We start from the raw sequence: 576,716 nt of genomic DNA, 5'->3' as shown, positions 1-576,716 counted from the left end.
CTTTGACATAACTTGACATGCTGATTTTTATTTGATCTTTTGTTGATTTAATTAATAGATAGTCCTTATTGCTGCTTTGAAAGAGCTATCAAATACTATATATTATATTATCAGCAGCTTTGCCATAAATGTAAAATATTATTTCATCAGTTCATTTGTGCAATGTCTAACCTATTTGTTTTTCTTCATATTACAGATTTCATTTCTTTATTCTATTTATTCTATTTTTATTTCTTAGTGTATTTGTATTTTTTTTCAGTGTAATTTTCTTTTCCTTCATTAATTTTTCTATGAAGCCCCCTTGATAATACTTTTTTAATAGAATGTATACCTAAGCTTACCTAGATGAATGCAGCATAATATTTATTCAATAATAAATATTTTTCTTTTTTCCTCACATGCCCTTCACAAACTCCTGTATATTATTCATCAACCAACTCCAGAGAAAGATAAATCTTTATCCAGTGGAAGAGGCTCAAGAAACTTCTCCGTGTCATCAGAACGATTCATTGTCAACCAGATAAACAAGTCCCAGAAAAGCAGCTTGAACGACTACCTGCACCATCCCAGTGGACTATCTGAAACAGAAGCCCATCAGGAGCATGCAGCCATGGAGACATGCGAACCTGAGAGGGAAGATAATGAGCATATTAGCTACGTCGTCCCTCATGATGACGACATTGAAAAGTCATTCCGCATAAACCAAGACGGCAGTATGACAGTAGAGATGAAAGTTCATCTGACGATCAAGGAAGAGGAGATGCTTCACTGGACAACCACACTCAGCCGCTCCGGCCTTAACAAGAAGACAGTTTGTGCCTCCCTCTCTGGGTCAGACAACAGCTCACCCGACTCAAACAATGCTGTTGCCAAAGGCTCCCCAGGTATTGAAGAGGATGAAAGAAAAGAGGAAAACTACCATGACGGAGCTGCAAGGGGCGTTGCCTTTAATGAAGAGCACATCTATAAAGGTTATAGTTCCACAACTTTGGGTAGAGCAAAAACACGATTTAAGCGGACTCCTACACCAGGCCCACAACAGGTGAATGAGAGGGCTTCAGTAGAGAACGTAAAAATGGTTACAGAGACAGGATTTCAACAGAGCACCCTGGGACATTATTCATATATGGAGAGAACTGCTGATGGCGAGACTACCGAGGGCTATTGCATTGTCAGACACAGCAACAGCAATAAGCCGGTTCCTAAATCTCGTAGGACGACGTCATCAGAAGCGAGCAGCAAACACTCCTCTCTCAAGTCATCAGGGGTCGCTGAGGTCCTTCAGATACAGAATGATGGAATGGAGGTCACGGAGACTGTGATGCATATTTATGAGAGTCAAGGTTGCTACGACAACTATGTTGCAAATGAGGAGCTTAGCGCAGATGGCACTTCTTTGCATGGCTCCCCTCCAGTTGCAGAAAGCAAACTGTCCACTTCCTCTGGGCCTCAATCATCTAGTAATGATTGTGATATAGATTGTAACTGGCAGCCGCCCACCGTCAACTCACTACAGAGGCAGAAAGAGGAGATGCTATCACTTTCATCAGAGGCAGGATCTCTAACACATCAGGCTGCAAATAATCTGTCCTCGGTAACTGAGAATGAGGCTGCCGGCTTACAAAAGGTGGAAACGGTAAATAAACGTAATGCTGCCAAAAGTACTAAGAAGAAAAAGATTGCTAGGCCACTTTTCAATGAGAAGAGTTCAGTTTCAACAAACGGTTCAGATAAAAAACATCAAGAAAGCATAAAAGGCTCCTCTAAACATAGTAAATATTCATCTACTGACAAACTGAGCAGCAACGCCAGTGTAGGAAAAAAGAGCCTGAGTTCATTGGATAGATCTAAAAGTACACTGAAGAGTAAAGGAACAGAAAATTCTCAGTCTAAGAAGTCAATCAAAGATGAAAAAATAATAAAGGATTCAGCCTTACTACTTAACCCTGGAAATACTAAACCAAGCCCACAGCAGAAAAAAAGTCAAAACAAAATAGCATCAAACAATGGACACAATATTAACACTCCAACCGGAAGGCCTCAGATGAAGAAGAACATGTCAGACATTTTACAAGCAAAAATGCCACTTTCACCCAGTCAAAAGACAATCAGCAGGCCAAAATCTATGACTGAATGTGGACTTTCATTACCCAAACCACCACAGGAACTGAGTGAGACTGGGTCTTTACCTTCTCTGAATCCTTCTCCTTCAGAAATTCACCAGTATGTTGAGAACTGGTTGGAAAATGCCAACCCAGACTCTGTGCCATATGCAGACGAGGTGATTACAGATGGAACAGAAACTCAGGCAAAGGTTGTATTTAAGATAGGTGATGACTCCGAATCAGATGAAATAAATCAATGCCAAACTACCTTAAGCAATGCCATGAAGAAATCCTCCTCTTGTTTATCAGTTCCTCTTTACCATGAGGGGTTGGCATCAGGTGCACAGCAGGGTGAACAGTTAGCCCGAGGCGTTTGTGTTTCAATGCCAAGTGTCAGGTGTGACCCAGAAAACAATGAGAATAAGCTCCGGTTGCACAAATCTGTTGAAGCCATTGGTACAAATGACAGTGAAATGTCTTCGTCTCACTTGTTGAGCCCAAAGGCAAAGCTAAGGCCAGTCCTTCGCCAGGTTTGTTCATCAATTCAATGCATCAGAAGAACATCTGCCAGCAGCACTGGTCCCACTCTTCAAAATTCAAGCAGCCTTCCTAACTTCTCAACACAAGTTGCCTCAGTGTTCGGCTCATCGTGTAAAGCCTTCATCTCATTCTTGTCGGTGATGACGCTGAGAGACAATGTTAAAGGTTCTCAACTTGGGGAAGGTAGCCAATCTAGAACTCCATCAGAGGCCATGCTAATGATGGAGTCTCTCCAGAAGATTTCTGCTATGGAAGATGAAGAAGAGCAGAGGGCAAGTCTTACTGACTTGCAAAGCAGAGCGTCTTCTCAGATAAGAGAGCGCTGGAAGGATTTCCAGATTTTGAGGGAGAGACTTGAAAGTGAACCACTTTCCCCCAGAGTTTCAGAGACTGAGTTTGCTCTGGATGTTGTCTCTGATGGCGGCGATGCATTCGAGGATCAGCAAATGGTCCTAGATGAGCTCATGGAGGAGCTAAACATGCCACAAGACCTCAGAGAAGAGATTGTTTCCACAATCCAACAAACCAAAAGTTTCTACCCTGCTGAGGAAAGTACTTTTGTTGAGACTGTTAGAAACCAGTCAGATTCAGAGGAAGATTTAGAGCGATTTGTCGGTGATTGTGAAGAGGAAACAAAAGATTCACCAGAGCCTAGAAGTACAACTGGGGACTTAACCGAGACCAATCATGAACATGACGATGAGGTGAATCCGGACTTAGTCAAAGAAAGTCTGATAATGTCAGAAAGAGACAAGGAATTAAAAAATGAAAAGCAGGAGACAGAAACTGTCAATAATTTAGGAAATAATGAAAATGTAAATACTGATGAAGAGGACGAAGGGGAAGAATTGAAAAAGGAAAGGGAAATAGGGATGGAAGTGAAAACAGAGATGCAGGGAGATTCAGAGGAAGAGAAGACAAGTGAAGGGGAATTTGTTCAAAAATTAGAGGAAGTTGAGGAAGCAATGACAGAGGATGAAGAGGTTACACAAAACAGACTAGAGGAGGAGGAAGAAGCAGTGGAGGAAACAGGAAATGCTGATACAATTGAAGATACAGATGAGCGGGAGGGGGCAGGAGAGACAGAGGAGGAAGGAAACAATCAGGATGTCCAGACGGAAGAGAATGAGGAACAAGATGATGATGAAGTAGAGAGTATAATTAATGAGGAGGATGGAGAGGAGGTTATGACGGAGGGACAGGAAGATGAGGAGGAGGAGGAGGAAGAGGAGGAGGAGGAGGAAAAGAAAGGAGAGGAACAAGATGGGGAGGAAAGTAAAGGCTCTCTCCCTGGGGAAACAGAGGAGGAAGTAGAAGAGGAAGAGAAAACTGAGAGAAAAGGGGAAGTAATTGAGATGCTTGAACATGAAAACATGGATCCTGATATGATGTCAAAGGCATCTACTTGTACAGTTGACGACAAGACTGATGAGGAGGAAAGCGAGCAAATTGAGGAAGATGTTGGCGAAAAAGAGGAGGATGAGAAAGGGCAGTTAACAGATGAGGTTACAGAAGAAAAAGGAGAAGAGGAAATGGAAAATGAGGAAGAAAAAATCAAACATCAAAAAGATGAAGAAACTGAGGAAACAAATGGAGAAAAGTGTGACGAGGTTGAAGGGGAGGGAAATAGTCTGGAGAATACAGAAACTGATTTGGAGGAAGAAACTCCAGAAGAGGAAGACGTTATGAATGAGTCGGACAATGAGCAAATTACGGTGGCAGGAAAAACTGTAGTTGAAGAAGAGAGGAATGTTAGTGAAGATAGCGAATCAAATCAGAAATTTGATTCGGCACAAATGAGGCACCAGGTACAAAAAGATGAGGCACAAGAAGGAGCTATTTTGGATGAAGTGGACAGTTTTTCCGATGATCAGGATTGTGAAACAATGCCGGAAGAAGCTTCTTGTGTGCAGCACAGTAATAGCTGTGAAGAAACAATTGACACTCCATCTAAATATTCCTCTGAAGGCCAGTGTGAGGATAAATGTACAGACACCATTCATGAGACAGATGAGGGAGGAGAAGATGATAGAAGAAACAGTTTAACTCATCCAGTGGAAATTTCTCAGGAGCTTCTTGACTTTGTGAATGATGCTCTCCAGTCTTACACACTTATATTTACATACGACATTCAGGGAAATATTAGAATTGTGCCTGATAATGCGAGAGTTGTGCAAACTAAGCAAAGTTTGATACCAAAACCGAGAAAGGATAGTTCTTATGGTCTAAAATGCCTACCAAGCCCTGTCACGTCTGATTTATCAGATTACAGACCAGAGACGTCGGGCAGTGGAGGGTATAAAACGCAAGAGTCTGTAGATATTATCTCAGAAAGTGGAGAAGAGCCTTTAGAGAAAGCAAACAGCACTGAGAGAAGGATGTTAGAAAAAAGGCACTCCAGACTGTCACCTTCAAGTTGCTCATTAAAAAGTGAAAACAGCCCTCTTTCCAGTGATGAAGGCACTAAAGCTTCAAGGGAGGATCTCTCTTATTTCAGTGCAGCAAGCTCATTAAAAGCTGAAACCGAAGCTGAAACACAAAATCCACAAAATGCACCTTTAAGGTTTGATAAAGACTCAGCTCATGGGGTTTTGATTGATCGAGGAAGATGGCTTCTAAAAGAGAACCATCTCATAAGGAAATCCCCCCCAGTCTCTCTAGGAATGTACGGTAATCTGGACAGTACATCCACAGAAACATGCCCGGAAAACACAAGCGTTGATTCCCCATCTTACACTAAAACCCAGCACAGCGCCCTTGCTGCCATATCCTCCTCCGAGCTCGAGGAGATGGCGAAACCTCTGACTCCAAAGTGCACCTACTTCAACATGCCACATGGAAGCGACTCTGACCCCTTTTTGGAAGACGTCAGCATCAGGAGTCAGAAACATGATGCAAGCAGCATAAAAGCAAGAGGCTTCAGGGTTTCGCCCATTGACACTTCCAAAACTTGGGCTAACAGAAACGGCAGCCTGTCGTCATTTGCTTCAGTTGAGTTTAAAATGCCAGATAGAAAAGTTCACCCTGAGGTTGACTCCTCTGCAGCAATGCAGCCAAGAAGGACATCTATTGGTGAACAGGGTGCACTGCAAGCTCAAGACTCTTTGGACTCACTGCATTTGAGATGTGGGCAGTACTGCCCGATACTATAGAAGAAAGACACTTTACTTTGAAAAAAACAACAACATTATCTCTATACTTTCATGGCAATTTTGTCTTGTGTTGCTGATTGAAAATGTTCTCTTCTATAAATTGTAATTAACAGGTACGTGCTAGCAGTATTTGGTGATTGACAAGAGTTGTGCCTCTGACTTGGATTCTAGTAAAAAGTTATTTTTATACTTACACCAACTTCAGTGCTGTCTTCTGGGTGGTTGCTAATGAATGTATTTTGAAAATAAAAATGACCTATTTTTTACCACATTGGTGCTTCACACAGTCATTGCTGAATAATGTAACTGCAAGGATCACAAAGAAATGCCACTGACAAATTTCCTGTATCTGTGCATTTTCTATTTTTAAGAAATGAGCAAAACTAAGAGAACAATCTTGATAGGAAGAAGCTGCAACATTTTTTGAAGAACTTTCTTTTATTTAATATTTAGGGTTATGACTTTTTATCCTTGTTCATACTCTGATTTCATATTGCAAATATGTAAAAACTTTATTGTACTTTTTTATGTGTCCTCAGATAGTTTTTCAATGCTAGTGGCCCTCAAAACACATTCCAAATTAAAATTCCCTTTTTAATTTGGAATGTGAACATTTGTTTTTGTAAACAAACAAGTAGCTTGAAAATATCTTCACTTAAAAAGTAGCTTTTATTTAGTTTTATTTTTGATATTTCTTCCTTTGATAATATTTTGGCTTTAAACTTGAATTGCACAGCGTTTATGTAAATTATATTGTCATGTTCAATAGATTAGAATATGCGTTCTAATTATGCTCTTTTTTTAGATTTAAAGTGTTTTTTAGAATAACCTTGCAGATGTTGAATCTAAATCGAAGGCTGAATTACCTCCTCGAAATGTCAGCAAGTTTTGGTCATTACCTGTTAATTTGATTGTGCGGTGGAGTAGGATGAATCCAAACATTGCAGGAGAGGACTAGAGTTGTAGGCCTCTAAGCCCATAATTCTGTTTTAAAATGTTTTTATGGGTTTGATGTAATATTGCAATCTTAAATATTAGATGTTTTTTTATCAGCTGCAAGTAGAAAATCATCCTAATTAATAGAAACAACAGCTTGAAAACATCAGTCTCTTTGTAATTTATCTATATGTGTTTCACTTAGTGGAACGAGTTTGCAAAATACATAAATTTTTAAATAGTATTATACCTGTTTGAATATAAATGTATGTCCAAAAAGGTTTTGGAATTATTTATTATGGTCTCATTTTTACACTTTACAAAAACCTAGCCTGCACTTAATAATGAGCCGGTTTAAACTGAAATGTCACATAATTTATAATTATTAATAACAGCAACCTTTCTTCTTTGAAATCCTTGCAAAGTCATATTTATCACATGGTCAAAGTCTTGCAACCAAGTCTGTTTTTTAGTGTTGTTTTCATTGTGTATCCAATAAATATTCAATTCATTTCACTTTGATGATATTTAACTGTTATGAAGCAAATAACTAAGTATAGCATGTGACATCGATTTTGCATTGGGCTCAGCTTGTTCCTGGAATCAGATTACTCCAATCCTCCCAACTGTGGATGATTTGTTTTAATACTTTGATTAACACCATCAACAGCCATTTTACATTTTCCACATTTTTGGGGGGGATTCAAACAGTCTTAACTTTGTCAAAGTTTATCTTTTTGAATTTGTTACCACATAATACTCTACAAAGTTCAACCAAACAGCTTGTTCTTGTATTTTGGCTGCCTAAATAATTTACTGGGTGTAATGAATTTGATTATGAATCTCATGTGTTCTTGAACTTTGATCTTGGCACAGCAGTCATAGAGCGGTTTCTTCTCATCTTCCAGGCAGAATCAAGTCAATCTGATTTTTTAAAAATTCATAGCAATAAAAACTGATTTCAATCTAAAAAAAAAAATCACTTAGTCATATATCTGCCTATGTAACAACAGGTAAATGCCTGTTGAAGTTTTTAAAGTGAACTTAATTACAAAAAACCTCTAGGCAAGTTGTATGCATCAGGATGAAACAACTCAAAGCTTGAAAAACATACATTCTTTTAATATTTTATGTTCATTTTCTTGACAATGACTTGGTAAACTTGAGTTCTTCGTTATGTGAAGTTTTATATTTTCACATTATTCGAAGCTATTCTTATGGTTTTAATTCCTCAGTACATGTAAATGAGGAAAGGCTGAAGGTCCTCTGCCGCTGTCAGTGTCACTGATGCCATTTTGATGTTAACAGGATTCAGACCAGACAGTTTGATGTGATTTGGTCTGGCAGGTTGATATGTGCCAGACCAAAATATAAATATGTGCATCCAGAGGGTACTGTCCTAGAAATAATCATAAATGGATGAGGACATGGAAAGTGGTCAGTGGAAATTCAATGTTGTGTATTCAACAAGTTGCACCGAGCAACGTTAACAGTATTTTAAGGAACAATCCCATAAAATGCTCTTCTGATGTATGTTCTGGAAGTGTTTTCTCACCCTGACTTTGACCCAATCACTCACTGGAAGCAACCTCCGCACACAGTGAGACAAAGAAAAAGGGTTACAAATGGAGAGGTATCCTGAAAGTGGCCTTTCAGAATATTTTCCAAATGTTGGGCCAGTCACCATGGAGATCAGGAAAAAGAGTCCTTGCTCTTTAAGACCTCTTTTGTTGCTACAGCCCAAAGGTGCCTCGTTAAGCTTCATCTCCCAAAATGACTGCATGCCCCCACTCACTGACAAGGAATGGGCACTTAGGCAGAAAACCAACTAAAGGTTCAGTCATGATAGAAATTATTAGAGTAAATATTGTTTAAAGACATATTTTAGACTGTTGGCTGGGTAATGTGGTGGCAAAAATGTAAAATACAGCAACAATGTTTGTTAAATAATCAAAACATCAATATACCTATAAAACGATCGTAACATAGCAGTGTGTTCACAGCTATGGTCAGCTATGATTATGAGCACAGCTGTATTTATGAAAGAAGTCACACATGCAATAATTAACAAAATGATGAATTTTAAAGAAATACTGATTTCTAATAAGAAATCTTATTATATTTACAACTACAACATTTCTGTTTAGCCCTGGCTGCAGAATTTAGGCTCCTGATGCAAATAAACCTGAACACCCCAAAACTTTAGCGTTCATTGTCTAGGTTTTCAAATATCACTTCACACACTGACTTAATAAGACTTCTGAGAGGCTTTGGTTGAGAATTACAGGTTTTCTTTGTCCTCCTTTAATTACTTCAGTCTGCCCTTTGTACAATGATGGTGACCCATCACGGTGCAACACTCTCGCCTCTAAATCTGCACTGTCATGACAACAAAAAGGTATGCCCATTCATCACAGCAAAAGAAAGACAAAATGTCAAATTAACTGAACAACCGACTAACACAAATAAATAAGATCTGCACATTTATCCTTGAACATGTTATACATTTTCTGTGTGAGTAAGTCAACAGTGTTGCCAGAATTCCCTTATCTAGCTTAACCTGTGACAAAGTTGAGAACAATTGCTATGGCTACTGGAAGTTCTTGGTGGTGACTCACCATCATGAGAGACAAAACAAAGATGGGCTTTTTGCTGTCTGGTGCCCGAGGTTTTAAGATGATGACGCCCAGAAACAATCTGCTACCCTCCACACCCCACTGACTGATTCTAAAGCCTCTGGACTCATTCAGTTGTTTTTAAGCATCACTTTTTTTTTTATCAACTCTTACAATTTACCAGCGTCTGCAATTCTTGGCAGTATAAACTAAAAGAACCAAATAATAAATTCCCAGCAGTGCCAAGAATGAAAGCTATTTAGCCCGAGTTGTGACACCAGCAAATAAAGGGCTGTAGACAATGAACATGACCTTCTGTCCGCATTCTGCTGCAGCAGTTAGGTGACAGATCAGCAATACACAATCCCCGCTCTGTCTGTTGACAATCCCAGCTGCTGCTGTTTCTGTGGCCCTTTGGGAAATAGGAGGCTCATAATGAGCCTGAGAGCTGGAATTTCTATTGCCCCCACCCGTGACTGTGGGAGTGTTTTAATGTGAACTTCCCCAGCAAGTGCTGAAAATGAGCTCCACTGTTTATCAACAAGATCATTTTGGGTGAGCCAACAAGTATACAACCTGCCTCCAGGGGTTTATCGATTCTGTTACTTCTGTTGTCTTTGTCACATCTTCACATTATTCACAATTTACAATAAATTGTGAATAATAATACAAAAGGTCTGAGACCGGGGACAGTAAAAGGGCATAAAATACAAGGAATGTCTTGACTGTTAAGGTAACATTAACATACACTAAAAAAAGTATTTGCGTTCATCTTCAATTCTTTAAAAAAGACTCAAAAGTATCAATAAAGACTATTTTCACCTATTTTGCAAAGTATTACACTGGAAATATAAAAAATAGAAATATGTTTAATTGTCTCCTATAGTGGGAAAATTCTGATGCAACAGCAGCAAAGTGACAGGCAATTGAAGCATGAAGATATAATAAGAACAATAGGTGGCAATAAAAACTCTGTAAACAGCAGAGAAAAGCAAGAAACAGTAGAAATGTCTTTTTTTATTTATGAAAATAGTTGATAAGAGTGATTAGTATAGTAATAGCTACTGAGAAAAAAGATCTACAATAATTCTCCCTTTTGCACCTAGGATGCAATAGTCTGTTACTGAAGGAATGCTCCAGGTTTGCGACAGCTTCTTGCATTGGAGGAAGAAATTTCCCAACAACAATGTTATTTATCCAGATTTCCTCTAATTTGTCTTCCAGTAGATAAAGAAATCATGCTAGCTCAACATTAGGTTCCCTGAAGAGCAACATGATTTTTTTTGGGGGGGGGATTTTTATTTATTTTTTTACAATTTTAACCATTTTGTGAGATCCTTTCCTTGCCCACAGTTCTTTGCAACAAAAGGTGTGAATTTTTTATGTATGTTGTTGTTTACATGAACTTAGTTTTTTATTATACCTAGTGACAGGGATCTCATGACAATTTACATCAATAGATTTTAATGCTCCTCAAACAGTGGTTTCACAGAAATAGACATGGCTTTATATCTTCAAGTCATTTTAAGGAAATTACTTGTTCCTACATTCCTTGCATATGGGAACCATAAATCAGTGGTTTGGAACTGACTTTGTAATTTTTGATGTGGCTAACAAGCTACTAAGCCAGATCATTAGTTAGTTGACAATGGTTGCCATGTCAATGCTTTATCAATATAACAAACTTTCCAACTATTAAACAAACTAAAACATCAATCCAAATTACTGCTAACGCAGACAATACTCTTGATCGAGAACAGGACATAAATTGGGTGAATGGATGTTTTCCTTAAAACTACAAACTTGAATTTGAATTGTGACATATTGGAGCTCCTATTCAGTATTTTCTGATGATCTAAGAATGTTATCTAAGACAAGAGCCAAAAGTAATTCCCAGCCCCACAGTTTGCTCTTTTAATATCATACTCTTTCTTCTGGTCTCACAGGTCAAAGCAGATCTCTATTTATATCTCTGCTGCCAGTCATACCTCAAAGACAGAATGCCAATCTAAAATCCCTGCAGCCACCCACATCCCAAGGGTGAAGTCTCTTCAGATAAATATTTGTGCATTCTGAGTGCTTCAGAAAACAAATAACACCAATCTAAACTAAACTAAACAGGAGCTTCTGTCTGAGATTTTCTCAACATGGTTTCCATGGAGAAAGTTAAACTGAGTTGCATCAGGGATTTAAAAGTGTAAGGTGTCCCTGGCTCAGCTCTTCTGCTCTGTGTCTCCCAGAATCACTGAATCTCAGCGAGTCAGCGGGACTGCCCTGGCAGCTCTGTTTGCTGAGACGGGAGTCAGACAGAAAAACAGGAATGAAAAGCTTCTGGGAATAACTGACTTATATGATAAATCTTTATTATCTATTAAAGAGACAGCAAAAAACGGAGACTGCAAATGACCTTGCTGGGAGATTCTGATGTGAAACCAGCCAACTCTCTTCTAGGTTTGAAGGTTATATGAAAAAATAAGAAGAAGCTGACAGTTTTTCCACTCTTTACAATATCTTGCTTTCTCCATCTAGAAGTCTCCCACATCACAACTAAACTAATTCATAACGCCACAAAGAGAGACTTTATGTACTTACTTGCTGATAGGGACTTTTACATGGTTGTTGGATATTTTTAGTCTTATGACACCATAAAAGTCCCCAACAACTTTTAAGAGAGTTAGCAAAAACACATATAACTAAACTAATGTGCCAATGTCTTGAGTTAAGTAAATATTTAATTACAACAATGGTACTGTATCACATTATTTTTCATTTCCATTTCATACTTCCCAGTTCTCATCATTATTACTTTTCTCCAGTTGTGAATAATGGGTCTCACTGTGGTTTACTGGAATCCCAAAGCATTAAAAAAGCCCTGTCTCCTTGAGATCTTATACTTGATTTTATGTTGTCATACAAGCAATTTCTTGATTCTGAATATCTATCAATAATCAGGAAAAAGGATGCCGAAAATAAGTTGATCACAAGTTGTGGCTAATCACAGTTTATTCTTAACTTTTGTCCCTTTCAGACTAGCCATTAGATTTAGCATCCAGGAAAAACTAGTCTAGATTTTGGATTTGCTTGATTTGTTTTTTAAGTCACTGGCTGGATCTGGGAATGATTTCACATCCTAGTTGAGCATTTTTCCAGCTATAAGTTGGAGAATTAGTGGGATTTTCCAATTGTGTTGCTACATATTAACCATACAAGCTAACGTTATATTTATCTTCATTTCATGCTTTACTAAATAAACATAAAGGGAAATTGTAGAGTGCTATATGTGCTCTTGATTTATGGATATACAGTCAGAAGTCTTAGTAAATAGTTTATACCTGCAACTCCCAAGGCAGAATCTCATTGTTGTTTGTGAAGCTTGCACTACTGCACTATTTTTCTTCTACACAACTTTCCATTAATAAACTGATATACAGTTACCTTTGCGGCTTACTCTTCTTGTTATTGACATTTATTTTCTGGAGGACTGTCAACAGTCTTATTTCTGAAAGGAAAAAAGAATATGCTAGATTTTTTATGAGCTCTGAAGGGAAATGCTGGTGTGCTTCCTGAACTTTGAGTGGATCATCAACGTGTCGCTCATGTCCCCGTTAAGTAATTTGCATAAGGAGGGGACTATAAATAAGTAATGTTTCAGGGAACGCCTTTACAGGCGCAGTCCGCTGATTCACCAGGGGTTGCAGCAAATTGCGACCACTTTGCTCCTTTTGCTGGTAGTTTGAAAAAGACAGCAGTGGGATGTCCTACAGAGTAGCTCCGCATTCTTCCTACAAGAAAATGTTTGGCGGGGAGCGTAACGCGACCAGGAGCAGCTACTCCAGCCGCCAGTTCTCCAGCCCACTGCGCTCCTCTCGGGTGTCCTTCGGGCTCTCCTCCGCTCCGAGCATTTACTCTGCCAAGACCCAGAGGCTCAGGAGCAGCGCGGCCATGCCCCGACTGGCCTCCGAGAATCTGGACTTCTCCCTGTCCGACGCCATCAACAACGAGTTCATCACGAACCGCACCAACGAGAAGGTGCAGATGCAGTCGCTCAACGACCGCTTCGCCAGCTACATCGAGAAGGTGCGCTTCTTGGAGCAGCAGAACAAGATCCTGCTGGCCGAGTTGGAGCAGCTGCGGGGCAAAGGCACGTCCCGGGTCGGGGATCTGTACGAGGACGAGATGCGGGAGCTGCGGCGCCAGGTGGACCAGCTCAGCAACGAGAAGGCTCGGGTGGAGGTGCACCGGGATAACCTGGCCGACGACATTGGCAGGCTGAAAGACAAGTAGGAGGCGTGGCACTTCTTTTTTTTTTTCCATCTTGGCCTCTATAAAATGAAGATTTTGCAGCATAGACAAATTCATCTAAGGCTGTATTTTTCATCAGTTTGCTCTTTAATTCCATTTTAATGTGCATAGACGTGCAGGAAGTGTAAAGAGAGCTAATAAGACATCAGTGATTTAAGGCAGAGGCCACAAAATCTGAAATATTGTTTCGTTGTCTGTTGTTTTGCAGGTTGCAGGATGAAATTTCCCAGCGGGAGGAAGCAGAAGCCAATATGCAGAGCTTTAGACAGGTGATCCATTGCTGAAATCATATATTAGTATTTAAGTTTTTGTAATGAAGAGACGGGACACTTCTCAGTCCTCACAAGTAAAAGACAATGATTCCTGGGTCTTCCACTGCTCCACCGTTCCAACTTTTTCCTGTTAAATGAGGCTTAAAACCTTAAAAACAGATCTTAACCAGATCGTTCTTATTCTTTGTAATTTTTGAGCTCTCATGTTTTTCATTTATCTGTAAGTATAAGCTGCAGAGACAGTAATACTCTCCACTGTTGGCACAACAGTGGATTCTAGGCATGATTCACAGACCGAGACTGTCAGCCAAGTTTTGGCTGTTGTGTTAAGTCAGGCCTGCGATGAGAAGAGAGATCTTTTTAAGTCTGACGGGTCACGGCAAATGAGCTGGACACCATAGCACAAAAACAGTGTGGATAAAATGTGGTTATCAGAGCGAGAGGACAAGCCACCATGTGACCTGGCTGTCTCGTTCCTGGGAGAGCCTCAGCTCAAAAGAATGTCTCTTGTTTTTGGTGTTGTCAGAGATCGTTCCCTGTCACCGGGTTTTGAGTCACGTGAATAGATTCATAGGACAGCCACTGGGCATAAAAGGTAACATTTTAAAAAGCACCATACACTTAAGTCAATATTTAAAGTTGCAATATTTTAACCTTGTGTGTATGAATGGCAGGAAGGAAGTGCCAGCAGGCTGCCTCGATGTCACACAGACAACAATGCGTGGCCCGCGGCCGGCTCCTGCTCAGTCAGGCAGACAGTCACTCCACCAGCCTTGGGCTTGTTTGGGAAACCCTGCTGAATAGTTCACTTTGTTTGTGGAATTAGCACCGGGGAAAATCTGCTTCATTTGCTGCTACCCCAATTACAAGCCTGCCAACGCCCTAACAAAGCAATGCTACAGGACAGAATGAACATTTTCTGGACTAGAAGGGGTTTAAACATTTAGTTTACACACAATAGATTGCAATATGCAGCGTTTTTTTGTTTTGTTTTGTTTTTAAATTCAAAGCATACAGTTCATTTATTTAACTCAACCAATTACTAAATATTTCTTTACTGGAACTAAAATTTCACCAAAGCAAGAAGAAAGTTTTTTTTTTTTAAATCTGTATATAACTAGTTAATGAGATGAAAGACCTTCATACTAATGAGTTCATCAGAGCAATTCGCCCATTCAGTTAAAATCAACTGAAGGTACAGTTGATTTCTGCCTGCTGTGTTTGCAACATTTGTGAGTTCTCTTTGCAACTTTAGTGCATTTTTTTACATGTCAGCAAATCCATTATGCATAATTCATGTCACCTTTCTAAGTCACCTTATTAAGACTCAGTGTCATGGCACAGGATGTGGACAACGCTGCCCTTGCCAGACTGGACCTGGAGCGGAAGGTTGAGTCGCTCCAGGAGGAAATTAACTTCCTCAAGAAGCTGCATGATGAGGTAAGCATTCCTTTTTTTTTTTTTGCAGGCAAAGCGGAAACACACTGCTGTACAGACTTTGCACGTGTAACTGCCTGCAGTATTAAAGGCAGAGCTTAGGAAAGCCAAATCATTGGAAATATGTGTTAATCTGCTCAAACTGGTAGAATTTAGATCCAAATAGCTTTTCCCAAACAAACAGGCAAAATCAAAAGAAATTGTTGTTTGGCAGGAAATGCTGGAGCTACAAAACCAAATCCAGCAGCAGCAGCATGTGCAGGTGGACATGGAGGTGGCCAAGCCAGACCTGACAGCAGCTCTGAGGGACGTCCGTCTGCAGTATGAGAACCTGGCCTCTAAAAACATCCAGGAGTCAGAGGATTGGTACAAATCCAAGGTGACCACCGATGGAATGGAATTACTGGCCAATTCAGTTCAACTTAATTCTTTTTTTTTTTTTATTCAGGCCAATTTTCAACAAATGTCACCGTAAGGTAGTTTACAAGACAAACTGTAAAATTCATATCAGTTATGTATAATTAATTTTATTCCAGATTCAATTCCAAAACATTCAGTTTATTCCAAAAACAGTCTACTAACTTTTAATAAAATGTATCCAAATTCACCTAAGCATTCAGTGCCAGTTAGTGCTATTTTTTTAAGTCCTTAACTTTTCAGTAATACCTGATTGTGAACCAGCAGGGCGGCAGAAAGCAAATGTTTCCTTTTAATACGAAGCTATCTCCACAATATTCCAGCTCAGTTTCATCGCCCAGCTGCTGTGACAAGTTGTTGGTTGAGAAGAGAAAAAGAGACATGAAAAGAGAAACACTGAAGCATTGGGCCAAACTAATTTTTATGGAAAATAAAATCAAAGAGTACACCTAAACAAACACACCAATGGCTCATTCAATGCCAAAAAAAGACACAAACTGAGATGTTACGAGCCACCTAGAGTACTTTCAATGAAAAGACATTCCACACATAATTAAAGGCAACAATAGATCTGTCAGAGGAAGAAGACTCACAGCGCAGGAGCTCTGAAGTAGGAGCCGTCTCTGTCAAAGGAGTAGAGGATGTACACAATAATTGGAGCAATAGCTTTGCCAATGACTTAACCGAACAAAAAAGAAACAGTTACACACAGAACAAATGTGTTTATTAAAACAAAATGAATACAGAGAGAGATGTTACTAGTTGCTATAATTTCAATTAATGAACTACTGGAGTGTAGAGTACAGAAAAATATAAGGCTGATGAAAAAGGCTCATTCTAAATGCACTGGGGAAGTTAAAGATACTCACAAACCAAACCCAAAAACTTTTTTAACAATTACAAATGCAAAATTAACTTTTTAATTATTATTTGATAGACTTGACACAAAGTAATTTTACATGATTATTGTAGAAAAAGAAACTATAAACTAGGGCTCTAAAACGTATGCTACATGGTTGCCCTATTAAAAAACAGACATCCAAGAGTCCGGTTGTTGTCAATCCCCTATGATGGCAAACCAAGTTTCTACCATTATCGAACTGAAATTTAAATTGAATCTGCAGAAAATCCTTGCAAAGGCTGCCCATGAGTCACTTTGAGCACCCTTGCAGCATAACTACAGAAAGATCTGGTTAGATATAGTCACTCTAACAATAAAATAGATTGAAAATGAAACTTTTACACCTGGTTCCAAAAGTAGACAGGGTGTCTGGCTCACTGAGAGCTGAAATCCACTGGTTTCACAGGAGAGGAGTTTCCTGTGGAGACAAGAAAAAAAAACCTCAAAGAATTGTAGCGAAATAGAAAATAGATCAAATTATGTGTGTTTCAGATCAACTTTAATATGAACAATGTGGCACAAAGCTTAAATGCTTTAAACCGAAATTCACCAAATAAGACTCTGGGAATCTTACTTTGTAACAGAAAAATTACAGAAAGAATTGATAATATAGCCCATATAAATGTGGTAACAGTTTATATTTTGCCACCATTTTTATAGTTAGTATTAGTTTGATGGTTCTTTATCTGCAAGGAACAGCAGATATAGTCAATGAATGGGTAGGTGGATGGATTATTTACTATTATTTATTGTAAATGCCCATTCTACATAACATAAACCTGACTTAATGAGGGACTCATACAGGGATTGGCTCCTATTTCATAAAACAATTTTATTTCAAATCCTTTACAGTTTCTAAATTCCTCCAGCTTCTGTCATCTCCACATTTCATAATTTACATGCTCTACCCTATCTACTATATTTTCTCCCCTTCAGTTTCTGACTCATCATTTATTGAGTAGTTGATTTCTCGGTTGTGTCCTTCAAGATGTCTGACTCTCCTTCTTTTTCTTTCTATTATTTTTTGTGCCACTGCGATGTTTAGTTTGCTGACCTCACCGAAGCGGCAGCTCGGAATAATGAAGCTCTGAGATTAGCCAAGCAGGAGGCCAACGACTACAGGCGTCAGGTTCAGGCACTAACTTGTGAGGTGGATGCCCTGAAAGGAACTGTGAGTGTGCAGTTTTAGGCTCTCATTGTAATTTTAAAGAAAAAGTCAATGCATATTTATTTCTTTTATTTTGTCTTTTTTTTTTTTTTCCAGAATGAGTCCTTGGAGCGCCAGATGAGGGAAATGGAAGAGAACTTTGGCCTGGAGAACGGTGGCTACCAGGACACCATCAGCCGCCTGGAGGTGGACATTCATAACATGAAGGACGAGATGGCCCGTCACCTCCGAGAGTACCAGGACCTTCTCAATGTGAAGATGGCCTTGGACATTGAGATCGCTACTTATAGAAAACTGCTGGAGGGAGAGGAGAGCCGGTAACAACATTTCTTAGAAATGTTTAGCACTCGCTGGGTGTATAAGAGAAGTATGAGCCTTCATTTTATTGATAAAAGATGTTACTTTAAAAATAAATGGTGGGTTTTTTTCCTCTTTTTTGGCAGGATCTCCACCCCATTGCCAAACTTCTCTTCTCTAAATCTCAGAGGTAAGGTTGCTGTTTACATCAATTTCACCAATATTAGCTTTTTATTTTATTAATAGATATTACTATTTATTTTCTTAGACGGATTGGCTGATTCAAAACCTCATTTTGAAACATCAACAACGAAGAAAGTTGTCATCAAGACCATTGAGACCAGAGATGGTCAGGTACGGCATGCTGTAAGTGATCTAAAGTCAGTTTCCTGATAGATTTCTGATTTTTGTGTTTGTTTGTTTTTTTAGGTGATCAATGAGTCAACCCAGAATCACGAGGACATGGACTAACAGCTTCTTTGTCCATGTCAAACAAGCAACACAAGCAATAAGAGGAAAAACATTTCACTGGAGTTACAAGCAAAAAAATAAATTAAAAAAAATCTACGACACAAACAGAAAACAGCTTTGAAAAGTGCCTTTATCTGTGAAGATCCAGTGAGCCGGTTCTAGCTGACAGACTGTTATGCTTTTTTGTTTGGTTGAGAGTGCTTGAGTCACATTTGTCTTGACACAATTATGACAATCAGCATGCATTTAGCATAGCATTTTTTTCCGAGGTTGACAAGAAAACTTTTCTTTGTAACCAAAGTAGTGTTTGATCAACAAAGCATGAATCACGACAAATCTGTATGCTGAAGAAGTCACAATTACCTGTGTGCAGCAATAAAGTATAAAGACTAAGTCAAGCAGTGTGGACGAGTGTTTGCTTGAAGGTATTTTAGTTTCTCAGAGGGCTCCCTTCAAATAGATTCACAGCTGTGTTCTCATTTTAATAAGAAGTTGTGATATATCCTAGCACAAGTTCATAAAGCAATGAACCAACTGGGCTTTCCAAGATTATTAAAATCACAGAATTTGAGATATAAAAAATAAATTATCAGGAAATCCACAATTTATCTTTGCTGCCATCTGTCGGCCACAGACGGAGCATTACACTTCTACTCAGCAGGTTGAGGCAACCAAAAGATAAAGTCTTTTTTTTCTTTGTCTGTTTCTTTGATACACTTTATTGTTTTATGGCGTCCAAATTTCGTGAACATTGACTGAGGTAGGTAAAAATTAGGACCATGTCCAACAAAGTTTAAACATTTTCCATTATCGTGATCTCACCTGTATAGTTTTTCCCTCTTTAATTCGGAATTGTTGGGTCCTCCTCCTATTTTAATAATCCTGGAAACTTGTCGGCGGCTAATTAATGTCGCTTGTTTTCACCTGTTTGTCCCGGGAGATCGGCGTGTTTGTCGACAGAGCAACTTTCTCCATGTGACGTGTCTGCCAGAGGAAAGGCAAACAGGCAGAGCAACAAACGGTTTCCGCTAAAACTCCGACGTCTTCTTGTTCATTCTGTTGCATGGCTTTTTGACACCCAAATTTCTCAACTATGAGAAATGGGTCAAATATCTGAACAGTGACGAAGGTGGATTTTTTTTTTGAGTTTTTTGTACGATTTTGAGTAGTGTTGAGGAAAATGAAAGGCGAACTCAAGGGAACTGGTTAAAAGAAAGCCTCTGCTTAAGAGCTTGTTTTGTGATGGGTTCGGTGACTTCTGCTCTGACCAGGACGAGGAACGCGTTCGTGAAAGTAGGTTCCCAGCCTGAGAACCACGACTCAGAGAGGAGTCGGTCCGCTCCGGAGTCGGACCGGCCCAGGAAGAGGAGTAAAGGCTTCAACGTGCCAGGCCAAACCGGTCGGCAGAGCTCCCGCCAGTCGCTGTCCGAGGTGCTGAGCAGACAAGACTCCGATGGAGCCAAACAAAGTTCAAGGAAAAAGCCTGCTGAGGTTCAACAGAGCGGTGAGTTCATGAGCTGGAAAACAAACCCCTCTTCCTGCTTATGATTTAATTGTATTTATTTTCAATTTTTTTCAAATAGAGATCTTCCAAGGAGGAACAAAAATGTATTGATGTATTTGAAGTTCAAGTTTAAGCATAAATATTAATGACGTTCATAATTAGTACAATATTTGTTATGTCACTTCTTGAACAATACCTTGATATAAAAAGTACGTACTCTCTCTTAACGCTTTAATATTAATATAATTAATGCCTTGTTTCAATAGAAAACATCTTTTTAGTCACATAAGCTGTGTAAACTTTAAACTGTGCCATTTATATTAAGAATATTACAAAAATTCTATAAATTCATAATGAATATTCTACTCCTTAGATTAATAAGCTTACCATTACTGAACATGCATAGATGAAATTTGTCTGTTACAATTCAACTAATATAAAGTATAAATAATTTATATGCATTCTTGTACAGGTTTTGTTGAATAAAATCTTAGTAAAAATTATTATTTATACTTGATCAAATGAATTATATCTCTGTTAGTTCATGTTTATTCAAAAGTGTGTCAATTTTTGGATTTTATTCAATTTGACTTATTATTCCTTGTTGACTGAATTTCAAATATGCCAAGCACTATGTGGTCCTTTATGTTTAATAGCCAAATTAATAAAAATAACGTGTTTAAATTTTCTTCATTCACAATCTAAAAGCTAATTAACCCTAAACATGGAGTTTTGCAGATGCACCCATTAGAGGGCATTACTTTTATGAATTTCCTATCATCTTTGCGTGGTCTCCAACAGTGATAGAATCATAACAGACTTTGACTGTTCTTTTTGTTTTTTAACAAAAATAAGAACTATTTATAGCACAAGATCACATAATACATTTTACTTGAAGTCATTTGTCCATTCTACATATTAAAAAGAACCACACAACATCCACTGGTTTCTGATTTAAACAAACCAGTCTGGTAACAAACTTAACAGAGTAGCTTGTGGGACTCTTCTCTAAACCTATGAAAATATGCCAATGATTTAGAAAATGGCCTCAAGATAAAGAAACTCAGTGTTTTTAAGTTTGACTTTAGCAATAGCGCTATGCCTCACTGCTTAGGGCAGCATTGTCTATGAAATGGCATTAGTTGCAATTAAGTAACTGATGGCTAATTTGCAATGCCCTCAATAATCGCTATTCTTCCTCATGCAAAATAATTATGAATTTTCAGTATAACAAATACAGTATACCTTGTACTTCAATTCATGCATGTATTTATTTATTTATTAAAATGTAATTTTCAACAAATGCTTATTTGTCCCGTGTATATGTGCAAAACCAATGAGTTTATGCTTTGGTATAAGTTGAACTATTGAGGGCTGCACAATGTTTTTTTTTTTTTAAGTGTTTGTAATGACATTAGAAATAATGTTTTGTGCTGCATGTATCCTGCATTAACATATTTTATTTTCTATGGAGCCTTTCATGCATTTTGCACATTTATATCTGAACAAACTCCTTTAATTGCAGGTACGTGGACTTATGATTGCAAGGAAACTACAGGTCTAGCCACAATTACAAGTGATGATCAAACTTATTTGATATCTCAATAAATCATAACTGTGAGCCAACATTTGCAGCTCCAGGGTCATTAGTTTATCTCATTTGGAGGGTGCTGTCAGAGTTAAAGTAAGCTGACTATGCCTATTTCATGGAAAGTCTGAACCTGTGGAGTTTGATTATCCCTCCAAAGCCTTAAAACATGAAATCAGATATCTTATTTTTTATTGAAGTACTAGGTATTATAAATAATTTAATTCAAATTAAGAGTCAAACTTGGAAATTTACAGAACCATATTCCAATACAAACAAACAGTAATGCCTAGTAGATCAGTTGCTGCCTAATCAGTAGGGATGTTATTTGTCTAATAGATTTAATTTGGGCACTTTACTCAAACTGCGTTACACATCTTGCAATCTTAACATGAAACTAACTTTAAAAGAAAATATCGTGAGAAGGAATGTTAGATTTGGTTTATGATGGGGAACATTCTGTCCCCTGCTTTATTTTTATTCTGCAGCTCTCTTTTGTTTAGTTGTCATATTTCTTTACAGATGAGAGCAACTGGTCACTTTAGAAGATCAAAAGAATATGCTGCTGAAAAAGTATTCATTGAATGAATGCCGAGCTCTTTGAAGGTCGATCACAATACAGCATATCTCTACTACCAAACATCTCTTTGATGTTTGAGATGTCCGTGAGATTGAAATAAGCAAAACTGACAGCTCTATCTGAGCAAATTCACAACAGCAGAATTTTTAAATATGTATTGAGAGAACGCAGGGACAATCACATTTGGAAATTACAAAATATGCAGTACCTTTCAAAAGTAATCCTTGAACAGGAGTTGTTATTGTTTGTGCATTACAACCAGAAACATACATGTTTTTATTGGAGTCTGATATGATATCAAAACAAAATAGGGCATAATAGCAAAAAGAAGGCTGTAGGAAAATGATACATGGTTTTCCACATTATTTTACAAATATTAATGTGAAAAGTGTGACTTGTTATTCTTTTCAGCTGCCCTTGCCTGTGGTACTACTACATGAATTAGTATAATCATTTACCTCCAAAACGTAAAAGCTACCTAAATAGTACAACAGCCAGTCTGTAAAGCTTACGGGAGCCTGATAGTGGCAAAAGCCTAGTAGTCATCTATTAAGTAAAAATAGTTAATTTTGCATAATTTGATTGATTTTACCGTAGCTGTAGAGAAAATGTGTCAAAATAAGCCTGCATGTAGGATAAGCGTCTCACAGAAATATCTAATCTTGTTGGCTGTCGTATATAGAAATCCAGATGACATCACGAAAGTTTGTAGTGGTCGTCCAGTTGCTGCTGTTTATCTTCATTTCATCTTGCTCCATTACTGTCACCTCTGCTTTCAGCTCCCTGTCTGTACGTCTCAGAGGAAAAAAGCTTCTCCCTGCTTGGTTCCCCAAATATCCTCTGTACTGTGGCGTTTCCATGACCATATGACAGCGTCGACTCCTGTTGAATTTCCTCCCTGCTCCCCAGTGAGGCTGATGTGTAATAAGGAGTCTCATCATGACTCCCAGCCTGACTGTACACTCATCTGTTCCTTCCTTCTGATGAACAAACACACAGACACCTGCCTCCCTATCAGCTTGTTAGCTCATTTGGTCGGGTCCCCTCAGTGTCAGGCAGACCCAGCAGCGTAACAACCTCAACTGTGATTTAGTTATTAGGAGAGCTATTTCTCATCTGTCCTGACAGCTGCAGAATACAATATCTAAGCAATCACGAGTCTGTACAACACAAGATTCTTACATATGTAAAAATCCTTTGTATCAATTTAAACAAGCTCATTTAAGGTTCTGCTTCCAACACCACGTGACAAGTCCTCGAATGTGTTGTACAGTCAGTCAGTCAACAAGATGTAAAAATAACCTGCTGTGATTATCAAAAACTGCTGTTATCCTGAACTCATTTCCAATTGTGGCTCAAGAAATAGGTCACCTTCCTGAGTATGTTTCACATGAGGAACTACACTGATTGTTGCAGGTTTGCTAAGATGAATTCCTTTTCCAAACTTTTTGTTTTGAAAAAACTAAAAAGTTTTGATTCTTCTGGCTGTATTCAGAAAGACACTGTAGGATCATTTTACTAGAATTTCCCACTGTTTCCTTATGTTATTTGTAATAAGTACGTGCTGTGATGGTTTCAGACATCTCAGAGGACTTTAAAAAGAAATTAAAACAATTTCTCCAAGTTGTGACATGTCCTAAGATGTTAACAAAAGTCTAACACACAGTTTCAGCTGGGTTTTACTAATAGTTCATGGTTAATTTTAATTAGCTCTTTATTTAACTTTAGGTCAATTTATTAACAAACCATTTGGTTAAAAGTATAGCAACTCCTCAAAGATAGGTGTGACTTATAACCTCCCACTTTGGTGATTTCTCATAAGATCTTTTAAAATATTCTGCTCTTTAGTGTATTTGTTCCTTGGACTGAATATGAGTAATTTTTAAAATATTCTTCAAAACAAAACTCTAACACTCCTCCTGAAGGGTTGATGTCCAGCAAATTTCAATAAGCTGCTCCAACACACCTCTTTTGAATGATCGTATGACCTCCTCAGCATGTCAACGAGTTCTGAAGGGGCTCCTTAATTATCTATTCATTTAATTCAAAAATGTTGAAGCAGGAGAACAGGAAAGCCTGGAGAGCACCAGTCCCTGAAGACTGGAGACAGGGACCACAAAAACAAACAAACAAAAAAAGAAAACACAAAAATGTATGGTAAAACATTGTGGATGTTCTGAAGCCTCTCACATGCGGAAAAAAGATGTAAAGTCAATGTGGTTTGGTTCTGTCACTGTTATGCATAAATTCATATATCTTTGGAGATCTTCATGCAGTTTTTTTTTCACATGCTATTCATTTAGTAAATCAGTTAGCAACACAATAACAGGGTTTTATTGCCAAAGGATTTATATTTGATTTAGAAGTGTAAAACCAGCATTTAAGCATCTGCTATTGGAGTGGCAGAGGCTCAGAGATAAGGAGTTTGTCCTGAACCCCCCTCTTATCCTCTTAGTCACTTTTTTGTTGTGTCGTTATTGGGCAAAACACTGCTGGTGATGGTCATGAGCCCTGGAGGCACCGATTGAACAGCAACCTAACATCTGTCATTGTTCAGATCGGAGTACAGTGTTGCTTCTACCATCAGCATCCAAATGTGTGAATGAATGACTGAATATTTTGTACAGCAGTTTAGAGTCCTATAACTTGATAAAGTGTTATACAAGTACACACCATTTGTCATTGTTGTTAAAGTTTGATTTATGCATACTTCCTCATGCAGCACTACTTTCAGCATCATGTGCAGTTCTGATTATGTAGAGGGAAAAAATGCACAAGTATGCATGAATTGTTTAAATATGTAAAGTGCCAAGAAGTTCATAAACAAACAGTCATGTAAAAGTTAGGATAGTACTGTTTGGATATCTACTATGTGATATGAATTACTATCACATATACTGTATGTGATATGAATTTAACATTGTGGTGCTATTGCGTAAATAAACAATAAAGCCTGAAGAAAATATAATTTAAAGTTTGACAGAAGCAGTGCTTTGCTTTCTAAGGTATTCATACTGCTCATACAAATCAGAAGAGAATGCCTTAGATTTGTAGTCCACCCCCTTTAATCTGAAACCTCTAAATAAAATCAAGCACAACATAATTTCTTCAAAGCTGCATTTAATTTAATTTTGCAGAAAATTTGAGTGAATATGTCATTTGGTGGTATTTGACATTTTTCAACACATGGTCAAGACAACACAGGTTTTGCTGTTTCACTGAGTTGTTTTTAGGGAGATGTCTGCTATTTGAGAGATGTTCAAAAGCTTCACATTTGTTTTGATCACTGACCAAAGACTTTTTCAGCTGACTTTGCCTGCTTTGCTCTGAAACCATGCTGGTCTCTAAATCATTAGCTAAACTCGTGCAAGCTTTGGTTCAAAACATCTTTTCCTCACATTTTCCGTCGTCTTTTTGCAGCAGAATCCAGATGACGATTCATGAAACTCTGTTTTGTCAGTTCATTTCCCTGCGGTTTGCAACACAGGCTAACATTATCCTTAAAGGTTCCTCTAATGAGTATTTAGCAGGGGAAAAGGCAGGCTCCCTGGCACCTTATGTGTCTTAATTACATGTGTGTGTCACTGTGGTGACAGTGGTGTGGGGACTGACAAAGTGTGTGCCATTTTATAGTGAAAAGGAGACCTTTAATGAGCTTGTTTTACAGTTTTGTTGCGTAGTTATTTTCATTTAGTGTGATGAGCTGGCAGAACAAACAGAAAACCTCAGTATACAACAAATAGAATCACATAATTAGAAACATTCTGAAAATATGTAAAATCATTATCTGTTCAAAATTACATTTATTGAGTTTTATATATTTATTATTGTTAAAAGCATTGACTCAATAAAATTTTCGATTTTGTAATGTTTAGATCACTTTTCTGCAAGAGGATGTCTCCATTCCAACCGGTTTATGCTCACCTCCCTTTATCCTCACAGATAATTCATGTCTATTGATGATTCCCTGTTTCAGTGTTTGATGACCAGATCAAAGGTTGAGCAACAGTTCTTCCTCTGTGAACACCAGTAAAAACAGGTGTGTTTTTGTGCTTGCAACCTACTGTATTACAGTTTTAAAAATGTTTATTTCTAAAAGATAACTTAAGCAACAGTAGAAGTAGAAGAAAAGTGATTTCAAATCACAGGTGTGCAAAACTGCTGTCAAAACTGACTGATCTATTGCATTTTTCACAAGCACCATGCAGATAATTAAAAATGATATAATGACTTATGTGTATAAATGGTGCTATAAAACTGGTCCAACGAGTGCTATTTGCTAAATTATACTCTTATCATCTGCTGTGCAGTATAAACAGCTTGTCAGACTGGTTCTCCTGTTGCCTAGTGATAATCATGTTGCAATGATCCTTGAAGCAAGAAGACCTCAACAAGGATTCAGTAGATATTTACTAATGCAATTATACTCAACTTTATTTCTTCATATTTTGCTTTAAATTTATGTTTAGGAAAATATCTGCAGACTTTTAAAAGGTGTTTGGAAGTTTTATGATAGATTTGTCACATTGTTTATAATTTCTGCTCAATTTTTTGGCTGACAGGCTTTGTGGTTGATGACTTTTCCTTTGTTTACCTCCTGAACAAAAATCAATTAATAATTTAAGGACTGAAAAGGCTACCAAAGACATTAACCCATTTTGTCAAAACAGCTGGTGGAAAGCCTAAATAAGCTGGAGTTTTTGGCTTGTTTGGTGACACACCTACATCACACCACTGCCACCACAGTGACACATGCATGTAATTATGTATTTTACTAAATTACAATAAAAATGAATTTTGCTTATGTGAAACAGAAATAGTCTTAATGAGGTGGAGGCAGGTGCTTATATCCAGTTGTCATTGGGCAAGAGGTGGTATACATGTTGGACAGGACATCAGGGCAACACAGAGAGACTCAGGACAAATAACCAGGCACACACACATACATACACACACCTCACACAATTTTACAGAGACCAATTTACCCAACAGTGATGTTTTTGGACTGTGGGAGAAAACCAGAGTTTGCTATTAGCATATTTCTTGTAAATCCAGGCAAAGAGGAGACACACCTGATTGGATTTCCATCTTGATAATAGTATTAAAATAGAAAAAAATTAAAATAAATATTGCTGTATTACTTCCTGATCTCGGCAGAGCAGGGCAGGAAATTATTTTAGCCCTGCGAAGCAAATTAGTTTTGTTTTAATATTTTTCATCCTCAAGAACTAAATCAGCATCCCCATAATTTCTATATTTCTATTTGTTTTTTTGTAAATCTTCTTGCTCATTAAATTATTTCCTTCACATTATAGGATACACATGTTGCTGCCTCTTCGCATGTCCTTATTAAAATATGAAATCTGGTTTACGCCCCGGGGAACGCTGGTATATACCAGAAACTGTCTGCTGCAGCTGTTATCTCTCTCATGAGTTACAGATGGCAGGCTTGTTGCAAAAGTGGAAATTTCACTTGGCTTCTTCTTTGGAGGTGCTGTTGGATCAATATATAGACATTATTAGAACACCTATGAAGCTGATGCTTACATTTTTAATTTGTCATAAAGACAGGGGAATGAATATAAGTAGATCCAGCTAAATTCAGTACATTGGAAATTTCAAGATGCTAATTTACTCTACTGTCAGAAGCATCTTTTATTTTACCAGTACACTAAACTGACTTTGTTATCCTAACATGAGGTCTTTTTTGATCAGATTAATTACAATTGTGATTCTGATTAAGTACATTATGTCACACAGGTATTGCTTAACTGTACATATGCTGCAAGTGCATTTTCAATTTCGCAGCAACTTGACTTTTATTGTAATTTTTCTGAACTGTTTTGTTTTCTACAGCCTATAGACTTGGGATGTTATGATCATCATTTTCTGGTCTGTCATTTATGAAGTTTAAGTTATTCAAAAAATAAATATACTTTTTTTTCCTGTTCCCTTTATATTAACAGACTGAATAATTTTTACACTATTACCAAGTTCTGCAAAAAAAAATTGTAGTTTGTGAAAACTAGTGAGATTTTTACCACTCATACAGTGATAAAAAAAAATAGATACCCCTAGGTCATTGATGTTAATAATCATATTTTTTTACTGCTAAGTTTGGCATTTCGTTGACAGTATAACTTCAAACTTATCAATAAATATATAATCAGTGTTGGTTACTTCCCAACTACTTAATTTGCATTAAAACTCAATATAGGTTTTAATTGTAACATATTTGTGTTAGATTTATTAGACAAGGAAATAACTTTGAGTAAAAATAAAATCGTTTTATACTATAATGTTAAGAAAAATATATAAACAGCAATGGATAAGACAGTCTAATTTCTTTACCAGTCTAATCTCTAGAATATTCGCAATTTTTCCCTGCATAATTATTTAGATTTATGAATGGCTGTATTTAAAAAAAACATTATTCCTTGAAGTTTTGCTGGAAAAGAAACAAGATGTCAGACAAATTCAAACACAAGCTTTCCGAAATCAAATAGTAAAGAGTTAAAAAAGAAAATAAACCTAACTTAGTTACCCCAGCTAGGTCTGGAGGAATGGGCCAAAATTAGAGCAAACTAAAGTGAGAAGTTTATGGAACGGTACCCTAAATTTTTAACCCACGTCACACAGATTGAGGCAGTTACAACTAAATCTTTTGTGGAATTATCTTGGAATTTAGAAAATATAAATAATTCTTGTAATCCTGGGTGATCTAAACCAATGCAAAATAAACCTAAAAGAAGATGCCTGGTGTATAGCAATATCTTTCTTTAGCTATTTTCTGCAACTCAGGTACAAAATGAGCATGTATGACCAGAAGGAGGCGATCTCTATTTGTTGATCCAACGAACACACTCCTTGTAGCACACTCACACCTTAACGCCAACGTTAACAGTCATTTAACAAAAAAAAAAGAGAACTTCAGGGACATTTACTATTAACCTGGACATTTATTGTAATTATTTGCTTTTAGCACCTCAGCAACAAAGTACTGAATCCCTCCACATACCTCAGCTTTTGTACCTGCACAAGCTTTTATCAGTGCTGCTTGAAATGCTACTATTTAAAGTTTTACTAGGCAAAATATAAAGTTATAGAAGACCACACTGTCACCTAAAACACTATAAAAATAACACCAGAAGTACTCCAGTTCTTCAGTTAAGTGAGTTATATAATCTCCACTCTAACGCTACAATGCATTATTAAGCGAGCAGGTTTGAGCATACTGCAACACATGTACGTAAATACCTGCTTTTGGATGGAACAGTTTTTTATCAAGTGCATCACTTTAATACATATTAACTCTATATTACACATTATTCCTGGCTATGTTAATATTATTAATGACACTGTTTATTATTTTTGCAACACCATTAATAAGGCTGGCACACCTGAGGTTTTACAGACTAAATATAACCATTTAGTCAAAGTCTGCAAACAAGAGAAGATAATAATGCAGTCACATTCCAGACATGCCCCTATTAACACAAAGAATAACCTTGAACAGGAGCCTGCTTGATGTGAAAGCTTCAGACTCGAGTGAGAGAGTTCAAAATTAGATACTCATAAATTGCTAACTCCAAAATTAACTGAAAGCTGGGGAGATGCCAGAGAGTGACACAAAAAGAGAACGTCAAGGGCTTTATAGCTTACAGAAGAAATATGTGAGCTATGTTTCTTCATTTCAGAAGAAATGAGATGTGTTGTTAAGAGTGTTTATCATGCTGACTGAAACTTCATAGTCTCATTTTTGCTTTGATGTCCTAGTAATTACCAATTTCCTAGGAGTCATTTTGGACAATATCTCTGACGCAATTCTTACAAGTTATACATTTATTACTTTTATTGCTGTCATTCCATAGGCATATCACAAGTTAAGGTTTAAGGGTTGTTTCCTCCCTGTGTTTCTTAGATAAGATTATCATTGTTTGAATGCAGGTTGCTCATTCTTAATGTGGTCATTTATGCTGTTGTTTCTTGCTAACTATTTTCTACAACCTTGTCATTATTATTATACTGGGAATGTTTTAGGTTTCCTTTCACATAATGTTGATGTCATGTTAGAAAGCCTTGAAGCTTTCAAAAATGCAGAATAGTGCATAAAACATATCTTGAAATATAAAAGTAATGCAAAGTGGGGGGTTTTCTAGTTTTTGCAGGCAAAGAAAGTAAGAACCCTGTATTCAGGACCCTACAAGTCTCTGGCCGTATTCTCATCTTGAAGAGTCAATTGCTTCATCCAGGTTAGATTACAATCTGCCTCAAGTGGGAGAATACAAGTATGTCGATGTCTTGTGATAGTGGGACAGAGTGAGAGATAGATTGAGACATTGTTTGCAGTATAGTGGTCTCCATACAGGTGAAGAAAGAGCTGAAAAGTGAAGCTGTCAATTTACTAATCAAATGGATCATCACTAAAGGAATCTAGATCCAAAATGAACTAGAAGGACTATAAAACCCTTTTGGTATGGGAAATCCCAGAATGACCTACAGAGTGTCAATAAAGAGACAGATGTCTAAAGTCCCTTGCCAAATAATGTTTTTGGTCCTTTCAGTTGGATCAAAAACTAGTTCACGTTTATTGTAACTTAGCTCTAAACAATAAACATACAGAGCCAATGAACATTTTTCACCTTTTGTCTTGTTATAACCACAAACCTAAATTTGATCTATTTGGAATGTTTTGTGTTTGTCTAACAAGATTATGACATGGAAGTAGAATAATAAATAATTTAAAAAATTTTTTTTCAAATCTTTGCTCCTCAGAAAAAATTATTCAAGCTCTGGTCACATTTGGAAGGAGAGCGTTTTTTTTTTTTTTTTTTTTTTTTTTTTTTTTACATTTCTACAACAGATTGCACTGTACTGTTCTACCTACAAAGAAAGAACATTCCCACAGTTTAATACTATGAATGGTGTGTTTGATGCACATTTTTATTTTTAAAGGTAATTTAAAAAAATAAATAAATTCTTTCACTTCACAAAACCTGAAAAAGTTCAGGAGTTGTGAGAACTTGAACACAGTTGCAGACTTCAAAAGATTCATTTTACCTTAGAAAATATAAAACCCTCTTCTGTGCATGTCACAAAAACAAAACATAATGTTATAGAAAATATTTCGCTCAATTCCTACAACATGATTATTAATCTAAAAGCCTGACAATGTGGGAGTCTGAACTGATGTAACGATACTACATGCGAAACTGCTGTCTCGCCTTATCACCTTGTCATGGGTAATAAAGGGTTCATAAATTTAGCACACCTAAAAGTCAGATGAAAAACAAACACATAAACTGAAGATAATTAACTAATTATGCTCTCTCTTTGTGATTAAAAAATCCATTAGGATGTGTAAATCCATCGTGTCCAGTCAACAGGATTGTTTACAAGCTCTTTATTAAATACAGGGATGTGATAATGCTTCTAAATCCCCAAGCTTTGTTGTCACATTGTGTTTGTCATGTTACACTGGTTGTGGCTGTTTTTAGCCAAGCTGCTCAGTTGGAATAAACTCAGAATGAGGGCAAAATGCACAAAATGAAGGCGCTTCCGTAAAAGGTACTGTGATAAGCAGTCTCTTTGAAATGATTCGAATTGCTTTACAGTCAGATTGACAAACCTCATCAGCAAGAACAAGCCGATTGAATCAGATGTATCAAGAAGCTGTGGACTGTGCCTAAACAAAAACTCAGATTCTGGAAAAACCTTGTCATTTTAATTTCCACTTCTTATTAAAAGGGCTTGTTTTATTGAATTTGGGAGAAGGTCATGGCAGAAGCCTTCATAAAGAGCACTCGGATACCAATCAGTGGGGAGAATGAAACATGGGAAAATGACATAACTAAATGTCAGATGGTGCAAACATGATGAGCTTTTTCGCTTTTGCTGTACATATCAGAACAGATGAGGGAAAAAATTATTGGTAGGAATATGATAAATCTGAACAAATATATATTTTTTTGTATAATATGTCCTTGCACTAGAGTTAAATGTTTATCATTCAGATGAATACCACGTAGGCTTCTACTGACCTTCAAATTTCTGTGCCAAAAATTAAAAAACAGTGGCACTGATTTAATGATTAGTGCTGACTAAGCACAGATTATTACCCTTCCACAGCTTTGCTTACTGTATGACACCACATCAGGTTAGGTTACTTTTTCTGTTTGAGAAAAACTATAACAGACTCCTGTAACCTTTTGCCTTTTTATCTCGCTGAGCTTTTGTTCTCTTGCTATAAATTCTTGACAGTAGGTGGAGTCACGTTCACTCAAACACCTCTAGAGATGTCCTCTCTGCCTAACCACCAACACCACCCCCACCACCTCCACCACCACCACCACCCACCACACACACCTACTGTACCTCTTGGGAAAGAGTGATGAGGAGAGAGAGCGGGGAGGGAGGGAAGGAGAAAAACCGAGAGGAGGAAAAACAAATCAGAGAGCCGTAAGCTCCTTGAAATGAGCTTGTTGAGGTGTGAGGAAAACGGAGCGAAAGGGAGAGAAAAGATTAGTACAACAAAGACTCTGGGAAGGGAAGGGCTGGAAATTCTCCCGCTCTGCTTTTTGTAGCGAGAAGTGGAGAGAGTCTGACAGTTTCTCCTCCAGCGCTCAGCAGCAACCAGAGTCAGAGGGCTGCATTTTTCCTCTCTCATCTCCTTGAGTGGAGTTACGTTAACGAAGTGAAACAGCACAACGCAACTGACAAGAAGCGCTGAACAAGGTTACAGAGAGTTGGGGGTAAGGGGGAGGGCGACCCGAGGGTGCTGAAGTGATGGAGGCTAATTCTAAAAAGCATCGATTTAGGAAGGGTCGTAGTGCCACCTTCAGCATTGATGGCTTCAACATCACCATCGGTAAGAAGAAGCATGCAAGGCATGAGGAAACTGTTTACATGCTATCTCAGTGTGCAGAAGTGTGCGTGCATGTGGGCGTGTGTGTGTGTGTGTGTGTATAAGGATCAAAATACATGTGCGCCTGAAATCCTGTGCTTCTGTGCGATGAGGCATCTAGGACCAACTAAACGTGTTCAAAGAAAGATCCCATTTGTGCGTCTCTGAGAAATTGAAACATTAGTTCATCTGGCTGAAGTTAGTGCTCGCTTCTATAAAGCAATTACACCATGGAAACAAGGGGACTTAGGACTAATGCTGACGTCACTGGGAATTCATTGTATTGTCTTGACAACCACAGTTGATGAACTTGTGTGCTACTTAGTCTCTTACTTTTTAAAAATTTTTTTTTTACTCTCTCGCAAGAGTAAGTGATGAAACCCTTTTGTAAATAGAACAACTTGAAGATTTTCCAAGCTGTCGACAGCAGATGATTTTTGTTCTTAGCAGATTGAATTTAGTTTTGCAACTTTTTCTGTGTTTGGGGAACCATTGTTTTCACAACACATGTACAAAATGTGATGCTAGGCAAGACATGCTGGTTAGTCATGAGGCAGTTTTGTTTGGTAATCATAAGAAAAATGGTGCGTTCACATTCTGACATGAGCCTCACCTTTGTTGACAAAAGAAACTGCATTTTAAAGCCACTGGTCAAATTCTTTATTGCTTACTGTTGCACGCTATCGGGACATTAACTTTCAGGTATAGGTAAATCAGATAAGGCTAAAAACTGTGCCTGCACTTTTGCCACACCCGTATCATTGTTGCTATGGGGACGTTTGACTCCAATAAGATGTAAATACTGGGTGAAGCTTGAAAGACAACATGGGATGGTTTCAGTATGACAACAGAATAGTAAATTATGTTATTATGATAGTATATTGATGAATAAATTCTGCATTTTGCCTCTGCCAATTTTGTGTTTGTTGAATTAACCTAATTGATAAATAAACCAAAAGAATTTAGCATTTGTGTAGTGAGTGTGGCTGAATTTGTGGAGTGGTATGTGGATGTTTATGAAAGCATCAGTGTGTGAATGTTGTACGGTTTAAATCAAAAACAAACCTACAAAAGTAATAACTGCTGAATCAGCTTATTATTTGAGAACCAGTCAGGTTTAAACATGCTGGGAACATTGAGCCCTGGTGATTACAATCGGGAACAGTCCCACTTCACATCAGAGGCAGCCTGTCAAATTGCAAGGCAGACAAACAGATAAATATTATTATGTCTTTAAATAAAGTTGCCAGTCTCTTAAGTTATCAGATTTGTTTTATTCTTTAACTGTAATGGAAATGGTAAGCATACAAACTGAGTTAATGTTTGTAATAGATCAGGTGAATGTGTGCTTTCTTGTAGTTGCACTCTTGTATCTCTTGTATGGCAATTATATACAAATATATATAATTGCATTTCAGTTTATGTATAACTGAACTGGTGAGAACACAAACACTTTCTTTAATATTCAAAAGGAAAGCTGTACTTTGCATTCAGTGTTTGTTTAGATTGCCTACGTTGTTTTTCTTTTACACAATAGTCTCCTGTCATCTTTTGGCAATACATAAGATGAGTTACACAACGGCGAGTGTAAAGTTGTAAATGCCTTGGATATGTTGAAAATCTGTCACTTCTAACACCTTTACTTAGATTACACTGTATTTCTCCACTTCGTCATGTTGTTCTGCTCAGTATGTCTCAGATGCAACACATGGGATTTGAATTAACGGGAAAATCCCCTTTGTGATAAAACCTTGTAAGAACTATGGGCCACAGGTTGCTGAGATCAGTTTTCCTGGAAACTGTAGATGGCAATCTCTAATCTCAGGCAAGCAGCACAAATCTTCATGATAAGCTTTTTCAGACCGACAGGAATAAAAAAAAGTTACATGGTCTGCAAAGCAGAGAGTATAGGCATTGAAAGCCGCTCTAAATTATTTTATTATCGCACAGAAAAGCCATTATATTTTCCTCCTACATGATTGCATCCTCTTAAAGGTAAAAAGCAACTCAGTAACACGTGTTCAGTATCATGATAGTCCTCTCCGACGAGCAATGTCGTTGTCATGGTGAACCACAAGTGTCACAATCAATTGCTGACTGGTCTTAGGTTTCAGCCTGCACAGCATCACCTCCTCTGATGCGTGATTCCCAACCGCTGCTGCCTCATTGCCTATCTTGACTCGTTTTGTTTTCTCCTCTATTAAACTCTGAACCTGAACTGTACCTGGCAGCCTCTGTGTGGATTCCACGCAAGGTGGTTTGTCATGTTTTAGGCTTATTAGTGTAGCTGATGTTACAAGACTCATATGGAGAGGTGCAATTTTAGCCTTTTAGCTGCTGTCTTGGAGTGCCCAGCACTAAAGGCCCTTTTTTTTGCAGTTTAAAAACATCACCTCTCTTTTTGGTTTCCTCTTTGTTCTGTTTAGTTTGCATCCTAAAGTATAATTTGTGAATAGTATTTTTTGTGTGTCAAATTTGAGCACTGCATTGTTCTGCTTAAACCCTAGGTTGTAATTACCAACAAGCCATTTTGTCTTTCTTTATCAAAAGCTGATGTAAGAACAGCAGACAATTGACATGTGATTCATTGTCACTTTCTTGATAAATGTTGCCCCAGCATGAGTTCTTCCAGCAGAAAAAGTTATTCTAGCATACCAAAATAATAATTGCTCTTTTCATCTGATTTTTAATGCCCCTTTATGGAAGTCTGAGTTAGGCAAAAATGACTGTGGAGATGCTTTTTGAGTATGTTAAAGTGATGGTCATACACGAAACAATAAATACTAAGTAAAGACTAAGTGACTCCTTAGTAGGTAAAATGTAAATTGTTTTTATATGAACATTTGAAAACAACGTGATAAGCAGTGATAAAACCTTAGTCCTGGTTCTGATTGGTTGTTTTTGACTGGGAGCAGCACATTTCTGCTAATGGCAATAAGAGCACAGAGAGGAGGTAGAGGAGCTCACATTTTCATCATCTCATACAGTACTCTCATGACATAGTGACAGTTTTGATGACTATGTAAAAATCTATTTTTGTAATAGTTACATACTGCAGCTTCTTACCAATCTTCAAGTCATCATAATCACTTTACAGTTTTGCCTTAATCTAAGAAGTAAGTCGTTATTGAAAGAAAGCTACAATAAATCCCATTCAAAGTTTATCACAACCATTGAAAAAGAGTTCACTGGTCAGATGGGACCAAATCTAAATTTTAAGCTTACATTAAAAATGTTTTGTGGTGCACAAACATTTGCATGTCACCTTGAAAACACAATCCTTCTGGAGATATATGGTGGTGGCAGCATAATGCCATGGGCATGCTTTTGATGGATTGAGCCAAGTACAGAGCAATACAGAAAGAAAACTTGCTGAAGACAGCTGTATGTTAAGAGTAAAACAATTCTTATCATACAACCCAAACTACAATGGAATCGATGAGATCTAAATCAACACCTGTTTTCAATTGAAAATGTAACAACGGCCACTCACAGACACTCTGTCCACTACTGACATACACCACCTCATTAAGGTTATAAATTATAAAAGTTTTTTTGCAAGAATGAATGAGGCACTTTTAGCTTAAGCTTGGAAATTGTACTGTCTATGAAAGGGAACATTCTGTTCCATTGCATTTGTACAAACATGCATTTACAGCCTAGAATTTGGAATTGAATTGAAAAATTTAACAAACAAGAAAACGTAAACATACTGTATCATTAATTTAAGCATAATTTAAGCACAATGTGTCTCTACACACCCATTTCAATTACGAGTTTGCTGCTCCTGCTTCCTCTTTGCTTTTGCAGACATCTGTCCCTGACGCTTTCACAGTATTGGATCTCTGTAGCTTGAATATGAGTTGTGAGATTTTTTTTATATGTCTTTATGACCTTCAACAGAAAAACCAGCTTTGAAAATCCATAAAAAAAGACATTTAAAAGTGTCGTGTTGCCTGTTTTCCAAAGAGACACAATAATTGGTCATTAAAAATCATGCATAGTTCAGCTCTTCTGTACAATCATGATTATATTCAAGGAATGTTCTAGTTTACCCACCCAGTTAGATAATCTTTCTAGTGGAAACTTATTGCTTTATTGTCTGTGTTTGGTGAGGAAAGAAGAACAAAAAAGAAAGCTAAAAGCAGAAGGACACAGAGTCAAAGATTAGTGGGCATAGTGTTGAAGTTAGACACCATACACACACTTACTTCTGTTTCCATGGTGAGAACATAATCCTGTTTTTATCTACTTTTTTCTCATGACATTGAAAACATTTTTCCTCGCTTGATGCTACTTGTCTCACTCTGTTTTCTGACCAATATTTTCCCAGCTTTCTTTTTGTTTTCTCTAAGTCTAGACCCTATAGGTTCAGCGGTAGAACCCACAGCAGTGTAATTACATATATGACAATGTGACATTTTATGACATTTTAAAATGTTGTGAATAGTTAGTGCTGCACAGTTTGTGGCAGATATGGATTGTACATTTTCAGAAACTATTTGCACAAACAGCCTACAAAGATAAAGTATTTAACACCTTGCTGATTTCTTTTGTTTTGCATCATCATATTACTTATTTCAAATTATGAAAAAAGGGATTATATAAAAAGATAATCTAGTCAAATTCAAAAGACATTTCTAAAAGATTGCTTCATGTTCAATCTGCTCCAATGTTGGAAAAGTAATTGGAGCTAATAACTGGTTCTACTATCCTTAGAGGGAACTGCTTCCACCAAGCATCATAACTGGTAATGAGTCTTTTATAACACTGAAAATAAATTTTGGCCCTCTACTTTATCCAGACATAATTTCAACTTTCTGCTTCACGTCTTTCTGTTTTCTATTCTGATTCAAAACAGCATCCATAGCTGCTTGTCTGGCTGTTTAAGCAATCTGTTCTAGCAACGGTATAACTTTTGTTGCGTTCTCACCCCTCAGCTGTGGGTTGTTGCATTCCTAAAATTCGGGATTCATATTTCTACATAATTCTGGGGCAAAAAGTGTTTCTAAAGGCAAGACATTTTTAGATGGGTGAGGCGACATCTGCTCTCTTGTGTCTGCCTACACTCATCTCACTCACATACATTTCTTGCCGCAAATATATTTATAGCAAAAGTGCTTGCTACATATATTTTTATGTCCCCAATAAGCAACCTCAGAAATCCAGTATTTTTCTTTCATGGCAGGGAATTAAAAGTTTTTTTGTCTTTTTGTTTGTTTGTTTCTTTGTTTCTGTGTTGTAAGGTTATGCATTGAAAACCAATGTAAAGGCCAATTGTGATATTTTTGGTTCAAACCACTATTTTACTTTTTCTGAATATAATAAGTTATAGGTTCCTAAAAGATTAAAGCAAAATGGAAGAGATTGTGAAAGACTCAAGATGCCAATCTTAAAAAATGAAAGTCCCTAAAACCCAAGCATTTAAATTGGTGTGTTTTCTTTTTACCCTTACTGTATGTCAAATAATTTTGTTGAAAGTTTATTACGAAAGATAATGTGGGTCGACTCTAGATCACACTGTGCACATTTCTACACAAAATCATCTGACTGAGTGCCTACCAACCATTATTCTAGTAATTACATCTATCTGAGTACATGCATTAACCCTCCAACATCAACCATGTGGCCTTTCAACAGGGGTCTTCACAAATCTAATTCATGTTATGTAACTCCAGTAGGTACATTCATTTATAACACTGTAAGAAGCAAAGTGTGAGATTGATGATTTGGCCCTTTTCACTTTCAAGTGCAACTCATCCTGTGCAAAAACGTCGAGCTTCTCCCATATTCACCTCTGAGCCCCACTCTTCATAAAATGAATCAAATTCAGCATCTTATTTCTCCACACGAGCTGTGAAAATTCTTCCATCCAAGCAAGACACTTTTCTGTGGCGGAGACAAAGTGACCTAAGTTGTTGTGAGATATGCATTACTCATTCAAGGACAGTGAGTTCTAGCTGATGTGTTTAAAACACTTTTTGGTGTTTCTGTTTGCATCTGTTACATGGTTTTCATTATGGAAAAAATGAAACTGCAACAAAATGCAACATTCAGTCGTTGAGACAACAAATTAATTACAATTACAGTTATTACAATTAGTGCCATAAAGTAAGGGTGAAACAGATACCTTTCTATAATAGTGCATTGTCCAGAATGTCTTTCAACATGATGCTGGCATCCATGTGGTGTTTGCATTTGGATGTTATTGCTTTTCAATTATCCACACTGTGTACAACAGTAAGAAAGACAGCTAATTTAACAAAGCATGGCCCTAAAACTCAGAGGTTATGTAACCAGACACGCTTCTCCCACAAGAATTTGAACAATTAACCACAACAGGCAATTTTGATTAGAGGCTCTCACTTTGGAAGCTTAGGTCCATTGCTAGTTGAATTCAATTAAGTCATGTGAAATTAAAAAGTATGCAATTACCATTTCAATGAAGCAAAAATATAAGTAAAATACTGTCATTGTATGAGTGACCCAAACTGTTGTTCACTTACTCATAAGACTTAGGGTATGAATAATTTAAATGAGTAGATGCTTTTTTGTTTGTTTGTTTGTTTGTTTGTTTTTTGCATTCCTAAAGTATATTTTGTTATCTGTAATCAAAATACCTTATTGACTGGCCGCTTTAAAAAGATTCAGTTGGAAAAAATCCTGAAACTGGAGACAGATTCAGGTTGATTTTCACAAAGCTAAGCTATAAATAGCAATCTGCAACATTAAAAAAAAACAACTGCACCATCAGAGCTCCGTACTGATTGCCATCATTGTGAAACACAGTTGAATAGATAAATGAAGCTTAATTGAAAATGTAAATGTTTTTGATAACTTTGTGAAATTTTATTGTATTTTCTCTGGATTTTTACAATACATGCTACTTCAATTTGATCTTTTGTTAAGTTTAGTTTTTGTTTTTTTTCATTTATTTCTCTGATAAGTGTTATTCTCACCTTCCCCGTATTCACATTTGGAATATTATACATCAAAAATCATTATGGAGACCATCACCCAAAATGCTTCAATATTGCTACCTGTTGAATCATTATTTCCAGTATTTGTTTAAATGAATATGCACTGCTAAATATCAAACGATATTTCATGCATGTGAATACTTCTTGTTAATAAAAAATAAATTTAGAAGACAGCTGAGCTCCATTCATTCTCTTCAGTATAATTAGCTGGTGGAGAAAGTGATTCCCTCTTGATCTTCTCTTAATATCACAGAAAAACATCCTTAATAAAAATGAGGTTTGGGAACTATTTGATAAAATGAGTTTAGAAGAAGTGTCTAGACAGTTCCTTACTACAGCACTAATGAAGCTCCTACATTCTACATCTATGATGGATGATGACATTCCTTGTTGCCTTTGGGGAAATTTTGTACTAGGATTGTTTAGTATTTCTTACTATCAACGTCTAATGACCAAAAAATGAAACATGTTTATTATTGTTAATCTGTGATATTCCATCTCAATATTTGGACTGGGTTATTTTTAGTTAACCTTAGCATCTTCTCATTGGCAACACAATATTATCTTTCAGCAAAATGTAGTATAATTAGAAATTGAGCAGACTTAATGTGCAGCAACACTTTTATTTCAGTTATTGTTTACTTCAGTACTTGTGTAACTGCTGTGAATGCAATTAGATCTCGTCTCTCTCTACATGAATCCCGTTTGTGGCAATTTTTTTATACAGCAGTGCACAATTTCTAATACCTTAGAATGTCATCAATAAAAAAGTATTTATTTCAGTAATTCAATGCAAAAAGTGAATTGCATAACACACACAACAGTCTAGTCTTTTCTGTGTCCCTCCTGTGTCCAGGCAAGACTTATTCAAAAAGGGGTTGTTAGCAATTTTCAGATCATCCTCTGGTGCCATGATCCACATGTGATCTTACGTCTCACTACCAGGTAACCTGAGTTGATGTTGACTCACCAATATTATGCACAATCCTCTTTAGGAGATGTTCATAAACTCATAGCCACCATGAAGTGAAAGACAATGGAGGACTACAGAACAAGTAGGACATACCGATATGATTGAACAGAAAAAAGACAGAGCACAGAGAGCAGAGACACTGGATGATTGAGCAGATGGTCTGTTCATCTAATCTTGGAAATATGTCAGCACAATCTGATGCAAATGGTAAAGAGGATGGAGCACAAAAGCTTTACTTTAATTTAAAACTTTGAGATAGAGCTCTATTCTACCACATATATTGTACACATAAAACTAAGATAAATGCAGTAATTTGTAAACCACCTACATGATGTGAAAATGAACATATCTGTGATCTTGGTAAATAGAGTGACATGAACGGACAGAACAGCCCCTACGAGAGGATTCGTGTTTATGTGTTTATTAATTTAATTAAGGCCTTGGAAAGGTTAATGAGTCATCGCTGGACATCTGCCTTCCCCATGATTATTTACAGCAAAACCTGGCCATGGTCACTTTGAATAAACCACTATCTTTCAATTATTTGTTTTTAGTTGTTTTGTGTGGGGGGAAGGGTGCATGCAGGGTTGGGCGTATGCGGAGGTGTGTGTGTGCGTGTGTGTGTGTGTGTGAAAATTACTTTTTGTTTGTTTCAATGCAGTATTCAAGATTTTTGAGACATCAAATGTTGGGTTTAGAAGCTTCTGATATTCTGATTCTGTACTACCATGGTGCCAGTCTCAAGTGATTTAGTGTACAAACATTTAAATTATTAGTGGTTTGTGTCACTGGTATTGAACAGTGAAGCTGTGAACCAGTGAAACTGGTACAAAGCTCACAGGGGGCTTTGCATTGCACAAAACGTTCTTTGCATAGTTTTCTTTATGCAAATAAATGCATTGGAAAATGGTGATGTTTATAAAATAACCAAAATAGAGCAAAATTTTAATATTATTCCAGTTTGTTTATTTCAGTAATTCATTTTATAGACAAGAATTTTGTTTTTAAGCCCTTTTTCATTAACTATGATGAAAAAACAATAATTTTATTTCAGAAATATGAACTTATTGAAAATAATACCTGCACTGAAAATTTAAATGCTTAAATCTGAGAGAGCACCAAAACTCGCACAATAAAAGAAGTAATTTATTTAATCTGAACATTAAATAAATAACAATGAAAGTAATATTTAGATTCTGTGGCTTTATGTTTTATGCATTTATTCAGTATTGATTTTACAGTTTTTTGCATTATTTTTTATCAGTGGCAAATGAAGATGGAGAGAGCGCCTGCAGACCCCCGGCCAGTTTTGCACGTAAGTTTAATGTGCACTGCATTAGTTTCACTTCAATTTTAGTAAGTTCCCTAAAATAATTCATTTTGAATCAATTCACCATTCAGATCAAACCATTAAAGGGTCATTTTACCCACCACTAATGAGATATTAATGATGCAGATTTATGGCCACCTCATTAACAGTTAGATTAGAGGTCATTAAACAGAAACTCTGGCATGGGTTTTAAAATCTTTGCTGGCAAGACAAATTTCATATATCACGGGATACATTTACAGTCTCTGACTGACACATGCAATTTTAGGTTTGTGATCTAACAAAAGTTCGTACAGCCTTTTTTGTGCCACTAGTGGTGGAATTAAGATTAGATGACACAGGGAATTGGTCCTGAAATTGTGAAAAAAAAAAAAAAAAAAAAAACTAGCGAAGTCTTATAAATGTAAGAACACAAATCAAAGATAAAAGTAGAAGGCAACCGCATCCCTTATTGGTGCCAGCCTGAACTGTCATTGTGAATGTAACATCTAGTGGTGGCTGAGAACTAAGCACTCTCTAGCAATCTTAGAAACCTTATTTTTCCAAAAAAGATTGATTTCATCACTTCCCACTCATATCTCTAACCTCTGACTGTTTAAGTGACAACTTTCAAAACTTTCATTTTGAGTAGGAAATATTTTAATTTCACCTTAAATCACTTCTACTTGCAATATTTCTAACAGAGGAGTTAAAACAATTATCCAAAGAATTGTCCAAGAAGTAAAGACTACCAACAGAGAGTGTGAAAAGGTTTTGAAGATGTTGGACCAAAATTTAACTGTTTAAGTGCATATTTAAACAATGCATATGCTTAGCAGCATGTTTCAAAAAGGAAAAGCCATTGAATGTTTCCTCTAAACACCACACAAACAGTGGAGTTTGGGGGTGGGGACGCCATTGTGTGACTCTGTGTGAATGTCCTACATTTTCTGACACTTATGCATCTTCATTACATTATCACAATTATACTTCTCCATGCTATCTACAATAAAAAGCACCCTTCTTAGGAGCTTTTCAGTTTGTATCAGTTCAGCAGTCATACAACTCCACCAGGATTACTTGGATTGTTACCAATAGAAATATATTTTCTAAGAAATTGATGTGTTTAACCCTTTCATGTCTGCCATATTTGATTTAACAAAAATAATTTCTTGCATTTGCAGCTGATGGCCAGTAGTTGATAGTGTATTTTAGGATGCGTTAGTGTCCACTTCAGTGGTCTGTGTGCATTTATAACATAAAAATCCACAAGAAGCACAAGAAAATGGCTTTTAGATAGCTGTCCACTGTAGTGACCACAAAACAAATATTTTTTTTATTTTAATTATTTTTGCAATTTTTTTTCCTACCTTTTTTATGCCCTAAGAAAATCCCTCCCAAAATTGGAAAAAAAATCCTAACAAGAAGAATCATAATTCATGCATGAAAGGGTTAATATTTATTAAACTGCTCTATCTACTGTGCTGGGGAGTTCATTTAAAGGTGTACAGTCACTGACAATATTCATCCACATGAGGGCAGCAATGCAAAGGAATTGAATGATCCTGTTTTATTTGTATGTGACTGAAAGTTGCATCCTTCCAGGGAGTATGCTACATTTAATATTATTAATTTACCAGATGGTATTGGGCCACCAGCTGGTAAACAAACATGAGCATCATTTGTGTTGCTCTTTATGCAGCTATCTCTCTCTCTTCTGCAGGCTCTAAATCCCAGAGTGCTTTGTGGAATGCCATCACGGCGGGAATGGGGATCAAAGGCAAAGAGCAGAAGGTCCCCCTGAATGACCCACGGAGTCCCGAGGAGATTCTGGCCGACGACCTTCCAGCAACAGACGAACCAGATGCCACGGAGAAAACTGCCATCAGGTTTGCTGCTGGCAACCTGTAGCATAACTGAGAGATTCTTATGTGTGAATTATCATAGAGGATTCAATGAGACTTCAACAGACATGTTCAGTCTATTATAGGGTACTTGACAAATAATTTTTTCAGTAGTACTTCACTGAATGGAGAGAAGCCGGTGTCTAAACTTCAGCATCATCCTGCAGTTTAAATGTTTATTTTTAGATTAGTGAAAGCTTAAACATTGTGTTTGACATTTAGCGCTGTTGACTCAGTCTCACATACGCTGGTAATTGTTATGTATGGCTGCTGACCTCAGGGGACTCAGCCATGATTGATTTCACTTGGATAACAGGGACATGAAACCAGCATTAGCAAAACAATGTTGTCTTTTAAGACGTTACTCCAATTAACCTTGATTGCTAAGGAGTTTATTACAAAAGCAACAAGTAGCAAAAATAGAGCCCTTTTCCAGAGTACTGTATACTGAAGCACACCTTATATTTCACAAGAGGTTTTTAATTGTACATGATAAATTGTGGGAACCCTGTTTTAGTCTCACCTCCTTTTTGTTTGAAATCTTAAAATGCAGCATTGTTTTTGGCCATTGTATTCTCGTGCAGCTCGGATCCAGAGAAGAGTGATAAGATGTGGAAAGTGATTTTCCACTTGACTAGTCTCAACCTGTTCTTTTATTTAAAAGCTGTACCAGCACATCTTAGAAGAAGGAACTGTGCAGAAAAGCAAACTCACCCTGTTCTGAGGAAATGACTCATTTATCCATGAAGACAATAAATTTGTCTTATCATTATAGATTACATTTAATCAGCGTAAGTAAGCACCTGCATTGCAGGAAAGCAAGCTATAAAACATTTGGGTGAAGAAGAAGAACTCAAAGTAGGTGGGAGACAAAAACATCAGAACTAAAACATTGTTTAGGCAGGAGGTTCATAAAAGTGGAATCACTTAGTGACAAAAACCATGCTCAATACAACTATGGAAAAAGACTCAAGAAAAAGGGAAAGACTTTAAGAGAATGACTCAAGCAAGAAGTAGAAAATTTCCAACAAGAGGTAGGTGAATAAGAAGGTAAGTATATGAGGCCTATCCAGAAATCACACTTGGAGGCTTTCATTTTGCCCATCACACAACAGCTGTTGGAAAAAGTTTCACTCATTTATTTCCTCCCATTTTGACATCCAGGTGGTTTTATGCCTTTCTCACTGTAAGGTGGTCAAATGCTACTCCTTTTTCCCCCCTTATATTTTATTTTATTTCTACAAATAATGCAAAAGTAATCCAGTCTAGCTGTGTTCAGAGTATGTTAGAATTTGATCTAGAGATGATCAAATGGCTTTCAGATTCCTTGGGAGAAAAGCCCCCAATAAAACAGCCCTTCTATTTAGCGCACAGCTAGTGCTGAGACTGAGCTCATTCTGCAGCATCATTACCCACCTGTGGTGTGTGGCTATATTTTCCGACAGCTTTCAAAATTCACAACTGATGAAATGTCCAATTCCTGTTGACTGAACATACGAACAATTAACAGAAAACTTGTTCAGGGCAGAACAGGCAGATAATGAAAAGGTGCCCACATTTTGGAGTCATATAAGTCGGATCAAAGACCTCTGTTTTGTTTGGCATTTTTGACACTTTGAAGTGTTACAGATCATTTTGTTCACAAACTGTTGCAGTGTATTGAATTAAAAACTATCATTGAAAAAAACAATTAGTACATTTACCTTGAAATATGACTTTAAGATAACTTTACGTATAAAAGGTTTATGCTGAAAAGGAACATCTGGCTTATGAAAAACAAAAAACATAAAAAGGTGATTTTCCAGTGCACAATCTTTATCACAACCTTCAGCTGTAATTTAATTCCTTTGCTGCTTTGTCACGGAAATCCCACTAAAGCCAGCTCATGACTTTGGCCCTGCTAACTGTGGTTAATGAAGAATAAATCCATTGAGAGTGAGAGTGATCTGCACCTGAGTGACAAATAGCAAGATTATAGTAGAAGGTGATGAAATGACTGCGAAAACAATAGTAATCCATAAAATGATGGAACCTCTTTGACCGTAGCTGAATGTCATCCTCCACTCTGTGATAATTATAATTCAACGGTAAGCAAAGGATGATCCGATAATCTGTTACGGGCAGGAAGGACATCATTAACTGACTTATAAATGAAATAAAAATAAATGTTTCCAGGGAAACACTTTTAGATAAATAGCTGCCCTTTTTTTTTTTTTTTTTTTTTTTTTAAGTTAAGAAGTGACTGCTTGGCTGTGTCTTGTTCTTACTTATGCCTTTTTAAGTTGAGGTGTTTTTCAGTTAGCATTGCTCTACGCAGGGCCGGATTTAGGAGGATGGGGGCCCCTGGGCTGGAGTCAGGATGGGGGCCCCTGGGCTAAAGTCAAAAAATAAATAAATAAAATATATATATATATATATATATATATATATATATATATATATATATATTGTACATATATATATGTACAATATATATATTGTACATATATATATAGTGTATATATAAACAAACACATACACACAGTGTATGTGTTTGTTTTGTTTTAGAGGATGAGCAGAAAATGACCAGACAGTAAGTTTTGACAACCTACAACTTTAATAAGCCAGTTGTCACAAACTACAAACAACTCTGAACTCTTTTCTAGAAAGACTAAACCACATGTTGGGGTTGAAACTAGAATGTGATGCTTGCATCACAAAATAAAAATCACTGAATAGTTATTGTTGCCTGGACTTCAACACATAAAACAGATTGAGTGCAAGAAATGCAATGCTCAAATATACTTTTACAAAGCAAAGCGAGTAAAACAATATTCATACAAATATCCCCAGCATTTACAAGTCCATATAAGTACAAGTGGAATATATCAAAACTCAAACTTTTTCTTTGGTTTTAAAGTTCTTGGTAAATAGTGGAGGAAATAAATGTCAAAAAAGTGCTTCTCTGCCAGTCAGACAGAACATGGATATAAACAATATCTTCTGGAAAAAAGAGATCAGGCATACTGTAGTTTTCAGAAAATATCCTGACCCAGGTAAGTCCAAAGTGCTGCCCTCTGAAGGATTTTTTAAAGTTTAGGCATTTGCGTTCAGTTGCGTGCTTCCAGTCACTGAAACCAGTTTCAAAGTTTGACTGAGTATTAGCATTGCTGAAAATGCGGCATGCAAAACAAAATGCAGCTCCGGTGGATGGAGAGTAGAGCAGCCACGGTCTTTCGGCGTACTCACCATTTAACATCTTGCGTTTAAAGTGAGATTTGGAGAAGTGACGCTTTTGATGCTTGAACACCCGTTCTGATGCTTGAAAGCCAACATTCATATTTTGACAGCTCTCCGGTCCTCGTTCAGCCCAGTAAGCTCGCACGGACTCGTCAATTTCCCCCCAATGCGCCGGATCGGTACTATGCGGATCCACAGTCGTCTTTCCATCTGCGGAAGAAGATCCCGCTTCACCAACTCTGACTCCACAGACGCCAGTCCAGCCACCGACTCAGTCACGGTTAAAGGTTCTGGCGGGATCTTAGTGCGGTGTTAGCATAGCTAAGGGTTTGAGGCGGGGATAATGAACTGCTCCATCTCCGCTAACAGGTTTAAAAAGCCTGTCAGTTTAGGCCTTTTGATTGTCGCCTCTTTGGCGCGATGCTCTTTTCTTTTTCTTCCTTCTTTTCTGCGCCCGCTGTCATATTTTCTGTTGTCCGCCATTGTAAAATAATATTCCCTTGACGCCTCCTCCTCCCCAATGCGTAAGATGCGTCAAAAGTGGACCAATAACAAGCAAGCATTCAAGATGGACGTTTGCCAGAACAAATTGGAACATTTTTCATCGGTGCTGTCAAAATCATGCAGTCATTGATTAAATTCTGACACTATCCATTCACAAAAATATAAAACATCCTTCGGGGCCCCCGAAATGCCGGGGCCCCGGGCTGCAGCCCCGGTAAGCCCCTGCTAAAATCCGGCCCAGGCTCTACGTGCCAATGAAACATTTCAATTCCCACTCTTTTTTGGGTTTTCTTTCTTGCAGGGGCTGGAGGGCACAACTGTGCTCAAATTAACTTACTGGGGCTAAAACTGTGATTGAAAAGGTAATTGGTCAGCAGCAGCTATTTAAAATCCTGGTCGTTTAAATGGTAAATAATCAAGAACTTTCTACTAGATACAGAATGCTGTGAGTTTAAAGTAAAACAGCATATCTTAGAAATAACTGTCAAGACATTCTAAGATGTGAAATGTGCTTTTTCATCCTAATGCCTTCTGCAGGGCTGTTTTGGTGCTCATATTGGTGCATAAATAGTGAATAAATGTCAAAGGACAACTGAAATAAGTCAGAATTATATGGTTCAGACTTGCTGTGGTTATGAAGACAATTCATTTTGGAAAAAAAAAATTACAATAATACTGTTGAATGAAAAATAATGACAGTCCAACAAAAAGCAGAAGATTCAGAATAATATAACAGCAAAGAGCTAAGGGGGAAAATCAGCTTTCTCATAAAATACTGCAAACAGTGCACAGAAAACAATCAACAACCAGCATAACCTCACTTATTGCCAATTCACCATGTTCATTTGCAGCTAAAACCCTTTTGTGGTCAGCTGGGAGATTTATCTGATGGTTAATTGGATGCTGTGTGCTGCAGTGCACTTTGCAGCTGATTAAGGCAGCTGTCTTCAACATGGCAGCCCACTGTCTCTATAGCTGACCCCACATTTGGCAACAGCAGTGGGTTCACAGACCCCCACAGACAGCCCCTGTAAAGCAACAAGCTCCATCATGAGCCTCATAGCCCACTAATGAGCCTCTGCTGGTTGGAGAGACGGGAAGCCCAAATAGCAGAGCCATTGATCTAAATGATTAAGAGACAGCCTCAACATTATGATGTTACTGCTGTACCACAGTGAATGGCATAATATTACATGTTACAGACATAAAATCTAAACATAATCATCAACGCTAGTGAAATTTTCAGAAACTGGGAACAGAATAAAGCTTTTGTTTGTGCCAAGCAAAAGGAGAAACAGTCCTTGCCTGCCCAAATAATAAGTCTTTTGTTCTTTTTTCTACTGACCTATGATTAAGGAAGGATATGATTTTGTCATCAAATTGAATTTAAGAATAAGTTTACTTAATTCATATAAAGATAAAATTAAGACCAAATGCCTAATACTATAAAATACTATGACCAATTTATGTTATACGGAAGAAATTGTCCTAAATCACATTAAATCACATCCCTAACCTCATTCTATTATCGCATATTTGCTTTGTCAACATGACTTCCTTTAAATACACCACAGATACCATGCAATATATGAGGGAACCATCTCTGTTTTTAAAAGATGCTATAGTTAGACTAATACAATAACAGGATCAGCATTGTAACTGAAGCGTGGAGATAAGATGGGAAAGGCATAATTAGCTGTTGTTTTGATCAGTGGACTTTTGCTGGACTTCACTGTTGACATCTCAGGGTGACTGATTTGGAGAAAAAATTGGTGACTTTGATGGAAGATGAGAAAAAGCTGTTGCAGACAAATTAATCCAAGTTTATGGTTTAAAGCAAATTAAAAGTTGCACAAACAGTGCAAAATGGCAACAGTCAGTAAGACAGTTCTGTATGCTTCAGGGTAGGTAAAATAGGAGATTTGTACCAAGTGCAGCAATGGCTGATGGTGGAGTCAGACCACCATCAGCCATGGAGTTTGTCCTGTAATCAGTAGGTTGCCTGTCCAAACTCTGGCTCCGTCTGCCTCTTTTGTTGCGGGAAAAACATTTCACCCACCTTACTTGGTGGTGGTGGACAGAAGGGCTGATGGTGCTGGTGTAAAATCTCGCTTCTACTAAGGCAGCTGTGGCTATAGTTTGCTGCCTTCAGTGCGTGAATGGGAGCGTGATTGAGAATAGTCGATTCTCAATCACGCTCATTGTAAAGCACCTTTGAGCACTCAGGAAAGTGCCATGTAAGTCTGATGTAATTTCATTTCCATTATTATCGCAGCCTTTTGCCAATGAAGGTCATTTTCATTTAAGGAAATGACCTTCATAGGCAAAAGGCTACTATCATACTTTGCACCATGACATACAAAAAGTGTTGGGTTTTTTAGAAAAGCCAAATTTGAAGAATAGATTCATTTTCATGTTTTAGAAGTAGAACTTTTTCAAGTGAACACAAACCTTTGAGTGGTTGGATTCATAAAGGTTACCTCATAGAAAACATACAAGTGTTTTATTACATGCAACTTTGGAGAAAATTTTAATATGTAATTTGCTTTAATTTCCAACCCTAAAAGTAAGTTGAATGTGTAAGTCTGTATGCATAAGACAAGATACAGCAAATTATGAAAGCGCTTGTAAATGGGTAATTTACCAACCTTTACTTTATAAGAGTAGTTTTTAGAATCTAGCTGAGTTTAAAGTAGAAACTACTATGGCTGTGTCCGATCCAGTGCTGAGCTTGGTACCTATTTGTGGAAGTATTTACACTTGTAGTTTACATCAACTCTTTATTTGGAGTACAGTCTCTATTTAGCCTCCGCGGTTGTCTTTTAAATAGCTCTCAATCTCGTCCCCATTTGCTCCTTCCAGGAGCTGTGGGTGTCTAACTAATGAGCTTACAGAACCTACTGCTTTACCTGTTTAGACTGAATAGACTGCACAACAGCAAGGAACATTTTGCAAAGGAAATCAGGTTAAAAGGTGCATAAATATATTCATCGGGTACCTGGAAATTAGGCCGCAATAAGCAGCTAGTAAGTAAGTAAGTAAGAAAGTAAGCACACATAAAAAGCACATGGGAAGCAGATCATGAGGGGTTTCATAATCCTGATATCTTTAAGGTGAGCTGAACTAGATTAAAATTGAGAGAACTCTTCTTCTAAAGCTAGAACAATTTTCTTGTGGCATTTTTGAAGACTGTGCTATTAGTCAATTGCATTGTTTTTGCTTCATCCTTGATCCAAGGAAAGGACCTTCATCCCTCATCAAATAATATATATTTGTACAAAAAACTCAAAAAGTTTAAGAACAAGTCTTACCATGTGGATCTGTTTTGTTGGTGAAAACGAGGATCCAATCCTGTGTAATTTTTTTTTTTTTCCCAGATTGCTTCCCCTCTCCCCTGAGTCCCCACCTTTGACCTGATTCTATCTGTCTTGGGAGGAAGCTGATGTATTTTTCCACTTCTGTAACCCTGCAAATAAATAAAACTTTATGCTTGAGTGCCCTCAGTTGCTCCCATCCAGGTTTATATCTCTACTAATTCCAAGAGAAATCCAGTTTATACAGAGGAATCATATTTTTTGATAGATGATTTTCAACTAAATGTGGTCATTACTGTGAAGGTGCTTGCTATTTTGATACATAGCTATCCTTATGAAGCAGCATGGAAATTTAAATGAGATTTAAATTTTTCATGTACCTCCAAATGGCTGGGGCTGTTAATGTCTTGATTTCACTATGTGAGCTATGTACAAGCCTCAGTAGAGTTAGTACAGTGTAATCTCTATCATGTCCTTTAATTTTAGTCACAGAAATGTTGCAGATGACTTGATTCTCTAGGGCCCTTCGTGAGCACCTGTAGTAGTAATTAGTCATGTAATTTATCATTAGAAGAAGGTATGGAGGAGATTTAAGATCTTGCATTGATCCATTAATCTGGAATTGAAATTAAATGTTTGCTAAGTGGATAAACTAAATTGTCCTGCAGACAATCAGAGCTGCAGGTTGTTATTATTGTTTAGGCCTACCCAACCATCCATCATGGTCGCTGACAAAGCTTTTAGCTGTTAACACTTTCCACTTTGTTTCCCATGTGCTTGAGTTGACTCATGCTTTATCTTGACTCTGTAACAAATGGAGTAAATTGTTATGAATTATCTTTGAATATCCTCGCTAGTCTCAACTTTTTAGCCAATTTACTGACATAAAATATGCAGAGAAGAAAATATCTGAGTATTTTAGAAATGTACTCAGACATTCAACTGAGTAGTTTCTTTCTCTCGTTTTTTAGTTTCCTGAAAGTGTTTCACTCATCTTTTGCAGATTTATTCAGAGTGCTGGCTGAAATTTTGTTTTAGAGTCTGTACGTCTCTCAGTAAAGCTGCAATTTATCCTGCTGTTTAATTCACCATGGACGTTTTCGTTTTGCAAGTCAGAACATCTGATTTAAATACAGTTTAGATTATTCTAAAATGCATGTTATGCATCTGATTTGTTAGGCAACCAATAGCAATTAACTTCTAATTTAAACAAATGCATTTGCTTGAATAAACTGTAGAAGATGTAAAAATAAAAACAACTACCTGCTGTGAAATCCTGTTTCCTCAAACTGTACATGTGTTGTGCCATAGAAACACCTAGATTTGAAGGTTTTCCACACATCTAGATGAATAAGTTCAGGCAGGGTCTACCAGAGTGCACATATTTCAAACAGAGCAAGCAGTTTATCAGTGTATACAAAAACAATTATTTCAGATACAGAACAGAAAGAGTGGCAATAGACCCAAGGGAATCGTACTCACTCTGACCTAGGCTGGAAAGAGTGAATGTGTTTATTAAGGGCTTCCTTTGACTTTTTTTAAGGCTCTGGTAAATGTGTTGCAATATGCAAACATAAGATAAAAAAGGCAATGTTTTGCAATGTGCTGCTGTTAAATAAACTTCATAACTGCCAGATATGAAAAGTTATCTTGAGTCTTCAGGGTGAAAGCTTTGTCATATAAAAACATACCAGTTCGAATTATGAACTGCAAAGATCTTTTGTGTTTATTACTTGGAAAAACACCCTTTTACTGAGATGTACAGGTGCACCTCAGTAAAAGTTAATTTTAGTAATTAATTTTAGAGGTGTGTTTCAAGTGTTTATTTTTGTAAAACTGGATGATTATGGTTCTGTCTTCTCTGAATTCAGAATATTGCTGAAGACAAAACACAAAAGAGGTTTTATTACAGCATTATGTGGAAGACAAAAGCTCATGCTAAAGTAGTTTGGTATTCAAAAGTGATCGATCAGATAATATTAATAGAGAGTTGAGGAGAAGGAAAAAATGTGGTGGAAAAAGTTGCACATGCAATAGGGATAATGAGAAGATTATGAAGGCCCTTCATAAGTTTGGGGTGGAAGACTCAAATTGTGGACTGCCGCTGTAGTCAGTAACTGCAACCTTGAGAGGCATGTTGGGCAAAATCCAGATAAGGATTTGGAGGAGCTTCACGCAGAGTGAACTGAAGCTGGAATGAGTACATCAAGATGCTCCTCCCCCTAAGGAAGGGTAGATGCAGGCCAGCAGTCAAATAAAAATCCTACACATGGACCACAATGTCATCTTTCTCGGTTCAACCCTCTTGAACCAGAGACTGTACTGTTGCTTAGTGAAAAGAAAATCCTCTCTTCAAATAAAGAGGCTGAAGGAGCAGTGGAGAAACACATAACCTGTTGAAGGTCAGTGTGAAGCTTCCACAGTCAGTAATAATTTGGGGTGCAATGTCATCTCCTGGTATTGGTTTGCTGTGTTTTATGAAGTCCAAAGTCAGAGTAAACTTGTGCCTTTAGAGAGCTTGAGGTTTGCTTCTGCTGACAAACTTCATAAAGATGGTGACCAGACCAAACAATGCTATTTAACCAACCAGAACTTCCTTCGCACATCTTCAGAGTCTGTGGCTGAACACTTTTGGACCACAACAAGGCAATTTATGCAAAAGGAGATCAAACCTATTAAAAAGTGCTTATACGGTAGGGGACTTCCGCTTCCGGTATGCCTGAGTAGAGACGCTCGCAGACGACGCTCCGACCGAAATATCTCTTAATTCGCCTGTTATTAGAATTTAATTCCACCTACATATCCAGAAGACGCTACCACAATGACTTCGTCACAAAAGACTACAAGAAAAGACCAGAAGATGGGGAAAAACGATGATGCGAAGACGACACAGAAACAGCTAACACTTGATGCTAGCATAACTCAGAATGAAACAGGGGCCGACCTGTTAATGCTAACAGAGCTCCGCAAATTTCGAGAAGAATCTGGAACGGCGCAACGAGACATTTTGGAATCCCAATCCCGGATGGAGGCTTCGATTGCAGAAATAAAGAAGAGAATCGATACACTAGAAGAGAGACTGAACTCCGCGGAAGAGAGAGTGAGTAACGCAGAAGACCGTGGCCTACAGCAGGAAAGGGTGCTAGCTTACTTACTTAAAAAAGACGCCAAAATAACCGCAAAACTGGATGATATGGAGAATAGGATGCGCAGGAACAATATAAGAGTGTATGGGATTAAGGAAGATTCAGAAGGAAAAGAGATGATCCCGTTTATTAAAGACTTTTTAAAATCTGCGCTGAAGCTACCTGATGGCATGGATATTTGCATTGAGAGAGCCCATAGAGCCACAGTTCCGAAGCCGAAGTCGACATCTTCTCCGAGATCCATAATAGTTCGCTTTTTGGATTTCAATGTTAAGCAGCTGGTACTACAGTGTGCGTGGAAACAGCGGAACATAGAGTTTCGGGGAAACAAAATTTTCTTTGACCAAGATTACTCCACCGAAGTGCAGAGAAAAAGAAAACAAGTGCGTGAGGTCATTAAAAAGCTGAAGGAACGGAATATAAAGGCACAGTCTCCATACCCAGCTCAACTTAGACTGTTTTTGGAGAAGGGTGTCAAGACCTTCTCCTCTCTATTGGAGGCCCAATCAACTCTGAAGGAACTCGGGATCCCGGTGGAGGTGGATGAGCGGGACGTCCTGGAGGGAGAGTTGCTACACAACAACTGGCAGACCCAGGGGAGACGTGGAAAGGCTGACCCAGGTCTGGATAACATGGACATCAGGGCCATACTAAACTCGGTGGATCAGCACAAGCAGGGTTGAGACGGTATTGTTATAACTGATTCTATCCTGGTCTAGCCGACATTTTATTCAAAGGTGGATCTTGTTAAAAATATAAATAAGGACATACAGGTATAATATTATATTAATACTTATGGACTATCGGTTGGTGTGTTTGCAGTGAGTGTTTTACTTTTTTCCATTTTTTCTTTCTTTTTTTTGGGCATTTAGTGCAGTAGAATAGGAGACTATGTGGTCTACTGCTTACACACATGGTGTAATTCTCCCAGGGAGACCAATATCCCTGTCCATTTTACATCAGGAGTGTGCTGCCTATGTTTTCCAAAAGGGCAGCACATGGAATACTTGGAAGTTCTGTGAAGATGAAGATCTGACTACTTGTTCATTCTGTTCATTGTTTTTCGGCGAGCTGATTTTGACTATTAAAGATATTTGCATAGAGATCAACATATTACTGGAGGGATGTAACTTTCTTTTTGTTTTCATATAAATATGACGACTTTAAAAATTGTTACTTACAATATTAATGGAGTAAATCACGTTATAAAACGAAAAAAAATTCTAACGCAATTAAAAAGGTTGAATTGTACAATTGGGCTTCTACAAGAAACTCATTTAAATGAGATAGAACATGCTAAATTAAAGAGAGACTGGGTGGGACAGATATTTAGTGCATCCTATGAAAACTACAAAAAAAGAGGAGTAGCAATACTGTTTCATAAATCTTTATGCTTTGTAGCAGAAAATGTACTCAAAGATAAAGAAGGCCGCTGGATATTGGTGGTTGGTTCAGTTGGTGGAACCGCTCTTACAATTATGAATATTTATGCCCCAAATGAAGATAATCCAGGTTTTTTTAAAGAGCTAGCCCAAATTTTAGCGGGTTATTCAACGGGAACAATTATTTTAGGGGGAGACTTCAACTGTGTCTTAAATCATCACATGGATAAATTTCCAACAGAACAAAAATATCAACTATCAAAAACAAAAGCATTGAAGGGTCTATTGGAGGAGTTGGGGCTGATTGATATTTGGCGTGCAAAACACCCAAAGATCAGAGACTATACTCACTTCTCAAAAGTTCATAGAAGCCACTCCAGAATAGACTTCTTTATGCTCCCAAACAAGCAACCCACAGAGTGGTGGACTGTCATATCGAACCTCAAACTATTTCAGACCATGGTCCTGTGATAATGTCTTTAAACATCGACCTGGAGAAATCATTTAAATTATGGAGATTGAACGTATCGCTTTTAAATAATCCAGAGACAATACAATATATAAAAGACGAATTAAATCTCTTTTTAGATATTAATGATAAGGACGAAATTTCACCATCTACTCTATGGGATACAGCCAAAGCATATTTGAGGGGTAAAATTATTTCATTTTCTTCAAAAGTTAAAAAGGAACGGGAGAAAAAACAAGAAAACTTACAAGAACAGATTAAGAAACTTGAGACTACACATAAAAGAACGAACGATGACAAGGTATTACAGGAACTTAGTAAATGTAGACAGGACTTGAATGAATTACTAACTTATAAAGCAGAAGGTGCTTTACGTTTTGCAAATCAAAAATACTATGAGCAGGGAAATAAAGCAAGTAGACTATTAGCGTTTCAACTAAGAAAATTGCAGGCGAGTCGAACTGTTCAAAAAATTATGTGCCCAGTGTCCAAAAAACTAGTTTCGCATCCCAAAGAAATCGCAAATGCATTTTCAAAATACTATAGTCAACTATATAATTCAGAGACAAATCCTAACAAATTAAATAAAATTAGGCAATTTTTGGAACAAATTAATCTTAATAAACTTGACGAGAAAGAGGCTAAATCATTAGTGGGGACAATTACCGAAGGAGAAATAAAATCTGTTATAGGAAAGCTTAAAAATAATAAATCACCAGGAGCAGACGGTTTTCCAGGAGAATTCTATAAATGCTTTCAGGCTGAGCTTATCCCACTCTTATGCAGAGTGTTTAATCATGCTTTGGACTCCAAAGACCCACCTAAAACATGGGCAGAAGCAATTATCTCGGTTATACACAAAGAAAGTAAAGACCCCACACAATGCGGCTCTTATAGACCAATAAGTCTGTTGTGTAATGACGTTAAGATTTTAAGTGCCATCTTGGCCAAAAGACTACAAAAGATTATTAATAAACTTATCAATCCTGATCAGACAGGCTTCATACCCAATAGACTCGGATTAAATAATATCAGACGTACCCTAAATATAATCTCAATTGGTCAACAAAGCCCCCACACATCCATGCTTCTCGGCCTAGATGCTGAGAAAGCATTCGATCGGGTGGATTGGTTGTTCCTGAAGCAGGTACTATTGAAGATGGGCTTTAATGAAAACTTTATCAGTTGGTTTGAGGTGCTGTACTCCAATCCAACCTCTAGAGTACGCACTAATGGTTATTTGTCAGAAAGTTTCCCTTTAAAAAGAGGAACCCGTCAGGGTTGCTGCCTTTCTCCGATCCTGTTTGCTATCAGTATAGAACCCTTAGCAGAACTAATAAGAACAGACACATCAATTTTAGGCATACCGGATAAAATCAGGACTCACAAACTATCACTGTATGCTGATGATGTTATTCTGTATATAAGAGACCCAACAACTTCTATACCAAATATTTTAAAATGTTTGAAGGACTTTGGTGTGGTCTCAGGATATAAAGTTAATGAATCAAAGTCAGAGGCCATGATGCTAAAAGGCTCCTGGCCCCCAGAACTATCCAATTTAGTGAATTTCAATTGGTCACCTAATGGATTTCGAAATATTCTCCCTAGATTGTTGTATTTGTTTATGGCCCTCCCTATTTGGGTTCCAACAACAGAACTAAATAAAATGCAAAAAATTATTTCAACTTTTATCTGGCAGAAAAGAAAGGCCAGAATAAAACTTACTCAGTTGACCAGTGGTAAACCTTATGGAGGTCTTAATGTACCAAACTTAAAATTATATTACTGGGCTGCACAACTACATGCAAGTGTAAGTTGGCTAATACAGAATAAAGAAACAACATGGCTGACATTGGAACAAAGCGCAAGCCCTAAACTTTCTTTACAGGCCCTTGTATTCTGCTCGACTGAAGTCTGGAATAAGTACAAAATTACAAATATATGGATGAAAAGCACTCAAAGGACTATAAACATGATTAGAAAAAATATGAAAGCTCCTCAATCTATATCTAGAGCTACAAAAATTTTGGATATAATAGACTTTAAACCAGGGCAACAAGATCCGGGATTTCAAACCTGGCAAAGCAAGAATTTAATTGTTATTGATGACTTGTTTGAAGGGGAGATTCTGAAATCTTTTAACCAGATTAAGGAGAAGCACAGGTTGAGCAAATCTGATTTTTATAGATATTTACAATTGAGAAGTTACCTGATGTCCCACACCGAATGGTCCCTTCTTCAGACAAGACCTACTGATTTAGAATTATTCTTCATAAAGATCACCAAGGAAAGAAAATCTAATAATACTGTGTCAAATTTATACAAATGCTTACAATCATGTCTGTTGAAGGGATCTCCTGGGATAAAGGAAAGATGGGAACTAGAAATGAATGTTGTGATTGAAGATGAAGAGTGGGAGAAAGTATGCGTAACTGGACATAAACTGACTAACAGTCCATCTTGGAAAGAATTTTATTGGAAAATAATCGTTAGATATTTCAAAACTCCATATATTGTTTCCAAATATGATCAAACTAAATCAAATCTGTGCTGGAGACACTGCGGACTAATCGGGGATCACACTCATGTCTTTTGGGATTGCCCAAAGATTACGAAATTTTGGGAGGGAATTAGAGAGGAAATTTCAAATATCTTGCACACTTATATTGAGTGGAACCCCCGGATCTTTGTTCTGGGAGTTCCCCCAAATAATTTAAGTAAAGAAGAACAATACTTATTTGGTATCCTTGTTCTCGTAGCCAAAAAAATTATAACAATATGTTGGTATAAACCTTTACCCCCTACTGTAAATCAATGGAAAGAGAAACTAGTGAATGTTTATACGATGGAGAAAATAACAGCAAAATTGAACTTGTCCACTGGTTTATTTGAGAAAAGATGGAACCCTTTGAAGAAATATCTCCAATTAATATTGTAGTAAGATACATGTAAAAACACACAGGTACACATTTTATAGGTAGACTTAACATATATTTCTGTTATGATAAAGACAATAGTCAATCGAGAAAGATTTTTCCTCTATTTCATCCCCTCATGTAAAAAATTCTGGATTTTCAGTCACGATTGTTTAGTTGTTGTTGTTCAACTGTTTGTATTATGGTATTGGAAATTGATGTTTCTGACTTATTGTATTATTCATTGATTTTGAATATTGATCTGATAAAATAAAGTCTTTGTTCAAAAAAAAAAAAAAAAGTGCTTATACTGTACAGTACAATGAGTCACTTTCAGCAATTCAACATTGCTGTTTTAAAGGTAGCTTTTTTTATTGATCTTTTTTTATTATTATTCAATTGCTGAAATCTATTAACTTGTCATCAAAATTTTAATTTATTGTGATACAACAGGAAAAATGGTTGACAAATTAATGCATAATATTCTTGTAAATAAAACAGAAAGACAATATAGCTTTACCAGGGCGTTAACACTTATTGCCACCTTGCTGTGCCTTTGTGCCTTTTGTTCAATACTTAAAAACTTTTTAAAGCTCTCACATAAGAAAACATATTTGGTAGTATCTAGGCTAATACTTAAAGGGGACATATTATTCAAAATCCACTTTTTTAGCCCTTAGATACGTTTTGTGTACTTTTACTCCCTAGGAGTGTAAAAAAAACAAACAAACAAAAGAAAAACATTTATTCTCCCTCGGTGCTGTGTAGATATCTTTATGTTCTTCTTTGTCATATTTTTTAGTCTATGTTAACTTTTCTCTGTACAACATGCAACATTTTCTTGGCTATGACCTTACCATATTTGCAATGAACCTTCTAAACAATGTCATCACTTCCGGTTTTGTGAATCCGCCATTTGTTTAATCTCGCCGCGATTTTGTACCACAAGATCAGTTATTCCGAAGTTGCAAGTAAACAAGTTGTAGTGTGTATTAACACACAAGATTTCTGACATTGCGCCCCTGATCTTCGAAGGTTATGGCTGAATTTTATTTTTCTTGGAAATGTACCCACTTTAGTGGGGAAAGTCCGTTTTTGGAGCACTTAAGGTCCACTGCTTCAGTAACCTGTCAGAGGGATTTTCTGTAAGACTTCGTCTGATTGAGGCGTCTGTTTCTTATCTCTCTACAAAAAACGAGGCACCAGGCAAAGCGGTAAGTACTATATAACGTTAAAAGGCAACAAAGCTTATTTTAGACATGGACTATTTTTGTCTTAATAATGACTTCCTGGCCGTTGGTTTAATAGTAGCATCGAGCTTCTGTTAGCCCTGTGTTAGCTGCCTCCTTGAGGATATAACTGTTCTGCATGTCTGACATAATTAACTCCTGAATTATGAAGGTTGTTTACTTCATTCAAATTGTGGTAGCATTAATATTTTGATAAGTATCTGAAAATAAAGGACACTACAGTTAAACTACCCTCCATGTTTCTCCATCCATATTTAGTATGGACGGAGAAGGTGTAAATACAGTAGTAGCACCTTTATGATGCATTCGTTTGAATGCGTGATTCTGCTGGTTTGTTGTCTATTGTCGACATCTCTAATGAATAAAAAGTTTCTCGGTAGATAATTGTATAGCTGCTATCAAACTACAAACATGGCCGAACGCTCTGCGACCTGGAGGGGGGCGGGGCTTGAAATGTCTCGTTCATATGAAAAGAAAAAAAAAACACAGCGAAACATGTTGATCTAAAACTAAAGGGACACGTATGTAGAGCTACATTAACAAGCAATTCAGACGAAAGCATTTCAGTTCTACTTTATATAGACTTGGCTGAATGATTTATATGTAAAGAGGAAGGATTTAAAAGCATGATATATCCACTTTAAAATTGTAAATACTTTATTCTTCTCTGAATATACTGGACACTATCTTTGTTAACATGAAGTTTGCAAAAAACATTTTTCAGGGATTTTAAGAAATTGTTAAAATCTGTTATTGCCTCTAATATTTGTCGTCACTTTGCAGTGAGCTGAAAAAAGTAGTCCTAATTGGCACGTGGGTGGCTTAGGAGGCATTAAGTATAGTCTCTGTCCATCAATTTATTGCAATAAGTAAATCCAGGGTCATGGGGTTGCTGCCAATCTCAAGACAGCCTCTAGGTGAGAGGTGGGGAGCAGTTTATTATTTTCTTCTATTCTACTTGTAAAATCTGTTTTTCACATACAGTTCAGAGTTCATTATTTAAGATTATGTTCCTAAGGTTAAAACAGCAGACCACTGGCGTCAGACAAATCCCCTTTTCCTGGTATGAAAGGAAAACTGATCAGGTTTCCCTCTACCAATCACATTTTGAGGGAAACGGTTCTATTGTTTTTTTTTCCAAATGGCCATTTAAGGGCATGCATTATTTGTTCATATGCACTTTTGTTCAATAATTTCTCAAACACATAGATTTTCTCGTCATTTGAAACATAAAATGTCACATTTGGAGCAAAAAGCTACTTCTGCCAAATGGTCTGTAGAAAAGAAGGAGTGTTTCCAAAATTATACTACTTTTCAAGAGATCAGTCTAATGTTGTTACAATTTTAATGTTAGGGTGTCATGCAGACCATATTGTCCACATTTTTACTTAATTTGTTAAAGTCGATTGGAAAATTGACTTTTATCAAACAGAAAAGATTTCTTTCACTCTGCTTTTCTCTCTTTACCTGTTAATTTAAACCATTTTTAGTTTTTGTGCCAAAAATCTAACTGTGCTCGGTGTCATAAATTCACATACAGATGGTATATTTCATTAGGTGTGTGAGGTGGAAACGTGTGCAGCTTGAAGACAAATGTTGAGCTGCTGCTATGGTTTTCTTCCCTAAGCTGATATGTCATTTCTGTTCACGACTAGAAATCCCCTTGGGCTGGAATACCTCCACAAACCACAAAAAACACTCTGCTATAAAGGGTATATGAAAAGAGAAAGAAACTGAGGGTTGAGAGAAAGCGACGTGGATCAGTGCACCTGTGTGAACATCACTAGACTCATGGCACTCAGGCAAGCCGCTCCCCTCTGTCCTCTTATAGGACCCATCTCAGCAGATAAAAGCGAGACCCTCTTTGAGGTGTCCCTTGGCATTATCCCCGCATCCTACATCAAGTAATTGAAAGACCTGAGTGTAGTGGGGGGGCTTGAAGATGTATGGAAAAGATCAAGGGTGAGTAATTAAGTTGTGCTCACATTTACAAGTTTTATACAAGACAAGAAAAAAAAACAAAAAACATGCTTGTTTATGTGGAAGGTTAGCCTGGTAAAAAGCAGTCCTCTTGTACTACACTATTTGGATCTGGGCTCTTGGCTATTGAGAAACGACTGCTTTTCTGAGGTGTGAACTGTGTTGAAGTTTAAAGTTTTACCCAATTGCTAGCATTTGTCTGTGACGTATGTAATGTGCCAATTTCATGCTATGAAGTTTACCCGAAATTGCCTGCGTTGTAAATCACCTCCACAGCAAAGAGAGAAACCAATCTGAACAAAGTAGCTGTTAGTGTTAATTCAGTATGTGAAAGCATGACCAACTCGGACTGAACGCTTTGTTCATTTCCTCCACTGCATAGCTAAAGTTACAGGCAGACTATGATTGAAGCAGCACAGAAAAACAACTTTCTCATTCAAAACTTTTCCTTCTGGTCTAGTAGAAAATCGACTGGAGGGAATCTAAGTGAAGGGGAGGAAGCCCAGATTGTGCTGTATGTGAGAATTTATTAGAGTGAAATTGTACAGGAAGGCAATGGCCAGGCAAGTGGAAAGTAGTGCCACTCAGAATCTTACATATGAATTTTAAAGCAATTTGGGATTTTTACCCAGATTTTAGAACCAGTTTCAGACAGTGGACTTATTGCAAAACAAGAAGATCGAGCTGCACATGCTTATTTTTTTGTGATTACCTCTGAGCTATAGTGTCAGAATTATACATACATGATATATATGTCCTTATACATATTTTTAAGAATATGTATCTCAAATCAAACAACGAGATGGTAGAAACTTTAACAATATTGGCGTCTTAACATGGGTTAAGGTTTTTACACCTGTTGTTTTGCTTGTATTTCATAAGGGACAGTGAGACGACCGACCAACTGGCTTTAAAAAGCCCATCTAGGGACAAGTACTTCAAAATAACTCACGCTATAAGCACTATGACACAAGAACGGGACTGCTGTTTTGTTCACTTTGTCTATGTTAATGAGTGTCTGTCCCTATCAAATAAACCTAATAAATAAATAAAGATGTTTAATTTGATCATAATATGGAATTAAATATACAAATTGTCTTGTACTTTACTCTCCCTTTTAGTGAATCAGCTTCCATTGCTAATATGTCATCATGAATACTTATATTCAAAAAACAACCTAAATTTAAACTCAGTGCCTTACCTCCAATATCGTCTCACCAAGTGTCTCTATGTGTGTATTAATAAGAGGAGGAAGAGGGAATTGTATTTGACATGTTCTTATGTTTGTATTTGGTGAGATTGAATATAAAATCGTCCCACATGCACTCAATGGATCAAAGTAATCTCTGTAAAATCAGTGTCACTGCACTGTCTGCATGCTATCTAATCCCCTTTGTCATGGCTTTTAATATGTTGTAGAGCAACTGTATTGTCCACATTTTAGATGAATAGGAAAAAGATACAGAGCTAAAGATTAGAAGCAATGGCTTTTATCCCTTCAACATTGATCAACTCCTCCAGAAAGGTTCCTCTCTCTTTGCTTCACTCTCATTCAAAATCTGAGAAAAATTTGCAATGTCAAAAAACAAGGTTATATTCTGCTTGTGTTTTTAAGTCTTTTCCAGAAAACGTGTTTTATTGAGTCAAAGGTCTTGCCCTTTCATTCCTTTGTATCCCCATTCATTTTCCTCTCTCACCCCCTGTGGTTTTCCTCTGGGTGAAACCGGACATGGGTTCTTGTTATTGGTCTGGCTCCTCCCTCTCTTTGACTCGAGCTGTTTTTCCTCCCTCCCACTTATGAGGAGAGCTCGGCAGTGTGCGTTAATCCCGGATTGCACTGCCCTGCCGTCTGCATCCCGTTGTTGCTGGGAGAACATGGCACGGCTCCAGGACCCCTGTGCTCACACCAGAGAGAAGTGAATGTAAAACAGAGAGAGACAGGGAGAGAGAGAGTAAAAGAAAAAGAGGTGCAGTTGGGCTGTTTTACGACTGTCACCGCTGGTTGAGCGCTGTGCTGCACTCAGAGTTATTGAGTTTTGGCCACATACTCTCTCATACTACAGGAGAGGAAAAGGAGAAGAATGGCAAGCAATTTGTTGCAGTGCTGGGTGAAAATTTAAAACTAGGAAGCCTCGGTGACCTTCTGGCTTTCACAACACTTACTGCCTTCTTCTACGCATTGCATCTGCCTTGCTCCTCATTTTTTGAAGGAATTAAACTTTTTGTTTTTGTAATTTCTTTTTAACTTCATCTCTTGCTATTTCATCTGGAACTCTGTCTGACATGGAGTCCCCCACCAAAGAGATCGAGGAGTTTGAAAGTACTGCTCTGAAGTACCTACAGCCGGAACAAATAGAGAAGATTTGGCTCAGGCTTCGTGGACTGTGAGTATATTCAGTTTTTAGTCTTATTTTTATCAATATTAAGTCTGAGAGCAAAAAAGCATTTGAACTAAATTTTGATTATTTTATCATAGCTTACACTAGTTTCATATATATTAATAAAGCATGCAGAAATTGTCTGTGTTATTAGAAAAGATAAGATTTAATTGATTTTAATGTTTGATTGCTTGTGAAAAATAACAAAACAGATAAGTTTCAGGGTGTTTTATCTGTTACAAATTTGTGCACATTATTTTTGTTGTTAGACAAGAAGGAAATGGAAGCCCTTTGAGAAAGAATAAAAGGTTGATTAAAGTAAATGTGAGCCCCTTTTTAATAGAAATTGTAGTTTTTGGTAAGCACTGTGTCAAGATTACGTCATTGGATATCATGTGCCTTTTGTGGCAAGCTGAACACACCTTGGAGATGTTTTCAAATCAAATATATCTCTGAACACTTGTATGTCAAATATTCAAAGGACGTCCATATAAATACTCCCTGAATGATACAAAAACTTGCCATAGCAGCACCTACCTTATTTATGCCTTTATCTTTAGAGCTCCCTTTAACTTTATTTTTAACTCTGAATTATTTACAATTATATAAACAAAAATCTATTTTGGGTTTCTGTTGCCCTGTTTTTAAATCAGATGCAAATTTGATAATTCACATAAACTTTGTAGTGTATTGGATATGCATCTGCAGGAATTATGCTTCTACTGATACCAAAAATAGATAACTTCACACTTATTTCAATAACTTCCAAACTGAAGAGTGATATTACTAGCCCAGCCTGGTAATTTGCTCACTGATTGGGGAACAATTTTCTTTTGAGTTTCCACCTATATTCCAGGATGATTAGAACATAATTAATGAGAAGATCATTGACATAAATATGAAAGGAATGCACTTATTTAAACTAAACTTAAAATGGCATGAGGTCAATTCATCAGAAGAATATCTAACTATTCATCAAGAAAGTAATGGAAGTGAAAAGATTGGCACTGCTCATAAGCATCACTGAGCCTAAGCCAAAGTAAACATTTGTTATAAGAAATCTTAATCTTCATTGGAAATAGCAACAATTTAAAATTCATCCTTTAAATATATGCTACAACTTGGTACTTGTGAAAGAAGCTCTTGTGTCTGTTCCCACTCGCAAAATTTGTCAGTTGCAAATTTTGCTATAAAATGCAAGCATAACATATTTTTCATTGAATCTAATTTTGATCAAATAGAATAGTTTTAAGACTTCTAAAAGATTCACAACCTTGCAGGCGCTATTTTAATATTTAGTCCAATCAACCAACCAATCAACACCTTTATGGCCTTTCCTCCTGAGAACGGAGCCAAGAAGCACTTTTTCATGGAACTTAAGTGTGAATTTCCTTATTATCCATTTCTTGTTTCATCATTTGGACTCTGCAGGGGAGAGAGGGCATTGTCACGAGGAAGGCTGTCTTGTGAAAGGAAATGGCTAATGTTGTTATGGGAAATCTGAGAGAAATAATTTTTTTCTCTTCACAACGGGTGGTGATTATGTTAATATTTAAAAACAAACAGCTAAAGCACTGAGCTCCTTTAAATCAAGACTTAAACCCCACATGTTTAGAGATTCCTTTAATTAAAAACAGCTGGAACATTGGTTAATATGTTTGTATATTTGATAATGATTACTCTTGATGATTTTGATATTGGCATTTGACAAATTGTAATATCTGTTGCTTATTTCATAATTGGTTATGGTCTTGTTTTTATCATATAACGCACTTTGAACTGTCTTGTGCTATGCAAACAAACTTGACTTTAGAGGTAGTTGTTTGGGATTTTCACAGCTAACTCTTATTTGACTTGACTGTTGCTCTTATAAGGTTTAGTTTTACAGTAGTTCACTCACTCTGTGACTGGTAATAGTTTCTTTCCTCATGTGAAAATCCCAGGATGTAAATCCCGCTGTCATCATCATCTGCCACATTAAGTTTTCCTGGATGATTTCATTGTCTCTTCAATTCGGTCCCCATCATTACCATCTGTCTTTTTGGATAATTGATGGCTAGTGAGTCAGATGAAAGCAGTGGGAGCCAATGCTTTTTTTTATTATAAATTTCTCTCCATCCAATATTAACTGTAGTATTCTTGTTGCTCAAAGACCTCCTGTTGCATGTCAGAGACAATATTAGCCTTTAATCTCATGAAGAGAGCCAACCCCCACAAATGTTGACACTTCCTGCAGCGCATGTTGTGCATAGCAGGGAGAGAGCATTATGCAGTGTGTTTGAGTGTGGAGATTGGGGAAAGTTTCACTGCCCATGTAAATGATAGAGAGTGAATGTGGGTTTCAGAGTGTATTTGATGGTGTGCTTATGCGCTGCCAGCTTATCCGTGGAGATTTGTTTGGCAGCTGTGTGATTTATGTGTGAGTGTTGCTATCACACCACAATCTCTGGCACAGTCTCTGGCACACCAATCATCTACAGAGAGACAGGTAGAGAATTCACTTCAGAGAGTTTGATCTCAGCTCCACGTTCAGTGAAGTCATCTAAAACCTGACAATGTCTTCTCTGCATGGGATAATACACACAAATTACACATTTTCCTTAATTTCATTGACACTTAAAAGTCGAATAACTTTCTGTTATTTTAAGTTAACGAAAGAAACAAAAGAAATGCAGAGATTACTCTAAATGGAAAATGACCCTCACTGTCTGAATTTACTAGGTTACATATAACAATGAATTCTTTGTTTTTACTGTCTAACATGTGATGTGCATTTATATAGCATAAAATGGCCGTAAGTGGTAAGCATAAGGTGTGTTGTGGTCTCAGCTGAATTGAAGTGTACACAGTTCATAGATTAAAATACCCTCAATTTTTTTTAAATTTTTTTTACATATTTAATAGGCATGGGCGGGTATGAAATTATGATTGTATAATAATTGCAGGTAAAGAGGCCTTTCTCCTTCAGCCATCATAGGATGGCTTGCAGAGTTGGTGGCTATACAGAGGTGTGGGTGTGTGTGCGGGGGCGGGTGCGTGTGTGTGTGTGGTTGTGACACTGCAGCTGCACATGACCGATAGGCTTTGACCTCTACTTTGTCTCTGAACAGATATAAAAAACACTTGTATTGCAGTAATGTTATGATGGAGAATTTCACTGTATCTAGTATCTAGTTTGAACCTTGAAATGTAAACATGTTGGATAATTACTGCATGGGCAGTTATTTTTCCAATGGCCACAAGTATAACCCCAACTGATGAAATGAGCAACTTCTCATTTCTCAACCATGTTGAAAGACACATTCTGTGGTCGTGGGAGGGATGTCAGTCTGTTTAAGAAAGGCCAGTTCATTGGAATGCATCAAGCACACAAAACATCTAAGGATAAAACAAAAACTAACAAAATTGGGTTGTAAAACCTCCAACAGATTGTAATAAAATTAGAAGAAAAGTAGGAAACCATCAAATTGTTTTCTTATACCTGGTTAGTCATAGCTGCATTGTTGTGTCTGGTGTCATCACCATTGCCATCTCATTTTTCTCTTTATCTATATAATCATCATCAGCAGATAGTGAAGGACTTCAGATTTAGAAAAACACAGTGGGCCAACACCAGCAAATGACTTGGCTTCTCAAATCATCACTTACATTTACAGATTATGAAACTTTGATTTTGTTTTTTATCTTCCAGTAAGATTCCTGATAGATTCAATAAAATTTTTTCTTAAAGGAAGCATAAAATGTATATAATTCACCTCCATCCACTATTACGTCTAGCTCTGGTAAAGATGTGAAAAATTCTTAAATATTGAGAATCTATTAGTTTAGCATTTTAAATAAAATGCTGATGTATTATTGCCACACTTGCCATTCAAATATGGGAGACATTTGTTGATCTTTGTAAATAAGGTAATGGTAGTTAGATAAAGGCAACTCACCTAAACTTGATCATATCTACAAATTATAATAATATTAAACATTTGCAACAAGCTCAGATGTAACAAGCAGGGTTAGACAAGGACTCAATGTACAACAAAGAGGCAACAACTCCCACACCTCTTTCCCAAGAGATTTGATAATTTCTCAATATAGGCATTTCATTTAACCAAAGAATGTGTTCGCTGTGTTTTATTATTCATTTTGGTTAAAACAAAACACCATAAACATCAGTCTTTCAGAGAGTCCATCCTATGTTGGGATTTAGTCATAAACTTCAATCAGCTATTACAGTGTTTAATGGAATTATCTGACCAATCTTACCCGATGCCCTTACTATGCTAAGACTTTAGGATAAAAGTTGATGAAAGCCCTTCTTAATGACCCACAGAGGAAGCTTAATAAAAGGGGTGACAGGTTAAATATTAATGTTGCAGTTTCCCTTCTAGATTCATATCCTTCTCATTCATACCTCAGCATAAAACTCCTTCTCTTCTCGATTCTAATTTTCTTTGAACAGTCAATGAGACGCGCATCTGACTGTGACAATTAATTTGGTGTTAATTTTAATTGCTTGATGGCCCACAGAAGATTGATTTATCTTTCTTTTTCACCACAGGGGAGCTTTTACAATTTCTCTGGGGTAGGATAACCTCCCTAGCTTACACTTTCACTCCAAGCGCTAAAAGGTTAGGACAAAAAATGACTGGGAAACAAATCAAGTTAAGTGCTGTGAATAGTACCTGACTGGAATCTAAATCCATGTCTGCAGTCCTAAGAACAGTGGTGGGTTCAACCAATATATCCCCTCATACTAACCCTCTCCCAGATTCCTCTAACCCATCTCTCTTTACTTTACTTTGATGAGCAAATATATAAGTGTATGCATGTGAATCATCTAGAGCCATGCTGTTAACATTTTGTGGAGATGCAGGTGTTTTTAGGCCAATGTTAGGAAAAGTGAAATGAGTTTTGGTGTGTTAATATGAGTGTGTGTCATGGTAAATTCAGCTGGGTGTTCTGGGGGGCAGGTGTGTGTGGTATACATGTGCTCAGATTTTATTTGCATTGCATTACGCCTCTCTTAATCCACACCTGTTTTACTGATTGTAGGCATTTGCAGCCTTTTGGGTGGAAACTATGAATGCACTGCATGCTAAATTCGACGGTGGCCCATTTATGGATGTGGACAAATTTGCTGGTATGCCTTCACAAAAGATGTAAAAAAATAAAAAATAAACAATCTCTGAAAGAACCTTAACCTTGCAAAAAATATATCATCATATCTCATCTGTAAGATCAGTCTTTGCTTCAATAAATTATGTAGAGTATTCTATGCAGTTAAACAAATGAAGATAGCATGGTCAAAGAGATGATCAGACTTGTTTGATTCAAATGTTGTAGTGCCAGATGCAACAGACCAACTCCAAACCAAAGTGTGTTGTTATGACTTTGTAATGGTCAAAAAGCAAAGCTAGAGATGACTGCATGCATCACTCCCTGTTGGTGCATTAACAATAAAAACCTGTTGGATTAAATTGTTAGGGCCCAAGCGTTCAGATCTATGCTGTTATATTTAAATTGAACAAAAAGGTATTACAGTCTTGTTGAAAGCAAGGGGAGGGACATACACCATTGATAATGGGTCCCAAGAAAGATAAATTAGTGCTTAATGGTAAATATCATGACTCTGGCCAGAAAGAGAAAGTTTGTGGTTTCTACACTTCCCTTTTTTTATTCCTTGTTATTGGAGCACCATTTATTGACATTAGGGAAAGCTTTACTAAGATCAATTTTACATAAAAAACAAGTTTAAAATTTGATAAAAAGTTAATTCCACTCAAGAATTTTTAGTTTATTTAAAAGCTTAATTTTTCCTCCTATAGTAGTAAACAAATGTGGCAATACATTTATATCATGGATATAAATATTATCCCAGCATCTTTGCTTCTTGTCAACATTCCATTTGGCGAATTCACTTTTACCATTATAATACCTGGATCCATTTTGTGTTGCATCCACATCCTGGAAGGTTGGCTGCAGTCTTACGAACCTTGATCTTTTTAACAATATTGGCAACTATGGTCTCAGGATCATAATCTGACTGGGAATGGTTTTGTAAAAGCTACCTTTAACTAGGAAATTGTTCTACATTCTTATTCCCTTGCTCCTCAAAAAGCCCTTGCCCTCGCAAGGGTTCATGGGTTCATGCCCACTCTGGTCCACAGAACAATGCCAAGCTATTAATCAGCATGCTTGTTCCCTTTAATTAGGTCCTAGATCACCTGAGATGAAGCATAAATCTAACAAATGAACACCTTTATTGTAAAGTTTGTTTTGTGCATTTTTAAAATGTGTTCAATCTAGATTAAACACATTTCAATTTTACTACAGTAATGGTGTCCAGTAAATGATCTGCAAGCCTGATACCTCATTTGCCTTTGTGTTGATGTTTGATTATAGAAAAGATAAGTTTATTGTATTTACTCTGATGTTTATACTGAAGATTATTTCACATTAAGATATTTTTGCTGCTTTTTCACAAGTGAGAAAGCCAAACATTTTATGACACACTCACATGAGATTGCAAGATAGTACAAAATAATACACCAGGCAGCTTTACTTTGACCAAAATATGCCCCTTTCTCTTAAGTCTTTTGCATGTTTTAAAAATAAATCAGTTGATGTTGAGCGGTTTGCATTTTTCCGATCTTTGTTTTGTCTGATGCTTCACTTTTTCCCCTATTTGTTTTCTTTGGCAGGCGCAAATACAAGAAGACGTCCCAGAGGTAAGGTTTGCAACTGGGATTCTGCGTTCTCCCTCTTCGCCTCCTTCCCGCTCAGATTTCTTCTTCCTGCTCATTGTCTAGGCCCAATTATCCCCTTTTTTCTCTCTCGATCTTTCACAATATGTCTTTCCTCTTCCCACTTGCATCACCAGATCTCATGAACCTTCTACCATCATATTGCCTTCTTTATTCATTAATTATAGTTTTATTTCCTGTTGAGCACTTTTTAGTTATCTTACATAAGTGTAGTTTAATAAAAGTGTTTATTATTATTGCTTTAGTTATTATTCTTGCCTCCATTCATCCGCGTACATTCCCAGAGATGCTCAGCTGCTGATAGCTAGCAGCTGAAAGAGTAAAGCCTTGTCATGTGAATAAACTGACAACTACTCTTTCATTTGATCTCTGAGTGTTTCATTTTGATGTGTCGGCTTGTTGTTATTGCCAGATAACTAGCTCCTTAATGGATAGAAATTATGGTGACATTCTTTACTGTATAAACAATATGCAGCACTTGAAAGGTTGATGTGAAGATGTTATCTTCTTCATTATGAAACTTTTATTTGTTGTGTTCTGTTGGAGATACTCTGGGGAAATCAGACTTCCATTAAATTGGAATATGATTTAATTTATTTACTAAGATGAAGTTAGAAATTAATTAATGACAAAGGATAAAGGAGTAATCTTGATTTAAGCTTTGCTTGAGGTCTTTTCATTTATTGAAAAGTCTTTGCAGATCTTTTGTAACATGCCATTTTAATGGATTAAATACCTACTAACACTATAAAACCTTCACATTGACACAAACATTGTTCAAGTCCATGACTAAGCAATGACTGATAAACCAAACACTGATATGTTGTGTTTTGCAAGTGTATACCATTTAAACTTCATTTGTAGCTCTTAAATCTTTTTTGGTCTTTTCCTGCCATTCTCAAAACTTTCCCTGTACTCCACTGTAATTTTATGTTATAGATCAAGACAAACTAGTGCAAAGTTGTGGCATAAATACCTAGATTTGTATTCAAACCCCTTTACTCTCATTTTCCTAAATTTTATCCAGTGCAACTAACAGCTTTTAGAAACACAGCTGTACTACAGATAAAACATTGACTTGTTAGAGATCTTACGCAATTTACCAAGTAACAAAGAAGACAGGACAGACATTAAATCATTTGAGTTTAAAGCTGCCTTAGATTATGCAACAGCATGCTAACCCTAAAAAAATCTCATACAGGTCTTCAGTGTCAAGTTAGAATTGATGATCAATTATAACCTGAACATTAATGTAATCATCTTGCACATATCCATTTTAAGTGAAATTTGATAATTGCTGAATCATGTGGTGGGAATGCTCCTTTTATAGTGATGACTAGCAAGTTGGTAATAGTCATGGGAAGATGGATGGAGTTGGGCAATATTTGGATGAAAACTCAATAGAGACAACAAAAGACTGGATTTTTAGCTTCCAGTATGAAAATGAACCTAAACATACAGCTTAAGATGAAATGAAGTAATCAAATTATGATCAAGTCCAGACCTTTGAAGCAAACTGTATGCACTTAATTTTATTTGGTGGTATTTTATAAAAGTCCTGTCATTTCTTTAGGACTGCAATTACACCTAAAGGAAAATTGCAACTAGTCCATAAAACAGAGCTCAGCTTAAAACCTATGTTAAGGAAGGATGTCTCTAATATAGTTTTGTGGTATTTTTCATGCAAACTGTGGGATTGCCACACAGTCGGAGTAATTGAACTGAACCCTCCTCTTCCTACTTATTGAAACAGTGTGAGTTTTTCTAGAGGCCTACAGAAGCAGCTGTTGGGAACCCGTTTGCTCTTCCTGTCTCCGTCTCTCTGTGTCTCTCGCTCTTTTTTGTGGGCGGGGGAGTTCCTTTTGCGGAGGAGCTGGGTGATTGGCAGCTCCATATGTGTCTGTGTAATTACGGCTAGGCTAATTGGCAGAGAGGAACACTGGGACATTGTCATTACTGACACACCAGGACAGCCCCTCGCACTTGCAGATGGAGATGGAGATGGCCCTTTTCACAGAGGGAGGCATGCAGCAATGGGAGAAGACTCTTTCTGTGGGGGTGTCCTTGTGCATGTGTACAGAGGGGGTGACAAGGGATGAAAAAACCAAAAGCATTTGCTTTAGGTTGTTTGACCTACTCTGTTGTCAAAAGCCAAAATGTGAATTACATGTAGAGTTTCATGTTTTCTGCTGTACTACTGTCTCTAATATAAAGCTGGTTTTATGCAGGGTTTTAATTCTGAATCACATGCTTTTGTTGTTTCTTCTGCTTTCCCCCCCCAGAAATAGACAGGTTTTGAAGTCCCCCCTCACTTAGTTACTGTTGCTAGAGCAACACTTCACGTATATGGTGCTGGCAGTGATAGCAAAGACAGCCGGTGATTTAGACATCATTAGAAATGTTTAAAGACGTAATCAGCCGAAGGTGGAAAGCAGGTTGAATGTTTTCATTTTCAACGTTATTTGCTGAGGTATTCATCACACATAAACTTTCTCACAGTTCGTCACATGCAACCATCACAACTTGATGTGATCTTTTGCAAGGTTTTTTTTCTTTTAAGATAAAATACTTAAATCTAGCTTCTTTTCCTTTTCATCTGCTCTTTACATTATATTCCTTGGAAACATCTGCTAATTTCTTTGATTTAGGAAATTTACTTTACTTTAGTATATCCCAGCAGCTATCAGATATCTTTTTATGGCAACTGCAAGAATGCACATAAGTAGCACTGTCAGTGGTAAAAAAAAAATCACAGCTTGGAAGAGAAGAAGAATAGGATAAAGGAGGGTTGGAAACTGTGCAAGAAAAATCTCAACTATGGGAATCTTGTAATGTTGACTCATTTTTGTCTAATAACTCTATCCTGGATAAATCTGTCATGTCATGAATTCTGCTATGATTGTGTGATGACATTACCAAGCATCAATAAGTTTAGTGTGAACTCATCACATTGAATTGTAAAAGCTGAATAAGATGAGCCATAACCTTTTAGTGAAACTGTAATGACTTTTTTTTTGTGGACTAAAAATGTGAGATTGGGAATAATCCTGTAACCTACTGATGCAATTTTGTTCTTAAATACAACACATGCAATAGGTAATTCACAAAACTGATAGTACCAAAGCTATCCCAGTGTTAAAATGGAAATACTGGAGAATTGCAAGGAATTAATGCACTGGAGCAAATAAAGATCAAGAGCAGTGGAGCAAAAGACAGACACTGTCAAACCTAGAGTCACAAGAGACAATTCAGCTCTTTAGTTAATGTCAGTAATTGGGTAGAAAACCCAAGTCATTGGCTTCTATTCAAGAACATCCAATTAAATGTCATTAACCCGAGCCTTTCTGTGCTTTTTCCTGTGGTTCAGAGTCATCGGTCAGGAACCAGTTATTGAGCACTCTGCTGAAGATGATTCATTCGGGGAATGCTTTCATTGGCTTTATGTTTGAATTAGTGGCTGCAACAAATACAATTATTTCTCAAAAAGTAAACCAGTAAATCCAAAGAGGCAATAACAATAATAGTGTTCAGATAATGAATCATAAATAAAGATTGATTGATGACATGTGAAACAGATCTCATTGACTCATGTTTCAAATATACGTCATGTTAACCAGAATTAAGATGGGGGTTGTTGTTGAGAGATTTGCGTTTCATAAAATCAAACTATTTACTAAACTCAACTGAGAGCTATTGGTCTCAGGTTCAGACATTACCAGCAATGAATTTACTCAAGAATGTTTCATCAAAAATGTTTTCATCTCTCAGGATGATAATTCTTTTTCTCCTCACTCCTGTCACCCAATCTCCTGTTCTTCCCAACTACCTGATGATTAGAGTGGTAATTACCTGACTCAAGCAATCTCCAAGCTTTGGTTAATTACATTCTTCTCTACCAATCTTGTGTCTTCTTCCTCTCTTTATCCCCCACTGAGCTTCTCCACATCAGGTACTCATTTTTTTCTCTCAGGTAACCACCTGAGTTAGCTCAGTTTTCACCCCATCAGTTTTCTAATCATTGCAGATCTTCAAAGGCACCAATTTAAAAAAAAAAAAATGCCGATGCATACAAGATGTTGGCCTTTTGATGTACAAATGTTACCTAGAAAAAATGACCAAGCTCCCTCTCTTGTTCCATAATCCTTTCTAAAATGAACACTGCTGCATTATTTCTGAAGGTATTTTAAAAGCAACTGATGTCAGGAAAAGTAGAGTCAATGCTTCATACTGACAGTAAATACATTTCTGTAAACCTTTTGTGTTTATTTCGATTCATGAAAGATTTTTCAGCAGGATACTAAATACAGAATAAATAGACAAGTAATTAAAAAATACCACAACGGAGAAGTAAAAATAATTTTTTTATACACTGTAGTGTTGTGCATACAAACATCTCATTTATATTTGGTTTCACCAAGTCTCTTCAAAGTGTCTGATCAAATTGAACCTCTTGCACCATGGAGGATGTCTAAAAACCTGGATTATACAAATTTCTTATGTGTTAAAGTAAGTCTAATGTGATATATCTTATTTAATGAATTTAAAAGTTTGGAAAGCATTAGATAAAGCTACGACACAGGATGGCGTCTATCACAGATCCCAGTTAATGTCACGAATAGATGACACAAAGAGATCCAGTCTTAATAGTCATATTACTATGGACAGTGTAAACAAACATTGCTAATTTAAATAATTAAAAAAAGTAATTGAAGAAAGTTGACATTCTGAGCTTAAATGTCTTTTACAACTGAGTTAAATTCAGCTCGGAAACTGTTAAAGCAACTTATTTTTCACTACGTGTAATGCACATATACGTTTCCAAATGTAGATATTTGAATATTTCATAAGAATGTGCAACATCGTCAACTTTGATTATCAGAAATTTTGTTGGGAATCTGTTGGAATTTTTATTCTGATTCAATATTTCACAGTTGTCAAACAAAGGTAATAAAGACGTCACATGTTAATGTAAGTGCTGCCTTGTCATTTTACAGTAAAGGGCTTCTACACTGATTATTTTTCCCTGGTTACCTTTCTCTCTAAGACATTACAGAGCTAAGTGTATTGCTATTCTGAAGATGGATTACAAATCTTAAATGATATCCTTTTATTCTAAATTGAGTCTATAGCAAAGATAAGCTTATATAAACATCACTTGTTTTCATGGTGCCAGCTTGCGAGGCTTCCCTCTTCAAACTGCCTGCAGCAAATACTATTGTAGATTTATGTCACAGATTGTCCCGTTTAATCTGATTGTTTATATCCATATTCCACTAAGCATCCCACCTCTACCCTTGTCCCTGCTGGCTGTTTGTTCAAGTGCGAGACGAACAGAGATGTGCGGCTATTTGCTAGTGTCTGCATATTTTTAGGCAGGGTGAAAAAGGGTTACTATGTGATAATATGAATAGGGACCATGTGCTTTCTTCAGTGTTTTGTTTGCCGAATGTGTGTACTCATGTGTGATGCCCTTCAGTTATCTGCTGTCACCCTCCCCCCAATTCAGCAACAACCTTATTTATATCCAACTAGCGCAATAATTTTGAACCTTGTAGAAGTTATAAACCTGATCTATAGTATGTTTGAATAGCTGATGCATTGTTCAAAATTATATCTTAAAAATTGCTTCTTCATGGAAAAGCAAAAAGATGAAAAAAAAAAAGAATTTATGACATTAATTTCTGCCTGCTTTGAGGGAACTTTTCATTTCCAAATATTTATGGTTACATTACATTTAATTATTCTGGCCGCACTTGCAGACAAATAAAGTTCAGCAAATAATTGAGCTAGATGTCTGCTTCAGTTCTATGTAAACAATAAAATGTAAAAGATCAGACATTGTAAAATAACACATACTGTCATGTTTTTTTTTGCTACTGTTACATCATAAATATTCATCATAAATGAAAAAAGTTTTATGAACCACGAATTAGTTTTCCATTAGTGAGCTTGCACGTGAATAAACATACTAGTGTCTTCTGTGATGCTATCCGTAGAGCAAGGCAGGGAATCTTTCCTGTAAAGCACTTAGAAATCTGCTTTGTGTCAATTTTTTTCAATGCACCCCTGGACATGCTTGACTAAACATCCTCTCCAGAAAATAAACTGAGTCCAGTAGGTCACTGTTATACAATCACATTCTTGCAGACTGAGGTCTAATAGCTTGAACACATAGTTTACTTCAGATAAATCTTTACATATGTTGGCTTTCTGAGATGGTTTCAATTTAGTCAAAGACTGGAGATGTAAACAAATAATTCATTGCTGGGTTAAAGTGAAAACATGACACACTGATACCCTCACAAACAAACTCAGTGATTATATATTACTTTTGGGTTTTATTATAAGTACACTGACAAGGCATGACATTATGGCCACCTGTGTTATGGTGTTGGTTTTTCTGTAGGTGCCAACAGCACCCAGCTATTCAAGACATAAACTCCTCTAAACATCTTCTCTAGAAAATAAATGCAGTGGTATCTGGAACCAAGATATTAGTAATAAGGTTTTCTGGCAAAGGCTTATTTGCACAACATCACAAAGCCTCTGTAGGCTTGCTGGCTTTTCATAGTTCAGCCTGGCATTATCTGTTTCATGACACACAAGCACCAGGCCATCCGGGGTATTTAAATAAACATGATTCTTCAAACCACAGCACGGTTGCTGTTTCTCCAGTTCTGATCATCTGATTTACCAATTGTTTGGTTTTTTTGGTGTTGGACAGAGATCATGAGTACCCAGATGGATCTAGAATAACTCTGTAAACTATAATGTATGTTATACTCCCTCAGAACCATTATTTTTTAGCTACAGTTCCCATTGGATGAGTTCATACTGGCCAGCCTTAACTACCATTAAGCCTTGGCTCCCCATGACTAAATTGCCAGGTTAACACTTTTTCTTCTTTCGACCACTTTTCATCACTCAAGATCAGAAACTCTTGAGTTGCAGTTTTGGAAGTGCTTTGCCCATTTTCCTGCATGTAACACATCAGCTTTCTTACAAAATATCTACTATATCCAAGGTGCCATTATGAACCTATAATTTTAACCACTTCACATAATTTTAGGATTAGTTGATGTAAACTGATATTCTTTAAAGTGAACTAAAAGACGTGTGGGTGAGTTTGCATCAGAGTGTAATCCTTTTTGGGTAAGTGGTAAATAACCAAGATAACCAACCATGTCATGCATGTGTATGACATGAGTAAATCACTAGGGCAGCTGTTATTAGATGCAGTTTTTGAGTTAAATCTAGATGCAGTGGTTCTTGTATGTATCTGTGAAATCTGGTAAATCCTGATGAAAGAGAAAAATTACATTTGCTATTTAAATCTTGTCCAGTTCTTGTGATTGCAATTCTGGTGGGGTTTGGTATTATTTTTCCTCATTGGCAGCATTTTGTTTGAGAAGAGAACAGCAGTGAGTGCAGCTAAATTAACATTGGTCTCTTTTACATGACACCTAAGGCCAAGATTTATATGCCTTTCATCTTGCCAATGTGTCTTGCTGTCTGACGTGAAAGGTTAGTATAAATCTACTGTTTTTCACAGATCTAAGCCTTCAAGCAAGGTGATCACAGCACCCTACTGGCTGAATGATGTTTGAGTTGACTTCCTGGCTTGAGAATGTGTTGTAGTGATTACAGTTTGTGGGATCAGAGGCTGCAGGATTCTAGGCAAAAACGAATTGTGACTGTGCTGAACAATATTTCACAGATTTATTACTATGTATTTCAATGTTGCCATATCCAACTATTTTAATAGTACGATGCTGCTGAGATGTAAGTTATGAATTTTTTTTTTTTTCTCCCAGTAGCGGGATAGACTAGACTAGACTGGGTTTGTCTATGTTTGGAATGACTCCACAGTAGAATGACAATAACACATATTGAGGAAGTATTTGGACTAGTGAGTTTTGTTTATTCATTCTCAGTGCACTTCAGTCGTAGACTTGTAACCATTTCACAACTTTGAGGATTTCCTAAAATCACTCAGCAAAAATGTCTTTTTATTTATATATCTTGGAAGGGTCGCACTGAAGTGCACAGAGACAGAGCAGATCAATGGACTCAGGATGCTAGACACAATTAATTTGTACTACCTTGTAGCATGTCCAGCATTAGTTTTCTGCATAAGTGCTGCCGAGTTCCTCTCTATGCCTTTTTTGGTCACAAGAGGAGTTTTAAAAACTAACGTGTGCAAGATATCACCAGCTTGATCTGTGATTTATAAACAGCCAGAGAGAGCTCAGCAAGAGCCATTGTTTTTGTGGGTGGACTGCTTTGTGAAAGTTGTTACTGTAAAGAGCTTTTAGAATCTCAGTGATTCAGCACAGTTGAATTCAGCCAGATCATGTTGATCAAGTTTTTCTGAAGAAGCACCTTATCATATGTCATGGCATGTTATACAGTGAATTGCTGACAAGTTTGTAATTTAATGAAGTGGTTCTACCAATATGTTTTGGTTATTTTAGATGTTGCATGAATAATTTAATAATTGTTATTGTTGTAAAGCATGATTCCTCTTGAAATTAGACTGTCTGACCATAATTTATTGAATCACATTTACGCCTGTCGCGATAAACGATAATTCAATTAATCGTACGATAAATTAAAACTATCAACCTCATTTTAATTATCGGCTTTATTGTCTCTTCTGGCCTTTTTCTCTTTCTGTTGATGACACTGAATGAAAAAAGGCTCAACTCCGGTGCTCTCCACTGACCCTCCCTTCTTCATTCTTTAGTGTACTGCCCAGCGCACACTACACGATCTTAGAGCTGTTGGCCGATTGTCGGGCCATTTTCAAAACCTGAGAGATCACACATTAGCCAACAGAAATCTTCGGTATAACGATTTAATCAGGTTCGATTGTGCCGTATGGTGTCCAACACAAAATAATGGCTACAAGTTCAGTTAACTAATTTTAAAACCAGGCATTAATCAATGCTTTACCACAATCTACCTGCAATATATGTGGCTCTAGTGTCTGTCTTGACTGAAAGAAAATCATTATAACCTATTTATGTCACTTTAATGAAGAACAGCTGAAAAGTTACCTTTTTCATCTCGCTCCAACTCCTCCCTTTATCATTTCTATATTCTTTGCAGGAAATGTTTTATAAACATTAATGTTGTTTCCACATATCATCTCCAATGTCCACTGGACTGTTTGGGATTCCCCTCTGTAATTTCCCCTCAGAAAGCACGGAGGAGAATCCACGCTTTCTGATTGGCTACCTGTCACATTTAACAGGCTGCGTTAATGCTCCCAGTCGGGGAAAACCCCCGATTTAGATAGGAGTGGCCTCAACGATCTCCCGTAACACACCACACACTACAGGATGATCGGTTATGAAATCGCAAGCGACAATCTTAGAACGACCAAAGTTCTGAGATTGTTGTAAGGGGAAAATGCATGGGTGAACTAACGTGTAGTGTGAACTATTGCATCAGGTAGTCAGGTGTGCCCATCTTCTCTATTTAAATCTAATTACTGAAGGCATTATGGTACACAGGCTTCATAATCTGCACTCTTTTGGTTGAATGCAGTATTTATTTCCAATTTGGCTTTATGTTGTTTAGTTTTTATTCAAGTACAGTTTTGTTAGTGGAGACTGAGAATCCATTTTATTTTTGGTTGTTTTGTTTATTTTACCAGTTCCAGTGTTAAGTGTTCTTTTGAAAATAAAGTGTATCTATCTTTGGCAGAAAATCACATGCATTATTACGTCATTTCCATTAAATCAGTGTAATAAGGTCTTCAAACAATATTATCGTTTTTCGGAATAATTTTGAGACAATTAATTGCTCAGCAAAATTTGTTATTGTGACAAGCCTAATCACATTAAATAATATGTTGAAGAATAACATTGATTTGTATTGAATTACAGTTGGTGTAAATCAAATTTGATTCAATCACTTTTTGTAAAAAAAAAATATTTTTGCTATACTTTACCCTTCCTGTTGGAGCAAATATTTTAACAGTGGTCCATATAAACAGTTAAAAAGTATCACCACAAAATGATGTAGCTGTAAGCAGATGCAAGAAAAACTGTTTATTGATAAGTTTATCACAGCATGTGCTTCATTAGCAAAGGCTCTCATTATAATGGCTGCGTCTAGCTGAGACCTCTTTTCCCTGTTCAGCAATCTCAGATAAATGAGTGACGCTCAGGGAAACGAAAATAAGAAAAGGAACGAGGAAGAAGAAGAGTCTCCTAGGAGCTTAACAATCCTCTTCTCTCTTCTTGTTCCTGATGAACATAATGAAGCGTAATTGAGTCAAATGGAATACTAATTTTGGTTACCATGGTGTTTGATGGAGACATGCTGTTTCAAGAAGATTTAAAGGGATAGGTTGACTTTTGCATAGTTTTGTTTGACGTTATTTTTAAATGTCAAACTCATAATGAAAAATATTGGTGGTAATGTATTCACCATGTCGGCTATTAAATATTGGAAGAGTCATTTTCAAATTGCTTAATAGCTGAAGAATACTTTAGCTATACACTTAAATTGCCTTTTATTGATGTTTATTTTTTTATTTTGTTGTTTATATGTACCAAGTAAATTGATGGCTGGGACACAATTGAAAAGCATCATATTTTTAATTACAGCTACACTTAAATAGCACAAGAAATAAAAAAAAAAAATTAATGGAAAGTTTTTATTTGTCCAATCTGGCAATATACATATAAGAATTCTACTGTCAGTTAAAGAGCATGGAAGCGAAAAAAGTTCGCTTCCATGCTCACCTTCTAATTGAATTCAATTAGAAGGTGTGTCCAAACTTTTGGTCTGTACTGTATAAATTAAAGTTTTGACAAAAGTAAAGCAATTATGCTGCTTTAAATTTTGCCTGCCAAGCTTGACTACCAGAGCACAACTCAATAACCATTCAACAATCATTCGTTCATTCCCACCACAGCCCAACCCACTGACTGAACATGTGTTTCTGTATGTAGACTGCTGTTGATTGCCTTCAGGTAAAAATAAGATAAGTCACTGAGTATGTAATCAAGTAATCAAAAGACCACTCATTTTAGGCCATTAGATATTATTAGAATGATTTGACAGGAATTTGGATATGAATTGAACTTGCCTCCTAAAGTACCTTAAGATGGTATGTTTTCTGTAGGCTCTTGAAATAATTTTGGTGGGCTGGTCACTCCTTGTGAGGTTCACCACTGTTTCATGTGTCCTCCATTTTTAAATAATGGCTCTTACTGTGGTTTTTTGGAGCCCCAAATCCTTTCTAAACCTTAACTAATTGATAAGTGTGTTTTTGGTCTCATGTTTTTATTTCTGTATATGTGTTGTTTATTTTGTGTATTTGGTTTGCCCTACTTCAGGGGTAGGGAACTCCAGGCCTGGAGAGCCGGTCTCCTGCAACTTTTAGATGTATCTCAGCTTCAACACACCTGAATCCAATAGCTGAATGACCTCCTAAGTGCAGCCAGGTTCTCCAGAGTCCTGCTAATTATTTTACTCAGGTGTGTTGAAGCTGAGATACATCTAAAAGTCGCAGGAGACCGGCTCTCAAGGCCTGGAGTTCCCTACCCCTGCCCTACTTCATGTTGTCACACATTATGTTTGAGTAACATTGTGATTTTGCAAGTATAGCAGTAATGTAGCCAATGTGTGACTAGGAAAATTGAACTCTGCTGTTCAGAGAATGGGGCAAAGTTAACTCATGATGTGATGAGGGAGATATTAATCAAATGGGTACTTATTGTTGATAATGTATGGAATAAATTAATAGTGTGTTTGCCAGACTTACCCTGTCTATTATGTTGTTTTGGTTAGATTAATTTGCATTCAGTCAAACAATAACACGGGTATTTGGGGTTTTTTTCAGCTAGGATGATGCAGAGTAAATTTAGGCAAAATTATTGATACTTAATAAAATTAGTATGACTAATACAAAATCTTACCCGCACCAAGATACCTACAAGTTCAGTATTACGTAAATTTGTTGATCAAAATAAAGCACAATATGTTGAAATAGCAGAATATGAGTTAGAAAATATAAGCTACAGAAATTAAAAAAAGTTTGTTCTTTTTTAATATCTGCTCAACAATATTTTTTAGGCTTCTGATGTTCATATTATTGAACATGGTAGAAAACATGTCAGTCACTTACACAGGAGATGGCACTCAAACTGAATCTTAAAAGATAGTGCATGTCCACCATCTGTTAGTATGGAGCTTTCTATCTTGTTTACTTTTTGTTAGTGCAAACTCCATGCCCTTCGTACAGAGACAACATGTGCTTGGATTCCTAAAGTAGATTATTTCTGATGGCAAGACAGTGTAATGTGAAGCCTCTCATATACTGTATCTTTTAATTTTTTTTTTACCCCTCCATGGGGTCTTTTTGTGGGCTCTAGTGTCCCTTTATACAGAAGTAGGTTTACAGGAAGGGGGAAGTAGAAGGGGGAAGACATGTGGCAAATGTCGCCGGGTCCGGGAGTCGAACCCGCGCTGGCCGCGTCGAGGACTCAAGGCCTCCAAATATGGGCCACACTATCCCCTACGCCACCACGGCACGCCCCACATATACTATATCTTAACCTTCAACCTGCAGTGATAGTGAGTCACTAAGACTCCAAGGCATCAAAAACATACTAAAAGGTTTGGGAAATCAGTGTTGCTACAAAATAATTGGAGGACTGTAAAAGTTTCACTTTATTTAAAAAAAATGTTGATAAACTTTGTTTTCTTATTTCTCATATTTTGTTTTTGTCCAAAAACATGCATAGACATTCATCATGTCACTATTATATCTAATTTATTGAATAGTACTTTCATGGCAGTTTTGTGTGTGGATTCTTTTTGTTGAAGCCAAGTTCTGCTTTAATCCTTCCTGCAGCATCAGCAGAAACACAGATTCATTAGGTCAGACTGCTTCTTCCAGTTTGTAATAAATTGCTTGCTGAGTCAGAGAGACTGAGCTGGTAGAGGTCCAAAAACATGTTTTATGTGCTTGTTAACTGAAAAAAATAAAATAAAATAAATAAATAAAGGTAATCAAGAAATACCAATTTGGGTTCCTAGAACTTGCTTATTGTCAGAATAAAATTTTCACTATAAATTGTATTATTTTATATATGTTGTATTTTAAATGCCGCAGAAGTAAAGTAGTATGGTATAAACCACACATAAAATTTAAAACAATCAATCAAATTTAAGTAAGAATGATGGAAAGTAATATTTATATTGAAAGAGAAAAAAAACATCTTCAATGTTAATCCAATAATGTGTTTGACCAACTTTTAAATTTGAAAAAGTCCAGTATGTACCTCAGTACTAAATTATCAGAAAATCCTACAGTTCATTCTTGTTGGTTATCCCACTTTGGTAATCATATGCCTGTGTGACAATGATTGGTGTAAAATGCTGCAATGCCCATTTTTAAAATGTTGTTCAGCCCAAATAAAATGTGCAGTAACAAGGCCTTTCCATGCCATTCCATTGTGTGTGATGAGGCGCATCGCCAAGCAAAGTGCATTCTGATGTCGTTTGTTTCCTAATTGAAGGACAGACCAGTGATCGCCTCATTCACCACAGAGCACCACTTTTCAGGCTTTATTGATCTATTTGTGTAGCTTTGTGTTTGTGTGAGTGTGACGAGGAGAATAAGAAGGATAGTTGTGTTGTCATTACCTTTTCCTATTTATTTTCTCCCTTTTCCGACTCTTTGTTTTAAAATAAATTTAAGTTATCTTTACAAGGCTGTCAGTGATATAAATATCCTTCCAACAATAATACAACTGTCAGTTCTAGAGTGCAATGCTACACTTTTAAGCCAATTTCAAAAAGCTGAAATAATTGTTTTCTTTGTCAAAGTAACATGGTGGTATAGGTTATATATTTCAAATACCCTCAGTCTTTAAGAACTGAAAGAAATATGCAATAAGCTGAATTAAAGATCTTATACTTTGACTGGATGTGTGCACAAGTTAGAGTTCCAAAAGCCATGTCCACTATTCCCATTTAAAACTGTTATGCTAGCAAAAACCTTCCCAACGTCTTTTCTCAAGACATCTTGGTCCCCTATGAGATGCTGACAAGCATTCCAGCCATCCGTTAAAGGACACTGAAAGTCAGTCGCACCATTTGTGCAACATTTTCCATGCTGGAACCCTCTGGGAGTAAACATGTACCAAGAAACAGACAAAACCACTCCAAACTCTGGATGGAGTTACTAACTTTAAATATCTGGGAGTAACATTTTTGGAATACTTCACTTGGAGCAATAACATCTCCTCAGCTGTTGGGAAACCACAGAAACGTCTGTGGTACCTGAGGAGCAATTGAATTCCAAAGAAGCTGATGGAAATATTTTATAAGTGTGCCATCTGCAACTCTCACACATCATAGTGACACTTCTATAACCATAGAAGTCAAGCTACATTAATACTTACACAGCTTAAAAATTTACTATGTATACATTAGTTTTAGAGGCCTATGTAAAAGCATTAGCTGATCAGTAGATTAGGGTTTTGAAGTGGTGGCTAATCAGTGCTGGTCTAAAAATAACATTTGAAACCTTTGTGAAACAAAACTGTTTCAGTGTCTTAATCTGATCCCATTATAGTCTTAGGCTTTTAGGATGCTTAAAGTGTTGCAGATCATGTAGATTAAAGTCAAACTTGAGTATGTTCTATTTTTGACCTGTTAGGTACCACAGTATTTCAATCATGCACTAGCTTTTAGGCAAATCATTAAGTATTATATTTGATTTTCAGTGTCTCACATTGTCTCTGGTAGTTGCTCAGTATCTGTTTTTTAAATACCATTTTCTATTCAATATAATCAAAGTAACTAAACTTGGTATAATTAGTTAAGTAATTATGCTAAAATGAAATTAAAAAGCAGATGCAAAAAAACCAAAACATTCACACTGTATTCCCATCCAAACATGAAGTCATATTAAAGATATAAGACATATCCTTGAAATTAATTGTTGATTTTGATCACTGCCTTCAGTTTTTCATTACATGTTGTCTGTATGCTTAATGTAGGAGTGTGATTGTGTATATTTGTTGCAGACAGAGAAACAACGTCATTTTAATCTCCTGATAGCATGACTCATCTCACATGGTATTTCAATGAGCTTTGAAAATCTTGTTTTATTTATTAGGTTATTTTAACTGAATTACTGGCATTTAATGAGTTTGCTTTGAACAATGAAACACTGAATAAACAGATAAAATACACTGGCCAACACCCTAACCTAATTATAAAACTTAGAAGTTTTTCCAAAAATTTCAGAACATTAAAAAAAATAAATAAATCCCTCTCCACTTGCACAACATTTTAAATTGTTTAATTATTCAATCCAATAACACATATCAAAAGTCTTGAGGTATTTTAGGGAGCTTGTTTCTTCTTGCCTATTCTAGTGTACATGAGAAATGGAGTTCAAAGACTTTATCTGCCAATCCAATACCCAGGCTACTGAGAAAAAAATGTCAAAAAGACAGCTCTTGCTGTAGTTTGTTCCAGGGTGACACATGAAACACTGGTACATATTTTATTGATAGCCACTCCCACTCAACATGAAGCACTGAAAGGATCTTCTTGTAATGTGATAAAATCTTTGGGGGAAATCATGCAGTGTTGCTGCTACTGCAACAGATGTCTTATTGTTGTCCATTTTTGGCCAACCATGAGCTCTTCAACAGCTGTCTCCAATTACTCATCTTCCATTTCCCTACTTTGAGTCTGACTAGTGAAAGAGTCAGTACATGTAATTTGTTTCCTTTCATTATTTGACCGAATTCTGTGTTGGATTTTTCAGACATTATTCTGCTGCAGTGGGAAATCATGCAGTTTGGCATATTCCACAAGATTCAACAGGAGTTACTGTTAAGGTTCTACTATGTCTACTATCCACATAGTATGTACTATGTGGATAGTAGACATTATATATTGATATTAATATGTAAGTTCCCATACATTTTAAGACATTAGCTAATATTTTAATAACTGACAGAAATAAATGTATGAAACACTCAATAAAAGGACAAATTTTGGAAAATAGTATCTGTTTCTTAAAACGATGTGACATGCCAGTGATGAATATAGAAGTGTGAATTCAACGTGAAGTCATAGGGGTCGTGGTGTTAGTAGACTCTTTTCATATTATGAAATTATATCAACATGCATGAAAATGTGAACACTTGCTACTGTTCCTTTCAGCTAAAAATCACTTTTTGAAAATCAGTGTAAGATTGTCAGGCACTTGTCTTTTTATATGTAGTTAAAAAAGGACATGTTTTTATACTCCCACCCATTATGTTCAAGGTGATAAGCCTCTGATGTAAAGTCATAACTGAGCCCATTAGATTCCTAATTATGTAAACCTGCTGTGATGTTTATGTTGCTGCAAGCTCACAGATTTAGCCCAAGTTTGTTTGCTTTTGTTTAACCTCATCTCCCAGGCTACCATTTATTAAAAGTAATTTGCTAATTAATGGTGCAAGTCATGGACTGACATTTAAATTAGCCATGTCACTTTTTTTTTTTCAAATTCCATGTTGGGGTTGTCATTTATAAAAGTTGCATTCATGGAAACTAATTGTGCCCATTAGTTTCCATGGAAATCAATGTGAAGATCAGTAGTAATAATTATTACTGATAATTATTTAATTTTCTTCCACAACAAGTGGCCATTTGACAAATTTATACTCTGCTAGTAAGGTTTGTTATATAATTGTAATTGTGCATCCTCACAATTACTATAGATCTTACTGATCAAAACAAACATGACGTTAGACTGATGCACATGTAAATAGAGGTTTGCAAATTTTGTTTCTGACATAGTACTTACTGTCAATCATGTAAAGCTGCATGCAAGCAGAATGAAAGCACTTTGTTAAGCTGTTTTTTTTTATTTCCCTCAAGAACAAGTTATTTCGCAGAATTTTCAAATTGCACACAGGGATTAAATGAAATGTAGTTTGGATTTAGAACAGCTCTTTCGTTCCTCTTGAAAACAAAAACAAGCTTGCATGCTCCAAACATTTGACAATTAAATGCGTCCACATGAACAGCTATTGTAGCACAAAATTTTAATGCACTTTGCAAATTCAATATTAACAGCTTTTGTGTTAGCAATTTTGATACAAATTTACTCATGAATGAAGTATAAAATGCGGGACAGAATTATGTAACTTTTCCATTTTATTTGATCCACAGTTTGTCTTGTATTTTTGCTATTAAAAGCAATTGTCAAAATTATATTCTGATGCTGGCTCTAAAAGCAATTAGATATAAATATATTTTACCATGTCAACATTGCTGAAAAGGTCTCTAATTTTATTTCCCAAAGTCCAGGATATTCCTGACAATCCAAAATGATTTTGCTTGAGTTGAACTGCATTTAAAGTTTAATTGTGTCATTACCTTGATGTCTGTCTGAATGTGCTTCCTCCTTTTTCCTCTCCTCTTCATCATCCTTGTTTAATGCAACAATAGTACTTCTCTACAACAATGTGACATGTATATTTTTGGATTGGAGGTATAGTCAGACAGAATTACAGTTTTATTTAATCACTCACCCTAAATGCAAATTGGAGGTGTGAGTGCTTTTCTGCAGTTGTTTTTCTAATTTTCAGAAGACCAGCATTCCAATCTCTATGTGCAATGGGTCTGATCATGGGATTGTGTTTATTTTCTTGGAGAACCATATGTTTTTCATTTCAGCTGCTTGGTGAGATTCATTTGGTGGCAGATATAGCAGCAGTGGGACACAATGTTCATAGAAACAATGCTGCTATGACTGATTTTCTTTAAGTACGTACTTTAAGCCCTGACGGTCCATTTTGGGTATGGCTGCTCATTTAAATTCACACAACTGAGACTGGTGTGTGAATGTCATGGATCAATAATTATAATTATACCAGGCTAATACCTGCAACCCAGATATTTTGCCAATAGGAAAATGACTAGCCACAATTTTAACATGAGAAATTAGTGCATGCTTAAAGCAGTTTGGGAACTCTTACTTTCATTCAGATGTAAAGAGGAATGTAGTTTGTCCTTGATGCATCCATGAAGCCCTCTCCAAACCTCGGCAGAGACAGCCCATGTTCTGGTAAATGTTTAACTCTGTGGTGCTGTTGCATTTGGATGGGAAATGAACCTTAGATAATTAGCTTCTCTGATTGTTTTTGATTTGCTTAAATAGAGCATTAGAGTTTCTCCAGTTTTTGTTTTTTTTTCTGTTTCAAACAAGATATTCGCCAGCCCAGACTCTACTCTATTATTACGAGAGCAAACGAAATCATATCTGCATGTCTCAGCTCGTGCATGAATTAAGGATTCATGGGCTGCACTGGGAATGCATAAAAAGATAAGAATGACAATAAAACTTTATGTGGCATATGAAAACTCAGCCTTTTATTATGATGACTAGACTGTTGGTAAATCAAGGACCCTCTGTGTGTTTCTGCTTAATGCTTCATCATATTGCCTTATGCTAATTCATTGTGTGCCTGCCTGAATTTACTGAAATCCATTTTCTTAAAGCTCTATCTCCACATGAGTATAGATATTTAGCACAATTGCATTTTCTTTGTCACAGAGATCCCAGTATGTTCAACATTCTGTGTTGAATTAATAATTTAGTATTTTTGCTCTGCCAACTCTCTTGGTTCTGGATATATCTTCAAACATTCCTTTTAAAATCTCCTGTTCTATTGTCTTGAAAATACAGCAAAGAAGGAAAATCTTTGCTGTATTTTCCTTCCTATGAACTGCAAAATATTTTACGCACAAAAAAGACAAAATGGTCCTGAAGCTATCTTTCTTTCTCATTATTGTGTTTTTGTTGTGTCTAAAATTTATGATTTTAAAAGAAAAAGTAACTTACTTTAGTTTGTTTCTTTGTAACAAAGACTGCATCAATAATTAGTGAATATATTATGGTATTTAGAAAACATGTGTAATCTCTCTTTGCACCTACAGTACTGTTTTATAGACAAGGCATGTAACCATAGTATTTTTGTGTTTCAATTAAAAAATGCCCATCCTGTGATGCTCCGTTTGAAATATATATTTTACCCAAAGAACTGTCATTGTTTCACACACACACACACATATGCACTCACTTTATTTCCATTGCTTATGGTATAACAGAATATTTTACTTCATCTTGCAGATTTGATTGGCAGACTTTGACATGAGTGGGCTGCATTCAGCCAGCTACTGATCTTTTTAAAGGTTTTTTTCTGTCCCACGCCATTCTTGTCACATCTGTCATTTGCAAACTCCCACAGGAAAGGCTTTGTTTAGAATGATATTAGAAAATTTTTAAAGGAGTTGCCAAAATTGCTTGGGGAGTGCTGTCGTGCACCGTGGCAACACTTGTAAGTTTATTGAAAGGTTTTAGTAGAATTAAAACATGCTGAACATACCTGCTGTGACCGTTCTCACTCTTGACAAAATAACCACCGACAATCACTGTGGATAAAGCAAATAGTGTTTACCCATTTAGTCAATGTTTTCCGTCAGCACACAAAAGGAGAAGGAATTTTAAAAGATTAAAACCGCTCGCTGGTTACTCTGTCAATCACTAAAGTATTTATAACCAGACGTGGGTAGTTCCTACTTACATTTACTCCTTTACAATTAGCCTACTTGAGTAAGATTTTTGAAGCTGTGCTATTTTACTTTTACTTGAGTAATAATATTTAAAAGTAAAGCTTGTTTTACTAGAGTAATTTCTGGCTACTCTACCCACCTTTTTCGTTACTTCCCTAAATGAAGAAAGAAAAAAACTTTTGCAACAAAACAAATACCTGAAACTGACACGCTTGCAGCTTATGCTAAATTCAGACTTCTTGTTTGTACAAAAGCCTCACTGTTTTAATGTTTTTCTTTCTGCTCAACCTGCTGTGTGATATGGATTTCAGTTTATAACATGTCAGTTTTGTCATTGGATATACTCGATGTACTGTGCCCAAATAGTTATACAGTTCTAAAAAATACATCAAAACACACAATAGAAATCAACAACAATAATAGCAAAATGTAAAAATGACCTAAAATCAGTCGAAAAGCACAAGAACACAATCACACAATACAAGTTAGTAGACGATTCCTAGCCTTACTCTCACACTAAAACAACTCAAAACCAGCAGCTTTGGAGAAAGTGCAATCCTAAAAGTTTAAGTTTTACATTGTTAAAGTAATGAACAATTGAATTATCTTCTTGAAGAAAATACAATTTTGCTATCTACTTAAAATCAAAATATACAAATAATATAATTAATCATAGTAATTTCTTTATCAGTAACAGATAATTACTTCATTACCAGACTTGCATGTTGTCAAAGAACATCAATGACCTAATGAACAGAACAAATGAAAAACTGTCTTCTATTGAATTCTGAGAAAATGCTGCAGGCTAAGCACTACACTAGCTATTGTTATTTGCTTGACACCAGTTCTGTTATTCACAATCTCTGTAATTTCCCTTTTACCTCTGTGTGCCTCGTAAAGCTGTATATGCAGCCTGATTTTTTTTAGTTTTTAATTAATTTATTTTTTTTAACCAATAACCCTTTTCTCTGCTCTGGTCACAAATGACAATAGATGCTCCTTATTATGTGGAGGCTGTCTTAGCTTAACTTGAGTCATCATGTTTTAACAGGCCTTATTCTGCTTATCAGCCCAAAACCTGTGTGTGTGTTTCCTGAAAGCACCCAAATCTCCCTGGGTGATTACATTGACCCAAGGCCATTGATTACTCACCATGGAGGCTAGAATGTCATTGGAACACAGGCGGTTACCAATTTTTGCATCCTGGCTCTGCTCTCATTCCCCCATTGCTCAATCCAGTCTCATTTATTCCCTTGTCCTTTGTTCTGAATAGAAAGCAGGCTGTGCCTGTTGCTGCAGTTTCTCAAAGCAGAAATTTGCTTTTTTTTTAAAAAATAGTATAAGTCAAAATGGCACAGCAATTGGTAAGGGACAAAGTAATTCTTAAAGGAAGAAAAAACACTGGTGCTGCCTTCCACCCTTTATTTTGCCTTCATTTCAGTTCATGCTCTCATCTGGTTGTCAATGGCGGTTGACAAAAGTTTGAGCGTTGTCGAGATCCTCCATATTCAAGCAGCAGCGAACTGCAGTCATTTTTCTCTTTTCCATACTTCTGTGTGACAAGGTTAGCTTAGGGCAAATGACTGGAAGGAATGTGTAGTGAGCAAAAAATACTCATGATTTGAATTTCAACTTGAATCTCTTCTCTCTTTATCTTTTCAAAGGAACACAAATCCTATCTTCAGGCTGACAGCTGGAGGCTAATGTTCTTTATTTGCTCTGTACAGCCTGAGCAAAAACTCAAAGTGAACATATTTGACAAGAAAATTTGAGACATGACTTTGCATATTTATTTATTTTTTTAAAGTACCTACTCCTTCTTTAAATCAGCTGACCAAAGCTAGCTTAAGCTCTGCTTGAGTTGCCAGGTGAAGGGATGGGTTTGGCTGGGCTTACTGGGTAACAGGGCAGCTCCAACGGATTGATTGTGTCAATTACCCAACGAGAAAACTGATGGGTGAGTTTTTAAGCAGTTTGATGGTTATTAGAAGCAGACCCAAATGGAATTATAAAAATGTGCAAAAAGTTAATTCAAAGAGGAAAACTATAGTTTGAAAACATTTAGCATGAATTGATTGATGGTTGTTGAAGTTTTGCTATTTTAATTTTGAGTGAATTAATCTTGTCTGTCTGTTTACTTTGGTGTTCAATCATAGTTAGTCGTTTTGGCTGTTTTAACTTTCTTGTTTCACTTGAAGCAATCAGTCCTCCCAAAGTTCTCTGCTTCTTTTCAGTCATCATCAATCCTTTCTGGATTTAATGGTATTTGCTTTTTGCTTATTCACTTCAATCTCTGAATTATTCCCACTCGTTGGATTTTATTTGCTGTTTGTCTCCGAGTTCTTGTAAGTTAATCTGTTTATTCATTAAAAGGTCAAATCTCCATCCCTGCTACTGACCATTTTCCTATTTGAGCCATCAATTACACACCAAAACTATTGCAGAGGAAGTGATGAGTGGAACTCTTTAGTTTCCACAAACCTTGAATTTTACAAACTTATAAATTTCCCTTTCTTTCATGCAAGAAAATGGAATACTAGCCTTCTTTCAGCCATCTGACTGACAATGTGCAGTAACTGGTTAGAACTTATACTATGCTACATAGAGTCACAGGAAATGTGACAATAAATATTTTAACTTAATTTTATTCCCTTACTGAATGTTTGACGTATGTCATTGAGCAATATTTTCAGATAATTATGTACCGTCTCCCTGGCTATAAATAAAGTATATTTCAAGACAAAATTTCCATGGTATTTTTTATGTTTAAAACATATCAGTAAGTAATTATTTGTAAGTTTAAAACTTTAAAACATATCAGAAAGATTGCTATGGATTCAAGGCTACACAATGTTATTTAAATCTTGACACAATGATGGGAACTGCTGCATTTGGCAAAAACAAAATACCTGGTCTTAATGTCAGAGGTGAGAGAACGCCAGGTATCAGTTACTAAAGAGGATGCAATTAATGGAAATGTATCTCCAACTTAATTTGTAAGAATCAAAATACCTTTTCATTTATTTTATTTTTTTTTATCTATGACTGCAAAAGCTCTGCTTAAAATGTTTCATATCCCATTATGTCACATTTACCTGTTGACACAGTATGATTGAACACTGTCAAAACATGAATTCAGTTTTGTCCATTGAATCCTTTTTGACATGTGTGTTGAAAGTCCCATACATTAAAAACTAAATCCAATATCCTCATTGTATTACTCACTTCTGTCAACTATTTCTCATCTATATGGATGAGCAATATTCTCAGGACCGTAGTAAGAGCAGTATTAATTTCCATCAAAAAGCCCATACATAAATTGTATGTTCATTTTGTCTTCACAAGTATTTGCTCTGATAATTCTGTCTCCGCTGTTTGACTATTAAGAATCACTCCTGCATAGTAAGGGCGGTTTGACATGAAGTGACAACAATTGTACTTAGTTCATGGTTGACATGTACAAATATTCAACTAAATTGTCAAATAGAATGTCGTCAACAAGTTGGAAGTGGTTGGAATTAGTTCTCTTATTTTTAATTTTTGTGGTTTATAGTGATAAAAAGTCGAAATTGAGTTTCTCAGAAATTTGAAACACAACAAGCCTTTTTAATACAAAATGGGCACAGTAACAATTAAGCATTGACTTTGACTCTGTCACAGGATTTGGAAACTATTGAAGAATAATTCGTAATTTTACATACAAACATTAATATAGAATAGGGGACCAATAAAAATCTCATCAAATTCATCTCATGTAACAACACAAATCCACATTGATTCTCTGTTTCTTTAAAAAAAAAAGAAAGCTACTTGCTTTATCTTTGAATAGTGTTTTCTAAGAGGAAAATCAAATTACCAAAAATAACCACAAATCCACAAGGTGCCGAGTTTCCCTTCTTTGAATCTAATTTCTGAAATAAATTGCATTATTAATGATATACTAATTCACTGAGCTTTCCTGGGCAGAGTTACTAATGTGCAGAATTAGTAAAAGTTCTCTATATGTAAGATTACATTTAACCCTGAAGATGGATCTTCATAGTGAAAGCTAGATTTTATGTAAAAGCTTGGAATAAAGTAAAAACGTGGGGATCGGACACTGAGCTGCTTTGTGGGTTTAATTGAAAAAATCTAATTCAGTTCAAGTGGTTAGCCAAAGAAAAGCTGAATTCCTGCTAGGCAATCACAATTTTTTTTCAGGCACTGAATATTTCAAATGGCTTTGTGCCCAGGAGTTACTTGGGCCATAGTATTAGCACAGTACATTGCTTCCGTTGGCAAAGGCAGCAGGTGAAATGGGCTGATTTTGTTTTGTTGGCATTGTCATTTATTGACAATCCTGGAGCTAAGCTTCTCACGGCTGCCTCTGTTATTTTAATCATGTTTTAACAGAGTACATCCTTCACCAAGTTTATTTTTTTAGTTGTTCTGTCAAACATCACTGTTTGGCTTTCAATCTACAGTACAAAACATTTCTTTTTCTATTTTGTTCTCTCACAAAAACCAATCACTCACTAGAAAGCTTCCCTAGATGCCTAAAGTCTACTGAATAATAATTCCCTTGAACAAATAATTGGTTGGACATCCTGGCCAGGCTGTTGTGGGAGAGACGATATTTTTTTCAATATTACCTTTCAAACGCTCCTTCAAGATAGAAAGTCAAAACAAATTGACAAGTCATACAACAAATTATTCATTTTGCGGCATTATGCGATTTGTTCAAGAATATGTAATGTTGCATTTTCTCTTTTTCTACACAAGGAGTGAACATTACTAGAACACAGCTGTTCTTAATAGCCATCATTAGTGGCATCCAACTAATAAGCACAACAATTGGAGTGTTACAGTTTTGTATTCACTTGTTTATGATGCGTTAAAGCAATCTTTGCATAGAGCTGTTTATGAGCAAATTAACATATTTAGATATATTTTTGCCTTCCTGCAATTTGAAGGATAATGTAACACTTAGTCATCAGTCTTTTGTTTCAATGGTAATTTGATGACAGCATTCTCTTTTTTTCAACATTTAAATAGTAAACAATTCTTGTGATGTTCAATACATGTTGTTTTCTTTATCCAGAATATCCTAGATGAGCTGAAATGCTACTTATACTCGGATAATGTTTTAAGACCTCCTAATACTCAAGTTGTTGTTATTTCTTGGTTGGTAGTGAGAGTGGGCAGGTGCTTCGTGGGAATGTAAGTGATCAATGAATGCATCGGAAATCACCTGCAGCTCGTTTTAATAATTCATCATCAACAGTAACCTCTCTGGGCATTCATTCACTACCCACAGAACAGCAGGTGGCGTACAGCAAGAGGTGACAGTGTGCTAATTGAAGCGACCACTTTTAATTTTATTTTTGGCATTGAATATAAGAATAAAGTTTATTATGTCAGATATATTACTATTGTGTAGACAAGCTTATATTGGATATTTTCAGAGATTTCTGCATGATTTAGCTTTTTTAAATATTTTATTTATATAACATTTTTCACTAATAAAAATCAGACATTGCTTCAGACATAATGTTTATGTGTAGCATAAACATTAAATTGCGAATAGAACTAAAAAAAAAAAAAACAATTAAATGACAGATAACAGATGGGCACAGCTGAAAGAGATAAATACCAAAGCAACATCTTTTTTACTTCTCACTATATATATATATGTGTATATATATATATATATATATGTGTATATATATATAACATTCCAATGCAGATGGAAAAAAATAAGGTTTTGATGTAACAATGGTGTAGAAATATGGTTACACGCTTCAAACTCTCTTGTACTGAATCAATTTTCATTTTCACAAGGAAATGATAAGAAAATGTCCTGTAGTTTAACTGAAATTTAACTGAACATTAACACTGAATCGTTTTAGCTTGAATATCTAAGCTATATTTCAGAAAAAAATTTATTTTTAAATGAGTTCAGTCCTTAAAATATGCTAATTTGGATGCAAAGCAGATGCGGGTAAAATCAGTGACACTGACCTAGTTTTGCAGGTATTTTTACAAATAGAGCTTGTCACAGTGTCAGAAGCTAATTCACAGGAGCACATGGTGCTTCAGTGTTTGGACTGTATAGGAATGAGTCACTCTGCTGGATATTTTGACGATGTTGTGTTTCACACTTTTACTTTGAGGAAAATTTTTATTTGACATAAGGCTTATACTATCCACATTGCTTAAGAACTTTATTTCATACGGAGTAAAACCTCCTGAACATATTAAAGTAGCAGCCATCATAGAAGAAACAAAATGAGTTATTCTAGACACATCGTAGAGCCATTGCTTTTAAAAGAGAATGAGATACAGTCTAATTAGTCTACTTTATATATGCACAATTAGGTAGGGTTGGTTACAGTGAGGTGAGTTTGCTTTCTTGTCAAACACAATGTTAGTAGTTAATCACTATTGACATAATTAATAGTGACCAGGTGCACAATACTTTAAAGTATTAAAATTCCTACAAATAACAAAATAAAAACACACAGACTTAAATACAGTTTGTTCAGAAGGACAAGATAATAAAAATTAATGCTAGATTTAATTTTTGTGGCAACATTTATTGTCCACTTCACTTTCTCTGTATCACTCAAATCCATGCTTGAGTATGAATATAGTCATCTTCAGTGGCATTCATGTTGATCAGGGGTGCCCAAACATTGTGAGACCAAGATCTACTTTTACTGTCACATTTTTCTGAGAAATTTCTGACTAATAGGAGGGACCACAGAGCACTGTTAAGATAAAAGCACATCTTCTGAATTTGGGATATTTTTCCTCCAACAGGATCCAGAGGTGTCACCTCTAACCAGATTTATTTCAATGTCATTTGTGAATGTCAGCTTCTCATTTTCAACTGTAGCCCTATAAAGGTTGAGAAAGGTTGTCATTTTGGAGAAAATCTCTTCAACATAAATATTTCCACTAAATAAGAGGCAAAAATAAATATCATGTTTGATAGAGGAAAAGCCTTTCAGACTCTGTACAAGCTGAGCAGAGATTACATTAAAAACATAACAGTCAGTCCGTTACGATATTGGGTTTTCAGGCTTGATATTTATTTCGCGATTATTAATAAGCGCTCCCCTGAACACAGCGGTGGTTGATTAGCTAATTTAAACTCCTCTGCTTGTCAGAGTCGATCTTAGAGTCCCTTTTTTTTTGCTAATTGAACCGAAACACACTAAATTGTGCAACATCTTGTTGAAACAATAAATACTGAGATTATTAACTTGAACACGTTTTGTTGATTTATTTTTTTCTTTAATAAAGTTACAAGCATTTTGGATCTTTGAATATTTTGATTAGCGCGTCAGAAGAGGAGGCACTGGTTTCAGCCTCTTGGCGGCGTTCAGTTTGTCAACCTACTGAACAAACTGAACGCCTATACTGGCCATCTATATTGGTCACTTTGTGACCAGTATAGGAGGCCATATTGTGGCATATTGATTTTATTTATTTTATTTACTTTTTTCAACAGAAGAAAGCTGTATTTTGTAAGGCAAAGAATTTCTTAGTGCAGAGACCCCGAACAAGATTAATCCAATATCATTTACAATTAATTTGTCATGTCAGTAACATAGAAGGATAATCCCATTTATTCAGTGACTGCTGGATCTCTGTTTTAGATTACGATGTCTGGTGAAACAACTGGAGAGAGGAGAGGCTTCCCTTGCTGATCTCAAGAAAAACCTGGAGTACGCAGCATCGGTGCTTGAATCGGTTTACATTGAGGAGACAAGGTAGGAAAAACATTAATATTGTAGAAGAGACTGAGTTTAGGTATGTTTAATTATTTGATAACAACAGAAATGTACTTCTCATTACCAAATGCTGCAAAACTAAATAGACCAATTAAAAACTGACTGGAAATATTTTGTTTTTCACCGCGGTTAGAGTTTTTTTTATTTCTTTTTCACATAATTTTAATCTATAATTTATTTATGTATTTTATTTTTCTTCACAATCATGTTCTATTTTTATTATTACTAGAATAAAAAAGTCAAACTACTGAACAACTAAGACTTTGTTGTTTACCATGCATAGCATTCAGTAGTATTTAGTTATTGTGGAGCTGTGATCATGTGTGTGTACCATAGCTACTCTTAAGTTGTTAAAGTTTTTTTGTTACTTTTTTTTTTTTTTTTTTTTTTTTCTTTTTCCAATTCTTGCATCACCGAATGTCTGCATGGCTAACGTGGGCAGCTGGTATGTACTTTTAACAAGACCTCACATTTAAATGACTGACAGCAAAGAAAATTTGGCTGTATGTTTATAAATCTTTTTTTAGATATAATTGAAGATAAAAAATAAACTTGGTCTATAAATGTCAATAGTTGAGAGACAGTTCAAAATATGAGCTTTGACCAAGCTTTGGGAATTACGTAAACCTCTCATCATCTAGATTCAAACAGATTATTGTCAGCAATAGGCTGACTCCAGTCCAGGAGAAAGGATGATGAAGTATCAAGTGCAGGATTCATGTAGTACCATCGTTATCAGAGGGATGTGAATGGTTTTTCTGAACGTAAACAGGCTTTGCTTTTGATCCTGAACACGTTAGTAAAGCTATGGAGAATTATGTCACCCAATAGGATTTGTATGAAGCCTTATGGGGTTTCTGTGATGTTTTGGATTTATCAAATATATGACATAACGGGTCATATATTTGATTGACAGGTGAATCAAATAGTTCTAGGACAAAAGTCCTAGGACTTATGTTTTATCCACAGTGAATCTCTTATCTTTCATCTTCATATAGCTGATCTTTTTTCTTTTAAAAATCCTTTCCATCTTATACTGTCATCTCTTCATCCAGGCGATTGGTGGACACAGAAGATGAGCTCAGTGACATCCAGTCAGAGTCTGTGCCTTCGGAGGTGCGAGACTGGCTGGCCTCCACCTTCACCAGGCAGATGGGGCTAATGCTCCGGCGAAATGAAGAAAAGCCCCGTTTCCGGAGCATCGTCCACGCCGTGCAGGCTGGAATTTTTGTTGAGAGGTAACGTTTGCATGATGTAGTAAAGCATTTTCACAACCTCAAATAACCAAGCAATTGCAGATCATAAATAATTTACATGGGCAGTCACTTGGAGCTGCAAATCTATCACTCGTGAGCCCAGACAAAAGCTGCCTGGAGGGAGGTAAAGAAATTCTATCAACATCTTTAATTTGGCTCTGCATAAAACATGAGAAAGGACATAATTCATGCACTTTGTGACTGTAGGTGAAATTTACTATTTGATTTTGAGTAGTAAAGCTTTATTGGCTTTATGCTAATCAGTCAGCCTGCTCTGTATGTTAATTATATTATGAATTTACATGCTTCAATTTAAAATTTATCATACGTTCTGAGATATGAGTAATGTTGTTTAGAAAACAATACCTTTATTACACCTACATGTTGTAAACATGTGCTAAAGTTGTTTTTTTTTAAACTTATGTCACCTCATGTATAACAATGGATCAGAATCCAAATGTCAGCCAGGGAAAATAGCTGCAAAAAAGGTGAATAGTCAAACTAATAAAAATGGATAGCCTAAATAACCAGAAAAATACAAGAATATTGAAAAAGATTGAAGTATGTTACAATGGATATATTTTTTAAACTGATACGGTTTCTTGTATCAATTCAACAAAAATATTGGTACTTATAAACTAAAATAACATCCCAAGCATGGTTAAAACAGAGCTAAAATAATGCTTTTTTACTTATTTTCTTGTAGTCTTGTAGTTCTTAAGCTCGTGTTTTTAAGTTTAATGGTAACCGTCTGGACAAGGTGAGACAGGCAGATACACACGCACACTGAAAACTCAATCTTCATGTACAATCTTTGTGCGTCGCAAATAAAGCAGAAAATTCCATAGAAAGTGTGAGAAGATGCTGAATGAAACCAATTTACCACATGTACCGAAGAGGATGTTTACTGTTGGTAGCAGCATTTGAAGGGACTGGACCCAATAGAACACAGGGAGACTAAAGGACCATGAACACTATGCAAGAACAGAGAAATGTTTCCTTTCTCCCAGGGCTTCAAAAACCAAAAGGTGTCATTCTATTCTTGGTCCCTTTGGGAGTTTTTGGGATTTGTTTTTCACACATAATCTGGGCAGAATGTGTTTAGTGTTCGGTGTTTGACGATTAAAGTCTTGTAAGAGTAAGCTATGAGGACATCCCAGGACATTTGTACTTCTTGTACAGTATGATTACTATGAAGTATGAAACCTTTAATCTTTAAAAAGTGTTGATTTTGAAATGTCTGCAGCTATTGCACAGTGCAGCATCACGTTAGACCAGGGGTCGGCAACTCAAAATGTTGAAAGAGCCATATTGGACCAAAAACACAAATCTGTCTGGAGCCGCAAAAAATTAAAAGCCTTATATGAGGTTCATAATGAAGGCAGCACAGGGCTGCACAGTGGTGCAGTTGGTAGAGCTGTTGCCTGCCTCACACCTCGCCTAGCTGAAAGAAACCTCACAGGCTATGACACAAATGTTTGATGGAAATGTTGACATTTTATATTTATTCTACAAATTGTTATAGCATTGGAAAACGTTAAGAATGTTTGTATCATGTTTGTCCTCCTACAGAAGCCATATTAAAACAAAAAATATATTTCCCGCCCCCATCTTTTTCAATTTTCAAACATTTTTGGAAGGCTCCAGGGAGCCAGTAGGGCAGCGCTAAAGAGCCGTGGGTTGCCAACTCCTGCCTTAGACAATGATGCATTGTTAAAGCCTTGACAAACCTGGCGAATCAAAACAAGTCTGCCAGCTCTCTTTCCAAGGTGGAGCTTCATCACATAGTAACATGCAAAACCATGCAAGCTATAATCATTCTTCAGTTACTTTCTCAGATGCCACTCCACTGTTTCTATAAGGCAATGGTGGGGAAATGGAGAATAAGTGTAACAAGGGGGAACTATGTGTTGCAATCTAAGTTGTTGGTATTTATTTACATGTTTAATGGGATTTAACTTTTTGAGATAAAATAAATATGTCAGTTCTATTGGTTTGATGAAACTGAATCATATCTTATAGTAATAAACAAAAGTTTGATTTACTGGACTACACAGCTTTTTACTGAATGCCATTACTAATTTAATGGAAAACTACACATCTTATTTTGTCAGTTTTGATCATTGTAAACAATACTCCAACCTCCTAATACTACAAACCTATTTTTTTCATTTGGAAAAACCTGCAGCAATATTTATTCATTTGCAAATTACTGTTTCTCGTATCACTCTTTTGGTCTGAGTTGCAATTAGTTGAAGGTTTAGTCGTGGTGAAGGAACGTCCCAAGCTGTGGTTTAGGGGCACTGTGTTTTCTTAAGATATTCACTCTCAGCAAGGCTCTGAATTTGATGTCTTTATCTCATCCAAACAGGATGTACCGACGCACCTCCAACATGGTGGGGCTCAGCTACCCTGCATCTGTCATATCTGTTCTTAAGGTATTAACATATGCATACACACAAAAGCAAAAAAAAAAAGAAAAGCATCATGCATTGTAAACTATTTGAATAATTTATTTTATGTGCATCTTTACTTTTAGGTAGGTACATTTATAATGGCTTTCAAAAGCATTCATACCACTACACTTTTCCACATTTTGCTACAAGAAACCTAAATTTATTTATTTAAATTTTTTTTAAAGATTTTTATGTAGCAGAACATCTTATTTAGTAGCCGAGGATGAAATTGATTAAAAGGGTACATGGTTTTCACACTATATATCATGCGCAGTCTGGTACGCATTCAGCTCTCATGAAGTCAAGTTTTAAAGAACAACACTTTGCTAGGATGGTACCTGTATGTATTCTGTCTGAATACATACAGTCTACCAGCTTAGAGAAAGTGAACCAAATCTTCTTACACTGCCTACTCCAAGTTCAGTGTGATTGGATGGAAAGCACCTGTGAACAGCAGTTTTTTACACTCGTAGTGAATATGCTAGCATTGCTAACACATACATAAGCTCTTATCCAAATTCTATGGTAGCTCTGCCTTTATTTTTAGGCTCAATAGCTGTGTTTCCATTGACCATATAATTGTACAATTTGAAAATACGTTTGCTTAATGAACGCGCACCAATTTCAAAAATACTGTTGTCTTTGGATAAAATGTTTTGACACCAGGATGAGGTGCTTTTTCAGCCATATTAAAATTGGTTTATTTCACAAAACTGCAATGGAAACACTTTTTACCCTCACATGAATCACATGATCAACAACCAGATATAGCCAATGGCGCAAACCACAAAGTAGACATAAAGTAATTGGAGGATCAACTAAAAAACTTATGTTTCTTAATGACTTAAAAAACATATAAATTTGTATGTATTTTTTATGACGTAAGATAAATGAGGTATCACTTCCTCTTCACTTTACAGTTATGCTTTTTTGACCTGTCCCATAAAGTAATAATACTTTTATAAATTACTGCATATTGCTTGAGACTTAAAAGTTGAATTTTTTGATTTTTTTTTTTCTCTCCCTCACAGAATGTTGACAAATGGTCATTTGATGTGTTTGCCCTAAATGAGGCCAGTGGGGATCACGCTCTTAAATTTATATTCTATGAGTTGCTTACAAGATATGATCTCATAAGCCGCTTCAAGGTAAGCTCTCAAAGATGTAACTTTCTGCTTCACGGGTCATTTATATTTTCATGCCATTAAAGCAAGGTTAAAGAAGCCCTCTTCAATCCTGACAAGAACCTTCTACATTTCCAAATTGATGAAAACAGGCACATGATTTCAGTCCGTTAAGACCAAGTTTATGTTGTTTTATTCCAGCAATGATAATTTTATAGTTGTGTTCAAACACACTTCATCTGCTTTTAATAGTTGTGCAGCTCATTTTCCACAGCGTCTAATAACTTATGACAATCCACTGGTACTGATAGCATCTGGCAGTAAATGACACATGCTGGAAAGCAGATATGAATATGTAATCATAAGATGCTGTAACCCAAGTGATTCTGATGAATGATTTTATGACATTGGTTTCTGATGCTGCACCCATTAAGTCACAAGTTTGCTTTAGGATTTGCTCTAAGTGTTAGTAACTCACAGACTCTTTCGATTTTGTACTTTTCAGATTCCGATCTCTGCGGTGGTGTCATTCGTGGAAGCCCTGGAAGTGGGTTATAGCAAACATAAAAATCCCTACCACAACCTGATCCATGCTGCTGATGTAACCCAGACTGTACACTACCTGCTTCTCAAAACTGGCATGGTGGTAAGAAACATGCGGCTTAGATTGCATAATTTGTCTAAGCTCTAAGCATCTACAGAAACAAGTTCAGCATTGAGGTTGAGTTCCACAGGGAAAGCGCATTGGACTGAAGCTAAGTCTGTAAAATGAAAGGGATTTTATCCCGTTGGTATTCAGAACATTGCTGTCAGCTGACATATGCCAGCCTAATGCAGCTTTTCCTGACATTCAGTTTCTAAGCAGATAAAAATTACGTAGATAGATGAGAATATGTTTTACTCTGTTTTTTTTTTTCTTTTCTTTTTTTGCCATAAAATTGTAGTTTACTATTTATCCTGAAAATGTATGGTCACTTCAAGAACAGAAAATGAAAACTCCTTTGTTTTAAGATGACTACATTTTCACATGTTTTTGATAGTTTTTTTTTTTGTTGGTAACATGTTCTGACCCACATTCTTCAGCTTCTCACAGAAGTAACTTGAGGGCACATGTGACACAACATTCATTTCAAAATGAAAAACACAACCCTGACTTCAAAGTCTATGACTTTCCAAAGAGAAGGCCACCCCCACTCCCACTGTTTTTACTTAATCACCTTAATAAGGTGGCTGCGACAGCTGCCAACACGGTGTGTTTCCGTAGGCTCTGCCTTGTGGAGTGAAGTCACATTCATTCTCTGACCACAGGCTCATGGGAGAGGAGGAGAGCAGCATTTATCATTTTTTAAAAACCCTCCAGACTCATCTAAATCAACAATCAACAGGTCATTCATAAAACTGGTTTATGAAGAGTTACAGAGGAGTGGATTGACCATTTTGTCCCCATCCTGTCTTTAATGACCCCATCACCCACTGTTGATTAGTCACCAATATTGACCTGGATCCCTGAGCTTAATCCTCTCACTGGGTGTGTGAGTGCAGTCGTGAATGCTCATCTCAGAGGAATTGCCCACTCACCTTTGTGTCTTTTATATTTCATCCACTCATTGGATCCAGCTAATCCTACAAAATGTAAATAAATACATGCACACGCTAGACTAGGGTATGTCAGATGGTTGCTGGTCTATTCACCCCTTCACCGTTTCTTAATTTTGCCATTTTGCAGCTTTGTTTATTTCTCAAATTTTAAGACTTAAGAAAGTTTGATATGAAGTGAAAATGTTTGTGATAGGATGTAATATTCCATACATGCCTCAATGTCCACTCACCCAGAAAAATGTTTTTTTATGACTATAATAGATGCCAGAAGAAGGTTGTTTAGAGTTATTTTGGCTTGATTAGGAGTTGCAATCTGTCACATTTCAACTACTTTAGATAGACATCATAACTAGAATAAATAGAAACAGGTTAAAATACTGGGTCTTCCAAAATATGATGCAGTTAAATTTGAAGAAATACAGAAGAGACAACGTGACATCACAAAACTACTAACTGGAGATTTAAATTGACAAAGGTTTAAAATGAAGGGAATTACACTTTTGGGTATGTGCCTGGCATTTTATCCTGCAAATTATATTTCAGTATAGGTTGCCATGGATTTGTTTGGACATGTCAAAAAATTATATGGCATGATTGTCACCTCTTAAAATTTCACCTGCATTGCATGTATGTCCCGCTGCTACACAATTTATGCACATGTTACTCAAATGTTACAAGAATAATCAAATTTGAACATGACCTCATCCCATGCTGCACTCTGCAGATGCTGATTGGACTCATAAAGATTCTTCTCCTCTACATGCTGAATGTTTGAAGTGACAGCTCCTCTACCTAATTTCAAATTAGTACAGCTACAAATGATTTTATCACTTTGATCCACTTACAAAATTTTAAATATTTCATCCTCAAATGGTCAGTTAATTATTAAATCTGAAAAAATACAAGACGGTGACGTCGGTGATTTCAGTACACATAGTACACAAAACAGCAGTGGAGCCAAACTGAGAGACAGACTTCAAAGACATCCCTGGACTTAATGTTCAACAGAAGAGCTTTCATTTCAAACAAATGCCATCAGCCAACAGTGCCATAGAAGCTTATACACAGACTCCTGTTTCCAAGTCCTTATTTTTGCGGATTATGATAATTTTATGCTCACATCTAATGAAACATACCATTCAGTTTAGAATATTATATCACATTGATACAAAATGTAGTTTTCAATACCAAGATGCATATATTTAATAATATACAACAATATATCTTTTGATTTTTAAAGGAGACTTTCCATCCGACTCATGAGTCTCATATTGACTGTGACTACATACTATGAGAAATCTAAAGCTTCATGCTGCACGTAGTTTGGGATTTTACTTGACAAACCTGAAATTTTTGTATTTGAGTTGAAATTGACTGATTTGCTTATGCGTAATACCTGTGATCTTCTCTTTTGATGTTTGCTGTACTCAGAAACTGCACTTAAAAAGGTCTGAACTTGACCTATAAAATTGAAAGCATGGTGTGTTCTGTGACCTTTTGATAGCATTAACTTGTAAAATAATAACAGAGAGCATGACCTTTTTATTTATATTTATACGTTATGAAAACCAGAGTGACGGTGAGAGAAAGAACAGTGGGAGGGAGGCTTATAGGATGCTGTTTCCCAATAGAGCTTATCTTATCTAGAGTTCTCTATTTTTGCTTTTCTAACCTTTTTCGTACCTCCTTTTCCCCATTTGTTTGCTTTCACTCCTGATGTTAATGTATTCCTCATGCCAATTTTTTCTCTGAATCTTTTATACCATATTCTTCCATAACATCTGTATGGCCTAATGTGCCGTTCCCTGCATTTCCCATCACTGGATTCTCATTTCTCTTGCCTAATCTATGTCCATTCTTTTCTCTTGCATTCATTACTTCCTCATCTTTCTTGCCTGTCAAATGCCTCAACTTTTCCATCTTTCTGACTTCCTTTCTGCACTCCTCTGCTATATGATTTTCTTAATGTTTTATCCTTGCTCTCCATCACATCTCCTTTTTTCCTCTTCCAGCATTGGTTGACTGAACTAGAGATCTTCGCCATGATCTTTGCGGCTGCAGTGCATGACTACGAGCACACAGGGACCACAAACAACTTCCATATACAGACAAGGTAATGAATGATGAAATCAAAAATGCATGGCGCTGACTCACCCAATCAATTACTTCATTTACAGCAAGGGGGCTTTACATTCCTACTGTGATCGCCCGCAGTGCAATAATAACAGGATGGATTTGTAGACAAACTCAAAATTCAAAGTTTTTTGTAAATGTTCAGCAAACATTGGCTTGCATAGTGTATTTAAACTTGCCCAAATCTGTGAACTTGTTCACATTTTGTCAGATTACCAACACAACAGATTTTTGTTTGGATCAACTTAAACTTCGCAATTATACAATATATTTGTTCACTACAGTTGTATCCCACACATTCCCATGAAAACACTCTCAGGTTGTGGTTGTAAGATGACAAAACTTGGAAAAGGTCAAATAGACAAAACAAAACTTTTATAAATTTTACAACATTGTGTTGTATCATTTTCATGCAATTTTAAAGAAAATTACTTTGTATATTGGGTGAAAGTTCATCTAAATTTACAAGGATTATGAGAAAAGAATGAAAGTCATTTTACAATAAATTTATTTTAGAGGCAGTATTTTCATCGTTCAGAGTGAATCAAAAGCTCTATATTTTCCAAAAAGTTATATAAATGTTAGTCATGTTTAATCTGACTTTGAATGATTCTCTTGCCAGAGTGAATTAATATGTATTAATTTATCAGGTGTTTTTGATACCTACACAGATCTGTCAAACACAGTTGTTTTATGTTTTCTTCATTTGCAAGGTCAGACACAGCCATCCTCTACAACGATCGCTCAGTATTGGAGAGTCATCATGTCAGCGCAGCATATCGCCTACTGCAGGACGACGATGAAATGAACATCCTCTACAACCTCTCCAAGGATGACTGGAGGTCTGTTTCACATAGCGCTAATGTACTTAAATGATTGCAAAGGGAATGAAAACCCCCTCTGAGAAAGATTGCGGAAAGACATTGTCCACCAATCTAAAGCGCCATGTCAACTATGTTTGACATAAATGCGGCTAGTTAGATCATCCTCAAGGTTCAATGACACTCATGGCTGAATTCACCTGATTCCAGGTGTACACAAGCCAGGACTCGTTACTATAAATAGCTCTTATTTATTTTAATAACAGTTTTTGGAATAGTTCAGCCTTTAGAACCTGCAGGTTTAACATTGATTGAATAGCTTGTAACTAATTATCTTTTTCTCCCATGTCTTTTGCAGAGAGCTGCGTGCTTTGGTGATCGAGATGGTGTTGGCTACTGATATGTCTTGTCACTTCCAGCAGGTTAAAGCCATGAAGAACTATCTACAGCAACCTGAAGGGTCAGTTGGTTTAAAATCAATTCTGTCGCTGCTGTAACAATCCTGCTTTGGCTGCGTTTACACGGCAGGAATGTGATCCAAATGTTAATTTTTTCCCCCCATATACAAGCCATATCCAACTTTTTTATGGCTGTCTGATTGGCCCAATTCTGACCTTTTTACCCAAAAGAAAATCTGATTTGGCCTCTCCCATATGTGGTACTAAATCAGATATATATCCAATTATTTTCAAAGCGTCTGCAGTCGGAAGGGTCATGTTACATTTTATTTGCTTTTAAGTCATTGATGACATAAAATGCAGATGTAAAAAATGGCTGAAAATGATAATTATGAAAGAATTCTGTCAGAGAAGATCATCACATCCCAATCCCAACACTCCTGATGTTACTGCACATCCAAACACACTTCAGAAGTTACATTGAGTGCTGCATAAAAGGTTCTTACTATTACCTATACTCATATTGTTATGACGTTGTGACAATATTGTCACTACATTGATCCATAGCCGATGGCATCCATTAATACTTCTGTAGAAAGTGAGCTGGTATGTGACAATTACATTCTTCTGCGCATGTGAGTCGCTTTGGCGTCATTATTTATTTTTACACAGAGGTCTCGTTGCAGTTGGGTTTAATTAATACTATGAACAATCACAAAAACCCCCAAAAAACATTAAGTCCAAAGACATAACCTTTCATGCCTTACAGAATAAATAACTAAGCATTAGCCTTTATGAGATTCTGACACAGTGACAACCACAAGTAAACGGCCACCATTTCTCAGTATCATTTTTTTAAATCTTTTATGATATTTATGCAAAAACATATTTAATGCATATATTTAAAACAGAAAGACAATAATTATTATGACTGCTATGATGATGGCAGAAATATGAACAGCAAAGTTAACATTTATTGGCGTTTGTTTAGAAAACTGCATTAATTGACGTGAAAATTAGCATGTATGCTACACAACAAACAATACAAAAAAAAAAAAAAACTGTGTAGGTTGAGGTCCTGAAGAGAAAAGGGAACATTGTGAAAGCATTCAGTGTAGCAAAATAAACTTCTACATGTTTTCAATGAATTTTATTGTCATGTTAATTTGTATTTTTAGTGAACCTTTTTAGTTTTTTTCTCAGCAGAGCTGTCACGAAGCCACAAAAACCTCTTTATAAAAAGTCGTCAAATTGAAACCATAAAATTATTTCTAATGCATTAACCTATGTAATTTAGGTTAATGCAGTTCTTGCCTGACACAGAAACTCTGACTAGCCTTACAATTTACTATAAAGTAGATGATAGTATAAAATGGCCCAAGAATTTAAATAATATTATGTTCAAACCTAAAAGGAATATAAAAAGCTATGAAAAAATTCAGTCTACCAAAAGCAGAGAAATCTCAGAAACAGATTAAGGATTAATCTGAGATTATCTTGAAAGAATTCCTCTTTCCATCCATCCATTTTCTTCCGCTTATCCGGGGTCGGGGCGCGGGGATAGTAGCTTCAGAAGGGAGGCCTAAACTTCCCTCTCACCAGCCACTTGTTCCAGCTCCTCCGAGGGAATCCCAAAGCATTCCCAGGCCAGCTGAGAGACATAGTCCCTCCAGCGTGTCTTGGGTCTTCCATGGGGCCTCCTCTTTCTCTGATCCTTTTTGTTTATTTTAGTTTAGCTTTCTTGTGGTATGAGATGAAAATACTGCCTTGATAAGACATTCAGTAAACAAAGAACAAAATATTGTGTAAAGTTTACTTAAAAATTCACTTCACCTTTGATTTCTATAAACATTTTCAGGAGGACCTGAGGTCTACTGTGCTGTGTGCAACTTCCAGTACTTCCTAACAGAACTTCCTTTTTGCACACTTCGAGCGCAGGGCCCTGGAGATAGCTGGCGGTTGTTGTACAACCAGATAAAGGGTTGCAGCTGGAGAACAGAAATAAAAGAGCTATCACACAAACTATCACATAACATGATGAGTCATCACTGCCACAGCTTCTACTAAAAGCAGGCGGCAAGGTACTTGTTAACCTTCAGACTATTCTTTTCCAATTATGGTAACATCCAAAACATCTCCCTATCTATCTATTACATACATATATAATATATAACATTCATCGGTCCTTATATGGATATATCTTTAAGACAAAGAGTGCTGACTGCAGGGTAATCAGTCCATTATAGTCCTTACACACATATATATACACGATGGCAGTCTGCAGGCGGCGGTGAAGCTGTAAAGACTTTAATGTGAAGTAATTCAAACCAGTGTGCTGCAGGCCTGCATAGAGCGCACTTCAAGACTCAATTTGCCACAAATGGAACACAGCAAAATAGAAGCCAGTCACTCTCACCCCTGTTTAACCTTGTACTGTGTGTACACGTGTAGGGTGTTTTTGTGTACTTTGTGTGTCTCTTCCATTTAGTCTGCCTCTTTTTTATATTTGTCTGTGGCTGTTCGTTCATGCATCAGTCCATTAAACAAGATATTTGGATATGGTTATCAGGTGATATTTTACACACCATTTCTGATGAGGTGGGATGATGCATCTTCATGCTGTGATTCAGGGCAGAGGACTGATTAACCTAATGGTGGCAGTATGATTAAAGCGGGGTGGGGGGGCACTCTTCTGTTATGAGTGGCCATTTAATGGCTTACATTAGAAGTATTATTTAGCATCCATATAATGTTAAGCTTTTCTTGTTGATCAGTGGCTCAGTGCCATAGGTGTTTCATATCTTATTCACAAGTAAAAGTGTAGAGAAAGTTTTCATTGCCATAGTAAATTATTATAGCTGCAGTATGTAACTTTTATAAAAATTGCTTTACTGTCACAATATAATGGCAGTATAGCGAGACAGATAATCTGTGAAAAAATTGTTCTCCTCTGCCTTCTCACAGTGCTAACTAGAAACAACCAAACAGAGTCAGGAGGAGGGTCTTAGTGCTGTCAATCTTGATTATATTTCTGCTGCTCACAAATCCCCTCAAGCCTTCACTCTTCCTCTCTGCCACACTACAGCTTCTCTCCATCAGCAGAGCCTGGGACCAATGCTCGGGCTAGTTAGCAAGACCACTGATGACAGATAAACAATTTTTCCAGTGCATGCCTACTTTTAATTATTGGTTCTAGTATTTTATTTAACTCGGTCAGATGGCACTCCCCAAGAAAATCCCCCTTTAAGTTAGGCAACTCTACAGCATCGTTCTCTAAACCATGAAATGATTAAATGTCCTTGACATGCTGACTTGGAGATAACAGTTTCTTTGGTGGTCTTGCTGACTCCTTCTACTCCCACATACTTTCTTTATTTTTGTTTCAAAAATTGAGGATTCTAAATGCTTTTAAACGTGAGAAGCTTCTCCCATGGTGATGCAGACAAATTCATCCTTGAAATACTGGAGATATCAAAGGATATAATCACCAGCGTTGAGCTTGCCTATTTGTCTGCATGAGAGTGATTTTAGCGGTCTCATCTACAGCTCTGACTCTGTCATAGCAATAAAACTACAGCGGGTCTGGGTTTATATACAGAAGGAAAAAAAAAACGTCCTTGCTTTTTATGATGTGGGATATTGGAGTGGCTGTTCTTTAGCTGTTGTGGGCAGATGAATGAGGTTTTTTTTAAACACTGTCAGAAGACAGGATGTCTTGAACACAGAGTCTGGTACTCTGAAGTTGCACATAGCAATCCTGGAGCTAACATTATTTTTATTTACAGACTTTTTGTGCTCAGTCATTTCAGCTGCCTCTTCTTCTTTCTGCATGAAAGAGGAAAGTAAAAACACAAGTTTAAGTTGCTATGTATACTGATGTATACTGCTGTGTTAAGGGCTATGATTGAGGTCTACGGTGGCACTAAACGGTGTATTGAAATCTTTGGTTTCAAGGAGGCTGTGAAGTCTGTGTCTAGAGGCATAAGAGAGCAATGCTGCACATCCTTATGAGTTTACCTTTAAAATAAATTGTTCATAAATAATTGGCTCTGTCCAGGGTTACTTCAATTTGATCACACTTCACCTCGAAGCAAGAGATTTCTTTCATCTCTGACCAGACATCCCACACGCTGTTCTGCCAATGATTGCTCTCTAGCTTTTCACTGTCAACAACGTTGCACTATCGTTAAGCTTTCTGAGCTCACTCTTCAGTAACTCTCTGTATCTCACCCCCAGATGGCTCTTTTCCTTATGTTCAGCGGCTTTTTCAGATAATGACAAACTAGGGCTTGTTATTGTGGAAGTGCCTCATTGTACTGCTGGGGATTGTGCTCTCCACAGATAATGCAGTTTGTCACATAGTCATGGCATTGATGTCACCACAGTGTCACTCACTGAGTGCGTCCCAGTCAGTGGCCTCATCATACCATTTTGGAGTTTCTTCAGCTTCCATGACCACCTCCTCACGATTCGTTTGATCACCGGTTGGTGCTGAACAATAGGTGTGTAGGTGGAGGTGAGAATTAGATGATTATGGCTGTGACTGTTCAAATTATTCCAATAAAATGAGAGATGCAGGAGGATTTTGACCAACAGCTCGAGCTGTTGCACTAATTATAGTGATTTCATCCAATTTAAACGAAAATCTCTTGAGAATATGTTCTGTATACCTGTCAATTTTTTTGCCTTTTTATAATTTTTTTGTTGTTGTTGAGTGAACTTGTTATACAATAAATTTCAATGCATGTCATCAGTTTTAATTTTTGTTTGCCAATTTTGCCATCACATAATAACTTACAAACCCTGAGCTTAGAGTTCAAAAAAATTTTTCTCTTGGGCTTTGTCTGTTTTCTCTGCACAGACTATCATTTAACCAACTGAGCTGTGCTATAGCTTGCTTCCATACTTTTGTCCAACCTTATATTTATGGTTGTTCTCCACCACAAATAAAACATTCAACACTTCTATATCTTATAGAAAGAAATTAATAACATAAGAATGACCTTCCATTTTTTCTTAAAGATTTGTGTCTGTTTTTCTTTTTCCTCTTTTACAGCATCGACAAGCCCAAGGCTCTCTCCCTACTTCTCCACACAGCTGACATCAGCCATCCAGCCAAAAGTTGGGACCTGCACCACCGATGGACCACCTCTTTGCTTGAGGAGTTCTTCAGACAGGTGAGTGAGTTCTCCAGAAATTTTCACTGGAAGATTTGGTGGCTTTTGAAATTAAAAAAATTACCTGTTGATGTCAGTACGATGGTGTTTCTTTTAAACTGGCAGTGGATTAGTTATTTGTTACGAAGACTGATTCAGGAAAATCGGTTGGTTGAGTGAAAGATTGTCATACCTTATGCAAAATTTGTCAGTTGGGTGTTAAATACCCCAGTTTTATCTAAAAAAAAAAAAAAAAAAGGTTTAGGTTTATGGTAAATGCATACATGCCAAAGAGTCCACAGGGTTTGTTGAACTACTGACAAGTTATTGGCATACTTGAAAAAACTCCAATCATTTAATCAGCATCACCTAAATGAGGTAGAGAAGTTCTTGAAATGCATCTCAACAAAAGACAGAAGCTATGGAAGTGAGTCTAGATGAAGTAGAGGATTCTGTAATACAGCTGATTTATTTTGTGTCTTCTGTTCAAGTTTGAGAATAAAATGATGTTGTTAATGAGTAACTGTTTTAATAAAGAGCCTTGGCAGAAGATTCCCTCTGAAATAAATCTTTATATGTGGGTTATGTATTCATAAGTATTATTTAAGTAAAGAAACAGACACCATGGAAGATTAAGATGAACAATATGTCCTATCCAATAAAACAGTAGCCTATGAATTATAAAATATGTACTTAGAAACATTATTGAAAGCGACAGAGGTGTAAATGATGCACCAATCCATTCATTGGCTTCTTTGTAAATATTTATTGTTTTCATTTTCATTGTCATTGTCATCATGCCTGCTTCTACAAGGCCTTTGTCTCTTGGGATGTGAATCGACAACAAATAGCTTCTCAAAAGAATATTGCCTCTCCATTGGCAATCTAAGTGCTTTGCGACAAACTGGAGGAGAAAATGAAACAGATTTGTGGGCTGAAAGGACATTGGGTGGGGCTCAGACAAATCGAATGTCTAATGAGTTGTCTGTATGCCTATGGGATGTGGTGTATTTTTATTTTTTTTTGTAGAATCCAATCTAAAGTCCCTTTACTGTTGAAATTGATGTGTTTCTAGGGGGACAAAGAAGCCGAACTAGGCCTGCCGTTCTCTCCACTGTGTGACAGAAAGTCCACGTTGGTTGCACAGTCTCAGATTGGTGAGTGGCTTCTAATATTTTGCTTACTTTTGTTAGGACAAAAACACTAAAGTTTTTTTTTTTCTTTCTTTCTTCAAAGTAATCTTGAAATAAAGCATATAGTTAGGGCTGAAATAATTAATCAAATGAATCGTGTTGTTTCAATCGTATTGAAATAATTGTCAACTAATTTATTAATTGGTTAATCATTAACTGGAGTATGCAGATTAAAAAAGTCAATTTGCTAAAAGAACACACTCACAGCAGTAACTGAACCAAAACAGTCCTCAAGAGGCACAGTCTTGGTTCACCTGTTCAAATCCTGTTAGAATGATAATAACATTGGTTTAATTAAACAAAATTAATTAAACATCATAAAAATCAATAGAATAACAGAGAACTAAAACAATCATTAGTTGCAGCCCTATTTTTGGCGAATAAAGGAAATGTACAAGAAAACTGGTTGAAAATTTGTCAAAGGTTTGTGGCCAATCATGGTAAAGAGACCCACATCATTCTATCTTTGTAAAGAGAAAACAATGAAGGATTCTGAAAACAAAACTGTAATTAAGTTTTTTATATCTGACATTCTTGCTGCATGTGTGACTGAAAGAGCAGATTTTCCAGAGTACTTTGATTGAGACAGATGACCTCTGTCTTAACTGACATAGAAAACATAGAAATGTTTTGAAGTGCTTATTCCATTTACATTTTTTACTTTGTTGATTTGGACAAAAATCACGTGCAAACATCTATTTTACATATTATCATCATGCCGTTTTGAGAATTTGGTCAGAGAGGGACAGAGTGTGATGTCATGCACTAATGAATTATTATCAATCACAAAAGGACAAAATTACATTAAACTTCACCAAGGATTCACCATAAGCTTCATCTATACTGTATTATCTGTCACCAACTGTAAGAGGGACTTCTGCAACTAAACAACCACAACACCAAGAGAACATGCATACTTATGAAATAATGCACTCTAGTAAGTTTATAACATTATTTTCAATTTAGATACAATATTGAAGGTATTTGTTGTGGTTTTAACTCTTCCCCATTAATTGTTTTGCATTTGTTTTCTTTCTTGTCACAGTCATTCTGACAATAATTCTTCCTGAAATGTTTGTCACCAGGGTTCATAGACTTTATCGTGGTTCCCACCTTCACTGTGCTGACTGACATGATGGAGCGCATTGTCACCCCGCTCATCGAGGAGGCCTCCCACTCTGGTCTTTCTACCTTTAGACGCTCAAGGTAAGTTATGAGAGAAATTTCTGGTGAAAATGTTTGTTTGATGCTTTCTTGGTTGTACAGCAAAGCAGAGGGCGATGTGTATAAATGGGAATAGATTTTAATCTTCCAGGCTATTTAATCAACGGTAAAAAAAAAAGTTCTTGTTTTCGAGCCTTCACCTCTCAAATCTTTCTGAGCAACAGCTCGCTAAATTGCATGACTGAACCGCTACAGCTCCTCTGCAACAACAGCATGTCTAATGGAAGTACTGAGAACAGCAGATGAGTCTCCCATGAGTAATCCATTTCTGTGCATGGAAATGTCTCCACCTTTCATCTTGCAGAGCCACACACCTTGAAATTGGCATTTTAGAGACGGTAGTCAAGCTCTGCTCATCAGCCATGATCATGAATGAGCCTTCAAGCTGGCCTGGCTTACACATTTGCCTGAGGAGATACAAAAGGAAGTGATTTTCTCTCCCCTGGTTTAATTTGTTGGCTCGGTACTTTTTCTCCAGTCTCCTTCTATATCAGCTACGTGCAAGGCTGAGAGGTGACACATAAGTAAGGCACAGTTCCCTTAATATTGTGTTTTTAAAAAGTGAGCTGCACTGAAAAGGATTGTTTAAAGGAACTTTCCATCTTGGAAAGCACTTTTATTGGATAATAAACCAGTCCTTTAACTGTCTGGCTCTGCAGCCATGCTTGGAACTGAACATAAATTTGAACCCAGCCTTTCTCTTCTGCAGCCATCATTGCCATTACTCAGTGAGGCTCCAGTTGAAGCAGTGTAAAACTTACATAGTGCATCTGTGCTTATAGACACCTGGGTGTTTACAGCTTTCCCCATGCAGTTTATTGATAGCATTTAACTCTGCCTCAGTAGTCTGTAACTATATCTGCTCTTTCAGTCTTCCTTTGTTTATCTACATTAGATCCGTCCAGAAAGTATTCACAGAATTTCACTTTTCCCTCATTTTGTTATGTTACAGCCTTATTCCAAATTGTATTAAATGTATCTATTTCCTCAAACTTTTGCACACAAATACCTCATTATGACAAGATTAAACATTTTTTTAGAGATTTTTTCAAATTTATTTAAAATACAAAACCAAGAAAACACATTTATGTCACTATTGAAAGCTACTTAGACCAGCACAGACAGGACAAAGGAAAAACAAAAGGGCTCATCCACCTAGGCTTGTCCCGACAAGAAATTTTGCTCAGCAATTAATTGTCTCAAAAATTATTGCGATAAACGATAATATTGTTTGAAGACCTTTTTACACTGATTTAATGGAAGTGACGTAATAATGCATGCGATTTCCTGCCAAAGATAGATACTCTTTATTTTCAAAAGAACACAACACTGGAACTGATAAAATAAACAAAACAACCAAAAACAAAAAATAAAATGGATTCTTAGTCTCCATTAGCAAAAATGTACTTGAATAGAAACACCAAAGTGGAAATAAATACTGCATTCAACCAAAAGAGTGCAGATTATGAAGCCTGTGTACCATATTGCCCTTCACTAATCATTAGATTTAAATAGAGAAGATGGGCACATCCGACTACCTGATGCAATAGTTCACACTACACGTTAGTTCACCCATACATTTTCCCCTTATGACAATCTCAGAACTTTGGTCGTTCTAAGAATGTCGCTTGTAATTTCGTAACCAATCATCCTATAGTGTGTGGTGTGTTACGGTAGATCGCAGCCTGTTGAATGTGACAGGTAACCAATCAGGAAGCGTGGATTCTTCTCGTGCTTTCTGAGGGGAAATTACAGAGGGGAATCCCAAACAGCCGACAAGGCGCAACCCGAAATCCAGTGGACATTGGAGATAATATGTGGAAACAACATTAATGTTTATAAAACATTTCATGCAAAGAATATAGAAATGACGAGGGGAGGAGTTGGGGCGAAATTGCTATGCAATTGATGAACCTGGTAACTTTTCAGCTGTTCTTCGTTAACGTGACATAAATAGGTTATGATGATTTTCATTCAGTCAGGACGTTACGCTGACACTAGAGCCACATGCATTGCAGGTAGATTGTAGTAAAGAATTGATTAATGCCTGGTTTTAAAATTAGTTAACTGAACTTGTAGCCATTATTTTGTGCCCCTTGTTGGACACCATGATCGAACCCGATCGAACCGTTATACCGAGAATTTCTGTCGGCTAATGTGTGATCTCTCTGGTTTTTAAAATGGGCCGACAATCGGCCAACAGCTCTAAGATCGTGTAGTGTGCGCTGGGCAGTACACTAAGGAAATGAGGAAAGTGTCATCAAGAGAAAGAGAAAAAGGCCTGTTTGTTACTGCGCAATAGCCAGCCCCGCCCTCTCCTCACAACTCCTCGGGCTGACTACTGAACCAGTTCTCTGTCTAACAGGTCCGGAAAATCTCTAAGACCCGGGTCTTACCCTGAACAAGATCTATAAGAGATAATCTATTTAAACTGGTGGCGAAAGGGATTCGTCTAGCTCTGACTACCTTCTTCCAGAAGTTATGACCCTTCCCAGTTAAGGAACAATCAACCGAGTAGCCCTCACAGCCGCATAGTTCCAATAACCACTTCTGTTAACGGTAGTTCCCTTTCTAAAATTGTAACGTGCACTTGGTAACGGCTAGATAATTTTTAGTGACTAAGACTAAGATAATCACAGGGTCATTATTTTTCTCTCACCAAAGGAAAGTCTGAAGCCACCACATTACTAGAATCATGAATACTGATTTTACTATAAATAGAAGCACTTTAATTCAAATGACTCAATTAATTTCAATGTCCACAACCTAATCAGAATTTTTAAAATATATGAATTTATTAAGCAAGCTTTAGCAGGAAAATGACAGGCATACAGAATTTACTTGAGACTACCATACAAAGAAAATCAATATAGTTTAGATCAATTCAACCTTTACCTAACAACCTCCCTACACTGTCATCTATCTATCAAATAAGGCTTTGGGGTGTGGCACAACTCATACCCATCGATGGTATCGGATCTTGGCAACAGGAGTCCTTGTAGTCCTTGGTCAGAGTCTTTGACTTTGAATCATAAATCCTCTTTGGAACCGAAACAAAATGAACTGTCTGCTTCATCCAGCGAACAGCCCTTAGTCGATCCTGTGACTTTTGATCAGTTCCCCAAGTCTGTTGCGATGTATTTTGAGATCGTGGAGTTGAGTGCAGAGTGTGGAAATCCAATGAGGAACCAAGAGATTGGGTCGGTGGATCTCGCCCTTTGGTCCGGCGTGAGGAGCTCCGTTGTCCTCCTTGTGAGGCGCTTTTCTTGGTTCCAGGGCGTAGTCCTCTGCTGGTCTTCTTACCACACTTGTGTAGAGTCTCAGCGCTGACGAAGAACACCGTATCACCTCGGTCTCATGTTTTATACTTTTCTGCACTTGTGGGCATGTACCCCAGATAGAGAGAGAGAGAGCAGGGGTGCTGCTTGCGTTTGCCCGCCTCTACACTCAGGCCCCAACCGTTGTGGGAGATTGCACACCACTCTGGTGACATTCGTGACTTGGGTCATATTGACCCTGTAGATAACGTGCTTTTGACACCTGCGACTATTGGAAACTTTCTCAAGTGGCAGGCATACTTGTGACCTGGCAGTTGCACAACTAAACCCACTCTCATGTTCTGACATTTGCAGTTTGCACCCACCTCAGCCTTCCTTCTCTTTCTTTGATTCTATACTTTTATCCATATAATTAACTTTAATCAATAAAGTTTGTTTTATATAAAACATCAATTCATTACATTAGATTATTTGATTTTGGTTCATCGTTACAGAAAACATACTAAAATACAGAGATTACACATTAAGCAATCACTATTAATCAACACACAAAGCTGTAGCAGTCTCCTAGGCATTTTTATAGAAAAAGAACATCTGTAAGCACATCCTCATGACTGCGCAACCAGGCCCCAACTCTTAGCTCAGGCCTTCGCCCTGGTTACTGTTGAAGGTTGCGAAATAATGCACCTGTGACACTTGTGACCTGGGTCACTTTGACCCAGGCACGTAGGGACACTGACTCCTTTTCCGAGAAAAGGAGCAACTGCATCCTCCAAACTCACATCTTCGCACCGAGAGTTGCTAAAGTCGCCCCCACACCCCACTTTTGCTCAACAACCTGTTTCCAAATAAGGCGTTGGCCATCTCTGCTCTCCTGTTAGTTCCTCTTTCTCCCTTAACCTTTCACCTACAATCTACCTCCAACACATCAGTGATCTTTAATTGCAGTTACACCTTTGACACCATTTCAAGTTCAGAGTAAAAATCACATTTATAACATTTCAAGTTCAGAGTAAAAATCACATTTATAACTTCTTTTACTTCTCTGATTTATCATTCTTTTATAATGTTATGATAACCATAATTTATCAGTTACTCTTAGTATAATCTTAATGTGAGTTATTACAAATGTTTTCTGTAAAGAAACCAAGAATAATTCATGATTCTTATTATTTGATATCAAAGTTACAGTTACTTGTTTTACCTGTAAGAGTTCCCACTAATGTAAGTGTAAGTGTAAGTATTATTACAAGTAAACCAATATTAATATAAGTATTTTACTTTGAATCTTATCCAATTACTCACAATATTTTAGATTTCTTTCTTTAAACTTTCATGCTAAGTAATAGTCTGAACTATTTTTATAAATCTGCAGGCTGGAAACTTACTTCCTTTTTCCAGGAAACTGCTTTTCCTGTTTCATGACTCTCTGTCTTGACTATGATTTCTTATGATTAAATAGAAAAAAGTAGAATTAAAGCAAAGTTTGCAGGAGACAGAAACAACACACAACCAAATTGATTTTATTGACATTTAAGTCTAATGTTGGGTCTAGATTTTACTTGAGTAATTAATTTTAAAGATAACTTTATTTATTTTTACTGTTAAACTAAAATCTCCAGCATGGGGAAGTGGGATGATCTCGGATTTTCTTGACACCCCCTCCACGAGGTCAGACCTTTCCCATGCTGGGAGTCCATCACCCTCCTGCAGTTCTGCGTCGTCATCGTCTGGAAAGAGCAGAGGTTCTTCTGGGATGTGACGTTGCAGATTCTTCATCCTCAGTTGTCACAAAGGGCTCAGTGTAGTCATCAAAACTCCACCTCTCTTGACACCCCTCCTTGAGTTTTAATTTCCCCATTAGGTGATGAATGTCGAAGAGAACTTGGATCGCTCTGATTCTTTCACAGGAACCTTCGCTGGATGAACTGTCGTTTCTTCAGGATGTGGGAAGGAAGAAGGCCTCAAAAAAAAAAAAAAAAAAATCTCGAACATTCAGCAGAGCAAAGCAAAAAAATAAGCAGCATGACGCTTTCCTCGTAATCGTGATCCTTTTCCGTAGCTGTGGTCTTTAAGGGGTACTGGAGTTGTCGGAGGCATCAGGAATTGTCCAATTTTAATAAAAACTGCAAAGCTTACAGTGCTGAATATCCAGGACAGGTGCTCTAGATATCAGGACGAAACAGTTGCCAGATCCTTCTAGGTGTTGGGTCTGACTTCAATGCTTTGTTACAGGGTTGATCTTAGTGATTTCCTATGACGCCACTTCTTCCTCACGACTTCAGCCCCTTTTCCAGTTTAATCCATCAGTTTGTGACAGGAGTTCTTCTTTAGCATAGTCCAATTTCTTCACGGCCCTCCCAGTCCAAAGCCTTGAAGTTGTTCTTCTAATTACAACCACCCCCCCCACGGTGGCCAGTCCGAGATAGGGTGGAGTATTACATGATTCACTGGCCATTTCACCGGCTTCTGTTTCTCTTTAGTTAGGAACTGGAGTGAGCTGCTCGACTCCTTGGATCCCTTTCTTCATCTGTAGTACTGTGTTGCAGTTCAGTACTTACTTTACAAAATCTTGGGCGTTGAACCTCAGCTTCATCACCGTGGCTGTAGGCCGATCTTGACTCTCTGCCCTGTTTCCAATGACACTTTGAGCTGCAACTTCCCTTTTTCCTTCTCTGGGCAAAAAGGAGAAGTGTCTTCGCCTCCCTGCTTTCTGTGACGTGAACGGAGTTCCTCTGCAGGGGAAGACCTGCTCTTCTAGCAGCTGTCACTGTTACTGAGTCCATCAGAACCAAGAGGTATTTCTCACCTCTTTTTCCTGTTTTCCCCATGGGGCCCGCAACATCCATGCAGACTGAGCCCCAGGGGACTGTGCTCTTGATGGTCAATCCCTCCAACCGCTGCCCTCGGCGACCTGCGTTGTATTGACCACACACTTCGCAGTCCCTCAGCACGCGTTGGACCTTTTTCACTGGGATCCAAAGCTCTTGCTCCTCCAGCTCCCTACGGGTAGATCGCACGCCTGCATGTCCTAGGGCCTCATGCACACTGCGCACAACCTCGTCCACGTACTCTTCTGGGACCTCCCAACCTTTGGGAGTACTGTCCCACTTCTCGGTATCGACAAAGACAATCTTCCGCTGGTGGACATAACAGTCCACTCTTCTGGGACCTCCCGACCTTTGGGAGTTCTGTCCCACTTCTTCATTCCCACGCCAATGAGCTCCCTCATGCGTGTGCGCTCGTTGATGCTCCTCGTCCGTGTTGTCCCCTGCGTCGTCGGAGCTGCTCTCATCCCGATGTCGTGGCGGTGCCGATGGTTTCCTCTCCGTGCTGTGAAGCGTCGGGCGAAACTCGGACAGCTGGGCTCTCCGCGACAACCAGTCGATCGCAGCCGTCTCCATCCCCTCCTCCTCAACCTTCCGCTGGGGTGCTCCTTCCGCTTCCTCCAGACGTGTCGGTCGAGGACTTTCCTGGGCTGGTGACGGACCCGGTCGAGACGGTCCTTCTTCCTCGACGGCGGTCAGGTCGATGAGGTCCATGTCCGATGTCCCCAGCTCTCCGCCGGGGGTCCCTGTCCTGCTCGGGAAACGGGATGGAGCCTCAGCGACGTCAGATTCCTCCTCCTTCGCAGCTGGAGCTGATGCTGGTTCCCGCTCTTTCTTCTCCTTCTTGTAGAAGTAGTGATGATTGAAGAACATGCGCTGATTTGGCTCTGTCCTGGTGCCGAATCCATCACCGAGCAGCAGCAACTTCATTGGAGTTCTCTGTAGTTGGGACCTGGAGAGCTTAGACTGCTCCCCTCCTCCACTTTGTTCCTCTTCTTCGTGGCCGGAGCCACTTTCTTGTGGAATTCCTTGCTTCGATTCAGCTCTCGCGTATCCATCTTCTTTTTTAGTATCCATTCTTGTTCTTTGTCTTCGAGTTGTCTATCCCCCAAAGCCTCTCTTAACGTTATCGAGCAGGGATGGGTCTAGACCGGGTTGGCTACTGGCTTCACTGTCTGGATCTGGTCAGGTATCCTCAGTAGAAGCTTTCCCTCACCTGTATGCTATACAGTTACTGCAAGGGTTGTGACTGACGGCCCTGCCAGTCACCACTAGCTCCTCTCCCAAGAGCTAGCCACTAAGTGAGCTATTCAGAATCACACATCTGTTTTACGATTTAGCACTTGGGGCCCTCCTATCTGCTTGGACTTGGGCCCACCTAGGACGCCATGTTTGTTATCATGCAATAGCCAGCCCCGCCTCCTCACAACTCGGGTCATTGACTACTGAACCAGTTCTCTGTCTAACAGGTCCGGAAAATCTCTAAGACCCGGGTCTTACCCTGAACAAGATCTATAAGAGATAATCTATTTAAACTGGTGGCGAAAGGGATTCGTCTAGCTCTGACTACCTTCTTCCAGAAGTTATGACCCTTCCCAGTTAAGGAACAATCAACCGAGTAGCCCTCACAGCCGCATAGTTCCAATAACCACTTCTGTTAACGGTAGTTCCCTTTCTAAAATTGTAACGTGCACTTGGTAACGGCTAGATAATTTTTAGTGACTAAGACTAAGATAATCACAGGGTCATTATTTTTCTCTCACCAAAGGAAAGTCTGAAGCCACCACATTACTAGAATCATGAATACTGATTTTACTATAAATAGAAGCACTTTAATTCAAATGACTCAATTAATTTCAATGTCCACAACCTAATCAGAATTTTTAAAATATATGAATTTATTAAGCAAGCTTTAGCAGGGAAAATGACAGGCATACAGAATTTACTTGAGACTACCATACAAAGAAAATCAATATAGTTTAGATCAATTCAACCTTTACCTAACAACCTCCCTACACTGTCATCTATCTATCAAATAAGGCTTTGGGGTGTGGCACAACTCATACCCATCGATGGTATCGGATCTTGGCAACAGGAGTCCTTGTAGTCCTTGGTCAGAGTCTTTGACTTTGAATCATAAATCCTCTTTGGAACGAAACAAAATGAACTGTCTGCTTCATCCAGCCGAACAGCCCTTAGTCGATCCTGTGACTTTTGTTCAGTTCCCCAAGTCTGTTGCGATGTATTTTGAGATCGTGGAGTTGAGTGCAGAGTGTGGAAATCCAATGAGGAACCAAGAGATTGGGTCGGTGGATCTCGCCCTTTGGTCCGGCGTGAGGAGCTCCGTTGTCCTCCTTGTGAGGCGCTTTTCTTGGTTCCAGGGCGTAGTCCTCTGCTGGTCTTCTTACCACACTTGTGTAGAGTCTCAGCGCCGGCGACGAAGAACACCGTATCACCACGGTCTCATGTTTTATACTTTTCTGCACTTGTGGGCATGTACCCCAGATAGAGAGAGAGAGAGCAGGGGTGCTGCTTGCGCCTTTTCTACACTCAGGCCCCAACCGTTGTGGGAGATTGCACACCACTCTGGTGACATTCGTGACTTGGGTCATATTGACCCTGTTAAGTAGATAACGTGCTTTTGACACCTGCGACTATTGGAAACTTTCTCAAGTGGCAGGCATACTTGTGACCTGGCAGTTGCACAACTAAACCCACTCTCATGTTCTGACATTTGCAGTTTGCACCCACCTCAGCCTTCCTTCTCTTTCTTTGATTCTATACTTTTTATCCATATAATTAACTTTAATCAATAAAGTTTGTTTTATATAAAACATCAATTCATTACATTAGATTATTTGATTTTGGTTCATCGTTACAGAAAACATACTAAAATACAGAGATTACACATTAAGCAATCACTATTAATCAACACACAAAGCTGTAGCAGTCTCCTAGGCATTTTTATAGAAAAAGAACATCTGTAAGCACATCCTCATGACTGCGCAACCAGGCCCCAACTCTTAGCTCAGGCCTTCGCCCTGGTTACTGTTGAAGGTTGCGAAATAATGCACCTGTGACACTTGTGACCTGGGTCACTTTGACCCAGGCACGTAGGGACACGACTCCTTTTCCGAGAAAAGGAGCAACTGCATCCTCCAAACTCACATCTTCGCACCGAGAGTTGCTAAAGTCGCCCCACACCCCACTTTTTGCTCAACAACCTGTTTCCAAATAAGGTGTTGACCATCTCTGCTCTCCTGTTAGTTCCTCTTTCTCCCTTAACCTTTCACCTACAATCTACCTCCAACACATCAGTGATCTTTAATTGCAGTTACACCTTTGACACCATTTCAAGTTCAGAGTAAAAATCACATTTATAACATTTCAAGTTCAGAGTAAAAATCACATTTATAACTTCTTTTACTTCTCTGATTTATCATTCTTTTATAATGTTATGATAACCATAATTTATCAGTTACTCTTAGTATAATCTTAATGTGAGTTATTACAAATGTTTTCTGTAAAGAAACCAAGAATAATTCATGATTCTTATTATTTGATATCAAAGTTACAGTTACTTGTTTTACTTGTAAGAGTTCCCACTAATGTAAGTGTAAGTGTAAGTATTATTACAAGTAAACCAATATTAATATAAGTATTTTACTTTGAATCTTATCCAATTACTCACAATATTTTAGATTTCTTTCTTTAAACTTTCATGCTAAGTAATAGTCTGAACTATTTTTATAAATCTGCAGGCTGGAAACTTACTTCCTCTTTTTCCAGGAAACCTGCTTTTCCTGTTTCATGACTCTCTCTGTCTTGACTATGATTTCTTATGATTAGATAGAAAAAAGTAGAATTAAAGCAAAGTTTGTAGGAGACAGAAACAACACACACAACCAAATTGATTTTATTGACATTTAAGTCTAATGTTGGGTCTAGATTTTACTTGAGTGATTAATTTTAAAGATAACTTTATTTATTTTTACTGTTAAACTAAAATCTCCAGCATGGGGAAGTGGGATGATCTCGGATTTTCTTGACAGGCCGGAAGAGACGATAAAGCTGATAATTAAAATGACGTTGATAGTTTTAATTTATCATACAATTAATTGATTTATTGTTTATCGTGACAGAACTACATACACCTTTTACCACTTGTGTTTTTTTATTGTACTTTATCCGTTTTCACATTTATTGCCTTCAAGTTATTTGTGAAAATATTAACATCAGTATAAGTTTTATAGATTCAGTACCAACAAAAATAGGAAATATTATACATTATTAGCAACTTAACTTAAAGGATACAAGTGGTATGCTATTAGTTTACAGTGCTGTCAACTTGTCTTCTTGGAGTTTTGCTGTTCATCTATTGTATATTTCTTTTCTTTTCAGTCTAAACAGTATTAGCTCAGATGAAACCAAGAGGCACAGTGTGAAGAGCATGGGATCTGACAGCAGCTCGTCTGGCCAAAGCTCCCTTCTGACGGTGGACACTAAAAACTTCAAAGCCTTGTGGAATGAGGATGTTTATCAGAACAGGGAAAGATGGAAAGCCCAGGCTACCAAAGGTACAGTTTAACCTTCCCAGACCATCATCTGCAGCAAAACATAAAGCTATAAAGACCGCAGCATTTCTTATAGCGGCAATGTTTAGATAGTGGAATATAAAGATGAACTGCTTTTAGCTTGAAGCAAAGTTTCATTTAGTTTTACTCTGATGTTTACCTCTCTCCCGGGCAGGCCATTATTTCTCACTTTGGTTTGTTTGTGCAGCAGGTAGTGTAAACAAACTAAGTTGGCAGATACTCTAGTGAACGTTGTAAGGTGTTTGGCACTGTTTTGTTTGTTGGCACTTAGAACAAAGTGAAAAGGCTGTGATAATGGACTGAAAGGAGTAAATCAGTGAAACATTCTGAAGTCTATCTGAAGCTAAGATATGGGCTAAGATGCAAAGGTTTGCTAAGCTGATCAGGCCAACTCAAATGAAATTATTGTATATAGAATCTACGTTCTGAGTCATATAAGTCTTAGTACTCTTACGTGTTTAATGTGGAAGAACTGGACATCTTGGTTGTTGAAAATGTTACACCTCTCATTCGCAAAGCTTTTTCTGCTGGTTAAATGTAAATATGAGCCAAAAGAGGCCCTGTTCTCCTTTTTGAGTGTTAAACAGTAACCATCTCTTGAAAGCAAGTTTTGGCTGCCCTCAAGTGGTCAAAAGTGTAAATAGTTGTTTTAACTACAGAAGATTTTAAGATCTTGCTTTGTATGGAGCCTGAACCAGAACAAACCACTTAAATTAAGTCAATAGTAGCTGATTGATAGAGGCTCCACCTTGCCAAACAACCTTAATCTCTTTTGTGACTCCAGAAGCAGAAGAGAGAGCTAAAAAGGAAGCAGAAGAGCAAGCTCAGCAGGAGGAAGCTATGGAACCGCAGGAGGTCCAGACAGAGTCTGGATACCTTGAACAGAAGGAAAACAAATCAGACAGCAAGGTGCCAGAATCAGCAGAGGTCAGCAGATCACCAGATGGAAACACAGGGGAACCAAAGCAGGCAAACCCCCGTGGGAACACATCAGACCAGAGTTCCCTGCTGCAGAACGGTACGTCAGCTGAACTTTCTAATTCCACTGGTGACAGAACTTTGACATGGTGATCAGACATACAAAGTAGGCTTGTGTTAAAAGATGCACAGGTCTCAGATTTCATGGCAATTTTCCAAACTCCCATTTTTGTGAAGCTTTAACCTTCTTTAAAGAACCACAATTAACAACATTTGAAGCATTTCCTTTTGATCGTTCTGGGAGTCTTGCATTTTACATATATATATTTATATATATGTCAGTGTAAGAAGTAAAACTGGTATTTTGGATTTTCAGGTGAGTTGTCAGAGGCGGGTGAATCTCCTGATGGTGAAGAAAACAAGAACAAAGGAATAAGTGGTGGGTTTAAAGTGACAATTATGAATTATTGACAGAATGCCAAAGTGGCTGTCATAAAGATCTAATGAAACATTCAAAGAAAAACAGATGTTTATGTCCCTGAAGGCATGAACGAGATAAAAAGTAAAATATCTAGACCACAAAATAGGGAGCCGTCACAATGATTGATATACAAATGATGCCTTTGGTAAAACTTGTTTTCAAAATTTCTAAAGTATGTATCCTGTTGCATCCAAACAGAGGCAGTGATGGAATAACGGAGCAGAAGAGCATCATGGCTACACTGATTCTGCCGTGTTGCTGTTTAAAGGTTGAAGTTGGACTCTGCTGCCCTCAACAGACGACTGAAATACTGACACCTTTGCTTCCTTTTTTGTTTATCTCTTTGCATTTCGACAGCTTCTACCACATGTATAATGTTTTTACCATTTATAAACAGTAAGGTGCATTATTCCTTCTTTTCTGCTTTGTTTTTATAATAATAAAAAAAAAAATCTAATGAAGAGGTTTATTTCCATCCAGTGGCTATAACAGTGTCACCACTGGCAAACTAGTTTGTTTTTGTGGTAGTTTGGGCAGCATTATTTTATTTTCCTTTTTTATTGCAATTTTTTAACTCAACTCTTGTAGCTGTTTTAAAAATCCCACTTCCGCATTCTGGATACATCTATATTAGATTCATTTGTTGGGAGATGGGAGTTAAGATATTTGTTGCGACTTACTACCACATATGCAGAATAGATGCATATCTAGAGGGACTTGTACAACGCCTATACTGCATGTAGATTATATGTCTGTACAGTAATTTGAGATTCTTGCCACAGGTCTTCAGCACTACTGTTTTATTACCAAGTACTCCTTAAATAAATCTAGCCTAACTTAGAAAACAATCTTCCTTTGAGTGCTCCTTATGGTTGCTAATGCCACAAAAATAAAATATTTTGTGTGTTTACTTTCTTTTAACTTTTTTGCAATTTAAATGCATTTGTATTCTTAACAGCCAGGTGCAAATGGTTTTATTTTTTTTCTATGTTTTTCTTTTCTGTATATATATTAAATGTTTATTAATGGTTGAATATGGAACATAAATCCATCAGCCGTCCAGTGAGGGAAATATTTTTGAGATAAAATGTAAGATATTTGTGAAAAAAATAAAAGTCCAAAAATTAGAAAGCAGCTTTTTGCAATTTTAACATATCACACGCGCAGATGCATTCAAGTTTTTTTTTTTGTAAATACAATGTTTTTGTTCATCTTTTTGAAAATATATTTGTTTTGCATTAATTTCCTGTACAATTTATGCACTATTTGTGTCTAATATTGTCACTGTGTGTTTACTTGATGCCTTCTGATGTGTTTTGAAGCTGTAGCAAGAGCTCAACATTGTTGCTAAATATTTTTTCTGCGTTCATTTTTGCTTTTATTCTGCAGAGCAGTTTTGTCAAAACAGCTTCCCCTTCTTGGTCGCTGGTGTGACATTCAATCAGCGTGTTTACATTGTGCCCGTACGCCTCTTTGGCTGCCGAAACTTTCACGCTTCTGCGACACATCTGAGGCTGCGAATCCAAAGCGTATCTGCTTCTCTTTGCTGGGATTTCAAGGCCTGTAATGTTGTATATAAAACATGTACTTATTGTGCACTTTGCATATGTACCATATTGAACATGTGGGTCAGGTTTCACTTTATGCAGTGCCTAGCAAAGGTATTTATGATTTGTATAAGGTTTCCACTTTAAGTCGTGTTGGAACCACAAACTTTTATTTGTTTTATTTGGATTTGTTGTGACTAGAGTAATCCATAGCTGTGAAGAAAACAAGTTTTCAATATTTTCTTCATATATTTGTATCTGAAAACTGGGCACATAAATCCTGCCCTGAATCACCATTTTTTACAGCCACCATTGGCTGCTATTACAGCAACTCACTAAGATTAAATCAGGAGCATTTGCCTTGTGTTTAGCTTAACTCGTACTCATCACCTCTGACTAGCTTCCCTTTTGCTGCTGAAGAGAAGTCACCCCAAAGCATGATGCTGCCCTCCTCTTCATTTATCACACTGGAGATGCTGCGTACATGGTGAAGATTGCATGTAGGCCATATATATATATATATATATATATATATATATATATATATACTTTTTTTTCAATGTGCTTTAGGCAAAGTTAAACTGCAGTTGTTATGGCACTGGGGCTTTCAGTCATTTTCTTCCCACTTCAAAAATAATGTTCTATATCATATAAAATTCCTTTATAATACATTGAAGTTTGTGGTTGTAACACAACAAAATGTGAAAAACTTTAAGTCGGTACCTTTGTAATGCACTGTGGTCAACACATTAATTTGCAGAAAAGAAAAGACACATCTGGGCAGTATTTGCAAAGTCATGGACCTTATTTTCCTTAAACCTCAAAGTTTTTTTCTATGAATTTAACCACATTTACTGTGTGAAGCTTAAGCTTTAGAAGGTACCTGTATATTATATTGTACCACATAGTTATAGCCAAACATTTTAGAGGATTAAACATTTAAAGAAATTATGAAAACATATATCAAAAGTGAGGGAAATATTGTTTTTGTATCCATATTGTTTTTTATAACCAGCTTCTGATGGGTTGCAGCAGTTTCTCATGCACTGAAACCATATGCTACTTTCCATCGAAAAGATGCAGTCAGTGGTTAGCAAACCAGCTGGCTGAATGTGTGCCTCTATCTGTACTTTCCATGTCACAAGTAACACCTGTAAACGTGTTCAGTGATGTCGTTAAAACCTGCGCTGATCCCGGTGCAGGTGAACCGCTAGTCGAGTTCTTACAATTTTTCACACTTAGGATTCAGCTGAGACTATCTTGTTTTTAAAGATTATTGTTGCAGAATATAGTATTTTTAAAGCTGGATATTGCGCTATATTTTGCTCACTTTCATTCAGAGAGGTCTATTTTATAGCTAGGCGGTGTGGCGTAGTGTCTGTTTTTCAGTTTTATTCTACTGTTTGCGCCTTTTTATCAGTCCTCTTGTTTTATCTATTGTCTTCCCTGTGTGTTTGTCTACCTTCTTTTTCTTCACCAGCGCTGAAGTCAGAAGAGAAAAATTTAAACTGTTAATGTAACGTGCAACAATCTTTAAACATTAGAAATAAAAACATAATTGTAATAGGCTGCCTGACGCTTAGTAAAGCAGAATATATTTTCTGGACCAAGAGACCAGCACATGTACAGACCTGTAGTTTTTGCTCTACGTTCTTCTAGCTACTGTGATAGCCTATAATATATAAACATTTAACAGGACATTGTACCGACCACCATAGGAACATAGCTGTATTGCTGATCTGTAAAGACTTCTTAATATGATGTTTTGTTCTGGTTACAATCAGTCTGTTTAATGCTTTGTTTCCCTGTTTTGTCTCTCTGTAACGACTGATCTCAGCAACCAGTGATCTAATGACTGAGAATAGATGGATGTAACGCGTGGGGGCGTGTGTGTGTATGCGTGTGTGTGTGTGTGTATGTGTGCTGCAAAAATACTTAACGTGCATTTCTGATCTCCTCACTGTGACCTGCTCTGTCAATGAGTGTGATTAGATGAGTGGCTGTGAGAGAAAGAGGATTAAACAAAGAGATGCAGTGGACTGCGTAAATCTGGCCTAACAACCCATTTAAGATACAACAGTGATGTGTTTTAGATAACCCAATTGGCTGACGACGTTGATCTGTTTTGGTTCATAAAACTGTAGCAACACAATAATGATAACTGAAGATCCCAGCTGCAACATGCTAGCGTACAGAAGTTGATGAATTGTTTTAAAAGCTGGTAATAATTTTCCTCTGCCTCTCTTGAGTGGACAGAATGACCAGCAGTGTGTGAGTGTGTGCGCACATGCATGTGTGTGTCACTGTCCTATGCTGGCCAGGCGGCCGTGTGTGCCACCATGCTCTGTGACTGCACAGCCGTATCAATAAATCTGAACTCAAAGGGCTCAGATCACGTGTGCCTGTCTTCATTTCTGCAGCTCTACCCTAGAACCTAAAAGTGTGGTATTTTAAATTGTATAGAATTCAACTTCTAGTCCGTTAATAGAACAGATGCACATAACACTAAACATAAATGCCTAAGCTGTAATAATGTAGGCTTTTCCTGGTATCACTACCTGTTCACAATAATGAGAATTTCACTGAAAAGTAATTGTTTTCAGTATATTCATTCAAAACCCAAATAGCTTTATTACAGACACTGGTGAGTTTTCAGAGTTTATTACACTATGTCACACTTGAAATGATCAGTTTATGTGATTTTACTCTTTATAGGTATATGTTTAAGTAAAATGAACATTGTTCTTTTATTCTACGAACTACTGACAAGCAAACATTTAGTTTTTATTTGCAGAAAATGAGAAATGGTCAAAATCACGCTAAAGATGCAGTGCTTTCAGGCCTCAAATAACGCAAAGAAAACAAGTTCATATTGATTTAGAATCAATAATACTAATGTTTTAACTCAGGAAGAGTTCAGAAATCAATATGTGGTGGAACAACCATGAGGTTTTCAATGGGGTTCAATACAGTGGGATATTATTTGTTTTTATACATCAATGTCTCCTACAACTATTAATGAGGAGGATGGCGAGCAAGGTTAGTAAAACTCTGTGAGAGACACAAAGCATGTGTCCACTAGATGTCTCTGTTAGACTTTAAATCTCATTGAAACATTTGAGGTATCACAGCTCTCATCCTCAGGGGGCCTGTGGCGGTAAAAAGAAAGAAAGATCAACCAATTTGATATATACCATGTCAATCCCCAAGACAGTCTACATGGCATAACTCTTTATTCGTTGTGCAGGCAACTCCACAAACATTAGACACACAGCGCATATTTATCACTAGCAGCATGCATATTCATGGGCAGGTTGATGGAGCTCAGAGAAGGTTTTCGTATGACTTCTCAGCACAGCGCTGAGTGCCGGAGCAGAAGGCGAATGTTAATTCAATTATATGGCAGCTGTTCCTCGGTGCCTATGGCCACTGTGTTTGCACTAGAACAGAAATCTTGTATTAGGTTCCTCGCCATAAAAGACCAGTGCCAGGCATGTGAACAGGGACTGCCTGTAACCAAAAGCTATCAACAGTGTTTTAAAGAGATTTTAATGCTTATTTTCTGGCCTTAGTGAGATATTTGGAGCAGCTGTAAAGGAAGATTTGTTGGATTTCTTTGTTCTTTTGGCTCACTGTTGATTTACAGAGCTGCTGGGTTTTTCTTTCTTTCTTCTTTTCTTTTTTTTTTTTTTTTTGTCGTTGCTCAATTAAATCCACTTGGTAGTAAAATGTGTAAATGAGTTTCTTTGCTGTATTAACTCCAGTCAAGGGTGGCTGGATAGAAAATGTGTCCTGTGGAGTCTGCTACATCATTTTGTCAATCTTTCTCTGGCTTTGTGTGTTTGTGTGTGTGATGTAAGTCATGAGTTTTTAAACCTATGGACAACGTGTATGTTTAGATCCCCTGTATTCAAATTGTTTTTTTCTTAGATGACAAATATAGTGATGAATAAGTACATTAAGCAGCATTAAACAAGGTCATTACGTGTGTGAGTGTGTGTGTGTGGCCATGCTCCACCCAGCCTGATGTCCCAGGCTTGGACCGAGCTCCCAGTGCTGCTCGATGGAGGGAGAGTAGGAGGACGTGAGGGGGAGGAGGACGTGGAGGCATTCACCAGCTTGTCCCTTCATTAAGATGCTCCTTGAGACTCGCTTTGTGTGATTTAATCACACAACCACTGGCGGGAAAAAAGCTGCACAGATCTTACCTGGACCTGCTAATCAGTTTGCTTTTTCTTCCATTTAAAAGAAATGAGCCACACCTGCAGGGAGATTTGCTCGGAGGGCGCTGAACAGAAGCAGCGTGACACAACATGGGCTAAAACTTGTATCTGGTCCAGCAGCACAGACCAGCTGGAATTTATAATTACATCATTCTAAAAACGTTAAATGACTACTACAAAAGTTTTTGTTATTGTCGTTTTACAATTTATGACTATATCTTGAGTGAAATGATCTATTTTGTTCTATAAACTACTAAAAACATTTACCTGATTGTAAATTGTCATTTGCAAAAAGTGAAATTAAAAAAAAGCAAAAGCAAAAATGGAGAAATAAATAATTCAAAGAAAAAATATTTATATCCATGTTTGAAAAACATACAATTATTTTAATCTCGAGAGAGTTGTGAAATAAATATTAAATGAAATAATCCTAATTTTTAGCTACAGCTTTCAAGTGCTTTAACATTGGGCTCAGGTGATCACCTAATTGAGTAGAATGACGTTTTTGTATTGAAATTAAATAGGCAATGGGATATAACAGCTGTCAAGTAGAGATGCTATTCTTTTATATAAACAATGCGTTTTAATGTGTTAAAAAATATATATATTTGTGACCAAATATTTAGTATCATCTATTATGGAAATGATTCATTTCTGAATATTGAAACAGATTTTTTGTAACAGAGATTTATAAAATAATTCAATTGAATCAATCAGTCAATCAATCATATTTTAGAGCAAAAATCTAATATTCTGAAACACATAAACTGTTTTAATAAAAGTCAAATAAAATATCATTGTCAATCAAACTAAAATATAGAAAATGTTTAAGAAATTAAAACAACAAAATAAATGCCAAAACAAAAGAGAAAAATCTTAAGACTCTATGACATTATTTAAAACAAAAACATCCACTAAACAGACAAATGCAAAAAAATGGTTTATTTCAAAGTTCTGTTTGGTTTGCATCTTATTTAAAATTGTTTTTGTGTTTTATGAAATGTCCTTCTATAGTGAAGTTGTGATCTCAGGTAATCTTTTAATTGAGTTTTATTTACTTGCATCTTTTATCTGACACTGTTGTCAATACATTGATTGTTCCCTCTTTAATGTCAAGCTGCGCACCAGTAAACTATCACACCCTTTTCCACCCTTATGTGTGGCCTCTTAGGAAATTGTCCCCTAACTAAAGCAGAACCGACAACATGTTGTTGGCACTTAACCACACACGGCCACTTGATACAGCGTGTAACATAGACACTGCATATCAAGCTGTTTAATAAAAATGAAACCCTGTCTATCCATTGGAAAGAGCACAGAGCTGCATTTAGAGTGACTGATCGAGAGCCCAGAAGCAAAGGGGCCCTGCGGCTCGAGCTGCTTGTGAGTCTGGGAATCGGCCCAACACTTAAAGAGCCAAGCTTCCCTCCTCTTGACTGGGGACGACCTCCGAGTAGGAAGAAGCTATTTCTGCTGGCAGCCAAGTGGCTCGTTTTTTTTCTGAGCTTTTTTGGAAGGCTGTCAGGTGAGGATTGTGGCTGCCAACTGTAACCCCCTCAGGTGGGCACAGGGGCAGGACAGACGCCCATCATGGCTGCAGCATTGTGACACGCAGCAGATGATGCAAGTTGCTGAGGGCATTGGGCTCCCTGAAGTCTACAGTGAAAGATTTACATTGAAAGACTCTGTGGCTGCAAGGATTAGAGAGATAGCAGCATCCTGACCCTGACCGCAAAACTGGCAGCAGCTCATTTGGATTAACGGCGTAACAAGTTGTGAGTACTGTAAGTTCACTGTAAGTTTATGTGGCAAATTTGCAGGCAGGCGTTCAGCAGTTAGACATGTATGACGTGTTGCTGAAACTCACTGTGTGTGTCAGTTTCATTAGAAAAACAATAAATCAGCCACTGATTAAAGCAGATACAAACGAGGGCCTTTAATTAATAGAGTAAATGTTTGTTGCAACCCTTACAGTGTTTCTGTGACAGATAAATGTGACCTGACTCGAGGCTTTCTGGCATCATTATGGAAAAACCAGGAAACAAATGAATCATTTTATTAGAAAGGTAGAAAAAATACAAGGTTTGCAAAATATTGTTTCAATAAGTTATGTTAACTCTCACAATTTTACAGCAAAAAAGATTAAAGGAGTCCAAATAAAATGGACTGATGTTTGAGGGCTTTTGGGTCTTGAAAGGTTCGACGGTTCATTCTTTAGGTTTGTACATAATTCTAGGTTGATTTACAGTGCTGTGAAAAACCACAGATTTTCTCATGGGTTCTGGTTGTTTTCAGTGTTTCTGTCTTTTATCCAAACTTAAATGTTTCAGTTCAAATTAATTTTTAAGGTATGTCAGACAAAGATGACCTTTACAAACAAGTTGCAATGTTTAAATTATTATTGAGTTCATTGAGACTAGTCCCAATCCAAACCAACCTGGGTGTAGGGTAAACATAATTGCCCCCTTAGTAAATTATATTAATCAACAGACATTTTTTTTTTTTTTTGCCCAATTTCTCTAGCTACACCCATGACTGATTGTTCCCAGAAAAATAAAGATTTTTCTCAAATAAATCCTGCCTGACAATATGAAGCAGGCAGAAGGGCAGAAAAAAAGAAAACACTTCCCTCCCAGGTCAAAAGAAATTTAAGAACAGCTTTCTAAGGTTTTGGGACTAAAATGGTCCATAGTCAGAGCTGCTGTCCACAAATAAAGAAACATAGAACACACATGAATGGCAAAAATTGCAAACATGGGACAGTTCTATAGAGAGAACCTCTGCAAACCACAACAAACACAAAGGTCCAATAATTTGGAGATTCCAACAACTTTTGGTAAAATGTTTTGATCAATAAACCAAACACAGATCCTTTTGGAAAATGGGAGTTCTTTCTCTTGGACCCTTGTCCAAAATCATACCACCCAGTCCACTTCTGAAGACTCAAAGAACACAAGTAAAAGATTTTGGGAGTGGCCTAGTCAAAGTCTAATTCTGATTCTGTGGCCATTCATGCTTAAACTCTCAATGGGTGAATTAAAACTGTTCAGCAAAAAGTAGTAGGTCAAAATCCCTGCAAAACACATTAAAATATTCATTACAACGTGTCGCAAACAACTGATAGGAGAGCAATTACTTTTTCACATATGGCTTGCATAGTTTATTTCCCTAGATAAATACAAAAAAACAGAACGGTTTCTAAGAGGGCTAGTCTGTGTTCAGTGTGCTGTATTTTTGTTTTCAAGTGTTTCTAAGAACATAGGAACACAAAGTAGAAAAAAACAGAAAATGAATTGCCATGATGTATTTGAAAAGAGATTTAAGAGTTTCAAGCTAAGTCAAAGACAAAGGAAAGACAAAGGGGAAAAACTGAGCTCCTATTAACAGTCGGTGTGTTGATAATGTGAGAAAATAAAATCTCAGCCCAATCAATCAACTCAGCATTTGAAAAAGTGGATTCAGCGCTACCATCTAATGTGTAAAAAAATTACAAAAAAAGCATCTTCAAGTAAAATTGACAGCTGTAGGTTTTTTTTTTGTATCTTGTCTTTAAAGATTAGTAAAGCCAGATAATCCAGTACCTGTGGGCTGCATCGTGGGGTCTCATGTATTTTGGAGAAATGATGATCAATCATGATTTTATCAATATTATGGTTCACGTCTTTTACACCGTCATATATCCATTGTCTTCCCATGCTTATACAAGATGTGATTCTCACTTAAATATGAAATGTGACACATTTTTATTTATCTTATCACTCTTTGTGTATGGAAGTGTCGCATTCTTCCACAGCAGATTGTCACAGGCACTTTGAACGAGTGCGAACAGATTGTGCTTTGAAAGAGAAACGGGCGCCTGCAGCAACGCTTCACGTCTGCATCCCGTCTCTGTCTGAAAACAGGACTAACATCTTTACATTATACATTTTCACAAACATATCCATTATTCATGCTTCCATATTTTAATACTATTAGCACTTCTGCGCCACCCACCTAAATACCTGTTTGCTTGTTATCAAAGGTGCAGCAACAGCCGGAGTAAATATAAGTGTGAGAAAACAGCCTTGAGAGTTTTGCGTGATTGGGGCATCACACACAGAATGGAAATAGATCTTACAGGGACATATTGCATTACACGTTTTGGACATTTGGGAACCAAGCTGAGTGGACATTGGAGAAAATCCCTTCACCTGTCTCTAGAGTGTTTGCATTAGCAGACCACAGCAACCAAATAAAACACACACACACAAATGCACAAAAAGGAGCAGACAATGCTCCACCTGTGTGGGTGGGAGGTGCAGCCACTCAGCAGCTGAGTGGGGCAGCATATGGAGGTTCTAATTGGGTAGAAAAGCACAGCTGGAGGACACCACTCTAGGACTTGGCCTCTGGTAATCAGTCCCTCAATCCATAGCTCTCCTTTGCATGTCCACCAGGCTGCATGTGAGGAACTGGTTGGTGGGAGAACGATTGAAACCAACAAGAAACTTATTCTAAACAAATGATTCTCCCAAAAATGATTTATCTCTAGACTCACGGATGTTGCCTTTCATAAGATATATTTCATTTCTCATAGCTAATAATGAACAGAAAGACACAACTTTGTCCTCCTACATAAAATATGTTTTACTATATCGCAACCTCACAGTAAAGGAATTCGTATACACATTCAAGCAAAAACACTATATACGCCTGAAAAAAACGTGTGCAGTAATTGTAATTCAGAAAAAACAGAAGTACATGAGCCACAACATGACTCAATGTATTTCATAAATAATAATGATGTCATATGATAGTCGTAGTAAACAGGTGTCACACTGAAATACACATTTTGAGAAATGTGTATTAAACTGAAATTACACCCAACTCTCAAACATGAAACATTTAGAGTAAGCTCAGACTCCATATGAACTGAAAATCATAAGACATTTTATTCTTTTTTTTTTTTTTTTAAACAATTCTCTATAAATTTGAGAGTTTGTTATTTGGGAAAATTTCCGGTAGGTCAGCAGACTCAGATCAGTTTGTCCAGTCCGAACACTCTGCCACGTTCAAAGTCACTTCCCCTTTCTTCACCAGCTCCAACTTCAGCAAGTCATCTTCATGATGTCCATCCATCCATCCATCCATTGTCTACACACCCTTGATCCCTAATGGGGTCGGGAGAGTTGCTGGTGCCTATCCCCAACTAACGTTCCGGGCGAGAGGCGGGGTTCACCCTGGACAGGTCGCCAGTCTATCGCAGGGCAATCTTCATGATGTCTACAGATCTAAATGAAATAAATTGCTGTCTCCTGATTGGTTTGTGTTAACAAGCAATTAAGCACGTGCACATAATAAAGAGACCTGTGCAGTGTTTTATGGTTTTAACTAATGTACAGTAATACTGTGTGTCATGAGATGCAAACTGGAAGAAGTTAAAAGTATGCTTCCTGCTGCAGGCACAACGTTTTTAATATTCATACCTGAAAAGTTAGTTTGTGACCTTGTTGCAAATGAGACTCTTCTGATTTTAAAAGTCAGAGTTTCCACAACTTTCACTTAAAGCTCAAATATTTTGACTCCTGAGGTCAAATGCAATGAACCAATGCAATGATTACTCTCTTCTTTTGTTTCTAGTATGTTCACTGTCTTTTTCTCCTAAATGTTTCTTTGAAACTTTATTGAAATGTCCTTGTTTTTTGCTTTATTAAAGATATCAGTCTTGTGACAGACATGGAAATTGTTGTTGTTATCCTGCTATCAGTGCAGAAAATGTTACAGTCAAGCAATAGGTAAGGTAATTGACAGACAGAAACATGCTTCCTCTCCAAAATCCCCTGTTTTCAACATCCTATATAAGCAGATAGTAATGTTTGTTTGTTATCTTCATTGCTGTAGTTTTTTTGTTTATTTTTTTTGTTTTTTTTACTCATCAATGACGATAAAAAGAACAAATTTTGAGGCATCCCTTAAACAAAATGTCAGAGATTTGGAAATAACATGTGATGGATGTTGAAAAAAGAAAAAAAAAATAACAATAAATCATTTTGGAAACAGCTTTATACCATGACAACAAGATTATTATTGACAACAACTGAAGTGTTCATTTGGGTATCCACAAGTACTCAAAATAAATGGCTTGCACTTGTATGTGGCACAACGTAAGCACTTCCTCATTTTGCTTCTGTGTTTGGCATTTAGTTAATTGTACATGGAGCTCAGTTGAAGGCGGTGTAATATAAATAGCGAGAGTTGTCGCAGGGCTCATTACAGAGTCGGTGTTACTTGGAGTTGCTTCGTATATTGGTTCTGAAAGAGAACTAACCCACGAGATGTGAATCTAAATTAAATGTTGGACAGAATCCTGTTGTATAACCACACCATTACCATCCTCTTAACCACATCACCTCGCTCTCATCATCCAGACACAGATCCTTTCTAACTGCTGACATCAATTGAGAAATGCTTTCGACTCAGCGTGCAATGTGTGGCGCCTTCATTTGCAGCTCTGCACCGCGCACTGTGCCTATAAAAGCTGATAATGTGATAATTAAAAAAGCTGACAGGCAAGAACTGTCAGCCAGGCTCTCTGATTTACCAACCTCTGCTATTTGTTATACCTTCCAAATTACAATGCTTCCACCCTTCAAGTACAACATGTGAAATATCAAATGCAATAATTAAGCAATGCTAGAGGTGTGATTAAAAAAAGAAAGTTAAGTGAAGAAGTCTCTGTGGATGACAGCTTGATAAAATCTGTCCGTAAAGCATCACCCGATCAGATTCGGAGCTGAGACAAGGATTTTAGCAGACAAAAGATCACAGTCCTGTCGCTTTCTCTCTTCCTCTCTCAACCACACCATGATTTATTACCTGAAAAGACAAGAGAACTAATTAGTGGAGTAATTAATTAATATAAATTTGCATATTTGCATTTGCAATTAGTGCAGTCAACTGATTAGTCTGAGATGGGGAGTTTGACTCTTCAGCATGTATCCGTGTGTGTGCCTGCGTGTGCGTGTGTGTGTGTGTGTAGTGGACCAGAACGACCAGCAGACCAGCTGAAACATTTCAGGGGGGGGAGAGGCAGAAACTAAGCAACACTTTTTGGCCATTTTACTTTGGTTTTTATTTTTTTTTTATTATTATTTTTATAGAACTGCATGTGCAATTAACATATGAATAGATACAACTGTCTACATGCATGCATTAGGTGAAACGCTGCAACATTCACCATGTTCTGTGCCTGCCCTAATTGTCACTGTTGAAGGTGCCCTGAACTCAACCAGCCACCTTTCTGCAGCCTGACTCATACTTGTGATCGATGCCCTGCGATAACCAATACAAGAGAGACTGATAAGTTGCTTTAATTGATTCTCCTCGCAGCAAGGTCATTCACAGGCACACATTTCCGCATGCAATTGTGTATGTGAGTGTTCCACATAACTGAGGAGTGCATATACCCATATCGAGTGCCAGCTGTGCCCCAGCGAGGATTTGGCAGCGTGCCATTGTGTCTTTTTCCACTGGGTGTGCTTAATGGCTATAATGGTAAGGAACCAACACCGTGCACGCTCCTCTGTTATGTTCACACCATCCTGTGCTTGTAAAGTAGCGGCTGAATTTTCTTAATCACTTGTGCATAAAGCTGGAAAAAAAAGACAAAAAACAAACTTGCTTATGAGACATTTTTAAGGCAATTTCAACTAAAGTAGTTTTGCTGAAAAACTTCTTAGATTTTTACTAAAGAATGTCTGTTTCACTTTTTTTTTTGGAACATGGAAAATGTAGAGTAATTTATAGAAATCAGATTTAACTCTGTGCTTTTTTTTCTAGATTTATTGTTTGCATACTAACAAAGACAATTTTAAACCCACTCTGCCTTTCTTTTTTCATAGAAAAAAAATCCTAGAGGTTTCTTCTTTCCATCTTCTACAATCAAAGATACAACAGACAAAATATCGTGACCACTGACAGATGATGTGATTGATGCTGATTATGTCTTTATTTAACTTTATTTACCAGGATGTGGGATATTATGCATCAAATTAACATTTTGTCTTGCAAAATGGAATGATGGAAGTTAAAACAGATAAAAGGAGAAAAAAAATTAGCAAGTGTTTGGATTTTAACGTAACACTGGCGCCCATTTCTTTTATAGCTACCCGCTAAATTGAAGGGAGAACCCTCTCTCTCCATGTTCTCAACATGCAGATTGGGGAAGATGGTACAGAAAATTTCCATAGCTTCTTGTCGAAAAACTAAGAATGAAATCTTCAGATCAGCAAGTGCTTATGGTAGGTAAATGTTTACTATTTGACTGATTGAGTCAAAGAGCATTAAATTCAAAAAGTTCTGATATTTCAAAGAGATTATGTTGCCATATTCTCTACCAAACTATTTGGCACATATGGAAGAGAATGAGCCCTCTGGCATCACAGATGCATGCTTATCTGAAGGTATGAGATACTTTTCTTCATCCTTTGTTTCAAGTCAATCCCAACTTGAGCGATTGTAGTCAAAAATCTAAATTTTAGACTCATTCATTTAATTTTACATTCACTAAAAAATTCCAGTTGAGATCATCAAACTCTGCGTACTAAAAATGTTTAATATCACCCAGGAGTTTTCACCCTCTCTTCCTTGAAAGATTGTTTTAATTCAGCTATATTGCAGGTCATGCCAATACACCTCCTCTACTCTGTCATGACAAAATCTTCTTTCTCTCAGCCAGATCTAACATCTGCTAACATGACACTCACCTTCCAAATAGTCCCACTTTTGTTTACCCATGTCCTATAACAATGTCTCTTGATAAATCTAAGTAAGATTTTGGTGTTCTTTCTGGTCAGCAGACTTTTCCAGCTGGAATCTCTCCTTTGCATGCAATTTTTGCATCTATTTGTCTCTTTCTTATTGTTAAATCATGAACATTGACATAAACCGATGTACAATAGGTCTACAAGGCTTTAGATTATATTCTGACTTTTTTTGTGACCTCTTGGATGAATCGTTGCAGTAATTTTTCTATCTGAATGGTGCAAAGCTTTTTCAGATCTTTTAGCCTACTTCGTGTTGTTAGACAGGTCCTGGTTGTGGCTAATGAAACAAAACCAAAAATGTGGTTAAATACAGCTAATTGATTATTTAAATTGAGAAGCATCTATATTTTGAATATGGACAGTTTAATAATCTATCTATCTATCTATCTATCTATCTATCTATCTATCTATCTATCTATCTATCTATCTATCTATCTATCTATCTATCTATCTATCTATCTATCTATCTATCTATCTATCTATCTATCTATCTATCTATCTATCTATCTATCTATCTATCTATCTATCTATCTATCTATCTATCTATCTATCTATCTATCTATATCATACTTTTATAATTTCATCAATCAACAGAAGACTTCTGAAACTTATCGTTTCCATCAAACATTTATCTGTCTACTTGTTAGAATGCCTGAAAACCCTTGCGCATTCCATCTTTTTTCGTGGACAAAATAAGTAAATAAATAAATCAATAAATCAAGTTCCTCTTTCTTACAGGGAGTGAGAAGCAGGTATTAGTCGTTATCCCTCTCCGGTCTGCGTTTTTGACGGTAAACGTGGGCCTCCCGGTGCTTTTTTACCGGAGCTGCCAGATGATCGGTGCGGAGTGGAGGGTCCCACGGGACGCTGAACACGTGGTCTCGACTGCCACAAGACGTCAGCGGCAGATGGCATGGGTACCCGGTGTTGGCATGAGTGTCATTCCTCAAAGAGAGAGGAAAGGAAGGGGGAGAGCGGATCGCAGCGAGGAGGAGAAAGGAGGGTTTGAGCTCTAGCTGGTTTAATTGTGCAGTTTTGCAAAAAAAGAAGACGCTGCAGCGGAGATTCAGAGGCGATAATTGGGACCATGAGGACAAGTACATGCTGACCAGAGGTGGGTATGATTTTTCAACACATTCTCACACCCGACTCGTCATATATTGACGAGTTGGGACGCCGTCTGACCATGCGTCACATATTGACGCGAAGGGTACCCCCTTCGCGTCAATATGTGACGACTTGGGCAGGTTCCTTCACCGTAAAATTTTGACGATTTTGACGATTTTGGAAGGTCGCATGTTTTACATGGATTATTTACGCGAATGGTCCTCGCAAACACTGCCGACACTTCAAAACCCAAAAATTGGTTAGGTTTAGGGAAAAAATTACGGTAAGGCATCAGGTAAAACCCTTCGCGTCACATATTGACGCGAAAGGGGTACCCCTCGCGTCAATATGTGACGAGGACGGAAGTCCCATGCGTCAATATATGACGAGTTGGGAGTGAGACTGGGTTGGATTTTTGTGTGCGTGCGTGTATCTCTGTGTGTTTTATTAATATTTATTTTTATGTAAGTAATTAATTCATTATTTTTCAACTGAATTTGAAAAAAGAAAACACGGGGCTAGACTTTGTAAAACTGTCCAAAAATATGCAGTAGAAAGGGCCAAAACATTTTTCAGATCATTGCGAATTGAGTGTCTTTGAAAAGACATCAGTCACATCGGCCTCGCTTGCTAATTTGTTCCTCTTCCTCCTGGGAGGACTCATTCACAGTGTAATTAACTGACAACCTTCAAAAGACGTCGGCGCTGAATTTTGCTCTTACAATTTACGTCTCCTCTTTTCTTTTTTTTTTTTTCTTTTTCCTGCAGGAGATAAGTTGACGCTGCCATTCGAGGAACTTCATATGATGTGTGAGCCGCGCTTTGGTGCCAACTATCCCCGCGAAAGCCTGCCAGACAGCCTGCAACAGCAGGAGCGACAACAGCGCCCCACCGCCAGATCCGACCCGCAGATGATGAGGGAGGCCGAGGACGACCTTTCCGACAGGGAGGAAGACGAAAGAGAGGACGACCAGGACGAGAACGGGCTACAGAAGAAACGGGGGCCGCGGAAAAAGAGGCCCGGCAAGGAGCAGGTGGACAGGGCCAAACTCCGGCGCCATGAAGCCAACGCCCGGGAGCGCAGCCGAATGCACGGCTTGAACGCCGCGCTGGAGAGTCTGCGCAAAGTAGTGCCGTGCTACTCGAAAACTCAGAAACTGTCCAAGATCGAGACGCTAAGACTGGCAAAAAATTACATCTGGGCCCTATCAGAGACCCTGAGCGCGGGGAAGAGACCGGACCTCCTCGCTTTTGTGCAAACTTTGTGCAAAGGATTATCTCAGCCAACCACCAACTTGGTGGCGGGCTGTTTGCAGCTGAATGCCAGAAATTTTCTCACGGATCACAATGGAGAGGTGATGTTTTCTGGCAGGTCGCCTTACGAAGCTATGTACTCGTACACCAGCTCGGACATGAACTCGCCCCCGGGCCACAGCGGCGGCACGCTGGACACTGGCTCCAAACCTTTCCGACACTACAGCTACAGCAGCGCCTACGAAACTTACTTCGAGAACCCGTCCCCGGACAGTGGGAGCCCGCATTTTGACGGCCAGCTGAGCCCCCCGATGAACTTCAATGGAATCTTTTCCCTAAAACACGACGACCCGCAAGATTATGGGAAAAGCAGCCACTATGGCGTGCGCTACTGTGGCGCGCCAGGGCGCTCGGCCCTCGCACCTAACTCAATGTACCGAGTCTCCCCAGAGGCCCGTTTCCCCTACGACCTGCACGTCCGCAGTCAGTCCTTCCAAACACAGGGGGAAGTCAATGGCTCTTACCACAATTAATTCATCACCTGGGACAAAGTGCAAACTTCAGATGCAAATTTATCTGCCCAAAAGTAAAAAGTAAAAATAAATAAATAAATAAAATAACTCAAATGTTGATGCACATTTTGGGGTTTAAAGTTACTTCTTACCTGTAAAAGCAGCAGTTTGTATGTTATTTTAATTTGTGTTGAATGATTATTATCTTCAATACTTTAGATCCCGGATTTTTAAAAGGGAGATAAAAAGTTTTAATAAATTGGTGCTACATGTTTGCTTCCAAACAAGTCAAATTTAAGATGAAACACGAACTTGTTTACCTTTTATTTATTTATTTTTCTCTTTTTTTCTTACAGTTGCAGTGCAGTGTTTAAATTTCTTTTCTTCATGGAAGTACAGCAAATGTTGGTAACATAGTATGTTATATATAAAAAGGATTTAATTGACAGGGGAAAAAAGAGCTAAATTGATTTCAGTTCATCAGGGAAGTTGACTCAGACATGTTTAGAGCTAAGAGAATCTGTGTTTTCAACAAAACTTCAATTGAGCTATGCAATCTTGCCAAATGCAATCAGTGCTTATTAGAAATGTATTCTAACAAACACACCAGATAATTTAGGACTTTAAATAGGTCAACTGAAGGACAAGGAGGTAAAAGTAAAGACGAAAAATGTCACATTTAAATTCATTCCTATATGTCGGATAATTTCTACAGTACCGAACTGAATGTATTCCCCCCCCCCCCCCCCCCAATATTTATTTACTTTTTATGAACTTTAAGTCCGTTTTCTTTGTTTGTGAATAATATATATTAAAAATAATGTAAAACCACAATGTAAAGTTTTATGTGAATTTCAAGTTCGTTTATGTTGCATTGTTGTAAAATGTCACTGCAGCTGACAGGAAAAAAAAAAGAGAGAAAAAAGAGAGATTTGTGTTCAGCTGGAATAAATTGTTAAATGCCTTAATATGAGGGAGATAATGATAAAGGCAGTGCCCATTAGTAAACCACAAAGGGGAAGTTTTTGGTTGCTTGATGTGAACTTTTCTTTCCCGTGGAGCGACTGTGATGCACTTCGTATATTTCTGCACAATGTTGGTGACCGTGCTCATAAATCCTGTTGATTTTGGTAATCGGATACCGAATGCTTGGACGATGAATCTAATTTATTTCCTGAAACGCACACACACACAAACAAACACACACATGCACGCACGCACGCACAAACTCTTCACACTGACGCGCACTTCTGGAAACCCGTTATGGATCGAATTATTCGTGAAGTAATGTGTTAATGTTTTGTGATGTGTTTTGTCGCAATAAAAATAAATAAATTAAAAATAAAGGAATAAATTAAAGAAGAGGATGTGGGAGGCTTTATGTTGTGGCCCAGATTCTCAGCTTTCTGTGGCAATGATCGACAGCAGATGGCAATTAAGAAAAAATAAAAAATAATAACAATAGTAGCTGCAAAATAAATTAAGATAAAACCATTACTTTTATTTAATATTTATTAATTCCACTCAGAATGTGGCAGCGCAGGCCCCTAAGATTTGCACTTTGAATTATTCTTTTATATATATTTATATATATCCATCCGCTAAAATGCTCGAATTTATGCAACTCATAGACACTTTGGGTAATTATAAGTTGGCATTCATTGTTCTTTTTATAATAGTTTTTTCCCCTCTTTTTTCTTTCGTTTTTATTTGTCGCTAATTTGACTGACTTCCAGCTGATCAGATGGCTGATTTGTGTCAGAAGCGCCCAGGAGGTGTTGGATGTCATCCAGACTGCGGCTCATGGCGGTTGGTTGATCCTCCCAGTTTGGAACCGAGTGGGTTTGATAATCCCCGGAGGCAACAACATTACTGCTGTAAAAGACAAGCGATCTATTCGAGAACAGAAACGACCAACAGTCTTTTCTGTCTGCGGCTTGTTCCTGCTCTTTTCGTGTTTGGAGCTATCCGCATGTTGCTCTTTCTGGGTGATTTTCTAAACGCTTCGGAGGGCTTCAATAAGGCCGCTCTCAGTGGTTTCACAGGATTAAGGGATTATTAAAGGCAGATTATCAAAGTGCCGTTGATAATCACTTTGTTTAATGTTACATCGCAAGCATTGTTCTGTCATGAAAGATTGCGAATTCCCATAACTTTCAGGCCCCGGAACTTCCTTCGTAATATAATGCAGTTTTGTTCTGCATTCTTTTGACTGTCAGCAAACGCACTACTTATACCACTTTGTTAAATTATATACCCCTTAACTTTTTTACATTTTGTCACATTTCAGCCACAAACCCAAACATAACTGTGAAGTTAAGGTTACTTTAAAAGTGTTTTTTTTTTTTTTTTTTTTTTTTTTTCAAAATGAAAGTCTAACAGTTGTGCGCATTTTTATTCAGCCCTTTCAGTACTCCTAAATAATCCAGCGCAACCAATTGTCTTTATAAGACACCTAATTAGTAAAAAGAGCCCACTTGTGTGCAATTTACTCTTAGAGAAAATACAGCTGTTCTTTGTTCTAGCGAACAAACAGCATAATGAAGACCAAGAAACCCAGGGAACAGGTCAGAGAGAAAGTTGCAGAGGAGTTTAAGGTTAGGTTATAAAACAATATTCTCAGCTTTTATCGCAAACCAAAAACAGTCACTTTAAACTGACAGGTTGGACAAAAGAAGTATTATTCAGAGAACATCCCAAGACTCTCCAGTCAGAGGGAAAGCATTAAATGCTGTTTTAGGAGGAAAACTAACAAAGCACGTCCCTTTGAACACATCATTCCCACTATTAGGATGACTTTCTTAAACAGTGACAGTTCAACCTGTTGGTGACGGCAGAATGGAAGGATCCAAATAATGAGCAATGTTGTTGGAAAACCCGTTGAGCTTGAGGTGTGAGTTCACCTTCTAGCAGGACAACAACCCAAAATTATGTCAGAGCTCCTTTTCAGCAGATTATTTGTAACCATATTCATGTGAATATGCAACGTCCCAGTCAAAGTCCAGACTTAAATGGAATTTAGAATCCTTGGTGAGGCTTCTAGGGGATGAGACGCTTTTTATACCCATATATCCAATCCATGCCATGTACTGTCACTGAGATATTGCTTATTCTTCCATTTCACAATTATGCTCTCAGGTTGGACGTTATAACGAGGATCAATAAGGTACAAAAACTGAAATTCCTCTTCAGTTTCTCACATAAGGTCAGTATTTAAGACAGTTAAATAGACAAAGTAAAATCAGAGATAATATCTAACCCTGCCAGTTAATTGTGTTGCTTTAACACCTGGGATCACACTTGTGTCTGTGATGGTTGAAAATCAGAGAGTGCAGAGACACTTTATAAACACAACCAACCTAATATTGTGCTTCTGGAATACTGCTCAATCCTTTAAGCAAATAAAAAAAATGAGGATATTCAAATTTGGAAAATTTTAAAGTTAATTAGCAACTTTTCAGGTTCTCTTTTGTTTGAAAAATATGTCAAACTGTTGAGATCAGCCTGATTCAATTCAGTTCATTATATTTATTTAGCACAAATTCACAACAAATGTCTCCATGCACCATACAAAAAAAAACAAAACAAAAAAAAAAACAGATAAAATGTACAGAAGTCAATTGTCAATTTGAATTAGATAAGCTTATAAGCTATGAGCCAGGAGTAAAAGCTACACACCACACAAGAAGCGATTTGATTCACATTCATATTGCAGACAAGAAATCCAGCAGAATCCCACGATATCATTGGTGAATTTAGAGTAAAGAAACATGGAAGGCGAGCGATAGCAATAGTTTGTGGACTTATTTTAAGCAGGAAAAAAGTAACAAAAAGAAAAAGCTTTGGATAAATGATTGGAGACAGTGCGAGCAGCTACGGCTGCACTATGATTCGGAGGTGAGTTGTTCTGTTCTTGTTTCGTCTTTAACCTTCAAGTGTTACTTTGTGTTCATTTTAGGTTTTTGCTGTGTTAATGTTATAAAATATTTACATGCATTTGGATAGTATCAATGTCAAGCCCTGGCTGAATGAATGAACTTCTAGTGACCAACTTATGCCAAGTTAATGATGGATAGCTGTAAAGTTACCGGGTACATCAATTATGGTAACAATTTTAGTTCTTTTCCAACACAAAATGCTGAATAAACATTCACACTGGACATGATATGTCAATGTGGGCTTCTTCGTTTTGGATTCCCTTCTGTGCTTACATTACCACGCTTTCTGATTGGCTACCTATCACAATCAACAGGCTGCATTCTCAGTTAGGAATAGAAATGAGGTTGTCATCCCAATAAAAGGGGCGTTATAAGATTTTCAAAAATCGGCATAAAATCCTACAGTGTGAACTAGACTTTAGGCACCAAAATAAACATATAACATATTTTTTCTTTCAATTGAGAAAGTTTGACTAATAAATGAAAATCTCTTTCCAACTAGTTGAATAAACTGCACAAAATAAACTTTCTATATTTTGTACCAGTTCTGTGCTATAAACAATGAATTAATTGTTTAACCAGTCAGGCATTTTCTTATCTAATAAAGTTTTTACACAAGCACCTTCCCATAAGAACTTTGAGGTCAAAACTGCTATTGCTTCTAGGTGTACTTGGGAGTTGTCTTGACCTGAGCTGAGGAGACAGCACATATCCTGTTGTTGTTCTCAAACCCTAGAATAATGTCTGAATGATTTTAAATTCCTGTTAAAGACCCATCTTTTTGACTTTGAGCAGAAATGATCAGATGATTCTTGTTTTTTGTATTTTGTTTTAAACTTGCAGTATTTAAGGCCTCTTTTTTAGCTGTCCTTTCTTTTCGCTGCTGTGAGTTTTGTCCCTGGTGTAACAGTATGCACACCTTTGAAAAAGTTCCACTTTTATCTCGTCAGTACTCTTAATCTTTTCCCAAATCTCTTGAGGATCATGAAGATGTTTTTAGACAGATGTGGGAAGACTCTAGGTAGCTGTTGTCACTTTGGAAGTTGAAAGCCAGTTTTACCAAGTCTGTTTTGTTATCGTAAACCATGAAATCTGCCCTGAGACAAGTGGCACCAGCAGTAGTTTATATGTTGTTCTGTTTTTTGGGTTTTTTTGTTTTCTCCTGGACTAGTTATTGATGCTTGCATTAATTTTGGTTGAGCAGCCACTCATGGGTAGACTAAGTTTTATGTTTTTGCCATTTAAGGATGATGACATTCAATGTAGCCCAGGAGAGTCTCAACTCCTTAGAAATGGCTTTGTCTTTTCAGAATGATTTGATTTTCTATAGATCAGGAAACGATGTTTTGGATTTTAAGCTCTTTTAGCCAGCCGTATGTTGTCAGCAATGTTTTACTTACTTGAGTTCTGGATTGTACAGGTTTTAGAGTAATTAGACGCGAGTGTGGATTGAACTCTGACCATCAGAAAGATGAAATCCCAGGGATTTTATTTTCATTTAGTTATAAGTTTGCGTAACAATTTTTAAAGAATTATAATTCAAATGCAAAAATGTTTGATCTAAAATATTTAAATGTGGGGATAGGAAGAGCAAAAAATTAAGCAAATCTATAAGTATTTCACGAATGCAGCATAACTGCATTTTCTTCTGTTATGCTGCAAAATGGTAGCGATTAGACACATCTCATAACACTGATGAACAAAACACAAATCCATCTTTATGCACATTTATTGGATTTATTATAGTCAGGATGGCAGGATTCTGCAATGTCTGAAAAGCAGAGCACCAGTGAAGAAAAATGAAAATAATGTCCCCCCACTGCATGAGCATCCTCAAAATTTTGTTCCATTCCCAAGCCCCAGATGGTCTGGGATGGGAAACGCTCCCCCATTAAATTCCTAATAATCATTTCTCCAGTGGAATCGGGGGTGGCAGCAGTGGGGATAGAGGAGGGCTGGGTGCGAGTTTGTGTGTGTGTTTGGAGACGATGAAGAGGGGTGAGGTGGGGAGTGAGAGTGAGGATTGGGTTGGTGAGGGGGAGTAGTGGGATTTGGTGTTTTAATTAGACAGATTTAAGGAGCTGAACCCCCTCTCGAAGAGAGTGCGCGTGTGCTGGGGGTGGCACGAGGGTGGTAGGGGGCCCCATATTTCTGTGCGTGTGGGTGCATGTGTGAAAAAATTACAAAGAGGCTACGAGTGGGGATGTGCTTGTGTGAGCGTTGTGGGTCATGGCAGGGATGGCGATGCAGCGGAGGAAGCCTGACACTCCCGTACTACGGGCCAGGATCTCATTAACGTGTCAGATTGGTGGATCAGTCTTCTTGGCAGCCGGCCCGTTCTCTCACAGGAAGTACTTTCTCTCTATCTGTGAACTTGGCGCTTAAAGGTTAGGCCAGGAGGGGGGGCTCAGTATGTAGGAAATATATTGGCCTGAAGGAGAGGAGGAAGAAGAGGAAAATGGCAAAACATTAATTATACCATTTGGTCAAATTGCATAAATATTGGGTAAAATAATTACTGCAAATCATCCGTCAGGGAGCAGAATGAGTGTAAGTTATGAGAAAGTAGTGCTGATGATTTCCAGGGGTGAAAGAAGGAGACTGACTCTTGCAGTTTAGCTATTCTGGAGGTGGAGATATGTTAAGTATGTGACGGGAGCATCTGTCACTACATCACCTTTGTGCTTTGTGCTCTTTGTCTGGGGGCACTTTAACTTGGTGTATGCAGGCTTCTGTAGTGTGTGCAGAGTGGGTATGGGGGATTGGGGGGAGTTGGGAGGTTTGCTACAATATGACGGCATATAGGGTGGGTTTTGGAGCAGGTGGGAAACATACAGGGGTGTGATACTCTGACACCCCAGCAACACCCTATTTCAGGGCAAAGACACGGGTGCTGTTGGATGAAGTGCTTTTTGATTCCCTTGACTGTGAATGTGAGCATCTGGTAATAATGACTGCAGTGTGATGGAAGGTACATAGATAACTTGGAGAAATTCTCAAAGAGATACAGACAACACTTTGCTTTGAATACACACAACTTTCAGTAAAAGTGATTTCTTATAAACGACTTGTTTCTCTCAGGGTATAACAGAGACCATAAAGAGTAGACAACAATCCAATTTGACTTTGTGATTGAAAATACCACTGATTTTTTTTATCTTTTAACATTGTGATAGCAATATTTACAGTACTTTTGTCTGTTTTATTGCTCTCATAGATATTGTCTCCTTATATTTTTAGAAAAAAAAAAAACAAACTCAAAGATAAAAGGAAATAGGTGATGATTTTCCAGGCACATAGCTCATTTTTATAGCACAATCAATTAACTATGTTACCTTTAGTTGTTATGTTATCAGTTATAACTGAAAAGATATTTGACTTAGCAATCTGGCACATTGAGATTGGGAGTCTGTCTCTTTAAGAAGCTCTTGCTCTTTCCAACACTCTTCAGAATGTAACCACAACAATGTCGTTCCATTAAGTCATTAACAACGGTCTTAGTAGCATTCAACTGAGAAATAGCTTGTATAATCTCAGGAGATTAGATCTTCCATTAGGTGTTTGGTAATTGCCGCTGCCACTAGTCTGGTGGAGCTGAGTAGGGAAAGCATGGGGGAGAGAATCTCTGTGAGGCGGAAGCTTGGCTGGTGAGTGCAGCTCTAAGGAAGAGATTTGAGGTAAAGGGCAGTGCTTTATGAAAAAGGATTTAAGCACTTGTAAGTGGCTGCCAGGAGATATCCAAAGATTTTTTTAAACATGCATGAAATAATCAAAGTAACATGTTTTTTTATTTGGGAATAACATTATAATTTGAGATAAAGCCATAAAAAGTTAATATTTACAAAATAGTAAAAGAGTCACTTGTTGCTTCACAGATTCAGATTTCAGACCCCAAAAACTGTGATTTTATCTTAATATGGCTCAAGCTAAGAGTGCAATGTCTTATTTTGTTATTCATCGTTAAAGTAAAACTGTGAAAGTAAAAATAAAATAGGTTCAAGGGGTCATTTACTAAAGGTTTCTGTGCTAAAAGGTAGTCTTTAAAACATTGATTGGTCGGGACACAACTTTGTACGGGAGACGTTTTGAGTTCTACCTGTGCATGTGGCGTGCAAATGTATCGGTCGAGTAAATGTAGAGCTTCGTGATTAAAACCCGGTGTTTTGGTTTTTACAACCTTGGGTCAATAAAAACAAATCTTTTTAAAAAGTGTATTAATATAATTTTTTTTTTTTTTTTTTTTTTTTTTTTACAAATATATGATATACATTTTGATAGAAAGAAGACAAATATTATCACCAAGGAGATGGAGCCTATGTAAGGTGCATCTCACAAAAATAAGTAGGTAGAGATGGTCCAGCTGATAATAATACACACAGTGCCTAAGAATAAAGTAATATAATTTAGCTTATTGCACATTTGAGAAAGCAGCATTCTGTGAATGTATAGGACTTCTTCCTGTAACCTCAGACTTACACTTGTCTTGGACCAGAAGCTCGGAAAGTGAACAACTTTGTTCCTGTCCTTTAGAAAAACCTGTGCTAAAATGGTTACACATTCCGTCACCTTCTTTAATGATATACAGCCTTATAAAGTTACTGAGAACACGACTTTTAACATCTCTGTGTTTTTTGTTATGAATTTCTCTATGTCTCAGTAGAAGGAGCATTTTTAACACAGCTGAGCTTTGTCACTGTCATTACAGTTAATGTTCAGAAGTGATACCGGTGCTAGTTTGAAGCTTATTTCCAAATTTTATATTTTCTACAAATATTTTATTAAACATTCTAAGTTAACTTCATGATTTATTGTCCATGAAATAGAAAATGCAATTTCCTTCCCACTGATGAGTTAATGTTTGACTGTTAATTACATCTGCAGCCTGAAAAGATTTCACAGCGAGATAGTGCGAGCAGCTACGGCTGCACTATGATTCGGAGGTGAGTTGTTCTGTTCTTGTTTCGTCTTTAACCTTCAAGTGTTACTTTGTGTTCATTTTAGGTTTTTGCTGTGTTAATGTTATAAAATATTTACATGCATTTGGATAGTATCAATGTCAAGCCCTGGCTGAATGAATGAACTTCTAGTGACCAACTTATGCCAAGTTAATGATGGATAGCTGTAAAGTTACCGGGTACATCAATTATGGTAACAATTTTAGTTCTTTTCCAACACAAAATGCTGAATAAACATTCACACTGGACATGATATGTCAATGTGGGCTTCTTCGTTTTGGATTCCCTTCTGTGCTTACATTACCACGCTTTCTGATTGGCTACCTATCACAATCAACAGGCTGCATTCTCAGTTAGGAATAGAAATGAGGTTGTCATCCCAATAAAAGGGGCGTTATAAGATTTTCAAAAATCGGCATAAAATCCTACAGTGTGAACTAGACTTTAGGCACCAAAATAAACATATAACATATTTTTTCTTTCAATTGAGAAAGTTTGACTAATAAATGAAAATCTCTTTCCAACTAGTTGAATAAACTGCACAAAATAAACTTTCTATATTTTGTACCAGTTCTGTGCTATAAACAATGAATTAATTGTTTAACCAGTCAGGCATTTTCTTATCTAATAAAGTTTTTACACAAGCACCTTCCCATAAGAACTTTGAGGTCAAAACTGCTATTGCTTCTAGGTGTACTTGGGAGTTGTCTTGACCTGAGCTGAGGAGACAGCACATATCCTGTTGTTGTTCTCAAACCCTAGAATAATGTCTGAATGATTTTAAATTCCTGTTAAAGACCCATCTTTTTGACTTTGAGCAGAAATGATCAGATGATTCTTGTTTTTTGTATTTTGTTTTAAACTTGCAGTATTTAAGGCCTCTTTTTTAGCTGTCCTTTCTTTTCGCTGCTGTGAGTTTTGTCCCTGGTGTAACAGTATGCACACCTTTGAAAAAGTTCCACTTTTATCTCGTCAGTACTCTTAATCTTTTCCCAAATCTCTTGAGGATCATGAAGATGTTTTTAGACAGATGTGGGAAGACTCTAGGTAGCTGTTGTCACTTTGGAAGTTGAAAGCCAGTTTTACCAAGTCTGTTTTGTTATCGTAAACCATGAAATCTGCCCTGAGACAAGTGGCACCAGCAGTAGTTTATATGTTGTTCTGTTTTTTGGGTTTTTTTGTTTTCTCCTGGACTAGTTATTGATGCTTGCATTAATTTTGGTTGAGCAGCCACTCATGGGTAGACTAAGTTTTATGTTTTTGCCATTTAAGGATGATGACATTCAATGTAGCCCAGGAGAGTCTCAACTCCTTAGAAATGGCTTTGTCTTTTCAGAATGATTTGATTTTCTATAGATCAGGAAACGGTGTTTTGGATTTTAAGCTCTTTTAGCCAGCCGTATGTTGTCAGCAATGTTTTACTTACTTGAGTTCTGGATTGTACAGGTTTTAGAGTAATTAGACACGAGTGTGGATTGAACTCTGACCATCAGAAAGATGAAATCCCAGGGATTTTATTTTCATTTAGTTATAAGTTTGCGTAACAATTTTTAAAGTATTATAATTCAAATGCAAAAATGTTTGATCTAAAATATTTAAATGTGGGGATAGGAAGAGCAAAAAATTAAGCAAATCTATAAGTATTTCTTCACGAATGCAGCATAACTGCATTTTCTTCTGTTATGCTGCAAAATGGTAGCGATTAGACACATCTCATAACACTGATGAACAAAACACAAATCCATCTTTATGCACATTTATTGGATTTATTATAGTCAGGATGGCAGGATTCTGCAATGTCTGAAAAGCAGAGCACCAGTGAAGAAAAATGAAAATAATGTCCCCCCACTGCATGAGCATCCTCAAAATTTTGTTCCATTCCCAAGCCCCAGATGGTCTGGGATGGGAAACGCTCCCCCATTAAATTCCTAATAATCATTTCTCCAGTGGAATCGGGGGTGGCAGCAGTGGGGATAGAGGAGGGCTGGGTGCGAGTTTGTGTGTGTGTTTGGAGACGATGAAGAGGGGTGAGGTGGGGAGTGAGAAGTGAGGATTGGGTTGGTGGGTGAGGGGGGAGTAGTGGGATTTGGTGTTTTAATTAGACAGATTTAAGGAGCTGAACCCCCTCTCGAAGAGAGTGCGCGTGTGCTGGGGGTGGCACGAGGGTGGTAGGGGGCCCCATATTTCTGTGCGTGTGGGTGCATGTGTGAAAAAATTACAAAGAGGCTACGAGTGGGGATGTGCTTGTGTGAGCGTTGTGGGTCATGGCAGGGATGGCGATGCAGCGGAGGAAGCCTGACACTCCCGTACTACGGGCCAGGATCTCATTAACGTGTCAGATTGGTGGATCAGTCTTCTTGGCAGCCGGCCCGTTCTCTCACAGGAAGTACTTTCTCTCTATCTGTGAACTTGGCGCTTAAAGGTTAGGCCAGGAGGGGGGGCTCAGTATGTAGGAAATATATTGGCCTGAAGGAGAGGAGGAAGAAGAGGAAAATGGCAAAACATTAATTATACCATTTGGTCAAATTGCATAAATATTGGGTAAAATAATTACTGCAAATCATCCGTCAGGGAGCAGAATGAGTGTAAGTTATGAGAAAGTAGTGCTGATGATTTCCAGGGGTGAAAGAAGGAGACTGACTCTTGCAGTTTAGCTATTCTGGAGGTGGAGATATGTTAAGTATGTGACGGGAGCATCTGTCACTACATCACCTTTGTGCTTTGTGCTCTTTGTCTGGGGGCACTTTAACTTGGTGTATGCAGGCTTCTGTAGTGTGTGCAGAGTGGGTATGGGGGATTGGGGGGAGTTGGGAGGTTTGCTACAATATGACGGCATATAGGGTGGGTTTTGGAGCAGGTGGGAAACATACAGGGGTGTGATACTCTGACACCCCAGCAACACCCTATTTCAGGGCAAAGACACGGGTGCTGTTGGATGAAGTGCTTTTTGATTCCCTTGACTGTGAATGTGAGCATCTGGTAATAATGACTGCAGTGTGATGCAAGGTACATAGATAACTTGGAGAAATTCTCAAAGAGATACAGACAACACTTTGCTTTGAATACACACAACTTTCAGTAAAAGTGATTTCTTATAAACGACTTGTTTCTCTCAGGGTATAACAGAGACCATAAAGAGTAGACAACAATCCAATTTGACTTTGTGATTGAAAATACCACTGATTTTTTTTATCTTTTAACATTGTGATAGCAATATTTACAGTACTTTTGTCTGTTTTATTGCTCTCATAGATATTGTCTCCTTATATTTTTAGAAAAAAAAAACAAACAAACTCAAAGATAAAAGGAAATAGGTGAGGATTTTCCAGGCACATAGCTCATTTTTATAGCACAATCAGTTAACTATGTTACCTTTAGTTGTTATGTTATCAGTTATAACTGAAAAGATATTTGACTTAGCAATCTGGCACATTGAGATTGGGAGTCTGTCTCTTTAAGAAGCTCTTGCTCTTTCCAACACTCTTCAGCATGTAACCACAACAATGTCGTTCCATTAAGTCATTAACAACGGTCTTAGTAGCATTCAACTGAGAAATAGCTTGTATAACCTCAGGAGATTAGATCTTCCATTAGGTGTTTGGTAATTGCCGCTGCCACTAGTCTGGTGGAGCTGAGTAGGGAAAGCATGGGGGAGAGAATCTCTGTGAGGCGGAAGCTTGGCTGGTGAGTGCAGCTCTAAGGAAGAGATTTGAGGTAAAGGGCAGTGCTTTATGAAAAAGGATTTAAGCACTTGTAAGTGGCTGCCAGGAGATATCCAAAGATTTTTTTAAACATGCATGAAATAATCAAAGTAACATGTTTTTTTATGTGGGAATAACATTATAACTTGAGATAAAGCCATAAAAAGTTAATATTTACATAATAATAAAAGAGTCACTTGTTGCTTCACAGATTCAGATTTCAGACCCCAAAAACTGTGATTTTATCTTAATATGGCTCAAGCTAAGAGTGCAATGTCTTATTTTGTTATTCATCGTTAAAGTAAAACTGTGAAAGTAAAAATAAAATAGGTTCAAGGGGTCATTTACTAAAGGTTTCTGTGCTAAAAGGTAGTCTTTAAAACATTGATTGGTCGGGACACAACTTTGTACGGGAGACGTTTTGAGTTCTACCTGTGCATGTGGCGTGCAAATGTATCGGTCGAGTAAATGTAGAGCTTCGTGATTAAATCCAGGTGTATTGGTTTTTACATCCTTGGGTCAATAAAACTCAATCTGTTTAACAAGTGTATTAATATCATTTTTTTTTTTTTTTTTTTTTTTTTTTTACAAATATTGATATACATTTTGATAGAAAGAAGACAATGGTTATCATCACCAAGGAGATGGAGCTGTAAGGTACATCTCACAAAAATAAGTAGGTAGAGATGGTCCAGCTGATAATAATACACACAGTGCCTAAGAATAAAGTAATATAATTTAGCTTATTGCACATTTGAGAAAGCAGCATTCTGTGAATGTATAGGACTTCTTCCTGTAACCTCAGACTTACACTTGTCTTGGACCAGAAGCTCGGAAAGTGAACAACTTTGTTCCTGTCCTTTAGAAAAACCTGTGCTAAAATGGTTACACATTCCGTCACCTTCTTTAATGATATACAGCCTTATAAAGTTACTGAGAACACGACTTTTAACATCTCTGTGTTTTTTGTTATGAATTTCTCTATGTCTCAGAAGAAGGAGCATTTTTAACACAGCTGAGCTTTGTCACTGTCATTACAGTTAATGTTCAGAAGTGATACCGGTGCTAGTTTGAAGCTTATTTCCAAATTTTATATTTTCTACAAATATTTTATTAAACATTCTAAGTTAACTTCATGATTTATTGTCCATGAAATAGAAAATGCATTTTCCTTCCCACTGATGAGTTAATGTTTGACTGTTAATTACATCTGCAGCCTGAAAGATTTCACAGCTTTGCTCTAAGCCTCAGTTTTTTTTTTTTTTTTTGGTTCACTGTGAGTCAGGCTTTACAAGTGTGCTAATACTTTACTAATAGACAATAGCAGTTTGTGCAAGGTTGTTCTTTTAATAAGCAGGCATATTAAGCAAGCTAGTATAGTTTAGTTACTTTGTCTTGTCACATTGCAAACCCTAAAATAAGTTGCACGGAGAGATGCACAACCCTGATCTAAACACAAAAACTAACATTTATGTCTATTTTTATAATAGCAAAAGTTAATTCACATCAGATAAAGATAATCTGTGAACCTCAATTTTCAAGACTTACCTAAAATTTTAAATTGGATTGAGCTCTGAACTTTGAGTCATTCTAACACATACACTTTGGTTTAAACCATTTCATTGTTCCTGTGTCTATCTTTTGGTGTTGTTTGACTGGAAGGTAAACATGTTCAATGTTTAACTGCCTTTAACAGGTTTTCTTTCAGAGTGAATCTGTATTTTCCTTCATTTATGTTTCCTATTAACTTTGACCAGCTTCCCTGTCCCTTCTGGAAAAGTAACTGTAAGCAATGTGCTCAAGTTTGTTTAGTGAGAACTTGTCATTTAAAAAAAAATGGGCTGAGAACCTATTCACATCACAATGATAGATCTATATATAGATCGCTATAAAATGTGGGCAGTCTTAAACCACCATCATCCACAGTCTAATTTGAAAATGAGAAATCGTCAGCATTAAACATGTAGGAACAAGTAGGAACTTTCTTGGCTCATCCAGACTAATTATATACTGCTTTGTGAGGAGTCATTAAGTACATAATTAACTGTCTATTAGCATGAAGAAAGAAACCATTCATAATATCTCTCCCAAAAAGGGATTACTTCTTTCTCTTAACTCATAAAATATTGTTCCATCATCATTCCTCCCAATAATTAAGAATCTTGATCAAGCTTCAATTTTTTCCACATGTACATCATTCCAGATGAGGTTATCACTGCCGTAACACTATTCACTGTATTTGATTGATGTAAAATTAATAAAACTCAAGTTTTAAAGTCACTCTCTTCACTGAACAGGAGGTGTTTGCAAAGTAAAACTTGGTACACACGCATCAGCTGGCAAAGAGCATTGCCAAACAACAATGTGGATCAGCAAACTCCAATTAAATCTTTGTAGTGAAAGGGACTACATCTACGCAGTTTGTGTGGGAAGGCATGCCGATGCACAATTGTGGAGGGGAGGGAGAGGTTGTGGAGGTTATAACTATAACAAATGTCCCAACCTGGCAGGAGAGTGATGGCATGAATGTATGTTCTCACTGCTGTGGAATATCTTGCAGTTTTTCTTTTTAGTATTCTAGACCATTCTGTCCCTTCACCAATCTGTCCCATACTGCCTTTCAAGCATTTCCTGTGGGACTCATGCTGTGCTAGCAAGGCCTTTCTCTCTTTTTTACACACATGCATATACGCCCACACACACACACACACACACACACGCACACACACACAAACACAGACCGTGGTGACTGCGTGGAGAAGTGAGCTGTCTGCGGAGGGTTGGATTTTTGGTGCCGGTCCAAAAATGTGTCACTCGGGACACGCATGGCCTGCTGGAGGCAGGAATTCTGTCGCTAATGGGCCCCGCAGCCGTCGGCACCACCTGGGGATATGGGAGACGGGGAGGATGGATGGGGGAGGACTGAGGAGGCTGGGAGGAAGGGAGAGAGGGAGAGAGTAAGGAGTGAGTACATCACAATATATGACTAATAAATAGGAGAAAAATCTATCTATCTATCTATCTATCTATCTATCTATCTATCTATCTATCTATCTATCTATCTATCTATCTATCTATCTATCTATCTATTTATCTATCTATCTATCTATCTATCTATCTATCTATCTATCTATCTATCTATCTATCTATCTATCTATCTATCTATCTATCTATCTATCTATCTATCTATCTATCTATCTATCTATCTATCTATCTATCTATCTATCTATCTATCTATCTATCTATCTATCTATCTATCTATCTATCTATCTATCTATCTATCTATCTATCTAATTCATATATATTTATTTTTTCCTTTAATCTGAAATTCTTAAGTTATGTTGTGAAGGAGAAACAATACCCACACACAGCAAACATGGGAAAATGTTGGTCTTGTCAAATGAAACCGCGCATGTCAACCTGACCCTTCCATCACCAGTGAAACATGGTGGTAACAGTGTCGTACTGTGTGGGTGATTTTCTTCAGCAGACGCAGGAGAGCTGGTCAGAGTTTACTGAAGGAGATAAATCGCTAAATCTATCTGTCTGTCTGTCTGTCTGTTTGTGGGCAGTGTGAATTAAACTTTTAATCAACGCAAATCAAAAGAAGACTATTCAAATTCTATTAAACATAAACCAAGTTGCTTGTCTCCCAATACATTCTTTGAACTTTTGCAATTAATATATTTAGAAGGAAAAGTCAACATTTCTTCCCTGCCATGAAAGGCAGCTTATAAAAAATGTGAAGGCATAAACAGGCAGGGCAGGTGTTGACGATGCAAATGAAACGGATGACAGATGGTGAGCCTCGCAATTGCTCACTGTGCAGATAATGGATGGAGGTAATCAAATTCCTCTGAGGCTTCAGGACTTTCTTCAGAACTTTCCCATCAATTGCACCATCAAATGATAGCTTCTTCAAATGCAGCACCCTTCTAACTCAAAAAGGGTTATGAAAGAGTGACAAGATTTTATTTTCTCAAGTTTCCAGACTAATGTGAATATTAGATGCAAAGACAAGAATCCAAGTTGCTGAAGGGATCATTCAGGTGTTTTGTCTCAGGTAAAATAGATGTGCTTATGACAGATCAGGTTAACTCTGAGTAAAGTGCAACAACGTCAGTAGCAGGCCAGCAAAGACAGTTTGCAGGCAGAAGTCTTTTTCCATTCAAGCAAAGCAATGCTTTTCATGTTCTGTGATCAGACTTTTCATATATCTATTTACTCATGTGAGAGCTGCAAGTTCAGAAAAGAAGATCATGAAACAAAGCATTTGATGTGTGTTTTTTACTTTCTCACTGAAGGGAAACGGGGTGCGTTTTGTGTAAACTCCCCCATCACTGTGATGACAGTCGTTTGATTTTTATATGAAGGTCAGTTTAATGGTCCATTTGTGTTTTGTGGTCGTTTTGCATCGATGGACACTTCATAACAAAAAGGGTCAGGCAAGAAAACACAATAAACGGGCTTTTATGAGTAGAATGTATAATTACATTACAGTGAGTCTCTCAATAAACTAGTTTTACTGCACATGTTTCATTAACATATTTCTGGAGAAGTTAATTTATCCACTTGGAACACAAGATGTGTTGTGTCGGACAAGATCTGAAGTTGCCAGTTATCAGAAAAACCATTTCCTTGTCACATCTCTCAAGTGAAAGATATTACTGTAACCGCTTTCTTTCACACTTCAAGCTAATATAACAGCTTCAAGTGTCACACATATGTCTGCAGGAAAAGAAAATGTAGGGGAAAGCATCGCAGAGCCAAAGTATGCTCAATATCACAAGTTTTCTACATGTCAGGTGATTTTGTTATTTTCCTCAGATGTGATAACTACAATTTGAGAAGCTTTGTACAGAAGAACATATTGATTCAGTAAAAGCTGTGAAAGCATTTCGCTTGGCGTTGCTTTTTAAAGCTGGTGGAAATATTACATGGCGAGCGCGAGGGAGAAAACAAAAGTCAATTAAAACGGAGCACAAAAACGACAAAAGCAAATCAGAACAACTTAGTTTCTTTCTGGGTTTTACATCTCATTGTGTGGGATAAAATGTAATAGTTTAGAAGACGTGGATTTTAATGCAATACAACAGTTGCTATATTTGATCATTTTTGATTCCCTTTGTGCTTTTTTTAAGTTTATGGTTTCAATTAGTCTAAATCTGTGCACTGTTTTAATTTGTACTTCCTTAACAGACAAAAAATGGGTGTGAAGATTCAATTTTACAGTTATTTATACCGTAACCAGTGGGAAATTGACTCTCAGTGGAAGCTTTTCTTGAACTCATTTCCAGTATGTATTAGTTTTAACATGTTCTAAATATTGCATAAATATCCATTGTGGTTTCATCATTGTTTGATAAATAATTGAAAGTTTGAAATCTGTGGTGTGATTTTGCTCAACAGAGATCTGACACACATAATTTTGGAACTAAAAGACCAAATTAATTTAAGTTTAAACAGTCTTAATGAAAATGTGCATTGTTTTATTTATTACCCCCTCTCAATAAGATTCAACATAAAAATGACAAATAAATAGTTAACAGACCAGTAATCAGTCAAGCTATATAGACTCTATAAACCAACATTAAGCAGTAATAATGCTTGTGGGGGAAGAGTAAACTTAAATGTGCCCAGTCTTTTGCAATGTTATGGATCTGAATACATATATAAAAAAACAAAAAAAACAGCTATCTTATGGATGATTTATAAATTCTATGCTGGTTAATTAATAAATGGGATCTAAATAATTTATAAAGGAATTTTTTGTGCTTGGTGTACTGTCTTTCAGATATGATTGTAATTACTTTTGATATTAAATAATGTTTTTTAGTTTATTTTACAGAACTTATAACACTGTTTTACGATTCACTTTACATACCTAAATACATTGTAAACCAGTTATAATGTAAGACATAAGAGTCTAACAAAACAGTAATAAAAACTTATAGTGCATCAATTAGTGAGTGACAGACCAGTTAAAAGTACCAATATGTCAGTTGTAAAAGTTTATAACTGACTTTTAACAGTTTATTTATCATGTATAAGTTTAAACAGATCAGTTACTGCGACTGTTACCGTTTTTTAATGAGCAGTGCTGCTGTCAAGATTATAAAATCAACATGTTTTTGCTTTTTTTTTCCTCAATTGACACTTTACAATATAAATGACTAAAATTACTGATCAAACCAGTTACATAATCAAATGGTGATAAACTAGTTAAAAGTAGCTACAATGTATTAGCAAATCAGTATATGGAAACTATATTGGAAAGTAATTTACCTACTTTACAATTGTTTACTGATTATTTATAACTGATTTACAAAATAATAATTAATTGTATAGTTAAGTGTTTGTAAATTCCTTATAAGGCACTTGTGCCTTTACAGTGTTGAGACATTTTGCCCAAATGGAAGAAAACATATGCATTTACAAAACAATGTACAACAATCTGATGTTAGACTATGTTATATATCACACATTATCATTGTTACAACAAACAAGGTGGATATTTATTTTAGAACCTAATGAACACAAAATTATTTATACATTATAACCAAAGCATCAATAAAGGAAGTATCAGCAAGGGTTATAACAGTTTTGCATAAGAAATTACCAACTTGAACCTTATTGAGAGAAGAATTTGAACTGTCCAATTTTGCACTTGCCATCCTCCTTGAATCGCAAAGTCCACCTCATCGCCAAACCATCTGCTGCCATGAGTGGACTTAACACAACTCCAAGTTATTGTTCATTTCAAAATGACTGCAAAATGTTGCCTTATTTTTGATAGTTTTCTGCACTTCTCTTGCAGATATTTGGATATTTGTCCCTTTGTTATAGTATCTTGTTCATCAAAATCATAGCAAGAGATAACTTAGTCGTGGTTTTCTCATGTCACCTGAAAAATGGAGAGGCGTGGTATTACGGATAAATGTGAGGTTTTTTGGACTAAATTTCCCTGTTGTTTCCTGCCCTGCCAGACCAAGGACACACACTTGTGTGTATTCGTACACACAGCCAAGTGAGTGTAATTAACTTTTCTAAACTCATTTGGATGCTCTCTCCTTCAGTTGTCTTAGCTTGTGTGAAATTCCCAATTAACTACATCCCAACAAAATCACAAAACAACTCTATGTGAATTTTTTAAATGAATTCCTTTGTCTCTTGCCGGCCCAGATGAGGCATGAGAAAGGCACATGTACGATGAGCATATTAGTTAGGCGAGCCCATGTGATGGTGCCCGTTCACGGCTGACGGAACGTTGGTATCCTCGGGCATCGCTGCCAAGCTGCCAGTCTGTGCCGTCACACCTTGCTGCCTTTAAAGATTGCCCTGCAGAGATGGGGAGGGGGTACGGAGGGCCTCGTGGTTTTTAACAGCTCGCAGTCTGGCAGCCCAGGAGGGTTTACGACTCAGGATCGGTGCCAAGAACTGCCCACCAGAGAGATGGGGGGTGGGGGACTGGGATGCAAAGAGATATGGGTTTGGCGCACAAGCACAGACATAAATTCAGCCCTGGATCAGTTGCATTCCTGCAAGGTATGTGTGTATGGATATGACTGTGTGTGAACTCTTTATTCATCAGTGTGCAAAAGCAAGGGCAGCTGGGACAAATGGAAAGGAGTGTATACAACAAAACTATATGTCAAATTAATTCATCAAGCTTTTGTATGACATGTTAAAGGAAAGAAGGCAGTGTGTATGCACATAGAACGTAGCTCTCACACCATCTACACACACACACACACACACACACACACACTTTGCCTTTTCTCAGTAATCCACACAAATGGCGGTGGATGGCAGAATGTAAATGAGCTGGTTATTACACAGCAACGTTCATCAAGCTGAGCTGGAAAGACTTCAATGGCCCTGATGAATATGCATGCAAATTTGTTAATTAAGTTAATTATTCTGCTGAAAATTCATTTGTCTTCCCAAGGACATTTCTGCAATGATTTTAACATGTTTCCACCATTAGTCATGCACGGTGCTATTGAGAATCACTCCTGTTCACCTTTTTTGGGAAGTTGAGCCAAAGAAGAAGGGAGAGCAGACACAAAACGAGGAACAGGATTGACAAGACGACCAGAGGAAAACATGTTAGGAGCTTGGAGTGAGGTCGGAGGTAGACGGCAGCTGGTGCAGCCCGAGGATAAGAAAGGACAAGCCAAAACGTGGGGTCTGCAAGACATGAGCTCAGTGGGAAGTGGTCCACGTGCTGAGATCCAAGATCCAAGATGAAAATGTTTTTACTTTTCAGTATAATAGCCTTTTTAATAAAGAGGTATGTCACAGGTATGAGTCGGAATGTGGACAGAGATACAGAATTTAGTATGCGCTTATTTAAACATTTCATCAAGATTATTTAAATTAGAATAGCTGAAACTTTAGGAGTAAGCTCATACAAATATATACATTGATTGCACACACAGTGACAAGTTCAAATGTTTTCTTCAGTTAAATTTGATTACTGCAACTCGCAGCTAAATAAATCCACAAGATTATCCCTCAGGTTTCTGCAAACCTTGATGTAACATGATCAGTCATTTATACAAATAAATTAATGAACCTTGCTCTAGAGAAACATATGTCAATCTACTGTGAAGTGTTTGCACTCAAAACTTCTTTGAAGCTCATACTTCATCCTTCCACTCAGCTTTCCATATATCACTTGTAGATTATCCTTGTGTGGATGGCGTGCTGCCAGCTGTCAAGTGTGGCCTACACAGTTCCAGGAATGTGTAGGTCATACAAATGTGGATAACATAAGATTTTTGTGCTGATCTAATACTGACCTTTTCAGAGAAACTTTACTTTTTGTTTTTTTATTAGCTTTCAGGTTTCAAAATTTTACAAAGTTCAGACATAAATTTTATATATACTTCTATAAATCAGAGTTAATTTTCTTTACCCAACTTTGGTGTTCATTGTGTGGCAAAGTTATAACTACAAGTATATCTCTACATTTTTAATGTTAAATATAACAACAATGGCAATAGTTAAATAATGCACAATGAGACATGCTTTGGAGATTGTTTCCACAATTTTTACACTGAACAAGTAAAACCTTTATTCTTATAATTCTCTTAGTTTATATATATCAGACATTTAAACCTACAAAGTCGTAGCCATTGCCAAAGTGTGAAGGTTTTATAGACACAGTCTCTCTCATTTAAACCTTTGCCATCTTCACAAGTGTGTCGTGTCACCAATCCAAGATGTAAAAGGCTCTCTAAGGTATTCAGGAAACGGGTCGAGTATGCATTGGTGTGGCATGGAATTAATGGAGATCTGACTATTTTCTTTCCTTTTTTTGATAACATTTGTTATTTATTTATTTATTTTAAATAAAACAAAAACCCTGATAGGATTTGCCATTCAAGACAAGCTATTGTCAGACCTTGTATTACCCTTAATTAAATTTTGTTACACGTACAATAAAATAGAATGGATGTATAGAATAGATAGTACATGTATCTATTCTAGAGTTGTATAGAATAGATGTACAACCCCACTGTATTGTCACACAGTGGGGGTGTAACAGTAGGTTCTAGGTTTGTAGGTTTGCACAAAGATCAAAGGTCATCAACAGACGTGAACTGATATTTGAATAGGACAGTCATCTCTTTCAAAGCTAAAGAGACCTGCAGTTTACAACATGCTTTTTAACATTTAGACAGCATGCTCTGATAATACATCTGTTTGATTGGGTTGAATGAATAGCTGCATAATAAGGTTCTAACTTATTTAGTGACGCAACATAGATGCTGTATAACTGCAACAAACTGTTCTGAACCTCTGATCGGCTCTCTAGCCTTTAATATTCCTGATACAAAACAAGGATCAAATAACTGTTAATAATTGTGAGGCATAAGTAAATCTTATAAGATAAAATAAAATTGAAGTATCATCTAACCAACCCATAAATCTGGTTGAAAATTCTTACATCACCTCACCATCTTTCATTTGATATCTCGTTTAACTCATCCATTTATCATGACCAGCATTATAACTTCAGACTTCAAGGTAAGACATTTAAGCATTTCTTTTCGATGTTAAAACTTTAATTTTTAGAGAAATTCCAAGCTTCTATAATTCAAAAATTAATTCTGGCAAAGCAGAATGTTTGAGGAAGAAAATTGTTTTACAGAATGACCCATTTGTATGAATGTCGCTGATATATTATTTATTCCAAAAATATACATTTGAGAATTTGACAATCCAAGGTCTCTTGTGGGACCAAGCAGCTGCTTAGTTGTCTTCTATTGCCTCTGGCTGCCTACATAAAGATGTCTGAAGATGCATAAATATAAATTGAAGGTAGTGATTATTGATTAAACATGCTATCTGAGACTAACTTACAATGTCAAAGTCTGAACAGGACATTTGGGGCCTCATCCCAAACATTTTCTCTTGACTGAATAGAGATATTTAATTGACTGACCTGAAATCATCATAAATATAATGGCCATTGTGTCTGTTGTTGTCCCTTTGAGAATCTTTCTTTTGCAAAACAACAGTATAAACTTTTCATTCTACTAAATGACTGTGTACGTATCATTTAAAATATCAACAGACATTTTCCCATCTGGAGGACATTTGGGGCAACGCAGGTGCAGTTCCTGGCTCATGTGTGAGGTATTCTGTCATTCACCCAGTTAGTAACACTGAGAGTGTACTGGGAATGGCAGAAAACCAGTCCAGGAGGCCAATTTTCACCTGGCCACTGAAGGTTTAACTCAAGCTGGATGCAACAACACACACTGAATGTGTGCCATTGGTGTACAAAGAGGGAGATATTATTAGTTTTAACTTGCATTTTAAAGTTTGTAGTATTTTAAAGAACTATTATCAATATGTTCACACAAAGCACAAAAATAAGAAAAAACAGTAATCTGTGCAGACTCCGATCCAGAACCAGAATTGAACATAAAGTTCACCAGTGATTTTCAATTTACAATTTTAGCATTCAAATCAAATTGTTTAGTCAATGAAACTGGAAACCGCCTTAAGATTCTTGAGCTAGGATAAATCACTTATCCTACTTGACCAAAATTACTTCAATTTAAACATGGAGAACATTGAAGAGCTCAGTAAATATTTACTGTCTTTCATTTATTAATTTCAGTCGATGTAATTTTCTGAGCTTAGGAAACTTATACAGTAATTCAATGAATTCTTAACAAATTACAATATTATCCAGTCATCCTAATTGATAATTGCTTCAATACAATGCAATCAAAGGAGATAGTGTCATGAAAGCTGAGCTTTATCATTGCAAAATTACATTTAAAAAAGTATATATACATTTACTTATTAATCAAGTACATATATATATATATATATATATATATATATATATATATATATATATATATATATATATATATATATATATATATATATATATATATATATATATATATATATATATATATATATATAGGCTCATTTGTCAGACTAAAAACTTGACAAAATGTAAGGTAATTTTGTAAAACTCATGAGACATTAAGCCTCAAGATTTAGACCTTTTTGCACATAAATTAAAAGTTTTTAATGATTTGCAAAGCAATAGACTGGAATGAAAAACTTATGGAAGAATGGTACAGACCTAAAACAAGAGAATTTCTGGATAAAGTTTAGCAAGAAAACTAGCCAGATGGGAAAAATTTAAGCGAAACATCAGGCTGCACTGTTTGATACATCAAATGGCTATTTTTTAACTGATGCAGCAAAGCTCAGTCTGAATATCCAGATGTTTGATTTCTTAATTAAGTCTCCACGGTAGTTAATCACTATGCTTTTTTTCCTATCTGACAACAGCAGGTAAAAAGGGGAGGATGACCCTAAGATATATCAGAGACAGGTTGCAGTTGTTCTTCATGGTTTGTGTCTAAAAACGCACCAGGAGCCCAAAAACATGTTCATAAAATTCACACCAGAGAACATACATGTGTATGGACCAATAACTTCTTGTCAGCTTTGTTAGAGTATGTGCAGTAAGACGGAACTGTGATATCAAAATTTAAGAACTGCGTTAGTCCAGTATAAGATTCCCTCTAGTGGAGGAGAGCAGTATTGCAGAGGAAATTGGTAAATCACAATTCTTCTTTAAATCAAGTTCCCTTTTTAGAGGTTTTTAAACATGATTTTGCATTTGTGTTTGAGTAGATTTTTTTTTTTTGCATTTATGTTTGTGATTAATTTGTTTATTCTCCATTTTTTGTTTTGTTTTAAATTTCCCATAACAAACTTGAGAATTTCAGGATAAGTTGCATTAATGAAACAACATAAATGTCAGCATTCGCCGCATGATGATTAAGTTGTCAATATTTATTGAACAAAACATTTGTTAGAAAGGATAGAACTGGCACACTTAATCGATTTGCATGCCTTTTGCTGACAGTCCAGATTAACAAGCAATAAGACTTTATTAGCGACATGAGCAGAGTACGCACACACATTTCACACATTTGAAAGGCATCAATTAAATTCACATATGGTCAGAGTAATTATCGTTACAGATAACTGAAATTAAAGGGGAGATATCGATGTGCGACTTGCCTGGGAGAAAACAAGGGAATGGCAGGAATTTTAAGGCCAGGGAAGGCTAGTAGCACCGACTACATAAGAAAACAACAACAGCTGTTTTGCTTGTGGCTAAAAAGACGAGTGAACAACAACATCATTTGCTGAGAAAATGAACTCGGAGATAAGATTGCACTGACTCAAAAGAAGTGGGATGCTTTGAAATTGTCAACAGGATCTCTGCAGGATAGAGTGTACATTTCAAGTTTGACTCATTCTTTCTGATATATGATGTGATCTGTTATAGAGTTTAACCAGTTCAGTCTGTTCCTTTTATTAAAATATTTAAATATAATGTACCTTTAAATGTATTAACAACCCTTGAACTTTTTCACATTTTGTAATAATGTACAGGATGTACATTATTACAAAATGTATTTCCAGCATGATTTGGACATCACCATATTTACCAAGTGTATTCAGGATGGTGTGCACAGTTCTTTGGTCTTCATGATGCTGTTTGTTTGTTCACTGATCAATCTCTGAGGCCTTATTTTAAAAGTTGGAATTATACTGATTATACACAGTTGGACTCAAATTTACAAATTTGGAGACGTTATGTAGTGGCATCAGAGAATGGAAAAAGTAAAATAAATGATCTTTTTCCTGTCCTAAAATTCTGAAATATCTCTCACTCTATAGATGCACTTTCATGACTTGGTCTGTTACTTCTGATCTTAATTAAATAGAATAACTCAGCATATTGTGAAAATCTAATGCATGAACACTTTTTCCAATACAGAAAAACCTTGAAGTGATGCTTTCAGTCATTCATAGATCAATGCAATTAAGTCAGGACAAGCCTATTTATTGTACTTGGCCTTAAACATGGCTTTGAACAGCTAGAGTATCACATTTTACACATCCAGTTGAAATCCAACACAAAGCTCTGTCTTGCCAGAAAATGTGCGAGCACTCCTGTGACTGCTCTGCCCTTGACTTCTATCCATTCATTCAAGCATGCTGGATGGTTTAGTTAATTAAGCTTAATCTAGCCCCAGAGATGTGGCTGCTGTAACAGAGGCCCACTGAGGTGTCCCTGAGCACTCCTCTCCGGACCCCCGCCCCCAGACATTGAGCCATCGGGGCCAAGTTTGAGTATACTGACAGCACTCCAGAGAAATGCATTGTAGGAAATCCTTTTCCCAGAGAAATACTAAAGAAAATAATATTTCTAGATAATGTACATAGAAATATTACTCTGTCACAGACTTTCTGACAAGACACAAGTTCATTTTCCCATGTAGAATTACAACTAGAAACTTTGTACAAATGTTGTAAAACAGAGGCCCCAACAGATGATACCCAATGGTTAAGAAAAAAATAAATTGCTTCCGACACTCAATCAGAAATAGAGTTGCACAGAGTAATCTACAATTTGTCAAAAGGTAGATTTTATGGGCTTTTTAGTAACACTATTATTGTGGCTGTCAAAAGAGTACGGAACAAGGTTTTTGTAATGGTACTGAGGCCATTATGGTAATGTGATATACTTTAAACAGTTAAAATAAGAAACAAGCAAATCTGTTGGTGGGGAATGTTAAACAATAAAATCTTGCTTTATAATTAATTAGTTAAATTAATACTTGGCAATGGCACCTTTAAACCACTTTTCAGCATTCAGTCTTCCTGAGTTTTCACTGAATCTTAATCACCTTTAGCTAAGGTACAAAACTATCAAGACAAAAGTGCAAAAAGTTCCACTGTATTATTATTATTATTATTATTATTATTATTATTATTATTATTATTATTATTATTATTATTATTATTATTATTATTATTATTATTATTATTATTATTATTATTATTGCAAAATACAATACACACAATACATTTGTCAATAACTCTAAACAATGCGTGACAATAATAGCAGCGGAGGCAAAAAGAGGACATTTCTCAGAAATCATTGAAAAGACATTTCAGAAACTGGCTGGAGGAGGTTGCTAAGGATTAACAGCAATATTAAAATCATTTTAAGGACTTCCAGTGACTGTTTTCCATAATGACAGAAATTCACTGTGTCCTCTTTGTCCAATTAAACTAAGGAGTCAGACTGACAGAAGTTGAAAGACAGATGTCTTTCTTTATAAGAAAAAATCAGATTTGGCTGGTTGCAATTCTTAAATCTAGCTTCATTGGGCATCAACCAAAAGATTTCTATGCACACAGTGAAATATGGCAGCGGAAGCATCATGCTTTAGAGTAAAATTTATATGCATTACACAACATCAGCATGTGTGTCTCATAATACAACTCTGAGATGATTAATTAAGTCATGTAATTTAACGCTATGAAAAGAAATTATGATCACAGGCCATTACTAGAAGTCCATTTCATTCCTTTTTGTTGCCCCCATGTGGGTTAATTTATTCACCACAGTATTCAAGAAATGACTAAATCATTCACCAAGAGGAAGTGAAGGATAGTTTAGTTTGTTCATCATGTGAGAAAAAGTTTCTTTTGCAATATAAAATTTTCCTCTTGTATCTTCCTTCTTCTTATAAAAAAGTTGTGCAAAACTTTCACAACTGGATTACTTAATTTGTGTATTCTGCTTCCTTCATTGTTAGTATTTACAAGAACCAATATTTAAAATAAGGTATAGCCTTCTGTGTGTAATAAATAATGAACATGTGTCTGACAGCTTAATAAAATAGGCCCAATGAAAACAAATTTAAAACCAAAATTATTGAAAGTGAAAAATTGTTGATTTTCATTCCATATTTTGTTTAAACAAATAAAATAAATTCAATTAAATCAGACAGATTGTACATCATAGCAAGTTTCTTAAAAGAGAAACTATTTCATTTATTTGAGCTTTTTGGTTGTAGGAACTGCCAGACAAAAAAAGTTTCATAAATTTATGCTTTAGTTTTTATTAATTATGTTTGCAAATTATCCACTATCATGATTTAAAAGAAATCCAGAATTTAACCAACTCCAAAAACTTTGATGGGTGTTTTTGTTGCTGTTGTTGCTTTTTTTACTCTAAGATAGGTAAAAAAAATTTGAATACGCACACAAAAGACACTTTGAAACATATCCTCATAATTCAGATATCACTTATTGTAAACATAGCACAAAAGAAGTCATCCAAACATGCATGTATTCTAAATATATGGGAGAAAAGGTGTGTGGAAGTGGTCATTAAAAACTTTTTAATCATAGTTTTCGGTGAGCCTGTTTCCACTTACTCAAGAAACACTACAAAGAAGCATAGTTTTTCCTAATTTTTGAGAAAATTGGGCAGACATATTGACAAGATGTTTTATTTACTCAAAAGCAAAAATGTTTTATTTACTCAAAACCACACAAACCATAAAACGGGCGAAACAAACAGACTAAACTCAAGCACTAAGAGCAAAATTTAACATAACTCAGTACATAGTTTCAAATGATTGAAAATGCTACATAACAAAGTAAAACAATGCAAACAATTTTTTTATTTATTGTTGCTCAATAATAGAGTTGTGCTTGGTATTACCCTAGCAGTATTGCATTTACAGTATGCAGTCCTGATCACTTAACTTAAGCAAATAAAAAGAAGAAAATAACTAAGCTGAACACACAAAACTGACTAATTATCACAATAAATTTTGTTATTTTGACAAAAAATAAGAACCAACGTGTAAAAAAAGATTTGGTGCCAGAAAGATATATATTTTAAAAATGCTTGTAACGTTACTCTTCAACATGGTGAGTCAATCCAATCATTATGGAAAAAATATCCAGACTTTTAAGATTCCATATCTCTGTATTATAATTACTACTTCTGGCTTTCAGATGCACCATATAAATATAATTTGTGTAAACCTGTGCACATATAAATTTAAAAAAGAGAGTTCCTCATGGGTGGGCTGCATGATGTTTGGGGGAGCTGTGCAGCTTAAGCAGGACACATGCTTTGCGAGCTGGACTGGCATTCTCAGCATGAGACACGTTCTGGTCAGTTGGCTCTTTCTCTGTTAATACCAACTCTGCGGCGTAAAAGATAAAACAGGTGGCTTCGAAACTTTTGTGTGAGCATACAAAGCAGAGGATTCATACAGCAGTGGGAGAAGGCAAGCATTCGACAGATATTGTAAACAATATTCAACCGCTCCAGTTCTTCACAGTCTTTGGGTTTGTACAAATCCTGAATGAGAAGTACAATATTATAGGGTCCCCAGCAAATGGTGTAGGCTACAACGATACAAAAAACTATACTTAGAGCTTTGTGCCTTGTTCTTCTTGCTGTCTGTAAAATAGTGTATATAATGGCACAATTGCAGAAAATAATAATGGCAATTGGGACGAAAATAAGCAGAGGAACTTGGAAATAATATCCAAGTTCCTCAGAATAAGAAACTTCACAGTAGTAATCATCAGACACCTCCATTTTGAAAGCATCGTACACAGATATACAAATACTGATCACCCAGACAACCACACAGACACCGATGGCACACTGCTTCTTCCTCTGATTGTTGTTTGGCCAGTTGTTCAGCACCACAGTACAAAAACGATCCACAGTCATTGCCGTTAGCACAAAGATGCTACTGTACAGACCAGTGAAGTGCACCCAAACGATGAATTTGCACATAAAGTCCCCAAAGATCCAGTGATGAAGGTGGTAGACAGCCCAGAAGGGGATTGTGGCAGTGAAGATCAAATCAGAACAAGCAAGGTTTATGATGAAGATTTTTGTGACAAGATAGAGTTTTTCAAAAGTGAAGAGAATAAATAAGAGGAGGATATTGCCGATGACGCTGACGATGAAGATTATGATGAACACGGCTCCAGTAATGGTTGAAAAGCCCAAAATCTGACAAGCAAATAGAAGGCTGTCCTCATCTTCATCTGTGCTGTTGTAGTCGTTGTCCATTGCTGAATATCTAAGGAATATGAGCACAGGTTAAGGCTTGTCAATTTATAATAAAAACAGAACATATTATCTCATCATACCCTTTTGATAATTTTTTTTACAGCATCTTCTGTTAAATCTTACTGAAAAAGAGCAGAAATCTTCATCAAATACAAAACAGTGTTAAACAACTTACCCCAGACAGCAGACACTTCCAGCTTTTGCTCTGAACTGCACTTGAAAGGAAAAGCAAAGATTAGAAGACAGACTTCTCTCTTTCTATTTCGGAATAGGTCAGATGTAACTTCTGATTCATTTTGACCCCTTGTGGTGTTTCAAAACAAAAATAAATGGTAATAAATCTCACTTTTTCTGTTTGAAAATATATATTTTTTCACCCTGGAGGCTTGTTTTTCTCATGCAACTTGTTATAAATCCTAATTAATAGCTATTTAAAGATAGTTTTACTTGTAGCTAACTTCTCATGTTTTAACCCTCAGATTTACCTCTATTAAGATGTTTAAACATACCAAAGGTTTAAACATGCTTAAACATACAAAATTAAAATAAGGATGGCACAAGTTAAGCTAAAACAAATTATAAATTTAACACATTTTGTGCAGCTAATCATTGACCAATCATATACCCTTTTTATCTATCTGTTGTAATATCCAGTGTCATACAAAATGACTTTTAAATCTTAATGACTGAACAATTCAACCAATCAACAGATAGTCTTATTTGCACACTTTGCAACAGTCTGGTAATTAAAATCAGTGAAGTTTCATCTTGTTAGAGTAAAGTTTATCTTATCTAATTCATTATTTGAACTTTTCTTATTACTTTTTTCCAATTGTGGTCTTACAAGACAAAAGAGCTTTCTTGTATTTTTACAGAAAAGTTTTCAGAAAGTATAGAAATATAGAAAAGCTACTGTACTATGTTTAACGAAGGAAGAAATATTACTACTTATAATAAGGTACTAATATCACTAGATAAACTAAACTAAAATAAAGCAAGTCTAAGCAACCAAGCAAACTATTAATACATGGAGTGAATCATTAGCTCTAAACCACAGGGCGCTGGTTTTGCTTTTTTGTGTTTCAGGCTTGGATTTCTGGACATCCTTAATCTGAAATTTTGAAATGTGCTATTTATCTTAAAATACAGCGTTCCTCTTTCTTATAAAACAACCTTGTGAAATATTTCAAGAAGGTTCAACAGCCACACCATGATATTGGAAATAAGTACTCTAAATTAGCTTGAGGTTTGGTTGTTTCATCACTGTGACATTACTGTGGAATCTCAAGGCAGTGAGAATTTAGAGACTTTTTACTCTCAGAGTAATCAAAGTCCTCAGATGATTCCACAGGACCACTTGTCAAAGATCCATCAATGCAGTGCACTGCACACAGAAAAGTTAAGAACTGCCATGAATTGGTTAGAAACTGTAAGCAGCAGAAGGAAGATGTCAGACATTGTCTTCCACGTTTTGTTCCTCAGGAGCAACTTCAAAAGGAAGGAGTTTTCAGGCATGCGTACAAGAACCATGACGATCTTAGATACAAAAGTGCATTGAAGTTTTCCCATTTATCAGAAAGTTCTTCCATGTAACGATTGCTGTCATTCTGGAAGAAGTAAAAAATCAGTGTCGGCGTCCATTGTTGATTTTTTGTGGTCATGAAAGAAAACCACAAATGATCTAATGAGGAAATAAAAACAGCAAGTCAGAGGGATTTTTTTTTTTTTTTTGCTTTAGTGCTGAACCTACAATTCAAAATACATTCAAATTTCATGATGAATTAGTGAAAATGCAGAAAAGGTCAAAAATCCTCCAAATACACTAAATAAATGTCAGTTTATTCTTAAAGTCTACACCTGATTATACTAAAACAATAATCTCAGAACAAAAAGTCGAAGAGAAAAAAATCTTAGCAAGGTTTCTAAAGTCATAAACTGTAACATATCTTCCTCTATGTCTTGGTAAAGCACAAAACCATTGTCACATTATTTCAAATCCAAGTGAAACATTCGACTTATATAATTTCCAATTATTCAAAAGATAACTGGATTACATTTTCTTGAATCATTACAACTTTGATGAACTCCCTGTTTCATAAAAGTTTCACAATGTCATTTCAGACACAAATGCAAGTTATATCTGCCACATTATCTTAGTAGTGTGACGTACTCCAGCTAGTGATGTTTTGATTCTGACTGCATTATGTGTGTCATGAATACATTATTTTCTCAGTTTTGGACCACATGAAACTGCTGAGGCAGTTTCATGTGGGCCAAAAACTGCCTCAGCAGTTTTTGTTTTAAGACTCACCCTATCACAATGTGCTAGAAGATTTTGTGTAGACAGGGAAGTGAAAACTGTTCAGATAGAGAAGTAAAAACAAAAACAAAAATGAAAGAAAAAAAAAGTCTCAAACATGTTTGTACATATCTTACCGTATCTTACAGCACAGCAATTATAAAAGAAAGGAGAATAACATTTAAAATTAGACATAGAGATAAACAATGTTGGAGGGAAAAATGTTGACGTAATGTTTACTTTGCGGGTTAACTAAGTAAAAGCTGAATTTGTGATTTTTAATTAATAAATAAAGTGACTGTGTTTTTCTCTCAGTGGTATCTTAATGTGTTTTGTATAATGGAGCTTTAGTTTATAGCTTTATGTGAATGTGTCTCAGGTGGTAAAACTGTTATAATATTTCATGTTCAATGAAAAATAAATATGATGCTAATTTATAAAGATTTTTTTTTTCTTTCACCCGCCTTTTTTACTTTCTTCCTTAAATTTTATAAGACACAATCTTATAATCTAATTTATTACCTTAATCTACTTATTAAAGAAGATAAATTTATCATCAACCAAATTGTTTACATATAAACAATGTAAGGATTATGTTTCTTATTACTTACACTAAGGTCCATTTCCTAATGATTTAACCGGAATAAAAAGTCCAACACTAACTCTAGAACCCAGAAAAACTATCTTAGCAACTACTTTTTAAATTCCTGTTCTTCCAAATCAGAAAATGAATTAGATCAGAGGATACTTACTTATACTTATCAAGCAACCCGGAACAGGAGTATCTAGTTTATTTACTTTGGATCAACATTATTGGCTTATTCTTCTCTTGCGATTTCTTTTAGTTTGTTATTTTGTTTATATTTCCTTTTAAAACCTGTAAAGCACTTTGTATTGCCTTGTTGCTGAAAATATGCTATATAAATGAAATTACTTTTACCTTTTAGCATCTATTTCTACATAGAAATGGGGTACGCCATCTGTATTAGAAACATATTAATATCATTATTAAAGGATTAAAGATGTAACCATTATTAAATGTTTGCTACTCTGTCAGGAGTTAATTATTTATGACCTCAAATTCTGAGTTTTCATCTAACCACCTTTCTGGGGTCACTACAGACAGTTTTAGGTGAGCAAATTTCAACTTATTAAAGGAAAATACAAAGAGAAGCATAACAATATGGTGTTCTTTTCAAGCTGAAATGTTTTATTTGCTCAAGCAGAACACCCACAAAAGAACTCCAAAAACTGTAACAGGTACAAAAAAACAAAACAACAGCGAAGCATCAACAGCAATTCAGCATAACTCAGTACATAGTTAATTTAGCAATTGTTTCAAATGACCAAAAATCCATCAAAAACAAAGAATAAAACCAATTTATACATTTAAAAAATATAAAACCTTTCAAATAAATGACTAATTTCTCTTCCCCTCTTTATAGAGCTGTTCTTGGTATTGCCTAATCAACAATTCTTGTTGGTAACTGCTTTTTGTCCTATTTCATCATTCACATTTACAGTACATGTATTCCTCGTCATTTGTAAAACAAAATAAGAAAAAAAATAAAAATAAAAATAACAGGTTGAACATACAAAAGCTGACTAAGATCATAAAACAGATATTTTGCCAAACTGAATTTTCTGATCCATTTGTACCCAGCACCCACATGTCAAAACAGTTTTGGTGCCAAAACCCTTTTTATTTTCTTTTTAAATACTTCCAACTATTTCAGAGTGGTAAGCCATGTCATGCCAGTCTATTTAGAATAATATCCAAACTATACTACATTCTATATGCATGTACTATAACAAGTACACTTGAATTTCAGCAATGTTGCTTAAAGACCTGTACTGCGAGATTCACTGACATACTGAAGAGAAGTGTGGCTTCTGGATCTCTTTCGTTTAGTCTTAACAACTTTGTAGCGCAAGATATAAAGCAGGTGTTTTCGTATCTTCTGTGTGAGCATACATAGAATAGGGTTTATCCAACAGTGGCAATGGGCAAACAATCGACAGATATTGTAGACTATATTCATCCGCTGCAGTTCTTCACAGTTTTTGGACGGAATGAAAAGTACAATATTGTAGGGTCCCCAGCAGATGATGTAGGCTACAACGATGCACAAAACCATACTTAGAGCTTTGTGCCTTGTCCTGCGTCCAGCTCGTAAAATAGTATATATAATGGCACAATTGCAGAAAATAATGATGGCAGTTGGGATCAACATCAGGAAAACAATTTGAAAATAATATATAAATTCATCAGTAAACTCAACTTCACAGTAATAATCATCAGACATCATTTTGGAAGCATCATACGAAGATGGACCAATACTGCTCAGCCAGGCTCCCACACAGGCGCCGATGGTATACTGTTTCTTCTTCTGATTGTTGTTTGGCCAGTTGTTCAGCACCACAGTACAAAAACGTTCCACAGTCATTGCCGTTAGTACAAAGATGCTACTGTACAGACCCATCAAGTGCATCCAAATGATGACTTTGCACAAAACGTTCCCAAAGATCCAGTGATGAAAGTGGTAGACAGCCCAGAAGGGAACTGTGACAGTGAAGATCAAATCAGAAAAAGCAAGGTTTATGATGAAGATATGTGTTAAAAGATTATGTTTTTCAAAAATAAACAGAATACATAAAAGGAGGACATTGCTGATGAGGCTGATGATGAAGACTGCGATGAAAAAGGCTCCATTAATGGTTGAAAAGTCAAAAATCCGACAAGTCACATTTTCGATGAGGATGTTTAAGAAGTCCTCATCGGCATCTGAGCTGTTGTAGGCGAAGTCCATTGCTGATTATCTAAGGAACATGAGCACAGGTTTAGGACTTTGGGATTTCTAATAAAGACAAAGTATAATTTCATTCATTCATTTTCATAGCACCTAATTCCAGATCAGTTACAAAAAAACTTAAAAAAAAAAAAAAAAAACTTACCACAGACAGACACTGCCAATTCGTATCTGCACTTCAAAGAAAAAGTAAAAATGAGAATAAAAACTTCCCTTTTCTGCTTCAAATTAAGTCAGATGTTATTGTTGACCAATTCTGACTACTAATGATTTTTCAAAACTGAAACAAATGACTACCTTTTCCATTTAAAAATGCTGATTTTCTTACCCTTGAGACTTTTTTTCAGCCATACAATTTGCTGTACAAACCAAATTGATTGTTAAAGATTTCCCTTTATTTGCTGCATTATTTCTGAATTTGCACTATAATTTGTACACCGTTTTATTTTAACTAACCATTATTTCTATGATATTTCATTTGCTGCTTAATAATGTGTTGCTTGGTTTTGTTTTTTTTCTATTATTTTAATCTTGATTTCCTTTAGGGTACCAACATGAATTTTGTCTGACAATATTACAGTGACAATAATCTTTAACCTTGAATCATTAAATAGATGTTAAAATACAGCATTTAACTATCCATAAGAGATCATTTAAATAAAGTCATTGTGTTGCACCTTTTTTCTTTTTTTACCTGCGTTTGTGTACTTGTTCATATATTCATGGGAGAAGTGGGGTTCTTTTCTTTTCATAGTTCATTTCTTATTAGGTGAGTCAGACTCCATGGGGTCTTTGTCTGATTCTTGTCTGAAGAACTTTGATGGTAAAAATCCAACATTTCTTAAAGTATCAAACGTTGCCCTCTAGGTTTTAAGTTTATCTAGACATCTCTCCAAAAATATATTTAGTTTTTAAGCCAGTTTTGACAAGAGAAAGAAATTAGACATCTCTTCATACTAACATTACCTCAGACAGGTGCTGCCATCTTCAGTCCGACTAGCCAACGTGGTAGCTTAAACAGTCAACGCAACATCACTGTGGCTGAAAATGAATCCAAAGGTACTGTAAACAAAACAAAAAGACAAAAAGAAAGTTTTAAAGTAATTTCCGAAACTTTTTCAGGCTGAGGAACACTAAAGCTATTTAGCAAACACCCCGGCCACCTACCTGAAATTGCTCCAGCAATAACACAACATATTACAACATTTGGCTGGGGCTGACAGCAGTTAACAGCCGTTGGTAACAGTTGATAGCTCTAAAATTAGACATAGCTAACATTCATAACGGTAAGAGATAAAAACATGTAGCCTATAGAACATAGCAAAATTACTCATGGAACACCGTATATGATTTAATTTGTCAAAAATATTTGTTAAAATCGCATACTTGTAAAGAAAACATAGAGCTGATCCTAATACATACAGCAATTACCGACAGCGACTGAAAAAGGTCACCAGGTATCAGTTATTGCCTGCAAACACATAGAAATCAAAGTGTTGTGCTGTGTTCATTAATAACATTCAGACCCATTTATATAGAAGCACACTAAAAGAAAAATAATTGCTTTTAAAGAAACCTCTTCTGCGGCATCCATTTATTCATGTGTTGTGTTTAATTAATTTAATTTAAACATTTTAAATTAAATAATAAATAAAAACAACAATGCATATTGACGTGCGAGTAGAGAATTATAAGCAAGCAAAATCGTAAAAAAACAGAACAAAAAACAGTTCTCTCTAACTGATGCTAGCGAAGGGCCGTTCAAAAGAATCGAATCACTAGGGAACAACACATCTCAGCAGGTACGACTTAGCGTCCTCCGGTCATATAAATTGTCCTGGTGTTTTCTTTTTTTTTCCACAGATATCTTCAGTTTTTCTCTTGAGTGACTCGGTTTTAAGCCAGTTATCCATTATTATTTTGAAACTCAATTCTTTGATTAACTGTATGCGTCTCAGTTTGACCAGACGTCACAAGAAATAACAATCGTTTACATGGAGTACCGTAAGGACCACTAGGGGGCGCCCGCGGACCACCACTGGTCCAGGGATCACGGTTTGAACAAGACTGGCTTTTAACTTGTCCACATGGTTTTCTACTTTCTTCCTTACATACTGCTTCTTTTTAAGTTGAATTTTGCTGAATAAATGTCATTTATTATAAGTTGACTAGTGTAAAAAAATTTTAAATTACTTATTTGTCTCATTTTTCATATCAAAATTTAGGGATTCTAACAGGTGTTCACGTTTGAGAGCCACTGAATATGCAGCTGATCTGTTCTGGTAGATACCAAAAAGTCCTTTTTTGACTTGGTGTCTAGTAGAGTGGTGTATTTGTCAGGAAACATCTTCCTTGGTGTTTATTTTAAATACAAACATAAATTAGTTACGGGAGGCAAGATTACCAACATTTCTATTTAATTTGAACTTCAACAAGAGATCAGTAATACAATAATTAGAACGTATACATGTATATATGCATGTGGGAATTTTGTAGCAAGTGGACAGAATCTTCTGATACAGCTTCATTCTTGTTCAACTTCATAGTTTACACAAAGGTTTGTACAGTTAAGGTGATTAACATCAGTTTACATCACAGAATGAACAAAATGGTCTAAATGTATGATACAAGTGTACTATGAAAAAACTAAAACAAAGCAGTTAACAGGTACATGAAACCAAGCATTGCTTATTTACATCACAACAACTTTTCATCCACCTAAAAACATCATCAAGCAATTAATAGCTTGATTTAACACTAACAAAGAATCACCAAGTAAAAACTGATGAAAAAAAAAATATTTATGTCATAAACCCATTTTATTTTGCCACATATGTTTCCTTCCAAACCTTTTTTATTACATGGTACAGTAAAAGTAGACAAATAAGTTGGTTTCTTGTCAGATAATCAGAGTATTTACAAATATTTAGTATGGCTTAATTGATCAAAGACTCATTAAAAGTATTTAAGTTTAGCTTCTGATAGCTAGGATCATTTACACATTGAGGAGTCTTCAATCCTAAAAAAGTCCAGTTGTTAGATCTTAGAGGCACAAACAGTTTCCACTGTGCCTGAAATTAAAAGCAAATATTGTATGTTCCCTCTATGTAAAAGCTGCAAAATATCAAAAAATACATTTGATTTGAATTTAGATGGAGGTTTCATGCTTTCAAACACTAATCCATAAATTAGTATATTTCTGTAGCTATGTGGATAATTCGGTGCTGGTTAAAGACGTGATTGTGGTCCTGCTCACTCTGTAGGACATGCTGTTGCTGCTGTGACCCAAGTTCAGCAGCAGTTTTTTTAAATGGGTTTTGAATTTAACTCCTGCAAACACATAAAACACGGGGTTGAGGCAGCAATGCGAAAAGGCAAGAAGTCGGGTGATGTAGAAGGCATATTCCATGTTTATGTGTTTTTCACAAGCTGCTTTTATTTCAGAATCATCAAATGCAGTTGGTGGGTTCCCATATGCCAATGACCTTAGAAAAATGACAACATTATAAGGTCCCCACCCAAAGAAGAAGACAACCATAAGAATGAAAATTAGTTTGACAGTTTTGTTTCTTCTTCTTCGGGCAGTCGGACGCAGCAACCTGTACATGATCTGAGAATAGCAAAACAGGAACACATAGGCTGTTAGGACAAAGAGAGCATTTTGTTCATAGATTCCCAACTTTGAAGAAAAGGAGTCTTCATATCCACAATATTTCTTGAATGTTTGACTTGAACTGTCATCTTTTACTTTGATGTAGATGAAGACAGGACTGGCTGCCAAGATACTAACAACCCAAATGATGAAACTTGTTAAAATCCCAGAAGGGCCTGTAGTGGATACAATGCTAGATAGAGGATTTATGACAGCTATATAGCGGTGAATTGTCATCAGGATGAGGAATAATCCACTGCTGTAGAAGCCAACATAGAAAATAAAGTTGACGACTTGGCATGCAGGCTCTCCTAATGTCCATCCATACATGTAGTAGTAAGCCCAAAAGGGCAGCCCTAAAGTGAAGAAGAGATCTGACACAGCCAAGTTCAGGATAAGTGTATTGGTGATGGATTTGATATTCTCGTACTTGAACAGAATTACAAGAACAAGAATGTTGCCAAAAAGACTGAATAATATTACGAAAGAGAAAAAAGACACAGTCAACGTGACTCCAAATTGAATCACACTTGTCTGGTTGCAGTTTTGATCCTCATAATCACCAGTGTAATAATCAAAAGGGCTTTCAGTTTCGCTCTCCATGGAGTTTTCAAATGTGGCCATCTTTCCCCAGCAGGTAAGGAGTCTAAATACACAAAAAACTTTGTTAGATAATTAAAATTAGATTTTCCTTTTAATTTGTACAGTTGTCATTTTCATTTGCTTGTTTGTTTCTATGTAAACTAGTATGTGTAACTAACTTTCTCCCACTAACATCTGAATCTCTCCTGTGTACTAAGTAAGAACTGGACTATGCTTCTGCACGGTAGAGGTGAGATCTGGATGTTTTTTTTCTGCACTATTATCTATGTTGGAGTAAACAAATTAGAGAGAGGCTAATGTTTTTTTTCTTATCCTTTTAGTTTCTTTTTGCTTTGAGATTAAAATCAGTGTGAAACACAAACAAGAAATTTGACTCTCATTTCAAGCCCTGACAGTGCGTAGAAATTAAGTATTATCTAAACTTAAATGATAGGGCTTTGTAAATGGCTGTGTGTAGAAAAGCAAAATATTATAATGTAATCTCTATTACATTGACTTTATGTAGTTTTGCTCAGTATTTGGGTGGAAGTGTGAAAATTAAACTGGCTACTGTCATATCTCATGAGTTAGGTAGTTACACAAGTCAGAACCAAGAACTGTTTTACTGCTGAAACATAGTTTACATATTTAACATATTTGGCTGAATACATTTTATTTATATGGAAAAGTAATGCAGTGGATAAAAATCAGGTTTTTCATTTTTCAAAATTTTCAGGACAACTTGAATTTTGCTCGCTGACACCTAAAGTATTGCATTTAAAATGCATAAAAATGTAACCCTAAATCTTACAAATATATATATATAAAAGGAAAAAAAAAACATAAATAATATAAAGAAACATACTGCACCTGCACAATGATGCAAAGGAGGGTTGGGATCAAAAGCAGTGGAGAACTGGGCAGTAGGTCGCACCTTAAGTAGAAATCAAAGAGGAACAGAAACAACACATTTTCTTTGTAACCTGTATGATCATCATATTAGAATAGAAAAAATAAGATTTCCAGTAGTTAGTTTGTAGTTTCCAGAACTGCTGTGTATTTTACTGGGACATAAGTATTTTTAATAGAGCACTGATGAAAAACAGGGTTATATATTACTTTTCATCAGCCTATAAAAACCTATTATTATTATTATTATTATTATTATTATTATTATTATTATTATTATTATTATTATTATTATTATTATTATTATTATTATTATTATTATTATTGTTGTTGTTGTTGTTGTTGTTGTTATATTTCAATTATTCGGACTTCCGTAGTCATTTATTTAATTCTGTGTTTTTGCCAAATGACACATATAGCTTCTCTTTTTCAACTTTATGTGTATTCTAATGATTCAATAAATAAATAAATAATGTTCTGCTGTCATGTATGCCTCTCAGCCAAACTACAATTGCATTGAGCTGATTGGTCAATCAGTCTGTCAGTCATTTTTGAGCCCGCCTCCAAAGCCAGCAAGGTTTTGTTTTGGCTGAATCAACAAGAAACTAGACGTTACGGACAGCTATACTTATCGGGTATGAATTTGATATTGTTATATTTTTATTGAGAAGGCGTCTTTTCAGTCATTTTAGTTAAACTAACGACACAAATTAGCGAAATGTATATAAAATCAAAGCAGGAAGTTGATAGCTTGGAGCAGGTGCATGCTCAGACACAGCTCTGACTAGTCGATGTTTATGTTGCGTTTCAAACCTGTTTATTAGTGTTATCAGGCATTATTAATGATTTCAAATCATGTTGAATTGTGTATCCGTGTTCGACACATGGTGAGATTCGGTCAGCTGCCGTCGTTGTTTCTCTGCCTCTCAACAGCAAGAGGACTTTGCTAACTTTGCTCAGCTACAGCATCCCAATCCACATAAATCTATGATGGTTGTTTAATTTGTAGTGAACAAACTGAATGTCAGAGATGACATCCAGATATTATTTCGAGTGGGAAATGATTACATTAATTCGCACTGTGAGCCGCAATAAAGTAGCCTGAATATGTTTTTTGTGATTCCTTATAAAGTCCCTGTCTGCCAGCCTTATCCCCTCACAATGGCCTCCTCTTCATCGGTTGGAGATAAACAGCTGCAGAGGATAATCAGAGATTTACACGGTAATTAATATATTCACACATATATTACAAATACGACTGTTTTTATATAATTTCAATTGAACAAAATACGTCATCCCTCAGAAAAATACAAAACTAGATTAAAGTCATTGCCAGAAATGTATATTCAAAACATTTTAATCAAATACAAGCATATAGACAAATTCATATTAAGTTGAGTAAGTTTCTATCCAGTTGTAATATAATATTACAATTAGCTGTTTCTAACCAGTGACATTGACACCAGAGGACATTGTTATGTGGTGTTTAATTTTGGTAGGTTTTTGCATGGCATCTTTGTGGATTGAGCTTGTTTCCTTCAGATGACACATCAGGTTGAGTAAGCATCTCTAATATGGTTTCATGTTCCTTGATATATTCGTACATGTACATGTATGAATGTATACATTTATACAAGAAGACTAGAACAAAACAGTAGTACTGGCAGATTAGTATTATTATTAATGGGTTACAAAAGCAAATTTAGTCCATTGCCGTTGTCAAAGTAAAATCTAAGTGATTGTTGTGTTGCAGGTTTTCCCAGTTGAACAATGTATTGGCTTATAGCATGTGGATCAAGTAATGTATTGCTTAAAGTTTGAAGAATAGGGTTTTTGTTGAAGACGGAGCAATCAATTGGTCAAAGATCAGTAATGGGCATTTCAGACACAGAAAAATATTTTTTTCTGCTTGATTATTCAGTTCATTATTACTGAAACTTTTCACCTGTTCTAATTCACACCTGGATAAACCAACAACAACATGAGCTTAAATCCCTTTTTTATGCTGATAAAGTCAAACAGAGGCTAGAAACGTATTGCTTTGCTGCATAATTGGAGATCATTTTAAATTTTGCTTTCTTTTGGATTTACTTGTGTGTTTATTAAAGAAACCTGCAGCAGGTTGTCTGTAGTGATACTGAAAATAAAAAAAAAATAGAATTGGCTGATTTTTTTATCTTGAAATCTAGACTTATTTTTATTGATATATGGTAATTATGCTCTTACTGTTTTAACACAGATGCCGTGATGGAGTTGACTAAAGAACACAAGGAGTGTAATGAACCTATAACAGATGACAGTGCTAATCTGCACAAGTTCTTCTATAAGCTTGAATACCTTTTGCAGGTATGGTGTTTCTACCACAATATAGCACATATTGATTTGTTTCAAGTTTCTCTATTAAATGAATAATTAAAAGACAAAGAAAAAAAACTACAAAATCTGGAGACTCCTAAACCCAGAGAACCAGACATTGTTGTAATTTTTATAAAGTGACCCTGATGAGTTTTTCAGGACTTTTAATTATTCTGAGATATAATATACATTATTTGGGTTGTACTTTTCAGTATTCATGATTACGTGATATGTTTATTTAATGCCAACAAAATTACAGTATATGATGTTGAAGAATAGAAGTGGAAAAAGGATATACATGGATTGACTTGATATAAACAGAATTTAAGTGTCCTGTTTGATAATCCATGTCACACTGAGGACATTTTAACGTGCTACTGTTTGTGTGACTCAGTTTGACCAGAAAGAGAAGACAACCTTTCTTGGCCAAAGAAAAGACTACTGGGATTACTTTTGTGACTGCCTGATTAAGATCAAAGGAGCTAACGATGGCATCCGTTTTGTTAAATCCATCCCTGAGGTAATCCTACCATGTAACACACACGTACGTACATGCACATCCACACAATGTGCCCCTGTCCTGCCATGGGATGCATCACATGTGCTCGTCCCGTTACACAGTGACTGTTTAATCATGTAGGTAATCCTCTGTTAGCCAGGAGGACTAGAAGATACTGCTAATTGCTGCAACTCACATCTTCCAGGGTTTTTTTCTGCAATTTCTTCCTTTCTCATATTTTGTGCTTGGAAGTCACAGTGGTGAGCTTTAAGATTGGCATTACACTATGGTTTTTGATTTTTTTTTTTTTTTTTTACAGTATTTAAATTATTCATTGTTTGACAAAAAAAACTGATTTATTTTTAGAAAAATTTTGTTTAAAAAATTTAAGGTGTAGATTTGTTTTTGCCATTTGCCTTTAGGTTTTGGCGACCTAAGGTAAAAATGTTTTTCTTAGAGGTGTGCTGCTGCTGAATTAACAACCTACAAAATCTCTTAATCATTTACTTAATCCTTTGGCTAAAGACATATTGTGGAATGTGTATGTTTTTTTCTGGTAGGTTGAGTTTGCAGCTTTAATAACTCAGCTCAATATCGTTATTGCCTTTCTTTAATAAACAGTTTGGAACTTTGATGTATATTAATTGTCAGGATTATGATGCAATTGCTTTCATGAGTTTTTTACTTTGCCTTATGCTTGTTGCCATTTGTTGAAACTGCTGCTGATGCTTAAAAGAAGTTATGCGTCATTCCAATTTAAACCTTCTAAAATGCTTGTTTTGTCCACATTACTTGCTAAAATATTCAGTTTAATTCAATCTGTGGCACAAGGAGAAACATCAAGTCATAATATGTTAAAAGTTGTTACCACATTGCATGTATTGTTTATTTAGTACAATTTAACATATGCATTTTGATCAGATAATATTAGGGCAATTGTCACATAAAAATTCAGTTTGGTGTATTATCAAAACACATAAATATTAATTAGAGGTCTGCATGGGTCAGTGTGTTATTTTCTTCACTGAAGCTAAATACTTTGATCTGTGATTACTAATAAATTCTTGTGGGCTTTTTGTGTTCTTACTTCAGCTTCACTTTTTGATTGTGAACTCTGAACAAGTCCAAGAACTCCAGCTGGTGTCCGTCTGCTAGATTGTTGTATCTGTCGTCTTACTTAAAATCCTTCCATCTGCTAATGTTTTTAGAGTCTATTATTCAACATAGAATGCATGTTTACTTCTGTGTACTATATGACTAAAAGATAAATTATTTTATGAGCAAATTTACAAGGGAACTATTTCTGGAGTTGATCAGTTAAAGTTCAGACAATAAAGCAAATAATTCCCGGTTGGAATTCTATGTTTTATAGATGTTGGATGCATCTCAAATACAGCAAAAAATGTAAAGTCTTTAATCTGGTGACAGTTTTTTATGGGCTATTTTCCCTTTGTTTAAATTTTCATCAAATACAAAATCTCATTTATTGATATTAACCAAAAGGATGTAAAGTGTTAAAAAATCTAGGTACAGTGCCTTGTTACAGTTTTCGTTGCTCTTGAATGTAATATTCTGCCAGATTACAACCACAACTTTAGTGTTTCATTTGGATTTGATACATAAATATAAAATAGTGCATAAATGTAATGTAGACGCAAAGGATACATGCTTTCTATTGTTTTAGAGATGCATTTATTGCATCCAGATTTCCTAAAGTACTTGCTTGAGAGTTGGGTTGAACTTTTGGGCCTGGTCTAAACTCTGGCAGCAACTGCAATTTATTTTCGAGGTTCAATGCAAAATAGCTCAGGTTCTGTCTTAAACTTCTCCTTAACTTCTTCCCTGTCCTGTCTGCTGTGTTTCTTGGTTGTGTATCTGTGGTTGCATAATAAAATGCATGTTTTTATTTTCTCAGTTGAAGACATCACTGGGAAAAGGACGAGCCTTCATCCGCTATTCCCTTGTCCACCAGCGTCTTGCAGACACTCTGCAGCAGTGTTTCATTAATCAGAAGGTTACAAGGTCAGATAAGTCTTACTGCTGTTTATCGCCGTGTGCCTGTTGTTACTTTGTTTTGTTTTTCTCCATTAAGCATTAGGGCACACTACGTTCATTCTCAGGAACTGTTTAGTTTCCATTCCCGATTTTACGTTTTGTTTCTGTTTTTTATGGCAACACAACCTTAACCTTAGACTCCTGGTATACATTTTCAGTTCCTGGCTTCCTTTAATCTTGAAGTTGTTTTACTAACATTTGACCTTTTAATCAACTGGGTGGTAATCTTTTGAGGAGGATTTTTGTTGCACTGTTACACCTTTTTATGCGACTTTCTTATGTGTTTGCATTTTAGTTGAAAGAAATGCCTATTAAGTAAAAAAGGAATTCAGAATTCCTTTTGTAGGAAAAATGGCAAAACATGAAACACAGCATATGCAGCCATCAATGTTTGTTCCTGTTTCCTGAAGCAGTGAAACTAGAATTTTACTGCAATGAACTTCTCTTTTAAATGTTTTTGACAATAGCAAGGTACTTCAACAGCTTCTCATTTTATCTACAAGAGCCTAGTAGCTCTACATAACATTTATTTAACTTTAATTTATCTTTACACCATAATATCCTCAGGATGCCACTAAAACCACAAGTGTCATTGGTGTGATCCTTAGAACAGATTGAAAACCACATGTGTAAAGAAAGTATTTCTAAAATTTCTATTTTTACTTTGCTTTTTTTTGCCACCATCATTTGAATGAGGATATTTTTCATATCTCTATGTTTTTGATGTTTGCCTGTCATACAAGCCCTGTTTTCATGTGTCCCAGTGACAGGTCACTTTCATTCAATTTGCTTTGTTTGTTTTTCTAGCTGAGTAGCATAAAGCATGTTGCTTTGCTAGGAATGATAACATCATTTTGGTACTAGAAAGTAATTGTGTGCACCTACATATTACTTCACTTATCTTCGTACATGTCCTGGTAATGCAGTGACTGGTATTATGCCCGGAGTCCCTTCCTCAAGTCCTACATCACAGCTGAAATAATCAACGACCTTTATGAGCTGAACCAGATCCAATTTGACGTGGCTGCCAGGGGTTACGACCTTGATGCAGATTGGCCTTCCTTTGCAAGGTATTGCTTAAATCTGCATTTACATACATTACATTTGTTTGGTGAAGCTTTTATTGCTAGAAACTAGTAGTAAAAGCTTCATGAAGGAAAAGCAAAATATGTTTGCTGACCTTGAGTTTATAAATACTTCTATATTGTTAGTTTAAGATATTTAAAAAGAATCATTACAGTTAACTGTGCAAGACCTGGAAGTATTGGAAAATTGCATTTTACTTTATTGGAACAAATGAAAACTCTTGGTGAATTACAGACTATTTCACCAGTATTTTACAGTACAACAAAATTTTCCAAATCCACGTGTCTCATGTTGTCTGAGTGCTCACATTGTACTTAAGCTCTGATCTTTGTTTCTCTTGTTTGCACCTTTTGTTGAACTATTTCAACAAAAGTTGTCTACAATCTACAAAAATCTACAAAAATTTAGTAGTCATTGATAAGCTTTTAAAATGGTTATATTTTGCTTTACAATGTTGTTAATGCTAAGATATAGTTAAGGGCAAACAAAGCTAAAACCTGTGAGATGGATTCACCAGATTCAAAAGATTCACAAACATTTTCTTTGTATATGTTTCTTCTAATGGCTATTATACAGAAAAAAAATCTGTCCGCATTTGCTAGGTAATTTCTGCTTTTACATTTTCATAAGCGGTTGACAACAAGTTTTCGGTTCTGATTGTTGTTTCTTGTATACAACTTGAACAGCTCTTGATGGTATTTGTGATTTGGTGGTTAAACCGAAATTGTGTAATTGTAGTGCAGTTAAGGAAGTTTTCCTATTGGCTTCCACCCCATGCTAATTTTGAAAACAAGCAGCTGTTCAAATTCCATTTAATTTCTTCTGCAAGAAACTGAATCAGTGTGATGACTTAGGTTAACCTAATACACCAGTTATTTTTGTTTTATATCTGCTTTACACTTACACTGCCAAATGAAAATAATGTTCCATCATCACCTATTTAATTGGATTAACAATTCAAGAAATATGATGCTCTAGAATCCAGAGGTGAAATTCTTTTGATCACTGCATCCATTGCTTTGCATTGCACTTGTGTAGAAAACAGAAACAGTAGGCTCATTTCCACTGTGATGGTACGAAAAAATGACATTAATACAATATTCTTTTCTCTGAAATAACTCGTCAGTTTTCTACAAGTTAGTGGACACATACAAATTACCTATCTTTGCAGTTGAAATACTGTACACTTTTTTGGTCACTAAAAAATTCCAATTTAGGACATGGAGTACTTTGTATTTGAAATATGTATTAAAGGTCACTTGGCTGGTGATTTATTTAGAAGTGTATTTAAGACAAAGTGTTAGATTTTGCTTATCTTTCTAAAAGTAATCTTCAGTGTTTTTTTCCTCTTATGTGAAGGAGAACCTTAGGAGGTGCTTCACAAAGTCTCTTGTGGAAGCCTCCAAGTCGCTGTTCCAGCATCAGCAGTCTGGTCGGCAGTAATTCACATTCCCAGGTATTTAATTTAGTTTCAAATTAAAAAACAAACTGGAATCAAATATCTAGTCAAATATGACCCTTTTTTTTACAGCATTTAACAAGAGATTTTTTTTCTCCATTTCAATGTACTGAGTAGGTGCATGAGTGCCTTCAGGTCCCAGACATAAGTCACAGTCTACTTGGAGAACTTGGAGATTTGGGAGAACATTCTTCCTGCAACATTGCTGAAAATCTGCGCATTGAACTTGACCAATCTGAGCTCAGACAGCAGCAGCTTCTGGTACATGTGCAGGAGTTGAGCAAGGAGGCTGCTGAGCTGAAAGGTGTCGTCAAAGACCTTCAAGGTCAGTTAAAGGCTCAGACGTCTGGCAATTCAGCATCGGTCCTTGCCAGGTGTAACTCAGAAACCGGTAATGAAGACAATCTGAATCAGGACCAGAGTCAGAAGGATTTACAAGAGAGACTCAAAGCACCCGAGAGCAAAAACATGGAGCTCCTTTCTAAATTGGACGAGTCTCTTAATGAAAGGGGACAACAAACAGACAGCTACTGTGACACAACCTGGAAAATCCAAGAACTCTTAGAAAGACTAAAGACTGCAGAGGAGGAGAGGTTAGAGGCAAAAAAGGAGACAGAGGAAACAGCCAGACACTCTGAACTTTTGTCTCAGGATCTGAAACTCAGGGAAGAAAAGTTGAGGAATACCGAGGAGAAGCTTGATGAAGTCAAAGCCAGAGCACATGTTGAACGAGAGGAGGCTCTTGCTCGGCTGGAAGAACTACAGAGTGCAGTTGGTCGAATTCAGGGGGCGCTAACTTTGAAAGAGAAAGAGACTGGAAACTTAAGAGCGCAGCTGCAGGATGTGCAAGCCTCTCTGGAGAGCCGGGAGCGCCAGGCAGAGGAACTGCGAAAAAGGTTGCAAGAAGAGGTAGAACAAAGATGTGGTATGAGCTATGAGGAACTGGAGGGTCAGATGTTGGAGTTAAGGAAAACTCTAAAAACTAGAGAAAAAGATCTAGCTGCTCACTCAGAAAGAATAAAACATTTGGAGGAACAGTTAGAGAAGCTAAATGCTGATGCAGAGTCTTTGTGCCTCCAAACTGATGATAGTAATTCTGTCTGTAGTGATACTGAAAATCATGTGGACCACAAAAACCAATGCAATCATCTAATGGAAATAAACAGAGAGCTTCTCCAGACAGTAAGGAGGACTGAGGCAAATGTTTCAGAGTTGACTGCAACCAGGGCTGCCCTGCTGGACCAGCTGGCTGCTTTAAAAGCCTCTGAGAAGCAGTTGAAGGCTAGAGTAGAAGCTGCAACGATGACTGTGGAAGACAGGGAGAAGAAGCTTTTAGATGAAAACCTGCAACTTGAAGAGACTCTTCAAAAGATGTTACTCCAGAATGATGAGTTAGATGCTCAAATGAAAAAGTTACAGCAGGAAAATGTAGAGCTTTTAAATTCTTATTCCTCAATGAAGAGGCAATTAACCACAACTCAACAGAAGCTGGACTTTGTCAATGCAAAAGCTGACATGGTGGCAAAGGACCTTACTGGGTCCCAAAGAGGCCAAGCGGAGTTGCTTGAAAAACTCCATGAAGCCGAGGCCAACCTGAGAGCCCAGACTGTGAGCTGTTCCCTCCTCCAGGCTCGAGTAGGCGAGCTGGAGAGAGGGACCTTGCACCATGAAAAAGGAGCAGCGGAATACAATGAAAAAGAACAAAAGCTTCAAGATGAGCATCAAGCTTCCTCGTTGGACACCAAAGAGGCCCCAGTCAGGCTGGTCATCGCTGAGGCCCAGTTGGAGCTCAACCAAAAGGAGGTGACCAGGCTCCAAGAAGAGGTGGTGGAGCTCAGGGCGCAGCTGCTGGCGGCAAACGAGGACAAGTTGAAGGCTCAGGCTCAGCAAGAGGTGACGGCGGCCTCCAGAGAGGATCTACGCATTTTATCAGATCAGCTGAAGGCGCAGGTGGAGGAGCTGAACCGGCGGCATGTGGATGAGATTCTGAGATCTCGAGAGCGTGAAGAGGCTCTCATGCGGGAGCGTGATGTGGAGGCACAGGCCCGTGTGGGGCTGGCTGCGGAAGTAACGGCCTCTAGAGAGGAGCTGGACAGACTGAAGCTGCGCTGTGAAGCGTTGCGTCTGGAAAACAGTGACTCACAGGAGGCCCTTCACAGAGCTAACACAGAAATGGCAGAACTTGGCGTGCACGTCTGCATGCTGACTGCTCAAAACGAGGAGGCTCGACTGCGCTGGGAAGGCCTGTCGTCACGACTACAGGACCTGGAGGAGGCAGCGGCTCAAGATGCGGAGAGGCTCAACGCCTGCATGGAGCAACTGCGTCAGGAGAACCAAGAGCTCTGCTCTCAACTCCGTGACAAAGAGGATCTGTTGTTGCTCAGGCAGAAACTCCAGACGGAGCTGAGCGAAGCCCAGCAGGAGGCAGAGACTGGACAGAAGACGAGTCAGGAAGAGATTCAGGCCCTACGGCTCCAGCTCAGCAGTCAAATCACGGGCCATGAAAACCAGATCCAGGTCAGACACTATTAGTGACATGCATTAGGGACTTTCTCTTGTTTCTTCTGTGTTTGAGTATAATTTCATCCATAGATAAACCAGAAATACATTTTGAAGGTCCATAATTGGTGCTGAGTAGAATATCCAATTGAATCACTGTGGAAGTTGAAATGCGCAAGAAGCAAGGAAGTATTTAAAATACTTCTCTAAAAAGTAGTTTGAGGTTATTGGATAGTTTCATATCTTCAACATATTTTGCAGCATCTAAATCCCTGCAAGACTCTGTCTGACAAGTCCTATTAGATTATTTATCCAGTGATGTTCTTGTTGGACTAAGAATGTTCCGTTGCCATCTGCGAAACATTAACTTTTCTTCCTAAATCTGTTTGCAGTGTTTCTAAAAAAAACAAAGGCGGTTTTAACTGTTCAATAATTCTACCGACTGAATATTAAAAAAATACGCAAACAAACTCTACCTGGCAGATTAGACGTAGATGTAACGTGTCACGTTTTGTCTACAACCAATATATTTTAGTGTGCTGTCTGCTAGAATGCATGCAAACCAGTAAACAACTGAGAGATGGAAGGAAAAGGAAACATGTTTCAAAACTGAAGTCTAATGTTGTTTGCATTTGTATTCATCCTTTCACTATAATACTGTAGCACTTGAAAACTGAAAATATCAGAGACTCTAGCCATCCAGTCTGAACGAGTCAAAGCTATTGAGCAAAAAAGAATGGGCAAAAAATTCCGGCAAAAGGTGGTTCTGAAAAGTGCTGCATAGGTTTTTTTAGTGTATGTATTTAGTAATTTATTTTTTTCACCTGTTTGGAATTAATATTCAAATTAAAATCTACATACATTTTGTCTGTACTGCTTTACTAAATGGAAATTCTTCTTTATTAGTTATACTTTCAACTCTCTTAAGAAAATTGATGTTTAACATTTTGTAATTTTGAACACATTTTTTCACCAATTTTATTCTCCTCCAGAGGGTGAATGATGAGTTGGAAGATGTGAAGCTACAACTAGTTAACAGAGAGGAGAAAACAGTCCGACTGGAGAACAAACTCAAGCAGCTGGAGGTCAGTTGTGCTTTAAGGTTGACTCTTATTTTGCAGAAATCTGTTGAATTATTATGCGTTTCATAAAACCAAGAAAAGATTTCTGAATGGTTCACACCTCAAGAAACAACAGAGACACTACCATGCAAAACTAATGTTTATATGAGGAAATGAAATTTACTACCTGTTTACGCCACAAGCTTTAGAAAATAATACCGTAACAAAATTACTCGCAGTAAATTCCAGTTGCTTCGTGTAAATTGGCAGTTGTAGTAATCATGATGTCACGGCTACAAGCGTTACTCATAAAACACAGACTTTATGCTTCATCTTGCCGTTCTGGACGCAGGCGGAGAATCAAAGATGTTGCCAACAGATCGGGGAGAAAAACATCCAGATGGCCAAATCAGACAATCTCATCCTGCAGAAAGAAGATGAGATAATCCATCTGAAAGAAAATTTATCAAGGTGCGATGTTGTATTCCCCAACACACATTCTAAGCCACTTCGAAGCTCTTTTAATTAAACTTTTCTAATTATGTAAATTTTTAATCCAGAGCTTTTGTATGATTTTTTTTTTCTTTTTTAATTTAAGCTAAATATTACATTTAAGTGAAAACTGTTTGAGCTGAGGTTCGCCTTGCATGCGTGCTGGTTGCAGGTCTGAGGAGAGCCTGGCTGCAGCTCAGCGGGCCTGTCAGGAGATGGCTGAAAATCTACGGCGGGTCAAACAGGACAAACAGAGCTTTGATTTAAAGACCACCGCTGAACTCGATGATCTTTATCGTACCAAAATCAATTTAGAGGAAAGACTTGTGGAGCTTATCAGGTATAGGAAATCATTTAGTCTAATCTTTCCTCATGTTCAGTGACATTTTCTTGATTTACTGTTGTTTGTCTTCCGTTCATTTTCATTTGCATCCATGTAACATGTAAATAACTTGAAGGGCTGTTATAAATGCAGTGTGTTATGTTTTATTTTGTTTAGAGAAAAAGATGCACTGTGGCAGAAGTCTGATGCCCTGGAGTTTGAGCAGAAGCTCCGTGATGAGGAGAATGAAAGGGATGTCAACTACTGTTTGGGTTGTCACACTCAGTTCAGCTGGTGGCTGCGCAAATACAACTGCAGGTCAGATGTACATCTGAGAACTAAACACCAACTATCATCACTTTTGACAATTAAAGTCACCATCCTATAATGCTATGCAAAAGTATTCATAACTCAATGAGCTGTATTAACATTTTGTCATGCTACAAGCACACATTTCAGTATTTTTCAGTGGGATTTTTTGTGATAGAACACATAATATAGTATGTGGTGATAATAGAAGATAGATGCAGGTCAAAATTGAAAGAAAATTCATTAAAAGAGGCTGACTTACGTCTGGGGTTGTTGTTCACTTTCTCTGGACAACGACTACATGAAACTATCCATGGAGTTACATGGCTATACATCAGAATATTTTTGTATAATCCAAAGATTTGGGATCTTATTCAGATCTAAATCCAGTTGAGAAACTATGGCTTGAAAAATGTTGGTCACAGATGTTCATGCATATCACACTTTTCAAGATTTCAAGTTGGGTTACTATTTTTCCACTTCACAATTTTGAATTGATTTTTATTTTTTATTTTTATTTTCTTTCACATGGCAATTGTTAAACCGTAACCTGAGAACAAGAGGGAAAGGGCCTAGAGGTGTATGAATACTTCTACAAAGCATTGTGCTTTTCACATCACAAGAGATGAATATTTAATTGTGTTTGTTTCCATCAAGCAATCCACAATTTTCACTGTTTGCAACACTTCAGTTTGTTCTGGAAGAGAACTTCACTCTAATTTTCACCTCTTGCCGCAAAAACCAAGTTATGATAACTTAAACCTGAACCGATGTCAAACGAGCTCTGCAGAAATCCGCTGCTGTTTTTATTTCTGTATTTCACTTCTCTTATAAACTTAATCTGTCTCATAACATGTTGTATCGCAACATGCTGGTCAGTTCTAATGACGTGTTGTGTTATGTCCTATTTCTGCAAATGATCACAAGAATCTGACATTATTTAAGAAAAACAACAAACTTTACTGATTAATTTGAGATATCAGTCTGATTGTTCGGCTATGCTTATAAGTCAGAGACTATTGTGACTGAAAAAAAACAAACATATTTTTTCTGTTGTTATAAAGAAAAAGGAAACATGCAATTTTGAAAATTGAGTCTTTCATAAACTTGACTTTTAATGCATAAATAGCGTAACCCTGTGATAAAAACTGCTTGTGTTTAATTTTTGAAGGTAACTATTCCAAATAATGTTCAGTTTTTCATGTACTACTGCCTTTATAGTAAAATGCAACCATATTTTTCTTACATTTTATTTTACATTTTAAACCAACCACGGCTGTCGCCCATACTGCTTCACACCATCTTTATATTTGTATTTCCAGGCTGTGTGGGCGTCCCTTCTGCTACTATTGCTGCAGCAACGCAGTGAGCACCCAGCAGGGCGGCAACAGAGAGCGCTGCTGTGCTGACTGTTACAACCAGCACAGTGCAGTGGTTGAGCGCCACCCACAGGTGGAGGTCACTCACAACGCACCGGGGTCTCCGTTCAGCCGCTTGCTGCAGACTGGCCGATCTATGGCTGGCGTTGCAGGTGAAACATGATTTCACACAGTCACACTGTCTAAGGTTGTTGCTGTAGGTTTACATTTTGATAATATGCACAATTTATGAACAGTGTAATAGTAAAAACATGATGATTATGTTTTTAGGAGGAGATGAAGGTGAAAAGCCAGATGACGGTGTTTTTGACATCATCACAGAAGAGGAAGTCAGCGGAGTTTATGACAATGACTCTTTTACCACTGCCTGCTCTCCTGGACACGGCCAGCAGGAGGCAGCACAACTGTAACTATCCTAGATGTAACAAGCACACAGACAAAAGAAATTATGAATACTAGTGAATATTTAATATGTAAAGAAAAATACATTTTACATTTACATGTGTATGGTACCTGGGGCCTCACTCTCCTTCAATTAAACTATTTGAGATAAAATTTAGATTAAGTTGTGTTGCAAAAGACACAGATGAAAGCAAAGAACATTAACTGGGTTATATATTTAAGATATTCTCTGCTTGAACATCTTGAATGTTTAATTTGTCAACCTTCATCCAATTTTATCTCGAGAATAGATGGTGGTTTTTTGATGTTGCATTGGCAACGCTGCTGCTCTTGTTGACCCATGCTTCCTGATCCATTAGATGACGTACTGTTTTTCTACAGTACTGTGAAATGTAATGCCTGCTTTCAATAGATCTGGACATAAAGAACTGCATCTTGTCCATTCTGAAATATATAGATATTATTTTGAATTTATTAAACCAGGAAAGATGCATGGAAATTTGATACAAGTCTGCCCTGAAAACAATTCAATAAAATTGTAATTATATTTATATAGTTTGTTAAAACTTTCTATATGCCCTAGTACGTTCTCTGGCATTTAATTAAAAAGAACTTTAGGTCATAGGAATAATATTATTGAAAAAGTTTTGAAATCATAAACTTTTGATAACTTCACACTGGTTACCAGCAAATACCTAGTTAAAAAGCTAAACCGAACCTCCGTGACTGATAGATGAACCTTAATGTGTCATCTTGTTTGTATTAATTTATTTGAAATAGTTCTACACTACAGAAATGTTCATAAAGTGTGTGTGTGTGTATTTTTTTCAATGTGGTTCAGAAACAACAGTGGCAACACAGGAGACTTTCCATCAGAGGATGCCGAGGACGTCAGCACCGCCGTACAGGATGCAGAGATCTGCCTGCTGAAGTCTGGGGAACTAACGTAAGTTTCGCTTGAAGTGAAAGTTACCCAGGAAAACCAAGAGTGAAGTAAAATATATTTACCGTGCCACAAGGTGTTAGCTTTTCTCTTGAAAGGGAAGAGGCAGAAATGTTTTCTTTAAATGAAAATAACCTCTGAAGCGGGAAGTGAAAACCTACACTGTGTTCCATGGACATAGGAAAGAATATTTGTTTGGGTTCCAGCAGGTTTAGTTTGTGGTAAATACAAAAAAAACTAAAATCTTGGAGTCAGGACTTTCTACCATATCCAGAAGCTGTTGATCCATGTGCTAAATCCTTCTACTGACACTTAATATTTATTTTTATTTTTACTCCTGAGAAACATTATTTGACTTGGGCTGCCTTTTTTGGTTTGTGACCTTTGCAGCCAATCTCCTTGAATGAAATTGGTTGCAACATCTTTGAAAACTAAAGCTTTGTAGGTAATGCAATATACTTGGGAATGATTTTTAAAGCAATTTGTGTTCCTGAGTGTTTCCTCTTCTTTTCTCTTATCTCACGTTTCCCACCATTTTATTTTTTTGTTGTGGGCATTGAAGGCAGGGAAAATCTTCCCAACAGTGTTAAGATTTTTATGGCATCCAAAACTTTGACATTCTACCAAATTTTGCATCAAAAACATGCCCTGCAACTGCGATATTTCCCACATTAACTTTGCTGTCCAATAGAAATGCACTACAACAACTTTATTGTGCCGATAGATTGTACTCAGGTTCTGACTCCAAGTTCATGTAGGAACTGAAAGCCACTGACCTTTAGGCTGTAAGAAAACCACTTTATCACTAAGGTCCTTACTTTCATATTTTTTCACAATTTAAATAACTTTAAACGTCAATATATTTTATTGAGATTAATGTCTTGCACACAAAGTAGTTTAGGATTGTGTACTGGAAAAAATGACATGTTTTCCATAAAAATTCTGAAAACAAATGAACACAGCAGGCAAGTTGAGTGTATTTTTGTGGAGAATTGGAGAAGTCTAATTATTATGACTTAAAATTGATGTTCACAAACTCCATGCATTTTGGCATAGCTTGAGGTATTTTGAAAATAAAAAGGGTAAACAATTTAGTCTCTAGGTGTGAAACCCTGGTGGGGACTTGCAGCTCTAATTGCAGTGAAAGGTTATTCTGCCAATTAGTGGTTATCATATTTTTGTGGCAGCAATGAGTGCAGGATTTTTTTTCTTCATAAGTTTATTTTCAAAAAAATCAATCCAAAATGTGGTTTGGTGTGTTTGCTATGCTTTATCTTTGGGAACTGGTTGTGTGTGTATGTCTGTAGGCTCTCTGTCCGCCTAACTGTGGACGACATCTCAGGATTTGGGGAAAGCTCTCGGGAGCTCTTCATCAAGTCGAGCTGTTACAGCATCATCCCCGTTACTATGACTTCTGCTGGACCCACCGTGTCCTGGACCTTCACCTCGGAACCAAAGAGCATCTCTTTCAGTGTGGTTTATAGGGAGACCGCAGAGACTCCGCTGGAGCAGGCCAAGGTAATACTGACTGATTGTTCTAAAATACACATTGCATGAAAGTGCAAGTGTAATTTTAAAATATTTCTGTGATGTTCAGAAATTGTTTTAGCTTTTCAGACATAACTTTTACGGTATTGTTTTTCTCTCAGCACACTTGTGGTACAGACACACTGTAATCACGGCATATAAGACATGTTGCTGAAAAGTGTTTCTGTCAGCAGTTCAAAATGAGAACAAAATATGGCTCTAAATGATTATTCTGCTTCAGGCTAGCTGCAGCAACTGTTTGCTATTAGAGAAACATGCAAAGCAGTTTACAGTGACAACAGATGGTAAAGGGCACCAGTTGTTACAGATTTAAACAAAGCAAAATGTCAGCTGTGAGATGGAAAGACTACAACAGGCATAAAGTTTTCCAAGTCCCTCAGGAAAATGATCGTCTATATAATGACAACAACTCTGGTCCTTAGCTCCATTACAAAATGCCTGCCTTTAAGTAAGAGTAAATTAGGTTTGTATTTGCAATGAATTGGTAAGCAGGTATTTCTTCCATTGTAATGCTTTACATTTACTCATACAGCTACTTGTCTGGAATCAATACGGATCAAACACCACTACAAAATTATCTGGAAAGGCAGGGTTGCCAAAACTCATTAGTATTTTAAACACTATTATATGTTGCCCTTAAGTTTCTTCTTCTATTGAGTCTTTAAAAAACCAACAATATGTGAACTTCTGTGTGAATTAACTTCTCAGTGTCTTTTTGATAGGTTTTAATTCCTCTGACTCGCTGTAATTCCCACAAAGAGACGATACAGGGGGAGCTCAAAGTCAGGAACCCAGGAGAATACACGCTCATCTTTGACAACTCTTTCTCCAGGTCAGTCTTAGTAACTTATTCGGGTGCTGGTCAGTTCACCTCTTCACTGTGTTGTGCTTTAAAATCTTGTGCACTTGGTTCCTGACCTTTTAGTAAATACAAAATAGTGTAGTTTGAGATTTCGCAGTGACTGTGTGTCACCTCCTAGTCAGTTTTGTCTTCTCATCTAATGGATGTTTTGTATTTCAAGTGTTTAGCACAAAGATGTAAGAATGTGTTAGGTTTCCACTGTTTTTTTTGTTTTTTTTTTGACTCAGTTTAATGTTTCAAATCTTGAAACAAATTTTAATGTCAAAGATAATCAGAATGAATAGAAAACGTAGGAAAGGATTAAATGGAATTACATCAGTAAATAAATTGGGGTGCAAAATAATGAAGAAGTGAATTTCCCAGTAGCCATTTTATCCACCCCCTCCTGTTCATCCCCCACTCTAAACATCCCTTTTGCTAATTAGGTTCATTTCGAAGAAAGTGCTGTATCAGCTGAGTCTTTCCAAACCCGTTGTCTGCGATTAATCTGGCCTTCTCTGATTGGGACAAAGGAGAACGGATGCCGATGTGACTTTCTGTGTCAAGATGTTTACGTTCACGCGGATTGTTTCAAGGTAAAACGGTCTGACTCTTCAGCTGCGGAGCAGCCTCAGTGAAAGGTTGTGGCATTTAAAAAGTGTCTCTCAGTTTTGCACACGAGGCGTTGAACGTCAGATGAGGTCTTATCAAAGAACAAAAGCTGCAAACAACTCACAAGAACTGTTCTGCTCTGCAGAATGTTACTGATATTAATAGTGTGTTGACAAACCTAGATTAAATGTAGCAATGAGGATTTTCATAGGCAGCTTTGCAGAAGTAAAACTGTAGTTTGGTTTATTATGAGGTTAAGTTGGTTTTGATTTCACTCGTATTGTAGAAGAAGTTCGGTGGTAAATTAAGTATGTTCTCTACACTTGGATAAATGGGTTTTATAGGCTACAATTCTGCCACAGTACTTGTAGTGTTGTAACAGTTATGTTTTATGTGTTTAGGAAAAAAATTAAAGTAAAAAAACAGGAGTAAATCAGTCTGTTACTGTCAAATTTTCATCAGGGTTTCAACAGGGTCTTAAATCCTAAAATAAACTCTAATGTTCAAAACATCAAGGTTTATTGTTTTCATCAAGGTTTATTGTTTTTTTATTATTATTATTCAAGAATAAAAAAAAACCAGCATTCTTTTGTTGTAATTTTGGCTGGGCAAATGTGGCATTTTTACACTTCATTTTTACATTTGTGAAATAGCCTTTGTTCTCCTAAAAGTGACTTACAGTTTTCTTTAGTGGAGGAAATGCTCTTGGTAATAATCCTGCTCTCTTATCATAAAAAAATATCTGTTTAAAAAAGGGTTTGGCTTCTTATTATTCAGTTGTCACCTAAAATGTTTCAAAACTAGCATTTTCTAAACTTTGCAGTATATTCTATATTGAATGGAGCTAAAAGGGACTTGAGCCACAGGCCAGGGCTAAAATAATACAAACTTAAGTGGATAACGTTACATTTACTTTCATCGGGTTTTCAATAAGTTTGATAAAACCTATTGTATAGGTAAACTAAGGTTTAAATAAAATTTAACTAGCTGCCTTAAAATGTCCTAAATGGTTAAAAACCTGTTTAAAACCCAGTGAACATTGTTACCAAACAAACAGTAGAAATATGTAGCAGATCTTATAACATCTTTTTATTATAAGATGAAAAGTAGTTAAATGCTTTCGTGTAAACTACTTCTAATAGTGTAAACTACTAGAAGTAGTAGTTTACATGAAAACTACTAAAGTTTTTATGTAACTTTACATGAAAACTACATGTAAAGTTGACTGAAAAAGGAAGGTCACGTTTGTTACCCAAATTTTTATTAGTGGCTATCTGTTAAAGCCTAATTAACGTTTACTTTATTAGTCTCTTTAAATGACTCTTTGAGTTAAGCTTTGGGTCTTTAATGATCTCTGAAACATACAAACAAATTTAATCTACCTGTTTTGTTTGTTTTATTTCTCAAGAGATACTTGAACGATGGAAGAATATATGCTTTAAAAAAGCAATTATTGCATTTTTCTTAAATTTACATAAATGGTTTTCTTTGATTTTGAATGATTTTATCTTAAAATTACTTATTATGTGTGACCATATACTAACCAACCATGTTTGAAATGAAAATAGTTTAACGCAAGTTGGGATTTATGTTAATTTTATGTTTTATTTTGCCCTGGGTAGAACTTTCAGATAGATATTTAATCTTTAGATTAATAACTGTTCAATAGCAGAACATTTAAAAAGTTCATCCCACAGACTGAAACCCATTTAATGTTGTGGGGAAAAAAAGTGAATGTTTAAACAATTATGCAAATATTATGTTTTAACTGACAAATGTATGTTGCCAAATATTCATTTTATATTTTACTCATGCTAAATGGGATCTTCTATGTGAAGAAGTTACAGAAGGACTGCTGTGTAATGCACTTTTAAAACGACTGAATGGCCTGCATCCCTTGAGTCATTGTGCCAGTAGATAAATGTGTTTTTTCTTCTCGTTTTATCTGTGAATGTGTTTGCATTGTCTTCTACTGGATATTTGACGTGGGAGCTTTAAATTTCGGATTTTACTTGCAAATGTTCAGATGTTTTATTAAAATACAATTTACATGAAACACGTTTAAAACTAAAATGTTGAACGGTTTTGTTTAATAAATAGGATCTGTGTGAAAATTTGTATCTGCTCGTCATTTTTTGTCTGTGATCCTATTGTGTTGTAACTGTTTTCAAAGAAAAGAGCCAAAACGATCAGTAAATAATGCTTTTAAATTTGAATGTGCTCACTAGCAACTTTTGCACTTGAAAACTTTATGCAGGGTTTGTAATACTTTGTTCTGCTTACTGTTGTAAATATTTGTATTTTGTAAGCATTGTTAGCTATTTTATATTATTAAAATTGTATGTGAGGCACAGAAATAGATGACAGACAATTGGGATTTTCTTTACATTTTTGTCTTGTAGTTCAATTTAGCTTGCATGCTATTTACAGTTAGTTTGGCTTAAAGTTATTTAGACCAATTTAACTATGAAACCTTTTTGTTTTACCATTTGGCTTAAACATTTCTTCTTATGCCAGAACTTTGGACATTCATATTTTTAATATGAATGTCCAAATTCATGTTTTTTTGTATGAAACATACTTTGAGATGCCATAAATTGAATATGGATGACCTCCACCTACTTGCGGATAAGTATTTGGAAACTCACCTATCCATGGATTTTCTTGTGGAACAATGCTCCAGATTATTCATAAAAAATGCAACAACCAGTAACCTGCACCTAGAACTTTAAGTTTAGCAATAATCAGATAAAAAATGAGTGACATGCTTTATTCATAAATTTTAAATCTTGTTTTGCTGCCAAACAGGAATTTGTAAGCAAAAGTCTGAGCTATCTCAGACTTTATCATGCTACACAATGCAGACTCTCCATTTGCACTCACGCAGATTCACTCACCACAGCATTGTTGACGCTTCCAATAAAAGCTCAATCAAACCCATTTTTAAAATAATTCAGCTAGTAATCATGAGAGCACTTGGGGCAGTCATTGATCTCAGAGTACTGTTATGTAATCAAGTATGCCACTAGAACTACAGTCTTCATTTTAGCAAACAATGTGTAAACAAAGAGTGGATTATAAATGATTCACATACTTCTTAGATCTAACAGGACTTGATGTTTTATGAAATGTGCTTTATTTCTTCACAAAGGTCTATGTCAAAATATATTCGGTTGCATAAGAAGCTGTGACTGTTCTTACTTAATCAAGTTTGAAATCCTTAACCTAAGCTCTGTGTGGCACAGTTAATGTTTTGTTGGAAGAATCACTGAACATGCTTATGCATGCTTGACGCTTTATTTTTCTCAGCATTCCAGAGTGAATTGGGTCTGTCTACAAGCAGAAGGTAGCACTCTGTCAGAAAGACTGTGTCAAAGAGGCCTCTCTGTTTCTCAAGGTTAATGATATAATTGTAAATCATGTCACATCCACCCCTCCCTGACCCCACCGCCGCCTCCCTTCTCTGTTTCTCTCCTCCTGACTGCTGTCTTCACTGAATCTGTGATTTGTACCTTTGCTTTGCACATGTATGAACCTGTTAGCTAATAAATATGTGTGAGTGCGTGAACTGCATTGTAATGTTGGTAGGTATAGACTCGTATAGTTGTATTCTGATCACAGATGGAAACATCTACATGTGGAAATATTCACAAAGAAGAAATTGATACATGTGCTTGCATACATATATATTACATGCTCTCCTTTTCCATCATTTATTAGATAGTTATAGGCCGTTATTGACATTAACATGCACTCTGTTTTAAAATGTTTGTGAGGTGCTTTAGACATGGCTTCTATGAAGGCTTTTGGGATTTCACACATATTTAATAGTATTTAGCACAAAGATAGTTGTACGAATAAATCAGATACATATCAGTGAGATGTTGGTAAGAAAAAGATTGTCTTGGATAAACAAAAACCCTACAATTCAGTATTTTACATTTAATTTTGATTTAATAAACTTCTAAATTGAATTTTTCTTGAAAAAATCCAAGAAAATATTTGTAAATCAGTATTTTTTTCCAGCAAACATTGATAAAATATTTCTTTGAGAAATATTAGCATAACAGGGACCTCTGCTGTTTGGCCTTATTGGAATTAGAAGAATAAAATTACAAACATTACCAGCATAGCAATTAAACAGGAGCATAATGATAACAATCACTGTTGCCCTGCAGCAAGAAGGTCATGGGTTCATGCATGTTCTGCCTCCCACAGTTCACAAACATGGCTGTTAGTTTAATTGGAGAATCTAAATTGCCCTCTGGTTTGTGTGTGTTTGGTTGTCACACAATTTGTTCACAAAGGATCAGGTGAATGATAAAGGACTTTATCAATCGATTAAGTTTATTTCTGTAGCACATTTCACCAATTTATATAAAAAAATACAAAGTCATGGAATAGACAGTTAATAATTGAAGTATTACATTTTGTCAAGTGCATCATTACACATCAGATTGTCAATTAATATTTTGTTTATAATGTTCCAAATGCAACTCTAAACAGGTGGCTTTTTAGTCTGGATTTGAAGGAATTCAGTGTTTTGGTTGTTTTGCAGTTTTCTGGAAGTTTGTTCCAGATTTGTGGTGCATAGAAGCTGAATGCTGCTTCTCCAGTTTTGGTTCTGGTTCGGGGGATGCAGAGCAGACCAGAACCAGAAGACCTGAGAGGTCTGGAAGGTTGTTCCAACAACAGCAGATCTTTATTGTATTGTGGTGCTCAGTGCTTCAGTAATTTATAAACTAACAACTGTATTCTAAAGTCTATTCTCTTATGATTTCTTGCCCCTTTCATACATATCAACATACAATCATTTAAATCTAAGTATAAAGTGTGAGGCCTGTATTAACTGAAAATATTTTCTCTGAGTATTTTTATTGTGACTTTTTAATGGATTCTTTATAGTACACATGTATCTCCAAACCACTGTAAGCTGTGATACATCCCAGTGTCCTCCCTGCTTCAAGGGCTCTCCTCCTCTGTGAAAGCCGTCCCTTCAGACACCTTACCATAATCTGCTGCTGCTTGACACCGTATTATCATAACTGAATAAAGATGGACCTGACTGAGCCTCTCTGTGCATGAGCGGTGCTGATGCAAACCTGCTGGTTGTGCATATCGGTGTGTATAGGAGGTTATCCGTACAGTCATGCTTGTGAATGTGTTTGTCTGCCTGTCTGTGTGCCTCCCATCTGTTCACCTGTTTGCGTGTTCGTGTCTTAGTGGGACAGTTTGTCTCCTCATACATTTCACCCCCATATAGCGGTAATAGCAGGTCTACTTGGCTCATCTCGGACAGGTCGCTCCAATCAAAGATAGTTTCATCCAAACAGTTGCTGCATTAAAACCCACCATCACATGCTCCAAGTCTCAGGAATTTTCACAACACAGCTTCAGCTGTTGTTTCCCCTGCGGGACCCAAGTTATTTTAACTTCCTGTCATCGTTTTCTTTTTTTATTTACTATATATTTTATTTCAAAGTTGCACTCAGAGCTGGGCCAGAGGTGTAAGCAGACTTTGCAACTGATTTGTGCCCTCCATTGGCCTGCACTTGAGTTTATGCAAGACATTTTCACTGATGCATTATTTGTATAAATGGTACTAGAGGAAGCCTTCATGATTTAAAATGTACTTTAGAAGTTATATTTTAATGCAAATTTGATCATTTCTGCTGCTCTCATCTGAGCTAGGATTATATTTCATACTCATCAGACCTTATCTAGATGAACAGATCATAACTTAGCTTGTGCACACAATGAGAAGCATTGACATTCCTCTCTGGGTCTCATAACTGCTATAATTCTAAAAGTTGCACATTACAAACTGGATATCATTTTTGTTACTTGTCTAAAAATTTCCACTAATATTTAAAAATCAATCCCAGCAGCTTGTGTCTATCTCATAATTAGAATTACAGCATTTACAATCAAACAAGAATTTCATAACAAGCTAAACCAGGAAGAGCTGATCATAACTTCTGTTAATATAAAATGCAAAAATAATGGAGAAATCTTTGATTATATTCTGAAAGTGTTTTAGAATAAATAAAACAAGCTAAGTTGGTGCCAGTTTTGTGATTCTGCCCGTCTTTTACTTAAGGTCGTCGTCTTGTGTTGAGAAGCTGAACATTTTCTTCAGGTATCGGCAGCCGTAGTGAGGTTATTATCTTCCTCTCGCTTGTCATGAGAAGAGTTTGGCTTCTTTGCTTTATTTATTTCTTTGCTACCCTGCAGCATCTCAACCAGGCTTGGCTGAGCTGCTATGATGAATGAGTAAGAGTTTCAGGAGGTCTGGAACATGGATCCAGCACTGCGATCATTAACAGAAACATGTTCATGAGGAAAGCCAGGAGCGGGTTCAAGAAAGGAAATATAAATATCCAGCATGGATGGTTATTTATACAAGGCTCTTTGCCTGAAAGCTACATTTATTTTTTTTCTTTCCTGTTGAACATTGGTCCACCCACAGGCCCCCTGCTGATTTAATTTTAATGTAGATGTAAAGGAGCACAGAAGTGAGGTGCAGGGGGAAGCAGAGGTGTTCATTACAGCTTCCCTTATCCGTGGAGGTAGAGACTGGAAGAGTGTCTTGATGACTGCTGTTTCCATGGCAACACTGTTAAAGCAACCTATGCACACAACATCTCAAAAGATCAGAGACGTGTCCAATGTGTGTCTCACTTGGAAAATTAAAAATTCTCACAGAAAAGCAGCCAATGTTGATTTTATTTTTCTTCTTCTTTTGGGATAAATGCCTAGCCGAGGCCATAAAATCTCTGCCCTTGTGTGGGACATTAAAAGGAACAGTGCCACAGCTCTGATAGAAAACTAACAGAAAAATGCTTTTATGGTTATCTTTTCCTCCTCAAATATTTCTGCATTTTTTTTTCAATGCTATTTCAGCTTCACAAATCAGTAAACAAACTGCTTATGGTAGTAATCCCTCTTAGGGTTTTTTCTCAGTCTGTATTGGCAGAAAATTAAATGATTTCACACTAGACAGCCTCAAGTGGCACAAAGTGATGGCTGCGTTTTTGAAAGACTGAACCTATTGGATTGAAACTCGATTTCCTTGCCGAGTGTGAAAATTACAACGGGGAAAGTAGAAATATCTGTACAAAGATTTTTGTTTTATTATTTTTACATCCTTGTCGTAAAAATGTGGAACAAAGAACAATGTGCGTAGGTGTTTTTATTAATACAAACACCATAAAGTCAATATAACACGTACAATGGGAAATCTATTTTTACAGCGCTGCGCATAAATGCTATCAGAATAGTTTCAACTCTGGCCCTCTCACTGAAAGGCAAAATTTAGATGTACACTGTAAAATATTGTAAACTATGATATGTAATCTTACAAATGACAACAAATATACCTTGACCTTGTTTAGAAAATATTTACTTATACAAACACAGACTGTGTGTGTGTTTTCACTTATTTTGACTCAAATGGTTTATAAATCCATCCACAACTAAATAATAACTTGTACATCAGGCTGAGTTGGAGTGAGAAGCGTAGTTTAAATTAGTTCTAGGAGTCCCAGTCATTGTTTTTATAGAAGCTTAAAATCCATTTTATTCACTTTTTGTCTGAGCAAAATGTCTTCACATTATCACTTTATCAGCATCTTTGCAAACCATGTGAATTCAGTCAGTCATTTATGTTTTTAAGTATGTGCTGATGCCCAGTCATCACAGTAGATGTCTGGAAAATGTTAATTTTTTCCTCATGTTGTTGATATGAAATTTGTGATTTCATATCAACAACACTGACTACAGAGAGCTTATGTCAAACAAAAGTTGATTTTATTTCATAGTTTGGATTGTGCAGTTTGGCATTATCACCCTTAAGACAGATGATTTATGTAAATCATCACTCTTGTGCTCACTTATACCAATTTGTTTCACTAGGCACAGGCTTAGGTACGATTTGGATGGGTATCAAGTAGCTTACATTATTAGGTTGACACAGTGGAACATGCAACCGTGAGTCTGACTGTAGAAAAGCTGAGGAGGCAAAGCCAGAACATTTTCTAACAAATCCACTCTAATGGGCTTCAGCAGGTGTTCAGACCAGAAACATTTTTAAACAGTCATTTGGGGGAGTCAGTGCACCAGCATGAATGGTTTATCTGTACTTTAGATTTTTAACACTTAGCAATAAAGATCTGACCGTTTTGTCATTCTTTATTAATTTAGTAATTGATTAAATATTCCTCATCAATGTGGCTCCTAAGCCCAAACTCATCACTTTTTTGAGATCTTCTCATGAATTTTTTATGTGTTTCGTGTATCTTAACCAGGTGAGAAAGTAAACAGTTACCTGGTTCCTGTTCTGCATATGGGGCGTTTTTTTTTTTTTTCTTTTTGTGTGTTTTGTTTTCTCTTTCTCCTTTCTCATGGCGAGGGGCTTCAGATCATTGCATGCAGCCATTCCACGATGCTACTGCAGGCTCCTCAATGGACACACTTACCAGCGTGTGTTTCCATGGAGACGCAGTTTGTTCACGCGCCCCTGCAGCTTGTGTCATTGACTTCAATTAGTGCAGAAGGCCGTCTTGCCTGAGTACATACTTACGCAGACAGGCAGCCTCAAAGGGTTGGAGAAATTTGTCAGAGGAGACTGAAAGTGGAGGATACATTCAGGGATGGTGGAGCAACAACTTTCTTGTCCTTAAAGTACTGTGGCCTAATGCAAGATCCCTTACAGCTCACTGTGTTTGTTAATCCAGTGAGTTCAGAGCAGCAAGGAAATTGGTGTAACATCTATTTAAGATTTTCTATAGATTTCCAAAAACTACCCCAATGGAAATAGGACTTTTGGTGAGTTGCATACTGAACTTTTTCCCTTGCCGAAGTTCAAACAGAGAAAATCACAGATGTTTTAATCTTTTGCATTTTCTGTCAACATTTAGTTTGGTTTAGCCATAAACACTTCTAATTAGTAAAACAATGTCACTTCTCCTATAATTTACTCAGTTAATTTCCAGAAGTAAGACTTCCCTCCAGGGAAATTAAAAACTTATTCTACATATCCTTTAAGGAATTCCATGTAGTAAGGAATTACAATAATCCAGTCTTAAAATAATGGACTTAATGTATGGACTAGATCTGCTGCTTTACTATGGGACATAATTCTAGTTTTAGAAACTTAGAAAAGGACAAAATTCCAAGAAACTTGTTGAAATGTGTCTAAGAGAATACATGGACTGTTGAGACTGAACAGGACAAGTATAAAAACAAGTCTATTATCTGTAGAATACATTTTGCTGCTATCATGAACCTTGAAACCAAGCAAAAAAAAATTGCAGAGTTGGCATTTTAACTCGTATGATACAAAAAAATCATCATATTAATTAAAATTCAGTCTCTGCAACTCTTCAATTGCTATAGTTTCCTTATAAATTTGTTTGGTGGATTATTACACCAAATATGCTACTCAATATATTCCTTATTTGTGGTGAAGACAAAGCTGGTAATTTTTCCAAATGATTAATTATTATTTTTATTCAGCAATTTAACAAACCAATTATCAGCTGTGATCCCTCATTTAAAAAATAAAGCATTAGTCAACATTGCTTCTAAACATTGTGCAACTTAATTATTCAACAGTTTTTCCCATTTTTCCACCTACAATAGAAAGATAAAGGGAACTAGAAATTTCTCATTATACAAAATATAGTTTAGGCCAGGTAAATAAAAAGATATGTTTAGATTAAAAAAAATAAATGTATATATTTTTTAGCTCAATTCTTTGGAAACCAAATATAGTTTCCATTTGGACTCCCAAACATATTTTTTTTAACAAATTAGTGGAATATGGCTTTATGGCAATTCAACCTTGACTATTCCAACTCATTACAAGCGCACTCCCAGGCTGCATCTGTAATTACTGTGAACAGGTGCATCACTCAGCCACATTGCCACGGAGTTACAGATTTAATTTAGAGATGCTGCCTGGGATATTAACCCCACTAATTACAACGGCGAGCTCCACTTTCAACCATCGTGATGAAGCAATGGGGACCTCAGGGCGCCCAAAAGCACACAATTACTTTCCTTTTCATCCAGGGGAGGAGGACAGGCTGAAGGAGGAGGTGGTGTTTCCACCACTGAGGATGCTGTCAGACTCAGAACCTGAGAGGAATTGGCTTGGGTACAGAGGAAGACGGGACAGATAAAAAAAAAGAATAAAGCTTCTGTTGCTCAGTAAACCAACTGCTCCTTTTGTCAAATAGAAATATTCTGCTGAGATCAGCCTTTGTGCAATATTAACAGACATCTGTTTGACACTTACATCTAGCTAACTATTTTACAAAAGTGTTTATATTCTTGAATGTTTTTTGTTTTCATGCTACTACACTAAACAGATTTTTTGAGATTCATCAACTGTACAAGTGAAATCCAGGTGTTCTGTGAAGGCTGCAAAGGATTGTTAGAGAACATTATTGAACAAACTGCTTGATAAAAACCAAGCTACGCAGCAGACAGATGAGAGTTGAAATTATGGAGATGTTTAAAACCAGGGTTGGATGATAAAACAGTGTACTGAAGTGCCAACCTCTCTCTGAGTACTATTCTATAATTCAAAAGTGGAACGAGTGTGGCACATCTGCAAACCAGACATGGCCATCCGCCTAAAACTGCAGTTCAGGCAAAAGAACGTTATTCAGAAAAGCAGCCAAGAAGCCCATGTTAACTCTGGGAAAGCTGCCGAGATCTACGATTCAGGTGGGAGGATATTTTCAGAGGTCAGCCAGATATCTGGCATTTATACAAGAGTGGTAAGAAAAAAGCTGTTGTTGAGGGAATGTCATAAAAGCGCTGTTTGTAGTTTGTCACAAGGCATGAAGAGGAAACAGAAATTATGGAAGATGGTGCAGTGATTCGATTACATCAAAATGAACTATTGTATCTACACCTTCTTTAGCGGCAAACTTGATTCTTTAATGGGAAAATGGATAACATACCTTAAACAAACAGCTATAGATTCAAATCAGAGCACATTAGGGTGTTTAAATGGCCCAATGCAAGCCCATGACTAAAGTCAGTTTAATCTGTGGTCAACCTAGAAAGTTGCTGCTTACAGTGCTCTGCATTCGATATTATTCAACCTTGGATTTTTGACAAAGACCATCCGACAGATTTTTAGGACTCTTCAGGACAATCCCAGATATTGCTTACTGATATCTTGACTCAGCAGAGCTATTTTAGTTGGCCACTTTACTGCTGATTTGTGTAATTTCATCTTTAAGAAAAAAGTTTGAAATTAAATGGTAAACATACATCTAAAACTGTTGCACATGCTGTAGAGCAAACTTTTTCCTGGAAGCATTCTGTCAGATAGGTTAATTGGTTTTAATTTTAAACAGAGCAAAGAACAGAGGGATGTGTGTAACACACATATAGACACGTTGTAGGAAAGGGCTTTACTCATTAACCCAAATGTCAGACTCCAGCAACAGTCGAACATTCTCACTGATTGCTGCTTTTAAATGGAAATACTGTTTTTTTTGTCCTCCAAAAGTTTTTTTTTGTTTGTTTGTTTTTTTACAAATTTCTCTTGATAATTTTCTAATACATTTTTATTTTAATGTCTACTTCTTGAATACTTTCTTCTCCGGGAGTCCAGAACAATGTTGCATTTTATTACTTCATAAACATTAATGTCAGCCTTTTTATTTTATATTATTTTTTTAAGAGAACATAAGAGGGTGAGAATTAGGCTATGATCTTTTATTCATCCGTTTGTCCCCGTCTCCTCTCTCGCCCCCACATTAAGGAGCTAAGCATCTGACAGCCCTCATCGAGAATCACCAGCTGGAGTGACAACAAGAGGAAAGGAAGAGGAGGAGGAGGTGGGGAAAAAAACACAGCAGACTAAGTGTGTTTGCACTTGTGTGCGTGTGAGTGTGGAGTGTGTGTGTTTGTTATAGATAGAAGGGCAGACGGGGCACAATGTGCTGACAGCAGCCCGGCCTTCAGAGCCAAGCAGATGGTTAGGACAGGACAGAATGTAGCGCCGGATCAAATCCTCACTTCACCAAAGTTACAAACTTTGGACAAAATGAACTTTTGGGTGTCATTTAACCTTGGCCCACTTTGAGATTTTAGTGTTGGCCCCATTTTGCAATGACCCTATTTGAAACTCTTCTGTTATTCTTTTAGAGTTTAAAGGCTCAGATTTATTACTTGGGAGACTAAGATCTGACAGTTAAATATAGTTATGGGCTTTATAGTAAGACGAAACTTGCTTTGGGCTGTATTTCCTTTGTTAGTCAATAAACTATGTATAGTGGGCAAGTAACAGAATATGTGAAGCATTTGTACTTAATAATTTATTTGTTTTGTTATTCACACTCAAAAATTTATTCATTCATCTCTAAGAAAAAGTACACTTTCTGAAGTAGCTGGATTAATTAATGCGATGTGATTAGAATTGCAGTAATGGTGAAAACAAAAATGTAACAAATATACAGACAACCCTATTTAAAATTATTGTTTAGCACTCCTTTGCTCTCTAATTTTGTGAATGCAAACAGACTTTTTAACTGATTTGATTGACCTGCAAGAAATACTGATCTGTAGGGTAACATAGACAGACTTTATCTTCAGACATAACGTCTGACTTTACTGGATTAAGAACAGAAAAATACATTTACAATATTTAATTCCTGAAGATGATCAAATCAAGTCATGAGTTTTGAGAACTTACTCTGGCATTCCAGTAGGTGGCGGTATATTGAGTGACTCATGAGTACAATGAACTATAGGATGCAAGTATATTATCAATAATAACAAACATAAAAAGAAAAAACAACTTTTGATTCAATATCAACCATAGAAACGACTACAGGTAATCTAATCTCTAGATTATTCAAAGGCCTGAATAAAGAACTTAATTTAAATTTTCGTTTAAATATGGTTATAATATAGTTATTATCCCACTTAAAGTATGTCATTAAATACCCGAATGTTAGTCAGTTATGGTTAACAATGAAGACGTCTCAGCTTTAAGTCCAAGAGACCTAACGCATTCATAAAAGTGTTGGCGAATTGTTAGGAACTTTGTAATAAATAGATGTAAAATCCTCTGAATGATGAAAACTGAATGAAATAGGAAAGTTTCTGGACCAAGATGTTGCAGGGGACAGAACTGTGTTCAGCACAAGAGCAGTGATGACTGGATGTTTGCCAATGTATTCATTGCAGCAGTGCACTCACTGATTATATTTTTACATATTTAATTTTTCATGTGGGTAAAACTACAACTTTGAATTTAGTTAAACAATATTTTTTTTCCTCATTTCAATACTCAAGAAAAAAAAATAGATAGCATTTCAAATCAGCACACAACCATTGAATACTGTATAAATAAAGCACTTCAGACACTTTTGTCTCCATGACAACTGAGACATTTTTGCTCCTTGATTTTTCTGATGCTGTGGGAGCCGCTTTCTTTTAGCACACCATGAAACTCAGAATTTTGGTTTGTCTGCCTGCTTTTTCTTCCTGTTTGTTTCTTGTTTCTTTTACACACCATGTTGTATTTTCAAGACATATAAACATTTTCCTTATGCTTTTGATGGTTTATTTGGTCTACTTACATGTTTCTTTTGTACAACTTTAAAATGTTTTTTTGTTTTTTTCTTGTTAAGAAATCTAGAGACAACGGACCAAAACCCTCTATTTACATTTTCAGACTTGTGAATATTTGTTGTTACAACAGAGATTAGGTAATCCCTATTTTGTTATAGGAAAGTATTTTTTCTAAATCTAAAGAAAAAAAAAACTTAGAATTGATGTGTCTTTAGAAAAATCACTTCAAACTGTATTTGGTCTTTCATGTCACATGTAAGATCCATTTTGAACCACAACACACACAAGTATAACAGTCACCAGGGATACAATCTTGACAAAATGAGGACAGACAATGAAACATGTATTTCTATCAAAAGCAATCTCCCCATGATGGCCAGTCTTTTTTTCTATTTATTTCTGCAAAAGCACAGTTATTTACTTTCAGGAAAACATCAAGTAAACATATTATTTTACTCTCTGTGCAAAAAAGATAAAGACAAATATTAGGTTTTTAGTCAAGGGAAAACCTGCTAGAGGTACCTGGTAGAGGTACAGTCCTTGGTTGAAGTAACTTCAGTATTACAACCATCTGCCAGTATTTTTGCATTGATTTGAGTAAAGTTTCTCCAACGCCTCACTTTAGGCTTTGAGATATTTGAATATTTTCTTGTACATACAACCTATTTTACATCATCCATGAGCAACTTATGATGACCCTGTCCAGGGCTTAACGTTTTTCAATTCTCAATCAGTCGTGGATGGATTAAATGGTACTGTTTGTGTGATTTTCATGTTGTGGTGTTTAGTGCTGCATTCAGCTTAATTTTTACAGACGGTCTCACATCCAACATTAGGACTCTCCAACACATGGTGTATTTCAAGATGGATTATTTGATGGTGAGCAGGTCAGGTCCTGCTGATTAAAACATCTCCAAACCATGACACACCTTGCTTCCTGTTTGGTGAGTCAACTCACGTTTATTTGCATAGCACATTTTAGCAGCAATGCTGCTCAAAGTATTTTACTTATAACAAATAAATATTACATCGCAGTGGCAAAACAAGAAGTATGAAAAGTTGCAATCCAGACTAGAGTTAGTCACTGTTCACTTAAGCAGATTGGTTTTTAGACAGGATTAAAACTCATATTTTCAGCTGTTGTGCAGTTTTCTGAAAGTTTGTTCCAGATTAGTGGAGCACAAAGATTGCAGTGCAATGCCGTATTCATTTTGGTAAGATGAATACATAGATTATTTTGTTTTTCTTTTAATCTTTTTGGGTCATTATTTCTTTAATCCTGGAAATGTTCTTCAGATGACAGAAGCCTGACTTTGCAAATGTCTTCGTGGATCTTTGAAGATTCAGGTCTGAGTCCATCACTACACACCTTCAAGAGGGTCGTCAAGATGGAACCTTGGAGTCCCATGGGAAAAGTTACCTACTGACACAAAGAAGTCCCTGTTCTTTACATGAGACTCAAACCAGTAAGTATGGTAAAAAAACAAAAACAAAAAAAACAAAGTGTCTAATCCAGTTCTTTAGTTATTTCAATAATATGTAATGAGAGTATCAATGCTGTTGATCTACAGTAAAAGCGTCTTTAGGTTGAATGCTATGTTTGACCTGAACCCCAGAGAAGAAGATAATCACAGCGATTTTTCCTCTTTTATAAGTTCCTATAACGATCCAGCGATTTTTCCTCTTTTATAAGTTCCGATAAAGAACATTAGTTCACATGTCTCGGCCTCTTTGTAATTTTTCAGTAGCAGACTTATATCTATGTAAAAGAAACAATTTTCTTCTTACAAACCTCCAAAAGGTAAACTTGTTCAATGTCTGTTTGACTAAAGATGGATGCACTTTTGTTTTAGTAGTGAGATTAAATTTTTGGATGATGTATAGGTTTACTTGCATATTGCTCTCTGTTCTCAGATCGACTTTAACTGTATCATAGCTGGTGTTTTGAGCATTTTTTACTTGTAGACTATCTTCTGTGCAGTGAATGGATTATTTCAAATTCTTCTGAGATCTCTTTAAATCCTAAACCACACTCATAAGCTTCTGTAATCCTTTTTCTGAAGGCCTGAAACTGCTCTATTAATGTCAGCATGGTGTTCACTCTCACTTCAGCACCAAATTAAATGTCTGTGCTCTAAACAGGACAGGCCTGTATATTTTGTCCAATTTAAGTGGCAGCGGTGGGGGTGTCCTAATTTATTCCTCACTACAAATACCTTTTTAATTACTTTTTACAGAACATTTAAAAAATCTCTTCTGAGTTTTTATTTTTTTATCTTTTCTTGAAATTTTCAGTAATGTCAAATGTTACTAAAGCACATAAGCTGTTGTAGGGTGTCCTGATTTTTCATGACTGTACATTCAAGATTGTATACAGCATACCAGAATGAACAAGACTTCAGACAGTGAATCACTGTAGTGAGAATGTCTGTGCAGCAGACACAAAAGGGAGAAATGAACAGTGATTACAGCATTTACTAACTCAAAAGACATTGATGAATAAGGACCTCCTGCTCAGAAGCCCAGGGAAGTTGAAAATGTAGGAAATCCACAGGGGTCTTATACACTGACTTTGTTTGAGCCTATATCTATGCCACTAACTTACCCTTCGGTTTGTGTGTGTTTGTACATCTTTTTTTTTTTTTTTTTTTTGTCATGTATGTCTCTTTGTTATCCTGTGCCAGAAAGAAATATTTGATTGGGTATTTACACTTTCTCATTGCATTATTACAAACAAGCAGTGCACTCTACAGTCAAATAGTAAACAGGTTCTAAAACATCTTGACTTGCACATCATTTTGAAGTGGCTTATAAACCACCAAATGCATTTTTGGCAGAGCTAGGTGTATAAAACCCAGCTGAAAAGACATTAAAGTAGACAAAACATGCCAATACTGTTCATGGAGGATAGCAACATCTTAGTTCATGCATGATAACAGTAGGCATCTTATACTTAACAATTATTCAATGTAATTATTTTGGGGCTTAACACTTGAAATAAACCTCAAAAATCTCCAGCTTTCAGCATCTGTAATGCCACCATAGGGGATTTGCTGGGTCCAAGAGAACAGACTAAATGGTCAGTGCAGTGTAGTTAAAGCAGCAGCTGCTTGCACAAAGCTTAGGGTCATGCAGCTGGCTGCCACATGCCATATAATTACTTATTGAAAGCATAATGACAGTGATTATAATGTCCAACCATGTAATTAATAATTAGCTGTGCAGTTGTATGGGATCACTGCTGAAGATCATTTTAACACCTCGGATTGAAAGAGGTTAGAGTTAACCAGATGTTAATAAATAGTTAAATCTCATTATCAATGGTTAAATGGCCTGTACGTTTATAGCGCTTTATCAAGTCCAGATCACCCTGAAGACCCTCATAATATATTCAATCATTCAGTCATTCTCTCACATATTCACATGGTGATGGCGGTAAGCTACTGGATAGTAGCCACAGCTGCCCTTGAGCAGTCTGACAGAGACAAGGCTGCTGCGTATCGGCCCCACCACCACTCTGTCCACCACCAGTCTTGTCTTGCCCAAAGATATTATATAAGGCAGTGGTTCCAAAAGATTTTCTTCTGGGCCCCTCTATGGATTACAATAAACTCCCCTCCCCAAAAAAGAAAAAGATATCAACTGGGAACACACACCATTCAACCTGACATAAACCTATACACATATTGTGTTTTCAAACTCCACTGATGTTTTTTTTTTTTTTTCATCCATTCATACAGCCCCCCACCCCAATAGCATTGCTCCTAGGGTTCGCACCCCACACTTTGGGAACCACTGATATAAGGTTAGAGTAACTCTTCATAAAATCAGTTTTTTTTTTGTTGCTGCAGGATTGAAAATACCCACTGATTTGTCGAACTGTTACAATTTTAAGTGTAAATGTATCCAAAAATCTTTAAACCCCTCAAAAAGCCTGATGGAATAGTACAGCAAGTGATAGAGTGATGTGCGTTGACTTCTTTAGTCAGAAACCACTATGTCCACAGCAAAGTTTGAGCATTTAAAATAGGCTCATGTAATTCATAAAAAACAAAAGCTATTCTCTGTTATAAAAAGTTAACAGAGATAAGCACAGCATACGTTAGTAGTCAGACTCATTTTTTTCTACTTTCAAAATTTGTAAAAGAGCTGAGATTGAGTTAATTCCAGACCTACGATGTTAGCCAGCTGCATCGATTGTATAATCAAATTTGAAATGTGTTGAGTATCACTGAACTTTCATTGTCCACCACTGTGTCAAGGTTTACACCATGTAATTTAAGGTGAAGTTGAAGAGCATTGAAGCCCTCCTTGTGTATCATTTCACCTTTACCACTGTTTCTTCATGATGTTACCATCACCAAGCTTCATAGTTGTTACAGCCAGATACTTTGGTCGTTTTCTGTGGTACTGCATAGCGTATTACCGTTCCACCCTGAAATAAGATATTGAAGTCCTCACAGCTCATGCATTACACTGTCATCTTTTATTTTGGTGTAGATTTGTAATTCAACTGTTCACACAAGGATTGCAGGTGAAAACCCCCTGAATCCGGCTATAAATCCTAAAACAGAATATGTTCAGTCTAAAAGCACAAATATAAGTGTACTGATTCTCTCCTGCTGCGACCTCTAATGCATGATGTGTCATTTTCTTCTCCCACACCAGTGAAAGGACTCACTGACGACATGTGTCATCTATTGCAGAACATTTCACTGAGCTGCTTTTCTGCTTCTCTGACAACCCACAATTATATTGCTGTGCTGAGAGACGTCGCTCAGCAATGCCAGCCTGACATTAAAAGTAATCAAAAGCTTTTGAACAGACTTGAACAAAAGCAAAATGGAGGCCCAGACCTTTTACTGTCATGCTGATAGTGAGAGATTCAGAGGAAGCATGCTCCTAATCCTGAGAGTCATTTTGATTTAAATATTTACCTCAATGAAAAGGCTTTTTCTCTTTGAAATTTCTCAGGTCTCTAGATATGAAACTATTCAGCAATTTGAGAAAACCTTGACAATATTCAAGGTTGTCCTTCTTATTAACTTGTTGTCAGGTGTTGTGAAATTATGTACCATGAAATTAGAGATAATTTGTACCCATTTCTTACCAGTTTTATCTCTCTTTTTGTGCTCATTCCAAATAAGAAAGAAATGCTCCTTAGTGAAAACAATTGTTGTCGTTGCATTTTGTTTGCATTAGAATGCCAGAAGCCCTGCGTATTCTTCTTCTTTTTTGTCTGACTGTGTTAAATGTTGGCTTGTCTTTTTTCCAACTAACGTTTAATTCATGTCCTTTAAAAAAAAAAAAAAAAGAAACAGAAGAGATCAAGAGATCTTGAGGTTTCTTTAGAAATAGTGAAGTGAAGTGCCATGTCACTTTTTAGTGGAAGAGGTTGTAAAATAGCAACCCTTTTAAAAACAAGCCCTGCTGGCTTTTTCTTTTTGTGACTGAACTGTTGTTAACATGTCATCAGAGGCTGACCACTAGCAGAACTGTCTGCTGTCTCTGCTCGTGGGAGGACTTGTATCTGTTTCCCCCCCATCCCCAGTGTCTAAATTTTGTTTTTCTCTTTGTTATATACGCAAATGTGCTTGTGAATTTAATTATATCCCTTCTCAAATTGATGGATGGAAACAGCTGTTTTTAAGGTTACACCAGGCACCCAAAACCTCTTTTAATCCATGCTATGCTTCTATAGATATTTTTTTCTTGAGGGTTTTTATGGACCAGATTTTTCCAAAATGGTTTTCCAAGTCTTGTAAGCATTCAATATGTTTTCCACACTGTGATGTCATATAATTATTTTTAATTGCTGTATGTCAAGTGATTTGATTTGAAATGATGATTTAAATGATGTAAATCAGCAAAAGGCAGATTAATAATGAGCCTTAATGGTCTGTAAGGAGGAATTGGCACTCTGTTTCTGTGCAGTTTATTGCCGTGTAGACTATGTGGTGTTAAACACACAATGATGGTGAATAAATTGTTTCTAAGATAGGTTTGCATTTTTATTAAAATAATTTACTCCAAATATGAATGACGCAAGAGTTTTGAGATTATTTTACTGCTGCATTTAACTTGTGTATTCTGGCTTTTATAGCGGACTTTATTTGTTGCTTTTTAAATCATTTTGTGACATAAAGGTGTTATCCCTTGCTATTATATTGGAAGATATTTTTGTTTGAGTAACCGTGTCTTCAAAAAGGCAAGATTTCATTACTCTGCTTGTGGTTGCACCTTGACAGCTGATTGATTAATCTGCTCCAATTGAGACACTCGGCGGGGAACTGATGGGTGGGAGAAGAAAGAAGATAGCCTTGGAGTTATCATGAGGTCTTAGCTCCCGTTTTCCCACAGTGTCCTCTTTGGGATGAGGTGGGTAGGTGGGCTTTTTGGTACTCAGACACTTAATGCTTTCCTCCTACACACTGTCAAAGATGAGTCACCATGGCAATCTAACAGTCTGATCGGTGCGTGATGGAATACGGAGTGGGAGAGACGTCCTGCTGAGAGATTCATTGAGTGGAGGCGCAATGGAGCATATACACTTTGAGGAGACAGCGTGTTATATCAATAAAGCAACTGTGGAGACAGACTGTTCGTGGGCACATTCCCGAATGGTCAGAAGTCCTATTTCTAAATGTGCATAAACCAGTTTAGTTTGCTAAATGGATGTGAGGTACAAATAGAAACACAGTGGTTAGAAAAGTGTGAACAGAAAGTTTGGGAGCGTAAGTACAGAGAAAAGCCACTGAAAATTTTGTTTCCGAATAAATGTTCTATAAATATGTGGCATCTACTGTTGCTTTTTTGAAATGAAGGCTTCATGTTTTAACATTGATTAGAGTCTCTATAAATTTTGAATTAGAAGATGACATTTTTGTTTCCTTGAGGTATGTGTTCAGGGAAAGACATTTAGGTTAACCTGTGACAACTTTCTTTTCCAAAAGTTTTAATGTGTGTTTACAAACTATTTTTCTCATTACTAAGAAATACAGTATCTGTAAATGATTAAAAATGGGACGAAATAGCTTATTGAATTGAATGTAATAGGTAAAGAAATAATTAGACACTTACTCCCAACGGAGCAAACGGTGAAAACATCTTAACAGCACATCTCATTCTGTTGACAGTATTTCCTTAACATTACAGATTTAGTTTGATGTTGTGTTGACTGCTGAAGTGAATATTCAAATTATTATTTAGTTTGTTAGGGAGAAAATGTTATCCAACCAAACCTTGTTCTAAGTGAAAAAGTGATTGCCCCCTAAAGCTAATAGTGTTACGCTTGGTGGCAACGATTGCCTTCAAGCATTTGTGACGATTGACATTGAGTCTGTGGTTAAACTTTGTGGTTTAACTTTGACCCTTGACCTTTTAAACTTTTTGGTGCAGTTGTTTTATTCTGCAATGCTTGAGAGTTTGTTTTTTTTTTTTTTTTGGCATGGCCTATTGAAGGTAATGCCATGGCTTTACAGTCAGATTCTAGTCTGGACTTTGACTAGTCCAGTCCAAATCCTTGATTTTGCTCTGTTATTTGTCATCTATTCAAACGTTGTTCTATCTGGTGGGCTTTAGAAGATTTCTGTATGGGATATATTGTGAGGTGTACTTGAATTCAAAGTAGAAGATATCCTTATCTTCTACTATAAAGAAGAATTTATGATTCTATCACTTACAGAAATTGTCAAGTCCCTGAGTTAGCAAAGCAGCTGGAAAACATCATACTATCTTGATCATGATTGTCTGGGGACAATTACATTTCACAAAGAGGCGGATGAGTTTAAATAGCTTTGTCCCTAAAACAATTTAATTATTATTTGAAAACTGACTTTAAATGTGGTAAAGTGGGCAGATATTTTTGAAATAGCAGTCTAAATTATTAATTTGTTCTTTTAAAAAAAGACAGCATGCATCCTTTGTGTCTGGACATGTTTTAAAAATGTCTTTTTCTATTATTTTTATTGTGCATGAGCCTTTTCATCTTCAGATGACCTGGAGATCTATCCACCTTATGCACAACCTGTTTCCATAAGCTGAAACACAAGAAGAAAGAAGGTCAGAAAGAAATTTATGTAATATTTCTAATTCTGAGATTGTGTGCAGGGCTAAAGATTTCAAGCAGCGCTGGATGTGTTGGCTGTTGTGTTCAGGGACGATCTGCTGCTGCACATCCTTTAACACATCCAAAGATCTTTGGTGTGGTCAACATCAAGGTCACAGTGTCCTCTGAGTAAAGCTAAGAGCATTAAATTAGAGCATTAATTTGTGTTCTGATCACTCTAACAACAGAGTCAAAATGTAAGTCAAAATCAAATTGTAACTCCTAAAATGTTTTTCTTTTTTTCTTATTTGTTTTGCATCATGGAAATACCATGCTGTCTTTTTGTTGCTGCTTAGTTTGACATTAATCAAGGACCAGAAAGCAAAAGCATTGGTAGCCAGTGAAATACACTGCTGGATCTGCCTGCCATGGAAACAAGCTCAAACCATTGTCCTACATACTGTTATGCTGCAGGAACAGTCTGACAGTGTTTGACTCTACAACTGAGATTTTTTTTTTCTTTCCAAGTCATCAATGGGAACATTTCCTCTTTTGTCCTTGAGGAAGGTCCATTAACAGTGCTAATATTTCCCAGAAGCAATAACAGTCATGCGTCACTGTAGCTTTAAACACCACCCCCATTTCATTCATTTCCATTGGTCTGTTTCCTGTTAAGCTCTCTGGTTTTAATATTTTTTATTCCTTGTTGATTGATAGCCGAGCCATCAAAAGACCTCATCTGTGTGATCAATCACATGTGTCATGTTGGCCTTTAAACACCAGCCTGCATATATAGTAGCTGCTTCTGGAAATGGTCCGAATTCAGCTGGGGGGGTTGATTTTAGATCCTGGAGGCAGCTGGATTTTTATAGAAAGTGAGTAAAGTATAAGTCCTTAAGTCTTTCATGACATCAAACTGTTTTTAAACAGGGTTCTTATGTAGATCTAGAATAAAATAGATGACAAACGGTGGATGCACATGAACAAAAATAATAGAAAACATTGAAAACAACTGTACAAAAAGATAAAATTTACAACATAAAAACTAAAATAAAGTAGTACACTCAAGTTCTAAGAATTGTGCAACCAAGAAAGGTACTTTTAAAATGTGCAAATTGTACTCTGTACATTTGTGCTAAATAACAGGTCTATTTAAAATTGCATGTGTCCCACGTTAGGTTTTTTGTTGTGAAAAACTGAAGAAAAAAATCATCTTCCAGTCAACTCTGACCAGTTTCTCTTTGGGAAAAAAAGAGAAACTTTATTTTTCAAAGGGGAAAAAGGTATCATATCATGTTCATGATGTGATATTTCATATCATGAAAGAGGAAAATATGTTTCATGATGAAAATGGTGTGTTCAGAGTGTTACACATTTTGTAACTATAGACCACAAAGTTCAGTTTTGATTTTATCTGACCATATATCTGCTATGTCCCTTACTTTCCTTTTTTGTTACAGTAAGGATTACAGCTCATTTAATGACAGCATAACTTGTCTGTGAGCATTTTTTCTACCTAAGCTGTAGAGCTCTTTACTAAGTGTCTGTTTCTGTTTGTGATATAACAAAAATCCAATAAGTTCCAGAGGTTTGGATACTTTTGCAAGACTGCATTTATTGTCATTCGTTTATCCTGTTGTCTTAGAAGCATCCCGGTCTTGTGTACTTTTGTTCTTGTTTTGCATATATTTGAGTTCTGTTTGCATGCTTCTTTTGTTTCATGAAGATCGTTAAGTAATTCTTGCCAGTCGTACCTGTCTTGTCTGGATTACAACAGATCGGTCAGCATTTGCATACAGCAGACTCTTATTAGTATTCAGATTGGACATGCCAGTAAATCGGGGCTGCCCTGAGGCCCTTTTTTTGGTTCCTCTGTCCATGGTGCTGAAAGTAAACGGGGTTGCCCGCGGCCACGGTGGCCTCCGCAAATCACCCCGTTGGAGCTTCAAGAGGACTGGCAGTTTAAAGTTTTGACCAACAGACAATGTACAGACTGGATTCTTTCTCACAAACAATTACTGTTGCTCGCAGAGACTTCTAAAAGTGCAAGCGCAGATGCGAAAGCTTTATGAGCAGTTTCCGTTTCAGAAAAAAAAAAAAAAAGATGTTCCACGCGTTAAACGTGAAAGAAAATACTCTACTTTCAGTTCTCCCATTTCCTCCCACCGCTGGCTCTCTTCATTTGTAGACATAACAGTCTCAGTTTGTTACCTCCGTGTCTGACGAGGTGCGACCCCCGGAGGAGCGTTCACCCTCCTCCTTTCTCTTCTTCCTCCTTCTCCTCCTCCTCTTCCTCCTCCTCGTCGTCGTGCTGCCGCAGCAGCAACCAACGCGGTGAGTGCGTCCTGCAGCAGCGGCAGCCGCAGCAGCAAGATGTGGTGATACCTGACTCCGGAGTAAAAACCTGCAAATACCGATGGCTTCATGTGTAAATGTTTCGGCACATGTAACGGTAAGTTTTTCTTTCCTGCATCTATGGCTCTTTTGCATAACCAGCAGCAGCTGAACTAGTAAAGCATCAGATCCCACATGTTTCTTCTTGAAAATGTCAGAACACGCATGGAATTAATTTGAGTAAGAGTGCAGCAAATGTACAGTGAGATGTTTTACAAATGAAGGTCACCCACAAGTATGATATATTTAACATTTCTGGGGATAAAAAAAAAACAGGGCAGGGCAAAATTACCCTATTGATTCCGCAGCACTGAGGGAAGAAACATTTGTCTCATATTGATTGTAATTAAGGCTGTTTTTGTTCTGGCACACATCACCTGACATCGTTGGAGCTGATTTACAGGCTGGTGTGTATTGGGCTGCTTGATCTCAAAACACATATTACCCACATAGACATGGTGTTCACATTTACAGCATTGCATGTGGATTAATTGGAAGCATCCTTCCAAATTAGGCTGAGAGAAAAGTTGAATATTCAAGCATTAACGAGGAGGCTTGTGGGTAATGTAGTTTTTTAAAATAATATTTACAATTGATAGACTATGTACACAGAGTTCTGCTTATTAGTATGTACAATGGAACAGTAACAGAGTCATTGTTGCATATCTTCTCATCTTAGCCTGGGTATGTTTTTTGTTTTTCTACTAAAGTTTTGGCCAACAAACATACATTTCTGTTTAAATGTTTTTTTGTTTTTTTTTTCAGTTTCATCATTTTACTGGAATCAGTGCATAATTTTGCTGTAAATCACACAGGGTGTTTAACGCATCACAGATTTCTATGTGACTCTCACAAATCCAGCTTCTTGCCCTCAGGATGATTTGATGTTCAGCCTAACATCTGTTTCTTGCTTCAGAGCTTTGTTAATCCCAAACACATATGATTTGTTTTAACCCAATTAAATTTTTATGCTGCAAGATGCTACTAGTTTAATAGCTCACAAGAAAGAGAGTAAAACCAACTAAGCACATGTTTGATTTTCTTAGCCTTGTTTTCCACTGTTTGGTTCCACCCTCTAAATTTCTGGGTTTCAGCCCCCGAGCGCTGTCTGTTCTATTACTTGATGAAGCATCCGAGAGATGCTTTAGAGGTAATTGGATTCAGTGGTGGAGGGAAAGGACACATAGTGAAATTCATCTGTGTGCATGAACTGTCTCAGAGAGAACATGTATGCATGTTCTGCTGTTTCAATGATTGCCTGCATGTTATGTGTGTTTGTTGCTGCTGGTCAGAATGCGTTTTACTTTGTGTGATTTATGGTATTAACAGGAAGCTGTTGGGTTGTGTAAGGTGTTAAAAAAAGCAAGTGAGATGAGCTGGTTTGAAATTTTAATTCTTTACATATAATTTTTTTTTTTTATCAGAAATGTACCAATCAACTGGACAGTTTTTTAATGATTGGTAGGTGAATAATTTTTTCAATATATACACATTTATATTTACGTATTTACCTTGTACACAACTTTAAATTGTACTCCAACAAACTTTGCCAGGCTGCTAAATGTTTAGCCATTCGGTAGCATGAATGATGGCCCACTTAGGCCCCACTTCAATTATATATGTGGAAATGCCACTCAAATTTTGTAAGATTTTCCAAATATTAATAATAATGAAAATGCACTAATCTATAAGCCTAATACTTTTATGTATATATCTTTAAATATTCAATCTTTCAGCAAACAATCCTCCAGTATTAACTTCTGTCCACCTGAGGTAAGCACAATTACATCTCTAGCTTTGCATGCAGCCACTGATTTTCCAGACATGTAAAAAGATTTTGTGACATTAGTGTCAAAACTTTGACACATCAAATATACTCCTACCTTAATTTATGGAAATACAATTACAGGTCAAAACCAAAAAATCTGGTTGGTTTCCCCCCTTAAATAAATGCATCAACACCAAAAACTCCCATTGGGTTTGATCCCTAAAGAGCTTTAGCCCATGACTGAGGATAAACTTGTACATCTATCATATTTTGTGAGATTCAGAATTATTACTTCTATCACAGAACCTGCACCAGAAACTTTCTCTTTGTATGTTTTTGGGTCTGCACCACAGACCTCAAAGAAAAACTGCAAAAGATGTTATCCAGGACCTATCTTATTGATGCATCTATAATATTTATAGTTTGGAAAGAAATATACATCACACACCCAAACGTGTTCCCTGTGGTAATCAGTATACTTTATTCTTTGGACATAGAATTGGTAAAAAATAGAAAATCTGGTGAACCTTTATTGTATAAATGCAAAATGCTATGCAAAGAGAGTTTAAAAATATGCATCCACTTGATGTGTCTGTGTGTGTGTGAATGTGTTTATGTGTGGATTCCTGAGCACTATGAGTCAGCTGTGATAGGGTCTGATGCAAATGCAGTCGTTTTTTTTGTCATAAAAGAGCAACATTTGGAGGAAAGCACAATGTACATGTGTTTTAATACCTGTTCATTATGAATTAAAGATCTTCTGATTAGTCATTATTTCATCCATTAATTATCAGCAACTAATGGAAAGATTCTCAAGTCAAAGGGAATTTCAGGAAATGTCATGCTCAAAGTACAATCGCATAACAGCGTAAAATTAATGATACGTATTCCTGTTCCCCTTTTAAGTCTTCTGTTTTTTTTTCATAGCTTTGACATTAAGTGTGATTTAAAAAAGCAAACAGTGTCTCTACTTTGAAAACAGTTGTCACAATGAATGTAATCCATTTGTCCTGCCATGCTGGTGCATTATGTATGCTTAAGTGTAGCAATATTCTTTATATGACACAGAGGATTCATTATTTTTTAAAGTGATCTGTTTAAATTATTAAAGATAATACAATATAAATAAACACAAGAGAAGAGCTCAAAAGAATGTAAAAACCTAGGATTAAATATCATAGATTAAAAAATGTATAATGAAATACAATACTTTATATGAAAGTTTAGAGGGGAGTTATATAAATACAAAAAACGTTTACTTTTATCCAGTTAGCAAAAAAATTATCCAGTGAAAAGTTGTTTTTGTAATGATAATATGACAAAGCTGAATGAAAAAAAATATTGCATTTAGGAACAATACGACATGTGCACTTCCTAAAACCCAAACATTTCACACAAAATGCTGAACAATTTTATAATCTTGATGTTAGCTACAATCAACATGTTACTTTGGATTAGCAAAGGCTCCATGTTTAACAGAGAAGTATGGGCAATAAAATGGGGTGAATTGACTTAAGTAGTGCAGGTTATGTGTACAAATTAAACACCTTTTACACCTTGAAAGCAACTAAATGTCTTTTATACCCTTAAGGATTTAGAGGAAGGAACCACGACAAGAGGGAATCAGAAAACAAACAATATTTACACAAACGTAACATCAAAGATAATAAATGTTACCAATAAATATTTACATAAATACAAATCATTACATTTTAACAAATCTAAGGTGAATCCAAAGAATAAGTTAAGTTAATCCAAATTGGGATGCTCCAAGAGCTTTTACCTTTACCTTTTGCAGTTCTGTTTGTTTAACACACGATTTAAACCAACAGAAGTTTAATTAAACACACATTAACATTTTTTTATTACGGAATGTCTCCACAAATGTTTTAACCCAGCTAAAATGAAAAGCAGAAATAAGAAAACATTTGGTCTGTAACTCAGTTGTATCCATAATCATATTCTCTGAATAGAGCAACCCCTGGTCTGCATTACAGTGCAAAAATAGCTCACAAATAAATGTCAAATAAATAAAGCAAGAAAGAAAAATCCAGTTTTCCATTTTTTATTTATTTATTTGCTTTGCCACATTAGAACTCCAAACTTTAATAGATTTAATGATTATATATCAAATGGTTTTCATTTGATAAAGTACCAAATGAAAAAAACTTTAATAGTTAATCTGAACACTTTGCCATATTTTTGGCTTAAATACCCTTTATTCTGATTTACCTTAATTACATCCATTGTAACTAATACACTGGCTATATCAACCAAAAGTTATAAACCCCATCTGTGGATATTTTAATTTCAGTAGACATACAATTCTCTGATTCAGCTGATGGGAAGATGAACGATTTTAAATGCATCACAGTCATGAAAGAGAGCCTGATGGAGGCTCCAAAAAATTGGGGCCCAAGGTCTTGTGGGATGACGATTCTTAAATGCACAGCAAAGACCTCAATGGAATAGCTCACATTCATGTGTCAGAATGGCCCAGTCAATGGCCAGATGGAAATAATCAAATTGAAAATCTATGGGGAGACTTTCAGTTATGTCCCTGAGGTTCTAACTGAGCTTGAGTTTTTGTAAATGGCCTGAATGTTCATAGTGCTTTGCTAACTTTGAGGACTCCAAAGTGCTTTTCAGTAATGTCAGTCATTCACACCGATGGTGGCGAGCTACACTGTAGCTGCAGCTGCCCTGGCTGACAGAAGTGAGGCTGACATACAATCAGTACCACCTGATACTCTGATCACCACCAGCAGGCAAACCAGGGGAAGTGTCTTGCCCAAGAACTTGACTCAGATAGAATGAGCGAGGATTTAAACTGGCAACCTGCAGTTATAGGGAACTGTCCCGGTACAAATAATAATCTGTGAAAATGTTTGGTGTATAAAGCTTATAGACATCCAAAGCAATATTCACAATCAAGTATGATTTGTCAAATTATTGACTAAAAGTAGTAGTAGGGAGAATATATCTTTATGTTTCAAATGGAAAAAAAAATTCAGAGAAAGAAACATGAATAAATAATTTTGCTGCATACACATTTGTTTAATTAATAATTTCATTAAGTAAATCTGTATATTGATGGTCCTTCTTCTCTTTTGTGCACATTTCAGAGTCCATAATGTTGTTCTGACACCAAGGAACAGATTCCAGCGATTCCCTTCAAATATCAATCCACATTTAAACCAACACTGTTGAGCCATTTGGACACACGCTCTTCACCAGGCACGATGAGAGGCTACCTGTTCACTGCAATTTTGTTCCTGCACTTGGTGAGTCATTTGTCTGAATGTTCTGAATATGCATGCAGGTCTGCAATCATGTGAGATGAAAATGTTTGCATGCCTGCATTACCAGTATCCCATGTCTCAGGTTAATCTTTGGTTTGTTTTCCTAAACATGCCTGTGCACATGTATAATATAGTATATGTGCTGTGGTTGTAAAAAAAATAAATAAAAAATTCCCCACCGACAGCATCAGCATACGTTACAGTTCCAGGATCAGCTTTGTGTTAAGCCGTATGCCCTCTTCTTAGAACAATAACAGATGGCCTGGCTGACCAGAGAGCTGTGAATCCAACTGCTGTGACTCAGTTATTAGTGTTCCCATTGCAATTAAAAAGGATGAAAGATGAGTGGGAGGAATCACATCAGGCTCCCTGATCCAGCACAGCTGGACTTTAAAAGCTGCATCAGTGAGATTTCTACTTATTTTACCTGATTCTAAATGGAAACCAAAATGCAACACCTAATTAACAAAGCAGTTTGATCTTTTCTCACCTAGGATTACATGTAATTAAAAACATCGTCTTCAATTAAAAAAAGAAAAAAAGAAAACTTATTCTAATGTGCAAGGTGTCCTTACTATGTCCTTTAGCCATGCAGTTATGTGCTCGTTATTTGTATGGACTCTGGTCTTTACGGTGGATCCGACGGTCTGCCATGTCAGATGGGAATTTTATTATCTGTTCTGCACACTGCTGTGGGAGTCACTGAGCTACCTGGTCTTAGAAAATAGCCTTGGGGAGGGAAACTGTGTTCTGCAGATGCAGTATAAATGTCTTATCTGGACAGACATCTGTTTCAGAGAGGAGAAATGATTGAAAGTGGAGAATAAGAAGCACACATGAAAATTTGTTTCATTGATTTCGGATCCCTGCAGTATTGCCATGGTGACTGGTTAAGGTGGAATTTCAGGAGAATTTGCATAATGTTCTTCAGCTTCTCCATCTGTTTTTGTCTTGTTCTGTGTTCTATCCATCAGCTATTATGTTTTTCTGTTTCATCATTGTACTCGAAGTAAAACGCTTTTGTAATAATAGTAGAAAAAATACAAGCCTTTGTACAATTTAGAAAATACCTTTGTTGAATGTATGTGCAGGTTTTTTGTAATAAATTATAAATTAGACCTAAATCTTATTTATTATAATCCTTCATAAGACAGCTTGGATTTCTGCTGTTTATGCCACAAATCTGATTTTTATTAAAGAGTGGCTAAAAGAAAGCCACTACAGCAAGAAAGCATCAAACAATTTCTAATCCAATTCTATGTCAATTCATATTTAGCACACAGAGGAAACATAGCCTTTAATTTTAAACTGGACACATTACACCTACAGTGAGACAATGGTGCTGTGAGGATGCTTTCCTCTAACAGGGTCAGATTGGTTAAACTCGGGCATGCTTTGGTGGCGTAGGGGATAGTGCGACCCACATCTGGAGGCCTTGAGTCCTCGGCGCGGCCGTCGCGGGTTCGATTCCTGGACTCGACCGACATTTGTCACATGTCTTTCTCCTTCCCCCTTTCCTGTCAGCCTACTTTCAAAAAATAAGGGACACTAGAGCCCACAAATCCCTGGAGGGGAAAAAAAAAGATTGGTTAAACTCCATACTGGAAATTACTGACGGAGATCTTTTAAAACCCAGGGAAACATGACCCTCAGCATAGAGCCAGAAAATGTGGCTCCAACTTTAAATTAACAACAAATGAGAATGGCTCAGTCAAAACCCAGATGTAAATCTGTCAAAAGACATGAAATTGTTCTGACACTTTCCATCTGATCGAGCAGGCAAAAACTACATTCTCTGGATGTGGTTCTGGTAGAACAAACAACAAAACACTTCCTAAGGTTTTAGAAAGATCTGCAACGCCCCCATGGTCTAGGGGTTGAGGGGCGGTAACATAAAAATGTGTCCAGAGAAAATGAGTGGAATGTAAAATGATTTATTACAAAAAGATGGTTTCACAAAGAAAGGACAAAGGGGATCACCAAGCTCCCAAACACAAGCTATTAGCTTGTATCAAAATCAGTTTAAAGCAGATTCAAACTACTTAGCTTAGTGGCTGCTCTCCTGCAGCCTCCAGGTAGCCAATCAGGAAGGTGTGCCTTCACAGCTGAATCTGAATAACAAAAAAGGAGCCTGCACAGCTGTAAGAGGCCAGGGGCCGTAACAATATCAATTACTTTACACCTTTTAAATTTGGAGAAAATCTTGAAAGTCATGAATCATGTTTCTTCCATTTCACAAATACTATTTACCTTGTGTTTGTAAAATGAAATACAAGCTACATTTTAGTCAATAATGTTTAGTGTAATGTTATTGGTCAAAACAGCAATTAAAAGGCTTAAATTATCTTTAATTACATTTGATATACAGCACAGATACACTCTAAGGGGGTTGATGAAATATTGCTTTAGCTAATATCAGTTTTTTGATTGAGAGGTTCAGAGACACGATGGTATTAAAAGTCATATGCTGACTATTTTGTTTCATCTATTTAATACTTCTAATGTTAACACTGTACATTTCCATTGGAATAAAATCTGTTATAACTATAAATCAGCTAAAACAGCTGTTTTGTTTAATGTTTTAAATTAATGACAGGAGAATTCCCAAAGAAATACTCTAATTTAGGAGCTACTGGCAAGGAACGGTCTTAAATGAGTACAATAAATTATTCAAAGTATAATAGGATCTGGAACCAACTAAAGATCTATTTTCAATAAGCATAACCATATCTGCAGCTCTGTTTGCATAAATTAAGAATAACACATTCATCCTTTCATCTGACAGGTCTATCTGAATTCATGCCAAACATATCTTAGTCATCTGCATCCAATTATTTCTCATGTGGGATGCTTTGCCTTCAGTATGCTGGTTATATGCTGCTTAGCAACATGGATGCTATGTGTGAGTTTGAAAGGCGCTCTTCCTTTCGAACAGTATGGAGAAAATGTTTTATTGATTAAAGAAAGCAGCAATATAAAAAACAGGCAATGTTTACCCTCACTGAGAAGAAAAGAAGCAGCAGCTGTGTTCTTCCAAATTTCTTTGTTGCATAATTGGATATGTTAACACCACAGATATCTCTGATGATGCTCATGTGATTCATACGTCACCTAGCAGTTTTCAAATTCCAGCCATGTGCATCATGATGAAGAAAGAAGGGAATTCTTGTTCATTTTCGGGCAGTTGACGTCCCAGTCTTATGGCAGCGAGGCCTGAAGTGAATTGATTTCAGAGGGCAGAGATGGAGTGATGAGTCAGCTGTGGCTCAGAGGGCTGGGATATATTACACCTATCTTTTAACTGTGAGAGGAAAGGAGGGACTGTGGGTGCAAATCAAAGATTGGCCTCAAGAGAGTGACAGGAAACACTGAGTGTCCTGTCACTTGCAGTCGCAAGCAGCGACTACAGCAACTTTTAATTTTACTTGTGCACTGTAAAAACAATTTGTGTCATTATTTACAAATTTCTCTCTCCCCCAAGCATAATTTCAGCTTTTTTCCAAATAAATGTCAAACATGCATTCTTTCATAAAGCATTAGCAGAACGTGATTAAATGGTTTCTGAAACTTACTTTTGATGTGACAGTAGATTAATTCATGTTTCTCTGCAGGTCACCTCGGAGTCTGGGCACTGCATAATACAGCGTGAACATGAGAAATGCATGGAAATGATAGAAATGCACAACCCAGATGGCATTGAATTTGGTAAGTAAGGAAGGATGTGAGTGTGTCTCTGCAGACTTCTATGTGCATAATTCGGCATTAGATTGTTGCTTTTCATGGTTTCTGCTGCTGTGATTACATTTTGTGCATCTTTGGAAACTCGGTGGATCCTCAGAAGATCCGTTGATGAAAGTCATGTGTCAGCCTCAGAGAATTAATGGAAAAAGCTATGCTTTTTTTCCACTTAGTGATTTGCCATATTTCTGGGTTGTAAGGATCAGAAAGGAACATGTAGGGATGAGAGAGGAAGCTTTATTTTCATTCTTGAAAAATCCTGTCCCTGTAAGGCTGCTAAATAGCATATGCTGTTCTCTGTTAGTCTACAAAAGAAAATGTTTGCCTGTAATGTCATGCTGAGCTGCTTTCAGATTTTTTTGGATGTCTCCTTTTTTAGAAAACACGGGAATCTTGTTATGTGGATCCTGGAAGCAATTATTTTCTTGGCTATGGATTGTGGTTTTCATTAGCGTTTGCTGCAGGTTTCCTGCTGCTAGAAATTTGTCCAGCAGACTGCAACTTCCTAACTGCGCTGTGACTCACCTCTTTGCTGACAGCCACCAAAACTCTCCAGCCCCGCACCTCACCCCCAAAAGAAAAGGATTCAGAATGTGAGATAACAAGCTTAAACTGCAAATGAGTTGGAAGTTCAGCTTATTTATCTAATGGCGATTTAAAGGTGCTGTTGCTACATTGCACAAAGAGGGCTGCATGTTTTTCAAAAACAGCAGAACTTTTTCTAATCTTACTATGAGGTTATTTGATACTGTGTGGTCTGATGTACTTTCTTGTTCAGTTTTCTGTAGCTCCTGGTAAAAATCAAATATCCTGTTGTTGTTTCCTCTGTGACAGAGGGTGTCTAGTTGGAGGGGTTATATATAACTGTACACTGTCAGTGCACAGAGCCATGTGTTGGCCCTCTTTGACCCTTTAACTGATCCCTGTCTCCTCTTGTCCTTTTGAAGACGCCATTCTGCTCTTTCTGCTGACAGCAAATCGTTGGTGGGGAAATGAAAGTGACTGCTTTGCAGAAATTCTGCTTGCAGGCTTAAAAAAAGCATGAAAAGAGAAATAGTGGGGGTAAAAAATGGGAAAGAGGGAAAAAAATCAATTCATTTTTATTAAACTGTGTTTTGATTGTTCAGGTCTTTTGATAGCTTTATATTTACTATGACTATTATGTTTATCTAGGACATTTAGGATGTATTTGATCCAATCTCGTAATCATTAACCAAAATGTAGCTTCACTGTTTTAGGACAAGTATCTGGTGCGCTGGTTTCATTTTATGTGCAATTTCTCACACATTACATATTTTAAAAATGATGGACAAACAAGAAATATAAAATATCTTAAGAACTAAAATGAATAAAATAATACAAATGAATGACATAATTACTAAATATTTTTTAAATAGAAAAAAACATTTTTGAAAATCAAATATATTCAGCATAAAATTTTGATAATACAGTAGGTATTAATTAGCAACAGTGCATGTTAAAATAGGATACAGTATTCAGTCTTGTAAAAATGCTCAAAGTATTTTTTTTTTTCTCCAAAACATTACTCAAGTAAATGTAACAGTAAATGTTTCCAGTTACTAACCACCTCTGCTGCTCAGTGAAGATTCAGGATGCTTGTAGGATGTTTTGTAAGATGGCCAGCGATGCAGACAAAGTCTTTTATTAAGCCTTACCTCTGTGGTTCAGTGCGGCTCATTTGGCTCCGATTTGCCCTTTAAAAGGTAATTGGCTCCGTGTCTGGCTCAGCAGACAGAACCAAAACAGATTAGAGAGGCAAGCAGAGAAGCGAAAGGTCTGCAAACGCATACACACACATATGTAAAGAGACATATGCACACTCAAATGCAGTCGCACTATAAAATACATTCCAAACACAAACAACACAGACTTGGACCTGTCAGCATCCAGAAAACTGTTGCAGCAGAAATAATGAGGCAAAGCGACAGAGATAGAACAGGTGGAGAGCAAAGACCACAAAAATGGTGACGTACAAAAATAGATGGAAGCAGGTGAGGGAGTATCACCATGGAAATATAAAGAATAAAATATTAGATTAAAATTGCAATAAAGCAGCTTCAGAGAAATGTAAAATATAAAGACCTGCACATGTTTTGATAGATGTTCTCCTCACGGCAGGAAGGATTTGACATAAGTTAGATTAGTGTATTTTCAGAGCAGTTGTGATTTTATGTGACAAAAATTATTTCCTTAAAACAGAAGATATACAAATGTTTTTCTCCACTTTTTCAGCTCAGTTAATAAAAACAGAAAAATCTGAATTTGTAAAAAAAGTAAAAAAAAAAATAAAATACAACTAAGTTTTTAGTGGAATATATTGAAATGTGTTTACATAATTTTCAGGTCAACAATTAGTCAAGCAGAAGCAGTGTGAATAGTGAAAATGTTGCTTTCAGTCAAGAAAGTTACATTTCTTTTGGTTTCAGTAAAGTCAGTCCTGTTTGGTAGAGTGGCTTTCTGTTTTTCTGGGAGGATGTAATACTGCTGTGGAACATTTTTCACTCCAATTAAGTGACAACTTATTTCTAAGAAGAGAACATTTTCTTTGTCTCTTTTTGCTTAAATGCCCAAAACCTTGAAATCCTACAAAATATCCACAACTAAAGTTTTCTACAACAGATAAACAAATGTGATGAATAAATAATCAAATTTGCAGATCTGCATCTTCTTTTTTGTTTTCAGTTTTAATGAAAATAATGATAAAACTCCTGCATTGAATTTGACTAAGAAAAAAAAAAACAAGTTCTCTAATGGTAGCCAATACCAGACATTTCTTTGGAAGTCAGTCAGCATAAAAAAATAAATATAGCAAATAAAATATACTTTCTTGCTATATCAAGCAGTTGCAATCCAAATTCAATTCAGCAGATCATTAAAAGTTGAATTCCTTGGATTAAATGTTTTCCTAGGTAGAGGGTCATCAATAAGAAATTGAACCGTAAGGAAGTGATTAATTATTTTGTGTGACTGAACAACTGTTTACCAACAAACAGTTTGTTTTTTTTCTTGCTGCTGTGATGACAGCAGCACCTTTTGGAAAAATTTATAGATTTTGAACTTAAAAGCACAAAGAGTGCCAACACCTAAAAAAAAATTATTCCTTCTAATTTTCCATGGAGTTTGCTACATTTTTTACTTGTATTGTTACAGATTAAACGGTTGATGAAAACAATACAACAACAACAAAAAAAACAAGCATTATTAAAAGGTTCCCATTGCTGCTACCACAAATGGTCTCTCCAAGTCGCACTTCCTGGCTGAAACTACATGATCAAGAAAAATCTTTGGATTTACTGTCATTAAAAAATAATCTGTCACTTCTCTTAACTACGTACTCTACCACAATTCATCTTTATGAATCAAATACGGTGTGTTTATCATAAAACTGATAAACAAACCGATATATAAGTTTGTTCATCAGTTTTATAAGTAACTATATATAAGATATATAAGTAACTAAGTATGTTTTTATAACATTTCAGTGTGTCCTTGGATGTGGGACAACTTGACCTGCTGGCAGGCTGCCGATGTCGGTGAGGTTGTAACGGTCAAATGTCCTGAGTTCTTTCACGACTTCATGACCCCTGAAGAAGGTGAGTCACCTTGTCTGCATGGTCATTCCATTTAATGCTTTTTGAATGTCAGAATAAGTTTTCTCAATTGGTTTCTTTAAGACATTAAACTTTATATATATATTTTACATTTTCAGAAATTGGGAGGGTCAATCGAAACTGTACAGAGTATGGCTGGTCTGAGCCTTATCCGCACTATGTGGACATCTGCCTTCTCGACGACAACACAACAAAACCTGTATGACTTTCTTCTCTTGTTTAAATATACATATTTTTCCTGCATGGTCTCTAACTTTTGTTCTCAATCATCAGGATTATTTTGCATCGGTTAAAGCCCTGTATACAGTCGGGTACAGCACCTCACTGGTCTCTTTAACCACAGCCATGGTCATTCTCTGCAGATTCAGGTGAGTTTGAAGCTAAAATAGGAATAATTGAACATGAAAATAAAAACAGATAAAGTCTGTTTTTGATTCTATTCAGTAAGTGTACTGAATAAAATCAAGCTCTGCAGGGACCACGATCCAAAAGACTTGTTTGATACCAATGGAAGTGTCATGGTTGGAGTTACACGCTTGACCCACATGCAGAAACACAAGGAATCAGATAAATCAAGTTTATTTTCTTTTCAAAAAGGAAAAACCTGAAGAATGTTTTGGTTGGGTAAATGTTTTCTTGGAGAAATTGGATCGGAATCGTCTTAGTGCTGGAGGCAAGGAAGGGGAAAGGTACCGGTAAGTGTAATGTAGGCTGGAATAAAACTGATTTTGGAACTGGGTGAGGTGAGGTTCATCCGCCAGGGGGGGGACTCAGGTTGGGTCTGGAGCCTTGGAAGCTGACGGGAGGGTGGAGGAGTCCGGTCCGGACCCGAAGGTCGGAGGATCTTCAGATGTAGCGGACAGGGGAGTTCGAGCGTCACGAGGAGGGAAATCCACGGGCCAGGACGGGGTTCTCACAAGTCGAATACTCAGCGTCACGAAAATGCACTTGGAAGCAGGAAAAACAAGGAAGGATTACGAAAGTAGGATTCTCGGACAAAACTCAGAGAAATCACTCTGGAGCTCTGGGTACCATTACTGGTCAGCACTCTGGCGCCGGAGAAGCCGCCGCCCGCTCCTTTTACGCTGGCGATGATTGTGCCAATTACGCACCGGTGCGCAGGAACCGCCCTTCAACCAACCGTAACCTCCTGGCTCCTCCTGGTGGAAAAAAACAGCTCCCCACAAGACTAGACCTCCAAACCCAACAGGAAGTCCCTAAATATACTAATTAGAAGGCTTTAGCTAAGTAATTTGAATCAGCAGTGTTTGTTCTTGTCTATTGTAATAGAGCAAAAATATATTTCAACTGTGTCGCAGCAGTCACTGAGGAATTCAATATTATTTTGCTTCTCAAGTATAGTAAGCTACTATGTTCTTATTATAATTGCAGTTCAGCCTCTGATTGCAAGTGTGCCGTTTTCTACTAAAAATGTTTGTCATTTTCTAATAGCTAAAAACTTTTGTATTCATGGTTAAAAATAACCACCTCCCTAATGAACCAGTGAACCAGTGAACCAGTGAACCTAATGAACACCTAATCCTAGCTTTACTAAGGCTTAGCTAAACAGCAATAACAAGTTTACTTTATTTTTAGCACAAATACAATTTCTAAGGTGGCCAAAATCACGGAATTGCTTATTTTACGTGTTTTACAAATATAGTCAATATTTCATCAAAACCAAACTTTGTTTAAAACCTTTTTGATCTTAAACTATAGATGATCAAATTCTATCCTGTCTTGCTTTTAGTTTTAGAGGATGCTCCAAAAGGTCTGCAGAAAAGGTTTTTCTCCTGCTTTGTAAATTTAGTTCTTTGACTTCAATGTTGGAAAATATCATCATTTTGATTAATTTCATTACTCTTTCAGTTTCATGCTAAGCAGCTCTCCCAGAACAGCTAGGAGTGCCAATACAAACTCTCCATCTCAAGCTGAATGTTATTGTAAAACATTCCTTAATCTTACAATGTTTGTCCCACTCCTGGACCCCATACAGACTTTTTTAAATATGTAGGTAGGTAATCTGTCAGGAGGTTGTTGTAAACAAGCTCAATTCATTTCAAACTTTTTTGATTTGGACAATTTTGACTCTCAGTTTTAAACATTGCCCTGAATGTTTGAGGTTAAAGATGATAAAATGTGACTCATTTCTCTGTGCACACTCTCACTGTCTCCCATTTCTGCAGGAAGCTGCACTGCACCAGAAACTTCATTCACATGAACCTGTTTGTGTCCTTCATCCTGAGAGCTATCTCCGTCTTCATCAAGGACGGTGTGCTGTACCCTAAGGAAGACAGCGAACACTGCTTCATGCTCACAGTCAGTCATCACTGATGATTATCATATATCCTGTGTTTGCTTATAGGATTGTGTGTCAGTTTCAGCATATCTCCCCTTGTAAAGCCCATTTTTACAACAAATAATATGTTCTCCAAAGCCCGGACCCCCTAAGAAGTGCTGTTTTGGGGTCAGGGGTCAGATTTAGGGCTAAAGTGTGAATTAAATTTACGCTGGGTTTAGGGGTAGGCATGTACTAGTAATGGTTAGGTTTAGGTATAGGGTTAGGGACAGAACTGGGCCACTGAAATTAATAAAATTCAATTCAAAGTCCTTGTGAAAATAAAAAGACATGATGCGAGTGTGTGTGGTTTTCACCACAGGAAAAGAAAACAGCTCTGCTTGTTCAGCTGTTAATAAAAATTAATTTCAAATTGCAAAGTTAATCGCTTCATTTCTACCAATTTGAAGCAGATAATTGTGCAATTGGACTTTTATTGGTTACATAGTCCCAGTACATTTACATGTCCAAAGTTTTGATGAAGATGCCTATTTTTCAGAGAGCCAGGTTAAATAGTTTCACACAAAAGTGTAAATCATTTATCCTTCAGTTTTTCTGTCTCTTTCTTTTCACATCTTGAGAGAACTTCAACCAGGCACAAGTTTGTGTTTTCATTCATTAAAATATTAAATCTTTATGATTACAAATGCAAAACAAACTCTAAGCTTTCCCGTAGAAACAATTCCTTGCGCACTTTGGTAAGCTGCCATGACAAATAAACCTAATTATATAGGCTAATAGCTTTGAAAAGGCCTGCTAAAATATTCTACAGCAGACCCATTACCATCTGAAAGGCTGCCATGGTCTTGTTTTTAAATTTACTCCTTTACATCTGTTGCCATAGTGATTACAAGGTCATCATCATGGAGGGACTCTGAATTAGATCACTACTGTAATTGTCTGACCCAATTCTAAATGTGGACACCATTCATTAACATGGTGTCACTTGATTACACTTCACCTGACATTGAGGTGAGTCATTCCTGTGGGTAGTTTGAATATCCACTTCAATCAGTTCATGCTGCATTTTCATATGAATTAGTGGTAATTATTGACCACATCCCTTTATACAGTGATTAACAAGAATCCAGACGTTACTTATTTTAGAATTTGCAGTCTACATGGCTAAAAATGATTAAAAGCCAAATTAGAACTAAAATGGCCCAAATCACCCTATTTGTTCAGTTTGCTGCTTACCTTTTGCTGCACTTCATCTTCCTATTTGGAGAAAATGTGTTACTCTAAATATCTAACTCGTAAATGTAAAGTTGAATCACAACTTTAGAGAATATTATGAAACTGACTGCATCATGAAAACCAAGAAAAACAGATAAGTCAGAGATAATATTGTATAGAACATCAAAGCAGTCTTGGATCATAAAATAAATTGTTGTCAAATGACACACTGGGAACGATACATTCACAGAGCATTGTAAATTTAAATCTACAATGCTCAAGTCAGGTTTGTTTGCACATTTTGCCAACAAAGCAGTTTAATCTACTATATATGTTTTGGAGAATTTTTTTGGTTTCTCACTCTAGTGCATCATTGAACACTCCCAGGGTCAAATTGGACTAAGTCATTTAGTAATTTATAGAATAACAAAAGCATTTTAAAGTCAATTCTCGAGGCTACAGGGAGTCACTATAGAGACATTTATGAGACACATAAGCTTTCCCTCTGTTGTGATGGAGCACTGGTCTGAAACAGTACATTTTTGAACTCGGTTATCATGTTCTGTGGTGGAGGGTAAATGTAAGGATAAGAGCAGTCTCCTGTTGAGCACTTTCTCCTTCAAATATCTGACATTTTTGTCACATGTTGTTGCAGATTATAACTCGGCAATTCAAAGGGTTTAAGCAGTGACTCCAGCTAAAGATGAGATTTCTCTGAAGATCAAAATCTCAGCGTCCTGCTGCTCTAACATCCTGCCACTGTGTTCCTCAAGCAGGTGGCGTGTAAAGCAGTGATGATATTTTTCCATTACTGCGTCATGTCCAACTATTTCTGGCTTTTCATCGAGGGTCTGTATCTCTTTACTCTGCTGGTTGAGACCTTCTTCCCTGAGAGACGCTATTTCTACTGGTACACCATTGTCGGGTGGGGTATGTACCAATTTCTGAATGGATTAATTACTAAGTTGTTTTATCGTTTTAACTGCTAAACATATCTGCAGCTAAAAATTTTTTTTACAGTGGTGTAATTTGTGTTCTCCATGCTTTATCTATATATGTTTATCGATAATAGGAACTCCAACTATATGTGTGACTATCTGGGCTGTTCTGAGGCTTCATTTCCATGACACAGGGTATGTAGCAACTTTTTATTCTAACCAGTGTCCTATGTTTGTATATAAGAACATGTAGTTTACTAGCTTTGTTTTATTTTATAGTTAGATACTCTCATTTTGAGTGCTATAGCCGCCTGGGGTGCCATTCTTTCAGAGTATAGCACAGACACAAAGAAAAAAGATAGTATGTGCCCAGAATAAGTTTATTATTGCTTATTTTCATGCCCAGCCAATGAGGCGTTGGCACCCCGTGTACTGCTCAATGTATGCAATATAGGAAAATATGATCAAAATTGGAGGCTGAATATGCAACGGTTGATTACTGATTTTTAGCTTCAGATACAGTACTAAATTAAAGGGTTAACTTTTTCTTCCTTAGAAAATCTTGGATGTTTATTGTTATTGTTAGCTTGATGTATTAAGTATTCAGTGCTTTATTTGACAACAGAAACCCATAGAATGAGAGAAGCATTAGAGGAGCAAAAACAATAATTCTAAAAGAACTGAAATAGATTCTTTAAAACACAGTTTATTGTAACATTCACAAAAGCATGGCTTTTGTATTATATGAATGTAAAAGGTCAACAGGGTTTGAATATATTCAGGGAATATATACACTGGTAATTATAGGCACAGTTTTATTCAGAGGTAATAGAAATGTAATTTGAAATCTCTGAAAAGTGCTAGAAAGTTTCATTTGCCATCATGGAAAATTTTCTAAAAATGTGTTGGTCATTGCCGACAGATGCTGGGAAACGAATGAGCACACTGCCCTCTGGTGGGTGATTAAAGGACCAGTTGTGGCTTCAATTATGGTAAGTTCAAAGTATTTTCCTACTTAACTCTGATAAGTAAAAAATATATTTATTTACTCTATTTTGCAAAAAATTCCATTAATAAATAAACAGTCTTTTACCAGCAGCTTGAAGGCTGGCTTAGTAAAGGGTGAAAATAGCCAAAAATAGGCAACTATTTAAAAAAATTGCCTTTTCGTAGGAATTTGTGCTGCCTGCAAAGTTGTTTTTTTGTTTGTTTGTTTGTTTGTTTTTTGGCAGATCAATTTTGTTCTCTTCATTGGGATCATCATCATCTTGGTGCAAAAACTTCAGTCCCCTGATATCGGAGGAAATGAGTCCAGCATTTATCTGTAAGTTGCATCACAAATTTTAGTCAGAGACTAAAATTTAGAGTTGTCACATCTGCGAGGCGTTATTTTGGGTTGAAATTCGACTATGATGGTTTTTATTATACCTTACTCTCATGTAAGGTAATGAAATATTACATACATTAGCTTCTTAGTTCTGACAAACAAATATAAATTGGTGGTTTATAATGTTTTATGCCTTCTTGTGTGTGTATATATATATATATATATATATAGATAGATAGATAGATAGATAGATAGATAGATAGATAGATAGATAGATAGATAGATAGATAGATAGATAGATAGATAGATAGATAGATAGATAGATAGATAGATAGATCTATATATGTATATATACATATTTAAAACTGTGAGTCATATTATTGCTCTGAGAAGCACAAATATTGAACTGGATAATGTTTTTGAATTGTGGTCATATGGTCGGAGGTAATCTTACTGGAAAAGCTAAACCACAATCAGTGATGATTGTGCAGTTTTACATAAGTCAAGTATTAAAGGTATCTTATAACCTGTTGTGTCCACCTTTCCTTTATACTCACATGTACTACCTGTTGCCAGGAAGCCTGAGCATCTTTGTGGAGTTGTAGTTTAGTCAGACATCACTCCTGGTCAGATCCCACAGGACTGTCTTTTAAAGCCCTGCAGATAATGCCATTTTCATCTGCTGCTTGCGTCCAGGCGTGCGTGACAAACTGAAGATGTGTGAGCGTGTGCAAGACTGCGTCCCTAAAGACATTGTCTTTGTTGTATTGTGTGTTGTCTTTGTGCTGTATAGCAGCTGTGCTCAGAAATGCTTCAGTGAACCCACACAGGCTGTTCAGCATTCGTGCAGGATGTCAGAGTTATCCACCATCACACTGTAAGTGTGTATGTGTATGTGTGTGACTGCTTTTTGTGGATTGCATGTATGTGTGTGCGTATTTGTGTTTCACGCTAGGGGTTCCAAATATTTTAATTTATTTGAATAACAAACAGAAACGGGGAAAAAACTGAGTTAACTTATTGCGAATGCAAAAATAAACATATTTTTGTTTTCTTTCAATTTGGGTTTGGATTTCATTTTCTTTTGTATTTCAAGAGTTCCTGCCACATTTTGATTGCAGTAGGAAAATACCTCTGCTTTCTTGCTCAGATTTAGATACGTAGGTTGCAGCGTAGGGTTTGCAGTTTTAATAAAAACTATTGGAACTGAAAAAATCTGCTTCATTTTAGGCTGAGCAGCAAACCTTAACACAGTAATCAGTGGGAGCTAAAGTAAGTAAAACTACTTTTGATAGTATTGGGAAAGATATCAGCACTATTTTTCAGAGTAAGGTTTTGCTTCAAATTCACATCCCCAAGATGGAAGAGAATCAACCCTCAGAAAAAAAACAAAGGAAAAACAGAATATTTTTACTACTTTTCATTCAAACAAATTGTTGTGCTGTGTAATATATGAGTTTCCTTCAAAATTCATTATACCATCAAATTTATGCTACATATGCATAAAACCTAAGACTCAATTTAACAATTTATACTAATTTCTTATTTTTGCCATGGCAGGTCACTACTAGCAAATCTTTGAAGGAACTCCTCTTTCAAAATTATTTTTTATGTTTTAAAGACATTTTAGCTTCTTCATGAAAGGAAAAAACAGCAGAGGAAAGACAATTTTTTGCTTGTTAAAAATCAAATGGGTAGGGATTTTTCTGTGATATATATTATGAGCAAAGTATTGATTGAAAATAGGCAAACACTGTATCATTTTAAAGCAATGAAAATGTCTTTTTATTGATATATGGTGTAGACCAACTCAATGTAGCGTTCAATGTAGAATTTCTTCATCAGTTTGAAGAAATTCCTAGTACAGTGTTGGTTTTACACTCCTTGTTTGCTCCAAAATTGGAGTGAATAATTACCAACGTACCAATTTAGCTTTTCTTGTCTCTTCTAAATCTCAGCAAGAAAATGAATCCAACTAATAGTTTATTTATTTATTTTTGGGGGGTCATAAGACATACTGAAATTACTTTTGCACAGCTGATCCTTCATTAATTTTGTGTGTAGTCTGTGTTATTATTATTTTTTTTTCTTTTAGTTGTGTGTGGTGGGGGTTTTTTTGGCCTTTTTGTATTTCCATAAGTCACCAGTGTGTGTGTTGCTGGGTTTCTGATGCATACCACAGAAATAAAGACCAAATAATTTATTTAACCAATCTTATTTGCAACAGTAATTCAGAATGACAATTCTGAAATGAATTTTAATAGTAAGATTCCATCTTCAATTTGAATTACTGGCTTTAATTTGTGGCATGTCACATCAGTAGTACATCATGTTGCATCAGTAGTACAACTTCTGCGTCTCACTTGAGTCTAAGCAAAATGAATTAACTTACATAGAAGCACCTGTTGTTCTGTACATGTCAATAAGATCAAATAAATATATTTTATTTATATGTCCGTGCGTGTCTGTGTGTGTTCATGTTCAGGCGTCTGGCACGCTCCACTCTTCTCCTCATACCCCTGTTTGGTATTCACTACACTGTGTTTGCCTTCTCGCCTGAGGACGTCAGCAAGAGGGAGAGGCTTGTCTTTGAGCTGGGCCTTGGATCCTTTCAGGTTTGTTGTTACTCCTCCCAAAATATCGCGGTCCTTACTTACAAAGAACCCTGAGACTAGAACTAGTCACAGTAGTAGAAAGTAGAAATTTTCTTTCAATTTTGCCTCAGTAAGATAAGTTATGCACAAAGCACCATAGATTTTAAGACAGACCCTAACTTAGCAAAATGCAAAGAGAATTGTGATTTATTTACGTTTCTTCTCAGGGATTTGTGGTTGCTGTTCTCTACTGTTTCCTCAATGGAGAGGTAAGCTATTATCACTTTTACAGTTTCTTTTTTATCACTTTTTATTTATTTTTGATACATTAACACCTTTCACCATGAATGTTTGCGCATCTACAATCAAATACATTACATTACTTGACTTAAAAAATAATTACAATGATTTCAAAGGTGTTAGTATTCATAAATATTTTAACTAAAACAATATTTTAAACTGTTTGGATGGAGTAGTGACCAATGTACTAATGTAGTGTAAGAGTGTATTGAGGTTACATTTTCTGATCAGGGAACACTTTAGCATTCTAGGAGATATTAGAAACAACGTCAAAACTTACTGATACTGGATTTACATGAGGTGACAAACAGACAAAGTCTAAAGAGAAATAAGTTTATTCAGAAAGCCTTCAGACAAGTATTACTTTCTAAGGTCTATTTTATTAAATGGCAAAATCTATTCATTTTAAATCTGGTTATATACTACAGTTATTAACTAGATGTCCTATAAAGTTTGTGTTGTACAGGTGGTAGTTACCTGCTAATTAAATAGACTAAATTAAATAATCTAAACCAATTTGTATGCGGTATATACTACCATAAAAATGTTGTCCTTGCATAAAAAATAAATTTTGACCATCAATAAAAATTTTGAGGTCTTGTTTTACCATGACCACTTCCCCACAAACAGTAAGTGAACCTTTGGTGGAGCTGGTACAGCTTAAAGTACATTAAAAATGACCTTGTGAAGTTTCTCCCTAAAGGTGCAGTCGGAGATCAAGAGGAAATGGCGCAGCTGGACCGTGAACCGGTACTTTGCTGTGGACCTGAAGCAGCAGAGGCACCCTTCGTTGGCCAGCAGTGGGGTGAACGGCGGGACTCAGCTGTCGATCCTCAGCAAGAGCAGCTCGCAGATACGCATGTCCAGCCCGCTGGCGGAGAACGCCAACATCAGCCTGCCGACCTGAGCGTCTGATAGTCCAGAGCCGACTTCAAGGTGCCGTTCCACTTACGTTAGACCAACCAGAGCAGACCAAAGTGGCCCCTTGTAATTCTTATATTTTCTACTTTATAAAAAGGGAGAGCATTTTGCTAGAGATGATCAGCTTTATTTGGGTATACAATGAAATAGAAATACTTATTTATAAAAAAACATGGCGATGGTAATTTTTTTATAATTATCACAGCACATTATCATTTTAGATAAATAAAGTTAGATTTAAATTCCCTATAAGCAAACCATCCTCAGAAGTGTAAGCAAATAAAGATTGTGCCATAAGGAAGACATACATTTCCTGAAACATTTTAGAAAAGTGATTCTTTAATATTAAATATTTGGGGGTCACATTTGATCTGTTTGTGTACACTAACTGTGCTTCAAAGTGCCATACAGTTCGCCTGACTGGATATCACTATAGTCCAAAGGTTTAAAAAAAAAAAACAGAACCAAAAGCTCGTCTTGCTTGTACAAAATGCTCAACGTTTCTATGTAAATGTTTCATCTTGAATTTAAACACGTTCCTACAATCAGCCGTAAGTACAGAGTATGTCAAAAACACTCATGTGTAAATAGTTACTTTTAGTGTCTAGATTAGATCTATCTCTTTAGCAACAGTGTATTGTAAAGACCTTTTCAAACAAAAGGAACTGGAGCCCAAATCTGTAGACACTGTCATGTACGCCGGGGCCCCAGTGGTTCATGCTCTCTCTAGTCTGGTTTTCCTTTATACAAAATATGGAAAGGAAACATGTAATCTACAAGCTCAGTGAATAACAGGAGAGCAGCAATTGCCAACTTTTTAAAAATAAAACCGGTTTTTGTTTTACCCTTCAAAGTGGATAATTTAAACAGAGGTGTTCTAGTCAATACATGTCATTCTGCATTTTGTACATTTGCAGTTTTTGTCATTTCTTACGCAACCTTTATAAGTAGGACATTTTGTTATCTGCCAGAGGACATGGTGCACTGGCCAAGTGTGATAATAATATTCAGCGTGATAATAAATAATCACAGTTTGAGAGCTGATTACTTAAACTGATTTTCTATAATCCGCTTATCATCAACTCTAAGGAAATGTGGTAATCTACCAACAGGATGTTACTCAGTTATTTTGGTTTTAACAGTGCTTACAATCTTTCAGATTTCATTGTGAGGGATTAGAAGCAACATAAATGGGAATAGAGAGTTAAATTGTGAGATTTGAGCATTTATAATCATTTATCACAAATTCCTTTTACTTTATGAAAACACATACTTGCAACAAAAATGTTATCTACTGCAGGCTTGTCAAAGTGCATGGGTATTAAATGTTGTCTGATGGTTTAAAACGGAAGGAAAGAAATGGTAGTGCATATGTACAAATGGGCAAATAAGGAAAAGTGGTTTTTGCCACCACAAATTTCAACAAACCCAACATGTGTTGTCTGTGAACATGAGCAATCTGTGCCAATGTTTGTCTCCAAACATAACTTCACCATGCCATGATTCTATAAGTGCTGTATTTCATGATGGGTAGTCATCCTCACTCTGTGCTCATCGATTGTGCCACCTTTAAGCAGCTCCTTTTGCAATTTGATTAGACACCTCATTTTCCAAAGTGCCTACTCATACAAATAGCTATCATTTTTATTATCAGTGAACACATGGTTTTAACAACGTTATTTTCTGCAAAGATTAAATAATGTGGCTTTATTGTGGGTAGCATGCTTTTTGACAATGTGTCACTGGTAGTTGAATAATTTGCAATTTATTATAAGAGTTTAGCCTTTTTTTCTAATGAAATGCAAAATAAAATGAGGATATAGTTGAACATCGTCAACGAGATTAATTGAGGTGTTTTTATTGCATCTACCATACATTTTGAATTTCCATGCCATTACCACCACATGACTTCAAAGTAGAAACATTGATATTGTTAGTGATCAACAAAGGCTTTAATTTACTTGCTTCTGACAATCGCATTTACGTGTTGCTCTATGTCCTTTTTTTGTGGTCAAACTAGCTAAAAAGTCATTACTGTGCACATGAAAACCATGTTAAATTAAAATGTGAAAGGGTGTACATAGGAGTTTTCCTCCATATTTTTAATTTAGATGTTCATTTCTTGTCATACAAGTAGACTATAAGGTTGTTGTATCATTAAATGATGATTTATGATACAGCTGTGGATGTATATTTATTTTCCAATGATTATGTGCTATGTACCATATCGACTTGTACAGGTAACAAATAGTTTTGTCTGTAACGTAAATGTCTGATTTTATTACACTAACTGATGCAGACTTGGTCAAAGTGCCATAAAGATTGTGTCCCTATATAAGATTATAAGGTGAGATTTGTGGCAAAAGATTTCGCTTCTTCTGACTACATGGAGAAAAAACACAACTTATTGTGCTGAAAAATAGGGTCTAAAATGGCTTTATAAAAAAATCATGAAGAAGAATTTTCTTTTCTGTGTGGAAGTCAAAGTATGTACATAGAGAAAAAAATTGACCGCTGCAACAGTTGTGTTTGAGCGTGTGATTAAAAACCACTCTGCTGCTTATGTGTTTCTGTCACCAGCATTCTGAGTCTGAACCTCAGAAAGAAACGACCATGTTTTAATGCTGTTACTGTTTGAGAAAAAAACAAGAAGAGTTGAAAACTCCTCACATGACCACATATGTGCTGTGTATTTGTCCACCACTAGATGGAAGCAAAACTTTGTAATAGACGAGAGAGCACGGAAGGAAAGCCTTTTATTTACTGATTGTATAGGCTTTGTATTATGAATTTGCAGGACGAATGTTTAAAAAGAGAGACAATAACTATATTTGTATCATTATTAACATAATTTCTTATTTCCTATTTTACATGAATTGTCAGACAAGCCATGTGAGCCTAATTAATACTGATTATGTAATCTTTAAAAGAGCACTGTAAAGGTTAATCCATACTTCAGCTAAAATCATCCATGTTCATTTATATTGCTTCAAAGCAAGGTAAAGGAAATCTCAGTCTCTAAAGCAAAAGATTTACAGTTACACTTGAGGAGTTATACTTTGTTCTTTATGACAAGTTTATATGATAATTAAACAGAACTGTGTATATTATCTAACAACATAGCACTTAGAAAACATTTTGTTTTTACCTAAATAATTACATTCCATTAGAAATTTTTAGTAACCACTTCAAATATGTTTACGACTGAATTAACCTTTTGCTGTGAGGGAAATGAGCTTGCTAACTCCTCACCATTTTTCTCCAAAACAAAACACATATTGAACATTTATTTTCCCATTAAGCTCAAAAGCCCATATAAGACGGCTTCTCCATTATGTGATCGGTGAAAGAACTAATATGGAGAGAGGAGTTGAGATGGATCAGCCTGACTATGTTGCAACTCTGCTTTCAAAGTGAGGTAGTTACAGCCCCAAATCAGCTGACCTGTACAAAGGGTCAAAGTTCTGATTAATGCTTTGTGTGCCCAGTCAGATATGAGATTTAAATGTGTAATCAAGGCCCAGAAATTTCTAGTTCAGTTTCTATTTCTAATATATATATTTTTAATATTTCTAAAAAAAATTAGACTCTAAAAACAACTCAAAAAAAGTGTATTCTAAATAGAAAATCAATTGCTATACTAAGATACATGAGATATGCTAGTATATCTAGAGGTAGTAGCTAACTCTAGTCTGGATAGTATTGACCTTTTGCAGCTATGTCACTTAATCACTTAGTCAAAAGGCGCCTTGACAAAATGATTGTTTTCCCAAGTTGTTTTTGCCAGTAAGGCCATGATTTCTACACTGTAAAAAGTAATAAGTTCACATTACTTAATAAAAGTTAGGAAACCGATTGCCTCAAAATCTTCAAGTAAAGTAGCTAATTCATTTTAAGGTGTTATTGCTAAAAATAACTATGTTTAGACCACTCAGATAAAGGCAGTAAACCTGAGTGCCGTTAACTCAAAATCATTAATTGGGTTAACTGTAAAATATTCATTCAGACAACTCATGCAATGGCAGTAAACTTGAGTGCCGTTAACTCAAAATCATTAGTAAAGTTGACTATAAAATGTCAATTATGACTACTTCAAATTGTGAGTTATGTCAATTAAGCAGTACTCATAAAAATAAGTTATACTTACACGTTTAAGAGTTCACATTACTTGCAAAATATCAGGAAACCAATTGCCTTGATATGTTCAAGTAAGATGAACCAAAAGTGTTAAGTTATTGGAACGAAGAGCCAACAGACAACAGTTTGAATGGAAAAAAATGTTTAATAATTAAACAAGTTTACCTTAAATACAAGGTTCTCAAGTGTGGTTACATACACACTAACCTGGAAACAAAGTTTTTCACAGACTTTAAGGAAAAAAAATGACACGACTTTTTTTCTAGGGTAGCCTTCAATCTAATATTGAATCCTTCAAATGGCCCTCAGTCTTTAAAACTTTGAGAATCCCTGCTTAAATGTCTTTGTTGACTGGTGTGAAACAAAAACTCAATTCTCAATACTAGAGCCCAACATTTATCATAACATTGATAAAGTAAATAGTGAAGTGAAGTAATGTTTCTCCTCATTAACATAAAACCATTTAGTAGTCTGCAAATGCAATGATGCTCTCTCCAACAAAAAAGAATCAAACAAGAAATAAAAATCACTTTTCCAATAAGGGTAAAGGTATCAACGTTGATCCATAATGTCACATCACATTCACTCATTGCATCAGAAGATTTTTGAGTGATTGTATTTTTGGTTTTAGGGATTTATATCCAAGTGAGAGAAGCACCCTTTGGATGAAGTCAAAGGTGTACTTCAGTTGTTGAGGGTACTCCAAATTCAGAGTATAAATAAGTCCAAAGAGCACATGGCATGTGGAAGATTCCCAAGATCATTCATGACAAGACTTCCTTCCAAAATGATGGCAGTACTTGAAGACTGGAGGTGCAGTGAGTCAGTGGAGGCCTGCCTGTCCTCAGGAATGATGGTCAGGATCCCAATGGGGGTGTGAGACACGTCTGGGTCTTCGCAGTCCTAACAACAATAGAAGCAACACCACAATTACATATCAACATAACACTTCTTTAGGGTGACCAGACGTCCTCTTTTTCCCGGACATGTCCTACTTTTCAGACCTAAAAAAATGTCCGGGGGGAATTTAAAAATCGTCCGGGATTTTGGTCAACTGCCTCAAAACACATTACATAGCTTACAGTGCATTGTGATTACATTGCCACTCCGTTCCACTACTCCATTCCAGGTTTCTTTGTATGGCAAAGAAATCGGTAGCCGATTTCTTGTGCTACCGCTGGTTCTACCCCCCGTCTCCCCCATCTCCACCCCCCGTTGGCGCATGTGTGTCCGCCGATTCTACCCCCCCGCCAACAAAAAAAGAAGTGTCCTCCTTTTCAGAAACCCAAATCTGGTGACCCTACACTTCTTCATCACGGCTGCTTCTCCTACAGTTTACAGCTGTCCCACCTATGGCAGTCTACTCATCATAAGCCTTCTATAACAGTACAGCGGCTTTTTTAACCCGCCAACATCTTTATCCTTATCCCTTTTCCTTTTTTTGTTTTGCGCCCCGGACAGCTTTTTTGCACTGCCGCTCCATCTTGTTGCCACTAAATAAACATGATATTTTCGACTAACGTTAGTCCCAGGCATCGCTAAATCATTACACATAAAGTTAACCTCAAAACCTGGACTTACGGATGAATTATACGGCCGAGATAACGAATATAAGTTTGCTAAAAAACAGTGGGACTTACCGTGACCAAACTTAGCTGCAGCAACCGCCGTATTGTTGACAGTTTGACGCTTCTTTCAAACACGTCGTCACTCGTCAGTGTCCAATGCGCATGTGCGTTCAACGAGAGCTGCCGAATGATGCCGAGTTTTTTGCTGGTTATGCAGATGCGTTATGCTCACTCATAACTCCAAGTTCGGGTTACTTGCTGCTGATGAGTTTGATTACTTGCCTCAGTAGAAAGTTGTCTTTGCTAAGTTTAAGTTAGTATAGTCAACAGAGTAAGCTGGAATGAGTTCAGGTCACTTTTCTTTTTGAGTACACTTTACTTTTACATTTTACAGTGTACATGTTCAAGTTGAACTAATTTATCTGTGAACACCACTCTGGTCTGGATAGTATTGGCCCCTTAGTGCTACATCACTTAATCACGTAGTTGGTTGTGGCTCGTAGGCAGCAGTTTTTGCAAAATTTGGAAAAGTTAGCTCAGAAACTGACCCAATTTTCTCTTCTGACTTCTGTGTTGATTTGACCAAATTGTCAACTTTGTCTGAATTTGCACCACATGATTTATACCTCTGTCATAAATTGTGTCTTCTCTTACACCTGAGCAGACTTAAAAGCATAGTAAAATCTAGAAACCTGTTACTTTTATCATACATGATAGATTCCATGATGGTGGGGCGATTTCTCTATGGTCACTAATGATTAGATGCATACTTTCTACATAAAGCAATATTTTACTGCAGCTTACTGAATTTACTCATGAAGTCTATGAACATCAATCATTTTACCTTGTAAAAAGTGCTTACTGCAAAACCACTAACACACCGAGGGCTGCTATCCATCTCCATCATCTTTCCCCATCAAAAGGTTTACAATAAAATGACAAGTTTGGTTTCCATCCATGTCTTTGTGCAACTGACCACATAGCACCCCAAATCAACTGAATAAAAGCGATATTAGACTACCAACCAAGTGAGTTGCTTTCTGGAGAGCGTGACATCACATGCAAAGGGTTAATAGCCATACTTGATAAGTTCAGCCTTCAGCTATTCTAGCCTAGTTTGCAAGCATATTGATAGATAGATTAGACTGTAAATAAGTGACTACATTTGAATCAATTGGTGTACAATTCACAGCTTTAAAAGTGTACACTAAGAATGTCATGATTTATGTCAATCTTTCAGAGTGGATCATACTTACCTTAAATGCTACCCATCCTTACTCAAAGAACTTTTGCACATCTTAAACAACAAATCTATTATTGTTCAGAGGCCTGAGATTTAAAGCTGAAATCAATATGTCAGCACATTTTCTCCTTTAAAAAGCTGGTTTCTAGCTGGCTAGTCATATGTAGGCAATTTTCAAGTAGCTGGTAGCTTATGAATGCTAACTTCACTTTTCTGTCATTTGCAGTTTAAGTAATAGACCACCATCTGAATCTCACTAAAATATTACTGTAATTGCAAAAATGTAAAATCTCTTGTTTGAACTGTGTTTTGTGATGCATCTCTGTGTTAACATGCAGTTTCAACTGTTATGGCTTGCTGAGCCAGTTTGGTCAAGTGTGTGTGAGTTTTACTGATTGTCAAGGAATTTTTGAATGTAGACTTATTGCTTCTCAGCTGCTCTTAGATGTTCCCTGCTATCAATTTGCTCTGGTGTACAAATGATGTCTTTTCTCTATCATGAATAGTGTATATTTTTGCCATACAGGTGGACTTCTTGACTAAAATCTACAATGTTTGTGACAGTGTTTTTGTAAAGTTGTTTATGGTCCAGTTTTAAGAGTGTATGTGGATGACTGGAAATTTGAGAGAATGTATTCTGTATGCATGTATATGTAATGACAAGCATTCAAAAGAATTTAAACTTAGATGTTGAAAAGCAATGTAGAAACTTTCATCTCGTGTTCAACCTGTAATACTGAGTCACGTATAAGTGTTCTGATGTCCAACATCCACGTCTTGTGTGAACTAACTGCAAAATAAATCTGTGGTATGTTGTTGTACTTTTGAAAGACTGATCTTTTTCAGACTCTGTAAACTAATACACATTTTATTTCTACCTCTATGCACCTTTAATATGTCAACATGTACTGTGGATTCATTAAATACATAATCTAATGGTTTCTTTCAAAAAATCTAAGTAGTGTGTGAAATAATTCAGTACAAGTGCTGTGGTTTTCAACAAGACACCATCTAAGGCACGTGTCAAAATCGAGGCCCACAGGCCAAATCTGGCTAACCATAACTATTTGAAGAAATTCAAGATACTAGTTTTGTGCTTAAATACCATTTTATCATTCAAATCAAATCTGCTTTATTTGTAAAGTACCAAATTACATCAATGATAAAGAATATAAAGTATGATAAAATTTTTAGAACTACTCATTGAATACAGACAACACTATAGTACTATACATTCTGTCACAGTACATGATTTTAAGATTATCTTGATGTGGCCCCAAATGAAAATGAGTTTCACACCACTACAGATGGTCCTGATGCTACAGTTAACATTAAAATAACAATTAGAGTAAAATTAAAGCTGTGTAGACGAATCAGCTCGTTCATTTATTTACAACCTCTTAACTCAAGCATCTGAAAACATCTTCGGTCCAGGGCCAGCTCTGTCTCGGTTGTTGCTTCCTGGGTTTTTTTACGATGGCATCATAACTCCCCCAAAGGTTTGACTCTGTTTTTCTTGTGCTTTTGTGTCTTTTGAAACAATACTTGAAGTTATGACGTCGTTATTTTAAGCAGAAGAATGCCACGCTTTTATTGTTTCTTCACATTCAGGATTTTCTCTTTCTTCTTTTACAAACAAGAACTATACAGCAGAAATGTTGGCACCAGACGAAGGCAAACCCAAGCCCCCATGGGTTCGAATTGTGACCTGAGTGATGCTTCCTTTAGCAGGAGTGAGATTTGGATTGTGGCACCTCCAGAGCCATTTCCGGAGCTCTGCCTGGACCTGCAGCCAAGCAGATAAGGTGGAGTGTAAACATCTGTTTGTTCATCTTGAAACCTTTTTATCACAAAATCACAAATTACCCACCTCTCCATTCATGAAGCAGTAAAGGAGTGCCACAACAAATCCCTGCAACACAACAGAAGTCATTTTAAAATCAGTCAACATAAGTGAATCCTGATTGTGAATACACTCAATTATAAGATAGATGTCAATCTTTTATTGTGTAAATAACACACACAAAGAAATAAACAGAATAATTAACTTAGTTTGTTTCAGAGGAGTATGCTGTTAAAAACTCAGCTTGGAAGAAAATTTCAACATTTTCATGTTTGAAGATGTTTGTGCTAGTGGGATTTCTAACCACATTTTTCATATCAACAAATCTGTATGCCAGGGAATTTAGCTGCTATACTTTTAACATTTAAACAAGATAAATCACAACATAAACATCATAAATGAGTTTTGTAAAATTTAGTATTTGTACCAAACTGTTTGTGATATTTCAAGTAATATTTCTCTTTTTTGTATTGCAACTCTTTTCTCTATTTAATATTTTTAGTAGAGTTGGAGGGTGTTAAGGTTTTTGAGCCAAAATGCTAAGTGGTTATCGACTTTTTCTATACTTTGTTTAAATGTTGCATTAACATACCCCACTCATAATCCAGAGTGGCTACAGAATCCATCAGACAGGATGTCTCTTTCCAGCTTTATTTATGAACAAATAAACTCTAAATTGCTTTCACAAATCCAAATTAGTTTCTCATTTGATCCACTTTGATAAACTCATATATATATGAGAAACAAAGTGGTGAAATTGGAATATTTCTCAAATTGTTTATACATTTAAGGTAAAAGTGAAGGTAAAACCCATTTCTTTATATGAAGATTTAATTTAATTAGGTACAAGATATTGTTGTTAATTTTCTTAATTTTTCACAGAATATTTTAGCTACATTTTTGTTTAATACACTACATCTTAAAAATGTATTTACCAATTAAAATGTCAGTTTTTTATATTAATTTTATTCAACAGAAAAAAATCTCTGGGGGGAACAGCAGTTGCAGAACTGTGCAAGCTCTTAAACCATTTTTTGTTGAAGCACCTTCTGGTCTAATTTCAGCTTCTCCTCACACCTGTTCTCAATTACAGTGATTATGATTGACCTGAAATGCAGTACTGCAGTGCAAGTAGGATATCACTGGCATTTACTCATTTGTAACCTCTTGTGAATCAGTAGTAATACAAAAGTATCAAACCACTGAGAGTGATACATTTATATAGTTCCATATTGAAGACAATGATCTATAACAGAAGATGTAGGACAACAGTGAGAGACATTAGAATGGACATTTCACCAACCTTCATGGTAAGAAAACTGTTTTTGGTCATCAGGAGCTACCAAGAGTTAAAAAAAAAATACAAAATATGCTTCTTGGATTCTTGGTGAGTATTGGTTTTGTTTTACATTTGACAAAAATATTGTGTATGACAGATTTGCGAAGAAGACAGAAAACATTCAGCTCCCAAAACCAGTCAGAAAAAATGCGGTAGGATTTGAAGGTTCTTGACTAGATTTTGGACACACTTTGAATGTCTCTTTTAGTTTTGAACTTAAGTTTTTCTCACTTAAGAGGGACAGAATCACATATCGGGTTGCGGTGCTGCATGTATGTAATTAGAACACAAACATTTACACTGATTTTCATCTGACTGTTGAAGTAATAAGGACCGCCATAGTTGAGTCGACTGAGACCTTCAGAAAAATGATTGTAGCATAAGTATAGCTTAAGAGTCTGAAAAACAATTCAAAGAGAGGTCTCAAATTAAGCTAAAGCCAGTTTTCTTTCTATAAAAATATGTCTACAGGTGGAGCATAGTCCAATCCTAGCAGGTTGCGAGATGGTAAACGAAGTCTAAAAAATCCCTTCGTGACGGATATGCAAAGAGAAAGCCGTTTTTCTTTAAGAAAATATAAAAATGTTTTCTAATATTAAATAAAGATTAGACATCAATATATGGCATTTTATAGATGCAATGTGCCTAGAAAATGTGTAGTACTCCACTTCCCATCAAAAATGTATACCTGAAAGGATCCCAGGCCCAGCTCAATGTACAGTCTGGCAGCCACTCCAGTGTTCTCAGGCAGGAAGGCAAACACAGTGTAGTGCATCCCAAACAGAGGAATGAGGAATAGGGTTGATTTAGCCAGCCGCCTGACACAAAAACAAAGTGATCAAAAGAATATCACAGATTTGACTAAACTTAGGCCTCATGGTAAATAGACTGGATTTACATAGTGATTTGTTAGTTGTAACAACTACTCGAACCGCTTTCCACCTTTAGCCACAGTCACCCAATTGCACTGCATACACATCCATTTATGGTACACAGATCAGTGAGTAACTTGGGGTTAATTGCCTTGCCCAGGCAGCAGCATATATTTCAGAATGAAGTTGGGATCAAAACCCAATACTTTGAGCTCTCACTGAGACACAGTTGCCATCTATTTAACCTTTAGCATAGTATAGAACTCTGTTATGAGGCTTTGATGGTGAAAAGCAAAGTTAAGTATTCAGGCAATTTTTACGACAATAAATGGGGGTTAGAGATGTACAATTTATAGGCATCAACAACGGTATCGGACGATGTTAGTCATTTTAAAGATATCTTTATCCCTCCAGGCAAATAATGACAACAAATTTTTATTTCCATCTTATTACTATTTGTGTTTCCACAAAGGAAGGAAGGGAGTTGGCTATGTGGTCATGTGACACAGATATTGATGCAGTACATGATTAGGTGTTTAACTGAGGCAGACAAGTGATGTAGGTGGTGTTCTAGCTTTAATATGATGTTGAAAGTGCAGCAATATATCAAATATATCTGTAAATATTGGTTAAAGGTCATAACTGCAGTATTAATATCATATATCGGTCAAATGTTCATATTGGTGCATCCCTAATGGTGGATGATTAAAATGCCAAGCAGGATTTATTTAAATGTAAGGCAAGTTGAGATTGAATAACTACTGCAATAAAAATAAATAGCATAACTTATTTAAAAACAGATTAAAGAATTTCTTTTCCTACAGCATAAATCCTCTTTGATGTTGACCATCTCACCAGTCACACAAAACAATAAAAATAGGGTTTTTAACACGACTGCTTCAGCATTTGAAATGAAAAATCCACCTGGATGCTTCATGCTTACAATAGGATTGTGATTTTCTTTAGTCACACCTGTGCTTTGCGTCTTTTTGTGCTCATGTCTCTGATCCACCTGAATAAGGCTGAAATTTGCAAGGCAGAAATGAAGCTTTTGAGCATGTGAAACATTCATTGAATGGGTGGAACAATTCTGTCGCACAGCGATGAAAGAGACGTCTATTTCTAGTATCTAGATTCTATTTTTATTTGCTCTCTTTTGAGATGAGAGCAAATAGTCGAACTGCTAATACAGAAAATACAGAGATTCAGATGAAGCAGAATTTCTGGGTTCTGTGTTATAATGAATGAAGCATTTTACAGATTAACCAGCAGGAAAGAGGCCATTAATTTTTTTGAAAGGATTTTTACATTGGTCTCTTGTTGCATTGCTTGCCTGACAGTTTTTCATCAAGAATAAAAGGTATCTATATATCCCATTTAAAAAAAACAGCTCTTAAAGGCACATACTTTCTGTGATTTTTAGTAATGTATCTTGTGTGTATATTTGTTTTAGTTGTATTTGTCAATTTTAATAGCTTCTTTGAAGGGCAGAGCTTAACTACTCTACCTAACCTTGATAATCCTGTTCCTGAGGAAATGATTTCATGTTGTGTTTTTAGAGTCTGTGTTCAAGCTTAATGTGCTGTGCTTCTTTGTTGAGACTTACATGAAGTGACCAGTGTCGCTGTTTCCAGCCATGGCTGAAGATTTAAGCTTTTGGACCAGAATCCGGATAACATTTATGAAGATGACTATGTTGACCTGTCAGAAAAATATGCACAAACCATCAACATCAATAGTAGTTAAAATAAAACCCAAAGCATCTCTTTATTTAATTTTTACAACCAAGTCACTTATGTAAAATTTATATACAAATTAAAGCTTCTATGTTTTTCGGATTGTGTGAGTCGGGCTGTTTATGTAGATTATGTCACTTAAAACTGAAATTCTTCTCCTGCCAGAATGTTGCAGCTTCATTGTTAGTGATCTGGGAAGCAGGTCTCTGCCCACAGCTATAGAGAGAAAATCCACAATGTGATTAAAAGAGAAATCAGACCAACACAACAATAATTTCAAATTGTTTAATCACACTAGTGGTTAAAAGGCAATTAGTCACTCCAAAAATTGGACAAATGTGCAACTTGGTATTCTCTTTTTGTTTGAGTTGCAACAAAAAGGAGCTCCAGTCTCATAAATAATCATCCCTGATTTTAAGCAAAAAAAAGTTTAATTCTGTCCAAGCAATTACACTTATTGAAAGTCATTCTAAACTTCTTGTTAACTTCTAAGAAGTTTATAAGAAGTTTCTGCCTTGGGTTCTGTGTAAACTGCAAAACCGTGATGAGAAGTCTTGACTACAAGAGTTACAAGTTTTGAGAAGAAAGACATGAAATCCTGTTTTCAGACTGAAAATGTGTGCTCTGGATGATGACAGAAAAATTCCAAACAGAAGTAAGTGTGAATGAAGCAAATGCAACTGTTTAAAAAAAAAAAAAAGTTTGTCATGTTGCAACAGCTTCACAGCTCATCACTCACCAGCAGTGAGCCTGTTATTGGTCCTTTAATGATCCACCAAATGCCAACTTTGTCATTGTCATCCCAACAGCTGCAACGAAAGACAAACTGCATTCAGTTAAGCATGAAATGAGCAGCTTTAATGTAACTAATATCAAGAAATAGAATGAAGTTTACGACACCCTCTGTCATCATAGAGAAATCTGGTCAGAACCCAAAGTATGAGAACCATTGATGGCAATCCTATAAATATAAAAGCACATAAATTATGCATGTTATATAAAATATTGACATGCTGTTAGATCTAAATAAATCTTTGTAGGAGAACATGACATTATGTTTACTCTGCATATCAAATTTATCTTTGTCCAACTTGCATCACATTGTCTAAGTAGGTATCTGGTGCAGTCATAAAATTAGGTGAAGCGATCAAAATAGAGTAGAAAACGTTATAAGCTGATGGCCCTTGAAAATTAATTTTTCTCCTTGTCAGCAATACACTTCTGTAGCTTCTGTAGTATCACATAATGAAGTGGAGGGTAAATCAATCATAATTTTCAATCTGTTTTGCAAATAAAAATCAGAAAAATGTGGCATGCATTTGTAATCTCGCCCATTTACTAATTAACCAAATTGTGACTTAATATTGGTGTAAATCTAGCTGCTTTGTGATGGCTTCAGAGGTTTGTTAGGGAACATTTGTGACAAAACAGCATCACGAGGTCAAAAGTGCAGAGCAGACAGGCCAGGGATGAAGTGCTACTAATGTTTAAACACAATCAGGTTTTGAAACAATATTCTAAACTTTCTCACTTAATCTGCCATCTAAAACTTGAACTAGGTATGGCACAGCTGCTAACTCGTTGGAGGCTCTAAACACACTAGCCCAGTAAAGAGAGTACTGAGTTAAAGAGCAGCAAAGTAACTCTGGAAAAGCTACTGGGGAAGCAGAGGTTCACAGCTCAGGTATTGATCACAAGAAGTTCTGTGTAAAAGATGCTACAATACAAGAGACACAGGAAGCATGTGGAATAATGTGGACTTTCAATTGACACAAATATGTAGCTTGTTGCGTTTTATGCAAAGCACAATTTTTTGGAGGACAATAAGCATTGTAAATTACCATGAATACCCCATTTCTACCATAAAACAAGGTGTTTAAAAATAAGGACACCAACACCACAGCACCATAAAATAAGGTGTTTTATGGTGCTGTGGTGTTGGTGTCCTTATTTATTTATTTTTTTTTTTTTTTTAAGGGACAGGGAAACATTTTGATGTTACAGGGCAAAACTGCTGTAGGAGGCTGCAAAATACCATGTACTTTTATTGTACTTATCAATTACATCAAATTCAAATAAAACAAATGGGCTTATGGTTGTAATAGGACAAATTGTAAAAATACTTTTGCAATATCTTTCATTTTGATTAACATTCATTTCAATACAACTATGAAACCCATCACGGTTAGACTTCATCCATTTTTATTCACTGTTATCCCTGAATATAAAGTACACTTGTACATCTTACATCACCTTAGGAGGTATTTTCAAAACTGGTGTATGTTTGAAACGTTTGATCTGATTATAGTCCAGGAGATTCCTCTAAGGGGTCACTAAAATTAATAGGAGAGAGAATGCAGAAGGATTTTTCTTTTTTTCCTTAAGCCTTCACCAAGGTAGAAGGGAATTTGTTTAATCCTCTACAAGGTTTGATGGACAGAGGCACAATGCGTTTCTTCTTTATCTCCCGTCACAGCAGGTGACGCTCTCCTGAACTCAAATCTTCGTGTCTTGAAGACACCGGCTTGTTTGTGAAAAGCCATGGCACGGTGAAGCTTTTCAAACAATGCTGCTTATAAAACCTCCTGAGTTAGAGGCATTGTGTCACCCCGAATGCAGGCAACCCAATTATTCTTTAATTATACCGACACAGGGTCTGCACGTTCATCCCCAAGGGTCTGATCCATCCTGTTGCTGCACTTCATCCCATCTAACCACTGATTCCAGTTCAATCCCTGACACGAAAACCCCATAAGCAGTGCTTGTATGCAGCACTAGCTGAACATTGCCTTAACTCATTACCGTCACTACAAGAACAACAAGCCCAGTGTGACCTGTAAACTTTTTTTACCTGCTGTCATTTCTGTTGCATCCAACTTTTAAGAGTTTTTCAGTAAAAGGGGAAAAAAATTATCTGTCTGCCTTTTGTTTTTTACTTTTAACCCTACAGTAACCAGTCAGTAGCTGCCCTCTTATTGTGGCTGAATAATACTGCAGCATATTGGTGGCAGAACAAATTAAACAAATGGGTCTCAGAAAGTTTGAGAATAGGTAAATATAGGATGAGGTAACATAAGACAGCAAGAATAAATTCAAAAACAGGATGTTGTTTTGTTTGGGATAACATGCTACAATAAAAAATCTCATCAAATCTGTCTAAAATGCTCAGAGAAACGGAAGAAATAACTTTTACATGAAGTGCAATCGTATTTGCAATCAGCCGCTGTGAGAACATCCTGTCATTAGGCTTTGAGGAAGCTGATTGTTATCTGAAAATAGATTATCAGTCTGAATGAGACAGAACTGTGTGCCAACCCAAGTCAAATAAATAAAACCTTTAAATCTTCTTAGATTTTTATGAGATAACAAAACCTGTTTTTATTTAAATGTGGTACAGAAACAGTTTTTTTGAAAACAAGGCAAAGTATTTTAATTGGCTAATGATTACTTGGCCATTGCATTCCTGCACCATTCTGCTTGATTCTAATGTTGTTGCACAGCTCAGTCTGAGCTTTCTCCCATTGAGGTGGATTCTTTCAGTAGCATTTCTACTGAGCCAATCAGAAAACAATAGAAAAAGTTGTGAAATTATATTGATGTTCTGTGCTATTTTAGAATCATAATATGCCTGTAGTTTTAGCAATACGTGAATACGAGCTGGTCCATGTTAGCCACACTTCTGAATATTGAATTAACGTTAACAGCCATCTTGTTCATTTGTTTATTTTTTCTTCTAGATTGTTTTGTATCGACGTTAGTTGAATGACTTTTTCTTTAATATACTTTGGAGTTTTGATAATTTCTTTTTGTAATTAACTTGGTCTCGTTAATTTGTGGCGCTGTTGGACCGCCTATAAATAGACTGGGTTTCGACATATTTGGGGTCGGCCCTTCCGCTCACTCCACCACCACCACTGATAATGCGCCCTGATGAAGTGCGCGCACGTCTCTAGTAGCTGTCGGCCGCAGCGGACGTCTCCAGTCTACCATGTGGGATTTTTGATTGTATTTTAGCCCACAACAACTGTAGCTTTATATTCATAGAAAATATATTAAGAGAAGCGGACATTTTTTGTTGTGATTTTGGCCTGGTGGGACCGGATGTCCTGTTTTTGATTCCTTCTTTGCGGTAGATTCTCTTTTTTGCTATAGTCCGGTACTAGTAGGGGCTTCGGTGGCCCTGTGTGAGGTTGGCCCCCTACTGTACCATTTTGTCCTTTTTGATCGGCTCACCAGGTTCAACTTTCTGTTAATACTTTTGGGATTTTTGTTTATCCTTTTTTTGGGACACGGGGAACTGAGGATATTTAGTTCTCTCTCTTTTTCCTCCACAGAAAATTAAAGCAGCTGAACCAAAAGAAAAGTTCAAGAGAGTTTTGAAATAAAATAATTTTTTGAACCCTCAGTTTTGCCTACATGTTGTGCCCCTGGTGGACGTAACACAGCTCCATAATCTAAAAGCAAGTTTACAGCCCTAAATTATTATTTTCAGTAAGAAAAAAATAGGACCTTTGGCTTATATAGTAAGCTAAAGGCGGCATGAAATGTGCAGTGTAACCCTGTGTTATGAAATTTATGGGCGGATAATATTAGGTTTCACACAGCAGTGCCCTGCAATGCATACAACTATGAGTCTGTGATTAGTTTGACATGTGCAGATGACTGCTGCCTTTCTTACTCACCCCATCCAATGAGAATGTACCACCAGAAGTATTTCCTCTGAGAGACGAAAGTGAAGGCCAGCAGGGTCTGCAGATACATGCCCTCCACCAGCAACCAAAAGTAATTGGCTAGGATGCTGAACTGGAAAAAAGCCACAGCTGACTTGCACCCAGCCTGGAGTATAAAAATAGACACAGAGTTAAAAGCCTCCATTTCTAAGAACTACAGATGAGCTCGTATCTTTCCTGAATCGATGTGTCTGCTTTCAGGCTAGTTAATGTTTTTCTTTCCACTTATTGTTACTAAAAAATTAATTGCCCTTTGAAACACTGTTTACATTGTTTTAAACTGTGTGATTGTGAGCGTGAGTGGGAATAAAAATAGCAATAGGTATTTTGTTCCATATAACCAGTGTTGGCATAGTTACTTTGAAAAAGTAACTTTAATCGGACTACTGATTACTCCTTGAAAAAGTAACTTAGTTATATTACTGACTACTTGATTTGGAAAGTAACTAAGTTACATTAAAAGTAACTTTTTAGTTACTTTCGGCAGCTGCTAACAACAACGCTCCGCCTCCTATGAAAATCACATTGATCTTTGCCAATACTTAATTGTCAGCTATTTTATAATGGCAACATCAACAATGTGTCTCCACTGATAAGATTGAACTGAAGAGGAGATTGTACAAAAAATAAAAAACGTGAGTAGTTTGTGTGGTCCACTGTTGTCTGGAAAACTCTAAGAAGGATTTTAAAGCCCCTCCTCCCCCCAACCTCCAGGTTCTGTGTTACGGCCCTGCATTTGGTGTCACAGCGAACAGAGCTCCTCCTGCAGCTCCACAGTTCAGATGGCTGCACAGATTTGTGACACTTATCTTAATATTAATAATTAGTATAGCGTTAAGTTGCCATTATAATCATTGCCAATTACGGACACGTTTATTCGTGGCTGTTTTCACGTTTATTGCGCTGTTCATATTGGTCTCGATGTTTGCAGTTTTCTGGAGCGCAACGCGAAGGTAATATATTAACTTGAGATTAACAAAGACACAGCGGGACGGATCATCCGGGAAATGATGGACAGGGAGAGACTGACTAAAACTACCTTAATGACGGACAAATTCTGGGATTTATTATGAGTCTCTGCTTATTTCCAAACCCAAATGAGCAACTTCACGTTCAAAAACGAGCCAAAAAAAGGCGCAACCCGCCACTCATTAAATCTGCAAGCGACTTTAAAAAAAAAAAAAAAAAAGCCCAAAGCCGCTTATAATAATCGGACTTGGCGACAGAATCTCAAAATAGTTCCAGTTTTTCCACCAACAAAATGCGCATCTCCCTCCATTGTTTACATTTCTGTCGCATAGAGACGTCGGTCACTCGACAAGACGAGTAGAGGAAATACGATTAAATAACAAAAGAAGATAGTGACGTAGTAACGCAAAAGTGATTTTGAAAAGTAACTGTAGTCTGACTACTCGATTTGAAATAGCAACGCGTTATATTACTCGTTACTGAAAAAAGTGGTCCGACGTCAGTAACGCGTTACAAATTAACGCGTTACTGACATCACTGCATATAACACAGTAGGAGTGTAACAGGTAAACCTTTTATGGATGCAAACTCGACTAAAAACCAACCTGTTTAGGATTGTATTTAAAACGTAATCAATTACAAATTTACTGATGGAACTTAACTCATTGTCATGTTTTGATTATTGATTCTATGTTGCATTGTATTTGATATGATGTAAAGCACTTTGAAATGCCTTAATGCTGAAATGTGCTACACAAATCAAATTTGATTGATTGATTTATTAGTAGAACAAATTCAACTAAACCCAGCATTCTTTTTATCCAAATTTGTAATCCATTAAACGACAGTAATGATAATTTAAAAAACAGTTATGAATGTTCCTTAATGTGTTCAATATGTTTATGTAACTTCCAAGATTTGAAACTTCATCACCACAAAGTGCATTAATTAAACTGTAGACAAGTTCCTGGGTTTCACTGTGAGTTTGCAGAGATATGAAACTCAAAAAGGACATTAAAGTGAAGTTCTCCAAGTATTAAAGCTCTGAGAAAAATTATAGGCATTCAACTTGCTCCTATACTCTACAACCATCTTGAAGAAACAAATTAAATTAGTAAAATTAAGAAAAACTGAATTAATAACTGCTGTCCAAACAAAGTTATCAGGGATCTATTTGGGATTACATAGAAAATAAAATAACCATTTAGGCCAAGTTGAAGTTTTAACATAACGTACGTTAATGTGATGACTTATCTGATGATTTGAATCTGACTTGATTTATTTTCAAATATTTTTCTTATGATATTGCTATGACAAGTTTAAATATGTTGTTTTGATTGTCAAATACCCTTTCTTGGTCTTTGATGGAACAACAGATCTACTATTTATTGAGTGCAATTAAAATTCTCACACTTCTCTAACATGTTCCATTCACTGATTTGGCTCTCCTGCGGTGGAACAGACTACCGAAGAAGAGAGGAACTTTTGTAAGTGCCAAGCAGTAGACACTCATAATAGCCCTGCATTGTTTAGAAAATCTTGTTTGCTTGTTCAAGTCATGTCTGCTTACCATTCCTACCATCTCAAAAACAGAGAAATTCTGGATTTTGCATTCTGATGCTGGGAGATTTCACCAAAACAATTTCTCTTTGTGTTGATGGGCAGCACAGACCAAGTGCAGCCAAAAGAGTTGAACACCTGTGCTGAATGAAATAGACTGAGGCTGGTTCTCTGTAAATGTATTCCCCAAGGATAACTGAAGTGACTTTCTGCCAATACTTGTATATTCCCCACATAGAGAGAAACGGGTGACATACAGGAGCTTGCTGCTTGTGTGACTGAAGAATGAAGAAGAGACTGACAGGAGGGATTTGGTTATTGATTTGCCAAGTGAAAGTCTAGAACACAAGAAGTCCACTGGGATGAAATTGTCTGCTATTTTTTCTGTCTTTTGGTTCCCATTCCTCTGGAAGGTCACTTCATATCAGATAGGTCAAAACATTTTCAAAACATGGTCAAAAATTGGGAAACAGATCTTAGTCTAAATCAGTTAAATGATAAACTATTTTATGGTCATTGATTATTCTAATCAAACCCCTTTTCATTCTTACTAGTGGGATTAGACTAATGTTTGTTCTTTGTTTAGTTTTCTTGTTTGAATTAATCTAGGATTTTGCTTCTGTTTATCAGTAAATGCCAGAAAATATAACTTAGGTTGATTAATAATAAATTTACTCTTTGATTCAAGTGACACCTCCAGGTGATTTTTCTGTGAAGGGAAAACATTTTAGTACATTTTTGGGCAGTTTATATCTGATCACTTTATGGAAAAAATAAAGGAATTTGGGTCAAATATCTAATTATATTGTTTAATATTAATGGTGAAATGGTGACTGATTTACTTATTAATTATATAGGATTACAATTTAAAATTGTGTTAACTCTACTATGGTTGTTTTCCTCCTCAAACACCACATAATAGTCCCTGTTGGCATATTTATTTTAAATTTAAAGGGGTTTTTTGTTTGTTTCTTTAGTAAAAGAAGAAAATGTTAACTGAAACCTCATTTTATACAACATCTGAATAATACTGAAAACTATTTTTGACTTGTATAAAATTGCAACAGTAAATAGTAGGTAGGATCTAAAGTCATTCAGTTTTTCTTTTGAATTCCCATCTTTGTCCCACTTTTTGCTGTTAAAATCTTCTTATAATCCAAGTTATCATGGAAAAATCCTTGAGTAATTCGCAGGCTTACCGTAGAAACGGAGCAGTGGTCGAGAGTTTCATCTGCAAACAGCACCGCATCCTTAATGAACACAGCACTGGCTCTCAAGACGAATGAGGAAAACAGGTTGATGTGGATGTAGTTTCTGGTGCAGCGAAACTTCCTGTGCATCACAACACAGAGTCACACAATAAGGGTCTTCTTATACTGTCTATGCAAATGAATACTCTTCAATATACTCAGAGGTTGGGGGCAAAAAAAATGTATCAGTGTAGAAGAGATGATAATTCAGGTTTCAAATATTAACCACAATGTAAGGTAACCAAGGATCCCAGTATTTTTTTTTTTTCTTAGTTTTGTCATATCCGTATGCATTCAGTACTGTTGTGCCCTTACCTGAAACCTGCGAACACCACTATAGCTGTCAGGAGAGTGATGAGTGAGGTGGCATACCCTACAGTGTAGACCTGTCTGAACGCATGGAGGTAACTTGTCTGGAAGAAGAAAGCTCAAGATTAAACTGAAGAAAGATGTGAGGCAAAGAGCTTAATACACTTTTAAACAGATCTGCAAGGTTCCCTTTTAAGATTCCTGCTGCAGATGCAACAATCACACAGTGTCATACCATTGGCAGGATTTCTGTGAAAGAAGTCCGAGCTACAGAAGGTGAGCAATGAGAAAGCATGATCCCAACAAAGTCTGTGTACAGGGGTGTGCATGCGGGGGTGGGTGTGTGTGTGTATGTACCTCAGATTCAGGCTCGCTGTCATCACTGAAATGACAGGCGTCTTCATAAGTTGGATACATTTCAGACCAGCCATCAGCAGTGCAATTTCTGTACACATACCCTGACAAAAGAGCAGACAGCAAGCATGTAAAGAAAAGCTAGGCGGGGGTAGCACCTGAATTATGGTCACATTTGCACAAAAACTCCAGCAACATTTTTTATCAGAGATCCGTGAACCCAATTTTAAAGTTATATTCAATGTAAAGTACAGTTTTGTGTTTCACGTGTCCAAATGAAGCTGCTGCTCATGATTGGGCTTGTTAATCTAATGCAGACTGTTAAAGGTTATTTGAGATTTCCAGCAATAACTCTTGCTAATATTTTAGCATATATAATTCTCTGCAGCAAGATTTTCTCTTATGTCTTTGACTTTAATAATCTGTATATATGCCTCTCAGCTTTAATAAGATAAAATTCTAGGTACGCTCTGGTGAGATGCTCATTTTTGCCATCATTAATGACAAAACATATCAGACATGAAAATATACATGCACAAAAACCAACATTGATTTTTATGCATATTCCAAGCGCTCATGTAGAGTTAATTTTATTTGTATGGAGCAATTTTCAATCTTCAGGGAAGAAAAGTGTATAAAATTCATATGCAATTATGTAAAAGCCAGTATTATCAAAATAACATTTAGATCAATCCAATTCATTCCATTACACACTAATCAAACACTTGTGATAGTTATCCTTTTCTCTGTAGAACTGAAACGTGTTGGAAGCATTCTGCATGCATTTTGATTCAAATTGGCATAACTGAATCCCCCTATCGCAGCAGATTTGTTACCTTCACATGCAGGATACAAATCTTCAATGAACAGCATTCAAAAAGTGCTCTTAATCTAAAAGTGTATTTAGATGTTAACTGCTGCTCAAGTGTGGACTAGAAAACATTCCCCACATCATCAAACTACCAACACCAGACTGAACTGTTGATTCAAGAGAGAGTGGATCCATGCTTCTGAAGAAAATGAAATGATTTTGTGTGGAAAACCCACATTACAAGTAGTTCTAGAGAAAATTTTACCAGCCTATCTGGCCAACATGACATCAAAAGACAAAGACATCTAAATCATTCTTCTTCAATACTGCCAGGAAATGGGTAACATTTTGACAGATTTTTAGGTTTTAGATAATGCCAAACAGTTTTACTCTCAGTCACTGTAAACAAGAAAATGTTGTAGATTTAAAATAAGTGGATATATAAAAATACTCATGTTAACATCCATTTCACCTTATAGTAATGGTATGACATAACTTTTTTTTTTCAGAAACACAAAAAGGACAAATATTGTATTATATTAATTAAAACTATATGACAAGATTTCAAACTCTTCTTGTCAAAAACATCCCCGGGCAGTGTGTGTTCATGCCAGCAAACATGCATGAATAATTCATACTATGTTTTTATGTTCCATTATTATCCTCACTTTGCATTAGAACTTTGATTATGTACTATATAATTAACCTTAGCAGCAAAGATATTGTGCACAAGAACAGGTTTCAAACACAGTATTCCTCATCTTAACAACTACACTGATTAGATGTTGAGTACAAGTGTTTCATTTATTTTTATTTTAATGAGGTTGTGCATTTGATGAGCTATGCAAACCAACCTTGATTGCTGGAGAAATGCTGGAAGACCTCAGAGCAGGATAAATTGATAACTTGCCCAGCTTCAGCCCTCAGCCAGCATCCAATCTCGTCCCATTCTGTTTTACATCCTGCAAAACAGAGGGATGAACGCAGAGGGACAAGTCACTTCAAATCTGTCATTTAGCACCTGTCATTATTGTGCATGAAGGAGAAATGACAAAACTCATTAAAACTGGTTGTTTTACTGGGATGGACCATTCCAGAACCATTCCAGATGCTTAACATTAGTCCACTTTGTCTATTCTCAAACCTGCAAAATAGATCATATCTTAAACAGATAAATAAAATGCCAGAAAGGGTGTTCCTATAGGATCATTATCCAAAAAACATATCAAAACTGGTTTTGGGAAGAATAATGTAGTCCAACATTAAACTAAAAGTCCTGATTTCTTACCAATTGAAATTAACTATAACATATCCATGGCAAAGGTGACTATGTGTAAACTTCTGATCGCCTTGTGCAGTAAAACCATGTAGGTTTTAAACAAACGTAAGTCTGTGGCAGATAAATATTTAGACTATCATTTTTGCCAATCAGTCAGAAGGAAATAAACATTTTCAGCCTGAACAGCTGAGGCAGATTTAATCTGCTGTTTACACCACAGGAAAAGCTTTCTGGCTTTTCACTCATAGTCATCACTGTTTGCACAGATTTTGGCAGTCCATTAGATATTTTTGGGTTTACTCCAATGTGACTGAATGCAAGGAGTAAAAAAGGACTTTAGCTATGCCCAAAGGTAAGACCAGACTGACAACAAGGTGTTTTATTCTTTTACGCTTTTGGGATCTTAAATAATTGTAGAGAAACTATAGAATTATACAGAAATGTCTTTTAAATATGTCTCTCATAAACAAGATCTTGTTACATGCTAAAATATTTTTCTATTACTGATAAACAGAAAATGTGAAATTAAGGGAAAAGCCAGCTCAGTTAAAAAAGAACAATGAGAGCCACATTCTCTGGGTTATTTAAAAGAATTTCTGCTTCTTCAGATTATACATTTAGACATGCTGGTGATATACAAGCAAAAAAGTGTTTTCTGTCAGTTCCTTATTTCATTTTTACAAAGCCTCTGTATCTAATCCATTATCAACTCTATTACTCCATCCCATATAAATAAATTAAATATTTCTCTCCTTTTACGTAATCACATGTACATTTTGTCAGTTTTAGTTTAACACTAGCAAATGATATTGGAGCTACAGTGTGTTACTGTTCACACAAACCCTGGATTATTTACCTCAGCATCTTCTCTTACTTTCAGCCTGACTCAGTCAAATATTCCTGGTGCTGTGGATCAGAAGCCGTGTACATCCATGTTGGTTTTTATGAGACGGACTGTTTTCTTTGAGGTTGTGAAACGTTAAGATGTTTACACAGCAAGTGGCAAACGCCATCAAATGTTGATGCTACATTCACCCTCAGCATGCAGATTATAGGTGTGCCTATCCGAAAAGGTAGATTCCCTGACATATTTCTCCAGCGCTGGATGTCTGGTTTTATGTGCACTGGCTTCAGACAAAGGCAGGAAGCTGAAAGGAATCAAATTTAGCAAGCGTACAACTACACAATGCAGGGAGATCTGTCTTTTCAAAGCAAGGGAATCAAATTGTTGTGCTTGTTTGGTTTAAACAATACAAGACTTAGTAACAACAGAATTGTTATTGTCTTGTTTCCAAGCAACTTCCCTAGATCTCTGTTTCCAATCATACATTTGATGATTTTGGTTCAACTGATGGTTTGGTTATTCATGTTTCTTTTCATTTAGCCATACGGTTCCTTGCAGATGTATTTGTACCCCTTGAACTTTTTCACATACTTTCACATTACTTTACTTTGATACATTTAAAAACCTACAGTCCTACAAATTGCCTTTAGAACCCACCTTATCAATAAATAGTGTTTAAATCTGTCTGTCTCAGAGGTTAGTTAGAGAACATTACTCTGTTCAATGCATCATCTATAAATGGATATGGTAATGCATAATTGCAAACTGCTACTAAGAGGGGGCCATAAAATCAGACTTTTTATCCTACATATAGGATAAAAAGTTGGCCTACGGTAACTTAGGAGAAGCTGCAGAGATGTGCTACTTAGGAGTAGGTAGTAATTTGCTCATCATTTCCACTTTTAGGCACAAATACAGTGGTAAAAATGCTCAAAATAAACAGTATGCATCATAAGAACTTGGTAAATTATGCTGTAGATTGACCACTCAATGGAAACTTCAGATATTGACCAGCTGTGTGGGTGATTCTTTAAAAACCTAAAAATATTTTAATTAGAACAAAATATGGTTTCCCAGGAAGCTCAGTAACATCTATTTGGTTTGTTAGTCAATAAAAATCTTGCAATGTTTATAATGCCTGCATTTCATTCCCACAAGATTACCTTGTAGTTCTGGTGTGTTTTCATTCATCCGAACTGCAAATGAATCACAAACAGAGAAAGAAACTAAATCCTTTTCTCACCTTTTCCTGTGAAGCTCATTTTGTTGTGAGAGGAGGAAATCCAATGTGGATAAAACAATAGGAAGATTAAACTGACAAGGAACTTCACTTTGGAAAATAAATGACATATTCACAAGTTGCTTTTAGAGTATTTGTTTAAGTCTAGCTGGTCAAAAAAAAAGAAAATTACATTTTCTACATCTTTACAAAAACTTAATTGTTGTCTGGGATTAGAAGATGTAATTCTTCTGTACTGAGCCTGTTTTACCAAGGATGCTGTGATTCAGTGTTACCTCCCATTTTTAAATTGGAGCGTATTTCTGAGCAGAGTGTATGTAGGTTATGTGGAAGGATCATCCCAGGGTTTACACAGATGGGCTTTAATCTTGACACAATCCTAATTTAAGAAGAGACAACATCTTCTAAATACTGTGCCAACACAGCGACAATGTGTTGCAAATGAATGGCATTAGCAATGTTGTTTGTTCAGACATAGCTGCAATATTAATGGTACTTTCTTAATGGCAGAAGAGCTGAGGGAAATCTGATTGAATTACTCAACTTCAGGTGCAAAAATCCTCTGATAAACTGAAGAGTAGAACTGAAATCATTTCCTGCAGTGAAGCAGCGAATAAACTAATTGAAAGTGAAAGAGGTAGAGAGCAGAATGCATTATTTGCCTTCAGGATTTACATGCAGCACCAATTCATCACCAAATCATAATATGAAGGATTGTGCAGGAATATGGGTGTTCTGAAGCACATCCAACACTATTACCTGCTTCTTCACACAAACAAATCTGGTTAGATTGGATTTTTATTGCAGAAATACCAAGGTGTTTTGTACGTTTGCTAAAGTAAAATTTATTGCCAAGCATATTTGAATGTGTATCAGTCATTTTCCGTGCAAGTTACATTTACCTAGCAGCTACTCCTTCATGCATTAAATGATTCAATATGCGTTTTACAAAAGCACAGCAGAAGAAATTTTAACACGGTATAAAGCTTTAAAGGGCGGAAGTATTATATGAAATTTACTTTTTGAGCTTTACATCATGTTATTATGTTATTCCTCATCAGAAACAAACCTGCTTTGATTCCTGCATGTGTGTTTGAGGAATCCTTGAATGTTCTGCCTCACAGAGCGCCCCTCAGACAAATCAGCCCAACTCTCCTAAAAACAGTTGTAAATGGCACGACAGAGAAGCATTTTCATAATGTAGTGAAGGGCCATCCAATTGTAAAGTTGCATTTCATTTTGAGTTATGTTTGATATACACAACTTTTTCATATATCAATCAAGTTACTTTATTTTTGCTACAAAGTGGCACTATGTGCCTGGATAATACTAAACACCACTCCTTACAAACAATAAGATTGTGTGATACACTGAATCACACATTGTATTCAGTTGTGAGATCAAAAAGAGAGCAGTTAGATTTAAAAATGTCATCACAAGCAGTAGTTACAGTGATGTGACAAAATATTTTCCAACCACATATTTCTTTTGTTTTTGCTACTTTTGTCACACTTAAATGTTCAAGATCAATAAACAATTTCTTATATAAATACAAAATGCAGTTTTCAAATTGATTTTTTTTTTTTAATTAGGGTAAAAAGCTTTCCAAAGCAGTATGGCCCCATTTGAAATTATAACTGCACCCTGTTTCAATTTATTCATTAACTGATTGACACTTCTTAAACTAAAATCTTAAGGTTACAAACTGATACCTGCACATTCTGAAGCAGGATTTTCTAGAGAGACGATTTTATTGTTCCATCAATTATGGCATGTCTTCCAATTTCCTAAGCTATCACGCAATGACTTAACTCTCATTTGTCTTTGAATTTATTCAGATCTGGGCGTAATTTGATGCATTTTGAGATATTTGTCCTACATCATGTTGTCCTTAGAATGTGATCCTGGCAGTAATCACGGATGTTTCTAATTTCACTGTCACAAAGTTTAGATAATTGCTGTTAACTTACAACTTAAAAAGGCAGCTAATTACTTTACCAGAAGCCCATTGGTTTGGACAGCTTTTCCTTTTAAGTGAAGCGAAACAATTGATTATCTAATATATTTAAGTCCATCAAAAAGTAAAATCGGAATATTGCGGTAATTAGAAAAATATGTTTCCAGAGCACTGTGTGAGTTAAACCTCAGTAAGTTCCTTAATTTGAGTGGAGGATGTGCTTTTGTCATTAACAAGCAGCTAAATTCTCAAGCTCTTTGCAGGTAACCTTTGTGCAAGTACACTACTTGACTTTTTGTTTAAATCCCTTCAGGATCTCTTAGAAAATTTAAAATGACTTTCTTACTGTGTGCAACCTTTGCACAAACAGAGCACTGCAAGAGTCCTGTCACGTTCAAAAACAGAAATCCTTTCTGCCTTTGCCATGAGGCGGTCACAACAGTGTTAATGCCTGAAAGAAAATTACATAAAAACTATATCTATGTACAGTTTTAGCCTTTTTAAGGCTTTGGGTGTTTTGATAGGTTGAGAAAAGGCTTGTTTGATTTTAAATGAAGTTTTTAATAAATTGACTCCTCTCTCTTCTCATTGTTCTAAACATTTTTAACATTTCTTTACTGAAATCTGTTTTTATTGATTTTTATGTAATAAACAAATATTTAAAACATGCCAGTCTGTTTAATAATCTAGGATTATAAGAGCTTCACTTTAAAAAAAAATAATAATTACATTGATAAATTAACTCTTCAATGATATTCCAAATTATCAAGGCAAACTGTTTTTCACTTAAGTTTTTGTTGCTGTGATAACATATTTAAAAACGAAAAAAGTAATGCAATTTATCTTCTTTTTCTTTCTTATGGTGACCTGTTTGGAACAACTTAAAAATATATCAACTAAAATACATAAAACTATGCATTGTAATAGTTGAAATGTAAAAAACATCATAAATATGATCTTCTTGCTACTTTTTTGCTTATTTAGCAAAACTTTAGGCTTTCTTCTCTACATTATTGTAGTATCAAAAACAATTAAAAAAAATATTTCCATGTGGAAGCTGCTTTGCAGGAGCAGCTTATATTTATTTCATTCCAGATGTCCCCTTAAAAAAATCTCAAATTTTAGGGCTTGAAAGCTAAACCCTTTAGCTTTTTCCTGCACCACAGAAACGATTTTGGGACATCCCACCCCTTTGATAGAGTTGAGGCCTAGGATGAAATGCAATGGGGATTATCAGGTAACAAAATAAATAAATAAATACTAGTCGCCTTTTCTCTCATGCAGTCAGCTTTACTGATTTGATTTGGTCTCAGAGCAGAATGTCTTGATTCTGACAATAGTACACAGCCATGACAAGGCTAACACTGAAAAAATATTCTGCAGAATTTGTCCTAGTTTCTCTAATAATGAGGGAAACACAAGTTTAATTTAAGCTATGTGTGCTTATTTTGGATTCCTGACATATATACAAGGTTGACAACAAGTTCAAATTAAGGTGATGAAATATTTCCCAGAGGGAGTTCCAATCATCATGCTCAAACTCGCGTCTATAAAATCACTCAGAGAGCAAGAGATATGAAAAATGTGGAGAGCTAATTGTGAAAAGAAGTAATTTTTAGACTCAGATTAGAGCCACCAAAGACAGAAGCACAATTATAGGATCCAACAGAAGCATTTATGCACATTTATCCTCATGACAAACCAATAGCATACAAACCATGCATTATAAAAATCCATACAGTTTCCATGGAAGTGACTTCTTTGTTTTTAATTACTGGTTGAGGGAAGCTTAAGCTGCATCAAGCTGTCAAGAGTTCAAAAAGTGACTGACGTATAAAGAGGCTAATAGTTCACTTCAAAACATAATTTTAATGAAACTGTTTCTCCTCTCCCCTAAGCTGTGCTCTATTCTGAGTCCTTGATAAACAGGCAGCTGTAAGGGGGTGGCAGGAGGCTGCTCACTTTGCCACTAGAATGTCAACTCATTCTGGATTAACAGAGACGTATGAAATGACTTTGGACACAGACTGAGTCCTTTCAGAGCAATGCTGGCGGAGGAGCAGGACGATGTCTGCAGTCCTCATTCAGTAGACTTCTCAATGACGTTTCTCTTGTGAGTGCAAGGCAGTTTTTTTATATTTGAAATGCATTTCTTATTCTGTATTCCAGTATAGTATGATAATGCCTTTTACTTGTGTGTTATCATTAAGAAAAAAAATTTCTCAGTATATATCAACATCCTTTGATATAATTAAATAGGTTGTACATGTTAGAAGAAGACTGCTAGTTATTTTCTTAAAATTTATGGAACCAAGTCATTAACAAAAACAATTTGTAGTCTAATTTTGACATGATGTTTTAAATACGTAAATGAAACATAATGTCTATTTTGACTAATTACCACCAGGTGTCACTGAGACCTACAGTCTTGCAAAAAGATTATTTGGAGCCTGTTGATTTTTTTCACAAATTGTTACACTGCAGCCACAAATTTCAAATGATTTTATCCTACTTTGATGCCCCAGAAGATACTCACAGTCTTGCATATTGTGAAATGGAGGTTTCACAGACAGACTGAAGAAATAGCATCTTGGAGAGCAAAGAACAGATAAAACATCAGTAACGTAAGAGAGAAGATACAAGCTCTCCAGGTGTTTTTTGTACCTTGTGATGACATGTTTTGAATTTGTGTTATATAAATAAACTAATTTGAATTGAACTGACCCTCCCATCTCCCCTTTCCCCTCAACAAAAAAGAAAAAAAAACAGTGACAACTGAGGATCGGACAAAAATATAACTGGAGGCATTTTTTTGCAGGGACAGGGAAGCTGGTCAGAGTTAGCAGTATGATGGATGGTCCTACTGAAATAATACATCTCAGAAGCTTATGAAAACTTTACACTGTTGTGAAGGTTTGTCTTCCAGAGTAACACTAACCCTAAACAAACAGTCAGAACTATTATGGGATGTGTTTAGGTCAAAACATCAATGCATTAGAATGGTCAGGCCAATGTCCAGACTCAGTGATACTAACAGACACTCTCCATCTAATCTGACAGAGTTCAGGCTATTAAAATGAAATGGGCAACATTTTTATTTTTCATATGAGTAAATTTGGTTCAGACATTTCCCAAAAGTTGGTTCTGCAAGGTATTGACTCAGGAGGGTTGAACACAAATTCACACCACAAGTCCTTTTTCATTTTCCTTCCACTTTGTAATTATGTACCACTTTCTTTTTAATCACATAAAATACATCAAAGTGAGTGGCTGTAATGTGACAAAATGTAAAACAGTTCCCGGTGTGTGGACAGTTTTGCAAGGCAGTATGTAATTTAGTGAAGGATTGCATTAAACTCTGCATGACTTTGGAGTTCTGTGTGGTCACATGCCACCAGCACATTGACTGGACACTGACGCGTCAACCCTACCAGAGAAATTCATCAACATTCATTTATTTGCATAATGAGCCTTGGAGGACAACATTGCACCAAAGTACTGAGTAGCTTCAACCTCAATTAAGATCAAAGTAGTTATGAAATGTTAAAGTTCATCATTCCATGTTGCTTGTATGATGCCAGTTCCTGAGACATTTGAGCCCTCAGTGAAATGCGAGGTTCAGTAGTCTATTATAAAGTCAACTTGGTCAGATTGGAAGGACAAGACAACTATAGGCCTCACCAGAGAAAAGGGGCATATTTCACATTGAGTAAATGACCAGTGCAATGGAGTTAAAGTAAGGGAACAACATGTATTTCAGCAAACCTCTTTTCTGATACTAGGTGTTGTGAATGTCTCCATTTTTGTTTTGAAATTCTATTATAACCATTGTACACTACACATCTGTTTATGAATTACTGTAAAAACATGATCTCTGTCAGCTTATTCCTAGTATTTTTTGTCAGTAAATGCTGTGTGCACTTCATAGTTATGAATCATTTGTTACAACTATTTAATAAATCCTATTAGCCATTGCGTTTATTTTTTTCTTCTTTTTATTTAAACTCCTCCCTCTCTCCTGTTCACCAGGGCTTCTCTTATTTTATATCTGAACAGCAGCATGAAAACCTCACAACTCACACCAACATGTTTTTTTTTTTTCGTTTTTTTTTGTGTCAGCTTTGCGCAATTTAATATTTTTGAACTCTGTGCTTTTTATGAGATTTGACAAGACTTTCTAAAATGTTTTACTTTTGTCTTGTCAATCAACAAAAATATTTTTCCCAAATATGTCTTTCTTTTTTAAGGTCAGCAGGGGTTTTGACAATGGAACATGAGTGCCATTTTCACTCAATCTCTTTCTGTTGAATGATTAAAAACTAACCTACAGTTAAGAGAAGAATTCAGTGATGTAGATGTTGTTCTGGTTTCTTTTTGGCCTCCTCGATGAATCAATGATGCACTATTAGGAGCAATTGTTTATGCCAGGGAAGTTTTGTCATTGTTCAATGTTTTCTCCTTTTCTGTGTGTGGATCTCAATGTGATTATTTTTGTCCTATGTTGTCAGACAGGTTGTATTTAAGTGGTATCTTTTCTCCACAGGCCTGAATGTAGCTAATGAATTTGAACTCGGCTTCCAAAAAAATTAATCAGTAACATTTAATTCATGACTCTATACATGGAGTGATTACTGTTCTCATTCAACAAGGCTTGTTTGGATATTCGTTTAACCTTGATCCAGTCTGTGCTGGGTTTTTTTTTAACTTCCTATGTTAACTATGTCTGAGTTATGAGCTGTTTGATTATTTGAAACATTTGAGTATGACAAAGCTAGAAAAAATTAGGAAATTTGTACTTTTTCTCAGAAATGCATATCAATAAATTAGTAATAATAATTATTGAATTGTTCTTATTAGATAGAAACAGTGTTTCAGAAACTTTGACTATTACCTGTAATCTGTCACCGTCACAATGCACAAAAAGTACGTTTGTGAAATAGTATATCAGTTTAAGAAAAATTATGAATTGAGTCATATTCTGATTTCCTATCAAACTGGGCAATTTATAACTTCTCAAAAAGAATGCATCAAGTAATTTTTAAGATATTTTTCCCTCCTGTATGTAACTTCAAATACTGAAACGACAAACTTCAACCAACATGTTTTTCCTGCTAGTCTGTTTGTTATGTTTTCCTTCCCTGGAAGGTGCTCTGGCTTTAGCTCTGCATCCCCAAAGCCCTTGTTCTAGTTTAGCATTTATACTTTCGATTGAAATCATGTCTCAGAGCGCCAGACTTTCACAGTTATCTCCCTGAGTTTGTGTTTGAGAGACAGGAGCCCTAGAAGCGCAACATATCACACAGGAACCCACCGCTGTGATCGCTCCGGTTTTGCGCCTCGCTCCTTCTCGTCTGGCTGCAAATCTCTCGAGCCCTCAGGTGCTGAGCGATAATGGCACAGTCCGGATGAATTGCTTCACCCTGAAAATTAGACACACGTCCCAGTTATCTACAGGGACGAGGAGACACGCTTCTCGCTTGTTCTCGGTATGTTTGATGCGTAAGAGGATGATGCGATGATGGGGAGGTACGGAAATGGAGAATACGGTGAAAGAAATTACTAATCAGATTATTTTAGGTACTTTTTTAAAATATGATTTTCCGTCATGTTATATTGGAACAAACTGTCATTGAAATTTATAAATTTATTATATCATAGATGGGAATTCTGCGTTCATGCCTCCAAAAACTCATGCGCAAACCTGTGCGCTGTCGGACCTCTCATTAATTTTTCTCCACCATGCTGACTGTTGCTTTGATTAAGGATGTTGTTGATGGATGCAGGTGGATGGAAAAGCAATAATGAGAGCCACGCAGCTGCATACTATAATGTCAGTCCAACTGTGACAAAAGCCCCAGGGAGAATCACGAAGACAGCGCACAAGAAGGTTAAACACATTACACTAGAAAAGCCATCGAAAATAAAGCGGGTGGAAAATAAAGGAGCGTTTTCTATTAAAGGTGTCCAGAGGAACAACTTTTGTTGGACTTTAAGGTGATTTCCACCAGTTATTGGAGTGCGTATTTTTGGCTCAGATAAGAGCATGCTACTCACCATCGGCTTGGTCCACAGCTGGAGGTAAAAGATGAGCAGGATGACTTTCTCATGTCCTCCCTTGCAGTACATTCCCATGCCCTCTGAGTGTCTCATCAGACGGTGTTGTGAGCGCAAATCCAGGTTTATTTCACGGCGCTTCTTAAAGAGTGACTTCCTCGGTGCAAACATCCAATCTGTCGACCTAAAATAAACGCATCCTTGTCTTTTTTCCCCTCCTGACTATAATCTTCAAACTTGAGAGGCGGCGGGTGCTGCTGCACATCTGCGCATCCGGCACAGTGAAATCAGTAGCTCCATTCAGAGACATCGGGGACGCCTCAGAACATTGAACAGCCAATGGCCTATTTTCAAGTCACAGCGCGTACCTATGTTTTAAACTGGCAGTAACTCATATCTCTTTAAATTATTTTGTATGTTTGCTGACATTCAAACGGAGTAAAGGCAAAATGTTCTCATGTTACTCTCACATGAGAATAAGACTCCATGAAAGCTTTTAAGAGTCAATAATAATAATAATAATAATTAATAATAATAATAATTAATAATAATAAAAGATGTTTGGGTGCTGTGGCGTTTTGAGCTGCGGACCCAATTTTCCGAGTCTTCACAGTAAAAAGCATTTAAAATTTGCAATAATAGAAAATGAAATGTTGGTAACTTAGCACACAGTGATTCTCATGTATCTTATATAAGCCACTCCATGGAAGTAATGACGTTTGATTCTATTTATTTTATTTTTTTTTATTTTAGAAGTCAAAAAGAAACTAAAAATATGTACTTTTATAATTAAAAATAAAACAACATAGAAACATGGACAAAAAATCTGTAGTATTCATAGGTTTCTAATTATTGCATTTTGTTTTATTTGTTTTTCCTCATTTCCTGAAGTTTTCCTGAAGTAAGAAATTGGAATCATAAATTTAATGTGTGCAAGCAGATCTTCACATTTTTTTAAAGTTTCTATTTTACAGCTACATTTACAACTAAAAAAAAATACTATATATATTTTTTAAAAAGTATAAAAAGCAACTTTCAAAGTACATTGGAGTTCTTTGGTGCAAAGACATTTTCTTGTTTTTGTGAGCTACTATTGTCACTGTTTTCCATTTTTTTTCCAAGACTAGTACAAAATAATTTTTCTGCTTTGAGTGGATCTCAGCCTTTTGTGCTAAACAACTGTGGATTAAAAGTTTCCACATGTCCTATTACTAACTACATGGTTTTATATGTCAAACCCATCAGACTTCTTTCTTACCATTCAGTGGAACTTTAATCTCAAGGTATCCATTCATATCTCATTGTGTCCATTAATCTCCAACAATTCTTCTCTTCCCATGGATTTTCAACATTTATATAGCTTCAAATATAGCAACAACAAGAATGGATGCAAGAGTCACTACTCTGAAAGACCTGGTACAGGATTTAAGGCAGCACTTTACATGTCAGCAACACGTTTTCCTCCATGGAAGAAATAAACTCCTCCAGCAAAGCTCGTCACATGGCAGGAGACCATACAGAGCAGAGTGGACAGAGTTATGCATGCTCCTCCTGTAGAAGTCAGGAACGGATCCAGTTCCTGAAAAATAGCACAAATCAAATCTGACCCAGAAAAGAACACAATCACACTGTAAACGGGAAATAAACTGGGGCAAGTCAATAAATTATGGCAGGTTATGGCAAAAGGGTTTACAAAATGATCTTTGCAACAGAATGTCATCCCAATTTATTTGACTATATCAGAAATTTCTGTTCCTCAGATTTATTCATACTCGGTCTTCATTTTATTTAATTAAAATCTAACTTTTACCAAGGCCTTGGTAAAATTAATAAAAACTGGCTCCTTGCCCTGCAGTCCCAAAGACTGATTACTTTGTATAATGAAAAGCTAAGAAAGCAAAGATAAATATTGATAAGGAGTTTAAATTTGTATTCATTTATTTCCACAACTGGTCTTGATTTGGATGTGCTGCCTCCAATTTTGTATGTTCATCATTTCAGCTTGACGGTCATGAACGTAATCTAAGCTGAAACTGACAAAAATAGAATTCAGTGAATATTTATTTAGCAAGACTGAAAAAAATAATTATCCTTGATTATAAAATTTTACGGTACTAAAACATAAACCTTTAAATATATATTCTTATTTCAAGGCACCTGATTGTATTTTGGAATATACAACAGCTTTTTTAAGAGTTGGGTAGTTCATGCTGAGTGATCTACAAATGGGGTCAAATCACATAGTTCACATGTGAATGTAGATCAGGACAGGGCTAAAAACAACGAACTGTTCCCTACAGAACACCTTCCAAGAACAAGAAAATAGGACTCAACCTTCATACTCTGGTTCAGTGTTGCCAGGTGCTTAATCAACAGGAACTCTTCATTATAGATTTTTCACAAGAGCTAAACAGTGACTGCTCATAGGATTGGAAATTAGATGTGTAGTAAAAAGCAGCCCTTTAATGAGCCATAAAGTTAACACAGGTTTAAAGATACACTCATTGTGTGTGCATAAATAGTCAACCACAAAACATCCATTCAAGCTTCTATTTACTTTAAGTTCTATTATGTAGTTTTGTAAAAATAACCTGAAAAGTATGGCTTGTATTAGTATTAACCAAAATAATAGCAGCTCACTTCACTGCAATTGTAGCTTTAAGTGTTTTGGGATTTGTCTCCACTAGCAAAAGATAGAACTTGTTACCCATGTGCAAAACAGCTTAAGTCAAGTCTTATTATTGAATTAAAGTGGACTTTAATTCAATGACTTTGACTGCGCCATTCTAAAACCTTCACCAATTTGGATCTGAACTATCCTGTATTAGCTATGGAAACCTTTGATATGTTTTCTTTCAGTGTTGCTCAGTATTTACCTCCAACTACCTTCCATTCAAAGTCTAAACTTCTCCCCTGTGCCTGTTGAAGAAAGGTATCTCCACAGGACGACACTGTTGAGACCTCCAATGGGAGTGAAGTACAGAGGTTTTACTCATGTTCTTAAGCAAGTCTGAAGAGTTGGGACACTTTTTAACACAAGTAAAACACTGACATAATTTGAATGTTCATATTCAAATTTTTATGTCCTCAATAGAAAAACAAAATCTTTAAATAATATTCAAAGTATCGGGTAAATAAACAAAAAGAGAAAAATGTTTGAAAAACACAAACAGCTTCGCAGTACTCTAGGTAAAGTCTGCTTCAAATGCTCATTTATTGTCTGAATTATTGATTGAGCACACATATTTGTAACAAACACCTTTTATTATTTAAACCGAAAGTTGGCAAATTATCTTTATTTTCATTTGTCATTACAATAAGTCTTTTTCTGACAAAAAAAAATCCTAAATGGCAATATATTTACCATAATAATCTATGTAATAAGATTAAATATGAAGGGTGCTTCTGTGTTGGTTTTCCTTTTTATAAGCCTGTCCACAAATTATGGCTAGAGGGCTTGCTGACCCAGAGACATGTTGTGAGTCAGCCCAAGCAGTCAAACTGTACATGTGAAAAGTTTGCTTTATAGCCTAGATGTGAAATGAATTTGATTTGGTTTGACATGAGAGCTTCTCTGGAGTCACACAAGCAGTCAGTGGAGCAGAAGCAAATTATCCCTCCATGGCCTTATTCAGGCACCAGTTTTGAATATTTTAGACCTCTCAATGACATTTCAAATCATCATTTCAACAGATTCATGTGTTTTGCACATGAAGTCACTGAAGTAAAAAAAATTCCACATTTACCTAAACTAATTACTGCGATTTATGCCAAAGGGTTAAAATATCAAAAGCAAAGTAATGTTAATAGAGATCTACGATTAATGATGTCATAATGTTTAATAAATATGAACATTTGTTGAATTCTTTCAAGAAAGAAAAAAGTTCATATAATTAATTAATGAAAATGGAAATGACAGAAAGATAGGGCATGTTGATTTAAGAATTAATGCTATCAGATTTTAGAGCTGTCTCTCCCTACAAGAAATCACAACGAGATGTGTGTATTTCCTGACAGGTATTTTGGTCCCACTCTTCCAAAGCAAAGTACTCAAACTGATCAGGTTTTAAACATTACAGAATTTCTGATGATTCTATAATGTAAGCTAGTGAAGTTCATGAGCACATTTTTTAGGGCATTATCACTGTGTTTCGGTTTGTTGTGCTGTTGGGGGATTCTAAGACAGAGGTGGGGGTTTCTGACACAGTTCAGTATGCTTCACTCCGGAGTAAGTCTGGTACTCACTTTAACATTGAACTGAGTCAATGTATTCAGTACCAGACTCAGCAAAGTATCCTAATAACAATGTATTCAGTACCAGACTCAGCAAAGTATCCTAATAACAAAACCAAGCCCTGTCTATGTTTCATAATATGAAAAGGTTTATTTTTCCCTTTGGTTAGGAAAAAACAAAGTGATGACCGGAAAGCTCCAGTTTAATCTTGTCCTAAAGACATTCTACCAGATACTTTGGGGCTCGTCAATAAGTATTTTGGCAAATTCCAGCCTGTTTCTTGTGCGTTTTCAGCGCACAATAAACAAGCTTACCATAACTGAGTTCTCCTGGGTCTTCTTTAGGTTAAAAGGTGATGGATGGTGTAATCAGAATGTGATGAGAGTTTGGCTGTTTATCTATCATCACATTACCTGCCTGATCAAGCTTAAGTTGCATCCCTCTTAAGCTTCAACTTAAGCTCATGCTTCTTTAAATATATGAACACCTGTGATCAGAGGAACATCTTCTGCTTAATGATAGTTTTAATATCTATAATATTTTTTCTAAGCTAATTAGATGGCTATTGTCTTATTTGTCTGGTGGTGCACACAATACCAAATTGCACAGTTGAATGCAATGATTTATATTCTCTTTAAGGGTGCCAACAAATATGTTCATATTATTTAAGCAAATCTTTTTAAAAATCTTATTATTATTATTATTATCATTATTATTATCATTTTTATTAATTAGTCTACCACAAAGGCATGCAAGTGTGCTGAAGACAGTTGCTTTACAATTAAAACACTTTTCTGTATGTTTGTATCTGTAGATATATAAAAGCTACTTGTGATGAAAAGAAAAAAATATATAGTGTGGATCAACTTTTAATTTTATAAACATGTTATGGTAAGATATATTTTACTGAGGTTAGTTGAGACTAGATTTATGACTGTTTTGAAGCTGTCAAACATGTTGAATATGCATGATGTCAGATTTCAGTGTCAGAAGCAACTCTTAATTCAGTTTATGTAACAAATCAAATTAATGTGGTAAAAAGTCATGAAAAGAAGCAGTGATTCTGCATTAGAGCACCGTGTGGGACACGTTTCGTCTTCCAGCAGCCATATTATATAAAAAAAAATGCAAGGGACACTGATTCTCAGCTAAGTGTGGGCTGAATGACAATATTATATATAATAGACAACAGTATGTAGATATACTCGCAGTATTTCCTCTATTTGCCTCTGAATGTGGGTGGATATAATTCAGGCAGTTGAAAAGTGGATACATGAAAAAACAAGTAACTCTCAGTTCCTCGAAAATACTTAAATCAAGTTCCACACTTTTCCAAATTCAGTACATAAGCTGCTTTATCTTTTACTATTTAGATAGTTACAAATTATCAAGTTTACCCAAATCTGTACCATTCAATCTGTGCCCTTACTTCCGTACTTCATCGCGAAGCATCATGGGAATCGTAGGTTTCCACAAAATGGATTATACCAATAATGTGATATGTTTTTAAATCTTGTATATGATAATTATTCTTAGAAATCGTTTTAATTTTATTTTCAATAACATATTACATAGATATTTCCATAAACGTTTTAAAAATAATCGATAAAATGTTAGAAATATCAAACTGTCCTCCCCTCTGCCGCGGAAGAATACAGGCTTCCCGTTAATGCCAGTCCTCTTCTACCGTCGGATTACAGCTGTGGCGGCACGCAGTTGAAGAATCCCCAAGCCATAAAACGTCGAATAAAACCAAAAGTAAGTGTGGCGAAGTGAAATTTCCGTCCTCCGTTAATGTTTGAATGGGTGTTGTTTGTTAAACCACCGAACTGTCCTGATTTTGAAGTTTATTAGCGCCACGTGGTCAACACAAGTTGGTGACGCTGTCAAAAACTTGTGCTGTCTACAATCAAACCAGACACAAGCTACAGGAGAAATACTATATGGATTTTTATTGTTATATGTGTGGCGTCTGCATGTTTCTGGTATTATACTTGGTCACGATTTTTCCTTATTTTCCATAATGTTATGGAAAGCCGCTTTAAAGTTGTCCTGTTTATGATAACCATGTCATTTTCATGTTCAATTACTAGCATCTTTCCAGATTCCTGAGGTAAGTCTTTGGGTTTAAAATTGTTTCTTTTTAGCCGATATATTGACAACCTGGTTGCAAACTTTAAATACTGCAACTAATGCAATCTTAAAACTAGTTCAGTCTAGTACAGTTAGTGTCTATGTGCACTGCTTTAAATTTGTGTGCTGTTCGTAAGCTTGGACAAAGCTTAGCTATTAAAATATCTAACGAAGCTGACAGGTTGTTTTTTTTCACCATTTATGTTGTTTTAAGTTTAACATTCTGCTTCAGGAATCTTCAAATAAATTTTGACTCCCTAGTGGTTAGACCAGGGTCCCAGTATAAGATCTTTATGGTGAGGGAACCTCTGTAAAATGCAATGGTTCCAAGCTGTCACTAACTGTGTTTGATATCAAAATCAATTTAATCTGAAAAAGGCATTAAAATAACAATCAAATAGTACCAGGATCATATTTTCACTTTGAGAAATAAGATGGATGTAATGGTTTTAATGTTAAAGTTTTGGTGTAATTCTGTTCTTTAATTTATGTTGAAACTTAAATAATATATGTCCAAAATCACTAGTAAAAGATTCATTAGGGGAAAAAAGTAGTTATTCGCCTGAAATATTAAATAAATAATAAAATTTGTATTTAAAATGAATGTGAGGTAATGGTGGTTAATTTGCAGTTATTCTTTTTGCCATCAATTAATTCAGCTGATGTATCTTCCACTAGCTGGAGCCTACATATTGGTAATTAATCACTGATAAAATAAATACAATAAGTGGCAAATTATTGATGATTAAGTCAGTTTTGTTACTTTAAAGTATTGAATGTCACACCAATTATTTATGTATCTTTATTAGTAAAAGAAGTTTGAAAGAGGTCATGAAGACCAGAGAGATGGTTTCAGAGATTTTGTTTTTTTTCTATTACACCAACCCCAGAGGAGATGAATATAATTAAGGGCCCAAAATGAAAACCTGAGGGATACCAGAAGTGATGGGAGCTGTCCCATAATGTCTGAGTAACTTAAGCTTTGCTGCCCTTTTTTATTATTTGCTATTGGAAAATAATGTCATTATCTCTGATTAATCTCAGTCCCATTTAACTGCCATTTCTGCTTCTTTACAAGCTTTTCCTTATGAATTTAACAGAATTTAAAAACTAACTGCATACAAATACAGTGCTGTGGAAGCTTTTTTTTTTTCTGCCTCCTTTTCAACTTGAAATTCTGCAGATTATCAGATTTAAATGTCTCAAAGATAACCTTAGTAAATACAAAAAGCAAATTATTTCTTTCAGATGAAAAAGAACCTATTTGGCCCCTTGTAAAAAGAAACTAGATATAACTGGTTGCGTGTGCTTTGGCTGCAACAACTGGCTTCAGGCCTTTTCAATAACGAGTCTTCTATGTCTTCACCATGTGCGACGGGTCACGAATTGACATGTTAAAAGTTTGGCCTTTAGAGTGTCTTGTTGTCCACCAAATATTTTCCCAAAAGTCTTGAGATTCATCAAGACATTTACTTGGCAAATGTGAAATAGGCCTTTGGTTTAAGATTTTGGCAAGATTTTATGCCAATTGTTGTCCTAATTTTCCCTTCTGAAAATCATTACCGATGCCCTCTGGTTATCGGATGGCCCAGATTTTCCCGCTGTATGTGGTGTGTTAAGTGACATGGTCCTTGCAGACGGACGTCATGACCGCTCCAATCATAAATCAGGGAAATTTAACATGTTTTACTGTCTTGCCCTTACATTACAGTGTGCATGGTGTCCCCCAATTCTGAATGTGATATGTAGCTAATCTGAGAGCAATGTGACAGGAAAAACTGATTGGAATCAGAAATGCACATAAGACAACGACAAGGAATAAATACAGGTTATCTTTGCCTCATGAAAATTTCTTTAATCTAAAAGGCTTTTGCGACAGACGAGCATAACCAGTTAGTTTGTTTTTCATGGCACTGTATTGAACTTCAATCTGTTGGTTCTTAATTTTTATCGCCCTTTGATATACAAGTCAGTATAGAAGAGACAGCCTTGACAGCAGAATGGATCAAAACCAACAGCGTGGAGACTCTCAAAGCGCTGCCCCAGTTGGGGGCTTCAGGCAGGGAAATGTTCCCACCGTGGAGCGAGGAATCATCATCGGAGACAACATCCAGTTTGGGAGGTTGAGACGTCGCTCAAATTTGTCTCAATCTGAGAGCTCAGGGGCCGAAGAGGAGCATTTGGGCTCTTCTGTGGAGGCGAGTGGCTCCTACGGTCGAAGCCCCATTCTCCAGGGCATGCAGGCTGAGGCGGTATGGTACAACCGCACAGCGTATGAGCAAGCTGAGGGAGACTACCAGCGACGACTTGCCTCCAATGGAAACGGGCCTGTCTCATCGTCTCCTCGGAGCCCAAGCACTAAAGGAACTTTGACCTTTCACTCCAGACGCAACAACGACCAACAGCGGGATGAGGGTCACGGTGTCACGACTGTGAAGGCTTCTGGTACCCCTCACCGTCAGCTGGGTAAAGGTCGCAATCGCACTTCCTCTGAGACCGAGCAGGGGGGCAAGGGCAGCAGGGGTCCGAACCCAAGGAAAAGGGGCATCTCCGAGACCGAAGGCAGGCCACGATGGGACAAGTATGACTCCTCTCGCACGGAGAATGAGCACAACATGATTTGTGTGTTGTAATTCTGGAAACTGTTGTCTGTCTGCATTATTGTCTGGCTTTTTATTTTCAGGTATGCCAAGTTATGTTAAAAATAGTTTTTTTTATTATTTTATCAGTGGATGTCATTCTTGCTGAAGTTGTAATAAGTGACATGATGATTTACAGCTAAAGTTGCTGGTCATTTCGCTTCTTTGTTTTGCAATTTTTGGTCACTTGGTCTTTTCTTGGATTTGAAATTGACCCGTCATCTGCGGGACATGTCATACTGACTTTAATTTATTGCCACTGGAGAACATTTGTACACGTTTTGATAACTGAGGATTTAAAGTAATCTTTGACTATCTTAGTCTGCTGAACAGAAATGTGGCTATGATGCCAGTAAACGATTTCTACCTTCAGGAAGTCATTTAGGTTTTTTTTTTTGTTTTTTTTTCTCAGGCATTATAATCTCTGCAATATTGCGCAAAAAGGGTGTAGATGTCTGTGTATATCAAACTAGTCAAATGTGAACATTTTACTGAATATTGCAGTCCATAGGGAAGTAGCGATGACTTGATTCGATCTATCGTGGAGCTCTGATTTACAGCTATTAAACCAAATAGCGAGAGGTGAAACGGCATATGTCGGTACAAACTGGCAAAGGAGCGAACTGACCCAGAGCCACAGATAACATGGCTGGCTGAATGGTGTTTCCTTTTTTTTTTTTTTATATGTTGGACAAAAAAAGTGGGTGGGGTTTTTTACTGGCAGACAGCCTTTTGTTTGCTAATCCAGTTTTTGCAGACGATGCAGCTCTGTTTATTTGAGGAATGTGTCGCTACCTGCTGTTGTAACCCATCAGCAAACAAATGGGAGATGGACATTGTTATCTTCATTCAGTTATTTGATTTTTTATTTTTTATTTTATTTTATTTTGGCTTCATAAACATAACTTGTCTCAAGTTTTGAACGCCTTCCTCACATACCATCATGGAGTCCATCTTTAACTGCATGGTGTTGTAGCACATGATGACCCTCTCTGTCCTTGTTGCAACAGCGACTAACCCCTTTTCTTTGACTGTAAGCAAATAAGCCTATAAAGTGTTTTCATCATTCTTTCTTTTAATCTGTCACAGTACCAACATGAGTGGATTGCAGTGCCTTGCCGCAGAGAACATCTGGTTCGACAAACACCGCTACGATGAAGCAGAGAAGCACTTCTACGAGGGAGCAAACGGCCCCACCACCCAGCAGCAGCAACAGGTAGCAACCTCTTTAGCACTAAAGGTCCACTCCCTCTTGGAAAGGGCTTTCATGTGTTCTCAATCTGCTGGCAACAAGTTGTTATAAATCAGTCACAAGCTGCACAGATTTCCTTACTCATATCCCTGCTGGTATTGGCAACACTTACATCACCGTCTGTCACAGCGGTTGGCAGCCTGCAGCAGCTGCCTGCCTGCATGTTAGTTGGGGTTCTCGATTTAGAAGCTGCTCGTCAAAGTGAGAAGGGTCAGGTGGTTTTGGCAGCTGCCTTGGGTTGTCAGACCGACCCGGCTTCCTGCACAGGCCTGTTAACAGTGGGGTGGGAGTTTGTTTCATTAAAATCCATGCGGTGGTACCTTTAGGGATTTTGATATTAGGTTTTAAAAAGATCAGCAGTGAGAAAACTTTAATCAGCAGTCGGTTTACTAAAATGTTTTCACATCAGCAACTGTAATTGACTTTCCCCTCAGGAAATGCAAAAGTGCTTCAAAAAATGTGAAAATATACTGACTACTCTACCTCTAGTTATTTCACTGAATGAAGAATAAGCAGTCTTAACCAAAAGTGTACCATACAGAGTCTGTGTTGCAGTGAGATTGTGTTTTCAATCTGCCGAGCCTGCTGCTATGTGAAGGTCAAGTAAATGTACTTTGAAAAGTATTTACCATGGGAGGAGTTTTGCACTGTTCTAATAGTGTAGTTACAATTGTCCTAAACAACACTAAGGCACATAAAATGTAAATAAATTTGTAAATGCTAGCAATAAGCCCATATTGTCATCTTTAATGTTATTTAGCAATCCATTACAAAGTTTCAAAATATCATCTTTCAGTAATATAATTTGTTCAAAATATTGTGGCTATGTAGCTGCAGTGATTTTCAAAGTCCACAATTTAATGGCATGCTCAGACAGCCATGAGAGAGAGACCTGAGTCCAGTACAGCTCACCATTCCAGTACATTATCCACATTTGTTTCATTAGAACAAAAACTAAACAATTATCAACAGGGCATATCAAAACAAAGGGCAAGCAATGTCAGCCTTGCACCTCAGCAAACATCTCCCTTTGCGAAGATCCTCAGCAACGTGAGATCCAGGTTTGCTAAGTTCTTGAGGCACTATATGTTGAGTTTGATCGCCCTTTAGAAACAAATGATTAGATTGAGTGTTAGAACATTATAGGTTCATAATAAAACCTAGATAATCCAGTCTTAGAGCAGAGGACATACAGATGGACAGTGTGAGGGTCAGAATACTGGTCAACAAAAAGCATTCTGAATGGGATTATTAGTGATGGGTGGAAAAACAATTACTATACTTGTCTTTTAATAGTTATCATGTAAAAAATTCTAGTGAAATTTAAAAACTGCAATTTAACTCCCAAGAATGTAAGTTATAAGGACATTTATGAAAGGGGAATTCCTTATTCCCGGTGGTTCTGAACCTTTACCCTCGCTTAAAAATCAGATTTGGACCATTGAACATGAACTTTGAGAACCTTGCATGTAAACCATACAGCATCTGTCTAGCTACTCCTGAGTTTTTCCTGCCTTTTTAACTTTTCTGTATTGCTGTGGGAGGAGGGGCAGGTAAAAACGGCTCAGCATGCCAAAGGTCGCCAGCAGAAACCGAGGCACAGAAATGTAAGTTTGTCCTCATCCAGGTTGGTTTTCAGTCCCAAGAATGCTGCATGACTGAAACACTGAGTTGACCCACAGCTGCTGGATGGTTGTGGATTTTTGTTTTTTTCTGCCTCCTCCTGTTGGTATGAGTGTTTTCAAACCATTGATTGGGAAGGTGATGCATGATCAGTTATAACAGAGGCTATGAATATCATGCAGGCTGCATCTCACTGTGGCTTTCTTTTAATCTGACAAAAGGGGATCAAATATCATATTCATAATGGCTTTTGGAAAGATTCCTCAATTGATTATGATTTGAAAAACTCTTTGAGGACATTATAGCAAGAATCTGACAAATTTCCTGTTCATTTCTCAAATGTAATGAATGTTGAGTCTGTTATTTACTTTGAAACAAAAGATTGCCCGCTGGCATTTTAGACACATTATCTGAAGCGGGAGGCATTACTGTCTGCATGTGGGAATTATTAGACCACGTCCTCCTCTACTTGGATCTTGTGTGAAACCCAGAAGCATGTTAGTGACAAACTGTGGTCGTGCATGATTTTGTTTTTAAACCGTTCTTTGCATGCTTCTCTTCAAATTTAAGGTCTCAGTTAATTTTTCTGTGCAAGTTTTGGTGCTAATATTTTTTTTCTTTTTTGTCCCCACAGTCATCCTCTCATGGAGCAGGAGACCAGGAGCTGGTTACACGCATGAAGTGTCTGGAGCTGGAGAACCACACTCTGCACAAAGGTTTTTGTTGTTTTCCCATATCAAAGCTTTTTGCCGACTTTTAGGCTATAATCTGTTTGTGCAACAAAATGATCACGAAATGATTGTGGATTTGGCTCAGTTTAACTCCTCTTGCAGCTGTCAATTATCCTAAGGCAGCAGTCTGCCAATTTCATTTAACAAAGAATCTGCTGAAACCCATTACAGCTGGGGAAAAAAAATAGACTGGTTCATTGGATGCTTTATTTCAAAAGAAATGTCTGCATATTGATGTTTGAGTAGTATTTTTGGGAAAAAAACAAGTTTTTATTTAAAAGTAAACGCCTAAGATTAAACATTTTACTCAGAAAATGAAAGACAGCAAAATTTCATTGTGAGGGAAAAATTTAAATTCCAGAACCCCTAATGCACATACGAGAAGCTCGAGGCCCACGGGCCAAATCTGGAGACTACCAGAGACTTATTACCTTTGGCCTTCACTTCGTTTTTAAACTCGTCACAGACGTTGACTCGGCCTCATAGGTGTGATGTGCTCGCTGCTCATAAATGGATAGACTTTTGTTTCCATCCAGCTAGTCATCACTTAGGGTATTTAAAGTGTCAACTTTAAAAGTTTGTCATGTGAAAAGAAATAAATCAGTTGATGTGGTCTTGTTTGAATGTCAGTGGTCGAGGACATGAGGGCAGCTCTGCAGAAGCTGGAGTCCAGAGTGGCTGTCCTGGAGAAGTCCCCTGCACCAGCAGCTGGCCCCTGTGCTAAGGTAGATAAATGCTCTATTGTGTCCCGCCCTTTCGTTGTTGTTTAACAACATATTTGATATCATAATTCAAATTTCTGACCCAACATACCGTTATCTTTTTATGTTTCGTATTTATCATAAGAGGAAGTCATTTCAAAGGGTTTTTTTTCCCCCTTATTCCCTACTTTTTAAAATGCACAGGCTGCTCCAGTACAAGCAACTCCAGTCAAACAGGTAAAGGTGACGAATGGCGGCGATGATGAAGACGATGACATAGACTTGTTTGGCAGCGATGAGGAAGATGAGGAGGCAGAACGCCTCAAGCAGGAGAGACTGGAAGCCTACGCCGCCAAGAAAGCAAAGAAACCCACCGTCATCGCCAAGTCCTCCATCCTGCTGGACGTCAAGCCTGTAAGCAAACATCTGCACTCTGGACACTGAATATGGGTTCTGATGGCGTTTGCTTTTGATCTTCACGCAGTGGGACGATGAGACCGACATGGGAAAGCTGGAGGAGTGTGTGCGGTCCGTGCAGATGGACGGGCTGCTTTGGGGGGCTTCGAAGTTGGTCCCAGTCGGCTATGGAATCAAGAAGCTGCAGATCAACTGTGTGGTCGAGGATGACAAGGTCGGCACAGACATCCTGGAGGAGGAGATCACCAAGTTTGAGGATTATGTAAGTTAATTCTTATTTGTGGCTTCTTCGCATCTTTTAATCTTGCCTACTGCCTCCAAATGAAGCCATGTACTGCAGTAATCTGATTAGATTTTTTTGTATATGTATGAAAGGCCTTTAAAAGCACAAACGTCAGTGAATTTTAATGGGATTCCATATTATAGATCAACACAAAGCAGACCATAACTGGGAAGAGCAGGAAATGCACTAGTGTTTTTAAATGTTTGCGCTGCATATCTTAAGCATTTGCATTTTGGCACCTAAAGTATAGTATAAACTTTCCTCTAAAGAGAAGAAGCTAAATAAAATCATATGAAGCTGCTTTTAGGACTTGCCTTATCTCCTAATAGTCCAGCTGTGTGTAATATAAATTTCTGTATGAATCAGATTTTTCTGTGAAGACCGCAGAAGTTTGTTAGAAAGCATTAAACACATTATGAAACTTTTTTTGAGAAACATTCAAAGATCAGCTAATGGCTGCTTCTGGGGGAATCTGACAGCGTTTAGCCACGCCCTCTGCAAATCTGACTTTTTTTTTTTTTTTTCAATCGAAGAGGCAAGAAGAAAACAGGATAATACCATGTAGGGGAAGAAGGTTCTCTCCTCAGATGATTTCAAACTCTGCCCCAAAAGAGGGGTGGACCTTTATTATAATTTGTAATAAATTCAATTGTTTATATAAAAAAATACAGTTTTGTTTGTTTATATATTACTGTGTGCAGTTTAGTGATCTAAATCACTGACTGGTGTCCCAAAGAAGCATAGGAATGTCTTCTCAGGATATGAAAGGCTGTGACACACAATCACTCCTAATGTAAGCAATTTGTGGCAGAAAACAGATATCATAGCTCAGTGAAATCACATTTTCTTATGATTACTTGTAAAAAGCAGAAAGCTTTCCCTGATTTTAAGTTAATCTTTATTTCTTTTAAATAAAATGTACATATCAATACATTTGTGACCTACGTAACTGTGTGTTTCTCTGCAGGTCCAGAGTGTAGATGTCGCTGCCTTCAACAAGATCTAACCTTCAATACCAAAGTGTTGATGCTGCTTACAGCTAGTGGGGTTAATAAAGCTGAACCTAGAGCATAAATTTGTCTTTTATTTCTATATAAATATTTACGAGACAACTTCTAAAGTGCTACTAAAGCAGGATTCTAGTTTAAAGAGAGCACACCTTCAGTGTCGACCCCAAGCCGACCCAAAACACCGGGTACACTGGCTGGGTGAATGTGGTCTTCTCCTTATGGAGCAGAATCATTGAATCAGAAACATTGTAGAACGTTAGAGTCCCAGCCCTGAAATCCAGATACACTCCTATCCGGCTCCCACAGGGAGTCATGATGGCAATGCTTTCCTTGTTGTGCTGGAACGAGCAGGTGGTGTTGACGCAGTCTAAGCTCCAGGATTTAGAGTTATGGCCCAGTTTGCAGTCGCTCCCTCCTCCAATCCTGCTCATGTTCTTGTAGCAGATGCCAACTGAGACCCCCCCACTCCCAGCCCACTCCACCTCCCAGTAACACCGGCCCGCTATTCCTGCTCTGCACAACACCTGGGCCCAGCTGGTGAAGCGGTCTGGGTGGTCGGGGTAGGGCTGCGGCTCTGAGCGGGTTGTCACTGACCTCCGGCTGTCGGAGACGCTCAGGTAGGAGTTGGCAGTGTTCATGTCCAACGTCAAGTCGTTGTAATCTGAAGAAGAGAACATGATCTAATCTCATCGGCTATAGAAGACAGAATTAAATTAAATTATTTGTGCTCACATTGGAGAAAATCTGCTCTTTTCCTTGGTTCTGTGGTGTAAGGAATGTCGGCGTCTCTAGCTGTTGAGAGAAAAATGCTTAAAGGCCATTTCAACAAAACCATCTGAAAATATCTGCATGCGCTCATGAAGAGCCACACCTTTGGTCTTTTCACTGATGTTTGGATTGATGCTCTCCTTCAGCGAGTTTACTAGAAATGGAGACAAAGTTTATTCCAAAATTCTGCAAGGTAATAAATATTTAAAATAGACATACCTTTATCTGAAACTCTGCTGAATTCCCTTTGAAGTGTTTCCTCCAGACCTCCTCTCAGGTCGCCCAGGCTGTCTCGCATTGTTTTATACATGAAATACGTAAGGGGATCCGTGTTGGGCATCTCCACAGTCTTCATAGGGAAATGGAGAGACTTGCATTTCTGCAGAAGAGGTGTGAAGATAATTGAATCACAGATTTGATTTTTAAATGCAGATTTTAACTGTATTGTAAATCAAATTCGTAATGAAAATGTCCAGGGAGGTGAAGTTATTCAAGCGTTAAATTGTGTCGTTTAGCTCCACCTTAAGCATGACATTTTAAGTAAATCTGAACAATATTTTGTTATTTTAACTTTTACTTAGCTTGGCATTTATTTTATGAACTGTCTGGTTGTCTTAACTGGGGATAAGAGGACATTGTTTTACCAAGCCTGCTGATTTTCTGTTTAGGATGACAAACTAGTTTTCAAATGTCATATTAAATTCCCCTTTTCAAGACAAAAGGATTGTTATCCAAGTCTGAAATTGAGTTGTATAATATGCTGCTGCTAACATGAAAGAAATGCCCTGTGCTTATGATAAAATTGTCCCCTTTTGATATTCTTCTCTTCCAACTCAACTACAGAGAAGGAATATTCAGTGGTTGAATCTGCTCCGATAGATCTTACAATTGGCTGCTTGACCCTTGTTTTTAATCATGTAAATGCTGAATTCAGTAGAAAGTTCATTTGAATTTTATTTCATTAAACAATTGATTAAAAAAAATTATACATTTAGTACACTATTTAGCAAAATAGGTGTAACTTTAACCACCAGATGGCAACAGTGCGTTCAGTACAATCTGGTATGTGTGGAAGATGCCTTTACAGGCATGAGTAAGTTACTGGGGGTAAATTTGTGATAATCTTGAAATACTTTTAATATTTTACCATTTAAAAATTAGGAATTTTCAGAAACTAAAATGTTAGTATTTAAGTACTAACATTCTCTAGTTAGGCCTCTAAAACTGAGAAAAAAGACTTTTAACCTGTGGTTTCTGAAGGCAAAAATCTGGCAGAGAAATACAGCTCTGTTGGGACCTGTAGCTTTCTGCCTTTAGAAGAGTTGTACATGAGTTGAGCTTCCACCCTGCCAGATGTTGATTGAGGTGTCCCTGGGCAGAACATTGGCCCCAATCCCCTAAACATCACCATTATGCACATCGAATCCCAATAAGTTCCACTTCTATACCTGGAGGAAGTGGATGTGGTCCTCCGTGCGAGACAGCCTCTCCAGCTCAGCCTCTGTCCTCCGGTGCTCAGCCAACTCCCTCTGGATCTTTTCCAGCATCTCCTCAGCCTGACCAACCACCAGTCTCTCCTGGGATTTGATCATCTCCTTCACCTCTCCACTTTGTTTCTCAATGGATCGAATCAACTTGGAGAAAATCCTTTCACTCTCCTCCACCACAGCCTCTGTGGAATGCTGGAAAGGTTAAAGTTCTTTATTTACCAGGAAAACCATTTCTTTTTTTGTGTGTTACAATGTACAGAAAGAACATTACACTCTCTTGTGTGGTGTTGATCTTACCTTCATGTATCTTATGGCGTATATCAGTTCCTTCTCTGCATCCTTCAGTTTCTGTACTGACTTCAGAGAAGTTTCTTTGAGTTTTTTCTAAGAATACAACAGATGAATATCACATGGGATGATCTCTCCATTTTTAGTGGAAGGATTTATTTCAAGGTTGGCTTTCAGAGTGGAACATTTTGATTCAACAAAGCACTGAATTTCACTGAAAAGGTTTTGATCCATCAGCTGTGTGTTAATTATTTTATATCCTGAAGGCCTCACATGATGCTATGGTTATATTAAGCTTCTCAGACAACACATTTAGCATCCATTGTTAATTCTCCTGAATTTCAGACTTCCCAGAGATAAAAAAAAAAAAAGGAAAAAATAGTCATCCTAATGTTTTATTTATGAACTGCAAGCATTACTGAGCTTTCTCATCCCATAAGCAGAAGAATGTGTTAGCAACATATGTTCCCGGCTTTAGTTCTACTGCAGTTGATCCTGAAAGTGGAGATGAAGGTACAGACACTGGTTTAGGTATTTAAAAAATGTATACCAGTAAGTATTTTCTCTTTGGTTTGAATTCAATCCAAAACAAAGTCGAGAAAATGTTCCTGGAAACTCTTACAAACCACTTTATAAAGATTTGGAGTCTCAGAGTATTGGTTGTTGCTGTTGTAGTTATTTTTAAAGGACTTGCCTCTAAATTATTAACAGAGCTTGCCTGAGCAGGAAGGACACCAGAATCCTTTTAAAGGTTAATTTTAGACATGGATCAGCATGGTAACTGAGTAAAAACAACATTGTTTCACAATATTTGAATAACACTTTCAACGTTAAAGATCTTTTGTTTAAAACAAAGATTTGTTCCTGATGCCACTAAAACGTATTACTGCTGTAATGATGCTGTTACTTGAACTTTATCACAGACTAGAGCGAAAATTATAAACTAAATTTGGTTGTCGTCTCAGTTTGCTTATATGCTACCCTCATTGCTAGTTTGTGATTTACAAAGTAACATTTTACTGTGAAGGCCAAAATTATCCATACCCCGATAACAGGAGTCTCATTACAAAAATACATTTTAAAAGTAGCCCAATTGATTTCCATTGCTTTTGGTCAGATTAGATGCTAAAAACCTGAATACAAATGTATTTTCAAATATGTTTTATCACTCATTAATGTTGTCTTCTCAAAAAAACTAAAATAGTCCTGTTATTGTAATGTTACTTTAGTGTAATTTATTGTGACTTTTAGAGAACAAACAAAATTTCAGGGTATAAAAAAACAACATATAGATGCATAAAATATAAATTTACCAACCCTGTTTGTAGATTTTTAGCCCTAACTTCTCATTGGTTCTCCATTTTTATTTTAATCAGGATAGAAATGTACAGTTTTTAGTTCCTCCACTTTTTTCCATACACAATTTGTCGCTTAAATACTTCTGCATACTTTGTGGTACCTCAACCATTCAACATTTACCATAGACTGTTCATTCAGCCCATTGTGACTGTCTTTTGGTATGGTCATCTACAGTTTATGAAATATTGTGATCATCTTGGGCCCCATTGAAATGAACATCCCATGCTTTCTGAAGAATGCTGATAAAAATGTTGCACTCTTTCACAGCTAACTACTTACATGTACTTTCAGCTGGAAACCCCATTCAAACTTTAAGATGTAGTCATTCAACTACTTCTGTCTATTTTAGCTTTTTGTATCTTTTACAGATTTCATAATCTCCACGTTTTTGCCTGCATTATGCTCAGTTTTAAGAAAAACAAAACAAAACAAAAAAAAAAACACTGACCAACTATCTTTGAGGATTCGCAATCCAACCCCAATTCCAACCCTCCATCAAACCCTAATTGTGAAACTAATTCAAACCATCTTCCCAATCCTAATTTCAAAATTCTTTCCAAACATAAAAATCCTTCCAACCCAAATTTCAACCCTAATAGTAACCCTCATTTTAACCTTCCTTCCAACCTGAACTCTAAACCTTCTTTTGAACCTCTTTCCAAAGTAATTCCAACGTTCCCTCAAAACCTTATTCCAACCCTAATTACATTCCTATTTCAACCTCTATGTCTAACCCTTCCAGTTCTAATCCTCCTTCAAAATCTAATTCCCATCTTCTTTCCAACCCTCATTCCTCCTTGATTCTGGTGTTTTGGACTTGGGACATATCCAAAAATTTCACATACACCCTTGATAACCTTCTCTTATAGAAGAAGGACCAACAGCTTGTCTCTTCATCTCGTCTTCATGCATTTATGACTGAAAAAGAAAACATAACATCCCCGTACACAGCCAATGTAACCTGGTTGTTGTTATAATTACACAAAATGTCTTCTTTTTTTGGTTGTTTGTATTGTTCTCTACCTGACCGAAAAGCTGTCATTGTTTTGAACGTGTTACTTTAAGAACGGTAGCCCCTCCTTTTTATTTCTTTTATGGTTTTGTCTTTAAAATGTTTGCGTCCCTTAGGCTCTCCCCTTTTGTCATGTTGTCCTGCGGGAGAGGTGTGTCCTATTTATTGTCTACCTATACACCCAGTTTATTTATAGATTTATTAAGTTAATTTCTGTTATGTATTTTTGTTTGTGTAGGACTTGGAGCGGGCAGCTTGTAACACGATTGCTTTTCTTTTTAATATTTTCGTCAGTTATGTTGTGTAAAGAAGGTTTATTTTGTTTAATGTTGTGAGACATGATCCCGCCTGCCCTTTTGTCATGTTGTCTTTCAAGGAAACTTGGAGTTTATAAAATCTTTGTAATAAATATTCTTTTCTCAAAAATGCTGATTTTTTTTAATGTCACATGGACAATAAAGAAAATAACTGTTCACAAAGCATGATACTAAAAAGTTTATTAAAACCACATCACTACAACAGGTATCCCCTTTTAGAATACTTAAAAACACTGGAAGTAGCAGTAGTGGATTTAATGTAAATAATTTGAACTACAGATGACACCCAGCTCAGAATAGTAAGCATTCTTAAAACAATGTGAATAGTTGTTAGAAAGCCAGTAGCTACTGCAGGAAGTTGTTCCCATAAATATCGTATTCACTTCCTTAAATCATTGTAAACCTTTTCTGGTTTATGTTTAGAAAAGCCTGTCATAATTATTACACTTTGAGTTTAGTATCTCAATTAAACAATTAAAATAGTGAGATTATATCTCAGAAACATATCAAAGCTTTATTACAAACTGCTCTGACTCACCTGCTGATTGGCCCTCTCCTCCACCACCGGCACCTGAGAAGGCACTTGTGTCCTGAGGGGCAGACACTGCTGGTTCAGAGGCAGTTGAGCAGCTGGCTGGCCAGAGGTGAGCCAGGCAGAAAGACTCCAGGCACTGGGGACAGGATTTCACAGCTCTGTTCTTCTTGCCCTTGCAGACGCTGCATTTCACCGCCTCGAGTTTCCCCAGGTGCTGAGCCGCAGGCTGAACTTCACTTTTCAGAAACTGTTCCACCACTTCGGCCAAAACGGTGTTCCTGCTCAGCAGGGGTTTAGGATTGAACACCTGTCTGCACTGGGGGCAGCTGTACTGGTCTTTCTGCTTCGCTGTGTTCCAGTAATCCTCAATGCAGTCCAGACAGTAGCTGTGTCCACATGGGATTGTCACGGGATCTCGCAGAACCTCTAGGCACACGGGACAGCAAAACTGGTCTTGTTCTACAGAGATAGTTGCGGCTGCCATTGCACTCTCACACACACAAACCTTCGACTGAAAGAGGAAGGGACAGCGATGGGCGTAGCTCACAGGTGTGCAGATACCAGCATCTCAGGTTTCACCTGCTGCACCATGAATCCTCCAATCAGATCCAGGCACACCTGGGGAAGGCCCTCCCAGGTAAAGAAAGCAGAGATCAGCCTCATGTAGACCCACACCAGGCTGGGCTAGTAGATGACCTTTAAAAGTAACCTGAACCTTGTTTTTTTTTTCCCAGGGAAAGCCCTGACTCTTGTCTGTGTTTGATCAACAAAACGTGAACCAACCACCAGACAGTCTCTTCCAAACAGTCACAGGCCAGTTTCAAGATTTTAATAACAGTTTCAGAAATGCCCTTCTTAAAATGTCCTGTTTTTAGCTCACACTTAAGTACCAAGACTCTCTATCTAATACCAGATAGAAATCAGTGGGTTTTTAAAGTTCAGCTAAAGGCACCTTTTTCAGACACACCTTTACTTAAATGCACAACTTTAACATTCCCTGTATTACTTAGAATTTTAATCAGTTTGCTATTGTTTATACGTCTCTATTAACTAATTTATTATTACTTTGTGTCCCCTCAGTCCACCCAGAATTAGGGAAGACAACCTTCTCTTACTCTGCACCATCAGCCTGAAATCATCTCTAAACGGACTTTAACTTCCTGATCTGATTCTGCTTCTGTTCTTAACTATAGCTTTGTGATTAGTTATCTTACACATTTTGAGTCCGTTCCTTAATATGCTCTTGCACTTGAATGTAACTTTTATGACTTTTAAAACTAGGATTTATTTCCCGGTGAGATTTATCCCACATAAATAAAGGCTTTCCTCTTTGCTTTCAAGTGAAACTGTTTATAAAATCCTTCAGTGAATAAATATTCTTTAATCTCAAAATAAGCTGATGATGTTTTTTAATGTGTCACAAATGAGTTTACAAAAGAAAATAACTGTTCACAAAGCACTGCTTAAAAAATACCTATAAAAGCATAAAACCACATCACTACAACAGGTTGACCCCTTTTAGCAATACTGAAATACACTGAAGTAGGTTGCTCATGCTTTTAGTTGTTTCACACTAAGTGTAAATACATCGCCTGTAAATAAATACCGTAATATAACTGATTAAAGTCAATAAACTAGCCACAGATAAAATATTCAAAAAGGTCTCATTCTTGACTCTTATGAAACAATATTCAGGTTATGTGGATGTGTGTATGACATTCAGTCTGATGTCCAGCAGGATTTATCTTCTTCTTGAGTGAGGTCGTCTCTGCAGGTGTCTTTGTCTGGATCCAGTCGCGAGTTTGGAACCTGAGCAAAAAAAAAAGAAGAAATAGAACGTTGCACCAAGCCAAGGCAGCAGAAACAACTAAATCTGATCAGTTTACTGCAGGAGATGAAATGATGTGAGGAAATAAAACTTCCATTGTAAATATAATGTTAAATTACATAAGGCTTAAAGCATCTGAATGTTAAATTGTTTTGTATCAATAACCTAATTCCATATCACATTGCAACAACAAATTTCAGTGCATGCAACAGTGATTTGAAATAAATGCTTCATTAATGTGATGACTCTATTTACCAAACGGTGAGAAGGCAAATGGTCCCGGGGCAAAGAACGGGTTCAGAGGATTGACAGCTGGTTGGTCCAGACCAAGAGGAGGCAGAACTGCGAGGACAGATAAACAGAGTTACTGTGGAGCCTCCCAAACTGAAACTGACAGAATCTCATGCAGATTCAGCAAACTGTGCGGTAACCAAACATGCTGAGAAAGGAGTTTCGGCTGAAAGGAAACTGTTAGGACGGAAACATCTTTTATTCAGCAGGACAACAAAAACACGTCAAATTACACAAACAGGTACATGGGTGTAACGTAACACACACACACAACACAACACACAACTCGTTTTCATGTGTTCACACATCTCATCAGTGTGTCACAGAGAAAGTGGGTCCCAGAAACCGTCTGCACATAAGAAAAACGCAAGAGAGAAGGTTTTGCATTATTTAGCAAGCATATAAATGAACTGATCTAAAATATTTTAGGTGTCTGTGGGACAAAAATATCAAAATTAAGTCTGTGGCCAATTAAACCACTGAAATCACAGGACTTAGCAGCAACTAGTCAGAGTTTGCTTCTTGCCTTTTAATAAAAAAGGTAAATTTTTCTCTACATAAAGATAAACAAGAAAAAAGATACATTTTGAAAACAACAAAAAAATAAACAGAGCTATGATCGATGGCATAAAAATATATAACTTTTTCTATTGGGTTTGAATTAGAAATTTGCCCATTGTTACTTTTTAAATTTAAGAAAGGTTTCTTTAATAGTTTGTATCTTAATAATATTTGTTTATTAACATTAACTAAACCCATTGGTGTTTGAATGTACAGATCATTCAATAAGTTAGAATATTCTTGAAAAGTTAATTTATATGAGTATCTTAATTCACCAAGTAAAACACATACAGATTAATTACACTCAGACTGATATTTTTAAGTTCTTGCTTCTGTTATTTGCATTGATTTTACACTTACAGATAATGAAAATATGACATATAAAGTTAGAGTACACCAGACCAATAAAAATATTTTTAAAGCAGAAATGTGGGTTTAAAGACAAGTATGCTTATAGGTTTTCGTAACCTATAAGCAAAAAGGTATGACAACCATAACCATTTGCTGAAGCTCATTTAATTTGGCAAATGAGCATCAGTGGGATGATTTTCTAACTTATTGATTATGCCTGCATTTATACACTTATAAAAAGAAAATGTGTTTTTGTTGGCAAGCAGATGCTAAATTAAATATAGATTATTATGTTGTATATAGCACTTTGGTAATAGTTTTGCAAATCAGAGAAATTTGATTGAAACAATTATACATAAAAATGGCAATCACAAAATGATCAAGTATACAATATGAAATGCTGAAGGCTTATTGATTTTATAGAAACTGTTAATAGGAGACAGCACTTGTGATTAAAAAAATAATTATCATCATTTGGGATTTTTCCCTAGTGACTTAAAAGATATGCTTCAAATCTTTGTACATATTTACTATAATCAATGCAGAAGGTAACATAACAATCTCACTTATGGGTGACTCCATCTGTGCAGCTGCCCCAGCTTCCCCAGCCTCACCAGCAACGGGAGAGTCACACTGAGTCTCTGAGGACTCAGGATTCTGAATCATCATGATTGTAACATCTTTCACTAAAAAAAAACAAAACAAAAAAAACAGAAAAAAGAAACATTAGATCAGTCAGTGGTTGGAACAAATGTCCTTTAAAAACCCCTCTTGAGGTGTGTCTACCTTTCTCATAGATGCAGACAAATCCTCCCTGGCATACTTCTTGCAGCAGTCCCTTGAAGTCGTTCACAGCTGTCATCACTGGGCTGAAGGAGAGGCCCGGGTTCGTGTTGAGCAAAGGAGAAGCTGACAGCGTAGGTGAGGCATGAAGGGACTGACATCTCTGAACACAGATACGGAGAAGAGAGGGTGTAAGGCTGAGTGCTACTGAGTCACTGTCCACAGAACAAGTCTGAAGGAATCACCTGGAGGAACTGGACGGGGTCATCAGTATGGGACAGGAGGTCAAGTTCAGCTTCGTTCTTCTTCAGTTCAGCTATTTCCTTCTGGATCTTGTCCAGCAGCTGCTCGGCTTCACCGATGGCTGTCTTTTCCTGTTCTTTGATGAGTTCTCTCACTTCAAAGCGCTTCAGCTCTATCTGGCGAATGAGCTCTGTAAAGGTGGCGTCGCTCTCTTCAGCAACAGCCCGTGCCGAACGCTAGAGGGGGACGCAAACCAACGCACAGCAGTCAGCGACATCTGCACTATGAGAATATTTAGCTTCAGCAGCTGTTATGTAAATAAAGAGCAAGTTGAGTACAGTACTGAGTAATGGGATGTTTTCTCATTAATCATTAACAGAAAGAATCTGTGTCAGTACTTACAGCAAGAGAAAAAACAGCTTGTCTCAGATCTTGAGCCTCTTTCTCTCTTTGCTGAATCTTGAGCAGCGAGCTCTGTCTCATGTCACTAAGCTGCATCTGAAAGAAAGAATTAAAATTATAAGTCATGTTTACAAAACAAGGAAAAATCACCTTTCTAAATCTCCACAGAATATCTGATGATCATCTAATGTAAAACTTCTAAAAGAAAAATAAATAATACTATTTAAATGCAATATTTTGCCAGAAATCAACTGCTTCAGAAACATGACAACAAAACCACAAGAGCTAAATCTGTATGGATAGCAAAATGACCCCCTATAATTCATAAAAAACACTTATTCAAAGCTTATAGCTAATTTAATTAAAGTTAAAAACAATGTGTATTAAAGAACAGGCTACTGGATGCAAAACGAAAAAATAGTAAAACTATTCTTTACATAGCATTTAATCATTTTGGGGAGAAGAGGGGTGAAATTGATTTTTACTCCCTTATCACTAATCAGAGCCAGTCCACAATACAAACTGTCTGAATGCAGTCTCTAACCGAATGCATTTCTACATAAAAATATTTAGGACTGAAAAATAAAACTAAGGCTCTTACAAAAAATAAAAATTGATCTAGAAGTCACCATACTCAAGGTGACATGTGAGTTTAAGTATTGCAGAACAAATACTTAAACTCACAGACGATAATTCCAGGCTGAGGTAATGTTGCTACCTTCATGTGTTGAGTTTCTGCCTCGGCCAACACCGTGTCGTGTCCTTTGTGCTCGTCTGTCAGACACAGGTAGCAAATGCAGCGCCTGTCGGTGCGACAGTACACTTCCAGCAGCTTGTCATGCTGGGGACAGATCGTCTCCTGGAGCCGCTTGGAGGCCGAAACCAGCTTGTGCTTCTTGAAGGCAGCGGACTCGTAGTGAGGCTGGAGGTGAACATCGCAGTAGGAGGCCAGGCACACCAAGCAAGACTTGACAGCTTTGTTTTTCCTCCCGGTGCAGACGTCACACTCTACGTCGTCAGCTTTGGCCAGACATCGGTTATCCCTCGGTAACGAGACAGCCTGGAGTGTAGTTGTCTTGAATTTCTCCACCACATCGGTGAGCATGGTGTTCCTGGCAAGCACCGGCCTCGGGCTAAAGCTCTGTCGGCACTGCGGGCAGACGAAGACCCCGAGAAAGTCGTCTTGGTCCCAGTAGTTCTGGATGCAGTCCGAGCAGTAGCTGTGTCCGCAGGGGATGGTCACTGGGTTTCTCAGCACGTCCAGGCATATGGAACAGTTAAACTGATCCTTGTCCAGAACTACTCCACCCTGAGCCATTTTTAAAAACACTACAGAGGAGCCAGACAATAACGGAAAACACAAGAACACACTGGTTCAGGGTTGCTACCGCTGCTTTGTTTACAGGAAGTGAAGATAATGGAGGCGTGGCCTAGCAACGACACCGGATACTGGAGGACATTTAATTTAAAGAGACAAATACAGATTCTTCAAACTAAGGGCTGTCTTTGCTTTACACACAGACCATCAATAAATGTAAAAACACAAACTCTTTTTACAAAGCTAATTTAAAGTATTATTAAATTATTATTATCATTACAGTTTTGTTTGGTTAGTTCACTTTATCAGACACTTGCGTTCATGGGGGAAAAATCGCTCTAAGTGCAAAATAAGATTTTTCACCCTCTATTTACATCTTAACATCTTTTTATGTATGAACATATAATGTTGAACATATAGTTAACGTAATTTGAAATACCTGAAATAAATTTTGTGGTCTTGGATAATTTAATTTATTATTCAAATTTATTTAACACACATTGCTTCATGGTGGTTATTCTGTTTGGGAAATTTTGCAATGCCACATCAGGAATTGGTACAAGAACCCCAAAATTATAAATAGAAGAGAACTTTTAAGTATACTTGTTGCACAAGATAATTACTGCATATAAAAACAATCATATGTATTGGATGTGTTTGTTTGTCTATGTGGGTAAATAGCACTGCAAAGGCTTTGTTTTAATTGCACTGATCAAATTGAATAAAGCTATTTAGCTTTGTCCCTTTGAATAAATCTAAATACATTTCATTTTAAATAAAAACTCTTGTATTGAAGTTAGCTCTCACAATATGGCATATAAAGCATATGGATGGCTGATATTATCTGTAGTTTACTAAACATTTCCCATTTTGTCCTTCTCAGTGAATCAGTCTGTTCTTTGAAACCATTTTCCATTGAATGTTTACATCTAGTCAATGTGTTACAAGTAGTAGATAAGTCCCTTTATGACGGGGATCTTTTTTTATTTGCTGATTAGAGGGACAGTAGAAGCAGTCATGCTAGAACAGCTTAACTTTCGCAATTCATGTAACTCAGTCAAAACAGCCTCAAAAGTGCAGTGCCTACAGTGTTGAAACATCCATGGAAGTGGTGTGCTTTTGTCCAGAAGGGGCAGTCAGTCAGAGCTTTTACCAGTATCACATCTTAAATGTAGGAACATTAAATCACAATAAAATCTGTACTTAATTTTGAAGAAATGACCCAAAAACAGCTGCACAGTGGCGCAGTTGGTAGAGTTGTTGCCTTGCAGCAAGAAGGTCCTGGGTTCGATTCCCAGCCCGGGGTCTTTCTGCATGGAGTTTGCATGTTCTCCCTGTGCATGCGTGGGTTCTCTCCGGGTTCTCCGGCTTCCTCCCACAGTCCAAAAACATGACTGTCAGGTTAATTGGTTTCTCTAAATTCTCCCTAGGTGTGAGTGAGTGTGTGAATGGTTGTTTGTCCTGTCTGTTTCTGTGTTGCCCTGCGACAGACTGGCGACCTGTCCAGGGTGAACCCCGCCTCTCGCCTGGAACGTAGCTGGAGATAGGCACCAGCAACCCTCCCGACCCCATTAAGGTCAAAGGTGAAGAGAAAATGGATGGATGGATGGACCCAAAAACAAGGTTCAGTGCATTTTTATTTTAAAATGCATTAAGATAATTAACAAACATAATAAATAATATCTGATAAATCATTTTCCATAAATCAAAGAACAGTAAGTGGAAAATAAACATACAATCCATATCCTCAAACTTCAAGGTATTAACCAGGATTTCCTAAACAGAGCATTGACAGCATAAATACATAAAAGAACAGGCATACACTTTTAAAAATTTTATATCTCTAACTAAGGACAATACGTTAATTTGGTCACAAAAAGAAAATTGGGATGCATAAATGACAAGTTTGCACATTTCAATTATTTTCTCAATAAGAGCACAAAAACACTCATACTTTCTTGTGCGTGGCAGATTTTGAAAAGATGCCAGCAACCTCCTGTTAGCTGTTGATTATTATACCTGCCAATCAAAAACATTCTCTTAAAAATCACATGCAACTCTAATAAAGAGGTCACCTTTTTTATAATGGCTCTTTTTTTCTCAGTCTGGCAAAATAAAGTGCTGATAAATGTTTAGCTATATTTTTAAAAATAGTCTATTAAACATGTTTTTGGTTTTTCATTCTAAGTGAAAAACATAATTATATTAACTAATTAGAACTATAATATAATTATAATATTCTTATAACTATATTATGACTTATATAGTTATAAAAATAACTGTAAATTATTCTTATAGTTTTGTAACTCTGTTACAAAACTATAAGAAACAGGCTTGAAAAATATCCAGATTGTTTTGAAACATGCATTTATGCCGGTAGAATATTAATGTTTGCGCTACATGCTAATCTGAAATTCAGTGATGTCTTCAGATGAGAACGAAGATGTCTGAAAACACCCAACTCACAGTCAACTACTTGGTAAGTCACAAAGATAAAGCTTTGTTTTGGATTCACTTTATTTTAAAGTAAACATTTCATTTATTTCAAGTTTTTTTTATACTTAGCTGCAGTAAATAAAGTTTTCCACATCAAAATAAACCAACCAATTAAGAAACGGTGTGTAAGACTGGCCCCAAATCAAAATACGTAGAGTATTTGAAGTTGACTAAAACACTCTGAAAGGTGCAAGTATGTTTGAGTGTGTGCAATGCTGAGATATGCGTCGCCACTCATGATACCAAAGTATCTTGTGTGCCTTCACTTGTTTTTGTCCTCCAGGCCGCTTTCTGCTCTCAGTGCCTGACTGCTGGCTGAAATGAAGCTGATCCAGTGTTTGAGCTCCTCTGGAAACTGTGGACACTCAATCTGTAAATAAACACAGCATTAAACACACTCTTAAAATTCACATGAAGATTTGAGCCCTGAGTTCAAGTTGCACCAAGTAACCAACTGACAGCAACCTTAAAAGTTTAAAAACACAAAAAAGTAATAGTATTACCAAATTACACATTCAAATTGCAAACATTTTTCCATAAAATTTTTCTTGATACATATATGTGCACTCCATGTATCAAGTTGCGTGTTTATTTTCCTGACTTGTATAGAGGAATGTTTTTAAGTTGTTCGTAAAAGTTAATTTCATATTTTTGCTTATGAAATACAATTATTTGAAAATGACCTTATATGGGGAGTTTTTAAATTATTCTTCAATGAAGCTGTTGCAAATGCTGTTCTTAAACAAACTGTGCTCAGAAATGTTCATATGATTTAATATTTTCCCTAACAAACTGTGTTTATGTTTTGTCAATTACACTCAATGTGCAAAACTACTCACCTGCTTCTTGTAGATAAATTCCATGATGCTTTCTGGGCTACTGCCCACCACATTCTGCCTGCAAAGCATGACTGCAGATACAAAGCCATCTCTCTTAGATACAAAGCGCTGCTCTAGGTAAAAGGCCTTATCATCCCAGCCTAGCACTTTGGTACGAATCTGGAAAGCCTCTCTGAAGGCCAAAGAGCGCCTATACCGAATGGTTGAGGCCCCTACTACCAGTTTGGCGCCAAGTTTACGTGAGGCCATGAACAACCCATTTCTCATGTAGTGGTGGAAGCGGGCAAAGTCACACTCCCTCAGATATCTAGAGTTGTTCATATGGCCCAGGTAGTCTAAATCATGAGGAAGGACCATGCCATCAATACTTTGCTCAGCTAGAATGTCTTCTATTCTGGGTAGGAACCATGCTTCTATAAAAACCTGGGCCCCCCGCAGGAAGTACCACACATCCAGGTTGCAGAAGAGGAGGAGGAGGGTGCTCAGCACCAGCAGCAACATCTCTGGAACAAGAGTCCAAACACAGATTCAACAAATAAAAACTAATGCACCAAATAATAACTTACAAAGGTGTTTTTAACAAGCTGCATGTATGGGATGGCTTAAAAATACTTTCAATAATATTCAGTTTTTAATTCGAAATGTAAGAATACATTTTAGCATTTTACTAAACAAACTTGAATACATATATGAAGGTACGCAATATAATGTGAACTGGGCAATATTACTATATTTCCAGAATTAAAGCAAAGAGGCCTTATATTCCCACAGCCAAGCTCTGCAACCTTGACACGAGTGGGAAGTTAGCACAGCTGCCTTCAAATAAACCTGCTATGGAAGTCAAATCTGTTAGCCTAGCTGTTAGCAGTAGGAGGCTGCCGGCCTATGGAGGTCGCAAATTCTGACGCAAAAGTCGCTACTTTGCATTAAACTATGGCGCAATACCAGCGTCGTCCAAAACCGTGTCAGAAGCCTATATGTACAAGAGTAAAACTCACCGTGCGTCCCTCAGAATGCGCTACTACAGGATGGGATGCAACTTCAAGAAGCCGGTTGGTTCAACGGACATGACTTCCTGATGTGTGACGACACGGACCTTCATTGGCTGACTGTTAACATGGTTACAGATTTATTATGAAAATAAGATTTTTATTCTTGATTTTTAACAGCTACCTCATGGAATATAGTAATAATATTTTTAATTAAAAGTATTAAAAGAAATTGTACAAAACGCTCATCCAAAATCTACAAATTAAAAATAATTCTCCTATGAAACAAAATATTAACAATTTGAAATAAAGTAGAAAATGTTTCTTTCCAGAATTTGAAAGCAGGTTTAAATAATTTAACATCTGTTCCAATGAACTGTATTTACTGCTTCATGCACGCTGCTTCCTTTATTTTTATTCCACTAGGTTACAATAAATTATCCTGACCAGCTGTTCAGACCAAAAATCACATTCTTTATAGTAAGGAAGACACATTAGAATAAAAAGAGATTTGATAACAGTAAAAAAAAATAAAAATAAAAAAAAATTACATTTCAGCCAAATTAAATGTTCAATTAATCTGGTAACAATAGACAAGACTGAATCATCAAAGGTGTAAAGCCTTATCTCGAGTTCCCTATCTTTTCCAGTGATTTATAGCAGTCCTACAAATATGTTTTCTCTGTATATGAATGTTTGACTTACATAAAACAAGCTACTATATAACAACTATTTACCTTGTAAATTTTAAAAAGGCTGCTCAAACATCAGCTCAAGTGGAAAACATAGTCTTGAAGTTAGCACCTGATTTAAACATTGCATTTCAGCAGGTTGTTAAATTGATATTTCAGAGGCCACAACTGAAAAGCAAACTTCTGCTCTTAAGGACGACACCAAGTCAAATTAGTGAGAGCTACAACGTTAAAGCTAAACGCACTAAACAAATAACCTGAAGAAAATATCTTAATAATCACAGAAGTATTACATGCCACCTTACATTTATCTTGTAAGTTTAAAATAATTTAAGCTCTTTAACACTGTTTGCATTCATGACACTACCTCCATGCAATGCAATGTTGATGCAGTAATTTATGACTTATTGCATCAACATTGCATTGTATGGAGACAGTCAGCCTGTGGTTCTACATAGGTGTTAAGGAAGTTAATTTGCCTTTAACAGCACCTTTCAGCATTGATGACTCTGGTATCTCATCTTCCTCCAATTTCTCCATGGTATTTAGGTACGATTGGCTGGCCAGTTAAGTCTTACCATGGCCCAAATTAAATTTAGAATTTGATTTCATCTCAAAAGTGGACATTTAATTACTGAGCGACAATCTAGTTTTTTTTCCCCCATTATTCAAGGTAAGATGTAGTTCAGATATTGTCTATGCCTACAAAGTAGCTTTATACGGGAAGCATTACAGTTGTGGCCCATGACCTTTATAACCTTTTCTGAATCCCTTGAAGCTGCAGTTGACATGTGAAATTTTACTGAACTATCAAATACAATCGCTTTACAATTCCTTTATGGCTTGAACTACCAATTTCTTGGACATAATTTTCTACCACTGTTTGTTCTTCCACTCAACTTAACATTAATATGCTCAAATACAACATCCATCTTATTAATACAGAACAGTTAAGGATTCTAGAAATCTGTCAAGGCAGCAATCTTCCCCCATAAGATTGTAACAAAAATACTTATTTAATCAGTCTTCTATAACATTTTCATTTCTTGAGAAATTGCATTTAGTGTTTTTATTAGCTGTGAAAAATTAACAGAACTAAATACTTGAATATATATCACTGTGTAGTGAATTTATACAAGTAAAGAGCATTGGACTTAATTAAATGAACAAATGTTTTGCTCTTTTCTTGGCACACACCTCTGTAGAAAAAAAATGGCACTAGATGTTAACAGCTGCCCTCAGATGGTACAACAGAAAATGTATTCAGATGATAAAGCTCAAGAAGTCATTTTTATTTTTAACATTTTTGTGCTTTGAAAGCACATTTCATCCCAATAAGAAACTCACACCTTAACCAATGGATTAGTTTTATTGCTGCTGCTATAAAACCTGTCATATGTTAGATAGTTACAGTTCCAAAAGTTGTGATGCAACACCATTTTTAATGCACCAATATTCCTGTGTTACATCTTTAAATACTGAGTTCAAAGTACCCTTAGTGCAAAGAACAGGCACAACAGTGAAGTAGTGATATAACTGTGCAGATTATTAACTTCTCTCTGAGATGATTGTGAGTCTCAGAGCCAATATAGTGTTAATCCAACTATTTGTTCTTCTCCTCAAGACCACTCTCAGCTCTCAAGGCCTGGCTGCTGGCAGAAATAAAGTTGACCCAATGCTGCAGGTCCTCTGGAAACTCAGGAGGCTCTACCTACAAGCAGCAAAACAGAAGATTATTGTCATTTGATGCTAGTATGTGCCCAGATTCTTCCTATCAGCCTTCACTTCCTCTCTTACCTTCCTTTTACACAGGTGCTGTAAGATCTTGTCAGGGCTGCTGCGTATCACACTCTGCTTGCAGTACATGACAGCACACACCAGTCTGTCTTTAGTGGACACAAACCTTTGCTCCAGGAAAAAAGCTTTGTCATCCCAAGTTACAATCCGACTGCACAGATCGTATCCTTCTCCTATGCACAGAGCCCTGCGGTAGCGAATGGTTGTGGCCCCCACCACCAGGTTGGCTCTGAGGGCCCGCGCTGCTTTGAACACACCGTTACGCATGTAGAGAGAGAAGCGGGCGAAGTCGCACTCCCGGAGGTACCGGGCATTGTTCATGTGGCACATGTCGATGTCGCGTGGAGTGACGCGTCCCGTCATGACCTGCTCTCCTGTGACATCCCACACTGGAGGTTGAAACCAGGCCCGCAAAAGAACGGCGCCCGCTCGCAGAAAGTACCACACATCCAGAATGCTGAAGAGAAACACTAACGCAGCAAGAACCCACGCCACCCACCACATCTCTGTAAGGACAAAACAGATGGAAATAAATGATATGATGCTGTTCTCTCATATTTAGAGAGAGAATAAATATGAAAGATTTGTTTTGATTGTAATGTTAAATTACAGGTATATGTAAATACAGCATATTTTTTTCATCATAAGCTTTGAATTCAGGCCTTGACAGATACACCATCTTCAGCTGCGGTTGCCCCTAAATACTTCTAGGATTCATTTTGTAAGTACAGTTTGCTTTTCAGTGACGTTGTTGGTACATACGCATGTTTGCCAGTGTGGATTCTTAGTTTTTTTCTCTTTCTGCAGGGATATAAACTAACTGCTAGGGTGTTTTCTTGTACTGTCTTTATCTTTTTACTTTCTTCTTATTTCTCTCTTTCCTTTTTATTTCTTTTCTGTTCTTTTCTTTATTCGCCCCCTCTTTTCTGTCTCCATGTCTATTGTATTTTTAATGAACCTAAAGACTTATAGCAAAAGTTGCAAACGAATCTGTTGGGGTTCTTCTTAGCATTCAGAGTGCTACAATGGTGGACAGGACACAATAATACAAATGCAAAAAAGATTAGAGCGTAATTCTGTATTCAGGGGTAATTCCGTCATTTTACTCAGCTGTATTGAAACAGGGATGAATCTAATCAGCTGTTTCATAGTATTTTGTCACTGGCCCAAAAAGCTCAATTTCTCTTACAGCTACAAATCACAGAAAATAATTTTTAAAACATGCTTTTATTATAATCTTCCACTCTAGGAATTGACCTGAATTTAAAGTCCAAATAAACCCACGTTGTAAAGCATGCTTGTAAAACAAGATGACAGACCCTGAGCAGACTGGCATCAGTCTGAACAACGGAAGCCCAAAGAGCACATTAATGAAAAAAACATACCTGATATTCCAAAAATAGCTAATTCAGTGAATCAATACAATAAATGTGCCTCCCAGGCCTATTGCTGTTTAATGTAGCAGAAAATGTTTTAAGAATCTTTAAATATGGCAAATATAATAATTAAAAATGTAATGTATTTAAACTTTTGCTGCCAAATCAAATGGTCCAATGGTATGTGGGACTTTAGTCCTAATAAAAGTTGGTGTTTGGGACAACTGACAAAGCTTTCTGTCATTTGAAATATTTAAAAGATGTACATCTTAAGTACCACTTGTCTTTATTTAATTCTAACTCTCCATCTGATAATGTTCACATTGCACAGAAACCCCAACACTCTTTACTCATCCAGGAAGACTGAATGATTCCAGTGAGAATCTGCAATCTCCTGGTTTAGAAAACATCACAAACTCAGCTTAACTGCATGGCCGAATTTGGATTGTATTGGAATCCGTCTGTATGATTGGATTTAACTGACTTTATCATAGAGTTACTTCAGGAAACGTGTTGTGATTAAACACTACATAAATAAACTGAAGTAAATCAAATTCTTTGCAATACATAGTAGTTTACATATTCCATATTTTACATTGAATTCTGCAGGTTCAGTGGTCAGATGGAGACATTTTGACTGATCATGGCTTCACAATCTGACACCAAGTCAGTGCTGAGGTGTAAAAGCACTTTATATACTACACCTAAAATTGTACGTGAAATTTTAGTTCCACGTAAAATTTGTGAAACTATTTACCTGTTTAGAATTCATACACATGTAGAGAAAGTGTACGTTTAAAAAATTGACCAACAAAAGAACATTGTTCAACTCATTACAACATCTGCGTGAAACTCACTCAATATCCAGCAAATAAAACTGTTTATTGGTGTTGCTTAAATTCTTGAATTTTCCAAGTCTCAGCAAATCCTGACAAAATGTTACACTAAAGTCTAAACTTTCCACAAAATAGGAGCCAGCAAACAGGTTCTGCAAGAAAGGCAGGCTATCCCTGCATGAGGAGTTTGTCTTAACGGCAATCAGTTTGAGTGAACTAAGAGATTTCCACTGATGAAGTATTTTCTAAAACTCTAAAAAAGCTGTTCATGACTCAGAACCATGGCCCAAAAATACTGAACATATTTCAAATTTTGAATCTTAGTTAAAGAGGTCCTGCTTAAGAACGAAAATTAAATCTAGCTATTGTGGTTTAAATACATTAATAACCTATACGATAAGGAAGTAGATGTATCTTATTGAACATAATCTAAAACTTTACAACATTCAAGCATGTGGGAAAACTTCAAACTCACCTGCCGTGTTTGTGTCTTGTAGTGTCAGCAGTTTTTAGCTGACACTACAAGACACCGAGTAACTCTTAAAACTTCCGGTAATAGATTTCACAATAAAATATAAACGATGTGGTTCTTCTTAAACTGACCTAGAATGAATGGAGGAAAAGTGAAATCATACGACTGGCATTGTAAACAAAAACACTGAATGACTCTGTGAAGTTAAGTGAAGGGTAGGTATATGTCGTTGTAGCATACTTTAAATTTAACATTTACTTTGACAAAAAGAGATGGATTCACTTCCGGTAGCTAAAGCGACGTAATGCAGACTGATCGAATGGACAGCGGTGATTGGCTCTTCAATCAAACCCAAGGATACTTTTGTCACTAGACCTTATGTTAATTTCAGTTTTCAAAATTACTTAATTTTATTAAATTGTACAATAAAGATTCGATGTTTATTTAACGTTGTGACGCCATGAGTCCAACGTGATTTTTATTTCAAGATACTTGACTGATGTATGAATAACTCCAATAAACTATGTAAAAGAGTCACAATATAGTATTTCAAAAATGGCCGTCACTGTATCATATAAGGCCACACAAACTTACATAGTCACATATAAACCCTCAAGACACACCCAGTCTAATTTCATGTAAGCTCTCAAGATAAGAGTTAGTTATAAATAAAATCACCAAAAATTCAACCAGTTGCTTTATTCAGAATCCAGGCAAAACACAGGCTGTTTCAACTTCTGGTTCCCCAAAAGGCCTTTAATAATACTGTAATAAATGAAAATATTCAAAAGGGAAAATGCTGATGAATAAAAAAACTCACAACAATTCCAAGCCTTAGTTTTTTTTAACTACAATGTACAAACTGTAAGAATGTGAAATGACAAGCATATACTTGATTAATAAACACAATTTGTCTTCAACTAGATGTCAAGTAGAATTTAAAATACCATGAAAAAATCATAAACTAACTTGATTAGTAACAGATTAATACCACACATAAGAACTCAATTAAACATGTAATAAAAAAGCATGTTAACTAAAAAAATAAAGAAGCATGCATCCAAGCTATTTTTTAACCAACATCATCTTAAAGATTACAGTGGTTATTTGAAGAAAAAAAAAAAAAAGATGTTCCCAAGAAGATTCACTGAATTTGTTGAGATCTGTAATCCATCACCATTTTCTTCATGTTCCAGTCTGACATTAGGTCACTCATTTCAAGCTCATTTCCTGGGCCAGCCAGTGGATCATGTTTGTGTCTGAACGAGAGGGACAGCGTCATGTTTAGAGCATCCTGGTTAGTTATAACTCTGCAACTTCAAATTTCAGTTAACGAAAACAGATGCAGTAGCTTACTGTTTGAGATGCTCCTCAATGGCTTTGCGTTCATACACAGTGCCATAAACTGTTTTTATAGGATCAACAAACATCTTTTTGGTCAGAGGACAAAGCAGGTGTTGGGGAACAAACTGTGGCACAGAATCCACCAGTTTCTTCAGGAAAAAAACAAAACATAAATATGTTAAATTTATCCATGGACTATTAGACCACCAATACTGTAAATATGCCCATTGATCCACCTTTTCCATATCATCCAGAGACTTCCCTGCATGTTCCTCTGTTTGCCTCTTGGCTTCTTGTTCATACATCTCACGGCTTGTCAAGAATTCCTCAGCCAAAATGCTTAAAAAATAATAATTTAATATATCAATGAAATTTCATATTTATAGGCCTTTTGGAGAAGTTAAAGCATGTGGATTTTATATTCAGATAAATGACCATGTGAAATACTAAAATATTCCTCACCTATCCAGGGGATCATCTGGCTCAGGAATGATGAGCAGCCCATACACAGCATCAAAAATCTCTTTCATTGTGATGTGCGCATTGTAGTTTCGGTCGAATATGTTGTGGCAGATCCGGCCCACACTGTTAACGTTGCAGTGGTATACCTGTCATGATGTTAAGAATTCTAACTACATAACATGAAGTTACATATACATGGCAAGAAATATTTAATGTTTCCACAAAGTGTCAGGATACGTTTGTGACAAAACGAAGGACTGGAGGTTTCACTGGGTAGTCGGGTCCAAACTGACAGTACAACTCAAACACGCCTGACTGGTATGGTGTGTCAGGAGGGCCCTGCATGAGAATCCTCCAGAATGCTAAAAAGATGAGAAACTCTTAGCACAGATGTAATACAAATATTTCTTAAATAGAGAAATTATTTATTATTCATAATAATCTGTTGTGTGGTTGATAAGAGTTACTATCTAGTAAAAAAAAAAATACTGTTTCATTTATGGTAGTTATTGGTCACTTTTAAAAAGTTAACCTGTAAAAAATTTTAACAAGGAAAAAAAAAATAATCAACTTACTGAAATCAGACTCTGATGGAAAGACTCTAAAGAAGGGATGTGGGTCACAGTGCAGACTTCTGAGTTCCTCCAGTATCCGTTTTTCCTTTTCCATGAATCGTCCAGCCTTTGACTCACAAATCTTCTTTTTGAGGGTACTGATTAAGAAAAAAAGGGCTTGAATTGTCCATTTCTTCACAGAAAAGTGATGGTGTCTCCTACCTTTCAGTCAGGGTCACTCTGCCATTTATCTGACTTGGCAGGAATGTCTCTGGGTATTCATCATACCCATGAGCAGCAAAGAGGCCCATTAATCCAGACTAGAAGGAATGAAAATAAATACATCATAAAGCCATAGTGATTCATTTATCTTAACTAAATGCAGACAGTCGTGACAGACCTCAGAGATGGAAGATGCATCAAGTTTTTTCTTGGGTTTCCTTTGCTCCAAGGACAGAACTGTCTCAATTTCAAAGAGCTTTAGGCCATCTTTGGTTGTCTGTGGCTTGAAACAACAACCACCTAGAGACATAAAGAAATTAGAGCAAGTAAAGAAAAGCTTTAAAACATGTTTGTCTACTGTGAAAAAAACTCGTAACTAGGCTCAATAAAAATAAACCTGTTGCATTGCTGATCCCATGCAACATGTTGTTCTCCACATTTCCCAGGAGGATCGAATCAACAGTGATGTCAGATTTGAGCAATTTCACCGTCACAGCTACAGGCTCTGTCTGGGATCTAAAAAACAATAATAAAAAAAATTGTTGCACCTCAACAGACAAATGGAGGACAACCTATTTGTTAGGCCCAGTTAAACTCAAATTTAAGCTCAACTCTCAGGAGGAGGGTGGCAAATGTCACGGTCGGACAGCAGTGACAACAGAAAAAAATGAAAAACTTGTACATCATCAGCGTGACCCTACAGAGAGTAAAGAGCTTGTGAAATCCAAACAACCCCATTTCTTAACACTGCAGAAGGGTTAAAGATGTGCATATACCATGTGTAAATTGATTATACACAATGAAAGACCATGTTAATTCTTCAAGCTTTTCCTAATCAACAGAAGAAATGATTAAAATGTAAAGTGAAGCAGAAGGAAATTTTACCCAGAGTCATTTCCATCGGTAAGGCATATGATGCGAAGTCTACAATCTGGGAATCTCTCCTTGACTTTTTCAAGCTCACGAGCTCCTCGCCGTAGCGCATCATACAGGAGAGTACATCCATTTGCCTTCAAGTCACGCAAATGCTCCTACGAATGTGGAAGAGGATGCTAAAAACCAAGTCCTGTTATGTAGCAGCTGTTGCAAGGATTAAACACTGACTTAAGTCATCCCTAATTTTTCAATGCAGTTTTCTAGAAGCAACCTTTTTTCAGTCAAAGCCTACACAATGTAGTGTGCATGTGTCCTTATAAAAACAAAAATGCATGAATGTAAGAATAGTATGAACGTTGATGTCTCTGCAGCCCCAAGTTATCATGCAGCACTTATTTGGGAAATGTCTTACAGGTGTAAACATGCATTTCACCTCCGAAATCATCCTTGCATTAATTTAAGAAACTGAAATAAATTGTCTTCGACCAACTATGGCTATTAAAATGTAAAATTATATTAACACATTTAAAGATAATCTTCTTTACTACAACAAAGTGTGTACCTTGAACTTTTCCAGATTTTCAGTAAATGTATGGAGGGTCTTCACAAAAGAATCAAACTTCATAAGCCCAATGACATGATGGAAATCATAGGCTATGCTCCTGGTAGCGAAGTTGTCAAAAAGCTCTTTGACAGCATTGATTTTCTTTATTTCTGCATTTTCATAGCACTCTTCTTCCATGGAGGAACTGGTATCCATCAGTATCTGATGAAAACAAGTCAACATTGATTAATTTATGCCTGGATAACTAATGCTACTTTATTCTGAGTTATTTTAGGATTAGAAAAAATAAAATAAAATTTTCACATATTACCAGTATTGCTTCTTTTGGAGTTCGGGTAGTGACAAATGTTTCATCGTGTCTGTGGTCACCAGTCCTACATCACATAAAAACAAAAAACTTGATTTTATTTTGTACTCTTCTTGTGGCATACACATATATTGTATCATGTTATGTACTTACTTGGCAGCCAAAATATTCAGATCCACTAATTTTACTTTTCCATCCAGGCAGTCATGTACATTGATCATATCAGGGGATCCTTTGTCCTTATAGAGATAAACCCCAAGGTTATCTGGTGAAGAGGAGGAGAAGAGCAAATAACCTATTGAAAAATAGTTATTTACAGATAAAAAAAACTCAGCACATCAGAAAATAGAGTGGATATTTTGTCCATTTTAAACTGATGGATGTTGGACTGAAACAACTGCATGTTCTTATTATGATCAACCTTCGCTCAGCATAACGAGGGAACTCCGAGTTGATCCCAGATCCTTCAGCTGGAGAGGTGGAGTCACATTGAGACAAGTGAAAGCTTTTAGTCCTTCCACCATACTTCCAAAGGTCCACTCAACATTAACCTGAAAGCTAAAAAACAGAAAGCTACAGAGATTAGTAAACTACTATATTTCAAAGCTTTTGTTTGTTGTAAACCATCCTAGTCACTAAATAATCTTTTCGTAATAAAAACCTTTTGACGTATCTATTCAATGTGGGTATTTTTATGGTGGTTGGTTAGTAATGTAAATTTTTACCACAAGGTGGCACTGTATTTTATGTTTTACCAAAAACAAATCTTAACCCCTTGTATTTTGCTCAGAGACCAAAATATTCAATAAATGTTCTTAAAATGTAGCTTACCTATTTTGAAGTCTTTCAAGGTTTTCAAAAGTGGTGGCTTTTCTATACTTGTTTAACATATTAGGATATTTTGGACTCATGTTTACATAACATGTTTTGATATTTTGAAGATCTAAAATATGTTTTAATTGTTGAAGTCTTTGAAAAAGGAGATGCAGGTCAAGTCTTAGGCACACTACGGAAGCAACCCTATTGTAAAAAATCTAACACACCCTTCAATCCAAGATTAACAATTCTTCTTAAACAACACAAGCATTATTCAAATAGTAGTTTGATGATACATACTTGTGACCAGACACCTTGTCGTGATGAATCCAGAGAGGATATGAGCGGACAGAGCGAGGGACGCTGAGAAGTATCTTCTCCACATCAGTAGCTCTCTGGAGGGAACATTCTCGCAACGGCTCTTCGGTGCAATTTGGGATTTTAATGCCATCTAATTTAAAGGGCACAATCCAAAATTTGTACAATATTAAACTACACCAAGAACACCACACATAGAAGAAATGGTACTGGTTATGGGTTCAACTTAGTAGGCATTAACACCACTACTGTTAGAACATTACCATAATATAAAACTCTGGAAGCTGGTTAAAAATTGAATGAAGAGCCTATCAAATTTCAAAATAAAACTGCAGAAAGTGAGAAATCATGAATATATGTTGTTCACAAGTAATCAAATGAGCTTTTTATAGTGCTTAAGCTTAAAAAATACCCTTGATTTTGTCAAGAACATCCGCTCTTTCAAAGACAGTTGGCACTCCGGGAACTCTGACTGGCTCACAGAAATGGTTACCATCTTCGGACACAAGATTGATCGGAGCAAAGTCTTCATGCTCAGTTGTCTGGTCCTGTTGATGTGGAAGAAAATTTTTATAAATGACACTGGCTAAAATTAATATAAAACTTTACAGAAAATGAAGATACGCGGACACGGACGGTGGCAATTTGAAAAATAAAAAATAAAAGAATTTAACTACTTTTGCTTTGTTGATGAGGTGTGCCCAGCAGTACAAGGAGTTCTCAAAAATATCCTGGTCCTCAATAGTTTTTTCCCCTCTCTGTGATCCTTGCTTGGGTAAAAGCTCTCTGAAGAGAATGTACAAGCTCTCAACAACAGCAATCTGCAGGAGATTAGTTAGCACATCATCATAGTTACTGTTACAACATACAAAACTAGTTAAGATAAAAAAGTATATTTTCTAATGACCCTAAAAAGTGACTAAAAAGTCACTACATAAGAACACCAAAAAAGAAAATCTAACTACAAACCCTCTTTTGATGATAAATACATCCCCTCTCATCATGCTTAAATACTTAAGTCTATGGTGTTTATGTTTGTATGCTTTGGGTTTAATGCAATAACAGATACCAAGTGGCATGGCATTTATTAATACAACTAATGATTACTGTAATCAAAAACAGTGCTTTGTGATGTTAATAGTGGACATGGATTTTTTGATTAAACTAAATTTGTGATCGACTTTGCAGTTCTACTCAGCATGTTATCTTCACTAGATTCTGCTGATCAACAGTTCTAAAATCAGACAGACACTGCAGATCATATATCTCCACTTTGTGTGCATATGCAGGCCAGGCAGACACTGTCTTGCTCTTGCTTTGCACTTTGCAATTGCAAATAACCCTTATAATCCACAAAGGTTACAGGTTCATAACTTTATTACAACATTCATACCAGGGTGGGTCACGGCTAATCAAGAAATGTGATAAACACTTGGAGATCATTAATTGAAAGGATGACCTATAAGGGGCTTCATATAGGTTCAAAATGCCCAGGAGAAATCAATCAGTTTTAGCTCATTATGTAAAAATAATCATGAATCCAACAATTTGAATTTGTATGTGCTAAGCACAAATGCAGAAAAATAAGACCAAAATGAATACCTTCAATATTTACAAAGACAGAATTAAGCCACCTTCCATGACTTGCCTTCTGGTTTCTGGTCACTCTCTCGTTTCTGCACAGCTGATACAAGCTCTGGACGAGGGGGTTACATCCAGTCAGTTTTCTTATGTAGGCAAGCAATATTTTGCGGGGTACGTCTCTATGCTCTGCCTGAAAGCACATAGAAATACATATTTTAGAAAAACTCTTAGGACAATTGAGAACCACGGCTACTTCCAGCGAGTATTGAAAAGAAAAGGATTTATATGAACAGGACACAAAAGAAGCTTCTTTGACTGTTAGTCTGAATAACGTTAGGTGAATAAAAGACACCAGCAAAACAGTACTTACAATAGCATAAAGAGATGAGAAGAATATACTGATTCCTTTCAGGGTTTGTGACACTGAAGGCACAACATCACTGAAGTAGAACATGTCATCATATGGAGTTTCTTCAGAAAAAGACGACAAACTGAAGAAAACGGTTGAGCCTTCAAAAATTCCGCACTTCTTCAGTGTGTCGCTGATGGAGTATTTCCCTCTGAGGACAAAAATTACAACAAAGTGATGGTGCTGAGGACTACCTGTGAAAATAAGAGGTCAGTAAAGTAGGAGCACAAATTACTGTGTAGATTTACTTCTGATGAAGGACATGTCCTGGGATGCCACTTGTCATTGATAATTTTTGTCTCAGGGTTGCCATTGTGTCACTTTCCAAGTCCACACAAACTTCAAAGTATCCCTTGAAAATAAAAAAATAAAATAAAATCAACCAGCATTAAAAAAAATTCTCTCCATATTTTCATTCCAAAACCTCATACAGCCATATCTAAAAGATATTCTAAATTAAATAGATATATGCATCTGGCAACTTTACAGTAACTGCAAACAGTTGATTTTTAGTTTTAATGACGCTGATCAGTGAATGTACTCATCTTTTATTTCTAATTAATAAAAAGTACTTTACCAGTGTGCTTCCAGAAGGAAGATTTTAAATTTCATTATTTTAAAAACATATTGCCAGAGAAAGCAGAAATTCTGCATTTTACAAATTTTGTGGGATGCCTCCGGCTCATTGAGGTTGTGAGAAAAATAGATATTCAGCAGATAACAGGAAGGCTGAACAGACCTACTCGATTTAATCCCTTGAGATTTCAATCCATGCTGGACTTGCAAATGTTGGTAGCCTTTTAGAAATCTCAGTTAAAGCAAAGATCCACATTATCTAGGAATGCAAATACTGACTATTTTAGTAATGCTAGCTACACTCAGCTGAAATATAAGATGGTAAAGACTAACAATAGTTCCTTTGGGGAAATCATAATAATAAACAAAGCCTTCACCGACAAACACTTTAGACTGAAAAATGGCTGCAGTATTCTGACTGCCGCATCTCTTACAGTAAGCACCATGGATCAGCTCTACCTTGAGCATGATGTGGCATCGAATGACTTCTGTCCCATTTGCTTCACAGGGCTTTTGCTTTGGCATTTGAGGAGCCTGTCTTAGGTTTTCCTTCGGAGTAAAAATGGCATAGACTGTGTCACCATTTTGGATATGTCTCTCTTTCAAAGACCCTGAAAAATAAACAATTTATAGTTAAACTGTTGAATATGGTTCTGTATCAAACAAATGTTCAACATTTTTAATTCAAACGTAAAATAGGAAAGTGGACAGTAACTTTCCATTTGCTAGCTTTTAAAAATGCCTACTAGGGTAAGTCTCTGCTATATTCCTCAAACAAAATATTACTAGCCTCATGATCTTCATAGTCCAAAGCAACATAAACAGTCAGGAGGTTGAGAGCATTGGCATTGTGTGACTGTGATATTGTACATAGTAGTCATAGATACATACAATGAAAGCTCTGCAAAAAGTATATCGTTGTCCATCTTAGTCCAAATCTCTGTAGTCAAATATCATTTTTAAAACCGTCATCTTAAAAATAAGCATGAAAGTTAGAAAGTGCTGCCCTAATTCACAAATACTGTTGATGGGAAAAAAAATAAACAAAGAGAAGGGGAATTATCCAAGCTCTCTTAAATATATATTTTTTTTACTAATAGTTCAAAGTTCAGTGCCATCTGTGTTCCAAATCTGTTTCTTCTTCTTCTCAATCTTTAGCAACAACGTTGGTTTGTTTTCTGTTCTAGTAAACGGGTAAAATGCCTTCTAATACAAAAAACGTCTTTATATAAAAAGAGTTTACATCAACTCACACGTATTGAAGAAGGGATCATCTGTCAGGGGCATCCCATCAACGGTATATAAGCAGACCCCCCTTTGGGTGTTGGCAACTTTTTCAAGGTAAGAGATCCGTAACATCAGATCTTCAACAGAGTTTTGTTCAGGGTCCATATCTGTAATATTCACATTTGTGGTCTAAATTTCATATAGGGGTTGTATTTGCTGTGTCCATAATCAACTGAACTAGTTTAATATTGATTTTTAAGTTTAGAACATTCAAAGTAATGACAAAATTTTCCTATTTCTCTCCTACCTTTAATCAGTTTCCGTTCGGGGCATTTAGGATATGTGTACCACAAATTAAATGAGTTTGAAGTCTTCAGTAGTGTCACAGTTTGGACCCTTCGCTGGGAAGCACTTAGTTTTTGAATAAAGGTTCTCATGTTGTTAAAACGATTCTTTTCCACATGACTTAAACCTGAGAACAAAAGAGAACAATTTAACATGCAAACAATGCAAAACCTTTTTACCTTCTTTACATTTATCATGTTAAAAATAATGCTCCAATATCATTGATCGTATGTGATATACAACCACAAAGTAATGATTACGTGTAAAATGTAAGGAAAATTACAGTTGAATTTTTTTTTAATTGTGTTTTTAAAACAATTCCTCTAAATAAAATAGAGTCCAGACAAGCAGCCCTCGGAGGTCTCCGACAAGTAAATAGAGTCTATCTGTTTGAGAATTAATCACAGTGGTAACTGTTCTGTAAGGACTAAGATGTTTGTTAAGGAACACAAGTCAACAGGCTGCATCATGAAGACCAACAAACACAACTGATGCATCAGGGAGAATTTCTTTACAAGAGTTTTAAAGTTATAACTCACAGCAATCCATAATCTAAAAATTGGGTCAAATATTACACAACTGCAAGTCTACCAAGACTTCTCAGCTTAACGGAGAAGCTGACCAAGGACAGCATTAATCAGAAGGCAATCTGCAGCTCAGACAGGACAATTGGTTAAAAATTATTCAAAATTAAATTCAAAAATACTTTCTTGATCCCAAAGGTAAATTAAATATGGAATGGCAAGAAGAAAGACATCATGTGTTACCATATTTTGCCTTGGTCATTGACATAGAATGAAAATAAAACAGAATCAAGTTTGTTTTTTTATCAAGACAAAATTTTATGTTTAAGAGGTGTGAATATTTTTGTAAAGCACTATGGACATAAAAACCAATATCACAATGACAGAACTTAAAATTTCTACAATTTGGTTATGAACTGAACTTGCATTTCTTGTGAAATTACCTTTGGTGTAAATTACCACTGCAGATATAAACTCAATTGAATGCCATGAGCAATTTATAATCTTCAAGTCCAGATGAAAAGTATATCATAACCTAGAGACATGCAAGACTTTCACCTTGCTTTGCAAATGGTTCATATTTATGCCGTATTCAGAACACTCACCAAGGCTGTACAAATCCTCATCAGTCACTCCATCAACAAAGTCTTGTTCTTCTTTCACACCCATTTGCAGAAACTGGTTGTAGTAGGACTCCAGTCTGTACTGCTGAAGCAAATTAAATATGGCATCCATCCTTAAGAAATAAGCAAAAGATATTAAGTTATTACTGTATAAAAAAATGAGCATTGATTCTGGAATAAGATTCTCAAAAACCTCGAATTCCCAGTCCTGTCAAACTTGCACAACGCTTGTGCAGAATTAAGACATCAGTCAGTGCATCAGTCCATCTTTACCTAAATTCATTTTTAAAAATATTGCCAGTGTAACTTTAGAAATATTAGATATTCTCCAATGAAATTATGCAACAACTAACAATTTTGCTTCATATAAAGTTCCCAAAAACAATTAAGTAAAACATTCACATCAAACCCTGAAACAAGGCAGGTTTCAATTTGCTGGTATGGTCGAAGGCTAACACAAACCGACCTAGTCTACATTAAACATAGCAAACGTTTTAAAATTTCAGAAACAAATTAAACATCTTCAATATTTTCTGTAAGATCGGGTGTATATAAAGCTTTTCAAATACGTAGTTCAAATGTCGACATGGCAAATTCCTCAAAGAGTTAGCATTGTTTCCACCAATTAGCAGGGTAGCTAGCCTATGTATCCACATTGTAATTCTGTTAAGACCTACAAAAATAAGCATAAACTTCTAAACACTTCTCATTTTCTAAAATTAAAACGCTCTGGAAGAAAATAATGAAAATAGCAGACAATCTACTTACTTTTTGCCTCTTGCTCTGGCGTTGCAAATCTGCCAACGACAGAGTAAGAAAAGTGCCTATTGGCTGTTCAATAAGACGCTTAATTTTAATAATTTGTAATTTGCATGCAAAGGATAGAGGGCTGCTAATGTTGAGTGAATAATAATAATAATAATGATAATAATAATAATAATAATAATAATAATAATAATAATAATAATAATAATAATTATTATTATTATTATTATTATTATTATTATTATTATTATTATTATTATTATCCATAATCTAAAAATTGGGTCAAATATTACACAATTGCAAGTCTACCAAGACTTCTCAGCTTATCTATGAATTATCTGTTTTCTGTCGTAGTTTATTTTACTTTCTAAATTCACAACATCATCCTTTGTTCTGGTATGGAGCCATTGGGTGCACCTTTATACTCCGCCTGGGAGGAACTGATCACCAGAGGGTGAAAGAGGAGATTATCCAAGGTGGAGAGAGATAAGAAACAAACGGCCCGAGCTCATTGGATAATCAATTCCAAGCATGAAAACACTGGGGATAACACACTCATAAAATCATTAGATAGCGATAAAGTAAATTATATTTTTAAAGTAATTCAAGGGGAGATGCATTGTCTGATCAAAATAATAATTTAATCGAAGATGAAAGAAATTAAGAATAAAATACTTGGCAGACTGTAAGACACGAAAGTACTTTAACCGCAGATGTTCGTGTTTTTATGCAGAGTGGGAGTCTCAACCTGATTTTCTCCTACTGTGACACAAGATTCTTTATTTTATCCCCGAAACCTCGGGATCAGACTAAGAAACAGTATAACAATAGAACATTGGCTTATTTGGGTTTTCAAAAGCAAGAGTTATGAAGGAATGTCGGGGTAACTGCAAGCGTTGGCTCCTTTAAATTTTGTTTATTTTGTGAGTACTCTGTTTACGTGTTAACGGGAAAAAATAAGCTTATTTAGGCAAATGTTATACAGGTACACTATTCACTCACTGTTTAAAATGTTAAAAAAGAAAATCATACCTTGCATATGAGGACTGGTCCACAGCAACAGCTGTTTGCACTCAGTGTCAACAAACGAAGAAAGAAAACGAAACCTAAAAAAATGACACGACTACAAGGAATAAAGAGATCCAAAATGGAGTCCACGCAAAGTGGTTATAATAAAATTCTAAGTTTGTCGATGTTTTTTGTTTTTCTAATTCATTTTTTTTGTACTTGTACTTTGTTTCGAAAATCACACAAAGTGAAACTCGTCCCCTCCACCCCTCCACATTTGCAAAACAAAGACATGTTGTTCTTCATCATGGAGCTTGGGCTTCTGTCCCACCATAATATCCCATAAATTTCTCTGCCAATCTCATTAGCACTTTTCTTAAATAACATAAAAAACAGAGGAAACAATAAATAAGTGCTAAAAATCAAGACTACATTATAGTGTAACACTTTGCATTTAAATCTCAGTAACTTTTTAAAATTAAGGTGACCAAATTTCTAACTAACATTAAGCAACCCCCAAAATAAGACTGCAAAATGACAGTTGTATTAATAATTTTACTGTGTGAAGAACATTTCTGTAAATAGAGAATATTATTACATGTTTTGACAATATTGTGATAATAAGGATCAATATTTGTGATAAAAAAACTTTTGTTAGCTAATGTTAGCTGTTTTTTTTATAACGTAACAATAGACAGATGAAAACACTTTAACACTCAAATGTCTAGGTGAGAATCAAAAGTAACAACAATTGTTTTTTTCTGTTTGTTATATACAGTGCTCAGCCAGGTGAAAACAGGATGACTTAGCCATATGGCCAAAAAACAATTTTTTGTGCAGCCCGAATTGTAATAAAAAAAACCCAACACAAATTCAAAACTTGTATTTAAGATTATCTCTTGTCAGTACTTTATTTTAGGTAGTCGCAGGCAGCATAGGACTTGTATTTCAACATGGCTGCTTTTTGCCACATAAACATACACTTACTTTACCAAAGTTAAGTCCTCTTCTTCAAAAATATTTCAGCAAATCTGTGATATTTAACCTCAATTTAATATCAGACATTTTATTAGTGAAAGATGTTAGCATTGCAGTACTGGCTGTAAAAATATATTTAGAAACGGTGCTCCACAAGTTTTCTTGGTTGTAGTTTTTCTGGTGAATTAAAGTTTTTTCTTTGCTGTGGTTGAGGACATATCTTACTGTTTTTTGGATAATGTCAAGAGTCATTTGTGATGCTGACGCTATCTTGACTTCTTTGATTGTTGGTATTTTCTCTTAGGCAACTATTTCTATTTCTCCCTGACTGTTGCTTTTCTTGCTGCCACATTGATCAAAACTTCCAGATATGTGGGAGATTCCACTGGCCTTTTCAGACTTATCTTTTTGCAGTACAGCTAACACCAAGTTTCTCCCACTGCTACAACTGTTATCCCTGTCATCTGGTTTTATTTTACCATTCGCAAACACAGAATGGTCAGTGGGACTACTGCTACTGCTGCCTGCATCACATTGCTGACCCAAAGGAGGAGGCGGCGAGGGGGTGAAGATTATATTTCTTAAACAATGAGCACTGATTTTTCTCTCCTTGTGTAGTGACCAATCGGAATCTGTGCTCGGTTTGTGAACACAGCATTGTGATGATGGATGGGAGGCTGAGTCTCTCTCAGAGCTTATGTGAAGTCCTGAACAAGTTCTGCAGAGAGGGTCGGTAAAGTCTGGCTTTGTGGAAAAACAAGAGTTCTCTTGGCTTTTAGTTACTTTCAGGTTAGTGTCCAACCTGTCCCTGCTGGTATGTTTAACTGATTCATGAGAGGCTGATGTAGAACGATGGAAACCAAGAGTCCGCACTGATGAGGTCCTGGTAGGAGGAACATGACTTGGTGGCCTGGGTTTGGGCTGCCACAGTGGAGGCAGATCTAGTCTCAAGCCTGATTTAGGAGTAGGAGCTAAGCGAGTACATGAACCAGATTCAGCTGGAAATCTGAGATGGAAATGGGAAACACATTATTATTTACATATTATGCTGCTATTGCAGCTCAATAACATCACTGTGCTCATGTGTAAAAGGAAAAATGAAAACATAAAGTTGAAAATATAGAAAATAAGTAAGCACTATGAGAAATACCATAATATACAAACCTGCAATTTTTCTTCTTACTTGAAACAAGAGCAGAGGATGAGGCTCCAGAAGATGAAGGTAGGAGCTTCAAGTCTGTTTGGATGGCTGCTCTGAGTTCTTTCAGCTCTACACAAATGTAGATACAACAGATCTCAGGTCAGAAAAGCTCTGACATGAAAATGTATTAACAAATTGAGCGTGCTTTACAAACCGAAGACTGAACAAAAATAGCATTATAAAATATTAAAAATAACAAATAACTTTTAAAAAAAAAGAGCTCAATTTGCCAGCAAATGATTTCAAACAAAGCTACAACCAAAACAGTCTGTGATATTTCTTAATACTTTCACACACTGTGGAGCTGACTTAAAATTGGGTTGGACATGTTAGATACCCCTCAAATTAGTCATTTCAGCCAGAGAGGGTAGCACTAGCTATGGTATATCATAAGGTGTAGCAAATCAATTGTAGAGTTCAGAAAACCAAAACATTCATTAAGACCTTTTTACATATTTATCCTAGCTGGGAAAATTATAAAAGCAAATTCCAAACTTTTCCAAATTTCTGAAGACTGAGTTTTCCTCTTTCAGGAAAACTCTGAATTTTTCTTTTATGCTTTCAGCTGTATCTTATGAACAATACCTAAATGGAAAAAAAACTGTGATAGTTTTGGTAGAGATTAAATCGTGCAATCTCTACCAAACTAGAGATTACATCTTTTTATATATAAAAAAAACAATAATTTTGTTATATAACTCTTTTATTACGCTTGCTAATCAACAATTTGCCAGCAGGTGGCAGCAAATACCAAAAATATATCTCACCTGTAAGCGAAGGCTCAGGCTTATTTAAGTGACTTATACACTTCAATTTGATGGTTTCCTGGATAACACACAATTCACAAGAGAAAAGGCATGAGTTTCAGTCGATGGTGCAGTTTTCATGCACGTCACTGTTGTGTCAAAAATACTTGAGCAGAAAAGAAAGACACATTGGAAAGAATTAGAGTTAATGTACTAAACACTCCCAAGACAAGACTCTGGGAAGGGAAAGGAAATGAGAAAAAGGGATAAAAATAACATAGAAAGAGAGGTGAAAAGAATGTAAGTGTGTGTGTTAGAGAGACCACTAAGCGATGGAGCAGCAGTGTTCCATCATAATTTGGCCTCCAGCATATAAATCCATGGCAAATGAAAACCATGCCGCTCTCTGTGTTTGTGTGTGAAAAGTTGGAAAACCCAGATATATAACATACAAGCAACTCTTTATTTGTGCCAGCACACATCATAAGTTTTTTATAGCAACCACATAGTGTGCCACATTTCACACAGACATGCATAAACATAATCACTCATACCTAGCTAAGCCGGGAACCTGGATGTTAAAGCACAAATCACAGTCTCCCAGAGGGATTAAAAACCAAACCTCCAAGTGTTTCCTTTCAGATGAATTATATGTGGTGCTTTCGCAAGGAAGAATAAAGCCTCTGAAAATGGGTTTTATAAGCCCACAGAAAGGAGAAACACATTAACGATGGTCCAAACTTTCTGATATTTTAGGAAGAACTATGTAAGTTTTGGACTTTTTTAAAATATATAAATACGAAAAATTCATGACTGCACTGCAATTTCTGTAGGTTCAGTCTCTTCTCCATTAAATGATATGCCGTATACAAATGTGTGGACAGTCTTAATATATAATCATCTTGAAATGGAATGGCATAATCTCACATTGAAAAATGTGAGCTTCAGAAGTTGACTTCTTTTTAAAAATGTCTTCTCAGCTATGGCTCCAAATATACATTGGGACATGGTTAAATAAGCTTGTTCTTTCTCCCTTATAAAGAGCAACACACACATCTCCCTGATTCAAATGTCATGGTCTCTAGTTTTTACCACTTTAAAAAGTTGCAAATAAATAAGGGGGCTCTGTGTCACGACAGATTTAGGAAATTTGTTGTGACCCATGAAAAAGCAAGTGCTGATTGTTATTATCCAACACCTTTGTGACTAGGCAAAAACTTCCAGAAACAGTTATAATTTCCAAAAATGACTGTATTTAAATACATATGTCAATTTTGAACTATTTTACATTTCACTCTGAAGTATTGAGATGGTTTGTCATACAGAAGATTACAATGTTGTAGTTTAGGTGGAGCTGCAACATTGACTCCTACTAAAATGTAGTGCTATACTGCAGCATTAGAGTAGGGCTGTCCTTTAGATGTTACTTTTAAAATTAAATGCAAAAGCTACTGATAAGCACCCAGTCCTTAATAAAACCTTCAGTTGCCACGTATATCACTTGACCCAAATCAAGTAAACTGAACTCTGTTTAGAGCAGCAGAAATGTATGAAAGTCATGTTTTAGCACACAGCAGACAAGTCTGAGAGGTGACAATGATGTCTAAGCCACATACTCAGAATGGGAGCAGATTGTATGCAAATGCAGCACTGTAGTCTTCTTCTCCAAATCCCCTCAACAAAGTGAGTCTCTCTAACTTATAGGAAGCTTAGTGTAAATTAAGTGAAATGGTACAAACGATGGACTTGGGTAAGTGCACTGAGAAATCAATGCATATTTTCATATATTTCACTAATAAACAATCTGGAGGTTTAATGTGTAAAGCTACAATGCTAATACAGAAAAAAAGTCAAAATGTTTTTTCATATTTGGGATATTTAATTCTTTTAATTGACTGGCTTACTGCTCAGCAAGCACATCTTCAGGTGGATGGATATTAGCTGGTTGCAGCACCTTTTTTAAAGCCTGTCTTCTGCAAGATGTTAATGAGTCATAAGTCTTTAGTTTAGAACTAGATTGGGATGGGTTGCTTCATGTGGCAGTAAATAATGACTGTTCAAACTGCATCAACCTAAAAGCCTAAGGCATTTGTCTCCTCTTTCCAGTTTGTTTACAAGAAAGGCTTGATAAAGTTACAGTGCATTCCGGTTAACTTACGTTTCTAACATAATCTTCCAGCTATGATAACTAGACAAAAATGTCTTAAGAACAAATTTTATAGTTGCCTATTTCCAAAAACATATCCCACTAGATAGTAACAAATAAACAGGGAAAAAAAAGTCGAACATCTGGCCCACAGAGATTTTTTACATCTGGGAAACCTCACTCTGTTTTTCTCATGCAAGACATTGTAGCCAGATTGTAGACACGAATGCATGTGTTCTCTGCATTGTATGTGCTTTATTCAGCCTTATTGTGCCTGTTCACTATTTGAGTGGTTAGAAAATAAACCAGTATTTCTTAACATTGCAACAGGTTGTGGGCAGACAGATGAAAGCCTTTAAGTTCCAACCACAAGTTCAGGTGATAGACTAACAGAAGAACAGATTTGTGAAATGGAAGACAAGTGACTCATGCAAAATGAATGGTGTGGAGTTGTTTTCAGCCTCCTTCATTGCTACACCTCTAAACGAAATTCAGTCAAACCAACTCCAAAGTAACCTATTTAGTGAATAAAATCCAACAGTGTGCTTTACAAAGCAAAGTCAGGTTATGCATATATTGGCCAAACTTTGAACACTGAACAGAACACTTGTCATTCAATCATCTCGAAATCTAAAGATCACAGCACAACTGCAATCTAACAAAAATAGTCGTTCATCAATACTGGTAAGTTCGGAAAGAAGAGCTTTAAACAGAAAGGAAGCCAAGAAAACCATGATTACTCTGGAGGAGCTGCAGAGAGCCACAGCTCAGGTAGGAGAATCATTGACAGAACAACTGTTAATTATGTTATTCACAAATCTGTCCTCTCACTGCACAGCAAACACATAGAAAATGATAATCTGGCCAAATAAGACATATATCCAAATTAAACAGCATATTTGGTGGAAAACCAATTTCGACCTTGAACACATTATCCTCATATTGAAACATATCGGTGGTAGAATCATGGTAGGAAAATGCTTTTAATCAGCAAAAACATGGAGGCAGGTCAGAGAAGTTGGAGAGACGGATGGAGATATTTAAAGGGTAATTCTGACAGAGGCTGCAAAATAGTTAAAACTGGGATGGAGGTTGATTTAGATCAAAGCATCCTTAGATGTCAGCCAAGTCAAAGCTCTGGACCTACAGTAAATCCATTTAAGAATTTCCATCATTAAAAGTGTGAGCTTTTTCAAAGAAAAATGGGAAAACTTTAAATTTCTGATATTACATCTATCTGTACTACTTAATTGTAATTTGACAAGATGTGAAAGAGTTCAAGGAGAATGTTCATATGACAGATGAAAAGGTTCAGAAGGTTTCTTGGGTAAAGAAACAAAGTCCTTACATGGTTTATTTTATGGCTTGTTGATAAGTATGATTTGTTTTCATATCAGTAAGAAAGTGATGTGTTTTTCTTACATTTCCCCCAAATATTCAATTAAATTATTGATCAATGTGCTTCAGGAAGATGTGCTTAGTGGTTAGTCATTCGCTAATCTTACCTTGAAATGCTTTGTCATTTTAGTCAGTGCTTCACATTCCTCCAAGAGGACACATCTAGACAGACACATCACAAAATAAATGGTATAGTACTATCACAGAGCAAAAAACAACCTACACCAGTGAAACTGCTCAGAATTTATCCTCAGCACTTTTTCAAATTATCTCAGAAAACAGCACTTTGCTCTATTTTTCCCTCCCACCATCACTCCACTCTTTCTCCTTCTCTGGTTAGATTATCACTGCAGACTTCATTTACTTCCTTCAAATGAAAAAAAGGGAATCCTCTGCAAGTCCAGTCTGGGTTTCATTTTCTGACAATGAAGCCTTTTGTTCTGGTCTGGTCTGGTCAGGAAATGGGAGAGAAAGAAAAAAGGGAGTGAGAGAAAGCGAGAGAGAAAAGGAAGGAAAGAAAAGAGCGAGGGAGCTAAAAGGTAGCTTGAGTGCCCTGGGGGCCTCAAAGCAAGGGATGAAGTGAGGAAAAGAGGGATGGCGCACGAAAAAAGGGCAGCCTGGTGACAGAGGCCATAGATAAAGTTTGCAGAGATTTTAAAGGGGGAAATTGCTGAAAATGAGTGCACTCAAAGGATCAGAGTGAGATCAGGTAGAAAAAAAATTGCAAACCAATGAAAGAGCAAGTAAGAAAGCAGAATCAGAGAGAGGAAATGAAGGATCGTTTGTTACTCCAGAAGGCAGATTGCTTTTCTGGGGAGATTTTTCCCCCCTCTGTTTCCGGTAAATCTACCAGTACAGAAACCAATTACCCAGTTAGAAGTTTACTCCAGAATACAGCAATGGTATGGATGAAATGACCCTGAACTGTGGAGGTGGAGTTTTGTGAAGTGAGGGTCCTACACATTTCACTTTCCTGGACTATCCCTCAGCATTCTATTTCATTCATCTCAATTTAAACTCCTCCAGAGTTCATACTTTCTTTTAACTTGAACTGTAATAGGTTTGAAGTGGAGGACCTCTGTTTTCAGCCAACTCTGGAGAAAGAGAAATTAAATTTTTCATTCAAAATAACACTTTAGGATTTAGAACTATTTTGTTAAAACGCTTTATAGCTTTTATCTTGCAAGGTGCAAAATATTCTGCGGATCAATAACAATTTGATACATTTCCATTTGGGTCATTTTTATTTTGGCTTATATTTTAAAATCTATAATGTTATTATACATTACAAAGAGAGCAACTCTTTTTAAAGCCCTTGAGACAGACAAATAAATTATAAAAGCAATAATAGCTGGAGTTTACCTGAGTTGAGTGATCACTCTGTGAATCTCGGTGACACTCAGCATATCTTTAACTGCTTCAATCTCACTTCCAGCGCTGGACATGACAGAAGAACAAGCGCTAGGCCTATTAGAGGAGAGAGAAAAGCAGTCAACTACATTCTTCTTTTGCTACTGTTTAGTCTCAACCGGTGTCCAAACCTGTTGAAGTTATCAGCATTTTTGAGGTTGGAGGATCTGCCATAGCCAATCTCCTGGTGACCAAGCACATAGCTTAGAGTCTCAGGTTTGTATCGAAGCAGGAGCTCCGCATTGTCTCTGTTTCAACAAAAGTAGGAACAAAGACCGGTCACATTAGTGAATGTTGTGAAAAACAGTCTGAAGAAAATTTAACATTCAACATCATCTAAGTGTATTTCAAGAGACCAATACAATTCGATAACTGATTTGTATAGGCATAATGTTGCTAATAAGAAAATGTCCACATGTTGAAAAACTTTGGACTCGGACTGAAGCGGACAATTAGAGTAGAAGGTAGTCAGAACTCACAACTATAGTTCTATAGTTAAAAATTTTAGTACTGTGACAACCCTATGGAGGGTAAATGGAGAGGTTTAACACAGGGTTAGGTTAAAAATAATAACCAATATTGTTAACACATCATGGAATACTGTTCGGTATCATCCAGATACAAAGACATGTATCTGTCTACAAAGACATGGTCATCCACTTTAAAAATCAGGCTGGGAACATTGAACATTGACCGGAGAAGCAAGAGGGGAAGAAGGAAAACTCAGCTTCAGCAGAACAGTGGCCCTAAACATACAGGCAGAGCTACAATGCAATTGTTGTGATCCAAAAATATTGATGTGTTAGGTTCTGCTGGGAATTTATGATGAGGCTTGAAAATAAGGTATATGGATAGTAGGCACTGTATACTCAGATTGATCAGACAGCTAATACATGGGATATGTTACAATGAATGAAAGAATTTACAATTCAGTATATGACTAATAGAAAAACAGATAAATGGAAAGCTGTCATTAGAGAAAAGAAAACATTTTCTTGTGTATACAGTTGTGGGAATGATGACAGCTTTGTGCAACCTTATAAATTTTAGCCTTTACTCTTGAGGAAATGTGCCTTTTCATACAGCTCAAACAATTACATTGAGCTTTTGTGCGCATGAGTGTGTGTGTGTTTGTACTACACTATGAGGGGAGAGTGGTTGGAGCGCCAGGACCACACAACATGAAGTCAATGGAAGAGGGTCCACCTCCATTCCATACACCATCATACAAATGATTCAAATCACCTGCAGAATGTTGCACTGACTAACCAGCATCTAATGTTGAAACCAGTTGCTATGGAAGTGTTTTTGGCCGAAGTGTACAGCAAATCAAATTAAAAAGTAATGAACATGAACACATGTATTTCAAGGGAAAAACTTTGCGAGGCTTTGGCAATAATTTCCTACATCCCATGCCAACAAAGCCTATTAAATTGAGGAAAATTGACAAACAGAGGGCTCCTCGAGTGGCTTTGTTGAGTGAAAGTGTTATTAGTTAGAAGTGTGCTGGGTTTACTCCTGAAAGCCATTCAGTTGATATGCACTTGAGACTTAGCCTAATTGAATGATCAAACGCTTGAAATGTGCACACCCACACTCAGTGCCATGCATCAAGGTGAACAAATTACACTGATGCCAACTTCAGAGGGGAAATACCATTTGTTCTGGTAACATCTGTGTAGTACCAGTGCTTGCTTTGGCTCTTTTCCCATACAGCCATGAACAATAGGGTACCAGTCTCGCACTAAAGGAGAATTTTTATAATCCATTTACATTCATGTGAGAGGGGACATGAGGGACTTGTCGTGTGGAAGCACAGAAGGCATTAATTTGAATTTTTGTTCCCTTTAACAGGACACTGTGCAATTAGGTTTAGGTGTCTTAGACTCTTCAACATAAATCCCTGCCAATTACTCTTAGCTAGTGAATATCAGTTTATTTATCTCTATAGTTTGAATCCATTATGGAGATAATCAATCATAAAAATGTATGTAGTATTTATATGTATGTATTGTATGTATTTATGTAGTTATCTGAGAAATAACATTAGACCTTCTTTCTATGAATGCAGTTCTGATCCCTGCTTAGGCCAGTCGACTCTTGTGATCCATGAGGAATTATGACCCCAGATCAAAGCAAACTATCTAGGAGTGACCTTTCTGGGTAGATTATATTTATTGATCACATAACCACATATCTATACAGCAGACCAACAGTGTGAATATATAGAAAATGACTCAAATCAATGGTTGTTATAGCATTCTCCAGTTTGATCAAAACTGCAGAAAGTAAAACATTATGCTGTTGTGGAACAACCATGGACTATTTATGTAAAGTTAAGATAAGAAATACAAATCAAACAACAACATGAAATAGAGCTTCAAATCAGGTGTGTTTTGGAACAAAAAATGGTAATATAAATAATAGCAAATTAAAACTTGAGAGGCAAATTCGTAAAACAATTTGAAGACACAACAGAAAGCAATTATGTTACTCTTTTGTTACAGCCCCAGTCCTAAAACCACCATGGGGTCTTGCAGGGTGACATTGTTAGCAGCAAAAAGCTGGTTGCCAGGATACCTAAATTTATGCAGACTTTCACACACTCTTGTGCATCTTCTTGTAACCAAGATGTTCCAAAGTTTTGTCAAATTTAAATTAAACAACCTTTACAAAATCATCCCTCATTTAAGAAGTACTTGGAGTAGCTGTTGGAAAAAACATAGGTTTCAGCTCTTGAAGAGAGAATGGCATATATAAAAGATACATGGGGTGCATGCTCCTTGAGCACTCTTCACTGACTGAGTTCTGCCATAAATCTTTGTAGTCACCAACTTCTTAAATGGTGTTTGCTGACGTTAGAAAAGAAAGCATGTCTTTCTCCTATAATTGTGCTATTGTTATAGATTTTCTGAACATAAGAGTGTCCTCCTATTCCTGAAATCTTTGTTTCACTGCTTTCCCAAGCTATTTGTAACTCCCATAGGAGAACACTATAGTACTTTATAGCAGTCTTTGTATGTGTACAAATTGCACAGATAGTAAGTCAGTGCATTGTGAACCGACTGCCCCAACATCTAGCTGGTGATAAAGAACACAACACTGTTTCTCAGATCAGAAAAGCCAAAAATAAAAAACAGAATCTAAACAAGAGCACAGTTTTAAAGTTTTAGTCTGTATTTATTCTGAAATTTTGAGAATAAGCATCAAAATCAGTATGTGGCATAAAGTGAATGCAAGGATTTGCCTATATTGACTTAAAAATCTTTGAAATCCCACTACAGTCCCATGAGCTTCTACTATAATAATCCTTTTGTTAATTCATTAATGATGTAGTGTGGAGTTAAAGTAAACTTTGAGAGTTACCAGTACCTTTCACTGTTGTTGGCTCTTCCTTTGAGTGTCTTCAGTAGTATCTTGACCTCACCTCTCACCAACTCTTTCACAACAGGCGGGTCAGAAAGAGGGGAACCCTGCAGTTGGTGACTCCCATAACACAGACTCTCCTGCCACTTCTTGTGCCACATCTCTGCCTGCAGATGTGACCACAATGAAGGGAGTTAGACATAATCCTCAACAAAACTCCACATTTTGTCATTCATATCTAATCGTGACAGACAGATCTTTATGTGAACAAAAGAAAAAAACGGGAGGATTTTCCAAAACGTGGCAATAATTAACAAAACCATACAGTGTGACTAACCCTTCTAGATAAACTTAAGAAATCTATTTATGGAAAGTCACAATTTGTGTCCATTCTTCTTTGCAAATTAGCTGAAGCTCAGAAAAGTTGAATGTAGATTTCTATTTACATTTAAGTTGTAAATAGTACAATCTACTGATTGTATGTTTTTTTAAAAAGACAATCAGTAGAGCTGCTTAAAGGATAACACTCAAGAGCATGTTTAAGATATGGTATAGTGTAGAGGTAACAAACAGAACTGTACTGATCTGAAAACAGACCTCTGGGTAGAGGACCAGCCAACCTCTCAGTTTCTGTTATCTGTGTGAGTGTTTCTGTCTCGGAGGACTCTGGATACCATTAGCACCTCAACACCTGCTTGTTGGTGTTGAGGTGCTGCTGTGCTCCACCCATAGACTTCACTTCGAAGGAATACATTGACGTAGATTAAACATGTCACTTCTGAACCTTCCATGTAGGTGCTTGCTCATTCACACACCAATATGAACTGCATCTTGCTGCTGCACACAACTTGTTTTTAAGCTCACACTGTTTTTTTCTGTCTGTTTTCAAATGATTAGGCATTTATGTTACCTAATGGCTACCGACAGGTTCTTGGATATTTGCTCCATCTCTCAGCTCATTGTGAAGTTCACTTTAAGGTGCACTTTTGGAAAACAGCAGTTAAAATATGACTATGTAATATTTATGTTGAAGATTGTTCTACTTCAGACTTACTGCAAGGTCAGGGGTATTCCACAAGGATAGTTTCTTAGTCATTTTTGTCACCTTGTACAAACCACCTAGGAAATGGTATTTCAAACTGAGACTTTCACTTCAATGCTGATGATACTGTAATTACTTCCCATGCCTACTCCTGCAAAGGCTCTTGATCATCTTTTACAATTTGCAAATCTCAAGCAGGTTCAAACAACTCAGATTTTTGTTTTCTTAAAATCTGTGTTGTATTGAAGGAAAGCAGAGTTTATGAAATGTATGTTTTTTTCACTACTTCGAGAAGATAAAGCACCGGAATTAATACTTAATTTTTAATATTTAGAACTTTTGAATGATGAAAATTTGTGTTTAAGGACTACATTCATCATGCAGCTTTTGCTTTCTCACTCATTACCTACTCTTCACTCAAACAAACTTGTCATTTGAACATGAATGTTGACCCAGTCAGTTGTTTTCATTCATATACAAAGCTCCTCTTGATAATTTGTACTTAATTAGTTAAGTATTAATTTAGTAAACTCTTCATTCAATGGACAGTTTCAAAATGGTTAAGAAAAGTGAACTGGCAAACACAGCTTTCATAATTTGGAATTTCATCTACAAAGTGTTGTGTCTTTGAAAGAATTTAAAATGGTGAACGCTCTGAATCCAGGCTAACTGTGTGTAGATGTTTCTCGTTATAATTTTGTATAATTTACTACTCCGCTGTGGGATCTTTGCTTGTGAACTATGCTTCTCTGTGTGAGTGCTAGATCTCCCTTGCAAAAAGACATGATACCATTGAGGAAAAAACGGATAATTAAAGAAAGTTAAATATATTTGAAAGGAACCATCTTTGGACAACTCAGGATTGAGGGGTACGCAGTGAGAGCTTGCCCTGGAAGGAAATCAAGAGAGCTTAATATGGACTTCATATCTAACCGTCTTACACAAAGAGGACTTTGATAGAGGGAGGAACAAATTTATTAAGGAATGAAGGAGTAGCCTTCTGATGTAGTATCACCTTACTTTTCACTGAGGCATGGATTCATTATACAGCTGACTGTCTAGCAAAGGGAGAAAGAAGCTGCATGACCACTGGAGACAGAATATACACTGTAAAAGACCTTATTAATAGCTGAAAATGGAACCAAGTTATACTTTATAAAAAGTAGGATATAAGCATAAGAATAAGAGAGACAGTCTCTCTTATTATATTGATATTCCAATATCTGAAAATGATTTTGAGGCCACCTATAACAGTTTCACTACCAAAGTGTTTCTTTGTCTCTTCCAGAAACAGTTTTAATACTCACAATTTTTGTATTTTTAACCAATGCATTTTAGATCATTATCTCTCTCTTTCTAGTACTAAAAGTCACAATATCTATTAATTATAGCCACAATATTGAAAACAGGTTTGAAACTGAAACATTACAACAACCTCTGTGTGCAATCTGAGAACAAATTGTAGCAGTTTATAAAGATTTGGGATTTGATAGCTTCTTATCTGAAAGTAAATGTATTTCAATGTGAAGTAGAGAATACAGAGTTCAGAAAATACATTGATTGGTGATAACTTTAACATTTTAAAGATTTTAAATGGAATGGTTGTAAGTTGTTTAATGTGGCTTTGATATGTAAAGGTGCCTCAAAAACTCATATGTTGTCAGAATCAAGAATAGATTATCTGGTTTGAAAGCTGAGGCAAACTTTATCTGAGAGTTGGCAGGCTGTTTGCTCCATGAGGAGAAGAGAGACTTAAACTGACAGGCTCAGGAAAGGAGAGCATTAATCAAAGGCATAGCAAATAAGCACGCAGTAACTCAGGTCGGGCAGCTGAGCCACAGTTCAGAAGGTAGAATCTGTTGACAAGGCAGCTATTATATTATGAACTGCATAAATCTGCCCTTTATAGAAGAGTAATAAAAATGTTACTTTTAAACTGAAGCTACAAGAAGTTCCATTTGAAGTTTTTCAGATGCGAATATGTAGAAGAAGGCGCTCAGATCAGAGGAGATCAAAACACGATGCAAGGTGAAAAACCAACACGTTGTAACACTGAGCATGCCATCTGAACATGATGAGAGATGGTGGTGGCATCATCATGTTTGGAGGATGCTTCTCTTCAGCAGGCACAGGAAGTTTGTCAGAAATTATGGGAGGATGGATGAAGTTAATTACAAGATAAGATAATTGTGAAAGAAAATCTATTTAGCTTGAGAACAGGCCAAAGTGTCACAACCCACTTCCCAGGTTAACAGTCCTTGACAATTTTGTCACAAATAGCAAAATGCTGAAATTATTTTTTCTTGAGATTTCGACAGAGGCAAGATGTGCTTGCATATATATATATATATATATATATATATATATATATATATATATATATATATATATATATATATATATATATATATATATACACATTTTTTTTTTTTTAGATAAATGCTTCTAATTTGCACATTTTAATACTTTTGATTAAGACATTTATGAACAATCTCATAACTTTAAACCTAGGTTTTTGAACAATCTTTTCAAAAAGATTTTTGAAAAGATTATAAATCTTTTATTTATTTTTTTTCTGTCTTGACTTAACCTGTTTCATAAGAATTAGTACCTCAGGTCTGGCTTGTATGAAAGCAAACAGGGCTTTGGACTGAGAGTTTAGCTAATCCTGAATAAATATCAATATCTATCTGGCTTGCATTTCAACTGCTTTGAAGCACAAACAGTCAATTCACATCTACATCTGTGATGGCTTCATGGGAGTGCAAGTCGGGAATGAAGCCAAACTACTTCCTTATACAGTCTAGTATTGGATTTGTTTTCTAGGAATGCTTAGCAGTACAACTTTTTATGTGCCCTGGCTAAAAAGGAAATTCTTGTAAATGTTGTAGCTTCATTCTGGTGAAAATCTGCTAAAAATAGACTCAAGATTCCTGCAAAAGTTACAAGCAGTCAGAGAAGAAAGTCAACCAGAAATGAATCAGTGGTCACACAACAGACATGGAGCCTTCATAACTCACCTCTGAGTGAACCTCTGTGTACATGTCGACCAGAGGGTCACCCAAAGCTGCACGGATCTTCAGCAGTTCTGACTCTGAGACATAGTTAGTGATGAGGCTCCACAGAGACTGTCTGGGACAAGAGAGCTGGTTTTCATCAGGTGAGTGCATGTGTTGGGCGGTCTGAGCACAAAGGAATGCAAAAATCCCTGCAGCAAGCAGAACATAAGGTAACTTGAAAATGTTGAGCAGCCCCCCAAAAGTGAAGAAATGTTACAAGCAGCATAAACTAAATGTATCATAGTGGTAACACTTTCATGACAGTATAGAAATCTCATAAATCTAGGTTTTTGCTAAAGTGGAGCTTTGAGTAATTTCTTTCTTCGAGAGTGAAAATATTCTCTAACAAATTGTTCTTTTTAACAAGATCATGCTAATTAGTAGCCCTGCTGTTTACATATACTTAGCACACCACCCTTTGCCAGCAGCACAGCACTTAGTGTTCTTCTATAACATTTCACAGTGTTAGACCATACAAAGAAATGCATCTTTTGCATTTTATTTGCACAAGATAATACAAAATGATGGATTCTTTTTGTTATCTCTTGATCTTGCGCCACAAGTTTTCTGTAAGATTTGGTTTTCTGTATGGTTTTGAAACTCAGATGAAGTTTAATTTATTTTCTAGTGAACAATTTGTCTCTTGACATAGATTTGGGGTTAGTATCCTACAAAAAGTATAGAAATAACTATCTATTTTATTTATTTATTTTTTGGCATGTTTTTAGTTAAAATGTCCAATAAGTTTCCTTATTGCAGCCCACAGCTTCCCCACCATATCTAATCATTGATGTAAAGTACTTCTCCACATTAGTGTACATAAGTCACCAACCAGAGTTATTGAGAAGCCAGAGGCTTAGTAGGTACATCTATCTACCTTAAATACATCTATTTTTAAATCCTTCATTGACATTTCTATCATACATTCTTAAGACTGCCAAAAAGAGTGGTGTAAGAAACTGTTTTTTAAAAAAATGCCCCCTGAATAAACATATTCACACTATATTTTTAACAGTTTGAGAGGGAGATTATGCCACCTCTATAATAAGAGTAATAAAAAGAACATTTCCTATTTTAATTTTTTTTTTGTACAATAGGTGTATGTTTTTGCACCAATAATTAGTATCCCATCAAAAGCACGAATCAAACTAGATAACCAATTTTGTCTGTCTTTAACTTGCACTGTATATGAGTTGTTTTAAGGTGAGTTCATGATATGTTCAGCATCAAATGCTTTATTTCAACTTTTAATGCACGTTCACCCTTTAGGCTGTAGCTACAGTAAAATAGACAAATATACACTACTGCTCTGTTTGGCTGGACAGCACTAACAGCATTATAAAAAATATATTAAAATGTTAAAATTACAAGTAAGTCAGCATTTGCTCAGGCAGCTCATTGATCTCTTGTTTTAAACCCAGCTTTTTTAACAAGTCCTAACGGTTCATAAAGCAAATATCAAAATAGTCATAAAAAAAGACAAGGAGAAGTGTCCATGTGAAACACCAGAGTAAATATCACTTAGCTTGTTGGTGTAAGAAAACAAACGCTTACCTCAGCTCGTTTCCTGTAGCTAACAAGAGAATGGTATCCAGGGAAAACATTACGGTTGCTAGGGAGAGGTATCGCATGTTAGATCCAGCATGATTTTCCTGCTTCTGTTTTTACTTCTAAAACACGTTTTATAAATGTGCATTTTTAGACGTTAAGTTGAAAATAACCCCTCCCTTAAGCGTTAAAAACACTTTAAATTTCTAAAGGGCATCAAGAGACCAGCGGTCTGATAAAAGTTTGGTTTTACCGAATTAAAGAAGGGGAGGGACTTGCTACGAAACTTTCACAACTCTTCACTTCTTCCGGACATTTTGCAGAAACCCTGGAGCACAGAGGGGAGATGCACGGGTTTATTAAACATGTGAAGTAATGTAAACTAATTTGGGTGATTTTCCTACTAAAGCCCACTTGAGTAGGTTTGATATTTTTTTCTTCACCCAAGTTTCCATTTTGGAGAAGAGAGAGGTGTCCTGAATCATAATGGCACAGGTTTGCATGGAGCGGCTCTCCATGCAGCAGCGCACGGCGCTCTGGGCTGTTCTGCTCTGCACACAGACCGCTTTGGGCTTCTCGCTCACAGGACAACAGACAACCTGCGAGGCCAACGGGAGCATTTACTACGTGGGAGAGTGGTATTTCCTGGACTCCGATCACTGCACCCAGTGCGAGTGCACCAGTGAGGGCTCCCTGTGCGCCCGCACCGAATGCACGTCCCTCCCGCCTGCCTGCATCCATGTGAGCCACTACCCCACCGACTGCTGCCCCAGGTGCGAGAAGATCGGCTGTGAGTACCGGGGGGTGGTGTACGAGCTCGGAGAAAATTTTCAGGTAAAACACGACTCATCCACGATAGTTATGGAAGTTTATTTCTTACACTCTGGTGAACGCCCCTCCCACCCCCTTGTATCTCAAAATTATGACTTCGCTATCTACTAATTATGAGATACTGAGTATCTCATAATTATAACTTGTGGCGGAAATGGGCTCCCAGGCTACAAGACTACTCTAACGTTTAATTTTTCATATCTCACTTGTCAATAAACAATAATATATTTTAAGTCATATCAAGCAGACGAGATTTCAGAAAGTTGTGCAGTGAGGGAAGAGCAGGTCATCGGGGGTTCACACTTAAAGAAAAAGCCATAATAGAATCTTAATGGAGGTGCACCGATTTTTCTTGGCCATTTTGCTGTTTTTTCTGAGGTCTGATTTACTTTATTGGTATTTTTTTAATGATTCTGATTTACTATGATAAAACTATGGCATATAAAAGAGAATAGTTCATCAAGGTACAGTTGAATAAAAACATTGTCAATTAATTACAATCTCTCTGAGGGAAAAATCCCAAAGGGAATAATAAAGTTTCTTTCTATCTATCTAAAGATCATTTTTTAGCTCTTGTAGTATTTTCATTAAAAAAATGCAAATGAGTGATGTATTTATAACATGAATATAATGAAAGTTCTTGGTTTTGATGCATTTCTTGAATTGAGAGAAATGTTTTCGATTTTGTTTGACCTTTTGCTTACAGAGGATCTCTACTCTCTGCCTGGCTGATTAATTAATATATATATGTAGGTGGAGATCACGACAAGGGCAGGGAGAGTAGGACAGAAACTTAAAAGTGTAACATTAAAAAAAAGAAAGAATTACATCGCCCATCCCCCTGTAAAATTTTTAACCATGAAAAAACTTATGCATATTCAAGCCTGACCCCACCTCCACCCCTTTGCAGCACTGTCTCCATAATAAAGCTGAAATACAACTTTGATAAACAATAAAACATTGCTATATTAATGCTCGTTATAAATATGCAACACTATATTTTAAAGTTATAATTTTGTTTAACTAGATGCAAAATAAACTTTGCCCTAGCTATACCTGCCACAAAAAGATAGAAATGAAAAAGAAGTTTCATCTTATCAATCTCAGTGTTAAAAATAATATTGTGTTTTAATGCATTTGTGTCTGTGGTGTAACTAAATGAAGTCCAAGGGATTTCTTAGGCTTGAAAGAAAACCTGGCTGTACTTGGTATGTAATAAATATGCAGCAGAGAAGAGGTAAATGGCGCCCCCTTTCGTAACACCATGAGATAGGTTTATGTCTATACCTCAGGAGGACATTGTGAAATGTTTCAAGTACGGCATCACTCTGTGTGTTCCAGCCATCTGAATGTGAGCAGTGCACCTGTGACAGTGATGGCATCGCCCGCTGTCTCGTGGCAGACTGTGCCCCTCCACCCTGTGTCAATCCTGTGTACCAGCCTGGGAAATGCTGCCCGGAATGCAAGGATGGTATGTTGTGTAAATTACAAACAACACTTTTTTTTTTTTATTTATAACAGTTTCTCAAGTTAGAAGCATAAACTGATGATGATTTATCATAGACCAACTCAAAATAGTGAATAATTGTGAGGTGGAAAGAAAATGGTACATGGTTTTGTTTTGTTTAACCAATGAAAATCTGACAAGTGTGGCATACAGAGTGGTGTCTGTGGTGCACCTATCTGTTCTGCCTCTGAGCATGAGGGGCAGATGAAAACTTTTTTTTAAATTAGGGCAGCCTTTTTACAAATACAAATCTTTGTATAATAGAAAATGTTAGGTACAGCATTAAGTTTAAATCTTTCAATTTTCACACTTTTTGCTTCTTTCTCCAGGCCCCAACTGTTATACTAATGCATCCCAAAGCCAAGTGATACCTGCAGGAGAGCCTGTGTGGGTGGACTCCTGCACCAAGTGTCGCTGTCATGACGGCCAGGACGCCGGCTACTGGGAGGGAAATCGCCTTGCTACTTGCTCCCGCATCAAAAACTGCACACCTCAGCAGCCGCCCACCCCAATTCAGTGATTCTGCACGCAACCACCATATATTTTAAAATATGTGATCTGCACAGTTTATCCTTAGGTATTTTATTACTGAAGATGTTAGACATCCACCCAAGGAAGGAGAATCTGCAAATGAGATAGAGGTAACTCACAAACACGTGAATGTAACAAAAGAAAAAAAGTCAATAAAATTTGGAACCATGTAAGAAATGATGCGACTTCATCTCACAACTCTGTTCACTAACGTAGCAACTTTATCTCAAAACACAGGGGTTAAAAATTGGACAGAAATTGTACTTTGTACTCCTACTTTTTAAATCTAGCTCCTTTTATTTTATATTTTTGCAATTTAAAAATGTTGCTTAGATGTTGAGAATGTTTTTAAGGAGAAACAGGAAAAAGAGTGAGAGCTTTAGGATCTCTTAGTCCTGAAATATCCAGAAAATTATACATAGATTTAGGTGTTAGCATAAATAACTGATAAATAAGATAACCAGTGACAGACTTGTCACAAGCTGATGCAGTTTTACCCTTCATGCATAGCTGTGATGAACAGTAAATAGGACATAATTAACAAGAGTATAATATTAGATAAGATTTGTTGGCATGTTATTTAAATGCTGTTTTTAAATGTATGCTGCTTGGGCACGCACATGGTCTAGGAGGTAGTATTGATTCTTCAGTGCTAAGATACAGCAAATATATGGTTTTCAGTGACTCTTCAGAATCAAAGTCTAGTTTATTTTAACATAAAGATGTTGTATAGTTTTAAATTTTGCAAGACTTACTCCAGGAACTTGTTACTTTAATTATAATGTATACGGTATTTGAAAGAAAACCAAACATGCTCTTAGCTTTTTAGCTAGGTTGACCTAATAAAAAAAAAGTAAAATCTGAAACCTACTCCATTATTGTGAAAAAATAGTGAATAACACTCAACTAAGTAAATGTTTTTTAACTGTATTGTCAAGAATGTAATTGGAACAAACAATGATGGAAATTTATATGAACCCTGTTTCTAGTACTGGGATCAGTAGTCTGATGGGCAAACTGTTTCCTGATGCAACTTTTTTCTCACATTACACCTCAGTACATTGGTTTTACACTGTAAGTCAAAATAAACTATTAGGTTTTTTTTTTTTTTTTCCATTTTAGAGTTTTTTCTTTAGTTTCTATTTAATTTTATTACTTTTTTTGTGAAAACCTTTCATTAAGAAGCCTACTCTTGAAAGACACTTTTGTTACTGTCCTAAATGCTTTTCGTGTTTTGTGTTATGACCACAAACAGTGTATTTTACTAGGATTTCTTTAAAGATGAATAAATAAAAGATGTGCAATGGAAAGTACATAAAAAATACAAAGACATCATGGATTTATATGCAGCCCTACTGAGTCAAAACTTTGTTGAACCAACTTTACACATCTAGAGAATTAAATTAAGAACTGAAGTCTAGTCTGATCAGTTACAGAATGACTATACATCAACATAAGAAAGCAAACTAAATTATTATAAAAAAATAAAAATCCTCCTGTTCACTTTGGCCCAGATGTGAAAACTAGCATTATTTTAAAAGATTAGGAAACACACCAACATACAATCTTTACCATCAGATTTATTAATTGTATAGAAAAAGTAGGTTTGATATGACATAATGCATTCTATATAAGATATAACATTTTCAACATTCAATGTACAAAAAAAGTCATAGGTACAGTAAAGTTTTAGAAACGCCTCCAGGCCTGAAGATCTTGTTGGCTGTCAGCAGTTGAAGAGCAAAGAGTGCATCTGAAGATGGATTCAAACACTAACCACCAGAAGTGTGATACAGCTGTTTGATTCTCAAGCAGAGGCCACAAATACAGTTTTTGCTAAATACGTTGGTTACTGATCTTGGTGAAGCAAGGTACAGTTTATACACACTGGGGCCTTCTTACCAGCTACAGTTGAAACCAGAAGTTCACATACACAAAATAAAAGGAAATTTTTTTTTTCTCACTATCTGAAGTTAATTCAGACCAAACTCCTCTTGTTTTAGTTCAATTAGAATTACTAATTACAACTCATTTGTGCCCTAGCTTTAACTTCCTGGCTGTTGTCTTGAAATGTTTGTGAATATTTTCACGTTTGTTTCCCATGATGGCATTGATTTTATGAAGTGCGGCAGTTCCTCCTGCACCAAAACAGCCCCACAGCATCATGCTGCCACCCCCATACTTCACAGGTAGGATGGTGGCACGTAAACCAGAGAAGGTTTACAGGCCTCCCCCTCTTTCCTCCAGATTTAAAGATTATCATTATGGTCAAACAGTTTAGTTCTATGACATTTTTCCATAAAATGAGGGTCCCTGTCGGCATTTGTAAAATCAATCTGTTATTTTTTATGTTTCTCTTGGAATAAAGCTTGTAATCGTATTGTCTTCTTGACTGACTTTTTGTGGCTTTTCCATTGTGTCAAACAAAAAAAGCAGTATATTCTAAGCATAGGCTAATATATCCATCAGTGAACTTCCAATTTAACCCATCACAAGTTTCCAAAGCCATGATATTATCATCTGGGCCTACAGTCACTGTTTAAAGACATACTAATTACATAATTTCGTATTTAAATTCTGATTCTGTTGAATGACAATATTAAATTAATTTCTGAAATATTTTCTTTTATTATTTTCATTTATCAAATAGAAATCATTTTTGGTAAGTCTGACTGACCTAAAACAAGAGAAGTCTGGTCTGATTTAACTTCAGGTAGTGAGAAAAAAAAAAAAGGTTTTGTGTCTTTTGTCCAGTGCAAGTAAACTTATTGTCTCCACTGCACATATCTAACATCCACACTGGGGTCTTCTTACCAGCTATGTTAACCTGATCAAAGTTTCAAGTGGTGTATCAGACTCATACTTAGTTTATTATGAGGGGGCATTGAAACAATTTTATTGTAAATTTTGCAGAAGAATGGCTTTTTGGCATGAATGTTTGCTGTGGTTTTCACAGCTTTCCTAAGAAAATAAATTTTTAAAATTTTTTTACTATGAGATGGAAGTCAGGAAGTACTGGAGTGATGATGCGTTTGACTTTTACCTTAGAAGTCAAAATTTCTGAGTTGCACATTCTAAAATAAATGGCATAGGTCTAAAAATCAAAATAAGCGGAGATCTCTGACCGCTCCCAAGTTCATATTCAATGACTGCTGAATTTTAACTTGTGAGTGCTCAGTTACAATTACTAAAAATATTTGATTGAATGCCAGGATAACAAGAGAGAGAATTATTTTCAGAAATATTTCTGATATTTTCTTCAAAGTCAGAAGTTTACTGGGACTGAGGTTAGCATCTTTTAAAAATGTTGGGGGGGAAGCCCAGTTGATGTAATAGCTCTGTAATCTTCTAAAAGGATATTTCACAATAGTTGAGTAAATTCGAGGCACATCTATGAATGTAATTTAAAGCAACAATTTAAGCACTGCTTCCCTAGCAAAATCCTCAGAAAATAAGCAGAAACCTCAGGGAGATGATTGTGGAACAACCACAAGTTTTGTTCATCCATGCATTGTTTGTCTGTTCAAAAAAATTATATGCAAGTATGAATAGCATGGATATGTCCAGCATTCACAATACTTAAAAATGAACACAGTTCATTTGGATGAAAAAGAGAGTCTTGTAAGCCTGAGAGCACCCTCTCAACCTTTGCTCCAGTAGAGGCTGGTACACTTCACAAAATCAATGGCATCATGGGAAAAGAATATAATGAGAAATTAGTAAAGCAACATCTCTAGACATGAGCCAAGAAGTTAGAGTTTCGGCGCAAATCTTCCAAAGGGACAAGGAACATAGACATACTGCTAATTTAGTAAAAATTGACTTATGTGTAACAAAAGTCAGATTTGGAACAGCAATCTCAAAGCCCTGATGTCAGTCCCAAAGAAAATCAAACTGAAATGGTGTGTTTTAGAAAGACAGCCAATAAACTCATCTCAGTTTGGGCCAAAATGCCAGGAAATTATTTTCAGAAGGTTGTGAAAGGTTATCTAATATGTTTGACATACCATTTTAAAAAATTCTATGAAAATAATACGTACGTACATAACTTCAGACTCTGAAGAAAATAATGAAAGCTTTCATAACAATTTCCTTTCTCATTAACCTGGCATTTCTTGAACAGAAACAATTTTGGTAATCTTAATTTACTTCAAATGTAATAGTTCAGTCTGATTTTATGTCAGGCATAGTAAAAAAAATATTTTGTTTCTTTTTTTCCGTCATTTGTTTATAGTGTGTGTGTAAATACACCAAAAGAGCATAGCTTCAATTTGTGAAAATGCTTGAAGGCATGAAACAGAGGCCTGGTCACTACACAAAAACTTTGCAACTGACTGATTTTTCAACTTGCAATGAGAAAGAGTATAACTAGGGTGTAATGTCACATTTGCCACAAATCAAATGTATTAATCAGAATTTGTACTCAAAATCAGAAATTCCAAGTTACAAAATCTCAACAAAATGACTGCAGAAGTCGTAGGTCTCTGAGCAACTCCTAGTTCAATATCCAATATGGCCACTTTATGTGTAAAACTTGGTCATAGAAACAGGAATAAAATATTTGTAACACAACTAACTTGTGGGACAAATAGTGCTGTTGGACTATTTGTTTACATATTTAAATACATAAAACTAAAGATGAAATGTTATCACCCTGCACTGCTAATAGTAGGCCAGGCGTTGATCGTAACGATTAGCTTGGACCATCGATTTCTTGATTTGCAGCTCCAACAACCTCAGATGTGATGGTTATCTCAAATCTAAGTTCCAAAGCAAAGCAAACCCAGTATAACTTTAATCAGGATTGCAGGCAGTTGGGCAAGGATAGGTTATTGCAATCAAACTATATCAAAATTTGAAATTGCTAAAATTTTCAGTCACACCATTCCTACAGTTTCAAATCTTTTCAATGAGATGGCAGTAAAAATAGCAGTGACCTAGGTTTTCTTTGGCTGTAGCTCCTTCCTCACATGTTGCTGCCCACTGCAGTTCAGCTTTAGAAGGTAGATGGATTTGTAATTTTATGGTTCTTTGAAGAGTAAACGGATCAATTTTGAGACCATTTCTTTGAGTAGTTTTTTTAATCCAGTTGTGTGGTGTTTTATTATGCATATTTTTTTTTATTTTTTGTGTTATTAAGCATACATACACCCGACCAAAACTTGCAATATTAAAATTGCACCAAATGTCATTGCACTTCTATTTATAATGTGATTTAAGACTTTAGGGTTTTAAAAATATGGATAATGTGACCTTGTAGTCACCAAACTTTAAAAGCTTTCTCCTTTTGCTGTAGTGCCCCTTTAAGACCATGAGAAAAAACTATGTAATTGCAGCACTTTCTTATTATCAGTGTTTATAACCACAAAAACAACAAAAAATTTAATCTGTATTACAAACTGACCCCCTAAAAATGCTATGACCTCCCATCCTTAATAATGACTATAAAGCAGAGCATGCAACAGATGTGAACTGATGTGTAATACTGCTGTAAACTGTTTCAATAAAGAAACACGTTGACCACTTGTAGTCAGAAATGAGAAAAGCACCAGAAATACAGCTAATCAAATGAAAAAAAAGAGAGTCACAATCCAGGCAAGAGGGAGCCAAATGGACAGTGAAGAGAGAAGGAGGAAACAGGTGGGGGTTAGAAAGACTCACAAGTGGGGATGTGTGCTGAGAAGCAGTGATTAGAGACAAAATAAAGATACAGACAAAGAGAGCTCCTGTCGATATCTGTTGAAAGAAGAAGCACTCTTCCTGTGAGGCCCAGATGTGCCTGAAGTAGGTCCATCACAAAGCACAACAGTGAGCCACTGATACAATACAGCCCAGACTGGCAGAGTAAGAATGGAAAGGCAGCGAGAAGGGAGATAATACATAAAAAAGGCAGATGGTGTGAATGGGTGTGTTTTATGTGTGTGTCCGATTGTGTGTTCTGAAAAGAGGAGCAATTATATTGTCCACCATTCAGGCTTGAGGCGAGGAGCCAAGCAGATTGAAACCTATTTTGCCTCCAGGCTGACCAAAAAGGTGAAATCATTTTCGCTAAAGCATAACAGTTAAGGGAATTCACTTCAAGCTCTTTAGTTTAGATTTTCTCAGAAACTCTTTTTTTCTCCCATGTCTGACCTTTGAATTAGTACAGATTATTTCTCAAGGCATTAGTTTGGAGATGTGGGCATTAATAGATTAACAAGAAAGGCGAGAAAAATTAAAAACATTAAGGAAGAAGAGCAATGTCTCAGAGACAAAGCTGTAGAAGGCTATAAAGTGATGATGGAAGAGCAAATTAAATATTGTGTATACCTTTTAAATGGTTCAACTTATGTTACTAAATGTTCTAAAACATCTTTACAGGACAAACTGCATTGATGTGATTGAGCAGAACATGATATAAATATGCGATTATTATGGCTGATACTGAATGTGGGAACAAAATCCATAAAAGTCACAGACAAAATGCTCAGCTGGTTTAAACAGTGGCTTGCAAATGTACACAAACCCATTGAATTTTTTAATGATGTTGAACCCACAAATTTAAGGTTCTTTATTGAGATTTTATGTGATAAACCAACAATTTATTTTACACGGTTAGGGTTAAGGTTCATATGTTGCATTATCTTAAGTGTTGAGTTTAATTCTACTTGGTCCCACTTCCAACTGGAAGTCTTTTCGCTCATTTGGAAGGTCAATCTCCACTTGATTCTTTTTCAGTCTGCAGTTTTCACCTTGCTCTCCTTGTTGAAGAGAAATATTCCCACAGAATGTTGCTGCCACCACCATGTTTCACAATAGACATGGTGTAATCAGGATGATGCAAGGTGTTTTTTAATACAATCTGACTGGAGAACCCTCTGCCACAGTATTTGCTGTGCCTCCCATATGACTTGAGAGGAACATTAAATGAGATCAAGATGAGTTCGCTCACCGATATGTCTTTTGTTTTACAGCTAGTTCTTAATGGCCAAATTCACTGAGTGCTCAAAGATGTCTCGTCAAGAGATTCTTCGACTTGAATAGAGTCTCTAAAGTGTCATGGATCACTAAATGACTTTTCTGATTAGTTCTCTCCTCGCCCAGCTGGCCAGGTAGACAGCCATGTCTCAACTTTGACATTGTACAATACTCAATCCTTTTAAAACTTCTTCACAATTCACACAATCTGCTGTGTTCCTTAAATTTCATTACTTATTTTTCCACTAATTTCCTTCAAGAAAAACCTTAAGTCTTCAAAGAACAGCTACATTTATACTGAGATATAAAATTACACAGGTGATTAATAATTTGATTACTTCTAAACACTGGAGAAGATTTTTTTTATGTGTATTAGAGTAAGGGATTTTCAACTGCACTCCACAGTTTTCAGAGTTTTGTTCGCAAAAAATCACTTCACACTTTTTCCACTTTACAAATATTTTGAACTCTGTGTTGGTCTATCACATAAAATAATAATTTACATCAAGCTAGTGAAAAAATATGAAAAAGAAAATGGGAAGTATGAGTATGTTTGCAAGGCTCTGTATACTACCAGAGAAGTTTTACATTTCCTTTCAACAATTTACTCCATTTCGATATGTTTTCTAAATGACTGAATGCAAAAGATAGACACAAAAGTGGCTCATAAACACTATATAGATTGGATGGTATTGTTTAAAAAAGACCACATGGCTATACTGCAGGCTTAAAAAATAACCACAAGACTTAGTTTTCAGCTAGTTCTGTCAGTGTAAAAGATTTGCAAGGCAATGTTTTTAGCCGCAGTGCTACTTGACTGTAAAACATAACCTGACAGCTCAGGTTTCATGTTTATTTTGACAAAATTTGATGAGCTCAGAATATTGAAGAAACTTTATAGCATATTGCACCTTAAGAAAATGGGTTAGCCTATTAAAACTGTAGTAAGGCTCAGAGACAAAAATAAAAGACAAAAGGAAAACTGGAACTCATAACCCGAGCTGTCAGTATGTTTTTCTTTTTTCACGTTTTGACGTACTTCCACCAGGCTGCACACTGAAGAAAACCTGTCAAATAATTGTATCTTTTTGTTACAAAATTCCAGTTCTGTTTTGAAGCTCAGAAATGTATAAAAGAAGAAAGAAAAAATTTGTCCACCCCCCACCCAAGTTGTTCATTGCTGCTTTGTTTTCATGAGTCTTCTGCTGTAGATGCAGGCACGTTAAACATTCATAGACGTATAGCAAAAGGTTTGAGTTTGGAGATTCAGACTGAAAACTCCCAGAGGGAAATGTCAACATAAAACAGTTCTGTGACAAGACAAAATGATGTCTTGGGGACAACAAAAACCATCTGAACCACTGAATGTTCATGTTCTTGCGGTAATCTGTTACCTGCAAAACATCACTGCAAATGTTTGGTAATTACATGCATTTCCCAACCGGAAGCTGCATCTTGTTCATGTCATCAAGCATTGTGGTGAACAGAGGATTGTTTTGAAATGTGACTGAGTTATTGTGTGTGCATTTCCAGAACAGGGCAAGGTGTTTTATGATAGCCATGTTTGGTGTTCCTGCCAATATGTTGCTGGATGCCCTCCAGTTTGCAGATGATAGTTCATGGAACAACTTTTGAGTTTGACAACAACCTTCTGTCGGCTGCTGACATTCTTACTCCATTTCCAAAGGTTTTTAACGTCACTGACTGTTACTGGGAGGCAGCTGGCATCCCTAGTGAAATCCAGTAAAAGTTGTCAAGCTGAAATCTCAAACAAGTAAACGGGGAAAAAAAGAGAAAGTCACATCATCCTTTTCTTTTCCACACCTCCCTTTCTTCTCTCCCATTCGGGTAAAAGTGCATCAACTTTAGATCCTTCTCTCTTTTATTCTCTCTAACCTTTGATGGGCCGAGGCGGCGGCTTGCCGATCTCCACTGAGATGTTTGTGTACATAGGATACTTCTTCACCTGAACCAGTTTGTAGGTTAAGGAGTTGATGCCATCCTTCTTCATTGTGTTCTTTGTGTTCTGTATTTTATTGAATCTAAAAAGAGAGAGAGACGAGGAGACAAAAAACATTGATGTGATTCAGAATGAAAAAAGAGAAGCAAATAGAAAGTTGTAGTTCACCTTGGTCACATCTTTTCATGCAATGGTTGCCTGATTTTGTTTAGTTAAGTTTATGGCAGCTTGAACTGGGCATAGGAAAATCTAACTACATTTTAACCAGAAAACACAGCCTTAAAAATACATTTATCTCTGTTTTTAATGGTTTCCATATTTTCCACTTTGAAGAAATTTAATTCATATTTCTAAGGTTCTATTGGAATGTTTGGGACCAAGAGTTACTCTTTAATCATCTCTGTACTTCACACAAAGTGAACATCTAGAAGTTTTAAAAATAGTTCAGAAAGTATTCAATTAAATGTCTTCTGCGGAAGATTTATTTATTTTTGATGGCAAATCAGTTGGCCTGCATGGGTTTCCACCAGATACTCCAGCTTCCTCCTATGGACCAAAAGCATGCCTGTTAGGTAATGCGGTTGCTCTAAATCGTACTTAAGTCTGAATGCATGTGTACATTACTGAGTGTCTCTGTGTTGCCTAGCGATGGACGGTTCACCTGTCCTGATAAAACCCAACCTCTTGCCAAATCAATGCTGGAGATAGAAAACCTACTTTCCAAATATAAATAAAAACTGGTAAATGTGAGTTAAGTACACAGTTAACATTTTTAAAGAAAACAAATTAATAAGAACATCATCTGTAACAAGAGCTCAAAACAAAAAAACATAAACAGCATAAAAAAGCCCAACAGCATCCAATAACTGAACTTTCCTGATTACAGAGAACAGAAACCATGTTCACCAACAGGTGGTGCTGTGGTACTGAGATAGGAATTTAATGAGTTGCATTATCTCCAATATCCTGCTTTGGTTTTTCTGAATCATGCTGAACTCTCTTTCCTCATTGGCTGTGATTCAGTAGTTACATCAGAATCTGCTCTGAATTTGGGAATTAAAGCAGGAAAATAAGTCATGCACTGTGTCAGATGGTTACAGTTCTTATGCTGAAGCTTGAATTTAGTGAGTGAAGCAACCTTCTACATCAAACCCTGGTTTATAACACAAACCTAAATGACATTTCTGGTTACAACACCATTGTTTTAAAATGTGTTTTTTTGTGTGTAGAAAGAGCTGGCGTGTGCAAACATGAACAGTTCCACATTCAGTCTTCAAAAGAGAGCAGTGACTGACTCCAACAAAAGATGTCTCCCTAATGATATGCTTGGACGTACAAGTGGAGTTGACACTTCAGTTCGCCACGGACCGTTGAGCCCACAGATTCCTGTCAGAGCTGACTGCTGAAGCCCCTGCCCTCTTTCAGCTTTGCTTTCCCCTCTTGTTTTTGTATCCCTCAAATTAAATAAAAAAGCTCCACTGGCCTGAATGGAGGCTGGAAAATCTTATAAAGCATCTTCCTTTTGAACATCACAACACAATAACATACAAATAGAATTACCCTTGTGTTACTAACATTAGGGAGAGACACTTCTGTCCAAAAGGAGGGAGGATTAGGTTAAGTGAGAAGAGGGGATGAAGAGAAAGAGCATCATGTTTCAGCTTAAATGAAGCATGGAGGGTGCAGAGGAAAAATGAAAGGCAGATAAGAGAGATAAATATATATCCAAGAATGACAGATGGATGGAGATATACTTTAAATGAAAAAAGGGGGATTAATTCCTACATGCATATAGACAATGCCTGAACCATTGCGTCCCACACACATTACTGTTACATTTAATATAAAAGTTGTGATTGTTTTATTCTAGAAAGTTGGAGGGCGAGCCAAAGGCAGCCCACCTCGTATATCCATTAGCCTGATTTCCACAAGTTCTAATTGGGCTGAGTAAAGCTCTATTTTAATTCTGCTGGTAGTCTCACAGGGAAATGCTCCTTGTTTCAGATCTCAACAATAGAATGTAATGCCGGAAACTAAGGGATATTTTTATCATGTAATTTGTTGCTGCACACGTCCTTGTTCTGGTAAAATGCTCTTTAAGCTTAACAATAACTCTTTTGCTTGCTTCTTAATGAGGGCAACCATGGACAATATATAACAGATCGATGTTGTCTCTGAATTTGAAGTGAAACCAATGAGGAAACACATCCAGACTATATTTTACCTTAAAGCCATCAGATTTCAAATATTACAATATTGTAGTGTTTGCCCTGAATGTTTCCATCGCCAGTTGGATGCTCACTGGGCAGGCTGGGGTTAAACACAAATGCACATTGTTGTGTTATGCTAGTACAACAACCATCATGATGCCAGTAGCTCCAAGCTAACCAAGCTGTACCATTATCTGAAAAGGGAGCAGGAATGATGCAGTACGGGTTGTTTGTTTGGGACAATTCAACAATTGATTTCAAATCACTGAGCTGTTCAGCTCAATGGAAATGAGGCCATAGTTTACAGTGATACTTTCAGTAAAGTCAATGGGAATATACACTGCACAAACATATAAAAAAAATAATCAGAGCTGTTTACAGGATTTGCTCAGATATAAGCAGTATTCTTTATCTGTTATTCCTCAGCTGATCTTTTTTTCAGCATCCTGTGTGCAAGAATAGTGAGTCACTGCACATGGGATTTGATTGCTGACCTTTCATACAGTATAGATACATTACACACAGAATTAAATATTTTAGGTCTTTCTTTCACCTGTGATAATTTTGGATTACAACTAAAGAAAAATCCAAATTCTGTCAGTCAGATATTTTGAACACTCCAAGATCAATTAAACATGTATTTTATTACATAAATGCTAGCCTACTGAAAAAACATGTCCCTGTACTGTTCAGCATACACACTCAGTACTGCATTGGAGTGCCATTTTTCCAGGAATCACTGCATCAGGAAAGGAAATGATCGGCTTCTGACTTTGTGTTAAGTAAAACAGGTTTTGTTACTATGAGGTTTCATCTCAGCAGTATACCTGGATCCTCATGGCTGTATCAAATAGATTCTCTATGGGGTTCAGGTCCGGTAAGTTTGCTGGCTAATTAAGCACAGTGTTACGATGGTCATTCGAGTAAATATTGGCACTTTAGCAGTTTGGGCGGGTGCCAAGTTCTCGTGGAAAATTAAATCAGCATGCCCTTGGACTTGAGAAAACACAGTGGGGTTAACATCAGGAGTTGCAGTAGCTTTGCAAATCACAAATAGCTTAACTCAAGGAATGTGACAGTTGTAGCCCAAGTCTTGGATAAATCTTTGCAGTGGCCCTTGAAGTACTTAAACCTTTCAGATTGTCCTTTAGTTCTGCGATCTAGACATGTTTATTACTCCTCCTGAAAAATCTTGACACAAAATGGGGGTTGAAACTATCCCTGCAAAATTACACCTTTGTTCCACCGTTTCAGCTAGAAATGAACCCATAGGCACTACAAACTAGATGTACAGTGTGAAGAACATTGTTTCGTACGCCAGTGTTCATATGATTTAAGTTGTAGGTTGATAGGCAGGATCTCAGAATTAAAATAATAATCACATCAAGCCTTTTGACAGCTTAAAAGAGAAATCTCCTGTAGATGAAGGCTGCAAATTATAAGTCACACCCCTTTGATTCTGTATTTTCAGGAATATTTGCTGGAAGCACACAGGGTTCTGAATTCAGTCGCCTTGTATGATGTCAAAGGGGCTACTGACTCTAACCCTAACCATAACCCCTAACCACAGTTCACATTCTTGTGAACATCCCACAAACTCTAGAAAGGACTTTGCTTCAATATCTTCTCAAAGCTCTAGTTATCGCTGCTGTTTGTGTACTTTTTCAATAATGTTTCTGGATACAGCACTTTAGGAATTACCTCTCTGTGCTTACCCTCCTTGTATCAGTGATTGTTTGCTGAACAAAGTCAACGGTCCTCCGCATGATTGTGTAACATGGTCAGATTTTTTTTTAAATGACACAAAATAAATGTAAACTTATTTTCAGCTTTAAAGTATATTACACTTTTTTGAGATGCATATTTTTGTAAAGCCATTCTCATAAAAAAATAACAGAAAGAAAACAGAAACTATATCACTGAGTGCAACAAATCTACAAGTTTCACTTTTTGATTTAAATTACTGAAACAAATTGACTTCTTATGGACATTCACATTTTTAGGAATTCACCTGCAAGTGCAAAATATTTACATCAGTGTTCAATAAAAATCTTCCATAATTAGTTGGGATTAACCTTGAAGGGGGATATTTTAATTGGGGTTGTGATCGGCCCAGCTGTAACACGGGAAACAGTATTTAGTCAAATGTTGTGTTCTATTTTTTCTATTGTAAATAAAAGTGTACACCTAATGTGCAGTTTATGCTAACTTCATTTTTTCTAGAAGCCAGTTGTGTATAAGTATACATATATTCTCATACATAAATTCAAATGCATACACCAACATACATTTCAGCCGCACTGTAACAGGATGATAACATATGAACTGAATATTGGACAATGTTTCCCTGCATCTCATTCAATTGTAATGCATGAGGCGAATTTTGCCAGACTGTGTGTGTGTGTGTGTGTGCGGGCGTGTATGAGCGTGTGTGTTAATACATGCTCGAGGCTGGTGATGAATGTCCCTCTTTCTTACCAATATCTCATTGCTATGCCTATCCAGATTCTCTGAGCGAGCTGAGAGAAAGGAGACTTGTGTGAAAGATTGTGCACATTCAACTGAATGTGCAGTCATAGGTGCGTGTGAGATTACAAGCATTCATCAGGCAGTAGGTATAAAGGTATTCCTCTGTAAAAACTGGACATTACCTAGGTAGCCCAGATGACATGTCTTAGAAGACTTTATAATTATTCTGAAGTGTAAAGAGGAAACCAAAAACTGGACCTGGAGACAAAGAAACAGAAAGTCAAGCTGAATTTATCAGTGAAGGGGGCATTTTTCTTAGAGGACATGTTAAATGAACAAGCATAAAATACAACATGACATTTCCTGTGAGGAATGCAGCTGCTGTTAACACACTTGTGCAGTACCTGTCAATGTGTCAAAATGTTTGGTGTGGGCAAAAAAACAGCTATAGTGATGCAGACCTTTTGAAGGACAATCTGGGCTGCTTTTCATTCTTTTTAAAGATAAAAGAAAATAGTTTTCTTTTATTCAACAAACAACCAAGCAGGTTTGTTATTGCTGTCGATGCATTCAGGAGAAAAACTCATATAAAGACCCTCAGGCCAAATGCAGGTGTTGAATAAAATTTGCAGTTTTAAAATGGTAAATGTGTCCTTTTTATGTTATTTGAAGCTTTAAAATTGTTCACTTATTTTGTATCTTGAAAAAGCAATTGAACATTCCAAGTAAATCTGACAAAAGTATCAGACTAAATCTATCCATACTCTCTTGCTTTACTTTTCAGTTTGAAGTGGCTCTGTCTTCTCTTTGTTTTTCTGTCCAATAGAAAGCCCTCCAGATCAAGTAATTGAGGTAACTTTGCTTCTTTCCTAAACAAAATGCATATAGAGGTATCGTTTCCATTAACTTTATGTACTTATTTGCATTAATTTTCTCATAGAACAGACTTATGCTCAGTTATGCGCCTCCATGGGAGCCATTAACTGAGGTACTGGTGTTTTTAACTATGCTTTATTTCCCATAAAAACCGGCCCTGGTCATGTATCTCTGGATTTAGGAATGTCTCTGTCTTAGATCAAGCCACTGATTGAGCTATTGCTCAGTTATTAATTCTGTTACCTCTATTCTATTTTTTTCTTTCAAAAATTTACATATTCTGATGAATTCATGTAATTCTTTCGCCTTTGCTTTTCAGTGGGCGTTTTAATATGATGTGCAATATGGTTTCTGCCAGGGGGAACTAGGTGCACAGTTGTGCAAGACAAGTTATTGCTGAGATAGGAACTGAAGAAGCTTTCTACAGCTTCTTTGCATCTTCACAAATTAGAAAAAGTACTCAATAAAACTGTAAGAAGGTATTGCTGTGCACCAAAGATGGGTCATGACACCATCCGTTGGTATCTGATCAAAAACGTATGATTTGTTACCATATTAATGTTTTCAAGGTGTATATTTGACAACTGTGTCTAAAATTTAAGTTAATTTGAAAGATACTGCAGAATATCAGAAATGCTTACCAAGCTGCATCAAAATAAATATCTTGTTTCCCACAGAAGAAATTTTATGCTCAAAGGGGCCACAGAAAATAAATGAGAGAGCCTTTCATTTTAAACAAAACTGCCTGAATGCAGTTGTGAGTCGGCTATTTCTACCTTTGCTGCCTCTGACCATCCCGACCTCCCACAATTTATTAAAGTCCAAGCCCACTTCTTTGTAAAAGCTCACTTTAACCTGAAAGACTTTATAAGTGTCCAGAAAGGCTTTAAAAAATGAAGTTTATGGCAACTTATTTTCTGCCCGTCACCCCTGTGATGAATAATGTATCCACCCCAAATAAAAAGTGTCCCTGATGGTCTCACCTCTTAAAAAGAAAGTCTGGTCTATGAACAAAAAGAAATCAACCAGCAAGACGGGGAGGAAAACGAGAACTGGGTATCAATCAGGAACACATGCACACAACATGCACATTCACACGCATGCAAACACAGACACACACTTTCATTCTGTCTAGTGGCTGATTTATTGATTTTGATGAAAGCAACTAGACCTCTCTGACCTACTTGGCTCCCTTCTCTATTGGTATCATTTCAGCAGGCAATTACTGGGGGGATCGTTGAACCTTTCCATTGCTCTGAAATACACATTGTGATACATTACACAAGCCTACTTATTTTAAACATGTTCACTTTCAAGTTATTGCGGCAAATTTACAGTATAGATTGTCCGTTTTTCAAGCTAAAGCACATTGAGATGGATGTCTGATGTCTCAGCAAGAGCAAGAAAAACTATTTTGTCTATGTTCTTGTCAGCTAAAGCCATAAAATGTTTTGGGTGGACTTGCTCTTCCCACTCACTGGCACTAAAAAGAGTATATTATTTATTTCCATATTTTAAGAAATTATGTGATATGCATTATTAATGTATCTCTTACAAGTGCAATGACTAAACTGTATGAGCACAAGATGGAAATTAGCTTAACAACAAAGAAAATCACTAAAAACTTTAAAAGGGATCACTGAATAATTATTATGTATAAAATAGACTATGTAGTTTGAGACAGGCTGAGCAGATTGGTAAAGTATACCTGAGGCTCCTGACAAGCATTGGAAGTTTAAGAGGATGCAAAGAACAAGTGGAGATGATAGGACTGATCTGTTAAGATGTCTTTTAAAAAAAATAATTTGCATTTTTCACTGCAGGTATTCTGTAACTTTACTTTTTGTAAAATTTTCTTAACATTTGATGGCAAAATCGTTCTTTCAATTCAGAATGAACAACAGTGACTTGTATTTATTCCCCATTAAACTTGAACAGAATTAGTCACTGGGAAGTATGAAAGCAAAATTTTTATTTCTGACACAAAAAGATGGATTTGTATTTGTATTCAACCCCCTGATCAATCATTTGTTGAGCCATGTTTTGCTGCAGAACGATTGCATATCATTCAGGCTAAGTCTACTAGATTTACATATTTGTAGACTGCGATATTGACTAGAGAAGTGCATTCGAGTTTCAGGTAGTACGACAGATTTTCAATTGGATTTATCTTGAGACTATCAAAGGAATAGCTTTGATCTATATCATCCCATGGTATCTCTAGTGGCATGGTTAGTGTTTTTGTCCTACTGGAAGATGAACCTTCACTCAGGTTTCACATCTTATTTGCAGTCTTTGTTAGTTTTTCTCAGCTCTTAGGTCTGTCCATTTTCTGCCATTTGTCAGCACTGACCAGCTTATCTGCCTCCTTGCCAGAGAACTCTTGATTGGATATGTTTAAGAAAAAACAACCCTAAACTTGTCATTTCCAACATGGATACAAGATCCAAAAACTTGGGACTATTTCTCTTACATAAAATGCAAAGCACAATAAGATTAGATAGAGCAGAACTTTTGTTCTTCTCTTCTCTTTTGCTAAGCTGACAGTTTTATTTTGTTTTCTTCACCAATGTCTCTCTTGCTAAAGGAACATTATTGAAAAGAAAAAAAAAGTAACATCGTATCAGCAGCCAGGCTCAGAGGCTATATGCAAAATTCAAATCAAGCAGCCACAATTTGTTTGGCTGCAGTAAACAGTCAATATGCTTTCACTCATGACTCTTGTTCCCAGCAGTTGTTAATCTTCTTAAAAACCAATTTAGCAGCAACGACTAAAGCAGAACTCACTGCGGACTACAGTCCTGGAGCACAGAAGTGTCTAAATGTTGTGACATAATCACAACACTGGAGATCAAACTGAAATAATATTGGGGGAGGGGAGGAAACAAGTTTCACTACATATTTATTCAAACCAAGCCAGAGCAGCTATCGATTTTGGTGCTGAGAGGCTTCATTGGCCAGCCTATCCAGGCATGAAAACGGAGGCTCTTAGAGGAGAATAAACAGTGATAATCCGCATTTAAGCAGCTTAATGTGAGGTGCTATACTCCTGGTGATTAATGTGTCTAGAAGGGCTCATCTCTGCATACTGGTTCCCGTTCATCAAAGCACAAAATAGCACATTTATGAGGGAGGTATTTTTGCACCTTTTGTCTGAAAAAGTAATTCAGATCAGAGTAGAGAAAAGAGCAGCATTAAAACCCTAGGGCTATATGCATGAAAAGCAATTTTTAGTTTATTCAAAAAAGCTTTTTTTTTTCCTTTGGTATTTAAAACATTTTTTCTCGTCTTTTTGTGACCATACTCCCCAAAACATGGCGTGCGGGAAATTACATTGATTCATATTTTGCTTTATAAGCTGACAGATTTACACACAAAGTCCTGAAATAATATTGCACCTGAATGTTATGACCTGCTTACATTGCAAGAACGTGCCTATTCAGGTGCATATTTACTAAACATTAAATTATAATACTATAGCATGTGTGACATATATTTCCCTTATTTACAATGTTTTACAATAGGATTCAAACACTTCAAACTTGTGTTTTTTGTTGTTGTTTCAACCATTTTTAACATTACAGCCATGAACTCAAATCTATTTTACTGGGACTTTATGAGCCAAGTCAACAGAAAGTAGAGCATGATTATAGAGAGGAAAAACTGTAGTTGTTTTGTAACATGTTTATGTTGTTCTCCTCCTGGAAGATACAGCTTGCAGAAAGATAAAACAAGATGCTATAAAAGCCTAACCACTTTTAACACTGTAAAACAAACACAACCAGAATTAGAAAAAGGCAAGATAAGACTACAAACTTCCATTCGACAGCTTCTTCCTCCAAACTCCCAAGCTCCATGCTGTCAGGAAGCTGATTTAGCCAAATACCAGGCTCAAAGATCTGACAGCAATGGAGTCTTTAATGATACACTTTAACACCTCTAAGGAGTGTTAAAGGGGGATTTTTTTTTCCCTTTCACTTGTAGTTTCTTTGCAGACCTGCTCAGTGAACAAACAGCAGGAGCGCTGGACTAACAGCAGGCAGCTCCCAGGTGTGAATTGGAAATCAGAAGCTGTGGAAAATAAAGAGCAAGAGTTCTCATTTAACCACAGCGGATGTAAAGCAGAGTCTCTACATCTGAAGCTGACAAATGCGGTTCTTCTGATGTTTTGAACTCAGATTGCAAAGCACTTCCTCAAGGTGTGTTACTTATAGTTTTTCAGGGAGTCATATGTTTGTAACTCTTAAAAAAAGAAATCCAAAATCTAACAGAAATAACTGAAAAGATTTTTATATGAAACAAAAGCAGCAAGATCAATTCAAATGTAAAAATGGGGATTGACTTCAGACAGTGATGCAGTACCTTTGTGGGTTTGGCTCGTTGTGTTTGTCCCTCTCATGCTTAATCATTCTGTAGCGGCCGATGCGAACGTCTGGCCTGGACACCTTCATCCCGTTGAGAGTGATCCTGCAGCACATACAGATATCCATTAGAGGACAGAGAGAGAACGAAAACACAGAGAACAAGGGCAAGAGAAAAAAAACTAACAAAAATATCACCTTCAACCTAAGATGATTTACATTGCCGTTTTATTTTTGTTCTTTTCTACCCCAAACATTCATGGAAAATCTTAATGAGTCAGTCAAATTAATTGGCGCCTCTGCTAGATGTGTAAAAAAAAAAACTTTTATCAGGGCACAAACAAAAATAAATACTGAAAAATTTCACTTTTAATTTTGATTTTAATCAGAAAATACAAAAGAAAGAAACTGCTTTTTTTTATGAAAAAACAAACAGCAACAAAAAAACATTTGTGCCTAGAGGACTTTTTCACAATTCTTTTTTAGCAAAGTTCCTCTAGTCCTGACTTTTCTCTACTGGTTTTAGTTGCAGATATCGCAGGTTTTATGTAGAGTTTAGTGCTGGGGCTTGTGATCATCATGGAAGAAGATTGATTTGATATCTTGTGAACCATTTTTGTATTGATCTGGTCTTATTGCTGGATCTTTAACATGCTTACAGAATGACTGTGTCATTTTCTGTCAGAAACCACTACATTTTTATTCAAAATGTCCTATTTCAAAGAAGTAATTGCGCTATGCCTTCTGAGAACGTTCCCAGGGACTGTAGAAGAAAAAAAGGCCCAGAGCATGGCACATCTTAAACTGGTTATCATACAAATAAGGTATCTCTCTCTTAGCTTTATTCTTTTTTTCAAGACTAAAGGTCTAAAGACTAAAAGGGAATAGTGGTGTATTCCCCTTTTGTTTTTCTCTCTTTAAAATCTGCCCCTTTTACTAACCTTTTCTTTTATTTTGTCTTTTGCATTTTTGCTCAAATATTTACATCATTTCAAATGTTTGTACAACTCACAGGTCTACAAGAAATCTTAGGGATGTTTATAGGTTGAGGGAGATTGATTTTAATCAGAACAAGGACACAATTTTGGGGACACTGACCATCTTGTTTCAGTGTTACGTAGCTGTGAAATTAGATTTCATTTTTTATCTTGTTTTAAGCATGCAAAGAAACTGGTTCTTGTCCGCATTGATGAGTAGTCCTGTGATAGCATATTGTGATGGGCCATTTACTTTTCTAATAAAGACAAAATAAATAAACGAGTGAAGTATTTTCTGTTGGCACTGTAAATAAAAGTAAAAAAAAAAAAAAAAGCCTCAAGGTTTAATGTGAAACATAATATGTTTCTCACACACTAAAGACAGACACAAACAACAAACATTACAAAAAGACAACAGATTTATGCTTAATTAAAACCAAAAGTTTACCAACTGTAAATTTCCTGTGTCTAAGCAGATAAGCAGTATTTCAAAAGAGTTTATGCTTTGTAAACAATAATTAATTTGATGTTAAGATACAAGAGTTTTTTTTCTGGTAACAAACTGCCACGAAGTATAAATCAGAGTTTTACTTTTGTGTTGAATGTTTGTTTTATAATATATTCATCACCAGTGACAACCCCCCCATTCCAAAAAAAAACAAAACATTTTCATTTTTCTGAAAAATTCACCAACTGCACAATTCGTAAGTAGTATAAGCTAAGTAGTATTTTAAAAGATCAGAAGAAATCTTATCTTGTTGTTAATCTGTTGCTAAGATATGAGCGCATTTTCTGGTAACGAAGTGCCACAAAGTAAACATGTGAATTTTACTTTTGCAAAAGTAAAAATTAGAAGACAGTGTACTAACTTTAGCACAAACATTAATGTAGCTACTGCCCACATTAGCTATAGTCTTTTCCCTAAAATAAGCTTTTTGGCTATTTTGTTTGTTTATTAGCCATGTTTGGTATACTGAATGGAGGAAGTCAACGTAAGGCAACATGCTAGTTTTACCCCTATAACTAGCACGTTTTAGTTGCATTTAGGCCAAGATTAGCATTTTGGCTAATTTTAGCTTATGCACTAATTTTAACACTGAATGGAGTAAGTCCATGTTACTCAACATGCTTGTGACTCTCCACTCTCCACATGTACATTGTAGCTTACTTTAGCATTGATGCTAATTTTTAGTATCAGAATGGTGAGTTTGGGTTTCTTCAGAAATTTTCTAGTTAATGTTATTATGGGGTCAATGCTGCAGTATTTGAGTCACAGTTGTTGATTCTGTTGCAGCGGGATACATGGGAGGTGTATAACACTGACTTCGCCAGTAAGGTTTTTCTTCATTTCACTTTCCATTTTCATTCTTTTACTATAAGCAAATTTTTTACTTACCGTACTGTTTTTCCATTCAGCTTTGCCTCTATGCTTTTATCATCATTTGTTTATTTTCATCCTTTGTCTCCTCCTCTGCTCTTTCCAGTTTCTACTTTCTATTTACAAACCTCCCTCAATTCCTGCATCACTACTCCTCGTCTTTAATCTCCCATACAGACGAGAAAAATGTAAATGCAGCCCATAAAAAAATAAAAAAATAAATAAAAAACAAATTGGCTGATAAAAGATTACAGATCCGTACTGAATTAAAACAAACCCAGAATAATTTTACACAGAAATAAAACAGTCTGACTCCTTTTCTTTTTTCTTTCTCTGAAGCCTTAGCAACTTTGCTGAGTTGGCACATATTTGTTTATGATTGCCTTTGACAGAGTGTGCATGCATGCATTTGAACGAGCATGCATTTGCATAGTTTTAGGGATTTATTTTGATGCAAATAATGTGAGTTTGACAGTACGGAGTCTCTGTAATCCCTTTTTTTCCCCTCTTTCAGCTTTTCAGTGAGCTTAGTTTTACATTATTCCCAGTTCTGCATCTTTTAAATAATCCATTTATTGTCCTCTGACCTGCAGAGTGGGCAGAACTTCCCTGTCTTGAATCATTTCTCTTTCACATGATTTAGTATAGACCTTAAAGTGTTATTTGAATCACATATGGTGCAATTCTAGAAAGAGATCTAAGGGAAGCTCAATAGTTGGTTTAGCTAATTGTATCATTCCACAAAAAAATATTTGTATTAAACTATATGTTTAATAAAATGAATTTACTTAGAAAATGTGTATGCAGAAGCAGAAAATCAAAATTTTTAGCAATGAAGCACTCCTTTGTAACAGTAATTTATGAAGGCAAATGCAATTTTAAACACATTTTATACAATTCAGTGTAATAGACAAACATAATGGGCTTAGGGGGATGAATAAGTAAAATTTAACTCAATATATTTGGATTAATTTCCCAGGTGATTTCATTGCTATTTAGCTTAATAACACTCTTTAACTCTATATAATTTTGTAGCACAACATGCTGGTTTCAGCAGAATTATTCCTAATAAGTCGCAATACAACACATGCACTGCAATAAGGAACCGACAGAGCCAACTGATCATTAGCCGGTGAACACTTCAGGGTGTTTGTCAGCAAAAGAGCCCAATGTTTCCCTCAGGAATTGTTGAGGTCAAATCGGAGCAAGAGGAAAAGCGAAAAGTGCTTTTTTTTTTCTGCACAGATACAGTTCCTCGTGGATGAAACTGCAAACACAGCATCCTGCTGGTAACCCTGTTAAAGTTCTGTAAATACCATACGTTTTTAGAGCAGCATACACGCACTGAAAGATTTAGAAAAATCCAACCTTTTTTTCTTACATTAGGATGAAGAGATAAAAAAAAAAAAAAAAAACTTTTTTTTTTTTTTTTTACAAAACCATAACATAACAAAATGAGTTAATATGCTGGTAATACTTACAATTTCTTTGTCCATCTATGACAGTCAAGTCTTACCCCATGATATTTTGTAAGACTGGAGCCAATGAAGCATACTCCACAATCTTTCTAGATCAGGGGTGCCCAAAGTCGGTCCTCGGGGGCCGGCATCCTGCACAATTTAGTTCTCTCCCTGGTAGTACCAACAACCTTTTTAGCATTTCAATGTTCTTCTTAGGCCTTCTAGCGAGTCATCTTTTGATCCAGGTGCGTTAAACCAACTTTGGGCACCCATGTTCTAGATACTCCACATTCCTGGATCTGCTCTATGCTTTCTTTTCCTCAGTTCATAAGATTTAGGCCAGGGTACTGATGTGTCCATGAAAGAAGGCTGATTTATTTTTGTCTGGTGAACAATGGTTGGGAACAGATTATTATAATTGTTAAGAGATTTGGTGACCCGAGATGAGATTTTTTGCAACAGCTTCCCCAAAAGTGAGATATTGTTTTACATCCCTTACCATGTTGCTCACTGCGAGGCTGGGTAGGATAACATTGCACCCTCTTCCAGTCTCGTTTTATCACACTTTCTGTTGTTTTGTATATTTAAATGCATCTGTCAAATGATTCAAACCCTTTGAAAAACCTTGTCACTGCTTCACCAAGAGTTCTAAAGGAAACAGTACAAAAACCTTTGAGTCCAACTTCTTTTGTCATAAAATACAAACAATAAAATACAAAGAATAGAGTACCATCAGGTTTTAGCAGTTTAGCATTCTGTGGTCCGCTTGACATTTACATAAGCAATCGAACGGCACGACAGTTCACTTCAACCAACTGTGTTCTAGGTTTTTAGGGGAACCAGAGTTTGCTTTTTTGGTCTACGTCAGTTTGATTTTGTATTCACACCTCCCCCAAAGAACCAGGCTAGAATTCGTTTAAAGCAGACCAAAGCTGGTGTGAATACATCCTAAAATTCAATGATTTTCATACATCTTCCTCTGCAATGCTTTTTTATAGGATTAAAAGTTGTCTTGAATAAAAATAATATAAAATTAATAAACATTTTCCAATTTATATGAAGGACAGTGGCAGTAACAACATTCACTCACTTCTTGACTGCTGAAAAAGAAAATGAGAAAGAATACAATTTGCATCCGTATGTTTCTTTGTATGAACAACATTTATGGATTCTTAGAAATCCTAATTATTTACAATATTATTGCAAAGCTTCATAAAACATTATGCATTATATTGACTGTCTAATCTTGTTTATTTATGTCAATAGAAAACTCTTCTGGCCAAAAACACAAATTTGCTACCCCCCAAGAAAAACAAAAAACAAAACAAGGTCAAACATGTTTTACATTTCACCAGAACAAATAAGTGAGATAAGATGATGTTGTTGTTTAAAGAAGACTTACAACTTATGTCTAAAAAGTTCAGTTGAAGTCTCAGTTTAAAACAAGACAGTAATGATCGATGTCCCAGATCAGCCTTCAGTGCCATCTTATACACATGCTACTATGTATTTATGTAAATAGCAGAGTTCTGACCTTTATCAGAATCAAACGTTAGATAAAAGCTGCAATGACGCATCAGAACAGTGAATATGTTCCATGGCTCTGACTGGCAGGAGACAATAACACAGCCTGACAGCGCAGTGTGAATATTATGTAAGGAGGAACAGGACAGCCAGGATCATGTGAAGCTAAGAGAAGGAAAGGCTCTCCTTTGGGAGAAGGATGCAACCCAGCGACAACGTGTTGGACCAAAACCTATCCAGTGGCTGCTATAAAATTACCAACCACCTGCAAGTTTTTAGTACAAGTTCTTTGCATTTTCTGCATTTCAGTTGCATTTGTTTTATTTACCGTACTGCCAAATGAAATTCTTATATATTTTTATAATCTACAGTCTGTGACAGTAAAGTTGGTTCATTTAGCAAAGTCCCACTTTCTAAATCGCAAATCCAGCTTTTGGGGATTTCCAATTATTTTTCTTACTGGGAACCAACAAGTATAAAGAAACCAAGCACAAGTTCATATTCTTCAAAATAACTATGAGTAATTGTTGTAGGTAATTACACTCTAATCAATATAGTTTAATATTTCAGAAGCAGAAGGAATACAAGTGGTTTTAAATAAAAGTGGTTCAGGATTTAATGAATACTTCTTTTTAATTTTTAGTAAACAATGCAAAACTGTAAGAATTGTGCCAAGTTTATTTCAGGCTGTAAGTATAAACAATTCATATCAGCTCATACAAGACAGGATGGTGAAGCAGAAAGACTTCTTTTAAGACAAATCTAGACTGAAATGTGCCTCTTATTTTGGCGGATTATCTTTTTATATAGATCAGCTTTCCTATCTAGCACTAACTGAAATCTCTCTCTCATTTTTCTCTTTTCCATCCCTTTTCACATCATGTACTCACTTTGAAGTTATAAAGATTCAGGGCAACATTTTAGGCAGGCTAATCCTGTATATGTTCGACAAAAGGTCTATAAGCTGCATTTTGCTGTATTTCCACTCCACTGCCTCCTTCCATGTGGATATCCTGTACCAGCAGCTGCTGACTGAGACTATTCTGTCGGACCATATTTCTCTCCCTCCCTCCTCTCTTCTCTTCTCTTCTCTTCTCTTCCCACTTGCTTTTCTAATTTCCTCCCAAAGCAACTTTCCTCCTGTGTCCTGTTATATCTTCCTTTTTCTGTCAGCACAGCCCTCATTATTGTGTGTTTCATAGCGATCGACCATAGAGGGCAGAAACAAGATTGTACCAACTTGTTAGAAGATAAAAAAATAAATAAATACAAATACTAAAATATTCACAGCACATGCCTGGAATCGTTTGTTTGGTTATAGAAACTACAGTATCCTACTGCAGCTCAAAAACATGTTCAAATTTAAGTGGAGATACTGTCCAGGATTCTCAGACACTATATTACCATTTGAAGACAGAAATATTCACATTAGACATTGTTAAAATATATACAGTCTGTGCATTGTGGAGGAAGGGAGAATCATCAGAAGACGCATGGCAACAGAGGTAAGTATTTTTTGAGTTGTTAAAGGAGAGCTCTTTCTTTTTTAAGGGTTTGAGGCCTGAAACCAGGACAGAAAAGTTATTTCGTCTGGAATTACTAAAGTAATAAGTAATTTTCCAAACATTGCCGATTCATTCTGCAGACACAGCAGAAGGATATTAAAAGTTTGTTTTTTCAAGTTAGGGCTCAATTTTCTCGTACTTCTAATTAAATTTAAAGGAATGATCTCATTTACCAAGTACATCTTAGGAGTCCTTACACACCTACAAGCGTTTATTGTACTTTATTCAAAAGAGAAACTAGCATGAGGCTAAAGAAAGTTTTGGTCTGCAGTTTTAAAATGCAGAGTAGCTGCATTTTAAATTCAATAATTCAGTGTAGATTTTTTTTTTCCAGCTCTACTTGAAATTTTTTGAACAATCTAAGTTTAGCTGCTGGTGTGTGCGTGTGTGTGTGTGTGTGTGTGTGTCTAAACTGACATCCAGGTTGTAATTAAAACCATCTCTCTGGTTGGTTGTGGCTTTGGGATTCTGGGACCAGTTGCCGATACAGAAACAGATTCTGTGGGAGCAACTTCACACTCTGATGACTTTTAAGATGTAACCTTTTCAAATCAATAAAGCTCACAGAAGGTCAGATGGACATTACATGATGCCTCAAACTTAGATCACCACACGCTGATGTTGCTGTTTCGGTCCTCTGCTGCTTCCTTTAGTCAGTTTGTCTCCTCCGCACATTGATTCAACTTTATTACGCAGCTTCCTCAAGATAGTCAAGCTGTCTTTTGTTTCTTGACAGTAAAAAGAAAATGTGAGTGCTCACTGCTTATCTAAAGAGCAAGGGAGGAGATGTTTCTTCTTCCTGCTGACACTCGAGGATGCTTTTATTTCCGTACACTCAAAAAACAAGCTCTTTCTGCACTTCTCTGTCTTTACTACTACTGTCTTTAAACAAGTTATAGCTTGTTTAACTTCCAGAGGAATTATCAACCTATGATGTAAACACAGATTTAGATTTTTCTACTCGACAGCTCATGCCATATTTTAGGGACACAAGCAGAGCAGGTTTAACACAATCAGACATACTTGCTTCAGAGCTGTCTGTTTAAAAAAACATCAAGTTAATCTTTCATGACACAGTGGCATCAATTAGCCCCTATCTTTCACACTGTTTCATTATTTCTGACAGATGAGCATTAAATTGTAATTTTTAACAAAATAAATTACACACCCTTCCTGTTATTGATGCAAAGATATTTTACTGCAGCTGCATCATCTTAAACAGACAAATCCAAGCAATCACTGGAGTACTTTCATTTGGTTGTTACTTCATAAAAAATGTTTTCTTTAACAAAATCATCAATGCAATTTAGTATCTCTATCAATTCCAATAAAATTAATGTAAGGGTGATTTGAAAAATCCACACTTTGATTTTTTTAAGTTCACTAGATATCCATTAGATATCCTTTTGTTTGACAAGCCTAATATTTTTCTTGCTCTTATTCTTGCCACATTGAGTAACAGATCAAGATTGCAGAGTAAGTTTACGCCTTCAGTTGTAGTGGTTCCATTTTCTTCTGCAATTACTGATAATTGTCTGAACACAAATGCTGTGGATCTTTTGTGCCATTTCCCTGACTCATACCTTTATACATCAAATCCCTTCAATGCTCTTTAACCTCTCTGCAAACTGTACCTATGGGAAAATCCTTCAAGGAGAGCTGAACTTTCTTTCCAGATAATCAGATTCTCTATAATTGACTGCAGAAAAATAAGAAATGATGGGATTTAATGCTGGTTTAACAACATTTTATGCAGTATGCAAAAAAGTCAGTGCATGTTCACTTATTTTGCTAACTCAATTTATGAAGGGAAATGCAAATTTTTTATTACACATAAAAATATGTTTTTAAGCCTTTATTTCTGATAAGTATTTGGATTTTCTACTTAAAGCTAATGAAAACATCACATTTAAGATTAAAGTTAAAAACTGCCTAACATGTGATGTTGTGATGTCATCATAAATGGCAGACAAGATTTGATCTGCTCTCCAGCTGCTTTATTGGGTCAAATAAATAATTAACTGCATCTAAATTGTCACTCTGAATTTAAAAAGGTGCACTGGTTTTATTATTCTCTATTTGTTAACCCAAGGCTAAGTTTAGTAAAACACAATAAAAGCACTTTTTTGATATACATCAGTTATTGTCATTTTCCTGCAGCTTTGTTACAATCCTTTCTTTCATTTTCAGCTCCTTGACAGAAAGGGAAAAATATTCTAAAAATAACAAAAACAAAAGTAAAAAGTGAGATTTCAAACACTTCTCATTTCTTGTTCATCTGACCTAACCTTGATTTGTGACTAAACTTATCAAAAGCTTGACACGTTCAAAGGGCTGCTCTAAAAATACCATTGTTGAGGCTTTAGAGAAGCGCTCACTGCTGTGACTGCACGTCTGTAAGATGCTGGCTCAAGCACAGCTAAAAGTCACAGCTGGGAGGTTTACTGAGCCAAAGGGTAAAGGTCAGCGATAAGAGTGGCAGAAGGTGGTTGGTAGCTGTCCAATGCTTTAGCTGCGTAGTCAGACTTTGTCCTTATTGGTGATTTTATCCAACATTTGGTTGAGGTCTGGCTGGGGGAGTGGCACATATCCTCTCTGACTGAAGCCCACCCCATGCAGCCGGGACAGCTCTCCTCTGGACTGAGATGAAGCTGGCAGGACCAATTTCAGTTTGCCGCATCAGAACCAGCACAAAAAAGGAAATTGCTAGAGGGAAGTAAGCAAACAAGATGTGAAGAGATGGATGGCTGCTGGGCTGGAGAGAAGTACTAACTGAGGGAGGGGGAAGGTGCTGAAGGTGAGAGCAGGAAGTGGATAAAAAAAGCAATTTAGTGGTTTAGTTGATGCACCTTTTTCAGAGCAGCCTTCAAAGAGAGAACAAATGGAGGCTGGTGGACACATCAGCTGCTTGCTTGGTTAAAACTCATGAACTATGTCTTCTAATTCCAGCTGAGCGAAAACCAGAGCACGCTCCTTTGCCACTGTGCATTCTAACACGGCTCTTTTATTTCTCCATCTCTTTGCTCCCGTCTTACAGCTATTTTTACTAAATCCAGTGAGACTCGGTCTGCTGGATATTTAATTAGTTTATCTCGGCTGTTCCTCCTCTCTGCACCCTTCCACATTTGGCATTGTCTTCCCCTTTGAATTTCAAATTAAATCTACAAATAAGCTTTTCTTCAGGAGGTCACTCACTTTACAACAAATTGTTTGCAACCTCCTAACATGTATGTCCTGATAACCCAAACTAACAATAAATGAATAAAGACCTAAGCCAGGGTTTCAAATTGATTTTAAGAGAGGAACAGATCCACAACTTCCATTTTACTTCATAAATCCCTTCTCTATTTATCACAAATTAAATTTCTATCACCATCCGCCTGTCTGCTACTTAATGCGCTAAAAGGAATTATAAATTAACTAAATATGAATATATGAATTATTTAAATAATTGAAATATTTCAAGTCTTGTACTTTAAATGGAACATCTTGTAATTGTTAGTTACCTTCCTAAAGGGGGCTCACCATCTGTGATATGACATATCATGAAGGTTCTTCAGATACAAACGAAGGTATTTCAGCAGTGAAAGTGATGGGAGTTACTAGAAATAGGCAGGTTCAAGAGAGGTAGGTAATACTTTCACCTAGTGCCATGCACCAACCCAGACAAAATCCAGCACCAGAGATTTCTGCTTGGTTTTAGTTTTAGCTATAAAAACACAGCCTCACTCTCCTTAACAGCACGTCCCAGGGTGTATTTTTTTCAAGGGCATTTCTACTTAACTGATTCAAAAACAACAACAAAAAAGACTGGATGGTGGACGGTGGGGGTTTACAAATAAAGCCCTGCATAACCTTTGTACTCTTATTTATTGTGGTGGTTCTTATACTGAGATTGTTTTTGTGACTTTTATAGAAAGAGATAAATGTGCATAACAGAGAGAACTGCCTGTAACTTAGAAAAATGAACAAAAACCTATTTCTATTCTACTCAGCCCCGCAAGACAGTTTGTTTAGCTCCACTGCACTCCTCAAGGTTTTTCAGACCTGTCAGGGTGAGTTCATGGCTGCAAATATAAATTAAAAATAAAGAATAAATAAATTTTTCTACAATTTCTTGCATTTTGACAAACAAATAACTAAAATCTTCTAAGCTTTAATATCCAGTTTTGCCTTTCTACGTTTTCTTTTCACATATATTTTGCAAAAAAAAAAAATAAAAATCCTTAATGCCAGTGGTTCTTTGTTTCAAGGCTACAAAATTAAACAGAGAATGTTTTTGCAAAATTATTGCTTGTATCAGGTCTTAAGGGCCAAAGTAGGAAGCAAAAATTCTGACTTAGTATCTCTAATAGGAGATTAAAGTATTTACAGATAATGCTATATATTATCTGTAAATTTGTAAATCTGAGACACAAAAGAAATATCTTTTTACAAAGCAACAACAGTGAAAACTCTGCTCTATAGTGGAAGTTCATAAGGCTGTAGAAAACATTACGGTCATCTTTTATATTTATAAATTTGGAAGTAAAGTTGAGGGAAAAACTGTAAAAAAAAAAATAATAATAATAATAATCTAACAGAGAAGCATAAAAATGACCAGCCTTTAAACTTGAATATTTATCAAGAAAAAAACTGAAAAAACTATAAGCCCCCCAAAAGGTACCAAGCTTATTAGTCTGTTATTGACAGTTTATTTTAAAAAATGTTATGCAGGCATTTTTATAGATATATTTATATGTTGATTTTTACAGTTGTTTAAAAACTCTAGGGACTTTTATTTGGTAATTTCTGACTTCCTGTCTGTCTCGTGTATAAACATCACATAGCAGAACCCTGTTTCTCTTAGCCTCTCTTCAAAATGGGTAAGAATAGAGAACATACTACTCAAATGGGTTAATCGGACCACGTGCTTTAGGCAGATTACACAAAGACTCATCTTTGTGAGACTAAACAATCCAGTTGAATCTGTTGTGAAACAAATTATAAAAATATGTAAAGAATCTTTATGCACTGTTAAGTAGATGGAGGATCTATAACACAGGCCTTTTTCTCCTCCGTAATTCAGGAACTTTATTAGTGTGAAATAAAATAAACTTTGGAAATGTTGCCTGTTGATTTTATGTCAACTAAAGCCAGACAATTAGCTATATCTTGATTCTGAAACACAATGTTAGAAAGTTTACATTTGTTCACTAAATGTTTTTATCTTTCCCCTACATTATCTCATATATCAGAGTGGCTAAAATAGCCCAGTTGAAGTGCAGGACAATATCTCTGGGGAAATCTACAGCATCTAATAGCTGAGTGTTTGTTTTCCTCCAATAAAAACTTAGTGGTTTAACTCTATCTGTCATCAGTTTGGCACATTATTGCAGACATATGAGCACACACAACCCTCTCACACGGCAACCATAGATCTCTTTTTATCACATCTTACCAGATTCAGAAAAAAAACAACTGTAATCTTCTGAACACTGTTTTGCTTCACACAGTCAAACAGTGCTTTTCTCAAATACTCTATTTCAGTTTCCTTCCAACATAGTAACTCTGAGTGGAAAAGATAAGCCTCTCACTGTGAGGGCAACACACACACACACACACACACGCACACACACACACACACACACACACATGGCATACAGCAGAAGAGGAAAACAGAGGATACAGAATACAGATACAATGGAGATGTAGGTGGCATTGAATCTGTGGAGAGGAGTCCTGCTGTCTTAAGCTGTGCGTCTTTATAATTAGTACACTTGAGCCGAGTTTGCTGAATGCAAATATAACTGACATCATTTTTTCTTTGAAGCTGACTTTGACGAGCAGTAAAGAAACACCAAAATTACCTTTTTCAGTTGAGTGAGGGGGGCTTATGGGATCACATATCAGGGAGTATGTAAAACTGCAAGTACATAACTGTACAGTTTTTAACTTCAAACGAAGCATCAAGCCCCAAAGATGCTGAGTTACTCATAAGATCATCAGGTAACCAGGTAATTAAACAGAACCAAGTACAAGAGAATCATGCGTCCAAGATGAATCAGACTAATTATCATCTAGACGCCTGAATGCAACCAGGCAGACCCAACTCATCTTCCTGTCAACCTGTCAAACAACTAATGCCCTCCTGGATTTGACTCCAGCCAACACCCACTGCAACGTAATTAGTGAACTTCAGCTTGACATGAAAAGCTGACTGAAGCACTTCAAAAGGTTAATTTATGAAATAATCATTCTCCTTTTCTGAACAGTTGTAATAAATCATCTAAATGAAGAACTCATGTGTCAATTCCCCACAGAAATAGCAGAAATAAGGAATAATGGATGACAGTGCATGTATTTGTGGTGGCTTGGGTTGCTGTTGGTGGTCTTACACTGTTCTTAAAATACAATGAAAATTAATCCTGATAGTTCCAAAACATCTCTATACTTTTCTCAAAAAATTCTGTTTCAAATCTTATATTTATTTGTTTGGCCTCTGCTAGAAGATGTAGATTTAAGTTCAAAATTATTGCTCGTATCAGGTTGTAAGGGCTAAAGAAGACGCACAATTCTGACTAATTTCCACAAAATTAAAAAAAGGAATCAAAAGCATAGCAAAATGTCACTTTTTTAGCCCACTTTTGTAAAAAGTGAATGGGAAACAGACCAATCAACTGTCCCTTCAATCCTCCTCACTTACCGGTTATAGATGTCGTCATCCTCTCCTCCCCAGCCCCAGTACTCGTTTGGAAAGCCATTGATTTTTAGAAACTGCTTTTTACTGAGCCCTGAAACTCCTCCAAAGTAACCAGCATAGGGCAACCTGCAGAACAGGGAGGAAAGTCATGGGAAGCAGAAAAGGTGAGAGGAAATTAAGAAAAGTAGTAGATGAGTCCAGACAACATGAAGAAACATTTCAAATCTACATATCTATTCTAAATAAACAATTTTCTGAGTATGAATTCTGTAAACAAGCAAAAACATTCATTTGGAGGAGTCTCCGCTGAATTAAAGCAGGATTTTTTTCTGCTTTGAGGTGTGAGCAAGATGTCTTCAGAGAACTAAGAATTTCAGTAGAAAATACAACTTCTGACATTTTTATGTTCAGCCTGGGAAAGTTCTTTTTGTAGATCAGTTTATTTAAAACATCATAAGAATATTTTATCTTTGACAATTTGACAAACAGACATAAAATAGAGCAAATTTTTGAAAAAGTTGCACCAGAAAGCATGATTGTCAGTTTATATTTATGGACATTTGTAACCCGTGATAATTATTTGATTCTTTCCTACTTGCTTTTCATCTCAGCCGTTGCTGTTGTTTGGCAAGTGTAACTTAGTCACAACTTATCGAAATGCACCATACCACTCCAAGCATCAGCTAAAACTACAATATTCATTTGCTCAAATAACACTTAAATTAGAAGGAAAGTAAAAGAGTCAAATTATCTGACATACATTAAGACACAATGCTTTGAACAAGTCAGGCATTTTATCTTCTGCTTCTCAAAGAACCCAACCATCCATTAACTTATCTTTTATTCATAATTTATGTTGCAGACCTGCTGGTGCCTGGTTCCAGCTGTTAATGGATCTACAGATCAATTTACTCCTTTTTCAATCCGTACCTCTAATTTGTACCCATTGCCATTTAGTGCTTTTCTATATCAATTTAATACCCATAATGCACAACAACAAAAACTGACAGATATGTTCCTGAACTAGTACAACACTTTATCTCTCTTGGTAGAAACATATTTCCTTAAGCTGTAATGATACATAACTCAAATTCCAGATTTAATGTAATTCTAGTTTAACTCTGCATCACCTGGTCCTATTATTTTAGTTCTTATTACAGTTTGAGTCAGTAGAAACTAATTAAGTATGAAATATTGCAATGCTTGATCACCAAACCTAAATGAACTAATAATCAACCTCCTGCTGATATATACTGTATTTTTAAGGTAGTCGTATAACCATTTTTCCATACAGTAGGCTATGAACAGGTTTAAATATTACATTTTTAATGGTTAAGAGGCCCCCAGGGAAGTATGAATTGACGCATGGTCAGTTCAAAATGTCCCGAGGCAGATATCTGTCATACCATGTCAGGTAAAATAAAATGATCAGTGGACTATGGTACAAAATGACCAGCTATTCACACACAGACTCACAACTATGGGAAATTTAGGAGGTGCCATTAACCTAACAGCAGCAGGAGAAAAATCTTACACAGACAAGGAAAGAACATCCAAACTCTGCACAATACAACCTTGCTTTGGATTTACACCCAGGACCATCACTACAATGATTAGACTTTCAAGAAACCCGTTTAGCTGACAATCCCTATATTTTCTAAATCACTGCAGCATCATGGGAGGGCAGGTGCTTATCCTTTTTTTTTTTCCCTCCAGGGGGTCTTTTTGTGGGCTCTAGTGCCCCTTATTTGAAAGGAGGCTGACAGGAAAGGGGTAAGAAGAGGGGGGAAGACATGTGGTAAATGTCGACAGATCCGGGAATCGAACCCGCAACGGCCGTGTCGAGGACTCAAGGCCTCCAAACGTGGGTCGCACTATCCCCTACGCCACCGCAGCATGCCCCAGGCAGGTGCTTATCTTACGGGTGAGAGGAGAGTTTTCCAGTCTGTCATAGGACAGCACAGAGATGTAGGCAACCATGAACCCACACCGAAGCTCAATCTAGAGACCAATAAACCCATAAAAATCTGACCATCTTATAATAGGGATTAGAATGATTATTATGATAGATTGGCACAATCCATCATAATTGATGTAATTCTGCTCAGAATGTAATTCACCTTGTGCCCAATACTTGCTAGAGATAGGAAGCAGCCCCCCATGATGCTTCCAGGATAAGCAGCTATAGACAATTGATGGATGGCTCAAGATCATTAACTGTAAACATCAATCTCCGTTAGAATACTGAAGTTCCCTTAGGGTAAACTAATCCCTTCAGCGGTTCACCCAAACGTCCCTGAGGTGTGCATGGACTGATATCCTGTGGCAGGCGGTTTCTTTTTGTTGTGTTAAGTATTGGGTACAAAAGGACAAAACTGGCCAAGTACAACATTGAGAAGAAGTGAACTGATCAGCACCTGCCAAAATCCTGATTTCTGTTGTAGCAAACCAAATCAACAGCAGACATGCCTCAACAGGAAAGACAAGTACTTCACTGATGCTGAAAATAGCCTTCTTCAAACAGTATCAATATTCACTATGAAGAGTGTTGTGGTGAGCATGGCCTGATTTATTAAGGTGCAAAAAGGTTGGGTTTTTGAGTTTCCAGCCAACCTATCACCAGTCATGACTGGTCAAGTCGGACAGCCATCCAAATCAAGCCAAAGGATGATTTTTTTGTCAACACATCTCTTCTGAAGCTGTGAATGGCCAAAAGTGCAAAACTTCAGTTTCAAAGGACTATGTGAATACAAAAGGTACACAGATTTTCCAAGGGTCAGGCATTCGTGTTTTGCTTCCAAATATGTATTTAGCCAACTGGATGGACTTTCCCTACACTCAATCTATACACCAGATTTACGTGTTACTGACAGGGAGTAGAGAAAATGTAGCTTGATTGATATGTTATTACAATATTTACTTATATTGTAATTTTTTGTCTCTCTTGTATCCTGCAGCCAAGATCTCCACCTAAAATGCCTGGTTTTGGGCAGTGTAAGAATTAAAAGAAATCCCAGTGAAGGAAGAATGTTCAAACTCCACCCAGAGCAGCTCGGGCAGAGATTTGAAGCAATGACTCTGTTTCTGTGAGATAATATCTCCAGCAGCTGCTCCATTGCACCACTGCTTTAAAGAATCATTTTCAGGGAAACTCCATATCAAAGTGATGGAACTGTGAGTTTTCTTTTTATGTGAAGATTTGCCTAACACAATTTACATTTAAATAAGGCATCTGTCTGGCAATCTGATCTTTTAAGTTTCTTGTCATTTTCAGACTTTAAGTGGATAATTTATGGGTGACTTTTAACTGTAATAGAATAATCCATATCCCTTTAATCCTATCGTTGTATGAATTGACTCCATGTAAAATACAAATAAAAATTTTTAAAAACTCTGAAGAGGCTTCCAAAGTAGCTTCTTGGCAGTTATTTATAAAACAAGTTGCCTTGTTAGAGTGAACGCTAGGAAGCTTCTAACGAATAGTTCTCACATGTATGAATAGTGAATTAATGAGGTGAATTAATTTTCAAACTGATGAATAAACAGGGATATGTACTGAGTATGGAGTGTGCGTATGGGTGTGTGCTTGAAAACACAGCCGACTAAAAAAGGAAGACAAGCTCTTTTACTTTTTGTCAAAAGTCACGAGGCTAGTGGAGTGGGACGGACGTCAGTGGGGGGTGTCATGACAGGCGCCTGGAGTCTAACCAGAGGGCTTTGTGTGTGTGTGTGTATACCTACATGTGTGTACATTCTATGTTGTCAAACGTGTGACAGCTTCTTGTTGAGAGATGACAAGCAGAAACTAATGAGAGCATATGTCTCTGCACAAGTTCTGCGAGCAACAATATGGTCAGGAGGAATGTGAGCAGGTGTGTTCAACAGAACACATGTTGAGGGAAACAAGAGGAAAGAGAGTGAGAAAATATAAAAATGAAAAAAAAATGTAATCTGACCTCTAGCTTAAGAAGAGTGAAGATTTGTTAAAACCTTTTTATATTAATTGCTTATTTATAAGAAAAGTGTGATCAAAAATCTCCCCATTGGATCAGACGTCTTTGATAATTAAGCCAGAAGATGAGCCCAGAAATGTTCTTTAGATACTTTCAGCCTTGATTCTGAATGCTTTGGTCCGGGACCTGGGGACCAGTTTAAAAGCATTAAAAGACCTTTTAAAGAAGTCTGGCAAATTTCAGAAGTAAATCAGGCTGAGCAGTGGGAATAAAAAATAACTTTTTTTAAAAGGCCAATGGAGCATACACAGCTTGTACTGAAAGTAAACATCACAGCATCTGTTTGAAGGCTTCAAGTGGGGAAAAAAAGGATAGTTTTTACAACAGGAAGATGATAAATGCATGTTCAAAACCACAGTTGGCACAGGCCACAGACTTTTAACCCAGAAAGTCAATGAAAACTGGTTAAAAGACCTTGACAATGTCAAAACTACTTATAAAGACTTTTTGCATACATTTTTTTTAAGGTTTTGATATATGTTTAAAACAAAACATGTTTCTTGTCAAGATGATATAAATAGACTGAGTAATCTGATCAGTTAGTGATTTAACTTTTAATTATTCTCTGCAAAATGAAAAAAGAAAACCATAATGCCATTGATCCAAAAGTCATAAAGATGAACAGAAGGATTCTCTCTTCTTAAACAGAATTCCCATCTCGCAGAAATCTGTCACGTCTTCCAGCTTTGACCACGTCAGACAAAGTGGTGGTCAGTCACACCTCCAGGCCTCCTGATTGTCTACGTCACACAAATAATAAAGTCCTAACGCTGTTCATGTCTGTTGATTTCCTTTCTTCCAGTGTGCTGTAAGTAATGGTTTGAGAAGAATAAAGCAGTGCAGCTGCATTTTAAAGGTCATATTAAAACATTAAAAATCGTAGAGGCATTAAAGTACCCGGAGGCTTCAGCAATTTTTAAATTAGCCTCTTAGCTTTAAAAGATTTGGTCCCAAAGTAACATTAAAGTCAGAATAGATCAGGTTCCTTTTAAACTAAAACTGTTAACATTTAATCTCATGTATAGGCACTTGCTATGAGGGCAGAAATATTTGGACATTGATCACAAGTTTTGGTCTTTTTCACTTATGTTGAAAGAGACACGATTTGACAGTACAGAAACTAGATATTTGTCTTATTTAAAGAAGAACTACAGTGAAAGCTCTATGTGCAAACAAGACTGACTATGACTTTTTCAGAACATGCATGAAACATGAATGTCCTAGAAAGTTATTTTCCTGACACACATTTGGCTACCGTATATGCCAGTCTGCACAGAGCCTGCAGCAAACTGGGCTTTGTTTTGCCACTAGCCTCAATATTTTACTGCTTCACTCAAAATGTAATTTATAACACACCTTGGAACATTTTTGAAAGGTTGTTATTAGAGAGTAACAACTTTAAATTCCCCCTGTCTAAACCACACTGAGTGCAGAATGTAGAAAGTAAGTGAACAACATTAACATTTACACAAGAATTAACAGGTTTTAATTAAGTCCTTCATACAAAATAAAGCGCTAGATTAATTCCTAAATTAAAAATTAACTTATTGATCTACTTTAATAATAATAATAAAAAAATCCTGCATACTTCAGCTCATGCTAACAGTTGTGTTCATGTATTACATTAGACTCAGATGATGCTGTTATTTATGATGGGCATTTCATGGAAAGAAAATGCTTATTTCAGTTGAACTTGAGACACGACTTTGAAATCACAGGGAAGAGGACGACTGCCTTCTACCAATGGCCCTGTGCACACCTGGCACTAACATGAATGATCCAACTCTGTCTACTGTCTGAAATGCTGGGTGAGAGAAAGGGCCAAGAATCAATTTATTTTTAATTGCAAGCATAGAGACAGCAGTGAGAGTGCTGCAGCATCTCTATAGACAGAAATGTACCAAGATACCAGCGCGGCTGAAATTTAGGTTTTGTGTTTGTCTGTTGCATGGAGAGCAAAGATGCATCTTTGTGTCAGATCAGAAGAGTTGTGGACTCTTCTGATCTTAATTCAGACGAGTCTGGAACAACAGGTGGGTATCCCACAAAAAATGAGTTTGGTGTCTTTATAACCAAACTTTCATTGATATCTGATCATACAATGACTATGGCAATGATTTCACATACAATCTATTTTTGATCAAATTATTCCTTGTCTTTTTTTTTAATTTAAAATTACTCGCATTCTGTAAAAGAAACATTGATTGGATATAACTAAGTGTCAAAGAGTGTTTTAAATTGAAGTTTCACCCCTGTAGTTTTTTTTGTCAAGTGCTGATTTTGACCAGCTTGTGTTATCTTGTTTAGATGTGCTCTGCAACACACTCATGCAACATTCACCCAGAAAGGTTTTAAACATGTTTAAACACAACTGCAATGTAATATTCATACTACTACTATAACCAATTTTCATATCACTCACTAAATCTGTTAAGATTTTGAAAAAACAAGTCTAATATTTTACAGCTTGAAAACAAACTGAAGATCAGAGCAGAAAATGTTCATTTTTCAGCTGATAATCACATGCATCCGTTTGGAGCCCTTCCACTCAAGAACCTTCAGGCTCAACTCTTACAGCCATTTGTTATTGAGGAGCCCAAAGCTTGAATAAAACTATTTTGAGTGCTTACTGATTAATTACTAACAGGAAATGTCAGCTACTGTTCTGCTTACCACCTGGCATTGTTTTTTTTTTTTTTTTTTTTTGCCAGATAGAATTAGCTTATTGAGCTCTACAGTACATTGAAAGCACTGCAGCCCTGGAGGCTTTTTTAACTTGACAGCTCTGGAGCACTGAAAACTGCTCTGTGGTGAGGTCGCATTCGTTGACCATGTTTGGACTATTCATCAATACTTAGATAATTGAGGTTAGGTGTGGTGTCATTATACCAGCAGATAAAACAAGACCCAATCACTGAGGGCTTGGGAACCTCTGTGGTTTCTCTGAATTTAAAGGTCTTAAAAATTTGCATATTTTTTTTCTCATTATTGCCTTTAGAAGACCTCCTGGATGACTTTGCTAGCAAAAAGATGGTCTAGTTGTAGCTCAATTATGAACAATGTAAAAGACGCAACTGCATTTAATCCTATGTGTTATGTGATAGGTATTTTAAATTTCCTGACTTTCAAATGATTGGTAATTAATACATCAGTTTCTTTAGGTCTTGCATTTAAAAGGATTAATGACAGATATCAGAATGCCCCTGGATCTGAACCTGAAAACACAAAACAGAAAAATCAACTAGAATTAATGCAGGAATAAAAAACAAGTGTATCAGTAGGAATCTATCTTTGGCTACAAATAATTTCTCAGAGCAATTATTAATAAAATTAGTAATTTAGATCAGAATGATCAAGTCAGCGTACCACCTGATTATTAGGAAAATATTGGCCACATACTATATTTCAGTTCCACTTGTTTAGAAATATCCTTGTTTTGAAAAGAAATTATCTGAAAAGCACATATAGGCTTAAAAACCAAGGATTATATTGGTCAATCAGCTCCAAATTAATTGTGAATTAGTTTAGAGAAATTAATGAACTTAGTATGTATTTCAAATAATCATTTCAAAATGCAAAAGTCAAAACTTTGAGGAAGTAATGGTTTATTAGTTTTTGACTGAATTGGAAATCAGTAATCTTTTTGGATAATTTATTCAAAATCTATTTACAAATGTAGTAATTTGGATAATGGCATATGATTTTAAATAAATAAATAACATACGATTTCAGCGGCAATCTGTTGCTATGTTAGCTCATGTTGTGCAGTTTTGTTTTTAACGTTATCTGTAGTAAACATCGTTATTATATATCTGTGGCTCTCTGGATTTACCAAAAGCAGAACACACTTTGCAATGATCAGCTTACCTGAAGCCAAACTTGTCCATTGCGATGGCAAAGTGCCTGGGCTGGTCATAACAGTGATACAGGTTCCGGTCGTCCATAGGGATCAGATCCACGTCACTGAAGATGAAACAGTCATACTCGGCATCCTTTAGAGCCTCCGTGTAGCCAACATTCAACAACTTTGCCCGATTGAATGTATCTTCACCCAGCTGAAAAAGAAATCAAAATTTTGTGTTTACACATAAACAAGATTTTAAGAACCATGTTTATTACAAATATCTCCATTCAAGAACAATGGAGATGTGTATAATTTCTTTATCCTTTACTAATGTATCCCAACAGCAACATACATTCATAATAGCTACCTCAGTTATCCAAACAAGAACAGTGTGATGTGCTTAAGATTATTTGTGCGGTACTGGAGTCTCTCATTTGAGAATTAGTATATGTGATATTTATGATAGAAAAAATCTAATACTACAGACATTATTTTCATATGGTTTTTGGTAAACTTTAAAATGCAAGACACAGCTGGATTTAAGAATTGTTGTTTTGCGTTAAAGAATATGAATTATATTTCAATGGTAGGTAAATCCTAATGTAGCCTATTTAACTATTATGAAACTACGTCCCATGGTTCAACAGGATCAAACCTTGGAAAAATATATTGAAATACTGGACCAAAGTTTTATGGTCTCCACAAAGCAGCATTTCTAATATCTGCCCCACTAATATGGTCAGATATTAGTAGCATTCCCTCAACCCCTTGAAGTTCAGATTAATAAATTTTTTTACTTAGCACAGGAGTCACTTAAGGCTACCTTTATCAAAAAGGAAAATATACTTTGGAATTAGTTTGTTTACCAAAAATCTTTAAATTCAGCTGATGTTAGAGTAGCATACATAATAAAAGATTATCTTTTTGTTATCCAAAAGGAAACAGTTATTTTTGAAAAGAGAGAGATTCTTATTTATTTTGGGCTGATGAGGAGCGAGCCATAGTGTTGGACTCTGGCCTTCCTTACATATCCTGCTCTGTCATAGATATAGAGGAAAAATGATCAGTTTTGAAAGGTCAGGCCCGGATAAAGAAAAAAAAAAAACAAGAACTAGCTAAGATATTTCGGTATTGGAGTAATAAATTATTTTCTATCTCACTTTAGGGGTGCAGGGTTGTTTCCAGAATGTGGGACCCAGGAGCCCTGCAGTGGATCTAGCGCTCACGCTCTTCTCATTTTAATAAGCTTAGCCACATTTTAACAAGAAATGTTATCTTCATCACTTTCTCAGCAAGTATCCTGCTTTGATTTCCTTACCTATGCTTTAATGCTAATTTCCATCACCTCCAAGCACACAGATGCAATTTAATGCAACACAACATCAATAAACAACAGTATTTAGTGTCTGCTGTGCTGGTCTGGACAGTGTTTTCTTGCTACATGCAGTATGAATTGATGTGTTCATTGACTCTAAGAGAACTGCCTGCCCCAGTGGAGTGTATCTATATTTTTCAGCGCAGGTTCAAGACTTTGGAGAAGATAAATGAATTCTGGTCTGACAGCAGAGAAGTGTCAGGACAGTCAAGGTTAATATATCGCACAGTTATAAATTTAATAATGGAAAATGTATTGTATATCTCTCTTAGTGAATCCTTTCACTAAGGTTGGTGAAGTCTAGCTCTTTGTCAAGTAGAGGGAAGGTCAAGCAAAGAATGAAGTTATAGTGCAAGCCATGTATTGTGCTCAAACATGCTTTGAATTTTTGCTACTTTCCTAGACAACTACAGAGAAAAATACAGAGAAAGTTATCACTGTAACTCTTCTTTCAGTAGTTGTGCTCAGACTCAGAAAAAAGATTTCAAAAGAGGCAATGGTTTATATGTATAAATATATATATATATATATATATATATATATATATATATGTGTGTGTGTGTGTGTGTGTGCGCGTGTGTGTGTAAATAGAGAAAAGAATAAAAAAGGTCTCCCCTCCCCCCAAAGAAGACAGCAAGCCCAAACAACAATCCGAAATGGGTCAACAACTTAATCTGCATTTTACATAAAAAGAAGCAGAAGGAACACAATGATTTAATTTTAGTGTCAACAAGATAATCTTACCCTGACCAGCTGCAAAATCAAGATATAGACAGTAGAAAATAAACTGCAGTCGGTTTGTCTTTTACTCAAGTAACGTGTCATTGTGAGAATCTACCTCAGGGTATATTTTATTTGAGGTTTTAAGGCAGAGCAACACAGTTTCAGTCTCTAGAGCTGCAAAGGCTATAGACAAGAACCCAAAAAGGTTTCAGCTCAAACTGTGGTGAAATAAGGAATAACAGAGTGCCATAAATTTTACTGCAGTAACATATTCTTCAACCATTAATGGAGACTGAAACAAGACAATTTAAAATGACTGGTTTACATCCTCAACCCTGTTAAAATACAGGGTTTTTTTTGTTTTGGGAAGATGGAATTGACTCCACACATCCATTACCAGTTCAGAATGACTGTGAATCAAGCACAATGGGTAATCCTTCTTGTAAGCCTTCTAATACCTGAGATTTTACAGCATAATCCCCCTCCACTGGTAACAAAAAATCTATTGTCACAAATCCACTGGGGCTTCAATTATCAGATAAATTGATCTTCTGTCTGTGTTTCAAAAACAGTCTATGAAGTTGGCATTCAGGCATTGGGAGAGCCGTCATAGGAGCATTCAAGTTTTTTATTCCTAAAATAATTTTTTTAAATAGTTTTTTCAACCTATGAATTTGGTAAGTGGATGTGCAGTTGTATATATATATATATATATATATATATATATATATATATATATATATATATATATATATATATATATATATATATATATATATATATATATATGTCGGTTATTATTATGCTATATAAGTAATCAATGTCTATGTGCTAGGACAGGCATCCAAGATTTATTTTTTTTTTCTCTGAAGTCCTCCAAATAAAAAGCAAGTCTTTCCTCTTCATCAAAACTGTGCTCACTCTCATAGTGGTGCATGTCTCAGCCCCCCATTTTCAGACATTTCAGCAATTCACCAAATGAAAATATCAGGCAACGCGTAATTTATTTAAATAATTCTGTGAAACTCAAATTATTTATAATTATTACACACACAGTGATAGGTTTCAAATTAAGGCTTATATTTATTTTGCTGACTTGGGCTGAAAGTTATTGTTTGAAAATTAGAATAACAAAAAAACAAAAACAAACATGAAATAAAACTATTACAGAAATGTAAGGCTATGGAAAAGTTGATTTTGAACACTGAGGCAGGAATCCAGTCCTTTTTTTGTAAAATAGTTTTGGACTTGTCTCCAGTTGAGGAGGAGCTTCACCATGTCCTCAATATGTCTGTACGTCTTAGAGATCTGACTCTATAGCTGCAGAGCGCAGCTTATGAAACTATCCCAAAGTTTAAATGGGTGTAACTTTACCATCTTTTCAATGCTGATACTTGTTGGTTGTGGCTCTTTTTCCTACCACTCTATCCTTGCACTTATCTTACCATTTATACGTACAACAGTCCATTCACAAACTGACAATGATGCTTTGTGGCTTAGCCTTTTTGTGGAAGGTATCAATGACCATTGTGTGCAAAAGTCAGCAGTATTCCCCATGATCAAGTTGGCCATGAAATATCTATATTACAAATTGTTGTTTTACTGGTCTCATGTAATATTTAACATTTCTGAAAAAGTCTATTTTTTGTGATATCTTCACTCTCTGTGCAGGAAATTTATAAGTTAGTTTTTGAATTAAATTATCAGAATAGGGCAACATTTAAATATTATTTTATTTTATTGTATTAACATCTGTCCCTTTTAAATTCCAAAAGTCTTTATTTCTACAATTTTTTTTGTTCAAAAGCCAACAATCACCTTGAGCTTAATGTCCAGAAATAAACTGTCAGGATGTCTGTCATGCCAAGCTTTGTTTAGTCACACAAGGTGTTGGAATCTGACAGGTGTCGAGACAGAATAAAGAAAAACTAAGACTTTGTTGAGCCTGAGGGCAACAGTGTGCCTGTTAATAACCCTAAACTTTGTCTGTGTTGTTCAAAAAAGATTTCTTTGGCATTAATTCAATCTGAAAGATGTTCAGAGCCATAGACTGGTCATCTGTTTGAGTGCATGATCAAAGATCCTCTATTTATATTTCTCTTATTTGTTGCTCTAATAATTAAGAAAAAGAGATGCACCCTCATAAGGTCAGATGAACCAAAATAAAAACAAAATAGAAATGAAAAAATAGAAAAGATCAACAACTGCATGAAACTTAATTGCAAAACAGAATAAATATCAAATGCAATATTCAGTTTTAAGTTCAATTTCAATTTAAAATTTTAAGAATCCCTGTTACTAGGTATAAAATTATGTAAAAGCAGGTTGTAAAAACAGTTCAGTGTTCATGCATTTTATATTTTTGAGGACGTGTGCGACTCCCAGCATCCTTTTCACATTTTATTCCTTCTACTTCAGGCTATTGCACTTTGACCAAGACTTGTGCTTATTTTGTTGCCGTTCATAGTGCAGAGGAAAGGATTGCTCCACCACAATTTGCTTGCAGTGGCCCACAGGGAGCTAGTGAAACTGTTCATGTGCGAATATTTGACAAATCAACAAATTACTGGGTAAAATGCAGAAAGGGCACTTCAATTTAGCAGCGAGAGAGATTTGTGACTCCTCACTTGCAATTTCACAGCCATCCTTTAACTTTTCAAGGACATTTCTACTCCCTTAATTTTTGATCAGACCCTACATAATTCAGTGTGCATATGCATGTGGGTGGCAACCCCAACCCTGAGTAAATTAGTTTACTGACAAGTGTGACAAGTGTGGGTGCAGCACAAATATGGTTTTCCTCAGTTTGCTGATTCGTCTGACTCCCCCCATGCCCCCACTGAGCATTTTTAAATTCAAAGCATGCATTTTCAAAGTACCAACCCCTGTGTTGCATACAAGTTTACTTCATCTCTCAAACTTTTCACATTTGCTGCATAATTAATTTAGAAACAAAAGGGGCAGCTGTCATGCACCGCACTCTAAATCGAGTGCTACAGGCTTTATTTATCGAAACAATAGCATGCAGACAAAAGCTCTGTTGAGATTATTGTGGACTAATAAGCATTTCTAAATAATGAGCCATTTTCTTGCTGACATTCTGGCAGAAGCTTTTACTAATGGCGACTTGCAATATGTGCACTCGACCGATGCCAAATGAAAATCCAAATTAAACAAAGTTCACTTCTGATAAACAGCTACAAACTTAATTTACAGATCAGTGTTTGCTGAATGTAAATGGTTGATCTATTTATTCAAATCCACTAGTTTAGTTTTATATGAATAATTAAACATGTGCATAGCTGTGAAGTCATGTAAATTATTTATGGTGCAGTGTAAAACTGCCTCACTGCCTGTCACACAGAATTGAAACCATACATTTACAATTAGTCTATAAGAAAACACAAGCATATTTTTCTCCTTTTGACAGCAAATTGGACTAAACTTTTCCCTTTTTTAGGTATGTTACAATTAATACAATTATTTGCATTTGACAAATGCTGGAATAATGACAGCTTTTTATGTGATTGTGCATGCTAAACAATGGATTTTGTGTGAAGGCTATATGCCTCTTTTAGTGATTGGGAAGAATGGCCTTTAAAACTGTATGACAGGATTCAAACATTTTGGGTTTTGCTTCATTAAGATCTATAAATTTTGAGCCATTGCTCCTGACAGAACAAGTGAAACAGTCAGTTTTTTAAACCACCTTGGTCACACACACAATTCAGCTCTGCCCAGTTTTCTTTCTGCTGGATTCAGGTGAGGGTTTGGATATGGTCTCTTCAAAACTTTGGAGTCCTTAAATCACCAACTTGAAGGTTTACTCATTATCATTATCCAACTGGATGACACCTTTGCACACTTTCTGACTGATGTCTAGAGAAGTTGCTTCAGTATTTCAATAAAATCTTCTTTCCTTATGACGCAATCTATGTTGCAACTTGTACCAACTTCCACCACTGTCCTTCACACTTGGCATGGTGAAATTTTAGGGTTCCAAATTTGTTGCTTTAGAATTTTGGCCATTCAAGGAAAACCCTTCTATTTTCATTTGATCAGTCAAAATTTTTCCCAGAGTTCATTTCCAATCTGTAAGCAGGCAAATCTTTTGAAGAGATGAATGTGGCACATTTAGACATCTGGGAATTATACTCAAGAATTAAATTAGGTGGAAGTCCAGCATCTTCCTGTTGTTCTACCTAAAGTCAGAATGTCAGCGAGTTTGAGGCTTTTCCACAAATGTATCCTTAGCTGTGCCTCATTTTAAGTGAGTTCTGTTGCATTAACAGCAGCTTTTGCAGAGAAAACATCATCTTGGATTTTTCAGATTGCTCAAAGGCAAAGTAAACTTTGTACATGCAAACTTAAAACTGAAAAAATGCCAGTATATATATATATATATATATATATATATATATATATATATATATATATATATAAAATTCCCTTCTCACCCACAGGTGGTGATTCTTCTTCCTCTTAGCTCGGGTCCTCTACCAGAGGCCTGGGAGCTTGAGGGTTCTCTGATATCTTGGCTGTGCCTAGGACTGCACATTTCTGGACTGAGATGTCTGATGTTGTTCCTGGGATCTGTTGTAGCCACTGTTCCAGTTTGGGGGTGACTGCCCGAGGGTCCCGATGACCACAGGCACCACTGTGGTCTTCACCTTCAGGCCCTCTCCAGTTCCTCCCTTAGGCCCTGGTATTTCTCTAGTTTTCATGCTCCTTTTCCTGATGTTGCAGTCACTTGGTATTGCCACATCCACCACAACTTTCCTCTGTTGTTTATCCACCACGACTATGTCTGGTTGGTTCGCCCTCACCATTTTGTCTGTCTGGATCTGGAAGTCCCACAGGATCTTAGCTCGGTCATTCTCCACTACCTTGGGGTGTTTCCCACTTTGATCTTGGGGTTCCAGTCCATATTCTGCACAGATGTTTCTGTACACTATGCCTGCCACTTGGTTGTGTCGTTCCATGTATTCTTTCCCTGCCAGTATCTTGCACCCTGCTGTTATGTGTTGGACTGTCTCAGGGGCCTCCTTGCACAACCTACACCTTGGGTCTTGTCTGGTGTGGTAGATCTGGGCCTCAATTGCTCTGGTGTTTAGGGCCTGTTCCTGGGCGGCCATGATGAGGGCCTCTGTGCTGTCCTTCAGTCCAGCTTTTTCCAGCCATTGGTAGGACTTTCTGATGTCAGCCACTTGGTTGTTGCGGTGGTACATCCCATGCAGGGCTTGTCCTCCCATGATGGTTCCTCCGGCACCTCAGGTTCTGTTCCCCATTGTTTGAGACATTCACTGAGCACATTGTCTGTTGAGGCTTTGTCCCTGATGTATCTATGGATCTTGGATGTCTCGTCTTGGATAGTGGTTCTCACACTCACTAGTCCTCTGCCTCCTTCTTTGCGGTTCGTGTATAGTCTCAGTGTGCTGGATTTGGGGTGGAACCCTCCATGCATTGTTAGTAGTTTCCGGGTCTTAACATCTGTGGCCTGTATCTCCTCCTTTGGCCAGCTAATTATTCCTGCAGGGTACCTGATTACTGGTAGGGCATAGCTGTTTATTGCACGGATCTTGTTCTTGCCATTGAGCTGGCTTCTCAGGACTTGTCTTATTCGTTGGAGGTATTTGGTTGTGGCTCTTTTTCTTGTGATCTCATCAAGGTTGCCATTTGCTTGTGATATTCCCAGGTATTTGTAACCTTCCTCTATGTCTGCTATTGTTCCTTCTGGGAGTGAGATACCTTCTGTGCGGATGACCTTCCCTCTCTTTGTAACCATCCGACCACACTTCTCTAGTCCGAATGACATCCCAATGTCCGTGCTGTATATATATATATATATATATATATATATATATATATATATATATATATATATATATATACACACACACACACCAGAGGGAGCACTAGCTTAGATACTGTTATTTTGCCGACATAATAAAGGTTCTTTTGTAAAGAAATACCTTCAAGATCACTCTGTCTTATGTAATACTTGGACTAGTTCTGGATGCAGACTTTAACCCAGTAACAATGAGATGGATCAGGGGCTCTGTGGTTGTCAGGTTATTGGATGAAAGAAAATGTCATCTTCCACCAAATGTTTCAGCTGCTTCACTGCAGCAGCTCGGTGACTGACAGCAGGAACTCTGCTCCTTGTTGCGACTTTTGGCAGCTTCCTGTAAAACGTCTGTGAGGAAGGGCATGGCACAAAAACAAAAGGCTGTCAGGTATGGTACGAAAAACCAATAATAAGGAATGTTTCAGGATTATTTAGCCTCTAAAGACTTTGTCTCACAATATTTAGGGGTTTGCAACTGGAGCTGAGTATTGACTTCTGCAAAATCAATAAGTACAACCTGACCAGGCTTGAGCACAAGACTGATATGAAAGATAACCTGTGTCAGACTTTGTGAGTTCATATTAAATATTTATGACGTATCTCAGGCGGCTTAAAAACTGGCTGCGCTCTTGAAACTTTTTCAAAAGAGTCTTACAAACCTGCCAACCGTCTGCTTTGGGGAATTTCACAGCAAAGTAGGAATGCATATTACCTTGTCAGTCTACACTGACTAATGCTGGGCTATGCTCATAAAACAGCAACTCAAATACCAAATCTTAGCTTCCTTTGAGAAAAATATTAACACTGCAAAATTCAAAGAAAAACTGAAAAAGTAGCAGCTTGCAAAATCTTAGCGCTACACTGTAAAATCTTGTGTTCATCCTTAATGACAGAACAACCCCAGTTCACTCCATGTGGCTGGGATAGTTAGCATTCACAACTGTCCTTTGCCATATTCATCCATCATGTCCTCAGTGACTTTCAACACTAATTGTCCTCTAAGGGAAACTCATCTGTAACTGTTATCAGTCGGGGCTAGTTTGTCACTTCAGACGTGAAAGTGAAGTTGTCAAGGCAAAGTAAAAGTGAAAACCTCAAGAGATGAGAAGAAAAGCTTGTCAACATTGATTGGTCCAAGCTACAGTACTGTACAAAAGTTATAAACCATCCTTCGTTTCTCTTAGTTCCCATACTTTCTTTTCAAGTATTTTTATCAATAGTTCTTAAGACTTTATGAAGGGCTTTGAAAAAAATGTCACCCTTACTTCAGTCACTCTCAACTGAGTCTCAATCATGACAGTATGATGCTGTGTGTGTGTACAAATGTGGGAAGAGTACGTCTCAGACTTTCTGTTGAAATTCTCTAACTGCAGCTGAACTCTTCACAGATCGTGTCTAAACATAACTCTGGTAAATTCCTTGAGTTCAGACCTTTTCATTTTTGAATGACTCAGCTTAGAGTTAAGTGAGTTTCAGCAACAACAAAAATCCTGAACACTGAAAGATTCAAAATTGGGTTGAAGCTTATGAGAAAATCTGGATATTTAAAAGTGAACAAGAAAATCCAGACTTTTACACTGTCCTACAGTTTGTACAAATTAAGTTTACACAAAAAGCTGAAATAACTAAGATCTTTCTTGTAGCCATCTTCTCTCTCACATCAGTCTGTGGGAAATCAGAGGAAAATTGACTTCCTTCTTTGCTACAAATTTCCTTTCCTCACCTGCTTCACTATTACCACTGCTCTATGTTTAAACCCGGGCCTCTCAGTGCTTGTTGGATTTGACTGTATTCTGGTCCTTCTGCTTAGTTTTTGAGAACCTGATGGTACCATTTTCTGAAGTTCTTATTTCTCTAGTACTTCATGTAAATACCGTCAGCATCTTTTTTTCTTCTTCCTCGGGTTCTGAAGTTATGGATGGACGGATACAGCTTTCAGAAAATGGGAAAGTATACAAGGCCTGAAAATGCAACTTATTTTCCTTTCTCCATTTCCAATTTCCTTTGATGTCACAAATTTTGAACTTCATAGTTTCCAGGTTTTTCCAGACTTCATAGAAACCTTATACAATCAGACAATGGAACATCTCCCTTCTACTTCACGTTCTGTCATTGCCTCAACTCTTCACTCTTTGACCTCCCATCTCTGGTGATAAAAACGATTATTCATCCTCTCCCCTCCTCTGCACCTCCTGCTTTAAGTTCATTGTCGAGAGTCCATTTATTTCCTCTCTGCCCCTCTCTCCGTCTGTGGTAGGTCCTCCCCGGTGTTTCTGCAGTAATCTGGTCAGTGTCAGGTTCTGTCTCTCTACATGCCCTCTGAAAACCAATTAACCCTATCAGCCGTATCAGGGTATCAGCAGATAAATCCATTGCTGCTGCCCCGACGAGAGACTGTGAGCCCATGACTGATGAGGACCAACGTGCACTGTAACTTTCTCCTAGGTCAGGTCATTGTGCACATGAACACACATATCCACATTACACCAGAAATACTGTTGCCATTAAAGTAGATTATTGTCCTGTCAGTGCTCAGTCTGAATGACTGTCTCAACATTGTGTGTATTTATGTGTATAAATGGAATAAGTGTACATCTACACACCAGTCATGAGTGTTGTGTAGCTGTGCCGTGTGTGTGTGTTTGACAGGATTTATCAGCTTTCTGCAGATAGATTAAGGCTGTGCCTCACAAGCTATCATTTGCCTGGTCAGCCAGAGCACGAAAAGAAAGACTGCAAGTGACGTAGAGAGATTTCACCTTATCTCACTTAATGGAGATTGAGCTGAATGTGTGTGAGATCGAGTGAAAGGGGTTTGTGTGTGAATAAAAAAATATATAAAAAAAAGAACCAACTTTCCACAAATAGCTGCTGTCCAAATGTAGCATAAATAAGTTCTGATGGCTTTCAGTTCAGTGGACAAGTTTGCATGCACTGCATCAAAGAGCACTGACTTACGATCCTATGATTACATAAAATGATTTCATAATGCTAGAATTGGGTATTAGTCACTGCAGGGTATGACAAAGGTTAGCATAAAGTAGACATGAGCCTCAGTGAAAATGTCACATGATAATTTTTATTTAAAACAGAGAAGCAACAATTATTCTGCTGTATAATAACAGAACATAACAGCAGTTATTTTATTGTTTTGATTCTGATGCACATGCTTCAGTAGAAATAGAGCACCCAAAAAGTTTTGCAGTTGGTTAAGTTATTATTGTGCAGAATAGCTTCCTTTTGTGATGATCTTTATAAATTAACTTACTTAACTAGTTCATATTAGCAGGCTAATAAGCAGGATTATTGCACTAGTTACATTTTAAAATGTTACTTAAATAAACATAACAGATGCCACTCAGAGTAGGATTTATTTTTCTTTTTTAAATTGATAAGTAGAGTTGTCTTCCCTCAGCCAGATGACAGTTAGTGTGCAGCAACAAGTGGATGAGGGGCAATGCTGAATTACGTTGTGCTTGAGACACTTTTCCTCACTTTCTCTGGCATCTCACTGAGACAACTTTAAGCTATAAGAGCTGTTAAATTTTTATCAAGACAGAGCACAGCAAAATTTAATTACAGGTTGTTAGTCTGCAATTAAAATGTGCAATTCCTCTCTCAGCCTTTGTCCTTTTGAGCTTTGCTCAGAAGACTCAAGCTATTTTCCCTTTCAAATTTAAATGTCAGTATAATATATGTATAAGGGAATTTTCCAGCACATTGGTCATTGGTGGCTGTCATGTCATTAGCATTTACCAATTACAAATACATCTATAAAAACAGTCTCTTTTTTAGCATTGCATGCACAACCAAAACAAATTATATCTATTAAATATGAAGATTACAATGAATGAATACAATGAGATTTATTGTCCATAAAAATAATTAATTACATCATTAAAACAAATGCAGATGAGAAACAGCTTCAAATTAGGTCTCTGAAATAAAAGGATTATCTTCACTTCCAGTGAAGTAAAAGATTAATTTATTGACCTTAAAAAATTAATAATGTTGATTGATTTCCTATTTTTAGTAAAAAAATCTGACCCTGCTATTACCGTAATTGTAAAGTTACATATAACCCCTTTTAAGGAAAAAAGATGAGCGATACTATGTTTATCAGACACTGTATGAATATTTGTAGCAGAATGTGACTGGCCATGCGTTATTAATAAAAGATGATGATCCTTTCACTGCACCACCTGGGAAACAAGAAGCTCATCAAAGCTTGATTACATGCTGCAGTCAACCACACATTCACAAGCACTCTAACTTTTATATATACATCTAATTTATACCCTACAATTTTCAATCACATTCACATTCTTCTGCTTTATGAACACTTGGCACGGAGCACAAAGAGAGAGGAACAGCGTGGTGATGCTGGCATTAAGCCAGAATAACTAATCTGGTGTAACAACTTTTTGGTCACACAAAGCAAAAGGCCAAGTCATGGCCGCCAATTCAATTACTTTTCTGCAACATTGTAGTCGATAGTCCTAGATTGGGGCAACATCAACACAAGAACGATGCCAAAGCAAAAAAAGCACAAAAGCACAAAAGCACAGGGCAATATTGTCATTTGGTTTGTAGTAACAGCTGTTTTAATGTACAAATCTACACCAACACCTCCACATGGAAATAACAAGAAAGACCGGAGTTCAGCCCACACGGTAACTTTAATTTCTGGGTTATTGTGAGAAGGTCTTAGCAGTAAGTTAAAACTCCTGGATGTGGATTTGTTGATCAAGCAAAAGGAGATGGAGAAATTATTCCTGCTTATATAAGTTCCTGCCTAATAGTATGGTTGGGTACTTTATTAATGTTAGAAACTTTAAAAAAGAAGCCAACTCACTTTCAAAAGAATATGAACTAAGTAACCTAAAACCTAGGCAATCCAGTATAACTCAATGCTGCTGCTCATGAGTCATTTGTTGTGGCCCTCCAAAAATGGCAATTTATTTTGTGAAAGGACCTCTTAAAAACAATGATTCTTATAGAAGATAATTCAATTAGCATTAACAGTCAAACAGCAGAGAGAAATCTTAATACATGTGTAAGTTTTTGATGACAAAATTCTTCTCATACACTGAAGTAGGTGCAGGTCAAAAATTTTGAGTAAAACTCAAATGCAGGCACAGTTAATTAGCATTAGGATTTTATTAAGGTATTGTTGTTCATAATTTTTTTCTTTTTTCTAAGATTTTGTCTTTTTTTCTCCAAAGTCTTCTTGTACCCCAACCAAGCATAAAGTTAAAGCCCGTGCTTCTGAGAACCAATACCAAGATTGACCCTCCAAAGAAGAACATTGTTCTGATATGAACATTGTATATTTCAGAACATTGTTTTATTTTTTTTGCACCAAAGTGCAAAAATTAATTGAGTTAATAACTAAACCAAAACATCTTCTTGGTAATAGGCAAATATTTAAGTTATTACATGCAGCCACAGATTGATACACAATCTCTAAATTGATTTAATAAGTGTACATTGCAATAGATGAGTGTAGAGATTAATAACTGTTTGTCATATCAGCCATGCAGTCAAGACTGCACCATCCAAGGCCAAGACTGAGCCCAACACAGAAGAAAAAACAGCTTGAAATCAGACATCCATTCCTAATATTTGTCAACATAAGAATACATGAACAGAAGTAGAGATACAGCAGGTAAGATATGCAGAGAACACCGTATGATGTCGGAGTGACAAAGCACGGCACACTTAGCTGCATCCTCCAACAACAGTCTGTCAGGAAGAAAAGGAAGAGACGACTGGCTCAAAAACACATGCATCAATGTGACAGCAAAACAGAAAGTGGAAGCAAAGTGGAGAATGGGGTAAAAGGCAAAGAGAAAGGCAAACAGAACAAATAATAAGCTGAAGGAAAAAGAATAAGAGAAATAAAAACTTGACAGTAATGATAAGAGAAAGACTACCAAGAGGAATGACAGCAAAGGTCAGAGCTCCCCTGCAGAAATTTGGCCAGCATGTGTCACTCAGGAAATACAGTAAACTACCCACACATAACACACACACACACACATGCACAGAACTGGCACCTGACACATAGCGAATGGTATGCTGAAGTGGGGCTGCGTGGAGGTGAAGGGCGCAGATTTAAACCCACCAGACATTTTGACTAATATGGGGCAGATGGTTGCTGCAGCACATTGCTGTGACCTGCTGCAGCAGTCCTGCTGATGTAGACATATAGGAATCTCATGGTGACAAAAACAACTGTGATGCTTTTAAAAAGGTACAGAGGGACACTCTCCAGAGGGAAAGAGAGTTTCTCTGTATCTTTCAGGGATCAAAGCCGTTCCATCTGCATCATCAAGGACATTCAGTATAACACAACTTTACAAGCTCCCAGCTGAGACCTGTATTACTTCTAGCCACCCTTGTTGCAGAAATAAAGCCTCATGCAAGAATAACTATGTCCTAATATCAAGTATAAAATTGTCAAAAAAGTCTGGATGAAACGGCCTTTTTTCAAATATCCATGAACAGAGTACAGAATTGAGACTAGTTCACTGAAAAAAAAGGCTTGCAAATAAAAGAAATGTTTTTATTTTTATTTTTTTACAAACTCCATTTTAAACACATTTCTATAAATTAATTTGGTGTATAAGTTGAGATACAAAAACAACAAACATAAAAGCAGGGTTTTATTGGAAATACATAAATTTCCTAAATTTAAATTTCAAACAGCAAGGGAAACAAAACAAAATATGTACATGTGACCAGGCATCATATTTCTGTTTTATATTCAAAACTTTGGAAAGCCTCTAGCCTCTAGCCTTAGCTTCCTGTTTATAGCCCACAGCTATTCCACACACCTTGATTGTAACAAGTTGCTTTTAACCTATTTTAGCTTTTCACCATCAAATCTCCCTCCTATTCCTCATCTGATCTTGACAAGACATTTTTTATTCTACACAACCACTACTCACTGGATATTTTCTTTTTTGTCATTTCTCTTGCATGTGAAAATTCCACCAAGTTGGTGTGATGTGACCGGGGGATTTTCTAATTCATTATTTAGATTTAACTCACATTCTAACATTTCAGATGTTATTTACTCAAAGAAAAAAGAAGAAAAAAACTTGCTCTATGCAACCTCTTTGTTCAAGTTAAGGGTCAGTCTTTCTCCTTTTTTGCACACACTTGTTTAAAAGTCCTTCCAACCCAACGCTCTAGAGATTTGAATGACTCACTCTTTCCTATTTCCCATAACGACCAATATGGGCTACCATCTGCTTTGCCCCAATCAAGACAGAACCTTCTATAGTTTTTCATCACCTTGAGAAACTGCTTGGCATGTGTTTGTGCCAAAGCTGACAACATTGTAAAGTTCATTTTTATCAGTAAAAGGTTCTCAGATACAGAACTGAAGCCAGTAAAGGTATGATAATGCTTTTCATCAGCCCCCAAGCCTGTTTCATAAAAAGAAAAAACAAAAAACATTTTCCCTGAAGAAGTATCTTAAATTCTTTATGTCATTGTTCTGCTCCTAGTAATCTGATGTGACATTTAAATGAGTAAAATGTTTCTGTTCCTATAATACTATTGTGTTTGATACGGGTTTTATTCATTTCAGTAATGAAATTTTTAAACTTCAATAAAGCAACAAATGACCAAAATCTGTTTTTAACAAGGACAGCTTCTTGGTGCTTATATCTTCACATTAAATATAAACCTTTTAAAATATTTCTGGAAAGGTGCCAACTTGCCTGAGCAAGAGCAACTGAGCTTTTAAAGGTATAAATGTACCTTCCTAATAAAACGCAAAGTGTCATACTTCAAAACCTGATTTAAACAAGCAAAGCAAAGAAAATTAGCTAAAATTAAAAGTGACATCTAAAATGTACCCATATTGAAATGTGGGTTAACAAACAGACTATGGGGTAATTATGTGGGAGTTCTGTAGGAGCCAAAAAACGTTTATTATTTAGAGGAGAAAGATTATCCATTGCTTCTACAGAGACTTGTACACATTGTACACAAAAGTTGTCTGAAGGATGATCTGGTAGCAATAGCTGGCCAAAATTATATTATTTCATAAGGTTGACAAAGACCAAGAGCAGTAAACTCTTTAACTCCTCATAAATCTCTCTTTCTTCCATACATTCCTTGGTTTTTCTGTCATATATTACATATATTTTTGCTTTTGTTGCCTCATCTCTTCTCTCCACCCTGTCTGGCAGTTCCCAGCTTTTGAGTCTCTCATTTATAGTTTATTATTGTTACAGCCTTCCCCTTCAAAATGTCCATAATCTCTTTTTTTTGTTTTTTTGTTTTTTTACTTAGGGAACCTTGGTAGATAAATTAAAAGCTTCAACTTTATCTTCCCTTTTGCAATCCTTATTTATTCAGAAAACTAACTTTATTCCCACTTGCTTTTTTAGATACCAATCTTTGACATATTTCAAATTATATTAAGTATGAATATAATGTACATTAGTGAAGTTCAAGCAAGCAGCAACACTTCTAAACAACAAAAATCATGCCTACATAAACAGTTAAAAAGGACAGTATGAAAGGCTGAAACTATGTAAATACCATGATTTATTGTTAAACAGAAACCCAAAAATTTGAGCATTATGAATACAAACTGATCCTAGTAGATTCTTAGTAGATATATGCAACAGCTTTAAATGGTCTTCTCTCTTCATTTTACCTTCTTCCTTTACCTAGAAGCATGCTTTTACCATTAAGAGGAGGTTTGGATGCAGTAATTAGGAAGTCCTTCACTTTACCCATTATCAGCATGTCAGTGGATGCAGATAAGCCCCTTGTGGGACAGAAAACATAAATTAGGCCCTTAAAACAAATGTGCGGTGAACGTACTCTGCAGAGATATGCTATATAATCTATAGCAGCGTTAAAAGTTGCTCTATATTATTCATAGTCACCCACACTGCGCTTCCTCAATATGCCTGCTGTAGTGATGAATACTACAGAGGAATCTCTTCTTACTGAATCATTTGACTTATGTTAGTGTATGTCTTGGGAAGGACAAAGGGTTATAAAACTCTGCATTATCTATGTATAACCACAGCCACAGTCTTTAGCTGATGCAGGATGATAAATATCCATACACAGGGGAACTTCATATGAATAGGAACTCTATGGTAATGAACGTCCTTTGCTGAAACATCAATATAATTGTAACAATGATGTCATATACTGCTAGGATATATATATATATATATATATATATATATATATATATATAAGTATATATATATGCCTCAATAAAATTAAACGGTTTTCCAAAGGAAAAAAAGCCTCCATTAATGGGTGAAAGCAACTTTGCTGAGGTGATAAAACAAGGTTTTTTTACATTTTGAACCAACATCTGATTGCAGCATTTTCTTCAACATAGCAACAGTTCATTTTAAGACGTTCGGTCTAAAGTTGTGTTCTCCTCGCCAAAGAAGCTCAATATGTTTGGAAGTCTTAATAAATGTCTTTTGCCTGCCAATCTAATGCACGGAATGCCGATCTTTGATTTTCTTCTTTATAACAAATGAGTTGCTGCTGCTTGAAACCTGGGATTACACTCAAATGTGCATCACAGCTCAGCAATTTAAAGTCCATATGAAGAAAAAAATACGGGGAAATGTGAAATAGGAGATTGCAAAAGAAAACATGGTGAAAAGAACTGAGTCACATGAGTCACAAGCATAAGAGAAGATTGCAAATTTCAAAGCTGCAAACCTTTACTCTAATGACACACAAAAACACACTAAGAGCTATTCTGTTCTATAGTTGAAGATCTTTACTTTCATTAAATCATGCTTGATTTTCATTCATTTCATAGGTGTAAATGTGTATGAGCCAGATCTGGGTATCTCACCGTTGTGGTTGATACAAGGCCCGTCTAAACTGCAAAGAGTACAACATAATAAAGATGCATAAAAATCTGTACAGACCAATTTGATATTCAATTTAGTTTCCCTCATACCCAATTTTTTATTTTTTACTTCAGCAAAATGATACAATTTAATGTATTGTACTATGCAATATAGTAGCATAAAGCAACAGGGTAATGCTTTGCAAGTAAATAACAAAATCCTTGACAAGGATCTTACAAAAATAATAAAAATAATGCACATAAACTCTACAGAAACACAAGCAAAACAGGAGCTGGACAAGAAGGATCTGACGATGACACTGGTAAACCTGATTACGGTACTTAGTGCAGAACCAGTGAGTCTTGTTAACTGGCTGCAGCTTTAATTGAAGCAGGAAGATGGAGGAAACTGAAGGGCTGCAGAATTAGACAAAATGAACAGAAAAGGAAACTCTGGGATATGCAAAACATTAACAATGAAATACAGAACAAAGTAAGATAACAGTAAACTTATCATCAAAGCAACTAACTGAACTTAAAATCCTCCAACTCATGAAAGAATGCAAAAAGAATATTTCTGAAAGTGTAAACTAAGAAATCCAACCTTAAAATTTCACCTAAACAGATTCTACCAGAACAAACAGGAAAACAACCGATCTAACCACTTTTCATCCATTGATGAACTACCAAGTCCTCAAATCTGTGTAAAGATTTGTGTGAAGACCGTCAGACTTTATACAAGTCTTCAAATATTGTATAGATTTCAAGACTATACGCTATATTTGCTTAGTGTAGATAAGGAAACATAGTGTGCTTAGCTGAAATGATCCTCACACATAGTATGCTATTTGAAATTAAGCCCATGCAGAGATATTACTGCCCTTCTTGCTGCAGGAGATTAAGTTTGTCTTCTAAATGGCCATTATTTAGTCTGTCCTATGTACATCCATTCATCATTGTGTAATTTGGCTCATCCACAAGAAATGATTGGGCCAGATTGCAACGAGCATGAGAGCCACAGGGAGGCTCATCACGGCTGCCCTTCCCTTCATCCAGGACTTGTACAGGTCTAATATCAGGAAAGGGGAAAAGGGAATTTCTACAAATTTCATAAATCTCTTTCACACATTGTTTTAGACTTTTACCTTCACACTAGTGCTACAGACTGCAACATATATGAACCTGCCATCATAGAATCATAAGATATGCAAATAATCAGTTCACCATGTTTTACATGTGTTCAAGACTTAAGTCAACAAACACGAAATAAATAAAAGTTGCTTTGACTTTGAGGCTGCAGAAACCAGATGCATGTAACACTAATGGATTTAAGAAAGCCTTCCTGCTGTTATTAAATGATGCTGTGTAGACTGACCAATCCAGGTCACAAGACATGAGTCAGAGGAAAATGAATAATCTGCTTTGAAGGAATCACAGGCTCATCTTTGAGTCATAACCGGATGAAGGTATATTATTCCACCATGCAGTAATGCAATAATGCTCAAGTACTATCTGAACACGGAGCACCAATATGAGGCAGAGAGAAAATACAGTTTTTAGTCTGAAAGGATACATTCTCCACATGATCAAAAAGCCAGAATGTGACTAGTCAACTTGCTACACAGCAGGAAAAGTTTATGTTTGTGGTAGAGAGTGTGTGCGTGTGTGTATCCAGGGCAGCGATCCAGTAAAAACAAGAGGGAAGATTTCATCATCTCAGCAGAGAGATACACGATGCTACATGAAAACTTCAAGCCTCGTTGAAAACTTTAACAATGACAACAAAACTGCTGTCACTACTTCTCATCCTGCTACATGCATTGTTGTATTTAAGAATGCTTTTAACTTTGGTATAAGCTGAAAAATATGACAAGAACATTAAGAAGCATGTAGTATGCCATCAATGAATTTTCCCTCATCCATTTTGCATTTGGATGAGGGAAGTCTGTCTGGTAACAGACTTCTCTTGGATGAGGGAAGTCTGTTAAAATCATATTAAAATATGATTTTAATATGATTTTAAAATCATATTTTAAAATATGATTTAAATATGATGAAATCATATTTTATGATTTAATCATAAAATATGTCCAATACCTATCTCTGCCAACAAGCATTCAGCAAGATGAATTAAGGCTGTAGATTAACTGGCAATTTTGTCAGGACATTTGCAAAGTATTTACAATAAATAAGAGAAGTTTCATCTATGTGCTATATGCTTTTCTCAAAAGCCTTGACATATTGCTCAAGGTCTGTAAATTTGAGTCGCTTGGACTCCATGTACCAGCAGACATTATTCATACTATTTTTAGCCCAACTGAACTACATAGTTCCACTCAGAAATATACACTACTCTCTACATTATGGGAGTGACAATGCATTGGTTCAGACACTGTCAACTTTGAGGAGGAAAATAAGAATAAATTACTTTCCCTCCGGAATATAATATAAAAAAGTAACTTTTCAAACTGGAAAGTGTAGCTCGTTTTACACTATATTTTGTACGCACGTGTAGGTTTTCTTCTGCTCATCTTAACACCTAATGTCATCATTGTCTCTGTTTTCCGTATGCTTGGTGGTACTCTTTGAATAGAAGCGTTATTATTCCACGGAGAGATTTCTTGTCGAATCTAAGGGTTGGGTATGGGTGCCAAAATTTACATAAGACAGATCAAAAATGAGTGGACAGTCGGGGGGGAATGGGATGCCTGAATAGCTAACCTGAGACAATCATAAATCATTTAATATTTTCAAATAGAATCACTCTGGCTGAACATAAGCTGTAGAATCAGAGAGAAGAACATTTCTAGAGAGCTACTTAGCCTTCAGAGTCTTGGTAGGCAATGGAAACGTCAAGGAAGTATGCAATAGTGTGAAAAAGTGCACAAATAAGTCATGTGATTTGATACTAAATACATTTGCCCAAATTTGAAAAGAAACCCCTCAAAAGAACTATTCTTTTGACTGAAACAAGACCATGACTTGAAAAATAAGCCTTTATTAATTATTCTACTATAACCTCTAGAGATAAAGATGTTTGTGCCTGCTGCTTAAACTATATTATTTATGAATAATGTACAGCACTTTTGTGCAGCTGTTTTTTAAAATACTGTATAAATAAATTGACACTGACATATTTGCACATGCATATTCATCTCCATGGAATGTGTAGGACTCCCTGTATGTTCATGATACATAGTTTCACGTAACTCAGCTATCTGCATATAAATGTATCACTATTTATTGTGATAAATGCAATTGTGATGTTTTCTCATTCAAACAACCATGGTCAGTTTAGTGTTAAATTATCCTGCTATATAAAATGCATCGATTAGGACCATGACCAGATTACGGTTGTGGGTTTTGTAGTCACTCTAACGTAGATAAAATGAGAGAGTAATGTTCTGTGAATCCCAGCTGAGCAGCTCTCCCAGTTTATATGTGAAAGTTAATAATTTCATCAGTGGGGAAGGTGAATCAGTGCTGTCAGTTATGGATTCATACATGCACGGGACAAATCTAATTACTGCTTCCCAGTTGAAAAAAAAATTGCATCGCCACAAAAAGGAAGGTTGAAGGAATAAGACACATTCTAAGTATAAGAAAAAAGTGAGAGACGGGGATGCTGCTAAGAGCATGAAGGATGTCAATTAGGCTGTTTTAAAATACTTTCCATCTGAGTCTCTTTATCTTTTAAACTTGACATTAATTCTTGGAACTCCTGCTGGATAATTTATATATGTCTTCCTTTTTATGCACCCTGAGAGTCCAAACTGTTTTCTTATTCAGCAACAAATATCAAGCTGTGGCGAGTTTGTTTTGCTAAGCTAAACAGATTTTTTGAGTAAATACTGTCAATGTGAGAGGTCCCTCTGTGGTTTTAGTCAATCCATACTTAACAACTTCTTCTATTGCTGCCTCCATTTTGCATTATTACACACACATTAACAACCCTGACCCCTAAATTCTCTTGGCATTTTGTTTCTATACATGGAAAAACAAACAAAAAAAAAAACACAAGGTTGCTTTGACATATGTTTCATATGTTAAGTTGACTTTTGCTTCTTGTTTGAGAAGACCCATTCAAACTTAATCACGATTTCACGTTTTAAGAGCATAAGAATATCTGAGATGTTTCTTTTCTTTTCTAACCGACTGACTCACCTTATGTTGTTCTACCATTTAAAAAGGAAGATTTTATGATCCTAAGAAACTTCAACCCTACAGACAGGATCAAACAAGAGTAGATCAGAGTGGAAAATGACTAATGCATGCACAAAGCATAGCACATAAACAGCCAGCTGATGTTTTTTGAACCAGTAGGATCATAGGATCATTTACCCCAAAATGATCAGAAAATGTTGACGGAATATGTTTTCCTCTAGATGTGAGGGAAGATGGAGGCGGGAATGGAGCAGTGATGCTTCAAAGAGGTTTAAAAAAGATTTAAGCCTGAAACACGAAATCCACTCATGTGTCAGTGTTGGAAGAGACCGCAAATCAAGGAGGAGGGAAGCAAAGTAAGTAACAAAATAGCCTGTATTGATCATAATCTAATATTTTAGACATGTATTATTATTATGTGGTATATATATATATATATATGTATATATATATATAATTTTCAATTAAGAATTTATATTTTGCATATTTTCATTCAAGCATTTCCTTTATTGTAAAAAAAAAAAAAAATCAGATCATCTTTTCTCTATGATTTCTATGCATCAGAGTTTGAAGATGAAACTATTATGCAGGATGTTTTTACTGAAATAGCAAACCAGGAGTTGGAATAATGGTAAATAAAATTAATGATAAATAATCACTTGCCTATTAACACTATATTTGATCAAGTAAGGTGAGTCAGTTGATTGACATTATTTGGGGATATTGGTGTCCTGTTTTATTTTCTTTATGTGTTAAAAATGTTAACTGGATTTTAAGGGTGGTGAGGTTTGGTCCAATGAATAAGACAGAAATCCAACAAGCTCCACAGATTCTCTCGCTGCTGTCCTTGGCTGCTACTGCGTACATGTCCATCTCACTTGGTCCTTTCAATAAGAGAAAAAAGACAGAGGAAAGTCACCCAGCATATTGCCAGCAGCGTGGGTTGTGAGCTTCACCTTCACTCATGGAGGGATAATCAGAACACTGGAGTGTTTAATCTGAAATATGTCTCGTGAACCATAAACCACTTCACACAGTTACTTCACACTTCACCGCAGCAGGGCGGGATGTACTTCACAGACTCTCAAACTTAGTTTGACGTACAGCTTCTCTAAAGGGAATACCACCTTGTGATTTGCTGCGCTGAAGAGCTACTGTGATGTTTTTTTCTTTAAACTTTTATTTCTTCTGAAATGATAGAATAGTTTCAGCTGGCGGTTGTACTTGCCAGCTGAAACATCTATTGCAAGTCCCACCACTGTAGCCTCAACCACAGTTGTGAGCATCAGCCTCTCCACCTTTTCAAGGAGCAGAATGTTAGAAATAACAGTGAACTCTAGACGTAGGTACACCCCTCCCGCCATTTCTCAAAATACTTTGTCCAGATTTTATGTAATGTATCAACTTTATTATTAGTTTTTACAAATGGAAGTCTAAATAGAGTGACATGTATTTATGTAGACCGCTTTGCCCTGACATCCCTAAATAAAATCCAGTGCAAACTGTCTTCTTCCAAAGTAGCCTAATTAGTAAGTAGAGTACACTTGTGTGTTGTTGTTCTATGAAAACTTCTGAGGTTTCTTTGAGAACATTAGTAAATAAATTGCCTCACAGAGCAGAACATAACAGAGAAGTCATGGAGTAATTCAGGTTAGGTCATACTTTTCAAGAGATTGCAAGTTTTGGACGTCTCACAGTACAATGTGATGATTCATCAGCCATCATCCAAAACTGCAAAGAGTACAGCCCGACTGCAAACCTGTCAAAGGTCAGTAGATCATTAATAACAGAAGAAGCTCAGAAGCTTATGGTGACAAGCCATATAGGACCATATACCAAAAATATAAGTAGAAGCTTTGGTCAAACCGAAATTTAACATTTTGGCATATATGCAAAGCACTACATACTGAAAACTAACATTGCACATCACTTTTAACATACCATCTCCAGATTCTCTTTCCAGACACTTTCCATCCATCCGGACTTAGCTTCAGCTATTTTGCAAAAAAGAATGGGTCAAAATATCAGTCTCTGCGTATGTATCTGTAAGATTTTAGAAACAGGCACTGAAATATGAGTAAATTCCTTACAAAAAATGGGTTCTACAACCGAATACAAAATGCATGTCAAAATTTTTACATTTTACAATTTTTACAGCAAAAATAAATAAATATATCTGTCTTTCCCATCAGCCCCTTATGTATTCATTATGTTCCTCTACAACAGAAAATTCCACAAGAAATAATAAAATTTGTAGATACATGATATGTTTCATCAGGGACTCTGAAGACTTTTCCAAGATAATAAAATATTTAGAATGAAGGAGAAGTGAGAACTTCCAAGATGGTTACTTGGAAAATGTATTAATTGTGAAAGAAAAGTAGCTAATCTGTTAGGTTAAAATGCAAATGGGACCTAAATATCAACTGCAATATTTTAAAAGTACAAGCATATCAAATACCAGTACCCAATATTAGTATTTATGCCAGATATAGAAGATAAAAATAAACCAAGGATTAAAAGGGCTGAAAAAGTTCCATCTTTGTACAGTCATCTCTCTATCTTCAGGTTGATGAAAATGATTCTTATCTGTACCAGCAATTAATGAGTTTTTCCTTTTTCCATAGTTCAAGAAATTTGGCTCAGTTGAAAGATAATCAAAAAATATCCCAAACAAATTTTTTCACCTAAGCTTTTTCCTGAAGGGAGAAGAAAAAAATATTGAAGACAGTTACAACTCAGCCCCTTAGGCACAACAATGAGTCTCACTGCCAGAATGATAAAGCACATGATTTTGCAGCTGTGTTATTCTAATCATGCAGTTTCAATCCCAAACAAGTTAGCGTAGCATTTATTTATTGGACTTTGATGTCTCCACATCTGCACCCATCTGCCTTCCAGTAAATATAATTTCATCAACTCTTCAAATTAAATCTCTAATATAACTTTTCTCTGAATATTGGTTTGATAATTCACATTACTGGCAGAATCTACAAGCCTATTTCGGGCAACTAAAGGCACAAAAAAAAGCATGTCATCTTCAATGCAGCAAAGTCAAACTCTCTCTGTGTTTCAAACCCAATTTCATTTTGTTATTTTCAGTAGCCAACCTTTATCCTTGTACCCACCCCAGCTCCTCTTTGTTTGAAACAGAGAATGGCTTCTGGTGCTTAGTGGCTTTTTGAGGCGCTAAATCCTCTGCCGGTCTGCTGTCCTCATTATACCCTCTCTATATGATAAGCCAAACAGGGCCGAGCCACTGCTGCGAGACACTGAAGGCCATTTGACTAAAGGTTATTTTAAGATAAATGTCACTGTTTCCTGGGAGCAGCAGACTTTTTTTTAAAAAAAATGGGCTTCAAATTTTCTGTATTACATCTGACAAGAGAGAGGCAGCAGGATGAAATACTAAACATAATGTGTGAAAAATGGTTGCAACCAGGAAAGCTGATTTCAAGACAATTTACAAGCAAAGATAAAAAATAAAACTTGACATTTTGCTTCTTTTTGTTTCAAAGACAGATACACATAGCTTTATTCAGCAGTGTGACATCCAATGGTACCACATATGACCCGATAAATAAGTTACAATTGTATCTTTCAGACCAATTGGCCCAGTGTCTATGAGTCATAAGTAAGTGGACATTAAGGAATCTTGCTGTATTAGAGTCAGTGTGGGAAATTAGAGCATTGATTCCCAGGAGGTCTGGTTTGTTGGGATGTGATCAGGATGCCACAAGGATGTTGTTTGCAACCATCTGTTTACTCATGTCACAATATGTTCAGAAATTAAAGGGAGGATACCCATGTTTTCATGGCCAAAATATCAGACAACAAAACCCAGAAATAGAAAGCTATGGTTTTCAAGCTCAATTACCGGGATTCAAAATACCTTTATTTTTGCAATGTTTTGTACTCCCATTGCCCTTCAGAAACAGATCTCTTGATTAACAACAAATTGATTTAATTGGGAACCACTTCCCATCCTGCTCTTAATTTAACAAATTCAGTAATTTAAATAAAAAAAAAATAGAGTTATAACTTAGTGGGACTGCCTGTTGGTATCAGTTTAGTTTCCACCTCAGGACTGTCCATATTTTTTAAGACTACAAATATTTCCACACAGCTGAATTAATGTCTTGGGGTAATGGCAGACTTTCAGCCAGGTGACCAGCAGTGGATGGCCTGCATTCCTCAATACTCTACCTTGTCTAACTAGAGAAAACCTTTGTCAGATTGTCCAGAAACTGGAGCATCTTAAAAAATGATTCCACCTGAATGCAAGTAATCGGCAAGCACACTGCAGCTGTCAGTAATGACAACATGCATGACAGCACTAATAGATGACAAGTTAGACCAGCTGTAAAAGTGAAAAGAAAAAACAAGACAAAAAAAACCAAAAATAGTTTTGTCACACAATTTAAAATCAAAAGGTTTGAGGCCTTTTGGTGCAAGCATTTCAATATTTTCAATATTCTTCATTTGAAAAGAAGAAAAATAAATAAATAAACCATATTAATTTCCGTCCAGCTCTTTTGGAAACTTTTGTATACAGATATTTGCTATAATGGATTATCTTGGATTTGATTCCATTTCTTTCTGTGGCATTAGAGGATCAGGACAGACTTAATAAAAAGAGGATTAAATTGAATTAGGTAATCTTTGCGACGTAAACTTTAATTTAGCCCCATCTTTAGAAATGTATAGAATTTCATTAGAGTGAACTGGATTGAAACTAAACAGCATGGCATTTATTACACTTGCCTGATTAAAAGTACTTTCTTCCTCAATTGTGGGACTTTGCTTTGTCTCGCATATCCTCGCTGTAACCTAGCAACAAGACAAAATTGGTCTAAAATCCTTGAATAATATTCAAAGGCCCTCAGTGATGTGAAGTGACCTTGGGCCAGCTTATAATTAAACCCTGGCTCAAGCTGCCCTTCATCCTGATGCTTCTAAAAGTCATACAAATGATGGGGGGATTTTTTTTTTCATTGTAAATGAAACTGTTAAAAAAAAAAAAAAAAAACTACAATATGCTATGGAAAAATTGGACATTGTTCTTGAATCTGTCTACTTTGGATAAATTGAATATTAACTCCAAAATAAACTCTTTCAGAATAATGTAGAAACATAGCATAGATAGTAAAGCAGGATGCTTATCCTAAATGTACTTGGAAGGTTATTTACTATGCTGTTGGTACGTTCATGACTTTGAAATAGGTGAAATGCATATCAATTTCAAATACATGCGTCCTAGGTAGCTAAGGTGAGTTAAATGATTGTGGATGCATGAAGTGGAAGTGTTAATTCAGTCTGAAGTGTTGCCCAGGGCACCATTTATCTTGGTTTTATGCAAAGACTGAAATTATGTGCAGTAAAGTTTCTTCCTCCCCAGAGCCGAAGCTGCTAAGTCTGTGTCTAGACAACGTTATGTCACTAAGATCCAAGAGATGGTTTACCTTATGCATACTTTCAACGCACTAAACATACATAATGTATAATCTTATTAATGTTTTCCTTACAAATAGATAAATAATTTCAAGATCCTTCTACAAAATTAAAAAGCTTTCCATAAACGTCCTCCTTCATACGCATCTGAAATTAGTCCATAGCTAGTGCTATAGTTATAAAACGTGCTTTAGTTTTATTTATTGGTTTATAAGTGGACTTTTTCTTTAGGAAGACATCTGGTTTTAATTAGAAATCAACAACTACATACCAAAAGATGGGCTTTTCTTTCCCTTCCTTCCTACTTGGTTTAATGCCTCCACCTCTATTCGCAATCTTATTAATCCAGTCAACCAACACTTTCAAGGGTTTAGGACAGAAAACATTTAAGTCTTTGAAGTTTCTCGCTTTATATGATATGTTTGCCCCTTTGAAGATATTTTTACATAAAATAGACTTGCAAAAGAAGACACATTTAATGTCTTAATTTTCTGAATTAAGCAATAAAAACCAAAATACAGAAATCTTCGTCAGTCAAGTGTCAAAAAAAGATTTTCTCTATTAGTCTCAAATATATAATTGACCATCTGAATAAATATATATATATATATATATATATATATATATATATATATATATATATATATATATATATATATATATATATATGTAAAGTCATTATTGCATACCTTAAAAGAAAGAATTAGATTCATATATTATATAAGATTTATTTTCACAATATCAGTATTGATATATCAATTGAAACAGAATGATTGTATTAGAGCTGCACTTGAGGGAAGCATGCCATTAAGAAAACTCAGAATATTCACATACTATACATTTTCAGAGAAGGGACACTTCTAACTTTAAACACAATATATTAACGGTTGCAGGCAGTTCATACTCATGTCCCAAGAGACGCGCTGAAAACAATGCCAGAAAACAATATAATCCATTCAAATTAACATGTTTAAGTTCTGACTAATTTTGCATAATTACCAGAACTCATTGAGTTCGAAATGAGCAGAAAAATCTTTATTTTAAAAAATGCCTGACCTGTGCTCCCAGTTGTGAACAGTTCATCACAATGGGTTTAGGATCACGAACCAATTTTAGCTCAATTTAATGTCATGATGAATGTGTTCTCAACAGTCTTGGTCAGAAGAATGAAATCTTTGCACATGTGGGTATCTGTTTATATGCACAACAGCAGATTGCTGAACAGTTTTTAATTTTACACATGGCATACCAGAGCATAAATAAACCAGTGCAAACAGCGGAAAAATTTTCTCAAGCTCATTACAATTTTATCTGGAGCATGTTGCTGTCTGTCTTCAGTGGTTTGTTATACAGTAGTACTGTAAGGTAGTAATTCAGACTTTGTGAGGTCTCTCCTCAGCCAGGCAATCCATCATGTGCGAGGACGAGGAACAATGTCCATGATTCTCTAAATTACCTCCTTCTCCTCCTCCGACACACATACACACACTCCCTTGAGTCATCGGTGGCCACTACAGGGGAGAAGCTAGGTGGCTGGTGGCAGACAAGGGGAGGAAGGACAGTGAACAGAGGGAGAGTGTGCGGATAAATATAAAGCGCTGTGTTACTCAAAAAAATGTGGGGGGGCATGTTCTACTGTAAAAGATGAAATGGTAACTTAATAAGGAAACAGCTGACTTAAGCTTCTGCCATGTGCACAGTTAGAGTTAATATCTTCTCTCCTTAGTTTAGTCATTTATTGTGTAGTTCAATTGTAGGAGGAGCCATACAGAACACTAAAGGATTTCAAGTCTCTCAAGTAATAAAACACAATGCCATTAACTTAAAAGAATTGATCTTTCGTGGCTACATTGTTAGTCTTAAATACAAAACTGCTTTAGTTTTAATTATAAATCATGCAAGCCAGAATTATGTTTCAGTTCTTTAGGTAAGAAAGTCCAAATGTTGACCTCTTCTACTCTTTTATCCTAGAGTATGTGTACATAAATCCGTTTTATAGGACTCTCCAAAACACACTCAACGAGTACCTTTAATAAGAACGACTCATTTATTTTACACCTCAAGAGGCTTACTATGCAAATATTTAAGAAAATTCTTAAAGATTTATTGGCAATCAAAATGTAGTTTTCAAGAAAATGACAGTGATGTCTCTGGATAAACTTTCTGTTCAAGCCTTAATCCCTTTATTTTAAATCATCCCATGTGCCTATTATATAATACTATATGCTTTCACTAAGAGGCTAAACAGCAATGTTAGAAGAAAATAGGAACAAAATCTGTAAAATATATGAAAGCATTTATAGCAAGAAACATACAGTGGACTAGAAACACACACATGAAATGCCATTATCAGATACATTTAGCTGTATCATCAACAGATATATAATGATATATTTCTTCTCCAAAACAAAGACTGAATCTTTCATTGATGGACCAAAGGGGAATGTTGGGACATTAATGCCAGATTTTGTAATTCAGACTTCTGCTAAGCACTTTTGTTGATGAAATGTTTGCTTACATTTGTGCATTGCACACTGAAACATCAGAATAAAGAGGAGAAGGGCTATATTAAGGCATACTCTTTTCCAACACAAGCAATATTGGACGTGATGGGAAACAACACATTTGACTTATGTTTCTACTCCAGTAAATGTAACAATTATTATAGAATCACACTATTTAAAACACACACACACACACACCACTGCAGAAATCGACATTAGAAATAAGTCAGTTGTGTTAATTAGGAGTCTAGGGGCTTATGTCTACCCAAGTAGCTTGTATTTTCTGATACAAAACTGCTGGCAAGGCACGGGAGACTGCTCTCTTGCGTCAGTTTGTCAGAAAAATTGTTCCCATGCACCCACTCTTTTTTGTCTTTTATGGCACTAATAGTTTAAAAAAGAAATCTCAGTTTCAGCTGGCGTTTTCTGATAACCCAAATGTACCCTTTTGTGCCTGTTATTTTTGTTATATATTTCCACAGTGGGCATCAATTGAACAATTGACCTCATGTTGTTAATGCTTGTCACCACTCAAACTGACAGTGATAGTGCAGGGAGGTTGTTAGTGAATCTGTTGGAGACAGAAATACGTCCTGTACAAGAGTCCACATGAGCTCACTTTAGTTTAACCAAGGGACGCATTGAGGTCGGGCTCCTTCTAAAGAGTTTTGAAGGTACCTACCTTTAAGGAACAGTTTAGATAAAAGAGGTGATAAGCTATCCAGAGCATGTCTATGAAACTTATAATCAGTAACAGTAGGATAAAATATATTTATGATATATAAATATATATATGAGTCAGAATTTTCTTTAAAATCTGCAGCTGTGAAAGTACTATACTTGGATGGAAATTGGGATTTTGTTTTGGAAGAAAGATGCTTGAATTTTCTGAAAGTCTGTAGAAAACTAAATGCTTGTCTAGATATGTGAAATGTGGAATTAGAAAAAAGAACATTTAAATATTTTCATCTTAGCTAGAACTGTTTTAATGCATATCTCGTTTAAAGGGCCACCTCAACTATTGAATGTAAAGCTAACTTGCCATAGAGAGTGAAGCCTTCATGTATCACATGGGTATGATCATTACAACGCTACCAAGAGAATTGCAATGAATTGCTTGGGAACCCTGTGAGGATGTGACGATGTCTCAGCCAATGAATGAGGCCAGTGTGGTCAGACCTGGTTTAAACACACACACTCCATGTCATGGATGAGCTGTCACTGCTGCCATGCATCCCTTAATAAGGTTTTCTGTAAAAAACAACAACAACAAAAAAAAAAAAACATTGGGAAACACTCATCATGCAGAGCAGAAAGTCCACACTGAGAACCAAAACATCTCTCAACGATCTTACAAAAACCATCCACATTACCTTGGGTCAAGAAAATGAACACTACTCACCTACAATACAAGCAGAACTGTCAGGTAGCCACTCTACCTGTCATATGATGGATGATCTTGTGATCTTGTCAGATTGCTTAACAATAAATAACTAATAGGCAAAGGGCAGAACAACCACATCACCCAGCCTCCTTCTGCATTATAAATCACCCTCGGACTGCTTTAAATGTTCAGAAACTACTGAAGCAAAGCAAAAAAAAGAAATTTCCCTAGATCCAATTTAATGAACTCTCTACAATATGTGTAAGAATCAGCCCAGAATATTAAGACACTATTATGAATGAAAATCCAAAACTCCAAAGCTATGGACAGACTTAGCGGAACATCCTGTGTCCATATCCCAATAAGGGTTGGTGTTTTTCTATCTGTTTTTAACAACTAAATTAAAACAAGCTCAGGCTCAGGTCAGTACTGGTTATCCTAAGAAGCCTCTTTCTGCTTTCAATAATACAAGTCCCCATCACTCAGTCTTTGGAAAAACAAAAGCTTCCAACACCATGTGGGTGGAAAGCAATCTGTAATTTAGTTTAATTATGTAAAAGTAACTGCATATTGGGAACAATTGATAGAATGCTTTTGTCCTCCTGTAGCAGAATTTTATTTTTATTTAAAAGAAAACACAATCATACAGTTGCTGTGAGCTGCAATTACTAAATGGAATGGAAAGGTTGAAGAGCAGACTACTTTACTGTTATTTTGCAATATTATCAAACTAGCCAATTTAGATTCAATAGCAATATCATTCAAATATTAAAAAAACCTTAACCAATGAAGCAAAAAAAACAAACAAAAAAAACAAACAAACTTGTACCTTTAGGGGGTTTACATTGATATAGAACTGCTGCTCAGCAAACGTCTAAGCAGATAACTTATGAATAATATCTGTTTATCAATTTTCTGTGCCTTTTTCAATAGCTTTAACTTTAAAAAATAGTCTTGGCTGTTGTTGACAGAGATTGTATTTCAGTAATATTTTATACAGTCCCTATTCCTCTCTCATTTCCTTTTCAGCTTTTCATACCAAGCCTTTGATTGCTGCTTCAACAATAGCAAAGATAAAAAAAGATAAATATCAATCAGTTACGTGGAAATGCATTACACATTCTGATATATAACCAGATATCATTTTCTGCATTTCATAACCAACTCTCCAGCCCCCAAATAGCCTGGAGAGTTGTCACTTGCAACAACACTTAAAAAACACTGTCCTCTGTGAAAATATTTAATAAATATCTAATTTTGTATGAAATTATGTTTCTCTACAAAACAACTTCCCATAAATAAATGAAAATGTATTCATATTATGCTATTTTTTTGTAGTTATAGATGCATTTTCAAAAAAATATAACAATTTATTGAAAAGATTAATTGGAGCAGAAAAACAGCAACAGCACTGATGAAGATATGTCATGAAATGAGAGGGAGTGAGAATCCAAAGTGCTCTTTTAATAACAGAAAGAGGGAATAGTTGCCTGATGTTTCACTTATTATCTCCATTCTGTTCATCCATTAGGAGGAAACAGCAAAAGATGGGAAGCATTTGAATCAATTTTCCTGACAGATAACATAGTGATTATTTTTCCTGACATGTGCTTTTTTTTTTAATCACTACACAGAGATCATATCCCAGTAGACTAAAGATCTCTAATTCTTCTGACACTTCAATAAATCTTCTTGAGTAATGGCAGATTTACTGCCAGAAATGGCTTCACACTACGAAATGCAGGAATGGAGAAAAATAAAGCAAATGAGTAAAGAGGGATACCATGAGTTTATTGTTAAAAATCGCTACTTAAGGACAAAACATGTTTGTAATAAATTTCTAGGATTTGTTAACAAGTTGCCAATTAGTATTTTTCAACCTGAGGTCAGCAACTGAACCCAAATCCTGCCACTTTTGCCACACGCATGTTATTCATTTCTTCTCATTATTAAATGCATGCATCATATTTTTCATAGAAAAAATCTCTACATTAGAAATACATTTCCAATGAAGTGCATATAAAAGATTCCCTAGGTCTGAGTAGATTGACACAAACCCTTGGTAAATGAGAAATAACTCTTACCAGCTCTTTCTGGGGGAAACTAGACCTATATACTCATTTTAATGTGTTTAAGTGTTGTCAGCACCCCCCTCCAAAAAACAAAACAAAACTAAATAAATAAATAACCTCATTTCAACAGATGATATTCCTTATGCAACCTGTGTGATGCAAACAGTTTTAGTCTTTAGGAATCTTAAACCACATTTCTTTCTCGTCATACAATTAAAAATTAAACTCACACACTTCCACATTTAATAAGTTAATAAATGTGCTTGTAAAGTTATTTAATGCCTGTTGCCCTGCAGGCTTAGGTTGATATGATTTAGTATTTTCTATTTCTTTTTTCTCATATAAAAGATTATGTTGACTAACATCATTTATTTTATGACTCTACAAAATAAAGCATTTAAAATTTAGATCTGGCGGTTAATTGTGTGTAAGCAGTTATCCCTAAACTGAAGTAGGTGATCCTGAATTTTAATTGGCCCTGTGTTTGTAGAGGCTTGAGTCAATTCAAATGTATTACTATCACAACAAAGACTTGATTACCTATCAAATACTGGGGTTGTATTCAACAAATACAATATATCAAACAAAATATTAGAATTCTATACATAATAGGTCAAGAACTGATTATTCTCATCCAGTATCCAAAATCAACAATATTTCACCACATATAACCCAAAACATAATCTTGCAGTTGTATATTTAATACTTTTTAGAGACTGTTTAAAACAATAATAAGTGAGTTATATTTAACTAATTAGGACAAGTTAATAAATTAATTTGTTTTCAAAAGGACTTTATCATATAGACTTTTACAGTAATCTATTGTTAAATGAAAGTAAGCTGAACATCATTGAAACTTACAGCAGATAAACTAAAACATTCAGAACAACAGTGGGAGTCTTTCATAAAACTGGGAACGTGGCTTTACATTTTACATAAGAGCACAATTTTAACACAAGCTGGATATGTGACGAACTGAAAACTATTCAGAATCCATTAGTGTAGGGAAGCACTTTAGATGCATTATTAACCCCCTCTTGCCCCACAAGCCTTCATAGGCAGGAAAAAAGAAAACATGCATTTGTACTTTTCTGTCAAGTCAGTGTGCAAGCAGTAAAATGAAAAAAAATTTCGTGCAAAGCGGAGGTGAGTGCAGATGGAGAAAAAAGCAGAACAATGAACAAGTTTGAATCAGAGTGACATTTCCAGGTCGTTGCAACGGAAACCTGTCAAAGTGTTTGAAGGTTTGCTAAAGCTGCCATCAAATTTTTGGATAGCAATATCATCAGGTTTAAAGATTAAAGTGTAAAAAATAAAGAACAACTATTTAAATATAATTTTATATCCTCAAGCGAAAAAAGATGAACTGAAGGAATTTTGGTGCTTTATGCACACCAAGGGGTGCATGAGAAGTATGTAGTGCCTTACAAAATGATTGTTTGGGCGTTTAGCATTTTGTCTCATTCCAACTGCATCCTTTGACTTTTGCAGTTGAAATAATTTTAAAGTTTTAATTAGATTTTTAGATGACAGGTCAACGCATAGTAGTGCAAACCTGTTAAGGGAAAGAAAGAGGATTTATTACTATTTTTTTGTGACAATTTAAAATCGGGAGGCATGCATTAGCATTCTACTCCTTTCGTCTTATAAATCTAGTAAAATCAACTGCCTCTAGAATTCATCTAGTGATTGCAGCCCACCTTTGTGACAGTCAAACTCAGTATAAATTCAGCAGTTCTGTGACAAAGGAGTTGTTAAAAGGTTAACCCATTCTTTTAACTGAGCACCTGGGAGATTATTCAGCAGCAAAGAGGCATATGGTATCTCTAGAGGAGCTGCATAGATTTAAAGCTCAGGTTGGGTAATTTGTTGAAAGGACTAGTTATGCAGTCCACTAATCTGGTCATTAACTCAGTATATGTATTAGTACTTTTAAGAGAAGGATGACAGCAAAAGGTCTTCAGCACTATCTCTTTGTCTGGTAACAAAGACAATCTTGGGCAGACATGTGGGGATGAGAACGACAACCATGCAAGGGTCTTAAAAGTTGCCAAAGCAGTCAGTGTTGATCAAAATAATTTTGCTTCAATGGCTGCAATGCCCTTTTAAAGGGTCTCCCAGTGGCAAATTAGAGCTTGGCAGCAGCATTGGGAGTTTAATAAGCCAGAAAGGGCACATGTTCATAATTGGTGGGCACAAAGCTATCTTGAACCAGTCATATGGGAGTGTTGTGTGATGGATTGAACTACCAATTGTTGTAAATCAAAGGAAGTGTTTTTGGCTCTCTCTTTACCGTCTTGAAAACAATAAGTTCAGATTAACTAGATCACGCAGTCGCTCGAGAAACTGTACGATAAACTGATGTTAATTTCAACACCATCAATCTAGATATTCCTCACTAGAAGCTCCCCCAGCACATACTTCTAAATACTGTAGTAAGTTCTGCATTAGTGCACCGTCTTCTGAGAGGTAATGTGTTTATATACTGGATTTAAATCACAGGCTTACCGCAGCTCAAATGCTGTAAGCCTGTAATGAGTTAATTAGAGGAAAAGAAGAACTAACAATCATATATGCTGTACTGTCACAATACCCCTTTTTCCCTGCAGAGTTAATGTTATTTGATTTTAAGCTATTTCTTTGGACTCCTTTTATCCCAATTTGTACAGATTGACATGTTTTATATATAATCTAACAAGCTGATTAAATGTGGAAACAGTTTAAAAAGATAGCGTCTTCAGATGAAGTGTGATGAAAATCCTAATTAAGGGACAGACAATTTTATTCATCACAAACTGTGATTTAGATTTCTCTCCATAAAAGTGTAGGTCTTCAAAGCACAAAAATGCATTTGCTGAGAACATAACTCACTAGAACAAGAGAGAATGAAGAAAGACATTCAGAGAGGCACCAAAAGTAAAGAAGATTTGCTTGGAGCAAACAAGAGAAGTCCAAGGCTGGAGCAGTTACTGGTCTTATTGATTACCATGATAACATCTCTGGTGATTAGTAACAACATTCTTAGATAAAATTACCACTGAAACTGTATTTAGTAACAACACTAATAAGGAAAAAAAAATTCCTCTTTTTGTGTTGCCACTCAAATGCAACATTTGAGTCCCTTAGCTGTAAACCCAAGGAAAGGACTGTAAAAGTAGAGATATTTTAATGACAATAAAAAGTTGACTAAAGCATGCAAAGATGAAATCACGACTAGAAGCTAAATTGGCAGAAATGTACATGACGTTCTTAGTGATAAGTTGTCAGAGTTGAGGTGTTACAATAGTGGACTGAACTATGGAAGGCAGTGCTTTAGGAAAGATTAAAATTTATCTCAAATTAGAATAGAAATTTAATAAAATATTCAGCTGAAATGTCATTAAGTCATGCAAACAGTGAAAGTTGAGATAATAATAGCTATAACACAAATGAGGTTATTTCCTTGTTTTACAAAAGCCTTTTTGGAGGATTTATTTGGAGGATGAATAACGTGTGTTTCTGTATTATTCTTGGTTGGTACTTGTGAATTAAAAATAGTAGTAACAGGTCTGAGCAGCTGCCTTTAATTAATAAATCCGATCTGGATATGATGATCCGTTTGCTTTTATGAACTGGATAACATCTCAAGTTGGTATAGAGCTTTCAATAGACATTTGTTTAATCAAAAGACAAAATCAAGAAAAAGACAGCAGTATATGTTGCTAATCTGGTCCAGATAGTTTATAACAGAGAACCCTTTGTAAGGATTAGAATTTCAGGCACAACTTTTAATTAAACAAGCTAAATTTAAAAACTTTACAACACTTTGTTTCTGAGGTTTTGATATCAGCTGTCTGATATTGCAACTAATAAAGCCAAAGAAGGCTAATGAACACACTCAAAATCCATTTGTCTGGGAGCCAAATAAATGATTATTTGGGCAACTAACCAAGAATAATCTCTTCCAATAATGAGCCATTTAATAAGAACTGTTATTGAAATGCAGCACAACAGTAAAATTTGTTCTGCTTGTCAAAACCAATTAGGATAATTTGTGAACTCTCTTTCTTTATTGGACAGGTCACAGTACATTTTTTATTTTACTGTGATAAAATGTTTTTTTCTGTAATTATATATTTGGGAAGAAAGTCATTAAACATTTAGCCTTTGCAGCGACTGTGGTTGAAGTTGTTTAATTAAGGGGGAGAAAAGAAGATTTCAGAATGACATTTAATCACGCTATTGCCACAATATTACACATAGGAGTTAAAGCATCTAAAAGGCATACAGAGTAAAGAAGAACATTGTAAAAAAACGTTCTCTGGCAAAACAATAACCAGCAGAATACACTGATTCAGGAGAGCATTGTGAAGGAGAAAAAGAAAAGAGTTGCTTCTTCATCAGATCAATATTCTATTTTGTGGTCAATTGCAAAAAATAGCTCCCTTATCTCCTATTTTTTCCAATTTGTGGAGTCTGTAAAAAAATCAAGAAAATGCAGATTTGCAAAGAACACAATAAAAATGTTACAGGTGTACAAGTTGTCATGACACATTTTCTGTAAGTCTATAACTAAAACAAAACATGAATTCATTATTGCAGTGTGACATTTTTATTTATTTACTTTGCTTTTCACAGTATTGTCTGTATTAAATAACTTCGGAGAGTAAAATTCAACAAAACCAGGAGTCACAAGGTTAAAAGTTTACTATAGGTCTAAGTTTAATTTTCAAGCAAGAATTTACACTTTACCTAAAATATTATGTACATATATTGTGATTCTAAGGGGGTTTTAGTTAGAGTAATACTTTATTACAGACGCATTATGAAATCGGATAGCCTGCTGATGGCCTGCTGTAACATGTAAAGCTCCAACGTATCTAATCGTAACTAATTGAACGTCAACAACAGAGATGAAATAAGAAAGTGACTTCCACTTTCTAGATGTTTTCTTCTGCTCTAGGTTATTATAATTTATAAATCAATACTGATTCTGAGTTTTGGATTAACCTTAATCTCTCCGAATGAAAATAAATCCAAACAGCAGATGGTCCTTCCTTCATCATCACCTCTGTTATCCACCCCATCACCCGTCTCCAACCTCTCCTACTCACTTTTTCCTCACCTGACTTGTTTTAATCTTTCTTTCCCTGCCTCACATTTTCAGCTTATTTCTGGGCTTTTCTCCAGTTTACACACTGAGCCGGTAGCCAACAAATACTGGTTCTCGTTTTCAGCAGGCAGAGAGGACAGAGAGCAGCAGGGCAGAACAGCAAGGTTGCTACATCACTTTCAGCATGATCCCTCTGCAACGCCTACACAATGTACCAGTTTTCAGAGAGCGAGATGATGGCTATGTCCAGCTGAAGCCAAGTAGGGGCAGCAGGTTGGCTCAAACACCAGAAAGAAAAATCTTAAAACCTCTCAGAACAAATTGTAATTCACAAGACATTGAAAGGAACAATCAAATGTGGCACCAAAATATTGAACACAAAGACAGAAAAATTTAATTCCAATATTCAGCCTTTCCTGTGTTCTTTGTCCCAGAGATCAAACCGTTTAGTGTGAAATGTGTTAATCAACCCCTGAATAAAATTAAATTTGTGAACAAATGATATAACACCCCTCATTAGCCAAAACAAGTTCTGTGCCAGTATGATTTAAAATGCCACTCAGAGAGCAAGTCCCTGTCACCTCAAAATACATACAAAAAATATACAGTTGATATCCGATACACTAAGGGACAAATAAAAATAATAATTGATGACATATCAGGTTCACTGATGAGACTAAAATTGCAGTGTTTGGCCCAAATGTGCATTTTGTGACAAGTCATGTGTGGATGTTTTGTTCTAAGGGGAGAGTTGAGCACCTCAAAAAACATTATGGGATGAAGCATTATGGGAAAATATTAAAGTAACATCTCAGGGCATCAGGAAAAAGTCTTTAAAAATCATCTTAATTACTTGAGGACTTATCAAATTTAAATAATTTTGTTGTTCTTAACTGATCTGTAATAGAAAAGTTTTGCCTGATCTACTGTCAGAGGCTGAGAAAATAAAGACAGAATGTACAAAAGGTATTGAATAAAGACTTACTGTTGCTTAAGAGTCATTTTCTGTTGTGATCAATGTTGATCACCCTTCCTGTACTTGAGAGTTGTGCGCTTATGTTGTACCTCATTTAACCTGTTCTCACCAAATGAATTGTAGCAGAGTCGATGTGAAATGTTGGGTGGGTGGTGTTGGTTCAGGCCATTAGAGCCAACAGATTAGAACAGACTGGGCCTGAAGGGAGGAAGGGAGCATCTCTAAGTATTATGTTGTTTTTTTCCCCCCATACACTGTAGAAAAAGAATGAACTGAGTCATTCAGAGTTAAAATGTAATCCCGTTTACAGCTCCAGGGCAGCGAATGGGGTAGACTGCTATTTTGTTTTATCATTTTAGCATTTTAAGACTTGATAAACAAAGTTGGCTTTTGTTATGCCAGTATAAAAACAAATTTGTTTTACTATTACAGTAAGATTAATCATCTATCTTACTCCTTTATTACGGTAAAGTGACTATCAACTTAATCTCAAGCCTTTTGTTAACATAGTAAAGGTGTGTGAAAACCTGGAATGTCTAATATTTCAAAAAACTTATTGAAATATTAGGCCTTCTTTCTACAAAAACCTGTTTTAACTCTGAGCACAAGACTATCTTGATCTGTTAGCCTGGATAAGACTGCAAGGCAAAACATGATTAACGCTTACCCCTACCACTATCAGACAAACACGCTCACCTCAACCATCCTCAGTGAATCTGTGTTAAAAGGGTCCAGACTTGTACTCATTTAACACTTGACTGAGCACGATAGAAAAATGCTCTGCTGTGAACTCTCGCAAAGTGTCAGCCACTATAAAGCTTTAATCGTTCATCGTGTCAAACACATTAGGCGCTCTTGTCATCAAAATCCCACCCCTGTCCTTTTGATTTGGTTCCTCTGCCTTCCTGCTGCCAATCCCTTTTAAACATCTACCTGCTTTGCTCATCTTATAATCAGTGGGAAATGGCAAGACGTTTAACTGAGAGACCTGACTAAATGGAAATGTTTGATTCAATTCATTAAGCCCAAGAAGTCCAATTTGTATAAGAAAAACAAAACAACTGACTTCTAAAACCCAGGACATTGTACGACTTTCTTTCAATAAGCCAAACATGGAAGAGCCTCTTCATATTTTGTTTTTCAGATGTTTAGCAAAAGCCCACTTCAATAATTTCATGAAATTCTGAATTCAGGTTTATCATTTTGCAGGTTTTTTAAAAATGCACTACTCTTATGTCATTGTTTTTAAGTTGGAAAAGTACAATTCAATTGAAAAAGTAAATCTGCCAAAATAATAATAATAATAATAATAATAATAATAATAATAATAATAATAATAATAATAATAATAAAACACTACCCCAGTTTAATAAACTATGAGTCCAGACAGACCATATCAAATCACTCTGGCATTTTCTGTATCGTCTTATTTGATACATTTGACATGTTGGGAACAGTAAGAAAAAGGTTCCAGCTTAACCTTTTCCTTTTAAGATCTGTGATAATATTGTCATTCATTGACAGCATCCAGACAGAAAACATGAGGACAGAAACGAAGGGAATAAATCCAGCAACAGTCCTCAACAGCCGGACGTCTGCCTTAATGATTTTAGCCTCTGCTTGGTTATGGAGTACTGATGATGTCATTACGGCATTAGAAAACCTGCCACAGCAATTTAAAATTCAATACTTGTCTTCCCTTTGGTCAATCCATGCCTCAACGCGTTTTACACACATAAAAGTATCAACAAATCCTAAAGCAAAGCAATATTGTGTCTTTTGCCAATGTTTAACTCACTGCTCGTCTCAATATTTTCTTTCTGGGAGAGAAAGAAAATATGAACCCTCTAACCCAAGTTGGTTCTAACAAGAGTTCTTCATTACAACTCGGCAAGTAAAAAAACTACTTCAAAAATTACATGAAAGGCTCTTCTACTTCATACTGTGCAGACCCTGAACCCCAAGTCACCAACTGGAGCGAATGTTGGTGGTTTAACAGATAATTGCAGTCAGGCAGTGAAGTAGTGTTTGTCTGAAGTGGAGGTGATGGAGCTGAAGATGCTGCTGAGGGTCAAAATTAACTACCTTGTGACATGACATCAGTCGGAAGGCTGATCTGTACCAGGAGGGTGCAGCAGCTTGGTGAATAAACAGTGGGCCTTGCAATGTGGGAGTGCCTTCGTTTGATTGGAAAGCTGTCCTTGGGCAAGGCACAAAATCTCGTTTTCCAGTCATTCATGTAACTTCTCTCCTTTCTCATTTTTTCCTATTTTCTGACATTGTTTACTATTGTTTTTTTTTCTTTTATTCATTCCATTCTTCTTTTCTTTATACTTGTGTTTATGTTTTCTAAATGTTTAAAGCTTTTCTGCAAATTTCCCAAATTTACAAGGAACTCTTTTTATATTAAGGACATTTTCACTATTGCTGAAAATGTTACATTCCTTTGGTTCATCCATCCATCCATCCATTTTCTGAACACCCTTCATCCCTAATGGGGTTGGGAGGGGTGCTGGTGCCCATCTCCAGCTGCATCCCGGGCGAGAGGCGGGGTACAACCTGGACAGGTCGCCAGTCTGTCGCAGGGCAACACAGAGACATACAGGACAAACAACCATTCACACACACACTCACACCTAGGGAGAATTTAGAGAAACCAATTAACCTAACAGTCATGTTTTTGGACTGTGGGAGGAAGCTGGAGAACCCGGAGAGAAACCACGCATGCACAGGGAGAACATGCAAACTCCATGCAGAAAGACCCCGGACCGGGAATCGAACCCAGGACCTTCTTGCTGCAAGGCAACAGCTCTACCAACTGCGCCACTGTGCAGCCCTTCCTTTGGTTCAGAGGTGAACAAATATCACTCATTTGACAAAAGAAGTATTTGTAGACACAAAAGAAATGTGTGTTGACAGTGTATAAATGTAAGAAAGGCAGTGCAAGTGTCAAGAATTTTGAAGAACAGAGCACAGCAGGGCAGGCAGAACCAAAGGTCCTTTTCACAGAGGGAGTGATTAAGGCATTGCACAAATCCCACAGGGGAGTGAAAGGCCAGGAAGGAGATCTCATTACCCATAATGCAGAAGAAGACAAATTCTCGCCTAACGTAGCGTGGAAAACTCACACACAGTGTCATAAAAGTATTTAAAATCCCTCTGCTGAACTAATGGTTTTAAAAGGGAAGAGGGTGGACATTTGCTCTGAGGTTCACTTCGACTTTTAGGAGAAAGCCTTAAAAATATGAGACAAGAAAGGGAGCGAGCAGTCCATAGGAGTTCAGGCACTTGCATCATAATGTGCTCTGAGTTCCCATGTTCGATTTGTCAACTGGTGTAATAATTTCAAATAACTGACAATGATTACAGTTCTCCTCATATCCTCACATAATATAACCTGACAGAGCTTGTTCAGGCAACACTTCCATTATGGATGATTGTGTTTAGCAGATTCCTCCAAGCAGGCTACAATGTATGTAAACTGTCCAGCAGTTGGCAAATCCGAGGCAATAAACTGATTAGTGAACAGTTTGAACTCAAGTACCACAGGTGGTAATAATGTGGTGCTTTATCAATTGAATCTTTAAAGAAAAATATGTTTCATGAATATCTTAAGAATTTGACACATTGTGTACATCCTTGTAGAAAGTGAATGCTGCTATTCAGGTACTGTACTTGTACTCTGACCAGATCCACAATTACACAAACATATTGCAAACAGCAATTTCTGCCTCATTTCCACCTGCTGTCTACATACCAAAAAGGAGAAAAAAAACAAAAAAATTTTCAAAATAACCACCCTACTTTTAAGATTTTAACATGAGGTTTTGTAGTGTTTTCTACCATCCATGACTAACACAGAAGTTCATGATGTTCAGCTTTTTATCACACTGGGAATGAGACAGGTGTTACTGAGTGGTTAATTTTATCCTCATCCTGATGACATTAGGTCTCTTGCTGAACTTATTTTTGAGCTCTTCACTGACGTCCACATATTTTAACTCAGAAAGCCCACATCCTAATCACTGGGTTTGCACGAGAGCAACCAGACTCTCTGCACCCTACCTGGTTGATGATGTAGATGCCGTAGTCAATCTTCTGCCGTCTGAGGATAGGGTGGAGATAGTGGAGCCAGTACTTCAGGTGATTCTCTCTGTGACGGAATGGGATAATGATGGCAACCTACAGAACAAAGATGCCAAACTTTTGTTATTACCCGTTTGTCTTCTGTAACCTTTTGTGCTCAACGTCTCCTCATTTCATCATGAGCCACTGAACAATAAAACCACAGCAGGAAAACATTGAAAGAAAGAACGTTGTTGTAATCCATACTAATCTTGTGTCCACCAGAAACAAAACTTAGAAAAGCATTTGAAATGGTACATCCTACATTGCCTTGAAAGTTTTCAGCCACAAACTTTTAGACATTTTGTTAAGATTTTAGATGCGAAATCTACACAAAGTAGTGCATATTTATAAGGTAGAAGAGAAAGTTACATTTACACAATCTTTATCACAGTATAGATGTGGGCACTAAAATAGGTAAGATAACTGCTTGGATACAAGATTTGGCAGTAAGATGCATTTTAAATGCCTTTCATTTACATTCTGCCTACAAACAATATATTTGGCCAGTTGAATAGATTCTACTGTCTTCCATTTCTGGACTTTTTGTGGATTTTAGCAGTTGAAATTTTATTTATTTATTCAATTTTTTTAGACCGATCAATAAATGCATATTCATACAGTCACTCACTGATGGAAAAAAGTCTCACATTCTATCAAAAATATCTAGTTTAGTTATTTGTTTCAGAGCTGATTTATTGCTGATCCAGAGATGGTTGGTAAAGATATTCTGTAGATGAGATACATAAGCATATACAAGCTGAAAACAGAAATATTGAAAATATATTATTATGATATCTTGAGATACTATGGGGTTTGTCTCATGGTTTGTTATAGCAAAAATAATTATGTAACAATCTAAAGATAGAACAGCGTCTTTTCTCTAAATAATGGGATAGGAGATTTAGGGGTTTAAATTTAGAATATCTTGTTTTGTGATACATAGAGATTATTTCTATATCAGCCACAGAAGTTGAAAAGGGAGAATTCTTCAGTTAGCAACTAGTAATGACAGCAATACTTAACAATGAAACTGGGTGAAAAGCAAAAATGCTTTCATTATATTAAACACATTACCATGTGTTTAATATAATTAAACACATTATGTTACAATAATGTAACAATGTGTTACAATAACAATACAATGTGATACAATAATGTGTTTAATGTAATTTTTAATGTGTTTGACAAATTGAAAAATGGCTAAGCTATCCTTTTTGATTATCTTATTGGACATATTTTGTCTTACTGATTGACACCTGTCACAAATTTATGGAAATTAAGGAAATAGAGGGATAGATGAGATGGTTTTGCTCTGCAAGAGAAAACATTTAGGGTATTTTTTTTTTTAGGAAGGTAAAATGTTTATTGGGAACAGAAAAGCATTTTTTTCTATTTCTTGAAAATAGATTGTTGCTACTTTTTATAGACAAACACTTTTTCTTCAACTTAACCTACGCAGTTGCAAATTGTTTTTAATCTGAGCTTTTTAACGACTGTACTGTGACTGTGTTATAAATATGCCCTATACAAGACTTCTTGTTTCTGTTTTTACCTTGTGTGAATATGCATGCATCCACTTATCTTTACAGTGCTGCTGAAACACCTGAGATTCCCCCATATGGGATAAAAGAAGATGCTTATAGTCTTGTATCATATTCTGTTTCATTATGTTCAATACATTTAACAATAAATTTCAATCAAATAAGATGTCTTTCATGCTGATTTTATTTTGTGCCACACATAATGTATGTGTATGTGTATTGTAAGAAATAATTTTGAAAAATTTAATAGTTTGAACACTTTAATCAGTTTGAAACAAAGCATAAAAAAACACAACAATCAGACAGAAAAAGAGCCACAGACCTTCCACCGCGGCCGGCAGTCAGGCGGCTTGTATCGGCCTCCCTCTGTGACGTTTGGGTTTTCTTTCTGCAGTCTTTCCATTGTCATCTGGGAACTGAACTCTATCAGCAAGCGCCCCACTGAAGTCAAATAGAGGGAACAATGAGAGAAAAGTTACAAAATGGGAAAGACTTCAAATAAATCTATGGTGAAAAAAGAAGAAATTGAAATAAATGAGCTGAGGAAGAACTGCGACTAAGGACACAAGGGAAAGACAGAGCTATTAGCTTGAAAGAGATGCTGCACGTGCAGCATGGGACTGAGCAGCTACAATACAATACACTGGATATTTAAAAGAACAAAAAAAAAAAGAACAAAACCCCTTCATCACTGCCCCACTTACACCTTTTCCTGGATACTGGATTTAAATACAATTTACTGTAAAATCACATTTCTAAATCGAAAGAAACAATATTAGCACCACATATTTTAGTGCAACTCCCTGGCTTACATAACTTCAGGCTGCTTCACCTCACCTCCATCAGTGCAACTGTACAATTCAGACTCGTTCGTAAGTCAATGACCAGCTATGGGCAGGTCACCATGATTTTCATAAATGCACTTGAATAGTTATATAATTCTGGTGAAGAGCAATAGCTCTTCACCAGAGAGCATTCCAGTGGGCATTCCAGTGCCTAGAATGCCCACTGGATCATTTCAGAGTAAAGAGGGCTATGTGTAAAGAGGGCGCATAGCCCAGAGTGAAGAGGGGACAATTGGCTCTGATGTCACAACAGTTCTTCTGTAAGACTTTACCTTTAACAGCAGAGCACTTCAGTAGCTAATATACTTTGTAAGTTCGCTGCTTTCAACTAAGCAGCTGAAACACAAATAAGCCTTCAAAGTGTAATTTCCTCAGAAGAATCAGAAGACTGTGTAGGCACATGTAAATGACAAACAGAGAAAATTTGCATTATGAACAATAAAAGTATTTGAATGTGGTTTGAGGTAAAATAGATTGAGATATGTGATGCTAAACTAGAGCTTTTATGTAATTTACACATTATTCAAATACATTCCACCCAATAATGTCTCATGTGTATATGTAGTGATATTATAGTAAGACATAAAAAATTAGGCTGTGTGATTGCTTTATCTAGGACACCCGCTGCACTAAGGGATACAACAATGTGCTGTCTGCAAATATATATGGTAATACACACACAGAGACAATAATTATGAGCTATATCTCAAGGCCGTGAGGTTAACTCCACATGTACTGACACAATGCAGTTTGAGCAGAACAACTAAACACACACACTTACACACAAACAGCATATGGGGTTATTTAAGGCTATGATTCAGCCCGGGTCAAGAAGAAGCAGAAAATGGGAGCACTCAGGTTGGTTCTCCATCTGATATGGTATCCATTCACAGAGTTACTGCTGTTTGTCTGCCTGTTTCTTTCCTCCTGTCTTGTGTTGCTGATTTGTTCTGCCATCCTCACCAAATATCAACTCATATATCAAAGTGGAAAGATCAATGAATTATTGCAGACATCCCTAACACATCTTTTTCTCTCTGTGTCGCTGTCAGGTTCCCTCAGCTCCACTGGTTACTGTTCTTAACAGGTCTATTAGGTTGTTTAACAGGTTTATTCTTTATTCTGAGGCCCATTAATAAATACAGCATTCTCCACATTTAACGGTACTGAACTGATGTGTAAAACGCCATAAGGTAAACTAATTGTCTACTGTGCTAGAATTTCATTGCACTTAAAAATGTCTGGGAAAAAAGATCACTTTACATTTGAGTTTATATGAATTTGTTTTTTTACACCATTACAGTTCATATACAATGGGTGGAATGACATGTTAATTTAAATGTTGTGCTTTTTTAACCAGTTAGCAGATGTGTGGCATGACTTCATTAGTAGATGCCAGTGGTTTTGTCATTTCTTCAGAAATGTCCTTAGATATTTTAGATCTGTGATCCTGTTTTGTGCTTTGATCTTCATGATGCAACTTCTTCTCCATAGAACAGCTTCAATCACTTTAAGAATAAATTACACACGAATTAAATCAAATTACAAAAAAGGTGACTTCTAAAACAATTTGATGGAATGAATTATATTTAAGGGTATGAGATTAAAAGAGACTACACACAAGGTTTTTTTTTTTTTTATATAGATAATGTTAAAATCATTTTCCTTCCACTCCACACTCATGCCCTGTTGTTTGTTGATCTGTCACATAAAATAATACAAATTCCTAGAAGTCTGTGGTTATAACAAGGGAAAATGTGGAAAAGTTCAAAGTGTTTGAATGGTTTGTGATGTTTGTGATGAAGTACAACAGTTCAGACCATCTGATCATGCAAACCCACACAGCAGGCGATTTGTTCCTCAGTGCTCCTGTTCTGACAGCTTTTGAGCCTTTGCATGGTTAGGTGACATCCAAAGCAGCACCAAGGTCAGTTTTCAGAGAAATGTCCAAAGTTTATAATTGCGTTTGATTTTTTAGCCTCCGGAAGAGTGGGGAGTGTAAGTTCAAGAAAGAGTGCACAAGAGAAGAAACGAGAAAAAGAGACCGTAGGATGAATAGATAAAAAAAAAGGAGGCATCATGAAGCTGAAACAGACTCTGTTTCAATGGAGATTTTCAGCTCTCCAGTCTTATTAGACTGTCCACTCTCTCCACCTCTTCTCTTTCAATCATTTACAAGTGCTTCCACCAGCTCTGGGTGATAATTGCTATTCTTTCCAGCTTGATGAAAAAAAGAAAAAGAGGGAAGAAAAAAGATGTCAAAAGAAAGTATAAACAAAAAGTAAAGAAAGTTTTTAAACCAATAAACTTCAAAGCTTCTCATCTCGTTTTGTTTTTGTAAAAATACCCCCATACTCATTTTTTCTTATCCTTTCAGGAATCACTGTAGAGGATTGAGGAAATCATTAAAGCCAAAGGCCATGTACAATCCCAGCTCTGTGTGAGTGCTTGTTTGTTGGCTCAGGGGATTATTGACATCTAAGAATCACTGTGAGATGCAAAAAAAGCAAACAAAAAAACCCCATCATCTTTCATTGGTGGGAATGTGTGTGTACAAGCAACACTCAGCGTAGACACACAAGATAAAAAGGTTACGAGCAGTTTATTCAGAGCTCACCAATACCGAGCACAAAGGGTTGGAGGGAAGGCAGTGACACCAGCAGATTGATGGCTTTGTTGTCATGTAGCTGCAGCTAGAAAATGAAAACCCAATGACAAAAAAAAAGGAAACATGGATTTCATAAAAAGGATCCTGTCAAGCAGGTCTGCATGAAAATATTTTTCTTCTTTTGCAAACAGACTGTGCCGAGAAACATCAGGAACAAGCCCTTTAAATCAGAGGCCATAATCTTTCAGTAGCAAAAGGTGAATTGTTTCAGGAACCTACTTCAAGAGGAAGAGTTCAACTGTCTTGGCATATTTTTCAAGAAGGATGGTGGAATGATGCAGGAGGAGTAGCAATCTGGACACTGGCTGACATTTTGAAGAAAGACCTGAGGTTCAACAAGTTGAAGACACAAATGAGATCCCACAATGTTACTTTTTATTTTAAAGGATGATAGCTGGGCCAAGTGTTGCAACAGGAATTAACTCCTTAAAGACTAATCAATACTGGTCCATTTATAGTTTAACTTTTCATCACTAGATATGACCGTCAAAATATCTTTTTAGATGATTTTCAAAAATAGTCCAAAATCTGAGTTGAACATTAGACACTTACATAAAGGACACCACAATTAATACATCTTTAAAATTTTCAGTAGTTGACATTTTTGTGGTCCTGAAATAACAAATGTGTTTGTCCAGAGAAAGTCACAGAGATTTTGGGATCATATTTTCATGTTGAATGCATTTCGCCTCTTTTCCCAGTTTGAAACTTTGCAGTTTTGGTAATTTTGCACCAAATTTTTAAGCACCAAAAAGGATCTATCTGAAATATGCTTCACAATGGCCAAGCTGCAATTAGTAACAGGGCTTTTTTTCCATTTTGGACAACCAATGACTTAAAGTTTTTGAGTTTTTTCAATAATATCTCTGAATTTGAAAAATATATTTCTGAGACTAATTATTAATATAGAAAGGAGGTTGATGACGACTCCTAATCTCTATTAATAGAATTGTTTGGGCCAAACAAGGATGAGAACAACAACCAATTGAAACAATGTCATCTAAAACAATTCAGAAAATAATACTCAACTAAAGTAAATCTTACATAAGATTTGAGTATTTTTTATAATTATTCATATTTATACTTTATCAAAGTACTCACACATCAAGAGGAATACACTGACAGGCAATTATTAAGTACATGGGTATGAAATTGAAGACGTGTGTGGGTATGACCTGCCCAAGGGCCAGCTTGAACCAAACCTCATCAGGATTTTAACAACAATGATGTCACAATAAATACTTATTTTTTTCTCTCAAAAGAAGGCTTAAGGCTTTGGCATCTTTGCAAAGATCTTAGATGTAATTTTGACCTGAAACTTTGAATCTAAAGTTTTCATGATCTCTCTGCTTCACTTCTTTCTTTAAAAATGTATGTTTATATTTTCGTTATTAACACTGAACTGCCAGTAGGTCTAACTGGGATACTGCCTGGTCGTCCTTGTGTTCTGATGGGAAGGCTGTTACCTAGAACATATTGACTTTAAATTAAGTTTTGTTGCATGTTGAGGTAGCACATCTGCTGCCCTCCTGTGTTCTGTCCGAGTTTCAACCTCATCTCCATGTTGCTCATTATGCATTCGTAAGCCAAGTATAAGCATCAAACAACTTGTGCTTAGCTGGCAGATCCACTGATGATACCTAAGCAGACAGTTAAGAAATGAGGATCAAATGACTGGACTCAAGAGTCTGTTTTGGGACTGACTCATCTCTAAAGAGAAAGGAGAGCTTTTAAATGCAAATAAGATCATATTTTTGTATTTGTCTATAAGCAATTCCCCATATGCTACCACAGTATTTTATACCCAAGGGACTTAAATACTTTTCAAAGCATTGTACATGTTTTTTTTTATTATTATTATTTTCCAGTCCCATTATTTTTAAGCATAAATGTTCTAGAAAAAGACCACCTTTGCAATATAATGGCTCTGCATCATCTTTCTGGGGGACATTTAACTTCATCTATAAAGAAATTAATGAACATATGGTTTCAATTACATGCTTTTCAACACTATCTTTAAGAAGAAATAGGTTAAAGAGGTCTAACAATATGAAAGGTTTTCTATGATAAATACAAGAAATTGGAATCAGAGGTAGAGAAGCAGATTGAACTCTCCTGCACAGAGGCAAGTATAAACAAATTATGAAAGTGACATCCGTTTCTACAGTTAAGATTAGCTCAAATTTGGACACTGACCTTAATAAAGCTCTTGGTTATAAAAGGCAGCAATTGTGTGACAAGCATACACACTGACCAATAGTATTTAAATGTATAATTAAGATGTTAGAAGGACTTAATTATAAACACAATGAAAATAAAAGCAAAAGCAAATGTAACTTTAATGAAATACTCTAGAACAATTTTCATTATTTGATCTGAAAGACTGCAGCTCTGCAGCTCTGCCGCTAAGGCAGCTTTTTGGATTTCCTTTGTTCCCATGTTCAGACACGCTTGCAGCCACAAATTGGTTGAGCAACTATCTCTGATCATCAGGATGTGTTTTCTGGTGTGATGTAAGACAAGCAAGTTGTGTGCATATAAACAAGCCCAAACAAGAGCTCTCATTAATGAGTGTGAATTTTAAGCAGCTCGATCAAGCTAATTACAGTGGGAAAATATAAGAGCGCTGATTCTAAATAGGAAGTCATTTGATTGTAGAGTTTCTTACCTGGAGAAACAATACTTTTATCAGCATTTGCTGGAGTACTACTACTCAGCACGGGGGTTACAGATCATTACACAAATAGGTGAGGCAACAAAAAAAAAGTACCTAATGGCAAAAATCTACAAGTCCCAAAATGCTCACTGATGTGTTTTCTCCATGAAATGAAAGAGGCTGGATGCATAAAACAGATGGAGGATGCCTGTCCTGGTGGTACGAGAAAAACCCAAGATAAGAAAGAATAAAGGAAGTAAAGGCTGTGAAATATAAGTGATAAAGTGTCAGTTATTGAAGGATAGCAGCCAGACAACAAAGACAGTGGGTGGAGGGGAAGACAGAGGAGGACAAAATGAAATGGGTGAGGAAACACAGAAAGTAAACAGCAAACACAAAGTGAAGGAGATTTTCAGGTCCTGAGCCAAATGCCATGGCAACACATCACTTGAATGACAGCGGGTTTTCTTTTTTCTTTCATTACACTGCAGTCTTGCCGTTATAGCTTTCATTTCAATTTATGACAAATGCTCATTAGCAAAACAAAATGTCGTTTTAATGATAATCTAGCTGTCTTGTTACTTCTAAACAAAACAAGTTTCTTTAATTACCTGCACCACACTGATCATTATTATTGTCTCATTTACATTTATTTGACATATTTGAGTCAGATTCCAGGTACTTTACACTACGCTGTTTTGTTTTGTGTTTTTTTTAAAGAGGAATTTTCATTAAGTTCTTCTTGTATCATTAACTTTCAGGATAAACATACACATATAAGGTAAAACATTATGAACAGTGCCAGGTGAAGTGAATAACACTGATAATCTCCTGATGAATTGCACCTGATATTGTGCAATGATGTGTACTTTCCTGAGTGGGAAATACAGTCACATTCATTCAGGCATTACAATATTATTTAAAAGTTCATTAATTGCAATAACTCAATTTACAAAGTTAAACATTATATTAATTGCATACAGACTGATGTTAATTTTTGGTGTTACAGAAATTTAGGCTTAATAAAAATAAGACAAATGAGCCTCATCCAAACGCATTTTCTAATTTATTGAATATGACTGCTCCAGGCAGCAACTAAAATCGTCCCTGAAGTTATTGTGTTAGATGCCACAAACATGAGCAAGTGTAGAGTGTAGAGAGACCTTTATTATTCTAGTATCTCCATCTCCACATCTTTATCTAATTTAGATGATTCTCTATTTATGTTTATTTTTCTAAATTGTCAGCCAGCAGCTGAAAATGACAGTTTTTGAAATAATTTCTGTCATATGCATGACTGGCAGAGGAATCCGCGGTGCAATGCAGCCTGCTGCTGCTTGTGCACGTAAATGCAGTTATGAGCATCTGAGTGAGTGTTATTTGGCAGTGAATCCACAGGTCTCACAGCCACTATCCAGCTGGTAAACCTCTGTACTCATTGGCACACATGCTGCTGACCCAAGCAAAGACAAATACACAGTCCAAACAGGATTCTCAGAGGATCCTGTAGCAGCCACAATCAAATGCTTGAGGACTCCAGGGCTCTGGTGCTCAGCGTGGTTTGGCATCGTTGGTGGAACAGAAATGGAGCAGGGAGCTCTGGTACATAACCATGCAGGTGGTTATCGTCTTGTAAGGACACATAAGATGAGCATTGTACAAGAGAAATGAGTTTTTCCTGGTTCATTACTGAGTAAAATGAGTCTTTAAATAAATAAATAAATAAGCATACCAATAGATATATGTTTTAATCTGTTTAGTAAGGAGGGGTGCATCTAGGCAGGTTACTTAGTTCTACTGTGAAAAGATCCCCCGTTTATCACAGGATCATCACCACAAGTGTGTATTTAAAGATATTAACATGATGTAAATGAACCATAAATATACAAATCTATAAAACAATCATAAATATACAAATCTGGAAAAATAAATTAAGACATATTTTTCCAATCAACAAACAAATTATTGTAGGAAGTGCCAGGTTGTGCTGACAACACTACTCAGTGGAGACATTCTCACTAAGTGAAGTCGTTTCTTTTAGTATCAGGGAATAGATTAAAGTGAAGTCAGAGAAAGCGCAAAAATGTAAGAAGATATTAGCTATTTTCAGTTTTATCATTTGTAAGAAATTGAACAAACTGAGGGAAAGAAGGAAGTGACAATGAAACTAACTAATAAAGTAAAAGTGGAAAGCAGGTAAGAGTACAGACAGAGAGAAATAAAGAGATAGGAAACAGCTAAGAAGGGAAACAAGCTGGCAGGCTGAGGGCAAAGTGAAAAATAAAGTAGAGAAAACCCTTAAAACTGGTGAACAGTAAACAGAACTACTGATCTAAGGAAACAATTCCAAAGCACAAACTTTGAGAATAAATCAACTAACAAGTAATAGACTTAAATTGTAATATCTGAGCATAGAAAAAAGGATTAATCAAAAATAGAAACATACATGAACGCCAAATTTCTAGCACTTAAGGACCATAACAATGACTATTTTATGATTAAAATGACATCTCTCACAATCCATCATTCACCTTTTAAAGCCAAGACAAATGGGCAGATGCATGAATGTGCAGACCATCTGTCAGCGTTACATCGTCACTTTATCCCTTCACAAGTCAGCTGATGCAGGGCTTTGCAAACCTCACTTGACTTTAACCCCTCTTGATTCCTCAGCTCTTTCAGAAAATACACAAAGACGGTGAAAAGGCATCATAATCCCCGTTAAAGTGTTTTGGAAGAAGGGCTTCTGAAAAGTATTATATAGGTAGGAACAGGTGAATTACTGCCTGGTGTAATGTGTGCCTGTGTGGATGGTTAGGGTAGTTTTGTATGTTGAGGCACGCAATTTTGAAACATGTGCCCATTATGGTAATGTGTGGTAAATGTGTGAGAGCAAAATGTTAACTCTGAATGTCTAAACAAAAAACATTTTTTGTGAAAGTTTAAAAAGGATGAGACAAGCTTATAGAAAAGAAAAACACATACTCGTACATAATTGAAGCCAAAGAAGCTGACGTTTGACGTTTCTTAAAGACAAACTTTGATTCTATGCAGGCGTGTGTTTGCAAGTGTCAGCAGATACACTCTTAAACACAGATGCACTTAAATCCATCAGAGTATCAGCCTGCCTCTTTTCACATCTGTCTTGATCTTCCCCTCCTTTAATCTCCTTTCCTTCTTCTAGGAATTTCTTCCGTCTGTCTGTCACCATTAAAGGCCATCCACATGCATCCAGCTGTGCATGGAGATAAAATCCTGAATGTGCACATACATCACACAGATAAGTAAACACACACAAGCAAGCTCATGTGTTCAAAAGAAAGCAGTGAATAAATAAAATAAACACATTTGGCCAGGCCAAAATGCACAATGAAACTGAATGAAGGAGGGATGGAGAGACCTTCCAAAGACCTTAAATGTATTCTCAAAATTTTAGAATAAAGCAGGAGAAATTTGTGTGATCTCTGTTGTTCTAAAATTCACAATTAGCAAAATGACCAAAGCTCAAAAGCTCTTCTCTGAAAAGCTCTTTAGAAGTGTCTGAAGAAGAGATCTGTGCCAAAGATTAACACGTTGCATCTTCATGTCATGACCTTCAGAGTGCAGGGAAGTGGTTTCCAGTCGGGATTAACGTTAGCTCCTCCAAAAGATAAGATGTGGAGGACTAGTGTTCAGTCTTTCAATGAGTTCCCATCATTGAAAGCCTTATAGGTATGTCCTACCTGGACCCAATCCCATGTAGGAGACCCAAAACTTTTGTTCTAACCTCAGAACCAATTGAGATCCTACAGAAATAGCAAAAAATAAATAAAATAAAAAAAAGCAGTGGCTGCTGTGAGACGGCTTTGGAGAGTAGAGCAAAGTGTAGTGAATACAAAGATTTAATGAGCATAACTCTTAATGAGATGGAACTTAAAAATGAAATGAGTATGTTTAATTTAAAAGGTTTTTGGGCACCACGCTCCTGGAAATGTTCAACTTTGTGTATGCCAGAAAGAGAGAATACAAATCAGAAATCATGATTGATGAAAACAAAGTAAGAAAGAAATAGCATTGGGTTCTCCAGCCTAAATGCCTGAAAGGCATCGCGTGTCGATGCTGTAATTCTTCAGATCCTGCCTATTTTCTGCTTTTATAGATCAAGATCTTAATAAAGATTAAATGTACGGTTCCCCATGAACAAACTGAGGCAGACTTAAAAATGATAACAATTTATAGTATACTACTGATAGTAATGCAGGGATACAGAGTGAAATTGTGACGTTAAAACACTACAGCAGCTCTTTTAAAATGAGCTGGAGTAGTATATTTTACAAATGAAATTAAATATTTTACAAATTAACAACTCCAACTAGTAGTTAATGAGCAAGCTGCTACTCTGTAATGTCCATTTACAGCCCCTAATCACAAAACCAAATGATAAAAATAGACTTTTCCTGAAGATACCCTTACACCAAATTTTAACTAAGATTTAATCTGCACTACTGTAGAAGTACATAAACACCTCTCACAGCTAAGTGGTTGCAGTTCCACAGTACCAAATCACAACACAGAAATGGATTAAGATCAAAGAAATGTTACTAAAGGCATCCGAGATCCTCAGAGAATGAAGCCCGGTTTTGTTTATCATTAACTTTGTAGTTCTTTGTTAGCTGGGGAGACTGTTTTTTATACATAAGACAATATTCTATTGAATATAAACCTATCAAGAGGAAGATTCACAAAATGCTGAGACACTGCCACAAAGACAAACAGAAGAGGCCTGGCCTCTGGCCCAAATCGGCACTCATGTAGCTGCAGATTTGCTTTTGTGCCGAGCTGAAACCCCTGGCAACCGCAATGTATCTGTCTCCAAAGACACAGTGACGGATCCGATTTCAGCAGAGAGCTCTGAAAGACCTGAAAAAAGAGAGGGGTAGGGTGAATCAGTGGAGGGAGGAGGGTGAGGATGATGGAGTGGTGAAAAGGGAGAAATGAAGGGAATAGGAAATTGGAGAAGAAGGAACAAGTGATAAAGTAATGAACACAAAGGAGGGCAGAGAGAAAAAATGAATGGAAGGGAAAGCAAGAGTAGGCAGAAACAGATGAATGCTTTGCTAGTGGAATCTGCTTTCTAATTTCTGTTTCTGTCAAGACATATTTAATATTTGGAGGCAGAGCAGAAGATTATATTCTGAATTATGAAACATAATTAATAGGAATTTAAAATACTGCTAGTATGGCTGATATATATAAGAAACACAGAGCAAAAGTTGGAGTGTTAAACTTTTTGTCAGTTCCTATAATGTTTTGCATTTCATTTGATCCATCAAACAAACACTATTGTATAAAACGAGTTTGTGACTTTGGTTCTTTAGGGTTAATAGAACTCAGCATAAAGCAAAAATAATCTTTGGCCACTTCAAAATTCAATATAGCATCTACACAGTGGTTGCACTTATCTGCAGTCCAAATAAATATATATTTATTTTTGCTTTTATCAGCATTTGTTTGTTTACAAAATGTTCAGCTTAAAGGTCTGACTAAATTGTTATAGGACAGCTTTAAATACAAGGTCTAACTAAATTAACATTGCGAGGTTAAAAAAAAAATCTAAACTCAAATAGCTGTAAAATATTAATCAGAGCCCAGAGCTGTGGGTTTGGATGCAAACTTTCACTACATAAAGTTTGACAAATCTTTTGAATGAGATAGTTTATAGATTGCTAGCTCAGGTTATTATGCTTTCAGACAAAAAAATAAAAAATAAAAATAGAACTTTTAATGCTTATAGACCACCCTCCCTATAAGCTAAAACATTTGATTAGTCAAATTTTTATATACATCAATTTAGTCACTTGGAATGAAAACAATCATTTGGTGGCAGCTCCTATCTTGGTCATTTTTTGGGCAGCCTTACTTTGACTTTCAGAATCATAAGATGTTTGATTCATATCTAGTCATAAATAAAGATGTTATGGCCCCTGGCCTCTTGAGGCTCTTTGTTTGTTATGCAAGTTCAGCTCTGAGGGTACACCTTCCTGATTGGCTGCCTGCAGGCTGCAGGAGAGCTGCTACTCCATTGGACCAGCAGAGGTTTGTCAAGCCAATCAGACGCTGATGAGGCCCACCTACACCATATAAAAGGCTCCTAAAAAAAAAAAAATAATTCCTCTAGTGGGGCAGCTAGGAGGAAGAGGTTTTGTTAAGCTGTTCCCCCACCTTTAGTACTTGTAACTGCTTTGGGGAGTTTTGAACTATTTTGTTTTTGCTTGTACTGCTAAGAAGTTTGAATCTTCTTTAGACTGATTTTGATGCAAGCTAGTTAGTAGCTTGTGTTTGGGAGGTTTGGTGCTCCCTTTAGTACTTTCTTTGGGTTGTTTTGAGTTTACTTTAGACTGACTTGTTTGAACTTTTTGTAATTTAATTTGCATTCTTGAATTTGTTAGTTATTTTCTTGGGTTAACTTGTATTGTGTTTTGGTTTTGTGAAACCATTTTTTGTAATAAATCATTTTACGTTCCACTTTTTCTCTGGACACATTTTATGTTACCGCCCCTGAGCCCCTAGACCTTGGGGGCGTAACAAAGGACGAAAAATTTATCAAGCAGGAACTGTACTCTGTGTGAATATATTTGGAGGCCACATCTAAAATATTCATCATCACTGGGACACTGCAGCTGATACTGATGAGGAGGGAGAGGAGAAGTCAAGGAATGAGAAAGTCTGAAAGAAGAGAGTACATTTTGTGGTTATCTGATCTTTCTGCCCAGCTTGGGGAAAAAAATAAATAAATAAAATAATGTTGCTCCTCTCAATCGATCACAAAATCTGCTTCACTGCAGCTTGTGATTACAAAAATGCCCAAAGAATCACAATGCAAGGTGTGTACGCTTATCTTGGACAGCTGTTGAACCATTACTTTTCTAAACAAATTCAAGATTGAGAATAGCAAACATTTTCAATCAAAGTACTTGCAACATGTTTTATCATTTTCAAACAAGAACAGTATGCATTAGTTTTGTTATTTGATGTCATGTTTGATAGCATACTTGGTATCAAGTAATTTTTGAGGACTCAAGTTCTCAGTATGTACACAGCCCTACTCTCCAGTACAGTTATAAGTGCTGTCGTGCTTTCAAAGTGTTGCATCTTTTGTGTTGTTGCTTTACTGTGTACAGTGTGACTCGGAGGATGGGTGAACTGGGGAAATAACAGAAATAAAAATCTCCTTTGTTCTATAACACATATCAGTCAGCTTCATGAAAGCAAGATGAGCCGAAAGGGAAATCTGAGCATGATGTATTACCAGACATCTGCTGATGCAGAAGTTATAGAGCTGATATTCCAATCCTCACCTCCCACAAGCTGCTGCTCAGCATGATCAAGCAAAAAATCTTGCACAAATATGAAAGCATGTCTTAGCTGTCAAAAAGTATTTTTTTGAAAGGTTGGACTGTTTTGAACACAAGATAAGATAAGATTTATTTGTCATTGACCGTGCTTGACTGAAGTCAAGCACGGTCAATGACATGTCAAGTGATGTGTGGAGAATTTAAATCCAAATGTCTGCAGCACCAAGAAAACAGTACAAATCTCAATTGAGCTTTTTTTTTTTTTTATCAGTGTATGAACGATCAGAGGAAGAACATCTGCATACGGACATGGAATGCAGCCACTGAGCTGAGCTCCAAAATAGGAGCTGGAGCTTTGAGGGAAACAAATGCCAAACATGTGCGGGGGCTGCTGAAGGGGCATCACTCTTTGTCTGCTAAGCCCAACAAACAGGGAACACAGACTGTTTGTGTCAGCACAAGCAGCACATTAGCATAGCCGGAGTGCTGCGAGACTTGATAAGCTGCGTGGCAGACGCTGGCAGCCTCCTTGGTGATGGATGGACGGATGAATGAAGAGGGAGGAGATGAAGACGGGCAGGAAACAAAATAACACAAAGAGGCAGAGTGGTTAAATAAATGCATTAAACAGATGAAGGATCAAAAAAAAGAAGAAAACTGAACTGCTTTAAGCAACCTGAGGTAGGAGATTTTAATCAGTATTAGATGATTAAAATGTTTGACGACATGCAAATTGAAAAAACTTTATGTAAAAAAAAATAATTATTTTATTGTTATTCTTCACACCAGTGCTGAAATACTTTAGATGCATCTCATTACTGCTGTGGTCTGCAGGCTGAATAGTTATACCATTCTCCATGTGAAAGGACAACAGTCTCAGTCCTGCTTCCACTAAGAACAGAGGTTATATTTTCTATGTATTTTATAAGTATTTCATTATGTTTTCTTAGCCAAAAATAAAATGGTGAAACGTTTATGTCAGTACCTTGCATATATGGGGGTATGGACACACACACACACACACACACACACTATATTCTAGTAAGTAAAAAGCTTCAGATAACAACAACATAATGCAAAACAGTTTATGAACCTGCTTTCTTCAGTCTTGCAGACTGTAACCCTGAATGTTAATAGCACAATCACATTGTAAGGAGAATATCTGAGGCTCTAATAATACTGAGTCACGTCTACCACCCAGAAAGTAGTGGTTTTCCTTGCAGTCTGTCTCGTTTGAGAGGCGATGAGATAAAAGTATCAATTATTCCGCAGAAATATGTGAAATGAAAAAGGAGTGTAATTTTGCAGGGTGAGTATCTCTTTAATCATCAGGATATCCCTGGGTGGTTTCCAATTAGGCAGATGAAGGCACTATGTTTTGATGCTGTGATAATGTTGATCTGAATTTGCATTTGGTGGAAGAAAAATAAGATAAATAACAGCAGAATGAAATGCACCGTTAATGTAATTTCTCTTCGTGGTGGAGAGGAAAAAAAGAGAAGTCTGCAGATGCACCCATAGTGTGATATATGCTGTGCACTAATTTCATATTCTGTTATGATGCGGAGTACAATTAATCAAATTTCAGTGAGCACAGTTCTCCTAGGATGGATTTGTTGCCCCCCAAAGCCATCAGAGCTTTTTGACAGTTTAACAACTTTATTTTGTAAGTAGCTAAATTACATTTCAGGGCTGCATCCAGCTGGCGACTTTCTGCCAAAGAGGTTGGCAGCGGTGGCAGTTTTATCCCAGAGAAAATCTGTCTGAGGGATTATACGGCCCAACGGTGAGGATCATATCCACAACGCAATCTCTGGTGCTCACATTTGCTGGGCAGCTTCAGTGAAAAATAAGGGGAAAAAAATTTGACACGTAACTGCAGTCCCTGTAATTTATCTGTCTTTGAAAAATAGTACCTTTAAATTGTTTTTTAACCCTCCTGTTATGTTGAGGGTCAAATTGACCCGTTTTAAAATTTAAAAAAGTTTTAAAAATAGTTGGAAGTATTTATCCATCCATCCATTTTCTGTTTACCCTTGTCCCTAATGGGGTTGGGAGGGTTGCTGATGTCTATCTCCAGCTATGTTCCGGGCGAGAGGCGGGGTTCACCCTGGACAGGTCGCCAGTCTGTCGCAGGGCAACACAGACACATACAGGACACACAACCATTCACACACACACTCACACCTAGGAAGAATTTAGAGAAACCAATTAACCTGACAGACATGTTTTTGGACTGTGGGAGGAAGCCGGAGAACCTGGAGAGAACCCACGCATGCACAGGGAGAACATGCAAACTCTGTGCAGAAAGACCCCCGGGCCGGGAATCGAACCCAGGACCTTCTTGCTGCAAGGCAACAGCTCTACCAACTGTGCCACTGTGCAGCCCCACTCTACATATAAATTGAAAAATGTATTCATTTTACACATTTGCACCACCCCCTGCGTCTACTTTTTACATAGATACTGTTTGGGTCAATTTGACCTGGCAGTCAAGTTGAAGAATAAGTTTAAGAAATGTCCAATTCTATACGTTTCCTTGCAGCTATGAACCATATTTCACCACATACACACACACCACACCACACACACACATGCACACCCACACACACAAGCCCACTTTCTCACTACTCACTTTACTCTTTACACTAGGAAACTGTGAGAAAGCAGGTGTTCATACAACTTTTGAAAGGAACATTTTCTGTTCCCCTGGACAAACTCCACCCACACTGAGTGACACTCAGCAGAAGTGGAGGGAAACAAAAATACTCTCTGAATGACTCATTTGTGTTGATTTTAATGAGTGGATCAATTTGACCCTGAACAGTATGTGTGTCTCTAGTTCAATTATAAAGATCACCCATTGAAAAAAATAAAATAAAAAAAAAATAAGTGTAATATTTTAAAAAATTACCAAAGTACAAATTCAAGGAAATTCTTGTTTTTTTGTGTCTAGATTTTTTTCAGTGGACATAAAAAATGTAAATTCCACTTTTTATGTCCAAATGTGTAAATGAGTAAGTTATTGTCGTTGATCCTTAATTTGTGAGAAGTAAAGAAACATCATTTCACAAATATTGATTGAAATGGTTAGTATTGTAGTTAATAATCAGATACAAAAAGGTTTTGGAGGAATTTTTGGGTTTCTGACACTACTGCATGATTAAACACTCCCTGGGTCAAATTAACCCACGAACATTATTGCTGTACCTCAGAGACGAACACAACATTTGACCTCAAAATTAACACAAATACTTTCTGTTGAACTCATTCTGCATGAACATTTCTTTTTTCATCACAAGTTAATTGTTGCTTAAACAGAGTATAATTTCCACTCTTTGACACACAGATAATCAATCAATTGCAACGATCAGTAGCACATCAAAATGTATAAATATTTTATAGTACTTGAGTTTGAATTATGGAAAAAGAGTTGTTTCCAAATAAAGACAGGTTGCAAGGCAAATTAAAAACTCCAGGAAAACATCTTTGTACTTTGACTGTTCGAGAACAAATGGGGCAAAACATAGACACTGGCACACAATACATGAGAGAAGATAATGCAGCTTCAGACAAAAAGAGTTGTGGCTCCAGAACAGCATCACTGAACACACAGATGGCTGAGACCCAGTCCAAACGCTCAGAGGCTTATCCGGTATCTTTGCCTAACAAGGGGCAAAGGAGAGAGGAATTATTTCCAAAGCAGATCATTATGGCCTGACTGAGATCAAGTTCCAAACCCAAAAATCTGGAGCCTCATGCTGTTCAAACACGACTCAAACGTTATAAATCCAAAACAATCAAGACTTGATTATTCCTGCTGTTGCCTTCGGCGCTAAAGTTTTCTTGTTACATATAAATAAACTACACTTTTATTGATAGTTCCCTAACTATTAAAAACAAAAATGTGGGGCATGCTGTGGTGGTGTAGGGGATAGCGCGACCCACGCTTGGAGGCCCTGAGTCCTCAATGCGGCCGTCGTGGGTTCGATTCCCAGACCCATTGACATTTACCGTATGTCTTTCCCCCTCTTCCTCCCCCTTTCCTGTCAGCCTACTTTCAAATAAGGGACACTAGAGCCCACAAAAGACCCCCTGGAGGGGAGAAAAATTAAATTGCAATTAAAAAAATTATGCTGAATGATTAATAATTTTTTTTTTCAAATACAGTTGTATAGAAGATTAATTTTCCTTGTTGGAAAAGTATATGAATGGCTCAATTACCAAAGTTTGACAGTTTATAGAAAAGTGTAACACAAAACAAAGTAGGGAGTAAACTCCAGATGTTGCACAGCTAGATTAAGAAGATCATACAACCGGTGAGCAGTCAGAACACGTCAAAATGTATGCAACCAGCACACTAAGCACCATATGTACACATGATTCAAGCCTTTTACAGTCCAAAGCTGTGACCTAAATACAGGTATCAAAAGGATGCGCCACGCTGAAGCTTCTCTCAAAAGGATGAAAAAGAGCCACCTTTTTACCATCTATGCAGCTGTATTCAGCTTTTAACACATTCTGCATAGCTGGAATACTCTCCAAGCACTTCACTGTACAATATACCACATCATCTTGTAAAAATAACACAGGATGCGTCCGTATGACAGAAGCAAGAAACAAAACAAAACAAAAAAAAGATCTGTATACAAATTAAAAGATATAGCTATAGATAAATAACATGAGCTGCAACATGTTTGTCGGGTTTGAATTATACGCAATGATAAATCTGCCAGTCCTTCTGTCAATACATGGAGATATAGAGGACAATAAGAGACGTAGGACGAGGTGATAAATCACTACTTAAGCTTCTGCTGCCTGCCCACACAGCAGAACAATGCAGACCTGGCCATATGTGAAAGCACTCAACAGTGCAAAAATACTCTGCTTTTCAAAATTCATATGGCAAAAGTGGTCTTTCTGAAAGTGTAATATGCTATGCATCATTGCTTAGCTATATAATCACATAAACAGAAAACATATATATATGGCTGTAACTTTAATATAAAGGAAAAAGCAATTTGTTAGACTGGGATGCCTTCTCTTTGGTGCATGTTTAGATTCCAGAGCTCTACACACAGAACGCTTTCATGTCAAGTGTGATCGGACATCTTTCAATCACAGACAGCAGCTCTTCTGTCAGGCTGGATCTCACAGACTTCAAATTTCAGACTCATTGCAAACCTACAAACATGCTATCAGTATTAGCTGTCCATCCTCATACACACATTTCCATTTTCTTTCTAGGACTAATTCTTTCTGAAAACCCCTCCCCCCCACCAAAAAAAAAACTGCAGTTATACAATCAAACTTCTATATTTTAAGGTAGGAAATGATTTATATTTGTTGTTCTTGGTGTTTTCAAGATGTTCAGATCAAGTTGTCTACCTCTCATCATCTCACCTTTTGTAATGCTAATGTTCTATTGCTTAACACAAGATTTACCTTAACATGTACCAATAGAATGGTTACTAATGTAAATATTTATAATGTGCAATGTCAAATACATGCAGCAATCAAGAGAAATGCAGGGGAAAATTGACACAAACGTACCCTCTTTACATATTAGATAAGACTTTATCAATAGGAATTACAAAGTAACTGCAACTTTTATTCAATGTCAAAGCAGAAGCAGAAGCAATTTGTCAAAAAAACAATATTGAGAAGGATATCTTGATTTCGCCCCCATTTGCTGGATAGATTATTCATTTTCTTCAGTGTATTTTGCAATCATTTAAAACCAGAAAGTTAACTTTTTTTACATTCGAGTATCTCAACTATTATTGTCACAGCAATACTGATCAACTCTCATATTGAATTTTTACCTAATATTGTTCAGCTCAAAGACTGAAATGCAATTTTCTTTGAATCTACCAACATAATTAGCTTGTCTTGGACTGATTCGATTGAACAATTCATGTCCAATTAAGTCTTGGAAACCATTGGAGGTGAACTGGAGCTGCTTTTTTTTGGTAGTTGCATCTGTTGTAAATTAAAGTTCCCTCCTGAATGATGAAAAATGGTGCAATTACTCACATAAGTTTCTGTCTGTTTCTTTAGAACAAGGCCCATATTCTAAAGAAAATGAAAGTATTAATGTCTTTAAAAGTTTTCAAAATCTTGTCACATATTAACTGCACATTTCAATGTATTTTATTTATTGAGGTTATAATACTAGATAACTGTAAAGTAGAAAGGAAAAAAAAAACTGTCAAATCTGTCAAATTTGTAAGAGCAGTGAAACGAAAGTCATGAGAAGTTGTATTTACGGTACGTCATTCTATCTGGGGGATACATCAAACCTAAGAAATAAGGTGCAGAGGTCACAAAACATTAAAAGTAAACTTTCTAGATTACGTGCAAAACATGACAAGTTACAGAAAACTAACAAACTACATAACTCAAAACAATATTGACACCATATAAATATTAGTGCTAGCTTTATTCTGTAGGAATCCTTTTCTGTATCAGTTATGGGCAGTGATGTCAGTAACGCGTTAATTTGTAACGCGTTACTGACGCCGGACCACTTTTTTCAGTAACGAGTAATATAACGCGTTGCTATTTCAAATCGAGTAGTCAGACTACAGTTACTTATCAAAATCACTGTGCGCTACTATCTTCTTTTGTTATTTAATCGTAGCTATTTCCTCTACGCGTCTTGTCGAGTGACCGACGTCTCTATGCAACAGAAATGTAAATAATGGAGGGAGATGCGCATTTTGTTGGTGGAAAAACTGGAACTAATTTGAGTTTCTGTCGCCAAGTCCGAGTATTATAAGAGGCTTTGGGCTTCCTTTTTTTTTAAGTCGCTTGCAGATTTAATGAGTTGCTGGTTGCGCCTTTTTGGGCTCGTTTTTGAACGTGAAGTTGCTCATTTGGGTTTGGAAATAAGCAGAGACTCATAATAAATCCCAGAATTTATCCGTCATTAAGGGAGTCTTACTCAGTTTCTCCCTGTCCATCATTTCCCGGATGATCGTCCCGCTGTGTCTTTGTTAATGTCAAGTTAATGTATTACCTCTGAATGACGTCGAGCTTCGCGTTGCGCTCCAGAAAACTGCAAACATCGAGACCAATATGAACAGCGCAATAAACGTGAAAACACCCACGAATGAACGTGTCCGTAGTTGGCAATGATTATAATGGCAATTTAATGCCATTATAATTATTAATATTAAGATAGGCTACGTGTCACAAATCTGTGCAGCCATCTGAGCTGTGGAGCTGCAGGAGGAGCTCTGTGCGTTGTGACACCAAACGCAGGGCCGTAACGCAGTACCTGGAGGCTGGGGGAGAGGGGGTGGGGGGGTGGGGGTGGGTTCAATCCTTCTTAGAGTTTTCCAGACAACAGTGGACCACACAAATTACTCAGGTTTTCTATTTTTTTGTACTGTTTTTTCTACAATCTCCTCTTCAGTTCAACCTTATCAGTGGAGACACATTGTTGATGTTACCATTATAAAATAGCTTACAATTAAGAATTGGCAAAGATCAATGTGATTTTCACAGGAGGCAGAGCGTTGTTGTTACCAGCTGCTGAAAGTAACTAAAAAGTTACTTTTAGTGTAACTTAGTTACTTTCCAAATCAAGTAGTCAGTAATATAACTAAGTTACTTTTTCAAGGAGTAATCAGTAGTCCGATTAAAGTTACTTTTTCAAAGTAACTATGCCAACACTGGTTATGGGTAACTTGGTCACAGGATGTGTGGGGCCATATTCCAGCTGGACAGATTTCCTAAACATACAAACTGTAAACAATAGTTTCTGGGAAACAAAAGATCAGAGCATGCTAATGTGCAAGAATTGTCGAGAGTCCAGGCTCAAATTCAGTTGAGAACCTGTTGCTTAACCTGAAAAATTATGTTCACATGTACTCAGATCTCAATCTTAGTAAGATTGAGTTATTTTGCAAAAGAATATGGTCAATAATTCCTGTTTCTACATGTGCAAAGCTGGAAGAGATGTATTCAAAAAGCTTCACATCTATAGTTGAAGCTTTGGTTGAAACAATGGGCTGCACAGTGAGCAATTGGTCTCTCTAAATTCTCCCTAGGTGTGAGTGTGTGTGTGAATGGTTGTGTGTCCTGTATGTCTCTGTGTTGCCCTGTGACAGACTGCCGACCTGTCCAGGGTGAACTCCACCTCTCGCCCGGGACGTAGCTGGAGATCGGCACCAGCAACCCTCCTGACCCCATTAGGGACAAGGGTGAACAGAAAATGGATGGATGGTTGAAACACACAAACTTGAAGTGGTATGAACACTTTTCTAAGCAACTGAACAATTTTTTTAAATTAATGCAAACTTTGAACATCATTAGGTTTTACCAACATAAAATATAGCAGATCTGCTGCCTGAACATACATTACTTCTCCTTCTGTAGTTGAATTTCTTTCTTTTTTTTTAAATTACAACAACCTATGCTGGCAGCAAGTTAATATATTAAACTATGCTCTCCATGTGTGATAAAACTGTCAAGAAACTGGATGATCATCCACAGGGAACATGAAGGCTTTACCAAAAACAAGGCATAAGGCGCACCAAGAGAAAAACTCAATTTTGCTTGCAGGGGGACTGAAGGCATAAGAGGTTTAGATGACAGCTGGGATGTACTCTCTCAAACTAGCTATTATCTGACAGCTGACAACAGGATTTGTACGTTAGAGAAAAGCTGCCCAGTATTACAACCAACCCCATCTGAATTCACGGCAACAGGTGTGGGGATGAACTCGGATGTTCTGACAAAAAAAATTTGATGTGATGATTACAATTTTAGGACTCCTGTTTGTTATCCATAGTGTAGATATTGTCCCTGATATTACTGTCAGAGTTGTGAACATTAATTCACTCAGAAACATTTATATTTATAGTACTCAGAGGCCATCGTGATGAAACAAATTTAATGCAGATCGTTGAGCACGAAGGGGAAAGACAGCTTTAATTTTCCCAGTTATGAGAGTCGCTGTACAAAGATGAAAGGATAGCTTATTCTGTAGTCGATGTTACGCCACAGTGTGGATTAGACGATGATGATCCCCCTATGAATTGACAGGAACTGAGTAAGATGAAAAATGCTTCTTAAATAAACCTGAATTCTTTTGTCAGGCACTTTCACTGAGCCAAGGGACTTTGTTGTTTTAATCCTAAAAGCTTAATAGGAAAGCAAATGAATTATTCTTGTTTCTTGAAGATGTTTCACTTTTTATCCAAAACATTTCAATGTTCTGAACACTGGTGGGAAGCATCAGGCTTATAATTTGGAGCTTTATCATTTGATTAATCGATTAGTTGTTGAATGACTGGAACTTAAGCACCAACAAAGTTCAGAACAGGGCCAGTGTCTCATGAGACCCTAACTAACTCATTTGTAACCATAGCGATTCTATTAATGTTATTGTTCTGATTACAGCTACTATGTTTACTTCCAACTATGTATAGAACTAAAGTTCTTTTGATGGGAAGTGAGACAGAAACAAGAGCAGAGGTCCAGGTGCCTTCTACTTTGGTAAATAGATTGTCACGTCCTGGATAAAATCTACACTAATGTCATGATTGCACATAATTGTCTTAAATAACAGCATACATATTACATGTCTTAATGTGCTATATAATTTAGTAATGATGCAAATATAAAGCCTTGGGAAACTAAATATCAGTGTGTTTGATTAGGATTTGATATAGCTTAGATGTCCAGTGTGTGAATCTGAGCAGCTTGACTGTTACACACTAGATTGTTTTAGGTATTGATTCCATATTGTCTCTGCAGGCAGAGACAATATGGTCTGTGTCTGTGCACCGGTGCTCCGGCAAAAGCAGTTGTATAATCTGTCTTGAGGGAAAGAGTTCTCGCAGGTAAGAAAAAAAATAATAAAAGTGGAAATTGAGGAAATAAGGATACAGTGTTTCTATCTGTGGCATAAACACAAAAACTGTAGGGAGCAAGTGTGAAAATAGGAAAGGTTAAGGGAATAGTCTCAAGTGTGTATCTCAGTCTTGGCTTTCCTTGTGAAATAGAGTAGCTTTGCAATACTGGTTCAATAAATGGAGATTTGGTAGAGATTAGTGTCTGTGCTGCAGTTTTACCATCACAACACTTTCAGTTTGGTTGTAAATGCAAGTCTAATTCTTCTTGGTGCATATGCTCTTTAGTGACTGTCCATAAAAATACATTATATTACAAAGTTTATGACCAAGGTATAAAATGACCTTTATGTGTGTCCTACTGCCTTTATGTGACTGATAGCATGAGTATCAAGTGTGTTTCCAGAAGAAGTGATGCAAGTTTTTTTATACCATAGAAGGTTCATATAGAGTGGTGGGCAACTCAAACTGGAGCAATGTGTCTCATTTTAAAATATTTATAGACAGTAAAATCTTAGAAGACGGAGCAGCAACAACGATCTTACAGTAGGAGACAGCTGCCAGCTTGAGTTTCATTCTGATTAAAGCTTAAAATAATCTGTTAAACAAGCAGCACCCTCAACAGAGCTAATCCAGACAAACCGAATATCCTCTCTTCCAGAAGAGCATCATGACTGATGTCCCCCGTGCAGTTAGAAATGAAACACCACTATTATACACATTTCCTATGACACTTAATTTCCATGCTGTAACATTATAGTCAGGAAGCCTCTCAATTAACCAACGCAATGTGTGTCTCCATCTATCATATTTCATAAAGTGCCATGAAGTCAGATGGCTAATAACATATAGCAAAATTCAAACACACAGACACAGACTTAACATATCTGAAAGTCGATTCCTTACATAGATAATACCACATTACATAAACTACTGGATGCATAAAAAATTAACCAAACATTATTACCCTACTTCTGTCAGCTACTATTGTGAGAAACATTGAAAGGATACCCAAAATGTTTGACCCAAGCCATACAGTTTAAAAGTCAATTCTACAATGTTTATAGGATCTGTTTTGTTTTCTGTAGGATAATAAAGTTGCTATGGTTCCGAATTGTTTCACAGATATTAGGATGCACTGACCCAGTCATTTAATATGGCCTATGTCAAAGTCATTTAATTCTTACAGGAAACCGCTTTTCTTCTGAAAGCTGGAAAAGTTGAAGCTTGATTCTATGTAAAACAGTCTCCAAGTGCAAACGTAGCAAAACTGATATATATGTAAATTAGGTTTGGACATTGAGGTACACAGTTAAATACAGAGGTTTTTCATTTTTGGGTCAGTCAAGATTCTAAAAAAGTATTTATTTTTGTTAAATGCCACAATAATGATTTATTTTTTTTATTTTTATTTTTTTATTTTTTTTTTATTTTTTTTTTTTATTAAGTTTATAAATATAAACTTTCAGGCCACCTTAATCTCACTCACCTTTTCTGGTCTGTTCCCAAATTTTCTATGGGACAGAAATCAGGACTTTGTGATAACCACTCTAAAACATCAGCAATGTTGTAGTTAAGGGATTTGTAGTCATTTTGTCTGTATAGTTATTGGTAAAACCTTTCATTGATCATTTGGAAGACCTATTTGTGCCGATGTTTAATTTCCTGGCAGATTTTTTTAGGATGAGATTTTTTACATTTTGGATGGTATAAGATAGCATGATTTTCCCATAGAATCTAAACTTGTGTCTGGTAATCAGTGACCAATTTAATTGACCACAGTTTAACAAATTCAGTCACTTTAAAGGAGGTGAATGTTTATTTTAAAATGTTATATATTTCATTCGATAGTCATTTTCTTGAAAACAGATTTCACTTTGACATTAAAAGGTTTTGTAAATGTATTCTTAAAAAACTCCTATTTTTTGTTGCCCATGTTTGATTTGTGAAGGAAATAAAAAGAGTAAACCATCCATGGGTTGAATACAATTGATAAACACAGTATCTGGTTTTAATATCATCAAGGTTTTCAAATCAAGCTGTTCCAATAGCCTAACGTCCTTTCAATGCTTTGCCACACTTGGTGTTTTCACTAGTTTTCTCTGGATGCATAGAGCACAGAACAGCTTTCTCTTTCGAATTGATGCTGAACACTTAGCCAGCTAGCTGAACCTTGACTTAAAACCTTTTGCTTCATTCTGCTTTTGTTTCCTTTTGTCCTTTGTGTTTTTATTCTGTATGTTCAGGCACTGTGCTTTTTATTTTAAAGGTGCTATAATAAAGTTTGACTTACGTCACAGACTTACATCAAAGTACGGCTTGAAAATATGACCTAAGATGATGAGGGATAGGAATATGTTGCTGAGTTGATATTGGCTTTAGTGATTAGTATGTTTGTAGGTTAGTATTAGTATTGGTAGCTGAAAATAAAATTACTATTAAAACTATAATTAAGTGACAGTACTTTTAAGATATGAGCTTTTTTGTCATTGTTCATCCACTGAGCACATCACTTTACACGTACAGCAGACCATGAAAGCAAGACAGAAATATTTAAACCACCAGAGAGCACAATGTGTTAAATACAGCTAAACATGGTACTTTAAAACAGTGAAAGCAAGGATTTTTGGACATGGTTTGTTCTCATTGCATGCAAAGGGAAACTACAAGTGCAGCCCTCTCCTCAAGTAGCTATTATCTACCTAGCAGCCAAAAGTGAGCAATCACTTAGCTTGAAGTTTGCACCCTTCAGAACGGTCTTGTTTGTGTTTTTACATCATGACCAGCTCAACATGTTTATTAGACTGCCAGTATTTTATTGGACAGTCTTATTATACTTGGCAAAGTAGCCAAAACATTAATACCAGGGTGTATGTCATCATTTATTATGCCAATCACGCACAAAATCTTCACAATAAAAGCCTAATCCACATACTTGGTGCTCAGGGCACATGGCAGCAGAGTCAAGTACACCAAGTGACTGTTGTCAGCAGAAGAAGATCAGGAAATGACAAAGCCTAAATAACACGTAGGTCTACAGTGAATGCAAATCTAAGTGTTTGCACTTTTCATCTCTTCAGACAAGCTGAAATTAGCTATATAGTTTCAAGTTCTACACAAAAAATGTTAAAAAGCTATGTGCCTCTTAGAAATGGAATAAGCTGATGAGGCTCACAAGTAACCAATATTTACAGTTTAAAAGATTTTACTGTGTTTAGTCAAAAATGCACATCACTCTGAATCATTTTCACTTCATCTTGAGAAACATGCAGATGAGCAGTTTTGATTAAATGTTACAAATTGAGTTGATAAACTGAACTTGTAAATAAATAAAAAATTAGCAGCAGCAAATTAAAATTATTGATATTTTTTGTCATATTGCCCCCTGCGCCCAAAAAGAAACTAAACCTATTTCCAGTAGTGAAAAGCAGGGACAACTAAAAAGTTGTCAGTGGTCAGTCTTTTTAAAATAAAGTTTTAAAACTATGCTTGGCAAGCTATGAGCACCAAATCAGTTAGACTGCAGTGTTGCCAACGGAGCAGATAGTCTGAATAATTAAACTAAAATTAGCTTGTTATATTCATATTCTATATACTTTTTATAATGATTCTTTGGAGGCTGGATTTAGTTTTGTCAGTTATGTCTCATTGTCATATGTATGACCCATTCTACCTCAGCCCATGCTTTCTCATAGCAGTTCAACATTCAGTTAATTAGTCCCTCACCTGTTGCTTGTACCAGTAACTGTGACTACATATGCTCCCAGGATTCCTGCAGGTATTGTCAGATTGTTCTGTTGCCGAGACCTCTGTCTCACTGGTTTTATTCTGTTTTCCTCTATTTCCATTTAGTGTTTGCTGTTTCACATTGCTTTTTTTAAATAAAATATCTTTAAAATGGTTAAGAAGTCAAAACAAACAATATTTACACAAAGATTGTTTTAATTAAAATAATTTATCCATTTCAATATTTTATCATCAGTATGAATAAAGTACCTGTTTGCTGAATTTTTTTTTTTTACCCTAAGTTATTATACTTTGAGATCTTTATAGTGGCACAAGCCTCACATGAACACATGCACTCTAATAACTATCTGATTTTTACCATTACAACAACTAAAACATAAATGTCATTCTTAGTATAAGCCGATCTCCTTCAATATAGAATATAATGAAAATGAAACCAGCTGTTTAACTACTTATGATGACAAAATTTTGTTTTCTCAGATTTGCTCTTTATTAATTATGTAAACAATTTTGAACTGTGAAACATTCAAGTCCCAAGAAAAAAATATATTTTTACAACTTAGAGTGTTGAAACAGTACTTTGATCATTTTAAGACACAACAACAGAAATTTTATAAATTCTTAGTTAAATTCTTAGATTTGTGGTTCCAAAGAACAATTATGTCCAATTGTTTCAAGCTAAAATGATAAAACTCTTTCTTTAGTTCCTCCCCAAAATAAATGGCAAATTAAAGTGCAGCAGATAAGCATTTCTTGCTCACTTGGAGGTTTTCCAAAGACTGGAAATGGGTTTTATGAATAATAACTTACATTTCTTTTACTAATCATTTACACCACGGAAGCCTGGCAATTATAAAACACCCTGGAGAATTGCTGCTAATCCCGATCAAGATGCTTTCGAAAATGAAAAGACCGGTAAAAGAAGTTGATGATTGCATAAAGGTCTCAAGAGGAAAACAGTGATTATCGGTTTTACAAGTCTCTGGAAAGCAAGATGTGTTACAGACTTTTTTTTTTTTTTTTACAAAGTTGTTTCTTCAGCATGAGTCTATACGAAAAGCTAAAGTCTGATGAAAGTCTGGTCATAACAATAGAGCTGCCCATGTGTCACCTGTTCATAGAAGGGTTGCTTATCAAGAGTGATTTGTGATCTTAAAAAGGCCAAAGTTGTGTATTTGAATGGGACTCATTTTAATCACATCTGTTTGTCTGCTTAGAAGATGATTGATGAGGCGTCAACACAATCTGACAGCTGAACCTCTCAAAATGCCAAACACAAAACCTTTAAGATCCATTATGAGTCACTAATTAAACTAATATGCATGCGTTTCCTCCCAGAGAAAATCCACATATTCAAGGGGAGAACAACATCCATCCATCATACTGATCCATGCAGGATTGCCAAAGTGCTGGTGCCCATCTCTAGCTGTCATTGAGCAAGAGACTGGTTACACCCTCCACAGGTCACTAGTTAATCATAGCGAGCCACAGAGGACAAACAATAATATAATAGTCAAGGTTTTGGACTTTGAAGCCAGATTACCTGGAGTGAACCAATGCATGCAAGAGGAGAAAACGCAATGCACGTTATTAAACTTCATGAAAATTGAATTTTCCAAATGTTCAATGATATGACCCGTTCAAATATGACAAAAATCAAAAACAGAATAAATTGGAAGGATAGTAAAGACCTTTCTTTTGTACTGCTCTACACACATCACCTATTATTTTAGTTAAGTTATTAACCAACATCTCCCTCCTTCCAATTAAATATCCACTCTGACTTCCTTGTTCCTAACTGAACCCAATTATCAACTTTCTTCTCTTTCTGCTTCCAGCGCTGACTCATGCAACACCGCAACTTTGAATGCTATCAAGCTAATTTGTCAGACATTATTGACCTGCTGAATAAACCTCAACCCTTTGGAGCGTAAGATGACACATCAAACAAAGGCTTCCCAGTCCAAATATTTGCACAGACCTGCCAGACAACTCGGCGTTCATTCTCTTTCCTCTCAGTTGTGAGTCACCTAATGACCTGCACTGAGGGTGTTAGCAGATGCATTACCGAGATCTGCTGAGATGAATCATCGTGTGGCATCAATTGAGGAAGACATTAGAAAGAACTTCTACACTGCAGACACATAAAAAGAAAACTTAATAATTTGGTAATTTTGCCAGAAGAGCCATAAAGCCACACTTTTTAAATAATTAATGTTCCTGCAACAAATGTCCAATTAAAATCTTCTCGAGAGAATCGTATTTGCATCTCTTAAGTGTACTACAGCTGCTCATTGAACATGCAAAGTGGCTGGTATTGCAAATTAGTGCTTGCTGCTTATTGATTTTATCACTGTATGTAGGTGTGCCTTTCTAACCCTTTAAATGGATTTATTCATTTCATAGACAATCTGGATTCTCCACAGGCAACACACTCCTGCTGCCACTGGCATACCAAAGTCTTTTTCTATTTACCGTCTCCTTCATTTTTCTGCCTTCTTCTTACATCCCTTCCTCCTCCATTTATCTTAAATCGTCTCATCATCAGCTCATCTCTCTGCTCCAGCCCGCCTCTTCTTATCTTTTCATTTGCCATTCTAATTTGCTCTGTCTATTTCACCATCTACCATTCCTCTGAGAAGAATCATTAATTTGAAAAGTCTTTAGTCTTTCTTACAACTAACATAAAACATGAAGGGCCAAATGATATGATAGATTATCTTGTTTATCATGATCTGATATGATGAAAAAACGAGAACCTAAAGCTACGCACGCTGCAGAAAGCTGCAGCACACTAAAAAATTACAGTACAAGAAATAAAGAATACTTTTTTTTTATTTACCTGTTCTGATTCTTTTGCTTTTTTTGCACAGCTGTTGATCTTAAAAAGTCATAGGTCCAATAAAAAATGTCAAATTTTCAGATTGAGTGATTTCAGTCTTTTCATAGCACCATTCTGAAAAAAGCACTGCAATGACACACTGGTGTAAAAATGTTTTTCTGTTGGGTTTTTTTTTTTTTGCCCAGGAGCCTGGCCATTTTCCCAAAGCATGTGCTTCTTTCTTTTCACACACTTAGCCTTTAGTCATCTCTTTATGGCCTTGTGAACTGGATTGAAAACCTGATGCGCCTCACAAAATGTGCTCACCAATCATTGTCCAAAGCAGCAAAAAATGCATTGTACACAAATAACTACACAGTTATTTGTGCAGTTTTTAGTCAAACCAGAAAAGTAGAATTACAAGATATTCCCAATTTATACGTCAAAATATAAGTCTATTTTCAAAGACTATCAAAGTAAATTCTCTGGATTCACTTTGATGTGAATTCAGAGAAGTCTTAGTCTATGTAAAGACTAAGATAATTCACTTTATTTAATGAATTAATAGAGGGGATATAACCAATAAGACAATAAGATCAGGGTTTGGATGTCATTTTTTGCAATAAAAATGCTTGTAATTTTCATGTGAATTATTATATTTCGCAACTTTTATCACTATAAGCAAATATTCATGGAGCACATTGACTCAGTTTCCTATGTGTACACTTTTTTTGATTTGTCGTTTCTATCATCTAAATTATGCAATTACATATGCTCTGTTCACTGTTTTTCCAAGTACGTTGTACCAATACCAATGTGCATTGTGTGTGACAGTTCCACCTTAGTTTGAAGGGGGATTTTCTCTGAGTGAAAATTGAAAATCAGTGGATTCAATTTTCTGCAAATTAAAAAAAAAAAAAGGAAAACTTCAAGACATCTTCTTACTGACATGTCACCAAAATGACAAATTGAGCACAGGTCAAACTCTGAGATGTGTACTCAGACCTTTTATCTTTTCTTTGCATAAAATCTTCCTAATTTCAGTTTATGAATTACATGACTCCAGCAATAGAAAGAAAAAACTCTCATTGAAATAAAAATGCATAAGTAAGCACTTATATTTCTATATTGTTTTATGCGTGAGCAAACTAATATTGACTAACTCATACCTGAGTTTATCAAAAAAATGAAGGACAAAAAATAGGTGTCACTTAAGGCTATTAAAGCATTTCAGACAAATATTTTCTTTTACTTTGTGTTCACACTGAAATGTTATTGCATTTGTTTACTGTGTACTGCTGCCTAAAGCTTTTCCTACTACATATTTTACATTTGTTCTTCTTTCATTTCATCTTATTTTATGGTCTTTAACCTTAAAGCTAAGGTTTGTATCTGGTGGTACAATTGTGTTGCGTAATATGAAAAATCTCTAAACACATGGACATTTTCATAAAGAGACGTGACCATGTGCTGAATATCCAAAGCCTTTTAAATGCAAATGATTCACTTCTCCTCTGTCATTTATGAGAAAATAAAAACAGAATACTTTATATATCTCCATAAACAGAACTGGGACCTGAACAGTACATTTTAAAATTCATGATACAAAGCTATATTTCAGAAAATGTTTAAATATTTCAGTTGTTAATTGCTTTTGAAGCTATCAGTCCACACAAACATTTAAACATGTAAACAATTATTTTCTGACTTTATAGATTTCGTTAAACAAGGGAGCTTGTGCCAGGGTCTCAAAACATTGTTGTAGCGTACTGCTTATCATTTATTCTGCTAAATGCATTTGGGCTTGATTATATGTAAAGTCATAAAACAAATTACATTTAATGAGTTTCCTGGAAGAAAACATGTATCACAAATTAAATAAAATTCCTCCCTTCCACATCTAATTAAAATTACACTATTATTCTTCAACAGTGGTAGTAAAGCTATTAAAAGCTGCATGAAAAGTACTTCGAAATTGAGTATTTTTTGCTTGCTTGACCAGATAAAACACCAGGAAAGAAATAAAGCAAGCAGAATGACACTTCATATTATTGCCATGTGAATTTGTCAGACCAATTTCTTCTGATTGTGTAGCAGCAGGAGCTCATCCCTTTCATTCAATTTCCAAAGATATCAAGCCTACTATTTGTGATCCACAGTGCAATATAACTAGTAATAATCCTTTTAACTAAATCACATCAAATCTCTCAGTATGATAATCTGTTAGGCACGGTGTTCCACCACAACCGCACCATCTGCACACGCTTCTGTCTTGTGGCATGCATAATTAAATTGTGATGGTAATTTGTTGCTTTGCCAGGCTTGTCATCGTCTTAACTATTCATGTGCTGAGGGTTCACACTCTCACACAATGGGGTGGGACATAGCATGGTTGTGTATTATGGACAAGACAGCCTGATTTGCAAAAGGAAAATAGAAAATCACAGCATGTCAAAACAAAGCAGTTTGTTTGCAACACAGGAATGCAACAAACCCAAGAAAACCTACTGTATACAGATCTTTAATTAATACAGTACATCCACATCCATGCTACATGCAGCGTCTTGACAAAGTACTCATTCACCTTGAATGTTTTCATATTGTCAGATTTTCTCACAAGACAGCTACAAATGTGCTTTATTTGAATTTTCATATATAATTAGTATGCCTCTCCCAGGTTTACACATATATAGCAAATAGAAATTTATTGCTCTTTTGTCTTTCTAAAACAGCTCAAGATTAGTTGGGTACTTGGCAAGAGGACATCTGTGAATATTAGTTTACAAGTATTGTTACAGACCATCAATTTCAAATAGGTTTTGAAATTTGACTAATGTATTCCATTTATTATTGCAGCTATATGAGCACTTTTACACCAATCTACAGTCCTTCCTTGGTGACAAGAGGTGACTGATGGTGTTTAGTCTGATTTGTATAATATCTTTGTTTTCATTACGGCTTTTACCTGCCTAAATCTTGATCTTTCATACACTTTGGAAGATTAAACACAAGTTTAAATGTAAAATAATGGAACCATTTATTGATTGATGTAAAATTTGAATTGTCTCAGATGTATTTTAAAACATTTGTACCGTTTTTACTCCCTCTTTCTGTGTGACACAGATTTACTACACTTGTGATCAATGGCAAATAAAACTTAAATGCAATCAACTTCTGTGTGGTTCCCATTAAGGTAGTCTCAAACCAATTTAGTCATTATGTGATGGTTTTGGATTAATGTTGTATACACTTTGCAAGTGCAGTAATCAATGAAGGGAATAAGGAAAGATTTAATGCACTTAATTTGGCTTAGAAAGTACAATAGCTTCAGGATTAATATTAAACATAATAATGAGCCAAAGTCTTTGTTTACCTTAATTTGTTTGATGTCTGCATCTAATTTCAATGAAGTTACTAAGGGTTTGTTTACCTGATACCAGTGATTAATGTCATCCCTGATTAGTGGCCTAATTAGACAAATCTACATCAGCAGTGAGATAAAAAGCATCTCCTTAACAACTCTCTTGAAAAATAATTTAACTATCGGCCAAAGAACATTCTGGTGGTAATATGCAAAGCTACGAAAACATCAGCTATTTAAATACTTCTTGATTACCAATTTCTTTTAAGCAATATACCTATGGATGGAAACATTGATAAACAATAAGATAAAGTTCATAGCTACATAACAGTGTCAATGCAGTCTTACCTCAGAAATTATTTCTTAATTAAAACAAGCACAGGTAGTCCCCAAATTTACATTGCAAAGTGGCATCTTGGCACAGATGCATCTGTCTGCATGGTTATGAATATATGCACAGAGCATTAGGACTGAATGCTCTTTTCAGAGCACTGATCACAGAACAATTGCTGAATTCAACATTCTTAGATTCAGTAAAAGCTAACCTTGCTAACCTACCCGCCAAACTGCAAATGAACCCGAGGTTTCACCGTTCTGATATGATGTACAGTACATGATCTGAACACAAAGCTATAAAAAACTCTTAGTTTGTTGATTCTCCCTTGATCAGGTTCTGGCATTGTGTTTTATATTATGTTTGATAAGCAAAGTTAAGCTGCAAGTTTCAGCAAATAGTTTCCAGGACTAGCTTGTTTCACATTAGAAGGGGTAGAGATAATCAACCATAAATAAAAACAAACATACTGTAAAATGCTGTAGTAAAATTTTATTTTTTATGAATCTTGGATATAGGCAACTGTTTTTATTCTTGAAAGATAAAAGCTGGGCTTCATTTATTCTTTTTGTTTTCAATCTATCATAATGTCAGACTTTTGAAAGATAATATAGAAAAGAAATGACAAAACAAGAAAGGGAAGATGACGATCCAATATGTGCAGAAATGCGTGCACAGATTTTATGGCTTAATGAGTGCTACAGCTGTTTGACAAATGAGTTTTGTTATTTCCTTCTGTTGAACTGAACACAATCATCTGCTGTTAATATCTAATAAAATACATTCATGTTCCACCGCCACCTTCAAGAAACTTGGTTTAGGATTCTAGAACCAAAAGCAAAAAGCAGACAGCGCTGAGTTGCAGGAAAGGAGATTAAATCTACTTTCCATTAGCAATCATTTTAGTAGCTGAGATCTTAAATCCAAGCTAATGATTTAATATCAGTAGCTTTCACTGTTTTTGGATAGTCACACAAAACACTGAAATATATCAATGTTTAAATTAGCAAATGCCTAGAGAAAAAAACAAAAGAGCAAAATGCACCTTGGAGCAAGGCCAATAACTCACAAGTAAACATCCATTTGCTTTATATCTTACTCCCTACCCTATTTATTAGTCAGTGGAGGTCAAAGGTAAGAAACCTTTTATTAAATTGCATTTGAGGTCAATGTTCACAAGACTGCCAAAAAGGCAAGGATGCATTAAACTACTCATAAATTATTCAACTCAATCCAGTTTAACTCCATTCAAAAACATTTTCTTAATCCCGAAGGAAAACTATATGTTATTGTAACATCAACTATGAAAGTTTCTTTGAAAGTCATTGAAGACGGTGATGATCCGAAGAAGCTTCAAACTGAACCTACTGTGATGTTTTGTTACTTGATGGACATGTTTGCCCATTGTGTAATGGGAAGCCGTAAAGGGTAGGAGGTTCTTAAAGAGACAGGGTCAGTTTCAAGCTATCAGATCAGGTTATGATACTGATAAAGTCTGAAGTTGTTTTTGACATGTATATACAGCATTTTCATAACTGAATGTAACAGTTTATTGATTGTGCTATAAAATGGTATTATGTGTCTGGAAATCTTTTTTCTAAAACTCTGCATAGGGCAAACAATTTACACAGGAGGACTGACAAGTATGGAACCGCTTACATAAAAGCTGTTATTAGCATAAGAGTTTGTATGGCTAAATCAATGTTCCATTAAGGACATTTTGAAGATGTTTTGTAAAAACATTTTTCTTGGTTTGTGAAAAATCTGATGAGTACACTACACCAGAGAGAGTGTCTGTAAATACCACAGAATGTTTTGTAGAGTTTGCATTGAGGGTTAATGAGCTACTTTGTGAACTTGTTACATAACATAAAACTACCAATGTCCTTGTGAATATTTTTTGTGGTTCTTGTCAGTTTATGTAAAAGAGAAACAATTTTTAGCTATCTTAGCTATCAATGGCTAAACGGTAAGCTGAATATCTTGATCTCACATTGGGTGTGTTACCATTGCCTTCAAGTAGAAAACAGTTAACATCTATGCTAGATGGCTGTGTTTGACCTTAAGTTTTATCCTAAATCCTAATTTTACAAGGGTTACTTATTGCAAGTGACAGCAGAGCAACTAGTTGCTTTTTGGCTTTAATTTTTCTTTCAATCTATTTCAAGAAAATAATTTAAAAAAACAATCTTAAAACTAAGAAAAATAAATGGAAGTAATTGCAGTTTGCAATTGTTTTCATAATTGTTTTCTGTTTTAAACAGAAGGCTGAAGTTGCACATGTCTTGTAAGAAATCGTTTTATTCTTTTATTGCTGAGCTTCTGCAAAGTGAGAATGAAAGAAGCAAAGATCTGAGGGGAAAAAAAACCTAAATTGAGGCCAGTTAACAGAAAAATATACTCAGAGCCATTGTTAGTGGTGACTGTGTTTGTGTGTTGAGAGAATAACAGAGTGTTTTGCATGATGACAGCAGCATGCAAGAAGCACGGTGTGTCATTTATCATTTAGCATGGCTGCTTGTTAGAGCATGCACTTTAATAGTCACTCTGAACCACGAGAACCAAAAGTTTAATATCACATCAGCACTACAACACAATGTGAGTTCACACACAGGCATGTACTGCATTCAGGGTTGCAACACTTTGCAACAAAAAGTATTTGCCATGTACTTATTTTTTACTGTTTGTTTGTCAAACATTAATGTGCCAGATAATCAATCAAAGTATGATATTGGACAAAGAGAGCCTAAGAACAAAATGAAGATTTCAAATGATTTTATCTATTAGGAGGAAAAACAAATTTTCCAATCCAACCTGGCTCTATGCGAAATAAGAATCACCAACCTTAAATCATCAAGTTAAATTTCCAACATTTTTTTTTCCACCAGCCACATTCAAAGTTGATTACTGAAAAACTTGTAGAATCACAACATCAAAACAAAGTCAGTGTCCATCTATCACTCTGGAACGGGTTACTAAAACATGTTTACAGCTTTGGAACAGCCATTACCCACAGAGAAAAATAGTCTAATGGTCTAAGGGAAAAATTCTTTTGAGAAAAGAGGTTTACAAAAACTATAAACTTTTTAAATATGATATGTTTAGCATTTATCTGAAGAGGTGAAAAGGCTGTTGTCATATAGTGGTAGACCCAGATTATCTGCTTTCACTTCTTGAAAGAGGTCACAGCTTATGGTATAAAGGATAGTGGGTAACACCTGGCCAAGATCACAACATAGCTTTTCTTTAATGTCTTCTTTGTTTTAAATTAGGTTAGGTGAAAGTAGTCAAAGACATTTTCAGAAAAATTGAGGTCGATTCTCAAATGCGCACTTAGCCTGACTATAAAGGAACAATTGAATGACTAGAAAACGTACAATTGGTTTAATTATCCCTCCTCATGTAGATCAAAGTCACAAACGTAGCAGAACCATCCTGCGGAAAGAGGCGAATGGCATTAAGGAATAGAACGGGGCCATTTTAATGAAGTTATAGCAGCCATTAGATTGTCAGGAGCCCTCGCCTTCATGCCCACGGCTGCGTCAGCTTCCTTGTTGCGTGGGAGTGCATAGCAATGTGTTTGTGAAGAAAAAAGACTTCTTTATTGGCTTGATTGAAACCAGTGAAGAAAACAAGCTGTTTTCCTCTGTCACTGAACTGATGTTTTTTCCTCACCAAATGATGAAAGTGAAAGATGAGGAAACTTAATGATAGTGATTGCTGGCAACTCTCTCCTAGAACATAGATGGAAATAAAATCCTCACACTTTTAAAGACTTTTAAACTGCATCTAGAATTTGGACTCAGCTTGTATAGAATCACATATCATCAAATGAAAATGTAGACGCAGTAGCCCTTTGAGAGAAATACAAGTTCAAGCATGAGTGGTTACACGGGGTGCTACAACAGCCAAAACAGGGAATTATAATTAAAACATTCATTTACTCTATAACCAGATCCTGAGAAGAAATTAGAAAGTGCCTTCACAATATCTAGTTATAAACTGGCATCAGATATATTGCTGTGCAAAATGTGAAAATGTCTCCTTCACATTTTCTTTCAATTTCCTTCTGCCTGATGTATCAATAAAGCACAATTCAATTTCAATTTCATCCATTTTCTGTTCACCCTTGTCCCTTAGAGGGGTCAGGAGGGTTGCTGGTGCCAATCTCCAGCTACGTTCCGGGCGAGAGGCGGGGTCACCCTGAACAGGTCGCCAGTCTGTCGCAGGGCATCACAGAGACATACAGGACACACAACCATTCACACACACACTCACACGGATAATTTAGAGAGACCAATTAACCTGACAGTCATGTTTTTGGACTGTGGGAGGAAGCTGGAGAACCCAGAGAGAACCCACACATGCACAGGGAGAACATGCAAACTCCATGCAGAAAGACCCCGGGGTGGGAATCGAACCCAGGACCTTCTTACTGCAAGGCAACAGCTCTACCAACTGTGCCACTGTGCAGCCCACAATTCAAAGGTAAATATCCAAAAACACATTGCATGGAAATGGCAGAAAATGAAGTACATTTTGTGAAACATCACATTCTTTTGCGTTATAAATACGAATGTAACATGTCATGCACTCTAAAAACTGTGTGTATACATTGATAAAGGGTGTGGAATCCACTTTATTCTTTTGCATTCAGACAGAGTAAGTACCTTTTTTTAAAATTTCTTTTTAAAGTGGTCTAAATGTAGGGTTAGGGTTAGCAGCTGCATTTTTATTTTTTTCCCCTCATGATTCCTTCACAGGGCTCACTCACATAATATCATGGTTTCAGCAGGAATGCCATTTCAGTCAAATTACTTCAGTTATGAATAAAACAAGACTTGACTTCTAAGGAGGAAATGTAGCCTAAAGAATCTAGAACCTGGTGTATGTGTATAATCATAAATGAGAGAAATAGATACTTACCGGTATGTGTTTTTTGAGCATATTGAGCTCCACTAACTGAATCCATCACATTTTATTTAAAATTAAATCAATAATCCTAAACTTACAAGGCTTTGACTAATTAATAGTTACTTGTGTTATCTAACCATATCACGTCTGAAAACCCCCTGTGATTGTATTTACTCATATTGATTCGAGAGTAAGTGAAACCCCAAGAAAAAAAAAAAAATATATTATTTGATGACTTTATATTCCAATATTCCGCAAAGTTACTACAGGTTTGTTGGTTCCTGTCCAACTGGCATCACTAGAACCTTCTGGTAATCCAACTGAAAATATCAGATACAGATGGGTTTGGTACAAACATTCAGTGATTACAAGACAGATGCATATTAGGTGATTTTAACAACAACAACAAAAATGTTTTGCTACATTTTTTCACTAAAAACAAAAAAGTTTTCGATCACTAGCAGAATTTTCTTAAGTTACAAATGACTAATTTGAACATTCAAAAGTCCTACTCACATTTAGATACAAACAAGTGAACACACACAGAGAGACACATGCAGTCAGGATATAAAATGTGGATACTAGCCACTCACAGATAGCACCTGTCAGCTGGTGTTGTGAGACAGCCAAGGGCTTGTTTGTTTATTTCTTCCCCTATCTCTCTTCTCTCTCTTTCTCCCTTTAGCACAGTGTGTTTGTGTGTCTCGATTCGAGGTCTCCATTTTTTCCCTCTCAGTCCCCTTCACCTCTCCACCTGCTGTTCTTTCCTTCAGCACATTCCAACTTTCTGCCTGTCTCTCTTCGTACCCAACCATCATACCTCCATCCATTAGATCTCTTCTCTCCTTTTCTGCACCTGTGACTGAAAAACAGACTCTCTCAGTCTCTCTCTGCCTCCCTGCTCATTACATCCCTGAGGCAGCCACTCCATCATCGAGAAAGGCCAGAGATAAGCTACAAGAGTACACCTGTGCCCTGCATGAATGCCGTACCCAGACTAGGTGACTCGGCCAATTCAAAGCCAAATAATGGGATCCGCAAAGCCCTATCTTCAGACAAATCAATGTGACAGATTTATCTCTTAATACCTGTTCCAAATCACGATATGGGCCTCATTAGCAAATGAGGAAAGCAATGATCAGTAAGAAAATAGGACAACATTGATGCTGCAACTATATGATTGTGAGAGATTAAGTATACAAAGCTCATTTAGAGAGAGAACAGATGGGAGTTGGATAAAAAATGTTTGTCTTCTATCAGCAAAGAGTTGCTAAATGTGAAATGAACCAGGGGGAAAAGGAACAAAATGAACACTTTACAAAACTCAATAAATACTCAAGTTTACATTACTAATCACACAAGTAGTAAGTCAGTAGATGAGTTGGAAGAGTAAACCTTCCCTATGCAGGACAAGACATTCCCCACAACAAGATACTTAAGAAAAGAGTTGTTATTCCTCAGCACCACTGTCTTCAAAACCCACATTATATTTTATGACAACTATCAAAATTCTATTTTGAATTTTAAATCTTAAAAGTAAGTGTTTCTGTCTTCATTAAACAAAGTAAACCAATTAGTTTTGACCCACAGTTCTAGTCTTCCATTTGAAAAAATACAGATACCTTAACCTGCATGTACACCTTTAAAAGCTGCATAAAACTAATTGCATCATTTAAATGCACTAGTCAATAAAATAAAATTAATCAAGTGTTTCAGGACTGGATGAAAGTACTCATGACAGAATTAGAGAAAAATCATAAGCCCCACTGGTCACAGTCATTGACAACGGTACAGCAAAGGAAAGCAGCCTCCAGAGAAATCAATAATGAGGGACAAAGTGAGAGTGAGTAGATAAGAAACCTTTCCATCATCCATGGATCAATGTTTTGAGTTTGTTACTGATGCACAAGCAGAGCCAACTATACAGTCATAGTTATTAACCTAATAATACACAAGCATGTTTCTGATTTTGATTTAAAATATGTGATGGTGGAGACAGTGGTAGCATTTCATATAGGTCCTATGGGCAGTTGTGAACTGCCCATAGGCTCCCTGCCCATAGGCTTCCTGAACCCCCTGAGCCTAGTGTATGTGCTGAATTTAATCTATGATTTAATTTTTACATTTTATTTGGTGCAAGGAGCAAGAAAGAAGGGGCTTGACAAGTGCATACCTAATGCAAAATCAACCACTGGGTGGGAATATGAAACATTCTTATTAACCAATCCGTATTCACAGTGAAACTGTAAAAGGAAAACATTAAAATAACCACAAATGTCAGGACAATTCAGAAAGCAAAGCAATTATTGTCATGTAAAGTGTGTTTAAAAATATTGTATAGTATGCGCTAAATCAATTATGAACAAAATTAGCCTTTTATGCTCTCAAAATATTTATGATATCTTCTCTAACAATAAAATGTTTTTTTTTTTTTACATTCCTCTTGGTCCAACTTTAATTCCTCAGTAGTAAGAAACATGACCAACACAGAATGAATGGCTTCCTTCACTTCCTCCACTGCAATTGCCAAACTACAATCATAGTCAGACTACAGTTCTAAAGTAGTCCAGAAAATCAACGTGAATCATTCAAAACCCCTCAGTTTGTTCACATATCGGCCAGGTTCAAATTCAACTGGAGAACTAATTCTCAATGGGAGAAATCCTGAACGAAGCACTGACGGGAGATGAGAATTGAGCTGAATTGTGTAGAAAGCCAATTGCCAGGCTGCCCAAGACCTGAATGATGGGAATAATTAAAGACACAGTCAAAATTCCAGCAACCTAATGTGAGAATTTTGGAAAAGGATGTCCAAATCATTTAATCCAAGTCATATGTTTGAAAAACAATTCAACCAAATATTATGGAAATGCAAGTACATTTCTGTATTTAAAGCTAAAAAAATAATTTTATTGATCATAACTGTCCTAAAATGGGAGTTTGATTTAATTTATTTAATGTTAGACAAACAGGAAAAAAGTATGTATATTAATAGACTGCATGTAAATATTTAACTTGAACTCTATAGAAATTCATGCTTTAATAAGGTGAATTCACCATGTGTTCTTCTGAATTCAATCCATATTTTTATGACTTGTTGAAAACATTCATAAGTTATAGAAACCATTTTAATGTAATAAATCTACAGCAAACTTTATACTCTATACTAGTACACTTGAGATACTCGCAGCTTGATTCCAATTTGCGTTGAACATTTTAAGTAATTCATCTATAAGTTGCATGCAAGGAAAAGAAAGCACTGAAGAGAAACACTAAAACTCTGGTGTTTGCTTGTGTTGCTATTTATGTTTCTACAGAGAGGCTTTAGATCTGACTTCATGAATCTCATCTAATAGCTCCACTGCGAGTCTATCAGGTTGAAATACAACCTGGTAAAACCATTTAATGTTCTAGCCTGACCTAGAAAAAACATACTCCATTTGTTATTTTTGTCCTAAATGGAATAACTGAGAGATACGTTTTTTCTTTTTTAGACTTAATATAATCTTTTTAATCTTAAGTTTGGAAGTTAAATACATTTGATCCATGTTTTATCAGTTTATTCATGACTGCAATCAATGATGTGCACATCCTCCCCTATTAACAGTGCAGGTTCTGCAGTGAATCTAGTTACGAGCAAGAAGCCTAAACACTGAACTACTAAACAAATCAAAGATGAAAAAGTTGTAAAAAATCCTTTTTAACACTATAAGATTCAATCAAACATATGGACAGAGCTTGCACTGTATCTTATTCATACTTTTTCACTTTCATTTTGTAGCATCACAGCCATAAATTGTGTATTTTGCCAGGATTTTAGGCGATAGACCAACAAATAGAAAAAACTTAATTGTCAAAACGAAGAAAAAACAAATAGTTTTGTACAGGTTGTACAACTAAAACTCTACATAGGAAGCATTTATATTCAAACCTCTGACTCAATAATAGTCATCTTTAGTTGCATCCATTTTCTTGTACCCTTGTCCCTAATGGGGTCGGGAGGTGCTGGTAGCCAATGTTCCAGACAGGCGGGGTTCACCCTGGACAGGTCGCCAGTCTGTCGCAGGGCAACACAGAAACAGACAGGACAAACAACCATGCACACACACACTCACACCTACGGAGAATTTAGAGAAACCAATTAACCTGACAGTCATGTTTTTGGACTGTGGGAGGAAGCCAGAGAACCCGGAGAGAACCCACGCATGCACAGGGAGAACATGCAAACTCCATGCAGAAAGACCCCGGGCCGGGAATCGAACCCAGGACCTTCTTGCTGCAAGGTAACAGTGTTACGAATTGCGCCACTGTGCAGCCCAGTTGCAATTACTGCTGCTTAAATTCACTTAGACTGAATGGAAAGAATCTGCGAACATTAATGTAGATCTAACTAAATATTTCTGGTCATTGTCCAAATGAAAGGTGAATCTCTGCTCCTGTCCCAAGGTTTTTGTAGTTATTATAGGATTTGTCTTTTTTCCCCTCATCCATTTACCTATCAACCATGGCTAGATTCCCTGTTCCTGCTAAATAAATAAGTTATATATATATATAAAGATCCCCATTGCATAACGGCGCTACAACCTTATTATAGAGTGTAAATTGTGTGTTCAGCATAATGTGAAGTCTTGGCTTTCCTCCCCACACAGTATATGAAACAGTGTGTGGAATATTTCAAGCACACTTTGGAGTACAAGGATAACCACAACCCCGAGTACCATGCTTCATTTAAACCTTTGTCATATATTGTACCACAAAGCAAATGAATCTACAGAAGTAGATTTAGAACCCCACATCAAGCACCACAAGAAATTCAGAACGTCGTTACTCACCCAGGCCTGGTGGATTCTCCGGACACGGTGGCAGCGGTTTGGGAGAAGGTGTCTGATTGTTCTCAGGCTGCACACTCGGGACCAGCTGTTCAGCAGCAGCCAGGTAAGTGGCTGATGTCGCATTTGGTCTCGAAAGGTTGTAGTAGTAATAATGATGTCCGCTGCTCGTTCCGCTCCCGTTATTCCTGGACCCGTTTCTGCCGTTGTTGAAGCGGCTGAAAAGGTCAAATCGCTGTGAGTAGACGTCGAAGTACAGGATCATCATGATGAGGAAGTGGAGCAGGCAGAGCAGCAGGACGCCTTTGCAGATGCGCTCCAGAGTCCGGCCCAACATCAGCCGGGTCATGGCAGACAGAAGTGGCCGTCCTGTGACGACCAGCCACGGCAACGCTGGCGTGGCGCAGCTATATGAGTGCCATCATTCTTTTGTTTCTGCAGGTGATATCAGCTGCTGCTAAATCACTTATGAGCTCATGTGGATCGTTGATGCTCAGTTCACTGACTTCAGCATAAACTTTGGGTCTGTCATTTTCACTAACATACTTTGCAGAAGATGTTCTGAAGGTAAAAGATTCTTCTCTGAAAATCCATTTATCCTGACATATAGATGTGCCAAGCAGTAGCACAAGCATTGAGGTTCTCCATTTTTAACACAGTTCAAGAAGTCAAAGATATGTTTCTTATGTTGATGATTTCCAAATTGGTGAATGGATTGATGTAACAAATGTTCATCGGTGAAGAGTATCTGCTGATATGCCCATTGGAAGGGCTTTTTCTCTCATGGCACCAAGAAGGTAGTCACAAACCTGAAGAGGGAAAGAAAGAAAGAGTGAGGAAACCGTGTCAATGGTCAAAAGGGTCCTCTAAGAAGTTTTGTCTGTTTTTACTTTCAAATATTTCAGATCAAACACATTTTAATGAGCCCAAAGAAACCAGAGGCAATACAAACTTTAGGTTTTTCTTTTTCTTCTCCGAAGAGTTTTTGCGGCACTAGTGGCTTGTATTTTTGCGACAGTAGGCAGACAGGAAAGAGGGCAAGACATGCGGCAAAGGTCGAAGTACGGGACCGGGAGTCGAACCCGTGACGTCCACATCGAGGACTGGGGCTTTCAAGGGTGGGGTGTGCTAACCCCCTGCACCACCACAGCACGCCCCAAACTTTAGTTTTTAAACGTCTTTTTTTTTATTATTATTAAGAAAGGAAAGCAAGATTTTCCAATCTAAAAACATGTGATAAACCAGATTTTTAATTTGATTAATTTCATTAACCACACCCAGAGCTGATTTCTGTCTGACCTGTAGAATGAATAGTCCACTTAAAGTAAAAGATTTCTAAGAGCAACACAACACACACCAATGTAAAGAAGAAAAAGAAAAAATGAGAAGCAAAGTCACTGAAAAAATTCAGCCTGGAATAAAGCTATTTCTTAGAAATTAGAACTCCAGTAAACCAGTGTCATTATCCACATATTAAGAAAACATGGAACAGTGGTGAACCTTCCCAGGAGTAGACAGCCTGCCAAAATTATTCTAACAGAGAATAAGCTACTCATCCAGGAGGTCACAAAAGAACCCAGAACAATATCTAAAGCACTGCAGGCCTTGGATTCACATAAAAATAAGACTAAACAAAAATTACATCAGTTGCAGAGTTCACAGGAAAATACCACTGCTGACTAAAAACCAACATTTGCCAAAAAAAACATCTAGATTATTTATCCCCAAGATTTAGGAATATACTCTGCTCACTGGCATCAGAAAATTGAGACTGTATGGAAGACAGTTGCTTCAGGCACAAAGCCAACACTGCATTTGAGAAAAAGGTCATCATACTGACTGTCTAACATGCTTGGGGAAAGTGTTATGCCCTAGGTCTGCTTTACCTCTTTAGGACCTTAACAAGTTGCCTTCATTGATGGAACTACAAATTCTTTTCACTAGTAAAATCTCATGATGGACAATGTCTGGTCAACACTTCATGACCTTAAGCTCAAGAGCAATTAGATTAAACAGGACAATGATACAGTGGCTGAAAGAAAGCAAAATTAAGTTTTTCTCTGGAGTGGCATGTCAATGTCTGAACTTAAATCTGATTGATATACTGTGCCATGATCTTGAACAGCCTGTTCATGCTGGAATACTGTCCAATATGTCTGAATTATATTCATTCTGCAAAGAAAAGTGGGCCATACAGTCATATCCAGACTCCATCCATCTGTCAGCTATATCCACTTATCCTTGCAGGATCGCAGCAGGACTAGTGTCTTTCTCCAGTGGTCATTGAGGGAAAAGTGAGGGTCTGCCTGGACAGATCGCCAGTCCATTGCAGGGCAACGTAGAGAGACACAGGGCAAACAATCATGCAAACACACACTCACATTTGAGGACAATTTAGAGAGACCATAACCTAGCTTATGTATTTGGAACATGGCAGGAAGCCGGAGAGCACAGGGAGAACATGCAAAAAGACCCCAAGTCGGGACTCAAACCCAGGTTCTTTTTTTTTTTTTTTGCAAGGCAGCAGCAGCACTACAAACTGCTTGATGTCAGCTGTCACCACCAGAAGTGGTGCAAGCAGTCATTAGGTTTGTTATGCATAGCTTTCCATAGCTTTCCTAATTTTCAGCTCATCTTTAATATTTTATTTGATAATCTTAAAAATGTGGCAAAAAAAGCAGAAAGAAACAATCTGTAAAGGACAAATCCTTTAAATACAAAGCATTGTAATTTAAATGTCAAGATTCATTTTCCTGTTTCCATTTAAATAGTCATCCTCTTTTCCTGCCTTAAGCCAGTGCAGGTGAAATGTTATTAATTTTAGAGGTGTTTTCTGACTCAGTACAGAGACTCCTTGCATTATTAGCAGCATAAAATCGAACTAAACATAATCAATCTTACACTGGCACTTTCAGTATTCAGTGACCTTGTTCGTGTTGGCAATACCTGGTTGAATAGCAATGAAATAAATGTAGAATTTTTCTCCCAGCAGAAAAAAACAAGTACACACGTGTATTTCAAGAAATAAAAAGGGGGTGGAGGGAGAATACACAATCGATAACAAAAGCATTTACAGACGCAAACGAACCGAGAGCCTTGACTGGGGCAGTTCAGCCAAATTGACATGCCAAGTCAATTTTCCAGTCAAGTGGTTTAAAAAGCATTTATGATAGAATGAGACTGCAAGTGGGAATACACAAAGCAATGAACATATGAGGAAAAGAGAGGAGGAGGGCACTCTTAGTGCATTCCCAGGAGCGAATTACTGAAGGGTTATAGCTTTTCCAATAAATGAGAGGAAAAGAAGAGGAAGATAAAAACCCAGAATGACATCAGATTTCCTGATGAAAACCACAAGAACTTCTATAAGCTCACAATATTTTTATGCTAATAGCAGTACTGTGAAAAGAAATGAAATCTAAAGAATATGACAGCTCTGATTTTATGCACAGCTGAAGATTACAGACAACCTCTAGAAAAGTCTTGAATTTGTAGAGAATAACAAATCTTTGTAAGCTTTCTTTGCAGAGATTTTTGTTTTGTCTAAACATTCTAATTAAAACAATGTAAGCTAAAATTAAATCAAAATATATGCCATCTTGGCAAAATGCATAATCACTAAATTGTAATGACTTTAATGTCAACATATAACTTTTACACTGGACTTTAATGCATTAGATGATAGAATGCCAAGTATGTAAGAAACACTTTAATCCAATGCAAAAACTTACAGCAGCCAATATTTCTTTTCTTTTTTTACTTGTGAAAATCATCATTTATAAAACATACAGTGCTATAAAAGTGTGCATACCACTTGAATCCCCTCGGTTTATACACCAATAACTCTGGCTTAATAAGGTCATGGACCCACCTCACGTTCTGTGCGATTTCTAGCAAGTCTCCTCCAGGATCTCTCTGCGTTTAGCTCCACCCATCATCTCAGTTCTCGTTATCCTATCTTACTGAAAACATCCTCCTGCATGATACTTCAATTTCCATATTTTGCTGCTGGGGTGGCACATTCAGGGTGATATGCAATGTTAGCTGTCTGCCTCCCACTGTCTTCTGCATGTAGCACCATCTAACCAGTGCATCTTAGTTGTGTCTTCTACAGGGCTTGTAACAACCTGTAAATAGTTGTATTTGGTTTGAGATGTTCAAAAGACATTATATAAAGCATGTTTCAAGCATGCTTTAACTATATCCATGACCTGTCTGGTGTGCTCCTTGGTCTTCATGATGCTCTTTGCTCACAATTGCTCACTAACAAACCTCTGAGCTAAAACCTCCACAGAGCAGCTGTTAACAATTAGATGAAATTACACACAGCTGACGTCTGTAGGTGACTTCTGTGGGCAATTGATGGCACTTTATTTAGGGAAATCAGAGCATATCTACCTGTTTAAATTCATATACAAGTAAAGTACACACAATTTTGTGGCCAAAATGTAAAAATGTTACAGGAATTTGTGTCCTTTGGCAAGATCCTCAATTAGTATCAACCGAAGTTTAATGGAGTTTAGTTTAATTTGGATTCTGTGCAGAATCTTAATCAATCTATGTTCTTGTTCACATCTTGTTTTCACCAAAATTGTTATTGTTTTTAAATTATTATTTCACATTTTAGGCTGATTTTGTGCTGTAGTATTACATCCAGAAATGTGTCTTTAGGTACTTACACAGAATTCTTATATTTTCAATTCTTATCTGTACATTTATATCTTAAGATATCTTTTAGTTTCCAAACAATGTATATTTGGTTATATTCAGATATTCTAACATTTGTTTTACTAAAACCTTGTGGCCATCTCCCTAAATTTCTGCAGGTTTCCAACAGGAGAGGAAAATATCTGTGCATTTGCAAATTACACAAATGTATGGTTTCTGGCACTTTACATATATCACTGATATATGTAAAACGCCTGCAGGACTCTAAAACTGTTTTCTAGGAAGTCTCCTCTGTATTCTTCCATTTGTAGATATTACCTGTAGACAGTCCACTGACTGATCCTCAGGTGTGCATGTGAATAAACTATACATTATAGTGTGAATTAAAATAACATGATTTTACATATCAATCACACCACAATGCTTTTCATGGTTTTTGAGCCATGGTAGCTGTTTTAGAATCCTAATCAACTAGGATATTTCTTTGATAGGTAATCAGTCTGAAAGAAAGTAATATTTTGACCTTATTTTGTCTTTCAACAAGGAAGATTCATAAGAAGAGAATTTCCTCTACTGTGCAGATATTGAGCAAAGCTCAGCAGGGAAACCAGAAAAAAAAAATCCACAGCCAGGATTGAGAACCTGTTTTGCTCAGTTGCACAGGATGTCTCAAAGATCAGTGAAGACAGAATACAGATCAGCACTTTTCCTCTTATATGGGAACAAAAAGAAACCCTGAAGGCTCCAAATCCATTTTTCTCACAGCATCTTTGTTATCTAGCATAACACTGAAGTCTTTCCAATTCTACAAGTGGGTGTGAGTATTGTTTTGTTTGTTTTGTTTTACAAAGGTCATCTGACTCTTTTAGATTGTTTTTAAAGTTCCTGTCTCTACCACCCAGGCCTTCAGTAGCTTTCTCTATGGAAATATCAAGCACACCAGAGCTGAGTGCTCAAATTTACCTTAACATGGTAAAATGTAAACAAAACCAGAAATGAATCTTTAAAACTTAAAGTCTAGAAATGGTAGACAGATAGAGACTTTGCTCCAGTCACAGAGAGAAAAAGACCCATTTTGTAAGCAGTTTATTTAAGGATGCCTTTAAATCCCTTTTTAACAACAGCAATAAATTTCATAACAGAAGCCCATTATATCATGACTGCCAAGGAGTCCACTGAGAAATACTACAATAATAACTGCCAGTTTCTGTCTACACTAGGTTTCAGTGCTGCCTCTAAAGACAGAACAGTACAGAGATTCTGTCATCACTTTCATCATCACCATCACCATAGAGGCAACGGGTCAAGTCAAATAAAAACAGAAATATGATGCAAATGATAGCACATTTGATTAGGTAAAAAGACAATTGCTAGAGGTCGTGAGGAAGTACGTTCAGAAATATTTTTTCTGGTCTGATACAGCAGAAGAATGTCTCACTAACATTTTCTATTCTTTTTTGTTTTTTCAATAATGTGAAAAATAAAATGAGATTTTCCAGACATCTATTATTATTTCTTTCAGCTACAAACTTGTGAACTCATAATAGCCAATATTCTATGCTATGATCACTGTGTTTACTATGCTGTTGTAAATCACACATGGCAAACACTATGATGTACACTGTAGCAAAACAACAAATAGAAACATAACAAAACTAGCATGCCAATGTATCATATATATATATTATATAGACAAATGGTCCCTAGAGACATGTAAACATGGAGTAAAGGCTGATTAATGACCAAATAAGCTAAGATGTCATAGGATGTGTTTATGATCTATAATTCCATAAAATGTTTCAATGCAATTTAGAATAAAACATTTGAGTTTAGAAAATGCACAGAGGAGCTGACGTAATGTCTTGCCACTCTTTTTCTCTAACCACAGAGGACAGGTTCGGAAATAAATTCTACTTACACTAAGAAGTAAAACCTGTGAGCTTCTTTTAACAGGAAATGGAGGAGTTCGCTGAGCGAATTCCATTTCCAAGTAAATCTCTCACACACAGGGCTGTTAACTTGTTAATGTGCACCTTTGAAATTTACAATTCAAATAAGGCTTGATTAGATCACAACTAACAAATATATAATACATTAGTGACAGATTATGCATGTTTAGATTAATCGATCAGAAATGCATTTATTTAGATTAGATCATTAACATGTAGTACATTAGTCCAGCTGTGGAGAAACTGTAACATTGGCAGACTGTGAAAGATCTCTTAGAGACACTGTAGTCCATCAATGTTCTTGGGTCTTGTCACACAAATGTGATGGACTCTTTCAAATGTCACATGTATATATTAAAATATCAAAGAGCAAACTTAAATGATTTTCTGTCTGCAACATCTGTATCTTACATTTTTAATTTGGTCAGCAGATGGACGCCCAGATTGGTGATTTGTGATGCTACATAATTCATCGTGTGGGGACCGAGCATATGTCTCAAGGAGCAATGGTCTATAAAAAGTTTTTTTTTTTTTTTTTTACAAGAAGGGTCAACAGAAAACAAAACCTCGGGGCTTCCATCACATCATCAGTCACAAGGATAAAGCCTGTCACAAACAGAAGAGGTAGATAAGAAATAGAAATAAATATAAAAGCTATTTTTAATTCTTGGGATGTATTGGTAATATCCAGAAAAAAAACTCCCATCAAGAATATTAACTTCATTTCTATATCTTTGAGCACATAAAATCAGAAAGTCTGATGATAACATTTGGATCACAGTGTGTCATATTCCCAAGTTTAGATCACGTCTAGTAAATCTCAAAGCATGAGGGGAAAAGCATCTCTCAGCGTAAATAACGTTTATTGATTTATTCCAAATGTTGCTGTAGGTTTTAAAGAGACAATTAATTTATGCTTCTAACAAGTGTCAGCTCCTCTGATGTAGGAACACATTTGATTTTGGACAAGAGGTTGAATATTAATCAAAGGCAACTTATGTATTTTTTTCTCCCTTATGTAGAAATCATTAGATAAGAGAGCATAATGAAGACCAAGAAACACAACAGATAGGTCGGGGATACAGTTGTGGAGAATTTTAAACCAGGATTAATTTCTAATACAATATCTCAGGGTTTAAACATGTCACAGAGCACGGTCTAATCCATCATCTGGAAATGGAAAGAGAATAACACAACTGCAACCACTTAAACTGACCAGCAAAGGAGTGCATCAATCAAAAGAGCAGCCAAGAGGGACATTTTAACTCGGAATGAGTTACAGTGATCCACAGGTCAGACCCAAGAATCTATTGACAGGACAACTGCAACGCACTCCAAAAATGGAAAATGTTGACCTAAAATGCAAGACCCTATATATCTGTGGTTGAAGAACAACACCACACGTAAACACATAATTTTCTTTAGAATGACAAGAAAGCTGTGCAGAATTGTTGGGAAGATGGATGGAGCTAAATGCAAATCGATTCTGAAAGAAATCCAATTACAAGCTGGGAAAGACTTGAAACAGAGATGGAGCTTTACCTTCTAACAGAACAACGACCCTAAACATGCCAAGAGAGATAAAAAAATATATATATAAACACATTTACATAAAAAAGCACTATAACACTTTGAAGTTTGTGGCTTGTAGCATGAATAATTTTGCAACCATTTGTCTTTTGATTAAAGTGCAAACAACGAACACTTCTCATAAAAAGCCTTTACCTTAACTGTGGTGATTTTTATTGCAAATTTGGATGACTAGAGGAGATACAACATGCAACTGATTGCGTTACTCATAATTAAACACACACATCTCTACTCTCTTTACATTGTGTTACATCAGTGTTGTTTTGTGCTGCAACATTTACCTGTTTTCTCAGTCATTCTCACACCTCTGATTATCTCTCGCTGCCTTTCACACAGGTGAGTCTCAGTAACACAACACAACTGTTGGAAGTTCATACAGTAACACACCTACCAACATAAAATTACCTTCACAGCTGGATTGTGCAGCAAGAAGAAAACAAACATTGCAGCACTGAAAGTCATGCTCAAGGGCACCTTTGCTTGATCGACATTTACCTTGTGTTACAATGCTGAAGCAGACTGAGAATCACACATGGAAGGAGGAGATGAGGAAAGACTGATTAAAACACATATCATCTGTGAATCAGACAGATACAAAAACTGTAAATCTATAAATTGAACATTCATTACCTGTAGTTTGAACATAAAGTGACTGTCACATCTTCACATCCCACGCTATTAACTTACAATAAAAAAGCAGAGGAATAATTAACTATACTAGGCTTGATTTGCCTTTCATTGGCATAATTCTTGATCACTTCTAACAAGATTTGAGGCACCATCTATTCTTAACCCAACTCTTACACCTCCTGCTGTAGGGGTATCTGGCTACTATATTTTCATGTTGGAAATGTATTTTCACTGCTGAGATCTAAAACTTTTATTGGTTTTCTAAAAGTCTGAAACTCAACAACCAACTAAATCATGATTTTCAGCAGATGTTCCCAGTTGAGCCCTCGGGCTGCAAGCCTTGTTTAGTTTGCTTTATGTGCATTTCTCTACTAACAGATGAGGAAAACAGCAGATGTGCGACTCCCATCTTTACTACTTAGAGAAATCTAAAAATAAATTAGACTTTTTTCTATTAAGACTAGAACACATTTTATATGAAAGGTGTTGTGTGCAGAATATTATCCGTAACCCTTGATATTGTCTGACATTTATGGTAATGCACATATATTCTTTCTGAGATAGAAGAGGCAGTGTGGTGTGTTTCTGTTTATAAACATTTGCATAAGATTAAGGTCAGGGTTTTGACTTGGTAATTCTTTAACATTAACTTTAGTCTTCTTAAGACATTATTCTCTAAAACGAGTTGTTTGCTTTGAATTTTTGGCTTGCTACATGGCCCACATTCTCTGTGGATAAATTCCATGGACAAATGCCTTGGCTTCTTTTAGAATCTGCTGAAATAATTAATAATGTATTGCTCTACAGGCAAAGTACAGTGTTTTTCTAATGAAGGATTTTTGTTTACATTAACATGAACTAATGTGTAGTGTAACCTCTAAAGTAAAGCGGGAGAAGGCATAAGAGCTGTACTTTTTTCACAAATGTTTTGTCTCAAACCATACTGTCACAACATTGTGACAACAAATATGCAAAAAATGTGTTATAAAAGTTACATACTTCAGCTTTAACTAAAATATGACAGCGGATCACTAGTAGTCTCATAAGGATGTGAAGACTTTAGCCAACTAAGTCTCGGATGTTCTTCAGAGCCAAAGAGACTCAAAGTAAAAATTAAACCAGGATGAATAATAAATTTATATTCATCAAGGTACTAGTAAATGTCTCTTAGGAAGTTGTAGTTGCATAACAGGATGCATATGTGCAATTTTTTGTTAAGCTATGCTAACTTCATAGATAAAAGTAGTTCTGGTTCGCAGCTTGTTTCTGTTTTCTCCAAAGTGGTGAGACTTCTCTGTGAAAGTTTCATTTCTTCATATATTGACTAACTTGAGGCAGGCAACTTAAAAGGTAAATAAGTCTGAGAGTAGAAGCGAAATCTTCAACTGGATGAAGATCAGAGTCTGAGCAACACTCTCTCTTTCTTCTCCTCCTCCTTTCACAGTGTCTCTTGAGCTCTAGGCCTCTTGCGTTTTTAACCTATAAGCCCGCCCTCCCGGTCTTATGAAAAATGCATTAGCCATGCTACACTTGATACTGTAGAGCCTCTGAGCACTCTCGTGGCACCAGTACATCTTGCTGTAGGCAAGTTCATCTCCCACAAAACCAACTGGGGCACAACGGGACAGACAGAAGCTATCTTTGGCTTGGCACAACCACACTTTGTTGTCTGAGTCGATTGTAATAAGAAAAGTAGCTCAAAATTGAAGTCATAGATCTGTGAAAAGGGGTATATCTGTAAGCAGCCATGGCTAACTTTTCTATGCTTACGGTTTTCAACTTTAGTCAAATTCACTGCCACTGATATAAAATGTGAAACAATTTTGACAAAGAGGTGATCCCTGTTTTTATTGCCAACTTTTTGTTGCACTACTTTAAGCATACTAGCTGTGCTGTCACTGCTCTATAATAACATGTAGACAGGTGTGTGTAAATATACTTTTGATCTAATGTTGTGTATTTTGCTACAGTTTCTACTGTTTTCAGATCTGAGCCAGGAGGCTTTTTCCTTACATAGAAGAAAAGAAATGCTCTTTATCCACCAGCCATCCAGTCCAAGAGCATTCATGGCAGGTCAAAATAACAACCTAAGTTGTATATAATTACTGGACTTGGGGTGTGGTTAAGCAACTATGATTCTGAGAACTGCATTACAAATGGTGACATTTAAGGAATATTCTCTGCCATTAATAACGGTCTCAAAAGCTTTATCAGTGCTTCTTGGGTCATTATCACAACTGTTGTCCAGCCAGCTGCTGGGTGAGATGGAGTTTTGTTGCTAGTGGTATGCATATACTATCTTGTATAGAAATAATCATGATCATTAAAGAAAATCTGACTTTTGTTACAACTAGAGGGACTACTTGCTGAATCTCGACTGTATTCTTTTGGATAGTTATGTCCATAATGTTACAGTCTCTAACCTGAGAAGTATGCCAGATGTATATTGAAGTCCCTGTTTAATATTGTTTAACTTATTTACATCCTGTAATCTATTCACAGTCTGTTCCATCACTCTTTGATTGTGAGGCTAATGGTAGCTGAATAACCAATGTGTGACATCATCATGCAGTGTTGTAGGTAAAAGTGAGCTTTTATTGCTCCACACAGAAATGTGTTTGGCTTTAGAAAGCCAAAGACATTGTGTGTGATCTATAAGTAGATATGATTGTCATCTGTTTTGTTTAAAGTTTAAACACTCATAATAACACAGTTAGCAAAATGACTATACACTAACTACCTTTAAATATTTAATGTCAAAAGTTGTTAAGTTTCTATCTGTGCTCTTTTCTTCTATTACAGAAATAAATTTGTTTCTATTACAACAGGAAAAAAAATATTTGGCTCTACTCTTTTCTCTTAAGACACCAGGCAGCTTCACTTTTCGTTGTTGGCTCTGGATTAGTTTTTTTACAATACATGTGTAAAATGCCAAGGTTGGCTGTTCTAATCAAATTGTACATGGCACAAAGAACATAAACATGACAGGTTAGAATCACAGTTTTATCCTCCCACAACTACAAAGACTTTGAAGAAATACTGAAGTGAACTCTTGTCTCTTTGTTGTTCTGCCTTTTAAATTAGCTTGATAATGTTTTATTTCATGATCTAAATCCAGTAAAATAAAAAATTACCCCACATTCTAACCCATGTTTTGCATATTACATTATTACCTGCAGCCTCTTAGTATCAGTGAAATGAACAAAAGACTTTATAATGACAGTGTTCAGTGAGCTATTCTCCATTTCCATGCTCTTGCTCTACTATGGGATGTTTCTACAGAAAAGATGCCTGAAATTAGAACAAAACCAAAGAGGATTGCTGGGCAGTGTATTGTGCATGCATTATGATGTGGTAGTGTGTTGCCTGGCTCCCACGGCACAGGTTGTTATAATTAAATGTAACAGAAGCTTAGTTCTTAAAATGCTTCAGCAAGTTAAATTTGTGTTGTATTCTCAACTTTTAATGCATTTCATCTTAGCAGCAATCTTTATACAAGTTTAAATAAGGCCTGTGGAACAACCGTAAGTGAAACAATTATAAGATCTGTTTTCTAACTTGCTAGGACTAATATTAAATAAATGAATAAGACAACAAAGAAGTTGGCATCATAGACTGTTTATATTGCTTCTCTATTGAGTTTTTCAGTGTATTACTGGCATTCAATCAACACATGAATGATGAACTATCTTACTGCTTTTAAGCAATCTGGACTACTATTTGACTGAAACTTTAAACCAAAGACAAGGAATCCATATGCTTACAGTTGAGAGCATTCCCACGATAACTCCGTGGGCCTGATCTTTTAAAGGTTTGGTACCAACTTGATATTTTGTGCAAACCTAATCTACAAGCAATACTCAAACAGAATTGTGTACATTGAGAACAGCCAACAGAATAAACTCAGCCTGTCTTCTTTCATGAATATGGAAACTGCATGCTGATCATCAGAAAGCACTAAAACCTACAAGAAGGACACGCAAATGTAATGACTTACCACTCACAATTTGATTCATTAAACCCAAACCACATTCCTGGGTGCTTTTATTTGCATCTATACTTAGCATGTTTGAAAAGCAGGTGTAAACTAGTATGCAAAAATATGTGCGGTCACTATGGCGACCAGGCGGCAGAGATACTATGACAAACTTGGACTATTTAAATAAAATAATATAAAAAAATAATTAAAAATGGATTAGAAGTAGCCTCAAGCAATGCTGATTTCGAGCTGCAGGATTTTGAGCTGCAGGATTATGCTGCCATAAAGTAATGTACCATCACTTTATGGCAGCATATTGTTAGGTCTTAATGCTTTGCAGGAGTGCATATAGCCCAGAAAAAGTTATCTTCTGCTGCATGTTCCACAAATTGTGCCTCCAAAAAATATCTAAGTAGGACAGATTAAAGCTGCCGGACTGTTGACCATGTTTATACAATTAAACCAAAAAGAAAACAACACGACAAACTTAAATAATGTGCAATGTTATTTAGAAAACGGAACATTAACCGTCAACAGGTTGCAGAGTTAAGTATATATTTTGTTTGATCTTTAAATATTTCTTTTGTTCATCACATTGCATACTAATTTAGATTCATTTAGATTAGATTTATTATTATTATTATTATTATTATTATTATTATTATTATTATTATTATTACAGCATAATGACTTTCTAATTAATTAGAGAGCGGCTCACACAAAAATCCTAATTTTATTTGATTGGTCTGCACCACTGTTGCATTTGTAATCAATTACACTGCAAATCTTTGTAGACTGCTTGCAACATATCCACTTACTGTACATGCAATTTTTTTTTTTTCCTCACGCAATTTACCGCTCCGTATTTGGAATCTTTGTGGATCAGGCCCTATATCTGAATTAGTAAATGGCTCTGATGACTTAAGACAGAAGTATTATTACATGATTGATGAAGAAGTATTGTTTCTGGCTGTCAAGTTGTGCTCACTAGAATCCAACTGCTCTCTTGCCTGAGGAAAGGATTCAGCTGAAACTACCTGCAATGTTTTTATACTCTGTACTGTGTGAGTCACTTTGATAGCTCTGTTGCTGTCATCTGATGTAATTTATAGGCCTATATTTCTGCATGCTAATATGACACAGTGAGACAGATTAACAGCCCAGCTGAAAGCTGACACAGTGGCTAAGAGCCATTGATTTACTAGAAATAATAGAAACTGAAACCAGAAAAGAAGAGCACATTAAGAGTAAACCTCTCTGGTCTTAACCTCCCAAGATCTCCCATCCTCTGTTCAAAGGCATGCAAGCACAAGAGGAACTGTCTTTAAAAAAGATTTAAAGGATGAATCCAAAAGAAAAAACATCTATAATCAGCGTCAAAAGGATAAATATCCTGTAGTTGGTTTCAGGTCATGGTTGTGTATTTTCCGTTTTTGGAAACAGAAGATATATTAATTGTAAATTCTTATTAATATCCTATGACAAATAATAAAATAAAGCCACATGTGGTTATTTCTCCAATTTGTTATTTTGATTTTTAATAATGTAAAGCCAATTGCTCCTTTTTCTAGTATATCTTTAAATGGCTTTAATGATTTACAACAGACAAAAAGAACAAGATACAGCTCACAGGAACAACTTGTTCACACCCCTGTCAGATACGGAATAATTTAGAATCATTTTGGGCTTAGCTATATGTGTTAATATGATTATTCAAGTCTAAATTAATTTGTGTAAAAATAAATTCCATTAAATCAAAATTACCGTTAGCCAAAAAAATAAAAAGAATTGAATAAAAAACTAACAACAAAGAAACTCCCAGTAGGTCAGGGTCTATTTTACTACAAAAGTTGCATTTATTGAGAGTCTGTATTTCTTAAGGCCACAGGAGCAAAACAAAGTGTTCTTGTCATGCTGTTAAGCACGATGAGGCTGATTTTGCTGAAGGACACAACAGTGGGGAAAGTAAATATTTGAAGGCATGCTAATTTTGTAGGTTAGCTCAAATAAGAAGCAAATTCAACATTTTTAGAACATTTTCATTTTAAGGAAAATAATTTTTGATTCAGAATATAAGCCAAAGCTGCAGTTAAAAGTTGATTTGCACACTATGGACTGAAATAAACTCTTACTAAGAAGACTGACTTTCAACCTCTGTAGATCAATCAAACAATCAATGGCCGATACTCCTGACATATCCTGGTCATAGGCACCACTAAGGTCAGCACCTGTCAACACAATCAATTTTTGTCAATCCAACATCTCTACCATGATCTACAGGACAAGAGAGCTTTTTGAGAGCTTAAGAGAGAAGACAAGAGATATGTGCAAGGCTGGAATGAACTGTAAGACCATCAGTAAAAACTTTGGTGTGATGATTATCAAAAGGATTACTCACATTTGCCATCAGCCTAGAGCTTTAGACAAGATCTTACCTTACTGGGTGAGTATAACCACAACGAAGGAATCTGTCCACAATTACGCAGTAGGAGCTTGTTAATTATTGGAAGGCATTTGGACCCAAGTCAAAAGTAACACCAGTGGTAACGCTATGAGTTCAGTCATTGTTCTTATGCATTTTTCATTTCTAAATTCCAAATTTTTCCTTATTTCTACATTGTTTTCCTGCAGTTTTTATGGGATTGTGAAGAACATTTGAGTAGAAAATATTCACCATGAACTGTTAAATAATTTTTTTTTTTTTTTTTTTTTGCACTTTCCACAAATCACAAAGCTGACGCTGCATTTTTCAGAAAGTGGTGTAGCTCTTTTTCACTGTTACCGTATTAGGACTGGCTTAGAAAAGCTGCTTTTAAAATTCCAGGAAAGCCACAGGGAGGAGAATAGTAATAAAAAATGTGTAGGGACACATTTTTTTTAATTTATATAAGATGCCATTTTGGAAACATATTCTGTGTATTTGAGTTGTGTAATATTACTATGAACTTCCTTAAAAAGTATTGATCCTTTAATATCTCCAGGACCTCCAATAAAAAAAAAAATGCAATGTTTTCAAGTTTTTGGTGCTGATAAAGAACCATTCCACTTCTTTTCTTGCATCTGATCTCTGATAATCTTTGTTTCAAGAACAAAACCTCTTGAATTCTGTCAAGCAAGATGCAGAAAGAATATCCTAAATAAAATCCAGGTTCTTTAAAGCAAAGTTTTTCAATGCTGCTGCCTTTATTTTATTTGCAAGGCTTCCAAAACACATAGATTTGTTGCTTTGTTTGGCATTTTAGACCCAGTTTAAGAAACCCAGTTATTTCAATTTGCAAACAAAACATCCCTGTCTGATTTTGAATGAGGGTTAATTTTTTTACTAAGTCAAAAACCACAGAACTCATAATCTAAAGTTAAAATCAATGAGTGTTATGCTATGAAAGATGAATCATGTTAATTACATATAAATTAGAATTTTGTCCTTCAGAAAGTATTCATCCTTTTTGTATTAGAAAAAGAATTCTGGAAAATTGAAAAGAAACAAAAACGATTTTTCTTTTTTCTATATTTTTCTAGAGTTGGAAAATGGTACAAGAAAACTACATACCTTTAAAGACTGCATGGAAATCTCATGGCCTTCTGCTACATAAGGTACAGAGCTTTACATAAGGAAAGCTCTAAATGATTCAGAGAAGGTTGGGAGTGAAAGCTAGGGTCAAATGAGAGAAAAGCTTAGAATGACCTGAAGAAATCTTCACCTCACTGAGGGGCCAATGGACAGGGTCACTGGTTTACAACCTACTTTTGTCAGCCAGAAACACCAAGCAAGGATCAGTAGTGGATAAATTCTCCTATTTGAGCAATACTCAAAATAAATCCTTAAGGCAACGTCTAATGAAGAATCCGACTGAGGTCATGGACAGCTCCCAATGCTAGAGAAAGTCTGTACATGCAGGTGAAGTTTCAAGCTGCCAAGCAGCAGAAAAGAAGCCTACAGAAAAGGTCTTAGCAATTTGCTGTCCAACAAAGGTTCTAATGGCAAGTCTTTAAGATGTTTTTCTACTTGGGGATAAAATACATATTTCACCAAATGCAGTGCAGTGATTGCTCAGTGTAATCAAAGACATTGGCATGAGCCATATGCCAACCTTCAACAAGTATATTTCAGCAAGTTGAAACAACATGGGACCAGAACAGTGTGTCATTTTATTTGGATAACTTCTCACCATTCATAAATATTGAATAAGCTGTGCTGAAGTGAGCTGACAAAGCAAACTATTCTTCTACATCCATAGCCACGCTGCCGCTTTCTTTAAAACTGTTAAAGTACAATTCAAAACCACTTCTTTCTCGCTCTCTGTATCAGCGCAGCTACGTGCAGACTCATTGCCATAGCAACTGACAACAGCAACACACACACAAAAAAAAACACTCAAGTATTTTCCACACAAAGAGCAGAACATTCAGTCTGTTGCAGTAGTATGGTTTTAGGCTTAATGTTTATTTTGCAATTTTTAATAAATGATTGCTGTGACAGGAGGAGAAAGCTATAACAAAAAAAAACATTGTACATTAAATACATAAGCTAAATTATGGAAGATCAGTTTATACATGAAATATTTTTTAGCCATTTCATTGGTAGCGTACAGACAGGAGGAACATGCTCTCATAGAATGGCAGCCAGTGCAGTTAGAGAGAGGTTGCACAATAGAAGGCGAGGTTCAGGTCGCTGCTGCCTCACAGGCTTTGCTTCCAAGCATTTGAATGGGAAAATAAAAAAATTCTGCGATTTTGAAGAAAAAATAATTAAAATTGGTTAAGCTAAATGAAAAATAGGTACTTTATAGTACAAACAACAGTGTGAAAATAGCAATATAAATCATTTTGTCATTATTATTTATTATTTTTTCATGATTGCACGTCCTCCCCTGACCGCACGTCACTGCTGCCCAGAGATGTGTATTCACCTCAGTTTTAGAGAGTGAGGTTTGTGATGTTCAAACTTTTATATATTATTGTTGGTTTGTAAAGTAATGGTTATGTACATTTAAAAGCCTAATGAATGGTGGTTACAGGCTGAGTACCATTTGTTTATGTTAATGCTATTGACTAAAGGGTAGTTTTTCTGTTTTAATGATTATAGAGCACTTTTGTTCAGCTATAATTCAAAATCTAAACATGCCCAAGCCAGTCAAACTCAGAATGACTGGATCTAATGCAGAGCTCATCCCCAGCAAAACACTAATATAAAAAAATTCCCCAGAATCAACTGTGGATAACATACATATTTACCTTATGTTTTAAAAACAACAGCTAAGAAATCCTAAAACTTATCACAACTCAGGGTGATGCAGAAACAAAATTAGCTTTTCACATTAGGACCGAAAAGAATATTGCATCAGAGAAACAAATCTAACCAAAACAAAACTCCAATATTCTTAATACCCCAAACAAATTATATTCAGCTCTGCCCAGATATTCCCACACTGCTGCCTCAGATCTGAAGGAGGCTGGTCTGATTAAAAGGCCACTGTGTCATATGTTTCCTGCTCCTCATCCAGCTTCTTCACATCCAAGAACAAGCACTCTGCTTTGTTTCAAAGCCTCCCTCCGTCTCTCATGTTTGTATGTTTTCTAACAAAGGTGAAATTTAGACACAGCAAGGAAATCACAAACACATCAAAGTACAGAGAAGTATCTGATGCTGCGAGACTATCATTATGCAGACACTTAAAGTTGTTTGAAAAGTTTTTCTCTTCTGCATCCAAACAGGCAGGCTGTGGCTGCATTATGCAAATTCAACAAAGCCCTATCTATGGCCCACATGCTAAAGTGGAAACATCATCATCTCTTTCTATCCTCTTTTGCTCTGTCTCATTCCCCTTCTCTCAGATCCAGCTGCTCATCTGGCAACAGAGCAAAGAAACAAATGAAGTGCTGCAACAGAATGAAGGCTTCACTGGGAGAGTGATAGTAGACAGAAGGATGGAGACAAGGAGTTAGTTTGTGGTTTTAAAGACAGTTTTACTCAAACACAACTCTTTTGTTGGCAGATTAGCAATGGGAAGTCTGATTTAACCTCAACAATATCCAATAGTGCATTCAGATTACAGTAAATTTTTAAAATTAAATGAATGTTCTTGTGAGCTTGGATGCAGGCCTAATATTTGTGATCTTTCTTTACAGTCAGCTTAAAAAAAGAAACAAATTTGGTCCTTTCTTTGCAGAATTATTTCAGCCCAACTGAGGGGTTTTCAAATATGAATAACCTGCTCAGATACATGTAAAAGCATCTCAGTCATAACTAAGTTATGACTGAGATGACTAGGCCACTCTAAAACCTTATTTTTTTCTTAATCATTCGGACATGCTGGTGTGCCTCAAGTCACTGTACTGCTGTTGAACCCAAGTGATCTTGAGCTTAAGGTCACAAACTAGTGGATGGTACCACAAGCTGGAAGGAAAAACCTGTGGTTCTATCAATTACAGAAAAGGGTTAAGGTGCTGATGTAGCATGGTAGACCCAGGCCAATACAGTGCCAACAACATATTTGATTGTAGATATGGTGTGCTTTTTCTAAAATGCTGCGTTAGTTTTATGTTCAGTGTAACGGGACACAAAACTTTCATTTTTTTAGACTCTTGAGGTCCTTTAGAGTGCTTCATGTGGTCAGGTTCTATTTCTGATACTTAGGCCTGTCACGATAAGAAATTTTGTCTCAAAAATTAATGCGATAAACGATAATATTGTTTGAAGACCTTTGTACACTGATTTAATGAAAATTACGTAATAATGCATGTGATTTCCTGCCAAAGATAGATACACTTTATTTTCAAAAGAACACTTAACACTGGAACTGATAAACAAAATAAACAAAACAACCAAATACAAAAATAAAATGGATTCTCAGTCTCCATTAACAAAAAACGCACTTGAATAAAAACTAAACAACATAAAGTCAAAGTGTAAATAAATACTGCATTCAACCAAAAGAGTGCAGATTATGAAGTCTGTATACTATATTGCCCTTCAGTGATCAATAGATTTAAATAGAGAAGATGGGTACATCCGACTACCTGATGCAATAGTTCACACGACACAATTTTTGCCTCTATTTTTCCCCTTACGACAATCTTAGAACGTTGGTTGTTCTAAGATTGTCGCTTGCGATCATCCTGTCGTGTCTGGTGTGTTACGGTAGATCGTTGTGGCCGCTCTGATCTAAATCAGGGGTTTTCCCCGACTGGGAGCATTAACACAGCCTGTTAAATGTGACAGGTAGCCAATCAGAAAGCCGGGATTCCCCTCCATGCTTTCTGAGGGGAAATTACAAAGGGGAATCCCAAACAGCTGACAAGGCACAACCGAACTCTAGCGGACATTGGAGATTTTATGTGGAAACAATATTAATGTTTATTCAATATTTTGTAAAAAGAATATAGAAATGACAAGGGGAGGAGCCAAATTGTTACCGCAGTTGATAAACCCCGTAACTTTTCAGCTGTTCTTCCTTAACGTGAATAGGTTATAATGATTTTCATTCAGTCAGGATGTTACGCTGACACTAGCCACGTGCATTGCAGGTAGACTGTAGTAAAGCATTGATTAATGCCTGGTTTTAAAATTAGTTAACTGAACTTGTAGCCATTATTTTGTGCCCATTGTTGGACACCATATGGCACGATCGAACCCGATCGAACCGGCTAATGTGTGATCTCTAAGGTTTTGAAAATGGGCCGACAATCGACGACAGCTCTAAGATAGTGTAGTGTGCGCTGGACATTACAATAAGAAAATGAGGAAGAGAGGGTCAGTGGAGAGTACCGGAGTTGAGCCATTTTTCCTTCAGTGTGATCAACAGAAAGAGAAAAAGGCCGGAAGAGGCGATAGAGCCGATAATTAAAATTATGTTGATAGTTTTAATTTCTCGTGCGATTAATTGATTTATTGTTTATTGTAACAGGCCTACTGATACTTCTGGTCACACAGTAATCAGTACTTGGCTGCACTTGTTAACTGATTCAACAAGGAGAAACTGACTTTCTGACATAGTCCCAGGTTGGTTTGGATAGCGTTTTTCGCTTACATGAAGTCATTTAAAGAGTTTTCTCCCGGAGTACCTATTCAGGTTGTTTGTCTGATATATGTTCTTGAAGTTTTGAAACATGCATGTATGACAACAAAGTAAAAACAGATGAACTCCGTAAATCCTGTAGCTCACCAGCTGATGCCCAATGTAGGAAGTATAATATGTATTGGATAGTAGAATATCCGGAGGTTAAATATAATATTTAGTTATAAATCACCCAAAATTAGACATCAAAACAAAGTTTTTGTCAACCGTAAAAGGATAAACTAAAAAGTAAAAGAAATTAGCAAATAAATTGTTGAAATTTTACAGTCAGGAATAATTTAAAAGATAAGTCCTATAATAAATCAGTGGCTTATATTCTTGAAAAGAATCACCACATCATCTCATTTCAGGCACAGAAAAAGGGGAATTTGGCAGTGTAGATTGAGTAAGGCAACCCCACTTGGATAAAAGGTTTCCATCATAACATATAGTGAAGTTAAAGAGGAACATTGCTCAATATCATTGTCAGAAGACTGATAGGAATACGGAAAGAGGAATGAACTTGTCTTGGGACAAGACGTTTTTACCAACTGCAGCATCCAGACTGGACTCTTAAAACTTTTAGATACAACATGTTTGATGAACATGAACTAATAATTTAAGCGATAGTTACAGAAGGTAAATTCAGCAAAAATGCATGAGTGCATCTTATATATGATTAATAGGGTTAAACTCTTGGCCTAAAGATTTTCTGCATGTAGTTTGTGTATTCTCCCTCTGCAGTTGTGTATACTATCTGGGTATTCTGACTCAAAATGGATAGACAATTTACATTAACACACAGAGACTTCTCTTTTATATCTGATTCATTGATTTCTGCATTTATTTTATAATTTCAGCACCAGACGTTAAATTTTGACTCCTTTCTCTATAATATCTCTCCCACCTAAACTGAATAAGTTATAACCGAGGAAAGCTTGAAATCACCATAAATTCTAGACTTGTGACAGGAGTATTCTTCATAATCCTATCTTTTGGAAATAGGTCTGTAGCTTATAAAAAGCCAGAGTGCTTTAGTTGAATAGAGACACTTTAGATGTCAAACCAACCAAAGCTGATCCAGACCCCATGGTGTTAAGACAAGAGAATCATATTATCTCTTCATTTTTCTTTCATTTGCACACACATAGAAACACAAGAACTCTTCTCTCCTGCCTCCTGAAACACAGGGGGTTTGAGTCGAAATGAACATTCAGTGCAACATGCTTGCATCCTTATTGAGGCTCTTTTTCTTGACAGTTAATTGAGTTGAGTCAAAATGCACTGAGGTAAAAGGAAATGACTCCAACTGGAACATGTATAACTGGATTAGACTGAATCTGTCTGCAGTGTATTCAGTTATAATTGACTTATACTGGACTGTATATAATTGAGCTTGTTTACTTTTTCAGTAAAACGTCCTGAATTTGTTCTAAATTGGTGGTGCAGTATATAAGTAAAATGACTATGTGGGATAGAAATGACTAATAAGTAGTAGATTCCTACCATCCCTGTGTAAATGGGCTATCACGTCTAAAAAAAAATTAAATAAAAAAAAACAATATCAAATATAACTCCTTTATGGTGCATAGACGTCACTTGTTCCTCAAACAAGAGGGATTGTCTTTGACAATTGAGGAAGAGCTTTTTGAAGAAATGTTTTTGAAGTTTTGTTGAACAAACTAAAATGACGGAATCTGACACTCCTATGATCCATCAGAGATAAAGCTGTTTGTTCTGAGCAAAACAAAACTTTAAAAAAAAATCATCAACTTTCCGGGCCTTTTCTTTTCATCACCCGGATATTGCTCAACATAACGTGTTCAGGAGTTACAATTGATAACGCCTATATATATTGCAAAATAGTGTGTAAAATGGCTGAGAACATAATTAATGCAAACATACATCTTAATGTGCTAATAAAATAAACAGTGGGTAGTGTTCCCCCTACCATTACATTAAAAATCAAACAACACAAGCTAGCAAAAAGAAGACCTCAATAATTTTCTATTACTTACAAGGAAGACAAATTTGTTTGGAAATATTTCTTGACACAACAGATGTACCAGAGCAGATTAAACAATCAGTTAACATCAGCTTATAATACTTGTGAGAGTTAAAGCATATACAATAGCCAGACACATAAAAAGCCCAGCTAAGTATAGCAGTTGATTTTTCTATAGTTTATGTCTTCATCTATATCTATAGGAGTCTTCAGTATTTAATATTCAGTATTGAAAATAAAACAATAATAAGGAAATGTCATTATGATGTTAAAGGTTGGTTGATGAAAGACCCAAATACAGAGGCAAACATGAATGAAAACATGATGAAAAAACTTACAAAAACCACAGGGAGTACAAGAAGACTGAGCCAAAAAAAAAAAAAAAAAAAAAAAAAAAAGGAATCCAAGAAGAAAATGACAGCAGGGAAATGACAAGAGCTCACAGGAGGAACCAGCAAGGAGTGACTGAGAAATTACTGGGAGGTTGAACGTTGAAACAATGGACCTGGGTTGATTAGCTAAATGATTGCAGGTGTGATGAGAAAGAGCAGGCAGACTGAGGAGAGGAAAAAAGAGAAAGTGGCACAGCAGGCGAGGGAGAGTACACAGGGGACTAGGAAATGAATCTAACAGTAAAGCAAACAAAATATAATAAAACTAACATAGCTAAGAATAAGTAGACACAAGAAATAAACAAGATAAACTAGAATCACAATAAAAGGACAAAAGACAACAGGAACAACCTAAAATTCTAACAGTTACAGAGATATTATAATAATTATAAATACCCTTTTGTTATATTGTATAATAATTTCTTTTTTAATTAAAAAATACTATTTATTTGACTTATTTTTACATTTTTTTAAATAATAGGATACCAAATATTTTACTCAGGATTGCAATACTCAGGGCCACCATACAAAACCGTGACAATCACAAACTGACTCATTCCTACTTGTTATTGAGACTCTAATTGTTACAAAGGTATTTTTACATCACTGAAAGTGTTTTTCTCTCATGAATCTATAACAAGCAACTGATTGCCTTTGACAACAAATCATAATACATTGACAGCAAATATTTCCCAAACAAATTGATCACATGTTAATGGTCTCCAAAAAAGCATCGACCCCTCTGGTTAAGAGGAGCATCACACAATTTTTATCAGTTAATGATTGTGCACACATTCATGAGCATTCAGAGCAGTTATAAGACAAAACACACCCTGCATGTACACAAACACACACACATGCACACACAGGTGTTCCTCTCCAAGCCCATCCACTCAGTAAATCAGAAATGACCTAGTTAGTTCCCATGACAACAAATCCCAACACAAAGGAGCGGCCAGAAGAATGAATCTTTGGCTGCTGCTGACGTATGTGAGCATCGGAGTGCGCTTAATGAGTGTACCTGAGAAAAAACAACAGCATTGTTTCACAGAGCTTCACAAGCGTTACCTGATCATTGTTAGGGAGTGCATTCTAATGAACTGAGTTAGAAAAACTCCAGAGGGACTGACAACAGAGCCCCTTACTGCACAAACGTATTTACAGTTAAAGAAAAAGTTTTGGTATTTTTGTTTTTTTGCTGTCAAGTAGATGCTAAATGAAGTTTATACTCTTTGAATTTCAACTTTCACCTTAAAATGAAGACAAATTTAAGTATGGTGCATATTAGCAACATTGGGCAAAATGGGGCAAAAACACAACAAAACAAATGTGCTGCTATTTCTCAACTAGGACTTTGAAATTAAATTCTGTACAATCATTGAGTGAAATCTATCACAGATTTGTTAAAATGCAGTTTAAAAATGCAAAATTTCAACAGGATCTAGTTCACACTTTGATCACTAGATGGCAACAAAGTGTTACTTATACTAGTGTTGATATTTGTGGGCTCCAGAAGCAGCTTGCAGCAAATCTCCAAAGTCTGCATGGAGTCATGGTAGAAGTAAGATTTACAGGACGATTTGGGTTGACAATAGTACAGATTTCACACTGTATGTATATATATATATCTGAGCTGGAAATGGGTGTGTTCTAATTACTACATAAACGTATAAATATTTGAATTTCAGGGAAATAAAAACCACTTCTTTAAAAGCCATTATTATGCCATTTAAAAACAAGAACCTTTAAATGGAAAGTTTAATGTGACTGAATGCCAGACAGTAAAAAAAAAAAAAAAGTTAAATGGGTTTTTTTTGTAACAAAAATCAACCTTAAAACTGGCTGAAATTGTCACTTCCCCACAACAATTGGTTACCATCTTCACATGATAAACCACGATCAAACAATATGTCCTTTTACTGAAGTGACTCACCCCAAACATTGAGACACTTGACTGCTCAACTCAGCAGTCAATGAAAGAATCTCAAGTCCCTTTGGTGACAATGCCAGCTGCCCTCTATTCCCAGAGAGTAATGAGGGTGGACCAGAATCTAAAGCAGCCAAATAGATTCGGAAATTAATTTTCCTTCTTGGACTTGTTCTTTCTTTTCTACAGGTACATTTCAAACATATCTTTATTTAAACAATCAGATTACAGGGTGGTTTACTCTCAAATACAATGTGATAATATTCCTTTAGGCTCTGCTTAGCCTACTTTAGATGGGCATCGTACAGTATTTTTTTCTATTTCAAGTGGTAAAATCAAAGAATGATAACCGAATCAAATAATTTTAATAATCTTACAGCATGTACACCCTACACATGCTGTAGGCTATACAAGGGTACACAGAGAAAAACAATGGCAGAAACCGTGTTCACACTGAATTGTACATGACCAGAGCAATGGTCTAAGCATGCAGTGGTAAAAAGCAAAATTACACAATGCATTCCAGCAAAGCAAAGTCTATTTTAGAAGTACCGGTAACTTCTCACAAATCAGGTGGTTCTAGTCCACTTCCCACTTTTTCTGCCCCTAAGAGATACTGTACCATAAATGAGAGAGATGTCAGACAGGATTTTAGTCTAGGTGCAGAGCTTCTGTGTGAACGTCTGGTTAGGTTAAGCACCTTGATGAAGATCCATCCCTTTTATCCTGTTCTTCCTGCTCATTTCCCCTCTCATTGCCAGTGCACATTATTCACTCCTGCTGTGCTCATGCTGGAATATTAGACATGCAGAGATGGTTGGGTTTTGTTTTACACATCATTTCCTGATAACAGCAGCTGCAATTATGGGAAGATTTCACATCTAAAATAAATGTTTACACCATTCTTAAGAGTTGATTCATATAAGCGGTCAGAAGAGAAGAGCAGTAATAGACTAGGGAGGATAAGGGAAGCCTAGTATGGCGGGTGCAAGGATGCTGCTAATTCATGGAAATGTTCCTGAGGAGGGAAAACAGAGGGGAAGGGGAAAGTAGATGCGATCTGATCTTCACAACATCAACAACTTAGTAAAAATGCAACTTAATGTTTGCTGCGGGACTTCTGGTTGTGTGTGTGTATGGAGCACTGAGACAAAAGCAAGCATGTATTTCAGGCAGAACGAAACAATGCGTTCCAGAAAGCAAGCAGAGACAGAGCGCACTTACCTTCATGTTGTATTTGTGCAGGTTTCTCTGATTCTATTCACATTAACCGAGGAAAAAATAAATCTGCGTTGCATTAACTGAAGAAACCCTCTTAAAAGCAGGAGGTTCAGATCGGGATCTGCTCGGGATAACTGTGTTCTTTTTGTGTGAACGCGCAGACTGTTACGTCCTCTCCTCCTCATCAAGGGAGAAGCCTCACGTTGAGCCTAAATCCGAACCCGACTAGTAAAGATACCCGAACCCAAAGCAAAGAATCTAACTGCCGTTTTTGCACTGTGATTTTTTTGGGGGGGTAAGGATGGTAGGAAAGCAGAGAAAGATGCTCAGAAGATGAGGATGTCAGCAGGTCCTTTGGTTTTGTTACCTACGGAAGCCTGCGTGGCCAGGATTTTCTTTCGCCTTTTTCTATCTACGCTTTAATTACGCTAGCCCACTTCTGAAAACCACTCTTGCAATTAAATAAATCTAAAGCAACTTTAGAACACAAACGTAATTAATAAAAGAAAGATAAATGAAACCTTTTGGCCAATATGTTGAAAACACAAAGCTAACACTGCAAATCTGCATGAACACACCAACATTACAGGGTGATTGCAGTTTTCCATTAGCAGGGACATTGAAGCTGGTCACAGTTGAGTTGAACAACTAAATACATCCTGCAAGAGACCTGTTTAAGGACAGAATGATCTTAAATATACAACCAAATGAAAGGCATTATTGTTTTAGAAAGGTCAAAGTCTTGACCTAAACCCAACAGCAACTTAATGAAAAAATTCACTTTCAATCACAATAGATTCAGAACTAGTTGAAAATTCAACAGAGAATCCTAATGTAACATGACAGATCTTCAGCTATTCAAGTAGGTAAATTGTTTATAAAGATGCAATCCAAGATAACCCAAGAATAGTAGCTTTAACTTCAGTGAAAGTTGTTGTACTATGAGAAGAACACAAGTGTACAAATAGTGAATGGGGTATAAATATGAATAAAGTACTGTAGATATTTCAAACAGACCAATGGGGTTATAAATCAAATCCATGATTTACATCAACTTGTACAATAGATTATAAATACTTGATTTATAAATCAGTTCCATCGTTCCACATTAGTTTTTGAGTAGACCACGTTATGGTCTTCGTCGCCATCTAGTGGTGATGCACAAATAAAGCAGACCAGGGAGCAGGCAGTTCAAACCTCACAGAGCATCTCAGCAACAAGACATTTCACCTTTGGTTTATAAAACCATGATGTAAAAGATAAAACAGGTCAGAAATCTTGATCAATCCATTTATTTATTTTTTCCCCAACATTTATGAAGCCAGAAGGAAAATCTGATTTTGATTGGATCATCCACAATGTCGAAAACAATTAGCTATTTTCTGATCATCATCATCACATCAACACAGTGTATACACAGTACCATTTACAGTTACTAAAAACCCGGGTCGGTACAGTCCTCGTCTTTAAATGAAAAATATTCTTTCAAGCATGGCAATTAGGCTGAACTTTTAATTTCCCTAACTTTACTTTTCTTACATATGATTCAATGTTTGAGCTCACAAAGTGAGTGGAATAATGAATGACTTCAGACAAAGAGAAATTAACTGATCTGTAATCTGTGGATTTTTTTTATCTTTTCTTATGTGACTGCACATTAGACTAAATTAAAAATCCCTAAAAGGCTACAAACTAACCAGATTTATTAACATAAACAGAGATGTCAAAGCACTGATAAACCTTATTTGTTGTGACGTATTCAGGGGCTTAACATTGTTTTCTAAACATGCACATCCATCAGTTTCACACATCTTAAGGAATGTTAGTAATAGCTTGGTAAACAAAAGAGCAGTAAATGCAGATTTAATTGACTGCAGCAAAACAGTCAAATATCATTTAAATGAGGATGGAAACATGCAAAGAAAAAGTCTATGAAATGTTACATTTCACAGTCTGACATATCAGACAAACAGATTCAAATTCTTGGTGAAACCAATTAATTACTGAACACATTTCTACTTCAGAGATGGTTACAGCAGACAATGTTTTCTATAAGCCAAGAAAAACTTTAATCCAATAATAAAGTTTTTGAACAAAATGACTCAAATGATTTCTTTTAGTTTTTTTTGCAACATTTATGCAGACAGTTGGCTTGTAATTATTCAACGGGCCTTTTGTGATTTATCAAGAGCAAGGACTGAAAAAAGAAAAAACCCAGGTAGATAGAGAATTGCTGCTGTGATTTATATGTTGCACAATTACAACTTTAGAACAATACTCTCAATTTAATAAGTGTTCAAAAACTACTCAAAGGCAGGAAAAACACTGTATCTGAGCCACCTGTAGAACGACCCAATTTCTAAATCGAAAAGACCGGATACAAAAACAAAGAAAGAGGCAGACCAGGCCACAAACACAATGACAAACATCCTCATGCTTCACAGGAAGAACATAAAATAAAAATCACATGTCAAGCATACACACACACACGCACAGCATTTTCAATACTCCAGAGTAATTTTTAACCATCGTTCAAATAAGAGTGGTCTGCAAGATTATCCAAGAAAACTTCTTGAAAAACCAAAACCTCACAGCTGAAGGCTACAGATTGCTTCCATGACTCAGAAAGTTGAATTGTCAACATTATCCAATGAGTACAGAAATGGAAATGAAAAATGTAGAAGAAAATCGACATTGTACCCTTTTTCAGTTTCTTTTTCAACATTCATGCTTCCCAATGATCATCCCACTCTTACACGAATGATGGTTAAAAACAATACAGAGTGAATATAGACATTTAAATAATTTACGATGTATGTACACAATAATCCATCTTATTTTTCAGGAGTTTCCTCGTCTTCTCAGCATGTGAGCACATCTTCTAATCACCCATCTTTACTTTAGAGGTCTGAAGGGGAAGAAAATGCTGTTAGAGGGATCTTATAGCAGGTACATGTGATCACCAGGAAGTATTGTTTAGGAGTCTGATTTACCTGCAGAATTGCTACAATGACACCAAACAGGCCAATTGCGCTGCCAAAGATTTCCACAATAAGAATCTTCACAAAGAGGCTGGCGTTCTGGGCGTCTGCCAAAGCTGCTCCGCTGCCCACGATGCCCACACAGATCCCACAGAAAAGGTTGGAAAAGCCCACAGTGAGGCCAGCTCCGAACATGGAATAACCTAACCGTGAAGGGGATGAAGTAAATCACGGGCTCAATATAAACAGGGGAACCATCGTGAAAACTACATAAAATTAGAGGGAGAAAAAGCCCTCCTAAAATAACTGTATTGATCAGGTGCATTTTTATGTTTAGGGCTCTATTAAAAACACTTTGCTGGTTTCTGCCCTTTTACAGTTCAGTTACTTTCAGCCTGTTTTCTCACCAGCTTGGTAATTTCGTGCTCCGATGGTCTCAGGGGTTGTGCCACTGAAATTCTATAAAATGAGAAGAGACTCTTTTTTAGAGACAATAACTCATCTTCGTTCTGCTGTTTCAACAATATTTCAGATCTATAGTAGTTCACAGCTTAAGCTTTATTCTATGCTCGCAATGTACCCTGTCTATCACTACTTTCATTCTCTGTAATTTTATTTAAAAGAAATCTTTGTAGGTAACAGTTTATCCGTTACCTCAGCCATGTTGCTAATAACAATCGCCATGATGATCCCATAAATGGCAACAGCTTCACAGAAGATAATGCTGCAAAGTAAAAAGAGCAACAAAAGTAACAATGAGACATTAGAAATGAAGGAATTTCATCAACATATCTAGTGTCTAGATTCACATTACTAAGTGTGCATTTAAATATACTGGATCAGTGAAAATATCATTTCAATAATTCAATTCAAAATGGTGATACTACCATTTCTGTTAATTTTGATGACTGTGGCAAATAAAAACCAAAAATGTACATTTCTTTTTTTTTAGAATGTCATACTATGTAAGACCAATAATAATTGACTTGACAGTAGTCCAGCAGACGATCATTGACATCCTTGACAAGGATGACAAAATGTGACCGCTAAAGAAGCCGGTGGCTCACAGAGAGCTGTAGCCTCGCATAGTAAAGCAAGGTTGAGTACACAGAAAAAAGTGAAGTGGAAAGCAGCCACCAAGAAATTTAAGAGGACTTCATAATTCCCTCTGCTGAAAAGCTTCATGGAGGTGTTGATTTCATTTTCCAGCAGGACTTCAACTTTAACAGAGCTTTGTGCTGCTGCATTGAAGCAGCAAAACACACCAAAGGAGCCCTGACAAACTTTTTAGAGAATCTATTTTACAAACCTCTACAATAGGCAGACCTTTAGGCATTAAGGGTTCCCTTTATATTAATTTTTATGTTGTAATATCAGATTTTTCAGAAAAAAGACAAGAGAGTTTTTATAATTAACTGAATCCAGGACTGAAATATAAAGCACTGTATAAGTTTTACTTTCTGAGTTATATCACTGAAATAAGTTGACTGTTCAATAATAACCTAGTGTAGCAAGATGAACATGTGCTAGTAGGGTTATTTTTATTCTTTTAATAGTACAGCAAATGTGCGTACCTGACCAAATTTTTGGTTTTGATTCTTGGAGCCTTGACTCCTCCACCAATGATGCTTGAACCAGTGACATAGATCCCCCTGTAGATTGAGCCAAGACAAGAATTCAGTTAAAAAGACGGAAGAAAAGAGAAAGAGAGTCAGTCATAGATTAATAGCTAGTTTATATAACTGAAGGTTTCTATAAACCCAAAATATCTGTAATGGTTATTATGGTCACTTACGCGCACTATTTGTTGGGCCAGCTCTTGACTTTACTGACCAATTTGTAGCTAAACAGACTGCATGTTATTTTTACTGGTCAGAGGAATACTTGTTTTTCTTGCAGAAACTGCACTGATTTCATTTATAACAAACAGGGTTACAGAAAATGTCACTGTGTGTAAATGGCCTGAAAAAAAAAGTTTCCAACAGGAAGTCACTTTTAAAATTATTAGGTACATTTTTTTTCATCATATTGATACAAAAATGCCAAATCTTCAAATGCAACTTAGCTTTACGATTGGTTCGTGGATTATGTCTCCATCAGTTACATCGAGACTGTATTGGTTAAAGGACACACAGTATTTTACATTCCAGTGCAGCTTTTCCAAGATCATCTCCGTTTTTCCATAAGTTTCAATATTAAATGTGTGTTTTTTTAATCAAATATCATCGTTTGCATTTATGAGCTGAGAATTTCTAGAGTTGACAGTGTAATAAATTATTCAAATGTGGCAAACAGTAAATGTTCAGAGGACTGACTATAGTTTTAATGGTGAGTTGAAGTTTAACAGATCATCAATGTTCATGATTTTTTTTTGTCATTAGTCAGTTAGTTTGTTGTGCCATTTGTAAGATCCATTTTAAAATTATGTAAAACTGACTGAGCAGATATGATTTCTGATTAAATGTTAATGTGTTCTGGCTTATGTTCCTAAAGTTCCTATGGCTTTAGAAACTTAATATTTATAGCACATTTTAAAAATTCTAGCATTATTGATTATGGGTTTTGATCGTCATTTCACCCCCCCCAAATTAATAAAAAATAACATATGAATAAAAACAGTAGGAAATTCTATCAAAATTTGTAATAATCTGGATTTGCAAGCGTCAATATTAGGTGGAAAATTTCTATCCAAAGAAAGCTTTAATCTTGGTAACTTTACAGAGGAAAAAAAAGTGACTTCTATATACTATAAATAATTGTGTTTTTAAATGACAGATTTCTGCTACTTTTCTTGTTCTCACCAAGCTGCTCCCACCACAGACAGAGAGATGGCCAAACCGATGCCCAGATTGGCCCACATAAAAGGAGACGTCTCAGTCAGGAACCTGTAGGGAGAAAAGTAGATTTTAAAAATAATGACATTTTTGTGAGAAGGCATCTCAGCTTTTAGGGGAAGTTTAAAGAATAACTTATTCTGTCCCATGAGGCAAAAGACTGCTTGCATCATTGACTGATTTTGATGCATTTCAAAGGAGATCTCAGGCAATCTGTGTGGCACTTACACAAATAGCTTATTAATTTTACAAATTGCATACATTTGTGTGCAAAGTAAAAACAGAGCAGTTCACTTTCTAACAGAACTAGAGATCATCTGCTCCTAGAACACCAATGTTATCCAGTCCTAAAATCCACCTGGTTCTTTGTTGTGCTTTAGGGAAAAAGCTTAAAGCATAACAATCTCGCCAGTACTCACCATGCCACATCAAAGCGGAATCCAAGGTCAAATATGGTATAACATATACCTAAGAGAGGGAAATAAGAATTTTAAACTGTGGTACAGCTTAAGCAAGACATATTCAATCACTGTTTTATTAAAGGTGGTATTTGCTTTGACAGCTGTGTTCCAGCTCTAAATATGAAATACCTCAGGAGTCAAACTCAAAAGGAATTATTTTACTCATGCATCATGTTTTAGAAAAGATATTCTAGGATCAGCTAATACGGGGTTTAGCTTGAAAATGTAACACACAGCTCCAACCATGAATTAATTTTATTTAATAGACAGTTTATGAAACCTGCTATCAGTTTCTGAAAACTCAAAAATGGCTGATCTGATTTTCAAGACTCTTAATGATCACAAAGCAACTCACAGGTGCATCTTAATGAATAAAAAAAATACAAAAGCATTTTATAAAAACCAAAAAACAAACAAGCAAAAAAAAATCCCAAAAAATTATGGACCACACTCCGCATCTTTTATATGAAACTGGCTTCTTTAAATTTGCTGCAGGAGAACCCTCCTGCCCACAGCCATCAAAAATCTACAACTCTTTGAAGAACCTTGGTAATGTAAGTTACAACATTTAATTTTCCTTAGGGAAAATATTTTTGAACTGAATTAGATTAATATTATTAAGAAGTTATTTTATTTCAGTCATTCAATTCAAAATAAAACTTTTATTTCGAGTATATATTAAACATTTCTCTTATTTTTGGATAACTTTGGTGCCTGTTGAAAGACAGACTCCAGTCACAGTCAACATTTAGTGAACTGTCCCTAAATTCTTGAATGAGCTTTGCTTTACAATCCTTTCAACACTGGAGTTATCCTAAATGAATTTTGGCACTTTTTCTACTATGTGATCCCTTCCCATTTACATTGTTGGACACATTATCCTGTGAACCGCCAACTTCTTTGGCAGTGAATTTTTGTGGATTACGCTCCTTGTGGAGGTTGCAACAACTGCCTGCTGGACAGAGCAGCCGTTGTCATTTTTTTTAACAAATAATGGTATCAAATAACTTGTCTGAATTAAAAATGCCTATAATTAGTTTTATGTGATTTTACAATTTTCTGAGAAACAAAATTTAGGCTTAAGTGAAAGCCACAAACAAATTAACAAAAAAGCACTTGTAAAAGTCCATTTTGTGTAAAACTAGAATACACTTCATTAAATTCAGTTTTTCCAGAGAAATTATTTAAATTAAATTAACTACAAAGCTATATTCTCATTTAGTGAGATGCATCTACACACAGGATACTGCTCTCCAAAATTACAATACTTAAGAAAATCCTACTCAAGTGACAGTATGATTCTTCATTGACAGCATGTCATTTGTGAAACCTGTTTAACTTGGAAAAACTTAAATAGTAACCATACGGCTTTTATGGGGTCTGAGACCAGACGGCAGGGGTTCCAGCTGAGATCCTTGAAGACTTTAGCATCTCTGCGATGGCTCACACTCATGTGAAACAGTTGCAGTTCCTGTTTTATTTTATTTTCATTATACATTATGTTCCAAATCAAGACAAGCTAACTTGCTAACGTTACCTTACCATATAAATTAAATATATTTTAAAAAGCAGCTAGGCTATTCTAAATAAACCCAAAATACAAAAAGTTTTAGAGTAGAATATATCTTAACCTGTGAAGTCAAAATGAATCTCTGACTGGAATTTTTCTGACAAGCTAGCTTTTCGCTGCTAACATTTAAGCAGCTAGATGCTATATGCTACATTAGCTGGTAACCTGTCTCTAAAAATAAATACAGGAGAATGCACACTGGTCTCAAAACTGGGATTTGCTTTGGCGTCTAACTGATACCACCAACAAAAAGCACAGTTTCAATAATTAAAATAACCAATCTAGTACTAACTAGTCAAAAAAGCCGCAAACCTAGCTAATCCCAAGAAGTAGCCAGGTCCCACGAAGGGCTGCTTATCTCAAAATACTAATCATGTAAGAAGGTGCCAACTATTGACTGAAAAACATGAGATACACCCGGTTTCATTCATTAGTTCAACTACTACGAATTTATTTTAAAAGGATTCCAAGCTTACCAACGACTAGTATTGTACTCCAGAAGGCCAAAGTGACCCCTGTGTAAAGAATGGCGTGTCCGTTCATCATCCACTCTAACAGCATCTATCCGGCAGTCTAAACTGCAGAAGCAGCAACTTAGTCCTAGCTTTGATTTAGAAGCCGACGCCAAAATACCAAAGAGAACAATTTAATTCTGATTTTCCAAACGACGTCTGACACTAGAGGAGGAAGAGCATCAAAAGGAGAAGCTGGTGATGTCAGCTGATCCCGCATGTGACCGAGATCTGAAAGGCTGCGTTCGAATTCGTTTTCATTTTTTGCAGCGTTCTAGGAAAAGTAGAAAAAAACCACAAAAGCTTACTCTAATACATATTTATCCCTCAAATCTTATATTGATTTAGAACCATTTTGACCTTTAACACAGCTCAGAAAAGAACTAAGAAAGTAAATTAGAAAACCAAACTTGTCTTCAAAGGCTCAAAGGCTGCGTACCACACAATGCCAGAGTGAGTCCCGCAATTCGTATGCCGTCCACTCGATGTCAGTGTTGTAACGCCCACAAAAACGGAGACGTGATCAGAGTGACTTTGGATTGCACTCCCCAACCCTCACCTCTAAACCCCCATACATTAGACAATAAATGTTAAATACGCACAGCTGAAAAAACATACTTTACAAATATCTGAAAAATCATGTTAATGTAGAAGCTAGATTCGTTTTTATTGTCTGAAAACTGTTATTGATTTATTTTTACTGCCTTGACAATCTGTAGCATTGTATGCTCTCTGTAAGAGTTACACACCTGGATATATACAGTAATCAGTAGAGACAGTACTCCATTAAAAATATCTGATCTGTCAGCTAAGAGGCTCACGGTAAACCTGGATGAGCTGCAGAGACTCATAGTTCAACTGTGAGAATTGGTCAGCATAGCAGTTATTAGCAAAGCATTTCACAGATTTATGTTTGGAATAAAGATAAATCTGGAGATAAATACATTAGACATTTGTATTTGGGAATGTCTAATGTATTCCACAGATTTATCTTTTAAATCAGAATGGCAAAGAATAAAAAAGAATCCTGTCTAAAGTTGGACACCAACCATGCAGGACCGACATTAAACATGTGCATGATGCCCTGGTGAGATTTTATCAAAAATGAATTTGTTGGTCTATTAGAAAACAAATTATAGATCACAATGGATAAAATGTGATCCACTGTGTTTGTCCTCATGGTCAAGCACGGCGGTGGTGGTGGTATCATGTTATGGGAATGTTTTCATTCAGCTGAGACATGTTTGTATTGTATGTGCAACCTGTATAAAATGTTCATACCAGTGAAAGATCTTTTTGTTACTGTGCCTTATTGCTTTATATTAATTTTATGTAATTCTTTGTAAGTCAACCATGTTTAAAACAGTGCAGCAGAAACTAGATGGAAAGGATTTCTTACTTGTTTTTCTTACCTCCAAGTATGCTTTCCCAAGCATACTTGGAGGTAAGCATCAATCAAAATTTCTCCAGAGAACAGAAGTCCCTCAGCTCTTATTGTTGCTGTCAGTCATGTCCTTTCTTCCGTCACAAATAAAAAATGTGTATTGAAAACCGTGAAGAAAACCTAGTGATCCAAGATTGAAAATTGATGTTGAAAGACAACACATAATGCTAAGATTTGACTTTTTCTTTTTTTCCACACCTTTGCCGCCTTTGTGCTCTCTTGTGCTAGGTTTGTTTTCAGCATGATTCAAGACATAAAATAAATATGTTTTAAGTCTTTAAAAGATTTCTGTTTGAAATCTTTTAGAATTTCAAACATGGTTGACAAGCAATGTTGAAACGTGTTAACATTTAACTTAAAAGGGCTGTAAAAAAATGACACCAAAAATGTTCTCAGATGTAAATAGTCAAATAAAGACAGAAAAAAAACTCTCAGACAAATCATTGGTCTCTAAGTAAAAGAGATTAGAGTACTGTTTAAAGTATCAGTATCATTTCTATGTTCAATTTGTGCTTTTCCAGTTCTTTGTTTGTAGCTTTAATTATTTTTATTAATTTCTCAGGAAGTTACATCTAAATATATTTTGATGTAACTGCTTTTGATAAACACACATTTGTCTAACTTAATTGACCTAATTTCTTGTCTTTCCAAATCTGAAGTGTTACTTAGAGGAGCTGTCTTCTGACATCACATTATAGGAGAAAAACAGTAATTGATCACTCATTAAAAAGTAGATCAGTTTTAAAAATTTAAAATCAATTTTAAAGTAATATATTTATATGAATAGTTTGGAGTCTCAATAATGGTGATTTAAAAAAAGGTTATTAATTAAACCTACTTTTCCCACTCACTGAATAAAAGTACACTGACAGTAAGAATTAGTCAACAATTTTTGAGTTTATTTTAAATTAAAATTAACTCATTTCATTCTTTCTATCACTTAATGCAGTTTGTTCTAAGACTGACTAGTTATTGAAATACACTTTCTGAAATTAAAGGTTTAAGGAGCATGAAATGTCACTATGCTTGCAAGAAAAATGCTTAAAATAAGCATTCATCCCTTTGAACAAATTAATAATAGAACATAGTTATCAGCACTTACACTAAATTATTACTTATTTAAAATGTGAAACTTATTTTACTCATCAAATACTAACAACCAAAAATGACCGTACGGTCAGTCCACACAACCAAAAACACAGATGAAATAGTGTCAATTGAGAAAAATGCAAATTTCCTTCAGTTCTGTATTCATGGAAATCTGCTATGTTTTTTTAGTTCATCTGCATTGCTCATAAATGAAACTACTTGAATGCCCAAGGTTTTTACTGTGCACCATCTCTGATTGTATGACGATCAAAGTCGTTGCGCTGTGGAATCTTGCCTGAGGTATTTTAAGACTTATGACTTTTTTCCTGTAGTGACTGACAAGATAAAAAAGAAGCCCAGAGGCCATTGAAGGCAGCACAAAACGACTCTTTACCAAATAATTTTTTTTCCTTGCAATATAAGAGGTGATAAACTTCTGACTCACACTGTTCCCATGAAATCTTCTTTCTCATTAAAAGATGACCGCCAGGGTAGTCTGAGTAAGTACATAAAATGACCCACTAGAGCAGAGGAAACTGCAGATACTTTAGAGGAAAGGTCAGAGTATAGAGAGGGTTATGGTCAACTGTACGAGTATGACTGTGCAATTGAAATTTGCCCTCTCATAAGTTGAAAAATACTTGTCTCCATCCATATCTGTCAATCTCTTTTTGAACCTCTGATGTATAGGTTACTGTTTAGAATATAAAATATAAGCAATCAGTTTTTATTATTAGTGTTTTCATCTTTCTGAAACCAGAACATTGTAAGAGTGACAGTATTTGGACCAGATTGTGTATGCTCACAAAGATTCCTGATAGCTAAAAAAGCACAAATGTTTTTTGTTTTTTTTTTTTGTTTTTTTTTTGAGCACTTGTATTCCTCAAATAATAAAACTGTCTTCCTGTCAAAAAGAACCCAATATGACAAAGTTAACAAGTTGTTTATAGGATGCCTTTTACCTTTCATCATATGTTGATACTTGTGAAGTGAAATTTCTTGGAAGGTGTTGCAGAATCAGTATCGTACTTAAGTATGTGCTGTACTTCTCCTTGAGACATGAGCACATAGGTTTTATTTATACATGTTTACTCCACACACTTCCAGAATGCATCTGCAACAATCACCATCTCCCACAACATCCAATGCATTATTACTTTATTCTTCTTTCCTTCAGGTGGTGCTCGTGTCTCTAGAGGTCATTGGGTGAGGCGTGAGGTACACTATAGAGATTTACCAGTCCATCACAGACCAAGCAGTTTAAATTTTTAAAACGTTTTCTCACAGATAAAGTTAAATTACTCTGATATGAGGTTGTTCAGAGTCATCCTGGCTTGACCTGATATCACAATTTTTTATATTTTGTCAGTCAGTTGAGCTGTACAGAGATTAGAATCAAAATCAATGGAAACAGTGTCTCTTAAAAGTTTTTGAAAATAATAATAATTTAAAAACTAACTTTATTTAGACTCATGGGGAGTCTAAATATCCGGTGTGAAGGTCATCTCACCTCTATACTATGATTAAAAAACACAGGGATTGCTGCTGCCCTAAATAAAACCGAAGCAGGTTAGATTAGCTTGCCACTTTTTTGAATGAAACAAAGAGATTACCCTGACTGGAAGCGTCATGTAATATTAGTACACTCTAAAATAAAGTGGTTCTTTAACAGAACTTGAACTAAAGGATAAGATGTACATGGGAAAATAAAATCTATATTTAACATCTCCTGACATTACAGATATTTGAAAGCTTAGCAAAGGCATTTGCGTCACGTCTCAGCAGACAAGATGAAGGCTGAAATATTGAATCACTCGTTTAGAATTTAAAACCACCCAGACTCTATTCTTTTTTCAAATTGTCTTCTGCCAGGAAACACAAAGGAACATTGTCCTTCAGTTTAAACAAAAAATGTCAAGTACAGATGGCTCTAATCAAACACACCAGAATAAGAATCAGAAAATATCAGCACGTGCATTTCTATTACTTGAAATAAAGTCTGTAGAGTTGCAAAATGAATGTGTACAAAGTATACTTTGTACCTAAACTATTTTCTTTTACTCTGATTTTTTTTATCTTTTTTCTCAGCATCTTCTTGAGTGATGAGTCATTTTAATAACTTCTCTTTAGCTGCCACACTGTAGAATAACCCTATAATCCTGCTAAATGCTTTTGAAATTACATAATTGCTCTTTAAAAGCTAACCACTCTGCTTGACACAGCTAATGGATTTTCATCCTCACAAGCTGAGTAAAGCAGGAATGCTCTGAGTTTGCTAATTACATAGAGTTAAATATTATTTAGATATATTATAAGTTTTTATGCTGACATATTGAACTGAAAGACTATGGTAATGATGTTCACAGGGGATCACAAATGTGCCTCTGTCCCTGAATACTCTCAAGAGGTTTGATGCATGACTCAAACTCATCAGGCCCATTTAATCAATCACGGCTGATGCGGTGCCTCACAGCAGTACTACCTTGGAGACCAGCAGCTACAGCAAAGCCTGAAGGAGAGAGGAATGACAATAGATTGTGCCAACTCATTTCCCCTCTTATCTAATTAAGTTTTTGTCCTTTTGTGTGAACTTTTTCGCAATTGTCTCTTACTGAAACCAATTTTCATTCTTTTGCAACACTGTTACCTAAATCGTCCCATTACAATAACTCCATTCTTGGCCATATTTGCTGTAGAACAGCCTCATAATGGGGGAGTTAAGTTCCAGCAGCTCTGAGGTACCCGACGATAGCTGAGAAAGGCATAGAAAGAAAGAAATCGAAATTACACAAATGAAGATTCTTCTATTCACTGATAAAATTACTAGGCATGTTTCTCTAACTTAGGCTACCAGCCAAAGACTAGGCAATATTTCTTTTATTTTCTTGCTACAGGGTAAATGAGTTGTTTTCTCATGGTGTGTGCAAAAGTAGGAAGGATGTTACTAACAAATTAAAATTTCAAGAAGCGAAAATTGTTCTTCTGAAATACACAAGTTGTTTTTTCTGAACCTTTTTTAATTATTGTGTTGTGGTGGCTGATGAATGACTGTATGAATCCAAATACCAAGCATGCTTGGTATTTGGATTATTTTTCTTTTTTTTCTGGCTGTTAGTGCATTTAAAGTTTTATTTGTGTTTTTGAAGTGCTGTATAAACAAATCTTTGCATTCTTGATCTTAAAATTTTCTTCCTCCGAGAGTGCTATTTGAGATTTTCTTCGATCAGAGTTGTAATGACATTGTAATCAATTTATGATGTTGAGAAAATAATCAGAAATTTTGTACCGGTTTTAATTCATAGAAACATGATTTAAAAGTGGAACAGCATTTACATGAATGTTATTCTAACTTAAATAATATTGATGTTGTACCACTTTTTTCTTGACAACTATCAGTCAAAGTTCAGCCAGGTTAAAATACTTTATCAGTCTTCATACTACTTTAGCTAAACTTTTTGAACTTAACAAAAGCTCTGTAAACAAGTTTTTATCCTATTATAAAAATAACCAGCAATTATGCTATTGCCTAAAATCTGTTTTAACTTCTGCAGTTTTCTTTGCAGAAATACTGTGTATTTTATCATGGTTGAATTCCCCAAACAGCTGCTTTCATTTACACATTTTCATGTTTTTCTCTCATCAGAAAACAAAAGGCAAATTCTAACTGAAAGGCACCCCATTCAGATCATATTTGTAATTCTGATCAGTATTAACCCTGCCACTGCCATGAAGTCTGCAAAAACAAAGGATTAAGCATACGTTTTTTTGCTTTGCACATTAAACTTCTACTGCACTGGCAAGAATACTGTACCCATGTTGTCTTGGGAAAAGAGCAGAAGTACCGTACTCACTCACAGCACATATTTTAATCATTTTACAACCATAAAATCATAAGGGATAGCTATCAATAGTTACAGGCCAGTACAGTACAGACCTTCTAATTGAATTCAATTAGAAGGTGTGTCCAAACTTTTGGTCTGTACTGTATGTATATATATATACCCCTGCTTCAAGGAGCATGACAAAATATCAGTGATGGCTGATGTAAAAGTCATCATTCCTCTAAAATCCATGAACCCACTTCGCTTGGGAGTACCTGTGGAAAATATCACCATTGAACACAGTTCACCAGTGAATCCAGAAATATAATCTGTATCACATATGAAGGAAATCATATCTGTTCTCAAATTTGGGGAAATAAATTAAGCTTCCATTTTTGCCATTTCTTTTTGCAGAATATAGGAAAGTTCCAGGATTTTCACAGCTAAACAATTCATCATAAAGCTTCTATGGTATGGTAAGTGTAAACATGTGTTCATCTAAATGAATTAGTATAACATTTAAAATGAAATTTATTTTAATAAAGAAAATCAAAACATTCCATCAATAAATTATAGATCCATTAGACAGCATTTATTGCTGATAATCCATTTTATAAATTTTTGCCACAACACACAGACAACTATTGTTTTATTTGATTCAAATATTATATTTGGTCTTTTGGTCTAAAAACATAAAAATTCACTGTGACAGTGCTTCTGATTTCTTCCTAAGGAATAAAAAACTAATTATGTGGCCAACATGTTATTTATAATTACCAATTTTGTTCCGCTTGTCATAAATTTTTTATGTCACTGTCTTACACAATCATATCTGTCACATATAAACATATTTTCAGTTGCTATTAGAATAAAACATGTTCCTGTTTTCCAAATATGAAATCATCAATGACCTAACTAAGTTATTGTCAGAGAAACATGAATACTGTCTCCAACAGTCGTTCTTCTGTTCTCACATAAAAGACGGGCAGATGGATGATACCTTCAAATATGCAAAAGTCTACTTATCTTAAAATTTTCCAGTAAAATTTATTACAATTTGCATAGAGATTATTTTTATTTATTTACTTTTTTTAAGTAATAGCTTATGTTCTAGTTGACTTTATTGAACACTGCATGCAGCATGAACATGAAATGGGGAGGAGGAGGAAGGGGAAGACATGCAGCAAATGGCCTGAGATGGGAAAATGAACCCTGGGCAACCATGTTAAGCACTACTGTCTCTGCACATGGTACACATGCTCTATCACATGAGTCACCCATTTATTTATTTATTTATTTATTTAAAGGAAGTAGTCTTTTGATCAATTTTCTTTTCTGGAATCAATTTAAAAGCTCCCAAGCCAGTCTGAAATAACAAATAGTACAGCTTTCTCTTATCCATTTCTTTGCCATCTGTACTAATGCTAGCCCATGGATTTTCAAAAACATAAAAATCATGTTTGTGAATAAATTTACACCAACATGAGATTCTGTGTTATTGACTTAAACTAAAGTTTTCTTTCTGAATGGAAAAGATAATTGATCTTCAGTAGTTTGTTTTTTTCAGATGTTCTCATATATAAATACTTAATGCTACCATGAACACAAGACATGTACTCTGAAGACATGTAGCTGGAAGTTTTTTATTTTAATATTTTATCCTAGAAAACAGATTTTTGCAAAAACATTTTTTCTACACTCAAAAACACATGAATCAGACTTAGAAAAACATGTTTTCTATTCCTTGTACTACCTATTTCAGACTCAAATGGAGAGGTTACCAGAGAGAATGGAAAAACAAATTCAGCATGCAGGGCAGTGTTAATTTACACGTGTGGTGCACAGTCCCCTCAGAATGATGCATTTCATTTTAGAGAAAGCACAGTGCGTTCAAGCGTGTATCTTTGTTTTTAAGTTGCTTGCGTCTTTCGTACCACTTTGGTTCCATTACAAGCACAGAGAGGGTAAAGACAAATCAGAATGCGCCTTCTTGCCGTGATGACAAATGCCATCCATTAATAAAAGAGACAAGACAGAAAGCATAATGTTCCACTCAAAATAATCACGGGCCATTAGTGCAGCTCCTCTCTGTGTGTTTACATGCGCAGTAATATTCTGTTCTTCTAAATGAACAGTCTGTGCTTTTTTCAGCTTATGTGTTATGGCTTTATATTTTGCCAAAACATGACAATCTGAAGATTGCATGTTTCCATAAATGTGGCATTGCGCTAAGAGGAAAAAAGTGTTAATTATTAAAATATGGCTGGTTTTTTTGTTTTTCTTCTTTTTTAGAATAGAAGGTTTCATCCAGACTGTGTGCATGCAGAGTGTGTGATTCTCTCTGCAGATCGTTTGGATGGTGGTAAATTTCAGAATATATAACATACCCATGGTCACATGTCTTTGTGAAAAAAGTATTGAATTGATATACCAATAAAAAAATACATAAATATTATAAAAGCAGACAGCAACATAGCAGCAGACAAAAAATGCTTTTAGGCTTTGGTTTTGGTCCAAAGAGGCTTCTGGCTTCAATGCTTCAGAGAAGTTATTGTGGAATTAATGGATATTCTCTGAAAGCAGGTATTGTCCTTTCCCAGCGTTCCCCAATAAGCGGTCTGGTAAAGTCTCAATAGATACTGCTTTTAGGTTCAGAGCATTTGTAATAAAAAAAGTTACATTACGACTTGCTAAGAGTAATCAGCTAAACTGTGGCCACATGTGAACGTTAAAAAGATTAGAACTCACCTCCGGACATTTTAGGTATATTCATTTATTCAAGTAAAAGTGGGAACTCTGTAGAGAAAACTGTGAATTATATAAATGTTCCATTCACTTAGCTCCTTAAAAAACATGAATGTTATTCTAACTTAAGTTAGCTCCTTCATCTTGCTGCCACTGATGAAACCTGGGATGTTGCTCTTTCTCATAAAATCAATAATGAATTCCATCTTTATGTTTACTCTGAGCAAGCAGACTGTAATTAAAACAAAGTTTCTTCAATACAAAAGTATGGAGTACCTGAGGCACTACTGGTAAATGAATCTTTTGTGCAAACAAATGACCTGACAAGACCAAACTGGTCTTAAGATATTAATGTTATTGTCACCAAGCAGAATAGTGTCTGTAACTTTATGTTAATAAACATCTACAGTTTTCCAATTCCGCTTATTTATGGGGGAATTTTACTGCCATAAGTCAAGATAACACATTTTCAATTTGCAAGCAAGATTTTCTCTCTGTTGTTCTCATAACTTGTAATACTCACATTCAAAACTTTTGCTCTCTTTCAGAAATTCTCTGTGCTTTCTCAAATCTTTGTATTCATGCTCAGATTTTTTACTGGTTTTTGGACCAGATAGATAGATAGAAAACCATTAAGCAATACAGTCATTCATTGGAAAGAGTGACTGTTGTAACACAGAAAAGAAAGCTGAAGTTGTTTCTCCCTGCATCCAGTGGGTGGTGCAGAAAGAGCAGGTGCTACAATAGTAACCACACAGGCACACCCATCAGAAGGAAACAAACGCACCCTAGAGGAGGCTCCCACCCCTCAGTCTAGGACTGGGACCCTTACAAGGCGATGGTACTTTTTGTTCAGAAAGAAAGTAGAAAAGAATTTGCAAGCCAGTGCAGAGTTTTGTGAGCGGAGAGTTAATCAGTACACAGAGTAGTTTTGTGCACGACTAGAAAATCTGAGCGTGAGCACAAAGATTTGACAAAGTACAGACAATATTCGAAAGCAAAAGTTTTGAGTGCAATTATTACAAATTTTGAGAGGAAAGAGAAAAAATTCTGCTTGAAAGCTGATAATATGTGTACTCCACTTTTGACAATAACATTCTCCGATACTATTGGAACTTATTCAGATGTTGTCATATTTTAATGACAAATTATTGTGTTTGATTTAGATTTTATGTGACAGAGGAGCACATCTTTTTGAAGCTAAACAAATGACTATCATGGATTATCATATGTAGAAGGTGTAAACAGAGAGGTGTTATGTAAGGATTCATCCAAAGCTGAAACATATATCGCAGAATCAAGGCAGAAAAAATAAACAGCAATTCTCACCTTCACAACTGTTATTCAATCATAAAGTTGCTAAGACCCCATTTTAAAGAGTATACAGTTTTGACAGTTTCTCTTGACAGAATATTTTAAACTAGAGAATTAAAAGCAGAAGCTGGACATAACCTGTTACCACCTGATGTGAGTTGACTGGCACCCTTTGTTGTGCATCCCTTCTCTCCTTCACACAGTTTTCTCACTTGTTTCCAAACAAGGTGTTGACGTTTCTTTTTCATTTCAAGTACAGCACTGTTCAAATACATGAGACTGGAGGACAGAGGAAAGGTTTCCCCATTGCTGGGCTTTGTTTATCTTTAGACTTCATTTATCTTTGTATCAGAATAAAGACCTGGTGCTCTTTATGGGCTAGGATCTTTGTGCTGAGTTTTAAACCATAGGTGGTTAAAATTAGAAAAAGCACAAAGTATGCTTTGATAACTACTAGTGTATTTATCAATTTCCTCCAGCAGATTGGACTCTGGTTAATTTTAATGCATAAAAACAGATCAATGTTTCCAATGCATGTATTTTATAGTGAATATAAACAGATAATTGAGCATACTTTTACAACATTTTACAAGTGTTTATCAATACCACCATACACTGCATTTCTTTGTCAAGGCAGAAAAAATCCTAGATCCTGAATGAGAATGTTAATCACTATCAGTTTTCATAAATGTGTCCCGTTCTTGCTTTTTAAGTAACCCTTTTCAGATATAGCAGAAAAGAAAACAATTCAAACATTCCTGGCAGGGGAAAAGCCACATTTCCAAGAAATATAAAGCAGTGCTTTGCTTTAGTAAGCAGGTGTCAAAAGGTCCACAATGAAAGGAAAAAAATAAATAAATAACACATTAGCTTCCGTAGAAATGGGCATAGTTTATTTTTTTATTTATGGAAAGTGTGAAAACCTTCTAGGGAGATAAAAGCCATTGCTACACAAACTGGTCAAATGCAAATGTCAAACAGGTTGAATGCACCATGTCCTGTGCTCTACAATTAAATTCTATTAGAAACAGCAGAAACTGTTTGGCCTACAGTGAAATAGCAGAGAAAGATGTGAACATAAAATTTATAAATTTTCCTTGAAGTTGTTTAGGTAGGATATTAAAGAGTGTTGGCTCAAACTGTTTTAATTATGTGTTTAGACATTTTTGGCTTCAAAAACCCCAGTTAATAGACCTTCCTGTCAATATATCTCTTTTTCCCGAATACAAAGGAGGATGGTGATTCTGTTGAAGCAAACAACTGATCTTTTTTGGATCAGAGTTTTAAATAAACTCTGAGGACCTTTATTTAAGATTCTGATAATGGAACTAATTATTCTACTGTGTGAAAGACAGGGGTACTGACTGAGACGGCTCAAAGGAAAAAAAAATATCATGATCCTTTCAGCTATGTTACTTGAATCAATGTGTTGGTTGATTCACATAGCATGTAAAATGATGAAAACCGTGTGCTTCAGACATCAACCTAACTCAAGTTGTCATTCAGGTGAGCTTTATCTGCAGGCTGTCGGCGTTCCTCGTCTCACAAACCAATCGACTCAAAGTCAGGACCTTTTCTGCACTTCTGGTCTCTCTTCTTTTTACTTTCACCTCACCTATATTTCCACCTTTCTTTCTGCATTTTTATTCTGCTTTCATACCTTTTTCTTTTCATCAACACTGACCCATTACATCCGTCCTGTTCCTATTGATGTATCCTAAAGTTCAGGGACTCGGTGCACAGAATGTCAAGTTCTTTGAGACATATTAAATCATATAAGCCTCAACAAACACAGAAAATGAAAAGCAAACAAAATGTAAAACAGTACAGTAAATGTTAAGGTTTTAGAAAAAAAAAAGATATTTTAAAAGATATTTTCCCATATTCATATAAACATTTTGCCTGCTTTTCCAGCCATGGAAAATACTGAAGTCAAATTCCAGACTTTTCTAAACTTCATATGAAAAAGAAAGCCACAAAGTCAATCCTGTCACTAGTGAATCTATATCTTTGCACCTCATCTTTAATTAGCAATTTTCAAATCTGCCATAAACAGCAGAAGAGTAGATACAAAGAAATAAAATCACTGTCCTCTGTCGTGTTTATTCATCTGTTCTGTTACAGGTTGAGCTGCTCAAAATTTAAAACAAAGCTTTAAACAGTGACAGGAATTTAAAAAAAAATCTACATTATACTAATAAATTATCATTCAGACTAATATTTGACTTGTTTTTTAAGGTCAGGCAATTCATGTGATTTGGGGAATTATTGCTCATTGCTTGAATTTTACACTAAATTAAGGATAACTCTTGAAAATTATTATTATTATTTTTTAATTGTACAGTGCTTCTGATAATTGTAAAATAGCCATTGAACACAACTTCAAACACCCACCTTGTCTAACAAAAGGATCAACTTAACCTGTGATTGCCTGGATCATTGTTATTGCACTACACAACAGCTATTTTGGTATGACGGCTTTTGTTTCTCGGTGAAAATGGAGGGGTCTTTTCAAGCAAAAAACAAACAGCTGCAAAAAATGTGTTTAATGCAACAATGACATTTATTTGCATAATATTAAACTAATTTTATAAGCAGTTGGCTGTAGTCCATGTTTTAAATGTATACTGGATCATCACACTGGCAATTGTTTTGCAAATGCAACAAATTAGACAGGAAATAAATGGGTTTTAGTTTTCGTCTTAGTGGCTTGTCTTGTAATTCATCCATAAGGTTTGCTTTTCTGGGATTATTAAAGCAATCCAGACAGCTTTAGTGAAAGACAGCAGGATTGCAATGGTGTTACATTATTTGGAATCCATGAGTACACAGTATGGATTGAGGAATCAATGGAGCAGATAGACCTCCTGTTGACAAAAAGTGAACACAGCAGAACCCTGGTTTTATAACGTGCAAATAATGTTTCTCAACATATCAGTGAAAACAATTTCATTTTCAAGCTTTACCAGGGGAGTCAAACAGAGAAGAGTGCACTGATTAATTAAAATAAAGAGCTTTCACTTGTTATGTGTGATGTAATAGTTTTGAAGAGCAGGATCTGGATCAGTGCATTGCTGTTTTGCATGAATGACTCAAATCCAGAGTGAATCTTTACACCAACACTTTTCTGTCATGGTGATGTGCTTCGGTCTTCTGAGAGATGTACAGTCAACAAAGTGATTCATTTTACCATAGCCACAAAAACCAGGACTTTAAATTAATCATAGATTACTTAGTTGTACACATCATCTCGAGAATTCAGAAAAGCATGACATCAATAAATTGGATCCTGTTTATCAAGTTGGAAGGGTCATCAAGACTGGAGTGAGTCCAAGCAGGCACTAAGAGAGAGAATAGGGACATTTGAAAACCTAAACAAATCACTCAGTCAGTTATTGATTCTAAAAACACACCCTTCAAAATCTAATTGTTTGTTCAGTCAGACATAGTTAATGCTACAGATCAGAGCAAATAACAAACCTGACAATCTATAAAAATACTAAAGATTTGTTTAAAGTTCAAGCCTTGCCCAACTGAATGCTTCCTTCCAAACAGCCACAACCTTTGTGATGTGTATAGTGTTCCCTAAAGGTTAGACTCGATCGCTCAACAGATGTGTCTGCACAAGCAGGATGATGCAATAGTCCAAAAGCTGTTACTCTCGGCTGCTGATTTTTGCTCTTTCTGTGACTTTGACTGTACTTTTGTTCTCTCTTCCTTCCTCTTCCACATTTTCTCACTTGACAAATTTGGCCAGGATTGTTCAAAGTTGGTTCTGAAGGGCTGGTGTCCTACATATTTTAGGCCATGTTCACACTGCAGACTGAAGTAACTCAAAGCAGATTTTTATGCCCTTATGTGACCTGATCTTTTCATGAGACCTGTATCTATAGGGTCAGGTCACATTCATCCAACCTCTACATCATTGATACTCAACAAATATTTCTATACTATGTCCTACCACACTAGCATGCTCACTACATGTGCTGTTATTACATCCTCTACTGTGCATGTGGGACATTTTTTGGTTGTTTGCAGTTAATACAGGAGATCCCCTGCAAGTTGTATCTATGTGGAAATGTGAACAACCACACAAAGAATTGGAATTGAGCATTAAGGCCTGCAATGTGAATGTAGTTTTAGTTTTGTCCCTTGTGGTAATTATTCCCTTCCCAGTCAGCATGCTGATGTTCTGCAGAGGCCTGCTAACAAGCCATTATTTCAGCCAGGTGTGATGTATTGACACAATTTATGTGAATAAAGCTTTGCTGAAAAAATCTTCAAGACACCTGAAGAGTAAAGCTGCATTTTACTTCCACTATGTGTCCATGTTTGGTCTGTGATGTAATGTTTGACTGTGAAAAGTCTCGTCCTGGTAGATTTAAAGGGGCATCCGGTTATCTGTGGGGTATTAGTGTAAATTATAGCAGACAGGAGGGGAACCTGTCATAACCTCCCACTGTGAGATTTGTATTTTGGCAGTAAAGAAGCCCACTTACGTTCAATCATTTTTCTCACTCTATGAAAGTTTATGGCTGAAAGCTAATCAATAATTTACAGAGTGCAGGAAAGTGTTCCGATATATTAGGATTCTTTTTAAATCTGAGTTTTGCATTTGTGTGCGTGTAGTGTAATTCTCAAGAGCCACAAATTCTTCAATGATATTCCATGTTTTTCTAGAGTGCACATGTACACTGCAGTACGGTGAAGCATGGTTGTTTTGAATGTTCTCCACCTGAAGACTATTTTTTTTTGTACAGAGACTGTTTTCAAATTCTCCTGAGATCTCTTTAAATCCTTTATTAGTATTAAAAGCTGCTAAAAGGTTCACTCTCCAAGCCTCAAATGGACCTTTTAATCTCATCCTGGTGTTCAGTCACACTTTACAAATTCAGAAAATTAAATGTCTAAAGGCTTAAACAAAGCAATCCTGCTTCAAAATGTTGTAAAATAACTCCTATGTAAAATTTAAGCATTTTTAAGTTAAATTAAATGTGTAGCTATCCTAATTTGCTACTTACCAAAAGTTAGATTTTTTTATTACATTTTTACAAAAATGGAAAAATTAAAAAATTTTCTATAGATGGCAATTAAAAGTATACTTTTCGTAGTTTTTGGTTGCGGTCTTTATTTGTAGGATCATAATTTGTTTTATAAAGATACATTAAGCAATAACGTTGCTAGGAAACTCAGACATGAAGACGTTTATCCCAAAGTCATCCAGCAGCCCACATGCTCTGAGTTTTGTATGTGTGTGAGCACACCCCTCTCTATTTCCCCTCTCCAATGCGCCTGTGTGTCCTTGCTCTTGCTCGTTCTATAAAGCCAGCAGCATCCCCTTCACTCACTGCACTCTCTGTTATTTCTGCTGAAGCACAAACAAAAGGATCAACTAAGCTCTGCTGGGAGGACAAACAACAATCACTGATGCTTCAGGTTATTTCCTTTTTTAAACAAAAGCTTTTTTTCCAGCCACAATTTTATCAAGACCAAAAGAGCAGAGCAAGACTTAACTCCTACACTGATCTGCATCTTTTTCATTTCTGATTCATCAAGTTGCTCCTTTTCAGGGTTTTTTTTTTACAATATACAAAAGCGCTGAATGCAAAAGGTCCGGATTTCACTGGAAGGAGGAGAGATGGAACAAGGAGAGATTTAAATGAGCTGTGGATTCTGTTTGTCATGACAAAGCATGGAGAAGACATCTGTTTGTGTCTCTGCACTCTGATTCCCGATTGGTAGCTTATCTCGCAAAACAGCAACATTGCATGCTTCAAATCCTGCTTTTGAGAAAATAAAATAAAAAAAACAACTTAAGCGGGTTCTGAAAATGCTCCTTCTCGTGAACGTTCAATGCAGGCATGATGTCTTTCAGGATTTCACATTGAGCTTTACAGGACTTAGTACTTGCTTTCAAACTTAGGAGTCATTTTGGACCAGGAGGCATGCAGACGCCTTCTCTCAACTTATGTTTTGCATCCCTCATTCTCTCAGCAATCTCAGCCTCCCCACAATCACAGAATTAGACCTTTTAGGTGCATTTTTTTCTTGTGTTTTCTTCTTTTGTTTTTTGCCTGAGAGCAAACTGGACTTAGAGCAAGTGCATTGCAGCTGAAACTCTCTCCTCATCCACAAGTAGCTCTCCTCAGTATTTTTGTCACTTTCCTTCACTGCAGTACCTTCCATTCTGACACAATGTTCGAGGAGCTTTGGAACTCCACAGATCAGGTTGGCCTCAATGGATCAGAAGCAAACTTATCTCAAAGACGTTCGTATGGCATAGAAGAGGACGGGAACCAGCATCCTTTTCTCACTGATGCCTGGCTGGTACCGCTCTTCTTCTCTCTCATCATGCTGGTCGGACTGGTGGGCAACTCTCTCGTTATCTATGTTATTTCCAAACACAGACAGATGCGAACAGCCACCAACTTCTACATAGGTAGGCAAAAATAATGTACATCTTTATTAGTTTGTGGAAAATGTGAAAGAAATTAGCATGAGGGTGTTGGATGGGATTTACAAAACTCAGTCAGGAAAAGTCAAAACTGTTAATTTACTGTAGCCAATAAGTACAGATAATAAAGCCCTTCCTTTGTTATTCTACTTACTAAACTCAATTTTGTTGTGTTATTAAAGCTTAAAAGTGACAAACGGTGCAAACAGTAGTTTTGACCAATTCTGTCTGCAAATAAAAGAAGGCTTGTTACTATTTTTTTGCATTCACTCCCTCCTGGGAACAGGTTAAGACTGCAGGCAAACCGCTCCACATATCTCCTGCATGCATTCATACATGCATAATGTGTTCATAATGCCGCTCCACATGGTCTTGTTGAAAAATGTATGCATATCCCTGAAAACATGTTTTTAAAGCAGCATATTTTAACAACTCAATGTCCTATTTACATTCATGTTGCCGTCACACAGGTTTCTAAGGAGCAATTATGTTCATTTCCATGCAAATTTATTTATCCACCTGAACTTCACACTTTGTCTTGGTAAAGGCACAAACATCAACATTTGTATTTAAAGTGTACTATTTCCTTCAGATAATATTTAGGTTTTGTACTTTGGTTTACCTTTAGTTTAGCTCCAGTATTAATTAGTTTTCTCTCTTACGTTCCCTCTTCTTCTCCTTGCCATAGCTATTAAACATTGCATCTAATAATTCTCCCTTGCGCTTATGTCTCTTTACTACCCTGTATAAAAAAAGCAAGCAACCAAGTATGCTACAACCAAAACTATGTTTCACACTGTGGATGGTGTGTTTGGGGGAAAAAACTGTTTTTCAATTAGTTTCCAAAAAATGGGTTTTATTTCACCCAAATAAAAAGCAATCAAACAATTAATGCAAGGCCATAAAAATAGATAGAGTAAAGAAACTAAGCTCAAGCCATAATGATTATTTAACATGACACAATTTCAAGCTTACTGTTCAAAGAAGATAAACTGACCTAACGTATAAGAAACAAAGGTGGGAAGAAAACACTTGAAATGGGTCAAGTGTAAATTTAACTAACAAACACGAAGTAAACACACAGCTGAACATTTAACCTTGATTGCTAATGACCTCAGCAAACATCTGAGGCTCTTACAGAACAACTGGATTGACTGTGATTAAATCACACACACGTATGAATTAGATGACTGTTAAAGGAAATAGTTGCACTGCAATTTATTGAAGCAACAGAGTATATTGGGCTCCACACACACATGCACACATCCCATTTAGCACGATTAAATAGGATGTCGTATTCTCTGTTGAAAAAATACTCATATTTATAAAACGTACAGCATCCTTTCAGTCAATCATTCACCACATAAAATACGCACAGATGCTTTTTTAATAATAATGTGACAAAAGATTAAAAGATTTCATACTTTTGCAAGGCTCCCAACACAATATCATCACAGATAATAGACATAAAGCTTATCACAGTTTCTTACTGGTTTGGTAATTAACCTTAATAGTATGTTTAATTTTTCCTAATTGCACACGTCTTTTAAAGTTGATGGGCATGTTTTCAGCAGGCTTATATCAGAAACATAAAGTACAAAAAATATGCAAAAATGTATTGAAGAGCATAATTTCACTAAATTAGACTTCATGCAGCAGCAAACAGCACTGGTGGAAAATGAAAATGAACTGAAAAGCTACATCTATTTTCAAAACAATTTACACCAAATTAAGAGGCACTGAAATCAAATGCAATCCAACAGTTGTATTGGCAGGTTATACTTTTTAACAGCTATAGCATCATCAGTATTAATGGGATTGTGCTAATGGATAAAATATTTCTTTTGAAGGCACGTTAATAAAAATGTCTCATGAAAGTAGTAAAATAATAAATGTTAAACTTGCTGTGGCATTTCCAGAGGCATAGCTGGTTGCAACAAGCTGCTAGTGTTTGTAGGTAAAATTTGAGTGTAAAATGAAATTAACTTGTAATCCTTTTTGCAGGGTTTTTCTGGTACTCAAGTATTTTCATGAAACTATCTATATGGTCATGTACAGGTTGCTTAAATTTAAACTGTTGGAATTTAAAATATTACTATTAATTAATATTTGTTTGGATTAGTTCTTTATATTTTGCACAGCTTGCCTTTATTGAAACAAGGTTCACCATAAACATAGTTGTAAAATAATAGCGTAAAATTAGATCATCCACGCTGATCTATTTTATGGATATTTTATATCTTTTCTTATTATTCAGAGCACGGAGATTTCCAATCTGGAATGTGTTTGATCTATATGCCGTTACTAAGCCAGAGGTGAGGCGATTGATTTACCTGAGTTTGCTCCACAAAGAAGAATGTAGCAGATGGGGGGGCAGTAAAATAAATGTGATCACATCCATGTGAATTAAAATAATGTTTTTGCAGCTCTGTGACTCGGTGCATAAAGTCTGTGTATCTGTGTTTGCACATTTCACTCTGGATGTGAGGAAAATTTGATCTTGGTTAATTCATCTCCAGGCCACTGCACTGAAACAGTGTAATATTCAGCATAATCTAATTAGCAACCACATCATCTACCAATCTCTTCAACGATATGGTTAGGCAACAACAATGTGATTAGATCAGTTCTTCAAACAAATGGGGAATGGTGTCTGGCATTCTTGCTGTAGTGATGGATGTATGAGCCAGACTGCAAACCTCTGACTGACATGTTATCCAAACATAAATGTATTTTTTGGGCTTTCTTACACTAAGAATTAAAATTTTGGAAGCATAGCTGCAAAGACCCACAGGCAGTCCATAAAATGTTTAACACACCTTCAGTTTATAACCACCAAATAATACATTCTCTTTCTGAAGCAGCTTCTTTCAAAAGCACAAGGCTAAACTAAAGTCGTACAATATTTTATGCACAGAATTGAACTGTATTGGATCAAACTAAGCAAGGATACCAAGCCATTTCTTAGCATTTATTTCAAACTTGTCATTTCGTACAGGCTTCATATGCCTTTTTTAAAATTCCAAATACAGTAGCTTTCAAAAGCATACACAATGCCAGGTTAAAATTAGTGTGGCTCTGACTGTGCTCCTCTTGATAATATCATTAGGAAACAGACACCATTATCTCTTACACTTGCTATCAAACACAAAATGGACTTTGGATTTCAACAATTCCATGTTATTATCGAAAGAAACTAATTTTCTCTTAGTTCAACCTGACACCTACAAGGTGGTTTCTTCAATATGACATAAAAAAAAAAAAAAAAAAAAAACTTTTGGGAAAGGGAAGAATAGCTGCAGTATGTTATTTTGGGATGAATTGGTTTTAGACAGAGAAATCATGACTTTGTTATTCATTTAACTTATCTATTTTTTAAAAAAAGCTACAGGTGAGAAGAAGTCTGGTTCTCAACATGCATCAGACATCATTTGGTGATGTGTAAATGTGATTGAGAAGAAAAAGTTAAAACATCACTGACATAAAGACACAAAAGATAATCAGCTCTGGATTTTCTTCTAGCGCAAATTAAACATGATAGTTCTGTGACTTAAAAGGTGGTAAAAGCTACCCAGTAAATCAGTTTTTAGGGAATAATTAACAAGACTAAAATTACAAATTGAAAATTGGAGAATGCCAATCCTCTACACCAAATAGGACCAAGGATGAAGTGAACAAAACTAGTTTTCTCTTAACCATGGCACCTGCCAGTAGTTGACTTTAGAGAGCAAGTGAAAGTTTTTCTCCTAAAAGTGGATGATATAATCAGGATGAATGGGCGATATTTGAGTAGGTGTGACAGGGGGCCCACTGAAACTCACGGGGAATGAAACAACGTAACAACCACCTAAGCTACTGTAGCTAAAGTTGCTGAAAGAGGTAAAACTACTTCTGACAAAAACGTTTTAAGAAATATAATCTGTTGCAATTTACTGTGTCTGAACAACAGCAGGAGACCACTCTGAGTTACAACAATCCAAATGTTATATCTGATTGGTGCATCTAGTGTTTTGCCTTCAGGGAGACACAACAAATCCATTTGTGTAAAATTTGTAATCCTGCCGGTCATTAAGAGACACTGAGTGAATGTGTCTAAAAACAAATATTGAAATTTTGAGCAATTTTGACTCAAGACTTTTAAATCTCAAACAACAGAACAATTATTATATTATTATTCTCATTTATAAAATAAATGTTAAAGTAAAATGATTTCACAGTAAACTGTAATTCTTGTGTGCGAAACAGTTTGTCTTTCTTATTGGGGTCAGAACAGTACAATCAATATCCCTGGAAAAATATATATTCTGAGGCTGTTATTAAAGAGAAAGTTTTAACCTTTACTATGATTATTTTTCCCTTGAACATCAGTAATGTAACATCAGTAATATCTGACTTTATTTAATTGGACTGCCAGAAAGAACAGCAAAAGGGACAAAAATACAGATGGAAAGTCAAAAGAAATACTACTACTAAAAAAACAAAGGAAACACTGAAAGAGGGCTTTTTAGTTTTTGCAGTATAGAACACTGGGCTATTATAAGCCTTCTTAAATTAGAATGTATGTGGACTGATGTAAGCGAGAAAATTACCTGACATCTACTTTTCTTTCCATCTAGCAAACCTGGCTGCCACCGATATAATCTTTCTGGTGTGCTGTGTCCCCTTCACTGCCACTCTCTATCCCCTCCCTGGTTGGATCTTCGGCAACTTCATGTGCAAATTTGTTGCATTTCTGCAGCAGGTAACATATTTATGTTTTAGACAATACTCTTATTCCTAAATGTTGGTTCCATTTCTTTTTCAGTTTGCACAGCAATCTTTTATTTCCATTCATAGTGCTCAGTAGTAATGTACCTATTCCAATGATATCACATGCTTGTCCTATAGGCTGAAAATTACTAATGTAAACTAAAAAGTCAAAATTGTTTTAATTAATAAAATGCTATAGGTCTGAAATAGCTGTTAATAATATGTTCATGAAAGTGAAAAGCACACATCACAGGCTAATATTTGAACATTCATATCATCGCAGTTACTATTATTATTGAAAATGGTTCAACAGCAGCAATTATTTCTGCAGTTTCTACTTTTAAACTGTAAACTTCAGCTATTGTAATGAAATGAATCTTTTTTTGCAGATTAGTTCAATTGTAATTTTACATATTATGTAAAGAAGAATAATTGAAAAATGCCTAAATAAACAGATTGAACTTATAACATTCTTTTCCAGTCTTACTACTACTTTGAGTGCAAGACCACTCAAAGTGACTTGCACTAAATACACATTCACAAACACAAATTAATGCAGGCAACTTTTAGTTAAATACCAGCACATTAACATGTTGGAATCAAACTTACAACCTTCTTATTGGGAAAGGACTATTCTACCAGTGAGCCATAGTCACCCACATTCAGAGTACAGCCTGAATTACAGAGTAAAGCTGAATAGACATGCTCAATGTAGATTTTTTTCATCACAATGGATGCTTTGATGATTTAATTTTCAGCGACACTCAGCAATTGAGAACCTCAAGGTTGTGGTTTTGTTTGACTCAAATAAACCCAGACAAATAGTTAAAAGTGTCATGTAATTAAGATTAAAGCCAAACATGACATTCCATTGCGGCCATCCTGAGTTTTGTCATGGCTTACTCACTTAAATAGAAATTCAAACAAATTAACACAGCAGGAGTGGAACTGAAACACAAAATTATGTTTAAGTCCTAAGGGGAAAAGCTGATCCGTCCATTTGTTGGAAGACTTTATCGCAAGTGCTTCAGAGTTGTGGTATGAGCAATAAGAGTCTTTTAATGGCAGATGCAAGTCCATCTATTCTACACAGACTGAAAATTCTCTCTATATGGTGAAGATGTGTTGAATCAGAACTTTGCTCTATACTCAAGTCTATCTTTTTCCATGCATTTTTGTCTTTCTGAAAACTGAAGGAAGGGCATTGCAGTCTGAAAAAATCTTCAAAGAAATGGCATCTGTGGAATCAGACATTACCCCCCTCAAAACCAGATGATAACAGAAAAGCTTCAGTATAATACAAGATACAAGTATCTTCCTAGATAGATGAAACCATCTTGTAAAGGAGTACAAATTTCTATGATTCAAGAAAAGCTAGAGTAACTGCTAATGTATTTCAAAAGTACTCTTGAGTTTGAAAGGACATGTATAGTCTTATTTTCAACTTCTCCCTTTCAGCTGTGTTTAAACTGAGAAAAATTAATTTCTGTTCAAGATTGAAAAACAAGAAGTGTGGAAAAAAATTTACAAGCACAATGCATCCAAAATAAGCAGAATGTCACAGAAGATTAATGGAGAGATTTCAGTTCAGAAGGATGCCTGTTAGCAGCAGGCATCCTTCCTCATGTCTCTGCTTTTATTTTTATTTTTTTCTGTCCTCATCTCTCCTGTGTTCACAACATTTATACATCTCCAAACAAACATACACCAATATCATTACTCAGACAGGTCCTGCACCTGTGCAGTTATAGCCAGGCGACTGAATATGTTGCTGCTCTTCTTGTCACCATGGAAACACGGAGTTGCTAAATGTGAAAGACCGACCTGGCTTGCAACATTGAAAGACTATGGGGAAGTCCCTGCACAGGATTAAACAAGGACTTTCTACAAAGTGTTAAAAGACAGAACCAGTTTGCCTTCAGTCACTTTACAATAATTTCTGTAGAAAATTTTTTAATTTCCATGTAGTTGCAAATTCTATGGGATTTGCAGAACAGAGCAAAAAGTATAGATGTAATTTTTTTGCCTCAGTGTTTTTTTAATGGACTTTGTGTTTGATCGACTGAATCGACTTTTATGTCAGAACTGACTAAACATGAACACATGGGTGAAAAAAAACTCTGGTAAGAAAGAAACAATTACTGCATACAACATAATGCACCACATTTACTCATGGTTGCTTTACTCTGAATTAAGGCTCCAATAATGAAAAGCAAAAAATGAAAGGAGCAAGAAGTAAATTGCCAAAGCAAGAAGTAGTATAAATAAGATTCTGCATGTTAATAAAAAAAAAAATAATTAATAAATCAATTAATATAAATAGAACTAACAATAGAACTTTGTAGATATGGATGAGTTTTGGTTTAAACGTTTAGACTTTCCACTACTCCAAAGATTTTTTTAACTTCTCCAACATGTTAAAAATCACCTTTTGCCTTTCTGATAATTTAAGTTTTTGTCTTGTGTATAGCAAAAGGCATATTATTTGCAAAAAAAAAAAAATCAAAGCAAGTAAAAATAAGAAAAAATATTTTATATTTGACAGAATTATAATTTGGATGCTATAATGCCAAAATACTCCAAACTTAATTTATATAAGTATTTTTGAATTTCCTCCTGTTTTACTTTTTCATTCAGTCTGGCTATGCAATTCATTTCCATACATTAATCCTAGCATTAATCAACTTTTCATAACCTATACATATTTACTCAAGACTCTAGCTGCACTTCACCTGTCACAGGTATAAAAAAGACTATGAAGAAAAACTCAAAAACCCATGTCTTCATCTCTTATTTAGCAGTTAAACACAGTAATAAATAGGGCTGTGATTCTTAATGTGTGTCAGTGATGGGCAATGCTGTCAATAAAAATCCAATAAGCACAGTCTGGTTTGCTTCAAGCCACACAACTAATTCCTTTTTCAACTGAAAGAGGTAGCAAAAACTGGATTTGGAGGACTGAATATATTACAGCAGGGTGTAATACACTGTAAGTCCTGAACATCGCAGGGAGGAGATCATTTTCTCAGCAGCCTTAGTGCTGAACTTACTATGACCCTTTTCAGTCTTTTATATTCCATCCTTTGAAATCCTGATGTGATGTGCCAAACCTCTGTGGGGTAATGGGTCCTGGCATCATAACTACACATAACACGAAGACAGATCCAGCAGGAGGCAGAGGCACAGACTGTTGGGAAGAATCATATCTTACTTTAAAGTACATCTCTAAACAGAATGGATTTAATTTTTCACAAACCTGCATTTATTTCCACTCAAATATCAGTCAGGGTGCCTTTATTGTCAGCCTGACTCTGAAAAAAGGACAACAGAGTTTCATTTCAGTACAGCCTGCCCAAAAACCTACAGTAGACATTATTTTAGAAATCTTATATTAATATATTCCAGTAACCTTAGAGCTGAAATGGACCTATAAAATAATATTAAGTACATTTTTAAGTGAGTACTAAATACTTAAGTACTGTGGAATAAAATAATTATTCACAGTATGTTTACTTTTATTGGAAGTTTATTTAATGTTAATCTTACAATGTTTAATCAGTTTATCATATTTTACTCAGACTTACAGAGTCATTGTTTCTCTTCTAGCCTTCACAAGTTTGCTCCAGTGTGATCAGTAAATAACTATCATACCTCCGGAGTGACAGACCAGACCCAACGGCTGAGTGATTATTATTAGGCACAGAATATTCTGCCTGAAACTAGTTTTTAACAATAGGTTGCATTTTTCTCACTATGTGTATTAATCTAATAAACTTTTCTAGAATATCAGCGATGACACCCTGTCTGTGTGCGAAGGGCATTAAACAGTATATATAGAGAAGTGATTCCTTTGTCTAGTCAGATCTCTCTTCTGAGTTCTCCATCTGTACAGATGTAATAAAGCTGTGTTTTGTTCTCTCTTTTTAACAAGGTTTGGACTTTGTTAATTTCTCGCACTCTACAGTACTTATTTAGTAAGCACTAAATATTAACTTAGTAATTAATGTTGTTAATATTTAGTAGTTACTAAATTTTAATTTAATACTTTATCAAATAAAGTAGTAAGTACAGTTGATGCTTTTCAAAAATAAGGCTTGAGTGATCTTTAATTTGCTTCTTTTATTTTCTAGTAATAAATTATTACATTATTGTTTTGTTCTAAATTCTCTCAATCCCCATTTCAAACCCCTAATATGGTTGTTAAATTGTCTATTTTCCGTTCATCTCTTTGCACCTCGTTGTCTCTATTTTCATGTCTGAAGATAATTTTCGCAATTGATGTTTATTATATGGGGACATAGTGTTATCATCATCATGCTTGCAGGGAACATCCTGTTCTTTTAATAATTAAATTCTTTTTAAATGACACATCTTTGAATGGATGACCTGTAAAAGTAATAATGCTTATTGAACTTTTTCACAAGAGAGACCTCATTAACTCTATTAAAGATTTTTCTCTCATAACTTTTTTTTTGTCTAAGTACTTTGACTTTATTCTAATGATATATATATATATATATATATATATATATATATATATATATATATATATATATATATATATATATATATATATATATATATATATAGCATATACTTTCTTTCTCCTGGCTCTAATACTCTGTCGTAAAAAAACAGCACAAAATCAGTTGTGACTTATTTTCAGTAAGTTTTGTGTGTCATTGTAAAAATAATAGGTGTTGACATCATCTCCTCACCATTACTGTGTTTTTACATATTTAAGAAATATATTCGTCTGTGTTTCATTCTTAGGTGACAGTACAAGCCACATGTATCACCCTGACTGCCATGAGTGGAGACCGCTGTTACATCACTGTTTACCCTCTCAAATCTCTCCGTCACCGCACCCCAAAAGTAGCCATGATAGTCAGCATTTGCATATGGATTGGTATGTTGCATTGCTTTTATCTCACTGCTAGACACAAAAACGAATAATTGAAAAACAAAATGTGTTTAGCATGTGTGACAGGCTTAGAGTTTTTTTTGTTTTTTTGTTTTTTTAAATCAACACATCTGCTTTGCCCAGGCTCCTTCATCTTGTCCACCCCAATTTTAATGTACCAGCGGATTGAGGAGGGCTACTGGTACGGTCCGAGACAATACTGCATGGAGAGATTTCCCTCCAAGACACATGAGAGAGCATTCATCCTCTATCAGTTTATTGCCGCCTACCTGCTGCCGGTTCTCACAATCTCTTTCTGCTATTCGATGATGGTGAAGAGAGTAGGTCAACCCACTGTAGAGCCTGTTGACAACAATTATCAGGTGTGGACAAAGAGAGATTGAAAACTGTTTTTGTGTGCCTAAATTTTAAAATAGTTTTGAATCAAGTCTGTTTTGAATGTTTATTCACAATTAAACATATAAAATATATACACATATACAGTTTGCAGCTGCCTGTTTATTTATACTGTAGAGTTCAACTTCTATGAATAAAATGACCATATAGACGACAGAAAAAAATTACTACAAAGACTTAAGCTTGTAAAGAGAATTTGCAAAAAGGTATTTCTAAGGATGTTTTGGAAATAAATGAAACAACATTCAAGTTAGAAAGAATGTTAGTATGTGTATAGTTATTGTATCATTACAAAGTTATTATTTCACTCTAAATACAAAAATCATGCCAGGTATTAAACCTTGTATCTGTGGATCTGCACATGAATACTTATGTAAATTTCATTTGAAATACAATGGAAGACATAGGTTGTTTTTCTTTAGTAACATTAAACTTTTATAATTGAACAGCCAGGAGGATTCCTACACAATCTTTACAAATTTGCATTATATTATTTTCTATATCTGAATAAATATAGTAAATAAAAAATGGCCACAAAAAATATTTACCTTAGCAGACTTTATTTCTTTACCCATTATATAGGTATTATATTGATTTATATTTAAATAACTTTTACCATTAACTGGCAAAATATTACCTTTATTCTTAGGATTTTAGACATCAGTATTTTTTTTAATCAGGTTTGGGCTAATTGTAATTTTTCAAACTAACAAGCAGCACCAACAACAAATATATTATGCTGGTATCTATTGTGATATCTTTCTCAGGTCAACCTCCTGTCTGAGAGAACCATCAGCATTAGGAGCAAAGTCTCCAAGATGGTGGTGGTGATCGTCCTCCTCTTTGCCATCTGTTGGGGTCCCATCCAGATCTTCGTGCTTTTCCAATCTTTTCATCCAAACTACCAACCCAACTACACAATGTACAAGATCAAGACCTGGGCCAACTGCATGTCCTATGCCAATTCCTCAGTCAACCCCATTGTTTATGGGTTTATGGGAGCCAGCTTTCAGAAGTCTTTTCGGAAAACCTTTCCATTCCTTTTTAAACACAAGATCCGGGATAGTAGCATGGCGTCGAGGACTGCCAACGCTGAGATCAAGTTTATTGCTGCAGAGGAAGGCAACAATAATAATGCTGTGAACTGACTCTGAGAATTTAAAGATAAAAAGTGAGATTGTTGTTTTCTGAGAAACTCATCTGTCAGCCAGAAGATCTTTTTGTAACCGGCAAAGAACAACAGATTCATCTTCAAGGAAAACACTGTGCTCTGTGTTTATTTTCATTTTTTATTAATTTTCATATTTAAGCATATGAATATGAACTGTTATTTGAAACTGCAATCAGTCAAACGTTTATAAAATACATCTGCAACTTAGATTTAAATGTATTGGTTTTGCTTGAGCTCAGTTTATGTTAGAATCAGAATCAGCTTTATTGGCCAAGATTGTGTACACAAACAAAGAATTTTACTTTGGTTTCAAATGCTTACAGCATACAGAGATTACACATTTGTGAATTTAAATTATTTTTAGGCCCGAGCAGCAAAGCGCTGCGAAAGCCTATTGTTATTGTACTGTTTCTTATTCTTATTTTTCTGCCCCCCCAAAGAGGGGGCTTTTTGGGGGCTTTATCATATTCAAAAACTCACCAAACTTGGCGGATGCATCAAGCCTGTTTAAAAAGTTTGCATTTTAAGGTCGTCGCAAAAATCGCAGAAAAAAATGGCTCAACAACGCCACCTAGCAATTTTAAAAAGACCCTTTGCTATTCCCTTACTTCGTCGTAGAGACATGAAATTTGGTACACTTGTAGAGGTCACCAAGATGCTTAGAATTTACAATTAACGTCATAGTGCAAGTATCACAGGAAGTCGGTCATTTTGGATTGAAGTTCCAATTTTGACCCCATTTTTGCCGTTCGCAGCCATCGTATTTGATCAAACTCCCCTTAGGGATTTCGACTGATCGGCTTCAAACCCGGTCAGTCAGATCATAAGGCATGGCCAATTCAAAGCTATCCAAACGGTGGGTTTTTGAGCAAGCTGTGGGGGTTACCAGGGTCAAAGTTCACCTACTCGCCATGAAACAGTTCTAGCTCCTACACTAAAGCTGTCAGGGTAACCAAACTTTCAGTGATATCATCGGGAGTCCTACATTACTCAATGGTCAAATGATGACATCACTAAGGCCACGCTCCCTGAGAACAGGAAGTGTCATGTTTTACTGTGAACGGTCGCTATCTTACCCCTTTGACCTAATCAACATGAAACTGTGTCCAGAGACAGAAGACATGTTGGTGTGTTGTGGTGTGTCACATTGACAAAAGCTGATCTTTTTTGGGTTTTTAGTAAGTATGTGCTCTGTGTTGACTCTTACAGAGACCAGATCTCAACAACTGGTGGGAATGCTCTAGCTTAATGGTTTAGTTTTTGTCCAGGCGTTAAGAGGATCATATGAAGTAAGTTGCAACTGCAAGCTACAAAAAAGAAAAATAATAAAATAAAATAGTATCCACAAGAAGTAGCAACTACTGCAACAGTAGAAGCATCCTATTGGTGAGGTACTCAGTCTTGATTACTTACAGCAAAAATCAGAAATTTACCTCAATGATAAAACAAAATGTTCTAATTTTTGCAAACAAAACTTAGTGTAATATTTTGCACATTTTGTATTTGGACAGACTGTGATCATATTTCAAACTTACAAATAAATGACAATTCTGGTGTTTCTGTTTACATGAAACTTTTTCTGACTTAGCTTTCTTTTCTTTTAAGGGCTAAATTACCTCACTTAGGAGCTAATAAATATAGCTTAGGAAAGTCACATTAAGGACAGATTATCATCAGGTGCTGGTAGTCTGAGCCAGAAAAAAAGGGGAATTCAAAAGGCTTTTCATAGTCACACATAGCCAATTACATAATTTTTCTCAAAATTACTAACTGTTCAAGTATTACTTTTAAAACTAATATAATTTAATATAATTATAACTATGTAATATAATAATGTATAATATATATAATAATGTATAACATAATTTATTGTTGGCATATTGTGCAGTTTTTTTGTCATAATAAAACAGATTTTGGCTTTAAAACTTTGTGATTGCCTATCTACCATCTGATTGTTTTCTATGTATGCAGCGGTTAGAATTATTTTAAAGTTGCTTTATTTCTGAAATTTACCCAAAATTCAATGTCAAGTCATTTACTGAACTGATATTAAAAATATATATATTATTGTTTTAATATTCTATTGAACAGCTCATAAATGCAACAATTTAGGAGTGAAACTACGGTAACCATTGGCAAAAAAGAAATACAATCTGATCACATTTGTTTGTCTTTCAAACTACTTGTAGTTTCATGCTTTTGAAATGTATTCATACCTCTTAAACATTTTCAGATTTAGATCTACAAACAAAGGTTACAATGTGATTGACCAACATTAAATAACATAATTCTGCAGTGGAAGCAGAGGACAAACACAAACAAAACTTGAGTTAATCCTTTTCAGACCTGTGGAATTGGGACAAACTGTAAGAAAGTGCAGGGGTTAAAAAATACTTCTGGAAGGCACTACTCATAAATTCACACAAGTGTGTGTATTTCCATAAAGGTTGCTACATGTTTAATATTCATGCTTAATACTGGAGAACTGGCAAATGTAATTAAACCGCAGTCCGTCCTGAATTGTACCCCCCTAAGCGCAGTGGCTTTGTATGTGTGGAGCTAATGCATCCTAAGCAATCTGCAAACCCAAACAAAGCTCTAGCCAGCTGCTCATGAGTCGTTCCTGTGGCCAGATGTGATGAATGGAAACCTACTAACAGGAGTAGAGGCGGTGGAGCACAAGTTTTATATCTCTGTGGCCACAAGTCTAACCTTCATGCCTTTTTAAACACTTGTTTTCACAAAAGCATGGTAAGCATGGTTCATGCACATTCACAGGCAACAGAGATCATTCAAATAAGGTACTAATAACACCTAAAAAGAACCCTTGTACCTTCTTGCCAGGCAGTCTGGAATTTTGAAGACAACCCATTTATCTTGTAATTTGTTATTAGAGCACAATCAGAATGAGGGCCTGTTCAGGGAGCAGCTGTCTGGCCATAGAAAAACAATTTTTAATTTTAAACCCACTGAGCTATCTCAATAGAGACTTTTTTCATCCCACATAGTGACATTCAAAATTAAAGAACCTCTATTATGGTCTATAGAAAAATTGCTAATACAGTTTAATTAGATCTGATGCTGCTTGCTTAGTGCCATCGGGGCTCCAGTGACATCAAGGTTTGAAAGGAAAACTGAAACACTATTTGTAGTCAAAGGTATATCACAAATGGTACTCAAGGGTCAGTGCAAACATATGACATGTTTTGCTGAACTGAAGACAGAGAAAATCCAGATTAGTGTTTGCACTGATATTTAAAATTTGATAAAAGGGATTCCAAAATGAAGTAAAAGGCAATTATTTTTCTATAAAGGCAGACACAGCGGATAACTGTAAGTGTTAATATAATTCAAAGTTTGGTCATTTTTGACTGAAAGCTGCTCTTCAACATGCATTGCAGTGAATATTTTAATGCCAATGAATTCATTTTGCATTTTAATATCACTATCTGGGCTTGTTCCATATGAAACATTAGAGTGGCCCACAACCCAAATTGCAAAACTATAAAAGTGCACTTTTAGAAGAACACATAAAAGCATTTAAAAATAGAAAGATTAATCCTCACGTAAAATGACGGACTAAAAGCCAATTCGATTTTTTTTCTTAAAAACTTACTTCTGTTAAAGTAAAAGCAGACCTCTGAAGAACAGCTTCACAGCTGTTGCATTTATCATTATTCCTTTAGGTACATTAACTGGTCTACTCAATTAGGGAACTATGCCAAGTACTAATTTGGAAATAAAAAAAACCCAACTCTGCATTAATTGCCACCTGAAAGGAATAATTGAGATATCAAAATGAGATATTATTTGAAACAAACTAACCAGTGATTCATTGCAACCAGCAGCTGGTGATCCTTTTCGGTTTTGCCATTATCTGTAGGCAGCTATTCGACATCATGTTCAAAGGCATTTACACTTCATTGCAAAGTGCAATGCGAAAATGAACATAGATGTAACTTCACGTCCATCATTTTCATGTGACTGCCTGCTGCTAAGTAAGACGGTATTCATGTTCAAATGAGTTTTGAGGTTTCATTATGTTTGCAGTACTAATGAGTGACTATGGGACAGGCAATCAATCAAACTTCAAGCTTTCACTTTGTCAGAGTTTTACAATCATGAGACAGTTTGTAGCTTCATGACAAAGAAAAAACAATAAAAAAATAAAAGCTTGATTGAAGCATTCAGAGTAGAGCCTCTCAAAGGATGTGTTTTTTTGTCAGTGTATTAATTCTGTATAAAGTGCCTGAGACTTTCTACAATCTGATAATGTTTAGACATGGGAATAAAATTGTGTTGAACAGCAGACATAGTACAGAGGGAAATGTGGAAAGACCTTCAAAACACTTTTAGTTGTGCTGATCAAAATCAACATGAAGAACTACAAGAAAATGAGACTTTTTGGGGAAAAAAAACAGAAAATGAAATGTAAATAATAAAAAAATCAAGTTTGAAAGTGATTGACTTTTTATGTTGACTAAAATATCTCAGTTTTAAACTTTACAAAGAGGAAATGGCTTCATGAGGAAATTTATTTTATAGAACTCATCTACAGCACATAGTCAATAGATGTACTGAGGGTCCATCCAAATGTTTTCAGGACTATATAGGCTAATATTGCCAATTAATATTTAAAATAAAACAAATTGTGTTAGGATTTTTTAATTATTTTTTGAACGTTTGCCCTTTCTTCAGCAGGCTATACCAATCCAAGACATAAATTCAGACAGCAAAGGAAAAATGGCTATCTAATAAAATATTTAGCATTAATGCACTCAGGAATTCATTACTTCCGTCATATCAACTTCTTTCATTATTGTTAGCCGTAGCGAGTCTAAATTCCAGACTTTTCCAGTGTTTTGCTTTTACAACAGGGAGGCTTTAGACAAGTAATCTGCATAAAGAAAAAAACTAGAAGGAAGCAAGAATACAGGAATGCAAGACAAGAAGGATGGAACAAGAAATGAAGGACAAGGGAAAAATAAAGCACACAAGGACACAAGCAGCGAACGTGGGGCTCAAGGAAAGGAAGAATGAACAACAAATGAAAGACCAAAATAGGAATAAGGAAAGGAAATGTATGCAGAAAAAGGAAACAAGAAGAAATTGAAAGCAACACTGAAAAGGGGATGATGACTAGAGAAAATAACATTTAAAATGTAAAAATATTTTTCCATACTTTAATGTGTGATTTTATTATAGTTTTTCATACAGACTGCAGATGAACCCTGTTAACTATTGTCATTGTACAAGCCATGTCACTATACAGTTATGCTCATTTTAAATCTAACTGTTTTATTTCAACACCAGGAATTAATCTCTAACTCTCAGTAAGATACAGTAAAAGATGGAAGACCTGACAGAAAGATCTTTGAGACAAAAGTGGGGCAAAGCAAGTATTATTAACAAGCACTCCTGAAGAGGGCGACAGAGAGTCAAAGTCAGATGTGAAAACATTTGTGTTGCAAAGCAATGAGAAAAAAGGTGCGGAAATGGGATGTCTGAGAGGAAGCTAATAGTCTGTGGCAGTTTTTCTTGGCATTGCAGGATGCCCTACGAAGAGAAAAAATACTTTGCACATGTATCAGATTTGTATATGAAGACAGAAAAATAACCATTTCTCAAACCCCAGTTGAATCACAAGTGAAGCGGTTGACAGCACTGCTACTGATCTGGCCCTCGAAACCTCATCAAATGATATGTGGGACCCACGAGGAAGGGATTTTATGTGTTATGGAACAACTGGTCTAAATGGAAAGATTTTTCATCTCCAAGCTCTGTGGCGAAATAAACTTTGGCTTGAGTAAATTTGCGTGTAACATGAAGGAGTTTTTTCTTTGTCATGAAGCTACAAACTGCCATTAAAAAGAGGAGGGAGGAATCATAACCCTGTTTGGCTTTTCCTGGAATAAGTATGTTAAAATGACTCAGCTCCGATTGTTTTAAGGTTCTTTTTTCAAACTGCCACATGAAAAATGAACACAGTGGCTCAGCACACCAAGCTGTCAGCTGAGGCCTGGTGGGGAAAATAATTGTCAGCGGTGGAAAGAGGGGGGAAAGGCAGAGACGGACCTACACAAAGAGCCCTTTTTACCAGCAAGGAGAACTGTCTCACGTCACGACACAAGCAGGAAACCACGCAAATACCGCCACCGCCACCTTGCCCTTGGGACTGACATAATGTGTGTGTGCAAAACAGAGCAAAACACACTTTTGGTTTAGAAGAGGAGAGTAAAAATAAAAGCAGGGCCAGAGTTGTGAGCAATGACATTTTGTTACAGGTGTAAAAATCAACTGGTTGAAAATCACATTAACACATTGTATGTGCATTTGATGAATGGTCCCTTTTCCAGGGATCGGGGTAGTTTTTCTGTGCTATTTCAGAGCCAAATAAGATTACCTGGGAAGAAAAACATCCGGAAACCTGCCCTACTGGGAAAACAGTACTTCTTGAAAGTACTCTAAACTATAGAAGGCATTTGTGGTTGGAGAGTACTAAATGAATATTAGCGATGGAATATTACCACTATCTTATTTTAGTAGTTCCAGAGTCTAAAGTCCTCTACTGTTCATATTTCCTATCACCTTTAAATTTAATCAGACAGGCATAACTGGTATAAACACATTGCTTGAATGTTTACTGCATTTATATGCCAAGATAAATTAAAACACTATAAAGACTTAAAGCTCCTTCAGTGACTTTAATTCAGAATTTTAACAAAGCCTTCAAAATGTACCTACAATAGGAGAATCACCTATTTTAGATGCCGTGTTGTAGCATGCTTCAAAACTGAACATATAAGTTACCATGAGAATGTTTGGAAGAGTTACGCTTTTCCATGTCCATAAATGTAACTCAGATTCGGCTATAAAATGTTATCATGGTAACAGGTCAATTTATGTCAAGCTGTGTTAATATCTTTTATGTGTTTCCTTGTTTTATGTAGATTTTTTATATAATGTCTGTTGAGCACTTTGGTAAGTCTTGTTGTTTTAAAAGCGCTTATAAATAAAGTTGGCTTGGCTAACAGAACCTTTGGTTATATTTTATTACTGAAAGTTGCAGCTTGGTGTTTTTGCAGCAGAACCTCTTTTCCTCTCGATTCCCCTTTTTTTTTATAAAAAGTTTGGTGCTGCTTAACTTTTAAACCTTAATTAGTCTAAAACAATATAATTCTAAATTCATTTAATTTTGCCATTTTTGTTTGCTTTTTCCCTCTGCCCTTGTGATGTGTGATGATCTTTCTGCCCAGATCACTGAAGCAGAAGCAGCAAATCTCCTGCAGGAGGAAATCCATTTCAGAATTAGTTAAAGTAATTTTACAGCCGTGTTTTACATGACACTGTGGAAATGCACCAAGTTTACGGCCAGGTATACATGACCCGAAAACATTAGAGGATGTGCGATACTAATTAATTATTAGAACATATTGTATATCTTTGATTGTGTTACATTGATTGGACTTACTTACCACAGATGCCATTTATAGCCCTGTTCCACAGCCTGGGGCAGCATCCAGTGCCTCACAACAACATCTGAAGAGTTAATATCCATTTGATGACAGAGACAATGCAGATCATTTACTCACTGCTCTCAATTCAAGTAAATGGTAAACTTGGTCCAAGTAATTAAATTGTGAAGTGAAATCTACTGAGCTGCACTTTTCCCATGTGGTTATTTTTAAGACTTAGCAACAACTGATAATTGCTGATTCTTCCCTGAAAGAAAGTTTCCAAAAATATTTTTTTAAAGTGCTGGCGAAGAATTAAATGAAAACATTTGCAGCAGTGTTGTGACTGCCAGATCCATTAAATATGTGGAAATGACAAGAGGGTTTGGGTTTTTGTACAAACCAAAAAACCAAGCATCAATGCAAAAATAACAACCCAAAAGTGCCAAAAAAAAACTTAACAATGACATAAGTTAAGATTGCATTTGTTTATTTTTTAGATTTTTTTTTTCAATTTGTTGACTAAAGACTAAAGACTATACAGTCTTTTTCAGACTATAAAGTCTGACAAAAGACTGTGCAGCTGTCATTACATTTTATCACAAACTGTTTTCATTGACCATTCAGGTGTAATTTTAGAAGATTCTAAACAAAATGCCATTAAGATAAACATGACAAATCTTGAACTAAAGCAAAAAATAAAAAAATATATATATTTTACATGGACTGAAATAACTTTTCTGAATTGCATGAGACCTAGCATTAGATGACTTATCAGCTGTTTCCAATTTGAGCCAGCACATTATAAACTCATGAGACTTGTGCACTAAACTGTGTTTTTTCTCTTCTCTGTTACTCTAGTCTACATGACAATTAAATGTTCATTATTGCTTGCTAACATTTGCTGTTAGAAATGCATTTTGGGCTTGTTTTAGTTGTCTTAGATGAAAACTTCTGTTTTTTACCAGTGATATGGGACTTTTGTTAGCTTTACCATCTTGACCTATTTTCTCAGGTAGTAGCTTACGTTCAGATGTGGAATTGGAAAAAATGTTGGGGTTTCAAACCCGTCATAAAGTCCCTCTCTCTCTACCTGTCAACATAATTTACTCCAAACCATAAAGGAGCATACCAACAATAATGTGCTTCTTTTGACAGCAGTCGAAGATAAAAAAAAACTTAGATATACGTGACACCGGCATATGGACCAAAAGGAGAGACGAGAACAATCCCCTTGGGCAAGATTTGCATTGGCTTCATACTTCAAGGTTTTCAAAATATGTCCATGTTCATTCATGCGTGCTCAGATCAAAGCTGAAAGCATAAATTACACTTGAGGTAAAAAGAAGAAGCAGAAGAAGAAGAAAAACAGTATCAGTTAGAAGGTGTGACCGCTCACCTCAAGCTTGAGAAATCTTGTGTGAACCTTTCAAAAAGCACATCACCTCACCTGCCCTGTTAGCTGTTAGTAAACCAAGCACTAGGTAAGATTCCATTATGTGTCCCCACTGACTATTCTGAATGTATATTGTAGAATATCCAAAGCCATCTGGAACATTGCAAGTGTTATTAGCAATGCTGCCCAGACATTTTGAATGCAGAGTCCTAGTCAGGTACAAACATGCATGTCCAAGCACAGATCAGAAGCATATTTGCATGCAAATCTCTATTAAGGCATATAAGATTATGTGCTTGATCTATGGTAAGCACTAGTAGCATATAATCTAAGAATTTTTCAGATGGCTAGGTGTCACAGTAAACAAAGCAGCATTTAATGAGATTATCTTTATCTCATATTCAAATTTAATCATCTGAAAACTTCAGTGTGACAAAAACTGAAGAAATCTTTAAGGCAATAAATTCAAATTAAATTTCTAAGTAATCCAAATATTGTACATTATTTGCAGCTCTTACTAGGATAAATGTTCATTTTTTAAAAAACCCTAAAAATATGTGTATCTGTTTGGAACAACATTTCAAAGTAATAGAACACTACATTTATTAATGCTCATCCTAGGGATGTGTGAAAAGTTTTACAGTTAATAGTAAGGGTGCCAAAAATTATTATAAAATTATATCTATTAAAATATCCGACAATGGGTAGCTCTCAAAAGACAATAAGTTAAAAAAAAAAAAAACAGACAAAAGCAACAAAAAAGACAAAGTAAAAGAAAATGATAAAATAGTGCAAAATGGAAAAAAAATAGCATGTCAACAATTATGCAGAGCACCTACTTTTAGAGTTTCCACTGATATTTTGTGGAACTGATAAGTTGTTGGAAGGCCACACTGCCATTATCCTAATCTTTAGCTCCCAGTCACGAGAAACACTTAAGAAAAAAAAAAAAAAAAAAAAAAAAAGATTATAAAAGATGATTAATTTATCATCAATAACAATCAAATGTATTGGACATATGTAATTATTTTTTTTAAGTCAACAACAGGTTGGCTTTTTCTACATTTTCAGTTCATCTGTAATATATTGTACATTTATTTTAAAAACGTTACACCAACACCTGTGGAGGGAGCAGTAGACAGATAGAAACATTTAATTATCTACTATACATAATTACAAACTGACTGAATGAAAACATGACAAATAATATTAGAATATTACAGCAGTAGCAATATAAAACAAATAGAAAGCATATTTAATGCCTGCCTAAAGCCTGTTATTTTCCAAATCCACCTTGATCCAAATGCATATTATTCTAATCAATTATTAAATATGACTGCATTATTAGCTATATTAACTTAAACTATTTTACACCTTATACTTTATATACATGCATAAAGAGTGTAACATCCAGCAATACAGCACACTGCAGTTAAAACAGTTTGCCTCCATGGTTTCCACCACTACAACACTTCATTTATAACAAGGTGAAACCTGCAGCAGCACACATGTTATTTCAGGTGTTATTACTTTGACTTGATCTTTCTGTCACTTCTGCATGCAACAACATGCTCCTGTATTTTCTTTCCGTCTTTGGGTATCACAAATTTCAACTTGTGTCTGTAGTTACATTTATCAGTGGTTTTCTTTCACTACATGCATATTCCGGCTTGCTGGCCTTGAAAACTGGATGTTTTGTTCTACTTGTTATGCTTTTTGTCAAACATTACATCAAATATGTAAGTGCAACCAGACTGGAGCGTTGAATATTAGTGTGTACTAACAGTACAGTGGGAACATTTTGGGTAGATTTGGGTGTGCAAGCATAATTATGAGGTGTGTGCTTCTTTCAGTTGTATGACAGAAATAAGTTTTTTTGTTAGACCTGTTTCATCTGTTAAAATGAAATCTTAAGCGCAATTCAAAAATGACCTTTTTTTTTAAAAAAAGAAGAAAATATATTCCTTTCTAATTTGTCTGAGCACTGTTCAAAAAATTACTGCATCTTTATGGCTTCATTATAGATGATTAAAGATAATATCTTTGAGAAGTTGAACTTTAAACTCATAACATTTCAGATTCTTTTGTTAGCATTTACTCACCATTTATTTTTGTGATTAATATGCAGCCTGGCTAGACTTTAAAACCATTTTCTTTTTTCACAAATAAATATCCCCAAGCCAACTGAACTACTAGTTCAGTTCTTGTTTTGTATATAAAATTTGTTTTACCGCAGAAAATGTTAATGTTACAAAACTATTCAATTTTCATCTTTATATATGGCAAAATGTGCCAAGAATATATACCAGGCAGATCATTACTATTATAACAACTCTCAGTTGATTAGTACTTTATAAGAGGTCTGAATGTCATTTGGTGAAAGCCACACTAAGATCAAACATATATCATAATATAGAGCCATTTTGTACTCAGTCATAGTACAGTCGGCCAGCATACCAAAATAAAGGAACTACTGAAAAAAAGGTACCCGTTGCTAAAAATGTATTTAAATAGGTTTCCAAGATTTTTTTTTTTTTTTTTTTTCAAAAACCCATGTGTTTAGTTTGTACAGTAGTTTGGAACAGAATGATTTAGTTTTTCTTCAAAGAGAAAGACATATTGAAGTTAAGCTGCCTTAAATTAAATGCATTAAAGATACTCGGGGGAGAATGTTTCAGCTTGTATACCGTATTCAGTAAACATCCTTTTGTATCTTTACATTTCTAATAAAATATTCAGAACCGCCTGGAATTGCCCTTGTATTAAGGAAATAGAAGATAAAATGAGCCAGCTCTGTTTGGTGTTACATTAGGGTTATTATTTCGTACAATAATAAAACATGTCATCAAAAAAATATACTCAAAAGGCCTATAAAACTTCACATTAATTGATTAAAGCTGCATCAAAGGGCAGGGAGATGAATACTAGATAAAGCTTGTGTGCTATGTATTAAAAAGTTTACACAAGAAACAAACTCTGTATAGGGGAGGAGATTTCAAAGGGACGTTTCTCAGCGTGTGTGAAGGAGCGTTAATAGCCAGTCAGACTGTAAACACTTGATCTTTATTGTTTTGCAGCGTCAACCAAACCACCGAGTGAGGGAGCATTTGTGTGAACTCCGGCTCATTTTCGCCTTTTGTGATGTAAAAAAATGCAGCTAGATAAGATTTTTAACATGTCTGCAGAAAGTATATCAATTATGCCCTTCATGCAGATCCAATAATTTTATCATTAATTAAAAGAAATTAATACAAAAATAAATAAATAAATCAAATGAGCTGGGAAATGAAAACATTTTTAAAAATTTAATTAACTGAGTGAAACTTCAAAATACACCTCACCGCAATAATGATCAAATTCCCACATCATAATTCTAAGTCAGGCTTGTTTAGACATAACCGGTACTGTTGTGAAAATAGCTGCTATTATTTCAGGTGACAATGAAACATATATATATATATACATATATATAGTCGGGTGTGTGTGTGCGTGCATGGGTGTGTGTGTGTAGTTTATCTACTGTATTTATTCAAGTGCAACCAGCAGCTACATGTATGCTGCAGGACAAAAATATTGGAAGAGTTTCCATATGTGCAGCAGCTGCAGAGCAGATTGGGAGTGGATGGCATTTATGTAGTTGTTTTTAAGTTCTTTCACAATTTAAATCTATTAAACCAGACAAGCCTGACTCACCTAACCTTGGAAACACATGCAGAGATCTGTGGGATCTGGGCGTCCAGTCTCTTATCCAAAGATACTTTGCATGTGGTGGAGCAGGAGTTTCAACTGACATCTACTGTTTGCCCAGAGAACGATCTGAACCTAGTGCTATTTTGTGATGTGGAGTTTTCCATGCTTTCTATATTTAATATTACCCTTTCTTTTTTAATTTTTAGATGGAAACACTACACAGTTCTAAATTTGTGGTTTTCATCTTAATATCGGGTGAAAAACATTTTCCTAGATGGGAAAATCAAAATGTACTTGGCTGAATTAGATTTTTCCATTTATTTTATGTTTTTTGCTGCATTTTGTAGAGTAGAAAAACAATAAGCCGCACTTTACTACGAAAACTATGGCTCAAAATACGTTGACTTCATGTCATTACTGCCGTTGCCAACAATAGCAAAGATAATACAAATACACACGTGAAAGAAAGCTACACAAAGTCTTTCTTCAGAGCTGTAAGACTGCATGTGTTGTCCGCTGACATTGGAGTATTTGTTTCTCCGTTTGTTACGGAGGTTGTAGTTTGGAACAAAGAATATCCATCCATCCATTTTCTAACACCTTTGTCCCTGGTGGAGTCGGGAGGGTTGCTGGTGCTATCTCTAGCTAACGTTCTGGGTGAGAGGTGGGGTTCACCCTGGACAGGTCGCCAGTCTGTTGCATGGGAACAAAGAATAAATGTGTTTTATGTCAAATTTATTTGCACCTCCAACAAACCAAAAATCCAGCTCCAAAGGCATTTCTATTTTGTTCCAATAAAATAAAGTCAAATATATAAATCACTGTTATTATTTGGATTCTCAAAAGGAGCGATTGGACTCCCAAGAATATATAAAAATAATAGGCTGGGCTTCTATGATATTCTATGTGACTGTTAGTCATAGATGTACAAGTGTAACAGAAGAAAATTAACCGCCGTACTCCAATTCAAAAGAATGTGCAACTGTTGGATAATTGTAAAAACTCTTCTTACAAAATGTGCATACATATTTGAGCATTATAAAACAGCAGACTATTTACAATGACAGTCACTATAGTAACAAGTTTTTTGCTGTTTTTGGAAATATATTTTTCTTTACTAGTGATCTCCTGATGTCACTTTATCATTTTAGCTTCTATCTTCATGTCAGGAAGCATGAAAATTTCTCATCTAAGGGGAGAAGAAATGTTTTTCTGTTTTTCCAGTTTTTCTGACCACTAGAAAAACCTTTTAACCTTTTAACCTCTAAGGATTAAATATCTAGAGTCAGGTAGTAGTCTGCCTTATTGCGCAAGTCTGGGTTGCAACACTAGTGGACCTTATATATTGTCTACTGACATCCGTGCCACAGTTTGAAAATTGCTATGCTCAATATAAGTAATCCTTGAATCTAAAAAAATAATGTGAACTCTTTCTTTGACCTGACTCTCCTTTGCTATGTTGTGTTACTTAGAATCCTAACAGCACACAGGTTGGTGTCTGTGTATTTAGCAATAGAAAGCTAGAGCAATCTACAGAATGCTAAAATTAAATTACTATCAAATCATAGAAACAGCAGGGATACCAGGTAGAACATATTAAAAAATGCCTCTTGGGAAATAATATTCTCAGTTGTGTTCTGTTGTATGTGATAATGTCAGAATGTTAGTGCAACTTCTTTTCTTGAATGCAATAATGCTGAATCAACCTCCTGATCTAACCTATGATAGCACTTCGAAGCAAGTTCACTGCATGGTATTTTAAAAGAATTCAACCTAGAATTTATCATTAATTGCTTTGGCAAATTATATTTTTCAACAAACTAGTAATTTTTGGTGTATTATTTATTCATCTGGATCGCAAATCCTTCTTCCTTTAAGCCTCTTGGAGAGAAACCATCACCTCATTTAAACTTACTTACTCGGTGACATCTTACTTTACGATGCCATGCGTAAAACACATTTGTCCCCACATTGCTCTTTGTTTACGCTCTTCCTGTTTTTCTGTGCAGCATTGTGGTACACTCAAGTTCACATTAAGTCAGCTCACTGGGGGAACGAAGGCTTGTTGAAACATATGTCCTGCTCTCTATCACACTGCCATTGTAAACAATACTGATAGTTTATTCACCATACACATATATGTGACCCTTAGCAAAATAGTGACTGGTTCAAATGTAAAACTTGTTATTAGACAGTTATATTCCCTTACAGGAAGAGCAATAATAAGGACATTCCACAAGTCCAAAAACATTTGCAGGGCTTTACATAGCTGTGAAATTTGATTTTACTAGGTGATGTAAACAGTAAGAATTTATCATGGGTTGAAAAAGACAAAACTGAATAATTTTACTAATGGGAATATGTATCAGTTTTACATATGCTAATTTGTCTAATACTTAAAGAGCAGAATAACTCTTCCAAACATGTAGACATCTATTATTTCAAGGAGTAGGCTGTAACAATGTAGACTTTTTACACTACATTTTGTCAACTGGCAATTTCAAATTGATAAAACTTTAAAATAATTATCCAGTTTCCCTACAGGCCTCTTGTCAAATAAAACACTTGATTTACTGAATGATATATCTGTTGCCTTATAAGAATATCAAAAGAAAAAAGACTAAATTTAATCTATATTTCAATGTATTTCATCCACACTTTAGCAAAAGGCAAGAAAAGCACACATGGATGTTCTCTTTTGGATGAGAGTAATAATTGCATGTGGTTGACGTTTTCACCTTTTGACTGCATGTGCTCACAAGCTAAATCTGTTTTGTGACAATTCAGTTTGATTATATGTACTATTACACCCTACTAAAAGTAATAAATGCAGATTCATTGAAAACTACATGGTAATAAAGTGGTAGTACAGTGTGAGATTGGTAATACCAGGGTAGGAGTGGCATACCAACTTTTTAACATTGCCAACAAAATGTTAAGAAATACCAAATTCCAATAATCAGATTTATTTTATTTTTTTTCTCAAAGTAAAATGCTGGTTCACACCAATGCATATACTTAATAAAACAATTATAATGAAAACATCTCTTAAGCTGATGTGTATTTATTTTTCTTCCTTGAGTCCCAAAACAAGGACTGCAGTTCATAATGACCTGGTATGACCCTTTTGTAAGTTCTGCATAACTGTATTGAATGCATTCATATTTTTTCATAAAAGAAAAGCAAAGAAATACACAAAGACTGAAGAAAGTATAAATAAACGACCTGTAATTTCACACCTTGTATCCATTCATCTGTCAAACTGTGATGTGGGCCTTTAGGAACATTCTCAGTTCAGTGTTTGTACTTAAGGTAAGGCACATATTTACCACAGGAGCAAATATCCGTTGGAAAGACACATCTCTCCGCAGAGGGAGGTTATGACTCATTCACCTTGAAGATTAGCATTGCTGATGGCTGAGTCATGGGTCCAACACCCCATACACGCCCACCAGTTACTAAACTGGTTCCCTATAACTAACATTCATGTGAACGTACATAATTCAACTACCTGGAGCTTTCTAGAACCAACGCGATGCCAGTTAAATTAAACATTAACAGGGGCAAATCCGCAAATACTAAACATTATCATTTCTTCTTATTGGTGAAAAATAATACACTGAAAAACACAAAGTGCAACTCCAACTTAAAGTTTCTCAGTTGATACAAGTAATTGAAATAATTCTATCCAACTTAATTTTGTGTTTGTAACTTGACAACTTAATAAACCTTTTTTTTAAGTGCAGGCAGCTTTATTATAAAGCATAGTCAATAGTAGATTTTAATGAACCATTTGCATTCATTGTCCCAGTGCAGTCAGTGACACTGTTTTACAGCAAGAAGGTCTTGGGTGCCTGGGATCTTTCTGCATGGCATTTGTGTATTCTCCACATGCTTGTCACACTTTAACATCATTAAATTGGTAGAAAGAAAACACGCATTTTCAGATGTGTGACTGCAGAATTAACAGACACATGTTTGAAATGCAATTTTCATGCTGGCTGAACATCCAAGATCCAGATTTGATTTATTAATTGATAAAAATTCTCACATAAGTAGCTACTGCTCCAAAAAAAACTTGGGGGAAAGTTTTAGTATGGTGGGAATGCAAACAAATGTGGCAGCAGACAACGGTTCATCCATTACATTCTCTGTTTCAGCTTACCAAAAAATAATAACAAATAATATTGGATTACTGTACATGTACACGTACTGTACATGTAAACTTGTCTGGCTGCTACAAAATGCTTTGGACAGGTTTGTTTCATTCACGGGAAAGCTAAGCTATGTCCAATACTGCTAGGGACTTTATGCCAGCTGATTACAATATATTTCAATTCTTCCTGCAATTTAATGTCTTCATATAGTAAAAAGCCACATTAACTAAACCTAAATGAATTTCTATCATTCTTAAACAACTCCAATGTCAAAAATGGAATAGTGGTTTCATAAGACTGCTATTTATGAATTTGTAAGCTACGGTCATGTACTGTATGTTTCAGATGTTTATCTATGCTGTAGTTTGGGCTTTAATTTACAATTTGAGGATAGTGGAAATGCACCACCAAGAACTTCTTTTGTGAAACAGAAACTGAGATTCTTCACAGCTTTCTGGTTATTATTTGATGCATGCAACAAAGTTCAACTTAGATTACGCTACATCATAAATAAATCAGTCTAATAATCACAATAGAATCCCACTTTAAAACTACAGTGACATAAGAATTTCTAAAATTGTTAAAAGCAACACAAAGCTGAAAAAGTGATGTTAATTTCAAACTACTTTATTAAATATTTGCTGCATGGATGATAATTTTCACTTTCAGTTAGAGGAAACAAAAGACAAATACTCTGAACGAAATATATATTTTCTTTCTTGTGTTGCAACTGCTTTGCATTTCTAAAACTTTCTTCCTGGTAAAATGTAATGTTTTTATTTGGCAAAACCCCCCCCCAAAAAACAGAACCTTGTTTCCTGTGATCATCATTAAACTACATTCTGTTCCTAAGGTGATTCATGCTGTAGTCACCAGAAGCTTAAATATACTCAGCTTGTGTTTCACGCAGCTATCTGGCAAAAACAAGTTATCATTTAGCTCTTCTATATTTGTTTTTTTTTCTGCAGAATTCATTAATAACCTCTTCACTGGACGTTAAATTAGCTGTATGCTTTATGATTTCATTCAATGTTCCGTTTCATAGCACTCATTGTATAATCTGCTTCTCTCCGTTTCACTTTTATACACAAGTGAACGTGCAGTTCCAACCTTTCAGGCTTACAGTTAGAGAGGACATGACAGCAGAGAGAACACAAAGCTTACAGAATAGGATGTTCTAGCTGAGATTTATGTGGCCCAAAGGACCCACATTTGGATGCACCAGAATACCACTGTTCGATTTCCAAGTGTTTTGTCAGAGTTCAGCTTTGCTTTATGAGTGAATCACCCAAATGCCACATCCACACCAATTTAATACGATGACGAACCGTATGCTGGTGACAAATGTCACAAAAGAGTTTAGTGAATGGAACTCTTGTCACTACTTGTCACTACTTCCAACAAAACACACACTATGTGCTTACCATTCAGACACCTTGTAAAAATGTCTTTCACTCCATGAATTTTTTAGCATATTTCTGTTTTTTTCCATATTTTATTCCACTGACATCTGAAATAAAGTAATTGCCGTGTTTAAACATCATATAAGTGGACTTTCAATCATTCTGCAAGTAGTTCACTATTAAAACAGTCATAAAAATCTTTTATTTTATTATTCCCAATACCGTACTTAGATTCAGAATCTGAGATTCCCTTTTGCTCATTGGAATAATAAAATGAAAATTTTCTTCCGGTCTCAGTTACTCACTGCCCCATCTGAAAATGATCCCCAAGGTCTGCCCTGTGTCCAGATGTGTCTGTAAGCTAAAAAGACGGTTAAAAATTATGCGGTATATTTAAGACAATACCAGTTCAGGGAACAGGTGATGCTACCGCCAGTGTTACCAACTTACTAAATGATGCTATTAGTTAATTCACGTATAACATAATCTGCATTATTGCAACAAATGCTCAGGGAGAAAAAATGTTGTAGAAGTGGCATATTTACAATTCCGGACTTTTGCATTTTTTTCCTCAGGTTTTTAATGTTTAATTGTTCTTTTCTATTTAAGTTTTTATAAGTCTCACTGTTAGCCATTTGGCCATAAAGACAAGTCATAGTAAAAAAAGTATTTTAAAACATTTTTCAAAGTGTTTTGAATGGGAAAATAGAAATGTAGTGAAAATTTTAGATTCATGTCTCATGTAGTCTCACGTCCTCATTTGAAGAGTAAAACTGATACATATTTCCTTGGTTCATTTTGCTGGACAAAGTTGATAAATCTGTCATTTTTATAGTAAAGAGCCTCTAGTTCAGGGGTGTCAAACTCCAGTCCTCGAGGGCCGCTGTCCTGCAGTTTTTAGATGTTCCACAGGTACAAAACACTGGAATGAAATGGCTTAATTACCTCCTCATGTAGATCAGAGCCTTGCTAATGACCTAATTATTCTATTCAGGTGTGGTGCAGCAGAGGCACATCTAAAAGTTTCAGGACTGCAGCCCTCGAGGACTGGAGTTTGAGACCCCTGCTCTAGAGGGTCTGAAAACTCTAAATTTAGCTTCAAACTAACTTCAAATTAACATAAGAAAGGAGAGCTATCAAAATAACCTTCAGGAGAGTCAACTGAGGTTAATTTTTATAGATATTGAGCTCTATTCACAGTTCAGTAATTGTACATTCACGTATTTTTAGATTTTTCTGGGGAATGTCACCCCAGTGTTATTCATGGCAAATTGTGATTTAAAAAAATATATATTTCAAAAGAAAATGCAGCTTGAGATGCCACTTGACATTCTACTGACCGACTGACATGAATAGCGAGCTAAGAGTAGGACCAAAATCCAGATGCAGAAGTGGAATAGTCATATGGACCATTATTTAATGGGAAAAAGCATACCAAATAAATGACCTGATAGGGACCATAGAAAGTTACGAGATGCAACAGAAGGAACCAGTGGTGAGTAATGAGTCGAGGGGGCATAAATATACAGAGAAGGGTGTGGAGATGACAAAAGCACTGATTACAAGTAACTGACTACAGCTTGGGAAAGAAGCAAATGTGACTGATGAGGAAATGACTAGCAGCTGGGAAACGGGAGTAAATGGCAACACAAAGATGGAACCATAAAATAATCTAAACAATCACATACATAAATCCTAAACATAAAAAAACAAATCCAATAGTCAACAATACAAAATAACTAATCTAAGAAAAGGAATAAACTAACATGGAAAAACAAAATAAATACAAAATGCAACAAACCAAATTGGTTATGCAATATGTTTTTGCTGAAATGATAACGTTAGCATTTGCTCCGTTAAAACCTAACGTTTTTAAAATGGTTTCAGTCAACTTCAAAAATGCAGTGCAAACAAATTCTTGTAAAAAAATACTGCTTATGAGTGGCATAGTCTTCTGCATGTTAAATGCAAATACTCCAGATATATTTTTCAAGGGTGTCAAACTGCAGTCCTTGAGGCCCAGTGCCCTTCAGCTTTCATCTGTCACCTATGTAAATGATTATAAAGCAATGATGATTAATGAATAATTAATAGTAAGATTAATTAATATTAATCACAATTACTCTGACTTTGTATAAATTGATGGCATCCTGTGGTGGCAATTCATCCTTTAAACTGGTGTGTTGCACTAGAGACACGTCTTAAAGGGGAACTATTATGCAAAATTTGCTTTTATTTTTGTATTTCCTTTAGGGTCTGGCAATAAGTTAGGGCTTTTTTGGTGTCTGAAGACGAGTTGTTTCAAAAAAATGCTGTTTTTCACAATTTTAGTATATCAATAAAAGCAATTACAAGATCATTCACTATTTATGTTACGGTCCTATTATTTTCAACCAACTGTGTGCTATTCTGTCAGTTTTCTCATTTTTTGATTTTTACAATACAAAAACAAATGGAGTTGGAGCAGCAGCAATTTCTGCAATAACAGTATTTGCCATGTCAGTTCCAATGTTCTCATATCAAGCTCGTGTGGACGACAGGACTCCACTCTTGGGCTCAGGTCTGCTCTATATCTCCCCTGTTGCTTTATAATGAGGACTGACTCAAGCAGAGATTAACTGTGATCTGGCTTTCGTTAACCCCCAGCAGCTTTAGCTATAGATGAAACATTTTACTATGGAACTGTAAGGTGGCTGGTTATTTGATTTGCTCAGTTCGTTAAGTCTGTTGATGGAAAATACAGCCAATTAGTAAAAAAATTAACATATGACTCAAAAACCTACACCTAATTACAGAAATACAAATGAATGTCTTTGGAGGAAAATCATGTTAGAGCAAAATGAATGAAATTTTCAAAGGATGCACATAAGACCAATGTTAGATGCTTAATCATTAAATGGTGTGGCAGATTGTATATTTTTAAATATTTATCTTCTTAAAAACTTTTTGTAATCAACTTTTTTACTTTCAGGCCTTCCTCAGGTTTAGAGTTTATTGTGAATATTCTCTTTCAGTGAAATAACCAACAAAACTCATGTCAAATTGCACAATTAAGACCTTCTTAGTCCTCTCACCATTGCAGATGTGGTTTTTGGGAGCTGCTCCCCAAACATTGTTGGCATCTGCCATGGCAGCGTCTTACGTTGAGGTAGCTAAGGCATCTGGTTTGTATTCCCTCTTGGCACTTCCCTTTGCAGATTTTTCCGCCACATTCGATTAGGGTAAAACCACAGGACAGCCCCAAAATGACCTGTAGAGTGCTCCTGAAGTGACAAACTCCTGGGTTTCCAACCCTGAGCTGCTGTCCACACGACCCAATATTGGACAAGTGGGAAAGCGTGAAAGGATAGATGGAAGGCTGTTGTTGCTTCTCCACATCAAGGCAGAAATGCATGATGGAAGCCCAGGAACCTCCAATGTATTTATAGGAAAATTCTGCACTATTGGACACAGCCATACCAAGACCTAAGTGTAGATGTAATAGCTGGAAAGATGACATTGCCAAAAACATGCATCATGTTCTTGCACGTCACTGCATCCTGTGTGTTAGTTGACCCTCCGAAGCTTCTTTGCAGTTTTAATTAACATCTCACGTTCTAAGACTTCTGCTAAACAGTGCATACTTTCTTGTAGGAGATCCGTTTGAGTCAAAGTGAATTGAGTAAATTCTTCCCACTTATTTGGAAAAAGGTTGTGATTTCAGTGCTAAAAAGCTCCAGATGTGTCAATGTTGTGTTGCCTTTAGAAAAGAGCCCAGCTTTTGACTGAATGGTTTTCTTGAAAAGGGGATGGATAGCTGGCTATGTTTCGTACATAAAAGACAAAAAAGCCTAAAAAACACAGTGGTCCCCAAACAGTCCAAAGAAAACACCAACTTACTCAAATGTGATTGTATGAGAAGATTATCAGAAATGGTTGGAGGATTCTAACAGGGTGACAGAATGCCCTGCTTAAAGCCTGGACCTGTTTTACAAAAATGCTTAATCGGTTTATTTTGGAATAAAAAAACTAATTTCCCACTTTATATCGTAGTGAAAACATTGCACTATATATATAATGTATTTTATAAAAGTAATTAACAGAGATAACATGTGGCTATCTTTTTTTTATTTTTCTTGGTTCAGTTTAATAGTCTGAAGTTTTACGCAGAGTTTATTCTTGGTTTTTGACATGAACATTCTTAACCTTCTCACTGAAGACATTTGCTTAATCTGTGGAGCTTTTAAGCCTTCTACTTTAGCCTCATCTTTAAGGTGGAGCGCACTTTGTTGATGCCTTCGGCTTTCTTTGAGTTCCACACTTTACACTCTTTTTTCCCCTTGTCCTTTAGCACCAACTGAGGAAATGGCTGAAAGGCAATTTTGGCACATCATTAAGTCAGTTCATTTTGTAGTAGTTGTGTACCAGGCTTCGTCTAAACCTCAGGCTTAACTCCAGAATTGTATCGAGATGCATTTATGTGTCTCCAATCTCTTGATCTCCAATCCAAACCACAGCGATGACTCATGGGTAAATGAGCAAAAAGAGGTGGGGTGGGTAAAGACCAGGGTGGGTGTGTGGGTCAGAGAGCAGACAGATTAAGTCACGGAGAACGGTTTGTGGCGGGGAATCGGAGAGCCATAGCTTGACTGAAGCTGCCCTCCATAGCTGGAGGGCTATCAGGCGCTGCAGTCGCCTGGAATAACAAACAGAGGCAAGCATGGATGGTGGTCTCTACTGTAAAGGCCTTTTATAGTAGATCCTTCCCCACAGATGGGTGAAAGAAGATGAATTTGAGCTTAGTTCACGAGAGAGCCTTTGGGAAAGCTTCCAGCACAGGTCTGGAGAGAATAAAAATTACTGCTGGATGAACTCTTGGGAAGAATGAAACACTGCCTTCATTCACATTTGTCAGACAGACAGTTTGTTAACTTTAATGTTTCTGCCTTGCACTCACACATCCGTCAAAGTCATTATTCAAACCTATGTATACAGTACCAATCAAAACATTGAATACACATACCTATTCATTCTAAACTGGAAGGTGTGTCAATCTGACATGGCTTTGCTTTGTTTCGTTACTTCTGTAAAAACCAAAAATGCACATTCATTCACAAAATAGAAAAAAATACAGATTTTCTTATTTTAGACTCTTACTATTGCATACTTCTAAGATAAAGGTCTTAAAATCCTCAAAAGTTCTCAAAACGTGGATTTAAATGTCCCTGCTATATGATATTAAAAAAGACCTTGATTTAATCAAACTAGAGGGGCTTTCTTGAAGGCTTTGTTTGTCAAACTTGACTGGAGTTAGAGTCTAGCAAACATGTTTCAGATGTTTTTATAAGGTTGGGCACACCTGATTATAAATTGTAATATACTAAAGGGATGATTAAATTAGTCAACTTAGGCTACATTCATATAATAGGTCTTACTGTGCTGAAAGAGGTGGATTGGAAATTCCAAATGGATTATTCCAAAAAATTGGAACGATCCATTCATTTTTATTTTTTTTTTATGAAATCCAATTTCTTCGAATTACTTAACAATGTGACTGCAATTAAACTTCTGTGTGAACAGCTTACAACCCCAAACCGACAGTGATGCTCTGAAGAAGCTGCGATGTTACCTTCTATTGATCAGTTTTGATGTTATCCAGGAAGGGAGCCAACGGTATTGTTACAAGATCATAACAACACAAAGGTAAATAATAAAAAGTAGCAACAGCCTTTTGTGAAGCATTGACTGCATCCAAACAGACTTCTGCAGAGACCAAAGCCTTCGAACTTCTGTACTGAAGTCTGTTTGCATAGTTGGAAGCTGGAGTGGTGGGATTGTGATGTGCTTCACTGGCAGACCTCTTTCATAATTAGATAATCATAATTTTCAGTCATAGTTTACACCAAGATTTTTCTTGTTTTTTTTTATGCAGAATTATGATGCATGTCTTACGTCAATGATGAAAAAGTTGGATGACATATGGCATGACAATTCAGACTGTATATACATATCAAATGTACTACCAAATATGGAAGTGGCACAATTCAGATTTGCACAAAAATTCATGAGGGACTGCGGAGTCCCTGCTCGAAATTCTGTAAAAGAGGTGTACGGCGCCTGGTGCGGAAGCCCTTTGAAAGGTTGTTTACATTGTTTTAAACTTTGTGAGCGTGAGTGGGAATAAAAATAGCAATAGGTATTTTGTTCCATATAACACAGTAGGAGTGTAACATGGATGCAAACTCGACTAAAAACCAACCTGTTTAGGATTGTATTTAAAACGTAATCAATTACAAATTTATTGATGGAACTAGACTCATTGTCGTGTTTTGACTATTGATTCTATGTTGCGTTGTGTTTCTGTGTTTGATATGATGTAAAGCACTTTGAAATGCCTTGATGCTGAAATGTGCTACACAAATAAAATTTTATTTGATTTTGATTTGGGGGAAAAAAAGAAATAAATAAATCAGATTTAGATTGGATTTGCCTACAGTGTAAAGGTAGCTTGTGAAGGCTTGGAACTGGGTCACTTCTAAAGCTGTCAGAACAAATACAGAGATTCAAAAAAATCTCAAACATTCCTGTTATCAAGACTAGCATTTTTTTTTTCTCTTTTTCCATCTGGCTTTTATTTAAATTAATGACACAAATACAGTTTTACAATTCACAGCCCGAGACGTACGGTGAAATCACATGCTCCATAAGAAAAAATCCCACTCGAGATGTTTTTGTGTTTTTTAGCATCCAGATGGTTGTCATTGAATGTCGGCTTAATCTGAGTCTAGTTAACAAGAGACACCACCTTTCAGAGCACCAAAACACTGCTGGAGGACTCCGAGTGCTGAGAGAAACAACCCAACTCATTACCATTCTGCCCTGAGAAAAACATCACTCATATCTTGAGAGAAAAACAAACAACAGAGAACTTACCGTAAAGCCTCTGATGGTCACTGATATATACACACACATTTATATACACGCACATCTATATATGTACACAGTCATAATAAATCATCATAAAAGTTCAAATTATGTGGGGAGACAATGGCTCAGGAGGTAGGGATTTATCCTGTAACTGGTGGGTTGCTGGTTCGAATTCCTGCTCCGTTTATCTCAGCCTTGCCTCTGACAGTTTGCCCAGAGCAACAGTGGCTACAATTTAGCTTACCACCATCAGTGTGTGAATGTGTGTATGAATGACTGAACGTAGCGTAAAGTGCTGTGGAGTCCTTTGGCTTGATAAAGTGCTAAACAAATTCAGGCCATTTATCATCATTAAGAGAAACAAAAGCTCGGAAACATCAGCCTGTATATGCGTTGCTTTGCTGAAATAAACTTTTAAAATCTAAGTTATTGGTACGTTAGCTGATGAATTAAGGCTGCAACATGTCTTTTCCACTATGCTCCAAATGTTTACAAACCTGTTAAATGCCAGGTTTTGTGCAGAAAATTGGAATTTGATAACTAATTTTTCCTACTGTTGATATATTTATCATTTCAAGCATAATGAAATACATTTGTAACTTCAAACTACTGTATCTCTTGTTGAAATAACTGAAATAATTTAATTCATATCAATTCTGAAAAGGACCAAATACATTTGGGAAAGTCTTGATTTAACACTACCAAATATACCATGTAGCCAAAGTTGAAGTGCATGAAGTAATAAATACCTCTAAACTTAATGTTTTAAATAAGCGTGAAATCTTGATGAATCCCTTTCCCTCTTTTGTACCATTAATATAACAATAAAAGAATGATTTGTATCGTGCAATTAAGTACAAAAATGATAAATACTATGACTCACTTTACATCTGCAAAATGGGTCCAATGTCAAAATAGATGGCTGTAATAGGGGAGACACCACAAAAAAAACAGGACATTTCCTCACTTTCTAAAAAGTGAGAAAATGTCCCGGGATGCCTGGGACAGGACGTGAAATACGGACATGTCCTGGGAAATACGGACATTTGGTCACCCTATTTAAACCTGTATTTAAATTTGACAGCGATAAGTCCGAATTTTACCTGTAAAGGGTAAAAACGAAAGCAGAGACATGACGAACCCGACGTTATTCCTTTTGCTTCCTGTGTTGTTATTGAGAAGCTGAAGCAATGCGGTCCACTACATCGATTCAGATAAAACCAATCGAGACACGATCGGTAAACAAAATGCAGATAATCAAAACAATTATCTAATCTAATAGATCTACCGGTAATTGTATTATACCCTGCAACAAATGCTTTGTAGCATTTGCAAAATCTGTGTTTTATGTTGAGTATTTCATGAATTGTAAAGACCACAAGGGTGAACAAAAAACGTTGTTGTGCTAGCTTTCTTTCTCAAGGTGTTTAAATAATTTCTCTCCCTTTTCTATAATGTCATGGAAATAACAGTTCACCGCAAATTACTTGTGGTTGCATTTTTTTTACCCACTGCTGTCCATGTTTCTTCATTGTAGTCGAGGTTGTCATGAACACACTTTATGGCTCAGCCGATCAAACATGGCATCAGAAAAGCCTGCCCAAACACATTGTTAACGTGAGTAACAGCAATAAATATCCTGTGATAATAGCCCAGTTTAGACAAACATGACTCACGATCTCTTGGGGCTGTGGATTTGACAAACCTTAATGCTGACATGAACATTTTGCTGATTTCGCCCTCTTTTTAAAACTGAAACTGTGTAACATATTGATTTAATGTTATCAGTGTTGGGATATTACACTGTTGTATTAGGTTAATAAATCTATCTTTCAAATAAAAAGCATTTCTGTACAATAGCCAACATCAACTTCAAGTTTGGACATATTGAGTCATTCTTTGTGGATGAGTTTCACCAAAGTTCAGCTGAGGTAATGATAAGTTCAGTTTTAAATAAATTAAAACCAGTTATCTGCATATTTGTTTTGTTCAGTAGACTTGGCAGACTGGAATTACTAAACAGAGATATGAGAAGCACATACAAAAGCACAAAAAGAAATAAGGATAATTCATTAGTTTGGCTATCTAAAGAGTGGAGCACTATATATTCAAATTCAAAATAGATCAAATAATGTACAGAACACCCATGTAGAACCACAAAATGTAAGACAAATGTCCACAGATGAACAGTTTACCCTTTATGGGAACATAGGTAATTTTCTGCTATAGTGTAACAATGATGCACTGTACATTTTGTATAACTGTAATATCTTTAAAATGAGTTAATTGTACATAAATAAATCAGTAGATTGTATTAAAAGCATAACTACAATATTTAATAGGAATAAAATAAATAAGTGTAAACATTTATTATACTTCAGGCTCAGTATGATGCTATGTATATACAATGGGCTAAATATCGATAAAAATGAATAAGCTTTAATTATTTTCCCTATTGGTCAATATTATAATTACATTTTTTTCCAAATTATTTGAATTACTGAAATTGGGTGAAATTGTTGTTTTCATCACAATTGGATGGTTTTATTTTAAACTTGAGTCTTAGTTTCTTTACTAATGTGTTCTGTGGCATTTGGTAACTGATGTGTTTGATTAAAAAAAAAAAAAATATTGATTCAGATATTTATATCTGGAAAATTATTTAAAAAAATTTTATTCAGATGGAACAGAAATTATAAACATAATTTTGTGGCATTACACTGATTTCAAGCATTAGAAAGTCTTTCTTTTGTGCTTAGTTTCAAATGCATGACATTATTCTACTGATGTACCTCATTGCTAAAAAGCTCTGAACTTTTATTCAATCATTTTAAGTAACATCAGCCTGTAACCAGGTCGACTGTGGTTCTGTTGCTTCAAGCCCTTCATTCTTCTGTCCTTGTTCTCCCACTCGTATTTTGCTCTACTGGTGAGTGTGTTTTGCTTTTGTGTGTGTGAGCCCTGCCATCTGGCCACCATCCGCTGCCTGAGTTGTCGTCTTGCTGACAGTAACAGCCAGCTGGCTGCCTGGACAAGCGTTCAGTTTTACCAGAAGCAGATCGAGGCTAGTTACTATACCTGATCCACACCATGGGAAAATAGTGTTTAGCATCTGAGCATCATCAAAAACAATTTAAAGTCTTTCATTGTTGTCTTTCATTTCATTGTTCAAAGAGCTCATATCAACTCACATATGCTCATTTCCTAATAATACTCATATTGCCTTGATGTAAGTAGAGTCGTGTTCAATAAATCAAACAGAAAACACAGACGGATGTTTTTAATAGTGATAATTATCTGCTTACAGTTAATGAAAACAAGCCATTTAAGATTAGGATACAGTCAACCCTCGCTAGAATGTGGTTCACCTTTCACAATCTTGCTGCTTCACGGGATTTGCATCGTGCAGTGTGTTCTGCATTCTGATTGGCTAAACAGTCTCTCCGCTTCTTCTCTACCAGTGTGTCAATAATGTTGCGGTTTAATATGTAGACTTACATAAATCAGCTTGGCAAATTTAAGTTTGCAAATTCTCTTGCAATTTCAAGTTTCTCTAAAACCCATAATGTCGACAAAGGCACTTGCAGTCGGGCCCAAATGGCAGAGGAAGATGCTAACTATCGTGGAAAAAGTTAAACTTCTGGACATGCCAAAGGAAGGTAGAAGCTATGTGGCTGTAGGTTGCCATTATGGAATTAATGAATCTTCCGTTCGTTTCATAAAGAAGAGGGAAAATAACATAAGGACGACAGCGGCAATAAGTTTTAATAAGGATACAAAAATGGTTGCAACTGTCCGCAACAAGACCATAGTAAGGATGGGGTCTGCATTAGCTTTGTGGATTAATGACTGCAGAAAAAAAAAAACAACATGCTTGATACGAATGTTATCTGCACAAAACCTAGAACACTGTATCAAACCTTTGCTAAGAGCGACAGTGACAGGGAAGAGGAGGAGGATGCAGATACTGGGCCATCATCAAGTCCTGTTCATGCAGTACCAAGCACATTTAATGCTAGCAAGGGCTGGTTTGAAAAATTGAAGAAACGCTCTGGACTTAAAATTGTTTCTCTGCAAGGAAAGATCGCCTCTGCTGATACCGCTGGAGCAGAAGTGTTTGTGAACAATAAATTTAAAGTGATTATTGAGGAAGGGGGATATAAGCCTGAACAAGTTTTTAATATGGATGAGACTGGCTTATTTTGGAAACGAATGCCCTCCCGCACCTTTATCATGCAGGAAGAAGCCAAAGCCCCAGGATTTAAAGCCCAAAAATATTGTTTGACTCTGGTTATGTGCGGAAATGCTGCAGGTTTTATGATTAAACCAGGGCTTATTTATAGGTCTAAAGATCCCAGAGCACTGAAAAACTAAAATAAGGATGATGTGCCCGTTTACTGAATGCACAATGTAAAGATTTGGATGACAAAAGCATTCAATCTGGATTGGTTCAAACACTGTTTCATCCCGGAGGTCAAGTGTTATTTGAGAGGAAAAGGACTAGACTTTAAAGCGCGACAATGGGGGAGCTAAGCAGCTTTAAGATGCAGAATGAAAGCTGGAAGGACGAGGAATCACAAAGAAGAGGATCTGGTGGGATAGCTGGTTGAGCAGCTGAGGTGTGCAGATGAACGGATTGAGCGCAGCTGGAAAGCAGAAGATGCCATGGATGGAGGTCCTTATCAACTAGGGCTTGGTCAGTGATTGGCCGTGAAGTGGCTTGGTCCAGCATTCATAGGTTGTGACTTCCAGTTTGAATTTACGCCGAGGCTTCAGGTTTTAAGTATACTCACAACAGTTTTGCACGTGTTATGGAATATCCTAATTTTTTCCTATTGAAGAGAAAGTCTGTCTTGAAATGACAAGGGAAGCAGACCATCCCCTTTGTCTAAGCTGTCAAAAGAGGTAAAGGTGATGAAAATAGAAATATTTTTTTAATGTCCTATTTGTATTTTTTCTAATTTTTTTTTTTTTACAAAGATCTAAACGCAATTAGTTTTTTCACATGCCAGGCATAAAGGATATCTTTATTATTTAGTCTGGAATGGGGGGCCTGCCATGTTCCAATGTACAAATGATATAAATATCCTGCATGCTATCAAATACCTGATCCCTTATATAAACTACATATATCAGTTCCTCAGTCTTTTCATTACAGATTCATTTGTTTTAAAATGTCATGGCTTACATTTGGATTCATTATAGAAGCCTCCGAGCAACCTCTGCAATACTCATCCTGTGACTCAGAGCATCTTTGTTGTGGTCGCTGTCCCTGCCACAATGTCCCTGCAGACCGGCCTATAGCAGAGCACCAGAGAAAGAGAACAAAGCATGGCCCCTGGCCTCGATGCTGTTCCCACATTTCCACTACAAATCACAGCATCCAAAAAACACAAGACAAAACAGGCTATGATGTCTCCACTGACAGAACTTTCAAAACAAAACTGCAAACATACAAAATTCACAAAAAGTCTAAAAATCTAAACTTGGTGTTTTTGGTGCATCATATGTCCTTCATTTCAAACTCTCACATCTACTTATTGGGTCCAGTCATGACTTTACTGAAGAAACATCTTTCATGATTTTGACACTGAATCCTTATGTCTTTTTTCCAAAACAGTATGTGTCATTTTTAGTTTTGAATATGTGCATCCACATGTTGTGCAATGGTTGCAGCTTGAAAATCAGAAACAGCAGGCTCAGTTTCGAAGCATAAAAATTTTCCCAGTTCAAGCCTCTGGTAGTAAAAGAAAGTCCTGTTGCTTTCAAATTACTCAACACTGAATGAAAATGCAATAACTTCATTCATGACATATGTTTCAGATAAATGAGCACTTCAGTGATTAAAAACGCACGTCTTCTAAAGTGCTTGTGCCCAACTAGATTTTGGTGCGTTTCAGCAGAGCGATTTTGACGTTTTTTGTGATGGTGTATTGTGTCTGTGGAGGCGAGGTTGGATGCCCCGGAGGTCTGAGGGTGGTGACTCATGCTCAAAGCTTCTGCAAATGTGACATGGAGAAAGGAAATAAGAGCCAGATGCCAACAGATATCCACAAGCACATGGCTCACACGACCAGCTCCTCTCTGTTTGTTGGTGTGTGCGTGTGTGTTAATGTGTGGCGTCGGCAGTCACGCACAAGGGATTCAGGTGCAACTCAAGTGATTTTCCAGTGGCAATTTCTCACCCAAATTCTCACACGATGGGTAATAAAAGGTACAAATCTTGGAACAGTAGTGTGGAATCATTTATTTTGTGAGACATTATTTCATCAAGACATTTGAGGCATATTCTTTTAATTTCTTTTGGCAGAAGTGACAACATTTCAGTTGAAAGCAGATTGTTTTGTATTACTAGAGCTGCAAAGAGTTTAGCCTCAGAGGGGAATTGTCAAAATAAACTCAGAGGTGGTGGTAATAAATCATTTAAACCAATACTTAGAGGAGCAAAGGAGCCATCTGCTTATATTGAGTGAGAAATGGGTCTTACAAGAAAAGCCTGTATTGTGTTATGAGTTTTTCATTTATTTATTTTTTTGTTTGTTTGTTTCGGCATCAAAAGATTGAGCACATTAGCAGATAACCTGTAATGAGCTTTTAGATGGATATCATGAAAAGGATGTAAATTATTAATAGCTCGGCTCACTTCCCAGAGTTACCAGGATGAGGGTGGTGGTTGGTATATACATTCCATTTTTATTTGATAGACCGATCTCTGTTTACTGAGAACTAGAAATATTGTTTGACAAGCCAATCCAAGCTACCGTAGTATGAAATTCAAATAAAATCTATTAAAGTTTGTGGTGATAACCTGACAAAATATGAAACCATTCCGGGGTCTTTTTTTTCCTTTCAAGACACTTGAGCGACCATGTAGCAGTTTTGTAGTCATAAATATTTTACTCGCTGAGACATTTAAGTGTATATATACAAAAACAGATCAGGACAAAATCACATGCAGTAAAACAGTATAATCTATTGGAAATCCCTGTCATTTAGTGCTAATCCATTTTTTCCACAAAGATGCAGGACTCAAGACATGTAATAACTTTGACATGCTGGCACTGTGTATAGAGAAGTAATTGAATCGCTTAAGTTATTACAGGGCTTGCACTAAGGAAATTGAATATCTGTAACTAATTTCATAGAAGTCAGTGCAGCACAATTCAGGAGATTTGCCTTAAAACTGCACCTGTCAATCTTGTAGCTATGATAGAGGAAAAGTCCGCTTAGTCTCAGCTGAATGTCCCGGTAAATACATCCGAAAGACTGAGTGACTAAAAGGTGAGAGGTCCAATATTTCACTAAAGAGTTTGCCAACTTTTGGAATCTCTTTGTGAAATAATTGCTCTTGCTTCAGTTTAATATTGTGGTAATATAAATATGTCTAGTT

The 576,716-nt window shown here is 36.3% G+C and overlaps 21 protein-coding genes and 1 long non-coding RNA gene across 53 annotated transcripts in view; 9 read left to right on the top strand and 13 right to left on the bottom strand.

Moving 5' to 3' along the window:
* Positions 1-5,797, top strand: part of LOC122841336 (oxygen-regulated protein 1) — an 8,237-nt gene extending 2,440 nt beyond the window's left edge. The window contains exon 3 of the mRNA XM_044134588.1: positions 444-5,797. Coding sequence (XP_043990523.1) covers positions 444-5,797 — 5,354 coding nt within the window. The remainder of the gene's footprint in view (positions 1-443) is intronic.
* Positions 5,798-12,991: 7,194 nt separating this feature from the next.
* LOC122841296 (vimentin-like) lies at positions 12,992-19,006 on the top strand. Its single transcript, XM_044134500.1, is given in 10 exon segments — positions 12,992-13,082; positions 13,085-13,628; positions 13,859-13,919; positions 15,267-15,362; positions 15,574-15,738; positions 17,723-17,848; positions 17,942-18,162; positions 18,289-18,332; positions 18,411-18,496; positions 18,572-19,006. Coding segments are annotated over 10 exon segments (1,476 nt in total). The 3' UTR covers positions 18,614-19,006.
* A 526-nt stretch (positions 19,007-19,532) lies between these two features.
* pde1cb (phosphodiesterase 1C, calmodulin-dependent b) lies at positions 19,533-129,769 on the top strand. Of its 6 annotated transcripts, none has more exons than XM_044134064.1 (18): positions 19,533-20,117; positions 42,406-42,456; positions 44,174-44,339; positions 98,933-99,046; positions 100,123-100,305; positions 102,695-102,761; positions 103,811-103,927; positions 104,409-104,549; positions 107,515-107,615; positions 108,349-108,477; positions 108,815-108,916; positions 113,911-114,031; positions 115,086-115,167; positions 116,289-116,409; positions 126,935-127,110; positions 127,913-128,146; positions 128,423-128,485; positions 128,726-129,769. In XM_044134064.1, the coding sequence occupies exons 1-18, from the start codon at positions 19,856-19,858 to the stop codon at positions 128,740-128,742; spliced, it is 2,247 nt and encodes a 748-aa protein (XP_043989999.1). In that variant the 5' UTR covers positions 19,533-19,855; the 3' UTR covers positions 128,743-129,769. The 6 variants fall into 6 exon arrangements, with proteins under 6 accessions (XP_043989999.1, XP_043990000.1, XP_043990002.1 ...); XM_044134065.1 differs by lacking the exon at positions 19,533-20,117 and adding an exon at positions 33,131-33,152; XM_044134068.1 differs by lacking the exons at positions 19,533-20,117; positions 42,406-42,456; positions 44,174-44,339 and adding exons at positions 60,391-60,520; positions 64,826-64,920; positions 71,613-71,639.
* Positions 51,463-52,752, bottom strand: LOC122841083. The gene is made up of 3 exons (XR_006372336.1): positions 52,655-52,752; positions 52,100-52,196; positions 51,463-51,543 (listed from the first exon to the last, which is right to left on the bottom strand). It is a non-coding gene; the product is annotated as an uncharacterized LOC122841083 (long non-coding RNA).
* Positions 129,770-144,047: 14,278 nt separating the features above from the next.
* On the top strand, positions 144,048-147,336 carry neurod6b (neuronal differentiation 6b). 2 transcript variants are annotated; one of them, XM_044134061.1, is made up of 2 exons: positions 144,048-144,215; positions 144,977-147,336. In XM_044134061.1, the coding sequence occupies exons 1-2, from the start codon at positions 144,203-144,205 to the stop codon at positions 145,993-145,995; spliced, it is 1,032 nt and encodes a 343-aa protein (XP_043989996.1). In that variant the 5' UTR covers positions 144,048-144,202; the 3' UTR covers positions 145,996-147,336. The 2 variants fall into 2 exon arrangements, with proteins under 2 accessions (XP_043989996.1, XP_043989998.1); XM_044134063.1 differs by lacking the exon at positions 144,048-144,215 and adding an exon at positions 144,769-144,879 and having other exon boundaries at positions 144,977-147,310.
* A 27,098-nt stretch (positions 147,337-174,434) lies between these two features.
* Positions 174,435-176,395, bottom strand: LOC122841080 (chemokine XC receptor 1-like). Its single transcript, XM_044134060.1, has 2 exons — positions 176,208-176,395; positions 174,435-176,042 (listed from the first exon to the last, which is right to left on the bottom strand). The coding sequence occupies exon 2, from the start codon at positions 176,030-176,032 to the stop codon at positions 175,115-175,117; it is 918 nt and encodes a 305-aa protein (XP_043989995.1). The 5' UTR covers positions 176,033-176,042; positions 176,208-176,395; the 3' UTR covers positions 174,435-175,114.
* Positions 176,396-179,518: 3,123 nt separating this feature from the next.
* LOC122841079 (chemokine XC receptor 1-like) lies at positions 179,519-182,599 on the bottom strand. Of its 7 annotated transcripts, none has more exons than XM_044134058.1 (6): positions 182,528-182,599; positions 182,309-182,396; positions 182,108-182,203; positions 181,836-181,956; positions 181,287-181,317; positions 179,519-181,151 (listed from the first exon to the last, which is right to left on the bottom strand). In XM_044134058.1, exon 6 carries the CDS (start codon positions 181,139-181,141, stop codon positions 180,173-180,175), a length of 969 nt encoding a protein of 322 aa, XP_043989993.1. In that variant the 5' UTR covers positions 181,142-181,151; positions 181,287-181,317; positions 181,836-181,956; positions 182,108-182,203; positions 182,309-182,396; positions 182,528-182,599; the 3' UTR covers positions 179,519-180,172. The 7 variants fall into 7 exon arrangements, with proteins under 7 accessions (XP_043989993.1, XP_043989994.1, XP_043989991.1 ...); XM_044134059.1 differs by having other exon boundaries at positions 181,287-181,312; XM_044134056.1 differs by lacking the exon at positions 181,836-181,956.
* A 942-nt stretch (positions 182,600-183,541) lies between these two features.
* LOC122841078 (chemokine XC receptor 1-like) lies at positions 183,542-186,268 on the bottom strand. The gene is made up of 2 exons (XM_044134051.1): positions 186,246-186,268; positions 183,542-185,439 (listed from the first exon to the last, which is right to left on the bottom strand). The coding sequence occupies exon 2, from the start codon at positions 185,415-185,417 to the stop codon at positions 184,347-184,349; it is 1,071 nt and encodes a 356-aa protein (XP_043989986.1). The 5' UTR covers positions 185,418-185,439; positions 186,246-186,268; the 3' UTR covers positions 183,542-184,346.
* Positions 186,269-186,812: 544 nt separating this feature from the next.
* Positions 186,813-206,260, top strand: LOC122841077 (FYVE and coiled-coil domain-containing protein 1-like). The gene is made up of 18 exons (XM_044134050.1): positions 186,813-186,919; positions 187,417-187,506; positions 188,524-188,630; positions 189,034-189,159; positions 191,054-191,160; positions 192,120-192,263; positions 193,639-193,735; positions 193,856-196,255; positions 197,230-197,322; positions 197,651-197,769; positions 197,963-198,130; positions 198,290-198,430; positions 199,744-199,952; positions 200,071-200,206; positions 201,044-201,148; positions 202,453-202,663; positions 203,416-203,525; positions 203,981-206,260. The coding sequence occupies exons 2-18, from the start codon at positions 187,446-187,448 to the stop codon at positions 204,039-204,041; spliced, it is 4,395 nt and encodes a 1,464-aa protein (XP_043989985.1). The 5' UTR covers positions 186,813-186,919; positions 187,417-187,445; the 3' UTR covers positions 204,042-206,260.
* A 21,745-nt stretch (positions 206,261-228,005) lies between these two features.
* adcyap1r1a (adenylate cyclase activating polypeptide 1a (pituitary) receptor type I) lies at positions 228,006-254,031 on the top strand. 12 transcript variants are annotated; one of them, XM_044134039.1, is made up of 17 exons: positions 228,007-228,247; positions 229,614-229,650; positions 229,926-229,962; positions 233,083-233,241; positions 236,871-236,964; positions 240,501-240,611; positions 240,728-240,828; positions 240,903-240,997; positions 242,816-242,948; positions 244,917-245,073; positions 245,216-245,276; positions 246,004-246,073; positions 246,314-246,405; positions 247,202-247,285; positions 248,894-249,023; positions 249,230-249,271; positions 249,993-254,022. In XM_044134039.1, exons 4-17 carry the CDS (start codon positions 233,200-233,202, stop codon positions 250,215-250,217), a joined length of 1,437 nt encoding a protein of 478 aa, XP_043989974.1. In that variant the 5' UTR covers positions 228,007-228,247; positions 229,614-229,650; positions 229,926-229,962; positions 233,083-233,199; the 3' UTR covers positions 250,218-254,022. The 12 variants fall into 12 exon arrangements, with proteins under 12 accessions (XP_043989977.1, XP_043989974.1, XP_043989975.1 ...); XM_044134040.1 differs by lacking the exon at positions 229,926-229,962; XM_044134042.1 differs by lacking the exons at positions 229,614-229,650; positions 229,926-229,962 and having other exon boundaries at positions 228,006-228,247; positions 247,205-247,285.
* A 4,242-nt stretch (positions 254,032-258,273) lies between these two features.
* Positions 258,274-285,634, bottom strand: LOC122841075 (pituitary adenylate cyclase-activating polypeptide type I receptor-like). Of its 3 annotated transcripts, XM_044134035.1 has the most exons (14): positions 285,577-285,634; positions 284,319-284,502; positions 283,576-283,684; positions 273,799-273,906; positions 272,137-272,237; positions 271,786-271,883; positions 271,420-271,552; positions 267,644-267,797; positions 263,862-263,922; positions 263,701-263,770; positions 262,832-262,926; positions 261,042-261,171; positions 259,042-259,083; positions 258,274-258,957 (listed from the first exon to the last, which is right to left on the bottom strand). In XM_044134035.1, the coding sequence occupies exons 2-14, from the start codon at positions 284,487-284,489 to the stop codon at positions 258,814-258,816; spliced, it is 1,416 nt and encodes a 471-aa protein (XP_043989970.1). In that variant the 5' UTR covers positions 284,490-284,502; positions 285,577-285,634; the 3' UTR covers positions 258,274-258,813. The 3 variants fall into 3 exon arrangements, with proteins under 3 accessions (XP_043989970.1, XP_043989969.1, XP_043989971.1); XM_044134034.1 differs by lacking the exon at positions 285,577-285,634 and having other exon boundaries at positions 284,319-284,618; XM_044134036.1 differs by lacking the exons at positions 283,576-283,684; positions 284,319-284,502; positions 285,577-285,634 and adding exons at positions 274,024-274,088; positions 275,080-275,444.
* Positions 285,635-290,216: 4,582 nt separating this feature from the next.
* LOC122841072 (elongation factor 1-delta-like) lies at positions 290,217-299,406 on the top strand. 3 transcript variants are annotated; one of them, XM_044134030.1, is made up of 10 exons: positions 290,217-290,310; positions 290,646-290,665; positions 292,655-293,266; positions 294,414-294,540; positions 296,121-296,183; positions 296,834-296,915; positions 297,561-297,655; positions 297,836-298,045; positions 298,116-298,310; positions 299,299-299,406. In XM_044134030.1, exons 3-10 carry the CDS (start codon positions 292,686-292,688, stop codon positions 299,335-299,337), a joined length of 1,392 nt encoding a protein of 463 aa, XP_043989965.1. In that variant the 5' UTR covers positions 290,217-290,310; positions 290,646-290,665; positions 292,655-292,685; the 3' UTR covers positions 299,338-299,406. The 3 variants fall into 3 exon arrangements, with proteins under 3 accessions (XP_043989965.1, XP_043989966.1, XP_043989967.1); XM_044134031.1 differs by lacking the exon at positions 296,121-296,183 and having other exon boundaries at positions 290,220-290,310; XM_044134032.1 differs by lacking the exons at positions 292,655-293,266; positions 296,121-296,183 and having other exon boundaries at positions 290,237-290,310.
* A 69-nt stretch (positions 299,407-299,475) lies between these two features.
* ftr87 (finTRIM family, member 87) lies at positions 299,476-306,395 on the bottom strand. The gene is made up of 8 exons (XM_044134654.1): positions 305,215-306,395; positions 305,114-305,165; positions 301,897-301,983; positions 301,558-301,791; positions 300,329-300,488; positions 300,213-300,263; positions 300,074-300,133; positions 299,476-300,002 (listed from the first exon to the last, which is right to left on the bottom strand). The coding sequence occupies exons 1-8, from the start codon at positions 305,592-305,594 to the stop codon at positions 299,476-299,478; spliced, it is 1,551 nt and encodes a 516-aa protein (XP_043990589.1). The 5' UTR covers positions 305,595-306,395.
* A 107-nt stretch (positions 306,396-306,502) lies between these two features.
* Positions 306,503-311,004, bottom strand: ftr67 (finTRIM family, member 67). The gene is made up of 7 exons (XM_044134033.1): positions 310,288-311,004; positions 309,570-309,665; positions 309,170-309,403; positions 308,928-309,087; positions 308,708-308,827; positions 307,194-307,280; positions 306,503-306,919 (listed from the first exon to the last, which is right to left on the bottom strand). The coding sequence occupies exons 1-7, from the start codon at positions 310,885-310,887 to the stop codon at positions 306,852-306,854; spliced, it is 1,365 nt and encodes a 454-aa protein (XP_043989968.1). The 5' UTR covers positions 310,888-311,004; the 3' UTR covers positions 306,503-306,851.
* Positions 311,005-312,506: 1,502 nt separating this feature from the next.
* Positions 312,507-315,337, bottom strand: si:ch73-52e5.2 (protein THEM6). The gene is made up of 3 exons (XM_044134029.1): positions 315,221-315,337; positions 314,223-314,725; positions 312,507-313,753 (listed from the first exon to the last, which is right to left on the bottom strand). The coding sequence occupies exons 2-3, from the start codon at positions 314,721-314,723 to the stop codon at positions 313,646-313,648; spliced, it is 609 nt and encodes a 202-aa protein (XP_043989964.1). The 5' UTR covers positions 314,724-314,725; positions 315,221-315,337; the 3' UTR covers positions 312,507-313,645.
* Positions 315,338-317,253: 1,916 nt separating this feature from the next.
* Positions 317,254-320,452, bottom strand: LOC122841070 (protein THEM6-like). Its single transcript, XM_044134028.1, has 3 exons — positions 320,388-320,452; positions 317,701-318,206; positions 317,254-317,614 (listed from the first exon to the last, which is right to left on the bottom strand). The coding sequence occupies exons 2-3, from the start codon at positions 318,202-318,204 to the stop codon at positions 317,507-317,509; spliced, it is 612 nt and encodes a 203-aa protein (XP_043989963.1). The 5' UTR covers positions 318,205-318,206; positions 320,388-320,452; the 3' UTR covers positions 317,254-317,506.
* A 616-nt stretch (positions 320,453-321,068) lies between these two features.
* Positions 321,069-333,073, bottom strand: LOC122841069. 2 transcript variants are annotated; one of them, XM_044134027.1, is made up of 25 exons: positions 332,934-333,073; positions 331,119-331,249; positions 329,952-330,116; positions 329,671-329,811; positions 328,877-329,028; positions 328,090-328,193; positions 327,803-327,992; positions 327,497-327,622; positions 326,526-326,669; positions 326,261-326,396; positions 325,831-325,981; positions 325,136-325,272; positions 324,868-324,979; positions 324,718-324,781; positions 324,405-324,608; positions 323,852-323,997; positions 323,364-323,482; positions 323,145-323,266; positions 322,967-323,064; positions 322,766-322,902; positions 322,428-322,552; positions 322,191-322,336; positions 321,965-322,067; positions 321,741-321,877; positions 321,069-321,643 (listed from the first exon to the last, which is right to left on the bottom strand). In XM_044134027.1, the coding sequence occupies exons 2-25, from the start codon at positions 331,246-331,248 to the stop codon at positions 321,529-321,531; spliced, it is 3,204 nt and encodes a 1,067-aa protein (XP_043989962.1). In that variant the 5' UTR covers position 331,249; positions 332,934-333,073; the 3' UTR covers positions 321,069-321,528. The 2 variants fall into 2 exon arrangements, with proteins under 2 accessions (XP_043989962.1, XP_043989961.1); XM_044134026.1 differs by lacking the exon at positions 332,934-333,073 and adding an exon at positions 331,905-331,979.
* Positions 333,074-333,832: 759 nt separating this feature from the next.
* Positions 333,833-350,001, bottom strand: ccdc24 (coiled-coil domain containing 24). Its single transcript, XM_044134020.1, has 9 exons — positions 349,810-350,001; positions 348,217-348,404; positions 344,161-344,321; positions 340,920-341,036; positions 340,741-340,845; positions 339,486-339,540; positions 335,856-335,913; positions 335,052-335,157; positions 333,833-334,893 (listed from the first exon to the last, which is right to left on the bottom strand). Exons 2-9 carry the CDS (start codon positions 348,364-348,366, stop codon positions 334,188-334,190), a joined length of 1,458 nt encoding a protein of 485 aa, XP_043989955.1. The 5' UTR covers positions 348,367-348,404; positions 349,810-350,001; the 3' UTR covers positions 333,833-334,187.
* A 119-nt stretch (positions 350,002-350,120) lies between these two features.
* On the top strand, positions 350,121-355,057 carry zgc:113531 (uncharacterized protein LOC541359 homolog). The gene is made up of 3 exons (XM_044134024.1): positions 350,121-350,637; positions 351,976-352,105; positions 352,471-355,057. The coding sequence occupies exons 1-3, from the start codon at positions 350,290-350,292 to the stop codon at positions 352,659-352,661; spliced, it is 669 nt and encodes a 222-aa protein (XP_043989959.1). The 5' UTR covers positions 350,121-350,289; the 3' UTR covers positions 352,662-355,057.
* A 5,319-nt stretch (positions 355,058-360,376) lies between these two features.
* b4galt2 (UDP-Gal:betaGlcNAc beta 1,4- galactosyltransferase, polypeptide 2) lies at positions 360,377-508,226 on the bottom strand. Of its 3 annotated transcripts, none has more exons than XM_044134022.1 (8): positions 507,859-508,226; positions 481,441-482,246; positions 438,388-438,506; positions 436,462-436,578; positions 392,972-393,159; positions 385,095-385,217; positions 371,507-371,611; positions 360,377-361,671 (listed from the first exon to the last, which is right to left on the bottom strand). In XM_044134022.1, exons 2-8 carry the CDS (start codon positions 481,784-481,786, stop codon positions 361,521-361,523), a joined length of 1,149 nt encoding a protein of 382 aa, XP_043989957.1. In that variant the 5' UTR covers positions 481,787-482,246; positions 507,859-508,226; the 3' UTR covers positions 360,377-361,520. The 3 variants fall into 3 exon arrangements, with proteins under 3 accessions (XP_043989957.1, XP_043989956.1, XP_043989958.1); XM_044134021.1 differs by lacking the exon at positions 507,859-508,226 and adding an exon at positions 485,309-485,684; XM_044134023.1 differs by lacking the exons at positions 360,377-361,671; positions 507,859-508,226 and adding exons at positions 369,099-371,215; positions 485,309-485,677.
* Positions 508,227-509,131: 905 nt separating this feature from the next.
* Positions 509,132-516,691, bottom strand: atp6v0b (ATPase H+ transporting V0 subunit b). Of its 2 annotated transcripts, none has more exons than XM_044134019.1 (8): positions 516,653-516,691; positions 514,090-514,138; positions 513,638-513,721; positions 512,411-512,488; positions 511,491-511,560; positions 511,244-511,295; positions 510,849-511,039; positions 509,132-510,763 (listed from the first exon to the last, which is right to left on the bottom strand). In XM_044134019.1, the coding sequence occupies exons 3-8, from the start codon at positions 513,694-513,696 to the stop codon at positions 510,737-510,739; spliced, it is 477 nt and encodes a 158-aa protein (XP_043989954.1). In that variant the 5' UTR covers positions 513,697-513,721; positions 514,090-514,138; positions 516,653-516,691; the 3' UTR covers positions 509,132-510,736. The 2 variants fall into 2 exon arrangements, with proteins under 2 accessions (XP_043989954.1, XP_043989953.1); XM_044134018.1 differs by having other exon boundaries at positions 516,178-516,672.
* Positions 516,692-532,006: 15,315 nt separating this feature from the next.
* On the top strand, positions 532,007-546,047 carry kiss1ra (KISS1 receptor a). Its single transcript, XM_044134017.1, has 5 exons — positions 532,007-533,065; positions 537,697-537,821; positions 542,603-542,738; positions 542,877-543,115; positions 543,917-546,047. The coding sequence occupies exons 1-5, from the start codon at positions 532,822-532,824 to the stop codon at positions 544,295-544,297; spliced, it is 1,125 nt and encodes a 374-aa protein (XP_043989952.1). The 5' UTR covers positions 532,007-532,821; the 3' UTR covers positions 544,298-546,047.
* The last annotated feature ends 30,669 nt before the right edge of the window (positions 546,048-576,716 follow it).

This window comes from Gambusia affinis, linkage group LG12, assembly GCF_019740435.1.
Source record: "Gambusia affinis linkage group LG12, SWU_Gaff_1.0, whole genome shotgun sequence".
NCBI classification, from domain to species: Eukaryota; Metazoa; Chordata; class Actinopteri; order Cyprinodontiformes; family Poeciliidae; genus Gambusia; species Gambusia affinis.
The sequence above is the reverse complement of the archived record's forward strand: the minus strand, read 5'-3'. Positions and strand labels throughout refer to the sequence as shown.

Coding starts and splice junctions, on each gene's coding strand:
- LOC122841070 (XM_044134028.1), bottom strand. CDS start 318,204: ATGTGGTGGGTGGCGTGGGTTCTTGCTGCGTTAGTGTTTCTCTTCAGC. Junction 317,615..317,700: donor AGCACCTGTGTAAAAGGAAG/GTAAGAGAGGAA, acceptor TGCTGCTTGTAG/GTAGAGCCTCCTGAGTTTCC.
- LOC122841079 (XM_044134058.1), bottom strand. CDS start 181,141: ATGGACTTCGCCTACAACAGCTCAGATGCCGATGAGGACTTCTTAAAC.
- ftr87 (XM_044134654.1), bottom strand. CDS start 305,594: ATGGCAGCCGCAACTATCTCTGTAGAACAAGACCAGTTTTGCTGTCCC. Junction 301,792..301,896: donor ACGCCATAAGATACATGAAG/GTAAGATCAACA, acceptor TAACCTTTCCAG/CATTCCACAGAGGCTGTGGT. Junction 300,003..300,073: donor AAGAGCAGATTTTCTCCAAT/GTGAGCACAAAT, acceptor TCTCTTCTTCAG/ATTACAACGACTTGACGTTG.
- ccdc24 (XM_044134020.1), bottom strand. CDS start 348,366: ATGCACTCACCTGATGAAAACCAGCTCTCTTGTCCCAGACAGTCTCTG. Junction 340,846..340,919: donor AATGCTGATAACTTCAACAG/GTTTGGACACCG, acceptor CTCCTCTAATAG/GCCTAGCGCTTGTTCTTCTG. Junction 335,158..335,855: donor GCCTGAGCCTTCGCTTACAG/GTGAGATATATT, acceptor ACATTTGTGTAG/AGCTGAAAGAACTCAGAGCA.
- kiss1ra (XM_044134017.1), top strand. CDS start 532,822: ATGTTCGAGGAGCTTTGGAACTCCACAGATCAGGTTGGCCTCAATGGA. Junction 542,739..542,876: donor CAGCATTTGCATATGGATTG/GTATGTTGCATT, acceptor TGCTTTGCCCAG/GCTCCTTCATCTTGTCCACC. Junction 543,116..543,916: donor CTGTTGACAACAATTATCAG/GTGTGGACAAAG, acceptor TATCTTTCTCAG/GTCAACCTCCTGTCTGAGAG.
- si:ch73-52e5.2 (XM_044134029.1), bottom strand. CDS start 314,723: ATGTTGCTGCTGGTGCTGAGCACCCTCCTCCTCCTCTTCTGCAACCTG. Junction 313,754..314,222: donor AATTTATCTACAAGAAGCAG/GTGAGTAGTTTT, acceptor GTTTATTTACAG/ATTGAGTGTCCACAGTTTCC.
- LOC122841072 (XM_044134030.1), top strand. CDS start 292,686: ATGGATCAAAACCAACAGCGTGGAGACTCTCAAAGCGCTGCCCCAGTT. Junction 294,541..296,120: donor CCACCCAGCAGCAGCAACAG/GTAGCAACCTCT, acceptor TTGCTGTGGGAG/GAGGGGCAGGTAAAAACGGC. Junction 296,916..297,560: donor GAACCACACTCTGCACAAAG/GTTTTTGTTGTT, acceptor TTTGAATGTCAG/TGGTCGAGGACATGAGGGCA.
- LOC122841069 (XM_044134027.1), bottom strand. CDS start 331,248: ATGGATGCCATATTTAATTTGCTTCAGCAGTACAGACTGGAGTCCTAC. Junction 324,782..324,867: donor CTGAATATTTTGGCTGCCAA/GTAAGTACATAA, acceptor TATGTGATGTAG/GACTGGTGACCACAGACACG. Junction 322,553..322,765: donor TCCATCAGAGTCTGATTTCA/GTAAGTTGATTA, acceptor TCATCTTTTTAG/CATTCTGGAGGATTCTCATG.
- LOC122841078 (XM_044134051.1), bottom strand. CDS start 185,417: ATGGCCACATTTGAAAACTCCATGGAGAGCGAAACTGAAAGCCCTTTT.
- LOC122841077 (XM_044134050.1), top strand. CDS start 187,446: ATGGCCTCCTCTTCATCGGTTGGAGATAAACAGCTGCAGAGGATAATC. Junction 189,160..191,053: donor TTGTTAAATCCATCCCTGAG/GTAATCCTACCA, acceptor TTATTTTCTCAG/TTGAAGACATCACTGGGAAA. Junction 196,256..197,229: donor GCCATGAAAACCAGATCCAG/GTCAGACACTAT, acceptor ATTCTCCTCCAG/AGGGTGAATGATGAGTTGGA.
- LOC122841075 (XM_044134035.1), bottom strand. CDS start 284,489: ATGTTTGCACCGAGGAAGTCACTCTTTAAGAAGCGCCGTGAAATAAAC. Junction 283,685..284,318: donor AGCTGTGGACCAAGCCGATG/GTGAGTAGCATG, acceptor TCTAATTTTCAG/GGTGAAGCAATTCATCCGGA. Junction 258,958..259,041: donor ACTGCTTCATGAATGGAGAG/GTGGGTAATTTG, acceptor GCTTGGCTGCAG/GTCCAGGCAGAGCTCCGGAA.
- b4galt2 (XM_044134022.1), bottom strand. CDS start 481,786: ATGACCCGGCTGATGTTGGGCCGGACTCTGGAGCGCATCTGCAAAGGC. Junction 438,507..481,440: donor GGAGAATCCACCAGGCCTGG/GTGAGTAACGAC, acceptor ATTTGACTTCAG/TGGGGCGCTTGCTGATAGAG. Junction 436,579..438,387: donor ACTGCCGGCCGCGGTGGAAG/GTCTGTGGCTCT, acceptor TTTGTTCTGTAG/GTTGCCATCATTATCCCATT.
- pde1cb (XM_044134064.1), top strand. CDS start 19,856: ATGGGTTCGGTGACTTCTGCTCTGACCAGGACGAGGAACGCGTTCGTG. Junction 108,478..108,814: donor CTCTCCAAGGATGACTGGAG/GTCTGTTTCACA, acceptor TGTCTTTTGCAG/AGAGCTGCGTGCTTTGGTGA. Junction 116,410..126,934: donor TCTACCTTTAGACGCTCAAG/GTAAGTTATGAG, acceptor TTTTCTTTTCAG/TCTAAACAGTATTAGCTCAG.
- zgc:113531 (XM_044134024.1), top strand. CDS start 350,290: ATGGCACAGGTTTGCATGGAGCGGCTCTCCATGCAGCAGCGCACGGCG. Junction 350,638..351,975: donor AGCTCGGAGAAAATTTTCAG/GTAAAACACGAC, acceptor TGTGTGTTCCAG/CCATCTGAATGTGAGCAGTG. Junction 352,106..352,470: donor CTGCCCGGAATGCAAGGATG/GTATGTTGTGTA, acceptor TTCTTTCTCCAG/GCCCCAACTGTTATACTAAT.
- atp6v0b (XM_044134018.1), bottom strand. CDS start 516,262: ATGCTGTTAGAGTGGATGATGAACGGACACGCCATTCTTTACACAGGG. Junction 512,489..513,637: donor TCTGTGGTGGGAGCAGCTTG/GTGAGAACAAGA, acceptor CTCAATCTACAG/GGGGATCTATGTCACTGGTT. Junction 511,040..511,243: donor AGCACGAAATTACCAAGCTG/GTGAGAAAACAG, acceptor CTTCACGGTTAG/GTTATTCCATGTTCGGAGCT.
- adcyap1r1a (XM_044134038.1), top strand. CDS start 233,200: ATGAGAGGCTACCTGTTCACTGCAATTTTGTTCCTGCACTTG. Junction 233,242..236,870: donor CAATTTTGTTCCTGCACTTG/GTGAGTCATTTG, acceptor GTTTCTCTGCAG/GTCACCTCGGAGTCTGGGCA. Junction 240,829..240,902: donor ACGACAACACAACAAAACCT/GTATGACTTTCT, acceptor CTCAATCATCAG/GATTATTTTGCATCGGTTAA.
- LOC122841080 (XM_044134060.1), bottom strand. CDS start 176,032: ATGGACAACGACTACAACAGCACAGATGAAGATGAGGACAGCCTTCTA.
- ftr67 (XM_044134033.1), bottom strand. CDS start 310,887: ATGGCTCAGGGTGGAGTAGTTCTGGACAAGGATCAGTTTAACTGTTCC. Junction 309,088..309,169: donor ACCCCGTCCAGTTCCTCCAG/GTGATTCCTTCA, acceptor ATCTGTGTTCAG/AGATGTCAGTCCCTTCATGC. Junction 306,920..307,193: donor ATTTGCCTTCTCACCGTTTG/GTAAATAGAGTC, acceptor TTTTTTGCTCAG/GTTCCAAACTCGCGACTGGA.